The sequence below is a fragment of the Dromaius novaehollandiae genome, chromosome 1 (assembly GCF_036370855.1).
Source record: "Dromaius novaehollandiae isolate bDroNov1 chromosome 1, bDroNov1.hap1, whole genome shotgun sequence".
NCBI lineage: Eukaryota > Metazoa > Chordata > Aves > Casuariiformes > Dromaiidae > Dromaius > Dromaius novaehollandiae.
Window position 1 is genome coordinate 67,996,390 of NC_088098.1, and position 528,321 is coordinate 68,524,710.

Sequence of the window (528,321 nt, forward strand, 5' to 3'; positions counted from 1 at the left end):
AAGTGATTAGGATTTTTCTCATATTTGTTGGGCGAAGTTTTGTTTGTTTTAGTTGCCTGTGGTTCTATGTAGTGACAGCTTTGAAAACGAGGAAAGCTGAACAGGGTTTATTTTTTGCCTTGGTCTCTGACTGGAATCAATTCCTGAGGCAGAGTTGTTCCTCTGATTGGCACTGGTGGTGTGCTGAGACTGCAAACAGGAGTTTCACTGTACAGTACTTGGTCGCGTCTGATCCAGAATATCGAATATGGTCGTTCAGACTCCACGTTACCGATTCCTCCTACAGCCAGAAAGATCCTAGATATGTAGTACCGCTCAGAGGGACAAAAGTGGAAATACATTAGCTTTACACATGCACAGATGCACTTCAGCGCTAGTGCAGAAAGCATTATTTTCAGACACTGAGTAGCAGCCATAATATAGCGCGACAATAAACAGGTTAAACCATTGCTAGCTCTCAGCAAGCTGACAGGTGCAGTTATTCCCCTAGGCCCTCACTATTAGTTCATTCCTTAAAGGCAGGCATTTCATTTGGTTTATGACCCCAGGGAGGGATTCAGCCCAGTTTATAGAGAAAGCTAAGGGGGGAAGAAAAAGAACAAAAGCATAGTATAGGCATTACTTCAAGGACAATTTTACTGGAACCCTAAACTGGCATTTAAGTGGGCCTCAAGTGTCACACTGAGTGATTGCAGTGTACATTAAAGTAGCTATCTGCTTTCTGTGCCTTACTTAGCCAAAATGTGTTTGCTTTCTGAAAGTCCCACCATCCCCTTGTGATGTTATAGCATGTTTTCTCAAGAACAAAGGTCATTATGTAGCTTTTGCCAACATCAAATGCTCCGAAGGTGTCAGAAGATACTCTGTGTCGTTGACCCAAACTGGGGAGGCAAAACTTCCATCTTTTCTGTAAAAACATACATACATACATATATGTATGCACACACACACATATATACACATACATATATATAAAAAAATACACACATATATTTTAGAAACAAACAAAAACCTTATGTGGAAAAAAAATGTTTCAGTTGTTTGGAATGAAAATTCAATTTTCATTGAATTGATGTTTTGCACCCTTTCCTTCAAAAAGGGGGGCAGGGTGGGACGGGACGGGACTGAGCAGTAAACAGCCTCAGCATGTCTTTATTACAGAACTGGGAGTTCTGCTACCGTAGACCTGCTCTGCTACAGTTGATATTTGTTCTCTTCTTTCCCCAGCTTTTAACAGTTAAAATAATATAGCTATGGAGTAGCCATGCTGTATGTTTTCTGTGACTACCATATGTATGCCTCTTGCAGACTGTGTTCTTTTAAGAATCTATCTGAAGCCCACAAAAGCAAAGAAAATTCAGTTCCTGTAAAATCGTCGGTCTATCCATAACTCATCTTTTTATGCTGAGGTATGGGCAGAGTTTTCAGAACAGTGTGTGATCCCGCATACCATATGTGTTGCATGATATCTAAGCACGACGGGTGGTTTTTACAGCGGATGGAGGAAAGAAATGTAAAGCAAAGCAGAAACTGTCAGTTTCTGTGTTTATTCTGGAAAAATCATATTACAGAAATCAAGTGATTTGTTGCTTGACATTACTATGGGCAGATAATGTCTCCCTGGTTTTTGTTCTTAGTCTTGTGTATCTGTGGTTGCCCACTGGAAAAAGAAAGCTGAAGAGCATCAGCCATTCATTTCAGTAGCCTGGAATTAACAAGCTTTTTAAGTGAACATAATAGTCATTTTAAATGCAGCTTGATCAAAATACTGCTCTTAATTTACAGTCTCAAAACAGCGACTGAAATCATCTGGCATGTCTTTGAAGGAGGCAAACTGGGAAAAAAGGCGAGTTTTTTCAGTGCTAACAGCAGAAATGGGACTAATTAGTGTAATAATGACACTAGTTCTGTTACACTAGTAATATCTACTTCGCAAAGTTAATATCACAGGACAAGAGCGGACAAATTTCAAACAATCTGTACCTCTAAGGCAAAATATTTTTAGATACTTGAGAATAAATATGTATTCTTATCTTTTCATTTAAGTGTCCTCTCATCTTCAATATCTTTCACATTCAAGTGGGTATGTTCTATCTGATATTTATTAGAATCAATTCCAGTTATGAAGTGTTGGGCTTCAGTGGCAGCCAGGGAACACTTCATACTCCTTGTGCAGAGGCAAGGATCCTTTAAGAGCCTTTTGACATGTTTTTATCCTCTTCCCTGATCCCCAGTTACCCTCCACTGATGTCAGCTCTCCACCATACATTGAAGCCATTTGCAGACTGTTCAGGCTTACCCTAGCAGCTAGTGAGCATAAGGGACTTTCCTGGCAGCAAGTATACAAAGACTGCTTTCTTACACTATCTGCCAGCTAGAGGAACTCCATGTTAAAAACTAGCACTTATTAATTGTATTTATTTTCTGTTTGAAGTCAACATTCAGTTAGTATATTTTATATATTAACCCATAACTAAATCTTTCTTGTGAGGGACTTGTCAAAGGCTCTGTGAAAGCCAAAGAGATTATTTCAATGCACACCTTCAATGCTATCTTGCTGATACATTCATGTAAAAAGATTTGAGTGAAATTATTTTCTTGCACAGAGTACTGGTAGTTAATATTTTCTTCTGAGGGTCTCTTTTTAATTCTTTCTCACTGTTTCATCTAATTTGGCTGATGCTGAAATTAATGATCGACCATTTGTTGTTCTTAAAGTATCTCCTAAAATAATTTTCTTTACATACTGAAAATGGAGAATCTTGAATTCTTATTCCTAGAAAGATTAATGCAAATACTTAACTGTGTTCTTGTGGACACTGTCGAAAACAAGAGTCTAAGGGAGTGATCATGATACTAAGGTAAATGAAATAAGGCTGAGTCAAATTTTATAAAAATTCCATTTTTTTTTTGAGATTGTCCAGTTAAAATGCCGTATATTATCAGTGCTGTTAGGACTTTATAGTTTAGCTGTGTAAAACTTAGAAAATTACAGCTATCTTCTAAGACATTTTTGTGGACTTCTTTTAGTAAAATTGCTGTATCATTGACAATTCATGTTTGTGCCTGTGTCTCTCACTAAATACATACATCAAAATGTTGCCATCTGAACATAATTTCCTAGTATTTTCAACATTAGAAGAGGTGTTAGCATCTAACTACATAAGAAAAGATTCTTGGTTAGATTCACATAACCCTTAGCTTAAATGCATCCTTGTATCAAAAGAATAAAAGATGAGATACAAGATGATCTTCTGTGAATAGACACTTTGAGGGCTTTAGAAATAAAGCTGTATTTTTCAGACCATATCCCTGCTGCTGGCCCTATCCTGCCCTAGTGTAACCCAGCTGGCCCAGAGGCCTGGTCTCTCTGAATTTGGTTAAGGAAATTCACCTGTGCTACGCAAAGCTATGCGAGTCTTCCCCAAATCCTCAGTCCTCCATAAGCCCTGAGTTCATACTCAGCCTGTGATGCATATGAGGACTGTGAGCCAAAGGCATTTTGCCAACAGACTACAAAAGATGAAGAAAATGTAGTCCAAGCAATAATAGTGACCAGATCGGAAGCCTGTTTGTTTCTTGAATCAGAGTCCAAACCAACCACACAGCATAACACTGGTATGGGGGAGGGAGGGGAGGGCCCACAGGAGGACCCTGGGAGCACAGTGTTGTACAAGGGGGCTTACATATTGAGATGGTGGACCAGAGGAGAGACCATGAGACCTCATCCACGTGGCTCTCCTTGTCATAACACTTCACATTCCTCCAATTAAGTACTTGGAGTATTTGAGGTAGGCTCATGTGTGCAAAGGGGAAGTTCATGTCTCAGACTGGAGTATGGATTTAACTTTCCATTCTCCATCCCATGCAAAATGGGACCATGTATCTGTGTCTTTGCAGCCTAGAGATATAGTAGGGTGGCAGTTCTCAAAGTATTTGAATGCATCCCACGAAGGGACTTCTTAATGTGGGCATCCCAAATTGTCCTTCAGGGCATCTTCTTCAGCTGCACCAGAACTGGCGTGAGTAATTGAGTGTGGATGAGTGGAGAGAGAAAGGAAACACTAGGATAAATCTGCCAATGATTGAGGGCCAGAGGGGTCTGCCACCAAGGAGTTATTTCCAGTAAAAGCTGGTAGAAGTCCTCTGCTTTAAATTACAATATCCTGCCTGTCATTTTATTCCTTGCTATTAATCTACACCAGAAGCTACTGCAGTGCCTCTTTGAAAGGCACTGAGTTGATAGGAGTAGTGCTCTCGAGGCAACTCATATTACAAAAATGGGGCATAAAAGTATTTCATAGCAAAATAATTTTGTTGTGCATCTACTGTTCTGAAGTCTGGCCCACTAACTTGCCATCACAGGGTAAAATTTTAGGAATCCTTCTATTGATTAGACCCCCTTATTATTGATTGTTTTACTATTTTTGTGATAACACTGTCATTTGATCCTCCTTCAGGGCTGTTTTTCATTCAGCTTCAAGATTCTTCTTCAAAATAATCTTTTATACACTTGGAGAATGTTTTTGTTAACTTCATTTAACACCTTTTGCAACTTAAAGGACTACAACATAAATGACTGTTACCACATCTGTTAAGAACAGTCAGAACACTCTATACTTAGATAAATAAATACTTGGAGATAACTGCCTAATGTATAGGGCCTAAAGCCTAATTTTCTGATTTTGAAAATTATTTCAGACTCTCATCTCGTGTTGAGTTGGGATTTGTGTCAGGGGAAGTGTGTACGCATGAGCGACTTTCATGAACCATAGGCGATTTGATAACTGCAGATGAATCTAATTCTGACTTCTCCAAAACTTGTGGGCTGAAGATCTGCATTCTAGATTAGCAAGGTGAGTCTAGTTGTGAAGTTCAGGACTAGCTTTGAAAACAGTCTGTGTCGTTCTGCTAGATCTGGGTTTTGCATTAAGAATTATGTGTAGAATAAACAAATATAGAATAAAAAAAGGGGAACAAATATGACAATATATATAATTTTAAATAAAATATGCTCAGATTAGGCATAGATACTATATATTTCTATCTCTTCACATCAGATGATGTATCTCATTCAAATCAGAACTTTTTTTTTAAAATCATTACCAATCTGAAACCTTCAACTATCATTGATTTCAACATAGGTATTAATTCATCTTAAATTACTATTATTTATACTTGTGAAAAAAGTCTTGTGAACATGTCCTGAGAACGACCAGTAATATGGTTATGTCTGCCATGTCTTTTTCCACAAAAATAAAAATTATCATAAGGGAGTAGACAGTGTTACTAGTGCTACTGCTTCTGCCTCTGACAACAGGAGGAACACAGCATTGCCATTTCCTTTCTGAGTGGGGAGGGGTAAGACCATAGCATACCAGGACACCTATATCATTATGCGTCTTGAGATATCAATTTTTTAATCCACTCTCTGCTGAAAGATAGGTGTCTTTCAGGAATTCAGTAGAGTTGGGCCAAAATGAATATGTCCTGAAACATTTATAAAAATGCTTTTGTGGTGATACCATAGTATGAAGAGTGGTTGGACACTGGAACAGGTTGCCCAGAGAGGTTGTAGAGTCTCTGTCCTTGGAATTATTCTAAACCTGACTGGACAGGGTCCTGGGCAACCTGCTGTAGCTGACCCTGCTTGGAGGGGGGAATTAGACCAGATGATTTCCAGAGGTGGTGCCTTCCAACCTCAACTGTTCTGTGATTCTGAATCTAAAATAGCCATGTACTGATTTTAGAAAAGGCAGCACACAGCCCTATCTGACAAGATGTTGAAGATACAAAGATTTTCTTTATGTTACAGTTCAGGGCCCTAGCTACTATAGCTACAGGATGTTTGTCGTAGATTAGAATACCAAATACATTCATATGCTCTTCATATCTGAGAAGATAGGTTGTTTCAATATATTTATTATTCTCTATATGCTCTATTAGGACGTAACAATTCTCTGCAGTGCTTCTAGAGTATTTGCTCAATAGACATTGAGCTGTAGAGGTTATAGAAATCACTGTTGAAACATAAATCAGACAAGAGCAGAGAGATTTGTGATGGCCTGGGGACAAAAAGTTTAGAGGAGAATTAATATTTTCATAGGTGTGGCCCTTTGATGTTCTTTATATTACAGGATGAAAGACTTGGACTTTGTTCTCAGGTTTGGTTTCTCACTCCATAAGTTTTTCAGATGAATATGCACAATTTTCCCCTGTAGATCAGATACATGAAACAAGGATAAAAAAGATGCAGAAGAAATAGCACATTTTTGGTCTAAAACAATTGCTTGGTTACAAAGTAGTTAGCAATTTCCGTGTGTATTTTTTGTATAGCAAATTATTTGATGGAAACATGGTTGAAAGACATCAAAGAAAGTTTGGGGAATTCCTTATCTGTTGCATATCAGTGCACATTATACCTTAATGTGGCACTAGATAAAAGTTTCAATACCCTCTTAGGTGAATGGAAAAGGGAAATGAATGCATGTATTCCCTTAGATCATATTGCCGTATGTTTCTATTAAGTTTATCCAGATAGTTTTCAAAAGGCATGATGATTCCCTCATTACAGCCTTGTCAGTTGTTCATCGATGATTATGGTCAGATCAATTAATTTTAATATTTATGTATTGTTGTAAGCCAAGTTTCACTTTTCCTAAATCAAGTTTCAGTTGGGCATCATAAGTATATGAATCTCCATGTCTCACAATATGGAAGTAAGGCCTGTTGTAAAATTTTTGAAAGCAGGTAGGTGGTGAAGGATCTTTGGGTTTGTTTACATCACACAATGTATGTACTAGAAATCCTGGGCCAGCTCTGAATGTGCTGGTCTGCCTATATCAGAAGGTGCATGAATGCACAGAAATACTGGTTCAGGTCCTGGGAATAGCATCAAAAGTGGATTTGCAAGAGGAGGAACTAAGTGGGTTGCCCATAGCACTGGTGCTATGCTCGTTGCTATTTTTTGTAATGCAGTAATAGGCGTGTGTCTGTGCGCAGCTGCAGACCTATTTCACACAGTTTGGCGCTGTGTCTAGTCCTGTGTACATCCAGGTAAGCACAAAACTGTGCTCAGACAAATAAAGCTTGCCTCACAGCAACGCAATGTAGCGCAATGCAGTCACAGTTAGAGTGCTCCCAATTCCAGAGCTCATTAGTTCAAAGCTGTCTCAGATACCATCTCTGTTTCTGCACAGTCCTCCACTGCATCCCTCTGGCACGCCCTAAGCTTCTCTCAGTTGGATTTGGACTCTTAAACCTCTGTGGTGCATCTGAAAAATGTATTCAAGACAAACAAATCTTTATGAAATATTGTGACTTTTTTTATTCTGAACTATTGACCACCAACTCTAAATTTCTGGAAAAGCGAATAACCAGTCCCCTGGTTATTTTCCCCTAGAAGGCTTTATTCAAGACGGTTTCTATTTTTTAGAAAGGTCCTTTCAAATACCTGCCTAGATCTTGATGAATTCATAATAGCTTAGGTTTACCTTGAAGCTAAGCATGTGTATAGTACTTCATTGAAAAGGAATCCTAAAGATCTGTTCTTGCATTGCTTTATACCTCCTGTATAACTTTCCATATCTGTGCCACTCTGAACGGTGCAGAGCTGTGAGAGGAGCAAATCTCGCATGAAGCTTGATGTTTCTCAGCACTGCAGACAGCAGCAGTATAGCTTTCCCTCAAGAGTTGCCTTTTGGAGCAGCGTTATCTATAAGTGGGTGCTGGTTTCCTGGGCACAGCACTTGCGCTTGCTGGCAAAGCTCCTTGCTTCTCCGGGACTAATAGCATCTGCTCCATGACCTCAGAACTGAGCTGGGAAAAGCGGTTTGGTTGGCCAGTGCCTTGACCAGCTAAAATGCTGTGTTGCTTTCATTGAATGTGGATGTTTTGTTTTGGTATTTGTTTTAGCATCTGGGCTGGTCCAGATTGAAACGTGACCAAACATGGGATTTTCTGCTCTTTCCAGGAAGACTTTTCTACTTTAAGAAACTATTTTAAATCATTTCTTCTATTTAAAAAGTTCTTCTGATCTTTTAACTGTTACATTGGTTTGAATCAGGCCAACACAGTCATCAGTCCACTGTGAGGCAGGGAAAGGGAACAGTGAAGCTGCTCGGTGGGTCCCAGAGAACCAAAAGGGAAGCCAAAACTTCCACTAATTTCCACTGCTTCCCATACCACACTTGCTCTCCAGGATACTTACCTGCACTACTGCCATGGCAGGGTGTTAGTTATTCTTGTCCAAAGAAATGCAGAGAATCAGAAGGAAACATAACATTTCTTTTTCACGGTTTGTTGTTGGTATTTAGCAAATGATGACTAGAACAAAAAAAAATCAAACAGTTCAAACTGTTTGAACTGGATTCCAAGTTTGATCTAAGTATTTGTTTTAAAGAGAACAGGCTTTCTCAGGGCACTGTTTCTTCTGGATTTGTTTTTATTAAATCATTCTCGAACTTACCAGGAAGAAGCTGTCCGTTTTCCTGTTTATTTTCTGAGTGATACATAGAGTTTTCTGAGAAACCAGAAAATTTTAAAAAAATTATTTCAGTCTAACCAGCCCTAATCAACTTGAGGAAGGCTCACACAGACTGCAAAATGTTTCCCTTTTGGCACTTGGCCAGTTTTGGTCAGTGTTCAATTTAGGTAGAATCCTATCCACCGCCAGTTCCTGTGAAAGCCAAAGAAGTCTGAGTGTAGCTTAGGCCAGGGTTGGCAAAATAAATCTACAAAGCTTGATTGAAAATTCAGTGACCGACTGTTTTATGAGTAGAAAAGATATTTCCTGCTTATAGATGAGTTGAGAAAGCAGCTTTAATACATTTCTTTTCTGAACCATGCTCAAAAGTGGAAAAAAAGTAATTGAGGCAATATTTCAAACCTGAGAGAGGTTTTCTGAATACCTCTTGTTTTTAATCCATCGGTATAATTATCTTTCAACTTGTGCAGATTCTTCTTGCATTCTGTCATCCACAATCACAATATTTAGGTAGAACCAGCAAGGACAGAAGGACAGGTCTGAATTCAACTCAGTTTCAGCGTTTAATAAAGCTATAAATTGCCCAGCTATTCTCCATTATAGTGACAGGCCAAGCCAGATCTTTAGATCTTGACATATTTGGCGCTGTGAGGAAGTTCAGATCAAAGTGTTGTAAGCTCGTGCTGAGATATCGAAGACCTATGTAGGCGGTGCTCTTCTTTTTGTTACATTCATTGTATAAAATGGTACACTTACGTTTCAAAATCCTTTGTATTGAGTCTTGGTTTGTTTGCTTGTTCCTTTTTGGAGTTCGTAGAAGGAAAGTTCAGTGAGATGGCTTGGAATAGTTGAGAAACCCTGAAGAGAAGGATAGTCACCCAAAATACAATTAGTTAGGTGACATTCTATCTAAGTGTCATGAATTAATTATTATATATGGAATAAAGCTCCTGCTTGACTCAGGAAAATATTCTCCTGTTGCTGCCCTGCTATGTGACTACTTTGCAGCCATCTGAATTGTACTTCAATTGATCAATTTAACTCTACAAACAAAGAAACCCACAGGGTATTAAAATTTTGTTGAATTCTCTTATTTACAGGCAGAAATGCATGTGCATGTGTGTCCAAAGGACAGCCATAGTTATTACCAGACTAGCATATCTCCTAGGAAAAAAATCAGGAAAAGCAAACAGAAGCTCTGCTAGCTCAGTGAGTGAGTTGCTATCCTTTTAGCCAATTAGTCAGCAAAGATTCCCTGACACTTTTCACCAGAGCAGAAGTGTATGTTACAGAGCCCATCTTGATTCCTGTTTCAGTCAATGCTTTCCAGCTCATGAAAGCCATGAAGTTTAGATAGAATAAGCTGCTTCTCTCCCATGCTACTGTGTTGTTACAATGCTGTGTTTTTTAAAAGCTGGTTTACCATGCTTTCATCTACCCAGCAAAATTTATTTCCGTTTTGCAAGTGGATTTATAAAGTTTTCAAATGTATGAGGGCCGTGGGATAAAAGATACTTCATTAATGTAGCAATAAAGATTAACACAAAAATGTTGTTAATGTGGCTGTCAAGTTAATGATTTTAGAAGCTTTACTGACTGGGAGTTAAGGGCTGGGAGTTGAGCACTGAGCTTTCTCACACTTCTTTGTGCACATCAGCCCCTAAGACTAGACTCTCACAGCATTTACTTTCAGCTTCGGCATGGTGGTTGACTGAAGTGCTGAGTTCTGCAGGTCCTCCTGTGATAGCAGGAGCTAATGAAGCTGCTCTATTTTAAAGAGCTTCTTAATCTATGTTAATACAGTGAGGATTATTATGGAAGCAATAATAATCATAGAGAAATTGATAATGACTAGAAATCAATGTCTGGCTTGTTAATTATAAAGCTTTTACTATAAAAAGAAATCATTTAGTAACTGCAATTAACCAGTTAGGAAGAATTTTTATTAGAAACTCCATTTAATAGGTCTTGTGGTTTTTAATGTAGTGGCTGAACCACTGCTATTTTTACTCTAAATCCCATCTGTGTCTCGACAGTTGGGATACCAGGCCAGGTGAAGATGAAAAATTCTGTGTTCTTGTCTAACAGAACAAGACGTTTTTGTTTTCACGTGCAGTCTTTCACCAAGACACATGGGTTGCCACCTTCTCTGCTTAGCAAGGGTACAGCTCACATAAGACAGGAGTGCTTTTCCTTCCCAAGGAGGTTGGGTCTAATGCCACTGAGGACTCAAGAGAAAGTAGCACCAGGGGCAGCCAAGTTCCCAAAACTCCTGGCAAATAATTCAAATCAAGTAAATGGAGACTGAGCTTCAGGGCCAGTTTGTGTAGTTAAATCAATTTCTGACCCCCTCTCCCCGCTTTGTTGGCAAAGAAAGTAACAGCTGTTACTGTTTTTCAGTGCTGAAGAAGGTCTGCATGCCCCACAGCTGATCCAGTTTCTTCAGCTGCACTATTTGGTCTAGTAAAAGGTATTAGTTACCTTAAGTTTTCCCTTATTCACATCCTTAGAACAGCAAAGCGGTAATAACACCTACTGGCTTTTGAAATGGCTTTGACTGTTTCTGCTACAAACACAAAAAGCTGATCAGATTTACTTGATTTCTGTAATTGTACATATTGTTTTAATCACATAGAAGTTCCTTTTCCAAACTTCTCTGAGTTGGCTTATATTGTTTACCCTGGAAAATTTGACATGGTGTTTTGACATGGAGTTTACGTACAATAAGATGAAACATAGAACTGTTGCTTTGTTTTGGCTCTTGGGATTTATTAAAATCTCCAGGCTAGCAAAATTGAACTGGTAGGAGCCCTGTTGGGCTGAAAGCGTCTAAATAGGTGGCATGGAAACTGAAACTACCTGCTATAACATAGCTTTCATCATTTTGAATTACTGCTGTGCTTTGTCCTCCAACCCTGCATCACTGGTTAGATCAGATCCAAGCTTGCCTGAAGTTTTAGTTTGTTCCAGAATCATGTGTGAGGACTTGATGGAAATAGGGGCTACATTTGAAATGCCTGTGGTCATCAGGACTTCAGATCCAAGACTTTGAAATTCAGTCTCCTACAAACAATAATGCTGTTGAACAGAGGCTGAATATATCATACTGTAAACATTGCTGAATTGGATACTATATTTGATAGATAGCATACCCGCAAAACATCCAGGCACTATTATAGCTGGCAAAGTTTTAGAATATGTAGTCTTCATCTGGACCTCTGACTGCATTTCAAGGTGCCAATAAAGCACGCTTCTGCTTTGCAACTGCAAAATCTTGATGGGATACAAGCTGTTCGCATTCTAGCTGAAGCTATTCATGCAACCCTGCTATCTGTATAACCTGAATTTAAAGATGTGATTCTACTTTACGCCTTTGATTAGTTCGGCTTGCGAATGTACTGAATTTTGTAGCCTAGGTCCCTATCTAAGTTCAAGTTTTGAAAGTATCCTGGGTATGCTTACATTAAGCCAGGAAATACTGGACTTGTATTATTTCCCTCCAGGGCTGTCTGCTTAGTAGTGTAAGAGTCGTATTACAGCAGGGAGAAATAAAGACAACCTACATTGTGGAGCAAAGCTAAATTTATAAAAAGCCTGAACACTTTATCTAGGATTTCCAGGTGCTTTATGACTCATTAATTTTTTTTTTTTTTTTTTTTTTTTTTTTTTTTTTTTGGAGCAGCTACTCACTTTTATTTACCCAAGGGATCCATGTAAGGAATTGGTGTAAGTGTCAAAACTTAGTTTTCTGATAAAGAAATGGATGAGAGAATCTATGAGATTCTCGTAGAAAAAGAAATTGCACTATGTGTGTAGAAGTCTGATTAAGAAAGCTAATGCTAAAGGGGTTCTTACTTATCTACTGAAGCTATGGGAAATGTTTGTGATGAAACAAGAAGCTACATGAAACATGCCTGGGTTTTTCATTTTCATCTGTAACTTGAAATTCACATCAGGTCTCACAAAAGGTTCATGAACCTCTCAAGGAATATGGTCTGGGGTTTTATTTTATTACTGGCACTTTTTAAAGAAAAAAAATACAAAAAAAAAGAAAGTAATTCAATAAGCAAGGCACTTGTATAAGTGCAACAATTATTATCTCATTCAGAAAGAGAGAGACAAATATATATCTGTTACTTTGGGTTCTCAACCTTTGGTTTGTATTGTTTTCCTTAAAAAAAAAATGTTAAGGGTCGTCTATGTTATTACCAAGGTTTTCTTTGAGTGATGCTATACCATTAATATATTTCAAGTATTTTTCTAAACTAGAGCACATTTCTAAGTATAAATATTTGTCCCTGTCTGAATGTGGCTGAATTAAATCTTCTAGGTAACACCAACAATGTGTGGATTTACATATATCCGTTCAATGAAAAGATGATCAGCCTTCACAGAATGGAAATCTGACATACTCCTATTTTCTGCAAAACATTTGAAAGTATTGAGCTAACAGCCTTAGTTAAGCCTACTTGCAGCAACCCCAGACTGAATTTCAGTTTCATGTCAGATGGTTCTAATGTGCACTTCAGTACTTTATCTCATGATTGTTTTTTTGTATCTGAAAACAGAACAAACAGGACCAAATTCTAAGCCATCATGCTGGTGAAAATAGTGGTATTACTCTTAGTTTATGTTCTGAGTGAATAAAGCATACTGTGGCTTTTTGTTTTTTCCTTAGATGTTGCTCCAAAGAAAGCATTCAGCTAGCCCAGTGCTTCTGGTGAATTTGGATCTGTGATGGTTTATGTAAACTGTGTGATGGTGTGCTTATTGTGATGTTTACTATCAAAAGATACTGCTTTAATTCTGTAGGAGCCTATGTGGAAAAACTGGCAGAAAATTATTAAAAGTTGTTTCAAATCATGCATCTTTCAGAAGAATCGGGAGCTTATCCAGGTAGATCTTGAAAATTTAATAAATAATTTGTGTCAGTTTTCAGTGTGGGTGATGCTATGAAACATGGAGGCAAAAGCAAAATGACTACTGGACTGAGGGCCTGAAAGGGAAATACATTAAACTGGGTTGGAAGCAAATGTAGTATTATCAGGTTAGTGGGACTAGATAATCCCATCCCAAAGTTCTGTAGAAAATAGTATGCGACAGAGCAGGTCCAGGAGAAAGAAGTTTTAATAAATTCTTTGAGCCAACAGTGGTACCATCTGACTAGGAAACAGCAAATGTAATATTTATACTTGGAAGGACTATGAAGGGATAGTGCCAGCATTATTAGCTTTGAAGATTTTCCCTATCTTTGGCTAACCTACAAATCTGGTTTGGACCAGACTGGGAGAAAGCCTGCCAGCAGAGAACAGTAGACCCTAATAGGACTAAAGGGACCATCGTTTGATGGAAGAGACGTTGCCCCCTCTTTAGAGAGCAGGAATCTGAAAAAGCTGGGATTCCAGGCATCAAGATACGATGAGGCTTTGTAAACTAGGTATTTCTGAGAATTGCTTTTTGTTTCTACATAAATTTATCTCTATTATATTTGTTATTACAAGAGAAAAACCTCAAACCCTGAATCTCTTAGGTTTAGGAAGACTTTTTTCACTGCATATAGTTATTTAAACTCCCCAAAAAGAACCACAGGTGCTCAGACTCTTTCAGTCAGACAGAATAACAACAGTAATCCTTGGAGCGTGGTAGCCCAGGTGCTAGTCTTAAAGTAGGAGAGCTCTGAGTGCTGCTTCCAAGAGATGTGCTCAGAGATGGGAAGGGAAGCAGTGGGGAAAGGATCCCTGCTGCCCCAGCAGTGCTGAGTGCAGGGGGGCGACCAGCAGCTGATGACTCTTCACAGCAACCATACTAGCTTTCTGCTGTGCTGCAGCAGGTTGTCTTAGAACAGCTCCCATGAGATGAGTTTCATGGATGCGATGGTATACAAGAGGAAGATCGGCTTGGGAGTTGAAAATGTGCTAGGCCAGCGCAGAGGAGCTTTGTCTGTGTTGCTTCCCTTGGAACATTGTATATGCTATTGAGGTAGTTGCTGCGCAGAGAAGTTTTCTAATATATTTATGCTGATATAATCCTCTCTCTGGATATCCTTATTCTGATGTAGCAGTCTCCACCTGGAATCTTACCTACTGATACAACTCCTAGATAAAATCCCAGTCTGTAATGTGCCCTGGTTACCCATCTATGAAATGAGAATTATGGCACTTCCATCCCTCACCAAGATGTCGTAAGGATTAAATGCATTACAGGCTCTGAGGCACTCAAGTATTGTAATGTAGTCCTAGATATACAGTACAGTACAGAGGAGTAAAAATGTGTGCCTGTGTAAATCATAGCCCTGGCACAGGATGTGTCAAACCCATGAGATACAATCAGTTGTGCTTGGAGCAAGTCTTAGTCACCAGCAACCCAGTTTGCGCTAGCTCATTTCATGAGACTTCTTTGAGCTTTGAATCTTTGTCCAGAGTTTGGGGGGCAGGGGGAGGTTGCAGAGCAGGGAGGAGAAGGCAGAAACAAGGTAGGAGTTGGCTTCCACTTGTATCTGATACATTTATTTTAATGCTTAGAGAGGGAAGAGAGACAGAGTGAGTGGAAAAACCCCCCTTTAGACTGGCAGATGAACTGTACACAACTGTCAGGAACTGGAAGAAACCGACAAAACAGAGGGATATTCTGCGAACAAAAGTAAGTCATAGTGACTGAGAGGATTTCCACTCCTTTGGATGCTGTTGTGAAAAGTTTCACAAAGGAACTCTAGTAATTCAAGCTGCTTAAGTTTGGAAGAGGTACCACAGACCGCAGAGATAACAGTGTGTATCCCTGGGGGCCCTGGCTCAACAGGCCACTAACAAACAGATCCAAAAGATAATGAATACTCCCTTTCTGATAGTAACAACATCGAAAGAAAGGGAAGAGATTTCTTCTGCTTTTTATGAGGTGAGACAGTAGTCTAGGACCTTAGGACTTGAGGGGACAGACAAACAAGAGGGAGGATTGAAAGAGAAATTGGATTGCAGGATGCAGAGAGAGAAGGTCAAGTAAATAACCTTCTATGTAGAGCATCCTCCAAAAGCAAAAGGAGTGTTTGTTGCTCTCAGCAAAGTCCTCACCATGAGATCACAACACGGTTATCCATAATAATCTCTTCTAATCAAGTTTGATAACATGGATGCCGGTCAAATACGCTCCGGAGATGTTGGCTGAAGAGCACTGACTCTTGGGAAGCAGTTATTCTGCACTGCTGTGATGGTATAGAGTGAGGTTGCAGTGCGTGACTGGGATGTTATTTGGCCGTCCTCCTGCGTACGTACTCTAGTACCCTGTGTAAAATCATGAGTGCAAAAAATGTACTTCAGAATGGCTTGGTGCTCCAGCAGTAGCTCACAAACTGTTGTAATCTGTCTGCACCTAGGTCTCAAACATCTATTTTTTTTCAAGATTTGAATCTTAGTAGGTGCCATGTGCAAGAACTATCCACTTTGAATGAAAAAGACTCTTCAGATTTGATTGGCAGTTCCTTAAAAGATATGCAGTTCACAAGGTTCATCGCGGAAAAGAAGGTCAACTGATTATATCACCTTAAAAGGCAGCTTACACTTTGAAAAATGAATGTGTACAAATGAATGTGTTGCATTTTCATTTTAGTTTCTGCAGCAAATTTACATATTTCCTACAGTAAAACAGTTTATTTGTCACAAGTCTAAAATAGAGTGGCTAAAACAGGATTTTCCCATATTGCTGTGTTCTGGAGCTTTACTAATATCCTTGTATTAGTATACAGAGCTATAGATATGAATATGGTAAGAGCCCTTTCATAGATATATAGCCTTTTCAAGATATACATTTATCTTAGAACGATATAAATATAATAACATTAGGTGGACCTAAAAGCCTGAATGTCTAGTATTCTTTCCTGGTTAAATAATACTTCCATGTTGGTCAGTACTTCATCAGATGAGCAGATTTACTTCAATAGAATAATTTGGGTGTATAAACAGTATGTGATGGTTAAATGCCGTACATTTGGCCTTTAATCTTCAAAACCTGTGAGTCATACCTGCTAGGAGGATGTGGTCCTTGAGGAAGGTGAGTACACAGTAATAATCTGAAGTACAGACCTAAAACTGGGAGAAAAGAACTAGAGACAGATGGGAAAGCAGTAGCACTTTTAATTCAGCTTACTCTGCTCTGACATCGCTCCACGGGACTTGGTCTGGATTTAGTACCTTTCTCTTCATTTAAGGTATTGGCACGATTAAGGACATGCTGGTGGAATTTTGTTTTTAGTATTTAAAAACATTGTGCAAGAGCTATCAGAGAAAAGAAAAATCTGTGAGGCACTTAGACAACAGGAGCATACAAATAAGCCACCCTTTGCCCTATTCAGTGATCTCAGTGGAGCAAAAGATGCAGAAGTAGTAAACTCACCCCCCAGAGGAGGCCTAAATCTTTACAGTTTCCTGGGCTTTCCCTCAAGCCTCATTTTCTTCGGGTGTCTATTCCTATTTAGATACCTTCTCATCTAGTTTTGATCTGTGTAAATAAAATTTCTGTCTCTGCCTTGCTTCTTTTTGTATTGTTTCTATGAAAATGGAAAGTCCATTTAAATTCACTGCTGTGCTGGAACTCATCTCCTGCTGGGGAAGCTGAATGCTAGGGCTCAGAGCTCCTGCTTATGTTGAGCTCTGCATATAATCTTTTTAAATGGAGGTTTGAAGAGGGGGACTTACTTCTGAAGTGTTTGCAGGAGCGGGAAGGCATTGCAGCATGCTAACAAAGGGCAGCGCGCATTTTTTCAAACAGTGGCAGGTTTTAGTGTTGTTCCCATTCCTTTTCAGCAGCACCACGTAGTGTGGCAGTGGTTATTTTATATTATGTGAAGATTTTAGCCCTAAGGTTTTTCCCATCTGGGAAGCTGAACCAGTGAGATTCAGTTTGGATAAGGGGTGTGTGGAGGGGGAGATTTCTCAGGCTGCCATTTTTGGAGGCCTTTGGGTGCACGCAGCCAGTACCCTTTGGGACCCTTTGCCGTTCAAGCGGGCATAGTGCGTGCCTACACAGCCGCTCCTACCCTTCTGCAGAAACGTGAATCAGGGTTCTTGAACAGTTTATGTTCTGCACATTAGAAGTGGTTTCATTTCAGTTTATTGTGAAAAGATTTCAATACGCTCAATGATAAGAATGTATTTAATATGAACTCCAGTTAAAAGTTATATATTTTTCTATGCATATTGTACTAGCTATGAGAGCAAATAAGACTGTTCAGAAAGGTGCTTGTGTCTGCATTTATATGTGTTTCTATGATTGCATGTTATTGTGGGCACTGAAAAAAGACGCATTAGAACAGATGATGTCTTAGCCTCTGCAAGTTTAATGATGCAATAGTGTCAGACTTGCTTTATAGGCTGCATTTATGAGTATCCTGAAAATCAACTTTTATTCTGCTAAAGCATACTCTCTGCAACTCTAAATTAGAAGAAGAGACAGATTAATGAGGTGAAACATTAACTCTGGAGTTTTGATAATTACTAGCCACAGACATGTTTGTTCTTTTAAAACCAATATTTTCAGTCTATCAGCAGCAAAGAAAATCTTTGTCCTTATTACAATGCCAAAGATAGAAGCTTTTATTTAAATTGAGCTCTGCAAGTTTTTAAAAGGTTCATTACCCACAGTTGGGTGGAGGCGAAGGCCCCTTTGCTACCCCGTTTGGAGTTCTCCAATGGCTGTGTGAACTTGGAGAAGAAAAAGAAAAAAAACAGATGATAAATTATTTTATCACGTGTTAAAATTTCCTTGCTTTTCGCGGTCGTCTGTTTGTAAGCTCTCCGCGAGGAGATGCATGCTGTAGCAGCGGGGGAAAACCAGCTTTGCTGCGTTGCGGGGATGGGGCTGCCGGGCTGTGCCGCGGGGGCGCCTGCCGCCACGCCGCGCTCCGCCAGGTGTCGCCCGGGGGCCGCGGCCGGGGCCGCGCCGCGCCGGGTGGGGGGCTCCGCCTCGAGAGGCGAAGCTTTCCTTTTTTGCGTTCCGACGTGAGGAGAGGGGTTCTTCCTCGCTTGAAGGGGGCTACGGCTGTGGCTACGGCGACTTGGGAAAATGGCAACAGTGGTTTGGGGGGGAAGCGGTACCCCAGAGCGTTTGGGTTCGGTGGCAGCAGCAGCAGAGCATGAGCTGTGCGAGGCTGAGCTGCGGGCTGGCCCCCCGGCGCTCGCAGGGAGCGGGCGCAAGCAGCGCCTGCTGGTGCAGGAGTCTCTCCTTGAGGCGGGTGGCCGGGCAGCCGGGCTGTCACGCCGTTTCTTGCAAGCGTCAGATTTCCACGCCAGCACTGTGGAAACTTTTGGTTGAAATCCGTGGAGATTTTGCTGGCTTTGTTTTTTCAGGTTTACCTTTGAGCTGGCATTTAAATCAGGTACTCAGTCCCCAGAGTCACATCCTACTCCCCTCCCCCCGCCCCCGAAAAACCCAAACTCAAAACCCAGGGTTTCATTCATGCTATTTGCTGGGAACAGTTGCTGGCTTATGTTATGGTGTCGCCTGAATCCTGTCCAGGCTCTGTCAGGGACTGCTATGGGGCACGAGTACCGCATACTGCAGACCGCTGCCTGAGCCTTGGCCCTGGTGTGTTTGCATGTGCAGACACAGTTACTCAGCCTGCTCCTAAGTCATCTCCAGTGAAGTCACTGGCCGTTTATTGTGCAAACCTTAACTCATAATTAATTAGTGAAATATTTCAGTAGCTTATCTCAAGGGAGCGATAAGCATGTACTTTCTATAAGCTTCTGTATGATAACGAAGGAAATGTGTACAGCACGGTTCCACCTGAAGCATGTACTGAGGTTTCGCAAAAGCATCATGAACCTCTTAACCTGGGCAGAGCTTGGATTGCCACTGAGGCTCCAAATCAGCGAGTTCCTTCTGATTTTCATTCTCATTACAGCTCTGCTTCCATAAATGTTTAGGTTGTTATTCAGCTCAGTTACATGGATGTCAGCAGATGTGTTCCAGCATACAGTTAGGTGTGAGAGCCAAATCAGCCCTCTGGACTAATAAATCTTTGAACTGAGGTGAATTTCCAGTATGTTTAGGATTCACCATAAGTAGACAATATGAAGTGCTAGTGAGCATTTTCATTTGTGAAAAGTATTAGATAAGATATTCAGATGCCTCAAATTTTACCAGGTACTGTTTCATTTTATGTCAGGGAATAATTGAAAATGTCAGTGATGTGAAGGCAAAATTAGACAGATACTGATAGATCATGTGAGAAGTCAGGACATCTAGGGCATAACATCTTTTTTTAAAGATATACATTTTTTTCTAGTTAATCTACCCAGGAGATGTGAATATACCTCATTTTTATTAGATTCCATTTTGTTTAATTCTTTTTTCTTTTACAGTGTTTTTGTTTCTGTCAGGAGAGCTAAGATGTAATTTGCCTTAGTATATACGGCAGAGAGAGAGAGTGTGTTTAAATGTGGCCAATATTAAGTGCTTATCTAAGGAGGAGGAAGAAAACCTTATCAGTTTTACCAATGACATCCCCTCTTTCAAAATGAAAAGTACAGATAAGAGTTTTCAAAGCAGCCTACGGGCGCTGTGCACACAAGTCTCGAAAGGCAATTCCTCCTGTAAGTTGTTAAGGGAATTCTGTCAACTATAGATCTTAGTTTCACTTTTAGAGTTTGTAAACCAAGGCGTATGGGGGCCCAGTGTTTTCGTGTGCCTGCAATGGACCACGTGAAGTGGTATTCTTTTGGGGTTTGTTTTGTTTGTTTGTTTTCCCCTGTCCATATTGTTTGGTCCAAAATTTCCCTGAGTAGGAAATGTGTATTGTTTCCAGCGCACTTTGCGATCTTGTTATCTACTCAGTTAGTAACGAGTCCTTTTTTGTGGATTTTGAACGCTAGAGAACTGAAAGGTAGGAACAAAAGCGTTGAAACAGTACAGGGATATGTAAGAGTTTTTCTTTGAATTGAGTTGTATTTTGTTGCTTTTAAGACATGAGCCATTTATATTCATATTAATTTGGAAGAATAACCACACTTCTCTTTCTCTTAGACCTCAAAATTATTTAGCAGAATTCAGTGAAGTGCTAAAAAGACTGAAAGACTAAATATTAAAAGTATAAATATACAAAAGATATTTGCCAAAATATTTGTATTCATGTTCTCAGAAGCTAACAACCCCCGTGAACTGCACCAGGAATACAAGTTGTATAACTAGCATATTCCAACCTCTAAATGTCTTTCGTGTCAATATGAGAGATACCATCAAGCACTCTGAAAGCACCAACCTATTTATAAAGATACCATCAAAAACCTGCCTGATGCAGCTGACTTATGAATCAATTATCTGGACTTCACCAGTGATATATCTGTTCTGAATTTTAGAGCCATACGCTTAGAGCAACACAGGCTATTCAGCAACAGGGTTCTTATCTTCATGTATAGGCCTGTCAAAAAAAAGGGAGAAAAATACCCTAACTGTAGGACCTGTTTCCCAGAAACAGTTTGTTAAGGGGAAAAAAAAATGTTTGTCGATATCAACTTATTTATAACTGGAGGTAGAAGGAAAAGATTGATCAGGATTGTGTATGAGATCGGTGCTGACAGCAGACAGTAAATTTAATTTATGTGAAAACTCATCGAGATGGTCAATGAGATCTGTATTAAAAAAAGGTGTTTCTTAAGTGTTTGAATCGCTTAACAGAGTGACAGTCTTTTTAGCACAGAATTTAAGGTATTGTGGGAAAGCACAAACAATGCTATGCTGAAGCATATCATTCTGCAGACATTTCTGTGGACGTTAAGGCCCGAGGAAGAGTTTCACAAAGGCAACTGTCTGAACTGTTACATCTGAGCTCATTTCAGTTCAGGCAGCTACATTCCCTCGTCCCCAAGTCATCCGTCCAATTCTAGATAGGTTGGGGATTGCAGCGTGCTTATGCTCTGAGATCTGTTACTTCTTTACTAAGGCGGTATTTCAAAAGTAGATAAAGGGAATTTGCTAAGCGTTCCCTTATGCCAATTGCTACTTCTTGCACTGCCCTTACAGCAAGAGGCTCCGAACTAAAGCCATGTAAACAGAGATGTGCCTTATCCTGAGCAGCCTGCGAAATAACAGGCAAGGCAGCTGAGGCTGGCAGTACAAAGTGGCACAGGTTGCTAAAGCAACTTATCCAAGGTCATTCTCTCTCTGCTTCAGTTTAATTTGTTTACTTCTCCGAGGAGATTAGAGTGTTGAGCTGTTGAATTAAGTATTAACATTTTCCGAGTTCTCATGGGAAGTCTAAGTTGTTACACACAGGCAACTAGAAGTGACAAACCTGGCACATCATACCAGCCCACAGGAATCCACTCATCTTACTTTCTGTAAGACTCATATCTGCACTGCAGTTAATCAGTCAGAAAAAATCCTGGCACGTTAGATGACGCTACTTGTGTGGATAGTTTGCAAGTGAACTTACAAAAATGTGACAAATTTTAGATTGGAATTTCATATATGACGTTAAGCTATATTTTTCTAAAGTTACTGGAGATTATGATTATACAGTTTGAGACAGTCTTTCAGAGGACAGGTGTTTGGTACTTTGGAAAAATGAGGTCTCCTGAAAGGTGTAGCAAGCTACATACCCACCTTCTCTCCTTCCCCTCCCCACCCTGAGGAAAAGAAAGAAAGAAAAAAAAAAGCCACAGATGGAAGTTGTATCAATAGCTTTCTAAAGATTTGAGTTACTGAGTAGCTTTAATTGGTGACTTTTTGTGTCTTTTTATGACTGGTAACTGTATTTGAGATGGAGGAGAAAAACTGCCTGGAAACAAACTGTAAATCTAAATTTCTCTTGCAAATATAACACATTGCTGCAAGTTATAAAATGAATGGAGGCTCACACTTGTAAGTATGAAGATACTGATAATTTGAGGCAATTGACACTATGGATCAGAATATGTGACTTGGGAAAAGCTCTCTTTTCTCGTTCACTAAGTGATGCCAGTGCCCTAAAAGCTGTATACAATATAGGTGATGATACTGTCCCTGGCGGCCCCCACCCCTAAACTAAACAGTAAGATGCACATGATCCTATATATAACCAAGTCAGTGTTTCTATTACATTAATTCCTACAGTTACAAACTGTAAGGATAATCTCGCTAAAGAAAAATAAAACAAAAAAGGAAGAATGTAAATATTCTCATCTAGTAATCTTATTGGCATAGGAAATTTATCATTTACATTGAAGTAAAATTCTTCCCTCTGGATGGAGATGGTCCATCGTAAGATGTGTGGAAGTTGTGACCATAAGTAATCCTCAAAACAGGCCTGATACGGTCCCCAGGTCATGTCTTTAGCCTTTTTAGAGGGGGTTAATGCTAAAATTTATGAATCGTTTGTGACATGCGGGGGTCATAAGAGTATGCATGTTGTATGAGACTGGTTGGGTGCTTTCCTTACACAAGGTGCTTCAGTATCCAGGCCCCATTAAAAGTCAGCAGGAAGCTTAGAAAACACCTCTGAATTCTGGCCATTTAAGCATTAATGGATTTAAGGAATTAAATAGCATGAAGCATAGCAAATATTGACCTCTCCTCAGAAAATATTTACCATCTCATTTATTGTTGTATGTCTCCTGCACTAGGATGATATGTTGACATTAGCAGCTTTGATTTGCAAGGTGCACTAATGTTCTAAATTGACAAACTCAGCTGTTTACTTAAAGGCCCCTTGGATTGATTTCTAGATGCTCTGCTTATTGTAAATGCTTCTGCTCCATGTTAAAATGTCACTTTGGTTTTAGATATTTGTAGTTTTATAGCATAATTTTGAGCCTCATTTATTTTATATTAACAACTTGCCAATTTTGTGAGTAATAACATGGCAAGCTTTCGTATACATAAGGCATGTTTTAACCTGAACATTTCCAAGCCTTGTTTAAAGATATGTTGGAAGTAGCTTATAGATTTTGCAAACTGGGAAACTGAGGTGCATAGCTGGAAGGGGTTCACTCTAATATCTTTTCACAGCAGGTAATCCTACCTTTTCATAAAAGATTTAGGGTCTTAGTCACTTTAAAAGTGGGGTGTTAGGGGTCTGTTTCCTTAGGAGTTCTGAAATACTTATTTCTGTTTAGAATCTATGTTTTCTGCTTTCCAGAAACTGGATCTACAGTACAACAGCTATTTCTGTTCTACAGCATAACAGATATTTCCCACATCTACTCCTCTGCCATTTGCTAGAGCTCCTGAATATTTCTTCCATAGTTTTCACTCATGTAGTTAGAGACCACAAAGAATTCTTCCCATTCGTAGCCCTAGTTTGATCTGCAAGAGCAGCTTTGTGTTTGAAGTTCAGATAAGCAGATGAGTTCATTATTGAACATTCTTATGTTGTATTTTGGCTCACTTTTGCCCGCTCATTTGTGACACTCCAAAGAAGATGGAAAAAAGAATTAGGAAAAAGGGTCATCTGGCAGAATCTAATCGGGTCACATACAAGTTCCCTTGCCATGATATGAAATGAAATGTAGCACGAATGTCAGGTTATCCTAAATTCTCTTCTCAGTCTATCCTAACTTCCAGAGCCGTCACTTAAGCTGAGACTGTAGAAACATACAGTTTTATTTATGGATGTTCCAGGAACAATTGTGAAGATGTCATTCATAAAATTCTTTATGTTTTGCATCATAAGTATTGGCTAATAAAGAAAAATACACAAGTCAAGACTTAAGACAGGTATTTACAATAAAGAAAATACCTGTTTTTTTCTTCTCTCTGTATCTGTCTCAAAGTCCTGAAAACAAAATGGATTCTTTCTCTCAACCTCTCACCAGCTGCCTAGAAAACACCTTTTCTTCTTTAAAGAAAAGTGTTTCCATTAGGCCAAGCTTTTGAAAAGAGTGTTGAAATGACACGTGGAGACAGAATCAAGCACAAGTTGGTACACAGTATAATTATGGAGAGCACATGTTTTAATGGTGATAGTCTATTAAGTTTTATAATCTGAAATCAGTGACATTTGCAATAATTATTATTAATAGCCCAGTTCCTTACTAGTCATATTTAAATAGAGCTTTATGGCTTAACTAACTAAAATAATCAGCTTCCAGTGGTGTATTATATTAGCCTAAATCATGGAACGGTTGGTTTTTAAGATGTGCCTTCATTAGCTCTTTTTAACTACTTATTATGCTGTAAATAAGGTAAAAATAACTCAGCACTGTTATCCTGAATTACCCAGAGGTCACTAATGGAGAGCTCCACTGAAACCCGGATATATATTTTTCTATGAAATAAAAAGGAAAGACTGTGGCCGTTTGTGACCCTTCATTGAACCTGAGATTATATGAGTTAGTGCACAGTGCCTTGACGTCAGTCAAGAGATTATCAGTGATCCCAGGATCTTGGGATCAAGTCTATCCTCACCTAAACCTTACATAACACATTCTCTGCATATATATCGTGTCACCAAGATGCTGTGTGTCATGCTTATTCCTAATTTCCTTATTGCTGGCATCTTTGCCAAGACGACTGCTGCAGTTATCTGAAACAGAGAACAGAAGATGCTAAAAGTAGCAAGAACAATGCAGATAAACAGAGCCTCATGGAAAGTGAATACAGTAAAGGAAAAGTTAGAAGACCCTTCTTAGAAACAAGCAGTGGACAGAAGTGCTTGTCTGCTTCATACCTGTTGGGACTTAAATTTTTGCAGTTTTAAATTATCTGAGGATTCCCCAAAACCTCTTTTGAAGTAGGAAGGGCTCATAAATATTAGGGAGCCACTGGGAACAGTTTTTTCTGAATAAAAAGGTGGCACTTTGAGTTTTTTTTTTCTATAATCATGCTTTTATCAAAGGTTTTCCTAGGAATCCACTTTATTTCTTAATACCTTTACAGACAGCATTAGCTGGTCTCTTTTACTTAAAAGTTTAATTCAAAGTAAAATGTTTTCTCTCTTTTTCTTTCTTTTGCTTCTTTTTCTTTTTTCTAAATGATATACAGCATCCAGAACATTCCACTTAAAGCACTTTCTTGGTTTGATGTAAGCAGAGAGTATCCATTCAAAGAGAACAGAACCTTTTGTAACAATAAGTAAAATCATTCTTAAAAGGTAAGAGACTAATTGACTTTTCAAAGCCACTTTTCTCATAGGAGTTAGTATCTGGCAGGATGCATGAGAACAGCTTATTTTTCTTCACCTTTACTGAACTGGCACTATTTTTATTTTAACTTGTCTGTGTATTTTGCACCTATTTTAAGTGAGTTAAAGGACATTAGCAATTTACAGAAGTAATCCATTTTCAATCAGGGCATTACTGCTTGTTTTCTCAGCATGTTCTGCTGATCCCTCTAAAGAATGGATCTTATCATTGCAAAAATCAATTGATGTGCAAGGTGGTCAGCATTTACCAACAGCAGATAGTTATCACCATTGTAAATACAGAGTATAAAGGCGGTACTCAGAATATATTTTTGTTGGTCTATGTTGGTCTGTTAAATGGCATTTTGTCTTATAGGTGGTTGGTGAATGTTAAGATTTGCATTCCTGTTAGCTGTTGCACGCCATGATGCCTGTTCGTAGCTATGTGCCTGGCACATCTGTCAATTTTGTGTCTTGACCTCCAAGTCTGTTACAAAAAATGTGCTGTATACCAAATGTAAGTGAATTAGGACAAGAATATGATTGCAAGACAAATGTCAGCTGCAACGAAAGCAGAGTGCTCCGATTGGAATGTTCTTTGAATATTGTGTAATAATTGATATTCTAGCTATTTCAGTTTTAACACTTATAAGACATACTCATTTAGACTATGTTCATCTAAGCTTCTTAACTTTCATTCATCGTATACTGCAACTCTTTATAAATATCCTTGCAGCAGTGGAAGGGTGCTTTAAAAGAGGAAGTAGTAGTGCATATTCTTTTTGTAGCTGTCACAACACCAGCCATGTCTTCCGCAACTGTCCTTAAAGACTTACCTGTAATTGTCAGCATGGTCCAACCAGACAGTCCACAGGAAATACCCTTCTCTCTCACTGTCTTTCTTTCAGATGGGCAGAAACTTCCTACTAGTTCAGACCTTAGAGGCTATGCTGGCCCTACTGCAGCTTTGAGAGGTGAACAAAGGACATGTGTAATAGAATCAAATGGTTGGAGGGGATGTCCAGAGGTCATCTAGCCAACCCCTGCTCAAAGCAAGGCTAACTTCGAAGTTAGGTAAAGTTGCTCAGAGCCTTGTGCGGTAACGTTTTGAAAATCTCCAAGGATGGAGATTCTGAAACCTCACTGGTAAACCTCTTTCAGTGCTTATCCACTTATTTGGGTTTTTTTGATTTTTTCCTTGTATCTAGTTGGAATTTCCCATACTGCAACTTGTGTCTGTTGCCCCATGTCCTTTTGCTGTGCATGTCTGAGAAAACTCTGATTCTGTCTTCTCTACAGACCCCTGTTGGGCAATTAAATCCCCCTTAACCTTCTCTTCTCCAGGCTAAGTAAACCCAGTTGCCTCAGCCTCTCCTTGTATATCTTGTGCTCCAGCCCCCGGTCATCTCAGCAGCTCTCCGCTGGGCTTACTCCAGCTTGTCAGTATTTCTCTTGCACTGGAGGCACCAAAACAGCACAGTTTTCCAGAAGCAGCCACACAAGTGCCAGTTTGGAGGGAATAATCACTTCCCTCAACCTGCTGGCTGTGTTCTCACTAATACAGCCCAGGATGCAGCTGGCCTTCCTAGCTGCAAGAGCACACCACTGATTCATATTCAGCTTGTCCACTAGGATCACCAGCTTCTTTTCTGCAGAATTCCTCTCTAGTATACTTAGTCCCTAGCCTGTACTGATGCAGGACTTCACATTTGTTTTATTGAAATTCATAAGGTTCCTGTTGGCATATCCTCCAGGTTGTCTAGGTCCCTCTGAATGGCAGCCCCACAGTTTCTCAGTCCTTGCCCCCAGTTTGGTGTCATTGCAAACTTGCTGAGGGTGTGTTCTGTCCTGTTGTTGGCGTTGTCAATGAAGATGTTAAATAGCATCAGTCCCAGTATCAGCCCCTGAGGAATGTCAGTAGAAACCAGTCGCAGTTAGACTTTGAACCATTGATCACTACCCTTTTAGGCTGACCATCCGGCCAATTTCCCAGCCTCCTTGTAGTCCTCCCATCCAGTCCGTCTTTCCAATTCAGCTACCAGTGTGCTAAGAGAGATTGTGTCAAAGGTCCTGGTAATTTGTGTGTGTTGTGCTTCCTGCATCCATGTAGACACAGCACAGAAAGCAATCAGGTTCAAGAAAAATTTAGCTTTGTTCCTAGTAACCTGCTTATTTTTCATGTGCTTGGAAATGGCTTCCAGTGAGACTTGCTACGTAGTCTTTCCTGGGACTGAGGTGGCCACCTCCCTGGTACCCCTCCTACTGAGAATAGGTGGGAGAAGGATCTTAAGGGAGAATCTTACAGCTGCAGAAACTGTGCCGTACTGCCTGAAATATGAAGGCATGTGGAGCTAGCTAAGCAAGATTCAAGTGTACAGCTTCCTCATTAGTGAAAGAAATAGCCAAGACATGCTATATGTACGAAGTCAACTTACAATAGTCATCTCAAATTGCAAAATAAATATTCTTTAGGGCTACAGCCCATCTGATTTCTCTTGGTCACCTCTTTTCATGTATCAAGGGCAAACATGGAAAATCTGGGGCATCAAGAATTGCAGGTTCTATTCCTAACTTGGCATTAGACTAGCTAACATCACCTTGGAAGTGCCTGAGGAGTTTCATAGAAGCTACCTTTGGCATTTCCGAAATCCCTGTTTGAGTTCAGTAACTTAGACTCATCTCTCCTTTCGAATCTTTCCTTTTACCTCTGTGCTCACACAAGTACTTGTAAAACGGGAAGATCATTTTGCAGCTGTGAAAAGGTGGAAAGCTGAAAATTTTAATATTGGATAATTAGAAAAATTGCCATCAACAACTGGTTATTTCAGGAGAACCATTTTTTTTTCACCACTAAATGTATTATTGATTTCTGGTGTATTTTTTTTCTCCCTTTTCCAAGTACAAAGCCCTTAAATAATTTGAAGTTTTCCCTTATTCCTCAGAATTGCAGCATATGACTGATAACTGCCTTTAGAAGTCCTAATAGCTAAATTACAATTATTATGCAAAGACCTACAATAGACAGTTATATGGATTGTTAAATGACTTTGCCTTTTTTGCAAACCATAATCATTTTCCTTTATTAGCTGAAGGATTTCATAATTTAAGGAAGATGAGAACCTATAAGTCACACTTTCAAATAAGGAACATGGATATTGCAAACATTAAATTCTCCCATAAAAATGTTAAGGCATCATTAAACTAGGATCAGATTAATACAATTCAGTCAACTCTAGATAGATATCTCCTGTAATAGGCTGAAACAATACCTAGTGATATAGGATGTATAAGATTTTACTACAACCAATTTATAAACCTATAAAACATACAGGTATCACTCAAAGCCATCATTAATTGCACATTCCTTCTATTAAATCAAGTGAGTTTGGTAAGGAGAAGTATTCCCCTCCCTTACTGTCTCTCCCTTTCTATTGTTAGCTGCTACCATAGCATCTTACTTCTACCGTAAGTCAGATGAGAGTTTCCTTCTGGTAGAGGTTGACCTGAGAATCTGTGCTTGATTTATTCATCTGCTTAGGTGTCTGAAAGATTTTTAAATGAATTTTCAGGGCATAAGTTAGTTCTCACTTGTAGCACTGTAAATCTGGAGTCATTCTGGATTTGCTCCAGAATAACAGCAAGCAGGATTTGAGCCTGAGTTTAGTCATATTAAAAACAAAGGCTCACATCTTCCTTCTTCAGCTGGACAAAGGAAGGGCGATAGCTGGAGAAAAAGAGGCAATGGACAGCTGGCTCTGTGCACATTCCTTATAATGGTACAAAGCAGGATGGATCCTGCTGAGGATCTGGAGAAATCGCAGTTTTAAGCAAGCAAGACAGAACTCAATGAGACAAGTGCTTTACGCATCAGTGTGCCTTCCCAGTCCCTTGACTGCATACCTGCTATTGAAGAATAAAGCTGAGTTTGGGCTGGTAATGGGCTGGACTGCTTCTAATGCCTAAACTGCGCATTCAGATCCAGCTTAGATCACTTGTCTTCAATAAGGCCTGTGTGGAATTTGTCTGTGATTCCTTGACAGTGATTTTGGTCCAATGTATTGCATAGTAAGCAATCAGTGACTGAACAGATTTGCACAAAATAATTCTTTCGTTTGGGGTGATGGAGGAGTATGTTGCTGGCTCTATCTTGTGAAGAATTTTCAGAGCTTCTGTTATACTAGTGTCTGTCCCATTCTGCACCTAGACATTACATACTCTGTGGTCAAAGTGAAAACATAGATGTTTTGATATTTGTTCTATCTGTTCTTATCTATTTTATCTATAGATATAATAGCTACATATGTATCTATATAAAATGTATTTATATGTCTGTTCTTATCCATTTGTCCCGTGACTTGTGCCTGAAAAGTGCTGGTATGCAGATTTAAAGAGTTGTATATATTGGTCTACTTTGACCTCCATTTGGATATACCTATGTCTGAATATCTTAGTGCAGATTTTCAAAAAAAAAAAAAAAAAAATCAGATTCATCACATATGTGTTCACTTGTGTATGCATACAGATAGGAAAGAGAAGGAAATATTTTTCCCACTCTCCTCACATCCACAGGCACGTATTAGTGCATTTTGTTAGAAATAGATCAGGTCATGATAATGCACTGTGCTGTACCTGTTCTGTGTATTAGTAATCCAAGTATGTATATACCCTCTGCTGCTAAATTGATGATAAGATCCAGAGGTTGAAGCTGGACTGGGAAGGAGATGAGAAAGTAGAAACTAGCTTGCTAGGCTGAACACAGCTGGTATGGCTTCTAGGAGAGTTACAGCACCAGGACAGAGAAAAGCTTATTGGAAGCAATGTTTAATGGCTAGATTGGAAAAGACTACTTTAACAACTAGCTCTGCAAAACCAGACTGGATCATTCAGGGGACACAGCCCTGAGTGTGCTCGCTTTTTTTAATACAGGCTGAAAGGATGACTGAGTGTGCCCATGCACACCTAGAGAAACTTAGCACATACACACACAGATAGCATTTGTTTGTAAATCTGTAATAATGATTGAAAACACAAGCAAATATAAGGAGATGTCAAACAGTGTAAAAGATTAATATTGATTAGTTCTCTTCATATAGAACTTTATAGATTAGTTCAGTTTTGTCTGAAATAAGTTACGTGATTTAGCTCAGTACTTGCAGTATTCCCTGAGGTCTGTGTAGGACACATCCGACACTACCTTAGTCATTTATTGAATCATCTAATGCAATTGAATTCTGAGTGACAGCCAAAATTATACGTAGTTAGTAAAAAATGTTGTATTTAATCATATAATTGTGCATCCATTTAGCTCACCCCAGCAATCATAAGAACCCTTATACACAAGTAACTTTACCTGTGTGACTTGTCTTTGGTAAGTAGGAAAACTCACTCGGAGGGCATTCTCATGCAGAGAATTTGGAGCATGAGGCCTAGCTATATGCCAGCAAGACACATTTCTAATAATCCATTACCGTGGATGAGAACTCTGTTTAAATTAGGATTTATGTATGCAACTATCTTGTTGCAAAGCAAAAAATGACTACCCTAGTGATCTCTCATGTGGAAGAAACTACAAAGCAGTTTCTATCCTATTTTACTGATTTAACTGTATAAGAAAATTTCAGCCTAGATTCCAGTCTAGATTCCCCTTCAGCCATGCCTGAGGAAACAAGGGCTATGTGAACGCCCTGTCAGTTCATTCTCTTGCTAAAAACTTATGAACCTGTTAGTACTGGTCAAATTTGAAAGAGGAACTAGAGTTTCAAAATGCATTGTGTTCCTCTAAGTTTCATGGAAATAAGTGTGAAAATAGCACCAGATTAGCGCTTTCAGGGAGGGAAACGCATTTACAATGCAGCTGTTGCATACGCTGTGTAGCAGCAGCCAGCTGGCCCATCAGCATGTGCACACTTCTGGGCTTCTCATGGCATTTTATGGTCACTCTAGCGCTGTAATAGCTGGAGATGTGATGAGAAACTGGTGTGACTGTGACCTCTTATCCATGATCTAAAGGAAATAGCTCACTGAAGAACTTCAGTTGTTTAGTTAAACTACCTGTTTAGTGATATATTAGAGCCATTTGGTACAAAATCCTACATTTGCAAAGAGCAGGACACTTAATTGCAGAGCAAGGCATAAGCAACACAGATTTAATGCACTTCATTTGCAAGTAGTGAGCTTGGTTCATTCTGTCTGGCTGGTAATTGCTATCAGAGTAAGACAGGCAGCGAGCCAGTGTCTTTCCTCACACACACATTGCTGATACATATTTTCTAGGACAGAAAGCCATCTGTTAGTTCAATCACTAGCTTGGGACTCAGAAGACCTGATTTAACTTTCTGCTCCACCTTAGACCTTTTGAGTTACCATAGGCAAGACAAGTAAAATATGTCTATGCTGCAGACTGCAGTGAAGCATCAAGATCTGCTAGCTATTTTTTAATGAGCTAGCTAGGAAGCAGTCTGTGGCAGTACTCGGTTAACTTGCCTCGGCTTCACTTCAGTCCATCCATTAATTTAACACATGATGTTTGGATTTCAGGGTGTTTCATGAAGTTCAGTAAGGATCAAATATAATCCAGTTTCCTGATCAATCATATGAAATAAATTTAGCATTAAATGACCCTGGTGGTCAGCCCAAGTTAGATGTTAATTGTCTAACCATAGCGGCTCCGTCGACTTTATAAAGTAGGACAGATGGGCCCTGTAGGGCCAAAGAAGAAGGGCAGCATAGCTAGCAAAGAGCCCCAAGAGGCCATATTTGGAACATGATTCATTTAACCTAACTTTAGAGATCTCCAGTCCTAATTATCTTTATAGTTGGTGAACAGCTTGGTGCCTTTTTGGAACATGCTCCATCTAGCTTATTCCACAGATCTCCCTGATGGGATAAATTGTTTGCTAGAAAGGCATCTAGCTGAGATGAGAATCTAGAAGTAGACCTCAATATTCATCCAGGTGAATCCCATTCTCAGAGTCTTTCCAGTAAAGTGACCTTACTCATTTAAAGATTGCAGCAGTACATCTGCCCAACATATTACAGACAAGAAGGGAAACACTCTTCCCTGACTGTGCCTTAGCTCCCTGCCGTGTCTCCAAGAAGGTGTCCTGGGAAGGTGTATCTGGGGATAGATGTCCTAAGGAACTGGCAGAAAGACCAGGTGGAGGCAAGACCTTTTATCCAGATGAAAAGGTATAGTTAGGAAAATGATAGAAGCTTTTAGGCCTTTCTTCAGGATATTAATATGCATGGACAGTGTCTTAACAGGAAACCTTTCAGCATCTTAGACAAGGTAACTGAACTTTATTTCAGCAAAACAGTGGAGCTCGAGAGTGTCAGTCCTGAGAAAAGATAAACCTTATAAACATTTATATTTTTATTAGTAACAATACTGCCAAATGAAGCCTATGAAACGCCATATTTTTAAGCTCAGCATAATGGATAGCAGAATTGTTGTACTGGAAGGAAGGGGAGTTTTCACCTGTACTTTGTGATCAGTTGTCTTGGGTTTACATCACTGATGTTTCAACCTGAGATGAAACTAGAATGTTTCATTGCTCACTGAAGAGGATGAAGTATGAGCAAAGGACCACGAGAGGGAGCTATTGGAAACCGTAAAGCTGACATTTTTCTCCTCATTAAGCAGCATGTTATCTTTAAAAGGCACTCTGCAAAAGGTTGTAAAACATTCAGAGAATCACAGCATCTTTAAAATAAAGTTTTTCTGGAAGGGTTATCAAACACTTAAAATTGTGTTGAAGTCAATTTAAAAAGTTGTGCCTTTTAAAAACTAACTCTTAATTAGATTTAGATACCACAGTGCCTACAATTTAAAGGTCTAATGTTTAAATTTCTACTTTATTTTTATTTATTTCAAGCAAAAAATACATAGTACAGTTGTGATGTCATTTTGCTGTTGAATATGAATGTAGTAGTGTATGGGAGGACAGGTCTGCTTAGCCCATTTGTTAATGTTTGCTTAGCCCATGGTTCAAGCGCCATGATAGCAGCTCCATTCTCTACTTGTCTCAGTTACAGTACATATTTCTCTGTACTGTCAGAGTCCTGCACTGGAAAAACTCTGGATATTTTACAAAGTTCAGCAGAGAGTAAAAACATTTCTGAACTCCTAGCCAGTCTTAAAAAATGAATTTAGCTGTAAATGGCTCAACATAGGGATAAATGTGGATATTAATTATATAACTAGAGGCACTCAATTTACTTTGTAAAGCAATTAAAAGTAGACAGAAACTTATAGTCTGATTCTGAGAAAGAATAATGTATGTTTAAAAATAACTTCCTACCCAGAATAGCTTTCCCATCTCATATAATATCAGTTGTGGAAAAAAAAAATACTTAGGCACTTACAGCACTGCTTCTTTATGGAAAAAAATCAAAGCCAAGTTTTAAAACAATGGAAGTTGACACTTAGGCTCCCAGATCCACATTTAGGCATGTAAACAAAGGACTTGCTTTTCAAGCAGGCTGAGCAGCATGGCAAAATTTAGCTTTCCCCTGTTTTCATTTTCCATGGGCAAGCTAAGGCTGCGAAAGAGGCCTCTACTTCTGTTGACTGGTTTAAAGGGGAGGGGAATTGGATATTTTTAATACACAAATGGCTAATCTATTCTAGAGTACAGTTTAATATTGCCCTGGATTATTCTAGGCTGGCAGTCTGCCTCTTTTTTCTTTCTTTCTTTTTCATTACTTGTTTAAGAGCAGATAGGAAAGTATTCCTTTCAAGCACATTAATCAGAGGTGGAGTTTGCTGCTGTATCCACAAGCAAAGCAAATCTGTAGGAAAACTTCATTAACTGAAAGCACCTGCTCCAACAAGCCTACTGATGGAAAATTATTCTGTTCTTGGATACTTACTGCATTTTACTCTTGTCTTCAGTAGAATTCATAATATCTTCTTCTTCACAGTTTACCCTCTGAAAATGCCACTGACCGATGTGGACCCATCACACTTGTTCAGGTTGAGAGCCACCACATCCCTCTTTCTCTCTCTCCCTACTTTCTGGCTGGACAGAACATGTTCAAATAACCACTATTGCATCATCCTCATAACAGCGCAGCCAGCCAGAGGAAAAAGAAAGAAATAAGGTTGTCCCTATATTGCTCATAGGATTTTTGTGCTTCAGTGTTTGCCCTTCATAATCGCTTCAGAAATCGGTTTCTAGCAGTGGGCTAGAAAACCTATGGTAGCTCCTTTTGTCTTTTAAGTACAGCACAGCATCGAAACTTCTGATCCACTTCTTCATTAAATATGTTGGAAAGAAACAGTATGTTTGGTTGGTCCGCTTAATACTACACATGCTTATTCCTTCTTCTGGGATTTTAATCTTATTTCTGTAAGATTTTCCCCTCTGCCCTGTTGTGAATGTGGCTATAGTGGGATTTACAAAGGAGGTTAATGCAGACAGACATGACAGAAGGAAAAAAAGCTGAGGTTGTGCTCATCTTGATTGCTTATTTTGAAACGGTTGTGAGAAAGAGTTTCAAAAAATACCTGAAAGCTCTCTGAGAGACAGCATTTGGGAGCCAGGGGCTATTACCTTTTACTTCAGTAGAATCTCTGTTTTTATGTCACTGTTTCTAAAGTAAAAAAAAATTGAAGGCAGTGAGTAAGAACATCAAATTCTGAGTGCCTTTCTCGGGCAAAGTGTTACTGAAACTGTAGAAAGTTCATCTGAACAAGGACTTCCTGACATAACACCAAGAAACTTTAATGTTCGTGTGGTGATTTCGAGCTCTTTTCATGAGAAAGGGTAGGGTTGCATGCTGAAGCAACCCACGCTGGCAATCCAGACTGTGCCATTCCCACTGTCTTCAGTGAGTTCAATATGCTGTAGGTGATGGCGCTATCAAGTCTGAACATCCAGCACGGAGATGGAACATGTACTACTTTATGCAAGCAGGTTTCTTGCTTGCATCCAGTTAAATGTTTCAATAAGCTTGTGAGATTATGATGTGTGTTATCAGGTGGTACCTTCAAATGTGGTGGAGCCAGTAACACATCAGCTTCACTTTTAAAACTCTATAAACATTTGGCAATTTAGAAATCAGTCTTTCATGTATCCCATTTTCCTTTAAAAAGCCTTCAGTTTTAAAGAATTAAGGAATAATACTAATAAAATGTACAGGAATAATATATACATTCTTCGACCACCTTCAAACTGAATTCCTTCCCAAATTCTGCACTCTTTTTCATCTATACTTACCAGCAATAAGAAATAAGTGAAATCCTGATCATAAGCAAGTCAGATTATGTCTATACTGGGGGCTTTAGCATGCCTGAGCCTTAGTGCATCCTGCAACTGTGTTTCCAGCTGATTTTCAGGAGAATGAAATGTAGCATGTAGGCCAGAAGACAGCCACTGTGTGTTCCAGTACTTACCCCATCTGGACAACAGGGAAGCAACACTGTGGGGCATACTGCAAATTATACCGATCCGAAAGTCAACATTTCCATTAATACCAGCAAATCAAAACTAATTAGCTTCTCCGTGGCTATCATCTTACTGATTTTTAAAGGATAAAAAATACAAAAAAGTCCTCCACTATTCACTGTATAAAGATAAATGAGGGCTTCTTCAGCGTGTAAAGGAAAACAGCTAGAGCCTCTCTTTTATGGAAGTGTCTGATTTCCAGATTTACTTCTTCTGATTTGAATTCTAGGTCTTCTTAGTTCTTTGTTTTTAGAGAAGTAAAAAAATCTTTACAGCTTTATACCACAACAAAGAAAAGCAATATTACAATATCCATCTTACATCCAGGTTATTTAATATCAGAGCAGTAAATACGAGTAAGAGTTTTCAAATCTGACAGTGCTAGAGTTGGCAAGATACAGATACCCTGACAGATCAATGCCTGTTAGTAGTTCTAGAACTGCATGTGTACTGAAAAGCTGAAGGGAGTACATGAGTAGTCTTCAGGTTTGGTTTCGTAGATACTGATAATACAGCCTTAAATACATTACTTTTGATATGGCAAGGCAGCATCTGCATAGAAATAAAGTAGAGCTGTGCTTGTCAACACTGAGAACTAAGTGAAATATCTTTTCCTTAAAGAAGTGAACTTTGGTCAACATTTATTAAAATGTGTTTTGTCTTATTTTATTTTACAACAATAATGTTAAAATTATATCGCTTTTTATGTCATCTTACTGGGGTGCACATTTTAAAATCGGTACTCTGCTCTGATAAAGTGATCTTACTAGATTCAAGGCAGGTATAACTCCCTAGCAGAGGTAGGCTTCAACTCAGAAGCTTACAAAGACTGAATCCCAGCTGTCCCCTGGAATGGCTGAGAGGCAGTCATTCACCTTCAGATCACTTCTCTTCCCTTTCATAATTTCTGCATGAGCACAGCACTTTCAAACACACTGGGCTAAGCCCTTGTTTAGTTAAGTCTACAGTAAGAGCTCTGAATGTCAACTGACAACACATTTAGACCCTCCTGATGTTTAATATCCATGTTTGAGAAGTGTAGCTAACATATTCTTTAGTGTTCTCTCAGATAGCATTTCAATACCATAGCAATGACTAGGTTTTGAAAACACTGGCCCTTTATGAAAAACATTACACACAAGTTAGGAGCACAGGTCTTGCCAGCAGGCTGACCTTTAATTCCAGGCCATAACTCGTGCTTTGTACCGTACGTGTACATGGGCTTTACACGGTTCCACTTGCAACTGAAAGTGAACAGGCACATATCCTTGTTACAGGTAAGTAAACTTCGTTACCGCAGATGAAAACTGCTCTGTGAAGGGAATCAGCCTGAGGAGTTATACTGACCTTATGCTGGCCCTAGCTCTAAAATGATTTCATTAAACAATGCCTCTGCCAGAAACAGTCCAATGCTCACTAACATTTCAGTTCCTACCTTCCTCAACCATCTCTACGTTCTTTCATCACTCAAAAATAATACCGGAACAGGAGACAATACTGCCTTGTTTATCGGCTTCTGGTACCTCTGCAAGGGCAAGCAGCTTTGCAGTTAAATACCTTTTGTATACTTTACGTCTAAGCATTTAATTCATTTCAGCAGTTGTCAGCACCCTTAGGCACGTGATGATCTGAGTCTTTCTTGAGTTAAATACAAAAATGCTGTTGCATACAGTAGCAGTATTTTGTTTTCCTTTAGTGCAAGTGTTCTTGCAGTAAAGAACAAGTACATCTCAGAGTTCAGAAGCAGGATTATTGGTCAGCAAGGCTGAGTTTATTGGAAATAATTGTTACAGTCACACCTGGAAGCTCTATCCAAGATAGCTTTCGTGCTGAATAAATGCAAGGTAAAACTCTCGTTCTCCAGCTTATGAGACAAAGGGTGAGAGGGACAGCTTAGAGATTAAATGGCATAGCCCTAACACAGTAAGTCTGCAGTAGAACTGGAAATAGAAGCTGGAGTCTTCTAGGTTTAGACCTCTTCCACTTGACCACAGTGTCTCCCATCTTTGATTTGTACTATCTTATCCCTCCAACCAGAGACCTTTAGAAGAAATTGACTGAATCCCAAGTGCTGCCTGTGCTCCATTATTTCAGCTTCTTCTTACTTCAAGACTAACCATCTTCTACACAGATTTCCTTCTTTTTCCAAACATATTGTTGATTAACTTGGCCATTGACTTTGATCCACTTGGTCGTCTCTTTTCCTTCACTTTGAAATTTGAGATGACATTTCTCAGGACTTTCATGAACATTGCTGCAACTTCCTGATAATGTTCTGCTGCAGACAGTTCACAGAACTGGCACTTGTTATCCACTGCCAGCTTTTGTCCTTCATCCCAGCCGACTTCCCTCATGTGGCATAGATCTTGTTTGTTACCAACCAGAAACACTGCTGACTCTACCATTCTGAAATTAAAAAGGTTCTGATTAGAGAAAAGATGTATTAGTCGTATATAATACATTCTCTAGTGCTCTCTCAAATGCCATTTCAATATCATATATGTATTAGTATTATTGTGCTGCAAGCTGTACTTCAGGATAATAGGCATGAGGGACTGGGGGGAAGAAGCCATACAACCTTTCCAGGTAGCATTAAAGTTTTTTGTTAGCCAGTCAAAATTCAGTGCTTTCCAGCCAAAAAATTCTCATGACATCTATCAGGAAGTCCTCATTTTAGTTTCACTCTCTAGTAGTTGCATGTATTTTTCTTCCACTACAGTTTTCATGCTCTACAAGGCTGAGTATATTTTCAGCTCCTGGATTTCACAAAGAAGCAAGCTGAACGTTATCTCTATTTGTAGATGAGAGAATAGAGTCAGAGACAAATCTAACATCAGTGTCAATGGCCTAATTCAGAAGAAAACACAGAAATCCTGATTCCAAGGATTTTGCTAAAATACTTTCTTCCAAAGAAATGATATGAAAGGAAGGTCAGCTGTAAAACAGACAGAAAAGCATTAAAAATTATTTACTCCACTGCTGATATAAGAAAAGGATTTTATTGTCATTTATTTTGAGTCTCAGCACCTTGATGCAAGATTACACACCACCACACATGTTCAGACTCTTACAATTTTGATTGCTGTTTTTGGAAGTGAACCACGTGTACGAATGACACTGGTGTCACCACTAAAGGCAGTTTAGGAGAAATTCATGGTGTTAAATTCATTCATTGGGAGAAGTGCTTTCCTCCAACCCCCTACTTGTGCATCTCCACTGGTAACTGAGTGGGGAAGCAGCAGCACAGTGACCACGCCAGCTTTTTACCCACGTGAATCACAGCAGACAGACTTGTGGCAGTTATTGAAACGGTAGTGCTGTAAGAAATAAGAATGAAAATCCTCATGCACTTGGCTTTGGACACAGTGAAATAGATTGTAATTTGCAACAGAGTTTGCCTTCAAGTATCTTATTGTTGGTATTGTGTTATGCTGCTAGGACCCAACTGAATTTTAATTGCTGCTAGGATGCCTGCAGCTCACAGAAATGTTCGTGGCTTTTTTCATATGTTGTTTGAGGGAAACAAAACTAATGCCACTTACTTTTTACAGGCTCCTACGTGAGATTCGCGGATTCGGTACAGCAGCGCTTTGGCAAATGCAAACGACGCTCTGTCACTGATGTCGTAAACAATGATAAAGCCATCAGCCCAGTGGAGCTCGTCTGTGAGCAAGAGCTTCCCCCGCTGCGCTTGAAAGAAGATCAAATTCACATGCAAAAAGGAGGTTACTGTTGTCACTTCAGAGTATTCACTTTGTCACTGTGATTGCGGGAACGTTGCATCTTTCATTGCAAAAGATATAAACATGTCTGGGTGCTAGCACTGAATTCCGATGAGGCCTTCTCCCAATGCCTAATGAATAACTATTGCTGCAGATGGCACTTTGGATCATTGAAACATTCATTATAAAACACCTCTGCTTTGTTTAGTGGTAAAATTGTATTAACTCTACGGCCACTGCTTTCAGCAAAGTTATGTTGAATATTCTGCAGTGTTACAGGAGAAGGAAACGTTGGCCATCAGTATTTGTTGGATTTATAGCTATGGCTTGGTTTTGCATACCCCTAGTATTCTGACCATAGTGAGCTTAATGAATCTGTTAGAAGTTCTTTGTTCCCTCTCATTTCTTCTGAGCTCTCTTTGTGTTTTTCCAAGTCTGCAAATAATTTTCTCATGGGATAAGTTTCCACAGGGATGGAAGATCTCCTTTCAAGCTGCAGTTGACTTTAATACAACAGGTGACAAAAGTTACTCAAGCAATAAGGAGGGTTATACCAGTCTTTGGGGTCCTCACCCCTAAGAAAGTGTTACAGTTTCTAGAAAGCAACTGCTATAAACTGCCTTATTAAGCTAAGGAAATAGCATTTCAACACTATTTCAAATTAGTTTGTCCCTGTAGGTTAGTACCAGCTAGCAAGACAATACAACCTAGGATAGGTGTAAAATACTAGCAGTTGCCCAACAAACTAGAATTTTTTAGTTCCTTGTCCTTTGCATTGGCATGAGAGAAAAATTTTCCTGATTTTAGATTTGCTTAAACAGCTTGCCTTGCTGGACAGAAATCTGAGAACTGCTTAAGTTGTTCCCTCATGAGTTTATCTTAATCTTTTGCTCTTTGCAATGTATAACCTCCCCCATCCTGTTCCACCCCTCCCCTAGGTTGCCTAAATTAGCTCCGCATCAGGGCAGCACCATGAACACAGCTGCACTAGGAAGGCTGTAACTTAACATGAGAAGTGGGAAGTGAATACTAGCAGGGAAAGGAGGTGCATGAGAAAGAAAAGATGAAACACAAGTTTCCAGAACTGTCTGAAAGCTCCAGTGGCTTTATTAAAAGTTTTGAATTTTGTGGTGACTGTGCAGCAGCTTTAGAGGCAGGAGAGAAGAGATGTGTGGCAGCTGCTTCCCAGAAAGATGAGGGGAGAGGGGGCTTTGCAGAGTGGGGATCCACATCCCTAAGGCTTCCTGCTGGTAGTGGCAGGATTTCAGGAAGTAGAGACAAGAATGGAGAATTTCCCTTCCCCAGCTTGGCATCCTTTCAGGACCTGTTTTTCTTCCCTAACTCCCATGGGATACAGTACCTCCATACACCATCCATCTCCTCCTAGCATCACCAGTCCCATCTCACAAAAGTCAGTACCACCACCTCCCCTCCTACTCACTACCTGTTCTTCTGCAGGAACTAAGGAAGAGTCAGGAACAGAGTAGCAGGAGGTAGCAAACAGCCAAAGTTAGGCCTTATTCCTGAGGAAGAACTGGTACAAGAAGAGATCCAGGAAGAGGAGCTGCCCTTCATCACACCTGATCTCCTGTCTCAAAAGGAAAGAGGCTGTCTAGGGTGTAGCTGCCAGTCTCTCAGCCCATCATATAGTTTGTTTTGCGTTAGCTAGCTGCCACTGTTTTAAATATTTTATTAAGAGGTCATGCACATGCCACAAAACTTAACAAGACAAAGTGGAAACTATAGGTAAGCTTAGCAAAGAGGTCTGAGGTAGGTGGGAAGGAAGTCCCTAGATTAGTACTTTCTGACAGATGGTGTGGCAAAGGAAGACTCCATGGAATATCATAACATGGCATTATGGCTGTTTGAGAGTCTGTATTGCTCTGTGACAAATAATGCTGGGGATCAGGAGCCAGGATGCTTATCTAGATCTCCAGCCCAGGAAAATGGAGCACACAAGATGGATGCTGCAAGGAGTTGCAAAGCCATTTCCCTTTCCTTCCCAAATGAAGGGTGCTGTTGCTTGTCCCAAAGGACAGTTTTGTTTTGGTTTTTTTTTTTTTTTTCTTCCCCCCTCCTGCTCACTGGGTTGAGTTTTCAGTCCTTGAATTTAAGTCTGAGTAAGACTTGAAGTTGTTCAGCTTTAGCACTCATTGTCCTGGTTGGTAAGAGACAAGATCAACTCACAAGGATCCCTTCTGGACAGGTAATGCAATTAACTAGCCAGACTTATCTAGCTCTGCATGTTATTACAGAGTACCAAAATCTTTCTATTTCTGTGATGGCAAGAAAGAAAGAAAAACTTTATTTCAGGGTGTTTTACTGTGGTCAACATTCAGTTCTCAACATGTAGAAGTCTGCATGATGGCTTGCATTCACAGAGCAGATCAAAGGCAAGTCTTGTTTCCAGGCCTATCTACTTCAACCATTTCTACAACTATGTAACATACCACTTGTTTTATAAACTGAATTTCAATCATTTAGATTTGATAAAACCAAACTGCATAATTTTATATAGAACTATATATCTGAAACTATGTCTGTATAACTTATCTGTATATTTAACTGTGTAATATGGGAGCAGAAGTTATTCTTAGTAGTATTCCAGAAATGAAAGAGCATTTACACAAGAGCTGTACTTCTTCCATAAAGTGGAAAAATATTCAGTGTCCTGAGCCACAGCAACTACAAAGTTTCAGTCATTCCAGATAAAAATAGCAAGTACAAATTCCAAGTACAGACAGCAAGCTTGGATTCCCGCCCCCCCCTTTCTACCATTGCACAGGTAGAATGAGGAATGACTTTTATTTGGCCCCTAAAATTCTTACCTGTGAACAAGGGTCATAAATTTCCAAGTGAATCTGCCTCCCATCCAGGCATAAGTGTTTAGTGTATATGCATTCTAGAAGACACATTGTATTAAAAGAAAACCAGCATTAGAGAGACTGGGTGTGATGGTGAAGAGAAAATAATGAAAGTGGGATTTGCTATCTAATACTAGGAAACTATTTAGTTCCTCCAGTTTGGTATGATTCTTTTATTTATTTATTTTTAAGCTAGAAACAAACCCATTCATTTTGTAGCACCTGAGCTGCTCAATCCCTTCATCATATGGTTGGCCAAGTACCATTGCACTGTTGTGTTCCTATGGAAGTGCTGGTGTGAAGAATGCTGTTAGACCCTAATTTTCTTCTTCCAAAAATGGAGACAAAAGGAATGTAAAATGGTCATAATCAGCTAAATGCAGACAACACTGCTCACTTTCTCAAGGTTCACAATTATACAAGTAATGACCTAGCATATGTGTAAGTGCTGACTGCACAAAAGTCACTGTTCGGTAATAAGCGTTGGTATAATTGTGCTAATGTTTACCTACCATGAGATTTAGTGCTTTATTAGTTCTCATACTTAGTAGCATTAGACCAGTAACATTTACAGAATCATGTCCTTAGACTAGATCCTAAGATATTTCTGTAATGTGAACTCTCAGATTTAAGATTCTCCACCAGCACTAGCAACCCTGGGAACTCTGCTGCAGACCGACCACCACAATTGTTTTGAGCGGCAGTTTGTTCTAAGGAAATGTAATCAACTTGCATTCATGGCGCTAGTAGCCAACAGGTTGTCTGCAATACAGTTCAGTTACTGAACTTCTAAGCACAGAAGTTAGTATTGGCACTTCTGAACATATACTTCAAACTTTTCTTGTGTATTTGGGGCATGGATAAGGGTTACCATCTCTGGAAGTTTAAGTGTCTCCTGTTCAGCACCATGTTCACCTGAAGCCTACTCCATGCATGCCAAAGTTCAGATCAGACAATTGTCAGTCCCAGATATCCCAGGGTGTCAAATGTGCAGCCACCAGTGGTTTTCATAAATAAAAAAGTTATTTTTAGTTGATACTTTTGACTGCACTTTTGACTGTTCTGGGATGTTCTGTAGTTTATCACCCATATTCCCTTTCTCAAAATTCCCTTTCTCTAAATTTAATCTTCCAGCAAACATCTGTTTACAAAGGAAAATGGTTCGGGTTCTTTTTGGATTATACTTGTCTCCTTGCAATACTGGAGTCTCAGAACAAGGAAACCTGCTTTTAATTGTAGACGGCTTAGGATGCATTCAGAGCATGGAGAACAGTATGCAACTTCCATTTAAAAGTTTAGATTTAGATTATAAGCCATCTGGGACACAAACTCTCCAGTCTGTTTTTGCATGGTAACAACATTGGTAAACTACTTAGGTAGCTCTGCCTTTAAAGTAAGCTCAGCTGGAGGTATAACTGAAACCTAACTTAGTGCTGCTATTTGTGGAGCATGGAAAGCTACTCTGATTTTTGTAAAAAAATGTTTTTCATAAAAAAGCACTCTCACTTTAGTAGAGAGAGAGAGGTAGATAGCAATCTTAAGTTTGGGGACTTCTCATGGCACATCAACTGGAATGGCACACTTCCAAAATTTTCTGCATACCAGTTAGTACCTATATTGCTTCTATGCAAGGTGTGAAGGTTCAAGTCCTGTTTTGCCATTTTCCAGGATCTTAGAAGTGTCATAAGGATCATTGCATTTATTCTGATATGAATGAGAAATTCTGTCCTCAGCATGGCAAGACCTTCCACAAAGCTCTCAAATCAGCACATTCCTGCAGGAGCAGGGGGCTTTGCCTTATGCTTTGAGTAACCAGGAGTGTCTGATAAACAATGTTTCACCTTTCCTATAGGGCTGGTAAGGACGTTTCAACAGACCAATTTTTTTTAAATCTCTCTCTTTACTCTCATCTTTATCTTGAGTGAACTTACCATAACCTACCGAAGCATGCGACTCAGTTACCTTTCAGCCTCTGTGATGAGTACCTGACCTGCCCAGTGCACTCGGCAAGTTTTGAGTGATGACTCCACCGATACTCGGCTTGCCTTTCCAGGGCTTCCCAGCTTATATTTACTCAGGAACCCTCAGTGATAAGTAACCCAGAACTTAATCTCGGTAAAACTTTTGTGAGAGTGATTTTCTTTTTGTGGAAAGCACCTCGTCCTCCGTTACCCCGCGGGAGCGGAGGGAGCCCCCCCCGCGGCGCCCCGCGCCCCGCCCCGCGCTCACCGGCGTTGGACGCGTACTCGCCGATGAAGCGCCTCGTCAGGAACCGCACCGCCAGCGCTGCGGGGGAAGCAAACGCCGCCGTTAGCGCCGGCACCAGCGCCGCTCCGCCTCCCCACCGAGCGCCAAGGTCGCCCGGCGCTGGAGGCTCCCGGTCCTTACCCGACTTGCCGGCTCCGCCGCCGCCCAGCACGGCCAGCTTCACCTCGGCCATGGCGCCCTGGGCTGCCCCCAGCGCCTCCGCTTGCTTTATAGGCTCCGCGCCGGGAGGGGCGGCGGCGGCGACGCCCCGCAGCCCGCCCACGCCCGGCCCCTCCTGCCGCTCCGCGCCGGGGAGGGGGATGCGGACGGGTCCGCTGCTGTTTTCTTCCTCGCGGACAGGGCGGGCCGCGCCGCCTCCCCCGGCCCCTGGCGGCTGCAGCGGGAGCGCCCCCGCCGCCCCTCGCAAACTTTCCCCGGGCAGCCCGAAACGGAAGTTACTGGCAAATGCCTGGTCTCGTCCTCCTCCTGCTCCTTCCCTCTCCCCATTAAATACTTAGAAACTGTTGAGTTTCTGTGCATTAAATAGTTAGAAGCTTGGAAAGCCAAGCGCAAAAAAAGCCCCGACAAAATCCCCCCCCCCCCCCCCCCGACGTTCTCCAGCTCCAAGTTAGGGTTTGGTTTGTTTAGTTTTGCTTCGTGTTCGGTTGTAGGTCGTCATGCCGTGGACTGGGAATGGAAGTGTTTGTTGGGAAGGTAAAGTGATTCTTTTCCCCTGTTTTGAGTGGCTCTGAGGTAACTTGCTGAAAAACGTACCTTGCGCATCTGTAATGTTCTCCATCCAGAGGTTTCAAAGCTCTTTTCACTCACAAAACCTCTGATCCTGCAAGTGCTTGGGTGGGCATGCTTTTTATGAGTGTGAATATTCTAGTCAATTTAAATAAGGTTGCTGAAATGCTTAAAGTTATTATGTGCTAGATGGTAACTTAGCTGAGGCTTACAACACTCCTATGAAGCAGGAAGATACGACATGTGGAAGCTGAGGCCCAAAGAGCTAAATCCACAGCAAAGGCACCTTGCTTTTGCTATATGTCTGATTTCATTGTAAGACTCTTCAAATGCTCTCTAATGGCTCTTTGGCCCTGGAAGTGCATAAAATACTTGGGTGTACAGGTTTAGTCAGTCCAGTGGGGAACAGGAGACTGCTCTAACAGCCAGGTTGCCCTTAAATACTTATTCTGTTCCTGTTTGTTTTATTGCTGTTTTTTTTAGTCTGTTAATATAAATTGAATATACTTATTTATTCTGATATTTTTGTTCTTGTTTTCTTCTCATGAAACTCTTATGTATTGTATGACATAAATTGTTTCAGTATGTGGAACTACATGCTGGTCAATGTTATAAAAGCAGCAGGTTTACGTGAGTTCAAAAATAAGGCAGAGAAGGAATGTGAACACACATTTCTTGCAGCTGCTTGGAGGAAAATATGCTTAAGAATAAACATACAGATGCAGCTTGGCTCCAAAGTCCCTAACTCACAAGTTGTTACAGGCTGGAAGTGCATTCTGAGGGTGCCCCTGCCTTGCTTTATGTTCTTCTGTAGTTTTTGGCTGTTGCTCACTGACAAGAAACAAGATACTGGTTAAAAGGACCTTTAGTCTGACCCACTGTGGCTATTCCAGCATTAGTTTTTGAAATAGGTGGATGCCCAGATCACTAGATTAGAGCCAATAACGGTGTAACTGGAACAACTTAGTATCTTACTATTTCATAAAGATTAAAACTACTGCAACAGGAAAGACCTAAGACTGCTTACCCACACGCACTCATTATCAAGGTTAGCAGAGATGGGATTTGAACCTGGTTTTCTCACAGCTTGGAAATATAGTTTCTGCTGAAGTATGTGCAGATTATTATCACTGTGCTGCAAAAAGGCTGATTGAGGCATTTTTAGCCTCCCATAAGTGGTCCATAAGACAGGAGAACAGAGCTTAAGCCCTAAGAAAGAGAAGCAGGATGCATTCTTCTGGTTGGCGTTTTCTCCACCCTGGTTTTGGTCACTCCTTGCTCATGCAGGGCAATATTGTCTTTCTGATGGTCTTGTTGCTTATTCCCACACCTGTGGCATAGTGGGCCAGCACAGCTCTTTGTGCAGTCGCGTTGTGAATCTGATGAGGGAACTGATCGCGCTTTTTTTCAGCCCCCAGAATTCTGTAATCTAGCCATGCTAGAGATCTCCCCAAAACTGAGGAAAGACTCAGATGATATTGCAGCCAAGCAAGTGCAACTGAAATCATGGAGTGACACACTTCACTGTACAGGAAGCTTAGGCATCTATATTAGAGATGTGGCAGTTTCTTCAAAAACAAGTGTTCCAGTACTTAGTGTTATTACTTGGGATATAAATTGTCCAAGCTCATGTTATACCCTTGGCAAAGTGACCAACAGAACGCAGCTCTCTGTTTCCATTGCTGACACTTAACCACATGACCACTTTCTCACACCTAGGCAGCAAATGTAGCAATGGTAGAGCACTGTCCATGTTAAATAATATCTAGTGTGGGACTTCTTCTTTTAATAGTACCAACGAAAAAGCTTCTTGAGAGGACTGAGGCATGGTTTTGTATATATTCGACAGGCATAGTCCTTAAAGCATTAGAATAATTAAGTTTTAGTTGAAGACTAGACAACATGGACAGTTCTCTTTAAAAAGAGACTGTCTTTCTCTATCACTCCCCAGAACTAAATAAAATTGAGAAAATTAATGATAGAAGGAATTCCTGAATATCCACTCAGAATTAATTCTGCCCTTGTTCATGAACTTTTCTGTTTACTTTTCTGTTATTATTTTTGTATTTGCATTTTACAAATACATATACAGAGATCTTTTTAAATTTTTCTGCACGTGGAGGGCAGATCTCAAATTTCTTTTACATGAACACCCACATGAAATGTAATTGCAAAAGTTACTCATCCATCAGAGAACAGAGCGATCCCCGTCTAAACTGCCATTTTTGACATTTCAAGTTAGAATTAACACATTTGTTGATCAGCTTATTGAACCACTTTGAATAACAGTTCTCTTAAAGAAAAGTATCATTTGTTAGAAGAAATGTTGCAAAGTAAACGCACATTCTTTATGAATTACTTGCCTAGCTTTGGTGCTTTATACAAAAGCCTGTGGCTGTGGTTGGGCAGTGGGGTGGATGCAATCGTAATGCCTCTTTAGAGGGCTTTGAATGCTTGCTTCCTATACCTGTACATGCTCCCTTCTCACTTCTGCTGCCAGGGCTGTTTAGAGGGAACCAGTCCTGTTTAAAAATAAAGCCACCTCCTTCCTTGCAGGTTTTGTGGGATTTGTGTGCAATTGTCCTTACCTGCGAATCATACATTGTCTTTTTTCAGTTTATGCCAGTATGAAATGAACACTTTCTATCACTGCAATAGTTTTTCTTTCATTATCCATTGGTGTAAATGTTTGTACACTGGTAGAGGGGAATAGAGAACAGTTAGCTCATCTCTCTGGTGAACAGAAACTTGCATGCTAGTTCCAAGTCTGGTGACAAAAACAGATCAACTCTGTGTTGCTCAGGTTAGAAGTGAGTGAACTTTGCTTATGTTTATAAAGCACTGCTATGAAAAATGGTAGGCCTCTGATAGATATAATGGAAGTAGATTATTAGCCAAACAAATGACTTTCACAGTGAATGTGGTGGAGGATTGATTTTGAACTGTATAAGCTAGAAGCTTTCACAAGTCTGCAGATAGCTGGTCAGATGAGCTCACTTTCCACTCCATTCCCAGTTCTGTAGATGAGGACTTCATTGGCTTGATGCCAGATATGTGGGAGTCAGGACTGTTTGTGGAGAAAATTAACATCAGAAAAACATTTACTTGACATTTTAGCTCTTTCCATGCAGGTTAGCTACTGGAAATAAGGTGGAGTTGAGAGTACATGATTACTGTATGAACAACTGTAATGCTTTGATCCAAAAAGCACAGTTAGAAGACACTGGCTGAAGCAGGTGCCAATTGTTTGCTGTATACGGCACAGGATTTCTAAATCTTGTTGAGGTTTGTATCCCTACAGAATTAGTTTCTTTTAGGCTTACAAAGTGATATGTTCCAGTGAAGATTTATCTATTAAAACCAAACCCACTCCTCACCAAATCTTTAGGGAGAGCACTATAAATTTTACAACAGCTACTCTTAACTGCTTCCACAGTACATGGACTGGCCAACTGCAGATCTAAACCCACAACTTTCTACTAACAAAGCTAAAGAAGCAGTATTTTCAGCTAATATACAGAAAAGGTACATCATCTATGAACTCTTTATGTTTGTCAGTGGGATACTCAAAGGTATCTATTCATGACAGAAAGAAGGCATGATACTGCATGGTCCTACTTACCTGAAGTATTTTGTGTTCTCTTTACATGGTGTAGGGGAAATTATAGCTATTTTTTCAAGGATGAAAATTGCTATTTTCCCATTGAAAACAGTGAACTGCTCTTGGAGGCAAATTATTTTGTTCAGGGATTGAAATTTTATCATGCTGACTGTGAAAAAAAGTATTTCTTAACAGAAATTGCAACTCTGATCTGTGGTAAAGTACCATTAATACTCAAGAAAAGTCATGTTGGGTGTGAAAAACAAAACGTCATAGTTCCTCACAGATTTGCCAGGCCTGTGCAGTCCCCCATAGTATCAGGAAGGATTTTGCAGTCTCACGCCGTACCTCTGGGAGTAAGGGCAGTATGACAGGGTTAGTTCTGTTACAGCTGCTGTTCCCTTATGCCCAGGCATGGCAACGTGCACAAGTGGTCAAACAATTACAGGATTCTGTTCCAAAACAAAATTGAGACACCACGTAGCCTAGTGAGAATAGCTTGAGGTCAGAGTTGTAGGAATGAAATCTTAGGCATCTTATGAAATACTAGCTATCATCTATTATATATAAATAGATGCCCTAATGGCATGAAAAGTGTGCTTAGATCCTTGAAAAGAACTAAGTTGTGTAATTCACAGGTAAACAGTATTCTCTGGGTTTTAGCAATTGCAGAACAGCATTACTTTACTGCAAGATGAACTGTCAGGTTGATTTTCAGTGTCTAAGAAATTAACAATATAAAACATCTATTCTTTTAATAGCTGTTTTATGCAAACTTTGGGCTATGCAAACAAGGATTGCTTTTTGAATGTGTAACTGCTCAGGGACTAGCACGTTGATAAAGGCCTCTGCAATTCACTGCAATGCAAATATTTAAGCATAAAAATAGTCTCTTCATCTGGGTTGGACTGCCATATGGGAGCCTTAAAAATCATTCTTGAGTAATTAAGGTGCTAATGACAAGAGTCAACGGGTTTTAAAGGATATATATCTTCTTTATATATGCTATTACATATTCCTGTTTAAGACAGAATTCTGCTCTGTTTGAACCTGATATGAGAGACTTTTCCCAGAAAACTGAAAAATAAACATTTAAGATAATTAAAGTTCATCAAAATCTGAGCTGCAAGACTAAATACTTCTAGAGGGTGTTTATACTCAAAAACACAATGTAAAGTTTACGTCTTACTTATTTTTAGTGCCTTGGGGAATGTTGTCTCTAAATTTGTAGATCTTGTGTTTGTAACAAAATAACAAAACATATCTTTAACTATAGTCACTATAGAATTTAACTTGTGTAATTGGTGTTAACCAATTAAACATATACACAGAGGAAGTTATTAATCATCTCAGAAGAAAAGAAAAATACTTGAAATCTGTTTTTAAAGAATGTAATGGAGTTGGTCAGAAAATAAGTTTATCTGTTGAAATAATTCAAGGTTTTGAAGGGCTTTTCCCCCCTGCTTTTTGCACTGGAAGAAAAGTGGATAGTTTCTCAATATGCTTTCCAAGCATTTCCAAGCATAGGACAGAGCATATGATTTTAGACTAACCAAATAGTCTTGTCTTTGAGGAGTATTTGCTTAAGATTTAAAAAACCCGAGCCTTGAATCAGACAGAACAAGGATTTAAAAATCACCTTCATCCCAGATGACTGCAATGCTCTTGGGGGAAGAAGCATCTTTTTGTTCTCCATCACCTATTTATTTATACAAGATTTTTTTTTTCAAAAAAGAAAAAAACTATAGCAAAAAATATGGTAAGAAACTCTCACAATCCAGGCAAGTGCCTTTGCCACCAGAGTATTGGATATTTTGGGTACACTGATATTTTTCTCACATAAATTTCCCTGTCTGGTTTCAGAAGAGTTTTGACCAAAGAGGATTGTCTCTTATTTTTAAACCATTTCTAGTTTTTAATGTTCTGAATGAGATCCTGTAACAGTCAGCTTTGATTGTGCTTGCAGACTGAAGTAGAAGTGACACATTCTGGTTTTGCTGTTCATACACAGAAACTGTGGAGCAGTACTTAACCATGGAAATATTTCATTCAAATTCTCATTCTCAGTCAGACTTACAGAAGACCTGTTTCGGTTTTCTTAATGAGTCTGGATCTAAGGGTGAAATCCAGGATCATTGTCATACACTGTCAAAATTTCTGTTGTTCTGTCCATTCAAATCTTCACCCCATTTATTTCTACGGTAAATACAGTTGTTAAACTGAAATAAGATGCTATTGTGAATTTGGATAGCTATTTCTTTAATACAGAGGCATTTCTATTCCTGTGTGAGGCCATTAATGCTTTTCCCTTATTAATCTTTCTTTGTGGCTTGTGTTCAGATTTGATTGACTCATGGAAAATCTTCCTCTGTTCAAGGCTGTTTATTGTACAGGCTGTTTGTATGTACAACCTAAAAGTAAATCCCATCCAGGTGAAAATAGTCTTACTCCACAGTGTCACTTCCTAACAGTGTTATCTAGCAGCTTGTTCCTGCAAATGGGAGGATATAAAAAAGTATGTTTTGTCTACATCAACATTTTGTCTACATACCTTTGCTTTTTTCCAGTGAGTTGTCTCAAATTTTCATCAATTCCAGAATAGTCACAGATTCATTGCTGCATTTTGATATACTGCTCTAAAAGTTGGTCTGGATATGGTTATGCTCTGATCACTATCACATAAGCATACTTGCCATAACTGGACAGTGTTTTAGGGCAATTTTTTGTGTTATCAGTGGCTTCTATGTTCTTGTTCTTAAAGGAAATAGTTTGCTTATGGTTGGCTGTACAGGAAGGATTCTGGTTATAAAGCTTTCACATAAGAGGGAAACTGAATTTGTTTCTTCATCTAGAATAAGCACTGTACCACATACTGCATATCATGGTCAAGTTGTAGGGAAAAGGTAGTACCTGATTGTCTGTATATATACTTTTTTTCCATGCTGCATCAACAGAATGAACTAATAATCAAATATATAAAGCTTTTTAAAACTAATTAATATTGTGTGAGAATTGTCTGATAAAGGAAATGATTATTACAGTGAGCATAATCCTGTCCTGAGAATTTGGAGTCCTAGACTTAGCAAATACAAGAATATTTGGAAAGTGTCTTGATTACAAAATGAGTTTTTCAAGCTAGTGATGATTTGTTTATAAATAAAATCTAGTTACTATTTTTCATTCTGCTGATATTTAGGATTTTTTAGTGAACTGTCAAATCACACTCAAACTTGTGAAAAAGTACTCATGCCATTTCCATCAATTCAAAAAAATCATGAAATTGCATCTGAGGAGCAAATAAGAATCCAATACATCCAGAAAAAAAGAAAAGAAAAAAACAGGACAGCCACACATCTTTTAATTCTTATCTTTTTTTATTATTAATCCTTAAGAAAAAATTACATCACTTTGTGATGTGAACAGTATGTAGCAAATTATAAAAGAAATTCAACTTCTGTTTTATGTTACATTTCCCACAATCTAGAAACAAGAGTCATGCAAACAAAATTGCAGAAACTGTGACTGATTCCACGAAATGTGCAGAAGTATGTCACTCATACAGGTGATACCTGTAGAGCATTAGATAACATGTTTCCACTGGCAGTAAAATGGAAAAAAACAGACAGGAATGAACTTTTAAAAGGATTGGAGAACCATTCACTATGAAAGCTTAGGACAGGAAAGGACATCTAACCTATTTTTACAGTGAAGGCAAATGCCTTTTAATGGTCACTGCTGTTTGTTCAGTCTACTTTGTGCTGAATGTCCTACTGAGAGCTCTCAAATGAGTTACAGTGAGATAAACTAGTGTTTGAATTTATAGGGTTTTAGTCCCTCTGCAATAAAGTGCTCATACGTATGTTCTTATCTCAAATAAACATGTGAGTTATGTTGATCCTTAATAGAAGTAATGTCTTTTTGGAAGGTAGTTAAGATGTTAGTCTTGAACTCTAAAGCTTTAGTGTCAGTTTGGGGCCACTCACGTTTAATGTCAGCTCCATCAGTAATGAGGAGAGAGGCTTGAGGTTTCTTCCAGCATTTTAGAAATGAAGGGGGACACCAGCTGAGCCCGTTTCTTGTTCTCTGTAATTCTCCCACCTCTTTGATCAAAATCAAATTTCTGCACTTTCTGATTGTAGACACATTCTGCAAAATCTGTATGTTTGAACAGTCTATTTGAGACAGAAGCTGGATTTTCTTTTCCAGTGAGGCTTATATCACTATAAATCCATGACTTGAATAATTGTGGGAGGTGTGAAGGAGGAACACAAGTTTCTTTTTAAAGGTTTTACGTTTTTAACGTTTGTCTGTGTCAGTTTTATGACACCCCTTACTAGTATCTTTTAGGTGGAGTTTTATTGGATTGAAACATAAATAACTACCTAACTATTCTATATGAGAAAGTCCTGTTTTTTTCTGGGTTAGTACTGTGAAGTTCAGAGTACTTTGAAGTTAAAGGTGTGTTATATCCAACACATTTTAGAACGGGAAAGTAGCAAATTTAAATAGTCACTATTTATTCACAATTTCTTGTGTACAAGAGATGTTCAGTCCCCATGTAAAATGTTACAGAGGTATCAGAATCTAAACTTTGCAGGAAACTTGCTGTTTCTAGCTCTGTATTTGCTGTGGTTTGGAATCAGGAAAACACTCAAGAGATAATCAGCTGGAATAGGCTAAGCAGTGTTGGGCAAATACTAGCTAAACCATTCTGTGGGACCAGACAGAGTGCATCCGAGGATGCTGAGAGAGCTTTCTATCATCTTTCTATCATCTTTGAAGGGTCTTTGATGACTGGAAAAAGGCAAACCTGGCACCCGTCTTCAAAAAAAGGACAGAAAAGGCAGTCCAGGAAACTATAGGATGCTCAGCCTCACTTTGGTCTTTGGGAAGATCTTGGGGCAGGTCCTCATGGAAACAAAGTCTGGGTATATGAAAGGTGTTTGGGAACAGTAAGCATGGATTTACTGAGGGTAAATCATGACTGACCAGCCTTATTACCTTTCATGATAAAATGACTGGATTTGTGAATGAGGGTAGAGAAGTTGATGTCATTTGTTTCAACTCTAGCAAAGTTTTCAATACTGTCTCCTCCAATGTTCTTGCATCCATACTGAGACATGATGGACTGAATGGGTGAACAACTAGAAGGATACAAAAAATAGTTAGATGTTGAAGCTCAGAGGGTAGTGGTTAATGGGTTGTGATCTACCTGAAGGTGGCAACAAGTGGAGTCCTACAGAGGTCCAAACTGAGACCTGCCCTGTTTAACATCTTTATCCATGACCTGGAATAGGCAACAACTTGCACTCTTCTAAAACTTTCAGATGACACTAAATTGGAGGTATACCAGTTGATACACTCTGCCATCCCAAAGGACACAGACAGAAATAGGCTGACAGGAACTCATTTGAATTTGGCAAAGATGAAGACAGAGCCCTGCCCCTGGGAAGGAAGAACCACTGCAACAACACAGGCTGGGGCCTGACTGCCGGGGAGCAGCTTTGCAGAAAAGACCCTGAGGGCAGTGGCGGGCAGTGAGCTGAGCACCAGCCAGCAGTGGCCCTGGCAGCAGAGATGGCCAATGGCTTCCTGGGCTGTGGAAGCAGGGACACAGAAGTAGGTCATAAGAAGGAATCATCCTCTTCCACTCAGCGCTTGTTAGAGCACTTCTAGAATACTGCATCTGTTTTTGCACTCTGTCCCCTCTGATCACCCTGCCAATTTGAGAAAGGTGCTGATTAACTGGAGCAAGTCTGGCAGAAGGCCACCAAGGGAAGGGGCCTAGAGCACTTGCCTCATGAGGAGAGGCTGAGAGAAGTGGACTGGTTTAACCTGGATAAGTGATGACTTCAGGGCTCCTAACAGCAGTCTCCCAGTAGCTTATGAGAAGGTTGTCAAGAACACAGAGCTAGGCTTTTCACAGTGGTGCATGGCAGGAGGATGAGAAACAGTGGACTTGAACTAAAACAAGAGAGGCTTAGACTGGATATAAGGAAAATCTTTTTGCCATGAGGACAATCAGGCAGTGGAACAGGTAGCCCAGAGAGGCTGTGCAGATTGAAGATTTTCAAGACCAGACTGGATAAATCTCAGCAGCTGGTTGTGATGTCATAGCTGTAATTTTACAAAGTTCATGCAAGTAAAATGGATCGGGATTAACAAGTAGGCAGACATGGGTGATGTTGTGGGTGTCTGCTACAGACCACCTGATGAGTAAGAAGAAGTAGATGAGATGTTCTTCAGACAACTAGATGAAGCCTCACATTCACAGGCTCTCCCCAGTACCTACTGGAGGGGCAACACAGCAGGTCACAAGCAATCCCAGAGTTTGAGTGCATTGATGATCACTTCCTGACACAGGTGATTGAGGGAGCTGCCTGAGGGGAGGTGCACTGCTGGACTTCATACATACCAACAAGAAAGAACTGGTTGGGGATGTGAAGGTCAGGGGTAGCCCTGGCTGCAGTGACCATGAGCTGGTGGAGTTCGGGACCCTGAGAGGAGAGAGCAAAGCACAAAGAAGAATCACAACATTGGAATTCAGGAGAGCAGATTTTAGCCTATTCCACGATCTGCTTGGAGGTATCCCATGGGACAACAGTCGTGGAAGAATCCAGGAGAGCTGGTTGATTTTCAAAGATCACCTTCTCCAAGTTCAGTGTCCATCCTAATGAGTAGGAATACAAGCAAAGGCAGCAGAAGGTCTGCGTGGATGAAGGCGCTCCTGAGAAAATTCCAACATAAAAAGGAAGGATACGAGAAGGGGAAGCAGATCAGGTAATTGAGGAAGAATATGGAGACACTGTCCAAGTGTGCAGAGATGGGGTTAGGAAAGCCAAAGCTCCCCGGGAGTTAACTTTGGTGAGGGACAGGAAAGGCAACAAGAAAAGCTCTTTCAATTATGTCAGCAGCAAAAGAAAGACTAGGGAAAATGTGTGCCTGATGCTGAGTGAGGCAGGGGACCTGGTGACAGAGGACATGGAGAAGCCTGAGGTACTCAGTGCCTTGTTTGTCTCAGTCTTTCATGGTAAGACTTGGTTTCAGGAATGCCAGGCCCCTAAGATACATGGAAAAGTCCAGAGCAAGGAAATGTTACCCTTAATGAAGGGGGATCCAGTAAGGGAGCATATAAACCAACTGGGCATGCAAAAATCTATGGGGTCTGATGGGATGCACCCACAAGTGCTGAGAGACTTCAGTCTTCAAGAAGGGTAAGAATGAGGATCTGGGGAACTACAGGCTGGTCAGCCTCACCTTGATCCCTGGGAAGGTGATGGATCAAATCCTCCTGGAAACCATTTTCAAAGGCATGAAGGACAGGAAGGCAATAGGGAATGGTCAGCATGGATTTATGAAGGGGAAATGGTGCTTAACCAACCTGGTAGCCTTCCACAATATTACTGACTTGGTGGATGCGAGGAGAGCAGTGGATGTTGTTTATCTTGACTTTAGCAAGGCTTTTGACACTGTCTCCCTTAACATCCTCATAGACAAGCTGATGAAGCATGGGCTAAATAAATGAACGGTGAAGTGGGCTGAAAACTAGCTGAACTACTGGGCTCAAAGGGTCATGATCAGTGGCACAAAGTCCAGCTAGAGACGAGTCACTGGGCATGTACCTCGGGTCAATACCAGGTCCAATACTTTTTTACCTCTTCATTGATGACCTGGATGCTGGGACAGAGTGCACCTTCAGCAAGTTTGCTGATGATACAAAACTTGGAGGAGTGGCTGATACACCAGATAGTTGCACTGCCATTCAGAGAGACCTTGATAAGCTGAAGAAATGGGCCAACAGGAACCTCATGAAGTTCAGCAAAGGGGAATGCCAAGTCCTGCACCTGGGGTGGAATAACCCCATGCACCAGTCCAGGCTGGGGGCTGACCAGCTGGAAAGCAGCTTTGCAGAGAAGGACCTGGGGGCCCTGTTGGGCAGCAAGTTGACCATAAGCCAGCAATGTGTTCTTGCTGCAAAGGAGGCCAACAGCCTCCTGGGCTGCATTAGGAATAGTGTTGCCAGCAGGTTGAGGGAGGTGTTCCCTTTACTCAGTCCTGGTGAGGCCACATCTGGAGTGCTGGGCTCCTCAGTAGAAGAGAGACATGGACCTGCTAGGGGGAATCCAGTGAAGGACCATGAAAATGATTAAGGTACTGCAGCACCTGTCTTAGGAGGAGAGACTGGGAGATCTGGGACAGTTTAGCCTGGAGAAGAGAAGGCTTCTGGGAATCTTATCGATGTGTATAAATACGTGATGGGAAGTAGCAGAGGAGACAAAGCCAGAGTCTTCTCAGTGGTAACCAGTGACAGGGCAGGATGCAGTGGGTACAAATTGAAATACAGGAAATTTCATTGAAAGATAAGAAATTCCAATTCCATAATTGGAATTCCATTTAAACATAAGCAAAAACTTTACTGTGAGGGTGATTCAGCACTGGAACAGGGTTGCTCAAAAAGGTTGTGAAGTCTACATCTGTGGAGATACTCAAAATCTGATCGAACACAGTTCTGAGCATCCTGCTTTAGCTGACCCTTCTTTGAGCAGGGGAGTCTGACTAGATGATCTCCAGAGGCACCTTCCAACCTCAACTATTCTATCATTCCAAAATACTGATTAAAAAAAAAAAATCTGTTCTGATAAACAAAGAATGACAAATGCAAAATAGTGTTCAATGTTACTTACTGTGCTTACTTATTCACTTGAAGTGACTACTTTTAGATCTGAGACTGCTTTTAGAAAATTATTTTTGGAATTTAATGCTATGTCTCTGTGTATAGATCTGTAACGTGTAGAATAAGCAAGACTCCCTTTAAATCTAAATCTATAGAAAAGGTTATAATGGATTGGACCACAGTTCGTCTACTTTCACTCTCTTTTTCTTATGTAATATCATGCTACCTGAGATTCTAAAATTGCAAGATCGTCCAAAGAGAAACAGTAATATTTTTCATTAATACAAATACTTAGTTTTGTAGAAACTTTTTTTTTTTTTTAATAAACTTAGTTGTGTGTCCTTTTAAGTACATTCCCATTTCAACTGTGATAATAAAAACATGTTTAAAAGACCTTGGAAGTACTTTAAGGAACTGTTACTGCAAGGTGTAATTTATGTGAAAAGGTGCTGAACAATCTCGAATCTACCTGCCAGAGCAGACAGGTGATAATACAGCCATGTGATTTTGCTTATACTAATAGGGTAGTGTCCCATTAAAATAGTCCCAGAGAATCTGCAAGCAGAATATAATTCAAATTATTTGTGTATTGTATTGTGTCCTTCTAGCCAGAATGCTGCAACATATCGCAGTAGAATTGCCCTTGGAAAGCTGACAGTTATCACCCTAAGTTTTTTTTAATAAGCCTTCTGACACTAAAACCACCAATTTGGTTTTAATTTTTATGGTCAGTTTTTCTAATTAAATGTACCATGTTTTCATATAATGCTAGTTAATGTTTTACTAAGTGTAGTTCGATCAGAGTAAGATACTTGAAGTCTAAGATAAGGGTTCAGACATAGAGTTCTACTAAAGATAAAAAACTGTAGCAAATAGTTATTGTGGTTATGTTCTGTGTGTAGATAAAAACTCAGATTCTGAAGCGATTCTTATGTTTCAAATTGCTATTAATAATTATGCTGTTTATGTGCCTTTTGCATTTTTCTCAGTTTCAGCAATGGAAATTATTACAGTCTAGTGTGGTTAGCATTGCTTTCAAGTTCTTACTGGGGTTTTGTTTTGCTTGGTGCAGTAGAGAATGCAAGCATTTCAGGGCTAGAGTTACTTATTTAGAGGCAATTATTGGCATTGGAATTAAAACAAAAACGACGGAATATTTTTCTTGGTCTGAAATTTTGCAGGAGCTGGTCTAGCTCAAATTTGACTTGATAGTGGCCCTTTAGAACTATGTCTTATTGCTGAGATCTGAGAAGGAGCCATTTTCATTAAAACTCACTGAGCTGTAATGTACTGAAAAAGCACCTTATTTATTTATTTTTGTACAGCATAGGAGATCTTGCATCTTTCTGGCTTAGAGATGAAAAGTGGAAAACACAGCATGTTCCCCAAAAGTTTTTGTCTTCTTTTTTTTTCTTGAGGGCAATATTTAAGTTTTATTACCGAGACATTCTGTGGAAATCTTATTTTACCATGAGAAATTCTTGCACATAGACTCCCAAGAGAAATTTATAAATGACTTTATTCTCATGCATATAGTGAGGATAATAGTAGTAAAAAAAATAATCAAAGGTAGCTGTAGGATTGTGGAATTCAGGAATAGGAATGCGCCCCAGGTATATACCACTGCAGAGCATATTGCAGAGGTACTAATGGGGCTTATGACTGTGAGGAAAAAATACCTCAGGATTTAACATCTGAATCTTGAATTGTTATAGATGCTTCATGTGCTCACTGCTGTTGAGTCTTCTACTGCAAGAAGCAGGAGGGGAAAGAATAATAGAAATGCATTGGTCAGCAGGTATCTGCATGCTGTAAATACCGAGTTGCAGCCAGTTTGTTTCATCCTTTTTTTTTTTTTTTTTTTTAATTAGTTCAGGTTCTGTATGGAGTTTTAATTAGTATACAGAAAAACAGTAACTGCTCAGAACTGTTGATATAGTGAGGACAGCTCGGTTTGGGGAGTACGAAGAATCTCCTTGTTTCTGATAGAGCTACACAATTCAAAAAGATTTAGTAAAAGGAACCAAACGGACCAGAGAGGGTTCCTGAATGGATTTTATAGAGCAGATAAACCAAATAGGTAAAAAGGCATCCATTTTGGCATGTTATGTTGGGGACTATTTTTGTGGCAGAATGTTACAGTGAAGGTATTGCCTTTTGAATTTGGAAATTGCATAAGAATTAATTACCTCTTTGATTATATTTTTGTTAAATTCATTTTTCTTTTGAAGCCTATTGGTCTCTCAGGATCCATCATTACCCAGTGGGCAATGAAATAGGAAAGCTTAGGGGCTTTGCAACTTGAAGATGTGCATTACAGTGCTGCTGCTCCATTTAAAGGGGTCAAATAAATGTTTTCAGTATAACTGGGGAGTGGAATAGTCTGAATTTGATAAGCAACAAATGTTGTGACTGTGTCAACTAACAGAGGCTGGTGAGGAATAGCTCCAGAGCACAGATGGTGCATATCTAACACATTCATAGGTGCACATTCAATCCTTTGAGCTTCCTGATTAGCCACCAGCAATGTTGTGAGAAAGGATCAAATCAAGAAGAAAACCAAAAAAAAAGCCTGTGATTTTTTGGTTATTATACATCACAAGTAGCAAAAGCAGATTTTAGTCTGAAAGGACCATGGACCATCTAGGAAATTGCTAAAGGTTTAGAAATGATAGATGCAGCATTCCTTGTTTGACAAAAAAAGTTGTGCCACTGACTTTTCCATGTATTTACCCCGTAAGTCTCTTTACACTCGTGAAGTTACCTAAATAACTGTTTTTTCCTGGTTTTACGCATCTGAATTCTTTATTAACAGAAATAAAGATAAATCACACATTGGTTCCTATGGAAATAAATCACCAAGCTCACCAGGTTTATCAAAGTTGTTTTATCCCTCATATGAATACTGTAACAGCTGTTTTGGATAAAGATAACATTTAAGAATATTTAGGTGACTGGAGTGACTGAAATCCCACTTAAAAAAGGTTGAGGTGACTAAATGACACTCGCTTTCTTTGTCACTTTATGATTTTTGAAGAGGTGTTCTGATAGTGCTTTCGTGGCCACAGTTGCTGAGCTTGCAAGACACGTATCTGTCCTTAATATGTTAGGAGCTGCAAAAGACTTCTACCTCACCTTTTGGAGGACAGAATGGAGTGGTGTTTTGTAAGTACTTCATGGGAAGGAAATGAGAAGGGGACCTCACTGCTCCATCACTGAGCAGGCTTGGGCATGGCTGTGCTGGGCAGGCGACTGTTCCAGGCTGGCCTAGGAGTACTGGCCTCAGCAACAGCGCTTGCCTCACAGCTCCTGCAGCTGTGGGCTTTGACTGTCTGGAAGCCTCCTGTCTGTATAGACCCTTTGCCAGTTATAAGGCAGCCTGGAGGGGGCTGTACTTGCCTGCTGTACTTGCCTGTCATACATGGTTAAGAGTCAGAGATTTTCTACCTCGTAACAAAATTGACGTTCAGGATTCTACCTGCAATAGAGTAGGCTTTGTCTCCTATCAAATCCTTGCCTTAGTTTATGAAAAAAATCATAAACCCCATTGTTTGCTGAACAGCAAACAAATAGAGGCAGGTCTCTAGTGATCTGAGTTGGGTCAACAGGGATATTTTCTGCCTGCCTAAATCATACTGAGACTTTTTATTATTATTTGATGTGTTGTAAGACCATCATTTATAAGATAAGTGCTATCAAGAGCCTCATCCTGTTCCTGTTGAAGTCAATGGGTGTTTTTACTCTTGCTTTTCAACGGTAGTAGGATTGATGACTGAAACTGAGCAGTTGTTGAAAGGTTAGTTTTAAAGTAGAATTGTGGTCAGAAAAGCAAAGTGACCCTGTCAAGCTGACATGCTGGGAGCACTACATTTATTTTTTTCTCAGTGACTCCCAGGTCAAATCTGCTTAGTTTACAAGTCAAACATTTTTTATTGACTGCCAGAAGTGCAAAGTCAGCCTTCAGTCTGAAAAATCAAAACTGTTACGTCTTCTTCCTTCAGGAGAACATGGTGCATTTAGAGCCTAGTTGGCATATTGGTGATTCATGACAGAAGCTGGCCTGCCCTTCAGTGTCTAAGCTGTGGAAGGCAAAGGGTGCCACAGTTAAAATTTATTTGTTAGGATGGTAAATGGACATGACTTGCAGAGATCAGAAGATATACTCAGGAAGCAAGGGCCATTTTTATATCTTTTTTTCTAGCTGTACCTACATTTTAATACTTAACTTCTGTCATGATAAAGATTTAATGTTTTCAAATTGCTTTATTCTGGGACTACAAAGTCTAAAATATCTTCATTGTAAAACATAGTTGTCAAAAGCACTTAAATCTTATGCTAGAAGTCATGATTTCAAGATCAGTTTAAGATGACAGAAACCACACCTGAAAGAGGTGGCTCTTCCTGTGTCATGCAATTCCTTGTGTACTCTCAAGGGTTCACCAAGTCACACGGGGATTTGGACTGGAGAACTGATTCAGTATAATATTATTATTTAAAAGCTGTTGACACTCTCTCATTTCAGGAAGGGGTACTGCAGATACTGGCCTGTCATGTCTGTATCCTAATTTGACTTTGACCCCCTGATATTGATTTTGCTTCTGAGACATCATCTGTTCTTAAACTGCTTGCTTGATTAATATGCTGTAGTTAATATTTATGCTCACTGCTAATGTTAAGGTCAAAGCTGTTCCCTTCCATCACAAGCACACCAAGGGCAAACAAATTTGTCTGAAGTTTCACGCTGAGTAAGATAATCCGGAGCAGAATGTTATCTTTCCAATAAAGGGATAAATCAGCACTATCATTTTAGAGTTCAGGAAGTGAAGTAGCTTCCACCCCTTGTGTCTTGCAATGCTGTGGATCGCTCCAGAAGTTCCCCTGGATCTTCTTTTTGTTGGTTATTGATTTCAAAGAGCAGTAGTCATTCCAAAGGCTGAAGTGTGTGTGTGTGTGTGTGTTCTTGATTACAGTGAAGTGCGTATGACAGATGCACATATTTAAGGCTTGTGCTAATTTCTACCATGCTTTATACCACACATTCTGGGTTCATTAATGCTTTGTAGAACTTTTGTCTGCTGGCTGAAACAATGGCCATTTTTAAGGGTAGCCAGGTATTAATGATTCTTCTGAAGTGTGAGCACAGCCTAACTGAATTCTTTGGATGTTACAAAAACTTGTCATATTTTTACTGTGGCAGATTTCTCCATGCTTTCTCTAGGTACTTTTTATTCCTCAAATTTTCCACAATTAAAAGGTCCCAAGGTATTAGCAATTGCCTTTATCTCTACAGTTCTTCCCTTTTGCTGTGGATTGTAGAGCTATTTAGTAGTTGTTAATCCACGGCAGGTGAGATTTTTCTTAATGAAGGTGTGGCTAGGAGGGAGGAGGCTGCTGCTGATCTTGTTCTACATCCTTAGTCTTTGGTAAGCCTTTGAAGGGAAAGGGGGGTGGGGGGGAAGATTGCTTCATCCCCAGAAAGTAACTGAGCATGTGCAGGTGAGAGACAGTTTTGAGCTGCTTGGTAGGATAAAGGATGGGACAGAGCAAGCAGGGAGTGTGTAGAAAGTTGGAGAGTGAGAAAGTGAAGAGGAGCAGAGGGTGTCTCTGCAGGCGCATGCAGCAGTGTTTTGGCTGTGATGGAAAGAAAGAGGCTTTCTTAATGATCCAGAGGTTTGTACCAGCCAGTACTTTCTGAATGAGAAAGAAAGGCTGCTGGAAAAGATCCAGCCTATGAGAACACCACCATCACAGTACAGACTGGTTTCAACCTTTTTATTTAGTGTCTTGTTCTGCAGATAGGAGTTTCCTCTTTTTGAGGATTGTTTCTTTCTTGTTTGTTAGTTGGTGCACCCTTAAGAGCTAGTGTCAGAAATTAGAAGCATCTGATATCTGTTGATATGCTCATTTTCTGAAGAAGGGTGATGATTTGCACTTACATTCTAGACTATGGTAAGGTCTGATCATGTGTTCAAACAGCGGGACCAAGGTTTCCTTCTGTGCTGAGTCACGTAGTCCCTTTGGGAACTGGGATCTCTTTCCAGCCTTGTGGAAAAAGCTTGTGTGCAAATGTATAGTAAAACTGGTCTGTTCTTGCATACAGATTAATGAATCAAATCTTAATATTAAATCCATTGTGTCCTGAGCTATTGTTTTGCTGTATGTGCATGGATTAGCTCTTTAGTATATGCAAATGAGTTTGATGCTTTCTGGAAATATCAAGTCTCTTAAAACAACAAAACCCTCCAAAATAGCCTGTCTTTTTCCAAAAAACACACATGGGAGTGTGTGGACTTACTCAGTTAATGACATATAAGCCTTAGCATTGCTTCTATGTTCTTGCCATAGAACAACCAAGAGTTACTTTCTTTGGGGGGGGGGACCTTCAGAAACCAGTGGCCTTATGGTTCAAAGACCACCATATTTTTGTGCTTAAGCTTATTGACTTTTTCCCCCCCCCCCCCCACTGTCTTTAAAGACAGATAACGGATAGTTGTGTGTAAGAAAAGACACTAACCTGGAGGTGACTGGCTAAAGTTATGTCCTATGTGTTGTTAAAGAAGAGGACCAGTCATAAGAAATTATCTCTTGTAATTAGAAAGTGTTCTGCTTTAAACTGTCCTGCAAGATGCTTTATTTTAGCAATTCAGATCATCTTATCACCTTGTATGCTGCTTTTAATCCAAATATGTCTGCTAAGAAGTTTTTATAAATAGGTGTGATAATATGGCCTAATGAGCTTTCTGCCAAAATTGTTTGTTTTTTTCCGGATACACTACATCAGTGAAGCTGAAATTTATTGTCATAGTTGGCAGTAGGGATAGGCATTCTTAGGTTTTATTCAGGAAGGGAATTAAAACCAAGAAGGCTGACTGTTTTGCTTTTTCATGAATGTAATATGTCTCTTTCTCATAATATATCTATACAGAGCTTGGATTTGTGATTGCAGTGCTGCTGGTGTTACGTAGAAATGTAGATAAATGGTGTTCATCTAGTTCTAATTTGGACTTTATTATAATAATATGCTTTTCCTATACACTAAACAAGTGAATTTACCCAATTTTTAACTCACTACTGATTTAAGTCTTGGCTGCCTTCCAAATTCACATGAATACTGTTCATAGACTAGAACTTGCAAAACTACTCATGCTAATTTGTAACTGTATCCAAATAATTATATGGACTCATATGCAGGAAGAGAAACCACATGAGAAGGATTGTATTATATTAGTGAAAATTTGTGTTTAAAAAAAAAATACAGTGCCAAAAGTTAAATATTTAGGATATAGGCTTGCTTACATATGTCCTGATTCCCAAAACATCAGGACTCTGTAGTTCTCCTGTGCTTCTTTGTAAGCTGTGAAAGATTAGCCTCTGCAGAAGTGGTACTATTTTACAGAAGCACTTAAATAAGCCAGTAAAAGCCCAATTCTGCCATCTTGAGAAGAGGGTTCTGTGCCCTTTCCCTCTGTATCTTCTTAATGTCTGACCTATGTGTGACCCTTTAAAAATACTTGTATTGATTTTATATTGTATTAAATGTGTTGGCAGGAATTATGTAATGTCATGTTTTATGGCGAATATGAGTAGCTGATGATGCAGCATCTAGAATGGATGCTCTTGATCTAAAGTAGCTGTTGGAATACTGACATTTACATTTTTTTCTCCTATTTTTTTTAAATGGAATCCTATTAAAATGCATTATTTAATCTTTCCAATTTATAGTGATAAAAATATGTCCAAGTGCAGTAGCTTTTTGTCTTGGTTATAATATTGTCAAGTTTATAACTTTTGCTTTTACAATGGCTTGTATGGTTTCTGCTTGGTTTAATTATTGCTTTATGATCCAGTAGGAAATACCTAATTTTTTTGATATAAAAATGCATAAAGCACAAATTGCCGGAAGTCACTGATATATTTTAGCTTTACTTTTATTCTGTAGTGTTGAGTAGCCTCCATTTCAGTTAAAATTAATTAGAAAAACAGTTGTTTAGTATCAATTATAATAACAATTGTTTAGTATCAATTGTATTAGAGCTTTCATAATATTGTGTTCTTTAAAGTTGGAAAGGGACCATTGGTTTATATAGGCTGACCTATATGTAGTTTATAAACCGTGCTGTAGGCCCCTCAATTTGATATTGCTACCTGGTGCATTGGGTCCATGACTTCTATTAAGCCTAGCTTTAGTCCAAAAACAACAAAAACAACAAAACAACCCCACCACTTATGCATATCTTCCAGAGAGTCTTTCTGCCTTGCTTCTGAGGCATAGCTCACTCCAGTCAATAAATTGCATTTTACTCTTTAAGAAAAATATTAATAATTATGTATTCATTTCAGTTTGAAATTGTCTGACTTCAGCTTCTGGCCACTGATTCTTTGAGGACTTTGGACTTATCTGCCTTAGCATTTCAGTTCAGATCAGAAGTGCATTTTGAAACAACTTTGCTGTCGTCCTCCCCCTGCCCCCATGCTTTAATTCCCCTCAGAGACTGCCTTGGAGCTGGTGAGCTGGATTCCTTTTGAATGAAGTGACCAGAAGATGCTGCCCAGGAGCATAGCAAACATGCTCCAACTGCGAAGAGGCATTTGGGCCATGAAAGCAGGCTATGGCTAGTCTGCAATAGCCCATCCGTCCCCTCTCCCCACCACAGGCCCAAACAGGGTGGACACGAGGCACTCAGCACCCAGCAATCCTTTCCCAGTGAGGCTGTGCTGACTGCTAATGTAGACATAGCCTTTGTTAAAGGTCAGTTTAGTACACAGTAAATTCTCTCTATGAAAGTATTTACACGGTGTATTGTAGCATGATAATGATCTTTTGGGTAATCTCAAAAGATTTCAATTTTTAAAATCTTTCACTAAGAGATTTTTCTCCAGGCTTTCATGATTCTTCTGTGTATCTTTTCCATTCTTTCAGAGCTGTTTTAAAAATAGGCTTTAAAAAAACTTTTTAAAATATTATTATTTGTATTCTTTTAAATAAACAATATTATTTTATTTTTCTTTTTTAAAGTGCTAATTCCTCAAGCAGAATATCCTGTGGTATTAAATCAAATGTGTTATGGAAGTAAAGAATATTTGATTTACATCCAGATATATAAAACACAATGAAATCAGATTTACTTTATTTTGTAGGTCAACATGGACTTGCTGACACAAGAATACAGCTCATGCCAATTAGTTAGGTCTTTATTTATTGACCTTTCCTCAATACTTTGTGCAACACTGACATTCAGCCAAGTGATGTGTTTTTTTAACACAGGTTTTTTAAGACAGGTTTTATGCTTTTGTCTAGTTTATCCTTTTGGAATATAGGTAGACTTTCAGCTGTTTTCCAGTCATATGAAGTCTTTGCAGGGCTCATTGGAGTTAGTTGCAGGTAGGCCAGAGAAGTCATCTGCTGTATATTTTTTCAACTACTGATTATCTGAGTATACTAATTTTAAGAATGTTTATTTCTGGTAGATGTTGTTTAACAGCCTCCATAGTTACTAATGGACTGGAAAATAGTTCATCATCCTGTGGTGATACTAGCACATCATTCTGCTTCTTTCCAAGGACAGAAGAAAAATGTACCGAACCTTTTGCCTTTTCTGTATCATTAAAAATGTTGTTGTCTTCGTGCGGGAGTTGGCCTATCGCAAGGAATTCTAGTTTGTTTCTCATGTAGTTTAAATATGCCAGCCAAGTTATAATGGCAGAGGCTTAGATTTGAAGAGGACCAAATTAAAATTCCTGGCTCTTCCACAGGCTCCCTGGTGGCCTCAGGCAATTCAGAGGAAAATTTTTAAGGCATTTAATTAATGTAGGGTCAGATTTTAAAGGTGTTTAAGTTGCTACAGATTGGGGGGTTGATTTTTTGTATGGAATTTCCTTTTGTTCAAATTTTACCAGTCTTGTTTAATATCTTCTGCCACTTTCATTAAGTAAAATCAGCAGTATTTTGTCATGGAAAAACAAAACAGTGTTGAGAAACTAGCACTGACAACTTTGGTAAGAAATTATTGTATCTCCTAGAGCATCCTCAAGAAATAAAACCTGGGTTTGGTGTTAATACAAATAGATCAACAATCCAAGAGACTAACTTTTGAGGCTGTTGCTGCACTGAACAGGGATTGAGCAAGCTGCCTTGTTTATCCAACCACATAGTGGTGAAGTGTATGTTCTGTCTTTGTGTTAATTCAGTACTTGTCTTTTGTGTCTACTTTACAGTCTTAACAGATGCTTGTAGATAGCTGCACTTGAAATACTCATTCACCAGAGATCGAACTTAGAGTAATAACATGTGGTTATTGAGAAGCATTTTCCTCTTAAACAATGGCCAGCAAGCACCCTATCCACTTTTAAAAGCTTTAGAGAAAAGTTGTTGTACTTTGAAAGGCAGAAATATTCAGTGTAGGTTTTGGTTCTGAAGAAATGCTGCAAACTGTGAACCCATCCTATTTATATCTGGCAATTTTTCTGCAGTTAACAAAATTGCTCATGCCTGCTTTTAAATACAACTTGGCTACTTCCTCTGTATTGTTCTTTCATGAAGAGCATTCTTAACTTCATTGACATTCAATAATGTTGAGGTATGTTGCTAATTATTCCCAGCATGAAAGCCTTCTTATAATTGCAATTTATCATGAATGCACAAGATTTGTTAATGATTTTTTTAAAAAAACTTTTTTTTTTTTTTTGCCTCAGTTCCTGAGGGTTTTATTGTTTCTAAAGCTGTTGAATAACCTGTCAGTTTGAAAATAGTAGTTAATGCATACCACCTACTGGTAATAATTACATCTAAGCTTTTTACCCCTTCTAGTGTGTTAATACTGCAGAGCTTTAGAAATTCTTTCTAGCTGAAGGGCACAATTTTCCATCAGTGCATGAGAGTTAATATATTTTTACCACGAAAGGACTGACTTTACTGTATACAAAACAGGTGTATGCCCCTGGGAAATTCCTAGGTAGAGTGAAGACATTCTCTGGCAATGTATTACATACGTGGCCCACCTCTTCACACTCTAGCCAGTTGAGTGTATTTTCCCCTGTGCCCAAGCTAGAGTGTCACAAAGAAGGGAAAATTGACTTTCATAAACTAAACAACAGCAAACTGTTTGTGTAGTAGATATATGCCTCGTTATGGGATTTATTAGATGGCCTCAATTGTAGCTTAGATCAGGGCTGTGCTAGATCCAGTTCAGTTTGTTCCAGCTGATTTCTGGACCAGCTGTTTTAAAAACTGCTTCTCTCAGGTGTGCTCCGTATTGCAGCTACCAGTTTCTCCTGCAAATGCCTCCAGTTTGGTGAGTGACTCCCCCACTCTGAAGTTTCATGTCTGGAACTGGATCCTTGTAAGTTTAGGAGTCATAAGTCCTGCCTTAGAAGGTACTTAGGAGGCACTTTTGTATAATGGCAGAGTATTAATTTTTTTTTATTATTTTTTTCCTTCATCTCCCCTGCTATGTGATTCTGGGTGGAAAATGGGTCTTCAGGTGGAAGTGGCTGCAAACAGAGCAAGGTTTGGCTTCATCTGCTTTATAAAATCGTCCAACTCTACCCCAAAGGCCTCAGGTCCTCTAACATCTCAGCTTCATCAGAGCATGAAACACTGCATCAAGTAGTGGAAGGTTGTGACAGAGTTCTCGTTTTATTTCAGGTCTGTTACATTGTTTAAAAAAAAAAAAAAAAAAAAAAAAAAAAAAAAAAAGTCTTCCAGTGCTTGACAAGGCCCACAGGAAACCCAGGCCAAGTGCTGTGCAATGTGGATGGGGCCAGTCTGGTCTGGGGCAGCTGAGGCTGGAGAGTACAGTCAGGCAGGATCCCTTGCCACCTTTGGCAAGGTCTGTCTTGCTGATGTCAGCTGTTGCAGCTGGACATAGCTCCAGGCTGAGCAGAGCTGCCATATGATGAGGCTGATTTTACCAGATGGAGGTCATGGATGTACCATTAGTATGTCCCTTCTCTGCACCTAACTGAATGCAATTAATACATGGAAGTAAGCTAGACTTCAGAATAAAAGCAATTACTTATCATTATCACTTCTGGAGGAGCTGGAAAAAAAAAAAAGATGATTATTTGGGTAGGGTTTTATTCATCAGTAAACTCTCAAGTAATCCTATTATATGTTTTGAACTTGCTGCTAACTACTAGATTCTTGATACTGCTAATTGAATTCAGGGCACAGGCTTTCAAAGAGCTTTAATTCCCATTATATTGTCTGCATTTGATATTGTATGTGAAGATTCACTGACATGTGTGAAGCAACAAGGCATATAAAAAAAGGAAAATGATGACATGAACCAGGAGTGGCCAAGCAGGTTCAGGAAACAATTGCGAAAAGGAAAGTTGTTATTGTGTTTGTGTTCTGTAACTTTGTAGCTGGACCATGACCTTGAAAGTGGCATTTCAACTGCCTGCCTGTGAAAAGTAGCTATTCTCTCTCCACCTCAGTGCTGCACTCACTGATTAGAAAAATAACCCCTTTTTGAAGTGGTCAGAGACTATAAACTAAAAGTTACAGGTGGGATTTGCAGAGCAACCCATGAAATTTAAGCATCTCTCTTCCATTACTTTGCATACTTTCATGTAGTGTAAATAATAATAATAAAAGTTAGGATGACCTGCATGTTAATTTTACATTGTTATTGTCCTGGTGAAGGGACAGCTTTTGGGAGGGATGGAGCTGTGCGGGGTAGGCATAGTTAGTATCTGAAGCTGTGTGAAGTCTTGAGATGCAGTTGCAGCCTGACCACCAGATACTGGTATTCAGATGCAACCCGAGAAAGCAGGGACTGACCTACTTGCTGCTTCACCACTGTGTGCCATTGAGTTCTGGCCTGTGAGAGGTTGACTCTGTATCATCGATCCCCTCTACACTAGGAGGCAAATCCAAAATGCTTGGAGTAACTGCTACCCCTTGAACAAGGGGTAACAGTAAGGATGGGGCAGTTGTTCAGTATGTAAGGAAACACAGGACTGAGCTGTGAAGTTGACTGTCAGATCTCTTAGAGGCATCTCACTTCTGAAGAGATGTTTAGAAGATGAGCCATTTGAGCTTGTCTCTTAGGAGAAAAGATATGCTTTCCCCACACACACACACTTTAGCTGGTAGGACAAATAGCATGAGATAGCCTTTCCTTCTTTCAGATATCTGAGGTGGATGTTAGGGAAGAATGCAGGTTTTATTTTGCCCTCCTAACATGTGCATACACAAACTTCAAACCGCCTTGTGTTAACTAGAGTTTGTTTATTTTGGAAAAGTTTAAAATAGCCGGAATGAGATAAAGACACATTGTGAAGGCACAGTCTGAGACTGCATGGGAGAAGAGTTGTGGCTTGTTTCCTCAGTTATGTTGAGGTGCTTCTTATTTTGATGGCAGAATACAGTAGAAAAATGTCTTCCAAGATTAGTTGCCCTCAGTGGCATAAAGGCCCTGCACCTGTCTTGCATCCAGGTCCAGAGGTAACAGTGTGTGGGCATGGTGAAGGAAAGGGGATAGATGATGGGAATGATGTGCCTGTCCTGCAAGTTGCAGAGTGTTTTACACAGATGCTGTGTTCCAGGCAAGCGCAGGGTGGATCCTGTTTATGTTATGGGCCAAGCTTGCTTCTGAATGATCCCAGCATAAAAGACATGCAAAAATCACCCTTTTCCTCTCCTTCCTTTGCATTCCAGCTCCAATTTGACAGATGGGGGAAATGAAACGGAACACTGAGTGATTTATTTAGGGTCATGGGCAGCCAAAACATTTAAGCAGATTTATTATTCTCTTAAAAAAATAAAAAATAAAAAAACCCAACTATTTTTAGACATGTTTGCTTTTTTTATATCATTCAGATTTACTTAAGAAAAGAAGGCCTGATTTTTTTCCCAGAAACATGACCTTTGTGTTGCTACACTTGATACCTTTAGAGGTCAAATGCAGACAAATAAGTTGTTTTAATTGCCTGTGTGCATGTAAAAACTGGTAGCCATCTTTAATTTGCATGGGTTGGTAAAGATGGAGTTAGAATTTGGAAATCCTGTAGGTAATTCAGTATTTTTAAGGGGCAAAGTAATTGTCATTTTGCAGCTGTGGCAAGCAGTTCTGCAGAAGGTCAGGTTGCTCAAGCTCAGCTGCCTCATGCACTTTTGACTAGGAAAGATGGTCCCTGGTTTAAAAGCAGTGTGCGCATCTATTGCCTTTTAAAATTATTATCGTCATGGAAAAAGTCAGGTGTACTCTCTGTAGTTCATCTACAAGCTCCCAAGATAGCCAAAGGAAGCTCTTGGTGCTGCAGTTTGCTGCAGCAGTGTGTGGTGGTGAGGTGAGGAGGGAGTTGCAGGCCTGTGTCTGCCCAGACTGCCTGTGTCTGCTGTTCATGCTGGCCAGCTCCAGTCTGTAGAAGAGACTGCTAAACTTGCAGCATGAATTCCCTTGTGCCAGGGAGAAGTTTACTCACAGCTCTGCATACCTGATCATTGCCTGTTCCGGATTAGCTCCACAATCTTGGACATACGCATGAATGTGATTTCTCCCTCAACTGCAGACAATGCAAGTGGAAGGTGCTTTGCCTGGGTCAAAACAGGTAGCCCAGGAACTCAGCTGGGTGCCATGGACAGTTTTACTTCTGTCCACAGCCTGAGGAAGCTGGAGTCTGATCAAACTACCCCATCCCCTCTCTGCACAGACTGCTGATCCAGGCATGCCCTGCACAGCTGTGCAGGGAAGGCTGTGATGAAGTGAGGCTGATGCCTTTCATTTGTTGCCCTACTCATACGGGTATCACATTTGGAAACTTTCTCTTTTGTTTGGAGACATCTTCCATACATGGCTTAATTTCACTCAAACTTTATTTAGAAGAAAAAAATGCATTATCTGTGTTTTTCATTAAAAATGTTCTCAAGCAAAAAAATAAAGAACTTTTACTTCTTCTGATGTCCTGCTGTTACTCCCCAGTGTTCATATCTGACTTAAAGATTAATTAAAATAAATATCAAGTGCTACTAAAATAATTAATAAATTATACAATTTACATGCGATTGTAAGTGGAAGAATGTCTTGCACTTCCCTTTAAAAAATCAGCATGGTTCCAGAAAGGAAGGAAGCATGCTAATTATAATGCCTCCATGAGGCTTTGCAATTCATGGCTGAGAGTTGATCAGAAGATGCAAAGGAGGCAAACCGAGCATGTTAATGTTTTATACTTCAGTAGTTCTAATCCCAAAGCTTGTTATTAAAATATGCAACAAAATTTGTCTTGTGTATTTCCAGCAGTTTGATATTTTTCCATGTAGAAGAGTTAGAGACATTTAGGGTTAGATGCTGGTTCCATGCTACTTTTGTACTGAGATAACTTGGCTGGAGTTTCTCCTAATTTATAGTGGTTAATGTGAGATCAGAATTAGGCTCTAACTTCTTACAAAAAATCCAAATGCTTAATAGCTTTTTATGCATATCTCTCTAAACCAGCATTTATATATAGATATATTTTTTGAGCAAAACAAGAAAGGAGCACAGGATCTGCCTCTGATAGAAGCAGCAAATGTAATATGTTGCTGTACAGTCATTCTGTCCACTGTTTATGAAAAGACATGAAGATGTTAATGCATCTCTAAACATTTTTGCTAATTTGGAAAGTAATTGCACCTGTTAGTAGAACAGTGAGAGGAGGAATAAGAATAGAAAAGTTTGTTATACAAGGATGCATATACTGGTATTTTCTTCAAGTTATTTTAAAAAAATAAAAAGATAAATTATTTGAGTCTAGTATTATATGTTAAATTTTCTTAAAGCCATCTGTTGGGTACAACATGAGATGGGTTTATTCAGATTTTACTGTGACATGAGCTAGCTGCTTTGTTATAACACCTCTCAGTATATGAAGGTTCAGTTCTTAGATCAGTTCCAGAGGACTAGTTATTTCATGAGCGTAATTAACAGTTTCCAGGATATTTTTCTCGCCTGCATTCATTAGAGCCAACCTCTCTCTCTCCTAGAAGATAAAAGATTCTGAGGATACTTCACTCTCAGCTACCTTAAATATATGACCACGACCATGAAAGTAGCCGAACTGGGTCAGACTGAATATTTATCTAGCTCAGAGGCCAGGAGGTGATGCCTGAGAAACCAGCGGAAGACCAGTACAGGCATGGAGAGGTGCTTCTCTTGCATACTCTCTTGGCCCCCTAACCCTGTGCCACCTGAACCAGAGGGTGTACCATTTTGATTTCTTAATGTAATCTTTGCGCTGTCCCTTTTCTTGCTCCCAGTCTTCTTGTGTCATTACATTTCTCCCCTTTCTACAGCCAGATTAAGTTGCTTCCTCTTCCTTTGCACTACCAAAGCCTCAGTAGTGGAGTACTGAGAAACCAGTGGAGACAGTCCCAAGCCTCTTTACTTCTGTCTCCTAGTAAATGGGAGAGCAAACTGCAGTAAGCATCCAGCTCAGTGTCTTGGTGAAGTCTGTTTATCACTTTGTGAAATTAGCCTGTGGTCCAAAGGAGGATCTGTGAAAGGCTTGAGCATGTGTACTGGTAGGAATTGCTGGAGATCTGAACAAGTTCTGCACTGAATATACACAAGGTTTTGGGGATTAGGCTGTGTGTGGGAATTGGTAATCTTGCCAGATCTGTGGGAAGTTTCATGGGAGCTACATAATCCCCATGTTTCTGATGCAAAGGATATTGCTGTTTCCTGCCCAACTTCAAATCCCTCTTTGATAGCATGGCAGGTTTACAGACCCCCTCCAGTAAAATGCTTCCCCACCAAAACAGTACAACAACAGAAACCCCAAATCATGATGAGGCAAATGCCTGGAAAATATGAACCAAAATGGATAATTTGAAAAAGTTTTAATGGTACTAAAGTCAGAGTTTTGTAACTGGAAATTTTGGATAGGTGCCATAGGAGCCATTGCCTCATTTGTCATTAAGAAGAGAGTTTGAAACTTTTATCTCAAATAGCTTGAAGTACAATTAATTTAACTCTGTATCAGCATGGTCCAGTGCCTGTAGGTAGCTTGTCTCCTCCATGTCACACTCTAGCCTCTCTCTCCCTTGCTGGGGTACCAGTGTACCCCATGAGCCAAAAAAGACTCAGCAAAGTTGATGGTTTTTTTCCTACAAAGAATTTGGGATAGCATAAAACATCTCTGCTTATTGCAGATGCTAAGGCAGGACATGCCTAGAGTTGGGGGAGGATGGGGTCTGTTACAGTTTTTTAAGCTGTCTTGCATTTGAGACCATGGAAGCAGACCACATCTTTAAGGGGTAGTTTTTCAGGCTTTCTGTGTGTTTTTTTTCCACATTTTAAAATGCTTTGTTACCATTACTGTTAGTTTTAACTTTTAGTGCAGTCTCAGAAACTTCCTTTACGTGTAATTAGGGGAGGCTGGGTACTTGGCATGATCTGTACAATTTATAATAGTCTGTATTATAAATTCATATTCAAATTCATAAGTTCCGTTTAGTACAGTAACATATTACAGGATTTATTTTTAAATTTATTCCCTTGGAATTCCATAGAAAATTTTTCCTGGAAATGTATGTTTTTCCTTGTCACTGTGATTTGAGTAAGAACAGGGAACAGTTTAGTCTCCTAGAACCCGCTGGCTTCTTTAGTAAATCTTGTGCCTTCCCATTCCCACTAATATGTAATTTAATATTCTAGAATAGTGAGGTACTACTGAAACTACAGTCACATTAGCAATGTAGACATTTAGCGAGCAATCTTGGTAGGTGCAAGCAATTATAGAAGTTCAGTGAAGGACTTGTCTGTTAATACTAATAGTCATTAAAGTACTTATTGCCCTGAATCTTGAACTTTTATAATTCTTCTTACTATTTAATTCCAGGCGTATAATAAGTATTCAGTTTACTTTCAGTGCATCTTTTTTCCACGCACCACTCTTCTCTAATTAGCACTACCTTTCCAGTAAAGGTAGTGCCTTTTTGAGGCAGGAAGGATTTTGCTTTTCCTAAGTGTAAAGCAAACCAGCCTCCTGATCATAGTTTAGAAAAATCAAATAGAAACAGTGTGTCTGATAGATACGTGTGTGTGTATACCTAACGTTCATGCTTAGGAAGAATACTCTTCAATTAGATTTGGACTTACAAAATTCATCTTTTCCAGGGAAAAATTGGAGAACATAACAAAATAAATGATTATTTGATTTGATATTTTTGGCTTCTATTGTTTTTTGACCTAGAGGCTCATTAACCTTAGTTCCAAAAAGCTTATCTAAAAAATTCAGAATTTATATTGGGAGTGGGAGGGCAGAGGATGTGGAATTTTGAACTCTGGTGGAACTTCGCTGGCTCTGCATTTAGAACAGGCTTGACCTTTCTCAGGCTCAGGTCCTGTGCTCAGTGTTCACAGGGCTTTCTCAGTGTTTATAAAAAAACAAACAAAAAAAGTCAACATTTCTGACTGAGAATTGTGTGTGTGTGTGTGTGCAGGTTTTATTTTGAAAAAGTAATACCTATACTTTGCAAAACCGATAGCTTCAGAAAGCAAGCATCACTTGGCTGTTTCTGGGGTGAATGTCATGAAAATTCTATGGAGTATGTGGTCTTGCATTATGTGGGGAATGTGGATGATGATGGTGCTTATGTGACTTCTTTGAAATAATTAAATATATTCCACTGTGTGCTTGCACTGTGAAGAAGGAGAAAAAATAAAAGAAAACAAATAAGAGGAGAATACATTTGTCTCTTTTTGGGAGGGGTCAATTGACAGTACTGTTTTATCTGTCTGTCTTTGCAGCTAGCAACAGCACAGTTGACCACTTCTTATTCCATCTGACGGAGGCAGGAATATGTATACCTGTCTTCTCTTTCATTATGTTAAATCTTCAAATGCAGTTTTGTTCCCAAGTGAAGTCAATAGAAACATTTATTTTGGCTTCAACAGAAGAAAGATGTCATCCAAGAAATTATAAATTGTTATATTCTGAAGTAGTCTATTATGTTATCTTAAGTGCCTACTAGCAAAAGTATAAAATCACTAAACCACGTATATTTTTGGATAGAATTAATGTACATTTTGTTTTTAAAGAACGAAAAACCATCATTACTTCTTTTTCTGTACATTGAAGCAAAGTACAGAAATTACCTGTTTGGCTTGGAATACAGGCAGAGCACGTAGCAAAGAATGGAAAAGGAGAAGTAATTATTTAGAAGCTGACAGATAGGCAAGAGTCAAAAGTAACAGCTGTGTTCAACACTTAAGCTGTGTTCAACTGAAGCTGACTTACAGGATGGCTTTTTTCATCCTAGATGTAACAAATTGGTCAGGTATCCATATGTAAATGTGTATATGTATATAGTATTTAGTCATAAAGCTAGTAACTCTAGGTGGAAAAAGTCTGTGCACTTTCGTGGATTTGTTACAGAATTTAATATCTTATCTCCCTTTTTCATATTCGGCAGATAATGTTTTAAATAAGGTAGCGAAGACTAGTCTGTTAGTGGATATTTGTGCCTATTAATATTTTTTAATGAAAGCTTACAAGGAATTTTGAGGAATGGAAAGTGGTATAGATTTTTGAAAAGAAAGTTTGAGTAGGGAAAAAACCACCAACTTTCCTCCTCTAAAAACAGATCGAACAAAATTCAGGAGTCAGTTATACAAAGAACAGATTCTTATCTGGATTTTGGATTTGGTTTTCTGCGCAGTTTATGGGAAGCTTAGGAATTATGGGACTATCCAAAGTGTACTCTTATAGATTTCATATACCTGATTCTAAGGTCTGTATGAAAAGGGAGAGAGCACCAAACACTGACCATATAAAGAAGTAAATCCAGGCAAATATGCCTTCACTGTATTCACTGTTGTTGAACAAATTCCAACTTCAAAACAAGTCATAAGATAATTGTTTCTTTGAAATAAGATCCACAAGGAAGCTGTTTAAAAAATAAGCATTTACTTCATTTTAACAATTCAGATGGTGCAAGTCACTTCATGATTTTCTAAACTGGGTCTTGTGTATATCTTTCGTGATGTTAATAGGATATACAACAATAACTTGGAGTCATGGATTCCTTCTTGCCCTTGGCAGTTATAAAGAAGTGTGTATGAAATGCCATCATAAATGGCGAGCATCAAGCCAACTACAGCACAATTAAGTGGATGAAAAAAAAAAACATTCACCTGAGAATAGTTTAAACTTTGAGGGGTGAAAAATCAGTTGTACTCCTAAAGTAGGAAGGTGTCAGTTTGTATCCACTCTAAAGCTAAGCCAACATTTTTCACAAATAGCAACTGATTTTTAAGTGCTTTATTTTGAGGGTGATTTCCAGGCTGAAATGCCTTTTTAGTAATACTTTTTAGAAATACTACCCACATCCATGTGTCAATCGAGCAGGTATAAACTGGGAAGATCATGTGCAAGGGATGGCTGGGAGGTGCATCTTGCCTAAACTTAGGATCCTGCTACAAAGCAGCTTCCTATGGTGGAGGTGGTGTTTGGACTTTCTGTGCGTTCAATGGAGACAAGAGCGTCATCTACGTGTGAGAGGAAGTCCATCCTCAGGTGTGGGGTTCCTTACCTTGACTGTGAAGGAAGTCTAGATCACCAGATTGTACTAGGATGCAGCTCTCTGAAGCTGGCTCAGCTGAATCCTATTTTGTTTTTATGTCCAGCTTAAGACACCTAAAAATCAGGCCTCCAAAATTAGGGTCTGAGGTTTTAAAAAAAATATTTCCTTAAAGTGACCTGTCAAATATGGCATGCTGATTCACTTGGATTAGTGAGTCAAGGTAGCTGAACAGAAATGGGAACAAACATTGTCTTGACTAAATCAGCACCTCAAATAATTAAGGATTTGTATTAAATTTAAAGAACGTTGATTTTTTTTTCCATACATCTATTCAGTGCTAAAATCCTGAGTTTCACAAAAAAGGCTTCTGTCCTTGGCCTTGATCTTGCAAACAGAGGAGCTTAACAGACAAGCCCAATGTTGTGATCATGGGTGGTTTCATTAAATAAGCAAACGAGTAACTGTTTGTAGCATGAAGCTTTGGGACTTGAGTTTACAGCAAGAAATGCGAGAAAGTTCATCAGAGCCTGTTGTCATTGGACCAGACGGTGCTGAGCTGTCTGTTGCAGCACAGTACCTCGTGAGGAGCTCGGGCTCAAATTCGCCTAAAGAAGCATGGCAGAGTGTGACCATAAAGGAGCAGTTGCCTTTTGTCTGAACCTTTTGGGCTATGTCAGCCCCACTGGTGTTTACCCAGCGATCAGTTTTGATAGTGCGATTGGACATAAGGATTTTGCAACCTGTAAATAATTGAAATGCCATTCATTTCCATTAACAAAAAGGAGTGTTGTTGCAGGTTTGAAAGCACAGCTGGGATACTGGGAAGACAGTGTAACTTTTATTCCCATTTTGGTTGTAGATGTGCTGTGTCCTTGTTAATGCTGCTTTGAAATCCACAGATGAAAGGACTTTATAGCAATGCAAATAAATTATTATTTTGATTTATCATAATGCAGCAGAGACTTCAGAAAAGATGGGCACCATTCAAAGAATGCTTCACTGAGAAAGCATATCAAAGGAGTACTTTTTTCTCCCCTGCCCCGTCCCCCCTGCAGTGCAGCTTTCTGACTTTCCCTAGTTGCATTGATGTGAATTACTGCCATGCACTGAGGTACGTATTTAGCCCTACATCCTTCCTTACTGTTTGGAACATGAATAAAATTCAACTGCAGCATAGTTTTCTAGTTTGATTCCCAGAGCAGCAATTCATCCATAAAAGAATTAAACTCCATAAATCCATGAAAAGTTAATTGAAAATCATTATAATTTCACCAGGAGAAGGACTTCCTACCAGAAACAATGATTTTTATTTTTTGATGAGAGCAGTTTTAAGCACAGAGTCAATACTGTTCTCCAGTAGAGCAGATGGAAGTGGAATTATACTGTTGTCAGGCCTGCTTCTCTGTTGTAAGGAAAAGAGATTCAGACATCATATATTCATTGTTACCATAAATAAGCTGTAGCCTTAGCATATTTGTTTTACCTAGAGAAGATTTAAATTTAATTGTTCCTCCTTTAAGATACAGAGCTGTACCCAGACCAGCTAAAAATGCATGAATTAGTACAATCAGAAAACAGAGCGAACAGGACAAGCTTCATTTCTCGAGGCTGCGGTAAAGGACCTAATTGAATTGTATCCTGAAGCAAGTGTGCTGAGCATCCTGCAGGCACCAGCTGAGATGCTGTGCTATTGCATTTCCTCTTCGAGCTACATTTGGAGGGGAATTTTTGGTCTGTTTTTCTTTCTTTTTTGTTTTTGTTTTTTTTTCCTGAAAATTGACAAAGGCCAGTGTTTGTTAGCCAGTTGATCTGATAGTTGTAGCCAAGTTCTAGTGGCTGACTATTCCTTTCTTCATCATGAAATCGCGTGTTCTAAGTCTTGCTTGCCCATTAGTTTAAATCTCCAAGAGCCACTGAAAACCAGATACTACATTTTTGATAACACTTCTCCTTTCTTTGCTGTATGTTAGAAAAAGAAGCACAAATTTTTCAGTGTCAAATAATTTGCTGAAAAAAGTTGTGATCTGTGTCTCCTACAAGACTGAAGACTAGCCTCATAGAAGGATGTGAGCAGATGACACTGAGGATGTGTGAGGCTAATCTTTAACCGCTTGTTTCTTTCAAAATTCCTAGAAGATTTTTTTTTCTTTTGTAGAACAGCTGGAGATGGAGGTTGTATTTCCCATTTCTAATATTGTAGTGCGCAGTCCTTCCTGACAGGAGATTGAGATTTGCTTCTCTTCCAAAGCGCATAAACCCATATGTGTTGTCTCTCAGAAGAATGCTGGTCTTCCAGTCTAACAGCATAGAACAGTTTAAAAGGGTGCACTAAGCAATCACTGCATAAAATACTAAAACACTTGCAACAGGAACAAATCCTTTTTCTAGAGAAGTACCTTAACTGGTAGGATAAGGAGAGATATTCTTCCTTTCTGGCCCAGTGACTTTTACTTGTTCCTTGAAAAATGGGCTGAAAGCAGGATTCTTGGCCTCTGTGTGTCCTAGGAATAATTCAGTGATTTATTTGAATATATTGGAAAATTTCTTCTGTTAGGTCAGAAAGAAAACTTGGTTAGTGTTTTCCATGTCCACAGTGCGTTCTTTAACCACTGTAGTCCACATGCTAGAGTGCATCTCTTCATTTCCAATCAGATTTAAACAAAAGCGGGGAATTATCATGGAAAATGAGAAACTATATATCAGAAGCAGTTTATTCATGACACCAATCTATCTTTTCAGAAAACATTTCAGTCATGTCCTCTTTCTGGTACAAAATTCCAGATCCTGTTGGTCTGCAGGACAAATGCAACCTATGCTAATTAGATAATCACAGATTTATTTCAAAGACGTGCTGGAAGAAGAGTATTAGCCTTTCCAAAAATGTGCATTTTACAGCAATGTTTATAGTTAGTCTCTGTTCTGTAGCCTTATACTGTTTCAGCCTAGGCATAAAGAGATGTATTAAAAAAGTTTTAGAAAATATAGGTCCTGTTTTTCTTGATGTGATGCTCTTGCCCATCTTTTCTCTACTAATTTGGTCACTCAGAAGAGAGCATGCCATTACTAGCCTCTTATGTTCTACAGTGTTTCTCTGATCTTCCCTCCCCACAGGTTTCTATTCTGAGAGTCATTTTTTTTCTTCTTCTTTTGAAAATAATATGCTTGTTGGCAAATTTAGGGTGATGTTCTTGCCTAATGTACCAAGACCTTGATGAGATGTAATGTGACACATTTCCTCAGTTGTTATTTCCATAAACAGAAAATACATCTCTGGAGTGTATCAGACTTTTATACAGGCTTTGCTCTGTATAAGGGTACAAATGCCAAGTTAAACACATTTCTCAAAAGAAGTACTTTTCTCTCTGTACAGATGGGGGAAAAAAGATTATGTATGTCTTTGCTTCGTATCACATATCTAAACTTTCCATGTTTACCTTCCCCGTTACCCCAGTGCAAAATCCAAAGAGGTGATTTCCCCCCCCCCCCCCCCAATTAAGGAATGTTTTCTTTGAGATCTTTTTTTCAAAGTTTTGTGTGTAGCTTTTTGTGTTTATTTTATTTTATTTTATTTTTTAATGGAACAGTCATTGGAAATGCGGATTTATGAAGTGAGCTCTTTTTCTAGTAGTATCCCTCCTTAGACGAACCTGCCTTTAAAAGATTCTTTCCTAGAAAGCAAAGAGAAAAAATTGGAAAAAGAGCAAAAGAAGAATGAAAGCAATGTATCCACTATGGCCTTTATCCCACCATGTTTTACTTTTTTATTTTTTTGTTCATTATTTCTCCCAGAGTTTTAAATGTAATTTAAAAACTTCTCTACATACATGTGTATATAATGTGTAGGTTTAGTACACACACACACAAACACACACATACACACACCCCCTGCAACTTGAGGAGGAGTTTGGGTTTTTTGCTGGGCCTTGCACTTAATATAAAAGAGCAGTATCATGCTACTGTGAAAAACATTGTCCTGGGATAGATAAATAGGAGTACAACTGGGAAGGCAATTGAAGTGTTGTTCAAGTTGTAGCTGGAGCACTGTCTCTGGGGTTAGGTGCTGTACTTTAAGGAGGACCAATTAAAGGGAGTCCACAAGTGAGTCATGGAAATTATCAGAGGTGTAAGAGAGGCGTGAGCAGGCCTCAAGAAGGGGGGTAGTTAGCTTTGAGAAGGCTAAGTGGGGAGGACACAATATTGAGTTGTGTCAATGATTGCTGCGGATGGACTGAGAGTAGTCTGTATACTGGATAGAAAAGAAACGTAATGGGTTTTATTGCATCCAAGAAGATTTAGAACAGGCATTAAGAAAATCCTGGTTCTGAAGATTGAGGAAAAAAAAAAAAACACACTTGATTTGATGGCTTGCAAAGAGTAGAGAGCTCTAAGAACAGGTTAAACAGATACCTGTCAAGAGTTATGTGAGACTAACTAACTGATTCCATGCTAGTGAAAATAGTGGATTAGATTATCTTCTGAGGTTCTTCTCAGATTTGGGGTTTTTTTTAGTACAAACTATTGGTTTAAATAGTGAAATAAAAGCTAGACTGGGGCATTTCAACAGGTATTAAAAATAAAGTATCAGTTAAGTGTTACAGGGAACTTGTTTTTAGTTGGTCATACCTTATCAGTGTTTGACTTTCATGAACCTGTGAAAGTGTGGATTTTAATAGGATGTTTTAATGTTCACAGGAAATAAATTTTATATTTTCATGCGCAGCTGTTCCAGAAACCAGATCGGGAGTTTACATGCATATTCTGTGCATTGGCAGCATGTAAACAGAGTAAAATCAGTGGCCTGGTAATTTTTTCAGACAAATAACCAGTAAAACACAGCTTGAATTTTGGCTCTCAAATAATCATAATCACTTACTTGTAAATTATCCATGATTAAAAACTATAAACGAGAGAGAGAAAAGATAATTAATGAAGTCTGAAAAGGACAATTTATGTAATGATCAGGAAGAAGCCAGATTCATCAGATAAAATGGTTCATTCTGCTGTACAGTGTAATGTAGTATTTGAAAGATATTATTTTCTTTTGGAAAGCTAATTGCCACTAAATAGTGAGGACCAGCAAAAAAGGGTGATGACAAATAGGATCTTAAGAATGGTGGAAAGGGGAAGAGCAAAGCTGATCAAAAACACTGATGGGAGAAGGAGCTTATAGGTCATCTTGAACATAGTAAACCCTACTTTTCACCATGAGAATTTATGGTAATTTATTAGCAATTAATTTGCTGCAACCAGAACTGCTTGTGCCCACTGTTTTCCATAACTGCCTATCCAAGGATTGAGTCGGATTTCCAGAGCTGTTTTTATAAAGATAGCAGCTGGCAAAGACTGCACCTGCAAAGTAAATAGCCCGTCACTTATGTATGTGAAGTTACTGCACTGTTTATTTGCAGAACTCTGCAAGATATTAATTTCTCATGGTTTCTTGCAAATATTTTATGCTGCTGAGTGTATTAAGTTAATTTTTGCTTAAGCTATCCATGCCACAGTACTGCATGTAAGGATGAGAGCTGCAATGAGCCAGACAGTTGTTAGTTGTAATTATCCCAATAATGTAGCAAATTTCTTTACAATCAGGCTTTGTACAGCATTTTAATTTCTCTAGTTCATGTTTCTGCTAGTCATAAAAATAAATTTTGATGTACTGCATGTAGTAAATCAACATCTTGAAAATTGTCAGGTGTTTCTAATCAAGTTCCTGCAGTATCTCACTACAGCCAATCATATAAATGACAAGCAGATACTACTGATGAGTGGTGAAAGTACCTGTATAAAATTCGCCTGTGTTGCTCAATAGTGATTGTGAATCTGTCTGGTTTCATTCAGTGTCCAGCTGTTGTCTAACAGATCAGCGTTGTGTAACATTTGACACTTCATAGAATAGTTGGGGTTGGAAGGCACCTCTGGAGGTTGTCTCGTCCAACGCCCTGCGCAAGCAGGGTCAGCTGGAGCACGTTGCCCAGGACTGTGTCCAGTCGGGTTTCGAGTATCTCCAAGGATGGAGACTCTGCAACCTGTCTGGGCAATCTGTACCAGCATTCAACCACCCTCACAGTGAAGAAGTGTTTTGTTATGTTCAGGTGGAATTTCCTGTGTTTCAGTCTGTGGCCATTGCTTCTCTTCCTGTCACTGGGCACCGCTGAGAAGAGCCTGGCTCTGTCTTCTTTACACCCTCTCGCCAGATATTTATGAACACTGATAGGAACCCTCTAAGCCTTCTCTTCACCAGGCTACGTCTGCAAAACGTGCAAAACCTCTTAATGCTGAAGTTGCCTAGAGCTTATTTCCCCAGCCAAACTGAATAACAATTCATAATCAGATCTCATTTGATGGCTGAGTGTAATGAACATCAGAACCACTGTTAATAATTAGGTTGCTTGTGCTCAGTTCAGCCTCAGAGGTGCTTCATGTTCTGCTGTGGACTTTCATGTCTCCCCAAGATGTATCAGGGGCAGTATAGTTATTAGGTTGGCTGTTACATCCTTGGATTTAGCAGTCTCACCTGTGATGATTATGTCTCTGGAACTTTCTGCAACAAAAGAGGAGTGTCACTGTCTCTTACCTTGTTGCAAGGAATTGTACAAAGTATTACCTACTGCTCTGGAGAATTTATCTGACCTTGGCAATGACTTCATAGATACCATTTTGACATGGCTGAAGTTTACAGTGATTATTTTCTCTCTGAGTTAGGCACAGCATTGCTTCCGTGAAATGATCGTGGCTTCTGGGATCATAAATCAATCTGAGACTCTTCTTTCCCTGTATCTTTAGGTACTTGCAAATCTCAGTAATTTTTATGTAGGTTTTAGAGAAGAAAGTTGTTTTTGTTTACATCGTTCTACTGAATGAAAAGTCAGCAACTGGTAGCCTGTATATCATTGGTACTGTTGTATAACTTAAGCACTAAGTAAAATCAATCTGATTTGGCAATTTTTTGGAGTAGGGGAACTTACTGTGTTGATCTGGTTCTCCACCAGGAAAAAAAAAAGTCTCGAAACCTAGGCTTTGCTGCAAAAAGCTTAAAGCTGTGCCTGCTGATCTGTAGCTGTTGTCAGGATTATTACATCAGATATGCTGTATTAACAAGCCTATATTTGATATATGTGGCTATCTGTGTTTAGTTAGGGTATTTTATACCTATTGATATATACTGTCTCTGTGCAGTGGGAACTGTGATGTAGGACAATGTAAATTGTTTGTTTTGGTGGGGGGGAGTTGTTGGGTGTTTTGGGGGGGAGCTGTTGGGTATTTTTTCTCGTTCATAAAAATCCAACTGTTACTGCACCACCCCAGGGGATAATCCTCCCCTCATCAGAAACATGGCCTCTCTTGCTACACCTGGTCTATTTTTGTGGCCCATGAGATGAGTTTGGCGTTCTCAAATTTGAGTCACTTGAGGCCAATAGAAATTGTTTATGGCTTTTCTCTTGGATTTTTTGACACCTAAGTAGCTTTTGTATATCTTTCTTTATACATCCTTCCTTATGGATCCACACCCTGATTAAATCCGTTTATTTCCAAGAGTTCCTGCTTAAGCTAATAATGTAGTCTTGGAATACAACTATATACCAAGATATCCTGTGCTAGTTTTCTGTGGACTCCTAGATTTAGCAGTATCACAAGCAAGCAGAATACTTATTTCTTGTGAGATAAGACTGGTTATTTCAAAACTGTTTTTTGGGGGCAGATCGACATATACATGTGGTGTGGCTTTTTTTCATTTTTACTGAAGTTATGTGCACCTCCTCTTCAGCCACATCTGTACTCCTGCACTAGACTTTTCCAAAGGAGTGTCTCTCTCACACCTACCAATGACTGCTCTTAGGATGGCCTCAGAATGGCTTTGTCTGTCCTTACTGCGTGGCCCCTGGAGTTGTCAGGCATCATGCTTACCCATAAGCTGGTGCCTCAGTCACCAAGTCCCTTCTACCTTTCCCTGGTTTACTTGCAACATTCCTAGCCCTACAATACAAGTCTTATATATGAGATCCAGATGGCCTTCCAGAGTCCACAGTAATCTTACTGCAACAGGATGTTGCAACACTTTATGGCTGACAAGATCGGAGGACAACAGAAAAAGAATAGAAAATTCCAGAGTGGACAGCATCAGGCATGCAAGTCCATCAGTGCATGAGAAAGCAGCCTGATGTTCATCTCTGAGGCTGTAATCCTGTGACTGGTGTGAACAACTGATGTGTTTCAGCTGCTCACTAATACTTGGAGAGCAGAGTCTACCTGGAGTCTGCCACCAGCAAACTTACGCTGCTGTGTGTGGCGGACCGATGAATGAATCTTTTTGCCTTAAACATTTCTTGGTGCATGGGGTGCAGGCAGGCCATAACCACGAACAAGCCATCTGTCCCTGGCAGAAACAGGACTGGGCTGCTGCGACCCCAGAGATGGTCTCCCTGCGACCACCCGGGACACACCGAGCCTGCACTGAACGAGACCACAATCGGGCAGAGACTTTGGGATCTGGACTGTAAATTATTGTCCGTTTTTAGCACAACTTCTATAAAACTTGCTTGGCATGAGTGGCTAAATTTGCTGAAGCCTTAGGCCGCACTCCCTAGTTCGGTGAGAAAGGGCCCCAGAGCTGGTGCAGGCGGGAACGATAAGGGAGTTACCAGCAATGTGCATCTGAAACAGTGCTAATTGCTGGAGTTACCAACTCTTTGTCAGGACCTTGAGAGACAATAGCAGAACCCGAGGAATGGAGACACACCTGTGGAAGAAACTGCAGCAGAAAACAGCCTGCCTAGGAATGACGGTGAGATCCAGTAAGGAGCAGGAGACCCCAGACCCAAAAAACTGCTATTGGTCTGAACTACCGTGTGAGGGGTGGAGAGCTTAGATTGGAAGGTATAATTGTCCAGGGATTTCTTTGTTCGGGGTCCCTCTTCGGAGGTACCCAACTCGAGCTGAGTGAAGAGGACCCACCTACCACCAGATGGAAGCCGCCCCCCCCACTGCTGAGACTCCCAAAGGAAGAGGACCAACGGGACGCCGCTGGATCCATGGGTGGTGATATCTTTTCTCTCTCTCCCTCTCTCTCTCTCCTCTCTTCTTCCCTCTCCTTTGTTGAATCTGTTTGAAACGTGTGGCACGGGACTTGTCTAGCTAGTTGGTTATCCTATTTGACCACATGCCTTATCTTTGTGTTAATAAATCTTAAAACTGGTTGGCTGGTGTTGTTTCACCTTAATTCAGTCCAAGGGCATCACGAACTTGGTCGTTGGTCCCAAGGGGAGGGAGGTCATCGTGAACGACTCCTTTCAGGCCGCGACACTGTGCTTTGACAGTTCTTGGCGCAGATTTGTAGCACGTTCGAGGAGACCACTTAATCAGCCAGAAAATAGGTTGTTAATGGTGGATCTTCCGTTCTGTGACATGGGCTCTGTGTTATAAACTGAACAGAACTGGAGCAGCATTGCATATGTTTCTGGAATACATCACTCACTGGAAGTGATTCGTGCAAGAGTCTTAATACTTTCTGACATGGCAGCTGAATGCTGGTAGGTCTGCCAAGGTTGTTGTCTCAAGGAGGTCTGTAAAGCTGCATCTTCGCTAGTTTGCTCTGGGCTTGCTGCCATCCAAAACACCCTGGACACTGTGTTCTAGATTCACTTGTTGCTGAAGCCATAGATGGGCACACGTTCCCAATGACTGCATGCCATGCTACTGTCACTGTCGGCAGTGGGTCAGAGAGACCAAGTGTGTGAATGCTGGACATTATTCTGGGATGCTGGTGCCTGCCTTCTATACCCTCTTCCTGTCCCTTTGCAGCCACAGGCATGACCAGGCATCAAGATGATGAATGTGTATGCCTCAGAAACTTGGAGTGTCCTGTCCAGCTTCCTCCCCATTCTGTTCATGCTTTCTGGAGCTTTCCTGGGTCTTTTCTGACCCTCTAGTTTTACCTTTCTCTGTTAGTGTTCGAGTTACAGCAAAGTTTTGTGTTTGTTGCTGGTCTGTGGCAGCAGTACCTGGTTAAAAGGGTTTAAAAACCTGCTCCCCTCTAGGCATTGGTTGCTTCTTACCTGACCGGCCAGAGGAGAGGGATTACCTAATAACCTGCCTAGAAAACATGAAATCCTTTTCCCATGCCCTGGAGTGGTATGCCCTGTCTGAGAGGCAGAAGTCAGAGGAGTGTATCCTGTTCCACACTGTGTTGTATAGGCAGGCGCGGGCAAATGGTATTGGCCTAATAGCAGAAGGCTTGTCAGCAAGACTGTGCTTTGCATACTCCAGGACCAGCTCTACTGGCACACTTAAACCGGGAGAGAACCAGAAGAATTTATCTATAGTTATGATATTCAGTTTCTATATGTAGAAAGTGTGCCACCCTTTCTTTCCATTGTCCCTTTCCCCTTTGCATTTTGTTTATTGAGGCCATCTCTTGGACATAACTCAAATTAAAAACTGCTTCTTCTTTTGACTATGGCTTGGGAAGGTTATTCAGAGAGAGAATATAAGCAAAGCCTCTGTTCCTAATGGTACCAGAAGAACAAGAAGGTATTTGGTAGCAGTGTCATGTGTCTTTATGTGTATAGTAAACAAAAAATGAAAGCCATCAAATATTTGCTGTCTCCTGAATCATGAGTCAGGACTGTTGGCTCCCATGCATCTTCTCGTTAAAAGGGGTCCCTAAAAGAAGTGCACAGAACAAGCTTCTTCTTAAAAATACAGAATAAACAGTAATAAAAAGAGCAGGGGGGAAAAAAGAGAGAGAGAAAAAAAAAACTAAGCTGCATGACCCGAAGCTGTTTATGAAGTCCTATGGCTGGACCCAATCATCCCTTGCTGCCAGTTCAGGTGCATTAGGCTATGGAGTGCTTCTGTTGTTGAAGTCCTTTCGGCCTATACCTCATACGCATGGTGCCCTGTGAGACCTCTCGTAAAGCTGTTCCATGATTCATCATGTGAATTACCTCTCTTGTGCCTTCAGGTGAAGCAAACAGGTACCACAAGAAACTCTCTCTTGCCTCATTGAAGGTATTATTGGGTTTTTTTGTAGCTGCAAGGAGGCCTGGCTGTTCAAAAGGTCCTCTCTTCCTTGGTCCCAAACGAGGAGACAGCGGTAGATTTTGAGCTCTCTGCTTTGTCTCCTTTGTCTGCTGCTTTGTAGCAAGATATCTAAATCTGAACTAGTGTAGAGCTTATGAGATTCATTGTTCAAATATCTTTCCAAATCTGTGCGTGTGATGCTTAGGACTGCCTGGTACATTTGTCCTGTGCTCAAACATAGTGTGGATGCTGTAGAAAAAAGCCAGCACTACCTTGTCCCATTGGCAAGGGAGGGAGAAAAATCACCAGTGAAATCACTTCAGTGTTATGATCTAGGTTGTTTATCCTAGTTTTATCCTCCTGCTTCCGTCTGTGGAAGTCGCAACATTTTCCTTTTGAACAGGGAAAAGATGGTACTTTTCTATGAGTTTTTTAGGGAGGATAGGATGATGCTGAGAAAATGACATCTTAGATAGTAACATATGGAGATTTTTCTTATTAGATCACTCACTTTGATGCATCTCATGTGAACATTGCCTATAAATTATTCCTATCTGATAATCATCAAAGCTCTCATGGATAATGTTTTCATATTGCAATAATATATGAAGACCTAGCAGCCTCACCAGATGTAGTACGTGACTTTGCTCTGTCCAAGGAATAGTGGCTTCAGCATAGAAGATAACAAATGGAAATAATCTACAAACTACAGAGTAGAAGAGAGAAGAAAGACAAGATAATTTATTTAATCCAGTTCTCTAGTACAATACAGTTCTTGGACAGCCATAAGGAGAAAATTAATGAAGATAAATGGTCTTAGCAATAACTGGTTAGTAAAATATTCTTTTGTCTGTATAAAGCATTGTGAGCAAGTGCTGTCCAAGCCTCAGGAGGCAGATTCTCAGAACAAGAAAAATACCACTCTTAGCACTGTTATCTCTTTTGGTTTTTTGGCTTCACCAACCAAAGAGCAGTTTGGTATGGAAACTTGAATTATTCTCTCACAAGTAGAAAACCTCTGTAGTAGGAGGAAAATTGAACTGTGATGGTTCTTGGAAAGCTCATACTGCTGGTATCCATGCTCTACCATGGATGAGCAGGGCTTGCTTTGCAAAAGCTCAGAGACTGGTAGACTTTATTAGGATTAATCTCATCAAAAGAAATTTTTAAAGTCCTACTAAAATAATTATTTTGTCATGGGGAAAAGGCAAGCTGGCAATATTTCTACTACCCTTGGTATACAGAAGAGATAAAGACAGACAAGACAATTGGGTGTACAGAAGAGAACTGGAAGGAAAGGAAGGGAAAGACAAGCGATAATAAATACTCAAGGTGCAGTTCTGGACTCTGATCTTATCCTAGCGCAAACTTTACCTTTTTAAGCTTTTACTAAATGACATGTACCAAACCATCAGTATTTTAAAGGCAATTATGTGAAAAAATGGTGGTTTATTTCAGTGTTTACTTGGAGTCCTTTTTGTGTGTGTGGGTGGGGGGCTTCTCTCCCCCTCCCTCTCCCTCTCTCTCCGTCTCTCCCTCTCTCTCTCTCTGTCTTTTTGAAAATGATAAGACTTTCTGAAATAGGAACATGCAAGTTTGTCCATAGCAAGAAGTTAAGGGAATGGCATGTGTTAGCAGTAGTCTAAAAACGCAGCACTGATATCTTGAGGCCTGTATCTGCTTTCCAAAATTTTGATACCAAACAGATGTTGCATCTTTCTTCAGCCAAAATTTGCTCACCGTTGTGCCTGTGCAGTCTCTCTAAAGTCAATGAAGGTGTTCAAATGTAACTGTTAGCTTAGAGCATTTTCATTAACATCTATTTTGCTTGCCTTAAAGGATTTGATAAGGTGAAATCTAGAGACAGGGAACAAATTAAAAGCAAGGTATTTATTTGACAACCCAGACATCTAGGCCAAATTTAGAAATCTTAAAAACTAAAATTGAGAAAGATTTTTATATATTTTTATATATATATAAATATATATATATGTATATATGGAATTTGTATTTAGATTTGGAATCCTTGCACTTGGAGATGTTTAAGTCATCTTTTAAAAATGGATAGAGCCTTTGGTTTTGAATGTGAGACATTGCAGAAAAATGAAATTTTGATTCTGAGTTTTCAGTTGGTCTTTACCTAGTTATCATCAATTACAAAATGCTTCTCGTTGCCTGCAAGTGAGATATATTGAAATAGTGTGATGGACCACTGCATTAGGCATGATGTTGGGTGAGAAGACACTATGAAGTGTGGAGAAGCACCACAAATGAAAAGCTGGTGTTGACAAAGGCATGAAAAATGTAGGTATCTGTGTTCAAACTCCACAAAAAGCTGTGCTTCTAGTCAGTCAGCATGTATTTGAATTCTTGATTTTCTCTTCACTTCTAAGTATTCTGTACTGGCCTTTTCCATGCACAGGCTGTTGTAGCCATGCCCAGAACTCTCCCAAGGGCATCTTCAGCACCTGGCAGTCAAAAGAAATTTTGGTGCTGAAATGAAATTTTAGGTGCATTTTAGTTGGGCTGGACAAAATAATGCTAACACTTGCAGAAGGTGTTTTGAAATGCAAAGTGCTGAATTAGCTCCTGACTTTTCCAAACGTTGAAATTTTATCAGTTGATATTGGTAGGCCAACTCTAAGCAGTAGTAATAACAATCATTTTATTTATTGGGCACCCTTCCATCATTAATGTTCTGTTAGATGCCTCACAAAAGATGTAATCTTCTGTTAATGTCCTGCTAGGAGCCTCATAAAGGAAATAAAATATAAAGGCAGTTATATGCTTAATGGTTTATGCTTTTTCTTTCATGTTGATGTAGAAGATTACAGTAAAAAGGCCAATTTTGCATCTTCATTGAAATTAATGGAGTTTCAACCACTTATCCTAGATCTGAAACAGGTCCAAAATAAGTTAGTGCTTGTCTTTTTTTGTTCAGTCAGCTGATGCTGGAACATTCCTGACTGATTTGCAAGGTACCCCAACTGGATTAATTAGAACAGAAAAAATAGTATTTCCCCCTCTAAATTCTGCTTACTGCAAAACCCACTTGCTATAAAATGTCATGTTAGGGAGGCTTCTTTTCCCCATCTTCTGACTGAATTGCCATTTCTTGTGCTCATTCTTTTCATCTTTTATGTTGTTCATTAAAAAATGTTACATTTTATGCCCAGTATTGTTCACACTCTACAAGGTTTTTATCACTTAGATAAAAGCAATCTCCTTGATGCACAGCTGGTCTCCAGTGTGATCTGATTGCTTTTGTGATAGGCCTTAGACACCTAATGCTGTGCAGAGCACTTCTAAGCTTTTTCAGATAACTAAATTAAATTACTTGCAGATGAACTTGTTTTATAACAACGTATCTGAGGAAGGTTTTCGGATTTTTGGCCAGTGTCTCCCATGCTTTCTAACATTTATAATGGCCTTTGCGTGATCCCACAGATTTCTTGAGGTATAAGGTACAACTCAGTATGAACACCACATGCCTGTTTTCACTCTTCTGGTTGTGGGGCAGAAAGGAAGAAAGCACTTCACCTCTGGAGAGGAATCACAGCTGTAAATCCTAGAAGGAAATATGCCTCCCTTTTAATGGGAACTTAGGCACCTCATTTCCTGTGGGGTCTAAGAGTTGGTGTCAAGTCTCTGTATTTCCTTTTGGGTAGCCTGACCCACATGTTCCTGTGAATCCTGTTCACAGATCACTGATTTTCACCATGTATTTGAGAGCCTGAGTGCTCCAATCTCTGCTGAGGATTTCAGTGGCTAACGGGATGCCTCAGTGTCAGGCATTGGGATACTATGCCTCTGTTATCTTCACCAGTTTAGCCCAAAAAATGAGATTGGTGGCACCCTGCTTCTCTCCAGGGTGGTCCTGCTTTCACTGAACATCCATCTACTTGCTGGGGGGGGGAGAAAAAAAAAAAAGGAAGGAAGAAGGAAAAAAGAGTTGTGGCTTTTTTTTAAAAAAAAGTTATTCCTTAGCCACACCACCTGCCCCCAACATATTTCAACACTTTTTTTCATATAGCCTCAGCTTGTAATAAAGGAAACAGGAGGTTTTTAACCAAACTTCTCATACCGTTTAGTGCACATATTGAGACCACTTAATAGCCCTTCTTCTTTTTATTAAAGTGTGTGTGTGTTTTTTTGGTTTTTTTTTGTTTTTGTTTTTGTTTTTTTTTAAGCCACCAGCCTGCTTCCAGATGGTATCATGCATGGGTGGTAACAGTCAGCTGGCACCAAGTATACCTTCTTCTTCCACTCTTCCCTAGGAGTATATTACCTAGCCGGCTCTGGTCCTGAGATAATCAGGTAGTAACAAATCCTAGGCTATTAGGGTTCATCAAATTCTGGTTGAAGTTATTCCTGGTCACATTATAACCAAGCCAAAATCATCAGGCTGTCTGTGGTCATGGGAAATGTAATTCCCGTTTAGATTTAATTCATTTTTCAGAGCTCTTTAAAACCTACTTACTATAACCAGGAATGCTTCATCCTGTAGGTGATACTCTGTGGACTTGGAACTGTTTTATTGAGTCTTTTCTGTTCTTTCTTAAGCACTGTCTGGCTTTGTCCACTCATTATTAACGGCATGTAGTGGCTCAAGAGGATTAGGGTAACTCAAACTCGACGTTTCTACTCCCAGCGGAAATTGATCTTGTGAAAAGGAAGCTGTGCAGGTTTTGTTCTTGGTTTATTTACACTGCCTGTAGTTCTGTCACCACTGCAAGGGCTGTTCCCAAGCAAAGCCCAGTAGTATGTTAAAATATTTGATCATGGCTCTGATGATATACATCAGCCTAACTGCTGTATCTTTGGGCTTCCTGATGTTGCTATAAACTAACTCTATGCTGCTGCAGCTGTACCACCTCTAGGAAGAGTATGAGATTTTGTATCATTATGCATGACACAACAGCTAAGCTTCCTTCTCAAGCACTATGCATATAGTTGGCCTCTTTAAACTCTATTCATTCTCAGTGGTGAAGGGATCGTCCAGTGTCAGAAATCTTGTTCCTTGTTTCCAACTGCAGTGATAGTTGTCTCTCACTCTCTCACCCAAAAAGAAACATCTGAAAGTTATTGGTAGTTCTGAAGTGGCTTGAAATTTTCATGAAAACAAATTTTGCACCTGAAAAGTGAATTTTCATGACCTAGTATGGCCTGTTGTGAGAAAATAATCATTGCTCTGTATCCTGAAGCAAAGTGACCATAGACATAAATTTAAAAAAAAGAGAGGGAAAGGAAGAGGAAGTATTGCATGCAGTTTTTGGTGCCGTGCTCTCAGAAGCAAAGAGGTCCAGATGACGGCAGTGCCTATATTGCGTTGGTCATCAGTAGGCAACCCTCAGATTTGTAGCGTTACTAACGCGAGGTCCCATTTTGACCTAGCAGTGGAATATACCTGGTATGTACAGATACATGATCAGCTGTGGTCTAGGCTAATATGTTTTAATTCACACTGGAGTGGCCTCACACAGAGGCAATTAACAATAGCTCTGCTCAGGAGAAGGCAGTTTGTTAGGACTTAAGCTTATCAGCTGTTTCTATACCACACAATTTTCTCCATTTCTAATTTTCATGAAAATGAAATAAGATTCTTCTGCGCTATTTCAGACATGATGTTTGACAATTCCCTATGTAATCGTACTGTAAACAACTCTGGGTAATTGTTCTTTTGGTAGCTGAGGAGACAAAGTAATCTCAGGGTTATGTAGCACTATATAAGATAGTAATCAAAAGAATGGGAATATATTCAACATTTGCGCTTGCTATTTGGAAAATAAAACTATTTCAGACTGCTATACTCTGGTTGTACAAATTCATTTGGTGTTATTCCTGAGAATCTCCTTAGCTGAAAGGTAACCGAAAGCATTTGGGTTGGAATACTAGAGCATCTGGGAGGAGGAACTTTCTTTTTTTCTTTTTCTTTTTTTTTAACCTCTGGAATGACACATTTTTACAGCCTTAGAGGCCACAACAGATAAAAGCTGAGCTTAATAAATATTGAGGTTAGACTTGAGCCTCAGCTGACAGATAGTAAAGCTGTGCAAACTTTCCTTGTGAAACATCACCAGACAATGGGAACCTTTGTGTCTGAGTTTGAAAGTGAAATTTTTCTCATGCTTTTGATGCTGGATAAACCTTATACTATACTTAGAAGTAATTTTTCTTCCTTCTCCAACTGGAAATCATTAGGGCTATTATTACTCATGAGGCAGGACCTACAGTAAGAGGATAACATTTACAAAGTGTTTCCTGTTTCTTTTAATTCAAGTCCCTTACATTAGTCATCCCTTCAAAGTGGAAACTTTCAATAAACTTACTCCTTGCACTTTTCCTTTTGTATCTGTATACATATATATAAAAATATGCATACATATATATGTATGTCTTCCTTATCTTAGAACAAGACTTAAAATGTCACACAGTCTTTTTTTTTTCAAATGCCTTTATGGTAACTGGTTTCCACTGCTGCCTCAGACATTATGTTATGGGAGAACTGTGTCATAAATTCGTTCAGTATGTACATGAATTTTCTTGTGGTTTCTTTTGCAGCTTTGTAAAAAATGATCTGTCTCAACAGAATTTTTAAATGGAAGTCAAAACATTCTCCTGGTCAGTGTGGAGCATGGGCAGGAAAGGTCATGTTCAAGTTCATTCTCCCTCCCATCCCCCATTAAAAATACATATTGTAAAAAATAATAAAAAGATTGTATTCAGTAGCACTTTCATTAAGGATGGCTAACAGATCTATAACCGTTCAGCTGTTGCCAATAGCTTTTTCATATTGCACCTTCTGGGGGTTACTGTCTTGCTATTTAAAAATAAATAGACTGATATATAGGCAGACACACCAAAAAAAGGTAGTATTACTGACAACTCCACTATAACTTTCAGCCCGTTAACATAAAACTCCACCACTAAATCTCTGAGGGTAAACTATGCACAGATAGAAAAGCCCCAAGGTATTAAGAGTGATTTTGATATAAATTCCAATTTTATTTTATGACCATTTTACAGCTGCTTGTAGATATCTTCTCTCGTAAACTACAAGGTACAAGGCAAATGTTACCTTTTTTTTTAATTCTTCTTTTTCTGTAGGGTTTCAGACAGTTGGTTTATTGTGACATGTTAGCAGCATTTTCTCTGTGCTGCACATTCATAAGAGTGAATTTTAATGAGACTAAGCTAGCAGAAGACCCATAAAGAAGATGCGATTATGTTTTAAGTATTCATAAAAAAGTTGCATTAAATTTACACATTTTGATTTTGTCTTTGACAGTGAAAAGAAATAGTCTGAGAGCATGTAAAGCAGTGTAAATCAACACAGTTGAAATGGTTTCATTGTGTGGGCTGTGTATCCAGAAAATGCTTCTCCAAGCAGAAAGGAAAGTTTTTTGTTTGTGAAGGCGGGATGGAGGGAAAAAAACACTCAGGAAGCCACTGGCCAGTGCTGGAGTATGATTCCTGTTAGCACCACTGCTGAGGGAGGTCATTCACGCACACGTGGTTATAGGATAAAACTTTAACTTGGCCTCTGAGAAGGGATAAACAAGTAGGAAAATAGTAAGTAATTATAGTGTATGCATATGTATTTTTTAATGCCTTGCAGGAAGACTTCAGCTCTGTAAAAGAAAGACTACTTTAGCCATGGATGGGGGGATGCTGGCCTGAAACCTGAGTCAGTTCCTATCGCAGATGGGACCTCCATCTGCAAAGTGAGGTGTCACTTCCATACAGTAACAGTAGGCTGCGAGAATTAAAAAATCCATAAGCAATGATGAGTTATAGTGATGGGAATGTCAAGTTCTATATGAATTATGTATAAGGTGTGAACAGTAGTTTCTCCAAGCTAGTATTTTTATTCTTGCAAACTAAAGCTGTTAAAAAAAAATTTCCAGCAAAGGTTTTCCCCCCACACTGGAAATTGCCAATTTGTTAAAAATGAAGCTTGCTGGGGCACTTTGCCAAATATTGTGATGGAACCTGAAGTTTAAAAGATTAAATTCTCTTGATTTGTATTATCAACAGTGAAGTAGTTTGCCTTGGGGTTTTTTTGTCTTGTGCATCTTTTTATGGAAAAATTTGACCTTATTAACCTTCTGTCTGTCATAATAAGAAATAAATCTGTTGAAATAAGCAAATAAGAAATGAAAAAATTCTACTGTATAAAGGGAAAAATAAAATGTTCTTATCCTACAACAAGTATAATCTCTGTAGCTGCGGGGATGTGAATGCTACAAGATTTTAATTGCCATGATGTAGTTCGACTAAGCACCAGTAAATTACTTTTCATCTTCAGATGTTATATGTCATAATTAATTGATCTATTCGATGCTATGCAATCAGGTGAGTAAATATTAAAAATAATTTTCTAAGCACTGAGTAAAAGTTTTGTGTAAAAGTGAGCAACATACTTGGTTGTTCTTGGATTCCAGGTTTATGGTGAGGACCCTTGATGTGCCAAGGGAGAACACTTAAGGTTCCATTAACCTAAGGTAGTATTATCTGTCTGATACCTGTTCTGTCATGGTTAATACCCTTCCCTACTAGTATGTTTGAAAGATCTATGTGAGCTGTAATCCTGTACTCTTCAGTACCTCTGAAAATGGTTTTGATTTGAATTAAGCTTCTCATGCAGTTTGGATGCTTTCTCTGTATTTCTTTTGAAATTCAAGGTAACTTTTAAAACGATGCATTGTCAAGAATATCAAAATCAAATATTTTGCATGTTCCATTATTGTTTTCCTATTTGCTCATCACAGATATAAGATGAATTAAATCTACAATTTAAAAAAGTTTCAGGTTACTAGTAAATGCATTTTCCTGAGAAACAAAATCTATGTGGAAAACATTTTGCCTGGCACTTGGGTACTGATATTCATTTCCTTCACAGCCTGCAACAGATGGTATATATTTGAGAAACTGTGCCCCCTCTGAAGCCCTTTGGGATGAAAAGAGACCCAGTAAAAGTTAGTGCTCTGATCCGATTTTCATAAAGTACATCAGTGGGTTATGGATCTTTTTTTATCCAGTTTCTTCTTTGGTTGCAATTTTATTCATCTGCTTAATTCTATCAGTCAGTCATAGTATAGAAATTCTGCCTCATATTTTTTCTTTCTTTCTCTATTTAGGTATAGTAGGATTTTATTTGACATTTACTTCTATAAAATGAAAACCACCTGGTAACTAATTTCTGTTCAAATCCCTTTTTGGATGGCCAAAAGAACTACTAATCAGTTCAGCTTATTATAAAAGTTCAGAGTCATATCACACTGTGAACAATCTTACATTTCTGATGTATGTTAAAGTGCTCCTTTTTGCAAATTTGAGATTGAAAGCCTAATAGCACAGAAGCATTTAATATGGAAGGGCTTTCTTTCAACCTCTTCAGTCTTTCTGTTCTTTAGTTGGGGAGTAGTAGGTGAATCCTGGTCAGTCAATTTGTTACCTTTGCAGTTCTCAAGGAACCTTCGCTGGTCCCAGATGGGAGCCTGCCTACTAACAGGCCTCAATACCGCAGTTTCCCAGTCAAATGAATGTGCCAATTTCCGCTATGGATCTCCTCCAGAGGTCTTTAAAATACCTAAAAAGATCTATTTCCAGCTAAAGAGGTATTTGTGTATGGACTGGACATACGAAGAACAAATTGTTTTGCTTCTAAGTCTGAGAGATCTTCCTCCCTGGAGCCCCATTAGTAATTTTCAGTTTGAGATTAATTTTTCATAAGTACAGATTAGTTTAATATAAATATAATAATGTTACATTTATAAAAAGTTCCAGCTGGTTTTATTCTGAAAGAACTGAGAGACTTTAGAAATGGAAGTCGTTGTGTTTGGTACAAGTGTCACTTTCACTTCGCGCTAAAATTTAGTTGCTCTCTGCCAATCTGAGTGCCAGGACGCAGCCCTGTCTCAAATGTAAGCGTCAGTTTTAGAAAATTGAGTCTTGTACTTTGGAAACACTTGGCCATAGTTTAAATTAAGGAACCTCTTGATAAGGTAGTTGGTCTACAACTGATGTAGTTTTGCATCCGCTGGTCTTCAAAAATGTGTTTATTAATATTTTTCTACCAAAAACCTCATTTTACAGACACAGTGATATAGTGACAATGATAGGAATAGAGTTTTCCCCAGCAGGTAGGTTGAGGTATACACTGGTTATGTCTCAAGTAGCCAAATATTTTGGTAAAGCTATTATGGATTCCATTCCAACCTTTTACAGAAAAAGTAATCTGTAAAGTACATGATATCATAGTGAATGATTACTGATGTATAGATTGCTAATTCTCCAATCTCTGTCAAACAAGAAAGGCAACAGAGCAATATTCATCATGATTGCAATAAACCAAGTTAAACAAGATGTTTCCTAATCTGCTTTATCCTAAACAACAGAAGTGTGTGAAAGGGTGAAATGATTCAGCACAGGAAGCGAATGTTTAGTGCTTTTGCCCCAGGCTTACATGTCACTGATACTATTTAACTAAATTGATGTTATTAAACAGTGCAGACTCCTGTGGGGATTCTTACTTGGGTTTAAAGAGTGGCATATTTTGGTTATAGCTTTTTCTGTTTATAGTCAGTTTAAGAGGAACTGAAATCTGTTATTTTTGAATGAGGAGAAGACTGTCTGCACTGCTGTTTCCATCGATTTAACCAAGCAGATTTATAATCTCAATTCACTATTCAGCTAGTGCATGCAGGTAAACCCAAAGTACTCGTCTACCATGTTGTGGTACGTTGGGATTTGAGTTGCTATTGTTCTTTCTTATCTACTTTTCTAAGATCCTCAGTAAGTGGATCATTTCTTACTCTGCTTTTGATGATTTCTGTCAAAACTGACTTTTATACTAGATCTTCTGGATGTACCGTTGTTCTTTGGTGCTGTAATTCATGAAGGAGTGTGAGCCAAGTACTTTGTATTTCTCTACTGTGCAATCAGAAACAGCTCCAAGGCAGAGAAGGCAGCTAGACAAGCACAGAGCTGTCCTAGCTTCCTCCTCTTGATGTGTCACTAACGTCCGCACCCATTGCTTATTCAATTCTTTGTGTTTCCCAGTTAAGCACTGTACTGGTTTTAGGGAGGCTTGTTGTGAAGGTTTGAACAGTTAGTCTTTATAAAGAAGATCATAAAGTCTGAATTATTTAAAGGCACAGGTCAGCCTCTTCGTGAAAGTTGGAGGCATATCAAAGATTGCTTGTATACAAATGGGCTTGTTCAAACCTTTTATGTTAATTCTGTCATTTTGTTAATTTATAGCTGTACAGTTTACAGGCAGTGCTGTAATTTCTGCTTCCTGAGTGACATGCAATTGCCACTTACTCAGTAGCTAGTCTCTGGGACCCATGAAGTGCTGTTTTCACCACTTGGCCTTTGCTATTCTTGCCACAGAAGTCTGTGGTTCAGCTGCCGCTGAGAACGATCAGAAACAAACCTCTCCATATGTGAACGAAGCAGCATTGCTGGAATAAACAACCCAACTCATTTGTAAAAATGAAAACCTGATCTGAGGATCTAATTATGAAACACAGACTCACTGGCCGCAAATTTGGCGTTTTCACGTTTCTTCTTAACCAGTGCCTCATGCTGCCTTCAGCTCATGGGATGGCGGTCTGGATGGAGCTGCGGGGAAGGGGAAACCTTTCTGCCATGTAGCTCTCTGGAAAGAAGGACCTCAAGTACCACTTCATGGCTCTTGTCTACTGATGTGACTTCCTTCCCCTTCTGGGACCTCGCGCATCAAATGCTGCCCCTTGGTGGGGCTTTCGGGTGCACGAGATTCCAGCGCGGGGGGGCAGGACACTGCAGGGCCCAGGTTGTTAACGCGGTGCAAATGCTTTCGTCCCATGTCGCACATCCCCTGTGCAAAGCGTGAGGTGCTGCCCTCCTGCCACTGCACTTGGAGGCATCTCTGCACTGCGGGGGTGCGTGGCAGCCCGTGTCGAGGCCCCATTTTTTGGGGGGAGGTGGTAGGGGCAGCAGAGGTACTTTGAACTTTTAAAAAGTTGCAGTGAAACTGTGGTAAAAGAAAGGTGCATAAAGACTATATAATGGCTGCAAGATAAAAGAGAACACTAGTCCTTTGATCAGAAAATTACCACCGTTATCTATGAAAAATGGATGCTTCTTTTTTCCCCCCCCTCATATTTTTCCTAATAGGGTCTCTTTTATTCCACCCACAACCCAGCTACAACCACTGTCAGCTAACTTCTGGCTTTCAGTAACAGGAAATGTTCATCTTTTGATAAAAGCTGTGAGTATTTTGTTGCACCAATAGATGTAGTGACAAGGAATTTTTAATTTTTTTGTTTTGAGAAAGACTTTTTTGTCAGAGGAAAAGCGCAAAGCTAATTGAGAAAAATTTTTGATATATAATGTATTACTATCAAGAAAGAGACAGAAGTGAATGATGATTTATCCAAAGATGTTAAGAACTAGGTCAAAAATGTTTTATACCATACTTACAGGCAAAAGTATGAAGTCAAACACTGTCATTGTAGCTAAATGCACATCCTTAATGTATTTTCATAGCATTGGTTGCAAGACTTCCTTGCTAATGCACAGCTACAATACCAGCACATAGCTGGCCTTTCTTATCACTATTTTGTTAATATTATCTCATCTAAAGAATTACCCAGATGCCTATTTGTCCTTTCTTATCTCTACTGCTCTCTAACTTGACTACAGCAAAAGAAATTGACCTTTCTTGCTATGTTATAGTGAATGAAACTGTGATCTATTATTGTGATTACTACTATTATTACTATTATTATTGTTATTACGCTCCATCCTTATTTGAGTATCAACCTAGACCCCCTAGTCTGTGAGTGAGTGGGGTGAATGGTTTCAGTACCTGATAGCATTGAAGTATAAATTTCATTATCAAATTAATATATGTAATGAGTCATGCACAGATTATGTTTAATAATGCTCAACCTAAGCATGTATAATGGTTTTTGAGAAACAATGTGAATTCATTGGTTGTCCTTGGATCTGATTTTTTTTTAATATAATATTTTTATAATGTACCCAATGTAAAAAATGGGCTTATGCCCTAAAGTAAATCTTTTGAGACAAGTTTGTCTGCGTGGTTCCTGGTAGGTTGTTGGAATAATAGCCTGGTTGTGAAACCAGGCAAATTTAAAATCTGTTTCTCCATTTATGTGTTCAATGTGTTTTCTTTCAGTAATTTGTAGGAATACAATAATTCAGTTTCTGAAAAGAATAGACTGGAAGAAGCAATGTGCAATGGTGCATGATCCTGTTCTGGCAGGGAGATTGATAAGAGGTGTTTTGGGGGTTTAATTGCATTATTCTATTGTTAACTTCTACTTAATCAGTTTCATTTTACAGAATCACTCTCTAACACTGTTGCTATACTGAAGTCACTCAGATTACAAATAATTCAAAAACTGTGAATGTTATAGTTCAAATATATACTTCCTTATGGATTTGTAGCACCACACTAGCTAAAACTGTTCTCTAGTTCTTGTTTTGCTGTTGCTTCTCTTTGCTATATATGTAGCGAATTAGCTTTCCAAAGTTGGTGTACAGAGTGGTCACTGTACTGTGCTTGTAGTATACCTCCCAGCCCATTCTACAAACCAGTACTGTACTTTGCACCTTGTTATAATGAACATGCTCAGAAAGATTAATATTGCTATACTGTACCTGATGTATTGTGCAGTACTGTGTGATACTAGGAAAATGTGATTAAGATCGTTAATATGGATGAACTAAATATTTGTAAGTCCCTTATGGTCACATTTCAAACTAACTGTGTAGTTATCAGTACTTATGGGTACAGATAATACTAACTCAAGCTATTATTTTCAGCCCAGCAGAACAGGACAACAGGAAATACAAGAACAACATTTAACATTGGGTAAGTTTATAGATATTAACTGAATCATACAGGAATGAATCATTCATAGATTTTAATACCAGGGGAAGAACACATTTGCTTCATAGTTGGAGAGAATAAATAGTGTGAAGATATATTTCTTAAGCTAGTCTGTGATTTTTTGTTTGTTTGTTTGCTAAAATAGTATGTTGAGGTAAGGTTTTCAGCTGTTACAATGTGGACTGAAAGACTTAAGCCATTCACACCATCTAAGAGTCTATCCCATAATGTCTTAATGAGACAGACTGCAATAAGAGCACGTGTCAGAGACTGGTAGCAATCATGTGCAGAACTGAAGTAAATATACTGCACTTGCTTTGACAGAAGAACCATTCCTGACTTTTAGTATGGATAGTAAATGGTGTAGTTAAGATTAGTGCAACTTATAAGAAAAAATAATTTGTGTGATGAAATGAAGATATTCATAGAAGAATGAATGAAGAATGAATTTCTGAATATGTTTTAGCTATAAATGAAATAACTGCTTCACATAAAAGTGAAGCATCACATACAGTATCCTTAGAAACAACATTTAGTAGTTAATTCTGATACAATCAGTGAGACAAAAACTGAAGTCATGAGGTGAGCGCTTCGTGGCAGTAGGTACTGGTAGTAGGATGAAGTGGGATCCCCTGTGTCTACAGGGTGTTTCTTCCAAGGTAGCACTAAGATACTTCAGTAAAGCAAAGCAAGAAAGCTTGAACTGCTGCTCATTGCACTGTCATTGACTTTCCTGTTTTAAAAAGTACTTATTCCAACAAATTGGTGAATTTTACCAGTTCAGTGTTAACTGAAAACCACATAACCACTCCTGTTCCTTCTTACTTTCCTTGGGAAGACACAGGCATGAAAATAATCCAAAAATATGTCATGCAACAAAAAGCATAGGAGATGTGAAGGAATCAGCCTTTTCCAGTTCATTTTGTTATTTGTTTATTGTTGAGGCGTAGATTTATTTTATGAATAAGTAATAAATATTTATTTATTAATGGATTTCTCAAGTAAATTGCAGTGAGATTTAATATATTCCATATTCATCTTTTGCTTTATCCTGACTGGCTAGAAACAGTGGTGGTCCACAGCCAGCTTCATTTGCACATATGTTTTCAGTAAAATACAACAGGTAGTTTGGCCCACTCCTCCCTCTGCCTCTCATCTCCTTTAGTGTAATTAAAATGGTTGCTTCTCATCTTTGAAGCTTCTGAAGCCTAAAGGATGATAGTGAATAATGAAATAAAAAATGTGGGGTCTTCTTTATGAGGCTGTAAATCGCTTACTCTTAGTGACAACTCTTTTTTTCTGTTGAGTGAAGAAAGGATACTACAGAGGCAAGAGAAGTAGGAAGGAAAAAGAGTTTATGCTACCTTGTCCTAGCATCTTGTCAAAAAAAGATCCTTATGTTTTCTGCTGTTCAGGTTAGAAAATTACGAGCCCTATTTTTAATCCCCAGTTCACAGCAGCAGAACACCAGGTAGTTATTTCTAGCATCTGTTTGTCATAAAGTAGGGTATACCCTAAAGAGACACTCTTCATAAACGCTGAACACCAGAAATACTGTTCATATTAAATTGGACCACATGAATAATACAGAAGTCATGAATTTAAATTATTACTGGCATTTGGAGAAAATGGCAGTATTTCAGCCATTAAATAACAACTTTGCTTTATTTCTGGAAACAGAAAGTTATTAAGTTGTAAATCATATTGATGCTATGGCTCAGATGCATTCCTGGTTCTCAGGCATATCTCAGTAGTAGTGTATTGCACTACATTTGTTGCCTCAAAAGTCTTCAGCCCAGTTCTGTGAGATACTGAGGTATAGCCACACTATAGTGGCATTATTTTGGCATGTCAGCTCTGGGTACCACAGTGTATACAGCCAAAGTGCCAGGGAGTTTTTGAGGCAAATTTAAGATCCGTGCTGTGTTCCTTGCCTCTGCATTCCCGTAACTGGTGGTATCAGAGCTAGCTATTTTAAAGTTACCTTGGATACAGTCCACTACCATTTTTGTGAGAACTTTTTCTTTCTCTTTGAATTCTGCCTGTTTCTACATACTTAATAGAGTAGGACTAAAGCTATACCAGACGATGACCTGCATAGGTTGGTAAGTATCTTTGTAGTCTGCAGTCTTCATAATCTCCCCTTCCTATTCCTGCTTTCCATTCATCCCTCAGACTGTGTTGTTGGTGGAAAGAAGTGGAGGCAAATTGGAAAAATAAGTGTTGAAAAAATGTTCTACAAGCACCTGCTTGTTCGTGTGGTTTATGAGGGCTCATGTCAGAAGGGAGAGGGGAGGAGAGGTTTCATTCAGTAGTTTTGGTACAGAGGACCTGAGGTTCCCTTCTCTGCCTTAGCAGAGATGTCCTAAATGGTCTTAAGCAAATCATTTGGTATTCCCGGGACTCCTTTCCTCCTTTGTAAATTGTGGATGCTGTATTTGCAGAAGCGTCAGACAGTAAATATAGTAAGGATTGTGAGAGACACTGTCAGTTTGGTAAAAGGAGTCTCTGGTTCATATTGGTTGTTGGAAAATAAATTGGATTTAGTGACCGTAAGATTAGATGAAAGGTGTTTTTTTGGATTTTCCTTCAGGTGGCTTTTTGGTGCTTCAGCTGTTACTTCAAAAAGGTGAAGCCAGGAGGATGTGAAACAATGTGGTTAGTGGAATCACCTGCACTGAAGAACTCAGAGACTTGAATAGGTAGGAGCTTGAAATTTCTCTTCATCAGAGGTAGAAAAGCCATTGGAAACTGGAATACTAAGCAGGGGGTAATCCAGATATAGAAGGGCAGGACAAAAATAAACTCCAAGAGGAGAACACCTTCAGAGAATGAAAGACGCTCAGAGCAGCGCAGGAAGCTACATACTAAGCTTAGACAGCGTACAGATAAAATAAGTCCTGATAAAAGTTAAGCTGCCTTAGACCTTGTGAAAGAAGTTAAAGCAAATAGCAAAAGGTTCTTCAGCTATATACATAAAAAGAGACTACGGAAAGAAGAAAAGCTGACTATGGTGTAGGATCGGGTAAGATAAAACCTAAAAAGTCAAAAATAAATAATGTGCCTCAATTTCTGTAAGGATGATTAGGCTGAGTTTGGGGTCAAAGACAGGAAAGAAAAAGGAAGAGAGGGAATGAAAGCTGAAATGCAGAATATTTTACAATAGGAATGTAATGACCTTGAAGTAATAAAAAGAAAATGAAATTCAATAGTACAAACTGCCAGGTCTTTTTTTGTTTTGTTTTTGAAAGACTAAAAACATTGATTTCTGTTATAAAATGTAAACTGCTCTTTTTGGTGAAAGCAGAGATGAAAAGCTTGAGTGGAGCAGGTGGTTGTGGAACATTTATGAGCCACCACGGTGATGTGCCTGTAAAAAAGGAAAATATAAATTGAAGCTCTAAAGGAAACAGTTATTTCCATAGAGATAAGACAGTTGTTGCCATGTCACAAGGCACATTGTATTGGACACTCACCTGTAATACTGCACACAGTTCTCGTCACCCATGCTCCAGAAACATAAATACAAACTGGAGCAGGAGAAGAGCAGTACTACCAAGAGGAGTAGAAGTTTAGAGAACCTATCCAAAAAGAGGAGACTAGGAGAGCTCTCTTTTCAGATTAGCAATTCTAGTCTTGTTCTGATAAGACTAGTGTTATAATAACTTCTATAGCAATGTTTCTTATTATGCAGGCTGAAACTCTGGCATCATTGAAATAATGGATTTTTTTGTTTTGTTCTTTTTTTTTAAAAAAAACCTAACATCTCATTAGCTAATGAGCCATGATTTTCTATATATGTTACTTCCCTATTTAAACCCTCAGGGATTTTTCCCACAGAAATATTCATACTCCAATCTGTTAAGACCACCAGTGCAGCACAAATCAAGAGTCGATCTTTTCTGCTATGAAGAAGTATGATTTTATTTCAGGAAAGCAATTATATATTCTCACTATCCTAAGATAATTTGCCCTTTACTTCTTTCTTCCCTCACACATACCTGGAATTCTCCTGGCTTTTAAAACATTAACTACTTTTTTTAAGCTCTAATATATCCTTCGCTCCCATCACATATATTTGTATGATGTGTATGTTTAGAAGAAGAGATGTACCTGAAGCAAATGTCATATTTGTGCAAGGGTGTAAAGTGGAGGATAAAATGGGAACATGATTCTTCCTGTTGATTAAATCAAAGCAATGGCAAGGAAGCCACACTTTAGATTAGGATACTTCTCAGAAAATCAAAAACAGGTTAAAGAGTCATTTCAGTGTTCCATAATGTAAAATATTACAGAAGTACTATATCCTTAGATTTCATGTGCCATTTTTCAGTTAGTCTCTTCACAAAAATAAACATAGACAAAAAACTGCCAGTCACTGATAGTAACCACTCTAAGTATAATAGCTATTTTTATGGTAGCCAATATAAAGTGACAGTTTTAATTATGTAAAATCTCTAATGCCTTAATGATTTTAGCCCATTCCCTTCTTTGAACATGAAAGCTAGCCTCATATTATTACTGTTACCAAAGTTACAAGGAGATATTATTGGGCTTTAAATGTTCTTGTCATCTTAGCAAAGTGGCTTTTATTTTTTGTTTATATTCTAAAAGCTTGGCAGAGTAGTGGCAATCCACACACTAATGGCTAATCTGGGTTTGTGCCAAAAGAACAGTAATAGCTACAGGCACAGAAAAAACATTTGAAGAGGAAATGCCAAATTAATCCCTGATGCGAATCTGTTGCCTTAGTGGAGTTACAACAGAGAACACGTTTTCACAGTGTGCATCCTGTTGTAATCCATTATCTTTAAGGGGGCTTGGATATATCAGGACAGTCAAGCACAGTAGGTTCATCAATAGTCTTTCTATCCTAAAGAATCCCAAATCATACCGCCATTTGTGGCCTGTATGCCTCACTGTTAAAAATAGCTATACCCACACGATCTCACGTTGAGAAGCCTAAATGAATTACACCTTTAGATCTTTGTTGGAATTTAGCATGTTATAACTTCTTCTGTTGGATGCCATAAAAACCCAAAGTGATAGGCAAGTCCTGCTACGGTCAACATGGTTCTATGTTTTATAAATGGTAACATTTTATTATTTTTTGTCTTTGTTCAATACTGAATCCTACAGTTTTGATACAGGCTGTATTTTTTTAACCTCTTAATACACTTGTTATTGCCACCAAATAGAATATTTTTCTTGGGGTGACTGGATGCGCTCATTCATACTTGTTACATGCTAAGTCCTGTTCTATAAGTGACAGGTGTGCTCGTGCTCCTACTGCAGGGTTTTAAAATCATTATGCTCCACCCCGCCAAAAGGTGGAAAAAGGGGGGAAGGAATAATCTCCACACAAGGAATAAAAATTGAGAAGACATTGTCCCTTAACAACAGTCTACAGAAAAAAATGATAGCCACAGGCTGAAGCACCACCTCAGTAATCGTTTGATTTAACCAGGAGAATGAGGCACAATGCCTCACCGAATTAAAATGGACCACAGTAGATAATACCTTCAATTTCCTTTTTTCCCTTGTGTCAGCCAAGCAGAGTCCTTCTATATTCAGAAGTGTCATTTCTCAATGTCCTAGTCTGATGTATTATCAGGGTACAGTACAAGAAACCTCCTTGGTTCTTGTGTATCCACATGGGCTTTCCCCAATAGCAACTGTTATTAGTAAGAATTGAATAGTGAAGTCTTAGTTCTGTTATCACTGGTTGTGGACATGGTGCTTCCTTGCTCACATGAAAAGCCTGTTAGATCTCTAGTAATCTCTTTTTTTTCCTCTGTGTTCCTAGTTTTGATAAGTTCATCAGCAGTGCTATCATTTCTAAACACGGGCACCAGAAGACTCTAGTAACTGGCCAAATGTAAGAATATACACATTCACTGTTTCTGTTTTCAATCTGTCGCTGCTACTGGTTACTGCCATCAAGCCAACACCTACCTTACCTACAAAAAGTTTTGTCCAGTCACAGCCTAAGCCTAGTCCATCAAAATCCTGGCCGCACTCTTGTCTGGGTTTGCCATCATTCTTGTTTGGTTTAGTTTGGTTTGGTTTGATCGTGGCATTGCTGGTGTTACTTAAAGAACTTTTGTGATCTCTCTGTCATTCATCGGAGATCATGATGTCATTTGATGTCTTCAGCTGCATATTCCTTGTGGGATGATGAGCAGTTCAGCTGATTAATGCTGCACCTTCCCTGTGTAAGTGAATGACACTTCTGTCTGAAATCAGAGCCCTCAGTGTGCAAAGGATTTTCTTTGGATATATCTGCCAATACCATATGGTTCAAATGCCATTATAAACTCAGTTTGCCACACTTGTGCTAATCATCTGGTCTATACATGGGGTCTGTACTTCTCGAGGAATGAGATCACATTTATTCTCTGGAAATCTATATGACCTACTGACCTATCTGGTTTGGAAACCATCACCATGATTTTCCTGCAAGACATTTACTAAGAACAGTTCAATATGGTAGAAGAATGCAAACCATGTCTCATTCTCCACAGACGTCATGAAAATATCCTGGATATTTCCAGTTATACTCTCTGGGTGTTTTATTGTGCTGCTTTGCTAGCAATGATGATCTTGTTTTCCTGTCTCTCAAGATTTCTCACATCTTTCACTGTTTAAGCATGTTCATATTTATCATAGGGCTTTTGTAGCCTCTGCAGGCTGGTTGCAGATTGTAGTCCAGTTAATCTATGAAGTCTGGCAGACTCACTGTGTCCTGTATGTTCCACCTGCCACGCTGCAGTTAGTGAGCATGAGGATGGCAGAAATTGATTTTAACCCTTTGGCTGTATGCTGTATACTCTCTTTATGTCTTATGAAATTGTTACATTGACCTATCCGGGCTTCTTCATTGAGAATTCAGTCACTCATTGACCCAGTAAGTATGCCATGTACCCCAAGGCTCTTCAGAGTCTGAGTGCTTTGTGCTGCTGTCTCCTGCTGTCTTGCTCCTTGATAGAATATTTGCTTTGGCTCACACTCCACTTTCTCTTGGGCACTTACTACTTTGAACTTTTTCTGTCCTCTGTCATCTCAAGCATAACTAAGAATTGACCCAGACTCATTGCTTTCTTCCTTCTGCAAGAAGCCATGAGAGAAAGCAGTTTTTCTAAAACATCCTTAATCTGTGGTTTCTAACTCTATTCCATTGGTCTAGAAAGGGATGTAGAAAGAATTGCCTTCCTGCATGTCATTCTCAGCAGAAAACTACAATACTGTCCAAATGAAATTGCTGTGGGGTGGATCGGTTGATTTTAACTGCTAGAAAAAACATATGGAGAATGATTATCAGTTGTTTTGTATACAACCATAAAAACCATAAAAAAGTGAGGCTCCAAAGATCGACTATCTGAAGGTATGAATGAGAGAATGACACCTGTCTGGAATCCAAATGGCCTCTGAATGAGAGGAGAGTAAGTAAGCATACTACTACCTTGTCAGATGAAGTGCAGCTGGAAGGATTAAAATATTAAGAGCTGGAATGATATTCAGAGTGCTCTTCATACTTTGAAGAGAACATCCAGGAGAAATCATCTAGGCCAGGAGGTAAAAACTAGTGCTAAGTGATATGCTTTGGGAATAAATAAAAAGAAAAAACAAGAGCATAAATACAAAATGGAGCATATTTGTCAATGCCACAGTTTCAGAAACCTAATCTGGCTATTGCATGTTCCAAATCGTATTAGCAAATATTAGAATGTTGTTGCAAAAAAAAAAAAAAAAAAAAAAAAAAAAAAAAAAGATTAAGGATTTAGAAACTAGAATGTTGTGTAAGACCTTTGGGGAGTAACTGCTCCTCTTCACTCCCACATGGTCATGAGGCATGAGTAGGACTAATTATGTACACCCTTGAGTACTACTCTTTAAGAAAAATAGTGAGATTCTGGAGGAGGATAGCAAAGATGAGGAGACGTTTGGAATCATGAGTCACCGTTCTAAATCCATCAGGTTCAAACAACATCTGAATTAGGCAACACAAGTTGATATATTTCAAGTTTGAATACAGCTGTACATGAGCTTACACACCTAGGCATGGTCAAACTCTGTGCAACACTATTTGAGAGGTAAACTGATGGGCTTTCATCTGTATCTTTCTCCTTATGATTGAATAAAACATTGTCTCATCAAAGTTATAAAGTAAGCTGGACTGTGTCTGTTAAGGATGTTAATAAGAAGTCTGCATACCCTTTGCAGACCAGTATATATTTTGCTGAACAATTAAGAAAGTTTGAAAGTGTCTGTTTTCCTGGCTTTTATAATTGGAAGAACAGCTGCATAATATGTACATTGAATAGCACCATAAATAATTTTCAGAACTACTAGTCTGTTTCCTCTGAGAAAATAATTTCCTTGGGCTGATTATCAGTAGCCACATAATTAATTCCTCAAAAAATTAATCAAAGCGTATATAGTAATAGTGAGCTGATAAATCTTCTCTTTAAACAATGCTTTTTATGTGACACTTTGCACCTGAAGTAATCTTAATGCCTTAATATGCATATAGAGCTGAACACCAAACCCAGTGAAATAATTCTAATCTTTCCACTGATTTCAGTGAGTTGTGGAGAAGGCAAAAAAGGTGAAAGGTGCTGCTCCATGTTACAACCAGATCAAATGGAACTAGGCCATGACTGTTTCAGTACTATTTGTGGTGGTCTGTTGTTCCTCCCTCATCTTTACAGAGATGGCTACTAAGTGTACGTTTGCAGGTTTATTAACAATGTCTGTGTGTGGTCAAATTAAATTTACAATAGAAGGAAGATGTCTTTTTAGGCTGAAGTTTCTATGGTCCTGAAAAGTGAATATTCTTTTTTGAGTGTTCTGCCCTGACCCATCTACAATGCTCTCACCAGTTTTCCAACTCACAGATCTGTCTAGAGTCATTTGCTTTGTAATGCTTCATAGCTCTAGAGTCACAACCTCCGATTTTTTTCTTTTCTTTTTTCTTTCTAATACAGTCCATCATTGACTTTTTTTTTTTAATTCCTTTTTGTAAATTATTTCTGTACCTCAGTCTGTAACCCTGTTCTCCTTCACTGCAGGTCTCCCATGTAACCTTAGTATTCTTTCATACTGTATTCTCAAAAATCAGCTGTTTTTGGTGTAGGCTTGACCTCAGTTGCTGACATTATATTTCCCTTTCAGGATAAATTCTTTTTGAAAAGTTTTTTCTATCATTGCCTATCATTTATTATTATTATTATTATTATCTTATTCTCTTTGTTGTTTTTAGATTAGAGGTTCATACAGGAATATATAAGTGCACTTTCCATTTGGAGCAGTTGTCCTCTCCCCTATGACAGCATGTGAAGACTGCCACAGGTCTACACACAAAGTGCTTCAATTCACTGACTTGTTTCTCCTCAGCAATTCTTCTAGCTTTTGACTCTTGACTCATGATGGGGAGGCCATAAAGGAAATGCGTCCTTCCACTGCATCTTCTGCTAGCTATTTTTAGTTTACTGATCATATGCATCTGAGGAAAAGTGAGTGACCATCTTCTATCTGGTTGACTTCCCACCTTCCTTTTAGCGGTACTGTGATAATGAATAACACTGCAGAGGTTTGGAGAACAGCATTTAATAACATCCTATTCTTTTTTGGTATGATGAAGCTACGAGCTAGCCAGTTGACCAGCTTCATGGCTGTCCTCCACAGATCTCACCTTTACTAGAATTTTTTGTTACCTGGTGAAATGAGTGGATTCTTTTTAGTGAATATGTAGGTGTTTTCTTGACCTTGAATCATTGCTACATCATAGAATTTCAGGCCATGTTGTTTCAATTGGCTAGAGAAAAGCTAGCAGTGAATATATCTCTGCCGTCTTTTCAGTTTTTTAAAACACAAATAAAATGGAAAAAATGGCCACTGGCATAACCTTCTGTCATAGTTTTTGCCACATCCATTCATGATAGCCTTGGTAACTGATAGAGGCTTCTGAGATCTTGTAAGGGTACTGAATAAAACAATAGCGGTGCTGTTTGGTCCACACTATTTCTCTTCTCCTGGATGAACCATCACTGATAGATTTGGTTGAATAAATTTGATAGAAATGGTTGGGTTCCAGCCAGAAATAAACTGGGACCATCCTATTTCCTAAACCACAGGTACTTGATGAGGCACTCTAAACCTGGATTGGAAGTAAGGTTGTTGAAGTGAACTGGGTGGCTCAGCACCCAAGTTAGTCGTACCATTAAGGTTCACCCCAAGCACTGTGGATCATCCATTTTTTACTACAATTTTTCCTCTCCCATCTTACTGGTATATGTGTGGGCCTAATTAATATGAAGAAATGTTGCTATGGTTCTAAAAGAAGAAATCAGGGCTCAGTTGAGAAGCAGAGTTTTACGTTTTCTTGTGATGATTTCTTAGTTGCCTAAAAGTATTCCTGCAAGTCTTGGGCAGGGTATTATTATTATTCTTTTTAATCAGAGAACACTTTGGGAAGGAGCAAGGGATAGAGCACTGTGGCTGAGATGTTAGTTCTAATGAAAGCAACAAGTCCTCTAGGTAGTTTTATTGTTAGAGATTCCCACAGTTTAACAGTGCAGAAAAAGAGAAATAGAAAATGAATTATGATAGGATTTTTACTTTATCATTTTAATAAATTTCCCTAGAGTACATCAGTAATCCATTCCACGACTACTTCTCCCACCCCCTTGTCCCTTCAAATCCATGTATTCCATACCGACTGGTATAACATATGAGGAATGATACTACGAAGAGACACAGAAATATATAGAGATCCATATGCCTTCCCTGAATATGTTAAAATAGTCAACAAAAACATGGTAATTTCAACTCCAGTTCATTTGATCTAGTATTAAATTAGCTGCTCTTGGGATATCCTCTTTTTAATCAGAACACATTTGTATGCTCATACTTTTCTTTGGGGTTCATTAAGAGTTAAGGAACTGAACAGAGCTGCTTTAAGTAGAGATGAGAGGCTTCTTCCTCCCTTCCCTGGATCATTTTGACCTTGGGATATTTTGGGCATCAAAGAGATGAAACCTACTTTGCTGTTTAGAAGCAGGACCATATTTGATGTCAGCTTTCCAGTATGGGAATCAAAACTCCATTATTTCTTCAAAATCCGTTTGGTCAGATATATTAGAACCAGAATCAGTTTAAGGTTTTAGTTTGGAATGATGATACATAAAACTCTTGGAAAGAGGTAAACTTATTTAGAGAACAATTCCTTTTGAGAAAAGGGGTGGTGAGGTGGTGGAAGGAGAAAAATAGCAGTGAGGTGTATATAGTTGGGAGAGTTTCTCTTTTAATTGAACAATAAAGTTAATATACTTGTAAAATGTAAATGGTAAATTTTATTGGACTTGCATGAAACCCTGATAGAAGCAAAGAGACTCTGAAAAAGAACATAGATCTATTAGTGTCATCTTGCAAGACCAGAACCTTTCTGCTAGTGGTATTTCCTACTGTGGTCCAGTGATTTAATTTCTTGTCTGGGGTCTAGAAAAGAAAAAAATGTGTTATGGACCTTTTTATTAAAAAAAAACAAACAAACCCCCCCCCCCAAACCCACATACTGTGGGGGTAAAAAGCCCCTTGAGTCCATTAACTTCATTGCATGCAATTCTAAAAGAAATAGCTTTGGATTAGCTGGCAATTGAAAATCCCATAGGAATGGGTTAGCTCGTATACATGCTACCCAAGAGAAAACAAAATTGTCACATATTTTGCTTAAGGTGTGGGAGGAAAAATCAAATCAAATAGCATTTTACAAGTGCATGTAATAACTTGAATTTAAAACAAGATATGTATTATTCAAGTAATTCTAAGCATGGCGTAGTAAATTTTTCATGAAGGTTAAGAAAAAACTGACAGAAATATCATTTAAACTGAGTGTTTTTGATGCTGAACTTGAAAGTGGGGGATTTAATAGAACTTTTTTTAATATGACGAGACTCAGATAACATCATATTTGGCAAAGTGCTTTATTGGTTTTTGGATTAGAGTTTTTTCATAAATTTTTCTCTTCAAACTAATAAAATTCATGTAGCTGTCAGTTTGAATTTGATCCCCATTTTGTTTTGCCTCAACAGTGTAATCTCAATCAGTCTAACTTATTTTTATGCTGCATTTACAGGGTATAAAGATGACAAATCACTCAAGTCTCAATGCTGGTATTTTATCAAAAGCTTGAATGAATATCAAGGCTGAGGACAACGGAGAAAGATGAGGCTCAGAAGAGCAGTCGTTGTGTGACAACACAAGCTGGACAGATTCTTCCATGTTTACTCCACTGCTTAACACTTTACTGCATTTAACAGTCTCATACAAATCAGGTATTCACAGGCAAAGTACAACATTATTTGTTCTGAGTAAAGGGAGGAGAATCTACGAGGAGGATGCATGGTGGTATACTCTTTATGGAACTGTGAGATTTTGCTTTAATCCTAGCCTTGCTCCCAGCTATGAGCGTCATTTTTTGATGCAATCTCTGCACCTTCTTTTGATGTTGGTTTTCTTCCTGGCCAGTGACTGCTGGCAAAAAAGTAACCAAACAAACCAAAAAATGTCTTGAGATACATTAGAAATGACCACATCTATATTGCCTCCATCAGTAGCAAGTAAACTCTGTATCTTTTTTACATACATTCTCAACTCTTTGGAGAGGGGGCTCTTTTTTCATCATGTTTTCATACAGCCTGTGGCAGAATGAGGTCCACCATCTCAGGTGAGACATCTAGGTGTCACTATAGAATGCTATAGTAAAAAGAATTGAACTCTGGTAGTTTCAGAAACGTAAGCTTACTTCCTAGGAATTTCTATACTTTTTTTTTCTTTCTTTCTTTTTAAAGCAGATTTTACCTAAACTTTTGAATTCTGTACCCTTTCATTTCTGGCATGTCAGGTGATGTTGAGAAGACAGAAATCCCTTCAGCATCTCCTTTTTTTTGACCAGAGAGAATGTTTCTGAGGAAAATGTTGCAGAGACGCATTTTTCAATTACAAATTCTAAGTCCCTAACTTGATGACTCACAAGCAGGCAGGAATGTTAGCAGTGAATTTATCCTCTGAGGTTCCATCTGATATGACATTTGAGATGATTAGAGAAAGAGGAGGAGGGATTAATTTGAAATATCAGGCACAGGAACACCTTGTGCCGAAGTTGGAGGATCAAATATCAACCTTTGGAAAGGAATTGCAACCTGAGAATCACAATTATAATGATATAAATGAGAAGGTTCAAAGGGCTAGGTGTTTATCTGTAGCTTTGGTAAAGGAGACCCTGGACTTTCAGAGGAAAAAGGAAGTGACAGAGAATCAAATCAAAATGAAGAATTTGAGGTTGCTTGTCATGCAAGTGAAGGGCTCGATATGACTGAATGTAGGGACATGACGTAGGGGTAGCTTGAACTTTGCATTTGAGCTGCTATTGATGAGGCATGAGGTTTTACTGTTACTCAAAAACTTTCTTCTGCTGTTACATTTGACAGTGGTTTCAGTGAAGTATTTAGTGTACCTCCTGTCTTATTCAGGAGTCAATAAAGAAGTACTAATATAAATGAAAAGTACAGGATAAAAAAAATCACTATTATTTCATAAGGAAGAAGTATGTATCATCCTAGCATAAACTCATCTAGAGAAATACAATTTGAATCTTGAAAGAGAAGAACAGTTTCTCACTAGTACAGAAAAGGCAGTTCTCGGGGGGTTTCTCTTGTTATAACTGCTGAAAGTGAAAGTTTGGCTTCTTGCTAATGTACATCTTTTTTATAATTTCTTTTTAAATAGCCAGATATAGCTCTTTCTTTACAGATTCCTCTGGAGGAGTATGGTTATAGTCTCTAGCAAAATATTACAATATACAAGGCTTTATTGACAAAGGATATGGTTGAGAAGAGGCTATGTAAGATTTTAGTCCTGAATTTTTTCCAGAATTTGTTTATGTAGGGTTTATAATAGTACCATGCTAATGATTCCTTACAACGCTACTCACTAAAGGTGTGCTGTACTGAACAAGTCCTTTTTTCTCTTTATTATAGATATAAAAATATTTTTCTGTTCATTATAGACATGTCTGTGTCTGAAATGAGAGCAGAAGCAGATAGTACTAACCGCTGAATGTGTATAAAATTGGAGCTCCATTTCTATAGATTTTATGCAAACACATTCTAAAATACCCTTTTTCTCATTGAGATCCCAGTAAAACTGGACATCAGACAGTAGTGGACTTCTTATGCAATGTTTTCATTAAAAACCAGCAGTGCTTCAACCTAAAATTGTATCTATTCCATGAGGTTTTCTTTGACATCACCTATTTTCACTTCACTCCACTGAATATGCAGACCTGTCCAGGAGGCTGAGCAGAGCAGTGAAAAACCTAAAAGCACCACTGCCTGACCTTTCAGAAGAATGTGAGCAGGAACTGAGATAGTTAAAAGTGATAAATGGTGAAAGACGCAAGTCAGTGGTGTGAAATCTATCTCTAGAATTCCTTCCTGGGTGTGTGGAATGGAGGAAGGTCAGATGGATGTAAAGTAAGGATAGCAATATTAAGACAGGTACAAAATAAAGAATACAGACACTTCAGCGCTTCCACATTGTAAACAAATAATGGCAATAGTGAATACATGGTGCAGTATTTGGGCTCATCTCTTAAAAAATCTTCACTACTTCTAGTAAAGAATCTCTAGTGTTTCTTTACCAGAGAAAAGTGGTACCCTATCAATGCAATTTGATTCTTGCTTGATCATTTACATGTTACTGACAAACTCAGACTGAATTTTATAGTTGGCTCCTTTAAATGCCTCTATATATGTTGTTTTAATTTAAAACTTTCACACTATCAACGATCTCCACAATTTTCCTGGATTATTTAAAATTTTCACTGACTGACTGACTTTTATCTTTCCGAAGTACAAAAGGCAAAAAAACAAATGGAGGAATTAAGGCACTGAGAAAGTGACTGAAGTTCACGGAGTAGATCCAAGAGCTGAGCCCAGACACCTTGAGCCCCTCTCCAAGTGCCACTGGATGCCAGTCTTGAATGACAATTCCTGGATGAATTCTAGGTTTTCACCCCTTGACCCTTATGTGAGTTGCCTTTCTCTGAAAGTAATGTGGCATTTTGTTGCTAGATGCTTGTTTAACCTAAGCAAAAGTTCCAGAAGTGTCAGTCCTTTTTGCATGGTTTGATGAGGTCTATTTGAGTTAGAAATCCCCATGAAGTGTATTGGAAATGGCATGTCAGTAAAGAGATTCCAAGGACTGGGAGGAAAATGAAGGCAGAACTACCATCTCTCCAAAAAGAGATTGCCTCCAGCACTGGTATGAGTTGTATTGTCAGTACTAAGGATACATTGATATATGGTCAACACTATGGATTTGTGTCCGTACTAAGCTGCTTCTGTCAGGAGAAAGCACTTCAGCTCTTGGACTCCCCAACGTGTCTCTTTTTTATAAAACACTAAAATTCTGTTAAGTAAGAAACATTTAAAACAATTTTTATACCAACATTTCAATATTTAGCATGAAAATGAATTTACTTCAAAGAATTTTCTATCTTCCTAAAAAAAAATTAGAATTCATTATTTTTCTGAGACCAAGACAGATTATACTCATGCTAACTATGAAAATCCTGAAGCCTTTTTCTTGCTGTATTGAAGCTAACAAAGGAATGATGAAACCTCCTGATATTTATGTGGGTTTTTTTGTTTCATTTCTTTTAGAAAGTTGCTGTCTCTGTATAATGAATTAGGCACAACTAATTAGCTAGGCATCGCAACTGTGAAGATTTCTGTTAACTGAACTCCAAAGCTTTCATGCTGACTATTTGCACCAGAGTGCACATACTATGATCATCACTGTGCTCATCTGTTGCTTTTCATAGTGTCAGCAGTAACATGAGATATGCATTGATTTCCTTAATAGAAGACGGAAGTGTTGGAGTCCTGATGACAGAAATAGTTTTTCAAAATCTGACAGAAGCACATACAAAACTGAGCATCCTCACACAGATATGGTCAAATTTCATTTAGATAAGAGATCCATTTATGAAAACAGGATTTAAAGGTGAATTTAAAGCCAGACCCACAGGAAAGACCTTTTAGTTTATCAAGGCTGTTCCTCTGCTAATGGGAACTTACTCTTCACAGGAGATTTAACAAGTTAATGTTTTAAGAAGAACCTGTGTTCCATGTTTTAGTTGGAACTTCTGTGTAATTTGTAATCCTTTGTCATCCTGTATTTCTCTCATGAATATGCTTTCCTAGATTATTCCTGCATGTGCAAAGGACTTTAATTCCCATACCAGAGGCAGGGAGATCCTTGTGTTCATTCATATGATGGCATCGCTCTCCCAAGCACACACCTTTATTGACCCCTCCGCCTGTGAGGGGAGACTGGACTCCATGACCAGCTAGCAAAACAGGAGGGATAAAGCCTAACCGAGAACAGTAAGGCAAAGACCTAAACTAGCTCAGATCTCGATATCATTTCAGTCACTTGGCCAAAGGACTGAGAAGCTCTGGCAGCATGCTTCCCAGAAGGTCAGTGATTCCTCAGCCAGAGGTAAAAACAGAGATTCAGTCCTTTGCAAATATTTTTTTTCCCACAAGCATGTGATTTCAGGCTTATAAATTGAGGTTTTAGTCTTGTTTCCAAGTCAAAAACTTCTTTTTCTTTGCCCATTTGATCAATGTCCTTAGGTTCTGCTGTATTATGAATTTTCCTCAGGGGTATTTGCAACATTTTCTAATGCAGTGCTGGCTGCAAGTTTAATTAATTTGTTGCTTATTTTCCTTTCTGCTGTTTGGTTTGAATTTTAATACATTTAGCATTAATAATAGTCTCTGCCTTAAGGAGTTTACAGTAAAAAGTAGGGATATGTAGAAATTATGACTGAGGATGTTGTATTTACAATTATAAATTCACCTCTTGAAGCTATTGTGAAAGCACTCTATTGCAAAATGGGACTTGAGTGAAAAGCAGTTAATAGCTTAGCTTTAACACAGGTTTTTTTCCCTATCATTCTAGTAAACACCTTCAGAAAAATACTATTGACAATGACAATAACTACTCAAAATTCTCTCAAAATTGCTAGAACATTAATAATATTTAAGGAGGCTTTTTTTCCCTTATATTTTCCTTATAACCTTTATTTTTTCTGCATTTAACTCGGTGCTCTGATGAATGAATAGATGTACACAGAGCACTGATCCTTATCTGATTAGCCTCCTGGATCTGATTTTATCTCACTTAGAGACAGAATTTGGCTGCAGTTCAACACTTGCTGCTGTCATGCATGTTGCTGGGCATAATAAGAGCTACTTTGTCACTGTAATAGATTGCTGGAGTGGGGACCAGCTCACCCCTGTTGAGCAAAGAGCTGAGAAATGTGCATAACTTTAGGAAAGTGTCCAAGTCCTGTTGACCTTAGTATTCATTGCAGGGATGGTGCGCACTGATATACTTTGTTGAACTTGTGCCTCAGTTTTGCCCTTTCTGTTTATTAGGTATTGATGATTTGTTCTACCATAACAAGTCTATTTCTGGGACCTGTTTCCTGCCACAGTACTGGAGCTTCCACTGCATTTTGACAACTCTCCTAAGAATTACATTTTACAAGAGCTTAAAGCACTGTTAGTAACAGGGCAGCCCTTACTTTCCAAAAGGATCCTTTTTACTGGCATTTTAAAACTCTGTGCCAGATCTAACACACATGCTTTCTAAATGTGTGTCAACACGCTTATCGTTAGAGACTAGTGAGACTTCCATGTACAGAAAAATCACGCTACCACAATACACGTATAGATCACTTCTTGGTGTATAGTTTTCATGTTTATCAAAACTTGGAAAACTAATTTGGAAATTATTTATGCATGGACATGCAAGCAGAAAGGTGTCCAAGATCAGAGAAACCAGTGACAGAGAGGAGAGTACTGTGTCTGTTGCTCAACTGACTAGATGACATTTGTTTCTACTGACAGCCACCGAGAGCAGTTTACAGTGGGAGGTTAGATTTACACCGCCTACGCTGGGGAGATACTGCTTTTCAGTTCACTTGGAGATAATAGGCTGTAAAGATGTGCTAGTTATTAAAGGCCTGTGAGCAATCCTGTTTGTGTGAATCTAAAATCTACTGCTCCTGGTGTTTAAGGTCTTCCTTCTCTGCTGTATGTTAGATTAATTTTTTTTTAGCAATGGTTGGGTTTTGTGCTTGACAGTTCCCTTAGTCCGTCGCTTTCCTGGTTCAGTGGTGTGTTATAACCAGAAAAGTGTAATATTTTTGAAGTTCCTGTTTCAAGAAGTGTTAGCTCAGAGGCCATCTGGAGGTCAGCTGTACAACTTCAGCAGAAGTCAGTGTGAGTGGGTATTGTATGCCTGTTTTCTTTGTGAGAAAAAAACAGCCACTGAATCATCCCTTTCAGACAAGAGGTCTGAGCAGCTCTTGTGGCACAGTTGGACTCTCCTCTTGGACTTTCAGTAATGGGGCCTACTTAGTGTCCAGCTGTCAGAGTATTTTACGGATCATGCTTGTAATTTTTCACTTGCCTGAATTTTCTCGTTTAACCCTCAGTTCGGTGACCAGGGCTGCAGTCCCTTTCTGGTTGAGAGTGAACCTGAGCAGAAAATGCTTGCTTCATGCGAAACTGTTCAAAAAAATTTTTCTAAAATAAGTTGAAATGGCTTTTTGTTTGTTTCCTTTTCTGCTTTAAAAGAAGGGAGAGGATGGTCCCCTAGAATGAGACCATGTTGCTGGTTCATACTCTGAATCAGTGGGCACTGTGCTCTCACCTGGGATGGTTTCCTTCTCTGGTTTTGACCAGAAAACCTATCATAGAGTTTAGAAACTTTTCTGGTGGAAAAAGAATACTCTAAGAAATTATAAATTCCCACAAAAGGTTTTGGTTTTGAAAGATTAAGAGCTTAAAGTGAACAGAGATTGCGTTGAAAAATCCATGGTTATCTCCGTCCAGGGGCCCTTACCATGACAACCATGCAAGTTCACCTACATTCAAAACCAAACTTAGCCTTTCTGTGCTTCCAGAGTGTGGCCCAGGGACCAAAAGGAACTTTACCCTATTTGTAAAGCTGCTTTCACATATGAAGAAGCAGATTTTAGCTGTATTAATGCCTAACAGATGTCACTGGTCTAAATGAGAAGCTTCACCCACATTGTGTGGTGTGCCAGCATGGGCCACCCTGATTTGTGTTTTATTGTAAGGAGAAAAGAAACTTTATTAGTTACCCTCCTGTTCTTTAAGTCTGCCCTCTTATATACTAAGTTCAGTGTGATGGTTAAAGCTACATTAGTACAGTGTGCCGATTGCTATAGCGTGCCTTAGCTCAAAATCCCAAACTACAAGCACCATGAACGTGTCACTCCTCTCAGCAAAGATGGCAGCTGCCTTTCCGTGACGGCTGATCAGGAGATCTAATGAGTAATGTCTTACTGCATCGCATTCACATGCGTGCCATTAATTCTTGAAGTGCTTCGTTAGCACTTCGAGTCTGATTTGCATTCCCTTCTTCACAACAAAGCCTGGAGCGGGAAGGTCCTGGCTAACAGGCCTCCTTATAAGGGCTTACTCCGCCAAAGCAGCCTGTTGAACTTGCAACACTTCAATTCATTCTTTTGTAAAATGTTGCAGTTCAAATTAAATGATGTGTTGGAACAATAGTGTCAAATCCACTTTCAAAAGCATTGCGGTCATGGCCGTAAGACTTCTACATTCCAGCCAAATATTTTAATATTGAAATGGGAGCCAGTTTTATCGACCTAGTGGTAGAGTTCAAAGCTGTATCCTGGTCACTGGCTGACCTTTGGGAGAGCTAAAAGGGCATAGCCAGGACAGTATTGCCGAAAAACAGTTGTTTAAAAAAATAAAAAATAAAAAACTCAGAATGGACTTTGTTTGGAGTTACTAGGGCTATTCAAACTTGTAATATTTAACATATGGGTGAGGATGTTTACAGATGCCTCTGAAATACCCATGTTTGGCAGCATAAAAGACAAAATATGAATTGCACTGGTTCCTTGGCTTACTTCTTCCTGACATGTTTTCCTTTCCTTACAATTGCTCTATAGTTTTTGTGGATACACTCTCATTTTCGGTCAGTTACTGTTGTTTAGACACAAGCACCAGTTATAGTTGCCCTTTTAAACCAAGGTGAAAAATAGCAAGCAAAAAAAATATAAAGAGAGGAAGATGCAGGAGGCAGCTAGAGAGGTAAAGTAAGGTTGACATAAATGTTAGAAAAATAAGACAGAAGAGAGAAATTCAGCTAGCCTGGAGAAAGCCTAAAGGCATTGAAAGGCAGGTTGCAACAATGTTATCCAGAGCCTCTGGTAGTCTAGAGACAGCTTTTTAAATTTTTTTTTTATTTATTTTTCTTAATAATTCCATGGCATGTTGATCCACTAAATGTAGGTCCCAGATCACCTCCTAACTGGAAGTAAAAGTATCCCTAGGGTAGAAGTGGCCTCTTTTTCTATTCTGTTTCACTGCTTCAGCTCCTTTGCTTTCCTTATTCTCTTTTGTATCTCATTTCTGTAATTTATTAGTTTGTTCTCTACAACTTTGTTTTTATTTCTGTGACATCTCTCTGCTCTCTTTACATATTTTTTTTGCCTCCACTGCACTTCTGCTTTAGATAATTCCTTCCTTTCTCTGCTTATTTCTTTTTCCATCCTCTACTGCCCTCTCTGATGACTTTGTCTCTTTTGCTGTCCTCCTTATTTGCTGTTCTTTCCTTTTCCCCTGATTATTTGACCCATTGCCATTCTGCATTGCTTGTCTTCTTTTTTGCCATTTTTCTTTCTTAATTTCCTTTCTTCCTTAGATCTGGAAGTATTAAGACAGCATTATATCTCAGTGTGTTTTAGTAGCACTGAGATCAAGGTAAAATATTCAGACCAGTGAAATTATGTGTGAGTTGGAATTAAAGACAGATTTCCTCTGTATTCTTCCTCATTTTCCTCTCTGAGGATAAGACAGAGGATCAAAAAAAAGTTGTATTAGAAAAGTGTTTTTCTTGTTGCCAAAATGAGTTTCAGCAGATAATTCCTTACTTAAGTGGCCAAATGTACTTTCAATTAATTTGTGGCTGACCTCAAGTCACATCAGTGTTAGAGATTGTCTTTGCTTGTGTTACTTCAGCACACTAAAATCAGTGAAGTTTGAGACCATCATTGTATGGGATTGTCTTAAAACACCTCTATAAAAAAGAGAAAAAATATATAGTAAGAGTTATCCCCAAAGATCTAGAGACAGGTTTTCAGGAACTTTTAGAGATGAATCTTTATTAAAAACCCTCCCTACCTATAAAGCGAGAGGTAGGCAAGCCAAAAGGAAATGTAGAGATGGGATTTGACTTACTCAGATCACACAAAAGGCCCATGGCAGAGTGGGGGGTGAAGAAAGTATTTAGATCCTGAGTCTCCAGTTCCAGTGGCTTTTTGCCCATTTGGCTGTGGGAGTTCTTAGTTCTTTTATATTATATAAAAATGTTTTTCTTCTGCTCTCATGCTATGCCTCTGCTGAGGAAAACATCATGTTTAGGATGTGACAGAATGCAATTGTCAAGGATTAGGACTATCTTTCATAACTCAATTGCCTTCCAACTTAGAAGGAATATGAAAATCCATAGTTTGTTCAGAAGGCTTATTTTTCCTCTCCAGAATAGATTTGAATAGCAAAAGTAGCATTGCTTCAGTACTAGCCCTTCAAAGATGTAATACCCTGAAAATAGCAATTTTTAAAAATAGTCTTGATTCTTTTAGTCTTGCAGTGGAATATCCCTAATACCATACTCTTATATGGTGCTTTTCTTCCACACCTTACAAAGAGCTTTACAGGCAAGGTCAGCATCATTATTCACATTTTACTGCCAAACACATCCTTACACAATAAATGTTTAAATCTTGTATAAGATTTATCTCTGCATTTCTGCTCTGCTGTCTAAGGCGAGGTGAAGACCTGAAGTCTGTGGCAAAAAGCCCCGTTAACCTCCAATGGGGCTAGAATTCCACCTTGAGCACCTGACATCTATTCTACTTTCTCAGTTCTTAATATCTTGGAAAATTGAATTTACTGAAGCAACATCCTCTTCAGGCCAGGCTTCAGAGATTTCTACTGGAAGCTCAGCCCTCAGAGATCTGGATGGCTCACAAGCTTTGCCTTCTTGCAAATGGAGGAACAACGGCCCTTAAAGACCACCCTTCTTTCTGCAAACTTTCTAAAAAATGTATCACTCAAAAAAAGAGAAAAAACAAAAGAATATTTCTAAAAGGGAGCCTTATTTTAGTACCACAGTTACCTTTCAATAAGCTATGTTTAGCTGCAAAAGGATCTTTCTCTTGCCTTGCCCAAGTATTTCAGTGGTATAACATAAGGGTTCAACAAAATGAGCCTGAGAAAAGTGGTAACTGAACTTTAGCTGTTCATTGGAGCAGGTAGTGTCAGAGGAGGTAAAGAGCAATTAAAAAAAAAAAAAAAAAAAAAGCTTGAATCAAAAAGCTGCTGTGCAAGACAGCTTTCTTCACTGTCCATAGGCACTCTGTAGACTTCTCAGCATCAGGATGGCTTAAGCTTCTCTGTTGTTTAGTTAGGAGGCCCCATCTGCAATTCTAGGTTTCTTCATTTGGTATATGTGCCTAAAGAAATGTCTAAGAAACTCTTGTCATAAATTCAGGTCGCTTAGCCCTTCCTGGATTCTCCCTGATTAAAGGTAGTTTGGGGTAGAAAAGGAGACACCGTAATGGCCCTTGCACTAGTTTGGAGCTCAGAGGGCATAGAAGGTATCTTGCACTCCCAATTATTTCTGCTGTGTTAATGGCACAGAGCAGCATGAGGCTTTGGGGCCCAAAACATTATCTTTTAGCAACATAAAGCCTTCTATATGTAAAGCAGTTAGTAAATTGTACACTTCACTTCTACTGTGATTTTAGCCTTCTTAATCTAAGTTAACTAATCTGTCTTAATCTAATCTTACTAGTTATTTTATGTTTAATAAAACCAGACACTGGTTTTAAACCTAGAGACTATTTGTGAAAGAGACTTTTTTTCATAAAATTACACATGGGATTAAAGATGAACCCCAGCCAACCCCAGAGAAATCTGATCTGAGCTTTGAAATTTCAGAACACTGAAATTCACTGACTACGAAACAGTACAGCAGACAGTGAGGGTTTCTCTTATCTTGCCCTCTACTTGCTGTGTCCTTCCCAAGGAGCTTGGGAAGCAGAAAGGCAGTGAACTTGAACCAAAGTCACACAGATGTATTTTCAGAATTGTGCAAATGATTTGGGTGGATAATTGAGCTTCCATGCCTGTGAACGTTTGTGATCATTTAAGCCTAACCCCTTTGAGGTTATGAAAATCCATGCACACAGCCTACTTCTTTGATTAGGACTCACTAAAAAGACTTTGTTTTACTGAAGTCACTTTTCTTGGGCAAGTTTTGCATGTTTTTGTGAACAGCTTCATTGTTAGAGGTTCCCTCCCCCACCTAAAAATATTTTGCATCGAAGTGAAATACGTACCACTCTAACCCAATTGCATCCAAAGTAGAAAGGAATGTATTAATCCAAAAAGGGGATTTGGTCAAAATACTGCCCCTGTCACATGCACACTTTGAGTATTCTGCAAGAACAGCAAGATTTTCTTATATTCTGTGATCGAGTTAGAGGGGTGGCAGGGGACTTGTTTGAGAGGGAAAGTATGTAAGAAAAAGGAGCTGGTGTGGAGGGCTGGAGGAGAGAAAAGAGAGCCCTTGTGTGGCTTCTGTCCCTCAGTTTAAAATTGTCAGGATATCACTTCTCATCATAAGGGTTCAAAGGGTTAATAGAAAGAGGGATTTTCATTGCATTGCGCATAGTACCTATGATACTCTCGGTTTAAACTTTAAAGGACATGTGAAAAGAAAGAGAGAGCTAAATGCCTGCCTTGTATATTGGAGAAATTGTTCATTCGTGTGAAATGCTGACCTCTGTCATCCTGCCAAGCTGACTGGGCCCTAGGGTGAGCGGCTGCTTGAGTGCTGGTTGCGAAAGTTAAAGCTGCCTGGGGAGTGCTTTAAAAGGACAGTGTCAAGGTTGGTGTACCCAAAATCTGACCTATCATTTCTTTTTCCCTCTTACATCTATTTGAAAAGTTCATGTCATTCCTTTTCATGTTTTAAAAAATCTTTTCTTCTAAAACAAAATGCTTCAAGTGCTATTGAAGGCTAGTGATTAGGAGGAGAAGCTGTGAGAATTCAGTATTCACAGTGTGGCAATGCAGGTGTCAGGAGCAAGGAAAGATTCTGAAATACAGCACACGTGTGGAGACTGACTTTGCATTAGGTGATGATTAGGAGCAGAGAATTCAAGGTGAAATGGGTAAGGGATCAGTGAGGAGTATTTTTACTAGGGAAAATACCAGTGCAAATCCAAAGTTAAGTTCAAAAGAAGTTAATTCAAAACCTCTGTCAGTTTTTATTCTGGCAGTTTTTATTCTAGTTGTATGTGCTGATTCTTCTTTGGGAACGTAATCAGTTTATGTTATATATAATCCTTGCCATGAATGAAATATATCCTTCCCTCTTACTTACTTTCTTTGCTTGATGACCTAATTTAGAACCCATTATGTCAATGCCATTTTCTTCTGTATGATATATGATCCCAAGACCCCCGTCAGTATTATAACCTTGCTATGCTACTTCCTATAGAAACTCACAGGCAAATATTGTACCTACTGAAGCAATTTTTAGTCTAATTGGAAAAGAGATGAAAAAACACAATGTGCAGATCATAGAAGGAAAAGAAAATAATTTTTGCTCTTAATTATGATGTTTCCCAGGAGATGCAAGGGAAAAAAGAACCCTCAAAATCTGAACTCTCCAAGGGTTGCAGTCAACCATGTTACCCTACAAGAGTCCAGAGGCCCCTCAGATAAAAATGATTATCGTGTAATATAATGCACGATCACAAGAGGGCAACAGGATTAGACACACACATTCACTTTAAAGTTGATGTCTCCAAACCGTCACGAGTTTATCCTGTTTCCTAACAAGGCTTTTCCATTGAGCAGTAAGGTTCATTTCTGATTTCCTCCTTGGTTCTTGAAACCACACAGCTCGTAAGAAACCCTGCTATGTTACAATCTCTTTCCTCTCTCTGAAATATCCTTCCCTCTATGCAACTGAGCTGGGCAAACTTCTAATTCTGGAGGAGTAGTTTGCTTTGCCCTACACTGTGGGACAGGGCAGCTGAGGTGCATGCGAGGAGCATGGAGGAAGGTCTCCCAGAGACTGGTCCAGCTTCAGGGCTAGAGGAGTGAGGACAGAGAACAGGAAGAGTCTGTCTGAGAGAGAACAGGTTCTCCCATCCCTTCCCAGCTCTCAAAGTCTGGTAAGTCAGGCTGTACCTTGGAAGTATCATTTTCACAAAAAGTCTTTGAGGGATGTATCGAATTCTAGTACATGCTAAGGAAGATACTGACTGAAGAAAAAAAATGCCTTTTCTGGGACAAACCTCTTCAATAATAATTTCTAAATTCTGATTCTCTTTGTAGCTAGGATTCCTCTTATCCACTAAAGCAGAGTAAAAATGTAGGCAGCGATAAAGAAGCCGTCTTGGTTAAAAGACATTCTGCCTCCTGCCAACAAGCCTGTTTAGTGTTCATCTCTATTACATCCATCTGTAGCTAATTGCATAGTTATGGTAATAGTGCCCTCCAGAGGAATTTTGAGGGAATTATAATACTCGGAGCTAATACAAAAGATGTTTTGGAAGTGAATGCAATAGGAAAATGGAAAATTATTAAAATGATAAAATGCTTGAACCTCAGGGGGAAAAAATCTCAATATCAAAGCTCTTTCTGGTTTGCATATGCATTTACATCTAAGAAAAGCATATCTTAGTTAAAATAGGTTTCTTTATAACCTGATAGCAAACACAAAGTTTTCATAACTCTACTTGAATCAAGGATATAAAAGTAGATCAACCAAGTGAAGAATGAGATATCTATTTCTAATTTGCAGTGGTAAAGGACGTGGACAATATATTATTGTAAGTGGGCTCCAGCCTCTGTCTAGGCCATCTGGATTATCCTGTGCTTGCAGCTGTAATGTAGACATGACACAGTTAATCGAGGCAGTCTGAGGTAAGTGCAGATGTTCAACGCGTTTTGTGGATGAAGTTTATTTTGATCCGAAGATAAAACCATGCTTATGTTCTCAAATTCCAGTACAGAGCTCTTCTGGCTGTGTGTATATTTACAGTCACGGTAACATTAACATTTGTAGTCATGCAGGTTATGACATTTGGACAAATACATATTAGTGATATCATTGGCAGGGAACAACTCCATTTTGTAGCTCATGTTACCAGGATTTTGCCATGGCCTTGCTTTCTGTTGCAAATGGCAGTTGTTTGTAACATGTTGTGACACTAGGCCTCAAAGGAAGGGCACATTATTGTGGTACAATATGATATTTTATTTTAGGCCATGTTCTGGAGGACAATATACAACCTTCCAAGGTGACACCTCAGCACCTGCATGTGAGGTGTATTCAAATTCTCTTGATTTTGTTTATTTATTTATTTATTTATTTCAGTTCTCCAGCTATGGCATCAGATTGAGCTGTTTACCATTCTGAGTATTCTGAAACTCTCCTTCCCATTTCTCCTTCAAGATAAATAAATAAATAAATAATCATGGAACCAAAATTACAGTGAATTCTGTATTTCTTTGCTTTTATGCTTATCCCAAGCTCATGTTCGACCTTAACACTGTAGGTTTCCAGTCAGGTGTCCCAACTCAGAGCTCTGCACCAGTACAGCTCCTGCAGAGATGCCACCAGCACTGGATGGAGCAGTGTGGTGTTTCCAGACTTGGGATCAGATTGATCTGGTAAGTTTAGTACTTGCTTGGGAAAGAGAGAAGATGGTTATGCTACTTGTGACATGTCTCTTTGTAAGAGGGTCGTAGCATTCAATCTAAACTTTCTACTAAACCTTATTTTGCAAATGAACCTTAAATGAGAGTGAAATGAACTAGACATAGTCTAGTGGTGCAGGGGTGACAGGAGATCAGTGTCAAGTGTAAGGAAAATACCTAATCTGAAAGCTTCCCCCGTTTCATTTTCTCCAGCAGCTGTGGTGGAATATGTCTCTTTATCCCTGCCTGCATTCGTGTCATCAGCACATGGTGGTTTTAGCTGTTCATGGGCCATAGTGATGGGTGGTACCATTTGTTTCTTCTGTAGTAGTTATCCCCCTTCCCCCCCTCAAAAAAAAGGTATCAGGAAATTGCTATCTGTGTAAAAACTAGTGAACCTTTTGGATAAGGAGTTTCAAGGGCTTTTGAGTGGGAAGAACATTGTTGCTTTTGCCTCTCCTCCTTTACTAACTCATTGCTTCCCACATGATCTGGTCTTGCTGTGAGCTGGGGACTTGTCCCTGGAAGGCATCAGCAAACCACAGAGATTACTGTGCAAAGTAACACTGCAGATACCAATTCCTTCTCCTCATTTTCCCCTAAAATATCCCTGCTGTAGCACAATTTTCTATTTTTGCCCTCCCTGCCTAGGCCTCACAGGCTGCCCTCTGATTCATCCCCTCTGATGCTTCTCATGTGGAAGCATCATGCTGCTGACTTCAGGCTTCCTGCTCAGCACCATTTTATTCCTGCACTAGAGGAAGACAAAGCAAGGAGTGGAGGCCAGAGGGGCAGAAGCAGGGTAAGGGTTAGCTGGGCTGCCCAGAGTGATGCAAGGTGGAACACAAATCAAAGCCATGGCTGCTACAACGTTATCAGTACTTCTGGTGTCATTTTGTAGTGTGTATGTTTAGAGCTGCAGAACTGCTGTGTTGTGAGCATATCACCTAGCTGCTTTGGGTGCACCTAACCAGTCCAGGTCCAGTAAACAGGGTCTTCCTTACTGCTCCCCTGGTTCATAAATACAAAAGCATTATTACCAACACCAAGTGCAGGCTAGCACAGGACCTGTCACAAGAGAGTAGTTATTATTATAAGAATCATCTGTGCAGGTACCATTGCTGGGGAAGGTACTTTGCAGTGATAGATGAAGTACTACATTATGGGCACAGCAGATACCTGTTTGCCAGCGACTGATTCCAGGGCCTGTCCAATCATGGTGGAGGGCTGCTGTGATCTTAATTTCACATAGCAGTTTGCAGAAATATGTATTATTGCAGGTAAGCAGTACCTTTGCATTATTTATGTGAAAACTCAAGTAAATTATTGTTGGCTTTCATGCTGCAGGTAAGGTTTTAATGAAAACAATAATGAATGCTTTGCTGGCATGCATAGGCAACCTAAGTATGCAGTCAAATTAGCTATCTCAGCAGATGCTTTATTTTCTGAATTGCATATAAAGAATGCTGTTCAGTTGGTTTAGAAATTGTATATACACCCACTGACTAATTTTTGTAAAAGCCATTTTTTTTTATACTCAAAGCAAGTGTTTCAATCATACTGTGAACAATTATGATGGTAAAATTAAAATAGAAAGTAAGATGCAAGAAGCTACCTAGGCACAGGAATTAGGGAAAATTCAGAAATATTGCATTATTTAAGGTGTTGTAGTATTGCAGTATGTTCAATACTATAGATATAAGCAAAGCATCTTAGTGGAAATGCAAAAGGAGACAAAGTTAATAACTGTGTAAGCAAGCTTTTGTTTTGACCTTAGGATGCCTGTGTTCTTATGCTTGAACTGTTGTTAATGTGTTTTCTTTGATAAAGACAGGAGAGCTGATTCAGATGTTAGGCTAGATCTACATTGGTATAATTCCACTGGTTTCGCTGAAGCTATTTGTGTCATCATTAAGAGAAAAGGATTCAGTCCTACTACATTGGACTAATAAGCAAGCTTGTTTGATACTTTTCAGCAGTCACTGAACTGATGCATCACATGAACCAAAGGTCAGCTCACAGCAAAACCAACAAGGGGGACAAGCATGTCTTTATCACCATTGCTCTTTCCCTCTTCAGCAGTTGCTTAGTGGCTGGTTTTAAAGCTCTGCTTAAGTTAGGTCCTCTTCGAGGCAATCATAATATTATTAATGGAGTCATTCTGTCAGGCTGGAATAGCAGAGTCACCTTGGCTCTGTCACCTGGGCTCAGGTGCATCAGGGTGGCAGAGCTCTGCGCTTTGAGAGTGTTCTCTGTCCTCTTTCTGCTCCAGAAATCCTGGGACCCGCACGCAGTGAGCTTCAAACTGAGGGGCTCTCAGGAATGGTGATGAACCAGCTCACTACATTTTCTGTATCAGAAAACCTGCTGTAGTTGCTAAGGGAGCTTGTCTTAACAATGTGCCAGTATCACAAGACTGTTTTTTGTATATATATCTATATATTTGTACAGTGTATGATATGAACAATTTACAGAAGGTCAACACACCCTGCTAAGTGCACTGGAATGACAAAGCTGAATTTCACAGAAAGCCATTGAGCAGGCACACTAGAATGAGGAGGTGGAAGGAATAGCATAAGAAGACAAAGTAGAAAAATCACAGAAGGTAAGAGAAATGGAAGAAAAGAACACAAAATGAAATTTAAAAAGCGATCTGAACAGAATTTTTGGCTTTAAGCACTTCTCAGCTTTGGGAGTGACTTGACTTCTCTTTTTCTGAAGCACTTAAGCACCTTTCTTGTGTCACCTAATGCATATTAGATGTGTATATATATAGATAAAATATACATATATGTGTATATATACTATATATGTGTGTGTATATATGTGTGTGTATATATATACTATATACATATATATTTTGATCTGCCTGCCTGCCTGCCTGTCTCTGACTGTATTTTAGGATGGTTGTGATGAGTCTGCTTTCCATTTCAGCACTCGATTTTCTAAAGAATTTGATCTTTTGAAGCTGAAGTCACTGTTGCTTCCAAAAACAATTTTGTATGGTAGAGCATGCTGTTCCTTTTACAAGATCAAAGTACAAAAGGTGTTCAAATAGAAGGAGAGATTAAAATCCATAGTCTGTGTTTAGACATGGCTAGCTTTGCAGTCTGTGTGTGCAGACTGTGGAGGTAGGCCTTTCACAAGAGCGTTTTCAAACATCAGGAAGGTGTTGGTAACTTAGTGACTTTCTATATTGTACAGAGGTGTCAAAGCCTCTGAGAATGCTTTCCATATAAAATAAAATGTGTGCTATTTCTTCTTCACAGAAAAGTGAAACTCTCCCCCCACACACACACCTTCCTTGCTCCTTGTCTTTTTCCTGATTTGTTCTCTGTTAATAAATAGAGGGTGAGGAGTGTTTTCAGAATTTAAAAGTCCTTTTCGCACTTTACCATAAAGGTCTTCTTTAGTGATGAATCATTGCATACTGACTCAACCACTGCATTGTATTTGGCACTTTTATTTTCCTTACTGTTGTCTTTAGTTCTTTCAAGTAGCATCTACTCTTCTGGGTGTTCTCCAAACAGGTAAGAAAGCATAATTCCTGCTCTATGAAGCCTGTGAAGTAGAAAGAAACAAAGGGCTGTGGCACAACATTGGGGTAGCTCTTAGTCACAACTTTGTATTACTTATTACTACTTTATTATTATTTGTTCATCTCTTGCTTAAAAACAACCCCCCCCAAAAAAAAGTCTTGCCCTTGACCATTTTCCATTTTCCACCAGCATGTGGAAAAACTCTGTTGTACCTATGCAGTTTTGCTGATGCCTTGCCATTGCCTAGGTGCAGCAGTACTTTAAAGCACTGATCCAAGAGAAGTAATATCGCATCCCCCACAAGCAGGGTCTTGGCCATCGTGAATCTTTCTCAGAAAGGGTAGCCTTCTGACAGGGGCCATATTTGTCAGTGATAATGATGAATATGATGGCATTCCCTGTAGCCAAACATAAAGCTTAATTGCTATTGTGCCTGACATGGTGATCTCTGTTTTTTACATCACAGTTTTGGGGAAATGACAGTAGGTGGCACTGGAGAACAGTAACATGGACTGTCTGATCTGTTACAAAATGGAGCAGTTTCCTCATTGGCTCTGTGTTAAATTAGGTTTCTGGCCCCACGGATCGCTGAAACACTTTGCTGCATTCCTTTTGCAAGCCTATTATACTTAAAACCTTATCCACATCCCTGCTGTATGGAGGGTGCCGTCTGGGGAAGCTCTAAAATGTGTGTGAAGCAAGACTGAGAGCAAGAGCTCACTGAAGATGCTGTATTTTCTCTTGGGGCGTAAGAGCAACCCTTTTGCCAGCTCTTTACCTGCAGTTGTGCTTTTTATCAGAGATAACTCATAGATGGACATTCACAGCTAATCAAATACATGATGTCTTTAATGTTAGTGAAATGTAGACTCCTGCCAGCTGGTGGAGCAGTGAGAGCATCTAACAGAAGAGAGGGAGGCATGCCAGCAGGGAGTCTCCAGTTTGCTTTGTCTCTAGAGATTATGTCCCGGGAGCCTGAAAAAGAGGAGGGAAAGGTTCTTGGTAGTTCTAGAAGGGATTTAGGGTAGAAAGTGACTCAACAGTTTACTGCCTGCTATTTAGATGGGAAACAGAAAGCAGAAAAATAATGACCACCTTCAAGCCTAATTAAAATCCTGAAAACATTCAGGGTTTCTCAAGAAAAATCTTCCTAACTTTCTGGAAATCATTGTGGGGAGAGAGGGAGACGTGTCCCAGCTCCGTTCCCATTACGTCTATAGCCTTCTGTGTTTGCTTGGGAACACAAACTCTTTCTGTGCATGTTGGCTGTTTTCTCTGTCCTTCTTTTATTATGTCCAATCACTGTGAGATGAAGCAACAACACACAGTTGCACTGCCGTAAACTCTGAAATGGCAGCTCCCAAAATTGGTGTGTTCCTCTCTCTCAGGATCGCTATGCAGTAATCACTGGTAACAACTACAGTGCAGCATAAATGCCACCAAATAGTTTGTGGAGCCCATTGACATTTTAAGGGTTTGAGAATGTATGAGGAAAAATGCATCACCTTTCACCAACTGAAATAAGTTTTGTCCTTGGCTAAATGCTTTTAAATCACAGTGACATCATTGACAGCCTTTGCGGTACTTTGAAGGGCAGAATTTTCCCCATAATGCTTTATCAAATTCTTACTTCATTCAGTTTGTTATCAGATGTAAGATATCTGCAATTAATTATTAACTTTAAATGATTTATCCTAATCTGCTCAGTGTTACTGCACAAGCTGTTATAACCGAAACACTGTTTTGTTTATACCAGCTCCCTCACCCTCTGTGAGGATATTTTCATGCCTGTGACAACTTTGGAGCAGATCAGGATTGGGATTTTGTGTGAATTCTGAGTAGGCACTTCAGTCCAGCAGCCTATACCTTTTTAAGGAATGGTATGAAGCGTGGAGGCAGATGGTCCCTTAGGGACCTCCCTCAGCATTGTGTCTGGAGCAGCCTCTGCTGCTCCCTTTTATGGAGAGTCCTCGGCTGCTCAAGTTCAAGCAATATGTCTATGACTGGTACTGTGCTTACTCCAGCTCTTCAGCAGGCCCTCCACAGAGGGGCAAAGGCTTCATCAGTCCTTGGGAAACATCCCAGCGTAAGGAAGGTTGTCTCCCCCGTTAGACTGCCCCAGGTCTGCGTACTGAGGGGAGCCAAAGCTGGAGGGCCTCTCTGCCATGCAAGATGTGTACTTTCTCTCTCTCCTGTGAGCAGAGCTAGGAGTCGCTCCCAGAGCCTGCACCCCCAGGGGCAGATAGATGGAAGCTGCACGAGGATGGAGAAGAGAAAAATTTCAGAACCCTGTTGTAATGCGGAAGTCTTCCTAAGAGCCAAATCTCTCCAAGCCTTCTCCATGGAGAAATTGTCTTGTTATTGTAAGCATGTTTGATGCTTGTCCTGTAAGTGTGAGATCATCTACCACCATGTTAAGAAAAAAGTAAAGTTCCCAAGTAATGAGAAAGACAACAGGTAAGGTGTTACCTTTTCATTGCTACTTATGTTTGAAATTTCCCTGAAGGAAGATGTGGGAAAGAATCATTACCTTAGTAAACCGGTTAAACAGGAAGAAAGGCTTCTGATGAACAAGTTACGCCCCCTTGATATTGAAAGCACGTAGGTCATCGGAGCATGACTGTGAACAGGAAGGAGGCTGTATATTCTTCTAATAAATTATGTGTTTCAGGTAAGAGGTTGCAACAGATATTCTTACCGGTTAGCAAATGGCCTGGTGGTGTACTTCTGGTTTCTGGTAAAACAAGAAAACCGAGCCCACAGTGCACAAAGCTTTTTTTGTTAGAATGCATGTGCATGCTGGAGGAAGGACAGTGTTTTAGTATACTTGGACATCAGCTACTATGTTGTGAGCATTGTGTAATGCTGTCAACTTGCTTGATTTGTATTAAAAATTTTACAATGTGATGGGATTGTTTCCTAAAGTTCCAGATGCCAGAATTATGTGAAAACATCAGTTGTCGTTTAAAAGGAAAAGAAAGTCTTCATAGTTCCAGGGGAGAAAAAAAAAAAAAAAAGAAAAAGCAAAAGAAAACTCCAAAATGTGAATTGAGAAACCATGAGGCAAAGAAAATGAACCTTAAAGCTTAACCTTTTTAAATTATAATTTTTGCCTCATTAATGAATTTTGAATCTTAAGGGTTGTCAATGTGCTTTATATGATTCAAATGCAGTAATAGTGGCTGGCAAAGAGCCAAATCCTTTCCTGACGCTTAGGTGGTGTTTCAAGAAGGTTGGGGAGTTGGCCAAAATACAGAGCCTAGTCTTACTAAGAGCCTAACAAGTAAGTCTTACAACAGTGAGATTTTCAACAAGGTGTTCTGAGTTTCCACTCTAAATGGTTAGTTTTAAATATGTGCCTATATAATAGAGATGTGGTATTACAAACAATACCTTAGGTGTTTCTGCTATCTAACTGAACATCCCTTTGCAGTCTGGACTCAGAGAGGGAGTCTGCTGCGTTATGCGATCATCTCATGTGGACTTCTCTTTCCACTGAGAAAAACAGATCATGCTCCTTCCAGCCTTTGGCACTGTATCTAACCTGCTTTAAAAGACAACTAGAAAAGCAACACTTCTGAAAAGTATGGAGAGTACAGGAGATAAACATTCATATATAGATAGATGGAGGCGGTGTGTGCATGTGGACATTTGTCCGAGAAATGTGACGCTACACTTAAAAGCCTTAGTGGTGTAATAAGCAGGACTAGCTATCAGACATTTACATATCATTATAGTGTCACAGAACATTCCAGTTTTCAAGGAAAAAATAGGGTAAAAGTTTTCTCTTTTGATTTAATGGAAATGTTCTTTTCTCTGTTCTTTCTTTTATACTCCTGCTGCAGAAATTGGGAGCAGAGGAAGTTGTAAATGAAGGCATTTAGTAAAAAAACCCAAATGTTATTTCTACCTTTATTCTTTTTTTTCTGCAAAACAAAGGGTGTCATCTGGGTCCAAAAAATGGGGTGAAGTGCAGGATTCACTCTGAGGGAAATGTGCAGGAATTGGCTTGTAATTTGAAAGAAAAGTCCAATGTACAGGGCTTCAGCCAGAATGGTATCATTTTGGTTATCTGGCTTAGTGCAACTTCACAAATGCTCTTTTGACACAGCCAAAGCAGACTGAAGCACACGGTATGTGAAATCACTGAATGGAGTGCTTGAAGGAGAATAACTTGGGAACAACTTGGAGAATTAATTTCAGCCTATTTAACATTTCATTTCTCTTTCCCAACTGTGGGTGACAGGAGCCTGTGTCACCTAGAGTTTGATTTCAAATAAAACAAAAATAAATAAAGCTGTGGTGAATACCCTCTCCTGTAATACAGATTTTCATTGTAAGGCACTATTATCTAGGCTAATACAATATAGATCTTGGGGACATATTGGAAAAGCTATTTGTGGTGCTAAGTTTCAGCAATATTTGAGAGCACTTTTCATCTCAGTAGTATTTTTTTTTCTGCTAGGGAATGCATTTTTTTTTTTTTTTTACTAAATTATTAAATCAAATGTTTCTTTTATGTGATAAAGTCCCCAGCACAATTGTGTACATTGTGTGGTACTGCTGTTCCATGCCTTTTCTGTTTTTAGGCTACCTCTGTCCTAGTAAATTTAACAGGCCAGGGCCATGAGGGCAAACAACACAGAATTGATCATGTCCTTAGAGTTCAACTCTCTTCCTAGAAAAGGTAGCCTCATGCCTACTGAGAGTAGTATCCAGTACATGCTGTCCTTCTGAACCATGCCCATGAGAGAACGACTTGGCAAATGCCAAAATCGTATCAGGAAGCATGCTTATAACAGCATGAATGATGTAAGCCACTGCAGGAGCCCATGCCTTGGCCTGTTAATTTACTAATAAAGATATAACTTCAGGCTTTGAAGATTAATTGGTTTTATAAAACAAAAGGGGAAAAAAAAGCTGAAATTGGTTTATATTTATTTTGATTTATATGCCATGTTCAAGCTTTCTGGGTGTTCTTCGAATATTAGAGAGGCAAGTCTTCTCATCCCTGTTCTCTCACTTGCTTCACCTCTTTCTTAACCTGATTGCACTAGGATAAAAAGTGGTAGAATATGAGGAAGTTTTCACAGGCACAGAAAAGACAAGGGGACATGAATAAAACTTCAGTTAAGGTGACATTAAGTACGAAGCTTTGTCTCATGCCTGTTTTGGAATTTTAGAATAAGTGTGCTATATCATTGTAAAATAATGAGAATAATAAGGAAATTGTTTCTTTAATGATTGTGAGAATTAGTATTTTAGATCAATTGTTCCAAGTGCCCTGTCAATATTATTTAGAAATTGGAACAGGGGAGATAATTTTAAGGCTGAAAATAAGGATCAGGTGAAAGAATGTTTATTCGTCAGATAAAGAAAATCTTTACACCCTGTGGAGAAAGCTCTAAAGTGAAGAATACAGAAGTGTACTGCTTTCAAATTGCTAGATATTTTTTGGTTTAACTTTTATTCTGTTCTTGGTTTCAGCGAGTATGTAGCTCCAGCTCTGAAGCATTACCCTTTTGACCTTGGAACTATTGTAAAACTCCCCTGAGGATAAATAAGACTGAACAAAAGAATCAGCCATGGCATACTTTGGGAGAGTGCCTTTCTCACAAGATGAATTTTGTGAAGGACAGGCTGAGGATCAAGCTTCTTATTCAATGTACCATTCTGATTTTGCTGGTCAGGTCAGTCTAGGATTTGATCAAATAGTTGATGAAGTCAGCAATGAAATACTTTTTTATGGTTCGTCACATTTGCATCATCCTGAAGAAAATTTTTTTGTGGCAGACATTTTTGGCTGGAATGTGCCAGAGCAGCAGTTATGTGGTCAACCTCCAGTCACTTGTGCTGAACTTTACCCTGGGCATCCTTCATCTCACTGGCAGCAAGGAACAGTGTCACCAGTGACTGGCTTCAGATCTTCCTTTCTGTCTGATTACAGAAATTTCTCTATGGTGGATTCCTATCCGTATAGTGAAGAAAGAAGAATCTACAGAAGGAATAGTGTAATTCCATCCACAAATGTATTTGATTCAAATGTGGAGAGAGGCAACAAAAATCTGAGTTTTCAGATAGGCTTTGACAATGTAGATGCTCAATATCCTGTCTGTTTAGACAACTATCCATTTGGACAAGGAGTGAGAGATGAAAGCGGAAATGGAGAAGCTTGTTTAACCAACACCTCAGGAAGATTAAACATAGGAACCGTCTGGCCCAGCGGCTCTGGACATGACAGAGAGGTATTTACATTTTTTGATCTTAATAGCATTTAAAGTTCTTGATCCTAGTTGCCTGTGTCCTGTGCTTTGTGTATTCACTCACACTGATGCAACATGGATTAGAAACACTTCATTTAAGGACCTGATGAAAGAGAAAGCATACCTTGGGAAATGAAAACCTTTTTTTCCTGTAGAGAGGTTTTGTCATGTATCTTTTGATTCAGCTGGCTGAGAGCAACTGAGAGACTTCTTATTTACTTCAGTGGCCTTTTGATTTGGTCTTTGCTCCCTCCAGAGTTACAGAGATGCAGGAAAGAGACAGGTGTATTTTCAATTAATTGTGCAACTTTTGATTTCTTGGCAGTCAGTATTTCCTGTAGTATTTTTTTATGTTTACTAGAAGGATGCCCTCAAACAAATAGTGCATGATTAGTAAGAGAGATTTATGCAGCATGAAAACCTCCAAACATCCTCATCATTTGATTCTAATATCAGAAGAGAACCCAGCAGACCATAAAAAATCACTTTTGAAAGGAAGATGCCTGCTCTATCTAACTAATGAGGCTTTTTTACTGGCAGAATCTGTGTTCTACCTGATTCACGTTTTACCCAATTTATACTTAAGGTGTCAACACAACTCTGTCATCTACCCATGAAAAAGACTACTTCATTTTGAAGTAGTAGGGCCAGTTCCTCACCTAGTATAAAATGGAGCATTTTCATTGACTCTAATGGAAACTTGTCAGTTTACACCATATGAGAATCTAGATTATGGTCTAGAATGCTCCAGTAGTTTAGAGTATACTCAGTAATGTGCTTTTTAACCATTACAATTAGTTGGCTCATTGAACCATAAAGCTACAACAGAAGGAGAAGAACAGAAATGTAGAATGTTTGAAAGAGATGATATAACATCTATGTGATCTGATACAAAAACCTGAGATTCAAAATAACAATACATTATGCTGAATTTGTTTTTCTGTTGAGCCAGATTATTTTCTGTGTGTCTGGTTTGGCTGACGTATCCTGATCCTGAGGGAGATGGCATACTGTGACCTGCTTTCACCCTGTTATGCTTGTACTTATGTGCGCATATATAATTCTTTTTTAAAAATAAATATGCCTGCTGTAGCTGTGGAAGCTGGATCCTGTAACATACACTCTGTCTTTAGGTGTCTTTCTGAAACAAATACTTTATATATTTTTCCCCCCTTCCATGGCTCTGTTTGTGACATTGCGGTTTTTATTAACCATGTCTTCCAGGACTTCACATCTCTCTCTGATATTATATTTCTCCTCTTCTTTCAAAATCCTGTCATAGTGAAAGAAAAAGAAAAATGATAAATCCTCCCTTTCCTCTTGTCCTTGCTAGCATTCTAAATCATTATAGGAATCCTCAAATAGCCTACAGGATACCTCTGCACCATGAATACTAAAAAACAGTTTTGTCTTACCTTCTGCTTTTAACTCCCACAGATCACAGCATCTTAAAGCAGGGAGGAAGGGATATTTGATTGATTTGTTTCTGTGGATAGGGAGAACTACAGATGTAAACATATGCAGACCTAGACAGATGGGGAGTGTGGGGAGAATATATCTAAGGATAGGAACTCTTGAGACTAATCCTAGACACCATGCTTTATAAGTTTGGTGATGGGGGGGATTATTAGGTGGAGAGACAAGCTGGGTCATGTGTGTTTTGATTGGGGTGGAGAAGGTTTGGAGTTTTTTTTGTTTTGTTTTTTAACTCATGACAGGAAAACTATAGCATGCTGACATCATGATGAAAAGAACACTAAAAGTTTTAAGGAGAAGAGTATAAAATATTGGGGTACAAATGAGCAGGAAGAGATTAGATTATAGCGTAGGATGGAGAGGGGCTATAGGAATGGGCACAAATGTTTCTGTGACAGGAAGAGAGAATTATAAGGGAGGGAAGAGAAGAGAGAAGTGAGTTAAGTGCAACTACAATTGAATGTGTGGGAGGATTTGATTAAGTTGGGGAAATATTCAAGCTGTTTAGCTAGAGGAGGGAGAAATGGGGAAAAGGAGAGAATTAATTTGTAGCAGAAAAATCAATGTGGTCACAGGAATTCCTTCACAGAGAGGCAGCTGTAACAGGACAGAAAAAGAGGCAAGGCAAGGGGCTGGCAAGTGAACCTTGAGATGGTAAGAGGGGGAAAATAACAGTGAAAGAAAGATAGGCTAGGGAAGGGTGAAAAAGCCTGGGAAGAGGTAACTCATTCCTACTGGGCTGGAAGTTTTGGATAGGATAAGAGGGGCTGGAAGGGATAGGGTTTATGCTGAGTTTGACCATCAGAATGGCTGGAAAAGTGGATCACAGAAACAGAAGGAGAGTAAGCAGAGAATGGCAAAGCCCAGGTTGAGTGACTGATGCATCTGAGTAGTAGATGTGAATCACAGCTGCAAACTGGGTGAAACAGAAAGGATGCTGAAACATGGAGCTTAGCATTCAGATAGGTCATAATTATGCAAGCTGAAATAGTCACATTAATGAAATCAAGATATAAGAAATACATGTTGTCATTATGATCCTTAGCTCCTGGATGTAGCTGTATGGCCTTAGGCTTTATTTAATACATGCTGTTCAAAATATGTCCTACGAAGTAAGGCAACCTCATTAATTTTCTGTGTGCTTATCACCGCCAGATCAGATGTTCAAAAACATTAAGAAACTGTCTTTGTAACATCTCTGTGAGAAGAGATATTTTCTCTGTATTAGAGAGAAAACTAAAACATAACGTAAAAAATATCCAGTAGCTCTGGATCCAGTGCTCTCTTTTCCATGGATAAATTTGGGAAATGTTTAATAGAAAGAGCAGGAAAAAAAATACAACCAAAGAGCAATTATCCCCAGATTTCAAGACCCTGGTGTGATTGCTTATGAGCTAGCTGTTGCTAGCTTAGTATTAAAACCAGCCTAGTATTAAAGACCTTTGTTATTGGTGGCAGATTGTGTTTTTCCTTGAATTTGTTTTCAAAAGAATCTCACTTGCATTCATAAAAAAATAGAAAAAAAAGATTAAAATAACTTTTAAGGTAGATGCAGACATGTAGTTTGGGCCATTTGTATGAGAACTGTTGAAAATTTGGCAAGATCAAAAGAAAAAATAGAACAAGGAGTTGTAATACTAAAGCAGCTTGAGTAAAAACTAGTAGTCAGCCTCATTTAGAAGTAGAAAGTGGGAGGGGGACCCTATTCTTCTATTACAGTTAGTCCAAATTCTTATAAATTTCTTCATAATTTTTTCAAAGACCAACAAAACAATAAGAGGTTTTGCTCCACAGGGCTGATCAGAAGGCTATTCTGGAAAATGGTAATAGCTATGATAATTAGAAATATTCTTCCAATTTCTAGCTAAAACAGCCAGTTTGTAAATTTTGTCCATATGTGAGTTCTGTTGAGTAATTAAAGTAGCTCTTCCCCCTCCTTGGTGTTTGTCCTTCTGATATTTCTGTAGAGCGATACAGAAGTTATGTATAACTTCCTCTCTTGGGCTTTGTTTTCCCATGTTAGCCAAGCCTGAATGTTTTAATCACCTTTCATTAGATTATTAGGTTGTCCTTCTCTTTGTCTTCCTGGAAATTATAGACTCATAAAATAACTTGGATTGGAAAAGTCCACAGGCAGTCATATTGTCCACACTCCTGCTCAAAGCAGGATCAGCTATGAGATCAGACCAGACTTTATCTAGTCAGGTCCTGAGAACGCCCCAGGGTGGAGACTGCTCACCCTCTTAGGGCAACCTGCCCCACTGCCTAGCTTTCCTTGTGGGGGAAATAGGTTTTCCTTACATATAGTCTGAGCCTCTCTTGTTTCAGCTGAAGTCCATTGTTTCTTGCCCTCCCCCCATGCACCATGGTGAATAGTCGTCTTGAAAATTTCCTTGTAGCTACTGGGGGGCTGCTGTTATGTCTCCTGAAGCTGTCTCTTTCCCACCCTGAACCAGCCTAGCTCCCTCAGCCTCTCCTCAAGAGCAGATGTTCCAGCCCTGGCCACAGCAGTGCCACTGCTGAACTTGTGCTGGTTCATCAATGTCTTGTATTGGTGGGCCCAAAACTGAACTCAGTATTCTGGAGGGGGCCAGGTAAAGGAAGATGATCTCTTCTCATGACCTACTGCTTGTGCCCCTGTTCACACAGCCCAGGAGGCTGTTGGCCATCTCTGCTACCAGGGCCACTGCTGACTGGTGCACAGCTCACTGCCCACCACGGCCCCCGGGGTCTTTTCCGCAGAGCTGCTTCCCCAGCAGTCGGGCCCCAGCCTGTGTTGTTGCAGGGGTTCTTCCTTTACAGGGGCAGGGCTATGCCTTCCACCTTGCTGAAGTTCATGAGAGTCCTGCTGGTCCGTTCTTCTGGCCTGTCTAGGTTCCTCTTACTGGCAGCCTTGACTTCAAGTTTATTGACTGGTCCTCCTAATTTGATGTCATGTGAGAGTGCGAGCTGTTGCTTCTTCTAGATCATGGATAAAGATGTTAAACAGGACAGGTCTCAGTATGGACCTCTGCAGGACTCCACTTGTAACTAGCCTCTAGGTAAATCACAACCCATTAACCACTGCCCTCACCATCTAACTGATTTTTTACCCATCTGGTTGTCCACCCATCCAGTCTGTCATGTCCCAGCCTGGATACAAGAATACTGTGGGAGTCAGTATTGAAAACCTTGCTAGGGGTGAGACAAATGAACTGCTCTCCCCTCATTCACAAATCCAGTCATTTTATCAAAAAATGCAATCAGGCTGGTCAGGAGCTGATTTCTACTTTGTAAATCCAAGCTGACTAGTCCCAGTGACCTTTTCCTCTTTCCTGTGCCCAGACATTATTTCCAAGTGGCATCACTCTGTGATTTTCCCACGGACTGAGGTGAGGCTGACCAGCCTATAATTCTCTGGATTATAATTCCTTGCTACTAGTTAGAGTTCCTCCACAAGTGGCAGCAATGCCTCTTTGCGCTTTTTCTAGTTTAATTCCTTATCTGAAATATAGATGACCAGTTATCCCATATGAAGACTTTCTAGAGCCTTGTAAAAATATCTTTTTGTAGAAGTATCTACCCAGATACAAGTGTGACCAGGAATGTGTGTGTTTTGTTTTGTTTTTTTTTAATGACTGCATAATGTTGTGAGCCAATTCATGTTATCAAATCATTCATCATTTCTAAATAGTGAGCTCCATCAGAAAGTCTTTTTCATGCCTACTGTAGGTGTGCTGTAAGGCAGGTATCTAACAAGTGGAAAAAATGAAACAGTAGAGTTCTTATTTCCTCCAGTGACTATTGAAGGACCTTTTGTAAATAGCTTTTAGGCAATTCTGAGCATCAGGGACTTACAGCCTATGAATTTCTATTACTGAATTTAATTTCATTCTATTATTTCAACCCTCAGCGTTATCCACTGTTTTTCCTACCAGACATTCCAATTTTTCCTTGTATTGTTGTTGCCTCCTTATTGTCTTTAAATTTCATTAGCACTTTCCTAAAGCTTGTGCTATTGTGGTTAGCAAAAATATCAGATAAAATCAGTCTCAAGACTGAAGGTGTTTATAAAGGATTTGTGACTTGTGAGCTTTCAGTCCTGCCCGTTCTGGTTCCCACATTAGCCAGCTCCTGCCCAGTCTTTTATCTTTTATACTCATCCCATCTTCTAAATTGTAACTAGTAATTTCCCAGCTTCCATCTTTTCAGATATGTTGCATTTCTTTGACCAGAAAAAAAATGTATTTTTATTATTAAAATGGGAAAAATCCATTTTGTGCCATATCTCCATTTCCTCTTATGTGCCATGTCATTAGTTGCTCCTCTTTCTGAAGGGGTTTAAGGTTGGTGTTTCAGCTGGGCCTTGATTCAAAATGTCTGTATGTACAATGTGGAATGGGCCTGCAGATATAGTAATATTAAACCCTTTCCTGGAGGTAATGTTCTCACTGAAGTGTACTAGATAGTGCTTTGACCCAAAATAAAAGCTCAGACTTGTGCTCTCAAAGTTGAAAGAAAGTACTATGGACTTACCTGTAAGGTTTATGGAGTTTGAGGGAATCTTGAGCTTCCTGCAAGGGCAGAAAAGGAGAGCATAAGGATTAAAACTCACTGCGGCATAAGCTTCATTTTGTCTCCTCTCCCTTTTGTATACTAAGCATACATCTTTTGCATTTAGAATCATCTGCAGTCTGACGCTAGGTGAATTTTGAAAGCTTTGTGGGGAATTCCTTATATTTTACAAGGAGAAATAAAAAAGATCAAATCCTAGGCAGATGATGCTTTGTGACTTTCTATTTTATCTCTGTAAGCATTAAGAGTGCAGTCAAAATCCATGAGGTTATTTGTACTTATTTGGAGCTCCATCAAGTCCGTGAAGCGATGATAAGGTATGAAGGTTAGTTCTCATGGAACCAAATACAAGGTTAACCCTATACCCATTCTGTTTCTGTTATCTAAATAACTAAACTGTTTCTTCTGGTTTCTTTTCGGTATTTTTAGCCTGCAGGTTGGTCTATCCAGCTGGTTGAAGCGAATCAAGGGAGTAATGAAAACACAGTTGCTTTTTGCAATGCAGTGGGGAAGTAAGTAATGAAAAAACTTTACTCGGCCAACTGTGACATTTTCCTTATTTATATTAATTGGATTGGTTAGCCCTGCATTCCTGAACAGTACTGTAATTCCAGTATCTCTTTAAATATGGGAACATTCCTAATTTTGGTTTAAAGATTAAAATTCACAAAGGAATGTTAATTCTGATAATATTTTCTCCCTTAGCTGTCCCTTTTATTAGTGACAAGTACATTTAATTCTTCAGTGTTGATGGGGTTTAGTGTACAAAACCCAAGACCTGTTTTCTGTCACTTTCTTGGACAACATTAGTGCTTGTATAGTTTGGAGAAGGAAAAAAACAAGACCAGAATTTCTATATACTGTGATGATGAAAAGTCAGATTTAGCACATGAAAAAAATTCCTTTAATTACTGTTTACCATTACAGTTAATAGTGTGGCTTAATGGTGTTGAACGTTTTTCACTTAATCTTCTTCACAAAAAGAAATGGTGTTCAAATCCAAGAGCCATAAGAAATGCAGAACTTTAGACCATCTGTGCAACTTCATTCTCTTTTGTATGTATTCACCGATCACACTATCAAGTCATTAGCACAAGTGCATGCATTTTTTCCCCCCAAAACGTAGATGAGAAACAGAGTGCTGCTTTTTTTATTTAATTAGACTTTAATGAATTGACTGTACTCAAGTTCAGCCAAGCCTGCTTCTCTCAAAAGAAAAAAAAATCCAGTTTGATATTGCCCTGAAATTAACAGTGAATATATTTTAGCTTCATACAGGGTAGATGGTCAGTCTCCACACACACTCATTCATACATGTCTCACTTTTCTTTTTTTTCACAGTACATCAAGCTGAACCCCAAATATTCTATTCTAATAATATCATATACATGAAGGCATATTCCATATGGCAGACTACCTTTCAGATATTCAGATTTCTATGTCCAAACATCCTACCTTTAACTTTGCACTCCAATTACAGGCTATTGATTTCTTTTTTTTTTTCCCCCTGAATAAATGAGTTTGTTTATTTATTAAGGCATTCCTGCTTTGAGTCACTTGTTTTGTGTATTTCAGTAGCAAATACTCTTTTAAAAAGAAAATAAAAACAAACTTTGCTTTTCTTTTATCAAAAGAGAAAGCATTCTCAGAAGAAAATGTTACAGTAAAGAAAAGAGCAAAAAACCTCATGGATTTGCAAATAACTAACCCATTCAGTCTTAGTGAATGAGCATCCTTCCAGTTCCCAATGAATCTCAATAACTGGCAATTTTATACATCAGAGGCAAGATATATAATTCAAACTGTGTCATGCAAGCTTGCAGCTCCAGCATGTAGCTCAAATAGAAACTCATCATGTTTTTCTCCAGGTAATATTTGTATAGGTAGCAATCTATAATCGAAACATTTCGTTGTACACATACCCAGCTTTAAAGCAGTTTCCAAAATTCCTTTGTCAGGTTTCTTTTACAGTTATAGACATAGCTGTAGCAAAATGGGTGGCTTTAGAATACATCTTGAAGTCAGATTGATGCCAGAGGAAGATGCTGAACTGATGGTCTTGGGGTTCAATACTGCAAAATGCGGAGTTTCTCCAGCTTCTGCTGACTTCAGAGATATGCTGTGCACTGCAGAGGAATACACAGTATTGTGAAAGAGCAAGTTCCTCAAAAAGTTAGTGCTTCCTGGATACACTGAATTGTTGCAGCATAGGAGACAAGTACCACAAGATTTTCTTCACGTAATACTTCTATACTACTTCAGCCATGCCATGGGAGGCCTAACTTCCAAAATTCTTGTTATGTGAGATGCACATGTTTTGCCCAGCAGCTCAGGCCAGAGGTCCCTTGGTCCCTTGAAAATAATACATGGCCATAAATAAGCAACACTTTCTGGAACTGAATGCATTTTTATCTGAAAGGCATAAGAAAGAAATGTTTGTCCTCAAATTAACGTAGAATACAGAAAGGGTGGAAGTGGGGATAGGGATGAGGTTCATTTAGTTTTGAAATTACTACCAGTAAGTTGAGGAAGTGATTCATGCCCTGCATGTGCACACATCCCATTAATTTGCTGCTAGAGAAAGGGTAGTGCAGTTTTCAGTCTTATTCAGTTCTTGGCCTTTCCACAGAAATAGGTGATAGTGGAAAGCTTTATGTGCATCTTGCTCACAAAGGAAATAGGCTGACACCAACTACATAGGTCACCAAAACAGCCGCTGTAGCGTAATGGTTTTTTACTATGAGTATAAATCTATCTCATGTACTGCAGATATTGTCAAGCCTCATTTCCTCTTGCCCCACTGAAACATCATGCCCCCTGACTTTTTATTATAAGAAATGGGCTGCTTCATTGGATTATTAATTTTGGAAGCCCAGGCTTTTTTTTTTTTTCCTCTCTCCTCATGCTGTAGAAATGCATGTCAGAGAGGAGTTTATACTGTTGTTTAAGAGAGTTGGGCAGCAGCCCTGAGGCAGGAGGTAACATAGCAATGAAGAACTTTATGTGAGAGAACTGTGGCATACAAATACACTGTAATCAGAGATCCTATAAAGCGCTGCCAACTCAGAAGCTACAAAATGCTGCTTGAACTAACGAACAAAAAAGAATGCAATATGCTTAGTACAGGATGTTTGAATTTAGCTACTAAAATATTCAGGCCAATTAGTGAAATGTAAAACCTCAGTTGGTACAATATGTACCCCCTTACCTGCGGCTGTGAAGTGTATTTGCTTAAAAAGCAAATTTAATCTCAGCTGACAGCCTTTAATACCTGTGACCAGTGTTCATCAGGAAATGGCACCTCAGGGAGAATTAGTTTCTGCAAGTGTGTGGTAATTGGAGGGAAGAGGGGAAATATATTTTATAGGAAATAGTATATAAGATCAGAGGACCTCAGTGACTGTAGCAGTTATTGTCATTTAAAGACATTTGCTTGAATACCCAGTGTCTTAGTCATGAGGTTTTCAAGTTGGATCCTAGTGCTGAGTGAGAATAGGGACGTAAAATTTTGCATAGAAAGCATGTTCCTTTATTCATTTTGACCAGCTGTACTAGTCACAGCTGTCTGTGCATGTGCTCTTGGCTTTGTGGTACAGCTTTGTTATTTAAGCATATGTTTCAGCACCCTTATAGCCACTATGCTTAAATTATTCTGATCACAGTACACTGAAGTTTGTCTCTAAACTCCTTTTGGCTTCACTGAGGTCAGGCTCAGCAGTGATCCTGTGAAGTTCATGAAGATTTTATGTATGGTTTCCCTATTAAGTAAAATAAGTCGCTGTATGTATGTTAGGTAATCTCACTAATGCATCAAAATAAAGTCTAAGATGCTGCTATTGTCCCCTCTGTTTGCACAGAATACATTATTCCTAATAGCTTTCTATGTGCTGTTGCTATTGTGGTATTTTTGTTTTGTTTTTGTTACAAGAAAGCTGAAATATGTACCTATTTAGACGTGATTTCATCATATGTTCCCCCCAGAATAAGAAATGCCTATCCTGCTCATGACTTAAAGACAAATACCGGGAAAATCTGGAGTGTCACAACGAGGTTCCCAGACCACATCCTTGGCAAACTGAAATTCAGAATCAGTGTCTGGACAGATTCTTCACCATATCCACTGCTTATTACTCAAAATGGTAATTGACTGAGATTTCCATAGCCTTCCACAATTCAGTTCTGTTGAGATGATAACAAAATGCATTTGTTATCTGGAAAGACACTTGAAGAGTAAAGTTTATATGAGCCTTGAGCGCATTCTTTGTCATACATGTTTGAGGTATTTGCTGTAAAGTTAAAATCATATTAAATATCAAGCTTATAACAGCTTTCACTAAGGTATAGATCTGTACTTTCTTTAATCATAGTTGGCAGCAATTCCAGCAGTTGCAAATGGGCCAGTGTTCGGACTTTGATTCAGAAGGTATTTAAGCATGTGCCTAACTTAAAACATATGCATTGTCCCCATATAGTCATAGGACTTTTCGCATCCTTGAGTCTATTGCTGAATCCAAGGCTTAAAACAGTCTATAGTTTCTAAAAGTGTTCTGCATCCAAGGTTGATGACCAGGTCAGGGGAAGTATATGTTGGTCGTAAGTTGAAAGAGGAGAAGTTCTGACTGGATATAAGGAAAAGGAGAATAATTAAACATTGGAACATATTGCCCACAGAGGGTGTGGAGTCTCTGTCCTTGGACGTTTTTAAGATATGACCAGACAAAACTCTGAGCAACCTGGTCTGAATTCATGTTGACGCTGCTTTGAGCATGAGGTTGGAGTAGAAGGACCTCCTGAGGCCCCTCCCAACCTGAATTGTTTTATTACTAATGTCTGTGGGAAGCTGCCATTGCCACAGTGGATGGTGCATCTGTGGTGAATGGAAGGATCTTAGATTCCACTTCTGGTAATCTTTACCTCTCAAACTACATATGAAAAAACAAAAGAAATTAAAATTAAATCTTTTTCCCCCCTTCTCTTCCTGTGTTGTTTCATTAAATGATAATCTTTTTTTATGAATCTCTTCTTTGGTTGTCAAGGAATTATTTGGCTGTAACGTACTCAGTTTGAGGGGTTGAAATCTGAAAGTACAAAGCTCTACAGAATGTCAGTGTGTATTTAAAAAATTTATTCTCGTAAATACTGTCACTAAGACTTCCACATTTATTTTTCCAGGTTTGGTTATTTGTATTGGGATGCCTACATAGTTATTGGAAAACCTGGCAAAGTAGTAGTTTTAATTGTCTTGAATCATTATTTTTTTGGATTCCATGAAATCAAGGTCCCAAAATCTCAGGACAGTTTGAACAGAAGGTAGTATTCCCTACACTGCTGTCAGCTAGGCAAAGGATCTACAAAAGACCTACAATGCAGTTCACTTTAATACAAAATTTTAACCAGTGGCAAATATTTTGTCCTGTAGCATCATTTTACCTTACAGGTTGTTCTGAGTTTGTCCATATAACTTTATTTACGAAAACATCTTAGAAGGCCCAGCTGATACCAAAGCAGATGTAAGAAGCGGTTCCTATCCTAAACTTGCTGACAGGTTAAGCAAACAGTGAGATGTATTCCAAGGTGGGGAGGAAGTACACTGTTTTTGCCCCATCTAGCATAAAGAGCAGAAAGAACTGTTAGGTCGTGCAAAAACATATGGCAGATCAAGAAAAGGAAAATGGATCTATGGAGTGCAAATGAATGATACTAGCAAGCTTCAGTTTTTCACAATGAGCAACTTGAGCACAGTGCATGTTATAATTTTAATTCAAGGTTCGGTACCATTCCCCTTTTTCTGGTGTGTGTAAATTTAGCAAATAAACATTGTAGTTTATATGTCAAACCAGCTATAAAGAGTTGCTTAAACAGCAAGTTGTCAAAGGAAAGCCAACTCTTTTTTATTTCAGCTTTGTTTTTGTGGCCCCCCCCCCAAAAAAAATGTTGGTTGTTCTGTGAATATTATAGTCATAGTCCCCTAAATTTCCCCTCAAAAGGAATTTGTCATTTCTTGGTTTGTTCTAAAATAATAGCATAGCAACTTTGGACCGGATTTGCTATTATTAATTGGCTACTCTTGGCTACCCTGGCCATTCATAACACCATTAAACCCAGTTAAATTGCCTGGTTAGGCTCAGTTTGCAGCTGCTGTCTGAATCTGGAATGATGTAAGTTGGTCAACACAGAACTGTGAATTATGTATTTATTTTAGAGGGGATTTTTATTTGAATGTCAATAGTTTTCACTTTTATATCAGAATGTTCACTTAAAGCTTGTAGTAAAAGCTTGGACTTTAATATAGCCATGGGCACTGATTTGAAACAATTAAAAGATATCATGAATAAAAAAAACATAAGAAAAATCTGCTTTGGCTTTTCTGTTATCAGATAAAAACAATGAGGTTGCTTGAAAATTCTGGAGGAAGTCTAGACTGAATCCTTTTTTGCTTGCAAAACCATCTAGGTACATTATATACAAACTTTTCACTGAAGAATCAGATACTGGCTCCTCTAGAGGGAGTATCTCAGACTTAAAGATTCAGTAAACTTGTTTGGTGGAATATGCCTTGTATGCATGTAAAGACCATGCTTATCATACAAGTTTGCAATTTGACTGCCATAGTATGCATTTTATTTTCATCTAGTTTTGACCAGTTTTTCTAAAACAGGAATAGAGGAAGTGTATTGACAGGGTTGGAAAATGTCTTGAAAAGATAAGGAAGTGTTGGGGAAGAATTGTCAAAACAATACAATATTTCTGAAGAGCAGATTACATAAACCTGCATAGAATTTATATGATCATTTACTTGTTGGTTATGGCTAATGAAAGGCGTAAAGCAGATAATAATGACAAGTAATATTCTGAAGCCTCCATGTGTCTTACATAGCAACACAGTCTCTTTTTCTGTCAGGTCATGTTCACACATGGGAAATGTACTGAGATATTAATCACAAAAACAACTTAGAATTCACAGATTTGAAAAAATATCCACTTGCATCTTCTTTCTGCTTTGGAAAATTGCTCAGCTCTGCATTCCAGCTACCTCACAAACTGCCAGTTTCCTCCAAATAGACACAGATTCTATGACTTGTAGCGCATCTGAAGCAAAGAAAAAAAAATCAGATGTGGCTTGTTCTAATTCCTCTTGATGGAGCTAGACAGCAGCAGTAGTTAGCATTTACAAAGAAATTCTTATTTTCTTTGCTCAAGAACATAGCCTGGAATTCTGTAGCAAGCTACTATTAAATATTTGTTCCTATCTTTATTTACAGCTGGCTGTGTCACTCATGACTTAATTGTAGAGATCCTCCACTGCACAAATCAATACCCAGTCCAGGAAGAATGTTTTCTAAGTGTTTGCGGGTCTGATGAATTCTTACAAAAGTAAGTATCTTATTAGGAGAGGGTACTGATTATTTATTACATCATATAAGCATTAATGCACTCTGCTTATACACTATGCAAACAAAACCATAGGGAAAGTTAGAGTAGTATGTTCCAGACACTAATGGAATAGCTTGTATTCCTGTATTATACTCTAAGGGATGATGGTGTGGTCTAGTGCTTGGATCTTCTGGCAGGGCATCCAGGATTCAAATCTTGTCTCCTTTACATAAGCTTCGTCCAGCCTTGAATAATTTGTTTCACTCCTTTGTCTGTCTTGTCTTCCTCATCCATAAAACAGGGATGCTGCTACTTCCTGTATCTCACTGGAGTGTTGTAAGCAGGAGGGGGTATGTATCTCTTCAAAGAGGAAAATCACCAAAGAGATGAGAAACAGTATTAACAAAGAGCTGCCTAGCAGGTGATTTTCCTTTGTATCCAGTTGCAAGAGTAGTAAAGTAAATGAAGCCAGCACTTTGGTGTTGACTGTAAGTTGCAGAAAACATGTTATACATACAAGCAGGTCATTCTGAACGTATGTAATCTAGAAGTTAGGAATTAAGTGTTCTGATTCACATTCATTCAAGTAAACTCTTGTGATGGTTTAAAACACTGCTGGACTCAGCTAGGTGTTTTCCTCCCTCTGGCAGCTTAAATTCAACTGTCATCAAAAGTGAGAAGATTTTTTATCAAAGTAGCTAAGCGCAAGTCCAGATTCCTTGTTGTTAGCTGTGCTCCTGGGACAGTAACTTTCAGCAGAAGGTGGGCAATTCTGTGTTGTAACATGTTAAACTGACACTGCAGGGATCACAGTTCATCTGTTAAAAACATTAAAAGTGTTAGAAGGGATGAAATAGTGTACACATGTCCTATAATTGAAAGGGAAATCTTTATAAGCAGCCATACTAGCCAAGCAGTGTAAAGTTTCTCTGAACTAGCCCAAAGCAAGTGGGCTTGATTAATGAAAGCAACATAGCCGTGAGAGCAGATAGGCGTCCCACCATGTAAATTAGCTTTGTTCTGTAGCCAGCTTGGACTTCTCTACTCTTAAACAGGTACATAAGTCAAATGTTCAGATGTTTGTAGTGAATTATACTTTGCAATTCAAGATGGAGGCTTTAAGATTTCTGAGCTTTATTTAAATCTACGTAAAGCAGGAGCTGGTATAGTAGAATGCTATGTGCAAATGGTACAATGCTAGAACCACTGAGAAGAGAATCAGGTCACAGATCTCTTGATTACATAAGAGAGCCTGTTTGGTTTTTTTTTCAAGTCTCTCTTCTTATTTCAAACTAATTGCTAAAGAAAATGGAAATAATGAGTCATTGTATTGAGGGTGAGCTCATTGTGTTTCAGTACAGTGTACAGTATGTTCCAAACAGTTTTATTTTCACTGTTGGGAAGAACTCATCAATAGAGGACTGTTTAAATTCCTGCATTTGCAGAATCTCTGCATGTCTCATTAGCAGTGAAACAAGGTCAGTAATGTGCTCAGCTTTTTTGCTCTGCTCCTTCACCATAGTGCAAAAAGCACTGAGCTGCAATTCTGGCCTCAGCAGCTTGTATTTCTATGTGGTGGTGTACTTTCAGCTTTCTTCTTCCTCCTCATCAGAGTCCTTTATTTGAAATTTGAGACTCTGGATCAAGCCATCCTTTGGGTAACTTAACATGGCCTGCGGAGTTGCCTCAAGGTGAAACTTTTTCCTATATTTGTGCTATCTGGTAGTGCAAATTGCTTTCCTCACTATGTTGTTTAACAGAGGCATTGTAGTTTTACGTGCTTGTGGAAGTTCTTCCCTTGCAGAGCATTTGGAGTTCATTCAGTGATGAATTCCAATAGAAGTTCCCAAAGTTATGAGATAGCAAAGGGAATACTGTCTTTCTTCTGCTTTATTGTAATCCAGAAATAAATAAAGTGAAGCCAAAACAATGACGTGATGAGCTATTCTCAGACCAGAGTAGTTTAGTAGATAAGAGAACATCGTAAAGATCTGCCAAAAGCTTTCATTTACTGTTATATTGAACTATATTAATAAACACCTCATCCTGTCTTCTGCAGAAAAACCTGAAAGACTTGATGATTCCTGGAATCCGTTTTGCTTTAAGTGAGATGGAGAACACATGTGTGTGCACTACAAGATATAATCATTCATTATTCCCTTCCTATTGAGATATCTATGAGCTTATAGTCTATCTGACTCACAAGTGGAACATCAGATTTCAAATATACAAATTTAAAATATCAGAAGCCTGCATATAGGCTGAAGTGCAGCCCATAAAGTGATCTGGAATCTCACTTCATTTCTAGTCTTTAACTTAATTTTATTCACTGATCAGAAATTCTGGCCTTGGCTCAACCTGCAGGCTTTCTTCTTATTCCTGTACTTCCTTTTTCTGCAAGTTTTTCTTATAGAATCTATAGAACACTATCAGGATTCCTGCCCCTTTTTCCCTGCCCCTTCTGTCATTACAAGGTGTATGTTAATCATTTCCCACGTTGATTTCCTGCAGTTCCTTTTTATATGTTCATCTGGAAGCAGAACTCAGCCCTTGAAAGAATAGGGAAGTACAATCCCATCCTTGTCATTTATTTCTACTACTATTCACAGAAGTTTTTGATTTTTGTATGTATCCATAGCCTGAATCTACCCTCCTTCTCTGGGCTTCTCAGCTTTGTGTATGCACTCCAGTCCTTTACACTTCTCGTGTTTATGTCCATCTTTTAGTTCTTGGAGGGCCATTGGCTGTATCTGAAAATATTCCCTTTATCATCCCTTTATCCAAGCCTTCTACATCCACCTTTAAATCTTGCTTTTGCACTTTGCCATCTCTCTTTAGTTTTAGAATGGATGCCCCTAAAAAGTGATTTTATGATGCCTTTTATGAAAGATGATATATAAAGATAAATTATATTGGGGTTAAGCTGCTTATGTCAAATAACTCCTAGCTCTCACTGCCAGCAGCAAGCCAAAAACAGCTGTGGTCATGTGACAGCAATGAATCAATCCTCCATTTAGACTTTTTTGCCTTAGAGCTACAGGCCACCAGCGTTCTGAAGTGCCTAATAAAATGAAGCATATGACTATATAAAAGAATACTGGGCTCTCTTTTGTTCATTGATCTGGTGGTTGTTAGTAAGAAGTAGCTGCAATGCAGACCTAGTAAAGGTCAAAGGATAATCTAAGGATATTTATAAGTTTTATTTCTAAACCTATCATGTTTTTTCAAGTCTTGGGATTTCTTGAAGAATCTTTTCATACAAATGTTTAGTTCCATCTGCACTGTAGCATAGTTACCTTACTGCTTTGCAGTTCCGCCAACACACTGAGCAGGAGTGTGGAATAGAAAGATCTAAATGCTTACCATTTATGGTCACATGCTTGTCTGTGACCTTACTGATGACATTTTTTGCCTTGCTAATTCTATTCTCTGAGAATTGAGACCTAAATAAGAATTAGTTTTCTCTCTAAGTGAAGTTCAAACCATTAATTATAAAATGGGTAGAGTTATATTCATACAGATTGGGATGCTTAGAAGCAAACATCTTTTGGATGAATACGTGCTTTGTAAAAATAAACTTCATTTTCTCTTCTTGCTGCAGATTAAGCTTCTTATTCAGAGATGCTGCTCAGCTGAGCCCTTTTTTAAAAAAAACAAATAAATCTGGTGGAACTGCATTGGGATTCGGAGCTTATAGCACATCCGAAAATGTTGCTGTGGAGAAGCAAGATCATCTAGTGGTGAGGGAGTCAAGAAACTGGAGGCTTTTCTCTTTCCCTGCTACTGAGATTGCGGGACCACATGCGAGCCACATTGCTTTGACCACATCATTACCTTGTCTCTTAAAGACAAAGACTGTCTTTTGCTTTATGTCTTTTATTGTGGCATTCTGGTCCAAGCTGTAGTCTCCCTTAGTATTTCAGCAGAAATAAGGGGAAAGGTGTCGAGCTGCATTTTTATTAGTGTTTTCTGTACAGTGCTCAACACAGTGCAATCCAGTTACTAATAACTATGCTATCCTCTAAAGGTGACTACATTACTTTTATCTTAATAGTACAGATGCAGTAGCAGATCTGTAAGAAACCAAGCTCTGTAACATGTTGCAGCCTGGGGTGTGGCTATAAAGTAGCTTTTCAATCCATGGCAAGTCCGTGGAACTAAAGCTACATCACTGTTTCTTACAGTTTCCTTTTCATCTAGGCCAAGTTTCCACCTTAGTTTACTGAGGCATTAATCTACTTGGTCTAGTCTCTTGTGTCACAGTATCTGCCAAAGCTTTTCTGTTTGCATTTGTGCAAATAAAATCCATTCATGAAATTAACTCTAGGGCCAGTACCTCTAGACTGCAGTGTTTCAGATGGCATCACTATGTCAATAAAGGATTTGATGAGGTGTAGTATCTGCCTGACACAGCAGCGCTAACACAACACCCTAGTGTAAATGTAGTTATAACCAAACATTAAACTTCCATTGGTGTAGCTTGTTTTGCCTGGAAGCATGATGATGTGCAATAATTATACTGGTAAAAAGTAGTTTTGTACCTCTGTCGTACAAAATTGTAACCATGGAGGAACACTCTACTGGTGTAAATTGGTATTGCCATAGCATTTTCTAGCAGTGGCTTGGTGTAATGATTGCATCAAAGGGAATGAGAATACTGGAGCAATCTGGAACAAAGTGACTCAGGACTCACAGGTGTGTTTGTATAAAATTTTCTTGTTACTACACCTGTCCTGAGGTTGAAGATAGATAGGGCAGAATGGGAAGAGCAGAAATAATGGTGGGGGAAAAGGTGAAAAACAGGTGTGAGGCTGTTTTGAAGGAGCACAAAGGTCACAGAAGAGTTCATCTGCAGAGTCATGAGGCAGACTTGGTTAGATGAAATCCAGAGTGGAAGAAGTTAGAAGAAAGCAATGGGTAGGCACAACACAGATATGAGTTGAGGAACAACATGAGAAACTTTAAATTGGTATAGTCTCAAGAACTGGGAATAGGTTGTCTGGACTTTTGCTGGTAAAGGAATTTGAGAAAGGCTGAGGCATAATAGTGACACACTTTCCAACAGTACCGATATTTCACTGTGACAGTTCTGGCTTCTGCACTCTCTCTTATATCTGTACTTGCTGTCCTTATATCAAGGAATTTTGCATATGCATAGAAGCACTGTCAAAGGACCTTGCTCGAGGTATTTATTCTGTCAAATGGAAATGGGTTTTTCCTCTGAGACCTTCGGGGTCTTTGTTAAGAAATACCACATCTGCACTTGCAGCTCTTGTGACCTCTAATAAGAAGTACATATTTTGCTTACCTCCAGCATAGGGTAAGCACAGAACACTTACAAGATGTATGAGTCCTCAGTAATTGTGCTGAGTGGCAATTATGTATCTCACACTTATTTAAATTTAACCATTAATTTCTGCTGGGTGCCTCTACTGCCACATGAGATGTAAGTCTCTCCCCTCAGTCACTCTTTCCATCATTTGTTCACAAGGCCAGTGTTTCTTGGAACCGAATCCCACAAATTTTATTCAGCTATTCCGTAAAAAGCACTTTTAGGTAGAAATAAACACAGTTTATAGCTGAATTCTGAGTTTTCTGTGACACTTGACAAATCAGAAAAGAATCCACTTTCCTCCATGGACCAGGGAGTTCTGAGACAACTTGCCATGCTGTAAATCCGTATGAAGGTGGAGTATCCCTTTTGGCATGCTTGTGTCTGGAGCACTGAAAGAAGCAACATGAATCTAATGGAACATGCACTAGAGTTGTAACTGATTATGCATAAAACTCATTTCAGTGATGAATTTGTCTTTGCAAAAATCAGTATAATTTTCCTAACAATCCCAAAGATTTGTTTTATTTCAAAAAAAAAAAAAAGTCTTTGCCTTAGCTCTAAAATTATTTTTGCATTTTTTCACCTGATTAAAACAATAAGAAGGGAAACACTAAAATGATTTTTGTTCCAAGTAATATTAAACATAATAGAAAACATCCTTGGCTAGCAGAATAGTTTGTAGGAACCATTCCAGCTGAGTGAGCAGAGCTCTGTGTGTGGCCTTAGCTGGCATATGATTTGATGAGGTGGAAAACTCTGTGAACTGCAGAGGATCAAAACTTTGGTTTCTCTGAGGATCACAGCTCACCTGTTTTAAAAGATATGGTTTTCAAACATACAGTTAATATTTGGCTTTCAAGGTAGGTATCAAACATTACAAGTCATTCTGTAGTAGTGCATTCTTACCCAAGATACTTTGTATAAATCACACTGATTTGAGTCGTCTCGAAAGAGAGAGTTGGGAGCAGGTGCCGTTTGTTTAGAATATTCTTTCTCTATTTCACTGTTGTTCGGTAACAGAACTTAATAGTCAAAGATACAACTAAGCGATTATTTTGAAATTTTCTCACCAGAAAATAAGCCATGACCAAACCCCATCAATTTTCATAGATGTAGATGCCAAGCACTGGTTTTATGTTTTTCAGTCTGCTTTGCATTTAGAATTCAGTCTACCAGTGCTTTTACGAGAAAAAGAGAGAAAATGAAGGAAGTGGCAAGCAGAGATAATAGTTTGTTTTTCTCCCAAAACTGCAGCAATCAGATGTTGGGCAGCCACGAGAGTCTTCGCAAGCCAACCACCTGCATTCAGCTTCGGCTACATATCACTACTAATTTGAAGCAAAGTTTGGCTCGAACGGTATGTTGTCTTTTTTTCTCCTCTTCCTTTCTTTCAGAGTCCCTGAAGGAGTAAAATTTCCCCAATCCTTTTATGTAACAATCTCCAGTAATAATCAAAGAGAGATTATTTGCTTTCCTGATCATGCATGTATTAGTGCTGAACTCCAGTCGAAATGTTCTGGGGAATAGCTCTGCCTTATTTCTGTACTTGTACCTAATGCGTCACTCTAGACAACTCTCAACTGAACAGAAAACAAAGCTAACCTTTTCAGAAAAATTCAGTTTTATCAGACTTGATTCCTGCTAGTGATTTCAGTTTGTCAAGGAATTACTGGTTTTGATTGGTCTTTCTATGTTTGAAATATAACAAGGGGAAAATCATTTAAAGATATTGCATAAGATGAATCACATCTAGATTCTGATCATTATCACCGAAAATCAGAGTAAGTTGATAAAAGCTGGAATCACAGTTTGTCTCTCTGTGCAGACGTGTGTGTGTAGGGCATGCACACGTGTGTGTGTACTTGTTTGTACACAGGTGTACGTCCTTACAGAAAATATTGTCTTATCACACCTAAAGTCCTAATAGATTCATATTCAGATTACTTGAGATTAAGCAGCCTTGGAAGGAATTACTGAGCTTTAGTGACACTAATCTGTGTTCCTAAATTTGAACTTTATTCCCAGTGGTCCACCTTGAATTAATTCCAACCCAAACTTAACAGTACAGCAGAAGCTTTGGCGTTCTAGGCATTATTCACTGCCAGTGGTTGACTTTATTCAGATATTTATTAGTCCCAATTACATGCTTTAAGTACATATACTGTCAGCCTGAATCTGTCAATGTACAGGTCAGATAACAGATTTCTAATAGAATAGGGGCTTTCTTTTCATTCGTGTTATGTGTCATGATGAAAAACATCAGGTTCAGTGCAATATGTTTCTTGGAGCATCTAAAAAGGGACTATAGTGAGGCCGAATACAATATACAATTTTTTTCTTATTGAACACATTAGCTATTCTATAGATAAAAGTGGAATAATCAAGTGCTTATGTGTGCAGTAGTGGCTTAAATTATTTGCACTCTTCACTGCCAATATTCATTTAATTATTTATTTTTGAAAACCATTGCTTCTACTTGGTCTAGTATTGTTCAGAAGAAAGTAAATTAGGAAACATGGAAGCTTTCATAACCAGGTCACCTCTTCAAAAATGATTCAGACCAGTGAATTGCCAGCTGCTCATTGTCAGTCTAGAGAAAATGATCTGATGTTTGAATATGCCCTCAGAAGGAGGTGAGCAAGTATTCATCTCATGTGTCCTTTCTCATCCCCGTATTGTATCATCACAGCCACAAAAAGAACAATATTCATGTTCAGTCACCTATGGAATTAGTTCTGTCTTGTCGTGATACCTTGTTGTCATTGAACTTCAAGTTGTTGAGCTCTAGGCAGGAATCACTGGGTGATTTCCATTGTCTGCATTAAACAGGAGATGAGATTAAATGGTTATCATATTCCTTTTAGGTCTTAGATCTGTGACAAGACTTTCTGTGTTAAGAGTCTGGAAGACTTGATTTTTCCATACAGTGGTGCCAAAGAAAACTGAGCTTGGGAGGAGTAGAGTGAAGGTGATTAGATATAATTATGAACACATGTAACTGTGCAATTGTGGAAAAGTTACTTACCTTTTCTAGGTCAGTGTCTCTATCTATTAAATGGAATAATATATACTATTGGCCCTTTTGCTGGACAGTTGCAGGTTTCCAGTGTTTCCTGCCCTGAGAAATCATTAACATGAATTAGAAGTTTGATGAGAGTGCTGTTTGTTATTTATATGCATACAGCATACACTGTAGGTATTATTTATATTTATACACTGAAAAGAGGTAGCCTCAAACGACTCTTCAACAATCTCTTCTTCCAGCTTCCAAGCCAATGATTGATTCTCTACAAATTGCTCTGCACTCAAACTAAAAAAACTAAACTATAGAGCAAATGACCTATCTACTGTATATAGCTCTGCTTTTACTATACATCTTCAAAATTATCTGCTTTGCAGCCTAATGATATGTACAGGATTCTCTTCTGAGGCCTGAAAATGTGTTTGTATGCTAAGGAAGTGAAACCCTATATAAACACCACCTTGAGACTGTTGTCCTAATCATTCTTGCTTACTTTATGTAACATTGTTGGAATCGAGATGCATAGTTAAAAATAACTCTCGGTATATACAAACCACTATTATTCATGATAGCATAATTGTCCTGTACTGCACAATGCCTAGAGAGGAGGCAGCATCCAAGGAATACTTATTTCACCTTTCTAAGTAATGTGATAGAGCTTAGGAATTAAGATTTTGGGTAATTTCTTAAAAGTTATCCCCTTGACCAAGCTATTCACCTGTAAGCACGTGCAAGGCTGTATCAGTTCCACATGACAGTTCTTTTCAGCTGAAATCCTGATCTAAGAGCAGACATTTATTTAAAATTTATACTGTGATACATACATTTCTCTCTCCCTACTGCATATGGTGAATGATGATTTGTTGCTTTTGTATTACCATGCCTTTAAAGTATTGCTAGGCACCTGAATGTCACAGCTGTATTACTGATTATATTGTGTCTAATAACCAGTTGTCCTTGAAAGGCAATAGAAATATACACAGAAAGCAAGAGGGGCAATAGATCTGATATTTATAGTTATTAACTAATTGCTTGTGGTTCAGAGTTTAAATGAACCCAAATCTCTGGACCAAATTGCCAGCTTGTCTGAGAGCAGGAAACTCTGAGCATAAATTCTTTCTTTTTTTTTTTTTTAATTCCACAATAACTGGATACTTTGATACAGTATAATATTAACAAATGGCATCAAGAAGGGCTGAAGAGTCACATTCAGGCCTTTCAGCACCAAATTTCCTAATAAATTCTCTACTGTCCCTCAGACTTTACTTCTGTGAAGTTCATGCACTCAGTAAAGAATTACTAAAATAATCTATTTAATTAAGTTTGATAGAAGAACAGCATTTATAAACTTTAGCCAATAACTAAATATTCACAATTGTTTTGTGAATACAACTGAAAAACTTTTTAAATTGAATATCTGTTTTCTTCCTTCTGGGGGGAGCTGGTATTCTGGGTTACGATGTATCCAAAAAAGAGGAAATTGTCTTGAACTGAGGAGTTAAAAGAAAGAAATTTGGCCTGGGGCTTTTCATGGAATCACAAGCTCTTGAGCTGGCTGGTGATGTTTAATTTGATTTTGATTTTTTGAGACATGAGATTTATCAGCCATAACACTTTTGAACAAAAGCCTTTTAATACCTGAATTTTCAAGACTCTAGATTGCTGCTAAACCTCCGAAGAAACCCTGTACAGAGAACATAAGGTTATCTTTATATTATAGAAACATATTGAAGGTCAGTTTTAGATCATCTAACCAAACAAAGAGTTTCTGCTGACACGAGTGTGAATTCTGCATCTTGTAGATTTTTCTCCATGCATTGAAATCTTGAGAATGACAGTAAATGTGGAAAAAAATACAATAGTCCTTTTTTCAAATGATGATCTAATTTATGGACACAGTTGTGCAGTACCCTGAGTAATGAACGCTAGATTTGTTTCAACATTGTTTTCACATCTATCCTACTCTATTTTGTCCCAAGAGGCAATTCTTAAGCGCAATCTCCACAAGCTGTAGTGGGTCAGAAATGTTACCTTCCTAGAGGTTGGGTGGTGTTCAGGAAGACATGCACAGTGGAATAGCATGGAAGTACAAACGCCAGACACCTGTTCCAGAGAGTGCTCTGCCTAATCCCAGAGACCCGTTTCTTCAGAGCTGTCCTCACATGCCTAAAGTCTGAGTAAAGCATGAATCTTCATAGTGGTGTGGCAGCAAAGAACACTTACTGCTTCCTAAGAGCATCACTTGCTTCCAGAAAGGGATTTTTGGACAAAAGCAGCCAGCAAGTGATGTTTCCTGAGAATCCAAAAACATTTTTACTTTCATATCTACCAGCGTTAATGATGTCAGTATTTTACCAGAGATATCAAGTTAAGTGTTAACATCCAAGCATAAGCACAAACTGAGAAAAATGAAGTCAGTGGTCCATCATGATCAGAAGTGTTTTTCCATTATTTGAATGTATGTGTCCTATTCACAGGGACAGTGAAGTACCTCAGACACGAGGAAGCCATTTGTCTGTGTTTAAGTATCCTTTAAAATTGTGCTACTGTAAAAACACTTCATGTCCTATTAATATGCTCAAAGCCTGCTTCATCACTGTTGCAGTTCGATGGGTCTAAATGAGGTTTAATATACTACAGTGCACTGTGGAGGCCAGGAGCAGTGTGCGAACAGCTCTTGACATTTCACATTTCAGAAATAGTTACAATTACTAGATAGAATAATTACTAACAAAAAAATAGTCTTTCAAGCCACATTTCAGGCAGGTAACAAGCTTGGAAGATAAATTAGCAGTGTCCAGACAATTAGAAAAAATTTGTTGTCTCAAAGAATTTGTGAAACTATAATTAATAACCTACAACAGGGCTTAACCAGGAATGGTGGTGTCTTAAGATATGTTCAAGTGAATTATTGATCACCTCTTTATGATAACTGACATGCTGTGAAAGCTTCAGGCCATGAACTTACTTCAGGTTGCTAATAATAGCAAAGAACATTAACAGCTCGAGAGCTGGCATAAGTCACAGACCTGAAGTTTTCATCCAGCTCCAGGGAATACTTGCGACAGGGCACTCAAATCAGAAAGGAAGGGTCCTACTTGCAGGCAGGAGCGTGAGCAAGTCTGTCAGGCTCAGGGGAAGCCTTGATGGAAGAGACACAGGTGATGGTGGTCTGACAACTGCAACATTTCCTCATTACCCGCAGGCAGCTGGGTATCTCTTTGGATGTTCTGAGACCCAGTTTGGCTACACTGAATTCAGGGATCTGAGGTAGCCTAGATCGAGGTCATAAATGTTACTTGTTTTTTGGTTTGGTTTTTGTTTTCTGAAAATCGCAGCTTGATTGGTTTTACAGAGTACTTGGAAAACACAGATTTGTAGACGGTTTATGAAAAATAAATTTCCCTCCCTTTGAATTCACATAATGGGAAAAGATGGGAAAAGAGTGTGTTCTTAAAAGGAGAGGCAGAGACTTTAAGACTTTTAACATGCAAAAAAGCTATCTTCATCCATCTCGGACTGTTACATACACGTGCAGCTGTCATTTATTTTTGTGAGTTTTCTGTCCTTCCTTGGGAGAATTTGCATTTTCATCTGTAGGATCCTTTAGAATTTTGAAGTTTCAAATATGTTGCTTGATAGAAATCACTAAGGATGTGGTTAACCAGTGTCACAGAAGGATATCAGTATCTCTGGCAGCCTTTCTATATAATCATCTCCCATATGTATTTATGTGCTAAATGATTCACATACACCCACCTTTTGCCATGCTCCATCAGATCCCCTGAAGCTTCTGGATTCCTATCAGTCACACATATCTGTAATTTTATCTCTAAGCTCTAGCACTACCTCCTTTAGTCAGTTTTGCATTGTTTTCAAGATTTTTATAAAAATGCAGGGTATGTTTTGCAGAGTGTCTACACTGCTCATCTGTAGGGTAATGTGACTTTTTTAAAAAAAAGGACAGGGTATCTTCTGGAAGTCAAGGTGCATGTGATGGACTGTTGCTCTGTCTAGAAGTAGCAAGTACAAAACATGATATTATAGAATGCAACTATGAAATATCCAGTGCTATTTCCTTCCTTGAATGCACACTTCTGAGTAAGATAGCACTACAGAAAAAAAATAGAGAGAAATTAGAAACTTCAGAACTGGGAGTAAAGGGGATCTCAGCAATGTGAACTGCAAAGGGAAAGATGAGTACTACTTCATACATAGCATTCACACAAGCATAACTTCACACCACTCTAGAGAAGGTGGCTAAACTAGAAAGTAGCATCAACCAACTAAGAGAAATGGAGAAAACATTAAATTAAACTCTTAAAAAGAGTGGTGGATTGTGATGTGGGCAGAAGACAATTTTGAGCCTTGAGCTGAGAGAGAAAACTGCATTTATTAGATCAGAGCCCTGGGAGCACAATTAGTGCTGCTCTCAAGAAATTGGCATCCATAAGCTATTCTTGCATGTCTTGTAATCATATTTGTAGCAGCAACTCTGTGGGGCTCAGAGACAGATTCTGAAGTCAGCTGAGAAAAAAATATCTACTCCCAAATGCATCCTGTCCCCCAAATACTCACACTGTGTACTGCTCCATGATAACATTTAACTCCCTCTCTTTAATGTGCTGAGATAAGGAGCAGAGGTCTCCCTACAAGTTCAAACGCCACGGCAAAGTGAAGCTTAGAGGTTAGTTTTAAGATGCATGCATTCAAGATTTAATGCATGAGATTTAATGCACTTTCTTCTTGCCTCCACCCTCTTCCACTCCACTTGTCTAATTGATCTTTCACTTACTGCTACTGTGCTTAGTGCTACTAAACAGATAGTAACTCTTTAAGATGAAAATTCTTTACAGAATATCTGAAAGGTATCTAGTTCAAAAAGATCCTGCTCCTTAAATGGTGCTATTGCAAAATCTCTACATAGCAATCTAAAGTAGAATTAGTTTGAATTAATTCACCTGTGAATTTACATATTTAACCTGAATCCAACAATATCGGAAACACAAATTGCTCAGGAATGCTTGCTTCAGACCACTACTGCACTTCAATTACCTAGAGAAAACTGCTGGTGTGGTCACAGTACTCTGAACAAGCTTTCCATATTTGAATTCACTAACATTCAAAATAATAGGAGAAGACTTTTTTTGGCACAGCAGGTAAAATACTGAGCTACCTCAATGGGGTAGAAGGTGTTAAGGCATCAGAGGCAACAAATTCACAGGGCTGGAGAAAAGACTACATCTGAAGGTGAACAGATCTGGTCTGCAGAGCATGCCAAATGAGACAAAATGGGGGGAGATAAGTCTCTTCGAGGAGTTTGCAAAGGATGGTACCGATGTTCTTCATTCTGTTCTCTTAAGAAACAAAGCAACAGAGAGGTGGTGGATACAAAGCGTTTCTGCTTCATATCCTGTGTACATTGCTATTGCGGAAGGATGCATACTGCTGTCTGTAACAAGAAAGCAAAGGTGGGGCTTATTGAGGCCTGACTATAATCTTAATGTATAATAAACTTCAATTTTATGTAGAGGAAGGATCTACTGTGATAATCTTCTGTGGCCACCTGAATAATACAAGCCACTATGATGTGAGAGTCACCAAATAAAATCTCAGACCAACATTTTGAAAACAAAGAGTTGCTAAAAGAACATGTTGACTTTGGAAAATGCCGAGCAAATCTGTCATGTACATTCTTCACATCAGAGTACTGTATCTCATTATATGTTTCTCTTTCATAGCATGAGGATGACCAAAGACAGTTCAGTGTGAATCAGCTGTTGGAGTATACTTGTGCTTGGAGACTGACTCGGTGAGAACATGAGTATTTTGCAGTAGCTGTGTGTGTTTGTGCTTGGAATGAGCGTCTTGGCCCTACAGGACAGAATCCCAAGACCTACTGGAGACAGGGATGATACCAAAGAGAAAGAAAATCAGTTAAATGTTTAAAAGACTTTTTCTTTTTGCTTTCAGACCTTACTGATTGCTTGGCAAAAATTAATGGCCATTTATTGATCTGTGCAATTTTTTCCCCATTCTCTCCCTCTTATTCTTTGGAGGTTTCATTAGAGTTCTCATGTTTCACAAAGTTTTCTGGAATTGAAGGAGTCATGATTTTCAAGTGCATGTCACACTCTTCAGGAGAGAATTTTAAGAGCACATGTTGTAAAAATAGTATATACTGTAAACTCTTCATGTTATGTTGGGCATTTTGAACTGAAACCTCTTTTGAAGAATAAAGACCCGCATGTCCTAGTAGCACTGTAGACCTATAGGGGGCCTGGAGTAGACTCTCACTGGATATGATGCAGTGTGCATATGACTGGTTCTCTCTGACTATGGCTTGCCCTGAGCATTGTGAACATAGGCCTTTCTGTACTCCTTAACATAGCAATCAAAAATCACTCCCTGGAACAAGTTTCTTTAGCAGTGTTCACATACTGTTTTTCCCTATTAGAGTTAACTAGTTTGAACTGAAAGCACTGGCACACTTATGTTGAGAGAGGACTTACTTGAATTTGAAGCATCACCAAAATTATAATCAGGTGAGCTCTACAGTGAAGAAAAGCCCTTATTCCTGTAAACAGCTGCTGTAGTGTATTTTCTGCAGGTAGGTCAGTCAATAATACCACACCTTGCCATAGCAGCTGTGTGTGACATAACATGCCACATCTTTGTGCCTGTTCTGTACTGGGAGGTGTGTTTGCAGCACATCATATTTTTATGTCTAGGTAGGGCTATAATAGCCATGGAGAGGCAGTGAAATGGGCTCAACACAGGCTGTACAAATCTGCTTGGCACATAGGAAGACTGGCAGATAACCTTCCCATATTGTTGTGTCTTCAGAGCTATGAGTTTCTAGGTTAGCTAAATTAAATAATGCTCAGGGTTGTGTATATGTACTGCAGTTACATTTCTGATTGTAGCATACAAACACCTGTGTCTTGCAGAACATACTGACTGAGATGGTCACCATCTGCTTAGACCCAATAGGGAAGGGAAAAGGATTGTTTTGGCTCGCTTAGAATGAAGTAAAAAGAATAACTGGAACCTGATCTCTGTATATATCTAGATCTTTGTTTATATCTGCTGTTGCAGGCAAGTGTGTAACAAATGAAACCAGCAGCACCTACATTGCTTCTCTCACTGATATTCATAGCTTGAAAACCAAACCCAATGTAAATCAACAAGTATGTCAGCAGAACTGTACTCATTGTACCAGGGCTGAATTTGGCCCATAATCTCTGACATCAAGGTGCCAATAAATATGACACGGTGGCTAATCTGACACTTGCAGTTAGGCAGAGCTTGTTTGGGCAGACTGGTGATAAATGGCCCTTTGGAAGGAAACCTGGCAACATTCCACATGGCGTGCTGCTGCCAGGAAATTAAAAAAGAAGTGCTGTAAGTGTTCGCTGTATGTGACCATCTGCTTTCTCCCATTATAGACCAGTCAGGATCCAAGACCGATTCTCCTAAGTTGTTGATGCTTTTCTTTTCAAAACTGTTTTGCTATATTGCCATGCTAAAAAATCCAAGGGATTTCTTCAGGACCCCCAAAGAAACATTGAATGTTCGTGGATTATTTAGTGTTGCCATATTTATACACACCTATCAGAGATGTGCAAGTATGTGGTGTTTGTGTATAATATATGGGTATTATTAGTTATCTAGCAGCCAAAGATTCAGGAAAGCATTGATAGAGATATTCTGATCACTGTTACAAATTGTTGGGGTGTTTTTCATATTTATTATGTAAAATTATGGCTTCTTTATACACAAAATTCTCTAGGGTGGAATAAAATGATGGAAAATATGCTAGTTTTTTGAATTAGTATTATAACTTATGAAAGTATTGTGAAACCTGCATTTAGACTGAGCATGTAAGCATGAACATGCTTACATGTGTGCATCAAGGCAATGGGGCAAGCTTTTACTTTTAGAACCACTTTTGAGTTTGGCAATGCTATGAAAAAGCCATTATGCCTGAAGAGTTGCTCAAAGCAAAGCAACAACTTGTATTAGCTATGACATAACAGGATTACAGGAGGAATTGCCAGACAGCTTCTCAACACACAAACTGCCGGGCTAGATAAGGCTAGTGCAAGGTTGCAAATGAAAAACTGTAAAGGCAAAGCCATCTGTAGGAGGAGGTGAATATTAGGCATCTATGGGGAAATGTACCCTGGTATTAATACCTGAAATTTCTCTATTCTATATGATGAATTTCAGTGGAGTGAGTCTATTTCCTCCTCTTGACATATCATACATGATAATCTAACCACATGCTATACAACCTGTACCCTGGACCGTGCTGCAACTCTAATCTATGCTTGCTCAGTTAACGTGACTTAAGACACATGATGTATGTATGGATGGCACAAAAAATTCCTATACAAATACTTCATTTGCTCTGAAGCAAACAAATATCTGTGTGATCTTCAGCTACCAGTCTGCAACGGGGGAAAATTCCTTCTAAGCCCTCTGAAGAGAGAAAACAGCAATGCAAAGGGAGAGTGGGAAATCTAGGTGGAAAAACAATCAAAGAAAAAGTGGTAGGGTAAAACAAACTAAAAACACCGAGAAAGGAATGTAGATTGAAACTTCCCATTTTCCATACGAGCACACATATTCCCTGACACCTACCACAAAGTACCATCAAGGTAATAAGATGTCCGTCTTACCAGTAAGTTAGGCACTATGTGGAAGTGGGAATTAAGGTTTCCTTACCCTCAGCTGAATATTCAGCCCTAGAGGAGGCTGTCAAAGGAAAACAAAGGTGTACTACTGAGCACAATAACCATAGCTGGGGCCTCATAGGCACCTTTTTCCTTTTTTTCCCAGCCCACAGGTAAATATTAACTGGAATTGCACTGTGCATAGAACATAGTAGTATAAAACCAGAAAGAGACAAAAATGCTCTTTAAAAAATAAAATTCTGATTCTGGTTATCTGTTGGAGCCTTTGATTCTAAAAGGATGAGGTTTACAGCAGAAGCTTTAGTCCTGCAGTTCGGTATAGCAAGTTTTGTATTCCCATTCATAACCCCACTGAATTTAGCGAAGCTTTGTGGAGGCATAACAGTCTGCTTGTATAAACTTTATGGTAATTTTTGTAGCTTAAAGTAGCATGGCACTACAGTGTGGCATACAGAAGTATTATCAGTTAAACCAGTTTTCATGACTGGATTAAATGACAAAGAAATACAAATCCTTAGCTTGAGTAATAGTAGATAAAGGCAGCCACTGAAATAGTTTGAAAATGTAAACATCAGAAATGTAAGTAAATAAAGTTTAATGATTTCCATGGCAATGGTGCCCCTTTTACTAATGCACATTTTCATACTTGTGACTTAATAGGGGCTTTTGAACTGTAGAGATTTTCCAGATGTTTTGCAGATGTTTTGCCTGTCTGCTGCTTTACAGTCTGTGAAGTGATGTGGGAAAGAAGGCATTGTAGCATGTACTTAAATCCATCCTCCTTCAAGGTAATATTTAAGCACATGCTTAGCCTTAAAGAGTGAAAGAAATAGGATTTGAAGTTAAATAGACACATTAGTAAGCGACTTACTGGAGTTCTTTCACCTGTGAAACATGTATCCTCCGGGTCAAAATAGAACAATTTTACATACATACTTTATGTGGCAAATGAGTACCAAGGAACCATGGAGAACCAGGCTGAATGTTACATGAGGTCTACATTTATACCAACATAAAATCACTGTCAGTCAAACGATTTCTGATTTATACAATGTGAAAAATACCTGTTCTCTTTATCCATTTGCTATTAATTTGATGTTGTTTTCTTTTTTCTAATTTGCAGACAGAACCTTGTCTCAATTATTATGAAATATAGAGGTCAAGTGGAGTATCTATTGCAAAATGAGGTATTTGTTCTCAGTCTGTTATACCAGAAAAGCATTAACTTCCATGTGAAAGGTACCTTAATGGTGACTGTTTCATAGAGTCAAGGAACCTGCAGAGAAAAACAGGATTGTTTTGTTTGACAGTATAATGGTTGCAACTAGCAGAGATAAAGTATACTATATGTATTGGCAAAAATTGTCCCTCATTTTGCAAACCCACAAGCGTTTAACTATTGAGGATATGTGTTCAAGCATGAGATTATTTGCAGGGTTAGGTTTAGGCTGCAAAATTTATAAAGGCTTTCTTTTAAAATATTTGGGACTGCTCCATGCTTTAAGGAAAGTTTAGGAAATCTTGTCTGCTAACTAATATTTTAGGCAGAATTCAAACTCAAAGGACAAATACATATTTGGCTTGGAAGAAGCCTAATGGTTATTTGATTTGAGTTTCAGGCTGTGATACTAACTGACTTTCTAGGATTTGGAACTGTCAAGAAAACAGAGAATTTTTTGATTAGGAAAACCAAAAAATACCAATGTATTGGCATGGAGATATTCCAGTGCATCTATTCCAGAGTGTTTTAACTGATTATGCTAAAGTAGGGATTTTTTTGAAATATAAATTAAAACATAAAATTAGTCTTTTGTTTCAGAAATCTGTCACCTGTACTGAAGTCCAGATTTCAGTTTCTGGATGTTCTAGGTATTTCTATTTTGAATAACCAGAAAGCATATACACACACATATATATGCTTATGTACAGCTGTGTATATATATGTGTGTACGTGTATACATGTACATATATATATGTGCATATCTATATTAACACATGCAAACACATATACATACAAATGTACACAAATGCATACATAAATATATATATGTAAATAAATATATTTAGATAAAAATAGTCTGCATTTTTGTGTAAATCTTTGACACTTCTTTTGTAGAATGCACACAAATTAAAAATCTGTCGACTTGTGCCTAATTCCAAAGCAGGGCTGTGGTGCTGATGCTGTGCAGGCATTCACTGAAATTTGCTTCTGTGAGCAACCTCTCAAAGGGGACTATTTAGTGGGTAAAATGTGATGGAGGCATAACTATTGGGAAAATTGAGGTCTGCAAACTAAAAAGTATATATATACTGCTTTACTGAAGACCCATGAGTTTAGTTACATTCACTTGAAAGGTTAGAGCCTAAAGTAAAAAGATTCAAAATTCAAAGGGAGCTATAATGTCAAAATTAATGAGTCATTACAATACACCCTTTGCAATTGGCACTAGATAGATATTCCTCAGACCTATAATGGAGCCCTCTTAAATTTGTTTTTGCTAAAGATTTTTATCTTGAGTAGGCAATTACTTGAGTTCGTTAACTTATTTATAAAGGGACGACAGAACACTTCTGAAATATTCATGCCGTGCAACAAATGTGTGTTTTACTCTGCAGCTAAATTTCTCTGTAGTTAATAATATATATATATATTTTTTTAACAAGGTCTTGTCTGCACAGGGACACTGAAGAAAGTTCATGTGAATTGATTAAAAGAGTAGGGTTGCAAGTTAATGACACAGGTTAAATAACCATGCAGATGTTTTCATTCAGAAGTATCATAATGTATGGAGTTTTTTCAAGCCTATGATAATTAAAAATAGTAATACTGGTTTGCTTTAATAAATGGCTTGAAAAATTACAGAGCTGTAATGTAATAAATTGTAATTGTGAATTTATAGTGAAGGAAGCAAGTAAGAAGATGAGAACACGTCATTCTCTGAATGCTAAATTTTTTATTTATTTTCCACAAAGTCTGATTAGATCCATTTAAGAAGATTTTAAATTGGGATCTCTGCAACTTCACCGCCATCCCAAGGTTAGATAGGAATAATTTTGTTGATTTTCAAAACCAGTACTCACAGCAGAGGGAGAGTTGGGACCCTTCTGATCCACCACAATCCACCCTCAGCACACACGAAACTGTAGGCCAGTGGGAGTTACCCACATAAACTAACTTCAGTACAGATACACCTGCTTAATTCTGTGCTCAACTGGAACTTCCTTTAACATACAGTTTTAATCTGGCAGGTCTTGAGATCCTCCATTTAAAAAAAAGCCAGTCATTTATTGGCACACTTATCTATGTACTTCCAAATTCACTCATTCATGGGTGTCTGTTAAAAATCCTTGGGGATATTGATTCCTGATTTCTGACTTCTATGACAAACCCACTGTCCTTATTATTAGTAATAACCAATAAATGGCAAACTCATTTTGCGATGGATACAAAATGAAAAAGCAAATAAAGAAAAAAACATTTGCAATATTTGGCACGAGGGGAAGGATTGATGCTGTTGGGGTTGAAATGAATAGAGTTTTCTTAGACAGCATGTGCAGTCAGACAACTAGCCATTCTGATTGCTCTGATAATCATTCAACATGCACTTCATTTTTAAATCTACTCAAAATGTGCCATTTAAGAAAACTTTTTAATTTGTGCAGTGTAGAAGAAAACTTTTTATAGTGTAGGAGTGGTGCATAAAAGTTCTAGAATGAAGTACTATTTTTATCATATAAATAATTCTAACACCAAAATATCCTTCAAAGGTTCTGCTGGTATTTAAATATGTAGAGAAAAAAATATATATACATTTTGACTATATTTGTTTTGGATTTTTAGGAAATTTTTCTTTCCAGCAGTATAGCTACTACCCTATTCAAGAATTACCCTTGTATGTCTCTAATGCTAGTGTACTACTCAGAAGTAGCTCTCCTTATGTGTGTTATTTTATAGACCTAAAATCCCTTGTGCTAATAATTGATATCCACATATGAAGAAGAAAAATATTGAATTAAAATTAAAAATAATTAACATTTTATTTAAATTTTTCATTACAAAAATGTGTGTATGTGTATATATACATATACATTTTTGCATGGGCTGGTTTATTGTGCAGTTGTGTTCTTCACAACTGTGCAGTAAACCAGCCTATATAATTATTCCGTTTTGTCATTATTATAGGTGGTAACAAAGCCATCCCATTTTTAGATGTTTCTACTGCAATTGGCAATGTATATGTGCATGGAGAGGAAATTCTGCAAGAGTTTAATTTAAAAATCCAAGTGGTAGGGAAGAAATGTGAGAGAGGAAAATGCACTGCTTGTAAGTTGCCAGAAGGATGAGTTAGGTGAAGAAAGGTCTAAAGTTCTCAAGCCTTTTTCTTTCTCTCCAATACCTGTAATATGAGAAGGTTTTTAATTACGTATACAAAAATCAACTTATATTTAAAAGAATTCTGACTATTAAATATTTGAGGATATTTTATCTAATTTATTCCTGCGTTAGTTTTACTCAAGGCAGTTAAACGTGGTACCAGTAGCCTCAATAAATTTTTGTATTTATTTTTTTTAGTTACAGGCATTAACTTTCTCAGTACAGTTTGGTTAGGGACCAAACTATTCTATTGCAATTAGAAAGTTCATCTTGGTGCAATTTTTCGTTTTCAGACATGGAAATGGGTGAGTTACAGAAATGATTTTATCAGTACATAGACATGCTGTAGCTCACTAAAAGGAAAGTTTATCAATACAGGAACATGGAGAATATGTAATAGAGGAGCTTCTGCTTGTACAGGGAATGTACTTTAAGCTTTAAGGAAATCATATAAATGCACAGGACACTCATGAAGTTTTTCTTTTATCTATTTTTTTCCCAAATATTGGATATTTGATATTTATGGCAATGGCACTTCCCTTCTTTTGGGACCCAAATTTTGTTCTTGAATTGACTAATATGTACCTGAGATGATTCATCTAGGGATTTTTTTTAATATGGTAATATTTAAAAATCTGGGTTTGTTACCAATATGATTTAGTAGTTTGAAAAGAGAGACATAATATATATTTTTTGAAATATATGTATATATATAATTTTTTTTGAAAGCTGTTTACAAAGTACTCAATCCACAGGTGTCAGATTAGGCAGCCTCCCACACCACTATTTTTAAGGAAAATGCGTCTCTGCCATGTCTCACAGAGGTGGGTAGGAGACAATAGTGGGGGTAAACTCATAGTTGTATAAAAGCCTCAGAACATTTGTGAATCATTTTTGGTTCAAGAGTCCTCAAAAGTTCCTTTACAATGCTTGTATACTTCAAACCAACATTTTGCCTCAGTATCAGTCTTAAAGAGTAAATATGACATAGTTTTCAAGAAGGCACATTTTCTAGAAGATACTTGGGCTGTGACAAAAATTATGCTGTCCTTAAGAAACTACTGATGGCTAGCAATCTCAATATGCAAGAGCAATCTCAGATTTATACATGATGTCTTTTAGTTTTGGATGAGGAGGTGCAGATATGATTTTCTTCATGCTTACTGTTATCAAGTTTATGGTAAGGTGTTTTTATTAAATAGTATGTGCCTGTTTTCATTTTTTTTCTTTCTCTGCCATCAACAGCATGGAGTGGATAACGTGATTCAAGCAGCTAAAGCAATCTGCAGTGTCCTCTGTTTTGTGGAAACCAGAGACATTACTGATGCAGTCAAGAAACTCCGTGCAGTGCTGTTAGTGAAAGCACAGGTAAAAGGTGCATTGAAGCCTTTGTAAGGCTGCCTTGACAAGTTGACATCCTATTTGCTTTTTTAAACTGGAGCTTGAATAGGTGGCATTCATCTTCTGATTGATCAAGGTGATAGGCCATGCTACTGTCTTACTACTTATTTCCTCTAATATTACCAATATTAGGAAGAGGCAGTATAAAATACAGAAAAGACTGTGGACAGTGTGTGACAAGTGAAGCAGCAGAGGACTTGTCCTCTGGTTAAATCTAACTGATACAGTCCTGTGGTGGTTCTTACTAGTTCTCACCAAGCGTACAAGCCTCAGCTTTGCCACACCAAATATTATCTAAATCGTGACATTTCCAAGTAATTGAGTTTCATATATTTAGCATAAGTTGGTAACAATAAAAGCAAGTTCTTCTGTAAATGTCTTGTTCTTAAGATAGAAATTCCTCTATTATTTGTGTAGAGAAAGCCCAGCTTAATATAGTTTTGGTTTTAGCTGGAATCCTCACTGTTAAAACACTGAAATGGGGTTTCCAGGGGGTTACTGTAAAATTGTGAACTGAGACTTTGGAGGGCAGTTTTTGTTTTCAGGTTTACCTTCAGCCATTTTACTATGACCTTGGACAAGTCACTAAGGACTTGATTTACAGAGTTTCTGAGCACCTAAAAATTCATTTGAAGTCAGCATCTTGAAAATATAAGGTTCTCAGCACATCTGAAAATCAAGCCATTAATCACTCAGATTTAGTCTGGTGTAACCTTAAGTCATGCTAATTCTTTCCCATCGAAATGAAATTCCACTTCAAGCTTTTTAACAGTTTAAGAAGATACTAAGAGTTTTTTTTTTTCCTTCTTTATATGGTCTCTGTCTTACCATTCTTTCTCAATTTTGTTCAGAAAATTATGCCAGATTGAGCAAGCTACTTGTCTCCTCAAGCCATAGCCAGTTTACAAAAGCTATTATTCTTTCTCTCAGTGGATTTTAGCCCATGGCTTGTGGTACGTGTGTAAGAACACTTAGGACAGAAAAGGAAACATTGGGTTTACTAGTGTTAATTGGATTAACTAGTGAGTGTTAATTAGAAAGATGCTCAGCTACCTAAAAAGACTTTTTAAATATAGCTGATAGGCAGTCTGAGGTCCCAAACCTGAGACTGCGGAAAGCTAACACAGTTTTGTTGCTGACATTTCTCAAGGCATAAGAGTGACATACAGCAAATTAATTATACACTGTCATTCATATAAACCTACTCTTGACAGGTTATTAACCCTCATATAGTCATCATTTTACAGGGGCAAACTTCTTGCTGAGAGGTGAAAAGACTCACCAGAGAGCAGAAAGTTTGTCAGTTGAACAGATTTAAGTGATATTTAGAAAATCTCTTTTCTTAAATCTCTGCATTATTAACTTCTGTTCATTCCTCCTATACATGTGGTGGTATGGCCATACCTTCCAACTTAGGTATAGTACAGGACTCAAGTGAACAAGCTCTAGCAGATCTCTTGCAGCACTCTGCAGGTCTAGCTTGTAAGTAAATCCCAGAACCATGTTTCTGGAACAGGGGATGCTAAAGATGACATAGCAGACATTGCTACGTGGCCATGGATGGAACCAGCTGGGCCCTTCTGGAAATAGTTTTATGGGTGCTATCCCTCTGAAAGCTGGAGTTTTGCATGTTTTCTCAAGTCAGATGAAGGGAAGGCAAGTATTGTTATAGACCAAGTTGTAAGAAACAACATAGCTCTGTTTTTTGTTGTTGTTGCTCAGAGCTGACCACCATGCACTTGAGCTTTTTCACTTACTTTCCTTCTAGGGCATGGCTCACTGTAAGTCCTGCTTGTATAGCATCCTAAATACTTGTGTGTGCACTTTAGCATTAATTATTAGAAATTACTATTCTGAGGAACTTCCAGTATAAATTTATCTGTGACAGCACACATTTTATCTGACGTGTTGTTGATTTAAATGGAAATATTTCCATTTAATAAATGTTCTCTTTGTGTTTTAGAGGACAAGTGTAACAGAGAAAGAGATAAAAGAAATAACAAGGGCTTCACCTGGTTTTCTCTTCAGTTAAAGGATTAAAATAATATAAATTATATAAAGTCTGTCCTGAGGGACGTCAGACAGATCAGCATCTTCCCCTTGAGAGAAGTATGTTGTCAACCCAGAATCTTCCTAAAAAGGTGGATAAAAAGGTTGGTCCTATAAAAGCATGGAGGAGACAGCAACAGAATATTTTTCTCCTTTAGGAAAGAATCAGAGCAGAATTAAAGTACTGGGACTAATTTGTTAAAGATTTCTTGTGGAATGAAGGGGAGTTATTTTAGTGTATTTTCTCTTTGAGTGTTCAGCTTAACTCTGTAAACCCAGCATGTAAGCTACCTCCTAACTCGTGACTGGTTTATGCTTCCTGAGTATGCTTGAGTCCATTTTCAGTTCCACCCTCTCTGAATGCCAGCAGGGAGGCAGACATAGTGGTCAAAGAGCCAAATCAGCAGTGGCCTGTCCAGAGCAATAGAAAACCCCACTCCTCATGCCATAAAGAATAGGATGATGGGATTAAAAAAAAAAAAAGTGCAGGTCATATTTCTTGAATCTAATGTTTCTCCTATGTTCACATGTTTGTTTCTGCATGTCTTCTGAGTCACTATTGTACAAACACTGTTTTAATTTTAGAGACTAAATTATTATTACTAGACAAATAATTGAATTATGAGCTGATCTGTCCTGTTGTAAAAACCCTGCTCCAAATGCTCCCAGGTAGTCATTGCTCATTCTCCAACATGTGTCCTATTTCCAGCTCTGCTGTATAGACCCTCTCCAATATATCTTGCTTCTCTTGAACCAATCTCCATGTGTTTCCTAGCACAGGGGGAATAATAATACTCTTTCTTTTTTCTGTCTTACCTATTTAAGTTATAAGCTTTTCAGAGGCAGGGATGACTCTTCTTATCTATATGTACAGGACCCAGCACAGTGGAGTGCTGGTCCCGACTGGAATCTCCAGAAGCTACAAATGATAAGCGGTGATGATGATAATGATGCTGTTTGCTCATCTGTAATGAGTGAAATGATGCTGTTTCTGAATACCCTCCACTGAATGTTAAAAAGATTCTGTCCTGATGGAATATTTTATCACTAGTCTTAAAAAATTTTTCTGTCCTAGTATTCATATAACAAACTGCTTGTCTCCACATTTCTTTTGGAGAATACTGACTAGATTGTTACTCATTTTTCAGAGAAATATAGTTTTAAGCTACTGAGTTTTCTGTTCTCTCAACATTTCCTTCCAGGCTTCGTTAGCTGAACTAGTTGTCTGTCTCTTGAAGCCTTCGTGTAAAGGCTGTCAATGACCTTGACTGAGACCCCTTCCCTGCCTTACTCCTACTTGGTGAAGCAGGCCTGATTAACAACTGACTTTGACTTCAAAAAAACCAAAACAAACAAACAAACAAAAAAAGGCAGGGGTGGGGGGACTGAAGTCAAACTGTTCCTCTACAGCAAATACTGTTGCTGCTGCTGCTTGCTTCTTTTTCCTTTGAGAAATAAATGCTAGGACAGTCAGGTAGACGTCAATCCAAAAAAAAAGTTCAGGTTTGCTTTTATGAACAGCTTTATCTTGTTCAGCAGCACCTGAACTATAAATGTCATAAAAGCAGTAAAATAGATTTCTGCATGCTCTGTAACTCAAATGCTATTCCATTTAATCAAAGTGAAGATTATACATTGTATGTAAATACCTCGTGTATAAGATAGTATATAAATATAACAAATAAGACTTTATCTGTGTTTATCAATATTATACAAAGGCTATGGACCAACTCTTCACCTTATGTAATTTGACTTCTGTCTGTATTAACATATGTAGCCAGAATTAGTATTCAGCAATTGGATGTTCAATGGAGTACCAGCTCCTTCAAACCTTTTTTCAAGTTAAACTCATATTGAAGTGTAGAGGCATCTTGTATGAATTAGAATTCTGGCTCCATCGTGCTTTTGTCAGTACTGGTGAAATAATTAAATCCTATAATATTAGCTTATCTTGTCAGTTTGCTTGAAGTATTTCCATTATGCTCATCAACTTAGCACCCCTAAGACTTTTTGTTATGATGGCAGAGAGGAAGGGTGTCTAACTACTACAAGGATCACCCTTTTTTCAGATAAGCAAGCAACTTGCACCACAACTAAAGTGAAATTTTTGAGGCTACCTGTTACATTTCAAATGCTGCAGCATTGCATGTCGGGTAAGGGAGAAATGCCAGAAGATAAGTTGTAATTGCTTTTTCACCATGGTTTCCTGATGCTTTGGAATAATGCATGGTGTGGTTTTGTGTGGTATACCTTTTAACACATCCGCTTGGCAAGCTCCATGTGAACATTATGCTTCAGGGAAACTGCTGCTTATTGCTTCCCATGTAAATTACATAGGGTGCAATATATGTATCTGTATACACATCTATACATGTGTGTGCATAGTTTTTAAAAAATCTCAATCTCTAATGTAATTCTGGTATTATGCAAAAAAGGAAAAGAAAAAAAAGGAAATTTCTTCCAATCGCCTGTGTTTAATTAAATACCCTTATTGCCTCCTTATTGCCTCCTCACTGCCAGTACTGTGAAGTCCCGTACTGTGGTAAAGAGATTATGAAAGCAGCTGGCACCAGTGAGAGTTTCTTCTTGAACTGGTTGTGTCTCTTTATAAATGTGATTCATTCACTCTCTAACCACCCAAACCCTGGGAATTTAAAATCCTTTCAGGGGAAATTCTGGGCCTGCTATACAATTAAGGTTTTTCATTTCTTTTTTTCTTTCTTACAGCAGGTCACAAAAAGTCCTGGGAGATCAAATCCTGCCAGAACAGGCACTAATCCACTATATATTAAATGGGCTAGACTATGTTGAAATTATAAGCACTGTTCCAAAAGATTGTTTACTTTCCAAAATGTGAGAGAATTGAACAAAGGTTTCTGTTCCCATTTGTCTCACTGCATAAAAAGATTGTGAAAAGATATTTCTCAACCTGGAGCTTTTCCTTCTCCCCTCAAGTAAGCATTTGACTTTTCTTCATATTCACAAACTTTGGCGATGCCAAGGTAGGTACCTGAGACAGAACAAATATCTAGCATTGTATTTGTTATGTCACCTGTGAATGAATTGTAGTTTTTAAGAAGGATCTTGCCGAATACATGTGTACTAACATGCAGCATCCTCAATGAGCTGCAAATGGATTATTGACTCTGAAGGATAACACACCTTTTGGGCATGTGGGTTCAAACAGGGTACAAACCGTGGGCATACTGAAATACCAAGTTAGCCTGTTAGTGTCTATGGTTAAGAGCTATATCTCACTAACTTACTTCTATGGCATCTGGTTCAATTAAGGCTGATGACAGAGTCAGCTCAAGGCACTGGCAAGTTGAACAGCTGGCAGGGGGAAGCCGGTCGCCTCTGTTTGCTTTTAAGTGGAGGCCGGGTTCCCACCTGCGGCCCCCAGGCCTGCTGGTGCCACCTTTGCTGCCAGGAGACGCACTGAGGTATGTGCAGTGACAGCAGTTTTTCCTCTGCAGAGGAGGAGGCATGCACAGTATAGCAACATTTAATTTTGCCCGACGTCTGAGAAGCCTGGAGTGAGGTCTGATTGATGGCACTTACTGTACTTGGGGATTTAGTTGAGCAGCGCTTTTTTTTTTTTCTTTTTTAATGGTCTGATTGGTGTGGGCTAAATAACTGGCCTGATCTTTCAGAGGTCATAAGCACCCAGCAGTTCCTGCTGACATCAGTGGGATGTGTGAGGTGAAAATCCGGACGCTGAATTGGATGTCTAAATGAAAGCTGGCAGCCTCAGAGCTGAGCATTCAGAGCCAGGTTCAGACCGCCTAAATGCCCCCTAACTGCCTGCACCTAATATTTCCTGTTGGCCAGCTCTAGGCAGCTGCCTGTTCAGAAGCCTTTCAAGTGGGCAGCTATTTCAGCAGATTTGGAGCAGGAATGCAGGTGAAATGTAGGCCACCTGCATGGGGACTTGGTGCTCCTCAACTTTGAAAGGATGCCAAGGCTCTGCACGCGGTCGGGGGCCTGCCCGTGCAGGGCTGGATGTGGAATTCAGGTGTGAATAGACAAGCTATGCAAAGGCATCAGGAGGGTATTCTTATCTCTGCTATACCAGCACAGAGGCAGAAAATGTGTGCGCACCTCAAATGCAGATAAGTGCCTCTTTGTATGTCCGCATGCCTGAGTACTGTCAGAAACGTGGTCCCAAGTAACTTGTGTGAGAGGATAAAGAAGGTGCATGGAGTAGCCAGAAGTCAGGCCCTCGTATTCTGGATCCCAGTTGTGCCCTCTCTCATCACAACATTAGGATGCATCCTTCTCCTTTCTCAGCAAAACCAGCCTTCTTTTCCATGAGTACTGTTCCTAACAGCATTATAACTACTTTTTGGTCTTTTATGAAATAATTTATTACATTTGCCGTTGTATTTTGTCTTTACAGAATTCACTTCGAAGTGTGGAAACGCCAGGCAAAGGTAAAGTGTTCGTTAATTCAAGATATATCATCAGAAAACACACCTTTTTGCTATTTATTTGTAGTAGTGAGGTGTTATAGCTGGCATAATGCAGATACTTACATATCTCGTCATATTATGAGGTAACTATGATAAGTTAAAAATATAAGTGGTATACAAATAAAACATAGCATTTCCCCAAACTAATCTGGAGATTCAAATATGGAGAATAAGTAGTAGAGTGAAAGAACATGTTACAGTCTGTAGTGCTAATACTGCTATTTTGTCCTTAATTCCAACAGGGAAAAATGAGTTAACTTCTTGAAAATTTAATTTTGTGTTTGGCTTTTCTACCCAACTCCAATAATTCTTACTCCTCCTTAAACTTTAGTTCTCTGTCTTTTGTTGTGTAAACAGTATGTTGCTTTCTGTTAAAGGATATACTGTCACAAGAAGGGTAGGCTAATAACGTAAAGGATAAAAGCATAAACCCACCCTTGTCTAATCCCTCAGCTAAAATCAGTCTAGAGTCAGTGGCTAATGGCCAGTCCTGTCAGCGTTACTGTAGAGCACCTTCTAAACCAAGGGAGGTGCAGGAGTTTGAGCTCTAGTGGGTGCCTGCACCGGGTTGCTGGGGTTAACAGCGAGGTCCAGACCTTGGAGCCTTGCTGTGCCTTGTTCCTGGCCTGGGACATGTGGCTGGAGGGCTCTGCTGGGGCTTGCAAAGAGGCCACCATATGCATGTTGGGTGTGGGCCAACATGTCCTGTGAACTCGTCATCTTGTTCCCCCTTTTTTTGGAGGAGAGAAAAAAAAAAAGTGGCCATTTGAAATGCTTTTTCCATTTTCTTCCTTCCCCATCTGTCAGTCTTGATTGCAGTGGCTCTGTGAGGCAAAGAGGTCACAAAGATTACAGCAGCCTTTCAAACACAGAGGTGGTTAAATGCTGGATTGCAAATGCCAGGCTTGTTGTTTCACCATTATTCAACTTCATAAACAACAAACAAACCAACAAACAGTAATTATATTTCTAAGCTGCCAGTAAAAGCTAAGCAGCTGGGGGGCAGGGGAGTGTGGGGAGCACATGCAGGTGCCGAAGGGAGGGGAGGGTGAGTACAGTTTGTAGGATTCTTCTCCCTTGGATACAGACATTTAGCCCATGAGTTTTGTCAAACTCTGTTCATGACAACACTTTGCTGAAGATGAAAGAAATTAATAGTTACAAATCGATATCTGCCTCTGAAACATGTTCCTCCACACACTCTTCAGAAAACCTGCCTGGAAAGGATCCAAAACATTCCTGTATTAAAAGATATTTGCAAACTTGGACTTCACTGAATGAGCAGCTTCCTCAAGGAAAAATTTGATTTATTGAGTAACATTAAAGGAATCTAGCAGATTTTTGGCACTTTACTTCTCTGCATCTATTTATTTATGCCAGGAAACCTTCAGCTACAAAGACTGATGCGTTTCTGTTTGCTCCTGACACGCCCTTAATGCCATAAGGATTGCAGAATCCATCTGGCAAGGTAATGTTCGAAACTGCTACCGCGAGTCAGAACTTGTCGGCATGTTAGTAATTCTGCGGAGAAGCCTACATTCAAAGTTATCTGAGGTAACCGAAATCCAACTTAGCCTATTACATGCAGTGACATACATTTCATGTATGTGTTAATGTAACACATGCATTTTAACTAGACCTACTATGTAAAATTGCTTCTGAAAGCCAGCAAAATATTTAAAGCTAAGCTAAAGAGTTTGAACAGAAAGGTCTAGTCATCTTATCAAAGACCGTGTTAAGGTCATGTCTGGTAAACCAAAGAAGTCCAAGAACAATGGCCCAAAACTGATCTGCTAGGAACTAGGCCTAATGTGTGTGCACTTACAGCTCACACCCAAGAAGTGAATAGAGCTATTTCACCTTTTTTGAATAAAGCTATTTCATCTTTTCTGTTTGAGATCATCAGCATTCCTCAGTCACCTATCTCCTCAGTGCTCACCTTTCTGGTAACGCCGGGGGGGGCGGGGGGGGGGGGGGTGTCTGATCCTTTCACCTGGGGAGGCTGAGTCTGAGAGGAATCCAGATGGTATTTTCACCCTCTAAATAAAAAACACCTGAAAGGTGAGAAGCGCATTTTTGCTGAAATCACCTTTGTCTCCTTTTCCACCTCCTTCATTTCCTGTCCCCTTTAACTTTATTATGCTTAGCTGGCTGGAATTGCAGGCATGCAAAAACTGGCAAGCCTGAAGCCCTCAAAATGAAGTAAAAAAACCATCTTCACCCACGGCTGGTATGTTTTTGCCAGATCTCAGGGAAGCTGAAAACCATGTGCTTTGCTTTTTCTAGCAGTACAATTGCAAATGAAGTCAGCGATGACGTCTGGGGAGGGGACAGACTGCATTTCTTTTCATGCCATTCATGTTTTCATGTTTTCATGCATTTCATTTCATGCTATTCTTTCCTGTCCCTTATATGTATCTTCATGTTATCTTCAAGAAAACAGAATCAAACTCTTAACAGCAAGAGCAGAAATTGCTTACTCCAGCTAGAACTTTCCTTTTCCTCTCCTCCTCCTTTCTTCAAATGGTAGTTGTTATTACCTTGAGTATCATAAAAGACTGTCAAACAGGGTTTTGTTTGTCTTCATTATAGCTTCTCTCTACCACAAAAGAGGAAAAGATAAAGGATACTACTGCAATGAAAGCCATACTTAATTTGTTTAGAAAATGCTTTAATCTTTTTTTTTTAATAAAAGAATAATAGAGGTTTAATATTAGTCATTCACCATGGACAAAGCAGGTCAAAGATTGTATTCAAGATCTCAAACCTTGTTTTAATGTTACAATAACTGGGTCTATTAACAGTGTTACCTCTGTGGACCAAATTATTCCATCAGTGTGAACAGAGCAGTACTCATCCATATTAAGTCTAAGTCCGGATCATTTTCTAGTCTCTCTCTCTATGTAGTCCTTAGAAAATTATATTAATGTTTTGTACTCAAACTGTTTTTTCCTTTTCTTCTTAAATATGAGGAAGGATAATAATTTATAGACATTGCCACCTTTCTGCAGTATAAAATATTCCCAGAATAAATAATAAGATTATCCAAGTTAATAAAGATTTAGCATTGTCATTTACTGCTATCCAGAGGACGGAAAGACAGGCTGCAAGTCAATACAAAATTCAGTCCATGTGTCTTTCTCAAAAGCTGATGAATGAATCTTTGTACAGGTGCCTGCAGCCTTGTAACTTCAAGCAGGGATTTCACTAGGTCAGACAAAATAAGCAGCTTTTGGGATTTGATCAGTAGGTCTTTAGGTCATCTTCCCAGAAATTCCAGTATGCACCATGAACTGATGATAGCGAATCAACAGTCTGTTCCCACTGAACTGCTGGAGTTGCTGTCTTTTGGACTGAATGTAGAAAACTGATATCTTGATACATTTAATGAACTTGTCTTTACATTTAAAAGTGTAAAGTTTCACAAATTGTATTTGGAATTTGGTAGTTACTTCTAGACCTGATCTAAAAAATATTCGCCAAAGAAAGTGGAAGGAGAAAGATGAAAAGCTTTTGGAGCTTTTCCCATGTAAAACTGAAAACTATTAGTCCTTCTTTCACTGGAACAAAGCCATTATAATATTGTTTCAGAATGGTGACTTTTTGTTTCAGAACATGCAAAAATGTCAAAAGCTTTTTATTGGTTACATTCCATCTGTGTCAATTTGTCCTGAATTGTTTTTAAATATAAGCATGATGTTTTACTTTTGTCTAAGTTGTTGTTGTGCTACATCCTAATATGTTTTTCTGAAAGTCAGGCTTTTTAACTAAGACCAACTTTTATATAACAACTACATCTCCCTCCCCCTAGAACATCAGATATAATTTAACAGGGCATTAAAGAGCACATAGTAGCAGAGACTCTTAACAGCAAGGTGGTGGAAGACTCTAAGTTTTTTTTCAAGAGCTAATTCATAGGAATCATCCTTTTCCTCTTTCTGAAAATAAGTGGAAAGGAGCAAAATTAAGCTTGTGTTCTCCAGAATATATTTAAAGTGTCACAAGAGTATTAATCCTTCCTCCAAGATTCTGTTCAACCAAATATTTTTCATGTTTTACCTGGAGAAAATATATGCAAAGGATTAGGCAGGGCATGTTTAATAGGTATTAAATTGATGTAATCTGCTAGTGCAATAACAGCAAAATACCTACTCTGTTAGAAGGTCTGGCACTGAGCTAATATAAGTTGTAATATTGGACTGAGAGGAAGAAAGAAAATCGTCTGCTATAAGGAATAAGCTAGTGTGTTCTTCACTAAATCGTGATGGCACATGCATATATATTCATAAACACTTTGGGGGGCTGCATGGATTATTCCGTTTGTCACCGAGGGTGAAATTCTTTTCTTCAGATGCCATGTACAAGGAACACGTGTCAAAAATAAGCGTATCTGGGAACCACATATTGATTCCTGGCCTAGGCTAGAGTTCACTTCCCTTGGTCTCACCTCATTTCTGCATTGTAGTGGTGAGAAGGTGATGCCAACTAATTTCATACCAGAAATAGATTACAAGGCTTGAGTTGTGAGGTTATTAATCTTGGTCACAGTCCACTTTGTGATGTGGTGTATTTGTCATTCCCCTAGGTGCCAGCTGTGCCTGGGATACCTTTCTAAAAAATACTCTGGCATATCTGAAGCTGGATCTGCTGTAGGAAGTGTACATCCTGTGCTATGTAAATCAATGAAACATCATAGTCCTTTCAGCATTTAAGATGTATGAATCATAAAAGCCATAAAAAGCAGTAAGATTATGTAGGTGATGTAATCTCAGCATACCAAATCCTATTCAGCAGCTCATAAAAATGCAGTGTAAAGAAGTTGACCAGCTCTCGTGAGTAATGGACACTTGCACACTAGCCAAAATGGTTGTCTCTAATGTAGTTAATTGACACTGGGCTTGATGAGGAAGGAGCAGGGGGTAAAAAGCATGACTGTAGCCCAGAGACCACAGAATAGTTTTAAGCTGAGAGCTGACAAGAGTAAGAAAACAAATGTAGAAAAAATCTTACAGCTACAGACTGGGTTATGCTTCAACATTTGCTTACACCTGAGGAACAGCGCTGTTCCTGAGAACACCGTCATACTGGATTTCCTAGTAAATAGTGCTGAAATTTCACTCATCTCCCTTTACTAGCAGACAGACTGATTGCCCTGTTGCTGTCCTCACCTCTCACTCTCCGTCCTAGCAAGAGAACCACACTGTAGTGCCCCCGAGCTCTTCCTCCGAAACCATCTCAGTTTTTGCAGTTGGGCACAGACTCAAAAAGCCCTTGGGCAAAAGATGGAATTTCTTTTGGGAGAGAGAGAAAAAGAACAAAGTTTTCCAGCCCCCTTCAGCAGGCAGCCTTGCTGACGTTTTCTGTGACTAAGTGAGGACTTTAACCCTGCACCGTTTAGCCACATGGATCTTGCAGGATGGGCAGGTCCTGGACACCCAGGAACTTTTTTCCCCCTCACCACTGACAGAATGAAACATGTTGTAAATAAAGGAGGCAAAATTTAGGCCTTTGCCCTGCTTTACCTTTTTTTTCCTGCTTGCTCCCCCCCCACCCCCCCACCCCGTGTCTGGCATTCAGTTTTTTCTCTTAGCTAACTGATTAGAATTATTCTTCTGCAAATATGGCCCATAGACAAGATAGTTTGGATATTGTGATAGGCATATTGCACCTTAGTCACTTCCTTGCCTGGCACGTGCAAATTTTCTATTATGGAAAATATTTTTCCCATTACACTACTGAGTATGTTTTGGTATTTTTTTTTAATCCAAGGAGTGTTCCCTTCTTGCTATTGTTTGGTTAACATATGATACATTTCCTTTTGTTCTGGAGACAAAAATTGAAATATTCCCTTACAGTCTACATTATGGATTGTGTAAAAAGTGATGCTGCCAAAGGACATGTTTCAACAAATGCCAAGAATTCTGAACTATATTCCAGCCTCTTTCAGGAAAAAGAAAGATGAAAAGGTTCTATTCTGCAACCATTCACTTTAGTGGGTCAGTTTGCATAAATAAGGACTTGCTATTACATAATATCTACTCATCTGCCACTTTGGTTAGGTTGGAGCCAGGAAGTCTCCTAAATAACTATTTCTCCCAATATGAGTAGTGTGTTACTTTTTGCATAAAATAGAAAGTATTGGTTCAAAATCTTCACTTCATCGATAGAGCATCCTCCTTACAGTACCAAAATCATAATCCACTGATGTCCTTTTTTGGACCTCTTTAAGAAGGTTTTGCGCATATTACTGTGATTAATTCCTTGGAATGTAGAAGAATTTGGTGCAAATTTAAACTTTTAGTTTGTAAGCCACTAAGTTGTTACAAATCCTAGAGATTTGAGTTTGAGGATAAAATGATATCCTAGGGAAAATGCATTAGAGCAGAAGATTTATTTGGAACAATTGTCTTAAAGGAGGATAAATGGAGAAAGTAATAAAGAGAATGAATAAAAAGATGGTAAGAAAGATAATGCTAGGCAGAGAAGTGTATATATAAAACATGGAGAAAAGGACTAGGTTTTGTTACCCTATTAATCTCTAAAATTATTTTGTTGTCATATGTGGAAGATGATTACAACTTTACAAAGCACAGTATTCTAGCCAGTTCTTCATGAATGTAATGTAGTGTCACTATTTCCAGGAGCAAACCCCAGTATATGCCAAACTATTGTAATGTTATGTATTCTTGTGCTGTGACATAGTTAAAATCTGTTTAGTTTAGAATGAAGACTGAAATAAATCTTTCACAAATTTAGCCATATATTTTTTGACTCAAAGATCTGGAGTATTTGCTAGTTTAAAGGCAAAAAATATCAAAGTAGGGGAATAAAATACCAGTCTTCGGAAGTGTTCTTCGACATTTTTAGCAGAAAAATGGGGTAGCTAAGTCCAGTGAATCACTGAATCTGTATCTGATGTAGGGCAGGATTCTTGCACCTATTCTAAGTATAAAAGGGTAGTATAAGCACGTTTTAGGCTTTTCCTAATCCCATGATAATTTTCTAATTGGAATAGTGCTCCTGGGTGCCATGGCGGGACGTGGAGTAGGAAATATACCAGGAATTGTGACAGAAAGTGCTGAGAGTGCATTCTTGATCATGTAGGCATGTGGGAGATATAGAGGAAAAAAGTGAGAATTTGGGTACCCTCTTGGAAGACGGAGCATCCTGATCCTGGAATGATGAGTGCACCCTGATGCACACGCACATTCCTTTCTCTCTCTCACCCTGTCCCTTGCCTGAGAATTCGAGAGAGTGCTTCTACCAGCTCTGCTCCCTCAATGGACATTGCCAGCACTGGGGATTTTAATTTACACTGGCAATCACATAGTCCCTAGCTGCTCCAGAAACATGTGCCAATAATTGCATAAAAAGAACAACACAGAGCTGAAGCTGAAGGAAGTAATGTAAATAAAGGTGTGATATAAATGAAGATACAACCTGCATTTGATATATTCATGTATATATATCCAAAACAAATATCCATATGTATTTTAGTGTCTGTCATTGTGGAGTGTTACAACCAATCCATGACCATCTGAATGCTGAGTATGCTTGAGTGTGGCAGCTATTATATATATTTTATGAGTTGTTTACCTACTGTTGCAGCAGCTCTATAGTCTTAAAATGTAACCAATGCCTTTTCTCCACTCTACTGCCATGTTGCTGGTTCCCTTTAACTAAGTAGCCATGTAGCTGCAGAAATTACAAAATGCCTACATGATAAAAATCCTTGCAGCACAAAAAATTAAGAGACTAGAATGACATATTTGAGACACACACTGACTTGCTGTAGTTTAAAAGGCTTACTTTGAAAATGCCTTAATTTGAAGGCACTGCAATGAAAGAGTGTTAATGATACACCAGAAATGAGTTAAGGCTGGTTTCAGAAGCACAGATGGCTAATTGGCTTCAGTTGGTAGGTTATGTCATTTTAATTAAATTTTATTAGGAAGCATTTCAAAGCTATAACTGATGGTTTAAGATAAATATGCTTCTTCACAAATGACCTATTGCTAATCTTTATTTATTTCTCTTCCTCTTCTCAGCATTGATAGAGGATGCTGTGACTGAGCTCTCCATGGCCATCTCTTGCCTCATCAATATTTACAGCAGCAGCTTTGATGCAGGTTTTCAGCTTGCCAGTATACCTAAAAGTCCTTCATGTGCAGATATCAGCCTAGATTCCCAGCTCAGCTTCACTGTTTATGCTGCCCATAACATCCCAGAAGCTTGGGTGAACAGGTAGGAGATTTCAGTAGGCGTTCTCGAGAAGGGGTGTTGTCTTTCAGCTCTTACAACCACGTGTTTCACAGATACTAGTTTTCCTCCACAGGTTTGGTAATACTCCTATATTCATATTAGAAATTGAGTAAGTGGGTGTATTTCCACTGTTTTTCTAGCATAAAGTGTACTTAAGCTGACTGACTAGGAGACTTCAAGTCCTGTAGACACTAGGATGCTTGAGGAGGTGACCTGGGCAGTTGCCCTTGGCCAGGAGCAGGGTCACAGCACTGGCCATGATGGGTGTGGGTAGGTATGCTTGTATGACCTGCTTGCTCAGAGAGAGGGAGAAGGGTGTGTGCTGCAGGCCCAGAGATTTGGGTCAGGACTTTGTGTGGCCTTTGCAGCACAAGTAACTTAAAGAATTGAAGACCAGCTTACCAAGTTAAACAGAGCTGTACTTGCTTAAACTCAGTCTGAACGTGGCCTTATCAGCACTTTTTGCTGTTGGTGTATTCAGATCACATTATTTGGCTAAGCATGTGCATTGGCAATCTTGTCTTTATAGATGGTGGTTAAAATAATTATAATTTGTAGGGCCAAGTGTACCCAGTGTGTCAGCACAGCAGAGGAAAGCAAAGATGGAGGCAACTTTAATAAAAAAACTAATTAAAATATTCTCTTCCACCTTGTTTATTTATTCAAATTAGTCATCTCTTCAAATGGCTGTGTTTTCTTCTCTGAATAAAATCAGTGTTCTCCTCTTACCACTCCAGTGTGGTTAAAGGAGGATGGAAGGCTACAGTCTGGCAACATTATTTTTATGGGTGAAAATGCTATTCTCCAAGTTGTTATTAATACTTTCCCCTTGCTCCCACTTTACCTTGAATTCCAAATGACTGATTAAAAAACAGTGGGATCATTTGCATTAGACTGTGAGCAAGAGTATTATACAGCATTTAGCTGTAATTAGCAGTTTAATAAAAATCCGAGAGAATTTGCATTAGTTAAGGTAATAAATACCGACCTATAGTCACTGTCCTGATTTTGCAGATGGTTATTCCATTCCCACTGCATTTTATGATTTTCCAGTAAAATGTGAAATTATATATGGCCTAAAGTGCACTGGGGACTTGAGTGCTATATTCAAGCCTGTGAAAATGAGAATCTCTCTTCCTCCTTAATCTCCCTTTCCAAACTTTCCAATATTCTTAGCCTACATGTACTTCTTAATATGGACTGCAGCTCTGACGCCTGCTTTCCTCAAATCCCTTTACTAACACCATTTGTATTGCCTCTCCTTGTTTCTGAAGCACTGCCTAATTCTGTGCTGGCCATGTCACATCTTGCTGCTGTTCATAACATGCTTAGTATTTTGCCATCTCTCACGTTGTCTATCTCACATTGTTTTACCATACATCTATGTGAAAAATAACTTTTCTTCTAGTGGCTTGGGATAAAAGAGAGGGAACCGTGTTACAGAATCATGTCAGTGTCTCCTCAAATCCCTCTAAAGCTCATTTTGTGGGTTGGCTCTTTGTGACTAATTTTACGTTTGTTCTCTCAGCTACCTATTCTCATCTTACTGTCCTTCTTAAAAAAAATAAGCACAGACCTTACAAATTGCAAAACAATGTAAAGAAACAGATTGCCTTTCTTTATGGTATTTTCATTCCTTCTTCCTTCTTTTATCAGTGTCTGCTGTCTTCTCTCATTTAAATCTCAAACAGATGTGTCCTATCTGATGCCAATGGCATAATATTGCTAGAATCATATTTAGCTGCATTTGTTTCTCCAGCCCAGAAAATCAGGTTCCTATCTACTTATGAATGATACGAAGTGGTCTTTGGGACAAGAGCAGAGATTCATGTCTTTTACCCTGTAGGCAGGCTACCTAGGTACAACACTTTGCAAAGACACATAATGTGTAGAAGTGCACTCTGAACAATCTTTCTGACTTCAGCTCGACTGAAGCATTGTGTAAGCATTAAATTCCCAGGATTAAAGCCTTACAGTACATAAATCAGGGATGTATAGGTATCAATACTTGTATTTAGGCAGCAGTGCTCAATTACTAATCTTATTAAAATCTATTATTTCTTGCACTGTCCCCCAGTTGTTTATAGTGTTTAGAAGCAAAATGTCATATTTAAGAGCAGAAGCATTTCCTAATGATTCTGGTAAAGTATTTTCTTTCATTTCTCTGCAGAGATACTTCAGAGATGCTACAGATATCTGATCTTTTTCTTTGAATTAAAAGAAAAAAAAAGCCATTGCTACAATAGTTATAACAATTATTATAATGTTCTAGAAGAGATCAACAATCATGCCTGTAAATGAGGCAAAGCCAGGCACCTTTAATCTTCAAATGGCTTCAAATTTCCTGCTTTCTTCCCCTGACCATCATTCTTGTATAGAACATGGCCTAAAGCTGGGAGGGGCAATTTTGTAGAGGAAGACAGGGAAGTTACAAGACCAATTAAGAGCAGCTAGCTGATAATACAGTATTCTTTTATTTTAGAATAATATTGCATAAGCTTTCAGTAAAAACAATATGAAACTAGCAGATAGTCCTAGACCTAAGTTACACTGTGAAGCTAGCCAGATAAGTGTCTGAAGAATGCCAACACTTTAATGCTTCTGCTGTCATAGATATTTGCATCCTGCTAAGGATTACCCTGTTTTTCACAGTTTGGGAAATATTAGTGCAGATGGATTTACTTGACTGAAGTTGTATGATGAACAAGTTGTAACACTTCATAACTCATGTCAACACTTCTCTTGACTGCAATGATGAAAAAAATAGCCTTGATGACAAAAACATGGAGCAGAATCTAAGTATCTTAAGTACTTTGCTTGAACTCTGACTACAAAAAAAAAGAATAATATTATTTTTTAAAACACTCATATGAGAGTCATTATTTTAATGCTTCCTGTAAAGAAGGATGGATCTTCACACATTTCTGAATGGATAGCCGCAAATTTTCTCCATTGAACATGTTACATTACAATTAATCTTCTTTCCCTTTCCCTTTGTAGCTACAAATCTTTTTCTTTTTCCTGTTCACTGACTTATGCTGGGAAGACAATATGTCAAATGAAGATTTGCAAAAATATACCAGCTAAAAGATCCTTCTTTTTCCTTGCGGACTGGAATGAGACGTAAGTTTTGGTCTGTGTTTGATATATGCTTGTCTGACAGATTTTACCCAATGAACGTTAATTTCTAAAAAGTGTAGGGCAGAAAGGGGACTTTGTTATGCTTGTTCTAGTATGTGACATGAAGTAATCATGTTCTAAACAGCCCAAAGTAGTAATACAGAACTAAGTACAGCTAGGAAGACCCACATCTTTTTTATGGATCTTCTATCTGTGCAAAATAAACCCCACAGAATTCAGAGAAATTGAGGAAGGTTAGAGTGGGAAAGGGGTAGGATAGCAAGAAGAAGAAAAATATGACTAAACTAAGAAGCTGGTTTCAGAAGAGCATTCATTTATCAGTGCTGGCACAGACAGATAGCATACCAAAACTGAAAGGAGATGCAACCAAAGGCCATATTTCAGTTCTCTTATTAGAACTTCTGCACTTCGGATCTATGTCTAATAGGTAAATCCAACTTGAGAACCTATTGTAACATATTTTTAAAGGGTCTCCATTTAGATGGAACAACGCTGTCAATTTTTATATAAGAATGGTCTGCACCCAGGTTTTAAGATGAGGACTTTAGTTTAAGAAACTGGAGTTTTAGAATAAAGGCTAACAACTATCTGTCACCTGCCTATCTGCTTTGGGGAAAATAACACCATTGAAAAGGAAAGCACACACACAAACAGCATTCAATTACAGCAGCAGCATGACAAAGGAATATCTGCAATACCTGGGAGAAAAGAAGTAGGCAATTCTTTAAATTCTGGTGGTAATGCTGCTCTCTCCCAGGTCCCTGAACACGGCATTCTTACATTTACAGTCTTTCAGTGTTTGATATTTTACATTACAATTTAATCTGAATCTGAAAGAAGCTTGATTACATTATAATTGGACATAGACTACAATTCATCTAAAAAGTTTTGCCACATTGTAGCTCAATACAAAGTGTGCAGTTTATAACTTCTGTTTGCCTGTATCTAAGACATATAAGAGTTTGAAGCTGGTCAAATGAAATAAGACTGTTTTTTGTCAAACCCATTACACAGAAATTTTGCATAGCCTTCTTACATAGCACTCCTGAACAGATGTAGGAAACTTAGTATGTACGCCCTAAGGTTAAGAAACAAAATGGGTGCATTTCTACTAAGATTCCAAATTAGTTCTTTTAGGCCCTAACATCTGCTTTGATACCCCACTTGAGTCCATAGGGCTTATGTACTGAACTGTCAATCTTTGGCGTGATTGGGAAGAAACCGTTTTTCCTACGGTGAAAAAAAAGTTGGACCATTCCCATTTGCTCTGTAGGAATTTTCATATTATCCAAGTTTTAGTCAGGTGCTGTCTTACAGTGTATTTGGGCAGATATAATTGAAGTATAGAAAAAGAATTATATTTCTTATGAGTATTTTTAGCTTCTAAGAAGTGCTGCCTTTCTGGAATGCATCCTACACAGTCTCTTTATAAGACAAAATATAGGGAGATAGAATAGAAATAATTGCTTCAGCCATAACTGGAACAGAAATTCTGCTCTTCTATTTCCATAGAAATGTAAAGAAATCAGATTAAAGCTTCAGGATTTCTGTTTAACCCTCTCCATCTGCAATCTCCATCAGTATTACATGCCTACAATTACATCAAAAAGCTCCTTGGAGAAAGAAACAGTTAAGTATGCAGACCAGATTCTTTTGTAGGTCATAGATACTTGTGAGGAGGCTGTTGACATCAGAAACAAGATTTATAGTTGTATGAAACTTGATAATATTAGTTTGAAAGGGCTCCTTTGTATTTTTTATTGTAGCTTGGATTTCAAAAATCATTTTGAAAACCTAATTCAAATCAATTCCAAACTACATAACCAAGAATGTGCCTGCCTGTCTGGCAGGCTGCTCAATGTTTCCTTTAACCATCAAAGGTATTTACATGGTTTCCACCTAAAACTGGTTGGCCCACATTTGTGTAAACCTCAAACCATAGGGGCAGGGTGGGTGGACCTAATGACCTGAGGTCCAGAAGCACAGGCTGAGAACCTGGACCGCCAGGTATGCCATTATTTTTGTATGCTTTAGCTTGTATCCAGAAACAGTTTTTGCAAGTGAAGGCTATTTTTGAGCTAAAATGCAAACCTAGATGGGGTGTTTTAAATCAGCTAATAGTCTTCCAGCAAGAGCTTTCCTTCCTGGTCTTTGAGTCACTACAGTGCTCCTGGCTTGGCAGGATAGAGTCTACACAGCACCAGATGTTTACAAAGCAAACACTTACAGCAGGACATGAACATGTTAAGGTCATGACAATAGACTGTGCTTTCACTTCAAATCTAACACAGCACTTAACAACAAAAACAGAAGGTTTTCCCATAAAGACATGGGCTGGCTGCTTTACTATGTTGTGCTTAACACAGTGCAACTCCAGTACAGTATCAGAATATTAAATAGGAAAATGATGCCATAAGATATTTTCTTTGTGACGATATGCAAAGGAAAGGAGATGGTTGTTTTTAATTTATTTAAAGTATGAAATACTTGTCACACAGTACCGTATGGGAGATTGTGTTTGTTGATATTTGTGCTACTGCTAACCCAATGAGAAAGAATGAACAAACAGAACCAAACTTGACAGAATACTCAGTATACTCAGAGTATTTGAAAACATACAGACAGAAGGAGTAGTAGGTGTGATCCCGTATTATTACTGGAGGTACTACATGCCCAGCTGGCATAATTTAAAACGTACTCAAGATTGGCTGGTTTGGCTCCCATACAATAAATACATGTATATAAACACTCCTTAGTACTTTTTATAAGAACTGAAGCAGGAATTAATTAAAAAATAGAATATCTTAATGAAGTAAGTGTTACTGCAGTTGTTTTTACACATCATCAAGTGGCACCATTTCTTATCATAGGAAGTCTGAGTCACTCAAATTTGTAATGAAGCTGTGTTCACTCTTGGTTATATTTTAGCTGTAAAGTTACCTTTCTGAAACTGAAAGGAATGTGTTGATATGAAAAATTTGCAGAGCAGATGAGATTTCTTTTCTGTAAGACTTCTTGTCTTGAGTCACGAAGTGCTACTTTCATTCTTATTCATGTATTATTTTCACTTGGTCACAGCCATTGAAAATGTGTGTGACAAAAGGCCACCAGGAATAGCTTCTGTTACATTATGAGGTCACCTAACTTAACCTAGTTAAGATAACATCCAGTTAGGGGTCAATCAGGTCAAAAAATAAACCTAGATAATTTGAAATGAGTCCTGATCTTAGATTCTAGATCCTAAAACTTAGAACAGGATAAAGAAATGGAGAGCAGTGTTTTGATCATCAGGAATCTGGGCAGAGAGTTCTTGTAACAGGTAAGACTTACTTTATTTGTTGATTTTCATCTATATAGTTTGTGTTTTAAAGTGCTTTTACAAGTTACTGTCTGAACTTTAACTCGGTGGGTTTTTGTTTTTAAACATACGCTTCTGGTAAAGTCTTTTATCATCTTTAGTCCTTCTCAGAATGTTGACAGAAGGGATGGGAATTATTTGGTACCTATCAAGGTTGTCTAATTTAGTGTTTTTGCAGTTTATCCTTTTTTTAGGAGTGTGCTTTTTGCTTTAGAGCTTGTATGTTAGCTTTGAAAAGTGTTATAATCACCTTGGTACAGAGTTTGAACACGCTGATACTATCTAGCACATAATCTGCAAAGTCCAAAAGCTCCCACCTTATTTTCCCATCCCCTTCATTTTTCAATGACTGAGACTTCTTAATTACTTTATTCCTTTTTTATTAACTGGCTGCTTTTAATATCTTTGTTCCACCATCTCCTCTCTTTTTCCATTCTCCATAATTTAGGTTAAACCTACAGACATGAAATATGGAATTAGCATTAAGCATGCCATCTATCACCTCAGATACTTTCCTGGCTTTGGGTTTCCCTCTTCCTCATATTTTCTTTGGCCTTATCTGTTTGGTTTATACTCTCAGGGCAAAGTCTGGGTTGCCCCAGAGCTTTTCAGTTTTGAATGCCCTTAGGCTATTAGGCCCTTAGCCTTGGAAACCAGCTGTATAACTTTATCTAACATCTGCAAACAGCACCTTCTCAGTGAATAGCGTCTCTGTTCTTCTCTACTACTGTTGAAACTGTTCACCCACGAGATGTCTTATTTCTGGCCACCGTTCTGTTTCCTGTTTCTTCCTCTTAGTCATCCGTTTGTCTTAACCTCAGGCAGTCAGGGAGGATAACACCAATCAGATAAACTTAGACATATATTAATCAAAATTCTTAAATACAATGCACATATTCCCCTTCTTCATGATGTACCACATGTCATTGAAAGGGAAATTTTGCTCATCTGTGACCCATGGTTTAAGTCTCACGTTGTCTGGCCCTTGTTAAAGTCTCTAGGTTTTCTTACATATGTACATCAGGCCATATGTTTTATCCTAGAGAACTTCTGCCAAGCATCTGCTTTCTGCAGTGAGAAAGATACTGTGCATTTTGTTTCAGTGCTCCAAGTTCACAAGGAGCATTCAAAAATTCTGTATTAGAAAATGTAGGTATTGTTTGTATTTTTGTCTCTTCACAGCAAGTATTAATGATGCTTTAAAGTCAAGTGTAGCTGTTGTAGAGTGGCTTTATGTAATGTGGACAGAGTTGTTGGCCTGTAAATGAAAAGACAGAGAAGAAGCTCTCTATGGCATGTATAACAGTTCAATTGCCAAATAATAGTTTTTAAGTGATTATGAGTAAGAGAGAGGGCATAAGACAGGGAAAGCAGAATCTAAAGCTATATATAAAGACACGTGGGAAGACAATTAAGAATTGTTTCTTAATTCTATTGATATTCATTAGAGTGGGAAATTACTGTTTTGCTTTATTACACAAAGAGAGAGCTATGCAAATTTCAGTAATTTCCAAAATGTTTAGGATTGATCATCTGAATCTTGACATTAATGATAATTTGGAGTACTTGAGAATTTAAGCTGAAACGATCTACTTTCTTTCAGTAACTCCTGAGTGTGTTCAAGGAAACTTTCCTGAAGCCAATGGAATTTTGACAGATTTGTAGTGACAGAACTAGGAGTAAAATCTTATGCTAATTTTACATTATACTGCTTCTTTGTCTCATTTCTGCTACCCATAATCCTTATGCTTTCCAGGCTACTATACTTTTTAAATACTGATTTCTACATATGCTCACTACTTAACTAAACACTGAAAGTTGCATTGTTCTGCCCATCTAGATTGAGCTTCTGAAAATTTAATGCACTTTGTATTATTTAGATTTATGTTCTGGGTTTGGATTCAAGTTTATGCAGGTTTTTGTTTTTTTTTTTGTTTTCTTAATGCTTATGTTGTCAATGCAGAAGAATTCTTTTAGCCCTTAGCTCTTAATGTTGGTTTTGTTTACACAGAAAATATAATTAATCTCAGTTTCCAGTTGAGAAATTTAAGTTTGAACTGAATATACATGGAAAAAAATAGAAACGTACCTTACACTATAAACTTCCTCTTCAGGAAGAAGAGGAACATCTCTAGGGTAGTCACACACCTAATTTTTCCATACAGCCTGAAAGTTTCTTAATTATTCACATTGTTGTAATTTAAGATTTTTAAACCAATTCATATAGTCCGTATAAACAAATTGAATTATTAACCAAGTTGCTAATGATCAGTACAAGACTAAAATGAATACTGATTTATCTCAATTTTCTCACAGAAAAACATGAATCACTTGTTTCTTTTAAGACAAAATCTGCCTCTACTCTTAATTTCGTTAGAAGTAGCCTTTGTGTCTGAAGACAATAAGCTGGCCAATAACTAACTGTTAGTTTGCATTTCAGTCCTTAATGGGTTCTTCTGAAATAGTCATTCACTGATAAGGCCATTCTATGGCAAAAGCTGTTCCTACTTTTCTTAGCTCAGTGATTATCCATTTCAGTGATTATATATGATTCAGTGATTTTATATGCCTCTTCTCATATACTCTGACCCCACATTAACTGTTGGCAGTTCTTGCCAGTGTGTTGAAAGGATCTGTCAGTTGTATTTGCCTTCAGAAAATTGCACCCTTGCAATATATGGCTTGATATGTGTTATGTAACAGTATTAAAATACTTTTTAAACTTTCTCTTTGCGGATTTTCTTTTAGAATCAACTTTCCTCTACGACTAAAGGCTCTTCCGAGAGAGACTATGCTGACAATAAAACTACTTGGAGTAAACAGTGCCTCTAAAAATACAGAAGTGCTTGCTTGGACATGCTCTCCATTGTATCCAAAACAGTAAGTTCAGTTTTGTATGACAGCTTAAAAAAACATTCTTGAATAGTGTTGCCCTCAACTTGGGAGGAATATAAAAGCACAGAAATACTCATTTGAGAATCTTGCTATTAATAAGATTGAGACAGTAACTTCCAGTAAACTGTACCTGATGTGCCCATGCTCAAGCTTTTCATTCTGCGAAGAGTTCTTCCAAATACATTGGTTTTGGGTTTGGCTTCCATAACTGTTTAACTTACAGTAAAGCTCCTCAGAGCTGTTGAAAGGTCTTCCTGTACCCTTTCCTGTACTCTTCAGTATCCTTCTCAGCTTTGCCACTTGTTCACAATTGTTTGTTTTCTGAATCTGGTTTCCTTTCTCACATCCATTCATTCTGTCGAAAGTGGGACCGCTAGTGATGACTGCAGTGAGCACCTTTCCCTCTACAGAGCACTTCAGAAGCTTTATCTTCTCTTTTAACTTCTCTTTTTCTACACAGTACTCAGTGTAACAGAGGTTTAAAGATGCTTGTAGACTTGACTGTCTCTGCAGTGATACATAAGCAAAGATTTAAGGTAAATTTTCCACAGTACCTTAAATATATTTTAGAAGTACTAAGACATCTTAAGTTTCAATCAAGCCATTACAATAGTACTTAATTTTTATGTAGACTCCATACCCCTGTCCCCTGTATGCCTCAGAATAAGGTTCACAACAGCTGTATTGCAAAGTGCAGAGCTGCCTAAGTTGGGCAGTAAAGAGATATGTTCAAGCCTCATGAATTTCTGCATAAGCATCCAGCTCTCAGCTGTAGCACTTTTGTCATCTTAAGACCTCTTCTGCATATGGTGGCATGCTCTGTTTAAAACAAAAAAAAAAGAAAGAAAGAAAAATCTCTAGTCTCTCTCATTTACTATTTATGAAAGACACTAGGTTCCATGGAATTTTTAGGCTGAGAGGCTTAAAACACTAGCCTGTAAGTTGGGCTTAACTAGAGGCTTTTTCTGTCTTTCCAGAAGAGAGTTCAAGATTCATTTGTTCGGAGAAAGGGAGTATGTTTCTGTAACTTAGTGATTAGAGCACTGAAGGAAGGAAGGAAGGAAACATGAATCAAGTCTCTGCTCCAAGGAATGCTTAGGCATTTTATTCAATGACTTTTTCTTACTCTTTCATTAGGCTAGTCTATAGAAGAGCGCAGCACTCACTCTTCCACTGTGTGTGTTTTTAAAAAACCATGCATTACGCTTTTTTTGAGTATTTCTATCTTTCTGATGCTTAGAGTGAAATAGCTAGAGAAAATATCTTGGCTGAGAATCTAATTTGAACTGAAGTGTTAGGAATATGATCAGCTCCAGCAAGGTGATGTGTGCTGGGTACATGCAGAAGCTGAGTGTTAGGCATGGGAACTTAACTGGAGAACACTTAGGCACCTCTGGAGGTAAATGGGCTATTTGAGCATCCTTTTCTTGAGGACCAGTGTTGTACTAGAGTTTTCTTCTCAATATTCAAGTCCTAAAGCAAAGATTTTTGGAAGATTTGAAACCACTCAGCCTACTGTGATACATATTTCATGTATGCCTTGAGAGTAAGCATACTGATTTTTGTTAGGTAGATCCCCAAGCCAGCTAGGCAATTTTGAAAATTTTACTGAAAAACAGCTCCATTCTTTCATGGCATACACAGTCAGCATAATGAAGGAAATATAAGGTTACTTTCCTTTCATCTGCTGTGTAATTGTACAGATCATTGTTGAAATGACCTTCAAAGCAGAAATAAAGGTTGAAGTGTTTGAGGAGGAATGGTTTAGGAATAATATGTGGAGCATCTCCTAATGTTCGCTGTGTCATTAACAGTTATAGGAATTACTAACACAAAGAAGCTTAAATCCTTTTTCTTCTTTTAACCAGCCACAGCTCCACAAAATTATTCATTCACAGTGATTTGAATTGATAGACTGACTAAAAACATGAGTACCCCTGAAATTCCTTCTGAAATGTAAAACTTAGATATCTGAACATTTACCCCATCTGCTATTCCATTTCCTTTGAAACTCATTAATATTTTTTTACTAGAGTAAACTAGCTCTCAAGATTAACTATTTAGAAAGTGGCAGGATTAAAACTGTCAGGCATTTCTGAATGGGTCTGTTAGTTAGTTGAAGCAATTGAGAAGCAAGAGTAGGACTTTGAGAGACTATTTTCTGTTTCACACAAAAAAAGGAATTAATCTTTTTTTAATTAAACTCACTAATTTTGAGGAAAACATTAATAAAGTGAGCAATGAACAGTAAACCAAACCTTGCTCCTGGCACGAATCTAAATTTCAGGGCTTATTTCAGTGGAGTACTTCTGAATGTGAAAGTGTGTACCAAGAAAAGATTTGCACCTGTACTGTCATGCTAACACTGGAGAGCACCATGTACTATTGCAAAGAGTATGCTAGTATGGTCTCTAGATGAACAAACTCTGCAAATGGATCTAAAGAGATTAAAGAAATCTAGCTAGGAAATCTCTGACAAACATATTCTGAGATGGAAAATACCATTTTTCTAATTTTCACAGAAATTAGTTTGAGTCTTGAAAATTCTCAACTGTTTCTCAGGTCTAGGATTTAACTTATAGCGCAAAAGAGAGAAATAAGCTCTTTAAAGAAGCCAGTAGCCCTGATGTTTTTGCCTGGGCTGTCAAACATCCTTTCCAAATCCTTGTCCTGGTTGACCACTGAGCCATTCTTCACAGGGTCAGTAAAGAGGCCTCTTTTTCTCTATTCAAATGCATTTTTTAAAAAAAAGTTTCTCTTTTTTTTTTTTTTTTTTTTTGTTAAGCAATGGAAAAAGAAAATAAACATCAAACAGTTTTTTATAATACAATTCCTGATTTTTGCCCCAGTATATCCTATTCTGATTAAAAACACGAGTCCTAGTCCAGCTGGCTGTGTCTGATGTTAAAAGAAAAAAAAACAAAAAACAAAACTTGAGATGATCAGTTTTTTGCTACTTGACATATTACTTAGGAATCTAGAAGATCTTAAAGTGACCTAGCACACACACACAAAAAATCATATTAATAGACTGTGAATTTACTCCTCTCTCTAAGTTTACTACCCGTTTTCTCTTCCAAAATGGCTGTTGTCATTGTTTGGTGGCTCTCTACTTTGTAGCTTAATAACAAAGTTACTTATTAATTTTTAGTATAAACTCAAGTTTAAGAAAAGCTGAACAACTTCTTATTTTAACATATAATATGTACAAGTCCCTTTCATCTGTATCTCGAAGTGTGGAAAGCTTCTTGCCCTTATGGACAGGACCATATCGAAGTCTTGTGGCAGATCAAAGGGCTACAGCTGTTCTCTGGGATTTTAACAATCCAGTCCTGCTCTGGACAAAATATTAACTAAGCAGACTGTATGAGAAGCATATACAAAAAAAAATTATTTAAAGCAAGCATGTTACTTACTATTCAGCAATCTGTTTCTTATCTCAAATGCTTCCCCATAACCTGTCCATATTCAAATCACACAAACCCTAAAAATGACCTCCTGAATTTAACCTGTTTCATTTTTTTCTATTAAAGACTTGTCAGTGAGTAGATGTTAATAAATTTCAGATTTGTTTATTTGAAATTATTTCCTGAATTCTAGTAATGTATCGCACTATTCTGAGCATTCTCTTGCAGCTTGTTCATTTAAAAATATGACTAGCTGTTGGACATACTGTGCACCTTCTGTATTCTTTATCAAATGTATGCTTGTATTATTGCTTATCAACTTTGCATGTTTCTCTACAAATGCTCTTACTTTTTACAAAACTGTCTTCCTGCAAAAATTCTCCAATGTTTGCCTGAATGTAGCTGTTTACCTTAAAATTATTGTTCATAAATTTTTCTGTTAACTTCATTGATAGGTTTTTGGACAAAAAGTGTGAAAGAATTAGGAACACAACTGAAGCAAATTTCTTTCAAAAGTCTTGAATTATCTGGTAATTTTATATTTGCAGTATGCTGCTACTTCAAATTTATGGAGGTCATTTAATCTAGAAATTATGGAAATGAAAGATGTGGTCCTTGTATATATATGTCTGTAGGACATTTAGCATTACTTTACAAATGAAAATTATGTCTCTAATTTGAGTTCTAGAATGTTCGAGTACTCTTAATTATGATAAAATATTTATCTCCTGGTATCATTCCAGTGCAGAGTTAAGACTGCTTGGCCAGTAAACTATGGGTTTTTTTATAGCTTAGCAGCTCTGAATTTCCTTTAAGTTTAACCTCAACTCTGAATTGTTGAGGTTTGTAATGTCAGGTTTCGGGATAATTGCATTATTCTTGTACTGTGTTTTGCCCTCATTTTACTGGTTTGTCCAGTCTAAACTGTAACTCTAATGTTATATTCATTTGGGAATGGAAACAGGGCTGCCTACTTATCCAGTAGATGAGCTTCTACATCCCCATTTCTTCTCCTTATCAGAGAGTTGGCTTTATATAGGATATATTATATCCCTAAATCAGTGTCAGTAAGGCCCTTGATGGTGCACTGTCTCAAGAAGGCTTATTAAGCTCAAGAGGCTGTTCAAAATGTGTTTGCAAACCAGAGTGGCCACTTTCCATTCCTTCACATCAGGAAAACTTGTTTGTCTCTTGAGCTGAATAGTTTAAAGATCCAGAGCTAATTAACAAGTCAGAAATCCATCATTTGGGGCAATTTGAGAGATATAATGTCTCCCACAGTGCCCATTGCTCTGAGTTCACTGATTCTAATAACACAATTTATTTTGGACTGATATTTCCGTATCAGACAGAGAAAGCAACATAATTTTCCTCTTGCTGGGCTTCGTGAGTGAAGTCTCTCATGTGACTTCAGGGCACAAGGTTGAACTTGTAAGTTAGAATAATTTGAGCTGTCCTTAAACCATGCTGTCCTCTTGTGCTGTTACGAGCCAGGAAGTTTACTTCAGCTCCTGTCATAAATGAGAGATGGGAATCTGTGCAATTCCAGGGGTTTCCATCTGTCCTGGCTTTGCATGAACATATAAATGAATAAATGGCAGCAAGCACACAGGAGTACTTGTGTATTCACCTTCTGACATGCTTTCTGCTGAAGAGAACTTTTCCATTTGCACCATGGAAGCGATCCTCTTTGCCTGTGATCATTTGTAGTTCTTGCACAGACTTTAAAAAAGATCGGCATCACTATCCTCACATTATAGAGGGGAAAAGTGAGGGGCAGAATGGGGAGTGACCTGTCTGAGCTCATCAGCAGTCCCAGGTAGCAGAGGTAGGAATCTCCCTCATCAGTAAAGGTTATGGTTTTCGTGTTCTAGATGTTGAATCCTTCCTTTTCTGATTGGACACTGTACACTTTCCTGTTCCTTTTCCTTTTTAAAAAAATAATGACGTGCCGTGTTCCTGTTCTATTCACCTGTGTGGCTCCCTGTTATTGTCTCATTTGTCTGTCTAAAAGCAGGCTCAATCCTGCAGAGTATTAGCTGTGTAGTGTATACAGTTCCCCAGAGACTCTTGGTGAAAGCTGTGACTCAAAAATTTACCATATTTCACAGTGGTGGATGCCTCTTCACATGTTTTTCATATGTCTCTTGAGTTTCCAGACTAGACTTAGTCTAAAGAGTGACTTACTGATGGAAGCTGAATAAGCTGCTCACTCATTTGTAAACATATACATTGGGATGGTTTAAGTACTGGTGATAAATACGTGTCTAGTTAACATTCATTTTTACTAGGAAGTATCATCTCCATACTATCCAAGTGGTTTTATGTCTCTGTTTTTACACACGATCCCATCAACCGCTTTTACACAGGAACAATCTTCTCAGTCCAGCAAAGATGCATCCTTTTGCTGCTTTTTTGGTCTTAGGACTCTGAGAAGCCCATCTACCTAGTCTTCCTTATCTTCATGGTCAATCTTTAACCACATCTATACAAGTTGCAAATGAGCTGAAATAATGAGTTCTGGAAAAGCCTCAGTTAAACACTTCTACACTGCCTCTGATATCTGAGCTACTTCTCTTATCTGCCTATAGCTAACGAATTTCCAGGTTTCCCAAGAAAGAACCGCTTTATGGATTCTTTTTGAAAGCCCCATATAGCTTTAGAACACAATATGACAGTGACTGACAATAATAAGAGCACAAAAGGATAGTTCAGGCTTCATGTTCATTCAGTTCTCAGCTACTCCTCCTCCTGCTAACAAATGTGCCACTTGGTCCAAATTATGATGTAAACAGCTGCCCACAAGGAAATGGTTGAAGAGGTGCAACTCATTTAATAAAAGTCATCCAGGTAAACATCACAACATGTTTCAACCACCCTTGATCTGTTCTACATTCACATCAGTGACTTAAATGTGAAAGGCTTCATATCACACAACTGGTTTCCCCTGTGTACTGTTTGTTCACATCAGAGTTCATTTTTCTGCCTCCATCACCCCACACCCGTACCTACAACTGCAAAAGAAACTTTAGAAAATGTCATTGTCTTTAATCCTTTTGAGCTGTGCTCTTCAAATAAAATAAAATGGTTGCACTAACAACATTAATAGCTTCAGAAGTGAAAAGCTAAAGTTAGCTCTAAATTCAATTTTGCACTGATTGTTGACTAAAAATGACACTGTGGGAGTTTCTTACTTCTTCTTCAGATGACTTTGCAATAATTTATTTCTGTTTGCAGTTCAAAAGGTACTTTTTTTTCTGGCAATGCTGCAAACACACTGGGATCAGAAAAACTGTCTGGGTTCTTTTGTGCCTCTAACATCCTCACCTCTGGTAAAAGCTGTGCACTCAAAACTCATTTACCTGGCCAATTGTTTATGTAACAGTGGGCAGAGGAGAATTTAGTTCTTTTGTTCACTGCTTGATCGACTGAGCAGTGCTTGGAATAATAGTAATAAAAATTATCAGTCAGTAGAAGAAAACAGGTTCAACACAATCAGATTTCTGACCTTTCCCTCACTAACTATTAAGATGTGGACAAGCTAAAGGGCAAGTCCAGTGTACTATATCTTTATTCAAGTACTGTATTTTTAATTCAAGTGGATTAATTATGATTAGAATTTGCATCTGGTCTTTCTGATTTTATTCAAGTTCTCTAGACTGAATTATGTTGACCTAGTATACCATGCAGACCATGTGCATGCATGTTTCTGATAAGACTTGTTTATGCATATAGTGCTCAGACAGGTACTTGAGACCATAAACCTCTATCTGTCCAAAGACCATATGCAACACATGTTGTACAAAAGTATCCCACCCAAACTCCTTCCAGCTCTGCAGAGACTCAGGTAGGGTATTCCTGCCTCCCTGCCATCTACAAATCCTGACTGACAAAACCACCAAGGGTCCTTTATGGTTGCAGTAGGTTATCATGGGTTTCTTCCTTCTGTGGAATAAATGTATGCTGCCCTTCCCTCCCTCCACCTCTACCTAATATAGCACACTGGCGTCTCACAGTCTGTAACATATTTATCCCCAAAATGAAATCCTGAGATAGAAATATGATATAATCCTAATTTTATACCTACCTTAAATGGCCACCCACGTCACGCAAGAAGTCAGTGGTAAAGCGTAAAGCCGATCTGGAATTTATTGGCTCCTTTAATCGTGTTGTAATCCCCGGAAAAGAACAGATGATACCACAGAAATGGAGGCCATGAGGGTGCGACCACAGCTGATGTAGGCCAGGTTTGTGCTGGCCATGTAAAGATAAAAGGCTTGCTTTCCTGTCACTTATCTCTTAAGCCATCTAGTTCCATGTTTTTTGATATAATTTCAATAATTCTTGTTAACCTTGTCTCCAGTACTGACGCAGTATTTCTGTCTGTTTATTGGCATTTGCAGGACGTTCGTTCATGGAACTGTGCTGCTTAGCATGACATTGTACAGCACGTTTCCAACAACGATGATTGCCCCAGGCATCTGCAGTACTGATATTGCAGCCCCGGTAACATTGCAGGTAAGAATTATTCCATGAAAACACAAAGGAAAGTGTTGCTTTCCAACAAAGTCCAGGAAAAATGTTTTTTTCCCACAGCTCATCAAGACCACACAAATTAAAAATCTTATTTTCACTACAGCTCTCGAGAGAATTTTAATTCCATTTCACAAGGTTTTCCAAAGGGATGGAGGAGTGTAATTCTGCACAATGGCAAATATGTATGATACTTTCTATATCTAATACCATCTGTGAGGGCTAAAGCAGGGTAATTTTTGTTATTATTTTCATTCCAGAAATAGTTTGGCACAGATTACTGACTTGATACCTGATTTACAGCTGCCTTTTCAAATCTGAACTTCTGTTCCAAGCACTATTGAACTATGTGGCCTTATAAATGTAGCAAACAGTAGCATACAGCTTGCAATTAAACTGAGTATCATAAAGGGTCTGTAAAGAAAGTAGCTACATGCAAAACATCAGTATGTATCAGTATAGCTCTCCCTCCATGACTACATGCTGAGCACCTGCTAAGTCTGGGTAGAATAGGGCTCTGAGTATTGAAAATTCATTAAGTCTGCTTGGTAGTTCTGTTACTTTTCCAGGTTGAATTAGTAACTGGATACTTGAAGGGCAAAGCCAATTGTTTTCTGTATTAAAAAGCTGAATTATTATTGGCAAATAACACATAAAAGTAGATAATACAGATCAATGAGGCTAGCCTAAAAATGTGCTATTTTTAATAGACAAGTAAATGGGCATTTTCTAGTCTGAGGAGCTCAGTCAAAGAAGACTCCTTCAAATAGCGCTCTCATTAATAATATAAGAAAATTGAGAAAGTAGATGGCTACTAATTTATAATCTCTTGCTGCTGAAAGAAACCAGACAGGAAGATCTCTCCTTTTTTTCCCCCCGCTCGTTCTCAGTTATTCCCATGTACATTACAGTATCAGGCTCTGTGAACATGCTGGAAATACTGCCATAAAAATAGCTTTTCTGATGTTACTGACATGATACTTGCATTTTATAGGGAATTCTTTTGTTAACCTTTGGAAGAGAGATATGTATCAAGTATATAGAAAAGAGATCCTTTTATCCTATCCAGTAGTGCCCCTGTTACAGTGTGAGCTAATAGGCCAAAGTTGGATATGCAAGTTGAACTGGATTAAAAAAAAAATCTGAATTTTCACCAAATTCTGTATTCAGATTCCCAAACACCTCGAGCTTTATGACTTTGATTGAATGTTTTTTTTTCTTCTGTACCTTAGAAAACATTACTGTAAAACTTTGCATTTCTAAGGACCATCTAGAAGTGCAAAGAATGAAAAATCAGTAGATGCTATACAATATATATGAAATTGAACATCCAGAATTGAAATCAGAAACCTGATTCCCTTCTATGACACTGGCAAGCTGCACATGTGAATTATTTTTGCATTCTTGGGGAAAAAAATCTGGTGTTAATGGAAACTTTCCATTTCGGATCCACCTCTCATCAAGAACTAAGAAGGGAGGGAAAAAGGAAAAAACAACTTAAGCCTTGAGTTCATGTGGTTCTAATAAAACTGAAATATAGTGGATGAAATTCTCCTAGGAAAGTCAACAACGAAACTCCCACTGACTTTGGCGGGTCAGGTTTATCCCCAATATATTCATGTAATAAATATTACATGCAGTGAACATTCTCTGAGAATTATCCTCTTTTCTTTCTCACCTATTTTGTATGTTCCCTGTACAAGTCCAAGATAACATTTATGCGTAATTGTATCTGAGAATATATATTGCTAAAAGGATACCTGTCTCTCTCTTTCTCTCTCTCTCTTTTTTTTTTCTAAGGTTGACTTTCCAGAAACTAACTTGGAGTTCATTAAACCTGAACCTGAAGAGAGAAGAGATGATTTTGAAGAGTCAGCCAAGGAGTGCCTGAAGCATATTGCAAGAGTTTCGCAGACGCATTCTCTCTTGCTGTAAGTTGTACCCAGATAGCCCTGCTGACTCTTGGCTTGCTGTACATACACTATCGATCACAGTTAGATGTATCCCATTCTTTAAAAATGAAATTTTCCTCTGAAGGAGCCTAGTATGGTTCATTTGAGAAAGTAACATCTGTAAAAAAGAAAAGAGATCACAGTGAAGCCTAAATAAGCCTTTGGAGGTGGCACAGTGTTTTACTGATTTAGAAAAGGGCTGGGGTTTTTTTTCCCCCTTTCTATTCTTTTATCTTTTCACATCCTTGAAGCAAGAAACCAATTTCTGATTTAAAACAAGATTTTCAGGTGATGCAGTTGTCAACAATAAGTCTGCATCAAGGCAAGAAAGCCTTCAGGTTCTATGAAAGTCAGCATGCCTTAGTAATAAGCTCAAACTGTGAAGCCACAGTAGTTAAATAGCATATAATCATTAGAAGGACAATCTTTGTCAAGTTCCTTTATAAACAAGGAAAGGAGTATGCAAAATTTTGCTTTTACAAAGGTATATAAGAAGAAAGTGAAACAAAAACACACTGTGTGTACTAAGGCAGATTGGTAACCCCAGATATGTTTAGGTTACATTATCAAGTAGCATTAAGTACTATAAAAAATAACAATTTTAGATGTAACCACAGTGGAATTAGGAACGTATGTGCTTACAGAGAGCTATTATACCAGTCATAGTTAATTGTATTAATTAATCCATGATCAAAGGCCAAAAGATGCATTAGTTGTCCAACAACTAAATAGCTTAAAGCCACTTCAGCCCTCCCAGTGTGATATGATGCAGCTGTAAAGAAGAATTTTCTGTGTTGGTTTCTGTTTTTTAGAAAAGAAAATGACTCCTTTATAAAAAAGGAAAAAAGTATGTTTAACATTCACTTCAACTTTTGAAAAGGCAAGATGAAATTTAAAATTATTTGTTATTAACCATGGTATCTGGGATTTGGTTCTGTTTCATTTTATTTTCAAGAATGAATGGGAGATCAGTATTTTACTGCAAATAGCCACCGTGTCAGAGCGCTGGCCAACACAATTCCCACCTGCAAAAGGGGTTCCAGAGGTGACTTTGGGAACTTCAGGCCAATGAGTCTTACCTCTATCCATGGTAAAATAGTTGATTATGTAACAAGGAGTAAGATGATTAAGCATTTGGGTAAGCATGGAGAAATCTATCAGGAAGGAGCCAGTGTAACTTCTGTGAATAGAAATCCTGACTCCCTAACCTATTGCAGGTGTAGAATGTTGTTGCGTAGATATTGTGGATGCAGTGGACAGAGTGCATTTGAACTCTCGAAAAGCTCTGGTGAGGTTCCACAACAAAGTTTGTTAAAGAAATGGGATTTCCCTGAGTTTAGAGAAAAGCTGGTTATGGAAAAGTTTCGATGTTTAAAGGTGGCTTTTCAGAATGGAAATGAGTCAGCAGTAGGATCCCTCAGTATTCAGTGCTGGGACCAGTTTTATTCAGTATCTTCATCAATGACCTGGAGAAGGAAGGGGTCAGTGAAATCTCCAGGCTTGTAGGTGATACTAAGCTCTGCCAGATAGTCAAATACTATGTCAGGGAACTCTAGAGAGACCTCACAAAACTGAGCAGGCAGAAAAATGGCAGATGAGCTTCAGTGTAGATAATACTTTAAGGGACTGTATCTAAGGAAAAGTCATCTAAGCCATCTCTACATGATACTGAACTCAGAAGTGGCTGTTACAACTCAGGAAATAGGTCTTGATATTACTGTTGACACTTCCCTGAAATCATGAGTACAATGTGAAGCAAGCAACCAGAAAAGCCAACCAAATGTGGGGCAGCATCAGGAAGCATGCTGAGAACAAGCCAGACAGTGGCATTTTGGTGCTGTCTAAAACCTTGGCATGCTATATTATGATTATGCTACATAGTTCTGGTTTCCACAACTCAGGAAGGAGACAGCAGTGCTGGAAAAGGTACAGAGAGGAGCAACTGAAATGATTAAGGGGATGAAGCAACTGCCCTGCTAGGAAAGAATAAAAAGGCTGAGACTCTTCAGTTTGGAGAGGAGAAGGCCAAGCAGAGTTTGACTGAGGTTTACAAACTTACGAAGGTGCTGGATAAGGTGAATGCAGAATCGCTGTTCATCAGATTCCACATTATTAGAACTGGGGACACTTAATGAAGCAAGTAGGAGATCAGCAGGCAACAAATGCAATAAAGTAGTTCTTTAGACAGTCAGGGGTAAACCTCTAAAACTTCCTGACAGAGAGTTGTGGAGGTAGATGACAGCATCATATTCATGAAGGCTATACACAGATTCATGGACAGCAGATCTACAGATGAATACAACAAAGATCAGGCAGGGATAGATTAGCATCGCTAATACAACAATTTTGGACTAGGGGCAAGTATACGGGAAAGAGACCACAGAACGTGGTCAGGCTCCCATGCTTTCCCTTTTCCCTAAATAACATCTCTATTGCCAGTTTTAGGGGCAGAACACTGGGCAAGACAGGTCTGGTCTACAATGGCATTTTCAGGTCTTTGAAGGAAATAAATGAGATCATGGCCGTTTGTGATGATTCCCAGAATTAATAGTGTCATTCTGAAATGGTGCTTTTTTTTCTTTTCTTCTGGCTTTCCCCTCCATCATATTTATACAGTCACCTGTGGCTTTCTCCATTCACAGCCCTTCCCAGGAGCTGCTATTATAGAGTGTTCCACTGTACCATACAGCATGCTTTATTATTCTATGAATTATTTACAAGTTCATTCAAGGTGGTGGTACTTTCAGAAGTCATCAATACTTTTTTCAGCAGCTGGGAAGTTTGCAGATCAGAGATGACTGTGGCTGCTACTAATGCTTCCATAGGTGAAGATTCTTGGAGGAGAAAGATAGTCCTGGCTTTTTTCCACAGCTTGTTGTTCTCAGTTATCCCATCTCAGGAGCAAGCTGGTCAACCAAATAATTTATCAAGGTGAAGGATGGCATATTTGACATCGGAATGAAGGAAGTCCATTTTTATTAAGCAATTTCTGATCAGGCAGAATCTGCTAGTCTGTGATTTTTGTTATATCTTTATCAGAGGCAAAGTAAGCTTTCTTTTTTTACTTTCTTCAGACATAGCAGAAGTTTATTTAAAAAAACTGTAACAATATCTTTGTATCGAAGCACATTATTATCATGAAATTTCTAGATGTCTTTCTGCCTTGTTTTTGTATGTCAAAGGAAAGAGAGGAATCTAGGCAGTCATTCAGTGGCAATATGTCCATATGACGCTTCAGGCCTGCAAGCCTCAGATACGACTTGGAAATAAATGAATATCTGTCACTGGAAGATGCAAGAATGCTCTCTCAGGCTGTAGTGATCCTTCTGAAAGCAGAGTGAATATGTAAAAGGCCAGAAAATATTATTAACCCTATTGCAGAAAAAGAAAAAATGGTTAAAACTAGCCAACCGTGTGGCTGTCTTTGTTAGAGGCTGCTGCATCCAGCATCGTGATGGATGTGAGGCTGCTGTGGCTCTGTGTGCCCAGTTCCAGCCATTATCAAGGTGGAGCACATGTTCCCAGTAGGCACAGGGCACACAAACAGCTGGCCACAGACAGCAGGTCAACACAGGCAGAAGTCAGTCCCTTACCAGCCCCCACATAAACACACAGCACTCCCGCAAACATAAACAGCACGGACAGACCAGTTTTGTTCCTTCTCTCTGGCTGGTCAGGATGGAAGTCCACCAGTGGAACATATGTATACATACAGATGAATATGTATACATATATATCTGTATCGATTATCAAAATATCGATCACTCCAGCAGTTGGTCTAAGGCAGTCTATGCAGTAACTGGTCCCCGATCTCCCTGCTTTCCCAGCTGCTGGGACCCAGATGTGCAAGTCCCCAAGGTGCACAGCCGCGCTCCGGTTGCTGGCATTTGGACCTCTTCTTGTTACATAGACATGGGTCTCTCTGGTAGGTGGACCAAACAGATGGTCTCTCCAGCAGCCGCCTGTGAGACCCCCTGTACCCCTGGGAGCTGGCTTAGATCAGTGGTCCCTATGGCCTTGGATGTTGTTTAGTGACGGGTCACTGGAGAGATCAGTGGGGCTGGAGGGAAGCGCACTTTATCGTATGGCTATTGCACTCCTGCAGTCCTATGCTGTGTGCTGCTGCGTGGTCTTTGGCTTCCTAACCAAATCAGGCGAGAGAGGGAGGACCAAGAGAGTTTGTTAGTCATTGCCAGCAGCTTTGGCTGACTTCTGAAAACAGCTGAGATATAAGCCTTTGATTCTTGTTAGGATTACTATATTTGAAATACAAAACCACAGAAAACCAGCCATCTGAAATAATGGCTGCTCTTCGAACACGATACCGCCTGATTGTGCACAGTGGCTCCCAGTGGAAGGATCAGAGACTGGTTTGAAGGGAGGAAGATGACAGTCTTGTTTTTGCCATCTTTCCTTCCTTCATTCATCATTTTATTTCTGCCTTACTTTTTCCTCTCTTCCAGCTTACCCTTTTCCTTTTTGCCACTTACTTACATCTTAGTAAGAACCTAGTTTATCTACCAGTCATCAATACAGTGTGTTGGCTATGAATTCTGAATAGAAATGCTACTTACAGGCTATCAGGTGGATAGTGGAACAGGTCTGCCAGGACTTAAAAAGGGCAGTGAAACTGTGCAATCTGCTGGTCTGTCTATAGGAGAGCAAGTGAGAATCACTGCTGGGGACAGAAATCTGCATTTTCTAGCTTTACTTTTCTGTCTTGTCTCCTTTTGTCTTGTTCTGTTTTGTTGACTGAACCGGAACAACAAAAACAGCTCAGAAGCATTTAAACTCATTTCTACAATTTCCCCCACAGAATAAAAATTAGGACTAGCTAGAAACATTTTCACAAAAGCTCTTTCCTTTCTTTAGCTAAAGGGATTAATGAAAATTATTGAAATGAAAACTACTCAATTATTTAGTTTTTTATAAGATTTTTTTTTCCTCTGTTTCCTCTGTTTGTCTTGAGTGGAAGGATAGGTATTTTAATGTAGTTATTTCATGGAAAAAAACTCAGAAATAGCTTGACCTAAAGAAACATAAGCCAAATTTTTATCAATAAAAAAGGATTTATTAGCACCTTATCCCTGTTGAACCAAAGAAATGTCCTTATTAGCATAACAATATTCTGATGCTATATATATGCAGAATACTTTTACCACTTATCTTAAATGTCTTATCATATGTGTATGTAAACTGTTATTACAACTGAGAAATTAAAATGAAAATCTCAAACCCTTAATTTCATCTCAGGTCTTTAAAATATGTTAATCAAAGTTTGCATAGAACAGGAATGGAAAGAGAAAACAGCATCGCCTCTAGAGTGAAGTAGGGGGGAGAAACCTGCGATTTAGAAAACCTGATATAAGGATTGATTTCTTATCTCCTTCTGTCAGCTCAGCAGAGGCTTTATCTTCTTTAATCTGAACAACAGATTGTCTAGTGTGGAAAATGCTGTTTGAAAGCTTAAAAATCTCTATTTAAAGTCAACATATAAAAGGGGTCGTTTAACTGAACTGTCCTGCTGAATACTGCCTGAATGCAAAGGAAAACAAGACAGATAGGCAATAGACTCTTAGGCCTACCTTTATCTCTTTTTTCTGTTTGTGAATTCTGCTTCGCACAAACATAGAGGTGTGTCTGTTGTCCTGGAAGTCATGCTGTGAATTCTGACACCGCAAGTAGGATACTTTTCTTAAAATAATTACTAAAAGTCATGATGGAATTTGTATCATAGGTAGGTTCTTCTACTACATGCATTTGTGAGCTTATTTGCCTAGTGGATAGGAATAAACATTCACTCTTGTGACAGTAAAAAATGCATATTCATCTCTGTACAGCCAGTCTCTGTTCCTGAGTGCCTGGCAATTCAAAACTTCAAAGAAGAAAAATTCTCCAGGGCCAGTATAGCCGATCGAACTCATTGCAGTGAGCTATGAAAGCCACAGTCTTGACAGAATTCGAGAAGGGATAAGATGCTTATTTGGCTAAGAATGCCCCAAATTGTTGCAAATAGAAGGAAGACGACTTTGGAAGGCAGGCAAACATTTGGATTTTCAGACCTGCTTACACTTCCAGATAATGAAACATTTGCCTGGAAACAAACTGTTTACTCACTGCCTTCTACAACATTTCTCGCATCTTTTGCTGAAATAACTAGGGCTTCTCAGTGTCAGAATTGCGCAATCAAACTAAGGAGATGGATCACAGGTCTAGTCCAGTAGGACAAAAAAATCCCATGTTCCTCTTGGCTTCAATAATGATTTGTGTCAACTGGAGATTACTTTGTGCTCTCAAAATTTGCTTTTGAAGGCTCTGATATCAAATTAAGACTGTCAGAGCTTTTCTGTCATATCTCATAGGGAATTTCTTTTTCTGTATTCTGATGATACTGAAACCTAGGATTTAATATAGACAAGGCAAAGACATCTGAATTGTTGAGAAATCAGGTTATATAGCAAGAATTATTCTGAGGTACCTCTCTGTGGTGAAATATGGAGTAATGATGAAGCATTTTAGCAATATGTCATTCAGCCATCTAATATCTCTGTGAGGAAGTCAGTATTGCATCCTTTTCTGTAAGCAGAGTGAAGCATGATATGCTAGACCTTGCAAATGGAGAAGCTGCTACGTGCTTTCCTTCTCTTCAAATTCATACAAATACTAGGGAAAAATCACTGCGTGAGCATGCCTGTGTACTTGTGCACATGCATGTATGTACCTAAACCCTATTTTAAATGCAAATATGCTAAAAAATAGGCACATCTGTGCTAAATAGTCAAGGCAAGGACAGGAATGAAAGCTATGGCTAGCAGTGTTCTGTGCTTAGTTGTTACAGCAGTTAATTAGAGATGATGTGTAGCAGATCGATGTAACAATAATTTATCCGGTAAGAACTGCACCTTCTCTGTTTCGTTGTCTTTGTTGGAAAGCCCTGGTACAAAAAAAAACAAACAAAAACAACAACAAAGATAGTGGAGAAGGAAAATGAGAGTGCTTGGGAAGTGAAATAACCATATGTGCGTGTCTTTTGACACTTCATTTTTATATGACCCAAGGCTGACAGATCTAGAGCAGAAGTACCACTTTTCCTGTAAGAGCTGGTCTGCAGAAAATGATACCCCAAGGAAGACAAGTACTTAGCCGAAAAGCTGTGTACTGTATGACTTGGCCCCTTTGTACAATAAAGTTTGTTGCTGCACAAAGCTCCAGGTGGTTTTAATTTCAAACTGAATTTCTAATCTTCTCTTCCAGACTCTCAGAGCAAAAGAGAAGAATGTTATGGTTTTATCGTTACTACTGCAATAATCAAAATTGCTCCCTTCCTTTGGTGCTGGGCAGTGCACCCAGTTGGGATCGAACAACTGTGTCAGAAATGTATGCTGTGTTGAAGAGATGGAGATTTTCTAACCCTCTGGAGGCGCTTGGGCTCCTGACTTTCAGGTAGGAAAAAATTAACCAAGGCAGAAAATAACAATAAACAGAATGATCACGTGCTGATTAATTCAGCTCTTCAATTTGCTCAGCATAGTATCATGCTTTGGTTCATTGACTGTCTGCTTTCAGCTCTGTCTCTGAGTCAAAGTGAAGATGTAATTGAAACTCCTGCAATGACCTTGAGTTGAATGAGCCAGTCCTGCCTTCCTGGCTGAGACGATTTTCTATTTTTCAGGATAATGAAAAGAGTATTTCATTCCATATAGCAGATTCAGTCAGTTTCTGGTAACAGGTGATCACTCAAATACTTAGCACTTACCTAGCACTTCACATGTTCAAACTACTGCACAGACATGAAGTCAGGAACAGGAAATAGAGAGGACTGAATTTTGCTTCCAGATTGTGATACCATATAAATATGTACAGTCCCACTTGTAATCGCTCTTTATGAAGTAGAAAGAATGAAACTTTGGAGTCTGTTCCCAACACTTTGAATAAATTCAGTTGTGATTCCTTGTGTTACACCCCCGTGTATTACACTGGGATTTGACTGTGTGTTGGAAGGCTTTCTTGATGTTTGCGATAGTCTTACCTATGATGTAATACTGGGTGTCAGGGGACATAATCTGTGTCAGCAGTTACGTTTCCTCCAAAAGCTTGGGAGGTGTTTTGTGTTAAGCGACCTGCAAAAAAATCAAACCTGTGTGTGATATGATTGAGCAAATATTGTATTATCAAGCCCTTGCTTGTCTGGGTAAGCCCAACCTGCACCTGCTTTGCAATCTCAGTTTCTCATTACACACAGAACCTTTAGAAAAAAATACTTCACCTATACCTTTACTTGATGAATAAGGACTGTACCCACTTGTAACTCACCTCCACATTATTAAAAATAGTTATTCAGTAATATAAACCTAGCCATAGGCTGTTATGTCCTTTCAGAAGTGATTTCCTGAGTATATCTGGCTCAGGTTTATATCTGAACTGAAATATTAGCAGTTTCACGTGTGCATATGTGTCCCTTTTTATGTTTAGTGGGAATGATGGAAAGAAAGATCTTGAAAGATCAGGTTTTGGAGCATTTCATGTGTATCTTATTTACCATTATTAAAAGATTAGAATTCATTTCTAATTTATAAGAATACCATGTAGAAAGGAGTATATGGGCATCATGTTGTCGTCCACATCCCAGAATGGCAAAAGATTTTAAGATGGTTTGTCAGGCTTTCAGTTGCGATCTTGTATCTAATTTTGATTCTGTGTATGGATGGCATTTCTGCAAACAAAGAGCTTGATTGTTCCTTGAAGATGCAGGTCTGCATCAGGGTGTGGTGCAGAGTATTAGTCCTGTGAGGTATTTAGCAGGGTGTTTAGTACGACTCAGCCTATCACCAAGCTTCTCAGTGTGTAGTGGATGCAGTGTTCCTGCTGTTCATTCTGGCTAGCAAAAAGGTCTCTGGCATGAAAGATGGAAAGATGTCACCACTTTGTCTCTCCTAGTGCCACCACTGGGAGTTGCTGGCACCAACAGTGGTGAGCGGTGCCAAAGAACAAGAAGTGCTTCTGATGATGACCTTAGCTGGTCTGTCCCTTTAATTACACCTTCTCACAGAAGATAAGGTCAATCTGTTTTTTACTTCACACAGGCATTTTAAAGAACTTCTGGATCGCAGTAGAAGTTGTCTTTAAAAAAAATTCTGTCCTCCACATATTCCCAGTATTTTATAGGTGAGTGAGCAATTGGGAAGCTAACCTTTAGAAGCACAGGGACTACATTTCCTTAAAGTTTCCTGGTTTCAAAGAGGTCTAGGCCACATGATTTAACTGCTATGAAATGATGTGTATATGCAAACTGGGAGAGCTGAAGGAGCAGAGCAATTTCTTTATAAATGGATTGCTGAGGTTTCTTCTGTTTGTTCTTTTTTTCTCAGATTTCAATCATTTTGAAAAGTAAAGTAGCACCAAATAGGTTCCAGCTTCTCTTCACCATTACCTTCGCTGGCTTTGGACTGTAGGCTCCCTAACTGAGCTGTTTTTGAAGGTTCACTCAACTCTTGCCTGTATTATGCTTGGCTCTAATAATTCTTCAGCTCACTTCCTGACCCTTATCATCAATAAAACTCTCTAATTTCTTGTGATTACTGAGACACAGCTGAAAGATCCATGTTCATGTAAAATATGGACAGATTATGAAAGAAATTTTCTTTATGAATCCATGTTTATTTGTTAGGACTTGTGTTACCATCACTATCAAATCATAGGTAAGCAAAATGAAATAGAGCTCGTCCTTGTCTACATGTATGGCTAACATAATGCAGGAATGTGGGAGCATCTGTACTAAATCAGACAGTCAGGGCATCCTGTCTTCAACAGTGACCAATAAACAGATGCCTGGGGAAGACAATGAGAATGGGGCAAACATAAGGACTTTGCTACTCTCCCAATTTCCAGCAATCTGCAACTCAGAGAAGTCCTGAGACAGAAGTTTTTATGTTTAATAGCCATCTTACTTTTTTCTTCCATTAATTTTTCCAGTCACTTTTGATGCCACATAAACATTCAGTGTTCAGAACATCCTGTGGCAAGGAGATCCACAGTTCAGCTATATGTTGTGTCACTTGAATATGATATCTTTGTATATAAAGATCAAGAATTTCAAACTGTCCAGGATTTTGGATGCCTTTTGTGCTGGAACTTCATTTTGCAAGCTCTGAATTCCTGCAGGCATCTGCATACCCATAACATACTCTAGGTGTACTCAAAATCACTAGTTACTCTTGTAAGCCTTGGGCTGGTGAGTCTAAATTATCCTTCTTAAAGTAAAGAGGAAGTATCTGTCCTGATGATTAAGTTCAAGCTCACATTTGTAGGGATAAAAAAAAAAAGAGAAAGAAATCGTTGGAGATGCTACCTCATTGCCTAAGTTAGAAGTCAGCATCTAACTCACAGAGCTTAAGGAGTCATACCATGATCCATCTGATCAAGCCCCATTATCCTACATCTGAGTTTGAACTCTTTTTGCAATTTGCTGAAACTTTTAAATCTTCTGTTCACAACACATCAAAATGTAGAGTTCAATAGACATTTCTTGTTCTTTGAGCAGGTCTCTCCTTCTGTCTCTCCTTCTGCTTGTGCTCTTCCACTTTGCAGGCACGTCTCAAGGCAGCCAAATGATAATGTACTCATTAATACAGTAGAAAAGAAGAACTTTCATAAATTGGAAACACAATCATCGTACATTTCAGATAAATTCAGTAGCAACCTTGCATCCAGTACTGGCATCAAGTATATTGATTCTTATAGCCCAATGCTTAAAAAACAATTTAAAAACCAATGACTGTTTCTTTACACAATGAGGGTGGGGGGTGGAGGAGGTAGGGGAGTACAGAATAAGATTTTACACTCTTAGCTTTACCTCTAATTTCAGGGAAGGGTGATTATAAACCACTGCCTGAAAAATAGATATTTTCCTAAGGCAGAGGGTATAAAGCTGATCCCTCCTACCCAACAGTGCTTGTTGTTGCCCTGTGCATTTTACCACTGTTTTCACTTACTGGGCTTGGTAAAAAGCCAAGCTTTAGTGTAGTTAGAGCTTCTCTAACTGTATCTACTTTGCATGACACACTAGCCAGGGAAATGATACCAGTACACTTGTTTACTCAGAGGGATTTCTTAGTGATGGAGAGAAGCCAAAACCAGTGTCATAAATGCCATCATATATGGTGAATTGCTATCATGCCTATCTTTGGGTATGTATAGAACAGCTGTACTTACAAATTGTTGTCAGGTTATTTTGCTATTCAAATTATTTTAAATGCAAGGCAAAATATATTCATTAACCTAAAAAGCAAATACCCTGACAGTAATACTCAGTTCATCTGAAATGGCAGGGCTTCAAAGCACCCACAGAGTTTCCTACTGAATGTTTGCTTCATCCTCCTTTCTCTGGCATATCTAGAGTACTCTTGCAGTCAGGTATCGTGGCTAGGAAGTCTTGATTTTGAGCTGGAATCTGAAAACAGCAACCAGAAAAGAACTATCGTACTTTCCAGCACTGTGCGAGGATGGGACAACTCTGAAGGGAGAACTTTTATCAGTAGTCAGCTGAAGTCAAGAAATTACCTCTGTGATAGGCTTATCAATTTTTCCTAAAAACTTCCTGTGAAATTCTTGCTGTGTCAGGGCAACTGCACAGAGGAGGACATTCCCCTAAAACCATGTGTTGAATCAAAGGATCTTGAGATCGGACATGCAGGTATAAGAGGGGTTTTGTACTGCCTTACTTAATCCCCTTCATGGAGCAGGCAGAGGCGTTGGGGTATGGAAAGATCAGATTTTTCTTACCCCTCCCTGGCCAGAGAAGACACCGTTTTGGTTAGAGTATCCCTCAGCCTATGACTTTCATGGTATTACTGTTGCTTTTCACATTACGTAGCAGAGCATCTGTTGAGTTTCAGAGTTTAGAATATATACCAATATTTGTGAAACTCACTTCCTAACCAATAATTATAATCAAACCTGGCAGCTTGAGGCCAGATTTTGTTCTTGCACCTTTGAAAGCTTCATTTTAGAAGTGTTGAATCAGATTGTCGTTTGTTTAATAAAGCAGAATTTAGACTGTTTCCTGCAAGTCCACAACAGAATGCCCAAAAGAGTATTTATCAGAAAGATACAGCAAAAGCTTATCTTGCCAGTACATATCTTCCCTGTTTGTATCTTATTTGGTTTTAAAGGCTATAGTTGTATATCAATATGGAAAGCAAACATGGGCTTATGCAAAGAAATAAGATATGAACAAAGCAAAAATCTAAACTTAATTTGATACTTTGCTGTACAGAAGACTACTGATAAAGCTTTGAAATGGCTTTGTAGTAATGTACATGAAATTTAGTGATAATTTATGTTATTTTATGGGATCTAGTTTGTTAGGAATAGACAATTCTTCATTATAAGCAGTAGACTATGATTAATTCCCTAGTCTTTTCACTACATATGACCTTTGTTAGCTTCCTTGCCAATAAATATGAAGGACATTAGAAGGACTACTAGTAATGGACAACTATGTAGGGAAGGGCATGCTTTCTGTACCTAAATGTGCAATCTAATCAGAAAATTATACCTGTAAATAATCAACAGTTTTCCATGTGTGGTCTTTCTTTTGTCTTCCTTCAACATAACAGCTAACAAAGTTTGTCTCCAAGGTTAGGGGAACCTTCTAAACCATACAGATTTCACATGGGAAAACCTTTCTTGTTCATTTCTTCATATCCTTGTCCTCTTTTAACATTGGGTATTGTTTCCCATAGGGACTCCATGACATCTTAAACTTGTTACTCGTTGGTTTAGTCAGAAGATCTTGTAGACATTATATGTGAACATTAGTTAAAGTATGCTTTCCAAGAGTAAATTCTACAGATCCATCTACCAGTCTGTCAGCCAAAGCAATAACTTGCGTAACTGGCTGTGAACTTTGCAACCCAGGAAAAGGTTCTTTCTGTTATGTGTGAGGCAGTGGAGGAAGGGTGTGCATGTCTTATTGCCATGAAAAGGGAAGGTATTACTCTTTCCCACTGAAATTGTGAAAATCTGGTATCCTTTTTAATGATAGTATTTGCCCTTTCTGTACTTCCTTCCAGTTCTTACCATTTTTTAGTTTTCATATGCCCACACAGTGTTTTGTTTAGAAGCCTTCAGAGGAATGAAAAAATTCGAAAAGAAAAAGGAAAGAAACCCTGCTAGTGTTAACTGTAACAAAAATGCTAAAACTAACTTCCCTAACTGTTATTCTTTAAATATCTTCTCTCGTACAGTCTAATTGCTTTTTAAATACTGTCATATAATAACTGTCACCCGAAGCTTAGCTCTGTATTCTTTTAAACTGTTGTTCTATACTTTCTACCCTAGCATAGTTGCAGCTGTCAGTGACACGCTATCCTTTACTTGTTAGAGGGCTTTGGGGTTTGAATTGCCATTTTGATTTGAGCAGTTTGCTACCTCTGCCTTCATCGTTTCCAACAGACCTAATGAAATGCATTTCATGGGGCTGGAGCCTTTCTTTTGTGAGTGCAACTGAATTTAAAGTTCATACTTAAAATGTAAAGGGAGTTGCAGAATTGTATGGCATGTTACAAGCCTCTAGCAGAAAAGCTGGCACATGAAAGGTGTTCTCTGCAGAGACTCCCAGATGCTAGAAAATGTAGTGAATTGTACTCTTCCATTTACCTGACAAATATCCTCCAGCTATTTGAGACTGTGCAATAAAATTCGGATAATATAACTGTTAAAACTGAAATGCACATCTATTTCTCATTTATAATCAAGTCACTGTTTGCCAGATGCCAAAATCTCAAGGGAATGTCACAAATCCACAGAACACTGTGGCAGCATTAACTTTTCTGTTTGGGTCTGATTTAGCTAAAAAATATAGGTAGACAAATAGCTCCCTACTGGCTAGCTATATGAAAAGAATCAAAGACCATAAGTTATTCTTACTTCTAAAGCAAACTGTAGTTTATGTTCATTCAGCTCAAAATTGAACTTTTTCAGAAGTTGTTGTAAAGTCTCAAGGGACACCTAACTACTTAGAGCGAAATTATAAAATGGATGGCTGGCAGTCATCTGCATTATGCAGGGAGGAAGGAATAAAACAGTGTGATTTTGAAAAAGCAAAAGGGGTGTTGAAGTTAAGTATCAAACGAAATCAGTTTCATAACTTCAGAAGAATCCAGGTTGCAAGACAGCCTCTGAAGGGGAAACTTGGAAGTCCCTCATAGTGTGAATTGTTGCTAAGGACTAGACACAGCAACCATCATTTACATATTGCTTTTTCTTCAGTAGTGTTCCTGCATATGTAAGCATGGAACAAACTAAGAAGAAGTCACAATCCTTGTGGAGTAGTTGTTATCTGAAAAAAGGACAACCAAAATAACCAAAAAAAGAAAGCTACAATATGTCCCCGCATGGACAGACAGGTGACTGGGGAACAGACTAGTTCTATTCATTTAATATTTATTGACCAATAGCTTATTTGTCAAGAAAAAAAGAAGATGATCTAGACGACTGAAAGTAATTGGAAACCTTGGTCAAAGTTACTAAATAGTTCAGGTAGTAAAAATGCACAAAGGAACACAAAGTCACACAAGCATTGTTATAATGTTTTTGTTTTAAGGCTATTTTTCTAGCTGAATTCACAAAGGGATTTTGGTAACAATCATAAAAGAGCTGGGGGGGGGGGGTGCTGAATCTCCTGCCCCTCAGAAGCTGCTGTCATAAGCCGCTAGTCAGGACTGCGATAGCCTGTATTTCAAATCCTTGCCAAAATTGACCTGATGAGCTCAGGCTTCTTAGGGGACTGGCCTGAGCATGGGACTGTTGGCTCCACTGTGATAGAGTGATCTTATCTGCCTGGTTACTGAGTTTTCAGGAGGTGTAAATCATTATGTATTTGTCGTAGCAAGCCCTGGAACTCAGGTGTCCCCTAATCTCCATGCTACAAAGCTGCTTCTCCTAGGCCTAAAGCGATTTCTTGCATTTGGTCACTGAGCCAAAAAAATCAATTAATTGTGTCCTCTAATCAAGAGTAATTTATGAACTACTGAAATCAGATTTGACACAGCACTCAGAAGTTTGCCAGATTATTCACCGGAAAACCCCTCTAGCCCTAACTGATTAGAAGACCACAAGAAGAGAGAGTTTCCAGCAGCATGAAAGGTAGGGTTTTTATTCAGACCAGCTTCTGGACTTTACCATGTTAGTGGGTTTTAACAAATAAAGCTTATGAATGTAAGCACGAATAGCATAAGTACCATAAAATAGTGTTTGAATTTGTAAGTATTACTGTAACTCTAATGTTTGTGAGGATGTTAAATGTTTGCTCAAATTCTTAAATATAAATATATGGGGTAAAACAGATAGCATTAACTATTTTTCCACTGTTCCTGTGGCTCTAAACAACATTGGAATTCAAGAGAGCAGTGCGTATTATATTTGAGGCTTAACAAATTGTCAGGTGGTTAAGAGGACATGCCATTTCTTCAAAATGGCTCAACTCAGCTTCAAGCCAACCTTGAAATTTACGTGCTGAAGGAAACAATTTAGTAACCAAGAGCAATAAATTACCCAAAAATCTCATTCAAGAACAGAGTGACAAGAGCCATGTTTCCTGAAACACACTGACCTCTAGATTTTTCACTACAGTGCCTATGCTCTTGAGCTCATCATTATTCTAATCACATCTCGTAGAAATACTTTTGGTAACTTGGATGCGGCCCTAGTTTTGACTTTTGGCAAATTAATTTGAAAGAAATCAAGTGTTAGATTATTTGGAAATGCTGAGATCAAGATAATTTTGTTGTTCTTTGTTTAGCTGGAAAAATACAGGAGTTTCTCTCGTCATAACATTGGATATATTCAAATGCCGGCTGTTAGTAAGGACAAGCAGTAACTAAGTAATAACATTTTTCTGCTTGACTTGGTGCCTATAAAGAACATATTTCATTCTTCAGTAACCTGTTGAACTAGGCAAGAAGGAAAAGGGAAAGACTGATTTTCATATTATCTGCACAGTCTTGGCACACAAGCTTTTGGAGCAATTGCGTAATTAGATGATAGGATGCTGTACACGGAATTAATTTTTTTAAATATGCAGTCTTTATTCAAATGTGTTTTGTTCTTAATAGGTATGTGAATATTAGAGTAGCAACCTCATATTCCTAATAGGTTGTCTAGAATTAAAAAATAATAAAAATTAACCCTTGCAAAATAGGCTAATTTGGGACTAAATTAATTTATTTATAAAGTGTTCCCTCCCTCCCCATCAAGACCCTCTCATCATTAGGCAAACAATTATAGACTTTTTAAAAAAATCATCAAATATGTGCCATAACTGACAAATAAAATATTAAAATCTGAACCCAGCATTATTGTTAAAGGGGAGTTTGAGAGTGCTACAGGTAGCAGATGATTGTGGGATAGAAGCCAGGCCTTTCAAGTAGGTCCAACTATCAACCATTTGTTTTCTAAATGTATATGTCTTTATTAGGTGGCCCGCAGTTAATTTGATGATCAAAGCATATGTGAGGGGTGTATATTGTTTTGCTTAGGTTTATTAAACTTAAAAGTGCCATTATACTTCTGAACACTTACCTTTACAAGTTCTTCTCCTTCTCTCTTGCTAGCAACCAGCAATAATTGCTGCCAATGTGGTACTGTCTCCTGTGTTTCACTTCTGATTTATTTTTCAAGTGGATATATTGCTGGCAAAAGGTGCTGGCTGGAAAGCTGGGAACAGAGCAGTCTGCTTTCTGAACACATACAGCAGTAATACCGGCAGCCCCATGATGCTGTCTGCCATACATGACAGTTCTGATTTCAAGGGATTTCCTCTAGGCCAAATTGACAGCAAAATCTGTGGCCTTTACTCCTCGTCTTGTATGTACGCCTACGCTGCCAAACCAGTGAGACCAAGACTGAGATTTTCAGAAGAGTGCAACAGCCCTATCGGTCAGAAGTGGTGGGGTTCACTGCTTTCTGTGGGGCAGGGACGTGCCCTCAGCCCACCAGCTCTTTTGAACACTATCTAATTGGCTGTGGTGCTGGTAGAAGACATTTCTGCCCCTGTGGCAGAGCTTTCGCTGCTCTTGCGGCTCTGGCAACAGAAAGGTTTGTGTGAACATTCCCACCTTGCTTCAGGAAAAGACAGAAAAGACGGAGCTCTTGGGATGGCAATGGACAGGCTGCAAGTACTCACAAGTCGTTAAGGATAATATCACATAACAGAAATACCCAGAAGGAGGCCTCTGCTGCTGGCCTTTCCCTGTAAGCACGGGACAGCAGCAGAACGGCCAGCTGGGAAGCAGTCTAGCTCACTTCTGTGTATGTGAAGTTCTGCGAATATCATTATTAGTCACATCTGCAGCACATCAAAAGTGGAAATCAGTTTTATATTGCATTTATTTCAGAAATCCTTAAAGGACCATTTTCAGCCTTGAAAAGCTGAGAAACACTTTAAAAATAGTCCTCTGAAAAGACAGAAAAAGTCAAGAGTCAGTTTTGATCAGGCAGTCAGGTTACACTTAGATTGCATTCTTCTTCTTTCTTAAAAATATTTTGACCACCTGCATTATCCAGCCTCTTTTCCCTGTTTCGTCAGTGCTGCTACACCATCTTTTCATCATTATTACTTCTAGAGCTCCATGGTGAAGTCTATAGTCAGGCCGCATCCACTCTGGTTTCAGCTGGTATTTGTTCAGAATAGTTTACCCTGAATATTCATTGAACATTTTCACATCAGAAAAGGCTGTTTCACTGACTTGGAACCTTTCTGTACAAACCTGTCAATTCTTTACAAAATTTTCCTTTAGGAAAATTAAAAAGAAAACATATTTTCCATTTCAAATTTACTTCTGTTTAAAAATATTTTACTGTGTTATAATATGAACCAGAAGAGTTGACATTGGGGTAAATTATCTGAAACCCTTTTGGTGGGAAATTTCAAGTTTTTGTGTTGGAGTTCAGAATGAAAGAAGCCTTCAAGTGACTGTTAAAAGTTTCCACGGCACAGAAATTTTTCATTTCAGCTAAATAAGAACAGCAAAGGAAGGCCCATAATTTGCTTCATACTTCAATACAAATAAAGGAAATTACAATGTATGATGGCTCAAGTTAAAAAAGGTATCTGAAGATCAGTATTGCGGGATATTTTTCCTTGTATGGCATTGTAACAGTCAATACAATTAAGTTATCTGCAGTGTGTTTCTTGACTCTTGTTACAGTAAAGCAAATGAATTGACTTTTTTCTTATTCCATTTTGAGAGCAAACTTGTTTTTCTAACATTTTGTATCAGTAAGAGCTCTGGAGAGTAGCAGTGCATCAGCAGTGGTTCGCTCTTAACGATATCTATTTGTTTTGCTCTAGTTTTCCAGATCAAGATATTCGCAGAACAGCAGTCCAACAAATAGAAAATCTGTCAAATGATGAATTGTTAGAATACCTCCCACAGCTGGTTCAGGTAAGGAAGAAACTGATAGCCAAGGAAGTCTTCTGTCCAGATCAATAACTTCATTAAACACTTCAGATTCTTTCAGTTTGATTGATACATTATAAGAGAAATAAATAAGAAAGACTAATCAGCTGATGCAGTGACTGAATTAACCAACAGGGCTGAGCAATAGATTCCTCTAGAGACTGTGGTTCTCTTGGCATGCTGAGTGAATTTTTCTGTGCAGTGCAAGAAGGCCTTTTCTCAGAAAAAAAAGAAAAAAAATGCATCTGAACAAGAGAGATGCTGCTATGACCGTCAGAGCAGGGGCTAGTGGTGTCAGGGTTTCACTGCAGTCAAAGCAACAAAGGCTGTTGCAATGAATCAGTTTTCTTGATGGCTATATACAGTATTGAAGTACAAATACCACAGTTATAGGGAAAATTATTGTCAGCGCATAGTAACCGGGCAATTTAGGTATAGAATAGTCTCTTTAGAGATGTACATTGCTTTTCACTGGAAATGAATGTTTTACAAGTTATGGGCCCAACTGCTTTGAAAGCAATTGCTTTGTGGTTGAATAGGTTCTGTTTTGTAGTTAAGGAGGAGCCAGACACCTTCAAAGCTTTATGTCCTTACTGTGTCACACTGTATAATACACGCAGTGCTTACAGTTCTGTGTTTCGGAGTTCCTCAGATTCTTTTGTGGTTTTTATATATATACACACATTCACACGCATATATTTACATATACACCTGTATACATATATGTTTATATATTTGTGCATATACACATATTTATATAATCCATTACTGTGAAGTAATGATATTCTCACACCTTTGCAGCATGCAGCACTGTAGGAAGCTTAGGCCCTCCTTTCTCTTTTTGCAGCTTCTGTTTCACAAATCGGTTTTCAGATGGAGTTTATTTTTTGAACCAAATAATCAAGTAAAACATTGAATATAGTATTTTTAGTTTTCAAGGAGGGAAAGGATGGAGGATTGCATATTTCCATACTTATTATCACAAACAGAATCCTGATGATCACTGCCTTTCTAAAAGATGATGGCAAACACTTATGTCCTGAAGTTTCTTTACTCATTGCATTTTTAGGGCATTTTCCATATGTTGGATTATTTCATTCAAACTAGCCACATAAAGATAATGATTCTGATTAATTTTATTGTAAAGGAAAGGCAGCAAAACCGACATGTAAGTGATTCTTGTTATTAATCTATCTGTTAAGGTGCTCAAGTTTGAATGGAGTCTTGAAAGTCCTCTGGTAAAACTCTTACTGAATCGCTCTCTTCAGAGCATCCAAGTGGCCCATCAGCTTTACTGGTAAGATTATTTGCTATTTTTACTATAGCTATTTTCTCTTGCAGTGAACTTTATTCATGTCTTTTCCAGTGACAAACTCTCTTTTGGTTTGAAACCAACAAGAAAGCTATTTTTTGCACCCTTTCTGTTCTCTTTTCGGTACTGGGTGTGGGTAAATTGGCTTAAAGATCTATTTACCTCTGCCCTCATCCTGCCTGAGGAAAAAAAAAAGTTCAGGTCTTGTAGGTAAGATATCATTTGTACTCTTCTGCATCTTCTGATTGGAGCCAGAACCAAAATTTGATTCCTTAGATTTTGCAAAATAAGATTTCCAAGCAGCATTGCCTTGCTCATAGAGGATCCTGCTCTTGTGATTTCTCTGACCTCTTCTGAAGATGTAAGACTTCTCATGTGTGTCAAAGGGAACCTCTTAACCCTTTGCGCATAAGTCTAATCTGTGATAGTAGATTGTCCAACACTTCCTTTTAGTGATTATGGAGACGTAACAGTTCTGACAGTAAATACCACTCACCATCTATCTGTACAATATAAGGACCTCTGTAACTGTATTATTGTATGCAGTGATTATTCTATTTGCTATGCTGTTATTTCAAGGCTCTCTGAATAAGAATGTGGCCTTCTGTCACCTCTACTACGCTGTGATCTGCAAATCAAGCTGGGATTTTTTTGCATGTTTAGTAATGATGAATGAACTGAGCTGTCATGTACAGTTCAACTAGTTCAGACCCATGAAAGCAAAAGCTTTCCTCCCAGCAAAGCAAAGACAACAGCTTGAAATGTAATCACTTTTTTGATGAAGTGTGAGGTAGGAAAGAGCATAGATCATACTTTCATACCTGCATGATCTCTGTAAGTATTAGTGGGGAGAAAATAGAGTTATGAATGTGTTTGTTTCACTGAAATGAGCAGGATAATAATAATATGCATAATGAGCATATCTGTCAAATACAGAGGAATCACTTTTATCCAGTCAGTTTTCTGACAGTGTCTGGAGCATAACTGAGACTTCCACCACCTTATCATTAACCTAGTAATACTAGATATAAAATACTTAGTCTAGAGTGCTTAAATGTGCCCAGTGAGTTGATAGTTTTCCTGTAAAACTAGAAAAGATTTCTAGAGTGAATGAACAGTAGGAACATCATCAGTCTGCCTGTGTTTTCTTAGCTCCTATGAAGTCAGGAGAAAAATTGCTAAGTATCTGTAGTCTTCTTTCTCTTTACTTTGCAACACAGACATGTGTAAAAATCCCTCCCCCTCCCCAACACTTTTTCTTTAAAATTCTGCTCAAGCAGGCTGATAATGTAGTCTCGGGTCATATATAGCAGATATTCCATCTTGAATAATAGCTTATTAAAAAGTAAAGTTTGCCCTTCCTTATCTGGCACAATATAATTTAATGTGGCAAAATATAATGCCAAAAACTATACATACCCACATCTAATAGAATATTTCTGATTGTTCATTGTATTTTCTGTCTTTGAGCTGGTAGCAGCCCAGTTCATATCATTCGACCGTGGATTGGTATTCAAGCAGTTTTTCTCCCTGTGTACACTAGCAATTGGAGATAAAATCAGCTACTGAGTGTATATTAAATATTTTGATTATCCTCTTGCAGATGCAAAATACTAGCTTACTAAACTTCTTTTTAGTTACACACATCCCGAAGTTGCACAAGACTGTAGGCAGTTCCCATAAATAATAGTTATAAATTGTATAAATAGGGATTTGCTATTTATCCCTAAATAAACAAGTGTAAAAGTGTCTCCTACCTGAGATGTGGACTGTAGTTTCCAGAGGAAGATCATTTGATTAAGTCTTGAAGTTAACATGTCTTTGTGTCTGTGTATGTACATATGTGTGTGTTTGTGTACATATATATATATATATACACACATTCATCTATATTAGTGTATATTTGAAGAGATTTACATTTCATAAATGTACATTTTCTTACAGTACAAAAATGTAGGGGTTTTTTAATCGTTATTTTTCAGTATTGTCTTGCTGACTCCTAAGGGAAACATGGATGTAATTTTCTTTAGGGGTCATATTATGATGGAGGGAGATAGGATGCCCACCCGTGTAGGCATCAGAAAACATCTGATGCTTGCAATAGTGAGAAAAAAGATGGTGTGCTACAATGAGCTTTTCTGTGGCAATTCCTTGTTTATTTGCAAGGATGTTAAAAACAGACACCTGCCTAAAAAAAAAATGGCCTAAATACATCTGCTACCAAGTTGCACATGTGTGAATGGCACAGGGGTGAGAAGTCCCCTGAATGTAGACATAAATTTTCCTCTGTGATGCCCTCCGAAATCTAATACTGTCCCAGAAGCATGCTGTGCTGGATGAGTTTCAGCTTTTTTTAGCTACTGAAGGGAATTAGGAGGTCTCTAAAAAGGTCATACAGATTGTTCAACTTCCTGCACACAGCTGGCTGATGAGAAAGTGTATATTACTCAAATCTTAGGGTTGTCCAAATCAGGATCTTGGTAACTTAACTGCAGAGTATGTTGCCAGCTAAGCCTTAGAATCTGCTACCTTGCCCTGTCAGTCTGATAAGCTTACGAGTCTTGCTGTCAGGGCCTTGTTAGCCAAAAAAGCAGATAATACATAGAAAGAGAAATACTATAGCAGTGGATTGAGATATGGATATTTGGATTCTCTTTCGTGCACTGCCTCAAGCTTAATGTTTACTTAGAATAGTGTCTTTCAGATCTTCAGTTCCTTATCTGAAAGATAATACTTCTTTGTTTTTTATTTAATTGGAAGCTCTTTGGGTCTGGAAATTATTATTAACAATCATATCTAGAGTCTGGACGAGAATCTCCGCGACCAGTGTCACGTACAGCATTTGCTCGTTTAGGAGCCACATTCCTGGATCAAGCCATCAACAATAGCTGCAGATTACTGATTTCTGAGAACAAATTCACCTAATGAGCAGGTCTTAGGATATGGTCAAAACCTGGAAGAGTGTGGAAACATCAACAAATACAGTAGATAGAAATAGCAGTAGCCACCTCTGTAGTTTTCATTCTTGGAAGCATAGTGGTATAGTTGTTTACACCCAAAGTAAACTAAGTAGTCATCAGTTTTAGGTGGGAAAATACTTCACATGACATGTACTTGCTGGATAACTGTTATCAGTTTCAAAAATTGATAATTTTTGAAAAGCCTGACTAACCTATGGTGCTTAATATAAGTTTAGCTGCCCAAAGTAATTGAGTCTCACTCACTTTAATGGAAGGAGCTGGTTTACCTCTTTTAATTAGGCTTCTTGTTTAAATGTTGTGATGTAAACTGAAGAACTTAAATATGGTACCCACCTTTTAAAAACTTGCCTCTTCTATTCGTCACACTACACATTCTTCTGTTGCTTCTCTGCTCCACAATGTTCTCCAGTAGTAAAATACTTCTACCTAACATTTCAATTTACATAACTTAGAATTTTAAAAGAATTTTAAAGGGCAGTTTTCCAAGTAATAGATTTTATTTGGAGAATGTAACAGTCATTTCATGGTTTGTATTAATAAAGGCTTTCCTCTGCTTTGCAAATTAAATTACAGTCCATATAAAAGCAATGGAAAACAGAGGTTTTCTTTCACTGAGCTCTAAAGAGATTTTTAAAAGAAGCTCAGTGATTTAATAATGTAGGCAACATGTGTGTGCATGCACACTCATGCACACTTGCATAATTTATTTTAAGAAATGCAATTAGGTTAGGCATCCTGTTCTCTGAAGTGTTTCATTCCCGTTCCTTGAGATGATTACCAAATTAGCAATCAAACACGGTCTTAAGCAAAGACTAGTAAAAACAAACATTAAAAACAAGATTATATCTATTTTTAATTATAATAGATAACATTAACATTGCACTATTAAATAACCTAACTTTGTGCGCAGTGTACCTTCCCAAAACAGAAATTTGTGAAGTCTAATGCAATTCATGAATCTAGTGATGCACTTTCATAATCACAGAGAGATGAGTTGACTTTAACTTCCATGTTTTACAACGCTATTGCAAATCTAGAAACTAGTTACCATAACTGGTGATGACTGGCAACACTGCTAACTTATATTAATGACAAACATAGTTTTTTAATAATTTCTCAGTTATTTAAAATTGACACAATTTCTCTGCACACCAGAGATAAGCAATTAGCTAGTAATGATGTACCAGGTCATCACCTTTTTAAGATTAATGTTTGATAGGAAATTGTTGAACTCCTTTCCATAAACTAATGATAAGTTTTTCTGAAGATTGTATTTAAAAAAGTACAAAAGAGTAATTGGCAAAGGTGGATAGAATAGATAGAATATTCATTTTAAGATTGTTGGGCCATATCTTTAGCTGTTTTAAATCAGAGTGGCTTCAATGAAAGCAAGCCTGTTCTGTGCTTGTCATCTGTGGATTTGTCCCATTAGATGTGCTATTTAGGGTGAATAGGTAATTTAATCTTGCTCTCTGATTTTGTTTCTTCACATGAGTGACTTATCCCCACGCCTCTAAACTCTTGAGGAGTTTGGGCCATCTGCATCCCTCAGTGTTTCAGCTCCTCACTATTCCATTTCAATGTATTCCCCTTCTTGGGGTCTAAAAATTGCCCCTATGTACAGTGCCAGCGCAGGACCCATGTACCGCTTAAATCCCATTTTAGTTTTAGTTCAAGACAAGTCCCTCACATATGTGAGGCATGGGGAACATTTACACTGCCCCATTATCTTCTAGAAGTTGTTTCTGATTCCAGTCTTTACCCTTCTAAGTACCTAGGAGGGGAGAAGGCTGGAGCAAGATTTCTTCTCTCCTGGAGTATGTTGAGAAGAGAAGGTATTAAGCTGGTTCTAGCAATGCACCAAGTTGCTTGAGGGGAAAGAAATCTGATGAGCCCCTTTGGGCTCTCCTGCCTGCTGAAAGTCTTCATTTATCTTCTTGCTATTGTGTTTCATGCACTATTTTTCTCAGCTTTTGTGCTCCAGTTTTAAGCCACCCTTCTGTCTGGCAACCTGCCCATCAGTTTCCCACTTGCTTGGAGCATTTTTGCTTTTAGCTACTTTCTCAGGTGGCAGCTGCACCACACATTTGACACAGCTGGCTGGGGCACCATGTGGCCAGGAGGATGTTTTGCAGACGGTTACATTCCACAGGCAGATTGAATAATGGGGAGAAATGTAGTGTCCTCTAAGACCTGTGGCAGCTGCTGGAAGGTAGTGGAAAGAACAAGTTTCACTGCAGTGGAACAGTATGAGTGTTTGTAAATTTTAGTATGCTTAGCTCAAGAGAAGGGAAAAAAAAACCCTGCTGGAGGCAAAATGTCCTTTTTTAACTAGTCTTCTAGGTTCTCTAAGAGATTTATTCTCAACTACATTCTGACTGAGAACCATAAGAAAAGGAAGCAGTTCTCCACCTTTATCTTTATGCACCTTGTAGATAAGCAAAGACTGTGAGCTAAAAAGAAACTTGTTGAATTCCAGCCCACTGAAAGCAGTGTGAATTAGACTATGGATTTCAAGGCTAAAGCATCACATGTTATTTTTATTTCTTTTTCTATGTAAAGAGGACTCCTGAAATAACTAAAAAAGAACATAAGAACTGTATAAAAGAGCCTAATGACACAAAATCCATTGGCAGTTTAGAAAGACCTCATTAAATTTTCTACCACCAGAAAATTTGGCCCTCAATACTTTGTTTTCCAAAATCATTGCCACTTTGTTTCATTCAGCACTCCAACTTTGGAACAATAGATTATTGTTTCATATTTTGCCAAAGGAAATGTGGTTTCCCCTGTTAAAACTGATCTACATTAGCCATATTTTACTCAAAGTCTTCAAAAAAAGGAATAAACCAAGCAGAGTCTTGCCTGACCAACACTCTTAATTATCTGAACTCTGGACAGGCTGCCATCTTCCAGCTCTTTTTCCTCCCACACTCTTGTGTCTCTCTCACACACAGTCAGAGGTTGTCGACTCTGCTAATTATTAATGGACTTCTTAAATAGCTATGTAGAGCAGGCTGAGAAGCCCAAACCATTAAAATGACATCAGATGTAAATTCAAAAGGCCATCAATTTAGTTTTGCATTAATTTGGTCCTTCTTACTAACCAGAATCAGAAGAACACTTAATCATATATGTAACTTTAAATCTGTGAGTAATCAATCCCAATATGTGTGTGATCAGTTGTTTTGCTACTCTGGATTAGGATTTGAGTTCAAGTTTACAACCTGCTATAGTAATGTATCATTCATCTGAGTGATAATAACTTTCCTCTGAATTAGGAGTACTTGATGTGATCATCACGATGTTTTAGATTGTGGAGAACCTAAACTGTAGAGTAGATTCACATCTAGGGATTTTAATACTGAACTCATAATTCTTGTTTTTGAAATGCCAATAATTTGGAGATGTTTTTCCTCCTTATTTTTCTATATAGTAGTAAATAACACCATTAGACCATTATTTTTGTGAGACAATGATCCCGTTGTGCTAAGTTCTCATTATTAGCCATGTGGGACTTGGAGTATTGCCTAGGAAAACAAAGAAATAATTATATTGTTTCCTAATGTACAGATTTTCCATTTCCTCAGACTCAGTTTTAGAAAAAGACATGTCAAATGAAATAAAGAGATTTTGTTGTGAAGAAGCACAAAGAAGTAACATAACTCTTTAGCTGTTGTTTTTGACCTTCCTGAGTCAGAGATTGAGTGGGCAAGTAGTACATTTAAGTCAACACATTTTAGTTTTTAACTAAAATTACTATTTTGCACTTGCTTTCTTCCAGCTTTAAAGAAAGGGAGAAGTGATCTGGCTGCAACTATAGCTGGAATTGATAAAATAATGTTACCTGGCTGCTCTGGATCTGTCAGTTCTGCTCGATAAAAGAGGTCTGAGGAGCAAGACCAAGGGCTAGACCTCCAGTCAGCCATATTCCAAAACTGCTGCCTTCCTATTTGCTACTGTTTTGGACTGCTTTCTCCAAGACAGCACCTGGGCACAGTTTTGGAATAGTTCACCCCAAAAGACAGTATGGGCAAAACTGCACCAGCTTTGGTGCACTGTCCTCTACCACTACTCCTTTCTGTATCCACACTCACATGCTCGTGTGACCCATCTGAAGGCAAATAACACTGACGTTCAGTCTCATTTGATTGCTGTGCCATGCATGGACTATAGCATAACCCTCAGAATATTTCTGACCCTCTGAACTGAAACACATGCATACACACACACCTTGAATTGTGTTTTATGACGAACCACAGGGCAGCACATAGAGCACCAGGGAGACCCAGAGTGAAGTGCTGTGTAGTGTGGTTGCAGACTGTGTGCTGTGGAGTGAACTAGCCCAGTTAAGTGTTATGTCTATGCTGTTTGGCCCCAGGACCATGAAGTGTTTCCTGTGTCTCTCATTTAATCCTACAAACGTATCCTGGAAAGTTTAGCACAGACCGATGATGACTGAGAGAATCCAAAATGTGAATGGCCTGGTTTCCATGCTAGAAATGTGATTTTCGGGCATAGCTAGAGGCAAATTGTCAGGTGTTCTACAGTTCAATAGGAAAATTTGTCAAATTTCTGTCTATACTGTTCTACATACAGAGGAGAAAAGTCTGAATCCATACCTCATCTCAGTTTATGAGAATCTTTACATTGACTTCAGTGGCCTTTTAATCAAGCAGTTACTTTGTGGGACTCTGTGATACATTTTGCTAAAACTAAGTTCACTTCCTTAATTTAAAGGGGTTTGCACATGACATTTATGCACCAAAGAACAAAGACTTTGCAGAGCCTCTGATTCTCTTTACAAATTGAATATTCTGAGTACAGAATTAACTTTTTTAACTTCTAAACTTTTAAATAAAAGGAAATAGAAAATAAGTTCCAAAGAATTAATAAGCAAATTTCAAACACTACTGGGAAAAATCAACAAAGAGTCTGAACATGGCATTTTGGCTTTTGAAATATAAAGAGGTGGTTACTTTTCCCACTCTGTTCAAATTACCACTTAAAAAATCCAATTAAAGATTAATAAATCGAATAAAGCTATGCCGTTTTGTAATCTGGTGAATATGATACAATCTGGTGAATTCGTGACAAAGATCGTAAATCAAGTAGTTGTGCGTATGTGCCTGTTTTTAATGATTTAGCCAGCATTGTCTGTAGACTGAGTGTGTTCTTGCATATTTAGAATTCTAGGCAGTGCTATGGGTTTTTCCAAACTGAGTGAAGGTGTGAAAAAGAAGAGGCAAGGCACCTTGCTGATTACATGTCAAGGTGAGAAGGGAATAAAGCATGGTCTTTTGTGTCATTGATTGTATTTGCACAGGCAAGTATTCCACTGCAGCTAAATTAATTTTTCAATGTAAAGACAGATATCCCCCCTGCTTTGGAATAGAGGAAATTCCATGCCAAAGATCATATCTGAGGTGGATTAACCTAGCCAAGTGAAACATAAAAAAGTCTGCAAGTGCCAAAGTTATCAGTGTGCTAGTGTAATGAAAACATTCATCAGTATGTATATGTATAAGTGAACAGACTTGAAAAGATAATCTAAAAAATGTAAAAGATTTCTGAAAAAAAGTATTGAACAACTGGCCTTAGTTCTTTTTGCAGCTTTATGATTTACAGGGCAGTACTACGGAAGATGTTCTCAGTACATTGTTTTTCAAAACACCGCTTGTCTGATTTATTTTCTTTTCTTTTTGGCTCCTTTTACATTTAAAAATACCTAAGCGGATAGTTTTTTGGTTCTGCTGAAAATCTCCCTAGTAGGTTCAAAGCATATATATCACAACCCTTCTAATAATTTAACTGAACGTGAAATATGGGTGTTGTCTTTTGGGTATCCTGTGTGGAAAGGATTAAACGTGACATTTTGGCAGTCTAACTGTCTCTCTGATTTGATGGACGAAGATGACTTGCTTATTGGGCGGAATGGTTTTGAAAACTGCTGTTCTCCAGCTGTTCTGGCACAAGAGAAAGACGAGCGTCCCTTTGCGTGTGCGGTAGTGGTGCTTTTAACCGAGGAAGTGGAGCTGCCATTGCTGAAGGAGGGATTCAGAGCAGGGTTCTGGGCAACTGTCACGTTCGGCTTTAATCTGCAGCTTTCATCTTTTCTCCATAAAAATGTTTTACTGTTGCTTCCTTCAAAAACAAATGGAGAGCCAAAACCTTTCCTGATGGACACGTCATATAATCTCCATCTGTCCCAGAGGAATATTTGGGATGTAAATCAGAGTAGTTGTAAATCAAGAAACCTTTTGACAAAGCATTCATCTAGTTCTGTCACTTCAAATGGATGGTTTTCAGAGGTGAATCTGATTGATGCAGAGGAGTTGTTTTGTTTTTTATACTGTGAAAGACATTGCTGAAAAGAGATGACAGAACATAATCCATGAAGCTATGTCTCTGCACTGAAATTTGCTTTAAGTTTTCATTGGGCTAGACCAACATATGAAGATCATCAACAACTTTAATAACCTGAAATGTCAAAATCAGAAATAATAAAAGTAGCTGAAATGTAAAGATGATGCAAAATTTCCAAATCAGTCCATAATGGTTGAGGAGAGTGAAATCCTAAGTAGGAGAGCTAAATGCATGGAGAGTTTCTTGAGATTCACAGCTGCTGCTGTGTTTCTCTGGTTAAATGTTGCATCCTGCAGTTGAGAGTGATTCTCTGGTGGGCTGCTTCTCTACTGCAAGATCATGGTGCTGCTAAACAAATTTTGATTGCTGGGGTGAAATGTTGTGAAAAGATACCTAATTTTAAATTTGTCGTGTATAATACCTAAAAAGTTTATTTTATTCTCATTTTATGTAGCACTTTCACTTTTTGTCTTTTGTGAATATTTAGAATCTTCTATTATGATCCTTTGTATGAAGATTTTCTTCTATAAATGGCAGTTACTGAATGCAAAATGAATCTGCAGATGTTTCAGAGTCACATTATTTTATCTAAGGCTTGCTCTGTAATAGAGCTTTTTTGCTTTTACCAGCTCACTAGTCTGTTGTGTTTTACTTTCAGTGATTTGAACCAGTTGTTAGTAAAGTTTATCTTGAGTTTATCCTAGAGAGCTTTTTCAATCCAGTTTTCTCTGAATGTATTTCACGAAGTTCTCACCTCAAGACTTGTATGAATGCAGTGCAGCTTCTGAGTGTCTTGGGTTGATATGCTGAGAGAACTCATTTGTAGTTATTCATGCTTTTGACCATAGCCTTATTCTGACAGGTTTGAGTTTTAAATCGTTCCTATTTATGAACATTTTCAGGGACGTCTTTAGGGAAAAGTATGAATAAACAGAAAATTCAAGTGGATCCAGGATATTCAGTGTAATGAATTATTGGTCATCTCAGCATTGCTGTCAGCTGTACATTTCTGTGGTTAACATTTCTAGGCTTAATCATTCTTCATCAGGATGAAAGTAGAGTCTTGGACCTTTGTCTAAATGACTGAAATATTAGAAAAAGGAGAATCATGAATTAGACTTTGTTGAAAATGTTCTATCAATACACGATTTGGCAGAAAATCACTTTCTGACTGATAGGAATTTTTCTGAGAAAAGAAGCTATAAATGTAAAGTCAAAGATAATTATTAATAGTTTTTAAAATAAAAACTTTGAGAACTATAACAAAAGGAGATATTCCAAGGGGGGAGAGGGGAATGATTATAAAAGGTCCTGCCAGGTCAACCATGCATAGCAATTCAGTAATTTTAGTTTCTTTTCAGATGATAAGTATTTCAGGATTAAATTTGTAAAATCCTCGGTGTTTGAAAATGTTTTCTTAAGCATTAATTGTTTTCTGAATGCTCACCCATACTAAATGGAATATTACTCTGTAATCATAATGTTGTCATTTGGAACAGGACCAAATTAAAAATAAGCTGAGAGAGGAAAGAAAGAACTGTCTGATGAATTGTCTTGGGGTTTTTTTTTTTTTTGCTTGAACAACACTACTAACATGTTGTAATAACCTCGTTTCAAGCAAGAGAATTATGCAATGGACCATGTCTCACATAGTCTTAGTCAATGTTTTCTTGGCAAAAAGCTGCTTGGTTAAAACTTAGGCTTATTGTAGACTTGAATTAAATAACAGAAAATAACCCATGAATCTAAAGGAATAAAGTTTCCTTCCAAACCTAAAGCCTGTAAAACTCTACCCAATAGTTTGTACAACCAGTAGACATATCAGTCGAAAGAGAAATACCTGGATTATTCTTAAGCTTCCACTGTGATCTGTATCAAATATACAGAACACTGTTTGGTAAAATTCCTGACATTATTTAAGCCATTTGAAAAGCAAATCAGGCTACAAAAATTGCCTTTTGTCTCTGAAGGGCCATTATTCCTATATAAAGATATTCAAAGAGATCCATTATCCCAATATTATAGCTGTAGCGGTAGTTTTACTGAAATAATTCTCTGTTATGTGACTCACTGCTGAAGGATTAATGTAAGCTAGAGCTGGTCAGGAATTTTTCACTGTTTTTTTGTTTTGTTTTTTTTTTGATAAAAAGTGTTCATCATCAAAATCAAAGCTTTTCACAGAAACATTGAACTTAGACATTCAGAAGGTATCTCCAGTGCAGGAAGAAGTTGAGAAAAATGTGTTAATGCTTAGGCTAGTCAGTGGAGATGTGACGCTAGGGACTTGAGCCTGGGGTAACCCAGTGAAGGTCATGCTGAGCTTTTTAGAATGGTTTACCAATAATTTTTCCATACATGGTTGAAAACTATCCCATTCATTCTAACACAAGCCACCAATTTTTGAACTCTTAAAACTTAGGGGAGATCCAATTAATATTTTAAGACAATACCTAATGCAAGAGTTTTTATACAAGATACTTCTTCTCTTAGTGTTTGTCTGAATTGCTTGGTCCTAAATTGTTGACAGACTGTCTCACCTATTAGCTCATTGAAAACAGACTTTTTTTTTAAGCGTAATAGTTTATGAAATACCATTTCCATCTTATTTATGCAGTATGTCACCTGACAGCTGCTCACTGATAGCAGTTGTTTCAGTGAAAACTCAAGTGGTTATGCTGAAAAAAAAAGTGTTATTATGTGGTGGGTTATTATAGGGTGGGTTTAAGACAAAGAATACAATGTAAATTGCAGCATGTACATGGGAAATTATTTGGTTGCAAATTTGAGCAAAGCTTCAGTGCTGGATTTCCAAATGCTGCCATCTTTTTAATTTAAGAGTTGTGATTGTTTTTCATGTGTCCATTTTTTTGGAAGAGCTAATACGAATTACCTGCACTGAAAATTTTAACAGGTGAATAGGAATTTGCTTCTATTCTTATTTTATTTCTACTCAGTTCAGGATTTTAGTAGACAGAAAGCCAAATAGCATGCTGGCTGTTTGTCTCATCGGAAAAAAATTGAAAGTAGTGAATTTCCAAGGTGTGGTTGAGCCGTGCAAGCAGAGCAAAACAGGACGTTTGTAGCTCCAGAATTGTGCAGATTCTGCTGTGTGGATAAATGGATGTGGAAGGAAAATAAACACCTTTTGTTACCTTTTGTTACCATTATTAACATTGTTAATGGTGAGAAGAACTTCAGTGGTGATCAAGATGAATATTAAGATGTCTTAGGAGATGGCTTTTAGAGACTGTCTAGCCCAAATTAGGAAAAGGATCGCTCTATTGCTAACATTTCTTGGTTTACGTATCCCACCATATGCTTCTCTAATATGGATAAGGATAAACAAGTAAATGGATCATTTTATTAGTAAAACTAGGTAAAGGAAAACCCTCTGCACTAAAAAGAGAGAGAGAAGGAGGAGGAGATAGAGAGCACACTGAGATAGGTATTATAATAATATGACATAGTAACATAAATTCAAGGGTCACTTGAATGAAGAAGCAATGGCACATACCTAAATACATGATCTTTTCATAACAGCACCTTCCCTCTCTCACTGAGATTTCCTCTCTCATCTTATCCAATAAATGATTTGAAGGGTTCAAATCCCTGGTGACTCTAAGTATTTCACTGTAAACAGCAGAGGCCCTCACCATTTCTCTCAATAAAATCCTGTTTTATCCTTCTTAGGCTTCATTTTTCTAGCTTGTGTTGCAGGGCTTATACCCAAGTAGACTAAAAAAAAAAAAAGAATCTTTCTTCCCATACAGAAGTGATTTTTTCATGTTGAGCTTCCCCTAGCCGTTGCTCACAGTCTGTCATTTGGTGGAGTTACAGCAGTTCACTCAAGGCTACCTTCCTCTCCATCCCCAGACCAGTGCTTTCTCACATGGATGCGATGGTGCTTGTTTGTGTACAGATCTACATAGAGTGGTGCACATGCTTTTGTGCACGCGGTCTTTATCCTCTATCTCTGCTGCTTAATATTTGGAAACAGAAGATTTTCTTCAAGATTTACTTGGAAGTCAGTAGGGGATGTAATGTGTAAAGCAATGTATTTCTGGTAGTTGAAAGAAAGGGTTGGAACTGGGAATTTCCACTTCCCAGCTATGTAAACATTTCTGTCCTTCCTGCTTCAAGGTCCTAATTCTTCTCCAAGGCTCAGAAGTCAGAGCAGCCTTTACTAGTTTGAGAATGGGAAGGAATTGACACAATGTTCCCAGTGTCTGGATAGCAGAGTGCAACTAGGTTTGAAAGGATGCAAAAGAGGCTTTAGTTCCCTAGGGTAAGAGATAAAGTGACTTTTTGATGGACACTGCGGAAACTTATAGCATAGCAAAGCTAAGAGACTTTAAAGCAGGATGGATGCTGAAAAGCAAAAGAGGAGAGTTTCTACTGTGCTCCCTAAGAAGTAGTTAATTTCTCCCAGCTGGAAAATTTAGATTTGGGTAAAGATCTCCTCAGACCTCCCAAATCCTCCCCAGAGGATTGGGAAATCTCCAACCATTTCCACAGAAAAAGCATTCTTTCTAAATATAACCTATGGGATTACTGTCCCCTCTATAGCATAATTTTGGTTCGATTGCCTATATTGCTGCATGTTCCTCTGGAGACCCTTGTGCCTACACCTGTAACCACTCTATGCTTCTATCTTAATCCGTGTTATGGATTCTAGAAAATAAGCAGCCATCAACTGCACTTTCAGAGGAGCCACTGGGGACTTGTACTTGGTCATTTCACATACATCCTGATTCTGACTGAACTGTCTTCCTGTGACTGACAAAGCTTTGTAAGAATTTAGAAAACTTTAGGCCAAATAGTTGTAATTATAAAGTAGGCTCTTTATTCAGATAAAGAGATTCTTAAATTTTTGCATTGCAAACACACAACAGAATATTTTCAAGGTAGTGGTAGTGTAATTTTGAAACAAGGTTTAAAGAATAATATGGAGCCTTTACCTATATTCTCAAATGAATCTGTATCACAGAGATTTTGAAATATTCTCTGTTTCTATGACTTGTGCCCTAGCCAGAAGTGCTTGCCAGAAATTGCCTTGAAGAGTATCGATGAGACTGAATGCAGGCAAGACCAGAGTGCCATTCACAGCTTAAAGATGCAATTCTTTCACTGGTTATTCATGTTAGCATTTCCAAAAGGTTACAATAGTCACCAGAATTTTAAGTCTTCCTAAGATGAACCACCACACACTTGGTAGCCTGCCTGTCATTAGGCCATATCTTTTGTAACTACCCCTCCATTCTGGAGACTCAACATCATATGGTCGAATTGCACCTCTGTTCCTTCTCCTGTCTTGGGAACTCCCTCAGTCTGCTGCACAGGCTAAGCCTCCTGAGCAAACTGATCTAACATCGAAGCTCACTCTGCTTCAAACAGTAAGCAGACTGACGGATCTCCTGAGGGCCCTTCTGACCTCAGTTACGTGATTCTGCAAGTTACAAATGAATTCTGTAACGGTCCTTGCTTGTTTCCTATTTCAGCTTCCAAGTTTCTTAGAGTCTACATCCATTAAGGTTGTCTTTAGACAAAGTCTCGCAGGAAGGGGCCCTCATTTTAGGAAGGATTGAGAACAGTATGAGTGTTTCCTAAATAAGGCACTTGGTCATAGGTATCCTCTGTTGTATGGAACCTTTCATCAGTAATTTTCTGTAGTGTTCCACACAACCTCAAGATATGGCTAGAAGACCGTATCATGGAGAAAACTATCAGATGGGATCCCAGACAGGTAAGAACGGTCAAACAACATGATCAACCCCAGGAAATTTCATGTACCGTAAGTGATGATGATGTTGGGCCCCTGTAAACACTCTATCACACAAAATGTTAGTACTGTCTTCCACCCAGAAGTGTAATGAAGTGTGCTTCCTTTTACCTCTTTGCAGTTTCTTGAATCTATAAATATTGACATTCACTTGTAGCCAGGAAAGGATTTTGTCTTTTGCATTAGAATAAGAGTAAATGGCATAGCAGCAGGGATGTGCACTTTCTTCTGCAGCATCTAAAGAAACCAAGTCTGAAGGCAGGCTAAACAAAACTTAGGGCTTTTTAGGAAAAAAATATCTACAGGGGATAAGTTCAACCCTGTTTAAATGAACAGTAGTTTCTTCTACTTTTATTTATTTCTTTCAATGAGAAAATATAATGAAAATATGAAGAAAAATTGCTAAAATGAAAACTTCTAAAGAGAAATTCCCTGAGTGTTCCATTCTGCTTATATCACCATTCACATGCTTGTGCATGAAGGCCCTGCAACAAGACAGAAAACATATTTAATGATGATATTACTTGAATAATAGCTCTATAAAGAACCATAAGTTGTAAGTGACAGCAAATGCTCTTTGGAATAGGAAACCAGTAGTTTTCAATTAGTATTAAATGAGGAATTATGTTATGTCAGCTGATATTAAATGGGTATAAATGTCCTGGATTAGCACAAAACTATGTGATGTATTGAAAAAGTTTGAATTTACTGATCTGATATTAACCGGGCTCATTAGTGTTAGTGTGACAGTTGCCATCTCAGCTAATGCACAGGAGATTGAATCAGGGACTCCCAGAGCAAAATCTGTGGGCATGTTGCTTTAAGTTAAAGAATAATTCCTCATCATGAGGGCTATAACACATTGTAATTCTTTAACTTAGGGAAGACGTTGTTTGTACATGACCGAGGAAAGTGGAGTTCTGTCCTGCAATTAGGGCATTGCTATCTGTAATAACAATGCTGTAAGCATGTGGCACAGAGGAGCTTGGACAGCACACAAGATTTCAACACTGCCTAGGGCTTGACATAACAACTGCTGATAAAACTCTGCTTACCTAGCTCAGCTAACTTCTAGTTTGATCTATAGCATTTTTTCTGTTGAGTCTGGGCTGTCTTCATAACTAGTATTAAAAGTTAGTATTTATTCTTCTACTTAACCTCCTCCATAATGTCATTCAGTTGTGTGTGTGATGATTTCTATCAAGAGAAGCAGTTTTATTAATTAAAACTTTTAATTATCCAGTATGCACTGCTTAGCCAGCTTCTAAGTCACTTGCACAGCCCACAGTTGTCATGCATGCACTTCTGTTGATAGGGCAGTTTGTCAAAATGAATTTAAGTAGCCGTTCTTGTAATTGCCAGTGACTTGTGCTGTGCGTCACTCAGAACTACGTTGTTTGGTCATGGTATTCAAATGGAAAGCCGCTTGAATAAGAGCCCATTTTAGTATCATTTCTTGCATCATTTTAAAGCTGACACACAAAAAGTCTTTGGCTGTTGCTCTGCTTTGTCACCAGGAGTTTTTTAAACAGCACTTTGCAGGAAGTGGCTAAGTCCACATAGCTTGGCAAGGCTCCCCCATGACTCCAACCCCATGTGTACTGCCATAGCTTTGCTGGTAGAGACAGAAAACCTGACACTTATCAGAATTAATTTTTGACACACAGATTTTTGCTCACTGAGAGCAAACAGCTAAGGAGAAATGGCAGAAATGTAGCTGAATTTGAGTATTCACCTGATACAAAGGGAATGAGCATGTGAATGGTGGTGAAGGGGAGGAAGGGGTATGTTTCCCACCTCTCAAGCTACTGTACCGCTGCACCATCACAGACTAAGCAGGAGGACAGCAGCAACACACAAATGTAGTGCAGGAAAGATACCTACAGGGGAGCCAGTGAGTTTCAAAGCCCCAGCAGCATTTCGTGACAGATGGCTGATGTATATTTATTCTGGCAATGCAGTAACTGTCCCTGGGGAGCATGCTCCTGTCTTTACCTGACTCAGGACATATGGAAATATGACATCTGCTTACCGCAGTAATACTTCCACAAATGTGATTGGGAATATTGGAACTAGGGCTAAAGTGTTTAGCACAACAACTAAATCTTAATTTTGCTTTTCTCATGTGTGAAAAAATGCCCAGGGCTGCTGTTTTCTCCTGTTCACCTGAAAAATACTGTCTATATGAGTACCACATGAGGAGGAAGCAGTAATGTTATTAACAGAGACCTATTTGCCATGGCATTTACCTCTATGGCATAAGAGCAACTTACAAACAAACATAACGTCCTGTGAGAAGCTAAATAATTCCTTCGTCTTTTGAAAAGGAAAACAAAAGCATATAAAAATTGAAGAATTTTGCTAAGTTCATAAAGGAAGTGAAAGGCAAAATCAGGGATTCAAGAAAGAGTTTCATTCTTACTTCTGCCTTACATTCTTTTGACATTAAAATCTATTAATTTTAACCCCAAGACTACACTGTGTCCTCTGAGAGTCAAGTAAGATTTCCTTGATAAAAGCTCAAGATGTAATGCCTTCTTGGTTAGCGGTTCATTAGAAGTGAATCTAGCTTATTCAAAAGTTTATGCGGATCTAGTCCCATGGTTGAATACGTCTCAGTAGAGTTGGAATGGACCTTCAAACCCGGATGAAACTACCCGAAAATGAAATGAGAAAAGGCTGTCTGAAATGAGAGATAATTTCAGCAAACCTCTGCAAACTACATCAGCCCAATTTCAGATAGGTCTATGCCTCACTTTCACACTGTCTGCCCTCCAGCTCTACCATTTTCCATGGTACCTAAGCCAGCTGTCAACTAGGAAAGTACCTGTGGGCTAATTTTAAAGTTTTCTCTTACTAGTATTTTACAGAAAGCCGTCCCTGATACATCAGCTTGACTTCATATTCCCGCTTTTCCTTTACAAAGCCAATATTTGGTGGCAATAAAGTGATGAAAAGAAAGGAAGATGCTGGTCAGTATTAAAGAAATCTAAAGATAGTATCTCCTCCACTCTCACTCTTGCTTCTCCTGTATTGCTATATGTAAGGGGAAGGGAAAAATGAATAGAGAGGAAAGAGAAAGAAAAATAAAAACAGACAGGAAGAAAGAAAACACAGGCCTAGAGAGATGGGATATGAAGATAACAGAAATACTGTTTTTTACAATGTAAATGCTTGTTCTTCTGTCCTGCCAATGATAAGAATGAGCTGCAAAGAGATTGTAGTCTCCTCAGTTTCAATTAGGTGAGAAGAGGGTAGATACCAACTTGTTTGAGGAAGACTGCAGAGCAGTCTTCCGCATAAGGAGAGCTGCAGTCCAAAGAGATTTTCTCCCTTAGAAGAGTCAAAATTGTGAAGAGATGAGAAAGGTTTATTTGGAATCTGGAGACTCCCCCTCTGAAAAGTCTTGATTTCCTCTGTCTTCTGTTCCCTACAAATAAATGAGTTTTGCTAGTTACTTTGACTTGTAAATGATTGTATATCTCCATGATGTCATTTTATTTGAGGTATGGAGGGTCTCTCAAAGTTATCCTTTTGACAGTCAAAGTTGCACACACATGCACAGAGGTAGCAGTTTGCTGTAATTTGACCTTCTGATCAATGCATCCTTTGTTGTTCTGCAGCATTAGTCCTACTACTGAAGATGAACAGAGGCTTCGCTAATGAGATGCTACATGGCAAATTGCCAGAAAAAGATGACTTGGCTTTTTACAGAAAACATGCTACATAGGAAATGAGAGGAATACTTATAACAGAAATTTTTGCAATCTTATAATTACATTAAGGTGCCATCATTACTAAAACACCTACAGCAGTTCATGCTGAAGGCTCATTATATTTTCCCATTATTTTATAGTCCATAATCTGAAAGAGTTTCACTTTGTTAGATGCTGGGAAAAAAAGACAAGCAGGACCATTAGCTATACTAGTGGTGTCAAGATGACAGTAAAGATCAAGAGAGAGACTGACACCTCAGGAAGTAACATGGGATCAGGCTGCTAGTTCTTCTTGCACCTGTGTCACTTGCACTTAAAACATAATGTATCTACAGAAAACTTCAAGAGAGAGGTAGAAGGGATGTTGTCTTAAAAAACTGTTAACTCCTCATGGACTTGGATTGTACTGAACTTCATCCATCCTTCTTCTGCTATAGTCATATGAGTATGTTTTCTGTACAAATCTGAGAGAAACTCTATCTGAAAGGTAACAACTTTGACTGTAGACATTGCTAAACAAAGCAAGTTCTTGCAACAGAGCATAGGAAAAGTGACAGCCTATCTCAAGATCTGCTGTCCTGCAGAATAAATTGTTTTGAATACTGTTATATTTGCAGAATAGGGTAGCTCCCTCTTACTATTTCCTCCCTCCTAAAAAAAATAGCCCCCTCCCCATGCACAGGATGAATCATAAGAAGATTCGTATGAAGGCTTTATGTTTATACATAAAGCACAGTCTTGTTCTGGTTATGTGAATAAAATCTGGTAGTTCTCCTTATATGAGCAGCCAAAGGCCATAACGACCCCATAGCAAGACAATTTTACTTTTCTTCCTGAAGCTACTTCTGTATTGGTATGAGAGACAGAGGAAAAAGAAAGAGAGAGAGAGAGAGAGAGAGAGAGAGAGAAAGGAAGAGAGAGAGAGAGACAGAAAAGTGTAGAACATTTTAAAGGGAAGTTAACCAAAGTGCTTTGGTTTAATTCTTTATAGTTTTCCTGTAAATCTGGATTGCCCAATACATGCGGAACCATACAGACTCAGTTGTGTGTCATACATTTTGTTTTATAGTGTCATAAGGGATTTTTTTGTTCCAGCTGTGAAGCTAATGGAAAGCTATAGAAGCTATCCAAAACCATTTTGGTAGACATGAACTACCCAAGCAATAGGAAGATGAGAAAAACATTTGTCATATTCTCCTCACTGTATTGCTGTGATAACTGTGGTCTAATTTCACATACAGTGGAAATTTCTGCAACTCTACTGGACCTGCTTGAACCTTCATTAGTCATGCATTTTATTTATATGATTTGAAAGTAGCGTTGCCTCAGTCACCTTTTTTATCTAATTAATTGCTGCCATATTTAGACATCATCCCATTAAAGCCGTTGGGCCTCCCTATTTTAGTTGTGTTTATCCCCTTTAATCCTGTTCATTGCAAGCTTCCAATGTAGTTACCCACTAGGAAGAAGACAACAATTTCTGATATGCATGGATTGAATGGCTCATTTCAGTTCCTGTGTCACAAATTTACTCTAAGCTATTACAAAGATATGTGTTTTGTAATTCTCAGGCTTGCTGATTCTGGTGTGGAGAAGATATTGCATGACATTCTGATGATAATGTGGCATTTGCTCTGAGTAGAAAATCTGTAATTTTGAAACAAGTACAGACAGGGATGTACATGTGGACAGCATTGGCAAAAATGGAGCCAGACATCTCAAAATCAGTGCCACACTTGAATGCCATACTTCTCATTGCATGTGAAATAATATTGCCCTATTGGGAACTTTCATACATTACTAAGTGTAATGCATTCGTTAGGGACATTTTCATATTCTGAATACAGTTTTTGGAGAGCGAGTCCATCATTCTCTTTGGTTCTCTTTACCGAGGCACCGGTACTTCAGCTGTTAAAAGTACAGGGCACTTGGACTTACAGTTACAAACCTGAGCGTAAGAAAGTAACTATCTGCATTAATGACACTTCAGGCTGAAGGAGTTTCACTTGTGGAGCTTTGGATTGACACTTTATTAGAGTGGGATTTTGGCAGAATTTGAACCTTCACTCACAGATTCTGAGGTCCTCCAAGATCCCCACTGTTGCATACAGATGCTGTGGGGAACAACCACGCATCTTCATGTCTTACAGCGGTGTCCTGCTGCAGGTGCTTTTTGTTTGTGGTAGTGTGTTACTAAAATACCATCTTCTGCTGCTTGTGGTCCCCAGCCAGTACAGAAGGAGCAGACTAGAAAGAGCCTGACTTCCTAACAAGTCTTTTTTTGACTACCTGGAGCAGAAGGAGACAGATTAAGCACTTTCTTTTACTAAAGGATTCCTTGTAGCACTTATGTCCACATTAATATGCCCATTCAATAAATTGCAGAAGATATGGTCTGAGGGTGATCAGTCCTTGCTTAGATGCTGGGTAGCGTCTTCTATCTGATAGTGCTAGAGGTACCTGTGCACAATTATACTCTTCTAGTAATTCTTTATACAGTTCATCTTTATACAATTCATCAAGGAAAATGCTCTTTATCCTCCAGACCAAAATAGTTTTATCTGGAGTTTATTTTGTTAATACAGCAGCGTATAATTAACGTTTTGTTAATATAGCAGCGTATGCAGCTATATTATGCATCAACTAAAACATTATGCTGCCAGGCAACCTTAGCTTTGCAATGGTTTGGCAACCTACTCACATAGCATAGCATTTGTTTTCAGTGATTTACTAATTTTCAGAGTCAGCAGGACATGCAATGTACAGTTAAGGCTTTCGGCAGGGATGGGGGGAATTTGGTCAATTGAATTTTCTGGATCAAGTGATTTGTCTAGATGCAAATTGTGTTATCTAGTTCTTAAAGATCTTTGAGAGAAGATTAGCAAATAAAGGTAACTATTCCCTTGACTCCTGTATAAATGTTGTGTTTCTCAAGCCCAGATAACATGTTTTATAATTCTGCAACAATTTGCTGTTGTCTAAGGTAGACTGACGTGTTAGACCTCTATTCTAAGTTGTAAAATATGTTGACATCTATTCTAAGTTGTAAAATAACAAATGGATGGATTAGAAAAACAAAAACAAATGTGCTTTTCTAAAACAAATTTTCATTTTAAGCTGAGGTATTTTTTGTTCAAGAGTAATGCTTTGAAAAAAGAGTATGTAAATGCAGATCTGCTACGTGAGAACCAGCAGGTGAAACTGGTTTGCAGTTTTCTTGTGTGCCAGATGTGAAGAGCCAAAAGGGGGCAGGTGCTGCAAGGTACTGAACAGATGCTACTTTCCCATCCTAGAGATTTACTTGGTTAGAAAGATTCAGATAAAATATTGTTCCACACTGTACTCAGTCACCTCAAGAAATGCAGACTTTCGTTCTCTTCATTTTCTGGAAGTGAAAGGAAGATCTCCAGATGAGCTCAAATTCTACCATTTCTCTTGCAATTCTCTCCCTTTCTGCTGGCTTTGTATTCACTTGAAGAAAAGAAGTGTGAGAGTTGAATCTTAGCCCTTCCAGTCAAATGGATGACCTCTCATTGCATTTCTGTAAAGTTATGGAAAATGCCTGGTGCTACAGTCTACTGGAGAGAGTTGTTATGTTCCTTCTGCCTTAGTTGTACATTAACTCTCCTACCTAATCTTACCTATTTGACTTTGCTCCCCATTACCTCCTGAAGAAAATGTGTTAATCCCAATAACAATAGGCATTTTATGATTCTTAGTTGTTTGTTTGTTTTTATTTCTGTCGCTTTGTGGATTGCCATGTCTCAATGATTGTACACAGAATGGTGCTATTGTTTTCTGTGTTTTTGTTTCTGACCTGTAGTTCACAAATCAAATTTTTTTTTAGAATTTGGAGTTAGTGCTAGAAAGGAGGTATTATTCTGTATCTGCTTTTTAAAGGAAGCTGATGGCGATAGCCTATATATTTCTGTGGAATAACAAAGGATGATGAGAACAGGACCACCCTAAGGCTTTCCAGAAGTGTAGATGAATTTGAATTTTGCTGCCTAGTGAAGGGTGCTCGTGTCACTGCCTCTGTGAAGGAGGCTGGGAACAGAGATTGTTGCACCAAGTGCAAGCATTCCTTTCTGTTCTTTGAAGCAATAGCTGCCAGCTCGCAGATGCTTTACTGGGAGCATCAGCAAGTTCATTCATCTATCCTAGGCACTGGTGAAGTAGTCACAAAAGCCATGGTCACTCCTTTCTGGGACTCTTTTGCCACTGTGGCATTCTGCTGTCTTAGGCTTTGCCTGTGTCTAAAGAGGAAGAAGAGGAGCAGCTGAGAAGAGCAGCTAACAAGTGGACAAGATGAGCTCTGCAGACTTACCTGTATTCTGCAGAGGAGTAGGGCAGTCCTGGCCACATGGGATGGAGGACCAAGAGTACATGTTAAAAGTATTTGGCATTCTTTGGAGTTCACAGTGTCTATGCAGTACTTGCTGTGCTGATATCTATCAAAAGGATTACTCCTGTTTTCACTGGCAGGGAATTAAAAACTTTGTGTAATGTAACCTTGGGGGGGATGAGAGAGAAAACTCAGCAAGATTTTCCTTGCAACTGAGTAATTAGCAGCAACAATAGTGTGCTCATCCTAATGGCCTTTCACAGGCTAGATGGAGGTTTGAAACTTCAGCTGCACTTGTTTATCACATCACTTATCCTTCTGTCTGTGAGTAACTTGCAATGAGGTTTAAGAACATGCAGAGCCCGAGCTCAACCCCCTGGTGAACTGCCCCCCCCCCACCTACTCTCCCATTTACATTCTTCCTTTCTAAAATGTTTTCTTCAAGCATTTGAAAATCAGATCTTTCTCTTTCATATGTTCCAGTCATGTGTCATAGCCCTGTGGTGCTGTAAGGGCCGCTTTATGAGTGTTACAGGATGTTTGATGAAAATCAAGATGGATGGCAACCTTAGGTGTGGAAGCTCTGCAGCTGCAGAGAACTGTGGTTTGTGTGCTAACCTTTGTCTGATAGCAAGGGCAGTAGAGAAACATTTGAAAACAGCTATTGCTATAATAAGCGTTAGTCCTGTACTAATGTGCTCTCTTTCTGTGGCTCTTCCTGCCTCCAGTTTAACAGAACAGAAGACAAGCATAAAATACATATTCACAACAAAGCATATTGACTTCCTTGGTCACATTTATCACATGCTGACCAATGACAGTAAGGGCTTCAGAGCTCACCTTGAGGCCCTAAGGCACTTCATTTTCATGGTGTGTCTCTGCATTCAAATTGCAAGATTGGGAAAAAACCTTGAGCAAAGCGTGCACAGTGTGTGTGCTGGTAGGCACAGCATTTGTGTAATAAATACCAGACACCACTCAGAAACATGAGTTAACTACAGTCAGTAGTCTGACTTTGTCGTCACATGTAAGTAATCCAGTCAAATTGTAATTCACTTATTCACAGCAGGCAGGGAGTAAAACCTGCAATAGGATCCTAGGGAAGCCTGGCTTTTTTCTGGGGGGGGGGATGACTTCTACTACAGTGCGGTCCAGTTGGCTATACTGTCATATCAGGAATGATTCTCTGGTTCGCCCTGCTTCCCTTTCTAAAGTGAGACAAGAAACAGACATTCAAGCAACAGAGTTGCCTGAGCAGCCTCCCTCTCTCACTTGTCTGCCAGAGTTCAATGCAGAGAGCAGACTGCCTGCTGCAAGGCCTTCAGATCACCAGCCTTCCCTCTCTCCACGTCACAGCATCAGGAGAAGGCGGCCAGCTAACTTGTTTTGATACCGAGATCCATCACATTTTATTCCTTTCCTCCCTCATTTTTTTCATTTCCCTTTTCTCCATAGCAGCTGGTTTTAGCACTGTTTCTCCTCCTCTGAAGCAATAGCCAATTTAGCCTGATCCAGTCCCACCTTCCCTTCTGCCCTGTGGCAAAATCTAGCACACTTGCCTTACTTTTCCCAAAGAACATACGTGCACACTTTTGCAGCTGCAGGTGCCAGAAAATGGGGTTTGAGGCACTTTGCAGTTATGGAGTGTATGCAGAAAGGCAAAAGAAACAGCTGCTTGCAGAAGGAAGAAGACATCTCTCAAGCCACCTCAGAATCTGACTTGGGTGCGCTGACTACCATCAGGCAGAGGTGGTCTAGTTTGCTTTATTACTAAATTTCACATCAGCATTCTTCTGTATCCAGCTCCATTGTGTTAATTCCCAAAATGTGGCCTTTGGACAGTACATCTCTTGCTGAGAATAAGGGCCCTTGTTCCAAGTTAGACTCATGAAAAGTGAGAAAGTCTCTGTGTTATTAATAGCAAGATGCTATGTCTAGGCCTGGTATAAAGCAGGCTTCTGTATTGAGTTCTGTCTTGCAGAATCCTGTGAAAACTGTCAGAAGAAAGCTAGCACATGTTCCCCTATTGGCAGTGGTGAATTTTAAATCATTCCAATTTAGTCATCTTCTGTCACAGCTGGCTGTCCAGGCCTAACTTGAAAATTTCATTAGTGTCTTGAATATTTCTCCATCCTGCAATCTCAGAAGTTGCAGATGCTCCTCTCTCTGCTGGAATCTCACCAATGGCAGGGTGAAAATGTGTGGGCCAGGCTACTGGGAAGACAGATTTACAACTGCATATTTGTTCATTTGTTGACTAAACATTTCAGCAAAGCCTAAAATGAGTCATCACATTAAAAGCTGGCTTTTGTATCTCCTTGGGACTTCTTTTTTAAAATGAAGATAAAAGACAGAGCCAGTTAACCCCAAGCATTTTGAAAATTAGCTCTACAGTGTGGCTTTTAAAAGCGTACCTACCCTGATGGGTAGGCAGAAGGAAGTTGCACCGTGCATACTGCATTTGCTGGATGCATTTTGTCTGCAGAGCACCAAGACAAACAATCTCTCATGGGGTTGCTGAGGCAGCACAAGCACTATCAAAAGCTGCTATGTAGTGTAAGACTGTGGAGTGTGTGCTGGGCTGCAGCTGTCGGGGATATAGATGTTATAGGCGAGAGCATGATGACTGCTTCAAATTCCCTCATGGCTTGGGCTCAAGAAGTATATCTAAGAGGATTCAGACTCTGTCCATCCTCTGTCCTCATGTACACCTTAAGCACAATCTACCCGCATCTGCCCCATAATCCTTTTTCAGGTTAAAAGAAATATTTGTAAAGTATATATCTACACTAACGTTTATACAAGCTTATTTTAGGTGGATACTTAGCCATACGTATTGTCTAAAAATGGATCAGCTAGGTTGATCTGCCTAATGGAGGAAATATCTGTGTTTAAATTAGGAAAACATTTTGCTTTTACTGCTTTGCTTTCCTGCATGAGAAATCTAAGTCTTTCATCTTAGGGAAATAAAAATTGTTTTAGTGTTCTGTATACCTGAGAGGAACAAAGGGGCATCTGAGACAGGAAAAGGTTGTCTCCATGGATTCTTTAAACACGTACCATTAAAAATGGACCAGGTGAATGACTATGATTTAGATGTTCGGGAACTGATTCCAAGGCAAGTGGAAGTGCATACAGAAGATTCTGCACCAACGTAACCTGCGCTCTTGTGGCCAGTTCAGAATAAAGATCACAGTGATGCAGTCTCTTCATAAGTGTGTCTGCACTTACCTGTGTGGGGCAGAAATGTACAAGTTAATTCTGCCTGTACTCCAAGGCAAATGCAAGCTATTTGGCTGGGCTGAGGCTGAGTGGGCTCTCCTTCTGTAGACAAAAAATCCTGCCCGTGAGAGAGTTTGAACTGTGCCAGTAATGCTTTATTTTAAAAAATGGTCACCAAGGCTGTTTCTTACTTGCTGTTCAAATGGAAAGTGTTTATTTTTGTTTTAAATCACCCTGCTTACAAACAAACTAAAAGGCCATTGCAGAGAGGGATTCAGTAGCCTAAACATAGGCCATTTTAGACAGTACAGGATGCCTGAGGCATCTGCATGGGATTAGCAGGTATGAGATAGGACCTCTGGTGGACCTGTGCCTGAGGCAGCAGCTGGAGGCCAGCTGGGATTTCCTAGGACAGCTAAAATGGTACTTGATATCTGCATTTAAGCAGCTGAATCCTGTCCTGTGGTGTCTACGACTAACTGTGCTTAAAATCTAGAAGGATTAGTTTAGCAATCGCTGTACAGGCATGTGCTCTTAGCTATTCTCACTGTCTGTGGAGGGCTCAGTAAAAGAATATAGCTGTCTCTGTATGCTGAGGCTTGCCTTCCACTGGGCACTGCACTGGCAATTTGTATTTCTTTTCAATCCAAAGAGTAATTATTTATTTTTACTAGACCAGAGAAAGAAGTGTCATTTCAATCTCCGCCAGAAAGTGCTGATGATAAACTTCTCATATCTCTTCCATTTCATGTCTAGGCATTTCTGATAGAAACACCACACATTCTTTCAAGATTTGCAGTACTTATAAATCCATGGATGAGTTTTTATGTTACTAGAAAGATTTTTCAAAAACCAGTAGGTGACACTATTCTGTATTGAATCATATAACAAAAGAGGACCCCGAAAGATCATTGCCTTATAAAAGATGACAGGAACCCCCCATCACCAAAAGATGTATGGGTTGTGGTAGCAATATTATAATGCCTCAGTTATGATCTGAAAGGGTTGAAGTGTCTATTGGAATTACAATTTCTCACCTTTAAATAGCTGTGCTTGATACATCTTTTGCTTGACGTAAGCTATAGATGTTGTTGCCTCTGATCCTTGAAAGTCAACAACGTCTCTCATTTCTGTCCTGTGAAAACTAGCATTATTTGCTGGTAGCCTCATGAGGTAAGGGGAACTTCCTTAAGATTCAGACATTTATGAGGAATCTAAGGTTTGGGATGTTCTTAGGAATGAAGTTGTGGGGAAGGAGGGTGGGAAAAAAGCTAAGAGCAGTCCATCAGTACTTAAGAGAGAGGGAAATTGCAGGAGATGATCAGAAAGATAATAGCAATATAAAGCTGGTGATTCTATCTACACTCACAAAAGTAAGTCAAAAGTGTACAAAAGCTTTGGCCCTCAGTAATGAAAAAAAATTCCCAGTGGTCAGTTCGATTAGCTAAGCAAAACCTAAAATCCACAGCTCTTTTCCTGCTCAAATGGACTTATACTTAGCGAAGATAATAAGGTAAATGTGAAAAAACAGGTATGTGTCTATGTTCTCATATCTGACTCTTATGTTGATAATAATTCCAGTCCCAAAGCTTTTACAAATTTCAGTAGAACTAAAAGCTGAGTTTTTGCTCTAGACCAACGCCTATCAATAAAGAAAGGAAAAAAGTAGGCTCATTTCACTCATTTTAGCAGTATTGCCAATTTCAAAAATGTCTCCTGAACTTAAAATAGTGAAAGCTTATGGAATTGATGATATTCCTGAGACCAAAATGGTCTTTAAATGCACTTTCTGGCTGAAAGATGTGCTTGACTGTGTAAACATACTGGCAAAGGAGGAGAATGGATGTGTCTGTATATATTTAAGGTTAGACTCCAAAAAATACAACTTACTTTCCCTTCTTAGACTTTTTTTTTGAAGAAATAAGAAGCAATGTAGGAGCTGTGCTGTGAACCACAATAAGAAATGGCAGGCTCCTATTGATTCAACACACTTGCAATCTCATTAGTTATCAAATGGAACTTGAGTACTGCCAACAAATAAACAACATTTTTTTTTCATTCTCTGCTGTTAAACTGCCCAAAGTCACCAAATACAGATTAGTCTGGAGTGCATTTATTGTTTCAGCTAGAGATGGTTTAAAATAAAAATCAGTTTTAGATACACATATTTTTTTTCCCCCTCTTCCCTTCAGGCTATTGAAAAATGCCCAGAATGAAGCTCATTTCAAAATCTGGTATCAGAAACTACTGGCTGCTCTCCAATTCTGTGCTGGAGAAACCCTGAACAATGAGTTTGCTAAGGAAAGAAAACTAATCAGAATTCTGGAAGACATTGCTGAAAAAGTAAAAACTGCCAGTGACCCCCAAAGAAAGGTTTGTTAAAAATATTCTTTTTAATACCTCCCTTTCTATCTACGTCTGTTCAGGTAATTTTAATTTTTCCAAGGTGACACATCTTCCCTATAATGCCCTTTGCATAAGTAAACCCAACATTTGACTACTATTTTTAAAATGTTATGCTGTTCTGCAAACATGTAAAACACATGGTTCAATAGGGCCAAATCTTACTACTATAGCCCTTGAGACCAACACATTTTTTAACCCATTTAAATTCCTTCATCCATGGTTTCTCAGCCAGACCTCAGGATGGTCAGAAATAGTGGCTACAAAGCTGGTTAACTTTTTACTGAAAGGAATGCTTATATTCAAAGCCCCATTCCAAAATATCTGGTGCCTTGTAGAAGTGCAGCATTTCTTGAAAGCTTTGAGGGAGGCTAAGAGTTTTCATTGACACACTGAATATCCTCACTTCCCAAGAAAGCTAACCAAAGTTGAGTGTATTTAATGTCTCAAATGTAGCATTCAGCAGTTAATACTGTACACATATCTGCAGAGATGCATTCCTGGCAGTAGAAAGCTTTTAGCCTTCTTCTCCAATGGGTGTGGTTTTTATACAGCATGGACACATTTCAAGTTCAAATCTATTAAGTTTGCAAGACAGCTGTTGTTGCTATTTACCTGATGTGTAAAACTGATCCTTGCTGAGATCTCTGTCGGGCAGACCAAGAAGCCAAATAAAAATAAGACCTGTCACTGCTGGTTATTATGAAAGTTATCATGAATTCTTTTTGCCTTGTTAAAGATTCAAAGGTTTTTGGAAGGTGTTTCAGAAGACTCTCAGTATTGCTACTGAGAGCAGCAAAACAAATATGGAAATAAAAAGACACAAAAAAATTAGCCAAAGGTAAGATCCATCATAAGAAAAAGAAGTAGTAATGCCACATTATATGTTACCGATGCATAATTTAGACCTTAGAGATTAATCTCAAGGCTGTAGTTACTGGGATACTGAGAAACTCCCAGACCTTACTGTTAACAGACCTACAGTTAGGTGAGGGAGAGTGCAGTGCTGAGGCAGCAGACCACAAATTATAAAGTCATCGAGAAAGGCAAAAAAGACATGAGACACAGCAGAGCAGGTGCAATAATAATAAGCCCCTAATGAAGAATATCAAATCTGAACCTACATGACAGCATGAACTGGTAGAGCATCTAGGCAGCAAAAGGATTAATGTGGAGTAAAATCTCTGTTCTTATTCTCTATAACTGAACCTCCATGTGACCTCATTAGCTGTTATAAGGTTACATGGATGCTACGATCTCCAGAAATGGTGTTTTTTGATTAAAATATAGCCAGGCAGTGAACGGCTTAAAAACTACTGTTATGTTCTTTCACATTGACTTAATGATTAATGTGTTGCAGGAGGTGCTAAAGATGGAACTCAACAGACTTCAGCAGTTCTTCCAGGAGGTAAAAGTTTGTCGACTTCCCCTGAATCCTGCACTTGTTGTGCAAGGCATAGAGGCAGATGTAAGTCTACCTTATTCAATGGGTTGCATTATTTTTAGTATAAAAGGGAAGAGGGAGTGAACAGCTGCATGGACTGGGATCTAATCCTGCAATTTTCATTTCTGAGTATCTCCTTACAGATTGGTATTAAGTGTGAGTCATCTGATAAACTGATATTCAGCCTATCTGCCCTGAAACTGAGGGCTTTCATTGGAGGCAGGGGCGAAGGGGACTGCTAGGGTGGGGGTAGCAGGCATGTCTCGCCTTAGGCAGCATCAGCAGCACAGATTTCAAATTCTGGGTAGCCTGCTTGCAGCTTAGCTGGCCCCGCTGTGCCTTTGGGATGGGCAAGGGTACCTGGCTCCTGGAGCTGAGGCCTGGTTACCATCCTGCCCCTGTAGCTCCTGATAGTTTTTTCTCATCCAGGAGTCTCCTCTGTCAAGGGTGGAAGCAGCTAAAGGTCTAGAGCTCATTCTTTTTCTGTTGAGATGAGACTAGGCACACAACTGAGTATTGCTAGAATGTTAAATATTCACAGTAAGAGTCACATATGTCTACAACCCATTAAAAATGATTTCTAAGTAAAGGAAATATTAATGCTATTTAATGTTATTTGCCTTTATTTTGACCACAGTACTAAGACTCAGTTATTCATTGTTTAGAAGTGCTTTCATAAATAACATCATGCCAGGGAAAAGCTGCTTCAGTTCTGGAGAAGGAAAAGGTATCCAGCAGCAAGAAAAAAACAAGCCTGCAGATCCATACGTATTATCAGTTTTAGCTATCTAATTACAGCAATTTGTGTTCTAATTTTGCTCTCTGGCTCATTATCCTTAGTAGACCTGATTCTAAGAGGTGCTGATCCCTTCAGTTCTCTTTGACCTGTGATTCTCCAAATAATTACTATTCAGCCTTGATGTCTCTGAGAACAGAGGTCTTCTAGCACCCCAGAGGTTTGGGCCAATTGTGGATGATATAAGTCTGAAGAAATTGAAGCTTGCTGTTTCTCATTGCTTTTAGGCTTTTTGGAAATAATGACTAATGGGAAGGTATCTCTCTATATGCAGTCATGCTATTTATACTGCACCAGCTTGGCTACACTGATACAAAATCTTTAAGTAACTGAAGAGAGATTTTTTTTTTCATTTTTCATATATTATTATAAGCCATTATCATGCTATAAATATAGGCAGCTTCTTGACTGAACTGTATGAAGGTATAATCACGCGAACTATCATTTTTGAAGTGCTTATAATAACCTAAATATAATTTATTTCAGTATCACCTATTGATGCCACCAGTAGTAAGGACTGTTCCCAGCTCCGTCACTAATGCAATATCTTACAGTACCCTTTCAAACACTTATTCAAGCATTCAATTGGCAAAATTCCATAGAGGTCAGCTGTTCATCGTCAATAATAGCCATTGTATATTACAGAGGTATGGTGGCTGAGACAATATTTGAGTGCTTGTACCATGCTTTGAGATATTTGGATGAAAAGCAAGAGACAGCTGTGTCTAGTAGCGCTTTTGTTCAAATTATCACCCATTGCACTCAACACAGTAATGACAGCAGTAGCTGCTGTGGGGTGCTCATTATTTCGAGAAACCTGGCTATTAATTTACCATTGTCTTTGGGGGTTTTTTTCCCCCTTTTTATAATGATGATAATAATACTAACCTAACTTACACAGGATTTGCAATGCTTAGCTCATTAATGCTTTTTAAGCCCTTCGATATCTTTGGGTGGAAGGAGCTATAGGGTATGAGGGTCACAGTTTAGGTTCAATTAAGATAAATTCCACATAAAATAGATGGTGATTTTCAGAATTTCCTGCATCCTCAGCCAGATGTAGGTGAGCACTGAAATTAGCAAGTTATTTTCTTCCATAAGGATTATAGGATCAGACAATTCTTTTGCAGAAAAAAAATAGGACAAAAGGCTTTTCAATGCTTTGCAGATTCTCATTAGATCAGTCTTAGATACTTTTGTCCACCCAATAGCCCAGCCCCAGCCAAAGTTTAGCATTAATAGGCCTGGGTAAAAATGAAAAACAGTCATTAGGGAAAATATCCATTCATCTAATCTGATTATTGAGCGAGGTATGTTGTCGGGGGGAAAAGAGTTTCTTATTTGTCTGATACAACTGGAGAGCCAATAAACCAATAATATCAAAAACTGTTTATTTTTATTATCAGTGCTACTGAGCAATACTTAAAGATGGTTCCTCTTTTGGAGGAACGTTCCACTATATTAGCCTGCTGTTTTGTGTATATGACACTTTTCTTCTCTCTTGCTTTTTTTTACCCTGAAGTCATGTTCATATTTTACATCCAATGCCTTCCCACTAAAAATCTCCTTCATCAATGCTAACGTTCCAAGTGGAAACATCAATATTATTTTCAAGGTAAGTTACTCCTTTAACCCTCAGTTCATTTTATATGCAAAATGTTGATTTGAAATTCATCCAAGCTAGATTTCAGTCCTTGTGCTTGAGAATGTTCGGTTTGGCTCTGTTGTTCACTTTTCATAGTCCTTTTTGATACCAGAACTTTTAATGGAATATGCTGAGGAAATACACTGAAGCATTCAACATTTTGATTGGTAGAGAAACAAATGGCTTCTTGGGAAAAAAGATTCTTAGTGCAGACAACCAGCATAAAACATCAAGTTTGTATTTTAAACCTAGTTTATTTGCCAGTTTTTTTACTGACCTCAGAGACAAGTCCCAGAGAAAGGATTGTTCAGAATGACTGAATCCAGTAGCCTTGTCCATACATGTCTAACAGGTCAAATGATCACATTTGCTAGAGAGAATCTAACTTCACCTGCAGAGAGAGGATGCAGAGGAGCTTTACCCATCTACTCACCTCCGTTCAGTCAGTTGGAGGAACTGACTCAGAGTTTCTCTGGTTTATTTTCCACTCATCACCTTCAAAGCTTCAGAGTGCAGGATAGTGCTGCATCCATGTGCAAAAAACAGTGCATTTAATCTAACTTTACTTCTCTTTCAAAAGAAGAGGAGCAAAAGTCCTCCAGAACAGTGGATACTATTTTTAGATGAAGAGCACTGAAAATAATAAAATGGGTTATGGGTGCAAAATGGTCAGTGTTGCCAGGTAAAGACATTGTTCCTACCTCTTCTGGTGTGTCATGCTCCAAATCAGAAGCCTGAAAACTGATTTTAAAAAAATGATTTCTAGGCTATCCTGAATGAAATTGACCCTTAGAGCAGCTCTGATTCTCAGGAACAGAAGTATGCCCTCCAGGTATGCTAGGGGAAGGCTTACATGTTAATTTTTTTGAACATTTAGAAAGATGCTTCTTATACTATTTCACCTGGGAATCAATAAGTCAAATAAGCAAGTTCCTACATATTTTAGTAAATGCTTGACCACAGAGCATTTAAACACTAGCGATAGCTCTACCTAGACAGTTCTTCCCTGCCCAGCACTGTTCAAGAACAGCCAACTGTCTAATTGTTGTAGGAGTGTTGCAGAGGTGCCATCACCTTCTCCTATGAGCAAGCCCTTGTGTTAAGACTAAGGCATCCATTACTCATATTATAGTTCAATTGCTTGTTCATGGTGGATAAAGCGTATGTAAAATGATAAGCACTGATATTGTATTAAATTGTCTGCTAACTGTATGTGTGAGGGAAGGAGAAGTTTTGTGGAGAGAAGTAAATTTTTCTAAGGCTAGGTACTGAGAAGAATTAATTGGAGTCAAGATTAGTTCTAAATGGAAAAAAAAAAGGATTTGAATTTTATTTTTTTAAGAGATGAGTTTATGTCCCCTCAAGTACTCATTTAATGGTAGTAAATGTCTGCTGCCTGGAATACTTGTGTAAAAAGAATATAATAAAAGAACAAAGCACTTTAGCGTAACTAAAAGAAAGAAATTAATGAAGGACTTTGTGAAGGAAAATTTAAAAACACCAGCAAAAGCCACGTATGTTTGGGGGGGGGGGGGGGGAAGGGAGAGACACAAAAAAGCAGGACTTTTGTTTTCACAGGCCATTTACCCAGCCATGGTTGAAAATAATCTCTTCATTACGTCTTGTGCCTGCAATTAAAGCCTGATTTCGCTAAGATTATTGTTTAACTGACTCCACAGGGAGAGCAGTCAGCACTGCATGACTGTTTGAAACTGAATATGAATCATGTCATGGATAAAATATAAATTCATGGTAAGATTCCCCTTCAGCCTGCTGCAAACACGAAGTTGTGAGGCTTAATGTTAGGCAAAACGCTGTCATTTGTGAAGAGGGATCTAGCATTAGGTACACTTTAAAATGTAACTAAATTAGGATTCTACCTCTGGATTAAATTTTCAAACTCTAATAATTACATAGGAGTAATAAGCAGAAAGGCTGCAGTTAATCAGGGATCGTTTGTTACCATTTCTATGGCTGCCAAAACTCTTGCTGCCTATGTGTGCCATCTATTCTGTCCTCTTCCTGACACAGAAAGATAAGTAGCAACTTTGAAGAAAAACAGGAGGGATTTACTGTAAAACGAATGTAGCTATTTTGGCGTGGGAAAAAATCCAAATGAAATAGGAAGTTATCTCTGTGCAGGATTCAAGGAGAAACTTGGATTTCTTGTGCAATTTTCACAGATGGGGGATGATCTACGTCAGGATATGCTAGTTCTGCAGATAATTCGAGTGATGGACAGCATTTGGCTCCAAGAGGGACTGGATATGCAAATGATCATTTATAGATGTTTATCTACAGGAAAAGGCCAAGGTCAGTGTAGATTAAAAAGGTTACCTGTATTACATTGTTCATGTTCAAGTAAACAATGGTTTGCAAAAATCTTCCCTTCAGCCTTTATTTTCATGGATATCTTATTTATCTTCCCCCTTAAAGCAAAAAGAATGCTCAGAACTTCAGTTCTTTGGGCCCTCAATTCTACATTTGCATGAAAGTTCATGTTGTTTATTCATTCTTTCTGTCCAGAAGAAGTACAACCAAACTCACTGAATTATGTAGCACCCTAGGCTAGTATTTTCCAAAAGTCTCAACCTCCTTACCTTGCGTCAGACTTTTAAAAGTAGCTTCACACATCAAAAGAAGAGCTTTGGAGAAAAGCAGCCATAGCTACTGAAGTTTGTAATCCAGTGTGATCCCATTTAGGTGCTTAAATGAACCTAGATACATGTGGCTACAGAAAATACCTGTAGACAAGTGATGACAACTTTGCAGTGTTGATTTTGAAATTTTACTCTTGTGAATTATGCTGCTAAGGGCAGGCCTGACTCATCTGAAAGCTTTATTTCTTTCTTTTATGGTTGTTCTAACAAAGCTATAGCAGGGATGCCAATTGCTTGCTAAAGAAATTTACTGACAGCAATAAGCTCACCTTTTTTTTTACTGACTCTCCAAATCTTTTACTGAAAATAATTCTAGCACAAATGGAAGACTGATGTATCCAAATTACCTGCTGCACAAAAAAGTACCAAAAAAAAAAAAAGAAAAGAAAAACAGAAAAAAAAGGTATCTATTGGTTTCTGAGCCACGAAGCAGAGAAAATGAGAGGATAAGAGATCCAAAGGAGGTAGGAGGAAGGATAGATGGGTTCATGCACATGACAGGTAGTTAATGCAGCCTGGAACAGACTCCTCCTTTCTTTGTAGAGCTGGGAGTCAAAGCCTGAAGGCTTCTGCTTCAAAGGCAAATAACACAAGAATATTATTTCTGAACATAGTATTACAGTCTCTCTGATATACTAAGACTTAATTTGATTTTTGCTAAGAAAGATACAGGGAACATCTGCAAATTCTATTTTCAGTCTGACAGACTCTTGTTTTCAGCACCAAAACAGCAGAAAACCTCTCAACTTCTGACAGGTTTTCCTCATGATGTCTTTCCATATGACTCAAAGAAATTTTAATATATTGGATTTATATTTAGTGATTAAGGGTAAAATGATTAAGTTGTGTGCTTATGGTCATACAGGACAGTTGTGCTCAGGTACACTTGTATACCCAGGTCTTTCAAGTCCTAGGCTAATGACTTGCTCCATGAGCAACCTTTTCCACACAAGCAGGGGTGGGAGATGGCAATCATGTAGTCATGGGAGCATAGGAATCACTTGAAAGAATCAAGCAGACAAGAAATGTGGAAAGCAGATGAAGCTCTGGTAGGATGCTGCTTTTCCAGGCATGGTATCATGGGGGAACCTGTCACCAATTGAAATTTTTAGAGAAAGTCTTTCCTGTAATGCAGATATGCAGGATGATGGGATGCAGGGGGTCACACACAGCAGGGACAGTGATGGAAGGGTAGCAAGCCAGGTCTCCGTTCCAAAAAAGGAATTAAGTACATGTATTAGAGGCATAGAATTCAAGTGAAGCATTGCAAAATGCTTGGATTCTGCCTGCATTTCAAAGACCCAGTATATGTCATCTTGGATCTGACTAATTTCTGCACTCCCTAGTATTTTCTCTCCCAGCTGTAATCAGCATCATACACTGCAAAAAAATGGGTGTAGCATTCCTGACAATAAACACATATGAAATAATTTTAAATTTAATAGTAAAGATCTGATCCTGGTTTTTATAGATTTTTATTGTTTGCATGTGTTCTACCAATTTTGAATCTTGTTAAATTGTTGGCCTTGGTGGTACCTTGATGGAATTATGTCCACAGTATGGTTATTGGCATTTTTATTTGTCACTCATGGAACTGCCACTTTTCAATTTGATTAAGTGTCTTTTGGTTTTTGTTTACCAAAAAAAGAGAAAAAAAATCCTTATCTTCTCTATTGTATTCATTAATTTTGTAGGCTTGTAAGCATGCATTTTTTCTGCATGGAATGATCCAACAGTATATGATACGCATTGATGCTCTTCATATCTTTTTGAAGTTGCAGTCTTTTTATGTGAACTCTTTTCTGTCTGATTAGGATTGGTACAGATGGTGCCAGATGCTACCACACTAGCCAAGATCCACAGGAAGTCTGGACTGATTGGACCATTGAAAGAAAACACAATTAAAAAATGGTTCCATCATCACCATCCTTTGGAATTAAGTTACCAAGAGGTAACAACATAATGAGATGTATTATACATTTCATGTTTTACCATGAGAAAAAAGAAACCAAATGGCAGTAAGCAGCAAAAACAAATGATTTGGACTCAGGACAGTCACATACGTGTAAACTAGGGAATTGCCTTAAATGCCACCCTCCTTCTAAGGAGGTACTGCCCTGGATCAGGTGCATTTTAATATATTTTCTATAACAATGTGTCGCAGAGAGGTTTTGGAAGATGCTAGTGAAGTGAAAAGAAGCTGAAGTAAAAGGTAAATATTGAACCCAAATATATTTATTTTTTTAGTCTAGCTGGCTAAATCCTTTATTTTATGTATAATTCATGCAAAGCCTCAGTGACTTTCCTGTATTTGGAAATACCCATGTCTATAGCCACAGTTTTAGAAATCTGTATTTTATTGAAGCTGTCTATTCATGTGATATGTCGTGCTTGTCATGATATGTCATGCTTGTCACATCCCATTATGGGATCCCATGTAATGCAGCTGGTTTTATGCAACCTGGCATTATGTGTAAGCCAAGAAATTGGGAAATTTTATCTACAGAATCAGAGGCTTTCCTTTGAAAGGAACCACTTCTATTCATTATTTGTTGGTTGAGCATGTTCTAAGGTCCATGAAAAAACTTCTTAATGTTTGTATTGCTGGGTCAATTTCTGAACCCTACTCTGTGTCCACAGTAGATTAGTAGCCAGAATTTTAAATAAAACTTAAAGGGGAGATCTGAATGTTTACCACTCTGAAAGATGAGGTGCTTTTGTCAGTGGTGATTAGCAGACAGATGATTCTCTAGCATAAGTATGTTTAACGAACTTTAATGTTACTGTAGTTATTCCATGGGTGTTTCTTCATCCACATTTATCAGTAAGACCACTCGGATTCCTAATATATGATCTTGATTCTGTTAAACAGAAACAATTTGAATAGAACATTTTGTTTTACAAGTTTGTGTGTTTACAGTATTAATGGTAAAAATGCAGCCACAAGTGTTATGGTAAAAGTGCAGCCAACATTTCAGTTGAAAAGAGAGAGCTATTATTGGTTGAAAACCTGATTTCTTGCTGCTGCTACTGTTTGTAAGAAGTAACATATATGTGGAATGTTCTAAAACCAATTGCTACACATTTTCTCTCGATTTTTTTTAAACATAAAACACAGTCAGCTCTCGATTTTTTTTAAACATAAAACACAGTCAGCTCTGATTGCATAGGACATGCATGAAATTGCTACTATACATTCATCTTACACTCTCTGCTGAATGAACCTTTTTCTTCTTAATAATCTTTTACTCAAATAATACTGTATCTGAGGTGCTCAGAAAACTCATGCAGAATAAGCTCTAATATCCTTATTTTACAGTTGGGTGAACAAAATCACAGAAAGATTAGGTGCTTTATCCAAGGTCATCTAGTGTAAGTAGTACAGTTAGACATAAAATTCACCAAACGCTTGTGCTGTGGGCTAAGCACTCCACAAGTGCTGTCATCCATGTCAGTCATTGCATGTGGCATCCTGCAACTGCAGGGAAAACAAGAGTGCCTAAATAATTATTTACCTTGATTAATATAGGTTTTGTCCAAAAACATAATAATTGAAAATTAGGATTGTTTTGGTTTCTATATAAATAAATCACGTTATGATTGAGAATCATGGGAGATTCAGACTTTTGAATAAGAATTGCATTTGTGGTTGTTAAACTGTAGTAGGTAAGAATAAAAAAGAGGCAAGAGCTATCATTCCTTATGTTTTGGAGTAGAAGATGGATCATCATTTGAATCAGGAATAATTCTCTCCTGTAAGAGGATACTGAAAAGATATGTTGTGAAAGAAATTTGGTAGATTCCTCTGTTAAGGGAACTTGCAGTTCTGAAATACTTCCCACTGATGTTAGCAGAAAACTTGGAATCAGCCTACAAGCAAGTGTCTAGTGAGCAGATCATTAGCTTACCTATTTTCCTGCGTATGCCATGGGCACATTATAGGCCAAGAGTAAAAGACTCTCACTGTAAAGAGATTCCTAAGATAGATTTGAATGAGCCAGCCTAGGCACAAAAAGCAGACTAGACATGGAAATACACATCCCCACCGTGTTAAATAGCTTATCAGAGGAGCAGGTTATATTAAGCAGGACAGAATGCCATGGTAATACAGCTAGACTGGGTTTTCTATTAATCACTCTCTTGGCTCTCTCTGCATGACACTAGGTTTGATCCCGTACTCTATTTGGATTCATGGATGCTTTGAACAGAAAACGGTTTAACCTTTCTTAGTTTCTGTTTGTTTCTATAAAATGGGCTTGAATTCTTTGGGCTGGGATATTGTGAGACATGGTTAATTAGAATTTGAAAAAAGCAGTTGAGTTCTGGAGAGAAAAGACCCATGTAGGTACAGAAGAATTGTGCAAAATAACCTATTTTCATTGCAATGCAAATGATTAAATTAATGGATTTCCAAGTCTTCTGATTTTCTGACCATCACTGTTTTTACAATATAAATGCAGACTACTAAATAGAAAGTGTCAGTTTCCTGACAAGAAGCTTGCTTTGCTTAGGTGCCTTCCACCTTAGAAGTGGTCCACAGAATTCTAAGTCTCTGTAAATCACAAGTTGAAAACACCATGCATAAAACTCTTGTTGCATTGAGCCTTTGAAATTTGCTTGTTACTCATTTGAGTACCAATCTTACAACACTTGTGTGTTTAAATTTTAGCTACATGCATAGCATTTGTAGGATTCACAATTTTTGGTTTTCATGTTAGTGTCACAAAGAAGTATGTTTCTCTGTATTTCCAGTAAGTGCTTTTTATTTTACTAACTAGGCAATAAGGAATTTCTTCTATTCCTGTGCTGGCTGGTGTGTTGTTACCTTCATCCTGGGAGTCTGTGATCGACACAATGACAACATAATGCTGACAAGTGCTGGGCACATGTTCCATATAGATTTTGGAAGATTTTTAGGTCACGCACAGACATTTGGAAGCATAAGAAGGTTGGTATCTATAGTAACGCATATAGTAAGCTTTAAAACAGTGTTCTGAAAAATTCACAGTCTTATCAACACCCATGAAAAATATAAATGAGATCATGCATTTTCTCTTGCTGAAGTTCCCAAAATGGTATTTTCATGTTGTTCACAAAACCTCTAAGAGTGTAGGAATGACTGGAAGAGAAATTAAAACGAGGTATTGGAGATCCCCATTTCAGTCTAAAAAAGTCTAAATTTTTGTTAGGTCAGCACTTTGAATTAGATTCAGTTCAGTAGTGACCAGAATTAGTAAGGGCGGACCTGTGCCGAAAGAAATATGTTGTCTTTCCTTTTTTTAATAGATGAATGTTCCAAAACCATAGCTGTAGCTTATTAATGACTTTGTTGCCATATTCAGAAAAGAGACCAAATTTTCCAAATGGACCTGGAGAATCAATTATACTCTCCCTCACTGGGTGAAATTGCAACCTCTTTATCATCTTTCTAGTTTTACATCCATCCACACTGAGGTCACCATTTATTTTGCAAATATCTGATTTTACTTAAGCAAGACTGTGATTTTTCTCTTGTTGTATCTGTCTGTAACATAGTTATCCCATGATATAGATAGCTAAAATACAGAGAATAGTCATGTGTTCTAGTTCCTACTGTGAACATGCTATCGAGGAATGAATTGGGATAGAGTTGAGATAGCGAGGATAATGTCAGTATACACAAAACACAAGGAAAATGTTATAGCAGTGCAGACAACAGATAAATGATCCCAAGTACTGACAAGATGAGTGGTATGTGTTGTTTCTCCATGTTTCCTAATAATTTCCAGAACTAGTCCCAGAATGAATCAGTTTGAGTTAATCATGCCTTTCTTTTTTCCTTTATTTTTTTTCCAGCTGCCCTTTCTTTGACTATTTTAGACAATCTCAGTGTTAGACAGAAATAACAGTGTGGGAGTATTGATATGAGGGAAGCTGATGGGGCTAATAAGTAGTTCTAAGCCAGGCAGTCAAAAGATTTAGTTGCAGTGCTCAGAATTATCGTCAATCATTCAGGATATGCTCCCTTAATCCTACTTATTTGCTGTGGAAAGAATAATGCAGAACAGAATCATAAAAAGATACTCCTGCTCACGCTGAGTCAAGTGCTGCATCCTGTCAGCAAAGCTCCTTATGGAGTCTAACCAGAATTTCCATGAGCAGTAATTTTGTGTGAGGGGAGAATTATCTAGTGGGAGTGCAAGTTATGACCAGCCGAATATAGTGGGAGGCCCAGCATCCAAATTTAAACAGAAATTATGTAATAGCAGTAATAATAATAGATGTTAATTTTACTGTTTTACAATTCAGTGATACTACATCTTCTTATTAAGTCTGTGAAAGTGACTTAGAGAATATAGTCATTTCCATAAACAGCAGACATTTTTTTCCCATTTAATGCAGTTAATGCAGTATATTGCTTTTTTAACAATAAAATAAAATGATAATATATTTTAGGCCCTTCACTTAGCTCCCTTATAGTTCCATAGTCAAACTAGGACTCATGCTTTATCTGTAGGTTGTAAACATCAGAGGGCAATAGTTGTCTTCCCCACACCCACATGTCACTGAGCAGCTACAAGGTTAGAGACTGTACTTCTCATGAGCTGTATGTGCCTTCAAGAAATGCAACACTATTTGTAACACAGGGATGTAAGGATATTGCATTTCTACTTAAAACAAATTTCAGGTTCTCAAAATTTGAAATTCTCTGTGCTCTTTGTGTCCACTTATTCCCTCATAGCAAATCCTTGACACAGCTTTAGCCTCTGTTTTTTTAACAGCTCCTTATAGTAGATTTTTATTTGAGTTCTTTGCACTCCTGCAAAGAATGCTTTCAGATCCTTCGAATTATTTGCACTGACCCTTGGGGGTTTTTATAGTAGACACTAAATATATCCTTGTGAAGTTCTGTAGGTGGCTTTATAAAATGAATAGCATCTGATACAAATCCCTATACATACAACTGGTCTTTACACACATCCTAAAAATAGCTATTTTTTTTTAATGCAAGCAACTCAGATGAATTAAGGAAAAATAGTCCCCATCTGTAGTGTTTATAATGGCCATTCCTTTCCCAAGTTCAGAAGGACGACTTTCCTGCCACTGTCCATTTTCTATTCTCAGTGCAGGCTTTTTGCTATTAACAAACACTTACTCCTCATAAAGCTTTGTAAGGATAGGCCCTCCCCAGCATTCTGCATATGGAGCCTTTTTTCTAATGTAAATAAAGTGAAAGATACCCAGCAGCCTTGAGAATAACATGTTGTCATGCATGGGCTGTGGTTCTTTCTACAAAATATTCTATGAGTCTGAAAAGAGCCCTTTGAAGCCGATATGATTCAGGCAGACACAATAATTTCTGCATTCATGATTGTATAACACTCTGACAAGAGATTAGTTAACTCAATAGTTAACTGCCCTCATCTTTAAATGGTGTCCCGCAAATCTGCTCAGTTTTGATTCCAAGGTGGAAACCAGTAGCTCAGCCCTTACTGATTTGAGAGGGAAGAGTCATCAGTCATTTTCTGTCTTTTTCAGTGCCATGTACCTTCACAGTGCAGTGAATATGTTAAATGGTAGTAATAACCTATCTTTACTTTGGCCTAGGAACTAATGTTTCAGAAGAAACATTGGAAGGACACATATGATTTATCTAGCCAATGCTGTAATAACAGTGCTTGGGAGGAAAATTATTTCCATGGTCCCACAGGAAACATTCCTACTGAAGCATGAGATTTCATTATCTTTTTTTTTTTTTTTTTTTTTTTTTTTGGTCTTACTAGACATGTTTTGTTAGTGGTGATAAAATTATACTTTTGTTCTGTAATCCAGCATTAGACCCTACATTCCCCTAAAGCAGTGAATTCTGCAAATATACTTCAAACTGTTTGAAGAATTATTTGTCGCTTAGTTTCATATGACTGTGCTGTTCTTTGACTACTGAGCATTTGGTGGCAATCGTCTTGGACCCACTCCTGTTGAAATAGGTGGAGTATTATCCAAGTAATCCTATGGGAACAGGGGCAGTGATCAAATGCTACGAAAGGTGTCTGCTTATGGTTGTTCCTTCCATGGTTTCTTCGATTTTGTAAAAGATTTATCTAAATCCTGTACTAACTGAACTAATCCTAAATTTAGCAGTCTTGTCCTGTCCACTGCCAGTCATTTCCAGCACCATTGTCTATATTTTTTCAGTGTTATGTAGGCTGAAATCTGATGACTGGAAAAGAAGCAGTCCAGCTCATGGCACGTCATATATGCACCTCTTGATAATTTAGGTGTCCATTCTTTTTTTAAGTAGACCATCATCCTACTTATTTACAACAGTCACTGGACTTTCTTTTCCCTGACCTGAATCACAGGGACCCTCTTGTCCTTTTGCCAAACTAATCCTGCATGTTGATGTGGTTTTCCCAGATGTGAAATCTGCTAAGTTGGTTTTCTTCTACACAGTTAATTACTAGAGGCAGCCTAACTATTCCACTGGGAAATTCCAGTTTTTGAACGAAGTTTTAAAAATATGGGAAAATGGGGTTTCCCACACTTTCTTCCTGTGTCAGCGTTTTCCTGTACAGAGAAGCACTTAAGAAAATCTGAGCATGTAGAAAGTAGGAAAAGTGCCTCTTTTTCTTTTGAAAGTTACTTTTCTTTTTTTACTGTTAAAAAGTGTCACTGTCTCACTAGAAGTATTACCCTGAAAAAAAATGCATTTCTTTTAAGCTATTTCTTTCTGAAATGGTGAAGTTAGCATAAGTCAGGAAATGGGGAAAAATAAATTGCATCTCCATGCTTTGATTATTTTCCATCTTTTTGTCTGTTAAAAAAGAGGAAAACATGGGGAAGAAGAGGGAAGACAAGAGTTTGAGAATTTCACATTTAACTTTTTTTCCTTTTTTGTTTTATTTCTTTATTTAGAGTACTTATCAAAGCAGTCTAAGCCTGAAATGAGGTAATTTGAAAAAGAAATTAACATATAATCACTTTTTCATTTTCTAAATTTGTGTGTGAAAAGCATTGCTTTCCACTAGTCTGTTTTACCTGCTGAAAATTTTTTTTTTCATTAAAAATGTATGAGTGTGCCTATTTATTACCTCATTTTTTTACAGGTTAAATTTCTTCTTCCAACATGATTGGTTTGGAGTGAATTATAGTTTATGTGAAGTACAGAGATCCATGTCACCATCCACCTTCACACTTGCTGTATGTCACCCTCCAAAAATCTCTGACTGAAAACCTGCAAAGATTTAATTTCATTATTTTAAGCACCGTGGTAGGCCCAGTGAACTTAGTAAGATTATACAGATGTTTAAAGCTAATCATACTCATAGACTTTTGCATAAACTGAACCTGCATTTTGGAAAGTGATCTACTTTTGGCTGAAACAATGTCACCTTGAAAGTGACAGGGCCTAAAGAGGTTTGAATTTATGAGTAAAGATGTCCATCACTTCTGAAAGTCAGGTATATCTAATTGCCTCAAATTAAACACCAGAAGCACCAGGCAACTCTAAAAATATACTGAGCAGCACAAGTTCTAGTCCTCAGTTTCATTAGCACTGATCTTTCTCCGCTTTGAAGAAGAGGTGTTTATCGTTACTGTTTTGATACCTTCTCTAGTTATTAAGCCTGGACAATAGTTTGCCCTTTATCACTGGTCATTTATTTTCTGTTCTAGTGTCTTGTGGAGGGGATTCATCTAAAGCTTTTAGAAATCAGAGTAAATTATATTCACTGTCCACTTAGTATCCTTCATTTTATTTATTATCCCTTTCAAAGTAACCAAACGGTTGAGGGAGGTCCCTGTTTTCTCATACAGTGGCTGTACTGGTCTGACCCTATCCAATTTTATTTATCCAACGGTATTATTCTTCTGCTCCATCTGTAATTATACATTCAGTTGAGTTCTGGATCTCAGTTCCCTTCTTCCACAGTTCCCAGTATCCTTCTTGGCTCTTATTTTAGTTGAAGCACAGCATTAGCTGCTTTCCAGTCTTCGGGAACAGTGGCTTTCTTGAACGAATTATTGTGTGTTCTTGTTAACAGTTATCTGGGCTGGAGATATTGTTATTTGATGCCTTTAGACCCGCCAGGGGAATTCCCTCCACTTTGGGATATTTACTGCACCTGAGTTATTTAAGTAACTCCATATTATCCTTCTCCCTGAGAGATTTCTTTCACTCCTCTGCCCTTCCCTCTTTCTCTCAGTCACCCTTTGAATTTTTATAGAACATGACTCTAGAGACAAGAAGTTTAACAATAAAACAGAAATGAAAGGGAAAAAGACACTACGTTCACTGTCCACTTTGAATATATGATCTTATTTGTCATCCTTTCCAGAGACATTTTTTTTCCTCTTTTTCCTGCTCCCATCAAAAATGTGTTTTGTATCATGTCTTTCTTCAAAACCTTCCCACACATACAGTTTTTATATTCAAGGATGACCTGTTCTTTTACACAGAGTCTGTATACATCAAGCACTTTTAAATTAATCTCTGTTGCTTGGTATTGATATCTTTTTCTGATTGTTCTGCATACCACCTCTTTGCCCTTCATCCTGAACTGGAAAGCATAGTGATATATTTAATTTAAGTAGGATTTTCTCTCCTGCCCTAAGGAATTTCTGTGCATTTCACCTGGTTTATTCCTCTGTTTTGCATGGTGATGTACAAAACCATCTGCAACCGTCTGCTATTGTGTTTTTCACGTAGCCACCCCAGACCTGTTAGCTGAATATTCAATAGGTGGGTGGTTCAGTTCAGTTTATTTTAACACATCTTTTAGGTCTGAGTTTTAAAATCCTTTCCTCTGCTGAGGATCAGTTAAAACAGCAAAAGTAATTGTCAAACAATCTGTATTAAGAAGACGAATTGCTGCAGTCACATTAACTCTCACCTATTTTATTAACATAGTAATAAATTCCTAACAAACCTGCAAAATGTGATACTCTTAGAAAATGGTGTAAGGCAACAGGAAAACTGTATCCAGCACTTTCAAACGTAAGCTACCAAATGTAAATTATTTAAAGTAAGTAAAGGCTTTAAATCCCCTTAAAATTGTTGTATAATCTGGTTGCTGGTGACTCTGAAGTGCAGGCTGCTTCATATGTCTCTATTTGGATGTAGGATCCTGACTTGAAGCCCCAGAAGTTGCCTGAGCCAGACACAGTGGTGCTTTTTAAACAGTCAGTGTAAGATGAACACAGTTGCAGAAAGGACAAGGAAACTGTAGAAGACACGTAAGTTCTTAGAGCAGAGTACATCTTCTTTGAGGGATGGTCTTTTTTGGATTCTTCATCCCAGCTTGCTTTACAAGCAGTTGACTGTACAAGTAACTGAAATTCTGTGATATAAGTGAATAATTCTGTGGTGAGATTGCAGCATAAACTAGTGATCGCTGTAGAGACAGTGACAACAAAGCCAGTGTCAAAACCATCAACAGATTTCTCAGACTAGTTTTGGCTTTCCCATCATGTGTCTATTGCCAATTTTCTTGTTAGAAGATAAGGTTCCAGTTGAGTCCCTGTGACAATGCATGTAGCAAATGCTAGGCCTACACTAAGAATTGTAACTGGGTCTAACCTCAGTTATCAACATATGTGTTAGCTATATTGTCACTTAGCATAGTAATCCTATGGGACCAGACGTAATCAAATTTCCATGATTTACAAACTCACTAATTTCACCTAGCCCACAGTGAAAGGGATTTTGGTTCCATCACATTCCCTTGCATTTTGCACAGGCAAAGAGCTACAAATAAATAGTTACCATGGCTCAGTTTACACGGGGAAACTAAATGCTAACAGAATGATGGATCAGAGCCTTCAGTCTAGACGAAGGTTATAGCTTGCTTTCCACCATATCTGTTAAGCATGATTAAATCCTGATGTAACTAACTCGATTATTGATAGACACAGCCAAACACAGATAAATCTTCTAGAATAGGCCAGTCCAATGTGTGAAATATTTTGTCTACTACTGATCAAAATAGAGGGTATGTCTAATAAAGTGATTTTTCTGGAAAGCTTATATTAAGGCCCTGACAGTGAAAAATAATAATAGCAAAGTTGATACACATATAACAAGAATTAACTTAATGAATAAATGAGACCATAATGGTTTAAGAAGTGTGCTCAGAAGCTGCCTAAGGAACCCAGGAGATCCCTTCTAGTTTGATGTTCCTGCCTCTAAAGATAGATGTTAATATAAAAATAATATGGGTAAAACTGTAATCAGAAATGAGATTTTGAATTTACAGTTAGAAGTATTTTCCTGCAGTAGGTATTTTGAACAGCAGTAGAAATGGCAGAAAAGGGAGCGAGCTAAAACCATGTTATCTGGTAAGGTTTTTATTGCTGGTTATTTGGTTGAAGAATATAGGTCAAAATGTTAGGTGCGTGCTGTGAATACCCAAGCCTTGTAGTTTACCTAAGCCAAGGCTCCTCAGGGCATTCAGGAACATTTCTATGCATGTGTCGTAAGCAGAGTCCTTACTCAGGTCACAGGATCATGCGGGTTGGGAGATACCTCTGGATGTCTATAGTCAGCCTCCTGCTCAAAGCAAGGTCAACACTGAATTCAGACCAGTTTGCTTACAGCTTTGTCTAGTTGAATCTTGAAAACCTCCATAAGCCACCTCTCCAGGCAACCTGTTTCAATATTTAAGCTCTTGATAACGCTAAGCCAGAGGGAGATGATCTCCTTGCCTGCAGGAGGTACATGCTAGTGGAAGATCTGTGTCACCAAGTAAAGAAGCTGCAGGAGAGGGCAGCAGACTGCAAAGCCTCAGAGATGATGGAAAGGGGATTGACCAGATCTTTTCAGAGACCCTGCAGGTGCAAGAGGAGCCTCAACCCCAGCTGTACTGAAGAAGGGGCAGCAGAATCTGTGCTTATGGGTTTAAGAAATGGAGGTTCCCATGTTGGCAAAGGCTAGAAGATTGTGACCTTCTGGCACCAGGAGGATGGCTCAAGCTCCACATGCAAATCTGTACCTACAGAGCAGGTTCAGTGCCCTGGCAGTAGACAAGGGGCTGGAAGCTCCCGTCAGACAAAACATCAGTGCTGGCTGAGCCTGAGCCACTCAGGAGTGGCAGGAGGAAGCGGTGAGTGGTAGAAGTGAGAGACTCCCTGCTGTGGTGGATGGACACCCTTGTCTGCTGATGTGACTTGTTGCCTAGGGAGGTTTCTGCTTGCCAGGGGCTTGGATCCAGGACAATGTGGAAAGATTGCCAAGTTTTGTCTCCTTCTCAGACTACTACCCTTGCTATGCATCAAGCGTGATCCTGGAGCTTATCAAGCACATCAGGGCATATCAAGCATGACTGCGTGGCTCTGGGGCAGAGGATCGAGGACATGGGGGCCCGGCTGATTTTCCTCTCAATCCTACCGGTGAGTGGGAAGGGCTTGAAGAGGAGTGGATGTATTCTGTGGGTCAACAATTGTTTGCGCAGCTGGTGTCAACAACACGTCTTGGTTTTTATGACCATGGGACCCTCTTTGAGGATCAAGGACTGCTTGGAAGAGATGAGACCTACCTTACAAAGTGGGGTAAAAGCATCTTTGCCAACAGGCTGGCCAACCTGATGAGGAGAGCTTTGAAGATGGAACACCGTAGGGGGGAAGGAGAGGGGGAATGACACACAGTCAAGAGTGGTAGTGGTAGACCAGGTTGGCAAGCAAGGGGTGGAGGGTGATATGGACAATAGAGATCTCATAATGAGCAAAACAAGGGTGAAGGGGGCCCACTTCATGCATATGCACACAGATAAGTGCCGAGAGGACAGCATTATGGGGAAAACTCTAATACCTTTTCTCAGAAATAAGCATGACTTGGTGCCTCTCTGAAGTGCCTGTGAACTAACGCACATAGTGTGTGGAACAGACAGGAGGAATTAGAGGTCTATGTGCAGTTTCAGGATGATGATCTTGTTGGGATCACATAAATGTGGTGGGATAGTTCACACACCTGAAGTGCTGCAACAGCTGGATACAAGAGGCTCTTTAGCATGGACAGTCTGGGATGGTGATCTGGGACTTGCCCTTTCTGTGAGAGCAGTAGGAATGCCTGGAGCTCTGCGTAGGGATAGGTGATGAGCAAGCTGAAAGCTGATGGGTCAGGATTAGAGGGCAGCCCAACATGGGCAATGTTGCGGTGGGTGCTACAGAATGCCTGATCAGAAAGAAGAAGCAGATGAGGCCTTCTTCAGACAACTGAAAGAAGCCTTATGTTTACAGGCCCTGGTCCTCATGGGAGACTTGAACTGCTCTTACATCCACTGGAAGGGCAACATAGCAGGGCACAAGCAATGTGGGAAGTTTATGGGATGCACTGAGGACAACTTCCTAACTCAGGTGATCAACAAGCCAATGAGGAGAGTTGCTCTGCTAGACCTCATACTTATAAAGAAGGAAAAACTCATCCTCATCTAATCTGTGATTTTGTGCATGCAAGGATGCTGTAGGAGACTATGTTAAAAACCTTGCTAAAGTCAAGGTAGACAACATCCACTGATCTAGTCATTTCATCATAGAAGGCAATCAGGTTAGTCAAGGTAGTTTTACACTTCTTTCCTTCATCTGCCCAGGAACAGCTTCTGAGAATTCTTGCACCATGATTTTCCCAAGGACAGAAGTGAGACTGTAGTTCCCTGGATTGTCTTTCCTTTTTTCTGTCTTTTTTGAAAACACATTCAGCATTTGCCTTTTCCAGTTATCATAGGCCTTCCCCACTCTCCATAACTTTTCCAAGGTGATAAGGAGTGGTGTCACAATGACATCGTCCAACTCCTGCAGCACCCTCAGGTGTCGCCCCTCTGGTCCTGTGGATTTGTATGGGTGGAGTTCTCACAAGTAATCCCTGACTCGACCCTCATCCATTGCAGGTAGTTCCTCTCCTCCTTGAACCCTCCTGGTAAGAACAAAGGCCTGAGAGACCTTGTCGATGTAGACTGTGTTGAAGAAGGTTTTGAGTAGCTCAGCCTTACCTGTGTCCACTATCACTCATTTGACAGCAGGCCCACATTTTCTGTGTTCATTCTTTTACTGGTAATGTATCAGTAAAGTTCTTCTTGTTGCTCTTGATGTCCATTGCCAGTTTTAACCCTAGCTGATCTTTGGATTTCTTAACACCATTTCTGTATACCTGGGCAGTGTCTCTATATTCCTCCTTGTAGCCAGTCCGATATATGTCCTTTTTGCCTTGAAGCTTAATCATGAGTTCCCTGCTTAGCCAAGTGAGCCTCCATCTGTCTGTTACTGGAAATAAAAGCTATCAAAATTAGAATTCAGGGTAAACCCCCCCAGGATAAATAAATTCTGGTTTTGTGGGAAGCTGTTTAAAATTTGTTAATTCGTTTATCTCTTCTACTCCCCTTTAAAGCATTGTAATTACTATTTGGCAATTGAAATGCAGACTGTCATTTTGCTTAGACATAAATGGGTATATGTCAGTTCTGGATGATTTGAGGAATATAGTCTCAGTGTGGGGCTTTTTACTCTTTTTGTGAGCACATACAGATCTGTGGAACTGTTTACAAGATTTCTTCAGTAAAAGAAATAATAGAAAACAGAAAAGTCAGCTAAACATAATATTGCAATGCAAGCCAGTGATAATGTAAGTGATAGCAACCCTGATTGAAGTCAGTGGCAAAACTGCCGTTGAGTTCAACCAGGGAAATATTTATATTTTATGCAAAGCTGAGATCTACTGTTCTATTATGAGGTCACTTAAAATATCTTTACATCATTTTGGTTTCTATGCTTGCTCAAGAGAGTAGAATCTCCTATAGCAATGATCACAAGAAAAATAATCACTGTGGAGTTCTCCTGGAGCAATCACCTTTGCCGAGTGATTATTCTTTCTATTTATGAAATAGAGGAGAAAGAGCAGATATCATATAACTTGATGTAAGTTAATGTATCCTTAGTAGAACACTTGTCACTTTCACAAATAACATTGTCATCAGTTAAGAAGGCACTATCTAGATAAAACTATTAGAAAGTGCCAGAGAGTGTATACAACCATTATTGGAAAGTAGTTACCTGTGTTTCTGTGTCAAAATGGAAGAATATACCAAATGGCATACTTTTGAGGTTTGTTATGGGACTGATAACTTTCCGTATTTTCATAGCAGCCAGTATGATGGGATAGAGAGTATGTTTCTTAATTTTGTAGTAGACATCTGCCATAAGAATTTTTTGATCATGTTAAAAGTCAAGGTCAGCAGTTTTTAGTTTCTCAGAAAGAGATCTGAGGTTATGTTAGACCACAAGCTGAATGAGTTGATGTTGGGATATTGTATTAGGAAAGCATGAAATACGAAGAAATCCTTTTACTTCATGTGGAACTGGTAAAACCTCAGCTGGAATACTTTCAACATTTTATTTCAAAAAAGATGTGGGCCAATTGCAAGAAGTCCAGAGAAAAGTAATTAAAATTATCAGACATCTAGAAAACATGACATATGAGAAAAGATTGAAACAATTGTCTAGAGAAGATTGAGGAAAGATATCATAAGAGTCTGCAAATATATTAGAGGCTGTAAAGAAGACAGGATCTTCGTGTTCCCTTAGGAAAGAACAAGAATTACTAGGCTGAAAGCACAGCAAGGTTAGATTAGGCATTAAGAAAAAAAAATCTGTGAGCAGAGATACTGGAACAGAAATTTCTTAGGGAGATTGTAGAACTCCACCAGTAGGAGTCTTTGAGAACAGGCTACATAAGCTTCTCAGAAGCATGATTATTGTTGATTCTGTCCTGGTAAGCAGAAAGATGGACTAGATTATCTCTTGTGGTCTCCCTTCCAGGCCTATTTTTTTATGACTCTGTGTGTGGTTGCTTAAGACAAATTTTACTGTGCAGTTTTTTATTAATTCCTTAATATATGCAAACGGTATGCTTCCTCATGTATTTTCTGTGTCTACAAATATATATATATGATTACTGTGATTAGATATCTTCATTTAGCTACAGAAATAAGCACTTGCATTCATTTTGTGTGTGTGTGTGTGTGCGCGCGCGCGTGCATTTAAATAAGTTTTTGGCTTTTGCTGTAGAGGGAAAGGTGTCAGCATTCAAACACTCCCCAAAAGCTTTTCCTGTTTTACAGGCTACGTCTAAATTCCATGTAGTCATGCTGAATACTATCAGTCACTCTTGACTCAGCCTAAATGGTTTTAAAGAAGTCAAGGAACATGTGGGGGTGGATGCTATTGAGAAGCTGATTTTAAGTTGCGAGCACTTCTGTATGGTTTCTCACACTCTGTCTCATGTCTATATGACAGCTTGGACTGCATCTGAAAAAAATAATCTGTTTTGATCTCATTGTATTACTGTGTGTGATTTGAACTTTTCCCTAACCACCACTATTAGGAAGAGTAGATTGGATTGGAGTAGAGGTTGTGTGTTGTTGATTGTCTGTATGCTTTTGCTATTTAATAAAAAAGGAAGTCAACACATCTTTCTTAAATGTTCTATACAGTGGGATTCGTAATGGAAAAAACTAAAACCATTGCTGACATTACAAACTTTGTTATCAACTTACATCTGATGTTCCATAGCAATGGTCAGCAAATCCTGACAATCTTACTGGTCTTCTAAGGATGCAGCATATTTCTAATCTACAATAGAGTCTTAGTGAGTGTTCCCATCACCTCAAGCTAAGTTTGTTTTTGCATGATGATCTGTTCAGTTGCTTGAGGTTTTCTTCCTTTCCTCCCTCTCATGACACATCATCCAAACATTCTTAATCTCCAGAGGAACTGTAAAACACATTCCCATGAAAATCTTGAATCTCTGAAATCAACACACAAGAAAAAAAACATAACTAGCCTTGCTTTTCCCTGAGTGACTCAAGTAAACTCCCTTGTCACAGCTGAAGCAATGCATAACCCATTAAGGTCCAGCACTGCAAACAGACTCTATCGTAAGTGAAGGTATTGCCTTTTTGACTGATTTTGATTATAAAACCAAAGGGCTCATTAATCTCTCTTGTTAATGAGATCATCTAGTGGAAAAAGAAAAAGAAAAAAGACAGAGAGGTGTGATAAGGCAGCTTTAATGATTTTTTTTGGTGGGAGCTATGCTTATAGACTGTACATAGTTGGCCTAGCTCAAGTCACACCAATTCCCAGCTTTTTTGCTAGAAATGATGGTACCCAACAACACCATTCTAACCCAGAGGTTATTCAAGGATGCTTCACTTCCTTATTTCTTTAGTCCACCACGCAGGGGAAAAAAAAAAAAAAAAAAAAAAAAAAGCTTTTGGTCTTCCATAGATTTAAAGTTCCACAGGTAGAAAGGCTGTTCCATGAAAATACTTCATCAAAGCAGAGCAAGAAGGAGAATAGCTACTATCCTGAGTCATTTTTGCTAAACTGGTGCCAGCCATTTCATTAATTCAGTTGAAATAGCAAACTGAAATAGACACAGATTTTAGGCCAAAGGGCTCTTTTCCCTGTGATTGTGGTGCAGTCTCACTGGTCTTCAAGCATCCTATGTATTTAAAGTATTATAGGGCTTAGCTGTGATCTTAAGTATATGTTGAGATATGCAATATTTATTTCATGTTTAGATCTTTTAGATAACTTCATGTGAACACATTATATAACAGATTTATGTCCAAATGGGTGATATGTCTTTCATAGTTATTATTACGAGGGCTTTGGATGCATTGCTATTCTTCTGATGAAATGTCATGTAATACAAGGCTGTCAATTAGAAATGCAGTTGTTTAATATAGAAATACAGGTTGTGCACTTGAGTGAGCTTCATGTGCGATAAATTAGAAAAACTGTGACAGCCATTACTATTTTCCTTGCAGAGGCTAAAACAGCTGGTATTGTTTGCTGATGTTGACAGTCTTCACATGCATGATGGACTGTGACTTGCACTTGGCTGTTTGCGATTTTACTGGAGTAATTTTTAGAGTATCTAATCCCTACATGTTTTTATATTCCAAAGGAGTTTGTGAAAGCAGCAAAAAAAACTTTTGCATGTATACACAGACATTTAGCCCTGTAGATCTGTGGGGGGGTTTTTAATGCTGTTCAATGAGTAAGGATCTCCTCCCACTAGAACTTAGCTTTTTAATATTATTGTGAAAAATAACTCTGTTTTTCCTTCTAGTGGATCTTGTCTCCTATACTAAGTTGTTTTTGTGTTTTCATTTTGATTGCAAGGTACTCCCTTTGTGAGCAGCTAGCTTAATTAGATACTTGCAGGCATGGAGCTTCAGTATCTGATTAACTGCAGGGATTAGAGTGGGAGAGAGACTCTGATGTCACAAAACCTTGAGCAAAGCCAGGCTTAAATGCTCCAAGGGAAGGCAATTTTCTACATCGTATTTTCCAGATTAATAAGGTAGGACAGGTCTGCTGCCTTGGAATAATGTCTTAAATGATACTGTTTAAAATCTTCATGCAACTTAACTTAATCTGTGAATGATACAAATGCTAACACATATCAGTTACATATTCCAGTGGATCCTTCAGCAACAGCAATAAGAGAACTGGTCAGTGTTTGCAGTCATTGCATTATGTGGAAGTTGGCCTGCAGCCCAACCCAACAATGTTAGACGTCATATTTCTTCCAGCAAAGTAATTTCTGATTGCAGTATCTATTTTTAGCTCAAGTAGCTTAATGTGGGATACTTGGACTAGTTCAGAAAGGGCTATGTCTTCATACTATATTGTGTCTCTTGATGCAGTTGGACATCAGAAATCAAAGATGAATTTTGAACATAATACAAGTTATGGGAGCTTTAGAGCAGCAGTATTGACATGAGCTCTTTTAGCCCAAGGACCTAACTGCAGATAAGAAACTGAGGTTTGTTTTTTAAACATTGTCAAGATGCCAAAATGCTTTCAAAACAGAATTTGGGTTAGACTTCTGTCCACTGATAAATGAAAATATCAGTACTGTTTACTTTCTAGCTCTCTCTTTCATATTGGTTTCAACAAATTGGCTTCTGTGGTTCAAATTGCAAGTGAAGATATTTAATTCTTTATGTCTATGTTATATATCTCTGTTAAAAGATAAGCTAAAAGATGAATTAAAGGCAAGCCTGGGAAAATCTTGCTGTCTGAAATCAGTAATATACACAGTTTTGTAATTCTCGTAGAGCTACAGCACAAAACTACACAGTAACAGTATATAGCAGTCACACTATAAAATCACATTTTACACAATACAGAATAATGTAAAAGGGAAGAGTAAGAATGATTACTGTGGACCTTCATCATTCCTAGTACTACCTGGCTGAAATTGAAGAATATGTTATAAAAACTTAGTGAACTGGGTTGCTTTGAGATGACCAGTGACTGCAGGTGATCTGTTTTTAAAGGTGGCTTCAATGCAAAGCAGGAAACATTTCCAGGAGTAAGAATGGTAAAGCAGTCTGAACATTTCTGGAGGCTAAGACCTCCAGCTGTAGTGTGGAATCTCACTGAAACTTGACTTTTTTGCACAGCAGTACAAGGCAAACATTTCTACAGGAAAATGAAGAAATCTCCTGGGAAGTCTCTTTAGTCTCTTTTATGAAGCAATCAACAAGCAGAGTGGGGTCAGGCTCAGCCCACATGAGGTTTTAGCAAGAAACAAACTTACATCCTCAAATTTGTGTCTGCATTTGAGCTTCCCAAGAATATTTAGATTACTCACATTCATTTCAAATTAAGGGTTAACCTCCTGCACTTATTTCCTTGGAATATAGCCCTCTAATCTGTTTACATGCATCTGTATACACAGTTGTGATGAGTAAATCACTGCAGTAGTTTTTTCTGTGCTAGGATGCAATATTTCAGACCACTCTGAAGCTATGATAGGATTGTTAGCAGAAGCCTGGCTAATTCATTTTATTCTGCAGTACCATACCATAGCTGCAAACTATGCAAGTGATTAGAAAAACAAAAGACAAGACATGGTGTCAGATTCAGCTCCTTATTTAGTTTAGGGTGAATCCAGAACAACTGTACAGATAACAAGTGAATGTATTTAGGTTTATTCTGTTGTAACTTGGGTCAGAAACATACCTTCAGAATGCTGTATATTTAAGGACAGCACCATATATTGTGGGTAATTTTTTCTTTTTTGGATAGTGGAATTCTAGTTTTTTTCTTAAATACACTTATTGTCTAGTAGAGAGTTGATAATTATACTCCATACTGTTTGAGTACAACATTTAAATATTTCAATACCAGGAGAGAACATATTTTCAGATTCAAGTTCAAGAAGGAGTCAAGAAATTAAAGCAACATAAGTTTAAAAAGAAAAGAAAAAAAAGTTAAAGGAAAATAAGTAAGCCTTGAACTTGTTCAGTTGCTGGCTTTCTCACTAGGAAGCTCTTGCTGTGAGACCTGTCTCTGCCACAAGTAATCAGTGCCACCAGACAGAGAAATAGAGCTGTCTGCATTTGAAGAAGGGAGAGATGAAATAATGAGGAAGATAATACTGGAAAAACAAATGTGAATAATGAGTTACAAATATTAACTGTCTTGCATGATTTGCTTTTTTTCTGTGAAATTTTTCATGTAATTGTTCTCTTTTCAAGGGACCGAGCTCCCTTCATCTTCACATCAGAGATGGAGTATTTCATCACAGAAGGTGGAAAAAACCCACAGCGTTTCCAAGATTTTGTGGAGCTTTGTTGTCGAGCTTATAATATAGTCAGGAAACACAGCCAGTTACTTTTGAACCTGCTGGAGATGGTAAGAAGCTTGAGGATGAAACCAAAAATCAATTTCCTCTGGTGTCCTCTTCCCTTCTAAGACTTTTCTGCTGCCTCCTGAAGCACTGGGATTTAAAGAGGTATCAGCTGATACTCTCTGTGCAAGGAAATTGTCTTTGAGCATCCAATTTCATGTACGAATATCTTAGAAAAGAAAAGCCAGGCTGTCTGTTTTTCCTTTTTTAATGGATCTCTTTTGGCAAAGTTGCAGAAAACCGTACAAGAACTTGGGGTAGAAGTTTTACATTCAAGATTTTCACTCAGTCCTTTTTCTGGGTCTTCAAGCAATCGATTACCAACCCCTTTCACACTTAGAGCAAGACAAAGTAAACTAAATAGTCCACAGCGTGGCTGATGTCAAGTACGTAGCGGCGCTGCAGCTAACTGATGCCACTGGAATGTTTTTTGCACAGTTCCAACCTCCCTTCTTAGGAGGGCAAATACAGGAAAGAGCAAGCACTGCACTCATTGAGACTGGTTACAAAATCCTTTTGCACAAGCAGCTTTAAAGACCCTTGAGAGTTTTTGTCCTTTAAGTGTTCCCACTGATTCAAATGCTGTGGCAGATTCCATAAGTTCTTTATGCTGTTGTTTACTTGCATGTGAAAGGTTAATGACAGGACTTTCACACCTCATATGCAGAATGAGAATATTAAATTAACTAGTATTTGCAAAGTGATTTCAGTTGCTTGGCTAAGACATTGCTCTGAAGATCAAATCCAGGGTGCAGGACAAAGCCTAGGCAACTGGTCTGTACATGAAAAAATCTATACAAGGTTATTAACAGAATCCCTGTTGAGGCCAGGGAGCAGCCAAGAAGCTGCTCTATAAACCCTGCTCTATCATCTTCAACTTTTGTGATAGGGAGAGAAGAAATAACTAGAATTTGCTCATCCTGTTTCTGACTTGTCCATGGATCCTCATGCAGTATACATTGAGTCATTACACAATACAGAGCAGAAAGGATTGCCCCAAATCTCTGAACCATGCTTCTAAGTACTCACAAAGGTGCAGCAAAACTGCATTCCCATCATAAAGCATAATTTTGGCAAGCATGTCGTAACCAAAATGGCTGAAAAAAGTTCAGACTACAAGTGTAGCAGATACTGTCCAAGAGGTAGAAGAGCCTCTAGAAAACTCAGGAGCACCCCATGTCCCCTGAGCCACAGCATCTCTGCATTTCTGAATAAATTTTTGAATCCTAAACTGCATGCTACAAATGCAGCTCTCTCTCTGCCAATCCCCTTGTCCCCAGTGCAGTCTCTTTTTCTGCAGTCCACAGGGATATTGATGTTAGATTACCCTGGGATAGTAGAAAGAAGGGATTAGGAAAATGTTCTCTGCAAGATCTCTGAAATAGCCAGCTATCTGTGCTTGAGTATAGCTCAGATTGGTCTATGTTCAGGGCATGCTGCATCTCCCTTTGTTTCTCCTAATCTGTGAGGAGAGGTGAGAGGACGGCTACAAATCAGTATTATAGATACGTGCATTTAGCATTTGGCAATGAAATGCAGTTTAGTTGATTGTGTTGCATTTCATAATTGAAGAATAACTGCCAGCATGCTCCCATCCCATTGATGGACACTGCGTATCAAAAGAAAATTAAACAAACAAGATGAGTTTGAAAATGCTTCATTTTCCCCAGTGATATTTGTAAAGGGGAGTCTTGTTATTCACTTGAAATAGGGCATCAGTCACAAACTAAGAACTGAAATGTTTTAGTTACATTGATCATTTCTAGAAAAATAAGAGTGTGAAAAAGCTTCACTTCATGTTCATTCCTGTGCAAAATAACAGATGATATCAGGAAGGAGCAAGATAAACTAACCACTGCCTATTTAAATCAATGACAATCTGAGATTTCTCTAAATATCTGAAAATCTGCATCATCTATTTTCCCTTCCCCTCCCACCTTCCATTTTCTGAGACACTATTCGTAAAATGTGGTTAAAAAATCCAAACAATAAGCTCATTTCCAAAAAGTGCAGTGCTTCACAGGAGTTGTAAACTCTGCTCTGGATGGTCAGTAACTGTTAGTGGTTTTTAGCAAACTGCAATTATGAACCACAAGTTGTTTTTTTGGCCCAGTATGGGATTTAAGGCTTTTTCTTGGTCTTGAGCAGCATGTTTCTAGAACCATTCCAGCATTTGCTACCGGCAGTAAGAAATAATCCATGAAGTTCCCATCACTCTCGAAAGTAGAAACATCTGTGGGAGGCCCAAGAGTCTTGCTGGCAGATTTCAGCTGCATAAATGCCTGTAGTTCATCAGCTTTACTCTTACTAAAGAATTGATGTGAACTATTATAAAGTGGGTTTCCAGAGAACGCAAACACCATTTGACTAGTTTATAAAAAATGCAAAATCCATTACTGTCATAAAGATTTTTCAGATAGAAAATTAGTAACGGGAGCTTAGAGGTAACACAAGTAATTGATCCACTTGCCTACAGTGTGGATGGAGAAACAGGTAGAAACAGGTGGAGCTAACACAGGAAAACAGGAGATGTGGTGCCTAGATGGAATATCTAAGTCTCCAGCATCCTATGTCCCAGAGAAGTAATTTCAGCTTTCTACAACTCAGAAACACCATCTGAGAAAAGAGGATCAGGAAAGATCACCATTTCGGAGGACCCTGCATTAAGACTGCATGCCAACGCTATTCATTTTTTCACAGGATGGTGAGCTGGGTCTCACACACAGCTCTGAATCCAGACCCACAGTTGCATGGAGGCAGCTCCACTTGGTGGGTCAGAAAGTCCTTAATGTTCAAGTGTAGTAGATCAAGATATGCATGAAGTCAAAAGAAGGGGGTAATGCAGACACTTGCTTAGGCTTCTAGTGACATTTTAATTCCCCCAGGATAGCTGAGACTTTTGTATGAGGGTAACAGATGTAACACAGGTCTCCTAGGGGAGCCCATGGCCTCCTGGAGCAGCAGCTGAAGGCTAGGTGAGTTACACTAGGCATCAGAAATGGCACCAGACTCATATTTTGTCACTTTAGTCACTTCTTAGGTGATTTGTACTTGTTTTCCAAATAGTTGCTCCGTGTCTTGTCTAATTAGCATCTAGTGTCACTAGCCACACTTTTAAGAAGCCTCCTGCATCGAGGGAGTGGAAACAAGAAAGAAGATATTCTATATGGAGTAAGAGGATTGAAACAGTAGAATAATCCTCTGGTAGCCAACGAAGTACTGTGTAGGTACTGCCCAGCTAAAGACACTTTTTGCTTCTTCAGCAAATGTTTTTCCAACTTCTGCAATGCAAAGAAACCCAAAAAAGTTCTGGTTTTTAGCTGCACTACAGATCATTCAGGCAACAGTCATATTATATTCTTAACTGGCATTGTTTCTATTCTAATGCAAGGAAAGAAGCTTCATTTGCCTATGCGACAATTCCCTGTTTTTAAAAGGACAGGAGTTGTTACCGTCTTTTATAACTTGGTTAGAGATGTACAAAAAAATAGCGCTATGTGTCCTTAAGTGCAGAATGTTGTTATTGCCCCTGCTCTCAACTCACTTATCAAGTTTCACCCAGTCAGGAAAATAAGCTACTTAAATTCACCTCATCGAGCTGTCTATCTTTCTGCTCTTTGCTAGTCAGAACTCCGTGAGACAGTAATTTAACTGTCCAGTGGTGGTACAGACTGGGTCTGATGTGAAGCCAAATTTTCCTCATAATGCCAAAAATAAAATATACAAAACATTGAAACTTGGCTTTAAAAATACCCAGAAGATTTGCAGGAATAAGGAAAACAACATACAGCTCTATCCCTTTTCCACTTCCTCTATGCATCTCTCAACCAAACCTTAAAACAACAGCAGTGTTTCCATTTTTCTTTGACTTTATCCTCAAAACTCAGTGGGCCTTTCTGTCTGCTGTAGACATATCAATGAAGAATGCACACAGCTCATGTAGTGATTGCAGATTCATATGTATTTCCTTCTGAGCAATGTGAGGGAATTAATTCTTTTCTCAAGTACATGCAAAGCATCACTCAACTGACTGTGATCATTGAGAAAAATCACTAGATTTTGAAGTGAATTGGAATTATTTTTGATGCTGACACTTTAAAGTGCCTGGAGAGAGTTGTATGGGCAATTGGATACACTCAGTTGTCTACACTACTCATCGCATTGTAACTTTACTTACAGCAAGGGGAATATGTGCACTGTCTGTCTTTTGAACATAACTTAGCCAACTAACAGAAATACCAGGTGTCTCTCAGCTCCCTCCATTATCAGTGGAGAATGATATGCCTCTCCAGAGGGCAGTAGTCCCATTTCATTTAAACTGCTTTTAACTAGTGCAGTGGACTAATAATATTTCTTTATTTTAAGATGCTGCATGCAGGATTGCCTGAGCTAAATAGCATTCAGGATCTGAAGTATGTGTATGACAACCTTCGTCCCCAGGACTCAGACCTCCAGGCCACAAGCTACTTTACAAGGTAAAAGCAGAAAATAATCTAGAAAGCTTATGTCCTTCAGGCATGAAGCAAAGCTGCCAAATTGGAAGAAAAAAAAAAAAGACAAACAAAAAAGAAAAAAAAATTAGCACAGTTTCTCTCTTATTTTAAGAGATTGTAATCAGTGAAATTACACAGAAGAATAATTTGTCTTCACATGTTTATTTTTAAAAGTCCATTCCTTACGCTTATTGCCAATCTCCTCAAGTTTCAGAAAGAAACACAATTGTGCACTGTAATACACTTGTAACAAGTTTCTTATTCAGTGTCTAGTGTTTTTCTTCAGCTTGCTTGGCGAAACCACGCTGGCTTATTTCTAGTCAGCTTTCCTCTCTGGTTTTAACTGCACTAGCTCAATACAAGAAGATTTGGATTGCAGACACTTTGGATAATTGTTTGAATGTTGACATCCCAAAAATTTTGAGTCTGAATAATGTTTGCAGTGGGCTTTGTAAAGTCTTTTGCAAAAGATTTGGCTCATTAGTGGACCAAATACTGAGTCAGGATGTCGAATTTCTGCATTTTATTCCTGGTTCTGACCTTCTCTTGACCTTCCATGTTGCTTCAGGCAAGTTGCTTTCCCTCTCTTGCTCATAGTTACTCCATCTGCAGAATGGTAATGATTCCTCCTTTTAAGCACTTAACAGATCTATCATTGAAAAGCATCACATGTGAGTATAGGTATATTTAAGACTTGCTTTGTGTTAGGATAGTAAAACCTTTCACTTGTTTGTGATAATAACTGGGGTTTATTGATTGCAGATTGACTGCAGATGACCTATATAAAATGAGTTTGATGTCCTCAGTCCTGATCTTTTGGGACAGGCCTCTGCATCACATAAAATTCCAGCCACTTATGTGATGATGCTCTAGATGGAGCCAATGGTGATTGAACGGATTTGGAAACTCACTTTCCCATTCTAGGCACAGTATGAGAAAAGCTCTCCCTGTCGCAGCCTGTCCTGTACAGCACCATCGTTTCCCAAGGACAGTCTGTGAATTCACAGTGCCCTGGACACCACACAGACACGCACAGCGAGTCAGGTTCTCTGACCTCTTCGCCTGGTGCTGAGCGCAGGGCACACGTCCAGTTCACAGCGCTGGGCTCTGAGTGAAGGGCTTCTTTCAAAGGCAGAGGCCTGAGGGGCTCTCCCACAAGGCAGCACACTTCTCTGCACTGTGCAAAGTGCCTCGAGGCAAGAGCAATCCCCTTCCCCTTCAATACAGCCACAGAGCATATTGCAATGATTAAATGAGATGAAAGCTTGAACTGGAGCAGCTGAGCCAGTCTCATTACTCCTACAGCACCCCGATGAAGACTTTTGCCAATTTGATCTGCATTGTTTACGTGTCTCCTTTTCATGTATTAGAATCAGAAACTGAGGCTGAAAGTTTAGAGAAAGCTAGAACAGAAGCCTAAAGAGTTTAAAACTCTTCTTTGAAGAAAAAGAAGGAAACTTCACAAACAAAACTCTCTCTCCATTGCTTTGCACATGGTAGAGCATTCAGTTCCTTGTATTTTTATATTCCTCCTCTCTTTTGCCTTAACAAGATTGTTTAATTTTAAAATTTAATTACGGCTTCACATTTTCTGTCAACTCCTACCTTATCCTTTCCTTAAAAGTTTCACATATTCCCAAATTATGGACTGGTATTTCCCCTTCAAATGGGAAATATGCAGTTCTTAATCAAAATATGAAAATCTCGATTCTGCAAAATAGGTTGGATGGTGGTGCTTATTTCCCTAGAGTAAAACATTTCATTTAATTAGAGAAAAAAGACTAGGATATGCATAACAACTAGGGAGCTGTGAGCCTTAAGAGTGGGAATTGCATTAATGTCATGCAAAGCCTGGAGCTGGGGCTCAGCACTCTTCTGGAGGTGGAAAGAGTCCATGTGCTTTTCAGTTGGATAGGACTATGGTTAGGGTTCATTTCAGTGCAGTCTTGCTTAGCCAGGAGATGAAGGATAAGGGCTGGGGTCAGGACAGGGCTGTAGCTCCACACTCTTTTGGAGGTGGATGAGGTGATTGCAGTGTTTTGAGGGTTAGGGTGAGGGAAGTGAGGGACTTCAGAGTGGGAATTCAACTGAAGTCTTTCTTAGATGAAGCAGGTGGGATAAGAGCTGGTACTAGGAAGGAGATGTGACTCAATAGTGTTTTGGAAGTGGGAAGAAGTCAGTGTGCTTTGTTGCTCGGTAAGGTTCATATTAGGATTAGAGTTACGATTATGGTTGTGGTCAGGGAACTGTGGGCCTATACTGAAATCCTACCCAACCCAGAGAGACTGTGTGTTGGTCTCAGAGACCAGTGTGTCCTACTTCGACTGGAGTTCTTGTTAGGGATGGTGTTAAGGAAATGAAGGCCTTCAGAGTGGAAATTCCACTAAAGTCCTGCTTACCAGCAAAACTGTGATCATGGTGCAGGTCTGTATAGTGCTGTGTGCTCAGTTCTTATTTGGAGGTGTATTTTCTGCTTTGATGCTTTTAGTGAATTCCTGAGCTGTTGTTCCAATTTCCTTCAAAATGCTGAAGTATAGATTTGTTATTGTCCATAAAGATCATTGTACCACATAGAAAAGTCAGATATTGCTAGGGTGCATATTTTCTTCTTTAATACTCGTAGTTTATGTTTATGTATGTTCGTGTTATATATGCTCATTTGCAAGAAGAAAGTCTTCTTTCATGAATTTCCATGGATCTGATTTCATTTGGTGCTTTTGTTTTGCTTTATTGTTATTTCTAATCATGTTTGAATATAATCAATTCATGTTAATTCAACACATGTATTAACTCACATTTTACAGGTTTAAAGACAGGCAGAACACCAGGTTTCACATCAGCTATCTAGGCAGTCTTTAAGATGGTCTGATATCCAGATCCATGTAGAACTTACCACTCTAAGCATTTACCAACCTCCCCCCAGAATGTTACTATATTGTGGGTTTTGATAGCTTTGCATCACCTACAATGTCTTTATGCCAGTCCTTCAGCAAAATTCTTCCCTATCTGCTTGCTGTACAGAAACTCAAGGTGAGAGAGAATCCAAACACAGTTCTCATGGTCAATCTGTAGTTTATTCCTCTATCTATTTTTCAGGCTGTCCTAGAAAGCCTGTGAAATTGGAAGTTCTGATTATTAGCATAGCTTCCAGTCTCTCTCAGTTCCCCCGTAATTTGTAGCTGCTTTTTCTCCGTAATTGCTTCCATAAACATTTTGTTATTTTGAAAAAAGTTCCTTTTCAGATAAGGAGTATGGTCACTGGAATGTTAAAAACTGCCAACAAAAAGTTATTTCTTGTTCTAAGTACAAGGTAGTTATTGTCATCTTTCAGATTCTATCATATAATGTATCTGCTGAAAAGCCTAACCTTCTGCAGTGGAAATGAGAGAACAGTATTTCTCTGTATTTATGGAGAAATGGGTTGCTTTTAGCAATTGTCTAAGTTTGGTTTGAGCAATAATATAACATTGCCTCCACTGTTATTTAAGAACAACATGAATTGATGAATGACATCACAAATATTCCCGGCAAAACAATGTTCTTTTGTTCTTTGCCTTTCACCTTTTTAGCCAACAGGATAATGCTACTGGAGCTTGGACTTTAACATGCCAGGCCTTTTCCAGATTGTAAAGCATTCTGTGTTTTAGCAAATTGTTTTGCTCTCATTCTTGATTTAAGACACATTCAATAATCTGTGGTCGCATTTGTGTACAATTTTCCTCTCACATTGGGTCAGTTCACTATTATGAGCTGATGAGCAGCAGCATTAAGCCGCACAGATCACAGCCTTCTGGAAGGTCATGCTCTTGGATCGTGGATAGACAATGTACCATTTGAGAGTTAAACAAGGGTTTCTGTGTTTGCTTGTCCTTTCTATGCACCTAGTGCCAAATGAAACACTTGTCTCTCCAGCATCTGCCCTGAACTCAGTTTGATCCTTGAAACTGAATTTGATCCTTTCCCCTCCCTCTTTTCCTCTTCCCCTGACAACACTGTTTTACCAGTGAAACAAGGAAGCTATCTTACCTCTGGATATAAATTTCCTCTTCGGTTTTCTGCAAAATGCAATCTTCAAATGAAGTTGCTGCCTGACATTTTAATGTGCTTGTAAAGTTATGTATAGTTCTTTATAATTTGAAATTATTTTTAAGGGATTAAACTTAACCTAATGCAATGAATGGAGCTGATTTGAATTGATTGCAGTATGCAATCCAACTCACTCATAGAAACCCATGAATACAAGTTGCAGTGTCGTTCTGCCAATTATCAGAGAAGCAGCATTGTGTATCTTCAGCAGCCTGATTGAGGGTGTGCTGCTTAGAAGGTGTCATCTGTTGTCTGTATTTTCATTAGGTATTTGTCATTGCGCAGGTCAAGAATATCCACTCCAAACCACAATGCCAGCAATTACAAAACTGGATAATTCACACTAACTCCTTTCAAAACAAATTCACAGTAATTCCTTTCAAAACACGAGACTAATCTCAAGACAATCAGCCAATCCCTTTTTCTCAGCTGGCTGTAGATATTCCAGCAACAAATCTCCACATAACCGAAACACTACTGAAAGCTAGTGATTTCTGAAAGGGCGTAGAAAAAACTACCATATTAAACTTTCTTCCAGCTGCATTCAAGCAGTTTGTAAAGATCACAGTATATGTGTCTCATAGGAACAGAGGCAAACTTCCTCCTCAAAGTTATGTGTTCAAGGCATTTGTACTGTTGTACAAAGCCCAGGTGAGACCGCATGCAGTACACAGTTCTTGTCACCAGCTCAGGGAAGAGGAATGTCTTCTGTCCTGGGAGAGGTGCGTAGGAGGACTGCTGGGCATGAACGTAAACTGGAAGGTGTGCCTCAGGAGAGCTTCTAGTGTGTTCAGCCTGTGGGATCAGACTACAGTTAATCTGCGATAAACCTTCAAAAGCTATCCAGTGTAGCTATTGGAGTCTCAGCACTGCGTTTCACGCAGTAAATCTGCTTCCATTGGACTTCAGTACTTTCTAATGTAGGCTTACCCTGTGATGACCAGGAGGAGCCTGTCTTGGAAATTAAACAAGCCTGGATTGCATAGCCTAGCAAAACAAAGGGTAAGAACATCATTATTTCCTGTATATTATCACAGTGGGAAGTAAGATATTAAACTGAAGGATTATTACTGCTGCACACAAAAAGGATATCAACTGTCCATGAATAAATGTTGCTGAAAATTAGAAAAGGTCTGTCCATGAAAGCAGTAAGATTCCAGAAAAGTGTTTCTGTTAAGAGTCATTGGAGGCATACTACCTAACTTGTTTAAAAAGGGAGTCTGGTAAATTCATTGATGGAAAAAACTGGGTGTAAATCTCAATGAAAAAGGCTTTCCAAAAGAAATGTCACTTACATTTACATCTGCAATCCCATAAAAATATATTTTGCTCACTGTACTCTACATTATTTTCAGATTATTTCATATTGTTTTTATATAAAAAATTAGATGCACAATACCACTATGATTGATAAAGAAAATGATTCTGAAGTTTGGGAGGGAAGATTTGTTATTATATAGCCAGTGACTGTGAGTCCATGCACTCTTGAGAGTTGGTGGAGAATGGCTGGTGTGTCCAAAAAGATGTAAGCAACAGCCCTCAGAATACCTTTCCAATACAAAGTGTCTACTTCCTAAAAAATCAAAGCCCCAAGAATTATTAATCACTCTTAAAAATGTTAGCTGAACTTTTCATTCATCTCTGTTTACAGAAGCAGCCAGTATCTGTGTGTTCTACCTTATATAGCAATTTGATAGTTCTGTAGAAGGACCATGAGCCGAATCTGAAATTCAAACTCATTTCAACAGGTGGGAGGCAGAAAGTCATTACCTGTGAATAATACCGAATATTTAACTCACCTTTTTGAGAAGTAGGTCAGACAGTAATCTGACTAGTAAAGGAATATTGTCATGTGGAAAACACGTTTCTGCCTGAAAATTTTGTGTTACAATTCACAATTAAGATTACTCTAGTTAATGACAATTTTCTGTTATTTCTGTTTAACCTGTGCATTTGATGCCTTTACCTTGATACCGTTTGATACCTTCTCATCTACATTAGGAATTAATTCTCTGAACAGCTTGGGCTGCCAGAGCTCTGCAGTAACACACAAACTTTTTGTTCACATGCTTGTGAATGCCCAGCCAGCTGTAGGCACAGGCAAAGATAGATATGACCTAGGGAACAAGAGGACCTCAGCAACGGGTACCCATGACCTTACTCCCTATTTTGCCTTTGGCTAAGTTTTATATGGCTGGAGAGAAGAGAAGGTGTGTAGGGATCTCAAAGAGTTCAAGGAGAAGGCTCCACCACAGATCCTTATGGTGAATTTAAGTCCTGGCAGGGCCCAGTGAGGCAGAAAAGGGAATCAGAGGAGAGCGGCTAATCCAAGTGTTGTATGCCGAGCATGAGCCCCTGATCCTCTCTGATCTTTCAGTTCGTGCTCTGCTGACCACCACAGATTTGTCCTGCATGAGAAGGGAGTGTGCAGTGAATTACTTGTGTGACTGGATATAGTTCCACCACTCTTTCCTTCCAACCAGCAACATGAGCTCTGAGGGATTTCTACCCTCATCTGCCACAAAGCCACCTCCTCCTTTCCTCACCACGCTCTTCCCCATAGCTGTTGTGACTGTGAGACAATGTGGTAAACTGGGTCAGTGAACTAATCTACACCAAAAATAACCTGCAAAATTAAAAAGGACAAGACACATGGGTTTGATGTACCGCACTGCTGCGCACATAGTTAGGAATCAGCTGTAGAGAGGTTCTGGGACAGAGAGAGTAGGGTTTCCTTAAACCAGTTTGTCTTTGAAAGAAAATGCAGAGAACTGTAACCAGAGTTGTTCTACTTTGCTGTCAAGGCACACTCTGAGATGTCAGCAGAATAGCAAAAGATGCCTTTTCAATTCCTTGTTTATAATGTGAACTAAGGATTACTTAATGCTTTCTATTATTACAGATAGGAATGCATACAGAGAAAAAAAATATAGAGAGGGAGAAAATGGTAATACTTTTTTTTAACATAATCTTTTTTTAAATAACTCACTGAGAAAATGTGCAAGAAAAACAAAAGCCTCTCTTTAGGTTTAAGGAGAAGGAATGTGATTAGCAATCTTGGCGTTAAAAGCATTTTAGAAGCTTAATGGACCCATGGAAAGAACAACAAGCCATTAAAATACTGAATTGTATAGATGATGGTATTCTGATATCAGCTGCTCTGCAATAGTGATAGTCTGAATTAATATTAGTTAATTAGCAGAAGCCTGTTTTCTATGAATTAAAATGCACTGTATTTAGCTGTAAAATTAATATGCCTTTTATAGTAATATCACAGGTTTTCTGCCTTGCTATAGTGTGGGCAAGTTACAAATTCTATAAGCTAAATCATGGCCCAGTGATTTAGCAAGTGATTAAACTACACATTAAATCAAATACATAGCAGCTAAAAGGAAAAGTTAACCTCAGATGCAGCCTAGCTAATCAGCACTGTATTGATTTTCTACTAATATTTTGAATCAAGATTTATTTTCTTTTCTTGCATTTGAGTGTTAATTTGTGCCATTTATTATATAATCTGTGTGTATCTGTTTTTGGAGAATTTAGTTAATAACTAAGATAGTTAACTGAATCCATTCAGAGATAACTTCCCTTGTACTACATTAAGAAAAAAAAATACATCTTATTTTCTCCACCCTCACTCAGTTTAATGTGCCTAATTTTTATATGATAAATTTGCACAGTATTTTGAATAAAATCTCAAGCTCATGGGGGTTATCTGCAGGTAGAAATGTTATTTTTGGTATGGTTGCATCTGTGAAGCATATAGACTTCAGTCACAATGTCTGAGATCATGAAAATTAGGCCTTGATTATGCCTAATTAAAATGACACTTGACACATTTGCTTAACTTTAAATATTGGCTGATTAGGTGGTTAAGGGTATGTCAGCCCTTAATGTACCCCTAGCTAAGCAGGTTAGACATAGTCCAAAATTGAAAAAAAATATATCCATTTGGTAGTGTTCTGGTACTGTATAGTGTGAAACTAATGGGTTGTTGTTTTATAACATCAAAATCTATCTAGAATATCTTCAGAGAGCTGCAGAAATAAGTAGAGAAAAAAAATGGTATCACAAGGTAAATAGATTTTAACCAGCATTGGATTCAACAAGCAAAGTGTTTTCTAATGAGTACTACTTCTTACTCTTCAAAGACCAGTGATTATCTTGCCATGTTATTTCTCAATAACATTTCTCTAAATGTGATGTTAAGACAAATTCACACTACATATTTATGGGTATATCTAGTTATTTTTCTATCTATTGTGCCATTTTCTGATGAAGGATCTCAAAGCTCTAGGAAATTAGAAGTATATTCTGGTTCCTCTTGCACAGGGGTGAAATGGGGGAAGATGGCACAGGGAGAAACTCCCTCTATTTTTTCTTCATCTTATGTAGCTCCACAGGGATGGCACTTTTAACGCCTGGGTAGGGCATTTAGCAACACACCACACACAGCTAAAGCACAAATTGGTCACAAGAGATTTTCAGCCCTGTGTAAATGCTTGGAAGTCCATGTGAGGTTAATGTAACCAAAAGGAGGGTGCTAGGACACTCTCCCCTGCCTGTCATAGGGACCCATGGTCTTCTACTGTGGAATTCCTCAAAATATCTATGGAAACATTCTGTCTCTCTCTAGTGTCTGAAAGAAGGCTGATGTGTATCCAGTCCTTGAAGAATAACTACCCCAGGGTAACCCATCTGATGGGCTGTAACAAGAGCCTTCACCTGATCAGTGTTGCTCAAGGGCTGGATATGCTGTATTGATTGAAATTGTGGTGGTGGGCGTGAACGCAGGTACGTGTTCCTGGGAGGTGGGTTTTAGGTTTGGGTTTTTTTTGTTTTCGCATCCATGAAACCAAGGGTCAAGAAATGGAAACAAAAGAGATGCATCAATAATGCCTCTTCTTTCTGTTTTGTTCATTTATTTATCAGGAAAATAAAAGAAAGTTTGGAGTGCTTTCCTGTCAAACTCAATAACCTGATCCACACACTCGTACAGATGTCAGTGACAGGCTCTGCCAAGCCTGCTCCTCCAGCTCCAGAGATTGTTCCCCAAGAATGGATCATGCTGGATGCAGAGAAGGCAATTGCAAGAGCAACTATTTTAGGGTTCAACAAAAAGCCTGACTCTGTATGTATTATTTTCTGAGCTTGCCCTCATTTACCTTTGATCTTTAACTACTCTTCCTTCTTACATACTCTCCCTCCTCTGTTGTATAAGATGTGTTTGTGTCACATTGGAAGGATCACAGGATAAGCAGCAGTGCCATAAGCAATAAGATACTGGAGAGAAATAACACCGGGCAGACAGCTATTAGCAGGGAGCCATTAAGGAGAACAGTTCCTGCCCTATAGTGAAAAATAAATCAAGAGCTAATTAAAGCATCCAGAAGGAAAGCATGGCACAAAATTAGGAAGCCTAATAGAAATCAGAGGCTGTTATATGATGCTTTAATGGTGCATTATTAGTTTTCACACACTGCAGTGATCTATCAGTGTTTGAGTTGTATGCTATTCAGGCAAGTTTCTCTTTCTGTACAGCAAAGACTATAAATTACAAACTGAATTCTCTGGCACTTGGCACTGCATTAAAGAAAGGTTTTTCTTTGTTAAAATCACCCTATATTTTCTCTTGTACTTTTTTTTTTAATGTGTCTCTCTGATCATTTCTCTTTTCTGTTTCTCCCTTTTTCTCAATACAGCTGTATCTAGTCCAGGTGGTGCAAACCTGCAATGTGGTCACTTTTGTGGAAAAATCATTCGACCAGTTCTCAAAACTTCACAGCCATCTCCAGCAGCAATTTCCATCTCATGCCCTCCCAGAGTAAGGAGACATATTAATGAATGTTATTCTGCTGTTAAATGATTCTCTCTGTGCACAGATAAAAATATGAGAAAACGTATGGCAGATGTATTTTTAGAAACACAAAGGCAATGCAACATATTCTATCAAGCCTTTTATTCAGTCTAGAAGAAACTGAATCATAGACTATTGTGACAGTCTGACTTTTATATATTTTATTGTTCCTTTCTTAATGGGGAGGGATTGGGGGGTGGGGAACACAGCTAAAACAGCTGTGGGCCTGACACAGCCATTTCTGAAATCAAAGGGTAAATGGTATTGACTTCATTAAAAGCATGATAGAGCCTTTAATAGCTTTTATTTTTGCATGATGTTTATCCATGTAAACATTCACTCCTGTTTTGATTCTTCTTAGCTTTTGTCCTCACAGCTTCCTAGGTCAGTGAGTCCCAGCTTATTTCTGTTTTATGTAAAACACCTTTTCCTTATATAATCATTTTCCATGTCTTCGATAGTATTGGTGTTATGTATTTTACAAATATCGTATGCATTATAGTGTATGTGCTATTGAGAACAAAATAGTCTTAACAGTTATGCTGACTCATGTAATGCAAGTCCCTCTTCAGGTTCAATCTACAATAAACATAAAACTGGCCAAAAAGACAAATAGTCTACCTGAACCAAGCTGAGATTCAAGTGATATGCTTGAAAAATAAAAAAAGGTCTTTGATATTTGGACTGAAGTAAATAGCCATAGTCAACATGGTTTTGACTTAATAAAGGCCACAGACTTCAGATCCAAATTTGATATTCCCCCAAGTCTGTGAGACGCATTCAGTTAAATGGCTTTAGATTGGTTAATTTTAGAGACTCTTTCCCATACCTAAGGGAATTTTAGTTGACCAACTCCAGATTGACTCATTATGACTGGTCCATATGAACTGGTTGCAGCGGTGTGTCAGAAGCTGGATTTCGCTAAACACTGGAAAGACTTCAGTCATCATTTTGATTTAGGCCCATTTGTACCCTATTAGATTGTAAAGAAAAATATTTAACATGTAGCTATTTATGGTAATTTTTTTCTGTAAGCATACACCTTTACAAGAGATAAATATTTCTTTTCAGACATACATAGACCTCAGAAAGCCTGTAGTGATTTTCAAAAATAGTACTAGCCATTTCTCATGTTAAAAAAATTTACCTTTAGTAAAACCACTCACAATATTTTAAATACAAAAGAGGGTTCCAGAACTCACAGAACATTAATCTACAGATACTGAGGCTGTGTTTAAGAGCTTCAGAATTTTACTGTCAAAATTCAGTCCCAGCACTAAGCTGTCACTATATGATCTTGCCTCTCAAGATTGTGTTTAAAAAATTCCGTGTGTGATGTTTCTTTAAGTGAATGTTCATCAATGCTAAACCATTTTGGTTTGTTCTTTTTTAATGGAGTTCTGTCAATTTCAGGCTTTTTATGTGTTTTATTCTTCTATTCTAATAATAAAAAACAACTTATTTCTTTATAGGAAGTTATCACTGGAACTGCCATACCATGTCAGACCATTAGACTGTGTGGTAAATGCCTTCAGCATTGGCTAATTCCAGATGCTTCAAAGGAAGGCAAAAGCCTTATTCCATAAGGCAACCACAAAATTAGTTTGAAAATGTATGATTTAAAAGTACAATGTCTAATATCACAAGAATAATTGGAACTGCTAACTGAAAAGACTTGGTTACTGCTTTGTATTTATTTGTGGAATTGTATACATTCATGTCTCATTAGGAGGAAATAATACCGTATGATTCTGCTTGTTAGAGGTGCTAAATACTGGCTATATCAAATGAAACTGAAAACAAAAGTTCTGACTTCTCAACATCTGAAATTTTACTATTGACACTTAGCTGTTCAGCTCTTATTTGTAAGTCAGAGCACAGCTGCCCCACACAAGCCCTTGCACTCTGGCACCTTTCCTCTTATTTGGTTTTACACAGAATATAAATTATATTTAATTATTGTTCTATAGAAGGCCAAAAATCTTTTTACCCGGCACAGCACATAAGTGACATAATTTATACTCAGAAAGCTAGTTAGGAAATTGAATTTGATATTCAGGAAGTCTTTGCATGGCACAAGTTTGTATTTCTCAGATCTACTTAAAATAGATGCAAAGCCCAAAATCAGCTTGGAAACCCAACCTTTTCTAACACAAGTGTGTGCCCAACTGGGAAGCTGGTTTCAGCCACAGGTGCAATTCAGCGACAGCATGAATTTTAAAGAAGTGTTGAGCACTACAAGGCTCATATTGTCCTTCACTGGAGCAGAGAATTATGGACGCCATCAATTAGCAGTTTCTCTGAAGTTAAAGATAATGCATAGATCTGTCCTCAGTTTGGTCACTGTGCTTAGGATGCATTTTCTGAGGGCCTATATTTTACAACTAGAGTCCCCTCTTTGTTTTATACAGTCTGATTAATTTTAAGCTGCTTCCAAACAGAGCCTCACTACCATCTCTTGAAAGCAATCCTTTTGTGCACCCAGAGGAAATCAAAATATTCAGAGGCTATGTATGGGTGTCAGATGACCATGGCTCTATTTTTAGCTGTGCAGCTGATGTATTTCACGATCCTGGGTCATGTCATTTCCCCTTTCCCATGATGTGGTCTATCACTATAATTTCTTAAGGCAAGAATTGTCTCTCACTGCTCATTTGTGCAGTGCCTAACTGAGCCCTAGTATTTCAGTGCCACAGAAAAAAATAATCAAAAGGCTATACATGCAATGTGCTGCTATCATCCTGGTCCCTTACCATTTTAATTGCAAACTAAGATATACCAGTGCTTTCCTCAGAAGTGTTATGGAAAATAGGTAAAGCTCTGTTCTCTCCTGAAAGGGATTATAGTATCTTGTTGATCAGCCCTCTCTTCATAAAAGGCCTTCTGTTACAAAACAAACTTAAGAAAAAAAGAACAGCTTTAATTACAGTTCATAAAATCTAATTACCTTGAATCTCCTGGTGACAAAAACTGTGGGTTAATCATCTTAGGTCATTTTGTTTTTCACTAGGTGAGGCTGCTGTTTGCCATTTTTACAGCTGCGTGGTTTGCAGAGCTGGCCAGTGTTCCTCTCTAGGAATGGGAAGCCAGTGCTCCATGTACTGTTACTTGGCTGGCCTTTGAAAAGCTGATGACATCTTATCACTGAGCTGTGGAATTGGGTAAAACCTGTTCAAAGTAGGATCTGACCAGCAGGCTTTCAAAAGGCCAGCCAAGTGTCTCTTTTCAGTGCACTGCACTGCTAGCTGGCTCTTTAGTCATTTGTCTGAAGCCTTCAGATATCTCTTGAGACCTGCTGGATAAACAAGGTTGTATCAGAAAAAAGAGGTTTGTAAACCAGACACTGTTAAGTGTTTACAGTAGAGGTGTGACATGAAATACAACCAGATCAAAACTTCCACTGTTCTAAATCATACAGTTTTAGAGGACATAAAGCATAATATTAGTTTAGCAATCTCAATATTAGTAAGCCATGTCACAAAACTCATTACAAGCAGTTTAACACAGATAGCTTTTCTAATGCTTATACAGCCTGAGAGAGAAACAGTCCTTGTCAAGTCAAGGTTAATATAAATTGATTATATGTATTGCTTAAAATCTAACCTTTTGACAGATATGACATGCATTATCTTGAAAATACAAAGGCGATTCAAGTGAAAAAAATGTGGCTTTGACATTTTCAATCATCATAGCATTTGAAAGTTGATACAAGACCATTCTATTCATATGTGGTTTATTTACTAAAATCAAATGAAATTAATGCTAATAAAAATCCTACAAGAACATTATTATTGTTGTTATTACTGCTTTTGTTAGATTTGATTTTGGTATTGTAATGATAATGTATTTTCATAAATTATTTTTATTATACTAATGTCTGAAATTACATATGGGATCAGAGACCTACTCTGAAAAGCTTATTTTCATTCTGAATAGCTGAGCTGAAAAAAAGGCAAGCAAAGATACAGTCATAAAATCTTACATTGTTGATGCAAGACTCTTGTCATTCAATATGATAAGGTAGGGGTTTGTATAGCATGATCCCTGGGGTGAGATCACAGATCTGTTGTACTGTGCACAGTACAAAAATGGAGGAGGTGCTGCATTCCTGGGATCCAAAAAGGGCCAGATTTTTAAAAGGAATTTAGACACTGGAAAATGCAAATAAGTACTTTTAGAACTTTTTAATACATTTTTGTAAAAAATAGACATAAAAAGGAGTAGGCTATGAAACAGAATGTCAGCAAATTATTAGAAGAAAAAGACCAGAATCGAGCAGTAAATAATCTTCTGGATATTACACCTTTCTCTTCTCCTTCCCATAAAACCTCTTAGAAGGTGTCAATATTCTTTTGTAAAGTAGTGTTAGAAATATTTTCAGCAAATTTATTGCAAGAGCAGTAAAACTTATGAATATTCTTTTTTTCAGGTTTCCCCAGTTGTGGCATTTACCTTTTACAGATCTTGAACATAAAAGAGTGAAGGATTTGAATCTCTATCTGAAGCAATTATTAAGTGGATCCAGGAAACTGGCTAATGTGAGCACTTCCAGTATTTGTTTTTGGTAACGGTAGCTTATATTACTTTTAGTGGTATTGTATCAAAAGAATCAGGAAGCTTTCCACATCCTCATTTAAAAAAAATAAATGACATAAGTGACACTTCTTATATAGCCATTTTGAGATAGAGCCATCGTAGCATTCATCACAGTTTAAGACAAAAACCGGTTTAAGACAAAGAAAGACGAGAATGACTGAAAAATAGTTTATTAGAACTGGCAGAGTATTTTTCAAAATAACTTCTCTTCCTTTGCTGTCATGCAAAAGTGGTGATTTACTGAATTTTTGACAGTAAAGAGTTCATTCTGAAGAATGTAATGTCTAAAAAAGGAGCAAGTTCTGAAATATGGGAAAGTCTGTTTTTGACAGTTCTTAAATGAAAAGTTCCATTGTTTCAGCCCAGAATTACTCTTTGCGTCAAAATTTAAGTTAACATGTAGAAAAAATATTTTGCAAGCATAAGACCATAAGTGTTTCAGTATGATCGGAACGATACATCATGTCCATTCAAACTGCTGTTTTCTCATTTTTAATTCTTTATTGTTTTCTGAGATTTGATGTTTTCCTCCTGTTTCAAAGTGGAAAGTTGCAATAGTAACAGGAATTGACTCTTCGTTGTCTGGGTCAGCACATAGCCTATGCCCTGTGATGGCCATAAAAGCAGGGGCCCTGGGCATCTGGCAGGTCCCACGCGTCCTCCCAGGGTTTTAATTAATACTGCTGCATCAGTCCAGAGGTGGAACAGGAAATTACTGATGTGACACCAGGGTCTGAGAGAGAGAAGTGTCTTGCAGTGACTGATTGTCAGGAAAGCTGTCTGGCAGGCGGGAGGCAAAAGTGATCGCATTAGATTCGAAGCTTACATATATCCTAGTAAACTAAAGGGAGCCAGGGCCATAGGACTGCCTGGGGCTAGTTTAGTTTAGTAGCGTTGACCTTTGTCTGAGGAGGCCAAGAGGAGGGTACGACAGCATTTTTTTTCTTTAAAATTTGAAACATCTTGCAGGATGGGAAAAAATGTTTCCTGCCTAACTGTATAACTTACCCAGTAGTGATTACATAATCAAGGCTAAAGGGGAAATTATCTGTGTGTAAAACAAACAAGCCTGTTGTTGTTGTTGTTGTTGTTGTTGTTGTTGTTGTTGTTGTTGTTGTTGTTGTTGTTGTTGTTGTTGTTGTTAAAAATTCTGTATCCTGAGTTGAAATGGAGAAGATTTCCAAAGACAGATAATATTTGTGTCAAAGAGTTACACTTAGTTTAACACGGAGAACTGACTTGGCTGCTTGGCTCCCTTGACTGATTTTGCCAAATAAACTGCACAGGTTAAGGTTAATTGCTGTGTAGTTTCTATGTCACTGAAGTTAGGGTCACAAATTTGTTTTACAGTAGCACCTTTTGGTCACAGCTGAGAAAAACTGATATAAGTCAGTGACCTAGAAATGAAGAGCTCTGTATCTTCAGCTGTGCTCTGGGCTGCTGTAAGGTACATGAATTTTCAATTTGGGCCAAGCACTGCTGTGCAGAAGCAAAGTCTACGGTTGAAAAATTAGACTGCTTAAAGCCCCGGGATGTTATAAATGCACTTTTCAGTCTCACACAGATGCTCTCCTCTCCTTCCTGCTCAGTGGTCTATAAATGGCCTAATAATCAGCTGGAACGCACTAGCTCCTAATGGGCTTACTAATTCATTTCCTCCTCCCTTCACGATCCTGCAGTGCGCGCCAGTCGAGTCGGGTACGTTCTCCAGCTGGGTTGCTGCTGGGACATGGGGACATGACCAGGAATAGGGACTTCGGAGGGGGCTGGGAGCAGATCTGTTCAGAGACATATGCTGGTGTGGCTCTAAGTAGTCCAGTGGGGCTCGTGTAGACATGCTGGACTGTCCGATTACGTGCTGTTCAGTTACTGAAAACAGTTCCAGTCTAGTAGAGACCGCACCGGTGAACCAGGAGGAGAAGAAAACAACTTTGTTTTCTAAGGAGTGTATAGCAAACAGGAGTGTATAGCTAACGCTGTGCTGGACTTGGAGGGCATGATAATATTTGGGGTAATGAGCAGATTGTTTTCCCCTACAGAGTGCTATTGTAGTCTTCTTGCTAATCACCACGTATCTAACCAGTAATTCTTGGTGATAACCTTTAAAATTATTGGCACTCCATAAACAGTGAATCACGATTTTTACTTCAATGTACCTCTCCTGCTGGGAGATGTGAGAAATTTAGAAAATACTGACATATTCTGACCCACTTAGAACAAGGAGACCAGCCAGTGGGTAATTTCCTTTGTATTCCTAGTGGAAGGTCTCTTTTTTACTTTTCCTTTTAGCATGATTCTTTTTTAAAGTGTCATGGTGTCTGCTTGGTTTTACTGTGAGCAGAAAGTCAAGATAGCAGGCTTTCTTGATAAAAATAAATACAATTATTCTTGTCTCTCTTCATGCCTTGGACAACTTTCCAGTCAAATTTGTCCTTTTTCTGAAACTGCTAGGGAGCCTGGTCTAAACCTTTTAGTGAGATATCTGTTCTTGAGCATTACCAAGCTGTCATTCCTATGAAATAGTAAAACTATGTAGTAATAAATAATTAATTCAGAAATTTGTGAAGAAATCTTGTAAGAGCAGACGCCTGTGGAACAGGGTTCCCTGGTCTTTCTTGGCACAATCATTTCTCTCTGCTGAATTGTGTTTCAGTTGGGTGGTACGCTGGGGCATGGTCTGAGATTGTACTAAGTCAAAAAAAGAAGAGTTTTTATTTCATGATTAAATACCCTTGCTACCACTGTAAACACATTACCCTGATTGAGTAGACATGATTGACCACCTTTTATTTCTCTGAAAAGTTCAGTCCAGCTCTCACAAGACCAACTGGAAACTTGGTTCTACCAATTAAGTAATTAAAAATCCTAGAAATTAAAAAAAAAATCAGATTACATACGAACTTACATCCTTCCTGAGTCATGCCTTAAATGCATGCTTTTCAGTCCAGACTAAGTTCTGATTATGAAAATTATGTTATGATTAAGAGTAGGTCAGAATGTCACTGACATTCTGCTAAATGGTTTGAACGAAGGAGAAGAGGTGGAAAATAGCTGCCATCTCATTTGTACTGTAGCTTGAATAAGAATTAAATGTTTCTTTGAACCCTTCTTTAAAGAATAGAAACTTCAAAGCATCCTTTTCTATCGCTGAATTTCAGTATCAGATCCAATAAACACAGAAACACGAGGTGATGGAGGTATTTGCTGTGGGGCTAGTTTAAGACTAAACGTGTGCTTATGCCCACCCCTATTCAAAGCAGTTTTTAAGCCTGTGGTTTACTTTAAGCACAAGCCTCATTCATTGACTTCCTCTCAGACGTGTTGAAGAGCTGCCTCGTATAGGAGTGCTTTTTCTAAATCCAGGTTAATACTCAGTTATAAATAACTACAGTCAGGCGATACGCTTAAACAAAAAGCTATTTTCATTACATCGATCACTAAAATGCAAAGCTGATAAATAATGCCAAATGAATTTTCTTTTGTAATGTACTGCAGCCAGCAAGTATATGCCTCAGAGCAGGAATTAAATTAGATGTTTAGCAAATACTGATGCACCTTCATTTTCATATTGAATCACTTAGGACAGAATCAAGAAAGAGGTATCAGCATCTTTTTTAGCTTCATTCTACTCCCATCAAATCAGTGGTAAAATATGTGAGAAAAATAAGAATATTTAGTTTTGCACCAGCTGCACCACTGCTGACTGGTTGATTGGTTAGCTGCATGTGTAGGATTGTCTGGGTCTTCTAGATCAGGGTATACCTGGCAACATATTTGACAGTGTTTGGACTCCTGGAGTTTCACTTCATTAGATGGCAGAATAACCATCTAGCACATAGGTGAAGCATCAAGAGACAATAAATTGAAGGTTGGAAATACGGAGAAGGACAAAATTATACATTATCACACTATAAATCAAATCTACGACAAAAGGCAGCTGCTGCCAGCTACTTTTTTTTTTTTTTCTATTTCACTCTTAACTCCGAGTGATGGGCTGAATAGAGATTGCAGTCCAAACCCCATAACATATCATGTAAATTAGGGCTGCCCTAGTGGCTTGTCATTTTAATACTGTATTATAGGGTTGCACGCTCCCTGGGGACACAAAAGCAAGGTAAGGCTCCATTAATTGAGTCAGCTCTTGACCCTGGCGCCAAGCAGCAGCATTTTAGCTATTGACAAAGCTGAATTTTTTCTTGCTTATCTTGAAAGGACAAGTTGCACCTGGCTTGGGCATTACAAATAAAAAATTAGAAATACAAAATTGAATATAAGGAAATGTTTCGTGTAGCAAGCCTGTGTATTTGGTACGATCAGCCAGCTAGTAACTCTCAGAGGATAACTCCCCCATTTCTCATCATTTAAATGAAGTGGCATTTAATTTGTGGATACTGTTGTTGATAGCATAGCTCAAAGACATTCGATGTACATGCTGATCTTGCAAAAATACATAGCCTTAAATAAACATACATTATTTGTCCCACATCTTGCAGATAGATCGGTTTTGTGTGCAAGTGTGGTGGGCTGGGATTTTGGGGACAGCGGGGGGTGGGTGGGTGGGAAGGGGTTGGTTGGCAAAAGTCATAAAAAGCACAGGTGCACAGTAGGCTAACGAGTAGAAAGAAATGCAGTATACTGGGTTTTGCCTCTATACAAATTTTCTTTTTAAGTATGCAAATTATCATTCTAAAAACTTTGGGGCCAAAGATAAACCTAATGCAAGCAGATAAGCAAACACTGACAGTATATCAGAATGGATATATGCCATAAACAGCTTTATGATCACTTATAGGCAAAGTCTCTTACACCATGGCTGTGTGAAAAAGCTTTAAAGTGGATGTAAATGGAAATGATTATAAATTACATACACTCATTTTCAAACGTACAATGAAAACCAAGCCCGCAGCCTTGTTCTAGAGTGACTAATGTTTTACACTATAAAAGTAATCAAGTTTGATATCGGGCTTCCCATATTTCATTTGTATTTTATTCACTGGAGCTACGCTGGATTTACAGCGATCAGAAAATAGCTCCAGCAGTCCCCATATGGAGTTATTTAACATTGTGAACATAAAGTGCACCTGAGGTGTGTGGGTCCCTTAAACACTGACCGCTCATGTACTCCTGCAGGCAGATGTCAAACAGAGCCAAAATGGGGAGGGTTCAAAGTCTTCTCTTTTCCCTCGTCCTTTCCTGAAAATATAAAAGCTGCAGCAAGGTCAGCTTTTTCTGATTTATTTCTTTCCTGCTGCTTCCCCATCCTGTTAAAGTATAACTGGCGCATGGGTGTTCTCTGACTCCAAACGTACTCTAACACAGTTGAAAAGTTGGCTGAAGGTGCAGGAGAGTCTGTTCTTTGTAACAAAATTAAATCTGGCTGGAAACCTCTCCGTGTTTCGCTAGCAGCAGAGTGCTTTTCTAGTTGGGCTGTAATGGAGCGCGCTAGGGAAATTCTGCTGTGCTACAGTAGTGCAGGGCTGTGTACCAGCTCCCCTGAGGCCAGTGAAATTGCATAATTCAGTTGTATCCTAGTGTAAATGAGGACAGAATTTGTCCCTTTTGAGTTTAATGGCTGAATAAAGATCATGATTTCTAAACAGAGCAACACTGATGTACCCGTACGTACATACATGGGTGCTCCCCAACAGTTTTTGACTGATCTGGAAGAATATCAAAAATTACATTTTGAAGATTATTTTCTTATCAGGTAAGAATAGTTAGACATGTAATAGGAGGCTTTCCGAAAAATCCCAATACAGATAGTGTCTTAGGGAATTTAATTTCTATTTGCTGAGTTGAAGGTAATAATTCTGAGGGAGAAAGGGTACATGGGTGTTTGTGGTCATCTTCAGTGCCTGTCTGTCTGCCAAGATTGTCACAGAGTCTCCCTAACCTACAGGTGCATGTGTTTGTAGTAGTAACTGCTTATTTAGAAGCAGAGTGTATTCACCAGAATAATTTGCCAAACACTTTTGATCATGCATACACTTAAGGCTCTGATATGTCTGCTTCCATTTCGCAATATGAATAGATGCATGCTTAACTCTAAGCATATGCTTCAGCCCTGTTGACTGGAGTCCAGTTGATTGAAGTCTCATTGGCTTCAACAGGATTTAGGAATCAACTGCAAGTTCGGTTTGTGCTTTGGTGGCCTGCTGATCAAGGATGACCTTAAGAATGTATTTGCTTTGCTGAAGGAAATCTAACTGATGCTGTCTTGCAGTAGGCAGGCTTACTCAGCTCAGGGAGCAGTTGCTGTCTTGTGAGTAGCAGGGTGCAAAGTGCCTACTGCCGCAAACATGTAGGAGATCAACTCCATGGCACTTTGCTCTGGATAAATGGCAAAATCTGTCCCTGTAACCTGACCTGTTGAGTTATTTTTTTCCTTTCCATTTGCCATCATTAGCCTTGTTGCTTCCCCACATGCTTCAATATCTGACTGAGTACAGTAGACACAGGGAATGCTTTGAAATACGCCCTGTGGCACCAGCAGTGTGTATGCTTATCATGTTCATGCCTGATGTAAAATTTTGCACCAATTCCACTTGTGTTTTTAAACTGTCATTTTTTCAGAGTGCTATTTCCTTTAGGAATGAGAATTTGGAACGATCACCTGAAATAATTCTCCCATCTCCTATTTACTAACCTTTCTGTTCACTATTGAAAGAGTGAGCAGAGAGGAAGCAGAACACCGAGCTGCTCAGTACAGAATTTTTTATTTCTCTTTCAAGTCAGTTAGTGTATCCTTCCTTCCACTTCCTGCCTACTTCTCTCAAGATCTTTGAACTCAAAGGGCTACTTAAGTTTCTTTGCTTATTTTCATGCTGTCAAGTAAAGGCCAAGCTGCCAAAAATACACTCTTTCAACCCTTGAGATTCCCTACACTTGGGACTTGTGCTGAAGGAGCAAACGCAGATCCACAGAGAATAACCCTGTTATTTAAAGCTGCCACAGCCTGAAGCAGGTGTATGGGCTTTCCCCTATAAGCTAGACTCGTGAGATGAGAGAATAATTGATAATGCTCAGAATGGGCAGCTGTATACACAGCTAATAGCTTAATTATTTGTCATTTAGTTGAAAGAAAATAAGCTTTTTGGTTGATTTTTTCTGTTTTTTTCCTAAGAAAATATCAGTGTGGGAGGAAAAATTGCAAACAGTAGAATGAATAATAAAAGGCAACTGCTAAAATGAATCCAAATTGCTGAATCTTATCTCCCTGTTGAACATATGCATCTTGTTCTTCTGTCTAACCCAGATGTTAGCTGTGCACTAGCTGCATTTGTCACTAACCTCTTCCATTTCGAGTTTTTTTTTTTTTCTTGCACAAATCATGCCACATCTTGTCAAACTGAAACAAGACAAATGCTACATGAAGTACATCCTGTTGATAAGAGACACATTATTTTCCATGGCCTGGAAAAAAACAATGGTGACAGTTTAATGTTAGAATCTGAAAAGTCTCTTCTTCAGCCCATTCGTTACAGTGTCAGTCCAAGTAACATCAATATGAATGTAGCAATTCTAACTGTGCTAAAAAAAATGGGCATTCTGAAAGACAGCTTTATGAAAAAGCTATTAAAATGCAGTTATGGTCCACCTTTGATTCAGAATCATGAGAGTTCATTTCAGAATTCACATTTTTATTGCCTTGCACAATACCCAGAACTGAGGGTCGGGTTTATTGTTTTAATTTTCTAAAGCTGGATGTAACTGCTTGTTATGTATGTTCACTAGAGCAGTACAGGTCACTACATAAAAATAAAAATTATAGTGCAGTGCACAAGGTGGAAGACTCCTTAAGCAGGGTGGGGAAATATGATCATCCCTTTCATTCTCCATTGCTCTCCGGTAGGAGTTAACTGTGTGGACCTGTTCAGTGGGAGTGTTGATTAAGCCCCCATGAGTGGTATGTGCGACATCTAAGCATAAGGGAGGCTACAGGTTAGGTCAGATGCCAGGAGCTGGTCCTGTGCCAAGGACGAAATTCATGCTGACTACACAGTAGAGGTGTTCTCCTGCATTTGTTTCACTGTAAAAGTAGATGCTTCTGCTAACATTTATGTTGAGATGCCATAGATCAAGTAAGACTGAGAAAATATAGCCCACTTGGCACATTGGTATTTGAAAGTATGTTGATAGAAAGGAGCCAAGTAGGCAGCAGTGGAGCCTCCCTGAGCCAGTAATAAGGGGCAGCACTGTCCACCCAGTGCCTATGTAGAAGTCATTTCCTTCAGATGTGGTTAGGGCCTTGATTTTATCCCAAAGTAGCATAACAGCAGTAAGGGCTTCCTGCCCATGATTGGAGGGGAAAGGCTTCCCATTATTGCTAATTCTAATATATACATCAGAAGCCTACCAGCAATCTGCTCTGAATTAATTAATTTAAGGAACACAGCACAACATATGATATTCCCTGAAGTATTTTTGTTTTCTTTCAGAATGAGCTTGTACTCAGCTTCTTCCTGAATTGGTCCAAAAATACGTTGGCAGAAGAATCATCATCTGTGATCTTAGGTATGTGGTTTACTAATCTTATTTGTTTTCAAAGCAGGAGTTCTTTAATATAGTAATGCAAAGGTGAGTCTGAAGTGTTTAGCATGGCTTTTTTTGTGGCTATATAGGTAGCCAACAAATAATTCCTAGCTTCTCAAGATCTGTGAAAATGTTTTAGTAATGTGACCTGCAGATTTATTTCATTTTGGCGTATTCTCCTCACCCTTACTTCATTTCTTTTTGAATAAACATACCTACATGCAAAGTAAGTGTTTATTTGCACAAACTGTGACAGCTTTCTTGTTTAACAAAACAAAATCTTCAGGGAAGAATCTAGAGCAAAGGATTTGAGTTGTGACAAAGCACAATGTGTATTTGGACAAGCAAAGAAAATTAGAGATGACTTCTAAAAAAGTAATTTTCACAGTGAACAGAGCAGGTAAATAACAGACCATTATGTTAATACCCAGGCATACATTATTAATGATAGTTGTAATTCATTTCTCACTAAATCAGATTCTGTATTAATCTCCTTACCTATGTAGATGCTTAACCCATTTCCCTCTTCTATCCAGCACCTAATTTAATCTAATCTCTGGCATTACAGCATTAAGCAACAAAGTGTAAGCCATATGATGTAAACCATGAATATTTTATTGTCCTCCACTGCACTGAAGATCGTCTTCAGCAGTCAGTTTTTAGGCAAAACAAAATCTCATGAAGAAGCCTGCAGCTGCACTCTGCATTGAAACACTTCAGCCAATTGTTATGTGTTGCAACTGATAAGAAGTTTCCAAGATCACCAGCTATCCACATTTCGGAATGGAGTGCAAGTGTCTCAGCATATTTTGTTTGGATGTCCATTATGTTAATATCTCCTCTCTGCAGACAGGCTTTGCTGTCTGTTTTGCTGGGACTGTTTTGTTTAATCCATCAGAACAAAGTAAATCCCACTCTGGCTTCTCAGGCTTTGGAAGGTTCCACCTGCGTGGAGTTCATTGGATTAGGGTATGCCTTATCATATTACATTCATCATGGCAATTGGAAATCGCTAATGGTTGCGCGAACCTATACAAAGGAAGGAGCAGATACTGCAAAGATGGCCTAGGTGTTAGGAAGATACGAAGCTAAATTTTGTCACAAAAAATCCAAACCAGGGTTCAAACGCAACCTGTAGCCTGGATCCATGGGCTGCCTCTCTCTATAGACTATTTAACCAAAGATTTAGGCATGTGAGAGTGAGCTGAGGCTTAAAGAAATTTAAGCCCCACATCCTGAGAGGGATTTTGGCACTTCAGTAGGATTTAGGTGCATAAGAATTACAGAGAACGGGGGTGTAAATAGCTCATGCAAAAGCATGAATCGAGCCTGTAATAAAGTTGAGAATTAAGTCACAGTCTCATAACTCTTGGAGTGCTGTTCCTAGCCAATACAAATGGAAGGGTGAGCCCTGCATTTTGTAGTCAACGGTGTCACAATCAGAGAAGAAAATAAAGAAATAAAGGTGAGAATGTATTTACTGAGTGCTTAATGAAAGCTACGTGACAGATAACCCAACCTGCTCGTTCACTGTGAAGTTACTGGTCCTGTTAAATGAAGGTCACAGACTGGTCAGGGGAGATGAATGTGTCTCTGGCCTCAGGCAGTATGGTTATAGAGAGGTTTTTTCCTGCTCAGGAGCGCTGCCTTTTGAAGTTTGGACACATTGTTTCTAGACTCAGCATATAACCTTTGCCTGACAGAAAAAAAAAAACTCCCTTTGGCCTAGAAAATTCATTATTAACAGAGTACCTGTAGCGTACAAGAGTCCAGTCAGTTTACACTCTGTAAAAACAGAGAACAAGAATGTTGCCTGAGTTGCTTTTGCTTTGACACCACTTCTGGGCAGTGAGGCGGGGAGCGTACCTGGTCCACAGCGAACTGCAGTGAACTGTGGAAATATGTGAGCTCAGCTGTAAATGAGCTAGCTTAGGTGTGAGAAGACCACCCATGCATGTGCTAATTACCATCTTGAATTTTTTTAAGTCAGTCTATGCATAGCCCTTTTTTGCTGGAGTTAGACTCCTGTATCCCATATCCTCCTCCACCCATATGTGAGCCAGCTCACATATCTGTACATTGTATGACGTCCTCCACCATGCTAAGATCCAGCCGGTGAGAAGGAGAAGACATGAGTCTGGCTAAGGCAGGAGGTGGATGATCATGCCTAGCCATGAGGTAGCAAGCGAGGAGTGGCTGGGAAGAGCACAATGCCTTGGCTCTGGAGGGTCTTATTTGCTGAGAGTGCCCTGAAAAGCTCCTGATTTGAAAGTAAGCTCTTTAGAAATGTCATAGTCCGAAGCTGGGGCAGGAAATAAGTTCATTGAGTAGGCAGGGGAGAGGCAATTACTGTGAAGCAAATACACCCTTCACCCACAAATTTCATTGTTTTATGAGCTTATAAGGGCCTTCATTTTTGTCTGGTTTAAAGAATAACTCAGGTTTAATATGGCTTTAATATGGGCTGTACCTTTCCATGAGCATAGAGATTTCTCCCTCAGCCTTTACACAATCAAACCATCTGTCTCTTAGTTAGGATCAACATAAAATAAAGCCAATGCCCAGTACAAGCAGGTTATGAATTTTGCTCAAGACAGCATCTTTCTCTTACACTGTTTTAATTTACAAATGTTGTAGGTAATTACACTTACTAAAGTAAAATAAAAATTAAAATGTATGAATTTGTACTGCGCTCCTAGCAATGAAGAGATTAAAAATCAGTGCTAAATTTACTTTGACATGAATACTGATTCAGTATTCCCAGTAGGGTGAATTCTGAATTATACTGAATATCGTCAGCATTTCATTATACCAAGCTCACCACAAGGGAAGGAGGATACATCAGGAATGATTTCACAGACAGCATTTTATAAAGGCCCTTAAAAACAAGCAAAAAAAATCCATCAAAATCATTTTGATATCAATCTATGTAGTTTATTTTTCTGCTCTCAATGTTATATCCCCTGAAAGTATTAATATTTCAGACTGCTCTGTCAAAGTTATGCAGTCATGAAGTCTGCTGTTTTTTAGAACAGTGCACAACGTAGGTCAAGTTCTGGCATGTTTGACTACTGCTCAGTTCGTTTTAGTGGGCTTCTGTCCATTTAGTGCAGTAGAGGAGCTGACTCTGTGTCTTTCTAAAGCAAAATTCAAGCTTCCCGAAAAGAAAAATGTGCAGTACACCTCTCCATGCAGAATCCCAGTCCTCTTGAATAGTCCCTAGGGAAAGTAGGCTATTTTTCTCATGTTACATAGTATTTCTGTCTACTGCAGTTGCTCATTCTCAATGTAAAGCTTTGGCCACGAGTTGCATTTCTGCTTCACTTGCATTTAGTGTTTTGCTGGCCATCAGTACTTAATGTTGGCTTACAGGACTAAAGCGATGAGAGGGTGTAATGCAGTAATGTACCTACAGCTGCGCATCTGAAGTTGAATACATTGGAGGCTTATAATTCCCTTCCAAGCTGTAGTTAAAGCAAGCAGCCAGTCAGCTTACATTGTTCCTGGGAAACAAATCAGGTTCCAATACCCTTTTGATGCCAGGTGTCAAAACAGGCCGTCACCAAGAAGAAAGTTGTGAGACAAATCTAAGGGTGTAGGAGAGGGAGTAATACTTACCGCCCTCGTGGTAGTGCTGTGATGCTTATTTAATTAGCATTTGAACATTGCTTTGTAGTCCATATGTGAAATGCAGCATATCAGTAAAATACAGTTTCCCTGCAGAAGATTTGGTCAATTTTCTGTGCAGCAGCTATTGCACAGTTTAAATTTCTCATACATTGTGCAAAACATAATGCGGAGCTTGTTTTAAAATGAAAACATTGCACAAAATACAGAATAAATGGCTGGTAGTTCCCAAACATGCTATAGAAGACCATCTAGATAAAGAAAGGAACCATACATTTGACGACTCTGAAGATCATACCACTTTAGGTAGAAATTAATTTGAACACAAATTTCCTTAATTTTGTCTTCCAAAAAAAAAGAAATGGATCCACAGTTGTCTAGTGTATATGTTCCTTGATGAAAGAGATGGTAAACTGTCACAACATTTGAGTTTGTCTGCAATATGTATTGGCAGCTGACTTTCATCTTCACTCAGGAGTTGAGGGATACACACATACAAGTCATAATGAAAAATGCTGTGAACGTCGTGTCAGCTATGGGCAGTTGAACTCCAGCGCCCTCATTTGATGTTTGACAGCTTTTCCATTGACACCAGTGTGTGAACAATGAATCCCTGGCAGGGAAGTCTTGCTTCAGCTGAAGTCAATGAGGCTTTAACCTGTGTTTATAACAGAGCAGCATTTGGCCCTTGCCTACAATGGAGGGCAAATAGAGCATGACAGTTCTTAAAAATGCAGGGCCTGAGCTCAAGTCCATCTGCCCAAGCTGGATAGACTGGAAATAATTATTGTGTGTGTATTTTATTGTCATTTGAAGCTAAAATCACCTAGGCTTCAAAGGGACTATGATTTAGCACTGAATGTGGGAAAACCTAAAATATGATCTAACAGCTGAGTGTAGATGACAGAAACTGTCTTTTATTATGAAACATAAGTGACAGAAGTTTCTCCCATGTGTATCAGACTCCTTGCCTTTGGTTCCTTTTTCCTTTTTCTACGTTTAATTTTTTTATTTTGTTGGTTAGTGCTCAACTTATTACAAAGCAAAAGTAAATATTTTAGTAATAGCCATGCTCATAATGTCTTTTTCAGGCTTCACTTTGAATACTCAATTAGAAGTGCATTTTCCCCTCCCATGCTTTTCATTATTTTCAACTTGATTAAAAGCTTATTTGCATTTGTTTCTTGGAAATGAAAATGCCAATTCCCATAGAAAAATTCCTCCACTGGATATAACCATTCATACTATAAAACTTAAAGAGAAAAAACAGTGGTAGTACTGGTAGGAAAGAAAAGGCATAATGCTCAACTGAATACAAATGATGCAATTTAGTCTCTGAGATCTGCTGCTCTTTCTAAGCTGCTCGGGATGACCCACTGCAATTCACAGTATTAACAAAGCCCCTCAAGAGAATTGTGCCCTTATGTTCGAGCACGACTCCCTTGCATTATACTGTGTTTCATGCTCTAGGTACCTTTCCTATTGCAACTTAAAGGAAAAGTCCCACATGTTTTTAACAAAATGGTAAAATTATGGCTTTGAATGAGGGAAAAAAAATTTTTTCTTTTCTAATCCCCCCCCCCCCAAAAAAAACTAACATTTTCTGGTTCATGGAATTTTCATCCTCTATCATCCCCTATCCCTCCCTGTCCCTATTTGCATACAACAAGCAATGAAATAAGGTATTGTCTAGCTAAGCGATTTGTCAAAGTTCATAAAGGACCATGATGAATGAAGAACTGCACCTGAGTCTTCCAAGTTCTAGCTTAGTGATTTCATCATAAGATTTCAATTCTCCAGGAGTCTGTTTCAGGCCCTTCTCTAATTAGGATGTGATTAAAAATGAAATTTTGTAGTCTCTAAAGGAAAGAAATTGGAGATGGATTCATATTCTAAAATTCCATTTCAAACACCAAATTCTCAGGAGTGTTTGTATCCAGACTGCTTGGAAAATTTGTATTATGGCAATTATATCTACACACTGGGTTATTTTTTGTTCATCTGAATACCTTTCCTTATGAAAAATGGCAATTGCACCAGCTCTCTGGGTGTCCGTAGTACATTACACCACTGTAATTCTATCTGCTTAGCAGTTATTTTAGCCTCTGTTCACTCAAGAGTTTATGCTTTTGGTTTCTTTGGAAAAATATAGCCAACGTGGCTTATTCTTTATGACTTCCCCTCTGCTGCCTCCTCTGCTGAGTAACAGAGGTAAAGCTGAGGAGAGGGAGTTTGATGTCTCTTTCTTACAACCTTGGCTGTAGCAGCTCTGGTGCGCACATGGAAAAGAGAGAACAAAAATGAGTGCGCAGATGTCTGCTAAGACTGAAAAGAAGATGTGAAAATCCTGTCCACACTGATGATGCTATTTAGGATAAACAGTCCTGATTCTCCCCCCGAAAACTAGTATTGCGAGTGCATAATCCTAGTGTGTGATGATAGTTCTTTAATTCTCATCATCCTTCTTTGTTCCTTCCTCTTTTAAAAAGATATGTTTCTATTTAAAAAATTGGTTACTAGTATATCATTTTGTCTCGTGTCCTTGCCTCGTCCCATGGTGGGTTTAAGGCGGTGTGTCAGGGCGGCAGATTCTAAGGCATGTGCAGGGGAGCAGCACTTTTCTGTTTGAAGTCTTAAGGTCAGCTACTTTTCTATAGTGAGGTAAGTAAAGCAGAACTCAGTTCATGCAAACTCACTATTTTGTCATAAGGTTACCAGGATTAAATTCTTATTTTCCACAGTAATGTAAATATATATTATTGGATGTAATATGGCTTCCATCTAAATAAATGAAATTCTGTTCACATAAGAAAAATAGCGCTAGTCTAGCCAGGCAATGCCTGTCCTGTCTTCGATGATCACATTGTGGGGAGAACTGTGGACCCTAGACCAAATGGTGCAAAATGGTTCATGCCCACCCTGCTCAGGGTTAACACTGCAAAATAAGAAGGTCAGGTAGATATGGAGAGGAGGTTACTGTGCTGCCTGTTACTTGGTACATCATGGTAAAAAACATCTGTGTATTTTCTCCACTGTCTCCATGAGGCAGGTAAGTCACATTACCTACTCGACTTCAAGGACGCACCTTTTTGGCAGTGAAGACCGCTGGCTCAATGCCTGCAGCAGAAAGAAGGAAAAGGATATGCTTAGTCATTTCTTCCATATTATGAGCTTGGTCCTTCTTGCTTGGAAACTCAAGAATGTTTGTCACTGACTTCAGCGGGAACACAGTCAGACTCTGTAAATATATTTTAGTAGGAAATCTGTGAAAGCAATTGGCTGCATGAAAACAAGCCTGGAATAGAGACAAATACAGAATGAGGAAGAGAGAATTTATATATGTTATATATAGATATTGTTATTGTAAATCTATGATTGTTTTTGGAATCTGTCTGCAAACCTTTATGTGATTTTTTTCGTTCTGTTGGGAACTGCAAAAAAAAAAAAAAATCCAACATTTTTAGCTAGACAAGCATTGCAACACCAGTGGTTAGTGCTATCAATGGTTGCAAAAAATCCCCAATTATTCATAACTTAAGCATAAATTTACCACTGAAATTCTGATTGATGTCAATTAGAAAACCTAAAACCTCACTATCAATGAATAAACAAGCAAGAAAATGAGCACTGCATGTCAAACCATTTCTTTAATGTTTGTATCATACTTGTTATCAATGTTTTCTAATTTCATCCCTGATTTAAGCACGTAATCATCTGTTTATATATTAGTTCATGTATATAGTAGTATTTTAGATATGTATTTCCACTGATCTGTTCACTAAAAAATCAACCTGTTCGGCCTATTTTAGGTCCTCAATCAACTGATCGTAAGCCTGGAGTGCAATTAGTCATATCCTATGAGGGCACCCAACTAATAATAATGTTGAAACACATGAGGAACATTGTAAGTATTTTTATCATAATCTATCAGTGGTAAACCTCTGCTTTTGCAGAGTACTGTGAAAACATTAATCCTCAAACACCTTTTCTGGGATAAGTAATTTTAACTCAAAATTATGGTGATGCTTTCCTGTCATCATTAACACTTTCTTTCTTCCTTTGATCTTCAGCACGGTTGTAGGTGTGGGAGAGGTGAGGAAACTGTTTTGGCTTAATGGCTGGCAATGAGCTTTTCCAGGTCTTATACAAAACTAGCTTTGATGACTGTTTTGACCCTTTCAGCTGGCATATTTTGACAACAGTCAGACATAAGGTGTCATGGCACCAGTATGACTTTTTGTGGGATGTCAGCGTGGGGTTATGACAGTTGATCGATTATCCATACGCTTCCCTCGAGTCAGATGTAACTGGTGTATCAACAGGGAAGAACTTGGCAGACAGAATCGTGGTGTATTTTAAGAAGCTATGTCACTTGGTATGATGATGCTCAGCTTTGTAACACGCTGTCTTTCACGAGGCTGAATGGTAAATGCTGGAACCAGACTATGAGAGGAGGAAGCTGGCAGAGCTCCCGCAACACAAGGCAGGTGAAATTGGCTTGGTGAAAATATCTTAAGAGATATAGCTGGTGCTGTGTGCGTCCTCTCAGCTGAGGCAGCATGTCTGCTATTTCATAATGAGTTCAGCTGCCTAGATCTGCTCTTGAATTCCCAGTTGCTGAAGTCTCAAGTGATGGCTGTGGCTTAGAGATCCTTCACTATCTTTCCTTGGCTAGGAAATTAAAACACTTCCTAACTGATGCAGGTTCTTAATGTATACATTTATGTCTCCTGCATCTCAGGCTGGATTACAATCACTTTCCCTAAATGGGGCCAAAGTGAGGAATGTATGTGAGCACCAGTCAGTAATAAAATGAGACTGACTGTTTAATTAGGTGTATGAGTCACATGAGGCTTCTGTAGCTCCAGCTGTTCTCTGTTGGCCACTTTGGCTTCTGCTTTGCAATTCAAGCATATTCATTTTGGTCTATACCATCCAATAACATTTGGGTCCTCTGAGACTTGCCTTTTGTTTCCTATGTGCCACCTTGATAGGTGAGATCAGCCTCTCCTGACAGGTCCAGCTTAGAGGAACCTCCAGCTGGCACGACATTCTTCCATGCTACACAGATGGAGCCTATAATATTTTACTTTCGGGATGCAGTATAAGGCCCTCTTTATTTTTTCTATTGTGCTTTCTTAAACCTGAATGACTTTGATAAACTTCCGGTAAAGTTATGGCTGGAGGGAGGAGTGTATTTAAATGGTACAAACAAATTGTGGTTTTCCAAGAGTTATTGTGAGTTCAGGCAGGTGATGTGCAGATGTGTGGGAACAGAACAACAGCTGTTGAAAGCAATTTTGCTCCTTGTTTCCATCATTTTAGGCATATAGGCTCCTGACTTTGTTCTTTAACTTAGAAAGTTCCAGCCATTTTAATTAAATAAAAACAAATTACAGCATAGATAATGCTGGATAGCAAAATTTAAATCTGGAGTTCAGTTCCTTAAGGAAAGGGACAATACAACTTTAAGTTATTATCTAGCATTTGAAAGTAGATGCCTTACAGTCAAATCCAATATAGTCGAATTTTAGTGAGATTGCAGAGACAAGCTACAGGTCTGATTCAGTAAGACTAACAGTAATTCATGACTTGAAAGTAAGGTCACTGTTTAAGCAGCCTGACTTTAGTAGTCACGTTTTTAAATCCTGGGCTTGTGTATCCTTCCTTTCGTCTGTCCATCTGTCCACAGTCATCTGGTCTGAATTATAAAATAGCTCTGCTTTGGGGCACTATGATACTGGACTACCTGCAGACTAGTAACCTATAAAAGAAAGGTTCTTTCTCACATTAGTAATCTTTTCAGCTTTCCAGTCCCATAGATCAATATCTCTATTGCGCTCTCTTTTCTTTTCCTTTTTTTTTTTTTTTTTTTTTTTTGATCTGAACAGGAATTTGAATGTGTGCCAAGATCATATCTTATTCAAGACATGTTAAAGCTATTTCAGGTATATGCAGTCTTTTGCAGAGTCTCACTAATTATATTTTAGTGGTTCATCTGTGCAGAGATTACTTTGCCATCTTGTTTAATTTCATAATTCATCATAAATAATTTTTGTTCCTCTAAACTTCCCCATTTAGTTTATCTCTTTATAGAGATTTTATGGTGTGTTCAGATGCAAAAATAATTGTAGTGGGCCAAATTAATCCCAAATGTAGGCTCACTGAACTGACAGCAGTTGTGATGGAGAATGACTCTGATCCATTTAAATAATTTTTATTTATTGTCTGTATGGCGGTGGTTCTAGGGATTTTAATAAGAGATCTAGATACCACTGTGCCAATCTTATATTAATATGTGATGCACAAGATAATCCTTAAGGAGCTGGTGCTGTTTATAGCCATTGTCAAGTGTCATATAGATTCTTTAAAGGAAGGAGTTGAAAAAGTGCAACTCAATAGCTTTGCAAGTTTTTTCATGAAGTTACTCCCATTTATGTGGGATGTCATAGAAGAGAATGCTCTCACACTTGAGAGAGAGTTGGTCTGGTGCAGACCTGCCAGAGGACTGTCTCATGTGGGTGCATGCATGAACTCCACAGTGCAGGCGCTTTTGATCTGATTCATACATCCACATGTGCCAGATTTGCTGCATATGTACAAATTGGTTATTCCTAGATCTGCTTCAGAATGTCCTCTCCCTAACCACAGCAACATTTCAGTCATGTGTTAGGAAAGCCAGTCCTGCTGAAGAAAACTCTATTAAAAATACTTCAAAGAACAACAACAGAGTAGAACAGCCTTATAAATTTGGGAACTGGAAAGGACCATTAATCTAATCTAACCTCCTGTATAACACAAACTATATTTTCTCACTGAGAAAATACTTGCATCTGGACCAGGAATGCAAGCACTGAGACTATCTGAATGGAGAGATGTAAAACTGGTTGTAAATATTTGTCTACACTTAAAGACTGGACATACAGCAAAGAGGAATTCCGTTAAATAGATATTTGAGTAACTAACAGTATTGTGAAGTCTCATGATTTTCCTCAGACTTTTATAGTTTTATGTGAATCCTGAGATTCTGTAAGTCAGGTGACTCACATCAGACTCTCGGCTTCTGGTGATGATTTGAAAGGCATCGCCATGGTTTCTGAGAAAAGCTTTAATCCAGTTTTCAAAGATGCAAAAGCCATGATGCTAGTAAAATGCAATTTTCTAAACATGTATATTACGTAATTTTAAGTCGGTCTCTTGGGGCATTACAGCGCTCAAATACAGACAGTACAATACTGTGCACTGTATGTATAGGCAGTGGAGGCAATATTGTCTTAATCAAGCGAAGCTGGAAGGCTGGAAGCAAGCCAAAATGAGCCTTGGCATAGTGATGAAAACTAGAGAGGTTATATGGAGAGACTGGGAGCTTTCGCCTGAGTCTGGGGAGGATGTGGCAGCAGGAGGGGCTGGAGCAAAGGGTTGTTTTTCTTACACAAACACAGCAGTGCAGTACCTAATGAAGCGCACTAAGTGGTCTTAGGAGAAAGAGATAGGATGCAGGGCGAGGTTTGTTTTGGCATTGGGAAGGCCTTGTCAGCTAAGAGCAAGAACAATCCAGCTGTGGCGGCACAACACAGAAAAATGGCATCAGACCGGAACGGGAGAAGAGGCAGAGGCAGAAAGCAAGCCTGAGGGACTACCTGAAAGCCATAGGCTCCTAGATCTGTGTAGAAATTGTGTAATGGGATTTATGAACACTGAAAGACATGTAGACTTTGAACTTGAAATGCGCAAGTCCACTGCCTTTTGTCCAACACAGAGAATGCAGGAATTCCAGATCAGAGCAGATTTTACATAGAGAGGACTGTGGGCTAGCTTGGTACTGGGTAGCCAGCAACAGCCAGGCTAAACACTGCTGCACTGCTGCGTTCTCTTGTCTAATCAAAAAGGGACAAGAGGCAGAGGAAACAGCCATTTTTGATTATCAGAAAAAGTTTGGTTAATATATTTTCTGCTGCTTCGCAAAGAACCAGAAGGGAATAGTGGTTCAGCGCTGGCACAGCAGAAGTGTGTTTTGTCTGGCAAAATCATTGCCATGACTTCAGGCATGCCCTGTTTTTCTAGATAAGCAGCTAAACTTTTCAATCCTTGCTGCTAAGCATTCTTGCCCATTACTTCTTGTGGACAGAATAACTCCTCAGGGCGAGTGGGGAGCAGAAACAAAGCCAACTTGTCCCTGAACCTCATGCCAATAAATATTGCTAAAATTCAGGAAAGCATATGTGGGCGATGAATTCAGAACCAATTTTGCAAGGGGAAAATATGCTGGAAGAAAAATAAACTCCTACAGTACTTTCCAAAACTACATCCAGCCTTCCTCTTAAAAAAGCTCTGAAGCTGTCATGAACCGCTCCTGATGATTAATGATTCTAGGGTAGCTGATATGTGGGTGACAAATTAGTAATCAGCTTTAGGCTTACACAGACGTCCAGCCTCTTTTCCACTTCGTGTCCTACACCATCCGAGTACAAATTGCTTCCAAAGCATTTGTGAAACGTGATAGGTGAAGGGCTTTGGGAAGAAAGGTGAGAGCCAAGCTTTCCCTAAGCCAAGGGGATGAAATGTATTTCCAAGCCTGCAGGTGCAGGGCAGCAGGGAAGTTCCCAAGAGCATTACAGGTAAATGCTTCCCCTGCCTTTGCTGGGCTTTGGCTTTAGCTTGAACTGGGAAGGAGGGAGGGCTTGCTTGTTGCTTTGGAGTTGGTTCCCATCTTTTTTCTCAGTGGCCCGCTGATGTTTATGCTTTAAGAATTGCTATTATATACAGATCTAAATGGAAAATGTGTTACCTGCCAGCAACGCTGTGCCCAGCAGTTACATAAAGGGCCACATTAGACCCTTTGAGAATATTATGACTGTATCCTGCTTTGCCACGAGGGATAGGGAAGAAGTTCCATGGCTAGGTGAAGCCTGGCAAATTGTCCACAGATGGAAAGCAATGGGAAGAAATCTCTCTGAGCTGAACAAAAGTTATTCAGATAGATAAGTGTCAGTGACAGAATTAAATCAGCAGTTTGGCTGATGGAGAAGGTAAGACATTCAGATGATATTCTCTCTAGACTGCTATTGAAAAGAATAAAAAGCCACAAAAAGAAAGCTCTTGAGCTAACTTTAGTGTATGAAGAGATTGGATTGAATTTCACATTTGTGGTTAGAAAATGCTTTTACTTTAAAAATGAATGTAAATTAGCTTAGATAGACATGTTCTCTTTGAAACGTAAAATTAGCTGAACACCTATAAACAAAAGGTACCGTTACTCAGCAGTAGTTTAAATTGGGAAGAGAAGATGTCTACTCTCGTGGCACAGGGATGGATTCTAGCACATTTGTCATTAAAGATGTTTGACAAATACATTGTACCAGTAGTTGTGTTATTATTCTGTGTTAAACCCTTTAATCTATCACAGTTACAGTACTGCCTCAGCTCTAAATTCCAGCTGCTAATTTTTAAATAAGTAATTCCCTGCATAGTTGATCTGTGTCGAAGAAAGAAATCAGCAAGTTCTGTTTAATAATGTGAGTGATCTGGGAGATAAAGGTGAACAAAAATTAAACTTGCCATTGGTTGCAAATGAGGAAAACTTTAAAAATAATAGTGAAGACAGGGCAAGATCGAGAAAATAAAAACGATTTGCAGAACACTACAGCCTGCCTGGACAAATGAAATCTATTCCCTCAGGGAGATATAGATCTATATCATGTAGCAATGTCAGGAAAAAACAAACAAACGGTGAGGTGTGAGACCGTTATGAGAGAGGGCAATGAGAAAGGCCAGATCCTGATGTCAGGATGCAGAAAGGAAGTAGTTCATCTTTGTCAGGCTTTGATGCTACAATATTTGTCTCAGGAAGATACTTAAAAACTAGAATACAGGTTCAAAGAACAGTTCCCAGTAGGGTTACTTGGGACTGATTGATTCTTGAGGAGTGATTTATTGTTACTATAATTTAAATTAGTTAAGAACTGACTAACAAGGGCACAAGTCGATTGTGCAAATATTTAAGGAAGGAGACAGCAAGGTTCAAGAGGAATTATTTAGGACACTAAATGGGAGCATAACTAGAAATAATGAGATGTAATTAAGAAGCAGAAATTGCATGCACCATATAATGAAATGCTTGCTTACAGAGGGAGGTAGCAAGTTGTGGAATAATCTAGAGAAAAGTGGAGGAAGCTCTGTAGAGTTTGAGACATTAGAAGTAGTCTGGACCAGGCACACAAAAGCCTTTTGAAATAACTGATTAAGAAAATGAGAAGACAAATACTGTAAGATGAAGACAGAGAGAACACCATCACTGTTTCTTCATGTAGTTTTATATTCACTTGCTCTCTGTGCCTAGAAAAGGAGAGAAGAGGATAAGTATGTGACCAAAAGACAGTATTTCCTGTTAGTTCAGAAACAGCAGTAAATGCACACAAGGCTATATCATTACTTGCTGGACCTAAGTACTAGTGCTCCTTGCCTGCTACTGCCAATGGTCAGCAAAAGATATGAGCCTCTTCTACCTGACGGTTTATGGTCATGTGGTTGTACAGACTCTTCCCCATTTCGCTTGGGTCTATCCTAATACACAGCTCTTTTTTGACCATTGAGACAAGAAACCACTCTTTTTAACCTAGGTATCAACCGTATATTGGTTCTTTTCTTGATCTTTCTGCAAGTGTTCAATTCTGATTTCAGAGCTTTATAGACATAAAGGCTTGGAAGGGAAACTCTTGTAACCAGCTGGGTATCACAGAGCAATGCTTAAACTGAGGTAACTAAAATGAACAGGGTTCGATGGGCTTTCCTCTCAAATGACTGAAGCAGATCAGAAGCATTTTACACATTTCTTAGGGAGCCCTGAATCTTTTGGAATCAAATCTGTTTGCAGGGGTCCATCTTTCTCCTTACAAGGAAAAACTGTTTGTTAAATATTTAGCATTGTTACAAGCTTTAAAAGATCCCACTGCATGTGTGTGTGTATATGCCTTGGCCTAATCGGAGTTGGATTCAGTTTGAAATTAAGACACCTACACACATGATGTGGTGGGATTCAGTTGCCTGATCAGGGTTATTTTAGAAACCATGAAGTATCTTGTTTGACTTCCAACTACCATTCCTGGTGCCGGTCTCCCTGAAGCCTATGTCATATTTCTGTCTCCATACACACACCTTTTGGCCTCTCAGGTGACATGAGGCACCTGTATTTAAGCAACTGAATTCTGCTCCCATTACAATCAGTGGAGATTTAAGGCCCAATTCAGTTTCCTACCACTGAAGATGACCATGGAGACCAGGTCCCATCTGTCCTTAATTAAAGAGATCTGCTTAGACTTCAGCAGGAACTTGCATACCTAGCTCACATATACTCAGTGATATGTCAACACATTGACATTTTTGCCCAGAACTATGATGTCTTTATTGCAAGGCCTTATCGGTGTAGGGCTGTCCTTCTCTCTCAGTGATTGGGTTTTTTCCCATTTGACAACCAGGAGGTTTTGGACAGTGTTGGTCTGATGACACACCCATTGTTTAGAGCTTTTGTCACTCAGGACAGTGCTAGACACTGTTTGTGCTGGCATGGCTCTCCCCATTAGGGGTGCAGCATACGGTCTTCCAATAATAGCTAGACTGCACCAGTCCATCTCCCTACTACTCTACTACAAACAAAACTGAACCAGCAAACCTGCACTTTTTGGCCAAAATACCTTATTTCACTTGGGAGAGAGAAGGCTGGAATAAACCACAGTTACAAAGCAGTTTTTCTTGAATAAACAGCACCTACACTAGGCAGTTTGCCTATTTGATGCCCTGACAAACTGCATGTAGAACAGACAGGTTAACGAGGATGTCAAAGGTATTGAACTGCACAGAGTGCACAAGCTATATTTGGAGATTCAAAGCAATAACAATGACAGAGCACCCTTGCATTTTTATCACAGTAAATGACAAAGCCATCTGGAGGCTTGCTCCATTGCCACCACTGACATTGCTGGTTTTCTGAAAGATAGAAAATGCCTCCCAGAACTTGCCTGAAACAACACATATGTTGTTCAGAAACATCTATTTTTATTTCCCTGAATTCAATTGGGATCAGCTTCATTTCTTTTTTTTTGTTGCTCTGACAGTGACCTCTGTCACAGTGCGTCTTCTCTGTTTATCTACATACCTGTATGTGTGCATGAGATGAAAATAGGAATGAAGTTGCTAACAGAGAAGAGGGGAAGAAACATGGGATCCAAAAATATGATAAGAAAAAACTTCTCTTGGAGAATAGCAGTTAGATATTTTCCAGTTTTAGGTGAAAAAGAACAGACATTTATGAAAAAATACCTCATTTGTGCAATCACTTTTGGCCAATTGCTTTTTGTTTTGTCTTGTCGATAGCATGCAGCGCACAGTGCACCATAGCAAGATAGTTGATTATCTTTCCTGTAATTATTATTTAATTACTGCAAAGATGATTCTGGTTTGCATTTTCTTTCAAGTAATTTGAAAATGTTTTGTGGCAGAAAAATAAAAAGCTCAGTGGCAGAGTCGAGTAGAGGAGGTGTTTAGTGCTTTGGGATAAGTGGATCTCAGAGGAAAAAGAAGGAAGGCTCTTCAGGCCCATATTATGATTTACGAAGAGAGCAACCTCTCTCTCATTCACACAGCTATGTCAAGGTTTATATATCTTATTAACCTGTTCCTTGAAGAGACCTCTTGCTTGGGAATGTCATTGTTTTAGTGCTGATTATTTTCTCAAATCTCTAAACTTTGAATTAGCCCAAAGAATGTTATCTTTTCTAAGGCAGAGGCTGTATTTGTTAATTAAACTGCAGCTTACAAAGGCAGGGTTTAGCCTTTTTCTGCTACAGTACATAGGGACTAGACTATGTCACTCAGAGAAAGTGAATTACGTATGCATCAGTACTGATGGCTCTTCCACATTTCTTACAAGCTTTAATTCAGTCGAGAGGCAGCTACTAGTTTGTGCAGGTTACTGGGGTGCGAGACTGATTGATGGATTTTTTTTCTAATCTTCCTTTTCTGGATAATATTCAAATTTGTCTCACGTCTACATTTAATATATAAATATTTTGCTTTGGAGTTGTGATTTTTTTTCTAGCCATTTAATATAATAATAGGTTTCTTAAACCTGTAAGGACAACTTAATATTAAATATTAAGGAATATTTTGTAGTCCTTTCTCCATTACATAGAAGACAAATTCTCAGGGCATTGTATGTAAGAGAAAAAAACAAGATGAGGGTGAAAGATGGGAAAACTAAGTGTTAGAGCTACTGGACAATCTAAAGGATTTTTTTCCCCCTTTTGGGGGAGTAGCTGAAATGGGAGCCTGTCCAAAGCCTGAAGAATTTTTCTTTGAAGAAGGGGAAGAGAGTAACTGAGATTTGAAAATGTCCAGGAAATTAATTTTGGAGGAAGAAAGCAAGTCATTTATAGAGAAGGAAAGGTGGCATTAGTGAATACAAGTCACCTTTGATCTTTTTTTTTTTTTTTTTTTTTTTTTTTTTTTTTGTCAAGATGTTTGAAAATGAAAAATGGGGAGAAAGAGAACAGCAGCTGGAACTATCAAATGTGCAGGAGCCACCAATCTGTTCCACACCAGGACAAAAGGTGGGAAAATATCTAGATGTCTAAGACCAAGACAAGCTGATGAGATGAAGTGAATTTGAGGGATGAGTCACATAAAAAAGAAAATTTAATGGCATTTAGGAAGAGATGAGTTTTAATAAATGTTTCAATAATTTATCCTCAAAGTGTCCATTTACTATCATGAAACTTTCCTTAAAATTCATCTGAGCAAGGCCCAGAATTCATGCTCATGCTAAATTGCGTAGTTTAAAATATGGCAAATTTTGAAGAAGCATTTAGCCCTTTTTTTAATGTCAACAATGAATCCATCCTTAAGGAGAGTTTTGGCTAGTTAGTAAAGATCAAGGGAGAAAAGTCATTAGGATAATGTAGTTCTTGTGGAAAAATTAATTGAATTTCATCCATTATTTCCCTGCTATAGCTAACATATTTAAAATTGAATTACACCAGTCATTACCTTTCTGCGTGGTTTTCTGTAAGTAAATATCAATACTTTTTTGTTTTGGAAAATAAAATTGGAATGAATAATGGAATATAGCCATAACAGATATATCTCTAGATTAGTTTTTCAGTGCTGAATTACAGGTGTGGAGGCAAGTAGATCCAAAGTATTATTTACTTTCTCTCTCTCTCTCTCTCTCTCTCTCTCTCTCCCTCTCCCCCCCCCCTCAAATATTTTCGGCACTCGCATTGCTTTAGAGGTAAATAACATTTCAAAAAGAAACTTTTTAAAAAAAACAAGTATACAGACAATTGTAACTCAGTTCCTTCGAAATATCAGCTGTTGTTAGAGTCAAGTAGGCAGGTCATTCTCTGAGAAAATTTTACAGTAGTGACTTGTTTGTATTTGAAGAAAGCACAGAGAGTCAGCTTCCCAGTTCAACTCATTTTTTTTTCTTTTTATCTCCAGATCAAAATCACTGGGTCTTTTTGTCCATAGGCATAGTAAGGCAAGCAATGGTATTTCTGTTGGCAACTTGGTATTATATCTTTGCAGGCCTATGCATTTTTACAGCTTGAATTCATTTGCAAGTGTATACAACAGAAGAACTAAGGCTTTTGGTTAAACTGTACTCTAGAACATGCATTTAAATTGGGAACAATTTCCTTTAAACATTTTCAGATGTAATACATTTTCTTTTCAGGAGACTTAGTCTACTCCTTTGGGTTTAGTGAAGTGACTGCAGATTTAAATATAAGCAGAATTCAACCTAAAACTTTGTTTTTATCTTCTTGCTTAACCACAAACACATTCAAGCTATAACAGTTTTGCAGAACAGTTAATGTGCAAAATGGCATTCCCAAGGGACCCTTTGGTTTTCCTGCTGGCCTAGACTATGGAAAGATATCAATGATTTTTGATCCACTGGTAACAGAAGGTTTTCTTGCTGGATTTCAGAACTGACTCATATGGCTCCTGGAAGTCTTATTAATCTGCCAATGCTCTCTGAGTTAAGAGTGAAAGGATATCCAGTGTTGTTGCTAACTAAATGCCATTGCGGAATATGACAGCAGAGATCATATTTAGGAAGAAAAAATACCTGATGTTTTCTCCATTCTCTTTCATTCAAACCGCTGTTCAAATCACATGTGAAAGCCTGAGAAAGGACTAGTTTGCCCCCAAAATTGTTTTTTTTTTCCCCTGCTATGTTAGTTCTCTTAATAAAACACCTTACTTCAGATTTCACATGTCTTGGATTAAGCACTCATTTAGAAAGATATTTCTGCCATGTTAATCACACTCTTGGTTTCAAATTGTGATTCCTGGATTGCCAAGATCCCTCTTTGTTCTTGGTATGGAGGATCTAGCAAAGTACAGCTCCTTCTATGGCCACTGCAACTCTTGTCGCAAGGAAACCTTCAGTGAAGCAGACCCTTTAGAAGAAAATATATAACTATTGTGCAAATCAGAAGAGAAGCTGGCATAAACTGATCATATGACCAAGTTTATATAAGGTCTTCTGAGTCTGTACAAAGAGAATATTCAGACCCCACCTTAAATGTTTTGGGATTCATTTTGATCTGTTTGTAATTCGGCTTTGCTCTCTTCATGGTTATTCATTAATATGAAGCCTGCATTTCATAGGTAGAAGATGTAGGACTTTCTAAAGGGCATCTACAGAAGTTTAGTTGGACTAGTCCCACCAAGTACAGAAGCTTAGAGCTAGTGAAGCTGCTCCGATGCTCCACTGTGCCTTTGCCTACCCAGACTCTGCTCCTATAAAGCCCCTGTTGATTTATACATGCTCTTCCTCTACAGCTTTGAATGGTGAGTTTGTGAAGAGAGAGGGCATTTTTAAGAGTTAGGGAATTTTGATAGATGTTTTGCATCATGTCAGGAGTTACGGGAGAGCAGCTGAGTGAAGAAAGATGTGCCCAGGCTTGAAGAGTACTTATGCAAGTACTCAGCTGAAGCTCTTCAGTCACTTGCTGGTATAACAGAGCCATTGCAGATGGAGACTTGAGAAACTTGTGGAAATTCGACTTTGCCTGGCCTGTTTGTCTCCCTCGGCAAGGGAAGCTGAAGCAGGAAAATATTATCTGTAAAGCAGAAAAAAATCCCCCAACAACCAGAGCTAAGATCTCTAGTTTGAATTCAGGTGGCTGCCCTTTAAATTGCCTCTCTAACAGTTGCACTGCTGATTGCTACTATTCATGAAAAGTGGCTTTGTTTTTAGTTCTGAGAGATCCCAGAGCAACTGCTCTGCCCTGAGTTTTCTTCTGTGAATTGCTAAAATATTCGCTTTTTTGATACTCTTTTGTGACCCTTTCCTCCCACTCACCTCTTTCAACACGTAGTTAGCTACATTCAAAGGGCTAGCAAGGAATGAGTTTTCTGTCCATATTTCATGTGGTCACAGCAGTATTGTGAAATGCCTTCCTTAGAGTTTGGGAGGAGCTGGCTGATGGAGGAAGGTTAGTTGCCTGAAGGTTAGATAATGTGTTAGAATTGCTTCTAGGATGCAAGGAGCAACTCAGAGGTACAGTGAGGATTTTATCTGCTTTTTTCCCAATTCATAGCATGCCCCTGTGGATACCGAGGTCCTCTTAAACAATCACACAGCAATCAGCTCGGATTCTTTCCATTGCAGGTGTCAGAGACTGACTGTTTCAAATGCAAACTACCCTGCTCCGATCTGTGTCTTTGTTATCTCGAAGTGTGCTGGGGGGGCACAGTACGTGTGCCTGTGCTCTCTCCTAACTCCGCAGCAGCTCAAAGTGGAGCACCGTTTGGCATCCTGCCTGCTGAAAAGAGCTTCCCCTGGGAGCGATGGATAGCGCAGGCTGGCATCCCTTCTGGGGCTTCCCACTCACCTTGCGTGGCCAGCAAGCAGATGCGGCCGTTGTCTCCGTTACCCTCGTAACCTGGTACCTACCATCTGGGCCCTGGGCCCTGTTCAGCTGCTGCTGACCTGAGCTTGCAATAGTAGCTCCAACATGGTTGCTGCACAGGCAATACACTGCTGGGATGATTTATAAAGCTTTAAATTGTATGGGACTCTCCCTGTATTGTACTTCTGTGCTTGAGATAGTGAAGATTCTTGTGCTGGGCTTTAGCTGAACACACAGGAAGGCCTTCTGCATGACCCACCTCCTCACCCCCCCCCCCTTCCTTTTTAAAGAATGCTCCCCTTTTCGTCTGAATCAACTAAAATCTGTCAGCCTTTAAGGTACAGCAACACTTGTCTTTTCATTGAGAAGGAAAGAGCTTGAGTACAGTTAGGATCCTGGTAGCTTGGGCTTAAGGCTAGATTTCCTTTTCCTTCCTGATTTTCAAGAGACTGTTCAGTTTATTGTTATTTGTATTCTTGATTGGAGTCTTAATATAGTCCTAGATCAACAGAGATGGGCTTTTAAATAGATAGCATAAATCATAAATACTGAGTTAACAGTATGGTACTCTGTCCTAGGGAAATAACTGTTAGTTTCATTGACACTTAATGGCATTCCTATTTAGGCAGGTGAATCCCACCTATTTAAATCCCATGTGTATTTTAAATCAAATATACTTTTGGGGAGCTTAGTGATAGTAACATTAATTGTTCACCTAGAGTAACAATATATGATGATTTGAGCAGTACGTCCTTTGATGATGTACAGTGTAAGCCATAGCAGTATTAAGCTGTGCAATTGACCACATCATTTGCCTTGAAGGATCATTTCAGATATCAGAGAGCAGAGATTTGATATGCAAGAACTGGTTGCTTGCACATACAAGCACTGTTTTTCTTCCCAACAGAGAAGTTATTTATTGCTAGGACACCAGTGGTTTCTCCTTTCTCAAAGATATGTTGTTGATAATGCCTGTAGAAAGCCACCTATTTCCAGTCACGTACTGTGAATAACCAAAATCTGAGAAATGACTTTATTCTGAGCCAGGTAAAAATACAGTGGTAAGCAAAAGGCAACTGCCTATATAATGCTCTGGACTCATCTATTCCTAACATTTTAAAATCTCTTCTTTTTGCCTGCACTTTCATTTGCATCCTGTCACTGGATTGCCTATGAGCTGGCAGGTAAACTTGCTGCCTACAATGCTGATAATACTATTAAAATTGCTGATATTTTGATAAACACCCATGCTTTTACGCTCCATGTTTTGCTTTCTGATTACATATTGTGTTACCGGCGCAGAGGTTTCTGCTTAACTGTAAGCTAAGCACTAACTGACATATGCTCAAAGATACCTGTTCCATAGTTATTCATGATTATATTTCTTGTATCTTCTTTTAAAGCCTCCCATGCTACCAGTGTGTTTTCTCAGTGACTGTAATGTTGCTTTAGTAATAAGGTTGCAGCTGTTCAGAAGTTATCCAAGAACTGCACACGACCAGCATTAGCTTATGATTGAGCCTGGTGAATAGATTAGCTGTGATCTGGAATGACTACTGTAAGCTGGAATATCTGAAATATCACAAGTAATCAGAGCTGGAATGGTAAAGAGAGTTTGCAGCTGTGCAATGGGGGAGGTGGGACATGCTGTTATTGTAAGACTCCTGTTCTGCCCATACTGCTGCAGGAAGTGCTCCCGGCTCTCCTACAGTAATATCCTTTATGAAACGCCCTTAGAAACAATCAGTTCTCCCCAGCACCAGCACTTCTACTTAGGGGTTAAAATCAATAGGAGCTGACTGGCTAGAGTCCAGTTTCTCAGCATTGCTCTGGAAAATGGAAGGGCTAGACTTTGTATCAGTTTAAATCGAGTTAAAGCAGATTGATGCTTAAGGGATTTCCACTGCAACATAAAGTATTAAGATAGGCACTTTTACTGTTTTGTTTATTTTTTTCTGATTCAATATGAAGCTGAATTCTAAGAACTCCTGTTGTTTACTACATTACCACTCCAATTTGGCCAAGAGAATACTGAGAATGTAATATATTTCTGTGTCTACTTAAAGTCTAGATTTCATTTGGTACTTCTTTATTTTCTTTACTAGAACATAGGCATTCATATTTATAACCCTTTTATTTTTCAGCGCCTCCCAGATGGCTCTGCCCCAAGCGCACATGCTGAATTTTATCTTTTACCAGATCCTGATGAGATCAGTCGCAGGAAAACAAGAACAGTTCCAAAAAGCACTGACCCTACTTACAATGAAATTGTGAGTACTGTCCACTTTCTTCTGTCATTTCTTATTTGTTTGGTTTTCCTTGTCCACTCTTGGAATAAAATAACAATACAGCATTTAGAGCTGTTACAGTGAGTACTTTCAAACAGAGCATGTCATAAGGTGAAGCATAAATATGTACAGTCTTCTGTTTTGCTTCTTTCTTAGTAGTGAGACAGTCTCTTTATGTTTCTCTCTTTAGCAGAGCAGTTAGATTATTCACACTCTTCAGTCTTATACCATAATTATAGTTGCATGTTAGCCATCTGAGCCCAAACATCATTGCACCAAAACCTAGATTGTTTTTAATTCAGATTTGTATAAGTGCTAACTGAAAGGATCCTGTTATTCAAATGCACATACAAAAATAGAAAAGCAATTTGGTTTTCACTGTCCTAAATAATAACTGACCCTGCTCCATAATAAATGACCCAGCTCTTTTCATGTCAAAATGTTAGCAGTTCACAGCCATATATAATTATTTCACTCATCACTGAAGTGCTGCCATCTCTGGGGTAAAAAGAAACATTTGTATGGAGAAACATTTACTACAAAATGGGAAGCGGCATAAACTGTATTCTTTTGTACAGGGAGACAAGATTTGAGCAGTAGGTGGGATTGGAGAGGATAATTACTACGTGTAGACAATCTCCCAAGGATCTCAAAGCAATTTCTAAAAGCACTTTGAGCAAGCTTCAGAGTAGCAGGCATGGAAAATATTACCACTCCACCCTGTTTTATAGATAAGATATGATGAAGTTTAAGTTAGTCAGCTGGGTCTAAGAGTTCTTATCTCCGAATTTGCCAGTCCTGGAGTTTTAATAATGCTTCTTTTCCCACATCTAGTTGATTACAAAAGTTACCTACTTACATTGATGGCATCCAGTGCAGCTGTAAGTAGGTTCCTCAAGTAGTATTGTTGCTAACAGCTGAGACAGATTTCGCTCCCTATGATACTGCAATGGAATAAAAGCAGACTGGGCTTTATTTTTCTCTTACGTTCTTTCCTTTTTTGGAATCAAAGAGACAGTGGAATGAGGCTAGTTCAACTGGCCAGAAAAATGTCTTTACAGTTGAAGGGTATTTAAATACAGGAAATATCATGTGTTTATCTAATAACATTAATTGTAAAAGATCAAAAATGTACCGTGGATAAGGACCATCTAGCAACACCAGAAGGCAGTTGTCTTTGTGATCATTATTATACTAATCTGAGTGCAACAAACTCCAAAATCCTGGCTGCAGTCAGACAGGCTCAGTGGGAGGGGATTCAATTGTGGTTAAGGAAATAGGAGCATCTCTTTGCTGTTAGGAGAAATTCTGTGAAAACGTCAATATCTTTTACTCAAAACTATCAGCCTTATTCACAAATGCTCAGTCTTTTCTTACCAAGAACGCTAATTGCAGTAGGGACATATGGTTCCATTGAACTTGGACATTTCAGACCTGATGCTTGCGCTATTAGCAGCTCTGTTCTTCCATATGTGATGCCATTCTGTACGCATTTTCTGTCCAAGGTTGGTAGACTGAGGCAGAAGAAGCCCCAGGGAAGAGACAACAACTAAAAATACAAGTCAGCTGTCTTTTAAGTTACTTACTGTCCAAAACGCTGTGTACAGAAATGTACTAGCCTTTCTTTATGAGTTCATTCGTTTTTATTAAAGTCAAATGGCTTGAAGGAAGCTGTGTATTAATTTCTCTCTGTGTTTGAGACTGAGAAAATTCTGAAATGTGCCTCTCTGGGGTGTTTTTGTTTTTAGTTTTGTGCTTTCATTGCTTATAACTGCCTACAGCAAATTATCAAACTTGCAAAAGTGCATTTTATTTTTGTTTTTTACTCATAGGTGTGAGAGTAAAGATGAGAGGGTCCAGGAGGACTGACAATAGAATGAACTACACTGAACATTTTAGAGTTGCTTTTAACAAGCACTCCTTTTTTCTCTTGTCCCTGTATTTGGATTATGGAGTTTGTTGCATTCACATTGGTATAACATTGCATTAAAAAGCGACGACTGAGAAGAAGAGGAGAAAGAACACAGGAAAAGAAGATGCAGGGATTAGGAGAAAAATAACATACTTGCTTATAGAACATTGAAAGGAATAAATAAGAATCACTCAGAAAGTTCCAGAGTAGGTTAGTAAACTGAGAAAAATTAAAAAACAGAAAACAATTCTGAATGATTTAAGTTTAAACTCTCCCCTTGAAAAATGTAAATGCGCAGAAGCAAGCACAGTGGGGTCTTGTTCATCATGTGTAGCCCTGGCCGGGCAACATGCTGCAAGGTCTTCCTTGTCCTCGGTTGGTCCCGGAGTGCCTGCATGTATGGGAACCCACGGCAGGAGCAAGTCTCCAAGACAAAGCTGAGTGTGCTTCACCGTAGTGAAGCTACAGTGAGAGTGAATTCGCTCTATCCTACCCTTGGGGTGAAGGACAAATGTAGGCAAATACCCCAGGGCCATACAGGCCTGTTCCTGCTGTGGCAGCCGCCTTTGGAGGAGAGGGGCTGCAGGCCTGCAACAACTGCAGGAGCCCAAGGAAGCCTGAGCGAGGGAGAGGAGGGGACGGTGGCAGGAGCCTGAGTGGCTCCCTGTGGCCCCGTGCGTCAAGGCTAATTTGGACAATTAACAGCAAATCTAGGAACTGAGCCATGGCTACATAAGGCGAAGCAACTGTCCCTCATTTGCGATTAAAATGTCATTAGAGTCCTGTAGGTCAACAGTGCTGCTTTTTTTGGAGCCGGGAATACCTGAACTCCAGACCTAGCTCTTCCACTGATTTCCTGTATGGCCCTGTGTACTTCACCTCTCTTTAATCTAGCTGTATAAATGGGAGGCAAATATTATTCCTAAACAATGATTTCAGGATTTAACTGGCCTGGTAATGAAATGTTGGCAGGTGGTATTTGTTTTATCCACGTACTAATTCAGCTATCTGAATTCAGTCTTTCTTCTGTGCCCACATCCTGGTGATATATACCTTGTTTTGGCTGAATTTGCAATATCATTTTAGAAACAGTCTATTAGGATCAGTTGAAAGCAGCCTACCCTGTACTGCAAAGCGTGTTATTGATCAAAGCTTAAAGCCTCTTTGTGTCCAAAGACTGAAGGTTGCTCATCACCCCAGTTCACTCCTATTGTGATCCACCAGACTGAAGATTTTGTAGCCCTTGCAGCTTACATGTACACTTTTTTGGTGGTTTAAAGCAACAACTGAAGATGGTAACTTGCATATCTTGGCAAAGAAACAGGGTGCATTCCTACCGTAACATTAATAGCACTACAATAATCAAATCATATAGTCTCAATTATATAACCACTTATTGTACCTGTCCTTGCTTTTCTGATTTTCTTCATCATTTCACTTTGACTTTGGCAGGGAGATGCCAGCAGGGAGCCAGGAAAGCGGTAATTTTTTATTCATATACAATTTGGTGAAACAGACACAGTAAACGTCACAACCAAAATTGTGAATGCCTGTTCTGAGGCGTAGGAGAGGGTGGGGAGCACAAGGCGTGACTTTCACAGCAGCTGTTCAAAACTCTAGTTCCCAGAGGTCTCCAAATGGACAAGAAAACCCTGCTCCCTTTTGAGGGACCTTTTGAGTCAAAGCCAGTTCAAAAAGAGCAAGGGAGGCGGTTTCTCCTGCCCCAGCACCCATGGCAGCGCCTGTTATCCCTGGCAGCACCGACTCACCCATGACACCTGCGGGCTCAGCCTGGCAGCCTGCTGGTGCTGGCTGGGCCACTCCATGGTCTTTCAGCACAGAAGGGACCACAGGGACACTGTGCTCCAGCAATGCTGGCCCTGGCCCGCTCGGGTTGTGTAGGAAAACTGACAACTTTGTGTCTCCTGGGTCCGTCTGCGAACTTCAGAGCCACCCAGAGCAAGGAGCATTGCTGGGACCGAGCCTTATAAACTCTGTCCCAGTCTGGAGGACTTCTGCCACAGCCATTTTTGGTTATTAGCATTGGAGGCAGAGGGAGGACTGAGCAGTCCAGCCCGCAGAGATCCAGGCCGGGGTGGCATGGCTCGGTCAGATTTCCCTTTGCATCTGCAGTGCCATGTATATAGATCGCACTCAGACTGCAGTAGTAAATCCAAGTAGGTTGTGCACCAAACTCATCTCAGGCAGTTTCACTTTCCCAAGCTCATGAAATGACAGTATGGTACTGTGTTTGCTTTCTAAACTGCACAGGGAGATTAAAATTTAAATTTGAATAATTTTCCAGTGCAACTACAATAGGAGAAACATTTCCATCCATACAGATTTTAGATTAAATGTATTTCTCATAACAAAGCTTACCTTTGAGACCTGAAAGTAGCTAATAGTATTCTTCCACATTTTATCAACCAATATGCAATTTGCTCGGCAGTTTTTCATTAATGCAGAAATTGAAACATAGGTATCAATGCTGAATGTAGCTCATTTTGGCTAAGCTATCACTCCACTTTTTTTTTTTTTAATTCAGAACATACAGCATTCACGTTTCATAATTAATCCCAGTGTGTTCTCATAGTATCAAGGTAATTTCAAGGATATTTTTTAAACTATAGGCCTTTGTAGTTTTCTAAAGAGATGCTAAGCAAGCTGTCTCATTTAATTTGAGCAGAACTAGCAGCACTTCATGAGTAACAGAAACATTCTAACTTAGCAAGTTCCGCTCTCTCAAGTTAGGCTCAGTCTTGGAGATGTTCCACACCCACAACTTGTATTGAGTGGGCTGAGATATGAATCATGTTTGCTATTCGATGCTCTCATTAAAGTACGGAAGTATTTTTACAGTGGACACATTCGGATATCATTAGCAAGAAGAGTCCAGAATCACACATAGGGATATTTGCATTGAAATGGTAGAATTTATACACACAATTTTCAAAGAAAAATTATGCTCTATCTTTTTGTGGAGATTGTGTTTGATCTAGACCAATTATGAAATCTCATGGAAGTCTTGGTGAAAAGAAAATCAGTTTTTGCTTTGGCTTTTTTTAATTCTGGTGTGTAGTGCAAGATTTAAACACGAGTAAGTAGAGTATTGAGGAAAAATATTGTCAGTTACTGTGCATTGGTGTGATGTGCCTTTATGAGATGTATCAATGTAATATAAAGTTGCTTTGAGGCACTACTATGCAACGTTACAAACACAAAATAAATGGTTGCAAAAAAAATATATTTGGCATCAAAACAGTGTTCTTGTTTCTTTAATCTTCAGAGAAGAGCAATAGAATATATCAAAGTATCTGCTATGGAAAGATATTTCAACATTATAATACTTCTCCAGTATTACCTATCTTATGGTTTCATACTTCTGCCCATGATGAGTATCCTCCATCTGAATGTCTCTCACCTAAAATCAACAGTATTATCAAAGTCCCTGGTGGACTTCATGGAGGATCTGGTATTTCTTCACATTTGAGTTCAAAACTCTGCTTAGGTTAGAGTTTCAGTTTTCACAGGGAAAATTATGTATACCCATTTTTTTCTCAAGCTTTGCAAACACAGGTTTTGAATTTGGTTACAAGCACTCAGTAATCAGCCTAAGCAGGCAGAAGCTCTTCTATTTAAACTACATGAAGTCAAACATATTTCTGAGGTAAATGCACTAATTTGAGTGAATTTGGCTCATAGGTAGTAGTTTACAGTTCTGGAGGGCAGTTTAAAGCAATATTGGAAAGTTGTAGTAACCATCCTGAATGCTATATCAAAGTAAGTGTTTTGCCTATCAAATAGATTCACATATTCAAATGCTTTCTCTGTTTCACTCTATATAATTGCAGGTTGTATATGACACAGTTACAGAGCTCAAAGGACGTGTACTGAAGCTTGTTGTGAAAAGCAAAGGAACATTTGTGGGAGCTGTTAACATTCAGCTGAGCAGTGTCCAGTTAAATGAAGAAAAGTGGTACCCACTGGGAAACAGTATAATTTAAATATTGTCTAAGATGATTCAATTATTTATCCACTAATGTTTCTTTATCCCATTTCCCATGCTACATTTTGTCTCAGTTGCCCTTGAGAATATGCAGTCATGAGCTGATCACGTCTTAATATTTCTAATCATATAGCTATTTTCTTAAAATTTCTACCATCATCTTGCAACATGTTCCTGTTAGTGTGGGTAAATAATCACACGCTAAGAACTTGCAGCAGCATGCAGGAAATTCTTATGACAGTAACGAAGTATTTTTGTTTGTTTTTTATTAAATACTACTGTAAAAATATTGATATCCTATATAGATCAAAATGTGGGTCAGAATCTAATTCTAAGCCCATATGAGTCAGTGCCAGTCTCTCCACTGACTCTGTTTCGAAACAATGCTGGTGATGGTGTAATTTATCAGGGTTCCCTGTGACTCACTGCGTATGGTGACTCTCCAGAGGTCCATGGGATGGTTCCCCTGGTGCCAATACATTTCAAACAGTTCTAACATATTTCATGTTAAATGTTACACAATCCATACATTTTAAAAAAAAAAAAAAAACTTTAAAACTTGCACTTTAGACATTTTGTGCAGTATATGTTGGTGTACCTTTAACTGTTAATAGAATGTAACTTTCAATCCAGAATATTCATTTGGCAGTAAGATACTTCATCATTTCTTTTATTCCAACATCCAAGAAGCAGATATACATGGTCATTTGTGGGGAGAAAGGAGGAGGGAGAGGTTAATACTGAGGAATAAATAAAACATATTGAATGTAAAGTTTCAGCATAGCATTTATTTGAGATCACACTGTAGGAAATCTTTGTTCACTAGTCTTACTCCATTGCATACTTATGCTGCTTAATGGAAACCAGTCAATACATGCATGGAGAGCTATAAGGATGTATATATACATATGTGTAACCAGTGAACATGAGTGGTACCTTTGAGTTCACTGGGACTAATTATGGGCTCTGTTCTTCAAAGCATTTTTATATGAACAAAGGAACCATTTGAGCACGTCTTTAAGCATTTAGCATGTGAACAGCCGTAATGAACTGTCCATTAATGCCAGCCTCTTACACACACACAGCTGAGCATGTATATAAAGCTTCCTAGAATCAAGGGCACATTTTTAATGCACAGGAGCCATGTTCATTTGTGATCTGATCTGCTACAAAATTTTACGTTACCATATACTGAGTAGGTTTGACATTTATCCTGCGAGGTGGAAAAGCAGTCAACAGAGGGATAATAATGCCAGAGGCTAAAGATAATTGCCACCTTCTCCCTAAGAACACTCACAAATCAGACTTCAGAAGGTAATGTTGTATAAAGTTCCTGAAGTGGCACTAGGAGTGTAGTTTAGGAATTCAAATAAGCTGGAGTTTTTCCTCACCACCAAACCAATTGCCTATGTCACTCGATTAGTTTGGCTCCCAGAACAGATCCACCAGATTGCCTGCAGAGATTAAATACCTCCTCAGCAAAGGGAGGTGAGGGGAAACTCTCCTTGAGTATTAATATCAGGATTTTTCAGAGCTGAAAAAAGCTATAAAATATTTGCCACATGTAAAGGATATTGGCTAGCATTCAGATATAATCAGTACAAAGATCAACAAGTCTAACATTTTAGATTATAGGCTTTCATGGGTAAAGAAACAAGTGACTTGCCACTTCAAGCACAGAAAACATACTGTGCCCAGCTTACAATGTTATCAAATTACCTGGCCTTACAGTTCAATATTGATTCCAGATTCTTCTTAGTCTCCTGTCTTGGTTTCCTTATTAAAACTTTAATGCAATTTTCTAATAGTGTTATTTCCTCTGACATTTTCTAATCATTGTTTACAACATGCCCTGATCTTCCATCTTAGAGCAACACAAATTTTTTTAATGAAGGATATATGACTAAAAATAGCATTAAAATATAGTATTATCAGAACTGTCTGCAAACATAAGCAGTACTGTTTGGTATTAAAGAAACCAACAAATGTTAAGTCCTTTGAAAAAAAATCCATGTTTGAGTAGCATATCTGCAGTTAGCTGTGTAGGTATGCTCCTGTGGAAGCTCAACAATACTGCAGTTTTTTAAGGAGGGTGGGAAAATTCTGTCTTATGGGCAAGATCTACACTGATAGTTATGTCAGGCGTGAAATTGCTCTCAAGAGACCTTAAATCACACAATCAACCCTTGCATTTTCTATGTTGGTTCTTCTAGTCCACCTCAAAGCTGCCCATTGTGTTTCCTATTTCCTGAGTTTACAGTCAGGTGTATCCCAGACTCCCTGATGCTGTGACGAACAGAGCCCTGTACAAATCAGTCCATGAATTATTTGTCTATTTTTAACAGCAGGAGGTTCAAGACTAGTTTGAGAAAAGGTACCAATAGCACCTGAGATTTTCTCATTTTAAGACCTGTTTTTCTCAAGACTGTTTTTTCAAAGGTAGCAAAATTACAATGGAAATTAATGAGTTATCTCCCAATCCAAAGCTGCCATTATTATGAATTTAAAGGGTAAATTGTATGTGTCATTTTTCCAATTTCCTTGAAAAGACTGATTGTACAATGGTTAAAGCTTTTGCTCAGTATAAATAAAAAATTCACGGTAACATGCTCATAATTTTTGAAGTCTTAGATCATAAATATTAAACCATTATTCTCATTCAGTAATTAATCATACTTTTACAATTAGCTGCAAATAAAATTATTAATTGAATTCAACAAAATGTCCTCAAAAAGTTCAGCCCTTCTGAATTATTTCTAAATTACAGTAGAGCTGAATTCTGGAGCCATTACTTATTTAGCATACCATTTACTCACACAAGAAGTCCCATTAGCTTAATAAAATCATTGAGAATATGCCACTCTGGAAATCAAACCACTGGGTTGTTGCAAGCCTTGTGATGTCTGCTTTATTGAGTGGGGTGTGGTGCTTCAAAACTACTGCTGCGGCGGAGCCTCATTAATAGTACCAGATGTAAACAAACAGTGATGCAGGTTCAAGATTGTCACCAGCTTTGGAAAAGAGCGGAATGTTACGGTAACCTGTAAATATAATGACACTTGATTAATATATTAATCACAAATGCAAAGCTTATGATGGAGTTATCTCCATCAGAACTTACATAATCTACTGTGCAAATGAAGCGTAATTTATGATTCTGTGAATAACACTTAAAAATAAACTGAAATCATAGAGAGCCCCAAACCTATATCTACTGGTTTTCTCCTCTGCATATACGATATTTCAATTCTGGCATTTTTGGACAGAAAATGTCCATTTTAGAAACTTTCAGTGCCTTTTAGGATGTTCTTGGTTTTCAGACTGAAGACTTCCATTGCAGTGATATTTAAAGATTAGAAGAGCACACGTTTTAATATCCAGAAAACAATGCTGCACACACTGTTCTTATAGCACCTCCAGTTAAATAACTTGTGAATCAACTGTGATACGACTTCTGGGAAGAGAACCATTCTGCATTTTTTTTTCCCATTCTGGGAAAAAACAAATTCAGTGTTGCAATGGTAACACACTATTCAGCTGAAGCAGAAAAGAAGTGTAGCGTGAGATTGTCTTCCAGCCATGACCTCTTAAACCAGTTAAAGATCTTTTTCATGAAAGATTGTTCCCCAGTATCAGAGGTGTGGCATGATTCAGAAATGATAAATGCATCTGGAGACCCGAAGGATTTGGAGAAGCCATATTTCTAAACTTCAGACTTAATTAACTTACCTGCTCTGTAAACAAAACAAGTCCCCTCCCCAACCCAATACCTTTATAGCTTTATAAAATTGTAAAATGCACATAATATTAAACAGTGTCAAAATTTTGGTAAATAAAATATTTTCTGTATTTTATCTATGTATATGTAGCTGCAGTTATTTAAGTATCTATTATGAGTAAGTATCTATGTTCATAGCTACAGTTTTCAAAATTATTCTTTAAATGCAATCTGTGGGAGCCTCATTTGGGCTTAGATTTTCTTGGGTTTTTTGTCCAATATGAAAGTACACTTGGCACCTAAGGTTCAGCTGCTGGGCAGCAGATATTAAACCTGAGCAGATCAGCACCTAGTTCACCCACAAGACCCTCAAGTGTGTTTGCTTTCCTCAGCTCATTGGTTTAGTCTAGTGGGCTTAGTCTGAGCACACCAGACAAATCAGGTTCCATACAAAAACTGGCAGCAGTCATCTTTTCTTTCAAGTTACAGTGCAGGAGGTAACATGCATTAGAGATCAATTTTAGAGCATTCACCCAGTGGGTGGAAGACTTGATTTACTTCCTATCCAAGGACTAAGACTCATTTCCAAGGACTGTGTTCTAACCCCTAGCTATATGGTATTCTACAGAGTGTCAGGAGAGAAGTAAAACTTCTTCCTTGCTATTGATATTATTCAAATTTGTATGAAATAATTAACTATTCATTGACCCAGTGATGATAGCATGGTTGTGGGATATGGGACGTTTGAATTCTTGTTCTGAAATTTAAGGATTTTACATAATAAAGTCATAGAGATGGGGCCTATAACCCAGCTCCCTTCTCTAATCTTTAACCTCCCAGCTAGAGAATTATTCTCATTTTCAGCCCCTCTTTCAATGTATCTGCTTAATCATTGCATGAAAAATGAAATGCTCCTACAGGTGGGCAGCAAGCACCCTTCCCCAGGGCCATCTACAGCTGAGTGATGGGGAGGCTGCTGGGGGAGGGAGAAAAGTGAAGATATAAATGTGAATCCTTTCAGCAGACAGTGCAGGGGAGGGTGATAATGGCAAAACTTTGTGCTGATAATGGCAAAACTTTGTGCTGTTACCTGTCAAAAAGAGAGAGAGAGAGAGAGAGAGAGAGAGAGATGTAAGCACTGCTCAGCTTTTGAAAGGATGAGCTTCAGCAGCCTGCCCTCAGGGGAAACCTCAGGGATATGAATCCTAGGGAAGGAGGGAAGGAGGGGCAGTCCTGTAGTGCAGAATAAAGCATCAGAGCCTTGAAGAGGGGTAGGATTCAAGTCATAACTCACTCCTTAGTATTTTGACTTAGACCATTCTCTTCTCAGAAATACAGACTGTTGTGAATCCCCTTGTAAGACACATTATATTCCCCTCTCGCTATTTTGGGAGCATAGGTACCTAAGGCAAAATTGTGGTTCTTGCCTGGGAATCCAGAGGTCTCAATGTTAAGTATGACCATGAATTTTGAAATTAGCTGTCAACTTGTTTCTTCACAGCATTTCATTTATGCCTCTGGGTAGGTTAATGACATTTACATTTTTTTCTGTGTGTTAAGGGGGGCAATTTGTTTGGCACTGTTTATAGTTATTGCATCTACTATTGCATCATTTCTTAATGTTTTAAAATTACTCCACTCAAAATCGGTAGTGTAGAATCTGCATTCTCTTACATTTCAAAATTGTAAATTCATCATTTGTGACCCAAATTAAACTATGCAGGCATACTAGAGACGCACTGAAAAATTTTACAAATAAATTTGCCCCAAGTGGTGGTTTTGCAACCATATTTAAGCTGTAATGTCTGCTATTTAAAGTTATCTCAGATATCACGGGGTTTTATTTTCACAAAACAGGCAAATAAAAGGAAAATAGAGGGTGATCAGTGTAAAGATTTATGTTTGGAGAAAGGTAAGTGTGCTTTAAGAGTAAATGTCTTTGTCCTTGTATAACTCCTCTGCTTCTAGAAAGAATCCCAAATGGCTTTATGTTTCAGAACCTGGAAGGAAAAAGCCATTAAAAATCCTGTTAAGCTTAATAAAAAAGATATGGTGCCCATTGCCAGCTCTGAATTTTGCCTTCACATCTTCAATCACTAATAAAAGTTGTTTCTCTTTGTTTTGTCAGAAATAGCTTTGGAAATTCAATATAGTAAATAGGCATTTTACATAAGCCATTCTCCTTGGCCTACTGACTTCTGTGTCTGCTCTTTATTGCGCAGCCAATTAATCTGTGAGATTCCAGGAGTTATGCTGGTATGATAAAAGAAATACTACCAATAATAAAACTGTAAATATTTTGCTTAATTTATTTTCTTCTTTCTCTGCTCTGAAAAGTTGCAGATAGGTAGTATAACGGGTTTGTGGGGTTTTGCTTTTTTTTTTTTTTTTTTTTTTTTTTTTTTTTTTTTTTGGCTTGTACTGTTACTTGGGCATGACTGAGTAACAAGTGCACAAAACTGTTGCCTTTGTAGTGCTTTGGACTAATTGCTGTTCTTGCTTCCTATTGGAACAAACTAAAATACTGTCTGATCTGTTTCTACTTGGAATGTGAGTGGAGGAATACTGCAGTAGGAATAATTAACAGTCATTAATATTCTTTTGATTTCTATACTGTGGATTTGCATTCAGAGACTACAATGACTTAAAAATACAAAGAAAGAGTGCAATTTTTACCTATTGTTATAGATAATGCAAAGCTTCTTGTGGGAAATGAACATAATGCTGTATTCCATTAATACTACAGTAAGGATGAAAGCCTGCAATGTTGTAGATTACTTTGTGCTATTATATGCAGTTCACTCATAAGAATATTACCTTTGCTCAGGCTCAGCACTGGTAAAGTGTATTGGCCAAGGAATTCATTTGCAGCTAGAGATATCTGATCTTCCACATTGAAGCGTATCAGTGCCAGCTCTGGAACTTGGACAGTAAACGTAAAAGTTTCATTCCATCTGGGGCTCAAAGCTGATGAAAAGAGAAAACGCACAGTATCAAAGTAACATTTCATTCCTTTGGTTTAATATCGGAACTGTATCTGCTATCACTAGTCTGAACTGGCAGTTTTTCCTGAGTTTCTGTGACCACTAAAATAAATGGTGAAACTCCCACTGATTACAGTGGTATAGGTCAAATCTATTGTATAGATTATGGAGTAAAAGCAGTCAAAGAGAAGCCCTGAGACTGAAGCCAGCATAGGCTGCTTGGGACATGCCTACAGTACGCATGTCAGCCCCTTCTAAGGATTGCCATGCATTAGCTATATAGTAGTGTAAATCAAAAGCCTGAGAAACTTGATATTTTCTCTTTGAAGAGAGCAAAATGGACCAGTGACACCAGATTCAGAATCTCTGCTCAGCTGAACCAGTTTCATGTTTTTGCCAAAGTTTCTTTTTTTCCAGTGTTGGAAATGAGATAGAAGCTAAATAAATTAAGGTAGAAAAGAGATGACTTGACTGAAAACAAAAACCAAAAAGAGGACTTGGAACAGGAGGGGGCACTTTGTCCTGAAAAATGTTCATACAGAGAGAAACAGGAATTCAAGAGCCAATTTAAAACATCAGCCATCTACAGAAAGGAGAAGGGAAAAATAGAAGACAGAGGCTCAGAGGAAGGAAAATTACAGAGAACCTTTAGGCTGAGACATCAAGGAGGTCTACATGATAAAAGTAAGAGGATGCTTGAAGACAAATACAAGGAGCACGCACTTCATCTCTCAAGCAGTTAAGCGGCTGGTCTTGCTAAAAACCTCATAGAAGAGCTAAGTGGAGAAGTCACAGAAATTTCTTCACAAAAATTCCTTTATTTATTGGTGAGTAAAGACAATGCATCCCCCCTTCCTTCAGAAGAGAGGTACTGTCTGGGGGAGTTTATGCTTCTTTAACCTCTTGCTCTACAAAAATGGCACATAGCATGAAGTTCTGCTACAGATTTTGTGCCAGAAGGTCCCAGTCTAGAGACAAATAATTGCAGCCTCCACAAATACATAACAGCTTTTTTGGGAAGGAAAAATGGCTGTTCCATATGAAATATCATTGTCTTTTGTTCACAGTTAAGAGGATAAAACTGATGCTTACCGTTGCTTTTTACAACACTAGATTGTCTTTTTATTTGATCTTCTGGCACACCATAAATTTCTATCTGCACTAAAGGGTCAGCTTTGTTAGTCTTCGATAGATTACTGCGTGGTAGCTGATGACCACTGATGAGCTGGAAAATGAAAGTTGCAGTGTATTGAAATAATTCTAAAAATGGTCTGTACATAGTAGCCAAAAAAAAGTTCTTTAAGAAGCAACTATAGAAAGCATGTACCAGCCATATAGAAACTGTTATAAAAATACATACTAAACGCAATGAAATTAAGAACAGGGTACTTCCCATTTAATTTAATACCACTGTGTTTTAAGTAATAATTTTCAGATTTAAACATTTTTACTCGATAACTTGCCATAAAAATAACATTTGGTTAATATGCAAAATAAAAATGTCTGAGGAATCAGTCTAATGATTTTGCATTTTCTGAGATGAAGTTTACAAATTTCTATTAAAGCTGTGTCTAGCGGACCAGAGCTAACACCCAGGGCAACATCAGCATTGTGTTACAGGCTACATAGCAGAGTTCCTTACCTGTGTTCCTTTTCTTTCAAAGTCAAACATAAAAATTCAGCATTTAATAGGCACCCTGATGTTTTTCTCCTTAATTTAGTTAGTTACCTGGAAATTTTGCCTCAGGCTACCTGGTGTTCTGGCAGCAGGCCTAACAAGGGATTTATGACAGTCAAAGCTTTGTCTGCTTTCTAGCTATATTTTGGTACACCTAGGAAAGGATAAGCATCCTTACAGTAATCTGTGTTTTAGACAGCAGTGGTGGAATGTATCAAGACAGCTAAGTAAGTCTTCAAGCTTAGGCAGAACATGTGGCTCTTGTGGTCCAAATCGCAGAACTAAATGTTAAAACTCCTGATACGGATTCTAGTCAACCCTGTCGATCTGTAAAGAGTCAAAGCCACAGATTTCATCTTGCACTTAGGTATTTCCTTTAACACCTTTCTCCAAGGAAAGCTATAGCCTGACACATTCATAGCCAGTGGCCGAGCAACCCCTAGTGCTGCCCGTCCTTCCTGGAAAATAGCTGTTTGCCTCATGAGAAAGCTTTGCAAGCCGCAAGCACTGACAGACTGCCCACTTAAAACCAGGGGCTTCTTTTGACATCTGGATGTCATCTCTAAAACTCAGCTGCATGGGCCAAGCACTGCCTCCCGGTCTTACCCCTTTGCTTCCTTCCTGCCTGTTCTCAGCTCCACGCTCCAGGTAGGAGCAGAGTGAGCTGCTTTCAGACTGCTGTGACCTACATCCATAAATGGAGCCAAACATTTGTAGGAGCCGAAGTGAAACAGAGAGAGGAGAAAATAACATGCTGAGCTCAGAAGTTTCCATATAAATTAGCTTGCATATTTGTGTTTCAAAGGCTATACTCTCTTCCTACTGAGGGGTATTTTGGGCACATCAGAAAAGCGGGCTATTGGATTCAGTAAAATCAGCCCCAGTGTGATTTTTGTGTTCACCTATATTCCTCTCTAAAATGAGCTACTCATTCAGATTTGGTCTGAGAGACTTTTGACCCTCCAGATGTTTTATATGTTTGGCCTCTAACTGTAAACTGATTTCTCCCTTCATCAAGCTAGTAACTCTACTTCAGCAGAAATTGTTTTCCCTTTGACTCCTGCTCCTGATTTTTTTGTCTTCCACCACCATCTCCTGTTTTTTGCTGCTGACCATATTAACTGGAATCTCTGAACCTTATAGTCCATCTGCCAGCCAGGGGAATGCCACTGCTGCCCTGGAGCCTGCCCTGGCCAGCCTGTCCTTGGCTATGTCATCAGTCTTAAAAGCTGCCTTTCTCTTTTCCAACTTCTTCCACACTCAAACATTTCCTTTCCATAGTCGATCTTTTTGTCTGTCACCTGGATTACAATCTGGGATTTTTCCTCATCTTTAATCACCCCAGCCTTATATGAATAAAGGCCAAAATAACTGGTATGTAGTCATGGGTGCTGGAAATCATCTGATTATGTCTACTGTGCGATTGGTATGCTCACTGTAAGGAAACTAAAATGGTCTGGATAAGGTGCACACATTGTGTAAGCATTTTATAATTGTTATTTAGCTAATGTTTCATTCCCACAATTTATTTCTTAGAAAGAAAGAAAATTTCAGTTATACATTGATGTTATGCTAATTAAATAGCTCTTCTGCAAGCAATATACTATGTGATCAGACATAGCATTTTTCATTGAGAAAAGGTAGTTTTCTAACTACTGAAAAGTTGTAAAATATCCACTTGACATCAAAAGCAGCATTTTTCTAATTCATTATTTTTAGATGACATCCATTTCTAACATTTTTAAGAACTAAACAAGATTTGAATGTGGAAGAAGTAGAAATAATTCAAACGCTTATTAATTCATCCCCATTTTTACCCTTTTTTATATATTTTTAAGGTGATAAATAGGTTTTATGTATGTGTAGGAAGATAATGAAACTTAAAAGAAGCATTAAGTTTGCTATCATATCTTTAAACATTTGCCTTTGTCAATTAGCATTATCATAGTACATGATATTCCTAATACTTGAATAAAATAGCATGAAAACTGCACATTCAATTTATGAGTTTTCACAGAGTTCAGTCCCTACAACTGTAGCTCACATGTCCCTTTGTCAGCTACACCTGTGACTCAATACAAGCTATATTTTTATTCTCATATACAACGCTGTGAAAATCATGTGTTTTTACAAACTCTTATAATGTCTGAACAATTTTTTTTTTGTTTTTTTTTTTATTAACATAAGTGAACTACGGATGGGAAACCAGTGAAGCATCAGTAGATACTGTATGAGAGTGTTGTGCTGTTAAACTTCAGCAAAGTGGAATGAGGATAAAATGAGATATCAATAATAGATAAATTAATAGGTCTGAACTAACTAAAAGCAGTTTTATTCACATTTTGTGGAACAAATCAGTAATGAACTAAGCTTACCCTTATTGAAAGAGCTACTGGACTACTTTCTCCTGCTACCTTGTGTGGGTTAAACATTGAATTGAGATTTCTCAAGAATTCTGGCTTCAGAATATAGCCACAACCACCATTGTCTAGGAATTTTCCATTTTGCAATTCCATTTGTACTCCAGGTGTCTGGAAATTTAAGGCCACTATAAATAAAAAAGAACATGTATTTTGAAAATACATATTTTCATATTTCATATTTCCATATTACATTTCATGTTATATATTGCAGTTAATTTATAGAATGACTCTCTGACAGTAATCATAAAAGCAAAAGTATAAGAGATTAAAGTGTGTATACCTTTCTCCTCCCATACAAGATATTGTTATTTTTCTTAAATTTAACAATATTCAATAATGAATGATTCATGCACAAAACCAAGAAGTGAGCTATTTAAAACTGAATATGCACCACATTTAATAATTATCCTATAGATTTTCTACACTGCGATGTGTACTGTATTTTCCCTTTTTCTTATAAATTAGACCTGGGAGAATATGAAATGAGAGAACTTTTTTTGTCCATGAGGACTAGACTTTATAGTCTAGTTTCTCTACTGCAATAAAATCCTGGACCCTGAACCCACTTGGAAAGTTCTGCTACAGAAGGGAAAAACATAGGTTTCTAGCTAACGTTAGCGATGGTGCAGAACTCCTCACAGACGTATGTCGCCAAGATGATCACGAAGCTTTAGGTTAGAATTATGATATTCGGTGTAAATATATATGAGCTTATAGAATTAGAAGCGGTTTTAACTCTATTCTTAAATTTATGTGCACAAACCCTTCCTTCAAGCTTCATCCTCTAATATTGATGTTTATTGCTAGTATACACCACACACAGTTTCCCTTCCTTGGCAGCTCAAAACATTTATGGTTTGCTGCAGCAGCAATAGTAAAATAGCACACTTCTCATCAACAGGATATTATAATTCATGAGATAAAGCCAACATTGCAATAGACCTGTTTAATGAAATTTTCCCCTATTCCAGTACAGTGGAACTTCCTGTCACACTCAAAATAGAATATGCACAAGTCAAATCAGTAAAGTGATAACATGACTTGTATTAAATAGAAAATGATAAAAAGTCATTTACCTGATGGCTTGACAGGAAAAAAAAGGGAAGACTTTAAGTAGTACAAGTGGCTCCTAATAGTAATTCAAGAAGAGGACTTTATTACATGTTCCTCTGAGCTAATATAAACCTACTGAATGAACATGTAGAATTTAGAAATCCTTATCTCATGAGGGAAAAGCAAGAAATTTTAATCTTTTTCACTGCAAAAACTCCTTGTTTCTTCATTGCTTTGATAATCCTCTTTAAATTTCCATAGTAAAGGACACAAATAGTAACAGATCTGTAGAGTGAAGCAGCTAGTGCTAAGGACTGAGTGTTGGTACTACACATGTTTTTAGTGGGGTTACTTCAGAAGAGCTCTACTCTGGTCCCATGGACTCAATGCCCATTAAAAGCTGGAACATGTGAAGCACTCCTGGAATGCATCTTCTGTTTCATCTGGAAGGAAAGCCATCTGCGCTTGCTACAACTGCTCCTCAGCATGAACTGAAGTGCAGTAAGTGGGAACAATTGGGAGATTTACTTAAAAAAAAAAAAAAAAACCTTACACCACCACCAAAACACAACATACACTCCTGGTTTGAACTAAAATGCAAATGCAGACATAGGCATAGAGTTTGTATGACTATGCAAAGGAACTTTAAGCTTATTTTATGTCTGACATCAGAAATTAGACTTTTAAATGTTTATATTGCCTGTTGCACCCAATAAACTTCTGTTGCTGGCTTTTAATAGAGTAAGTAAGTACTCTCATGGTATATTTTTGGCAGTGGTTCACATTTTGTTTTCATGACTCAACACACAATCCAGAAATAGGCCCAAATGTGGTGCCATATGATTCTCGTTATATGGCAAGGGAAGTACCTAATCCAGTGATTCAAGCAGTGCAGTGAATGCTGTGGAGCTGCAGCTCTGAAGGGCTCAATAACCCAAGATCTGTCAGTCCACAGGTACTTCCCAGACCACACTTCGGGAACAAGTGATATAAAGAACGTAACTTTATTTAGGCAAGTCAAACAGTGGTGGCTTCAGATAGCAGCAAAAATAACGTAAATGTATTTGTAGATTCTATATGATGACACAAACTGTATGATTGCACATAATGAGACTGTTGCTAAATTTGCCAAGCATCACAGGCTCCTAAGCAGAAAAATCTGATTTAATAACAAAAACAAGCAAAATAGAATAAGTTACAGTGTATATTAGGAAAATTAATTTTGCAACACAAGAGAAGGGCAACGTCATTATGGGTTGATATTTTCAAACATTAAGACCGTATTTTATTTTATTTAATTTTACCTTAGAATAAGTTAGAAACACACTGAGTAGTACTTTTGATTTACCTACTGAGTTCCAGATATTGCAAGATGTAACTGGGGTAAAACAAATAATTATATGATTTTGCATTATTCTCTCTGAGATGCATACCTCTACAACAACTATCTGCAAGGTTCCTAGCTGCCTGGGGTCTCCTAGAACAATACTCTATGGTACAATAACTATGCATGGTTTTTCATTTTAATCAGGTGCAGTTATAATCCTTACACTTTTTGAGAAATGGCAAAGTTCCTAAATAAAAAGTTTCTGTGTTTTCCAGTTTCTAACAGGCTGGTCTTTGTGACACCCTTCTGCAAGGAAGACTGAATTTCTATCCAATATTTCATCTTAGTTTTGCTGAATTCAAAAACAGAACTTTCTGTAACGTGCCTTGTACTGATTTATGAAATGGTAGAAATTCTTAATGCTTGTGTGACGAGAGCTTTAAACCTCTGATTTCTTTTGGAAAAAAGCCCAAATACACTTACTACGAAACTATCTGAATAGTACATAATCTTAAAGTATGATTCTCACTGGAAAGTATAGGACAGTCACCTGAAGTTTAACCCTGTGTAAGTTAAACTTTCTCTTCAGTCTTTCCATTAAGCATCAAAAGCTGTTTAATATTGGCATCAAAATTGAAACAGCAGAGCACCATATGGACTTGAAGGACAATCTGAGCAAAAGAATTTTTCCATATGATTCCTGCACCAGAAGCTGATTTTCTCCAAGTCTTTCTGGAGCCATGAGACTAATCTTGAGTTCAGAATATTTAACACTCGTCTTCTTTCAAATTGCCAAAGCTGCAGTGGGTGTCCCTGGTGGCCAGGGATGTTAAAACTTTATATAGCAAATACACGTTAGGGAATAGCCTAGCTCCAAAGAGGTGAAGCAATCCGTAATGCACAGAGGAACACAGAGGGTCTATTTCAGCCCAAATCTCTGTATCACAAGCCGCAAACGGTAGCCAGTCCTGCAGAACCAACTACAAGCTAACTATTCAAATGTAACACCTTCCATGGGCACTACCATTCAAGATGCAAGTGTTTATAAAGTGATGTTTAGATTAAAAGCAAAAGATTTTGAAAACAAAAAATGAATACTGGGATTCCGAGATTCCTAAGTGACTATGAGTTGAAGGCAGTTAAGGAAAACTGCATGTCTTCTGTCTGTGATGCTGCCTCTCGAAAAGGTTCCTTTGTCAGCACATTTCAATTGTCTTTTTTTGCTTCCTGGTACTGTTAGCAATATTACGACCCTGAAGTTTAACATATTTTCTGCATTTAAAAGGGAAGACTTTTAAATGAATAAGCACACATTTATCCCTGATTTGCTCTAAAATGAGTTAGTTAATTGCATTTTGTGCCATTTAAAATCCATCTCAGAATGTTTAAATTCTATAGAAACTCCAAGAATATCATTTGCAAAAGGCACTCAGCACTGATGGTCCTGTCTCTGGAATTTACTTCACCCATTAGGGTTTAAAGAGACATAACAGATCATAGTTCAAAGCTTTCGATCGGGATTGTTGCTATCCTCTCAGCTCTTTCCAGTCTGCCTATGTTCTTAAAATGGGCTGCTCATGATGGATGCAGTACTCCAGATGAAGACTCACTAATGTTAGGTATGCAGAAAACTATCTACTATGCCTTACATATCCAAAACTTGAACTGAATGCAGGACCCATATCCGAATGATACAGCTTATTTTGTTATTGCTTACAGGCTTATTTGTGAGGTTGAATTTGAGGATACCCCATTTACCCCACATTAGCACTCTCAGCCGTATGACAGTGTGCATCCTCTCTTCTCCTGTCCAGATTGCAGTTGCAGCCAGTCCCTTACTGCCCAAATTTACAGAAATATTTTCAGAAGTCCTTACATGACTGGCTAGTCCACATCACATTTTCCAAAGTGATGCAGATGGCTCTTAAAAGATTTCGTCCACAGCCTGAATATAAGGCATGCTAACTCAATGTGAGATGGGTCATAATGTGGATGAAAGGGGAGAACATTCAGTCATTAAATTAGTTTGAAACCACCTGAAGACATCCAAAAGAAGGACAAGCTATCACATGATGAAGAATTGTCAGCTGTTAGATATACCAGGCAGCAAACATTCATTTAACAGAAGTAGCATACACACTGGGACGATCTCTATCAGTAGTAAACAAATTTTATCAAAACAAAATATGGTAATAATTTCATTATCTGAATGATAAATATAATATTAATTTCTAAGCCCTATGCATACGTTAACTATCACAATATCCTCAAGTAAAACTAATGTTACCCTTTGAAAATCTTATTCAATCTAAAATGCATTCTGATGGAGATTACATAAGATAAACTCAGCGCTTGCTACAATGTGCTGAGTCCCCTTCTCACTAACAGCAGATGTAGGGAAGATAGTATGTGCTCTATCACCAAGAGGCCAGAGCGTGCAACCTGGGAAAACGGAGGAATGCATTGATTTTTAAACATCTTTTTCATCCTGGTCTGTCTGAGAAACTAGAAGGGCTTCCAGCATGGTTAAGACTCTCTGCCGAAGTGTGGCAGCCTCCCCGGGCTGCAGTGAGCCTGAGCACTGCTTGCTCTTCTGGTCCTGTCTAACATGTCACTCTGATCCCTGCTGCCATCTCTGGGTAAACCCAGGCTTGTAAACATATCCTTCAAAGCCAACCTTTTAAACATCCTAAGCACCCCCATCGACCTAGGCTTTAAGAGCTTTTAAAATCTTCAGCCTGCTCCAGCCCTCTTGCCAAGCCAGTGAATGGGTGAGATCCCACTCAGCCTTTGTGAACAAGGGCTTACTGACTGCCAGAAGACGTGTTCCAAGTGTAAAGTGATTTGCTTCCTTACAACAGACAGTGGACTTCAGTTAGTAGCATATATTTTGACATACAAACTGTGTTAATACATCTCTCTTTTTTAAATCTTTTTTTTCTAAATGCAAAGAATTTAGTCAAACTGTATGCACTTCTCACTGCAGAATAAAATGGTGTTTTACCTATTCAGCCTGCAACTTTTATTAAGCTTGACTAGCATTTCTGGCTTTGCTCATCACTGACGCATTTTTAAAACGTCTGCTCTGATTCTACAGAAATTTAATTTATGAATGACTTATGAGGTACTCTGCTATAGTAAAAGATATACTCATCTGAGAATTGAGCAACATGCATAATTCTCTGACACATCAGGCTCAGAACATGCAAACTGCCAGCCAGTCCCTCTTGTCTGTGGGCCAATTCAATACTGTAGCTCTGAAGATGCTGTCATTGGAAATTTTAAGAACTCAGTCATTTTAATGATTGCTGCCATTTTTCCTATTTAATTACAAGTAGCTGTACTGGATAGAAAGATGTTAGATGATTAAAAATCATTCGTGGTCCATTACCAATTATAGCTACAATTGATTACAGTCAGGGATCCTTTCTTGTGAGGGTCTCATGGGAAAACTACCTAATGCATTTCTGATAAACTATCAAAGCTAAAACCTAAATTGATTATTTAATTAATGTGCCTGAAAATTACACTTTGGTCTGAGTACCTTTTCATTGTCATTGTATTTACTTCACACCTGAAATAGATAATTTTAAAGATATATATTTTTTAATTTGTTTGCATTGTGTTTCTTGGCAGAACATTGGGTATTATCAGTTTCCCTTTCCTGTTTTAGTTTGGCTGTCAAGCACAGCATTTGGAACAAAATCAGAAAGGATATTCAGAAGCAACTGTGTCCCTGCAACTGATGCTCTTTTTTTTCTCCCCTTCTTTTAAACTCACTAGATTTCAGATGACATTATTTAGAATTCTGTTAGTTGTCTTCAGTCATGGATATAGTGAAGTTAGCAAGAAAAATGATTACATGATTGCTATCCACAACATGCTGACAAAAAGAAATTTCTGGGTTTCTTGGTTTTTAGGCTCTCATCAGTGAAGTTTAAGTGACAGTGTAATGAAAAATGGGTCCGTACTCCAGGATGAGGTTAATCACATCCTTGGAGTCTCCAATTCTAGTAGCTGCCCCATTGGGCTGGGGACATCTGGGAGTAAACAATAAGAACTGAAGTGACCCTTTTTATTGGGGTCCATAAATCATTACAGTTATGTAGAACATTAGAAGTGTGGATTTTTTTTCCTAATCTGTATGACTTTTGTTAATAATAAACTCACTTGATTATTTGACACAACAGCATTATCTTTCCAGAACAGACCATTCAAAAGTATTTAATAATATTTATGTGTCCTTTGTTCAAGACCCAGTTTCCACTTCCTAAAGATGATATTTTTTGAATTATTAAAATCAAATTATGAAGAAAATAATGATATAGATGTGGACCTCCCTTTCTGCAAGCCAGCAGCTGCACTATGATGACTAGTCCTGTCCTTGAAACCTCACCTCAGAGGGAAGTTGGCAACTGAAAGAAGCTTGTCTGTGTCTTCTCATTTCTTTCTTCCAGGGCATTTTGTCAGCTTGACAGCTAGCAGGAAACCTTTCCTCTCTTGCGTATGGTATACTCTCCATGACTCAACTGTAGAATAAGGCCACAGCAAGCCGAAAGGAAGAGGTCAGGCCTGGAAGGACAGCTGTAAGGAACAGCCTGGTAGTGTGTTTTTTGCCATGAGCCATACAAAATGTCAAATTCATCCCTCACCTTTGAGCATAACCATCGCCTTAGTTTGGGCCAAAATCCGGAGCCAGTTTTGCAAACATAGTTGAGGGTCTATCTAATGGCTAGAGACTAACTACTACACTTTCAGATGGAGAATGGACAAAAATGAAAAGTTTTGATGTATTTATTTTTTAAGTCATCTGCAAGGTTTTAAAGATTACAATGCCAGATTAAGGCTGTTCACTTAGTATCTAACCGCAGTATCATATACTGGGAAGAGCTATTGAGGCAATCTAATAATCTAACCAGACATACAAATAAAAATACTAAAACATGTCACTTCATAAATGGCACCACAATTTCAAACAGCAACAGTTGAAACTATAATGCAATAGATACTCTAAATTTGCTTCAGATGTAGCATTGACTGTTGAAAAAATTCACATTATGGAAAATGCTTGCTTTACATTTTTGCTATATTAGAAAATAAATCCAATAGAAGTTATAACCAAGAATAGAAAATTACCACACTGGAAAACCAATTAAATCTAAAAATATAAGAAAAAGTAGTATTCCACACTCTTTTAATGGGAAGAGCCAGTGGCTTTCCTTAAATTCCATCCCACTATTTCTTAAATTCCATTGCTAAATTTGACTCTCCATCACATATTCAAAAATGAACATAGTGTTCAATAAGGTTGTGAGGATTTCTAATCTTTCCTTGATCAAGCATAATATATTTAGTTGATCTCAGGAAAAAAAAAAATCTATATTTTTTCTAGTTTTGCCATTTGTCCAGAAAGAAAAGAAAAAATCATTTCCCAGCAAACATACAACTGAAAATTCCAAAGTAAATTAGTGAGCCTCTACCCTCTGTTTTCACTATTAGGCTTTCCAAATTCTGGCTGTTCTTCAAGTTTTCATTCACTGGAGAGTCTAGTAAGGTCAAACTGATAGCCAGTTTCAGCTGCATATATGGGACATAACAAGATCTAAATAACCACGTTTCTTTTCCCTAGGTACCTTCTAAGGTTAAAATCAGAACTAGCTTGAGAAGTCCTTTTGGCCCATCTTTCTATGCGTTATTTTTTGCCATATTATTGAGCACAAGATTTAGCCACAAAACAGCTGTGACAAAATTGCTAAACTGCATTTCAGTCTTACAGGCCAAAAGCAAACCTTCCATAAAAAAATTCTGTCATACAAGTAGTGGCACTTTCACAGTGGTATATAAATTTATATGAGTGCTCTCATATATTGGGCGCTTCTAAACACAAAATTCTGTGCCTGCCAAACCATGAGCTTTTCATATAACTTATGACATGTTGTGGTCATTTCTGTAGACTGTTATAAGATATAGGAAAATGTTTTCTATTGCACCAATGTAAAGGACATATTTGAAAGGATATTCTTTAAGTCGTCCTCTTTTTTTCACTGAGGTTTTGTTTTGTTTTTTGCTCTACTTTTCTCAGGGAATATAATGCATTTGATATCTGTTTATTTAAATAACAGTCCTGAATTTTCTTTCCATGCATAAATCTTTACTTTCCATTTTATTTAGTAAATAAAAAGGAGATATGGATATGCCAAACCAGTTCTTTCCAGTGCTGTGCTGCAGTTGTATGCATGAAGCATACTAATTTTTTCAGACTATAAAAAGTTTTTTTAGGTACTTTTCTCCAGAAGACCTGTTTGTTCACAAAACCTATTCTGTTTCTATGAGCCTCAATTTTCAGAGAATGGGAAGTGAGCGCATGGTGAAATCCAAAAATGAGTTTGTGGAAACTCCGTATGTTTTACTGTGGTTTTTCATTTCTTTTCCTAGGAAAGTAAGGTTTACACAATTACATAATTCTTGTCCTCCATCCCAACAAATCTTAAACCTGCTGGTCCATTTCAGCCTGCTTTAGTGGAGTGCCGGAGTGCTTTCAGTCAGTATGTTCTGAGCAGTTTAGAGAAAATTGCTGGCAAGGACAAGACTTAAGATATTTCCTTTGCTCAGCCAGAACAGTTATGGATGTTAAGGGAAGTTAAGGGTGAGTGAGGAGGATGACCTAGCAGATGTGGGGAGGATTAAAGGAGCTGAGGGAGGGGAATGGGTGAGGAGGGAGAAAGGTGAGGGTCCTGTGGAGATTTTTAGGAAAGTAGTTAAAAGGACCTTGAAGGGCTTAATTCTCTTTATGTAGTGGACAGTGCAGTGATTGGTTGACACAGGAGATATGTGAGATATATGGACACAGGACAGACACAGAATTAAAGAAATAATCTGTGTTAAATCAGAGGAGGGGAATCAGCATGAGATTCACTGAGTGGATCTTTGAGAGTTGCATTTTGGAGCAGAGTCATATTCATGCCAAACACTTATCTAAAACAAGTCAGGGAATCAAGATTAGACCTGACATGCCTTGGAAATAATATATGCAAAGCCTTGCTTATAATCAGCCTACTCCCAAGAGAGAAATGTTTCTTTAAATGAAGATTCAAGTGATGTGACCAAGAGGGCAGATCTAACCACTTCCTGTCTAATACCTCCAGGAATGGGCCCACATCCCCCCATACAGTAAAAATCATGCATTTAGGATACAAATCTTCAGAATGACTTAGCATTAAAGTATACTCTGAGTCAACAGTAAATGTAGCCATTTTGAAAAACTTCAGTCCTGCATGGGATCTTCTTTACAGAAATCAGTATAGAGATTAAAGGGCCTCCTCCACAAGAAGCTGGAAATAAAACCAGTAAATTGCAATATGATAGGCCTGAGTGATAAATTCAGTTTAAAATTAAGCACTTCTGTCCACTGCTCCCTAGAAATATGAAACAAACTTGCAGGTCTTTAATACTGAGGGAGCAACTGAAGAAAGCGCAGCACCTCAGGTGAATGGTCTCATGATAGCATCATGTCAGCCAAGTGAGGATAAACCACGAGGGCAGAACGCAGTCAAACAAATTTGACATGGTAGGGTCATGACAGCAAGCTGCTTCCAGCAATAGCCCACCCAAGACTAAATCATTACCATAAATAACATGTATAATGACATACATACAAACCAAAATTACATTAACTAGTAATTTTTACATCTATTGTAGTTATAAAAGTATATATCACTACAACAGTGAGTATGGGAAGCCGAAATTATAACAATGGGACAATTATTGAAGGATTTTGAGGTCTGAGTATGGTTCAGTTACTTCACTGAATGGACAGTTCTGGCTGGATGATTTCAGGCAACCTTCCACATTACTTCAATCATCCGGCATTGGCAGCATGGCATATCTTAGGGTGGCACAGCACACAGTAAGAAATTTAGGCTTGAAGCAGTCCTCCACTGCTTGCAGTCAGGGCCACGGAAGCGGGAACAGCAACCTCACAGTGAAAGCTGTGGCATGATGCTCCTTTTAAGTTCTAGAGTTGCAGGAGAGTAGCTGGGGAAATACTACATACCAGTTGCTTAAATATAAATATAGTAAGAATTAAATGATATTCATGTGCATATTTGATTGGAAATAGCACGCTGTTAACACCAGTTCTGAGAAGGTAACTTGAACAAGAAGACATTTTGGGAGCCAAGAAAGGAAAGTGAAAAAGAGAGCCTAGACAAAGGGTGCATATAAACGCCAGGGCGCTACAGGCAAAGTCAAAGTTGTGACCCTCTCTGTATGAGCAGGTAGTGTAACGTAACAAGGCAAGACCACCCCTATCACCTCTCAAAACAGGGAGCCTGAGGCAAACTGCCCTGCTCACCTCCCAGCCCCCTCAGGCACCCCGGTACATAGTCAGAATAAAAAGCAGAATATTTATGGCTGCAAAAAAGATTACTCTCTACTTTATCTAAGATTGAAGAAGGTGGAGCAGAGTGACTTAGAAGAGGATTTTGTAACTGAGGACCTTTTAAACTGAAGAACAAAAAGACAAAGCAAACCTTGTATCTAAAGCTGTAAGTGCTTACAGGTGAGAGGTTTTCCGAAGCCTGCTGAGTAGAGGAGTCATGCTTATTTTTAACCTTCTCAAATTAAAGACTAAACTGAACTGAAGAGAAACAGAAGCTATTGTTATTTCATTGCTCGGGGAAAAAAAAAACTTTGTACAGAAAATGCAGGTGCTAAATTTAATTTGCTTGTATACAGTCACTGGAGACAGTGGCAGCATTTTCCAGCTGTTTTTTTGGTATTCTGCTGACCAGGAGCATCTGAGTACTTCTTTGTAGGGTCACATATACTGCTTATCATAATCTGGGAATTCTTGTCACCAATATTAAGTGCCCACACCATCTTTGCCATCCCAGTCACATAAAATAGGTGAAAAATCAAACAGATCCCCCAGATGAGGATTCAACTGCTGGGAGAAAATTCCTAAATAGCACATATGTACCTTCCCATCACCTGTTCTAAAGCAATGCTATAGGGCCATCCTTAGGAGAAAGCAAAAGCAATTGCATTCCAACAGCTCCTACCTGTAGCTAAATTGGCAGTTTCTTCTATTTTCTTGCCAACTACAAAGAGGCAATAAAGAGGGTTAGACCTCAGCTGGACAAGGAAGTAATTTAAAAAAAGGATAAACTACCATTCCCATTTTCTCCTCCTGAAGATGCTCTAGTCATACCTTGAACACAGCTGACAAACAAGCATGGAGATTGTGAAACTGGATTAATACAGAATGGAAAAGAATGTAATCTATTTTAATTTTCTTGAAAGGTGTATTGCAAATTATCCTGTCTGGTAGTACAGTGCTTAATGTATAACATGCTCACTTTTACCTCAAAACATGAGGCAACAAATTTAACATCATAATTTCATCCAAAACAGGCAAGCAGTAAAATATGAGTTATTATTTAGATTCTCCTTACAGAAAACCACAGAGAAATATCATAGAATTGTTAATAAAAAAGGAAATTATATAAAGATAAAGAAGAAAATTCTGTTTTAGCTATTGAAAGTTTTTTATGTACATGTTTTTGCTACAGTGTTTTATGTGATAAAACCATGCTTTGCTTAGTCTTAGGAGTGGGAGTAGTACAAAATAAGATTCATAGTCTAATAACGTTTTATTCTTCTTAGCAATGTTTTTCTTAGTACAGAATAGGAAAAAATCCATGGTAGTTTAAAGGAAACAATGAATTATAATAATCTGGGATATCTGGGGTGAGATTATAGGTATTTAATGGAAAGTGATACTTATAATCAATTAAGTACTAACTGTAATTAATTACAAAAGCAAAATAACTGACAGTAATACTTGTTCTAGTAATTCTATATCCAAATTCATGGATTCTAGGATGCAAAATTGCTAGGATATGTAGACTGAAGGAGAAATTTCGGTAATAGAAAATGAAAGTGATGCCACTGAGGGAAGATACATAACTAATACTACATCCCTCCCCCCCAAAAAAAACTTCAGTAGGGAAAAACTCTTGTATTTGTATAGCCGTGAATACAAAAGCCTTTGCACATGTACCTACCCATTTGACACCCAACATTCCAGAATTCTTGAGGATTATAATTTGAAGAGTTGGTTCTTGTTCCTTTGGGGTAGATTCTTGTAATAAACCTTTTAGTATGTGCAATAAACTCAAGAGCTGAAAGCAGAATGATAAAATCTGGGTAAGACAAACTTACTTAATAGCTTTACATTTGAAATGAGTCCTATCCGAATAAATAAATTAATCTAGCAATTTTTATTTTGGACACAGTCAGTATACAGTTATTAATGTGTATGTATTTTAAGAGATTTCTGTGCATGTTAGGTTACTGCATAGGCCACCCTGAGATATGGCTAAAATCCTATTTTAAAAACTTATAATGTGATAGTATAGTGCAGACTTTTTCCAGCAGTTCAGTAATTGAGAATCATTTCTTCAGGGAGAAATTCTTCAACTCTTTGTTTGGTAAATGCATGTTTTTTACACCTGTACCCATGATGCTTTCCTGGAGAATTTGAAGGACACAAAACAGGAAATTGAATATAAAACCAGGCATTCTTAAATTGTTCAATAGGAAAAAACCTCTTCTAAGATGATCTGAGCTTCATTGTTGTTTTGAGGTTTATATACAATGAATGAATAATCTGTGTGAACAACACATCACTAAAAAGCACTTAATTGGTACATTTGTAATCTTCAGAAGAGGCTAACTATTGACGTGAATTGATTTTCTTACTCCTAGAGAAGTATCTGCCCAGAAAGATATAAACTAAACAGTCCTGGAAAACCTAGAATGACTTCTATGTACACTATTCCAATTCAGTAATTAAACAGAAAGCTTTAGGTTTTCAAGACCATCACTCTGCTCCTTTCCACCATCACACTTTTTTTTTTTTTAATAAAACTACTTTTATGTTCACTAGTTTGCTAGACCGATCGGAGAGGATTCTGCCTACGGATAGCTGGCAAGACACTACTTGTTTTAATGCGGTTTGGCACCGTTCACCTAACAACATCATCGCCAGGAAGAAGTGGCTGGCAGCTGGGCTGGCCCTGCATGGATGCTCCTGGGGTAGACTTCATTCTCATGGCCAGTGATCTCTGTTTTTAACACTCCCTTGAGTCAGCTGGCAGTCAGCTGGTGTTAAAGCAGCGGAGGCTGCGCTGTACTGCCTGCACCAAATGGAGACACCCCAACACAGAATCAATAATCCAGCTTGGCCTGCTTTAAAGATCTGGACCAATGAAGCAAACTGCCTGCTTTGGGGTTTAGTCAGTCTTTTCTGTGGATTCTCTTCTCTGAAGTTACCATCAAAGCTAGGGGTAATGCATGCCCAACTCCAAAGTGGAGTACAGACCCTATATGTGAAAAAAAAATCCTTTTCCATACATTTTCAAGTATTGACTGCTGCATTTAAATCATTTGATGCAGAAAAATGAAATCAAAAGGTTGTCATACATATTCTATATTATGTTAATATTTGTTTTTATTAAATGATATGAATTTAAAACAATGCTGAGTTCCACTTTTCTTAGAAAACCAACTGACATGTAAAGATGCAGTGCAAATGACAGGATATTTCTAAAGCAATGTTATAAAAAAGCACCAAATAGAATTGGACAATATATGTTTCATAAAGTTTATCAACTCTTCCAGTGCCTAAACAATGAACCATGGCAATATCATAACTTTCATCTGATTAAATGAAAAGAAAATACCTGAATGTTTTACAAGTTTTCGTGCTCGAGACTCTCCAATTGAATTATTTTCATAACACTTCTGAGTATCTCGTGACTGCTCAAAGCTTACAAACTTTTGAGATTTGGTATAAATCACAAGATCTGACAACTCAATGGCAATCTTTATCTTCTTCATCTATAAATAATAATATGAAATAATGGAAGAAAATACAACATTACATTATCACGTATTTCACTATTATTCCTAACAGTCCAGAAGACTAAGATCATTTTCGATGCATAAAACTTTGAAAAACATGTCACAGTTAGTGAATATTTAAGCCTAAAATATGACTTTTAGTAGTAAGAGAAAAATTTGATTCAGCCAGAGACAATTAAGGTTATTGTCTCTGTGTTCGTTATAGTAGATGTGGGGTAAATGGAGGGATATTTCCAGTGCCTCCTGGTACATTGTTCTGTAGGATAACTTTACACTTTCCCTGCTTCTGAGATTGGTATGTATACTAATGTCATTTACCATGGCTCTCAATATTTATTCATATCTAAAATATATGTCCAATTTTATATTCCTAAATACCTAAAGTGCTAGAAAAGGTATACTAGTAGGAAGTAGCTGGAAAAGGGGGGGGGGAAAAAGCGGAGATAGGGTAAAGAGTAGGAGATAGGGTATACATCAGTAGCTCAAAGCCAAATGCAAAAATGTAGATAAAAGAGAATGTTTTACTATGCCAAGTAAATGTATCTGTGGAATGGTCCTCCTTGTATTGCTCTAAGTAAGGTAAACTCTGTTCTTCTTAATTAAGAGGGAAAGTTCTCTGGTCATTGTGTTTGTTTGGTCTTGTTCTACTGCCAAAGTGAGCAACGGATGGAAGTGACTTTGAAATTTTACATTCTTATATCTTATACTGAGGTACTATGTGGCCTCTTCACTTGACTTAACATAAACCTGTGAGCTAATCAGTGGTAGTAGCCAGCAAGGAGCTGATGCTGGCAATGATGTTTACATTCCATTAAAGCTTTTGGAAGCAAATTCCTATCTGAAATAATAATAGGGATTGCCAGCTTGTGGCCCTTAAACTGTGCAAGAAGTTGAAGTGCATTACTTATTCTGGGGCTATGTCCCCTGATGAGCAATAGGAGTCTACCAGCACAGAACTGCTAGATAATTTGACTCTCTGGATAGGGCAGGCAGTGACCCAGTCAAAGCCAAGAGCATCTCTAGGGTGTCTTAGGTTTGCATTCAACACTCTTCCACCATGCTACTGAGCAGAGAGGGACCCCAAAACCCTGACCTCTTCTGCCTGTGAAACATCACCAGACTTTCTGCTGTGCTTGTTGTTAACAACAACCTGTGGTTGTTTCTTCTGTGGTTGTTGTTGCAACAAGATGTGACCCTATTATTAAGAAATTTGGCCTTCCCTGCTCAAAGAGGACTCCAGCCATCCTCAGAATTTTTCCTTGCCATCTCTCAGTATTTGATATAAAGAAAAGACAAAAGCAAAGATCTGGCTTTCACATCACTGAGAGAAAAGAGCCACAGAAGAACCCACTGCCTGTCAGCACAAACAGAGAATCCTGAGGAGTATTGTCAGTCTATCTATATTTAGATAATCAGAGCATGATGTGCAAAAATCACTGGATACTGGGTGTTTCCTGCCTGCCTATAAAACTTGAAGAAAGCAGTTTTAAAGCTGATGGAGCAACAGATTTCCATGGTGAAGAACAGCAATTTGATTAAAAAAAAGAGGAAGTTCAATCTGAGTATCAAAGAAAATAAAACGGAAATTGCATCCAATTTTTAAAGCGTCTCTTTGAGAAGTAGTATTTAATGTTAAGTCTTTTCATCATAAATGCAAAAATGCCCTTTCTGTTATCCTGAGTGCTTAAAAAAATTCTTAATGCAGCCAGAAGTCTACACCTAATTTCATGCATAAATCCAGATTGCAAGAAAATAGGTGAATGTGATGTCTTCAAGATCTCCAGGACAGACTTCTGGATTGCAGAAAGGAACAGATAGAGGGATAATTGTCCTTCACCATTAGGAACCACTAGAACCTTGATTATCCTTCATGCAGAAGGACCATGAGTCCAACAGAGCTGTTGGGCAGTGTTACACTGGCCTGTTGGAGTACTGAGAGCCTGGGACAAGCACAAAACTTGACTGTGAAAGCTGCAGGCGGAATTTAGGATGGGAGAACAGGGAAGGGTTGCTTATTGGTTGGATACTAAATTATGTTTCACTTTTCCTTGGAGTGTCTTGTAAGAATCAGGAAACCCTCAAAACCTTAAGCTGAAAAAATACTATTTTGAAATGTATTACTCCAAATAATTTTAAGTCTACCTTTTAAATTTACTCTGTTTTGAAATAATGAATTCCTTCTTTAACAAAAACAAAAAAAAAAAAAAAAAAAAAAGCAGATGTACCTCCAAGTGTTTTCAAATTCAACTGAGAAAAAAGGTTTTTACCTTTGGCTTTTTTCGAGGTGGGGGAGAAGATCTATCTTCACATTTTCTTTTTGATGAATCAGTCTTTGGGTAAATTGGGGTTGTTTCATCTGCCTCATCTTCTTCAGAAGGATTCATCTCTTCAAAAATTTCCCCTGTCTCACCATGACTGTCATGACCTTTCCTGAGAATAGTTTCCTCAAGTGTTCCAACTTTTTTATTTTTTACTAATATTTTGAATTTTAATGCCTGTGGAAAAGAGGTTAAACAGTAATAACTAGAATTATATATTGATTAATTATAGATTTTCACATCAAGAAATTGCTTAATCTGCTTTCAATTATCGATCATGAAGTGAAGTTTCAATGTAGTGAAGATGGATATCAGTGAGGGAAGATTCAAAACCAAGTAAACACTCAAAAACAGAGTTCGGGGATCAAAGTACACCATAGACTACAAAAATCTAACCGCAGGTAAAAAAAAGGCCCTCTGCCACACGGATACACAGATGGTGAAGCTATGAGCAAGATTAAGCTGAGAAGTAAAGCAGGTGTCAGAGGTGATGGCTAGGTAGGACACAAGATGTGTATTTTTTCACTGTTTATGAATTTATTTTCAAATATAACCATATAAACATTTATCTGATGTTCTTTTGAAACTGTTTTTTAGCTAATTTTGCAGCTGATGAAAGTTTGTTACTCTATTCGATTAGTGCAGTAGTGCACATCTGTGCTGTACACCAACTTAAACTTTATTACATCATTAGCATCTATGATAGAGTGGGCCTTCATGCTGATCTTATCTATTCAGCGATATTAACTTAACAGAGTTTGGTAATTTGTTGTCAAAGTAGCCTCTCTACTTTATGTATCATCTCTAAATGGATATATTTCATATAAAACTGTGAGGACTATTACTCACTGAGAGGACTATTAGTCTTGCAAGAGAAAATAAAGCCAAAGATCACACAATTCCTACTGATAAATATATGAATGTGCATAATCAGTAACTTTTTACTAGTAGCTACTGCCACCCAGGAATGACAGTTTTCAGAGATTACCAACTTGGAAGCAGAATTTTCACTTCCAGATCAACAACAGCTTACTCAACCAGTCTATTGCTTTAAAAATGCTATTCAAATCCTTAAAATTCTCAGTATTTTTAATATAGAAGATCTTTCTCATGTATTTTTCTCTGAACTCCCTTGCTACAATGTTGCACAGCATTTTTTAAAAGAATCCTAAGTGTATCCACTCATTATCATATTGATAATTTTGCAATTAAATGAAAAGCTAATTTATAATGTATAATGTTCAAACCCATGAGTTTTTTACATAAAAATGTAATATTGAACTTAAGAAGGTAATTTGAGAAGGCTAAATATATATTTTTTTAAGACAACTGTAAAGGAGGGATATTTACACTAATTACAATGTGTTTTCATTGAGTGAAAGATTGGGTGAGCTATAGAATTATCCAAAGGATCCTTTCTTTTTCTTTCTTTTTTTTTTTTTCATCTAGTAGATGCTTATCCAATAAAGTATTATTTCACAAGTAAGATCACAACTTCCATAATAAAGAACCTAAGAAACTTCATTAAAGGATAGAATTTCCAAAAAGATTAGCTTTAATCTATAAATCTGATAATTATTAATACAGTTTTCACTTAGATTTATGAAATAAACTTCACTGTAAAACAGCCGTTATGTAACAGATATTCATATTTACCTCTGTACGCGGTAATTGCCAGTGAGTAGCAGGACTTATTTAGACTCTTGGACAAAGGAATTCACAAAAAACCCCTTAAGTTTTGTATGGTAAAGTTAAAAAAGCAAACAAGAAATACGTACACATTAAATAAAGCATAACTGAACTTATGTGTGTGTCAAATATCACATTTTAAGCTATCCATTAACTAAGTATGAAAAGCATGAATGATTGATAGAAACATTGGTACTATATAATAGAAATGACTAGAGCTGTAGGCAAGAAATAGACATTGCATTTATTTAAATAGCAATTTCCATTGCTGATAATCTCCCTATCACTTCAGATTTTGTATTAGTAGGATCAAGTTTGTCAGTGTGCAAGTGGATGAGATATCCTATGTTTAATTTCTACCAGTGCCATGGCAGTGTAAGATTTAATCTCTCTGCAAGGGTGATTCTGAATACGGATGCACTTTAACACTTCCTTCATTACTTATTGATGCACCCATTCTTTTTCTGTGATATTTTTAGAAGAGCTTTAATATGAGTAATACTTCTTATATTTTAAAGAGTTCTGAATTTTCCTTTGTATCTTCATATTTCCTGATACTTAACAGCTATGTTCCCTTTTGGTCTTATATTTTGGTGATCACAGATAAGATTTAATTCCAAAAATCAGAAAAGATCTGGTATAGAAGGGAAGGAGAACATTTCTAAGGATATTTTAGTGCCCCTTGTATGTAGTTTATTTAAGTAAAAAAGATCACAGTCTCTGTTATCATATAAAAATAGGCCATGAAGTTTTAAAGCAAATGCTTTCTAAAATTCTGTTTATAAACCATTAGCAAAGTTGTAAATACCCAGAGGCAGGACAATCATTTCATTTTTTTCATGGAAGATAGCTTTTTAAAATTGTAGCTTTCTTTTCAAAGAGATATTCTGTAGCAAGAAGAAATTTTGCTATTTGTTTGGCCAGAAGCAGATCCCAATAACAGCTAACCGAAATCATTGAAACCAAACCATGAACTGAAAAAGACACGCTATACATCTTAAGTCTGAGCTTCAAACAAAGCTGCAAAAACAGTTATAATAAATGTATGGTTACAAAATCAGTGACTAAGTGAAATTTGTATGCTTTAATTGGTAATCAGCATGCTAATCATGTGGCATCTTTCTTGTACAAATGTGCCTAGATCTTACAAGCAGATCATCAGCTGAAAGTCTGAATGCCCACAATAACTTTGTTCTTATAGTTTAAATATAAAATACAAAATATTTAAAAAGTACTTATATATTTACTACATAGTCATATGTAAAGTATAATCATTTCAGTTTCAGTGATTTTGGTTAGCTAGTTAGCTATTATTGGGATCTGCTTCCGGCCAAACAGATCTTTCCTACAACATAATGAACACTTTAAGACTAGAATTGGCAAAAACCTCCAGATACAATGAGCTGGAAAAATTGATTTAAATATTTAAAGCAACAAAACTTAGTTCTTGTTCTAAACAGGTGTTCCTGTTCAGGTGATGGAGATCACAAAGTACAACATAAATCAGAACAGCTGAAGTAATGCAAGACTCCAACACAAAATCACAAGCAGTTTGCCATGGATGAGACAAAACTACCATGCAGACTATTAGAAGTAATGTGAGAAGGGCCAGATTTCAGATCACAGAAACATGAGAACAAATCCTGGAATTGTGACATGACCATTAAAATAAAAGAAATGCTTCTCCTATTTAAATTTAGCATGTTTTACCTTCTTCTTCTCTCCTGAGTAACTTTAGGTGCTTAGTAATAGAAATATCAAATCCTGAAAACCTGGCTAAGTAACAAAGTTAAAAACAGTTTAAAGTTTTACATCATTTTCTATTTCAAGCACTATATTACTGGCTTTAATACTGATATGTGGTAAAGATGGAACACCTTTTGTGAAGTCTTACATAGGTGAAGTTTTCAAGGCATTGACAAAATCTATCTTGAATGAAAATAACAGGACGCTATTGTTAAGTATAGCTGTTATTTATAAAAGTATCAGCAATCTTTGATGATTCAAGAAGAGGATGATGCTTGTATTGGAAATATAAAAAGGCAAAACATGCCTAACAAAGCTGCAGAAAGTTGGGAGGGGTGACACTGGCAGATTAATTTCCTGGCTGAAGTGAAAACATGACAGCAAGACAGGCATGGGGCAGAGCAGGTCTGATGACGGTAGCTAAGCTCAGCCAGCAGTCCAGTGACTGCCAGACAAGTCTGTAGTGACATGGCAGGTCCAAAGTCAGGCCAAGTCATTAGAAGCACAGAATGGTTGCAGTTGGAGGCACCTCTTGGGATCATGTAGTCCAACACCCTTCCTCAAAGCAGGGTCAGCTAGACCTAGGGCCATATCCAGTTGGTTTTTAAATATCTCCAAGACAGAGACTCCCCAACCTCTCTGGGCAACCTCTTCCAGTGTTGCACCAGCCTCATGGTAGAAAAGTTTTTTCCTATGTTTTGGTGGAATTTACTGTATCTCAATTTGCACCTGGCACCTCTAACCCTTTCCCTGGAGACCACTGAGAAGAGTCTCGCTCTGTTTTCTTTAGGCCTTCTGCCCCCAATCAGGTATTCATATACACTGATAAGATCCCCTCAAGCTCCTTTTTCCAAGCTGAACTCAGCCTCTCCTCATAAGACAGATGCTTTGACCCCTAATTATCTTAGTGGCCTTTGCTGGATTTGGTTCGGTAGGTCCATGTCTCTCCTGTACTGGGAGCCCAGAACTGGACACAGCCCTTCAGATATGGTCTTACCAATGTGACTAGAGCATAATAATCACATCCCTCAGCCTGCTGGCAATGCTTTTGTTAATGTCGTCCAGGATGCTGTTGGCTGCCTTTGCCACAAAGACATGTTGCTGGCTCATGGTCAACTTGTTGTCTGCCAGGACCTTCAGGCCCTTTTCTGAAAAGCTGTTTCCCAGCCAGTCAGCCCTCGGCCTGCACTGGTGCATGAGGTTACTACTCCCATCATCAGTGCAAGGAAATCAGCAAGACAAAGTCAGAAACAGCAAGATATATGGCTAGGCACTGCATATTTACAGTGTAGCTCAGGAGAGGACCGAGGGCAAAAGCCTGAGCTTAAATGCAGCTCCTGAGCCAATGTGTAGAGGGTACACAGGTGGAGGCCCCAGATGAAAGCTCTTTCTCACAACTTAGCTGTTGTCACAAAAGTCTTGTCCAAGACTGCACACCTGTGCCATACCAGAGCTGACCTTGTACCCAGGCAGCAAAACCCCTGGTGGGTGGGTTGGAAGGATGTTGCAGAAGATGATTACAGAAGAAGATAGTTACAGGCTGGTCAGGGCAATTACAGTGTGGTGCACTCAGGGCCCTCATACTCAGATTCCCTACCAACTTGTACAAAGCTCCGAGAAGATACCTTCCCAGACAAAGGATCTGTTTTTTATACACTAAATAAAACTTCAACCTCAAACCTATCTGATTGTTATAAAATATGGCAGTGGTATCGTCTGTGATCATTTTATGATGTTGTCTGACAACACCAGGAAGTTGTTCAGAACAGGTGACTGTCTAACATTCAATACACTTTGAGGAAACAGTGTTCCTCAGAAGCCTTTCACTTTCAGCCCTGCAGAATGTGCTCCCAGGTCAGGAAGGTGGCAACTGTGACTAAGCATATTTATGACTTAGGGTCATAAAAGTATACACAAACACTTGTGCAATGCAGAGAGGCCTAAATATTCTTTTAGGGTCACAATAGTGCGGAAACAAATCTGACAGTTATATATTGGCCTCTGTAAAGCACATAAACACTGCAGAGTACAATGCCCAGAGACCATGTAGAAATCAGGTGACACTTCTGTAAGTTCTCACTAGAACCTAGAGATTCCAGAAATTCTATAATAAGCAGTACTGTGTCTGTTATTTTTGAGGTCATCATCCAGGTGTGTTGAATTTTCAACATCTTTCTTCTCAGTTAATATTTTTGTAAAGAACAGGTGCCATAGACAGATTGAAAGGCAAGACTGTAGACTGGAAATATTTTTGATATGCTGAGAAGCAAATATATTTCTGATATGAAGTCTTGATCTAGAAATTTGTTCATGTTACCTGTAGGTCAGAAAAATACAAACCAATGTCCTCTCTGAAGCAACAGAATTACATATGCTAAAGCAATCTTGCTATTGAATTTCTGAAGGAAAATCATCATCTCCTGCTTTTTCAATAACAAGGAAATAAGACTATAAAACCCTATAAGGGAATGGGTGAGGAAAATTCAGAGATGATTAGACTGAAAATTGAATAATATAACCACAGGTTAATGAGTCTGTTACCTTTCTGTCAGATATTATAGACAGTCAGTAAGAACCTATTTTTCAAAAATTATAGAGAGCCAGGTACAATCACGTTCTGACAGTTTCTCAGCAAGACAGGACCTTACAGAGAAAGGAAGAAAGGGCCGTATAAATACGAATCTCTTAGACATACCCTTAAATGTTGTATCTAGATATTGAGGACTGCAGTGAGGACTGATATGAATGCACCCAGACTTGTGCATTCTGGGAAAACAGTGACTGCAAAAGGAAAGCTCCTAATTTGTGTAATTGAGAAGATACAGCTGTAGAAAATGCTGAAGGAGGAGTTCTGACTATGGGGTTAGTTAGTTTTCCCCCTAATAATAGGATTTAAAATCCTTTGCTGAATCTTTATCAAGAGATTATTAAATAAGTCCTTTCATTTAGATAGCATGCCTTTAACGACTGTGAGGAAACCTTGGAGACTGTGGCCAAAAATGCTCCTGAGCAGCCACAGCATAGCAACTGATCTGGCAGCTGTGTGAGAAACACTGAAGACTTGTGAAATAATCATTGCTGCCACTTCACTTTCAGCTAACAATGTATCAACATCTCTTTAAAATTTTGTGATAGAAAACTGCAGATAATGAAATATCTCTAAGTAGTTCATGTATATATCATCAGCAGTGTAATGTTGTTTGATGTGCTAAAATACATAATAACTGAAGAATAAACCTTTATCAAAAGCATCAATGCACTTACAGTCTTTTTCATTTGTTATGTTTGTGGCTTACTCTTTTCTTTCAGTAGTAGTTAAATCCATTAGAGAGGAGGGATTCAGCAGGGTAAATAAAAGCTGATCTCATTTCTAGGATTTTGATATTTTCTAAGTTCAGCTACAAGTTGCTGCACAAGACAAATTTGGTCACATATCAGCATAATCCAAGAGTACTGATGTGATTGGTAGAGATGTCCAGTGCCAGTCAGTGATCTCAAATATCATTTAATGTGTGAACTGACTCAGAGGACTCTTTCAGAGAATATTAACAGAAGTTCATAAAGTCTCTTTAGAAGCACTATAGTCACCAAGAACGTGAGGAGGGGATTGTAGTGGGTCTGTTGCTTTGGATGGCAAAACATCTGGGCAGGAAGGACATAAGAGGACATGGCAGAAAAGACTGGTGAAGCTTTCTCAGACACAAAGGTGGCCTCAGGTTTTCTCAATGGATAAGGAGTGTGCGTGTCTGGTAAAAGAAAACATGAAATAATGCAAAAAAATTTCTCTTTCCTCCACTCCACCCAGATATCATGCAGAGGAGGAACTGTCTGTTGAGATGCTACAGAATACAGTAACATTCCAGGGAATTACAATACCAGTACATCCAGCTGCAGGGTGATCAGCTGATTGAGGCCAAAGAAGTAGAAAATCTCTTTTCCTGAAATTTTCTGGGTTTTGTGTTTCAGAGAAAAGGGGTGTTGAGAAAAAGGAAAAATCCATAACTTTCAGTGACCATTCAATTTTCTTTTCTGGGCCTGCTTGTGATTTTCCCACAGATTTACAACAGTGTGAAGTTAAGACTGGCTTTGCTCTGCCTTCTAATCTTTTTTCCAGACATGGACAGACTTCTCTGTTGACAAAGGTCCAGCTCAACTCCTGCTTATAAAAGGAAGTAGGAAACTAATCAGACAATACAGGAGAAAATAATGTCCATGGAGATCTCCAATTCCCCAAGACCTAATAGAACCTGTAAGGCTATATACAACATAGGCAAATGTTTCTGTGAAGTGTTTGGAGAAATACTGTGGGACTCCACCTGCTGTACAGACTATTCTATTTGGATCCTGAAGAGCACTGAGATGTGGGTTTAGAAAGAAGCCTTGCATGAGCCCTTGATGGGACCAGCAAAAATAGGACCAACAACAGTGGCTGTCAGATGACAAGGATTTCCCGCCTCTGAAACACAGTGTTTATGTCCCATGAGAGAGGGAGAAGCTGTTATGCTGAAGGCTCTTACCAAAGAAATCTGAGAGGTAAGGGAGGAAGGGCTGAACTGGTTAGCCCGGGGCTAAAGCACTGAGGGATCCTGTAGGTCCTACAGGCAGGTTGTTAAAAAGAGCCTAGCAAAGAAGGCAATAGCACAGGTCACGAAGACAAGAGGTGACAACTTACGTGATCACTAAGTTGCTCTGATGCAGTCAATCAGTTGAGAGGACCTGGGAGACAGAAGCATGCCCATCGCATTTAGAGGCACGCGAGCCACACATAGAAGTAAAGAGGTTTGGGGTGTGTCCCTAGGATATTATTGCGTTGGAATATTCTCTAACAGAGCATATTACCATAAATGTCTCTGTGGTTATTGTCAATGTCAATGAAGAGTGAAAGACTCTCTACCCTTTCAATGCCCTCCCACATTCCTTGCTAAGACCAGCCAAGATGGAGGAGGGGAGAGCTCAGCACAAGGAAGATGAAGATGAAAAAGAGAGAAGGTAAATAAGGTTGTAGAGCAAATGGAGGGAAAGCACTGTAACTCAAATTTGAATATTTATATTCTTCAGCTTAAAATAATTCATTTCAAAGAAATAGTAAAGTGACTTAAAATGTATGTACCTTAATGCTCAGCTACTTTAGTATGATATATTCAATTAATTCATTTAGAATTAACAAAAGTGAATATTTTAGCATATAAGCAATTTACCACTTACTTTTATTTTGTTTTAATAAAAGCAGGGGTGACAGTCTACAAAAAGAAGCCACACTGAAGAAAGTATAATCAAAAATTAATATTTAGAACAGACTTTAAAAACATATAAAACAAACACAGTAAGGAAAAAGCTAATAATCTAGGTGAAAGGAATGGATGTTGGCCATAAAACTTGCTGAACAGGACTCTGCAAAGAAATCTTAGGACCTGCGGCTTGGCTAAATTCGAGCATATAAAATTACTTTTAAAAATATTGTTTTTTATTATATTTTCTATTTGTTTAACATTTTTATTTAATATTCAATGGCAGATCGAGGTTCACATATAAATATACATGAGTTACAAAGGATCATTTCTGAAAAGGAAACTGAATTTCAAAGCTTCTCCTTTATATTGTGCGTGAATATAATATAGATACATAAATACACGTATTAAGAATTCTCTAGTAAAAGTAGCTGTGTAGGCAGGTTCACCATTTCCTTTGGCTAGTGATCTTACTATGACTAGTAACTTTTTCAAGATGGGCTGTTAGGGAGATCAGGCCATATTCAACTTCCGAGCAAGCGTATTCACTGCACTTGAGCCACGTCAGTGAGCAATTTTCCATTCCGTTGAATCAATCCCATGTCTGAGCAGTTACAATGAACTGTAATTGCCCCAACAATTTTTATATTCTACTAGACATATATTAGAAGTCTTTAATTATAATAAAATTAGAAAATCTTTTTTTTTAAGTGCCTTTACTCAGTTACCAGTATTAATAATTCTCATCCAATAATTTTCCTGGGACTGCATTACCAGATGCATTTCTACAGAATCATATACCAGACATGCTAGCATCTCCCCTGCTCTTGCCTGGCACTGAAAAAAGTGGAATGGTAACTGATACAGGAAGCAAGTATATTGTTTTATTTTAGCTGAGAATCCCTTACCCCAAGATCATTGATCATTTATGGTTCTGCAACATTTCTTTCGTGCTGCTTAAGTAAAGCAGACAGAACTAAAGTTGAGTATCTGACTCACTCAAATGACAGTGAATTTATCCAGGCCTTCAATATGCATCAGGTCCCAAGCTTTAGGGATGTGATGCAACAAAACTTCTTTTGATCATGGATCAAAAATGGTTCTTCAAAATGATGCTAGCCAAAAGTCAAGTTTCATATTGCATTTACAAATTCAGTCATAACTAAATATTTCCATGGCAAAATAAAATCCAAACTGTTTTTTTATGTGCTTGATCAGACCAGCTAACTGAAATGGAGATGACCGTAATCCTTGTTCATTCTCAACATAATAATTTATTAAATTCTCTCATATTTTGTAAATCGGTTGAGGACACTAGTATTATTCAGGTGACTCTTACAGTAGAATACATCTCGCATAACTTTAAAATATTAAAAATCAGATAAAATGAATATCAACTGAATCATCATAATTACTAGTAAGTGGTGAATAAGTGTGGAAGCTTCTACAGAGCTGACTTCAGAAAACTCTGAACTATGGAAATACGAAGTATGTATTCCCTAAGCACCAAAAAATATTCTGCAGAGGACATATCCCATAGAAAGTAATATTTTTAGTATGCAATTCAGATGTGGTACACCAATTCAGTGTTTGCTGCAGAGGACATACAATCCCTGAACAGCATTGAGACTGAATGCAGCTATGCTTTGAGATGATTTTAAGCAAAGCCTTACATTTAACAGTTTTTTTTTTTTTTCTAATTTACAGCATAATTTTCAAGGTTGCAAATTGAAATTAGACAGTGTGATATAAAAATATAGTGCTACATTCTACAAAAGATGTTGGCTTATTGTGTAATTTATTAAGATATATTAAAATATATTTACAACAACATTGTTATGAAAATAAAGCAGTATGGTAATGCTTTAGCAAATCTTCTGGGCAGGCCACTTCAGAAAATCAACAAATGCTTTTTTCATGACAAATCCTTTACAAAAATAGTTGTGTGTTTGCATGTGGTTTCTTTCCTTAAGACAGTGTTTCCTACGTTTTCAAACTGGTGACTCCCTCTTTGAAATAAAACATTTTCTTTGTTCCCTTTCAGATACTATAAAGAAAGTGTAGAAAATATATCACTGATAACAGTTATAAGCCTAAATAATCTTTTGTGTGTATGCATCTGTTTGTGTTGCAAGAAAATAGAAGAACTCTTTTGACCTTGAAAGAAAATTGTGTGTGAAGAATGGAGCAGTAGGAATTTATTTGTTTTAGTTTGCAATAAAATTTTCAGCACCCATCTAATTGCCTTTTCTGACTTCATATCCCAGGGGTCTCAAGCCACCAGCTGAGAAACCCTGCTTTAGGGACAAACACACTGAGAAAGAAAGAATGCTTTTGTGGTAACAGAACTCGATGAAATGTTTCCATCAACATTTTTATGAATAAAAAATATAGATTCAGGTTTCCATTTCAATAACTTGTTCAAATTTCAGGAAATCCTTTCAGTCTAAGAAACAAAAAATAAATCATCAAAAAACAGATACAAGCAATACTTAGAGTGTTTTGACTTTTTGGTACAAAGCATAATGTTGTATAAAAATTTATATTTTGTTTCCTTTTTTAAAACTTGAAAACACTGGAAGTTTCATATCATGTTGAAGAGAATGGTTCAGTTTAATCTGGAAATGTCGACTTTACGGATCAACAGAAATTTTGAAAGATTTTTATTATAGCACATTTGTTCAATAACTTGAAATTTCCAAAATAAAATTTATCGATTGCTTGCATAGCTTTCAGATTCAGAGTTCAGATTCAACGATACTTACTTCTACAATCTTGGGCAAGTCATTTAACTTCCCTATGAATAAATGTGCCCTCTTTAGAGGTAGATTCTCTTGTTAGTATGGTTCACAATAATAAGACACATTACTAGAGCTGCCATGTTTCCATGTAAAATAAACTTTAACCTACAAACTTTAGTTAACTGCATTTGAATACAAAATAAAATCAAAGGTTTAATGTATACAAAGCCCCAGAAATTGGAATCATGTGAACCAGAAGATCTAGGGCTCTGCAAAATGTTAGTGTTATCTCTTGTCATCTATATGTTTCAAGGTTGTCCTGGAAACAGTTTTGCTTTAAACATAGCCTTCCATATCAACCCACATGATTTATTTTTGTTTTTTTTTTTAATTTATTTTTTCATGTGTTCTTTGTGTTGTGTAATTAATTCTGTTTTACTATCTGAAGTCCATTTCAGACACCAGATGAAGCAGTTTCATGAATCCAGTTTCAGAAGATTCTGAACAAAAACTATCGGAAGTTGTATTTTTCCCTATCTTTCACGGAGAAAAATACAATGTTACCTCAGGAGAAGGTAGTTCAGTTGGCACTTTATCATCAATTGCTGAAGTAAGAAGTCTGTCACCTAGAATATTTTCTAAATAGTCTGCCATTACTTCTTGTTGCTTGGGGCTGCAGTGATTCTCCAAAGATAGTACAATTGGATACTCAGATGCCTGAAAATATAAGTTGAAGATTACTGTGATTAATAAATAAGAAGAGAACTACTGGATTCCCCAAAATATCTTACAAAAGGCCCCTTAGTAATTCGTATTTTCCTTGTTTTTTAAAATATTCAGAATTTAGGTCAGTTGTTTCAGGTTAATAACAAACTAAAAAGCTTACAATATTTATGGAAGAGGAAAAAGTATAATTGAAAGATTAAGTCCAAAGAAGAGAAAAAAATAATCCTCAAAAACTTAAGAGGAGTTAGAAACAGGGATGGACATACATAGAGATGAAAAGAGAAACAATTAGGGAAACCAAGTAAAGATCAGTTAAGAAGGATATAACACTTCAGTAATGAAACCAGGTAATATATATGCTAACAGTGCATACTGAAGTGCATTTGTCCAATAAGCAATAGAAAACAACTTAATTTATCAGATGCGTTTCATATACTGACTAATGTTGGGTGTGAAGAAAGTAAGTGTTGAATCAACCTAAAATCAAGTTGATTCGATTCCACAGGACAGACTACAGGCTGATAGCAGAAAGCAATATTTGTCACAGAATTAATGGCTCAGCTGATACGCAGAGCTTCTAAAGAATGATGCAGTGACTACTGCATGTCTGGAACAGAGTCTCTCGACAGATGAATTCATGGGGAAAAAAAGTGATAGTAGTGATAATATCTAATACCTTCCATTCCTAAGAAGTTTTTTCCATTGGACTTATATCATGACAAACTGCTTTTATGATTCTGTTGACTAAGTAATCACAAAAGGGAATTATCCCATAGAGTTGATGAATTTTTTTAGAAAGAATGACTATGTTTTGTGAACATTTGTGAATTTTAATAAGGGGAAACAAGGAAAAAGGAAAATAGAAATCATAATGATTACTATTTTCATGTGCATATAGGAATAGAAAAAATTTGATCCAATCAGGTATCTTAAATTTACATCTCACATATTTAAGTCATAGCTCCTTTAGTGGCTGCAATCCATTTTAAGGACAACGAAAAACACATGAAAAACAAAGCAAAATTGGCTTTCAGCTAAATGTTACTTGTAGCCACCAGTTTACTGAAAGTGAAATAGATTTAAAATATTCCTGTATTTTGCAGGATTTTTTCTTTGTTTTGAGTATAGAAAATTTGAGTATAGAAAATTTATTTATACTGGTCTACTGTGAAAAGAGGAAAAAATATTTTTTGTTTTTAAAGGTAAAATCTGATTATGCAACTGCAATTGACAAAAGAACCCAGGATTAAATGTTTTTTGTTTTAAATTGTGAGAGTTTCTAATTGACTATATTTTAAGTTGACAGTATCCTTAAAAATTTTGTCAGAAATCACTGTCTTGACATGAACAAGCAATGCATAGTTTTTACTCCTTATTCATCACAGCACTCAAGCAAGAGAGATGAAACATGAGAAATCTAGTAAACTTTAGAGAATAGCTCCAAACTAGAGATGTCCATTTAGACTGTGGAAATAATTTTCCTAAGCTGCCCGTAACACTGGTGACTACTAAAAATAAATAGTCTGAATTAAATTTTTGCTTGGGCAGTACCTAAACTGTTGATATCCAAGTGAAGTACCACTTTATATTTACCCTGCTTTTTACACATTTCCACTAAGAATTAGCTATTGGCCACTATCAGAAGCAGGATTTTAGCCTAGGTGGACAGGTGGCTGGAACCATTATTTATTTGTGTGGTTTTATGATTTTTTCCATACCTGGTCCTGTTAAATGAAGCCTGTATTATAGCAACGTACAATATGCTGTGTAATAGCAAAGACAAGTGAGTTGCATCTAATGTGTCATGAAGAACAGCGAAATAAAATCATATTTTTGTTTTTATTATTTTCTAAAATCGGACTCATTTAATTTTGTACAGAAAATAAAAATATAGCTGTGCTTAACTGCAAAGGCTCTGTGTGTGTGTGTGTGTGTGTGTGTGTGTGTATTATATACATACAAACCCATATATATCAGCATGTGTGTATATATGCACACACATAATGCAAAACTTGCCTGAATCTAAGAATTATCATAAGTCTTTCAGGACTTATCCTTCAGGCAGGAGTTTTGCCAGAAACCTATATAAAAGACTGAGACAGTGCCAAAAGATATCCAGCTTTCACTGTTTTGCCAGAGATAGGCAGAAGGGACATTGCTTTAATGAGTCATCTAACAAAAAGATAACAGTAGATGGAAACCTTTATCAGGTCTTGAATTCAAAGTAGTAAAGATACTTAAAAAGAGGACATGCTAAACAAAGTAAGACTCAGAATCAGCTGTAATGTAACCTTTTATTCCCTCTGTATTTTGCAAATTGAAACATAGAACATAAGACAGAATGGCAGCAACAGAAGAATAAGTAACAAAATGAAAAAATATAAAGAGGTAAAACACTAAACTGTACCGAAGTTGTTTTTTAGTTTATATTCAGTCCTTCTTGAGATGACCTCGGGTGAGAATTCCATCTAACAAGCTGAGTAAGATCTTCTGAATTTATTGCCCCAGTTTTAATTTATAATTAATATCAGCAAATAAGTTTACTATTCATTTAAAATGTACACATTAAAGAACAGGTGGCACAGTTTTCTCCTAATTTGTTTCAACAGTGCCCACTGCAACAAGCAATGTCTCAGTTTCTTGTCTTTTTCTCCAGGAGAAACTTAGACAACATGCATATTCAAGGACTTTGTTAAAGCCACCATAGCATTTCAATTAACATATATATACTTACCGCAAATGCATATTTGCCTATCACATGAATTACAGAACTAAATGAAATTTTGCTTGTCAAAGTATGACCATGATATACAACAGGTTCGTTATGTGAGCCATCCCAGCAGTCAATTTCCAGGCAACGACATCCTTTTAGCAGAGCACTTCAAAAGAACAGGAGAAACAATTTTACAGTCAGAGAAAGACACCACACTTTCTTATATATGTTGATGTATTTCTCATTATATGCCTGCTGAATAATTACAAAAAACTTAGCCTATCGATCATCACAAAAGAAAATAAATCCTATCAAATTATGAAGGTTGAAATAGAACTATATTTTCTGTTATTTATCTTAGGCATGTTAGGTAATAAACTTTAGCAGAGCATTGAGGAGGAAGGTATCTTATGTGACTCTCCTTCATTAAAAGATTAAAAATGAGAGTCAAAGTTTTAAAGAAAACAATTTTGGAAGGCCGGCAAATGGTTTCTTAAAATAGAAGTAGAAATGTTTGAAGGGTTTTTTTATTATTATTATTCTAGGAGTGTCTGAATATTTTTAAAAACATTACGCTTAAAAGTATCAACATCCCACTTAGTCAGGTTATGCTTGTGTTTTTTACTCTGTTGCAAGTTTTAATAAGTTAATAGTACTTCTTGAATGTCTTAAGTTTCTAGCATTTGTGTTCCTACTAATTTAATGTCCTTGTAGACTATTTTACCTAATTACCAGTCTGTCCTTTACATGTTGTCCTTTACATGTTAACATTATCTTAAGAGGCTTCTAGCTGGATATGTCCTTATTTTATCATTTTGTATTTCCTTTACACCAATAACAACTAAGCAGAAAGAGAAGGGGATTTTATAAGACATTTGCAATTATTTTAAGCTATGCAGTATTTAGCACATACCATTTTTAATATTGTTAGAAACGGATTCACTAGTGTTCTGGATTGTGGCAAGTCATTAGAGGACATACAGAGAGCAAATTTCTGTCTCTATCTCTATTGACTTTACTACGTAACCCATTTTTCTCCATCCCTGTACACTTCTTCTCAATGCTTTTTGGCAATAAGGCATTCTGGTTTCCCTTTCCTCTTGGAGTCATAGGCTGCACATTCAAATACAAAGTTTCTTCTCCCTCCAGCCTACCATAGTGCCCACATAACCCTTTATTTTTTCCTTCCAAATTGATTGCATTGCAACATACACTGTTCTCAGATACCCTTGACACACTCCACCATCCTGGGCCTCTACATACTGTATAAAGATATAGATCAGAATAAAGCTGGCCCAGAAATCTTACATTTATTCCAGGGAGTTATTTATTTTTGCATTGCATGTTGAAACTAAAAACTGATTTAATTATACTGTACAGCATACTATAGATGTCATTTGCTGCAAGGTAGATTTTATGTGATGTGAGTGAAAAAATAGATCATTTTCAGACTAAGAACAGATGGTTTGGCAAATATATTGAAATGTGTACACACAAAATAAAATATCACTCTCACATTTTCCACTTGTATCTGTGATGTTTTTGTCCCTTACTGCCAAACAGCATTACATATGACATAGTATTTATTTAAAAAGCTAAAGAATATTTAAAATTTTTAAAAAGTATCTAAATACCTGGCATATCCCCATAAATGACTGGGCCCTATTAATTGGTCTGATATCAAATAGGTGTTGTGAGAAGATGAAATAAAATAGTCACATAATGGCCGGTTCATATCTTGGTAGACAGTCCTGTGATCTTTTCTAAATATCAAACAGTCTTCTGAGTTCAAGTATCTTATAAATCCTTCAAATGACATCTGCCTTCTTTTCCTCACTGAACAAAAAAGAAAGCAAAAAATTTCCTGTGTAAAGCTAAACTGATGGTTATGTCTGTATACTTTCCATAATTTAGCTAATTCCAAACATTACTAAAGGTTATGGAGCATAACTATTTCCTGCAATTTTTAAATTAATACAAAACAGGATAAAAAGCAGCATCAGATGTGTGCAGTTCTAGAGCCCATGAGGTTCAAAATTATGAGAGGAAGTATATGAATGTGTTCTGATGTTTTTATTCTTCTGTGAACATCAGGAAGAAAAGCCTGCAATAGTTTTACTTAAATATAAAGGAAAATATTTGCTGTTGTTTATTTTTGGAAAGTACCATGCCAGTCAATGCACAAAAAGAACTTTTCTTCCTCGGCTGAAAGAACAGGAGTTATTTGCCAAAATGTCAAGCAAAGACCGGTGAAATAATCTTGCAGAAACTATGATTCCCACTACCAAACATCTTCCTCAATGGTGGAAAATCCCAAATAGATAGTGATGAAATATTATTTAAATTAGAATTATTTTAAGTAAAAATAGCATTTTTAGCAAAATAAATGACTGCCCATAAAGATGAATTGCAAATCAAGCTTATTGTATTACTGCCTCTATAACAAAATGTGCTAATTGCCATCATACCAGTGATACTCATCCCATTTGTTTTGTTTTTAACTGATATAATGACAAACAGATCCATTATACTGCCAACTGCTGCTCCAATGTCATGCTTCAAAAGTTATAATTTTGCAAATGATATAATTTCAGAAGTCATCTTTGCTTTGAAACATAACCTAGTTTGAATTAGTCAGGGATTTTGCCCATTTTTTGCTGCAAAATAACCTTTTCATGAAGCAGTTATTTTTGTCAGCATAGTAGATAGGGATATTTAAGCAGTAAGTAATCAAAGATTATTTTATGGTAACAATGATTTAAAGAGGTCAATCTTTACAAAATTTTGCCCAAAACCCTCAAACCCTTGTCTGATTTGTTAATTCTCAATACGTTTATAAGAATCATGATTTACAGAGTAGAGTTGCAATAACCAATCTTTAATATGTCTACTGACTAAAATATTTTATATCTGAATAAGAATTCATTAAAATCATTCTGATGAAGATAACACAAAGAAAATAATTATTTCTAAATTGTACAGTTTTTTGAACTAGGAAACTTCACAATGTTTTAAAATACTAAATAGAAATAGAAAAGTAGTGATGGAGTCCTTCCAGAGGTTGTCGATACATATACTGTTCTCCTTAACCATACAAATGCTACTCCTAACAGATTTCTGTCTGAACTATTTTTAAAGACCTCCATCAGTGAAGAATTCCCACGCTCCCTAGAAAAACCATTTCAATGCCTAAGTAGCCTTACTGTTAGAGAGTTTGCCCTAACATTTACCCTGAATCTTCCTTGCTGTGCGTTGTTTGTTGTATTTTGTACTATTCCCCTCCTTTTTTCAGTCTCTTATGCATATGAAGACTGCTGTTATGTCTCCCCTCAGCTCACTGCTTTCTCAAAGAAACTAATCCAACTCACTCCATCTTTCTTCTTAGGTTAGATTTTAGAATTTTGACTATTTTCATTGTACTACTTTGACTCTTTCCAATCATTCAAATCCTTCCTGATGTGTGATGTCCCTAAATGGAACATAGGACTTTTCCTTATGGAACTTCATCCTTTTTTTCTATATCATTTCTCCAATTTGCCAAGATAATTTTGTTCCTTAATATGTTTGAAGTTCTTCCCTACTGGTGTCAAATCTAGATTAATAAGATAACTTTCTATTCTATCATCCAGCTCATCAATGACATTATTGAAGTCTGGATCCCAAGACAGTACTCAGTGAGACTTCAGGTTCATGTAGCCTTCCATTTTGATTCTAAACCATTGATAATTAACTTCCAAGAGTAATTTTCTAACGAGTTTTGTATCTACAGTCTACTTATTTTGCCTGCCTCTCCAATGTGCTTATGAAAATCCAAGAGAATGCTAAAGGCCCTTTTAGCATCAAAGTACAAAGTCTGGTTTTCTCCTGCCCAGCCTGTTATTCTGTTACTGAAGGAAACTAAATACAATTTCTTCATGAAATGTTCCTACTGACTGTTACTATTCCCTACTACCTTTTGGCTAATTACCTATTTATTATGTTTTCCAGTATTCTTCTGGGACCTGACTGGTATCTAGTTCCCTGGATTTTCCCTTTTCAAAATAGGTGCTACATTTGACCTTTTCTAGTCTTTCAATTCATCATCCATTCTTCATGAGTTGTCAAAAAAAATCTGTATTAGCTGAGCTAGCTACAGTCAATTTTAAGAACTCATGGATTAGTCAGCCTGTCCTCACTGATCTGAAAATATTTAAGTCATTCAGAATGTCTTACCCTGTTCTTTCCAGAATTTTGACTGAGATCTTACTCTGGTCTCATTAATAATGCTAGCCACCTCATCATATCTCAGTAGTGGACCAAACATTTCCTTTTAATGAACATACTTGCAGAGTGACCTGTTGTTAACCTGGTGTCTCTTGATAGCTGCATCTTGTTTAGTATCTTGTCTGTTTATTTACCCACATGCTCATGTTATATTATTTTATACTTTTAGCAATAGGGTTAAGTTTCTACTTTCTGGATCTTTAAAAATGGTTTTAATGTTTTACATGTTGCTCAAAACAGAGTATTTTTATCCTGTTTGTTTTACCTATAATGAATTATATGAATTGTTGATTTAAGGCCTTTTTAAAGAAGGTTTTTCACCAACAGTATCTGTTTTTCATTCCTGATTAATTTATTTTTCATGTCCTATATCGTTCTCTGTGGAATCACAGTTGGGCCAGTATCTACTTATTCTGCATTTTTTTATTTACTAACCATTCTTACCTGAACTTTTTTACATTTATATTTTAAATTAACAAAAAATACTGGCTTTCCAAGTTTTTGGTTGTTATTTTCTGAATTATTTTTTATGATTTTATGGATACTCATCATTAATAAAAGATGGTTACAATGTTCTCATGAAGAGAACTTATGTTGACATAAATATGCTTATGACTATAAACCCCTAAATGTGAAAACAATGTAAATTTGTGTTGCTCTGTTAGCCAATATGTCAGCTAGTTGGCTTTAGTAAAAGTTCAATTAATGCTGCTAATAAATTAACTAAAAATATTTTATTTTTATACAGCCTATTACAGACCCATGCCCTTGCATTACATTGCTTTAAAGCTTGTTTCTCAGGGATCTGCAGTTGCTGTCCTTGAACTGCACACAACTAATATCACCATCATGTTTCTGGAGAACTACCAAAACTCCAAGCAACTTTACAAAATGATAAGACCTCTCTGTAATCAGGAAAAGATGGATTTTGCAGTAAACAGTTTCAGCAGCATGTGTAGTTCTATGAACTGAGATATGCAAAAGCGTATCATGTGAACATAAATGGCATAGCATCTGCTTAAATAAGATTTCAGAGAAAATCTGATACTTGGTAAAAGATGGCATAGCTTTGAGAGCTTAAGATAAAGGAAGGCTTTTTTATTATTATTATTTTTCTCTTTTTTATTCCTGCTACTATTCATTTACACCTCTCCTCCAGTGGAGGAAACCTACTTAGTTGCTTTAGAAATCTCTCTCATTTATGTCTGATGAAGATACCAAAAGCTAGTTAGGAATGGATGTTCTGAGAAATGTTATGTTCTGAGGAAGAGCACAATTATACTATTTTCTGATCATTTACAGACATTTTCTGCTCCTACATTAAAAGAAATGGGAATACACCTTCATAACTATTCCACAGTGAAAAGAAAATATGTTTTCATAGAGGCCTTGCATTTCTTCCCTGGAGGAACCTCATTCGTTCTCCATTAGGATCCTTTAATAGTAGCTAGCATGCATATGTTTATTTGCTATAGAAAAAGACTTTTGAGAAGAAACAAGGAGCAAGTTCTATTTTCTTGTAGTTTATGAAGTTCAATGCTTTTCTCCTGTCCTCCTCTTTCAGATAGTCGGTAATGAAATTTAATAATATTCTTTTCTTCCAAACAGAATTATGAAAAAATGTGGGGTTTTTTTCCACCCATTCATCCAGTTAAGGTAAATTCCAACTCTGCCATATTCACAGATACTGACATTTCAAAGAGGAATCAGAGATACAACCTATTTGGAAGACTTTGATAACATTATATATCTATGCTTTTTAGAGCTTATTACTTTCTGCTTTCCTAATTATCATGGAACTTCTTTGAAAGTATTTTTCTTTCTGTATGGAAAGAAAGAATGAAACTAAGATAGCTTTCAGAGGTAAGATGTTTGGAAAATATGCCTAAAATATTACTTTTTGATCTTAGAGAATATTTCAACTGTGGCATAAGTTTCTTCTGCAGTTTCAGGTACAGAAGGTGAAATAACCATTTTTTCTTCTCCCATACTGAACAGTAGCCATTATATGAACAACAAAGAAATAACTAACTTTTATATCTGAACTAGGACATACATATTAGGAGAATTTTGTTTTGTACAGAAAGTAGCAGACACTATTGGCAACATCAGAATTTAAAGCTGGTTCTTCACTTTATTTGTTGCAATAAAGTGTTTTTTTATAACTGAACAAATTGTCAATGGGTTTGAAATATTTTTCTGAATCTTCATGCATAGTAACATCATAAACTTATCATTTAGAATCAGAAGAATGACAATGGAGATATTCAAATTGATACAAATAGGTCTGCTGGGAATTTAGGGCTGAGCTCACTAGAAATACTTGCAATCACAGAAAAGGTGTTACTCTCTACTACATTAGATGAAACTTTAAAAAATTATTAAAATTATCAATTAATAGTATTAGTCTCAAGACCAAAATGTTGTGAGATGGAACTTCAGATTGCATAACATCACACTAAAGCTTTTATACTGTAAGTGAACAGTAAATGCAGTAAATATTTCCTTGGCTAAAATAAGAGCACAATTATTCTTTTTCTCTAAGTCTACATTCTAAGAAGCCTACTTTCCACCTAACCCACATTTGCAACTAATGCTGCTGCATACTAGAATAGAGTAGCTGTCTGAGCTGCAGTTTAGCTTTCTAAGATTTGCATCACACAATTAATTGTCTTCTGGTGGTGAAAGCTTTTCCTTAAACTGGATATTTACATGATCTTTCTCCCATCTGAATTCTTCTGTGTCTCATAAACCAGGGTCCAGTCATTCTCTTAGTCAAGATTTTTTAATCATCTTTTCATTTCATCTGATTTTTATTAAATCTTTGGGAATCCAACTGAAGCCTCCCTCTTCTCTGTCAATTGGTGTTAAATGTTAAATTGGTGAATGGCCTCAAAAGTTCTGTCTCATGAGCACACGCTTGCTCTGTCACACACATATATGCACACAGGAAAGAAGTTAAAAACACCATATATGCTAAGAATGTGGAATGATGGGTTTTTTTATTCTCAAAGACATTCTGGATCACTCAGACTCTTTATCTGACAAAACATAGATGCACCAAGCTTATACAATTATCTACAAAGCAAACAAGCTTCTCAAGGCAGGATTGTGCTTTTGACCTGTTTTTGTACTGTCTAGCAGAAAAATGCCCAGACAAGAGCAGGGTCTATGAATGGCACTGCACTGCAAATAACAGGATGCATCTTCCTAGCCTCATCATGTTTCTAATCCCATCCATACAAATGTTGAAAAATGGGCAATAATAAAAAAAAATATAAAATCTTATAAAAAAAAGATAAAGTGCATTTGGTTAGTATGAAATGTTTTCTTTAATCTCAGAGAGTCAAGATTTCTATTTGAAATTTATAACAAAATGAAGAGATAACATTTTTGTAGAACAAAACTGACATTTGGATGCTATTGAGAGACAACTGTCAGGTATTACCCATATTCACCAGTCTTATAATCACTTCCTAAAAATGGATCCTTCAGCCAAAAACGGATGCTTTAGCACAAAAAAAACCCACATGTAGCATTTTACCATTTTAAACTGTATAATAAAAATGGAAAAGCAATATATTCCATATTTTTCCTGAACTAACTAAAGTATCCTCAGATAGTTAATTCAGAATTTTCTGGCTCAATAGCAAAGAAAATTCTTCTCCTTGTGCATGCAAGTGTTATGAATGGACTAAATCTTATAGAATGACTTTTCAATGCTGTCTGCCTATACAAAAATCTAGTCACTGTTTTTATCTTCATCTTGACATACCAATGCTATCAAGTTTATCAGATAGTGGTTGTTACTAGTAGCAAACTGCTCAATCAAATGTCAAAATCTGCCCTTTTCACTTACTGCAATGTACAGGACAAGGCTAGCAGATGAGTCTAAGAGATCATCCTGATGAAGAATATTTTATACCAAATTCAGAATGACAGTTGCACAAAATGATCTATTACTACACTATATGAATCAATTATCATGTCAATCATGTCTGGAACTTTCCACTAGCTATTCCTGAGTGAGAGTCAAAGGAGCATGAACAATACAGCTATTATTTCATTCAGTAAGATTATCCCAATCACAAGATTAACAATTTGTTCACAGATGAAGAAACAAACAAAAATTTGACTTAGCATCTGAAATTTAAACCAGACATTAAATTAAAACTGTAGAAATTTTATTTGATACTTATGAATGTATTTTCTAACTCAGTGGAGGTTACTGAGTGCTTAACCACTTTATAGCTATTAACTTTCCCATCAAAATAGATGATTGAAAACAAAAAACCTTTTAAACCAGCAACTTAATATACAGTTACTTAATAAACACATTAGTTCTCAAGAAGTGTAGGATATATTCAATAAAATATGTTCTAATTTGAAAGACAACCTCAAAAGGTAGTGTATAGAATCAACTGTTTTGTGGTTATTACTGGACAGTGAGCAACACAATGAAATAACAAATGTCTTCTGTTTCTTGCAGAAAGAGTGATCCAGTTTGTCCTTTCTAACACAGAGGGAATGGCCAGCATAGACCTTCCAGGGCTATTATCCCCAAAAAAGATTTTCTCCTTCTTGGGTTTCCTCAAGCAGTTGTCAATTCCACCCAGTACCACAGACTGGGAAACAAAGCTAACCAAGTTAAACATCTGATTTTCAGCTTCCACTGAACACAGTAAGAGCTTCCAATAAACTGCAATTAATTCTGATTTGCTTTCCTCCATGTAGTTGCAAATTTTGCCTCTACTCATGTTCAGTGAAGCTCAGCAAAAAAGCAACATCACAACTTGAAGCAGCCCTCAATAGCTGTAACGATACTATGGACTTAGCAGACCTCCACTCATCTCTGACTTCTTACAACATGATTTAGAGAGGGTGATCAGGTATCTGTGAAGATCTTGCATTTCATCAGAAGTGCTTCTTCTATAAGTAAGTCAAGGAGACATGTGAGTCTTAACCTCTCCCTTGTGTTTTTTGTTTTTTTTTTTTTAATCAGTGAATGAAACAACTTGGAGAGGATTATATATTGAGCAGACAAGCAGAATGGCAGATAGGAACCCTAAGGAAAATAAAGTAAAAAATGGCTTGTGATGACCAACAGAGAGTTGGAGAACAAAAGACATAGAAGTACAAGGGAAAAAGATAAATAAATGATAGAGGAAAGAAATAAGAATACATGGGAGAGGAGAAAGGAGACTGCTGTGGAAATAAAGAAATTAAGACACAGAAAGAAAAAATATATGAAAAATGAGACTTTTACAGTACTAAGTGTATGTTTCTTTTTTTGCATAATAGTCTCAAAATACTATTTTGATTTTGTTTATTTAAACACTCATCAAAATATAACAGGAAATACTGCTAAAAAAACAATTACAGCCACAGAAAACCCTTCCATGGAAAAAAGATGGGCTTTATAGGTATGCCTGACTCAACAGGGCAAAGAACTCTTATTGCTTAGAAAAAATACTTGGTCTGAAAAGTGTTACTGAGACCAGGAAGAAACCAGCTTGAGCTCCAGCTTTCAGTCTAAATTACCAGTGCAAGCTGATTAGATAATTTCCATGTACTGCAACAAGAAGAATGCCATGGATTCACTGAGCCATAATGAAAATGAAAGAGCATGAAAAATAATCTACAAAACTGCTTGTCAAAGGTGTGGGCAGGCTACAAAGAAGGAATACAGAAACATTGCCCAGGCAAGCAGAAATAGTTTTAGGAAAGCCAAAGCTCAACAAAAATTGAAACTGGCAAGGGACATTACGAGCAACAAGTAGTACTTCTATTGCTACATTGGCCATATTTTAAACAGGGAAAATGAGGGCCTGAATGGTGCAGGTGGTTTAGTGATAGTGGATATAGGTAAGGCTGACGTACCCAATGCCTTCCTTGTGTCAGTCTTCACTAACAAGGTGAAGGCCTTTGTGCCTGCAGGCACGGTTCAAGGAGGAAAGTAACTACCAGCAGTGGAAGAGGATCAAATCAGAGATTACTTTAGAGAACTTGACACATACAAGCTAATGGGAATAAATGGGATGCATCTGAAAGTGTTGAGATTGTTGGCTGATGTCACTGCAAGGCCCCTCTCCGTCAGTCTTTGTCAGGCCATGGAAATCAGAGGACGTCCCAATGACTACAGAAAGACAAATGTTGCACCCATTTTCAAAAACGGCAAAGACAATCCAAGGAACTACAGCTTGGTCAGCCTCACTTTCATCCCTGGGTAACCCATGGTGCAAGAACTCTTGAAAGGCATTTCTGGGCACATGATGAAGAAGGTAGTAGCCAGGAAGAATTTATCATGGGTAAATCAAACCATGCTTGACCAGCCTGATCTCTTTCCACAATGAAATGACAAGATCTGCAGATGAGGGGAGAGCAGTGGATGTTGTCTACTTCAACTTTAGCAAGGCTTTCAGCATCACTTACTAAAGCATCCTTGTATCCGAGTCAGCACTTTGCAGTCTGGATAGATGGGCAACTAAATTAAAAACTGTCTGGACTACCTGACTCAAAGGATAGTGGTTAATGGGTCATACTCCACCTGGGGCCAGTTACAGGTGGAGTACCTCAGGGGTCCATCTGGGGCTCTATCCTGTTTAATACGAATGAGTTAGAGGAGCAGAGCCTCACCTCACCTTCAGCCTAACCTCCATCCCTGGGAAGGTGATGGAGCACCTTATCCTGGATACCGTTTCCAGACATGTGCAGGACAAGAAGGTGATTGGGAGTGGTCAGAATGGATTTACAAAGGGGAAATCATGTTTAACCAGTGTGATAGCCTCCTACTATAAGATGACTAGCTTGGTGGATGAGTGGAGAGCAGTGAATGATGTTTATCTTGACTTTAGCAAATTTTTGGCACTGTCTCTTATCCTCATAGACAAGGCTGATGAAGTACGGGCTAGATAAGTGGACAATGAGGTGAAAGCTAGCTGAACTCCTGGGCTCAGAGGTTTGTAATCAGCAGCACAAAGTCTAGCTGGAGGCCAGTCACTAGTGGTGTCCCCCATGGGTTGATACTAAGGCCAATACTGCTGAACATCTTCATTAAAGACTTGGATGATGGGACCGAATGCACCCTCAGCAAATTTGTAAGTGATACAAAACTGGGAGTAGTGGCTGATACACCAAATGGTTGTGCTGCCATTCAGGGGGACCTTGACGAGCTGGAGAAATGTCCAACAAAGGCAAATGCCAAGTCCTGCACCTGGGAAGGAATAACTCCACACACGAGTCCAGGCTGGGGGCTGACCAGTTGGAGAGCAGCTTTGTAGAGCTGGGGGATCCTGGTGGACAAGTTGAACCTGAGCCAGCAATGTGCTCTCATGGCAAAGGCGGCCAACAACATACTGGGCTGCACTAGGAAGAGTGTTGCCAGCAGGTTGAGGGAGTTGATCCTTCCCCTCTACTCAGCCCCGATGAGGCCACATCTGGAGTGCTGTGTCCAGTTTTGGGCTCCCCGTACGGGAAAGACATTGACCTACTGAAGCAAGTCCAGCAAAGGCTAAAAAGGTGACTAAGTGACTGCAAACAATTGAGGAGAGGCTGAGAGATCTGGGACTGTTTAGCCTGGAAAAGAGAAGGTTCAGGGGGGAATTTTATCAATGTTTATAAATATCTGGTGAGAGAGAGAAAAGACAACAGAGCCAGACTCTTCTCAGCGGTGCCCAGTGACAGGACAAAAGGTAATGGCCACAAACTGAAACACAGGAAATTGCATCTGAACTTCTTCACTGTTAGGGGGGAACACTGGAACAGGTTGACCAGAGAAGTTGTGGAGCCTCCATCCTTGGAGACATTCAAAACCTGACTGGACATAGTCCTGGGCAACCTGCTCTAGCTGATTCTGCTTGAACAGAATCACTGTTCTGTGATTCTGTGAGAGGGAATTCACCCTCATCAAGCTTATAGATGACACCAGATTGGGGGTTCAATCAATACACTTGAGGGCAGAGCTGCCATTCAGAAGGACCTAGACAGACTAGAAGAATGGGCTTACAGGAACCTGATGAAATTCAACAAGGACAAATATAATGCCCTTAATCTAGGAAGAATGAATCCTCTGCAATGGTACAGGCTGGGGACTGACTGGCTGGTGGGCAGTTCTGCTGAAAAGGATCTGCGGGCCCTGTAGGCCAGTAGGCTAAACATGAAACAGCAGTGCGCCGTTAATAGCACACTGAACGTTAATAGCACACTGGGCAGAATCCACAGAAGAATAGCCAGTAAATTGGGGAAATTGATTATTACTCTTTACTTGGCACTTGTTAGACCACGTCTATGTCCAGTTTTGGGCCTCTCAATATAAGAAAGATGTTCAGTAACTGGAGCAAGTCTAGCTGAAGGCTGGAGGTCATGACCTGTGAGGAGACAATTAGGGAACTGGGCTTCTTCAGCCTGGAGAAGAGAAAACTTAGAGAGGACCTAGTAGTAGTCTTCCAGTATTTACTAGGGGATTATTAAGGAGAGAGACATTTCTTTATGGAGATGGGTCATGGGAAGAAAAGAGACAGTGGTCATAAATTGAAACAGAAAAGGTTCTGACTGGGTAAAAGGAGGGAAAAAAAAATCACAGTAAGGACAGTCAAGAAGTGGAACAAGGTGCCCACAGAAGCTGTGGATCTCTGTCCTTAGGGGTTTTCAAGATTCAACTAGAAAAATTCCTGAGCAACCTGGTCTGAATTCAGTTTTGACCTTGCTTTGAGCAGAAGGCTGGACTAGATGCCTGAGGTCCCTTTCCATCTGAAAAATTCTATGATTGATAGTAAAAGTGTGTGTTTAGAGGCCTAATCACAGAAGCTGATCACAGAACAAAAGGAATATTCATTTTAGCATGGGAGAACATAAATAGCTTTAACCCAAATAGCATGAATAGCGGCAGCAGGACACACATGATGGCACAGATTAATAACAAGACCACATGCCTGCCAAACACCTTGAGCATCCACAATGTTTGCCAGCCTATTTTAGTGTACTGTGGATATTGTTACTGATGATATCCAGCTGAGGGCAAACGCAAGTGTAACTATCTAGTATTTCAATCTTTATCAGTAGATATATCCTTAGAAGTTTTTTCCTTCTGCGACATCTATGAATTAGAGGATTCTTGCATTTAAACTTTCTGCTATACAACACTCAAACATAGACACACCAAGTGCAAAAAGTATGACTGATACTCGTGAAAATACACGCATGTGTATTTCCTGTAATTCACTTTCCAAGAGAAATATCCTATGCTGAACAGACAGATTGCTAACAGAACACAATTTCTATTTTTTTCTTTACAGTCCAACATTTATATTCCTTTCATTAATTAAGCAAAATGATTTTTGAACATTTAGCTAAACCTAAAAATTCAGTCTGGCTTCCTAATAATGGTCATTCATGTGTCTTAGTGGGCATTAAGATTTAGTTCAGTGTCTATCAGCTCATCAACTCTATGAAAATTCCACTTTGTTTGAAGCAATCCACATGTAGGTTTTGGACCAGTCCACTGCAGCAAGGACTGAGAATGACTGATCTGGAGGTAGTACACTACCACTGAGCAATATGCAGTGTAAATTTATGGTGCTTATAATGGTTTCTTATATTATCACATCCTTAGTATTTAAAGATCTGAATTAAAAAACATATTATATACATGCTTCCAATCAATATTATACATTAGTTTTCTTTAAAGTGTCCATTTGTATAGTCAGATGAGTATTTGAAAAAACACAGTAACTGACAGAACCACAGTAACTTAAAATTAAATGCTTAAATGATACGTACCTTCTTCAATGGGTTCATATTTTGAAATAATTTCTAAGGCAGTTGTTTCATTAGCTTCTGTTTCAAATTGTTCTTTTTGGAGGAATGTGATGAGCTCGGTGTCAGCTAGAATTTTGCGGTTTGGAGAATAAGTGCAGAAAAGTTCATGAAATTCAGGTCTGTGTACAATAGTTCGATAAATTGCCCTGAAGTCTTCTATGTTAATAGTTGGTGCCTTCCGTTTGTCAACTGTTTTCTGAAAAAAACCTCCAAACAGTCAGTAAAAAGTCTGCAGAGATTCAAAGACAGACGAATAACAGTCCATTAAAGCTTATCGTAAGAGCTAAAGAGCTTCGATATGCAACTTTTAAAATTTGCCCTTGTGGTTAAAAGTATTTTATATAAATAAAAATGCATTGTGTGACATAATTAGCATCTAAGCAATTACAGTACATTTATGTGTAATGCATATACAGTATTAAAGCATGTTATATAATACAGCACTGAAATACAATTTGGTATAATAAAATCCACAGCATAAGAATTATGTCAGTCCAACAGAAACGTAAACCATATTGTAAATACTTTCAGTTAAATTTACGTACAATATACAGTAAACATTAATATCAAAAATGAAATAAGGATGACCAAACTATCATGAGATTCAAGTCCTTCAGTATGTCAAATAAGAAGCACTATCTGAAGTCTAGAGAAAATATACTTTATAATAACCTATGATACTACATTCCATTCTTAACAGACCAGAATGTTTAACTTGTACTAATTATTCACACATTCAGAATTCTTAAAACGTAAGCTTGTTTTCACAAATACAGCTTACAAAGTGTTAGCATATTGATTAATTTCAGTGTTTGAGTATAAAAGCTACTAGAAAAATCAAAAGGGTGAAAGACACTGAGTAGAATAGAGTTTGTTACTGTTTCTGGCATGTACATTTTCCCTCAGGCTTGACAGTGTTATTTATCCATTAAAATTTTCTACACAAAATATGTATTTGTGCATACAAAATGTAGATGTTTCTAACAGTCTAGCTTGTGTTGTTCTTAAAAGTTGCCAAATGAAGACAAACTTTGGGAATTTACTCATAAAATTATGTGCAAAGATTATAAACAAATGCCATTCCATTGCCCACCAGTTATCCCTGTAAGCTGAGCAAAATTCATAATCCTTGTCTCCATAGACTGGGACTACCAAGAAGGATAGATTTTAGCACCTAAAAACATGGCATCTACTGTGGTTAACAGCCTGCCACCCCTCCACACCCCCGAATTTCCATAAACACCTTACTTGGGCTCTGGCTGCTGTTTGGTGTAGATTTTTATTTACTATTAGACTAACTGCTTTTGAAGAGACATCATAAAGACTAAGGCGTAATGCTACATTATCAGATTCTTCCTATGCAGTATACTTCCCAGTAACAGACGTCTGGAAGAGCACAGCTATAAAAGCAAAAATATATTAGATCACCAAAACAAGAACAAATGCAAGTTTCATGGGGAGTCCTAACCAAATAATTTTACAAATCAGTATTTAAGTATTTTCTTGGAGTTTGTTTAAGAGAAATTTAAAGATCATTTTTAACTAAAATCATCAGCAAGAAATAATTTAATACAAACACTAACAATACATTTTCATTACTGCTTGAGAAATCCCAAGTCTAAGGTTGATATCTTCAGTCTATTTTTAATGTCTTTAACAATCTGCAAATTTACTCCTATCTGTAAAACAGAAAAAGAAATATCAATTCATTTTGGAATTAAGGCAGTCTGTCAGGATTCAGGAGACCTTTACTTAGTTATTGGCACAAAGTGAAGTTGGGCAAAAAAAAAAAAAATTAAATTTTCTATCTATCTCCATTGGCTGTTATTGAAATGCAGACAATACTACCCAGGGGTTCTTTGAAATTAGTGTTATAGGGATCACATAAATACAAAAAAGGCTGTTACAAGTTTTTGTTAGGAGATCTATATTGTTCTTATTTTTATCAATAGCTGGATGCTTTTATCAAAACATCAACTCTTTGCTGTTCAGAAAAAAAAGTATCTTGACAAAGACTCTGGCATTGAGATAAAGTATATGAAAATGCACTATTCCTTAAAAAAAAAATTCCTAATTCTGATATTCTGAAGGAGCATTGCAGAAAAAGGAATTAAAATAGTATAAACAAAATAAAAAAGCAGGTTCTTTAAAAACTATGTTTATGGATTTTTGGTCTTGTATAACCCTTCAATTAACTATCGCTATATAGTTAGTGAATATGATGGTAGTAAGATATTCTTTTAAATTGCCTATCATTTTTACATACTATTATATCGATGAACAATTTCAGACAAAAAAACAATCAAAATACTCCAATTTCCCTCACAAAGCAAAGAATAGTTAGCAGCACTCTTAAGAATAGCTAGATCATACTGGTAAGTATATTGTATTGTTAAATATAATTAGATCAGACTTGTTCTATTCAGGTCAGTTCCTCAAATAATTATTTTCTTCTATATCCACAATTGATCATCTAAAACTTCTCTCTGAAAGCAAAGTCAGTGGAAAATACAGAACACAATGATAAAGAGTTTCAAGTGCTCAAGACTGTCAATTCCCTCTGTGCAGCGCAAGATATCATTGAAAAAAATCACAGGCAGCAGCCACCACATTTAAAAAGGACTGAGCTCACACAACTATTTTTACCTTGGCGGGAAAAGGTAGAGAATAAGGAGAGGAACAAGACAGAATAGGGAAATACTGATGTCTTCCTCTACAGCCTGTCTATCAGCATGACGTGATCTAAGAGTTTCTGACTGTCCATAGCTTAATCTCCTCTGTTAAACCTGGACAAGATTAGCTAACTGGTTGAAAAATTCTCTAGGAAAGCAAATACATATATAGCCACATAGCTTCATTTCTTTAGGATAACAGTTTAAGTATGTATATATATATGTATATGTATATATATATACACATACGTACACACACACACACACACACACACACACACACACACACACACCTATTTTTGGTAAAAAAAAAAAAAAAAAAGAGCTAGAAATAAAAATCATACATCTTCTTTTGAATAATTACAAGAGTGGATTTGAAGAACATGAAATCCCAGTAAGTCCAAAGGCACTATATTCTGTAATGTTTGCTCTCTGGGCCTATATTCACCTGATGGCAGTTTGCTAGCCTACATTAAATTAACTTATTAGTAAATCTAATTTCTAGTTGTACAATGTAACCTACATAGAAAGCTGTTGCCAGATGTCAAGGCCACATCCTACCTCAGGGGCTGGAGCGGCATTTCCATGCTTCCAGGTGTGCCTCATGAATATATTACAGGGTTGCAAAATCAAATGAAAAAGCATGCTGGAGTCATGTTGACTCCAAGAAGAAGCAGATCAGACATTGCCATATTGTATTCCTGGCGACAGGACCATTAGGAAACGTAGTGAAATTAGGAAGCCAGTCAAATAGCTCTGACCGGCATCAGACAGGGCTCGTTAGTTTGATCTTAACATCAACACCAGGAAGGAGGCAGATGCTGCCACAAAGGATGAAGCCAGAAAGTCTTCAATTTTCTCAAGTGAGGCCTCATTACAAAAAGGTTGAGAATCAAGGCCTGCATATTTTCTATCATTCTACACTATTCTGATATGGTAAAGAGATGGTGTTAATACAACCACCCAGTTACCCGTTTTACACAGATATAAAAGATCTGGAGGAGGCACATTATTTGCTAATTTCCCACGACCTACTAGAATGAAATTCACTTCTAAAAATTTTAAATTAAAAAACCTGCAAATATAAAGCCCTTGTGCGACTGGCCTTCTAAATGTGTGTAGTTGATTGATCTATATATTCCTCACCTTAAAAACATGTTTTACATGCATGTAATCAAAAGCGATCTGGAATTTATCGAGCAGTTTCATCGTACTGTCTAAATCGATCTTCCCATTTCTGAACTCATTCTGAATGATGGACAAAAACCACGTGCGAGAAAGATCAGGTTAAGGAAACTTCTGACACATTTTGGTGCCTTTTAAAATGGGGTGCAGGGGGACTGCGGGGTGATTTAAAAAAAAAAAAGAAAAGTTTGTACGTTTCCCCCTTCTGTTGAAGGCTTGAACCTCCTTGTCTTCTGATTTCTGATAACACAGCAGGCTCTGGGGCGCACAGGAAAATATTTTTGCCCCACACCTGGAGACTCCGAGGGCAAAGGTGGCAAAATGGGGAAAGATGAAGGGTGTAAGGGAAAAACAATGGCAGCCAGTGGTGAAGAAGGGTGCAAAGGAAGGAGGGAAATGCGGAGGGCTGGCCAGGGAGGCCGAGCAGGGATGGAGGAGCTGCGGGGGCAGTGGCCCACAGCAACCAGCGAGGAGGCGAGGGGGCGGCAGCACCCAGCCCCATGCCCACCCAGCCAGGCCCCTCAGGCCACCATGCCCCTTCCCCAGTGGGGTGGCTGCAGGCCTCAGGGCAGGCGGACGCACAGCCCTGGTGGCATCAGGTGAAGGCAAGCCGAGGAGGAGGATATCTGTTCTCTTCCATGGTAGCCTCGCATCACCTGCTCCGATCCCTTCACTGCGGTGGCATCAGCAGCACACAGCAGGACATCACCTCAGCTCGCTCCAGATCCCCGCGGGTGCCTTCCCCTGCCCCCTTGCCCCGGCACCCGCCCCCTGCCCCAGCCCCCCAGCTCATGCCACCCTGTGGCGCTGTCCCCCTGGGGCTCTGCTCCACACTGCTGCTGCTGTGAGGTCACAAACGGCCTCCATCTCACGCTGCCCAGCTGCCATCTTGCACTGCCCTGCCACCATCTTGCACTGTCCAGCCGCCATCTCGCACTGCCCAGCCACCATTTTGCACTGCCCGGCCACCATCTCACACTGCCTGGCTGCCATCTCACGCTGCCTGGCCGCCATCTCGCACTGCCCACTGGCATCTCACGCTGCCTTTGCAGCCACAAGGTGCCTTGCCCGTCTCCCCACCTTTCAGGAAGCCCCAGCACGTGCTTGGGGCAGGGGCTACTGCCACTGGAGAAGGCGCCTCTGGTTTGCAGCCTGCTGCTTCAGGCCCCCCCCGGCGAGTTCGCCCAGGTCATCCAGGACCTCCGGGTGCTGGTGTGTGACGAGGAGCTGCTGAGGCGCGAGGCCGCCCGCATGGGGGCCTGGCGCAGCCAGGGCCACTTTCCCCCAGTCCAAATAAACGGGCATATCGTGCTGGTGACCCGCTACGACTATTTAGGTGGAAACCGCTTCTTTGACCCGCAGGACAAGCTGTCTTTTGCATTTGACCACCCGAGTGGGGTGGCCAGCAAGTACCAGCTCCACGACGTGCTGCTGGATGAGGGGGAGCTGCAGAGAGGGGCCCTCCACCAGGGCCTGAAGGTGTACGTGAGCCGCCACTTCCCCACAGGCAACTGCTGCGTCTTCCGAAAAAATGCGAGGAAGACGCAGATCTTTGTGGCCTGCATCGAGGCTCACCAGTACCAGCCTTCGGGATGCTGGAATGGCCTCTGGAAGTCTGACTGGACTCTTGTCCTGACTCCACTTACCACGCAGGTTACGGGGATCTTCCTCCTCCAGATGCACCACTTCAACAGTACCAACCTCCACGTAACAGTCAGTAAGTCTGTGAGCGAACCGCTCAACGTGACAGACCAAAGTCAGTTTGCCACAGATTTTGTGAAATTTGTGAAAGCTGAGGACACCAAGTTGCATATTGCCATCCTGGAAGACATGCAGGCCTTGTCGGAGGATATATGGGGGAAAAATCTGCGGAGGAAATTCCCTATCACTCGCACTTTTATAAACTGGAATAGACTGCTGAATGAGCAGCGTCTGTAGACCATTGTCTCCATCACAGAAGTACTTCTATGTCTATTGAAATGCACCATTTGATATGGTGGTCTAAATAAAAAAAAAAACAGAATAAGAAGAAGAAGAAAAAGGGGAGTCATTTAGTTGATTTATTTCTGGATAACTCAAGAAAGTGCAGAAGCTGTCATCATTGCATCACCACTTCGAAAGTAATTCAGGTCTGTAATGACTGAAAGTCATTTACTGTTTGTATTTTCTTCCTGTATGTTCTTTTCAGCTGTTTCTAGAGGTAGTGCTAACGGTCACTGTCAAAGGCAGTATGCTACTGTAGATGAACCAGCAAGGAAACTCTTACGTTCCTTTCTAATTTTCTTCAATCTTATATATACTTATTTAATTTCATACTATCTGTAGCATTTGTTATAAGGAAACTGGTAAAATCGGTTGGCAAAGATGCTGAGGTACTATTGCTAGGTTTTTTAATGATCCTGAAACCAAAGAAGTTCAGCCTTCAAGCTTTGCTAAGGCACCTCTGGATATACAAGAGATATTCCTAATGGAGTCACATTAACAGAGGGAGATCAGCACACAGGAGGAATAAATTTATTGTAGCTAGTACAGAAAATATTTTAGGACTAACTAGGGATGTATGTTGGCTGTTGCCTATCTCATTTCACAATAAAAGAAACAATGTAATTTCCCTTTTCCCAGTTTATGCCTGAATTATAAGGGAATATTACAAATACCAAAGAGATATATGTGATCTATTCACAGTTTCTTAATATGAAACAATAATGTATGTTCATATATTATTATTATAGTAGTACCCAAACAACAATTCTGCTATAAGACATAAAATAAGAGTTTCTGTCTAGAAAGGTTATAGCTTGAAGGAGAAAAAATGGTAGGAAGGTCAGAGCTGGCAGGGCAGGACAGGACCAGAGAGGGTGCATGGGGCACTTTGGCATTGCGCAGAAGTATTAGGGCTAGCCCTTGCCAGCTAGCTCAGGTAGCAGAGGTGGTAATGCTACCTCCGCAGGTCATTTTACAGTTAGCAGCAAGGCGAAGTAGCCTGGGTGCTTACTGGCAACAGCTAGTCTGTTTAGATTTTGCATGTAGACACAATAAGTTTCACAAGCAGGTATTCTAGCAATACTTTGTGTTTTTCAAACTATGATAGTGTCGCTTCTCCAGTATGGTTTATTACTATAAATTAAATGCCTACCACACTTGCTGTTTTCTCTAAACATATGTTTTGATTTAGAGTTTTAATAGAAACAAAGCTTAATCTGAAGCAATGCTTTGTAAGCACTAAACTTTCTAAAAATATTGAAATGAGCTTTTAAATGCTATTCTTACAAATGTTATTCTTCAACATAAACATAACATTTTGCTTTTGTTTGTCATAGCTAATAGTAATTATGCTGTGCTCTGAATTCAGCATGCCCCTCTGTGAAAACTCATCAGTGGATTTATAACTGCAATGCTCACACTGCCCATGATTGCTTTCATTGTCTTTTTTTCTTAAATGAAGTAGAAGACTACTTGTTTTGGTCATGTTATAGCATACTTGTTTGGTTATATACTTGTCTGGCATTGTTGCAGTTTTGGGGATAACCAACAAGGTTATCCAACCTTCAGCTTACTCTTCCAAAGCAAAATGAAGATTTTGCTTCTGTATTCATATCTGATAAAGGAGGTTCCTTATTTTATACACCTGGGTATGATAATTAATTACCCAGAAAAAACAATAACAAAAAGGTATCTAATATAAACCCATCATTGTACATCATCCTATATTGTTGATGATGAAGTCATATGCTCTGTTTTTATATAAGAACTTACTCATTTATAAAGCCCTACTGCAGAAAAAGGAATTGTAGTGTTGCCAATATTTGAATGCAACTGCAATAAATGAAATATTTCTATTAATATATACTGAATTTCTCCAAACTTGCATTGACTAGACCACATTTTTCATATGAATTGTTTATCTTTATGGTCACTCAGCACAAGGAGTCTGTTTGTTTTATGCTAATTTGTGTGCAGAAAGGTGTTCGTTATATGAGATTTCCTTTCCGCAAGCAGAAAGCGGACTTCTGTCCTCGTGAAAGTGTCCCTTGACAAATGTCCATTTGTTAGAGAATCTGCTCCATGGCCTTGAAGAGGGAGAAGGATGGAGTGTGGAGAGCAATCTCTGTACTCCTTTGGTCTACATAGAAAGTCATATTACATATGGGTCATTCTTTTTTCACCCCACAGCTGCTACCAAGATCCATCCAATACCAGCCTAGCTCTTTTAGTGCCTATGCTGCTGCTGGAGACTATTCAATGATCAAGCAGCTGACTTTGCATGGTATTTATTTGAATATATGATTATTTCTTTATAGAAAATAATTTTATTAAAATGTAATACATCCCAAGGCTCCTATAATGAGGTAGCGGTACAGAAGAGGTGATGAAGTTTTTGAAATAAATTTAAGTGCTAAAAGAAACAGGGACACAGCACTAGAAATTCTGGATTTTGGAAAAAGCACTTTATTTAAACACAACTATTGAACATGAACTAACAGTAAGGCACCATGGAAATAGACTAAGCAATTAAATGACTTTCAGTATAGATTTTCAGTATCCACATTTATTCCACCATATCCATCTCTTATGAGATGCAAATATGTGACATTTTACAATATACTGTTTCTGTTAAATTAAATTCTTTCTTCCTTAGAGTGCAGTCTCTATAAGGCAAAGCTGTAGCAAGGAGTGAAAGAATAAAACATTTAATATTGTAGTATCAGGTAGTCAACCCATTTTTCTATCTTCCCTGTCAGTCTGCTATCTATGAACTTTCCATCTTCCTTGAATTTCCTTTCTCTCAAAGAGAGGGAATCTGTGATACCAGGATCTGCAGGGGGAGCTGCTCAGAGGGACAGAGCCAGTTCTGATTTGGCTGAAAATGCTTACTCATTCCTTGCAAGGCTTATAAACTGTATCTGGAAAACACAAAGACAATACAGGCTTTGTTAATTATTTCCCTCTACATTCTCCATGATGGTTTTGATTTTTTTTGTTTTTGGAAAGGTGGAACTTGGGGAGGAATAGACACTATTAGAAGAAAACTAAGTTGCACTGCTCCATTGAAACTTTACTTAGCTTCTACATTTTGTTTTTGTGACTGCATATGTCTATGAGACATTATGAGATTTCATAGCAACTTGTTACTCATTTGCCTTTACTGGAATTTTTTGTAAAGGGAATACAATCCAACTCAAATTATCTTTATTCCTAAATCCTCTTCTTTTTTTGTCCACTGCTGTGCAAACTACTCATAGTGTCATAGCTTCCTGTGAATCTTTACTTTTTAATTGGCATTACTGTTGTGTATTTTAAGAAATGAAGAATACTCATATGAAGCTAAAATGAAAGTTGAGGTTGTCAGGTTGTAACTTACAATATTTTTCTATAGCAGACTGGAGTGTAGCAAACCTGGAACTGCAGCGGTACCTGTGTTTTTTTTACAAGCATAACTATGTATTGTTGGAGATTTGCCTTCTGCCCGCGAAAATACATTATCATCAAGTAGCTTTCTGTAGTATGCTACCAACTTTGCTTTCCCCTCCCCCTTTCTTTTGGTAGTTACTGAGCAGCCACAGTTATTTACCTCTAAGGAGAAGGTCACTCACTTACTTTCAAACATTTACACAATGATGAGATGCAATTCTCATGGAAAATAAAATTTGAAATGTACTTAATTCTGCTTCTCCACCTACATGCTTGCAGCCTCATTGGAATTACAGAGCTGATAAAGATGTACCTGAGCCAAATTGGCTCAAATTTTTGATTTCTGAAAATAATTATGTATCTACCACTAATTGTTGCTGCAAAGAAAATTATCATTTTTATTACAATGCTAACATTAGAGCTTAGTTTAGACTTCATTATCAGCTTCCAGCTGCACTAAAGTTGGATGAAAATCAACACGTAATATCAGTATTTGAATTGGATAGTTAATGTTCACATTATAAACTTCACTTCATGTTCTGCTAGTGCTGCAGCAGGTGGAAAACTTATCGAAATGAGCAATGACCAATGTTAGCAAAATTACTTTCACCTAGCAGAGTTCCAGAAACACCAGATGTAGCTGAAACATATTTCATCATTTCATTTTCAAATAGTTATGTTAAATTAAAAGCAACTTTCTTTTTAGTTTCAGAATAGATGGACAAAGCTTTAACAGGCATTAAAAACTCAGGTTACCTGTTGGCACCATGCCCACAGAAAGCAAAGCATGTTTACTCTTAGCATTGATCAGTGGAAGGAATTCATGTTTTTGCTGTTGCATTCTCCAATAATGGATTTTAATTCTTTCTCTGTCTCATTTATTGAATGAGAAAGACAGCATTATAAAAGAAATCCTACTTGGATGTTTTCCAGAATATAGTCTGTATTAAATTCTCTGCTGTAGTCCTCACTCCCTACTATCAAGTTGTGGAGAAGAAAAAACATAGGTATTGAATGAACTTGAAACAGCGGAAATAAATGTGAAGGAAAAAATACAATGAATGTGATACCAAATATATTTCTCTCACTGATTTCAGGTAATTAATACATTAATGATCCAGTTAGAGTAAGACTAAATTCAAGGATTTTTTTTTCCTTTCTGAAGTCAGAATGGTTTAATATGTTCAACAAATCTGAAAAAAGTGGATTTATTACACTCAAAGTGCAAAATATTTTCCAAGTCTGTATCAGTATGCCACAATTACAGAAATAGTGAGTTTTACAATTCATTTTAAATAAAGCTTTAGAGTTATTAAAAAAGTAGAGTGGTTTCAAAAATTTACAAGGAACTATTATTCAAAGCATAATATCCTGGGCTTCTGCACAGTTACAAGAGGTATTTGTTGTAGTAAGACTAAGGAATTGCAGCCATACAAAACTGAGGGAATAGGGGACCTATTAATAAATAAAACAGATGACCGACATTATATCAGGTCATTTATGTAGCAGATTATCTTTGAAAGGAACAGTATTTTGGGATCCTAATAACAGGATCGGGGGGGGGGGGGGTAATATTATTCATTATATAACACATTTGGAAGAAAAGGGAATGTACTCCTTGTTTCTGTCTAAATGCAGGCATTGGTGTTTTGATCCTGAATCTTTATACATAGTTAAGGGTTTGTATTTCCAACTTGTTTACTAACAAATATTTCAACACTTGTATATAATACTTCTTGTTTGGTAACATAACTGTTGTGTTGCTAACAAAAGCAGCTGAGAGCCCTTCTAAATATTCTTTTATAACTGGAAGGCTAAAAATTTAACGTCTGCCTGGCAATGGTTATAGCCATCTTTTCAGAGTATGCTAATTGTGATAAAACATTAGAATTTTAAAATGCAGATTGAAGATCAGAGATGTATTCAGCAGAACTGCATCTGAGACAGATGTCTCTCCTTCTTAGGGAAGCCCAGTGTCTAACATGATATTAGAGAACTAGCAACCTGGAACAGGAGGGATGAAGAAAAGAGCATAAGTGGAAGGATGCTGAAGAAAAATGTGAATAAGGCAAATTCACAATTGGAGAAAGGAGGAAAAAGAGAGCAGTATTATATTTTCACACTCCTGGAACTTGAGGACACTATCCAGGAGAATAGGACTGAAGTCTCAGATCCACTGTCTTTCCTTCCTAGACTTTTGGGCAAGTCACATGTATCTAGATTTGCAGAGAATTTAAGTTAGTGCCTGGTATGTGTGTTCTTTAGTCTTTCTGTGCACAGACAAGCTAACAGTTCTTCCTGATCTCATAGGAATTCTATGAGAATACATTAAAATTATGAATAAAAAATACAATTTGGCTTCTAGTATCTAAGATATGGAAGAGTTATATGTGACCATGTATGTGTAAAATATCCACAACCCCAAATGAAACTCTTTCACAGTTAATACAGGTTTGTTTCACAAAAAGGGAAAAGCATTAAGACACAGGAAATAATATTCTAGTCATATTGAGATTTCAAATTATGAACCTGCAACCTCAAGCACGCTGCTGTGTTCTCATGCATGAGTTCTTCTTTACCAGCAAAGCTTCGCAAGCTACCCACACAAACCACAGATCAGTGCGCCAGCCCTTACAAGCCTACAGTTAGGTATGCTTAGGTATGCTCATCTCAGGTTTCACTGGCTGCAGGGAGGTTATGTTTCAGGTAGGTATAGCCTTCTGGGGCAGACTGGAGGTAAAGCAAGCTTATTCACACAGTGTTTATTCTTAAACACAAGGAATTTAGAAGCCTGCAGAAAACAACAAGCTCTAGAGTGCAGTGCTGCTCATGTAATTTCACTGCTATCTGGCCTCTGTGCTTAGGTCAGACAAATTTCCTGACTATTTGGCCTGTTCTTTTTTCCACATATTGACCTCTCTTTCACACAGAAGCACCTCTCTTGAACTTTACTTCAAACTTTGCTTCCCTGTGTACTGCCAGGTGCAGAAGAGGTTTAGACTCTAGTGTCACAACCTCTTTTAGTTTCAAATATGGCCAACTGAGGCAAATTTGTAAGTGACAGAAATGTGGCTGAGACCAAAACAAGAAGCTTCAGCCTTCTTGGGACTGTGGAGAAACTCTGAATGTTTGTTTACCTCACTTGAATGCTTTGTGGAGCCACAATAGCCGATCAGACCTTCTAAGAAAAGTATCAGGCCTCTTTTCCTCTCAGCTATCCACAGTCATTTTCACAGGAATGGTAACTTTTTTGAAGGGCAAAGATGGCTTCTCTGTTTTTCTCTTTTCTTCCTTCCCTTCTTCTACCTACAACATCCAGAGAGGGAGAGAGATGAAGAGATACAGGACACTCCGTTCATCTCTCAACCTTTAAAAGACGGGAAATTCCACTTCAGTCATCTTCCCCCACTTTTGAAAGGAATGGGGGATTTTTTCAGACTCTTGCCTGCAAGAGGGAGAAGCGACCTTCACAGCATCTCAGGTTGACGGAAAGGAGTAAAGAATATCAGGAAGTCAGAGGGAATGAGTAAGCAGAGGTAGCAATGACATAAAACCCCTATTGGGACTGGAAAGCTGGGAGGAATTTACCTGTCCAATGGGGATAAAAGGTTTTACAAGTGCAGGACAGAATGAACTGCTGCCCAAAGGTTGGGTTGATGCAAGATTCAGAGCTTCTGCATCATTCAGAAGGGCAAAATCTCCTTTCTCCACAAGCCGGTGAGAGGTGAGAGCCCTAATTATTGCAGAAAAATATTTGCAATGAGTATGGAGAATTAAAAAATAACAAGCCCTAACTTTGAATTATTTTAGTTATCTAATTCCTTCTGATCCTTTGAGGTGGAAAGTGTTGGTGTTCTCTACAGAAAATCATTAAAAGTCAAAACTTACGGTTCTAGGTGCACATCATTAAAAGTTGATTGCTCCTGAGGGTTTTCTTACAACTTCTGCGACATAATCTGTCCACTGAGGAGTAAGACTTTAATTCCAAATGTATGGAGCAGGCTATACTAAGGTCTATATTCAAAAAGAAGAAGGAAATATGAATTAGTGTTCATTGTCATGAATGTTCATGACTGAAAATTGTCACAGTGGTGCATTCTGACATCGGTCCTCCAATTATTCTGTCTGGGGATATGTGGACTGTTCTTTTCCTATGGTTCATTTTTTGCCTGCAGGCCCACATTACTTTCCCATGAAAGTCAATGTGTAGTTTGGAGTCCTGTGCTGACAGAAGGTTGGGACAGGGCTAGGTAATGTACCCAGATCTGGAATTTACTGACTGAAAGAGTTTGAGGTCTTCAAAGGGTTAAGAAAAAAAAAAATCAGCCTTCAAGGCTGTGCATCAGCCACTTCTCTTTGAGTGGGGAGTTGACAGCTAGGCCTCCTAGAGAGGGCCTGTAGTAGAATATGCTGGGTTACAAGAAAAGCCTTTGGTTTCAGGTAAAAATAATTTCTGTCTGGAATGAGATAGTCAAAAGGAAGGTGGAGGTGTATGAATTAGCAGAGATTTGTAGTTTACTTTACCTTGGACTGAAGATACAATTAGGAGAATGCCCTCTGAGAAGCTCCTCTCTCAGAAGTCAGACTCACAGAACCAGAAATAGAAACTCTTGTAGATGTCTTTAACTGCTGCGTTGTCCTGTGTGTATCATGAAGTCATTAGGACGCTCTTGACTTTGAAGTGAGTGCCATAGATAACTTACATTTAAAAACAGTTATGTTTCAAGTCATAAAGTTTCCTTTTACTATCTTTCTTGCTTTATAGTATTCAGCAGGTGATAAAAATCATTTCTTGTTTCCAACATATTTGAGTTAATTAGTAAATATCTTCTACAAATCCCTGTGATCATGGAAGTACTCAAGTCTAAAGAAAACATTTTTGCCAGTTCACTGTAGATAATATTAATTTTGCTTAAGAACTTTATTTAAGACTTCACATTTGCAACTTACTTTTAATTATATTCTCATTAGAGACAGATATGAGAAGCACAGCTTATTTCAAGTATTTATTATTCATACTTGTATTGTTAATGAATTAATGCCTGAAGTGCATCTGCACTAAAAAGTCACCTTCTTGTTCATCAGTTTTGCATGTCCATAAAATAAATGTGATTGCTTAAGGTACTATATTACATAGATTAAGTGCCACTGCTTTCCATATATAACATCTGCATGCAAATTTATTCTGTTGTTCTTTCTTAAATAATTAACATTATCTGCTAATACATTTCTGCTCAAACCAATTCCTCTCATAATTATAATTGAGTGTGCAGCACATATTCACTGAGCATCTACAGTTCCATTCTTTCTCTTCCCATCAAAAGGTCATTTTGAAGATACATCAACAACATGCCTTCTATGATCTGTAAGCCCTGCAAAAGACAAACTGTTATTTCAGCCTCTGGGCTGTAGTTCCATATGCCTAAATCCATTAGAAAACATGGATTTAGCTGAACCCAGTGAAAAGTGTAATTAACATTTTTGTATTCTGTGTGCGAGAATTTATTTTCCATTATCAAAGCTACATAGGCTGCCAAATGTGTGATACAGATTATGGGACAAACTGCTTAAAATGCAGGTTTTTTCAAAACAATGTGCTATGTCCTGTGAAGTATTCATGGGGAGAATGAGAAGATTAAAATGCATAGATTCCGTTTTGCCTTCAGCTGTTTTCTGGCTCCTCTATTTAAGTCGTAGTTCAACAAAATACTTAAAAAATACTTAATTGTTTGATTAACTGTAATCATTTGATTATTTCCACTGGGAAAAGTATTAAAATAAAAGTACTATGATGCTATAGCTGGGTAAATTGGTTGATACACAACTGAAGGACCTGGTAAGGAAGGCACAGATAGCAGCAGAAATTTTTCCTTGTTTTGACTGTGAACTTTAGATTGGCCTGGAAAAAGTTCCTGTCCTGCCAGGCTTCCAGTCCTTTGCTCCAACTGCTCTTGTAAATTAATTTAAATTATCCTGTTCCATTTTATTGTCTTAGTCTATGAAACATGGATTATGAAGCAATTACTTTTCTTTAGTTTACTAAAACTAGTTCTGGAAAAGGATGCAAATGTTTAGAAATTTCAGCAAATTACAGGCTAAGTATTTATTGTATATCAGAATTCACAACAGTCGAATGAAGCACCTTTGCAACCCATGGGTTTTCAGGCTCTGAGCCATAGCAAGCTTGCTCCCTACAAGGGAGTCTGTTAATCTAGCCAGGGTGAAATGCTTTCGCTCTTCAGTTGATAACTTGCCAGAATCCCTTTTTGATACTCTTAAGCAGAGAGGGTTGGAAAATCTTCACAGCCTCATTGATCTTTCTGTGCCTTGTATGGGAAGGGAAAGGATTTACAAGGAGACCTAGGTTTGTTGGTGCTCGGTATTCCCCATTTGGACTTATTAGACCTGTTAACTGTCACTAGTGAGTCAAATTACCAGTCCTGAGAGTCCAGTTCATTCTTCTAGGTGTTTCCGTATCAACGTTAGTGAAAACGCAAGTCATTGATTTTAGGATGCCATCTTCTTCATGTGTTCCCTTAACAAAGCTAGGGAAAGCATCTGACATCTCCCCTGTCCATGAAAGTAAGTTTAGCCAGAAAAAGAGGTTTATTGTCCTGTTCTGCTCTGCTGATCAGGTGCAAGGCTGCTTAACAGGAAACCTGGACAGCCCTAGTCACATAGCTTGCTACCACATGCCCCTTTTTCCTCTTTATCCCTCCCAAGTTCATCCCTATCACCATCCTCCTCCACTCCCAAATAAACAGCTCATCCCTGTTTCCTCTTTCCCCATTGGCCCTAATTTTGCTGATTTTACACTCTTACTTGATATCTGTGATATGGTCATCCCAGTAAATTCTATCTTGATCAGCAATTCTGTTCAGATAGTACCCTCTTTTATAAGTGTATACACACACATGCACACACACACACACACACACACGTATATGCAGTATTTCTGATGTATGTCATTTCTCAAGTTGCTAGCTTGCTAGTGTAACCACAAGTCAAGGTTATCCATCTGCATATACTTTACTCCCCTTTGATAACTGCAATGCCTTACAATTTCTTATGTTGTTTTCTTGTTAGTGTAGCCACAGGTCACGTTTAACCATATGCACAAACACCCTAATACAGTGCTTTGTGAAAATTAGTGCCTGGCATGGATTTCACAGCTGTGAACACACCAGGCAGGGAATGGCTGCATTGACCTATAGAAAGAGATGCTGAAGAGAGAGGTGTGTTTGAAACTCTGCCTCCATACAGAGCTTATCTGCCTTCTTGAAGCCCTAAGTATTGCAGCCATGTAAGACTGAAAATCACAACTCCGGACTCTGAAGCTTAAGTCTTTCCCTTTAGGCAGACAAAAATGTCCTTTTTGTATTGTTTCATTTTTCTCTTAGAGGGGTGGTCATGCCACTGACCAATTTTTATGTAGCAGTAGTTTTAAGATTCACCCAGAAAATGAGAAATCATGTTTGAAGCCTTCTTAATTTAAGGAGGTTCAGCTCTGTGTCTCCTTTTTGCCAGTGCAGTGTCCTTACAACTATGCTATAAATTGGCCCAAAGTGGAAGCGCGCTCCTCTATTCCTCTAAAAATGTGTTAATGCGAACCACAGAGTACACAATTGAAGACAGTAAAATGAACAACACTCTCGGCTTAGCTGGGAGTTGTCAAACTGCATTCTGATCCCTTCTTCTGTATTTTAATCCAATGAAGGTTTAAAACAAATTTTTTAAACTTCCCATAAATGCCTTTTGTGGATACAGTATAGTATAATTCTTTTTAGGAGAAGATAATTAACCACTGCTACCTCATACATGCATTGGGAAAGTAAATACGTGAAAGACTGTGGTCTGCTGCCGTTCTGCAGTAGTGGAGATTACACATGTACCATCAGATGGTCAGAGGGAGGGAAGAAATCAGGTGGAGAATGAAGGAGGGAAAAAACTTAGATTTTTGTCCATCATTAGCATATTTATTTTAGACTTTGAGGTTATTTTTAGTACTCGCTTTTTTAAAAAAGATCACTTCTAAGAATTTCCTAAAGATGCTTATAACCATTAAAAGGATTTTTTTGAATTCTGAAAATACACAGGACCATATCACAGGAGGCACAAAGTACCTGCAAGTTTACCCCCTTAAGTTAGTATGTAATTCCAAGGTCTATCTTCTTTTGATATTGGCAAACTATTTGTATAAGCAAGAAAGTTGGAGAGGAAATAAAAAGAATTCTATATATTTAGTGTAAAATTCTGTGTTCAAAAGTTACTTTGATGCTTCTGTTCCTGCTTTATTAAGCCCCTCATAGGCAGCGTAATCTTTAAAATTTTAACTCCCTTGAAGAAGTTTCCATATTTCATCTTCTTCTAAAAGAACAAATTATTAACAATGTCATACTGTAAAAATGTCATCTAAAGACATCATGATATGCTAAATAGGAAAGTGCTAGAGGCTGTAAGCTTTAGGTCAAAGGATAGTTATTTGTAGCTCATTAGTATGATGAAGTGAAATCTGGAATGATATTAAATGTTTGTTTAAGACATAATTAGTGGGAATTTTTGCATTTTCAATACTCCATACTGATCTGTAGTCTCATATCATCAATGGCAGAAATGCTTTTTGGGGTCTATTATTTGCTTCCTCCATAGGCAGGCAAACAATGTAAAAACCAGGTGTATTACTTAGCACTTGTTTGCTTTTATTCTTTTTGCCCCCTCTCTCTTTTCTCAGCTGTGGAAGCCTGAATGCCAAATAATAATTTCACAGGAGACCTCAACTCAGCCTGTCCTGTTTCCTTTCTTCCCTTAGGTACTTGCAGAAGAATCAAATAAAAGCTGAATTAGCCTCATGATTTGGGACACAGGCAAAAAGACAGCTTCCAGGTTGGAGTGACATGAATACTAAGCACCTCAACGGCTGTTGCTCAGGTTTATGAGTCTGAATGCTGGTGGTCTGTTTGCTCAGGTCAAAAGCAGAATAAAGACTTCACACCAGGGATTTTAGCTGGACTCATTCTTTTTGATGCCAGGGAAGATGGAATGAAATAATGGATTCCACATTTCCCTTGAGAGGGAGGCTGGTGTAAATCCCTTTCTCCTCCCACTCACACACTGCATGACTTATGCTGCTTCCTCACTTTAATGGCTTAGCCACTACCTCGGCCTCTGGATAACTATTACTTCCTCTCTTTAAAGCCAACTCTGGAGGCAGAGTTGCAGACCAGACAGTAAAAACTCTCCTTCAGTGTTTTAGGGGGAAAGGATGAAGGTCTTGTCTTTCACTAGCACGCAGAAAAGAAAGAGGACTGGGCAAGAAAACTGGTGAATGTGAGCACCCACACAAAAAATAAAAGGAAGAAGACAGAAAAAAAAATCTGAAAAAAAAGAAAGAGTCCTTGTTCTTAGAGTATCATAGTGTCTGACCCTTCTATGAAAAAAAAAAAAAAAAAAACCCACAGAGAATACAAGAGATGTAAGATGAAAACCTTAAAGAACAAAAGCATTAAAGAATATTCAGAGTAAATACAGCGGTCTCTGTAGCTTGCATGTGCTTATGTAAGAATGATGCACAAAAATAATTCAGTGAAACCTGTGTATTTTTAAAGAAAAAGAATGAGCAATATTTGCCATCCTGCATGTAGCCATTTTTTTAAGAGTGAACTACTTAAGATAGTTATGGAATTAAAAAAAAAAAAACTGTATGACCAATGGCTTGCTAGTCATTAATTTCAAAAGATATGTTAATTAAATACTGTGCATCAAAACATAATGTCATTGCATTAGATATTAGAAAGACATATCTTTTTCTGCACTAAAATATCCCATTTTACACTTAGGCCAATTTTGGACATTTTCATCTTTCTCACTCGAATTTAACTACTCCATTTTATACCAGGTAAAAATCTGGCCTCAGGATTTTACCACTGGTGGGGCAGATACTGATTGTTGTCTAGATTTTCAATTATGCTGCAATAGTAGTTTTGGGGCAATGGCAAGCAAGAATCTCCCATCCACTTGGTATTAAATCCATCTAAAACTTTTGCACAATAGAGCTTGGCACTGAGATTTCTAAGTACCAACAAACCTAGTCTTGAAACAGATCCATTACTGCTCTGTCCAAGGAGCTAAGACCCAAGCTAATGAGTTTATGTATGTGCAGCGTGAAGCTACTGCGGCTAGTCTGCTTTTAGAACTCATGTCCTTTCTCTCTTAGTATCCACAGCTGTGTTGCATAGTAAATATACCAGCATATACAGTGCTACCTCAGGGGTCACTGCAAATGCACTGTGGACATGAAATGCCCTATACAAGACAGGGTAAACCTGCCATTAGAAAATATATTTGGCGGGAGACGGTGGGTGGGGGGGGAGGAATAAGCTACATATGTGCATACTTAAGAAATAAGAAAGCCAAGAAAATTAGGAGAGCTAAAAATTGCAAAAGGGCTAAGCTTTAATTCACTGACAGGATGCAAGCTGTAGTCAGTTATTCAATGTTTCATGCTGTGTCATTGAAGAGTCATCCTATGTAGATTTCAAATAATCCTCATAAGGAACAAGGTTGCAGTGAAAGGCATATTTGGGGGATTATTGAAAAATAAAAGCATCCAAGAAAGATGAAGCTGAGTACTCTGGGTACATCTATAGCACTGTACACATTTCAGCATAATCAAACTTTCCACGTGGAAGAAAATTTAATGATCCGATAATAATTGGTTGACAGCTAAACTTTTTCCCTGGTTGCCAAGTAGATTTACAAATACACAGTTAGAAATACTGATTTAGCTACTGCATCTAATGTAATTATGGAACATTGAAGGCTTTGTAAGCAGAATTTGTCAGACTCTGCATACTTTCAAAATAACAGCAGGTACTATATTTTCAGAATAGCAGACTTTGAAAGGACTGACTGATAGCTTAAAGCATTGCACTTAAAACATTTTTGATCACAGATTATTTTAAATCCCTCTAAATCCAGTGTTATTATGTGTAAACATAATATACCTCATGATAAGAATCTATCCCACAGTTAAATACTTCCATATTTAATTTAATTTAATGTAGTAATTTGTTTTAAAAAAGACATCACTTGTACAAATCAGGATAGCTTTACAAAAAATGTCTGATTTCACTTTTAATTTTTATTTATATTAAAAACATATGTAAACACCTTAATCATGCCAAATCATGTGAAATATTACTAAGCATATCTGTTCCCAAAAGCTTACAGTCTGAGCAAAGGCTTGTTTATATACATGATATATTTCTGTATATTATATATATACATATATATATTTCTGTAGCTATAACAATGTCAGTTTAGAAGCCTATACATTAAATGTCTGATATGGACATGTTTATCATGCTTATAATGGTATTGCTTATTCTAATGAATTCCCAAGAAGAAGCTTTACCTGTACCAACATATTTACAGTCCATCCATCCTATAGGTTATATTATCAGTATAAAGCCACATACCTAAGTAAGTGAATTAATGTAATGATATAGAAATACTTGCAATTGCATAGTCAGACATCTCAAGGCAAATAAAAATTAATAAGTAAAGTACAATTTGGATTGTTGGTCAGGGAAAAACAGCATCAGAAAAATCAGTTCCCACTAGTGAATAAAATTGTAATAAGTCATAATTCAGTCTTAGGTGGGAAAAGCAGCAAGCCCATGGAGGTAGAATCTGCAAGAGTCTGCCCAGAGAGAGAGGTTGGAATTGACATTAAAGCACCAGCATCCAACATAGAAGGGTAGTAAACTGAGGTCCCATCCTCATTCCCTATGGAATCAGATTTATCAAATACACAGAGAGAGATCAATCAGTATACAGTTCCTGTCCAGTCTCACACTGCTCCTGCGAAAGGCTGGGGAGAGGCATGAGCTACTTCTGCAAGTGCTATTCAGATAAGCCATTCCCACCTTTCCTCATATCTGTGCACGCGCTCTGCAGAGCAGGCTGTAGGAGGAACAAATGCCTGTGGTTATGGCAGGCTGTTCCCTGAGATATGCATTTTTCCTTAAGGCATGTTCTACATCACATTGACAGGACATGTCACATAACAGAGGAGGAAATATCTCACTCTCAGGAGAGACGGTGGCCAAAAGTATTATGCTGTTGCTACAGTAATTCTACTGGCTTGCTTGAGGGCTACTTCAAAAAGAGCATAGCCTGAAAAACCCATAGGACCACAACTTCTCTGGGTCCCTTTCCAATATTTCACCAACCTCACGATAAAAATATTTTTTCTTGTACCAGGTCAGAATTTCCCACGTTCCAGCTGGTGCCCGTTGTCTCTTACTCTTCCACTGTGCCCCTCTGAGAAGACACTGGACCTGTCTTCTCTGTATCCTCCCATTAGGTAGCAGTCAATTGACATTAGATCTGCCCTTTGCCTTCTCTTCTTAAGGCTGAACCAACACAACTGTCTCAGCCTCTCTTCGTACATCCTGTGCTCCAGCCCTCTAAACATCCTGTTGGCCCTTCACTGCGCTTGCTCCAGTACGTCAATGTCTGTCTTGTATTGGGGAGCCCAAAACTTGACACGGTTTTGACACAGTCTCCAGACACAGTCTCACAAATGCTGAACTGAAGGGAGCTCTTCAGTCAGCCCAGCTTTACTAAGCAGATTTCTTCCAAGTGTGTGAAGACTTCCATTGAAACTACTAGTACGGAGAGCAGGGAGATAATCTCTTCTTTGTTTCTACTGCTCCAGTAATAGTCACCCACGCAGCACAGAGAGATAGGAAGCAACTGGGTTACAATGCACAGGGGTAAGAAGCTGGTGAAAGATGAAAGAGATAAGTTAAAAAACTGAGACTTGGATAAGGACCAGAGGCAAAAGGATTCTCTAGCCACAGGACCTCCTTATAGCTCCTGAATTTGATTTTGCTTTTTGCACTTAGCTCTGAAATCCATTGGCAAAGTATGTACTTACCTTCTAGCTTATGGGTAGCTCTACGACCTTCTTGCTTTGTTAACTGAAGTGACAGACACTTGCACTCGTAGCTAAATGATCCACTCTTGTGCATGTAAGAAACATGTAGGAATTAATGTTGTTTCACATTTCAGAATTCTTGTTTTGATCAGTTTGCTCTTTGAAGCCCCTAGGAAATTATATTTAAAATCTATCTTTAAAGAGCAATATATTGAAAGCCAAGCACTCAGACGTGAATACTTTTAAGTATTCATACTTTCTGATGCAGTCTTAAGCTGCGCAGTCTTATATTAGTGATCTTCAGCTTGGTTAGTTGGTTTGTTGGTTCGTTTGTTTTGTGTAAGAGTTCTGTTTCATTCTTGCTTCATTCATCTGAACAAATGGGGGAGAAACTTTAAATTTTCTCTCTTTCCAGCATGAAACATGTTAAGATGAAAGAAGGAAGAACCATATTTTAAGGCGCGCTATTTTTCAAATGTATTGAACAGCATGTATTGCTGTACAGAACTCAGAACAGAATGGTACAATTTAGTACCCCTGACTTCATCAGAAAACTATCAGCTCCAATTTCCTATATATAAAGGTTCATCTCACATCTTTGTGAAAGTACTTGAATTGTCACTGCAAATTCTCAGTTCTGTCATCACTTAATTGAAATGTTCTGGATGCAAAAGAAAGACAGTTAAATCATTAGCTCTTCAGTAACATACATTTTCAGCTTTTCAGTTACTGGGTGTTTGTTCCTAGTATCAAGAAGATGGACTACGTTTCCGGAAATCAATTCTGTTCTCATTTAAATCAGAGGACCTTGCTATTGCCACATATCCTGCTCATTCTTCAAAAAGATTTATTACAAAACATGTAGAAATTCAAATGAGATTCCCTGAAAATTTAGATTCCCCGAAGGCAAACTCCGTAGTATAAGGCCTCAATCTTGCAATAGTGTCTTCTCACATGAATCTCTGAAGACTGCTGCAAATCTCCACTGGGGTCTCTATTGGAGAATATAGGATTGTGGCAAACTACAAAGAGGAAGCTTCTGCTGACTGCCATTTTGGCTAAACCAGGAAAATCTATATTTCATCTAGAGACTAAAATTAAAAGCACATTAAGACTGAAATATCTCATCTACACAGTGTTAAAAACACCCACAGAAAGCTTCATGGATTGTTGGATTGTGTACCAGAGCAGAGGAACAATAACTTCTTTATTCTTTTGTTTTAAACAGGTGACCCAAGTAAAAGGAATTCATCATTACAGCATTCCTTGTTATTACTTCAAAGCATATCCATTGTGGCGGGGGCAAGGGGGGGAAAGGAAATAGGGACATACTGCAGTTTTGTACAGCAGAGCACTCTGGGCAAAACTTATCACAGAGAAACCCTGGGACACTGTCACTCACCAAGCCTTCCTCTGTGCACTGCTGTGAAACAGCACTGCTCATTGAACTAATCGTTAAGCCAGACATTTTCACCTTGATGTACAACTCCCTCTTCACCAGCTCCTAAAAGGGGAAGAAAATGCATAAACTCTAAGCTCATCCACATTTCGTACTGCTACTTCTCTGCCGAGAAAGCAAACAGTGAGTAATGAGTGCTAAAAGAACCTGGCAATACATATGGGATGTCACCTCCTCTTACATTTGGGGAAAGGCCAGCAGTAATCAAGGCCCAGAAGTTTTAAGGTAAGAATGAATTAAAGGCAATTACCCCAATTGTAGGTTACCTTCACAGATTGAGAATATGTGACCTTTATTTCATCTGCTCTTTCATGATTAAGGATTGCTTATATTCTGGTTGTTTGTGCAAGCAAAAAGCCACCTTTCCCCTAAAATATCAAACAAGTACTTGTAAGAAGTTGATTAACTGACATAATTAATTCTTACTTTCCCTCTGGGCTAGAATATTACAGTTTGACATACTCATGCCTTTTGAGCCAGAAAGTACAAGGGCATGAGGGGAATTCTCTAGAAATCCCCAGAAGGCCATCTGTTCTTCTGTTTGTAGGTTCCTAGGAAAAGGGAGCTTTTCTTTTTAAGTGAATTTGAATAATTCAATCATGGTTTTAAACTAAAGGCTGAAAAGTCAGTACCCTTGCTCATTTGGGGATCAAAATGAATTCTTCTGACCTTTCCAACAGATATCACCCCAAAAGGCAATCTTCTATTATTGAATTTCAGTCATTCACCAAACCTTTTGAACTACAGCCTTCAAAATGCTGTATATTCATTTATTATGGACAGTTACATATTACATAATAACAATAACAATTGATTTCCTGTCCCTAAGGTTATCAAAGGCCATCTAAAATTTATGAATGCCTTTCATCAAGTTTCCAATTTGTGAATTCCCAAGAGTTTTGGTCCTAGCTAGAGTATTTTATCTAGCATTACTGTCAAAGTGGTGAATGGGTTTCCACTGTTCATACAGATGATACTAAGGCCAGCTGCCTTGTTCTGAACACTGAATGGAAGGTTGAAGCGAAGCCATAATCTTAGTCCTTTTTGTCTACCCAGCTCCTTTTACTGCATCTCTGTGTTGTGAAACAAAGTAATTGTAGTTTGCAGGTAGTTTGCCCACCAACAATAGTTCAAACTGCTAAATTTCACTTTGATATCTAAATTCAGAGGAAATCCAAAATAATTTTAAGCAAAAAAAAAATTAGAGTTATATGAGTTATCCTTTTTGAGTAGAAATTATATCTATGACCCATAAAGTGTTTACTCACATTTGGTTTTCTTGAAAAACTTGCCTTTACTCCTGTCTTTGTCAAGAGATCCCTAGATGTGATGTAGTGTTGTTTGTGATATATTACCTGCTTGAAGTCTTGTTTGTTGTGGTTAGTCATCAAGAACTCACTTGCTGAGAAATGTATTTTGTTTTCCTCATGTCCCTGCCTAGTTGACCATAATTCATGTGATCAGAAGGATGATTCTGCTTGAGAGAACCTATCTCCATTTTTTTTCAGATGTAAATCACATTTATGTTGAACTCAGAAATCTTAGAAGTATTCTATTTCTCTTCTTTGTGTCTTTCTACTCTGTCAGATTGTATCCTAGTAAATTTATTGTCTTCTCTAATTTCTTCATGGAGTCTCGTATTTATTTAATACAAGAATCTCTCAGTCTCACAAGGGAATATAGCTGGATGTTCTTATGCATTGATTCTCGTGTACCATTGTAGAGAACTGGTACTAAATGCGGTTTTGTCTCAACACTGCTGCTGCTGCAGAGCTGCCACTGCCAAGGCATGTCCGGCAATGCTGCGCTGGTGCCCCCAGGAGCCGTCCGCGAGGTAAACAACCTCGTGCACCTGCATGGGGGAAGAAGGGTGCAAAAAGGGCAGGTCACCTCCAGGGGAACAGCATGTCTGGCACGAACCGCATGTACTCATTTGCCATCTGCGCATGAGCAGGAGACCCCCAGATTCCCCCAGCCCGTTTCTGGAAGGTTCCAAGAGGGCAGACTGAGCACGACAGCTAATCTGCATGGGAAGTGAGGAAGCTCCTCCCAGAGGCGGGGCAAGAACCTATAAAAACTGCAGACTGTGCAAACTGGCGGGGGCTTGTTTGCGACGACTGAAGATGTAGAGCGGAGTGAGTGGAACATCATGGGACTCGGAGTGGTGGTAGCTAGTTTCTTTTCTCCTTTTCCAACTTTATCTTTTCCCCTTACCCTTGCTCCCCTCTCCCCTTCGCCTTTCCCCACCTTTTCTTCCCACTCCGTTGAAAATAAAGTTAAAAGGTTGTACAATATTTGACTGGTTTTAGGGTCTTAATCTCGTCCTTGGGATTGTAACGAAACCTTCCCGATACTGGATTGGGACAACCATCAACCCCCACCCTGTAGTGCATTCCAGTGTACTAGATGCAATTGCTGTACTATATTCTCTCTTTTAGTCCCCTAGTTAATGGATCATTATCCTACAATTTATAATTAATTACATTAATCACTCAGTTTTACATCATGAGTGGTCTGTCCTTCCCTTGTATCAGCACAGAGTAGTGTTGGCAACTTCTAAAGTAGACAATAAAGGAATGCACACTGCTGGCTGATTTCCCCAAATAGGAAAAATAACATACCTGACCCTGAATGTCCTAGACATCATTTGTGTTTGGACAAATGTTCATCAACAAACTCAAAATTAGAACAGCTTATCATAAATGCAATAGGCATTTTGCTGTAGCCCACAGGCTAGAGTCTCCCAGTTCCCAATAGCTCTTCTCCAATTCCTCTCTCTGCCATCTCTCCAGATGAGGCAACTTAATTTACAGAAGTGTTTTCTTTGAATAAGTTCTGCCATCCTTAACCAGAACTGTGTGCTGTGATTTCAGATTGATTGGAAAACTCCTCCACTGGATCCAAACTTTTGTTCTTAAAACCATCTCAGAAATGATTGGCTATTGCCAGACATTTTCTTATCAGAAGGTTGGATAGTTTTTTAACACAGTGTTAGGGGCAACACACATTTTAATATGTCCTATTTCAAGCCATTTTCCCACATTTTTTGATCTGTAGCATGGATGAAGTAGATGTATTTGACTGCCCTTTCATAGACAAAGTCAATATAACATCGATAAATGAAGGCAACTCTTTTATTCCTTGTTACCTCAGTGGCTTTATATGGAAATGCTTTATAGTTTGTAACAGACAGAGTATGAAAATGCGTATTTTCCTGGAACTAACCTTATATCCAGATAGTGATAACTTTCTGAGAGACAAAGGGAATTAAGGTAAGTTAATCGATATGATGGAATGTGGAACATTATGTCTTTCACCTCATGGCTACTGCCTGTTATGCTGCCAGTAATACTTCAATGATGAAAATACTATATATGTTGAAAATTATCTTTGCATGGGCAGCTAAAACACACTACTACACAGGGAACTGTGAAACAAATGTTATGCAGTATTGTAATTGGTAAAACTGGGACTGATTTGGGACTGGCGAGTGCTGGCAACCTCATCTGCAAACACAGATGTGTGGGCAGACGTATTATATATATCCTGAACATTTCTGCTATCTCTTTCTGTACAAAATTACTCTGGTATGAGTATTTGATAGAGCAATAAAGTACCAGTGAAATTGATAGCTAAAATTAGGTAACATTATTATTCTTTGAAGGTCATTGGCACAAAAGCTAGGTTGATGGATAGTTTGCCTCAAATTTGTAAAAAGTGGTTGTCAATAGTTACCTGTATATTTTTTAATTAAAACAAAAAAAAATCTTAAAGCCAGTATTTTTTTTTTTTGTAAGATCTTTAGACCTATTTTGCAATGCTGAAAACTCTCAAAACCAAAGCAACTGCAAATTTTGCCTCCAAAACAATTGTCATTCAGCTGGCAATTCTACTCAACAGACTCATTACTTATCATTAGAGTCACATAGGCTTGTCTTCATATATGAAAAACACAGAGAAATAAAGAAATAGGCTTTATATCCACCAGAAGCTTCAAAAGTTTAGGTACCAAAATTTTTGGATAGTAAAATATAAACAGCAAAGTGTGTGAGGGCAGATTATGCATCAGTTTAACTAACAGCAGATCAGATTAATTACGCTGACCTTATTGGCAAGAGAGAGACCAAAATCTGGTCTTATGGCTAAGACACAAATTGAAACAAGTAAGTCTACTGTATTGTACTGGGAAATGGAAGCTTATTTACTGGAAAAAATTGTTCCTTTCTGTTCTGGTTTTTAACAAAAGGGATATATTTTCTGCAGCAAGTTCCGTAAGTATAAAGCCACAGTAATTACCAGAAGTGAAACATAAAATACATTTCTTGCTAGTAATCGAACAGACCTTGCTAGTAATTGATATCTGTGGTGTTTCACTTTGATTTGTTCATCAATTGCTAGATCTGCATTCAACTTTGGAGATCTTGTTGACTAAAACTTCTCATAGACGAGATATTCTTCAGCCCTATGGCAGCTATTGAAATCACGAAGAGAATTCAATACATTCCAACCATGACACAAATCATTCTTTTTCAGAACAGCTGACTGTCAAGGTTATGGTAATATCTATCAATTCAATCTCTTCTGAAAGGCACTCATGGAGAATGAAATAAATCTTGATTTTAAATCACATGCTGCTCCAGAAATGCTGCATTTGTGTGGTGAGGAAGTTACATGTCTATGGGGCTTGTCTGCAGAATATTTTATCCTCTCAGTCCTTGAATTTGTTTGAGGATGAATGTAGTCTGCTCTCAAGTACAAAATCCCACTGACTTCAAAATTTGGCACAGAATGTGCTGAAATTTTTGAAAAGGGATATAAAAATACAAAATTGCTGCCTCCCATTATTTTTATGTCAGTGAATTAATGTACACTGAGCACATAAGGATGTACTTTAAAGAAGACTTCATGGAGAGCACAATAAATGGAAGATCTGGAATGCCAAACATTTCCTAAATGACCTGCTGATCTTTTTGTTGTGTTCTGCTTCACAAGTCTGATGTTTAGTGTAGTTTGTAAAAAAGTGGTGTACTGATACTGGATCAAAAATCATTACTCTTCTGTAACGCCTAAACTTGAGCTGCTATTTAAAGTATGCTAATATTTACTTTGTTAATTTAATTTGTTGCAAGTAACACAGATTTTTCATGTTCCAGCAACCAATAGTTTTCCTTTTTTCCACACCTGCTATATAACAAGGTCACAGCTTTAAGTCCGTGGAGTCTCAGGGCAGAAGAGCAGCAGGTGGACAGCAGCATTTCATTCAGTACAAAAAAAAAAATGTTTCATTTTCTATGTGAAGATTAAGGTTAGTTAAAAAAAATTTATATCACATTTAATACTGTATAAAGTATTAACATGGACATTTTGTATGTTTTGAAAACAAAAATTTCTCTTTTAATCAACACAATTTTATAAAATTAATCAACAGAATCACATAAAGAACTTGATGCACAACTGCATGCATACTTGATCTGCAGGGCATCTTACAAATGCTGTCTTTCAGGGTAGTTATTTGAGGAAAGTTAAGCAAATATAAATATGAGACTTTTGTTCAAGATTGTTCTCTCTTCTCTCTGGTGTTCCTTCCTCATGCATTATTTTTTACATTTTGCCTTTTATTGCCTTGAGCTGTATTCTTGATGATAGCATCAAAACTGAGGCCTATTTACATTGTTTCAGTTTGAATGCATAAAAGTAAATAATTTCCAGTTATGTAATTATTGTCACTCTAAATAGCTGTGTCTTTGTGATTTGCTTTATAACTACTGTCACTTTTCAGTATTCAAATACCTGTAGTCTAGCTGAGAACCATCATTAGCAAATCAAAGCAGATGTATTTGTACATGTATTTTTTTCTTCTCAGCCCTCAGAAATCTCCATACTGCTGCTACCTTAACTTTTGACTCCTGCCAAACCCCTTAGTCTGCCTGTTAGCAGATGTTGTTTTGCCTCTATACTGAGATTTCATAATAAGTAATTTTGGGGTGTTAGGGAAAAAACAGTAGTGGATACGGTGGTTTTTATACAGCCTTCAAGAACGCCCAGTGTCAGAGCAGTGATTCAGGGGAGTTTCCCTGAGTCACGCTCTGGGCAAGCTGCCCTCCTCCCTGTTCCTTGGATTTCCCCCCTTGCCCTGCCAAGGAGCCTTCCTGCCCCAGGTGCTGTCCTGTCCTTGTTGGGGAGCCAGATGAGCAGGAACCATAGCAGATTTGCCCTCAGCAAAGCCTGCTGTTTCTCACTACCATATAATTGCTGGCCATCAGATTTCTTAGATGATTACACGCAATTTACTTACTTACAAAATAATTTTTTTCCTGCTGTTGTAGGAAGCTTCAACAAGGAAATACTATGATTTTGAGTTTCTGACATGAGATGTGTGAGACCTGATTCGGTAACTACTTCATCAGAGACTTGGAGGAATGACTCAGATGCTTTGGGCCACAGCTCTCTGTTGAATGAGGATGAAATAGTCTCCTTTCTTCTGCCCTTGTGTTATCTATTTAGACTGTAAGGCCTTAGGTTTGCTGGTGGTGCTTTGCAAAACACAGGTCCCCATTTCAGTCTTAGAATCATCGAGGCAGAATTCATTAAAAGGGTGAGGAAGAATAGGTCAGACATTAAGCAAATTGAAGAGTGCAGAAGCATCAGTCGTTGAAAGGGTGAACGATTTCTAATAGCCAACTGTCACTGAAAAAATGAGGGGAAGAAGAGTGCATTTCTGAGCAATCATACCCACTCATTAACTCAGTAATAATCATATCTTTGGCTAATGAACTCCTGCACTTCAGGCCTGGATTTTATTTAGCTAAGGCTATAGTTAATATCGAATACCATTCCTCTCTCCCAGGTTATTTTTTAAGTTCACTGTAGTGATAAGTCTAAAACAGGTATTATTTTAGCATCCTTCCATTGGCTTCATGTACAAAGGCCACCAAATTTGTGTCACTACTTTATTTTCTACTGTAATTTCAGACACCTAGCGTGCATAGATCACCAATGCATTTAGTTTTTAAATTGCCTGGAACATAGAGTTTTGTAGCAGAAGATGGAAGTGCCAAAAAAAAAAAAAAAATCCTGATGTTATGGGAGGACATATAAAACACCAATTTAGGGTATGATTCACTTTAATGGAAGATTAAAAAATCAATAAAATCCTAGGGTTTTGTTTTAAATTTTTTCTGGTTCTGCTGTCCCAAGCTGCCCTCAACAAATAGTGCATAGAAAAAAACGTGACTTATTCTGGAAAGGTCCTTTGTAGTGGGAGACAGAGTTGGAGAATCTGGAACTTCTTAATTAAGGTGGTACCTGTTTTTAAAAAGGTTAACTAATTTCAGCATGCATTTTGGAGGAAGAAGGAAAAGAAGGTGCTAAATATGCAAAGCAATAATAAATTAATGAGAAAAAGCTGTTCATACCAGGAGGTATCAAAAAGGACAGAGTCAGAAAGACAGTAGTAAGTGACTTTCTGGAAAGACAACTTTTAATCTGATTCATTGTTGTTTTGGCTACTTAAAGTCCTACTTTTACACAGTGTCTTGTGCATTTTATCCAGTCTGGTAAATGTAAGTAGACCAGATAGCTCTGCTGTATTTAGAAGCTTTTGAATTCAGAATAGATGTGTACAGTGAAAAAAGAAAAAAAGTGAGCTTTAAAATTATCTCCTGATCACAAATTTGCTTTCAACAATGTGTTTTAGTAAGGCAGCCAGAAGTTATAAACATAGCATTTAATTAATTTATTATTTTGGCCATCAAGGAAAATATTACCACAGTAATATTTTAGATGACCATTTATGAGAAGCTAATAGGTTTTTCATATAAATTTTATCTCTCTCAGCCATGAAATGTGTTGCTTGACAGCATAAATACTTTACTTCTGATTCCCACAAAAATGTCCTTTCAAAAGGACAATAAAATAGCAAAAAAAAAAAATTTATTAGAGATTTGAGATTGTAAAATAACCTGCTGTAACTACTATGGTAACTTAAGGGTTTGAGAAAACACCCAAAACACTCTTAACCCGCACTGAATTGTGTCCTCATTTTCCAACTTTCCTACCCTAACTTATATTGTAAGGATGTAAATTAAAAGACTTACCAATTATTTGCAGCAGCTTTTAAGCAGGGTATAAAGGCATGAGAGTAAAATAATAATATGTAACACAACATCTAAGGAGTGCTGAGGAAATAATTCTTGTGAACACCCTTCTGATACAATATATATCTCCACTTCTTTTCTATATATACAAGCAGCAGACAAAGTTCAAAGCCAGTCATTTAAAGCTCGGGGCTTTGGGGAAGTGTAACGTAATATTTGATGTGCATGTTCAGCAGACAGGACTTGATTAGGAGCACGGCTCCTTTGCAAACTCAGGCCCCTTCCCTGGCATACCTGAAGCAGGGTTAGGTGCTATTGCGCCCCCAGTAATGGCTGCCGTTCCTGTTTCAGGGTCGGCAGTACTGAAACGCTGAAACTGTAATCTTAAATTAGGCAGTGTGTTGAGCAGAGATTGAGATGAGAACCCAGGAGACATCTGTCTCTTAACTAAATCTTGATTTTTTTCCCTGTAACACACCTCCTTTGTAGCAACTGCTTTGATCTTAACAAATCTTTAAATAACTGTTGTGAGAGGCTAATAGAGGTGATAGCTACTGTTTTCTTACGGGAAAAAAAAAACAACAAATAAAAACAACTAACCACAGAATATTCATACAGGAACACTTTTCTTGAGCTCTTCCTTGCTTGGCATTTAGTTTCCTCAGCAAATTCTTCAGAGAAAAACTGCATAATGCCATATGTGTGTATGTGCTCTGCGTATATGGAGCTGTATACAAATCTAAGTAGCTATGTAAGTTACCAATAACAAATAAAATACAGCTTCCTTTCTCTGCAGTGCATGGTAGTCTGCAACCACTTTGCCTGAGTTCAGTTCCAGTGGGCATTTAAACACTCACCTCCAAGCGCGAGAGTGTTCCTGCAACAGCATAACACATCTTTAAGTGGCTTGTTGTGGTTAACATTGAAACTGGACGTTCATAGTCCTGAAGAAGACTTACACAAAATGGGTCCCTTGCTTTTAACAGATGTGCATTTACTATGAGTACATGTCTCACACTGGAAGTAACTGAGCAACTGTAACTGGTGGGTTGTGAAAATCCCATTTTCTATTCATGACATTTATAACTGAATGGAATGTATTTTTATGTTTTGCTAGATGAATGTGATAGAAAGATGGAATTCCAAATTAGCATGTAGAGTCATCCAATATGGTATCTGTCCATGGCAAGAAATAAAAAGTACACAGAATTGGCCAGGCTCAGTAGAAAGAGCAACAAGAACTTAAATTATATGATGTCGGGATTTTATTCCTTTCAATTGTATAACAAGCTACAATGTAACAGTGATAGGATATCCTCCAGCTGTCCTGGAAAACAGGAATAGAGGAGTCTATTATGTAGTGATTGTATAAGAGTGAATCTGTCATTCATACTAGCCTTTGTTTCCTTTGCTCGGAGAACACTACCACATACTTCCAGGTAGACTAACAATACAAATAATTTGTTTTCTGTTTTAAGTTACTAGAGAAGTAACAGCTAATGTGTATTCTTCATGAAAGTTTTATGCTCTAACAAAGCATTTATTATCTTTGTTTATAACAAATTAACACTGATAGCCGTAATGAATACGCATAATAACTTAGATGTATATTTTCAGAATAGTACCCAAGAGTGCTTGACTGGGGGAAGCAGGATTCCCATCTCATATGTAATGTACTGTTTAGAAAATGATGCTCAGCTGTTTCATATGCAGTTCATTTGAAGAAGGAGCAATAAGAATGCTTACTTGGCAGAGATACAGCACATCCTAAGTAAATGACACCCATTATTATTGGCTTTCTTAATAAAATGAATTTTTTTAGTTGTCTCAGTATTTGCCAGTGAATATCATGTGATTGCTACAGTTTGCCCCCATAAATGATCTATATGTCTGGATAAAGAATTTCAGTAAATAAGCAACTGAGATGTCTGTTAGCAAATGCTGTTTTTTACTAGTAATCTCAGAGGTCAAAGTAAGGTCAAAAAAGAAAAATAATCATTACATAGATCAGAGAGGGTAATAAGTTAAAGACAAGGAGGAAAGGCAGAAACTATAGCAACATTTGAGTTGAAAACGAATATAGCTGAGTAGAAAACCCATGGGAAATTAATAAACAAATGTTCCTGAGACAGAAAGTCCGATCTTGCCCCTGGCAAGTCCATTTTATCTGTATAAATAGCATCCAAGAGGATGTGGGTCATGCATAGCAGTCTAGAAAAGCAGTCACTAATTCCAAGCATCTAAAATTTGGTCACATCACAGTCTGAATTAAGATTCATTGTGAAGATGTTAGCGACTCTGCTGGAGCAAGGCTGCTGAGGAACAGACAATAGTCCTCCCCTGTCAGTCTTCCTTGGGAGTGAGGAATAGACCTGGGTCTTTGTTGGGTTGGCCATTCATTACTTTAAACATGCCTATTTAATAGAAATACAAAAATTAAGTCTCCAACTGAAAGAGCTAATGGGGAAGAAAATGGTACACTCTTGTTTATTGTCATAAATTGTTGCAAAAGGGAGATCACAGCCTGGGATTAAAAATGATCTTGTGATGTTTCTTTGAGTCACAAGAAGAATAAAATATCAACTTCATGAAACTTATCTTTTATTTCATTTGTGATGCCATATTCTCCGTTGTGTCCTGAGTTGAAGAGACAGTTTTGCCCTCTTGGTCCTGTCAGTGAGCTCACCAAGGAATTTTAGTGTAGTCTTTATGTGAGTTGTTAAATGGTAATCCAAAAATAACTTCTTCAATGAAGTTCAAAACAACTTTTTTCTCCATCAGACTTTGCTTTCTACAAGAAATTACTTTTAGAGATAAACAATATTGTCATATTCTAAATCACTGCTGTCAAACTCTTTTTTCACCCCAAACACTTAATTGTATTTTTAGATAACAAAGCATGGTAAATTCACTCAGTACTGTCAGCATTCATTTACAGGAATGTTAGCTATGTCACATCATCTGTGCTCTCTATTTTGGAACAGTGATAATGCTGGAAATCAAGCTGGCTAGCAAGCAGCTCAAAAGCAAAAAACTAGCTTTGGGAAGAGACAGCAAACTTACTTCTACTTGCAAATGATCAGTAAGCTTTCCATAAAGGCAAAATAGTGAGTGAAGCATGACCCGTTGTACGCTGTAAGCAGAAGAAGCAGAAGAGACAAATATCTCCAGGCTGTCAGTCCCAATGACCAACAGTTTCCCATTTCAAAGGTTATGCCAGATAAGTAGCTGCTGATGTAATCCGGGGCAAGGTAAAAAAGAATTTCTGCTAGTATTTTGGGGAGACTGTGTAGCTTGAATAATGGAAGGCACATTTTACAATCCTTGCAAGGATGGTTGGAGTGCGTCACAGAATTTTTTGTAGCAGAGTATCTTTCCATTATTCCACACTGTGGCGTGCAAGGCTCTCTGTATAGGGGGCTCTACTAAAATTGTCAACAGAAGAAATACTTATTTTGTGATTGTTCCAGACACTCCTGCATCAATCTATTCTCTTCTAGTCTAGCACTCCAACTATCAATGGGCTCTTAAAGTGCTCTCTTACAGTCATCAACCGAAGTGCACAGAAAGCTAGTGTAATATCTGTTAGACTGGGTATGTGCTAAATAACTGATGTTATGGCTGATTTTGTTAGAGATTTCCAATAAGATGATAAACAGTATTTCAGATTCCAGCTAGCAGAAATGAGCAATATTTTGCCAAATTTATGTTGTAATGACCGTTATATCCAGGACTTTTTGTTGTTTGTTAATTATTCATAGTTTATCTGCCGCAAACTAAAAAGTAGAGTACTAATTTTAATACTATGTATATCGGATAACAAACTGCACGGCCAGTTCTGGTCTCTTCAGCCTCTTTTTTTAATCTATACTGTTTATCTGAAGTGATGATCAGTATTCTAAGTCAAGCCAACCATTAATTTTCTGTCTCTCAGAAAATACAGAACAGATCTTTCAATGAGCAGATGAAACAAGTTGATTGTTGCCAGCCTTGGTAAATTTTGCTTAATTGGACCTGGCAAACTCACAAGAAACAACACTGTAATGTGGACTCAGTATAGCACCTACTCTTTTGAAACATTGTCTGTAGTGCAGTCGTAATAGCATACAAAACATTCTGCTTTCTATGTTTAAGTGCCACAATAATTTATTCTAGAGATTTACAAAGAAATTCAATGTTTTCCTGAAAAAAAAAATCTCAAGTTCATTTTCTGTTTGGCCTTTTGAGTCTGTTAATAAATACAGAGTCACTGGGAACAATTTGTTTTGTAGAGAAGACCCCATGAATTATCTCAATTAACCATTAGAAAGCAGAAGAGCCTTTTGGGGCTCACAGTTATTGCGAACTTAAACTCTAAGATAAAAGATGTAGATGATGTTATTTATTTGAGTTTTATTATAATGTTACAGTAGTGAGGGCTCAGCTGAGCAAGGGCAGGCCTCATTCTACTGGTCTGTGCCAACTCACCTGGACACAGCCTCTGTCCTAGAATTAACAATTTCAAAAGACAAAATGACATTAACAGCTAGATTACGTGAATCACATAAGCATGTGACCTGATGCCAAACTAGGAATTAATCTCCAAATTTCTTGAGTCCTAGAACAGCATATTTACCCCCAAACCATACATTCTTTGTAGCAACAGTGTAACAGAGACTATTAACAGCAGGATAGGAAGGAACTGCTAGGGGAGATCTTTTACATCATGTCAACTTTGTACACAAAGATTTTTTTTCCTTTTTTATCCATTGCTTTTATCTTTCTAAAGCTGCAATCCTTGTTCTTAAACCTCTTGGGTTATTGCAGTTAAAAAGGGCAAACCTTTCTGAAGTCATTAATATTTCTTTGTAATGTGCTTGGTATTTTCTTGATGTAGCATACATTCAAAGATACATGACATTTCAATATATTATAACTTAAAACAAAAGTCCTTTGATTATCAGATTCTCTGATGGTTTTAATGTGATACAGCTCCCTCGACCTCTCTGAAACTTAGCCACTTTACAGCAGCAGAATGTCTGGCCCAGCAATCACAGCACAGCAGCTCTTCTACAACAGGGTCAATCCAGTGTCTACCAGGACATAGCTCTTTTGGGTCAGAGATCACTAATCTTGCTTTTATTTTGTTGGGTATGTCACATACACCCTCCTTGAGTGATTCTGGGACTTCAAGTAAATAGTTTTAAAAATATCCTTGTCAGTGACTTACTTTGTCTTGCCGGCTCTCATCTCTTTATACTACTATGCCCGAGTACTAGATTATTTTCTCATAATCTTTCCCCAAATCCTTGCTAACATCTGCAGGTAACAACCACTTAACACTAATCTACTTTGACAGGAGGGCTGTATCAAGTACATCCACTAAGTAATTTGGTGGAAATGAGAAGAAAACAGAGAAGCTTGAGGAAAGAAAGTAGTTGCTCTCTGAAAATGCTAGAAGCACAGATGCCCACAATAAAAGCCCTCCCTTCATACAAGTTCCAGGATATGATAGAGTGACTACAAGGGGCCAGACCTAGAGAGTTTTGATTTAAATATGTATTTTGAAATATTTGTAGTTCCCTTTCCAGAACATCTGGTTGTAAAGCTGGAGAAAATATATTTATAACCAAGTTTGAGAAATCCTGGAGAAATCGGCTGGACTCGGGGGTCTGGGGTACAGAAATCACATGAAGCAGGTACTTAGAGCTGCAGTTTTAGGTAAAGAAGTCCTTTGCAAATGGGATCATAGGAGCTGGCTGGCGAAGAACACAGATAATATAATTTATGTCCCGGAGGGGCTGAAATGTGGTTTTATGTTTTGTTTCTCATTGTGTTCAGTAGTTTTCCAGTGAACTTGGCCATTGTTTCTGCCAGTCAGTGCCTGTCAGAAGGTTATGGCAGTTTGCAAAAATCTGGCTACCGCTTTACTGGATGTAGATAGCTGGATTAGCGAATATGGGATTTTCTGTACAATAAGCACCTTTGTTTAGGGCTTTTGCAAAGTCTAGAAGTGCTGGCAATGTGCCTGGTTCAATGTAGCTATCAGACTCTTTTCATTGACTTTAATTGGAGCTGGATCAGGGCCTAATCATTACAAAAATCTTCATCCTGCAGAGAGCAATGCTCACATTTGACCTCAAAACCTCAAAAACAGGCACTGGTAGGGGAAAACTAGAATACAAAAGATAGAAAATTAGTATTTTCCTGTCAAACTATGAATGGTAGAAAACCATATGTGGTACAATGACTGTATGCCTCAAGTTTGTCTTGAACTCCCTGAATTTTTTTTCTACTTACGGTCTGTCCAATTTTGATTTTTGGCAGCTACCAGAACACACTAGAAGAGAAGGCTGTTTGTCTGCCTTTAGTTGGTGTGGGATTTGCTGTTGGCAAGCACAGATGACAAACACTTCAGTTCTGTGACCAAATGTCTTTGCCATTGTTTTTACTAGGCTGTGGGATGTTTTCCCTGATATGAGACAAGATATTTCTGACAACTTATTGCAGTGTAATATATGAATAAAATGTCAGGGATTAATATATTTTACGTGTGTACACATATGCATATATATATATGTATACACAGAAAAATACATTTCTTTGCATTTCTAGGAAAGATTTTACAGTTAACAAAAACAATGCTGTATCACTATTATAGATTACATGGGTAGGGAGTAGTGACTGTCTATCTGTGTCTCTTTGCATTCAATTTCTCTGTATTATCCATGTACTACAGATGAGAGGTTCCACACACCATGTCCTATGAAAGTCCAAATGGAGTATGTATGTGAAGTGTAATGAAACCCCAGATGAACTGAAACTGAGAGATTATTAATGCAGGAAACTTTAAACACTGTAGGACTGTTAATAGTTGCATAATGAGTTCTTTTTGTAATGTGTGTATTACAGGAGTCATTCCTTCTTGTCATATTCGAAATATCTGCTATTTGGGATGCACAAAAAGAATAATCTCTATTAGTTTTATTATATCTACTAATCAGTCCTAACCCATGAGATATGGGGAAAAAGATCGCATTAGTTTATCAATTTCAGTAACCTGCTGTAACATTTCTTCTGAGAAGAGCCTATCTGCTTGCTGTCTTAAAAAGCTAAATAGTATCTAGCAAAACTTTCATGAAAGAAAGAGATTTATTCAGCAGCTCTTGCTCATGTTTCTTGTCAAGCACTGAAGACTTTTATTCCTGGCATGCAAAATGCTAGTATTTTTTCTCTTTGATATCATGAGAGCATTGAGTTATTATTTGCATGCATTCAAACGTGGCAAACAATTGGAGAAGCTTGTGACATGGGAACAATATTGTTAAGTCAGGCAACGTATATGCAAAACAGTTTATTCAGTGTTCTGATACCAAGAAATGGAAGTTGCAAAGAAAGTCTTTCCCTTTTTTTTTTTCCTCTTCTCTTCTCTACAAGGCAAGTAATTTCAAGCTAATCTTTTTGATTCACATACTGATGTACAAATGTGTCAAAACTGCTGGAAGAGAATGCTGTAGGGCATGTGTTTTAAGAGGCTCTTGATTCATTTATGTACTTACAAGGTTTCTATTTTTATTTGTGGTCAGCACACTTCACCACCCCTGTCTCACCAGCTCAGAGATCGAAATGAACTTTTCCCCTTTCATGGCTATATCTTCTGAAATATCTATAAAGCATATTATTACTATTTTTTAAATCCTTACTGGATGCACAGCTACATGTTCAGTTTAATTCATTATGATTATAACACAGCTTCACCACCACCAAAATTGTCTACTTATGATTATACTAGATAAAAATCCATTGTCGTTTGGATAATGGAGAGAAAAATTTGACATCTGTGCTCCTCTACCTTCTTAATGTTTTTTTTTTTTTTGCTATCATATTTAGTAGTAGAAAAACAAATTCAAAAGGTCCCCTTATACTTTAACTGCTCTTGCATATCTTGTATGTTTTCTATTTTATGTGCAAAGAAACTATTTGGATGATGTATGGGTCTACACTTCCAGATATTTAGATAAGAAGTTAGTGACCAAATTCCTTACTTTTATTTCTGAAAACCATGGCCTAATTATCCTATTCCTCTGAAGAACATGTGAAATTATTTTAAGATCTGACCAGGAGAGGAAGACTGTTTGACGGAGACTTGAAGCAGTGCATCATAGAAAGGAAGGTTCTGCAACAAGAAAAGCAGTGAAAACCGAGGTTGCTTTTTTCATTTTAGGATCTAGGAGTTTCTCTTACCTAATCAAAAGGGTTGGAGACTGGGGGGATTAAATAATTGGGAGGATGATGTAGAAGGAATTTTAAAGCCCAATTGAGAGCTGGGCTTTGTGCAGACCTCTCAAAGCTGAGAGCAGAAAAGCTGTCGAAAGTGAGCTCCAGGAGTTGTCGAGCTGTGGAGAACTGGACTGGAGAGCGCAGCCCTACGGAAAATGGCTCTGCAGGCTTGGGCTGGGGAACCTGCAGGCTACGGAGGCCAGAACTCGGAAGTGCAGGCGTCTGGGAAACATCTGAAGAAGACACCAACTGAAGATCAATCCCAAAAAGATCTATGAATCCCAAGAAGATCTATGAATCCAAGGGAACTAATTCATCTAGGTAAAAGAGAAATTATGCCAGAAGAGGAGGACATTGTTTCAACTACCTTGGTTGTGAGTGCATTACACCAGGAGCAGCAGGGAAGCAGGATACCTACAGGACTATCCCAGGGCCATGAAGCACTCTGAGGTATTGTCCCTATAAAGCCCTATAAATTCTGAACTGTTGTTCATTCAAAATACAAAAATTGTCACACCTCTCTGCTGCTTGCCTCTGATTTGGGGTATATTTCAGTGTAACAGTTCCTGGTATTTCTCTGTCATTTCTTTTCTTGGTAGCACATTTACAGTGCAGATGCTAAGGATGGCATTCTGCTTCCCAGGATTAATGAGACTGGATAGTAATGTAATAAATGCCTGTCTGATACAGCAGCAGGAAGCATCCCTTATGTTTGTTATACTGCTTTGACTTTCAGCTATGTGCATAGAAGACCATACATTCTGATATAAGTGCAATTTCTTTATGGATCATTTCATGCCATGTTCATAAAGGCTTTGCTAGGCTTTTAACTTTCAAAATCAGACAATATATGGGAATTTAGGGTAATAAATCTACCACATACCATAATGTATATTCTCTTTTCCATAACTATATAACTTCCCTCTGAACGCAATTTTTAGTCAGTTGTGCACCCATCAGGACATGGACTGAATTGGTCTCTCCAAGCCAATAAAATGGCCATCATATATCAACTCCTCTTTTCCGTTCACCATTAAAAACAAAATTCAGACAGAGATCTCCTGTTTTGTTGATGTAATTATTCCATTTCAGAGTGAGGCTGTTTACTTTGTTTGTTAACAAAAGCAAAATAAACAGATTTTCATCTGGAAATCTGCAGTATTAATCAAGTTTGCTATAGAGCCCTGTGAATATGTGCTTATTTTTCCTGAAAACTGTTGGGTCTGTCATCATGCTTCCAGTGTATATGCAAAAGCTGCACAGAATTTCAAAGAATTTGTCCCACTGCTTCTTAAAAAAAATTAATAATACAAGAAGATAGAAAAAAATCTATTCAAGTATATTTTCAATGGGATATTTTGAAACCAGACTCTAGTTCTTCATGCCCAGGGAGTTATGAGACATCACAAAATCTGTGTGTACAAACAGGATAGGTGTTAGCAACCCGTGACACAAACTACTATATCAGCATACGCAAAATAATGTCTTGAATGGTTGAAACCTACTTTATTTTTCTCCTGTAGCACTCTGCCACAGCCATTACGGTCACCTCAGAGCACTTTGCAGTCTCCCCAGAGCCAGCTTAAGGCTTCTCGATTTGCATTTTGCTTCATCACAAGGAGAGGAGCGAGGCCTGAAGCTGAGCTGCCCCTGCCGTGGAAAGGAAAATAACGCGACGGAAAGTACAAAACTCGGAGGCACAGTCGGGCTTCCTGCTGCTGCCAGCTGAGGCCGTCACGGGTGCTGTGCTCAGCCTCCCGGCGGCCGCAGGCTGGCTGAGGCTTTGCTGCAGCACAGGGCAGACGGCAGGGCTCTGACCTTCTGCGTGCTCCTCGCAGCCCGGCGTGCTCCCGGGCTGCCCGCTGTGCTCCCAGCCAGCACCGCAGCCTTCCTCCCTCTGACAAGCGGGAATGTGTGATTATTCGTCATCCTCCTATGTCTGATCAAGCAATAGGCCTGCTAAGTCTTGATGCTTAATAGGTAGCTTTTGGCAGGTAGTTAGTCCAGATGTCATACACAGCAGTGAATTTTTCCAGTAACTGTATCCAGATGTTAGCTTTTTAAAGCTTTCTCATTCGTCCTTTTTAACATTTTGTTTTGTTCCACTGCTGGCTTTGCTGACAACTGTAGTTCTGCCAGCAGCCTAGCACAAGGACTTCAGTATTACTGTGATAGTACTCTGTCTTTCTGAATGTCCTCCTGCTTTCAGTCATATACGATGAGGAATGTGTGCCCTGTCGTGCTGAGGTTAAATTCATAAATTCCTCAGGAGGTGAAGAATGCAGGACCCTTTCTGGGCTAACAGAGGGCAATTTCTGACCTTTTTTTTTTCCCTGATGCTTCTCCTATAACTGATGTTTGTCAACACAATAAAAGGCAGACCATATTCCTGTAGAAATTCTAATTGCAAACCAGTTTAAATATTGAGAAGCCAGTGATTACAAGTGTTTACTGCAGCAGTAGCCTTCAGACATTACATGGCTGCCTAGAGACTCCACAGGAGTGTTGTATCTTTTCTCTCAACCTGCATGGTTTTTGGTTGCTCCCCCGCCCCGCAGTCTCTTCTACTCTAATCTCCATTTCTTTGCTAACTGTCAATAACAAATAATTTCCCTTTTATCTGCCCATCACTGCAGCCACCTGAGATTTTCGGCCACCGCGGCTGCTGTGTTGTAAGCGTCGACGTGGGAGGCCACGGCAGGGAAGAACAAGCTAGGGCTCTTCAAAGCGCAAAGGGAAAAGCTACTTAGAAAATAGTCAATTTGCTCTTTCTCTCTTCAGAATTCCCTAATTGTGGGTCTGTAAAGGTATGGTATGGTCATATTGGGGATCATGTTGGAATAATATGATTCAGTATGTCCTTCAATATTCAGCTTGTGTGGCTAAAAATAAATGTCTTGTTTCTTTAAATGAGACTCTGCTCTATTTGCGACAGGATAAGTCCTCTAAAGGTGAGGAAGCTAGGAGCTTCATAACTACATACACTGTTATCAAATCCCACTGGGAAGTGTTCATGTGTTCCCCTTAAAGAACTAAAGAGACATTTCAGGGAAGGAAAATTCTTTTTTTTTTTTCTATTTTTCTCCCAGATATCCTGAAACTGGGGGAGTAAATGCAAAGAATTTATCAGAATAGGATAAACTGGTGTGAATATATTATGCAGCTGAGTCAAAGACTAGCAGGGGCAAGGCAATGAACAAAATCACTGTCTTGTTTCGCAGCACCTAGTTGTTATTTTAGCCTACGTTTTGAACCCCATTTAAAATACTGATCTGTTACAACCCTTTGCTGTGTGCAGAGCACAAATCTTTAAACTGCTATACGTAGTTCTTATATAAGTCATCTATATATGCCAGTGTTAGCTCTCCAGCTGCTAGCTGTAGGTAAGCATTACCTTTTTGACAGGTAAATGTTGTGACAGAATGAGTTCCTGACTGATGTTCTGATTGCAGGCCATGCCGGTAATAATAAGCACACAGTACTCTCTCGTAGGTGTTTCCTTGTTGGAGTTCAGATATGTCTAAGTGCTTTGATTTTCGGCATGTTTGGTTTTTGCATAGCTGTCTTGTGCGGGGGGAGAGGCGTTTGAAAAGTAACAGTGCTTCTGAAAAGATGTGCAATGTACAGTACTTTTCTTGGTATCATATAGGGAATTTCAAGTTCCTTGTGCAGTTAGGGGTTAATAAATGTATACAGGTGATTTCCCTTAAACAGAGTAGGTTTTTGAGAACGAGCACCAAGTTATGCTCATGAATCCTGCCGGTTATAATATTCTTCAAAACACAAAATTGCTAACCATGATTTGGTAGAGAAAGCTCTATCTGAAAATTTGAACTTCTGTACCGGAAATATATGAAACTCTGCCTAATCCTCTTCCTTTTTTTCCCTGCCTAATGGTCCTGCTTCATCCAAAAAATGTATTTTCCAATACAGCATGCCTCCATTTTCTAATAATTTTAGTTTGAAAATGTAATGGTGGTATCTGTGTATTTCTCTTGCTTGCTGAGGTATTCTTACATTCTATCACAGGCTAGAAAATGTTAGAATAAATGAGAGCCTTGATTGATTAAACAGTCAACATTCAATGACAAATGTAGCTAAAGAATAAAGCATCTTGCTGGTCCAGCTGATGAAGCCTTAAGCTTTTACCCAAATCCACAAAGCCAACAGCTAATTGAAATAGTACAATTCATTTGTATAAATCTTCCATACACATAATGCATTTTATCACAAATCACACTATTAATTGAGAATTGTCTCTTTCTCTTTAAAATATAATATCTTTATGGTCTCTGATAGAAGAAAAAACTCTACAACACTACACTGAAAAGTGAACAGATGCAGCAGAGGATATCAGATAGGCAAACTGTAATTACTAAAATTTTGCCAACACCTCACCTGTACTTCTGTTAAAATAGCCTGTTAATCTTTTTGAAGGCACAGCCAGCCACCTTCACCTTCATCCTAAAAACACAATTATTTATTTTGGTTAAAAACTTCAGCAATGAATACTGGCTTGTGTTTTGACTAAGCATAATATTTAATGGTTCAATACTAATATACAAAAAAAACTCTGTACTGTTGTGACTCCCAGACATGTTCTGGGTTCTGTATGTGGTGTTCCAAGTACTTCTATTTAGCTTGAAAGGGTTGATGAAAACACAGCACAAGTAGAGGTATACTGGCAAAATTCATCTTTTTGGTAAACATTATATAGCGAAAATTCTGAGTTGTCAAATACCCATTTTTTCTGCAGGACCCCGCAGTTAGGATGAGACTTAGTAAAGGAGAAGCATTTACACATAATACAGCAATAGATAGACATATCTGCAATATAATAAGGGGGTTATGATCTAGAGTCTGAAGAATTAGGTTTATTGACTTGTGTTGTGATACCTGCAGGACTAGATGGGAACTTGCACCTGGCAATGATGAAGGCCTTACTTCTTGACCTAGGTTCAGAAGGGCTGAGCTGTAGTGAAAAGAACAGGGTTTAGGACAGGATTAGGGCTGGAGACAGAATAGTCAGCTACCATAAAGCACACATAATTAAGATGAAAGCTGGTGACAGTAGATGTATGACTCATAGCTGCTATGAAGCAGACTTTGTAAACCCTACTTTCTTTAGCCCATATCTCATGCTTATCCTTATTTCTAAATCCGCACCAGGGAACATGATCCTCTCCAACAGAGAAGTATAAGGCAACACCTACCAGCAGTGGCTTTCTCCCTAACTTTGTTGGTTTTCTAATGTCTATGATTAAACATATTTGTTTAGATGCTACAGTCCTAACCCCTAATACCAAGTTTAACCCCTGTTATACTCCATAGCTCATAGATTTTTACAGGACCTATAACTAAACACAAGGTATTTAGCATTATTGTATTTAGCTCTTGTCAAAAATCCTAACCCTAGCCATAACTGTGTATCAGGGACTCCCCAAACTCTCCAGGAGTAACTTCATTAGTTTGTGATGGTTAGAGCCCTATAACCATCTATTTCTCCATTATAACTAAGGAAAAGTCATTTGCCCATGTCAGCACCAGTTCTCACACTTGCCTTTCCTACTTTGAATTCTGCTGCACTTCAGTAACTGCTGTCTGTAACCCCAAGCCTATGAATTATTCTCTCCTGAAGAATTACCTTAACACCATAGCAGGTAATTTCTGCATATCTCAGTGCTGATTGTAAGCATTTGTCCCTACAAGCACCAGCCATCATCCTAATGTGAAGACGATTTGCCAGGAGACAGATGTCTTAAAAGAAACGGGTTTTATTAGCTGTGTAGGTAAAGATCAGCTGTGTTACAGATAAAATCAGTGTTAGGGTTGTGGTGAGTTTTAGGGTTTGGCAACTGAGTCACTGAAGAGTAGACATGATTGTGAATCCAGCTAAAGCCCCCGGCCATAGGATTAAAGCTGATAACAAAAAAAGGGAGAGGTCCTATTCTTGTAGCTGGCAGGATTTGCTGTGTAGGGTTAGTACTAGATTAATGCTAGCTTTGGGAACTGAGGGTCTGGAAAACTGGAATGATTGTCTACAATCTTGTAAATCACTAGAAAGTAGAACTCATCAATAAATCTGAGTCCCAAATGGCCAAGGAGGTGAAATCTTATCCTACAAGCAAGATAATCCTTGCCTTAACCATAATCTTGTAACTATTACCGGGTCCCAATATAGAAATATTGGGGAATTGTCCCTGCTTGTACTCACCCTCATCTTTGACCTCTCTGTCAGGGATGTCAAAGTGCTTCTCTCCTCTAAGCTTCTGGGCCTGCCCCTAACCATAGCCTTAATTCTAAGCATGGTTACATGTTTTTACCAGCTAAAGCTAAAGATAACACCATGGTCCCTGCTAACAGGAGTCTGTATCCCACCCATTGGACCTTGTAAAATGATATCGTTATGACAGCTCCTCAGGCCTTCTTATCATAACTCATAATCCTAACTAAATTTTAGGCCAAAGATCTTTATGTAAAAATAAATCTCAGACATTTTTCCCTTGGTAGCATGAGCCCTCATAATATCTTGATGGATCTTCATTGCTCCTGAGGCCCAACCGTCCTGAACTGCAATCCTAACTGGGACTGCAGGTATTTGAATACCCTGGTTGTAAAAAGTTATCCTAAGCCATTTCCTTCTGCACATACCAGCCCTTATCCTAACAGGATGGACAGCCTTGCAAAGTTTGCATTCGGTTTAACTAGTATCTACAAAGAGAAAGGGCTTTGTTAGTTGTGGAGTGAAAATTATTCACAGTGCTATGAATAAAACTGGAATTAGGGTTAGGAAATTGAGAGGTTGAGGACCGGTGTTTGTTTCTGAATGCAACTAAGGCCAACATCTGTTGCAGTAAGACAACTGCAATTTCTTGCTGCCAGGAAGTCTTAAAGTTAATTTTGTGGTTGATAGGGTTCCTGTAGGTTTATGCTGCCTTGAAGTATAAAACTATCAGGGAGTCCCATTAGTCAGCCATAGCTGAGATAAAGGATTTAAGAGTGGGCCAGTTATCTGCTGATGAAAACAGAGACAGATTTCACTAAATCCTTTCTTTTATGAGAAGTGAAGCTGTTTTCCACCTTACATTCCTTCAATTTAACTATAGAAGTACACGTTGATCATCATGGTATGCATTTGCTTGTCTCCCCTCCAATTTCTTCCTCTAGAGTAGCATGAAAGCAGAAGGATGTGCATGTGTTTGTACATGTGGGAGATTAAAGCATTGCATATGTGATGAATTATTGTTATGCCCAAGAGACAAATCAAGAAGTTTGTTTCAGAAAGTAATTATAGTTCTATTTTGCAAGCACTTCAATTTATCATGTATAACGACTTCTATACATTTTGGGGATTGCAAAATGTTGAGAGAGGAACCTTGAGAAGACACCCACCCTCCAGTTGCAGCTTCTGCCTCTCACCTCTCATGTAATGTCTGGTCCTGCATTGAAAGGGAACAAGGCTGACACAGGGAGGAGCTCTTTAAGTGAAGGAGGCTGTTTTCCTGAGAGAGATGGCAGTCAGCTTGTCTAATTGGAGGGAGTTGTTTTCTCCCAATTAATATTATTTGGGCAGTGTTGCCTCATTTCTTCATTTTTGGTGGAGGAAGATGATGGCTGTTTAAATTTTGAATTGCTGTGGCACTCACTTAGTTGGCTGGCAGGAAGCCTGACCTAGCTCTCCTCTGGCATGGGCAAAGGAGATGTCTATCACCTCCTGTCAACAGCCTCCCAAAACAACTGCCTATGCCTTCTGCCTGTTCTACTAGCAGGTAATTAGCACCTTAAAAAATAAGCCCATTCCTCAAAGGGCATGTCTACATTTATTTCTGTTGTGCTCAGAGAGTTAGTTGGCTTGTATGTAGTTAGCTTGAATCATTTAATCCAAAAATAGGATTTGCACATACGTTTAGCAAATCTGCTAACAGCCTACATTAGTTCTGCACTCAGTCGTGTTTGCAACAATGCCTTCTGGGTGCATATCGCTGCTTTCTTGAAATCCATTTGGGGTTTTCCTATTATGCATTTGTTCGTATCTCATCTTTTCTGTTCAGCTGATTATAGAGACACTTTCAGCCATGGACTTTAGCTTTGGTATCAAAGTGAGAGGGAAAGGTCACAGTTTCTAGATTTGCTGATTTATTCCAAATCTTCCTCTCTAATTTCTCTGCGTTATGACATGAAAATTAAATTAAAGATCTACTGTGAAACTGTGCTGTGGACATCTGCTCCATTGGACTGCTAAAAGACTAGGATGTAATAGCCCAAAACTGCTTTAAAAAGCTATAGGTAAGAGTACCTGTGACAAATCATGCAGGCATAACAAGTCATGCAAAAAAGTCATCACTCCAAGGGCTAGAAATCCAACTGCATTTATATTTTTTATAATCCTTAGAGGGATGGCTACTCTAAAACAGCTTAATTTAAAACAGACATTTTTTGATGTCCATGTATTTTTTAGTAGATCCAGTGGATTCAAATGCAGTAGTCATGATTTATGCTGTACAAAGTAGCGTATGATTCAAAAATGCCTAACTGTTGCTAATTTAAAATGCCACCTGTGTTTTTCTAGAGGGGGCATCTTTTTTTATGATTAATGGAGAAGTTGGGGGGAGTTTATGTTTGTACATTCTTGCTGTTGTTTAAAAAAAGCTCTTCTTGAAATGCTAGATCTATGGTGTTCAGTTGCCAGTATTAGAACTGTTCAGTTTCCAGATCTAGTTGCACATTGGGATCAGATCTATACCTGTCAAGAAAGCAACAGACTGTGTTTACCGTGCCATAAGATAGAGAGATCGTCTGACACACATCGAAAACTTGAGCCTTGATCCATTAGTGGAAGCCATTAGCATATATACTCTGGCAGGTCACTGACATGAGGTATCAGATCGACCTGTGGGACTGGATATTCAACACTTAGGTCATGCTATTAGCTTATCATATGGTAATGAAATAAACCACAAAAAGACATGGTTAGGGTTTCTTGAGTGAACATATAATGGAAATAAAAACTGCATGCAACTCCTTGTAGTTTGCTATGTGTCGTACAGTGGATTGCTTTAATGTTCTAAGCACCAAGCTTAGACTCCAGTTCAAACTGACCCAAAGATTTAAATGTGGGTAGAGCAGGCCCAGCTCATAGTTCTCTTAATGTAGCTAAGTTATGAACCCGGTAGTCGCCACCAGAGACCAGTGTCCCTAATTCCCAGTTTTATCCTTTGTTGACTGGATTATGTCGCACCTCAGTAAGATCTTTGTATGCTCCTTGATAAGGGCAGTTCAAAGCCACCCACAGAAATGGTTAGAAATACCTTTCCGAAAAGGAGAGAAGACAGGTGCACAAGGGGTCACAGACTCCCCAAGTTAGCTTTGGCGTCAAAGAGTTTTTCTGAGAAGTAATTTTCATCAGAAATACACAGATAAAGACTAATATCTCCGGGTAGAGAGGAAGCGAGGTGCAGATTTAGAAATCTTTATTTTTCATCTTACAGTTCTCAAATACGTTGCTTTAACACATCATCAGGTGACCATCTGTTTCATTAGGCCATTAGGCCTACAAAACTTTTTCAGGTGCAGAGAGTAAGTCCTGACTCCTTCAGGCAGTGTGTGCATATATGCTTTAAATGAAACAACTGCCACTTCCAGACATTGGGTAGACATGTCTGGGATATATGAACTTCTTATTCTTTTAGCCTGGTACCAGTAGTGCCAGCCATAATCCCAGCAGCACATACGTCTCACCTTAAAATCATATTTCCCTACAACTACTTATGATGCTTGGCTTGATATGTCCTACTGCAGAGCAGATTCTGGGAATTAGCTAGAGTAGGAGTTTTAGCAGAATTAGTCTTAACCTAAGTGCCCTGATTTGACAACTTAACAACTGTGGAGAAGGAGATAAGCCTTAGAACTGTCTTTATCCTACTAATTCAGGCCAGCATTATTAATAAGGTCTGTGAGATTTACAGTAAGACCTTTGCAGGTAGATTTAAGTTTAACAGCCAGGAAAACTAATTTCTGCTTGCTCTAGATGCAAGGCAGAAAATGCTGGAAGTTTTGTTTTACTTTCCAGTAAGCTACTTCTACAAATAACATTGTAAATGTTACACTGGGGCTTCAATTACTGAAGGCTTTAGGCACCTGAACAGAATAAAAGTGAAGTGAAATCTTCATGCAAATAAATAGATTCACATTCCTTTAAAACAAAGACATGAAATGTCTTACAATAAATACAGATCCAAAATCCTCTGTGGCAAAATGTCACTCTCTTATATATCGTAAGAAATATAAATAATACAAGGAAAGGAAACAAACTAATAATTCCTATCCGGCAATATGTACACAACCATCAGTAGTGTCTTGCGGTTTTTAGTATTTATGATATTTATATAACACCTTCCCCTCTGCCTTTTCATAATGTTTTCTTTGTGTTATGTTTCATAGGAGCCTTGTGCAATAATATTATCTTCATCGTAGAGATGGAAATGCAAAGGTAACAAGAACTGACACCCAGAGAGCAAGTGCCACACTCAGAATAGAGCGTAGGAGTACTAACTCCTACCCTCTTGCACCAACTTTTATACATGTGCTCCCTTCCTGCAGTGTCTGTTCAAGCACATTTTCTTCATTTCATTCTGAATTATTTTAAAAATATTTTGCTTCTCACAAAAACTATGATCACAGGTTTTTCTCTGTCAACTCCTGCATGCAGCAGTGTGTCTCTTCCACACCCACAGGAGCACACTCTAAAATATACAGGAAACTGGCTTTCTATTTGTCAGAGTATGCAGGATACCTGGATACATTTGACTGTCATAATGTGGCATAATAAGCTGGGGCCTTTGTGATCTGTATAGAGATGTTACCACAACCCCAATATCAAATTTGGGAAATGATAATTTTCTCTCTTAGAAAATTCACAGGGAAGTAGAGAAATTCAGCATATTGAATGCGTATCTTTCTTCAGTACACACTGAAGAGAGAGAATGTTTATACAATCCCTGTGGCACCTCAAATTTCGTTGGAAACCTCTCCTTAAGTTACCCTGGAGTATTTGCCTAACCTGACCCTGCTGTGCTTCTGAGATCACCGCTCACAAATAAACAAGCTATAGCAGCTTTGGGCATTGATCCTATTACTCCCGTACTTTATAAGAAGGTACTATATAATTACTCTTGAAATGCTGGCCTCATGTGTTAATATTATTGTATACCCTAGCATGCTGGAAGTAACTACATATGAATGCTGAAATATATCAGAGAAAGTACAGGTATCATAATTTTACTTATAGAGTGTGTTGATGCTTTCCATCCCAAGATTGTCTTCTTAGCAGCTCATGACATCACCAAACTTTAACCATTTTGGCTGAAGTTTTCTACATTACTCGCTATAGATAGATGTTGCAGTGCCTCACTTTCCATTTGTAAAATGGGAACCGTAAAGGAATTTAGCTCACAGAGATGTTAGAAGCCAGATTAATTAACACTACTTAAGCATCCTGATATTGTAGCTTAAGTAGGAAAGTTTATGCAAAAATGAAAAATTTTTTCTTTAGAATATGTTTTGAATCCATTTGAGGCCTGAGGCTGCACATTGAACCAAATATTGAACCAAATATTGAAAAATCTTTAGGCAGCAAGCAGCATCCATTCTGTGCATGATTAAGACTGAAGTCTAGTGGGAAACTTAATACGTGATCATTTAATTAAAGAATGTAGAATAATGACTATACACAAGGGAAGGATCAAATCATATGGGTAACCTTAATTCCAAATTTTTGTGTACTTAATTTTGCAGCCTTTAAGCTCTTTTACTGTAAGTTTTCAGTGTGTAAGGTATGGTATAAAGGAAGGTAGAAGTGCCATACTATTAACTGTTTCTGTTCCCCTCTATTAAATGTTAATGTAAAAACTGTAACAGAGAATGTAATTGCCCATTTACTATTCTACAACAGTTCCGCCATCTCTCAATCAAAGAGAACTTCTCTGTACATTAACTAAAACACCCTTCAGAATCTTTCGCCCTATCTGCCATGCCACAACTCTTTTAAGTATATGCTTGAACTTTGAAGTTCCTAACCTTTCGTGCAGAAGTCATGAATTATTTCTAGTTCACCAGTAAGGATGTCTCTATAACAATATAGCTATGTTAGGTCACTGCTTTACAACACCGTTACTGCTTAACTTGGTTTCAACAGAAGTGAAAGCCGTAGGGCGGTGAGGAATTAGTTGTGTTGTAAATGGACTAGTGGGTGACCCTTTAGATTGTTTATTAATTATACTGGTCTCCAAGCTGAAAGCTCCATCCAAGCTCAAAATTTCATTTATGTTATGAGAGCCCACTTCAGCTTTCAAGTACCATTCGTTTACCTTTCCTAGTATGTATTGTAACATGTAGCTCACCTCACTAAAAAAGCAGATTCATGAAAATGCCTTTGCAGATAACATAAGCAAGTACACATGTACAGTTATATTCCTAGGGAATGCTGGTCCTATATTGGCTTCAAAAATTGGTACATATTCTTCCTTATCTTCTTGTAGGCCTTCATTCAATAAAATTGAATTACGAAACACCCTAGAGCTACGTATTCAGTAAGCAACAAGCACTTGTCACTTCTTCATCATTCACTTTCATTTTACGCCTAATTCTCCGACCATTTCACATTTCCTTGTGTTTCCTAGAGCTCTGATCCTGCTGTTCATGCCCATGTGCAAGTCTCATTAACACTTCACTTCCAAGACTGCTGGGACAAAGCATCTGTGTTGTTACTACTCAGTGTAAATTCAACAAGCAGGCTTGGCAGGAAACGTTCCAAACTACCCCAAGGAATTGTTACAGTGCTAACAAATAACGCACAGGTACCCCTGGGGGAGTGGAGGGGCGGAATCTAATTCTACAGGCTCAGAAGTGAGATGCAGAGAATGTAAAAAGGTATTTGTTCTCTTAACTTGCACCATTATTACAGATAAAGGTAACTTTTTCATTTTAAAGTTTTTTTGTTTGTTGTTTTTGGCTTCCTTTAAATATAGAGATTGGTGATTACAGCTTCTCTCATTTTCCTGGTCACCTTTTCCTATTTTTGCAGGACTGGAAATATGACTCCACGGATGCTGTAACTTCAGTTTCAGTTCCTGGATATCTCAGCTCAGAAAGGGAATCATGTTGGGTATACTTTTTGTTAAAGACCTCAGCCTGTCTCTCAGAAGTCAACAGCAAAGCTCCCACTGAATTCAGTTATGCAAGATCAGGGTTTGAACTGGAAAAGTCAGCAGATACACCAGTAACTGAGGAGAATCAGGCCAATCAGTCAGACAGCTGTGATGCTCTTATTTCTGTTCCTGTGCAGCCAAAGGCAGATGCTGTGCTGTTTCACGTTTCTGGCTGAGAAAGTATTTGTTTAATGGCCTCAAATTTGCAAATGTCCCCCTATAGAAAGGTGAAATTTAAAACTACTATTAAAAAAGGAGCAAGAGATAGTTTTAATAGCAATTTTGAAGGGATTTTCTTTCTAAAGAAGTGCACACTTTCATAGAGAAACACAAGGAATACTTTTTAAAACTCTGATTCTTTGTTCATAAATTCAGGCAAATATGTTTTTTACTCAGATTTAAACTTTAATCCAAGGTCTATGATTCAACCAAAAAGTTAAATAAACCACATACTGTTCTTCTGATATTGCACTACAGTTAGAGCTGAGAAAACAAATCAAACTGAAATGATTTCTTCCTCTAATTCTATGTTTTTCACATTAGAAATTGTATATGGCTGTCTAATATTTTTCTTGAAAGTCAGTCATTTCATAACTGTGTGTTCAAAATATTTATTCCAAGTAGTTGTCAGCATTTGAACTATTTTGGTTGTTATTGCACATGAAGGTTACTCAGAATGGTTGGTCCTCCTTCTGCCCCTCCTTCTCAATTTTGGGCGAACTTCCTGAATTACAGACTAAAGAATTGCTGTAACATGTTAACAAGTGAAGTCATTCTTTAAGGACTCTTTAAGCTCAGGAAAGTGTTTGTGCTTGTGATATAATTGTCCCTGTCCCTTAGAGTATCTTTTTGCCTTGTGATCATCTCTTTGGCTTCAGCAGATCTTTACACTTGTGTTTTGCTGCAGAGTATAGTGCTATCTTGAATAAGAAACAGTATTCTCAAAAACATAATCATTGCCAAAATATTAGTGATGAGAACTCATATAAAAATTAAGACAAATATCCATGGAAAAAGTATCTGTGGTATCTGCCAAGCTGTCATTGTGCAGTAAAATCAGGACGCTCTAACGTCAGCCTAATTAATAAGCCAAATTTTTCTCTAAATGTAATGCAAGCTCTATAGTTCGCCCAAACCTCCTTGAAAACTCTGTCTAAGCTCATGAAAATGAACATGGTTTTAATGTAGGGTCTGTAAGGGTCTGTAACAAAATCCAAATCCAAGTAAGTTTCATGTGGTTTAGGGATTTATAAGTAAAGAGTGCAACAGAACTGAAGACGATTCAAAAATTGTCCAAACACTTGGATAATTTCACTTACAGTGGAAAAGTAGTATCTTTCATATCATGGATTGCTATGGAAGTCTACCCAACCAAAAAAGGCACCAAGACAGCTCTCACCTTCATTTAGAATTACAAATCTTTATTGTCATTATTTATTACTGTGAAATTACTGAGAGGAACCTAATGTGATAGGGCCACACTCTATGTTGAGCCCCTTGATGCTGTTGTTGTAGTTACACAGTAATGTATCTTGTAGAACACACCAGACTTTTCGGGTGAAACTTAGTTCCAAATGTGATAGTAACTGAACATGAGGTTATTACTTCATCATGTCACTGAGTTTTTATTTAACTAAAGTTTATTCCTGTTCTTGGCCATACAGGCCTTTATTTAATTTCTTTAAAACAGCATTCCTGTTTATACATCTTCTGCAAATCCATTTTAAATGTAATTGCTTCTAAATCTCAGAGGATATTAATAGTAGCCTGAACTGATACATTTTAACACTAAGAACTGTGATTTAAACTACTAAAGCAAAAACCTAACCAAGAAAACTAGACACTATTCTAATCATGTTTTGGGAAGTGGTTCTTTTTATTTTCTATTTGTATCACTTATTTTAGTGTCTTAGACTCAGTTCTAGCTGTAGCTTCATAGTGGCATGCGGCTACACAGCCTGCCTTTACACTGATGATATTCATGTGAAAAATGTAAATAAATCCCTGTTCCTGCATTAGGAATCACTGTTCCTTCACCCTCGGTTAGGGTGAGGACAGTTTCTGCTGACCCATAGTACTGGAAACTGTATTCCATATTCCTGGCCATCTCGCACACTCTTCCAGAGCGCCATTCTGACTGGGCAAGCTATTCCTGAGCTTGTAGCTGTATCCGTAGGCAGCACCGATCAATAGGAAATGAAGTGGTAAGTTCTTCAATGTCGGCTGTTAGAGCAGAGGAGCTCTCTGTTGTGCAGATCCCCTAAAATGGCAGCGGAAGGCTAATTTCCTCCTTCACTGAGAAGACCAATTTTCTGTTTTCTTCACAGATAGATGCTGGAAATGACAGTCTTTAACTTAGAGGCACTCTGTAATGTGTTTCAGAAACTGATGAGAACAATTTCTTATTAGAGAGAAATGACATTCTCTCCAGACTTTTTCTCTTTTTTCTTTTTTCCATTTTATTTCTGGCTGAATGAATGCCAGGCAGCCAGGCAGGAATGAACTCCCTTCATTTAGTGTGTGCGCTTATTCTCTCCAGCCACGACATTTCTTGGAGCGTTTCAGCACACTTCCTGCTCTGTTTGAAGACACATATGACACTTCAGATTTGTGTGGCTGTACTAGCATAATTTCTTTGGGGAATGAATCATCATGAAGAGCAGAGATACATCATCAGCAATGCGTTAATAGCACAACCCATCCAATCTTTTCCATAATCAAACTGCGGAAACTTCTAGATTACAAGGAGTTTTAGCAGTGCCCCTTGTTACATCCTCTTTTCAATGCCTTGCAGTCAGTAAGCATAAGCCTCTGTATTTATGTTTTCTTATGTCTTACAGAGACTCCTGGATTTTCTTCTAATGAAGCGTTCCAAAGAGGGAGCATTTTACCACACAGTGATCTCAAAACCTTTCTGTAGTTTGGTTCCAGCTGTTCTACCACAAAGACTTTGCTGGTGTCTGAATGGCCAGGAGAAAATGCTTTTCTGTTTTTGCCTTCTTAACTAAATTTACTCAAACAGTAATTCCATTTTGCTTTTTCCTAGATCACCTCATGCTCATTGAGGGACATAACTAGGCCAGGCAACAGCTGCATGTGGAGCAGCTCAAGACAAGTTGGAGGAGCAGCAATAAACTGCCTGAACATTCCCTGGCCACAGATTAGAGCAGTCCCAGCTACCCTTAATTAGGTGTACCTGCTTATGGCGGGAATGAGTCATTTCAGCAACCAGGGATCAGCTGCTGCCCTTTCTGTGAGACAACTCTTCCTTTTCAGCTTCTGAAGAAAAGCCTGACGTAAAATGCCTTCATCAGCTTCTGGCACAAGTGAATTTGGGCAAAGAGTCTGTGTAACAGCTGAGTCATGACTTCTAGTCTTCCTTTCAATACCTTTCTTTTTTTTTTTTTAAACCATTCTTTTTCTTTCAGTCTAATACCTTCAGTCTTCCTGTCACTGATTCTTCACTTGTCCTCTAAGTTCTTTTCCATGGCATCACATTTTACGCTTTCTGTTCATTCATGAAAATATTCCACGCAGTCCTTGAGCGAGCTGTCTTTTCCAGTCCAGGACAATCTGCTTGGTTCTTTTTTCCCTGAGTGATGCTTTTCTTCTGTCCCAGTCATTTTCTGATCTACTTAGCTCTACTGCATCCTGACCGTACATTTGCAATACAAACGCATTTTCCCTTACAGCACTCTTTGTTTTTATTGTATGTATGCAGGTTGTTGAGAGTTTTCCACTCTTAGGGACCTGACTCAGTCATTTACATCACCCACCCTTTGTCCAGCAGTCTGTCTAATTATGCCACACTAGGAACTATGTTAAGAAGCCTAGATTAATTAATAAAGTTGTGTAAGGTATTTATTTCTACATATGGTAAGCGGAGCTGCTCCAGTGAGTTGCACCTCTGAAATTTCCCAGGGTGGAGACACTCTCTTCTCCTCCATGTGAGAAGTCGGGTGCAAAACTAGTGACTAATGGTATAATTCTCAGGTGAATAAGATCCTTCATTAGCTGCATAGGGACAGACTTACAGACATTCCTGTTTTTCCTTTGATTATGTCTCACTGCAGACTTCTTCCAAGCTAGCTGTTAATAATGACACAGTATTATGATAAATAGCTCAAGACCAGAAACAGTCTTGCTGTGACAGCATGGAGTGCCATTTAGACTGCTTTTCCCCACTTGTCATTCACAGCTACACTGGGTGTTTACCACCAACAGTGTAAACACGCCATTTTAATTTCCAGGACTGGTAAAAATGAAAGTCATGCAGAAAGAATTCTATACGAATGGATATAACTGGAGAGAATATATCAACTTCTTTTTTATCTAGATGCATTATTTCCTTCACTGAATTCCACTGAGATGTTGTAACCACTTTTATTCAGGTATGATGAGTTAGAAACATGAGTTAGCGGCACTTGCATTAGTAGGGGTTTTGGGAAAGGGAAACAGCTAAGGGGTGGACTTTAACCTTTGCCAATCTGGTGAGATATTTCACATAATTAGCATTTAACAATGACAAAGGCTCTGAAAGCATACAGTAGTTTATGAAATAAACAATCTGAAGTTAGCGTAATTAGTTCACCAGTATTTACAGATTAGATTTGGGGATTATGGATAAAAAAAACTCCTGTTTCCCAGAATGAATAACAATTTGGGTTAAGAGAAAAATATCTTTTTTTAACTAACTTCTTTTTATAGAGGCAGATAATAAGGGTTTGTGTTTTCTATATGATTTATTTAAACAAAGCATTAACTTCTATAGGATCCAATTTAGCTTTATGTTAAATACCTTAAATAGATATCAGAATGATGGCAGATTAAAATGAAATGAAGTGCAGGTAAGAAAGGGCAAATTAGTAAGTAGTCCAGTGGTTTTCAATGTCATTCTGGGTAGAAAAAGGCATGGACAGCTGACATTCCTTGTTTGTGACAGTATTCATCAATATCCCCTGTGGTTTGTGAGCTGTTATATCTTGAATAGCCAGTGATCCTTTTGGTTTGGAGAAAAAACCTGTGCATTTACCAGGAAAGCTAAGCTGCTCTCAGCAATTTAGGTATCTCTTTCTCAGTCTTTTCCCTTTTCTGACTTCACCCTAAATCACTCTTCAGTATTTCTTTCTTTTACAAATCACTGTGGCATTACTTTGAAAGTTTACAGAGAAAACACTTCTCCAGTTATCTTTTCATTTGTATAAAGCTGTGCTAGAAATGATGGTCAAAGCATTATTTACATATAGGACAGCTCACTAAAGTGTAGCAAGGTGGACAGAAGCATCCTGGAACAAAACAAAAATTTGTGACAAAAAAAGAAAAAGTCAGTGAGACAGAAAATATTAGGAAAATATGTGTCATACCTAGATGGTAAACATGCCTTTGATCATTTCCCTTCGAGGCAGTTGTATACATTCATTTTCTTAAATGTTTTCTTTTGTAAATGGAGAGTGCTATTTTTCCGAGTCCCTTTCAGCCAGAAGAGAGGCTTCACTCCGGCACACTGTTAATTTATTCTGCGGAATCCATCTTAGTTGAAGTGGTCTGATTCAGCAGGTCTACTTCCACAGCAAGTAGAAAACATTTTAATTCTCTCCAGCCTCCTGACTTCAGCTGGGGTTGCTCACAGAATTAATTCAGCATTAATTTAATTGCATTTGAAGGCTTCAGACAGAATTCACATTCATTACAATCTCAAGAACTAGAGACTGTAAAATTCTTTTTCTTTTCCTCTAAGCTCATCAGATCAGTAGCAAATGATATTTCTTCCCATACTGTACAAACGTGTGCTGTTTGGACAAAACTTAGTCACTCAGTCCCATACCTACAGCCCCTCTACAAAGCTATAACACTGAGATTTCTTCTTCCAAGGACATTTTTCCTCCTGAGGCAGCTCCCCCATCATGAGAGCAGCCAGAGCCCTAATATTAGCGTGGCACTTTTCGAAAGGATGTCACAGGTACCAGGGTAATTATGCCAGTGTGCCACGCTGTAGATGCCACGTGGCATCTGATATGGAGTGAAACCCCTCGGTTCACTCGCTGCCAGGCTGAGCCATGTGCGGTACGCCCTGGGCACCAGCGTGAGTATTTCTGCGGTCTAACCGAGCGCGTGTGCTGGGCACAGGAGAAGAGAGCTCCCCACGGTTTCTGCAAAGAGAAACCGGACAGCACTGGGCTGCTGCAATCAGGACAGGTCATTCAGCCCGTCTCCCTACCTTGCCCCTGCCAGGGACCATCCTTCCTGGCACCGCTCGTGCACGTGCGGAGCCCGGCATTGCACACGCGGCCAGTTCCCAGCTGTCTGGGGGAGCAGCAGGGCCGAGCTGCGGCCGGCCAGCTGGGTCTCGCCGGGAGGCAGCACGAGGGCCACCGCAGACAGTGCCTCCCCGCCTCAGCAGCGGCTCGAGCCACCTGCCCGGAAGGGTTGGCCATCGCTGACGTGGGGCACGAAACAGTTACTGCTCATCAGCTGTAAATCTGCCACACGGAGGGAGCCACCAGCAATTATGCAACCAGACCAGGGCACAGCTGCCTTTAAAAAAAACAGAGAGCATTTCAACAACTGAAGGGCTGGGCCACCAGCACCGCGAAGTGATATTTATTTCCTTCAGGATCAAAATCAGCTGTAGAACTGAAGATTTCTGCTTTTTCCTCCCCTTCTCCCCCCGCCATGCTTTTTCTGACCTATTTATCTTTTAATTGTTTATTAGCAGATCATCTTTTGGCCACATGGCTTGTTGTTTATTTTCCTTGCCTGACCTCCAGAGGGATCTGTCAGATAGGGATTTTTATCTTCAGCCCATAATCTCTTTAAAATCTTTCCCAGCTCATGGCACTCAAGTGCACTCTATTCAAAGAAATCTATTAGCTGTATTAGTTTAGTAGGCTTTATTATTTTTATGTGGATATTCATTAACTTCAGATGATATTTTAAAAAAATACCATTGAAAAGGAGAAGGAAAAAACCCTCATGCAAAATTATACATGTATTCTTTTCTATGCAAGTCACAAAAAGTCAAATTCTGCCTGATAAGGTGTCTATAAGAATAAGAGTTTTAAGTACATATCAAAGACGAATCCATTAATAACTCCATAGTTCAGAGTTTGACTGTAAACTTCTGTTATTGCGAACTACTTTATCACTTTTATTCTAGACAAGGATCTTCGGAAAAACCTGCATATGCACCCACAGCCAGTTAAGACTCAATTTTATTTGAAATCATAAATAATGATGCTTAGACTTTTTAACTTCCTGGTGACTTGGAAAATCTGGTCAGTATTTAAATATTGGAGGGGACGTTGTCCACTGTGAGTTGGGAATGATAGTCACAGAATTATTTTGCTTGGATTCTGCAAGTTGTATGCTACATCTGTGCAAGGTGGGTTGCACCTTCTTTTTGCAAGCCAATGTTCTTCCCAAGGATATCTGTGCCTAAATAAGTTAGGCTAAAGCTATAATAATTTTTGCAAACTCACTGCCCTTGCAAAGGGGGAAAAAACACACCTTGGTAGACACTCATTGAGTGCTTTAGGATGCCTGGACATAACGATACAGAACAGTGTATCGCTCAACTTTGTTGCAGCATTACACTTACAAAATTAAGCCATAACCATAATAAAAATCAAAGGTAGGTGTTCATAGATGCTGCTGTTGTGACAGTGTATTTTAATAAATCAGAAATATTCCATAGCTTCTAAATAGAATTTCATCCCGCTTTCACAACTAATAAATAAATTCTTCTTAATTTGATAGGCAAACCCAATGCTCGGCAGGATACCATAATACAGAGATATTTGCCAAATGCCATTTGAACACTGACCATTATTCATATCATGAAATTGTTTTGACATTTTATTCAATAAGCACTGAAACACAGCTATTAAAAACAGTCAAATATTTGCCAAGTGACAAACAAAACGCGCAAGTGCAGTACTCCCCTTTGGCACTGGCAAACAGTCCAGCACCATCCCAAGAAATCTGATCTCTCTCTCTCAGAAAGTTTGGTTCCTACTGAACATCTTTTGAGGATGGGGATTCAAATCGGACTTCTGAGAACTCAGCACACTTTTGTAGGGAAATAGAGTTAATGAATTAGCTTATATTTGCATTATATTAACTACGCATATGAAAAGATGATAGAAGCAAAACCCTGGAATGTCATGTTGGTGACAGGCATGCATATGGAAAGATACAGTAAGTTCAACCTTCTGGGGTTTGTCACCTTTCGTAATATTCCTATAAAACTCGATGATGAAAATGAGAGAAAAGCATTGGAGTAGCTCGTTACAATAAAGCAATTCTATACTACATCAAACCATACTCATGAAAGTTTAAGAACCCTTACATCTCTTTAATAAACAACCCAATGATGTATATAATGGTACAGTAATAAATATGCTAATTATTTAATAGTGGGTAATAATAGATCTGCTTGCAGTAGCCCCATGTTAATTAGTAGGCTGCTTTTTTTTTTTTTTTTTTTTTTTTTTTTTTGCACAAAGTTTTATTTTCATGAATAATACTATGCTGTTTCAACAGAGAATGCTTTCTCTTTTGGATTTCACAGCTCTCCAGGGCACACTAGAGAGTGAATCAGTTATGCCCAGCATGCAAACATTAAGCAGACAGGAAACCCATTGAAGTTATTTCAGTGCCTTCTCTTTGATTTATGTGGAGTAATTTCAGCAAAATATCCTATAGGAAAAGTGCAAAACTTCTCTGTACATCATGTTTTAAATTAGATGTTTTTAAAGAAAACATATATATCGTACTCAGTATTACTGTGGGGTATTAATCTGATTTGGGAAACTATCACAAAAATTTTATACGACTCTTAAAATGTTGGCTGAAGGAAAGAAAGGAAAATCATTATAGCATTTGGTATGTATTCTCTAAAGTTTTGGCTGTGCATTAGTAAAGCTTCCTAATACCTTTGTGATGTAGATAAGTATTTTCATCACCATATACCTTGTGGGTAAAGTTAAGATTAAAAAAAATTGCCTAAAGTTATACTACATAATGTCAAAGCTGTCCTTACTTCCCTTCCAGAAATGTAATCAACAGGGTCCCTCATAACATAAATGCAGCCTTTAACATCCTGCACACTCCTGGGACGTTCGCTCTTTAGTTTTAAGAATTATTGACAGTGATTGTCTCTATATTAATATCCTGGATTTTACATTAACATTTGCTGATCAGTCCCTCATCAGAAATGAATATGACACAAAGCCAAAATCTACTTATATTTAATTTCAGCATTAAAATGCAATATACATTTTTGAATAAAAATGCCTTAGGTAGTTCTTTTACATTGTTTTCACTTTTTTTGAGATAGCAAGTAACAGTTACCAAATTGTCTTCCTCTGCAGATATTTGTTTGATTTGTGGAGGGCAGTGTGGGGGGAAGGCACTGGCTTGAAACAGAACATTTAAGAATGTAATGAAGATGTTTAAAGAGAGCTATGGCATACGACTGTAATAGATCAATGGTAGACTAGATTTACTTGTTTCAGTACAATCTTAGTGACCTTGAAAGACCAACTATGTGGTCTTACTGTGTAGAATCTGTCCCATTGTGTGACCTGAATAAAAGCAGCATTTAAAAATTTGGTGTCACGGTGCTATTCTCAAATGATAAATTGTTGTGTCAGTTATACTTTTTTCATAGACAGAAAAGATAATATAATATCAAAGCAATATTATAGGGAAATTTTGCATAGAAATGAAGGAAAATATATGCATTAAGAGTGGCTGCAGGTGGTATTATTATTATTGAAATTATTACATTTATTATTAAGATTGCCTGACACACTATCTGTTACAATACAGTGTTTTATAATTTGGCAAACTTTTACTGAATGGACTGAAATTTGCCATACTAAATATCTGTTTCAGTCCAAATACTATATAGAGCCTGAACCACAATATCCAGCTGTATCAGAGAACAAAAATAAGGAAAAGAAAGTTTTTCCCAAGTTATGCTCATAGGCAAAATGAAATGTATTAGCACGACTGTCAGTGAAGGATTGGTCTGCTGTGAGGACAGATTTGCTGGATATGGAGGCTCTGAAAGAGTGAGGCATGGAGACAGAGCTGCAGTGAGTTAACTCGACTTGATATGGCCCTGGACCTTGGCCAATGTTTTGTACGGACTACAGAAAAGAGATAGGACAGAGCACAAGGAAGGAAAGTCCTCAGAAAGCACTGAGAGTCTGTGACTAGGAACGGAATGGTGTGGAGACCATGGCAAAAAGGGAGAAAGGAGCTGGAGGAGAAGCTGGGGGCAATGGACTTGAGGTTGGCTGGGCAAGGGGCCCAGGGGTTGAGAGGAACAGCTGGGGACAAGCTGGGCTGAGACTGCTGGAGAGAGGCCGAAGACAACTGGACAAAGTAGGGGGAAGAAAAGTGTTCTTTCTGGGCCCGGCTCCTCACTCGGACAAGACTTGATACCCGTTGGGGTTGTATCTGAGACTTTGCTCAGCAGATAGCTTTAAAACCCAGAGACAAAGCAATCCATGCTTTTTTCAGAGCTGCTCCATGTAAAGTGTCGGCGTGCAGTGCTGCTTGCTGTCCACAACACCAGTAGCTCTGCAGGCGGAACTCTGGGCTGTGATCAGACGACATGTGCATCAGAAGATGCTAGCCCATAGTCTTCATCAGAGTAATCGTCAGCGTTCTTCACTATGGTGGAATTCCCTTTTCCAGTTTATTTGAAAAAAGGGGGAGGAGGATTTCAGAGTTCCTTTCCCCTCCTTTACACTCACTTATGTAGTGAGTCCTTCCTTTACATATTATGGTCCTTTGTATTCTTTTGTTTTTATTATACATTCAACATTCATGAATACTATGGTATCCACAGCTCTAAAACTGTGTATTTTGACAATGAAGCAAATTTCCCCCTTACTCCAACAAAGTCTGCTAAGGTCTTGCATGAATAGAAGCAGAAATAAAGAAATCAGCAAAAGATCAGGGTGATGGGAAGCAAGTTGCCTGATACGAAAGGTAAAGAGGTTGGAGTCAGTGGGTGTCAGAGGGGGAGTCAGAGTGGTTCAGAAGAGCAGAGAAATGGGTAAGTTGAAAAGAGAAAGCATCAGAGGAAAATCAGGGAAAAAGACTGACCACAACAGTGTGCATGAGTCATCAGAAATGGCATTTGACAGTCCATATTCAGCATTGCCAGAAGATATATTAGTATAAAAAGGACATCATTGTGCCAGTTTCTAAATGCAGTAGCAAGAAAATATAAACACCTGCTTATGTCCCATTAAAATCAATGGAATTAAAGAAGGATTAATTGCATGAAAGGAAGAGAATTAGTAAGGTGTCTTGGTGCCTAATAAACTAAACAGGTAGTTTAGTGTACCAGACAAGTTTGAATATCTTATCCTACATGCTCTGTTTCCAGAGCAGGGAGTATCGAGGCCAATCTGCAGCCTTTAAAATGGATATTTTAATTGTATTTTCATATTTTCAGGCTCAAACACCAATCATGCAAATATTTGTGGCATTTCAACTGACTACATATTTTTAAAATGAAATGATTTGCACAATGGGAATGTAAATGATTTACACAAAAGGCTTTGAATAGCTCTTTTAGAAACACCGCAGCCTATTGTACACAACTGTACCTTTTTCAAAGTAAATTTTGACACAATGGTTTTCAGCAGCTGCTCTTAAGCCTCTGTGGTGCACTGTATGAATTCTGCCAGCAGTCCTTCATGCCTCATTTCCTCTAACTTGACATTGTGTATATTTGTTGAATAATCGGTGAAAACCTATCGCCATTAAAAATGTTTACAGTTCTATTCTAATGGGAATAGCAATAAAAGGGTAAGGGCAAAAACATGTCATTTTACACAAAAAGCAGCAAAACTGCCCCCTTCAGAGAAGTCTCATAAGGAACTATGAAAATCACGCTGTTGAGAAACTATTTGGCTTCTTTCAGATTTTCATACTGCTTCTTCCTTTTTTTCATGTAGTGGATATTTGCATGAAAACAAGAGGTCAAGTTCTGCTTTCACATCAGCATAAATTTGAAATTCAACAGTTACTGTAAACACATAGCAGTGTAAGCAAGAGAAATCCCACACTGACTTTCTGAGCATGTTTTATGGCCAATGACCTAGATGTTGGAGTGAATTTTTACCCAAAGTGCATTGCATTCAGATGTCTGGAATTAATCTTTTTCAGCTTGATTTTTAAAGGCCTTCCCTCCCTTTTTTTGCTTAGGATCTAGAGGACACGTCATTGTGTCATAGGTGGACAGGGAGTGTTGTGCCTGGGAGTCCAGAAAATGTGATGCAGTGCCTCTTTTTACCCATGCCTTCTGTATGACAGTGGACAAATGCACTAATATATTTGTGCCTTAGTTTCCTCACATAGGTAGGCATGCACACTCTCTTTAAAAAAGGCTATGAATATCACCCAGTGATATTTGAAAAGTGCTTTGGTTGGAAGGGGCTACTGAACTGCAGAGTATCATTAGTTGAGCTACAGCAGAATAGGTTCATTTATTTTTTATCCAAACCATCAGAGTAAACAATGCAAGCTGGAACAATAGGCTGTTTCCAGAATGTGGTTTTAAAGAATGTGTTATGAGATTATGTTGTTACTATGGTTACAGAGCCATCTAAAGAAGTGAATGCATGAAATACTATCATGAAAATTAAGAAAATATTAAGTAACAGTTTAAAAAACAGGTGTGTAGGAGTCAGTGTTTTTATTTTTGTCATTTTAATTACTCTTAATACTTGTGAAAGCAGAGGACTGGAAGATCTAGCCAAAAAAGGGTAATGTGCTTGGTTAATACTTGGATGCAAGATCGCTAGGGAATATCTAGATGTTGATAGCTAGTTTGGAAATCCAGTACCTGTTCTCCACTTCTCTCTATTTTCTCCTGAACTTATTTAATAGGCAATGGGACATTACGCTACTGGAGGAAATGTGAACCCAATGTGCTTCCAGCAAGAATCAGTGTATTAAACCCAGGGTCCTTCAAGGCAGGTGACAAGTCTGCTCTTTTCAACTTACAAGTGAGGATAAGATGCTCTGCAAACTCAGACAATCATGGAAATTGCAGTGCAGGTGGTATTTAATCATCTATTTGAACTGCAGTAGCACTTATAGCCCTTAGTCCTTATAGCGGGATCATATTATCCTGAGGGCCTTCTGCACTGCTAAATAACTGAGAACCTTTCCAGGCTGTTTTCTCAGTGAGTAGACTTGTTTTCTCCAGGAGAAAACCTGGGCACAGCTGGCACAGTAGTTTGCTCCAGGGTTCACTCTAGACAGATAATATTGAATAAATGGTGCCAAATCTGTCTCATTCAGCCTGGGACAATCTTCTAACACTGTGCCGGTAGGCCCTGTCCCTCAACGGCAAGCACCCTCAGGCCATGCCACAGGGCAAGCAAGCATGCCTTTGGCATCATGCTATGGAGACACTGCTTTGGTAGGCTGCAATACAGTTTTCACATTTTTCAGATTATTTCGCTTTATCATCACTTTGAAAACATAAAATATTCTAGTTCTGTCTCAGGGCCATAGAGCCAAAGGCAGATGAGTTTAGCCATGTAAATGTAGCCTGCCATGTTTTTCACTTGTCTTGAGCACCATCATGAATGTATTCCCCACTATCTGAATACCAAAATTTCAAGAAAAAATGGGGCTATTGATAATTAATGACCCTTGAATGTTTAGGATGAGTGTTTACTTTCTGAAATCCTAAAAGGGACATATAACTTACAATGCATACATTCAAATTTATGGCAGGTGGTTGTCAGAAACTTACATGCTCTCTAAGACTTTGTACCTAAAAGAGTTGAGCTTTGGGAGAGACTTAGCATATGGCAGTTACAGAAAAGCTGTTTTGAAAAGTTGCACTGCCACTATATCTAAATATAATCATAAGAAGAGAGAGAAAAGATATCACAAACCAGAACTGTAATTATGCTTACCAACCTACTTCATTTATCAAAGCACATTAGAGAATGAGGAAAGAATTTAACTCGGGGAACCTGTACCACTTTCAATTATCAGCCCTATAAATTACCCAGCCAGTGAAATGCAATGAGATCAAAGACACTGAACCATTCGATTTTCTTACATGGAGTGAGTGGCTACTGGGCACACTGATTACTCACCAATGCTGAATAACTAGGACAATATTGAGCTCTATAAATGTGGCACGACTGACAATGGCACAGAAATGAACCAGTGGATACTCTGGAGATTTGATCAGCAGCAGAAGGCTTGTACACAGATAAGCAAATGTTTTATGAATGTGCTAATGAGTGTGCCTTCTAACCCCATCAAGTAAAAACACTGGGGCTAATTTATTTTTATTTTTCTTTTTTGAATGGGTATCATCTCCATAAATTGAAATGCAGTCTCTGGAGTGCTAAAAGAACAATTTCTAATTTCTAATCTATTCAAGCTCTCCACCAGATTATGCCAGTATCAGATGCCCTATATTATTTCAGTATACATTTCATATAAACTATTCAACTTTATCTTTTCATCAGCTTTCTTAACAGAGAGGGTCAATGCTTTGGCAGTATTCACCATACAAATTCCATAGAAGTTTTAGGAAGAAATGCTAGGAAAAAAAGCCTTTTGTTACAAGGCTGATCCATGCCTCTTAGTGCTTCTGTTTTTTTCAGTTAGCTCTGGATCTGACCTTAATTGTACAATTAGGCTTTCTCGAGTTGCTTTTTCCTATCTTCTCTTGAATGACTTCTATACATATAGTGGGAAAGGAGGCAAGGAGAGGAGGAGAATAAGAGGCCTTGCAAAGGCCCTTTCTCTCTTTTCCATACATCCTACTTCCTCTGAAAAGTGCTTTGACACATTCTTGAAGTGCTATGTAGTCTAAATATTGCCAGTAGTGATGGTGCTGCTTCTTCCTCTGAAGGGATGGGGACAGGCATCGCAGAGCCTACGGGCTCCGTGCCAGCCCGCTCCACTGAGTCAGCCGTCGGGGCTTCAACTCATGCAGAATCAGCCGCCAAACCCTTCCCTCGCCTCCTCCTCCCCCTCCTCCGCCCTGAAATACAGACAGTAATTGAGAAATCACAAGTCCGTCCCTAGGCTTGTCTCAAGGACTCTGCACCGTTCTTAATTTATGGCATATTATAAACTCACAAGCAAGCCTTTTTTTTTCCCCTCAGACTTTGTTAACGTTGTTTCTTCTTACACATTTTCTTTTGCACATAAAGATGGAGATTTTGCTAGGTGAAGAGTTGGACTGTATAAAAATCTGGACATGCCAAACCAAGTTTTTTACTAGGGATAATTTTAATGCAAAGAATGGACAAGATGAGGCAGTTCAACTGAATTTATGTCAGAGTTTGTACAAATCCACTGAATATGTAAAGCACTATATAATTGCTAGGTATTATTACTAGTCTTGAGCGAGTAATTCGTGTTGAATTATCTGTTTGCCAAATGTCATCTCTCTGATTGTGAATTGTCATTGAGAGAGCATGTTTTTTTTTCAGATTTCAAAACTCCATTCTGGATAACTTCTGTCAGTAATTCTTAGGCTGCTGCTTATTCATAAGCAATTCATTTTAAGTGTCTGATAGTTGCAATTTGAGCTGTTTTGGCTGCCCACTTAAGTATTTGATGTACTTCCTTTCAGACATTTGATGACTGTAACTTTGAACTGTTTCTGTAGTGTAGATGCTCACCCACAAAAGTATTAAATTTGCTTTCCACAAGTACCAGCTAATATCTGCTTAGTATGAAATATTGTAGCCATCTTTTATCATTTAGATTGTGGTAGTGCCTAGAAGTCAATCAATCTGAGATTACATTGTTTTGAGAATAACACAAATATTGACAATATTGAGAATGACACAAATAAATTATGATAGTTCCCTAAATTATTTACTGTATACAAGAAAGGGACTGATTTGTAAAACATATTGTCTGCAGGGGAACACAAAGACATAGAGTCCAAGAAAGGTGATTTGAAATTAGAAATGAAAGTGAAATGTTTTTACAAGAAAGGATCTAGAAATATTTATCAAATAGCTACAGGTTGCTATATTTCAGCAAAATGTCTGTATGCATAAAATACCCACGAGCATGTTATACTAACTGGACAAAAATATATGGCACTATATCTAACATATTCTGAAGGGAAGGGAAAGTAAGATGTAACTATGGAAAGCAAAAGAGTTGTGCACTACTTTCTAGAGCATTTACCTAGTGGTATCACAATATTGGTCTGTGTTGAGGGTGTGCCCAAGGTTATGTCAAACTACTAGTGCCTGCAAGGCAGGTAGCTGTGAGCAAGTCTATTTTAAAAATTATTCAATCTTGAAGTCCCTAAAATGCCATCAGTAACATCTCCGTAAAGGTCAGATTTATTATTAAACTAAGAGTTTTCTTAAGGAAAAGAAAAATGTTTAATAGTTTGCTAATTGCCGATGCCTGAATAGCTATCAGGCAAGGATATTTTGAAAGATCCAAAAGAACTGGATGCACTAGGTCCCCTTCACTCCATTTAAACCTCACTTGGTGTAATCCCCCCAAAATCAGAATTTCTCTACAGGAGAGGGATTCATTTTCAAGGAAAAGAAACCATGTTAAAGTGATGGTAAAAAATCTGTTTGTCAAATGTCAATTGTGGTCTAGAATGGAACAGCCTGTTCAATCCTAGTAAAGCTGGGGGTTGTTTCCATGTAATGTTTTCCAAAATAGTGGACATTTTTCATTCTTTTTAACTCATCATTCTGTTTTGATGTGAATCAATGCATTTTTCTAGTTCTTGAGTTTGAAGTAACAGAGCTCTTTGGAAGATTGGTGTGCTTACCTGATGTCAGAAAAAAATACCTTCTGCTCGTGCATTGGTGCCTGAGAAGGTGGAGGGAATAACCTGATATAATTCATCCCAGATGTTATCATGCATCATCTCCACTAAGTACACAAGCACTCTCTAAAGTGCACTTCTCTGTACAAAAGAGGTGGTGAAGGCAGAAAACCTCTCACTGTATGTGCCCATGGAAAAACACACATCATCAGGAGGAAGAAAACAGATACTGCTTTAATTTGGCTGAGGAAGATTATTTGCTAGAATAGCCAAACTGGAAGGACTTTGTGTGATGGCAGAAGTGTCAGATTACGGATGAACTCTGTGTTTCTGAGTACAATTTACTCGCAGGCAGTGCAATTTCAAGGTTTCAGGACTATTTGTGCACCTGTAAAGGAGGCAGACAGGATGGATATGAATTCTGTCTACTTGGATCTAATCTTGCTCTTGTGGAAATGAGTGGCAACACACCTAATGACTTCAGTGGAAATAGGACCAGGAGCCTAGTTAAATCCTGTTGAAAACACATATTGATCCATACTCTAGCCTGCTGGATGGCTCATTTTATTGCTCTTGAGCAAGAATGTAAAGAAGGTATTTAAATGTATTATGCCATCTGTTTTGCTTACAAGAATGAAAAGACTTTTCATTTTAGAATTCCATTTCTTTTCAGTACTTGGAGTTTCAAAGTGAAACAATACAAAATACCAAACTAAAAGAGTTCATGGCCTTATTCTGTCATGACTTATATCCAGTGCAAGTTATTTGACTTTCATGGGGTTGCCCAGATGTATGTTAGGATAATTATGGGGGGAAAGAATCTAATTGTAGTGTACTGTGCTGGTTTAAGCTGACAGATAACAGGCTGTTATGTATAAAACATGTGCGCACATAGAGTAACAACATGTTAAATATCTCATTACATCTTGATAGATAGATAGTGTTGGGAGGTGTAAATTAGAGTACCAATTATTCTATTGCAGTGATAATGAAGCATTAGCATCTTTATTCACGTGGATGTATATTTTTGCAGCTAGCAATGGTGCTCCTTACAGAAACAAACAAAATGACTTGATGTTGACCTCCAAGCAACTGCTCCCACTTTTAACACTTTTTAAAACTAGTTCTGTAATTTAAAGGGTGCCTATATGTGTGAAGGGTCATTAGTGACAGTGCAAGAAAACAGAACACTATAAATGCAGTATAAAGCTATTTCTATCATAAGGTAACATTTTTTATTTTACAGTGCTTTATTACATAAGAAAAATAGGGAAGAGGGGACTTAAGGTAAAGAAAAACAAGCTATAGGAAATGGCATACAGAACATCATGTTTTAGACAGCAGAAATACTGTAGAGAGCCAGGATATTGTCATCATATGTAACATCAGTCTCGAACACTGATTCACTGCTTTCTTCAAAGAGGTTTCCTTATGCATCTGCATTCTATAGTTATTTGTCAGTCTAACAAATACAAGAACAAAGACGAAATGTCAGCAAATATATCGAGCTCTTCCCTTCTTCTGTTTGTTGTGTTTTCACAAACCGCCAATCCAATCTATCAGTTTTCCAGCTTGAAAGATGTAACTTATTTCAGATCTTGTTGGAGCAGATATTGCCAGTAGCAGGGAAGAGCTTATATTAGGGCAGAAGTATGTTCAAGTTAGATAGAAGGACCACTTTCACTCTTTTTAAAATTCCCTTTGAAATTTGGATAGCTGGTTTCCATACATTTTCAGATTTCTTATTTTGCCTCTTATACAAATAACTATTAAAACATGCCAATAAATCCATTTTCAGATTGTGATAGATGGCTCAGACAACATTTTGAAACAGCAGAAAATTCTATATGTCCTAAGAACCATCAAAAATAAGCACAGTGCAAAGAAGCCTGGTGAAAGCTGGTAAGTATATGGAGGAGTGAAATGTTCAGATATTGAAATTATGGCAAGAAAGACAGAGGCCTATAAGAGAGAAAGAGAAAGTATTCAAGAAGAAAGATTAGTAGGGGAAACTAGAGGAGAATTAATGGAAACACTGGAGACAAAATATTCTGTCCACCTCCATCAGAGACCTGGACCGACCAGAGGAACGGGCCAACAGGAACCTCATGAAATTCAGCGAGGCTGAAGGCAGAGCCCTGCCACTGAGAAGGACGAGCTCTGCAATGACACAGTCTGGGGCCTGACTGCTGGGGAGCAGTTCTGCAGGAAAGGCCTTGGGGGCCATGGTGATCAGCAAGCTGAGCACCAGCCAGCAGTGGCCCTGGCAGCAGAGACGACCAACAGCCTCCTGGGCTGTGTGAGCAGGGGCACAGGCAGTAGGTTGTGGGAAGGGATCATTCCAGCACATCTGGAATATTGCACTCAGCTTTAGGCCCCCCCAGGACAAGAAAAGCATTGAAAAAGTGGCGCAAGTTCAGCGGAGGGCCACCAAGGCATTTGGAGACTGGAGCACTTGCCCTGTGTGGAGAGGCTGTGAGAGCAGGGCTGGCTCAGCCTGAGGGAGAGACAGTTTGGGGGACCTAACAGCAGCCTGTCCATCCCTACAGGGAGGCTATCAAGCAGATGGAGCTAAGCTTTTCATACTGGTGCATGACAGGGGGATTAAAGACAACAGGCTTAAGCTGAAACAAGAGAGGTTCAGACCAGATGTGAGGAAAAGCTTTTTTGCCATGAGGACAGTCAGGTAGTGCAACAGGTTGCCCAGAGAGTTTGTGCAGTCTCCATCCTTGGAGGTTTTCAAAACCCAGTAGTTAAAGCCATCAGCAACCTGTTTTGACCTCATAGCTTACCCTGCTTGGAGCAGGAGGTTGGACAAGATGACCTCCTGAGGTCCCTTCCAACACGAATTATCCTTTGATCCTTATTTATGTAGCCCCTACTGGGATGACATCTCAGAAATCCTTACTTTTAAACATCCCTGCACTATTTCCCTCAGCACCTGCAAAACTAAGGCAAGGAGGATGCAACTCTTCTCACTGAACTTACACTACATCTCTAACTTTTAAGTGGTATAGAGTGATCACCAACACGCTCCCTTTATGCTGGGCACATTTCAGGGGACACTATACACCAGAGATTGCTTGAAGAAGGATCTTAGATGTGGCCATCCTGTTTTAGGCAGAAGAGAGCTTAGGCATATTGATACAACTCAATCATGTCACTTGGTGCAGGGCCAGGCAGTGGACTCTCCCCTCTTTTATCAGCTGGAACAGACTTAGCCTCTGACTGCCTCACAGCAGTACCTCTAAAGGATCTTCACTAGCAAAAATTGTTTCTCTCTAAATCCATATCCATTAAGTTGCACAAATTCAAGAGGTTACAAATGATTTGCTGCACCTTTCTTTTCTGAACAAGCAAAAAGATTAGGGAAGGTGATGAATTACCCGCTGAATCCATGGGGATTCTGCAGAGACCCCTCTCTGTGCGAGGCAGACTTTGTAAGTAAGTCTTCTTAGAATCAGGTTCCCTCTCAGCTTACCTGCTGCCCATAGATCACGAGGAGTCTAGTTTATTTCTTGGCTGTAATTCTGTATAGGAAATAAAAATAGCTGTAATATATGTCGAGGGCCTTTCTGAAGGATGAAGTCTGGTTGTGAAATCTACTGTCAAATAAAAGAAAGAAAGTTAGGATATAATTCTCAGAGATGTGGTAAATTCTGACATTGATAAGGAAGCCAACACCTTGAAAGAAGCTGTAGGATATGCTGAGAATTTCAACAGAACTAAAGAAATAACATGGAATTCAAGGAAAGTAGGACATTCAAATTCCAGCCCTGCTTTTTCAGTTCTTTTGAAAAACAGAGCTAAAGAGTATGTTAAACAGGTATTAAAGAGGTGAGCACTGGGAGAGGGGATATATATCCTGGATGTATTTTTCTTTTTCTTTAAAAAAACTTTTAAAAATAAAAATACAAAATGTCTAAAGTATCTCCAGCAATACCCTGAACATGTACCAGAAAATGATAATAGGAAAAAATTGACACCAAGTGGTGTCTCTGAATTCTTGTATGCCATTCAAAGAGGAAAGGGTATAATAAGCAGCTAGAAACAATGAAGCATAATATTACAGATACATCTCATGTTTGCTCCCTTAAACTTGTTTTTTTAATATTCTTTACCATCATTTTATCTATAATTATCAAGTGAGAGACTTCAAAGAGATGGGTGCATTACAGCGGATTTGTCTGGTCTTCCTTAGTTATTAAAAAATAATAAAATAAGGGAAATCATAGACAGATCATTAACAGCAATAACAAAGCAATGGAAAAGATAAAGGGGAGGACATTTGTTTCATGCAGAATTTATATCTAGTGCTGAACAGTGGGGGGTTTCACCTGTAGTTCTGCAGATCAGGTCAGTGGAGGAGGAATGGATGATAGGAACATTTGCAGTGGGATACAGTATTGCTTAGGTTTGAAACTGATGAATTGTGAAACACTGATGAAAATGAAGACAGATATGAGTACTACAAATCACTGCTGTTGAACTCTTTTTGATCGTAGCAAGAAACTGACAATTGAACAGAAACTAGCTACTTTTTAGAGATATACTGCTACAGTTTGGCATGAAAGCTCTTTCTGTGAGTCACTCCATCGCTTTTGTAAATAGCCATTATTAGAATGGTCTGAGCAAAAACTGTTGATTTTGACAACCCTGGACATTATGAAAGTCTGTATCTGAAATCAAAACATCTTTGCAGCTTGGGATCATTTTAAATAATGAATATATAAAGATTTCATTATGTGTTAATGTTTTACAAATTGAACCTTAAATTAATGAAATGCTGGAATAGTTTTTATGAAATGCACAGCAGGGAAGTTACTCTGGAGTAAAACAAAATAATTAACATTATATTATATGTTTTACTCCAGAGTAGGTTACTCCAGAGTAGCTTCATTTCTGATTAGGAAAAAATAGAAAAATCCTTACGAATTTAATCCCTAATTAGTGAATCCCAGGAAGAGCCTTAACAGATTCTACATGTTTTCCTATGTTTGAGTATGGACCACAAACAGGGAATCTTCATTCTCTGGTGCCCAGCTGAAGATAACATCTTCATCTCAGGGTGCCTAGCTGAAGAGAAGATCATGCAAGAAATTTGGATGTCTGTTCCGAAACCCAATTCTAAAGAAATGTAACCAGAAATAGGTCAGGCAGGAGGGCCAGACAGAATACCCAAGGACCTGTTTGTTGCTTAAGCCGCTCCCTCTCCCAAGAATAGTTGCTTTCTCTTTCAAAAAATGTGGTGAGGTTGGACTAGTGTATCCCCAGATTATAGACTAGGTTTATCTGCAGGGTAGGTGGGTCTGTGTGGGTCTTCCACACGCCCACAGCATCTCCAAGCTCTCCAGGAGGAACTGTAGATGGTGGGCCTGGTGCAACCATCCTCCAATCCTCTTTCACCAGACGCTGTCTTCTAAGGCAGCATCCAAGAGGACCTGGCTGCTTCTGTACCTCCTTAGCTGTGTCTGCAAATAAAATGCAGCAAAGAAGCAGAATCAGACCTGTATATGTCTGAAGACGCACAGCACAGTGAACTGTTGCCTGTAGCCATCCTTCCTATAGACAAAGTTTACAGCAGTGTTTGCAGGGGGTTGGTAACAACCATGTCTGGGAAGGCTGGCTCTAGGAGATCTGGAGTCCCCCAGGTTGTTCTGCTCCACGACCACATCAAGAGTTACCACATGACATGTTAGGATGCTGCCTGTGTTGGCCCATGGGATGAAGGAGTGTGCTGGGGAGTGGTGCATCTGTAAATTTGTACCAGCTGCCCGGGCCAGTCTTGTTGAAGAGGTGGATCCACCAGTACGTGCTCGCTGTGATTAGAGTCTGCACAGTGAGAGGACAGTGTCCTGCTCTGCGACATTAACTGGTTCCTCTGCTGAGGAAGTCCTCAGAGCTGCTGTGTTGTGAGTTGGTTATGTGGGACTGTCAGTCCAGATGACATGTCATCCTTCACTAAGGCACAGAGGTTGTGTGAATATAAACCATCAGTGGGTAGCACAGGAATGTGGTGAAAACTGCTGACCCAACTAGTATTCAAGCAAACATTACAATTAACAGCTAAGCTGTGCAAAGATGAATTAACTTCTTATTTATTAATACAACTGACAGTAATACTGCTTACCATATGATCAGTATATTGAAGCTAATATATTAAAAAAAGAAGTTTCTAAAACACCATCACTCTTTACTCATGTTGCTACATACATCAAAGTTGGCAAGTTTTTTGATTAATGCCTCTATGTATATCCAATAAATTGTCTTTTATCTACTCAGTGGCTACATAGAGAGATTTTACAGGGAGCTTCTGGATCTACTGCATCTACAAGCATTTCCATCTGTAATGCAAACATCCAGCCTTTTGCACCTGTATTGGTGAATGAAATACTAATAGGACTGATACTGAAAAAGATAATAAAATGTACATGGAGCTCAGCAGTGACCACATCTTTTTAAGCAGTACATCTTTGACAACTGGACATTGCGATTAATTCCTTTTCATGTCTTAGAAGTTTTCCAGCTTACAAGATCTTTTGAAATACCCTGCATAATTATTCTAATCATTTATTGAAAGATAACAACAAGGTTTAGAAGAAAATGTGATACCTTGATACACCATGATTTAGCTGGATATACCAGCTTTGAGGGACCTGACTTACCATTCAGAAGCCACTAATTTCAAGGACAATTTGAAAACTGTTGCTGTGAGTTAAAATAACTCTATTAGTCAGTTAGACTCAGATTAGACTTGAGTCTAACTTGAGAGAAAAACGTGGTTGGTATCTGAGTAGCAAAAGGGAACATTAGAGGGGAACAGGTGATAATGTTGATAGCTCCAGGGCAACAGAAAGCTGGACATGCAATTATTGCTGGTGGGACACGGAGGATTTAGCAAGGAGCAAGGAACATACGTGCAATTAGGCTAATAAGTACTGAATCCATCATTTCAGGACCAGGCACTTCTTCCTGTCTTAGTAGCTCAAATTTCTTAATAAACTGGTTAACAGATGACTATCATCAGCAAGCAGCACAAATACTTTCTTTATATATCCTAATTTCTACGTTTTCTTTTTATTTTCTAGGATATCATACAGGTAGAGTTTAGAAGCAGAGATGGATATGTAGATATAGCTGTAGACACAGCTATAATCTCCATCTATCTATCTGTCTAATTATACATAGTAGACAAGCTACCTAAAAAAACTTTGCGAGTGTCACATTTCAAATGCTTTGATTTTCTTCTGGTAAATTGCCTATAATTTGTATCTATAAGCTTCTGCAGAAAAATATTCACCTTTCTAGCAAATTGAACCTTCATCTGTTTTGAGGTGCTGCAGATTTTCAAACTTTTCAGAGGACTTGGTAAGCAAGCCATTTTCATTTTCAAATTTTTTAAATTAGTTTCCCTTTCCAACATTGAAGTTCCTCAACAAGTAATAGAGACAGTACCTAAACTGATTTAATCGGCTATGACAGAGATACCTCCTGGACAGAAAAGACAACAACTGCTTATTGTTAGATGTATCACTAGAGAAAAGGGGAAGGGATCTGTTGTTAGAAGTCAAGAGTCACAAGGAATGTACATTAGTCCATAAGAAGTAAAGATGGGAGTGACCTTAAGAACATAATTATAAAAAGGTAGATGGTGATTTACTGTGGTAATGGGGTTTGCCTCAGGGTTTCGCACTACGAGGTCAGTCCTCAGTGTCTGTCTGAAAGGCACAATTTATAAAAAGGTTTCCAAAAGCTGCAATAGGATTCTCCCAACATCCAGATGTGAATATGGATCCTGCTTACTTTAATAAATATGAAGCTCTTGAGTCACATATCGATGGCTACTGAGTGAATTTTCTGGAAGTCTAAACTATATGCTTACTGTGTCTTTACATCCTCCCCGGGCATCTGCTAGTGGCTGTGGTCAGCCACTGAACAGCCCCTTATGACACGGATCTTAGCCGGCTCCAGCGTGCTCACTTGCTTGATTTTGCAGGTTGAGTGGATGGAGGATGCAGATTTAGAGAGTGAGAGGTTAATAGATGCACTTGGGATTGGATTTTTCAAATGAGAAAACTACAGTGTTGGCTTTAAATATTGTCACTCTGGGTTTAGCCTTTGCAGAGCCCTGTGATTTATACACGGTTTCTGGTAGATGAAATAGCTAGAGCATCGCTGGTTCAGGACTTGCTGTGACATGTCAACTGTGTCATAAAAATCACTTGTTAAGGATGTAAAGGAGTTGTTCCTCGTACTGTAACTGCAGGCACTGTTACCTAGTATTATCTAGCAATTTTATACTAATATGAATTATTTGTTATTGTTTCCCAGTTTTAAATTTTAATTTTAGTTAGAGTGCATAGATGTCTACACTACTGGCAATTTAAATAATTAGATAATAATGTTCTAATTCCAAAAGCTTGCTCTCCTCTCACTGTCTCTTCAATAACTTCTACAAGCTTTGAAACACATGGAAGAAGGATAGCAATACATCTGTAATAAAGACAATAGTCTTTATGTTAGAGTGAATTTTTCTTGTGCAATTAAACTTGCTTTTGTAATCTATTCTTTCTAATTACTTCCAAGTTCCCAGATCAGGATTACCCAACTTCTGTGATGTATTGAATCACCTAGGAAATTTTCAGGTGTTTAACCATTAACCAAGCTCATTTCCACTTCTAGTTATAAACGAAGACCTCTGAACTGATGTTTGCCTCTGAGCTTTTCAAAATGCACATGTCGTATAGTAACTATGCTGGCCAGCAAAACGTTCAGATTTCTTGCAAATATTTAGACACAAGTGAAGAAATCACTGCCTTTCACAGGTGTTTTGAAAAAGCTGAGATATTGCTCATGCTTAAGGCCTTGTCACTCTAAGTCTACATTAAAAATGATTTTTTTTTAATTCAAAATGGCTGATTTATCAACAAACACATGGAAATTTACTGAAAGCTTCCAACTGTGGCATCTTGGCAAAGCGACACATTTTGCCACTTTATTCTCTCTGTACATATGTTTAACTCACTTAAATGTCAATGAGAATTAGAATGCACATTCATCAAGGGAGACTACCACTTGGGGACCAGATTTGTCGTCCTTCATCTATCAAGTAGTCCCTTTGAAGCTAGTGACTCCAAAATAATCAAGAGGAGTCAGTGAGTACACATTTTCAGCAAGGACTGTGGGTTTATATCACACAGCGTTTCCTAAGGAAAGAAAGTGTTAACTATAATAATCTAATGTTTTAGCTGTATCTTAATTTCTTGATCTTATTTTTCTAAATTCCTTTGCAGTTTCACTTGGACAACCCTGTATTTCTCTTTGCTTTTCCCTTAGCATGGCCCAAATAGCTTATACCATCACCTCTGAAAACTCACTGATTACTTGGGTTTATTTTCAATTATCAGAGGAAAAAAAGAGAACCGTAGGCTTTTTCTTTTTCCTGGTGGGTTTGCAGCTTTTTAATTAAACCCAGATCAGAAATCTTGCAATTTATAACTGATGTGTTGCTTTCTGTTGCTAAAAAGCAAACATAATTTGTCATTAGTATCATAATAAAAATGCTAAAATAATAAAAGAATTGATTGCATTCAAAAAATAATTTTATCAACTTTTTATCACGAGTAGGGATATTTCAGCTCCCTGTGTATGAACAGGAATATTTGTTCAAAGCCAGATACTATAATACAGACTCTTAACTTGAGGTCTGTTCTGCTCGCCCATGTTATGCAGCTGTAAACAGACTGTTAGCAGCTGGTAAAAATAGATCTACTACTTTTCATGTTGATTATGTCAGATTTGTTGTTCTACTACAGCAGCAGATCGGTCCTTTAAAATATATGACACACTAACATGAGAGCCCCACATTTGAAAACTGCTTAAATAAAAAATAAACTGTTTCTGACTTTCATTCCAACAGCGGTACAAAAATACAAAAATATGTCTGCGAATGATTTGTATAGACAATGAGTCATATTCTTAGTTGCTGATAATGAATGTCAGTGTAGCATGCTGCTTTAAATTCTCTCAGGAACTTAACAATATGGCCAGAATATATGAGTTTATGTCTGTGAGTGTCCTTAGCATCTTTTAAATTAAGTGTTCTTATAAATCTATGCTGGTGCTATTTATTATAGGAGATAACATTAATAAGTGTAAGATTGAGTTTACAAGAAATTTTACAGGCACCCTTTTTAAATGCGAAGAAATAAAATTTTCATTTTTTCCAGTGTCATCTATCCATCTGTTTTAATACATCAAGCTAATAAATGCTTCACTTTTCCTTCTCTGCTGCAAACAGGAAAATGGAAATGGCTAGTCACAATTTGCCATTAGATTACCAGGAAAAAAAGAAGCAAAAAGTTATTACAAATGAAGTAATGTCACTTACTCCAGTCAGTGCACTTACACAGACTATTTCCAGTCTTACCTGTGAATATTTTACCCATGGCCTAGTAAGAGTTTCATCAATGATATAGTGGTGTGAGAATCACTGGTGTGGTGATCTCTATTTAATCAAAATAACTCACATATAAACTACTCAGAGTGAACTGCCATGCAGGTTTATCGTGTTCACACAGCATAAGGTTTTCAAGTAAACACTAAGTTCCAATGTGTCCATATTTTGGATTCCTAGCCTTAGACAATGTAAAGCTGACCAAATGGCCAGAACATGCTGAGTGCCTTTCTTTATTTATGGAACTTCAAGGGTCAACATCGGAAACAAAGATGTTCAAAAACAACTGCTTAATTTTGAAAAGGTTGGATGTGACAAACATTTTTCTTTAATGGATAAACTCCAGTAAGCAGCCATCTTCCTATAAAAATTCATAAAATGTATGAGTAAAACTATAAATGATTTGACCTTGACTACATTTTCAGTTATGGTTAGAATATGTCCACCCCACTGGGTGATTCAGGTTTTATAACCATACTAGAGTCTGGGCTTTCATTCAGAGCATGTAAAGATAATAGGTTGGGCATCATTTTAGTTTTTAAATTCTAACCAATTATCACTCCACATTAATTGATATTGTACACTTCTCTCATGCTTGGGAAAAAAAAACAACAAGTAATAGTCAATAACAGTAGCTTTGTAATGAATATTTTAGAATCATTTTATATAAAGTGCCACTGCAAGCTGCCAAGTGATTTCCATGGATTTAGTGGTTTCTTTTTTTTTAATTTATACTTTGAAGTGAGGCTGCTTAGGCTGACTGCCTTTCACCCGACTCGGGGTAAATCATGTCTTGCTGTAAGCAGGACAAATGGCACTACAGTGGCTGTTATAAACATGGAGAGGTACCCAAAAGTCCAGAAATGCTCTACTACAGAATAGAAAAAATGAAAATTCTCCCCTTATTTCAGTGTAAATGTTGTATAGAGCTGGTCTGAATGTTATGCTATCAGTTATGCTCTTTGGTAACTCCAGAGTGAACAGGTCCTTCAAGAACCCAGAGTCTCAATATAGTAACACAGAACTCACAGAGGCATGGCATTTAGCAAAAACATCTATAAAGATATTCCTAGGGGTGATAAATTTGTGGGTTTTGATTTCTACTGTGATATTTTTGGAAAAAAATTTTATGAATTGACAGGAAACATCTCTGACTTTAAGCTCTTTCTCTTTCAGATGTTACTGTAAGGTAATACGTGACCTTTAAGGATATTTATGATGTGAACTGAACTGCCCTTAAAATTATAATCCTTCAACTGTCAGCACATCCTTGCAAAGTTCAATAGATTCATAAATAATGGAAGTTAATATTCCACTACAAAATTTATGTAAATTATGAAGGCAGATATATATGGACTGGAAACAAAAACAATATTTTTTCCATTAGCATTTTTTCAGGTTCAGAAGAGACAGAATTCCAAGAGTCATATTCAGAAAACAGCTTTGTGCTCCTGTTGCTAATAACTTATTGCCTGATTTTAAGAAAGTTCATTCTTGCATTTTCCAGTATGCTGATTTAGTCCTTCTTTTGGGACATATCCAATTTCAAAAGTAAAATAAAGCCTTGATGCTGCAGTAACGTTTCCAGCCATGTCTTTATCTCCATTATATTTGCAAATATTTGTCCTTTGCTCTCATGCAGCCTCCCACTCATAACAGTCTGCCAATCTCCGTAAAAGCTTAGGTCAGTAGATTCTTCTACATAGCAAAGCTTTCTTGGAAACATAGGAAAGGTCATACAACAATAAGAGTAGCTTCTACATTTTGGCTACAGTCCTTCATACCTAAATGGTTATGACTCCTACTAACATAATCATTGCTCCAGTAACAGATGCTTATGGTGTGGGCTGTAATTTAACCTTCCAAAACCACCGGTGATTTTACTTTGGGGGTTTTGTCTCAAGTAGGATTCAAAAAGGTATTGTTTGTATATATCGGTTGGCATGTGTTAACATGCTGGCTTTATCCTTTTTTACAGAGTTGGGAACTGAGATCCAGTAAGATTAAGGGTCCCTATCAAACACAGGGCTTGGTTAGTCAGAGTAAAGATCTGTAACTTCCAAGCATCTGCCCCTCCCTAAATTGCATTAGGCATACTGGTTGCCAGAGTGTTGCAAAAAGAACATGAGGTATTTCAGAATAACCAGCATGCAGAAAATCAGCAGCATATCTAAAACCAGGACATCTAGCAAGCAACAAGCTAATGCCAAGCAGTAGGAAAACAGTAGTCATCAGTCTTGCCCCTTGGAGCTCCACGGAAGTGCTTTCATTCATTCCTTTCAAGAACTACTTTTTTGTTTTCTTTCCTCTGAAACATTGCGTGAAGAGATGGTGGCTGTTGTCCCAGCTGTGGATTTCAAAGGAGCTTCATCTGACAGCTATTCATCTAGTCTTTCCATAGTCCACAGAGAGAGAAGCATCTCTGGCAGCAGATTTGTCCCACTATATGATAGGAGCCTAAGACAGACAGAAAACATTGTTGCCAGAGATGTCTGTGCCTGATGTAGAAGGAAATAAAAAACAAAGCTAAATGAAGGTCTTTCCTGTGCCTGAGAAGTGGGTAAATGTGGGTCTTGCTCAGTCAGAAGTGGACGAGCTGTATTTTTCCATATCCACTTCTGGCTACAGCATTTATTCCTCTCTCCATTTAGTAAGGAGGGAGTAGTAACTGGGATTTATCCGACCCTAACATAGGTATCTGGAAGTCAGAGGAGTTGGTACAGGTTCCCTATTTAGGCACCTCAAAGCAGTGATTGAACTCATCTCAACACAAGCATTGCATATCAGCTAGATGACTTGTGCTATGGAGCCTCATCTTTCTGTCAACTATAAAGGAAGCCCTGCCAGTTCAGACTTAAAAAATCTGAAATTAGTAGAGAGAAAGGCCACTCTGGTGCCTAAGTTCTTCTACAATCTTGCTTCAGGTGCCCAAATCCTTTTCTGAATTTGGAAGTGACTTGCCCAGTTCACACAGGCTGTCTGCATGGAGGAGAGAACTTTACGTGGGTTTACCAGTTCCTAAGCTAATATCTTAAATACCAGGTAACCTACCCGGCAATATCTATAGTTAAGACTGTCTTATCACCAGGTATTAATCAGGAGATGCTTATACTCTAAGACGGTTTCAGACTTCACTTGTCACATCAGAACCCTGCTGCACAGCTCAAAATGGTAAGCCCGGAAGTCACAATGGCAACATGATCCCTCACTAAACTCTCTTAAAAATGTGGTGCGAATGGTTCAGCAGCTGATGTGCCCCAATATTTTGAATATTGAGCACTCATGTTTTCTTTTGCTGTTATTAAACGTTGGAAATTCCAACAAAAGAGAGAAAGGTCAGAAGGAAAAAAAATGAACACAACAAGATGTAGGCTGGAGTCAGATGGGCAAATTAACTTTCATGGCTTTTTTAATCAGAGGGCAACACTCTGCTCAGACTATTTCACGAACACTGATATTATATATATAAATATATAGATGTAAAATTAGTACCTGACCACATTGCATGAGATGTAGAGCACCATTACGGCCAGCTCTGGAGAGGATTTCCTATAATTCCTAGGGAAAACTTTGACTGTGCCCAACACATACAGCACTATTCAGCAATGTCCAACACAAAGCACTCACATGCGGTATGAAAGGGCTTTGGACCTTGAGCTGTCCCATCTATTCTGTCCACGTATTTTTTAAGCTTTTGTTTTGCTTTTAGCAATTCTTGGTGATTTTATGTGTGGCCACATTGGAAGATCAAATAAAACAGTGTTGTCATATTTGCAAGCTCAGTGTAAGATAAAAGATTATTTGTCAGTCTCCCTTGCACTTTCTTCCACTCACTTCTGGATGCTTTTTTCTTTCAGCTTCACTCTTTTATTAGTATCATAAATGTTCTTACTTGGTTCGCCAAATTCTTCACAGCTAAAGCCTTAACAGCAGTAGAGGCATTGTGTAAAGATAGTTAGTCTGAACACCTTAAAATGATGGATATTCCTCAGGCTATGTCCATATTAAATGACATCTTACACACATTGTACTCTTTTTTTCAAATCCAAACAACATGAGCATTTTGTTAGGGTTTTCTCAATTTTTAATTGGAGTATCTTTAGGTATACAAGAAGGACACAAAGAATTAAAAAGAAACCATTAACTGTACACAGAAGGGAAGTTTTCTCCATCTCTTCAACTATTCTTTCCTCCCTTCTCCCTCTGAAGAAGGATCAGTCAAGATCTCCTTTCTGTTGGCACCTAAAAGCCAACAGAGTTTAGTTAGAAAGAAGGAAAGCCTGTTTCTTTTGCTCCTCATCATATTCATTCTTTTTCTCTTCAGATGCAGTTGAAATGTCATATGACCGAGGAAAATAGCAGAGCTGTCGTCTCAGGCTGGGTACTGTATATGCTTTGCATACAGCCTGCCCTGCATGGCCCTAATCACTCTGCAGTAACCAACTTGTGACTTTTCTTGATGTGTGAGCTAATTGGTGAGGAGAAGTCTAATATGGTCACCATCCAAAATACTATAGTGACAGAACATACATGTTTTCATAAATAGCAAGTATAGTTACTTCAATGCACACCTCTTCATCTCTGTTCTTTTTAGCCCCACATGGTATTTCAAAACCTCCTCTAGAAAGTGAAAAATCAGGTTCAAAAGTTGCTTTGATGCAAAGACAAAAGGCCCAATTCTTCCTTTGGACTAGTTTAAAGTCAGTTGAAGACTGTGTTTGAATTACAAAAATTAAGCTTAAAGTCTTAATTTCACACCCATTTTATATCATTTACTTTTACTTAGTTTCGCAATTTAAAACATGTTCTCACAAAGGCAAGCAACACTAAAAAAATCAAAGAAACAACTGCCATGGTACTTCCCTCAAGAAATTACTTCCGTCTAGAAACAACTTTATTAGTTTGCATTAATTTGCTACAATTATTTGTTCTTAAACCCACATATTTAAATGTAATTATCTGCAGAGAACCTCATAGTACAACCAGCATTAGTCACCAAGAGTTGCATTTTTTTGCAATGAATAAATTACAGAAATTGATATTTTAAATGAAGACTAAGCTGACTGAAGAGACACATTCATTTAAGTCTTTCCATATTGGAGAGAAACTCTTCATCCTATACTACTTAACGCAGAAAGAAATTTTTCAGTTTCCCGGCAAATTGATAGATAACCTCATAATATAAAGAGGAATAGAGTTAGAGGTAGTTTCTATTCCCCCTGTGCTATGGTCAGCACAAGCCTGCAGAGATAAGTGGGGAAAGTGGTTTCAAACCACTGTTAGGACTTTTATATTCTTACTACTCACCCATTACTTCCTAATCCCTGGAACGACTAGACAATCTGCACTAGCTCCACCCAGCCAAAGTTTCACAACCACAGTTTTTTGATCAGGAACACACAATGACTTTGTGCAGCACAAGGGCGGACCCAACACCTTTCCTTTGAAAAGTAAAAATACTCTGTGCTCTATACGGAACTCTCCACCTTACATCACTCTTACACTACTATTTTCCTGCTCAGCACAGCACCCGCATTAAAGACCTGACCTACCACATATGCACTTTTCTGATAAGAAAGAAATAAAATGATAGCAGAGAAAAAAGGCAGAGAGAAGAACTAAGAAAAGAGAATAGAAGAGAAAGTAGAAAATTTCACTACAGTTGTACGAATCGCATATGCGAAGCTCAACAAGTGTATCAACAGGCACTGCTTATGGATACTGACTTGCTAACCATTTGCAAATGGAAAGAGTTAATTCTGGACAAAGAAGAGTGATTACAGATTAAAAAATAAAAAATAAAAGAGATGGGTATGTAGCCAATTCTTTGACTCAGGCAGAGAGAGATCATAAGAGATATTTTTACTGAGTTTACATGGAAGTTCCACAAAGCAGAAGGCCTGATCTACAACCTTGGGGGATTTTTCGAGTGTGCTTCTTCAAGCAAAACCAAACAACCAAAGTTATTCTTAAAGAAATACACTACAAACACATGCAAAAGCAAACAAGCTTCCACAAAGCTTGAACACTGCCTTTCTTCTTTGCTTACCAAGGATCAGTCTCTGTGAAACACACAGACATTTTGAATGACTGAAAACTATACTCAGAGCAAACCTACCATTAGAAAATCAGATGACAGTCCTGTTTGGTGTGGGCTGGGAAGTACAAAGTTTCTTCTCAAGATGCCCATACATTTAAGTGAACTTAATGTTATTTTTTGTCATCTCAAGCCAAAATCTGGCTTTTTTTTTTCTTTGCAAAAAGGGACAGGACACGGATTTTCATAAAATCAACAACAAACCAGGATAGGCCCTGAAAACATTCCAGAGATATTCTCAGGTTTCAGTAACACAGGGTCATCCAGACATGATATAAAAGATACAACTATGTGCATAACACCTCTTCAAACCACAACCATGTTTTGGAGTAGCTAAAAATGAGAAAGATGCTAATTACATTTAAGTTTAATCAAAACAAAAAATAAGGAAGGATAAGATCTCTACCTGAAGTCACAGGGCATATTTTCCAAACTGTTAGAAAACAAAAGTAAGTCTGAGCATAAAATCAGCACTGTTTGCTGCACAGCCATGCATTCTTAAAAATAAGGGTATATTAAGCAAAAAATAAAAGCAAAATGCTTTGGTAACTACAAGCAGTTTAAATTTAAATCTCACTGTGCCACTGAAAGTGGTTAGATCATACAATAGACTATCTTGATCTATTTTTTATTTTTCATTTAATTTTTAGTTTAAAAATTAGGCTCTAACTTTATAATATTAATTCATATCAAAATAGCCAAGTCATGTATTTACAAAAATAATTTACAAACAATGTTTAAAAATAGGAAAACCAATCATTAGCAGACCAAAGCACAATCTAATGCATTTCTTTTCTCAGTAGTGTTCTCCAAAATGTCTACACTTACGAAAAGTTCCAGTACAGCTGCTATGTGGAAAAGGCGTTGCAGAATGTGAAATGCGGTGGTAAAGAGTAATCGTTTCCATGAATATCGATGATGTTTGAACCTGAATTTCTGGCACATGTTAAGCAGCAACCTGTGTCAGGGAATAACTCTATGTTAAAAGGATGGCTATGTAATTAAGGTTAACTTAAGAGTAGGTGACTGCCAATTTTTCCTTTCTCTTTTTGCTGAATTATGCAATAGCTTGCCAATATTCAAACTCAATAAAATACCTGAAGGAAAGGGTTGGTTAAGAGTGTGCTGCATCTCAGATTAAAAAAAGAAAGGCTCATTGTGACGCGCCTGAACATTTTGTTTCTCTGACAACCTTACAAAATCTATTGCAAAATCCAGAAAGAATGAAAACAAACTGTATTAATAATTGAAATGAAATTAACTGAATTTTCTAAGTGTCTTAGGAAACCAGTTACGGCCACTGTCAAGCTGAGCAGGAGAGTGCATTTATACCCCGGTTCCAGTGGCTGAGTAGCAAAATGTGTTTTTCTTTCACACAAGTGAGGACTTGGTTATTTTAAAGTTCTGTATTTCTTAGAGGCTAAGTACGTGAATTATAGCACAGGGTGCTTTAAGAGTGTAAATGGCAGCGTTTCACAAACAAGTTTAGCCTTCCCTGACTAGAAGTTACCTCAATAAGCAGCTGAGGTTGCCAGGACAGGTTAAACTTGTTACCTTGACACAACCTGTCACTTTCTGCAACAGGAAACTCACAAGGATCAAGGAGAGCTGGAACAATGCTCTAGTAGCTACTGCAATCAGCCTGAAATGACACTCGCGTTCCAGTGAGAAAAACTGACAATATTATCCTTAACTGAAAGGGAGGAAGAGTTTTGAATTGCATTGTGAAGTAGGGAGCTATACCACATTTGGACACTTGCTTAAAATGGCAAAATAGCTGTCAGTACCGTGTATGTCAGTGAAGCAATAATACCCCCTAGTCATTACCTCCATCTTACATTTGAGGATTTGAAGGGAGATGAAAGGCTTGGTTGAGACTTCCTATCAGGAATATTTCTTGTTATTAAATTTATTTTTTTTATAATTAATTGTCAGAGTTCTGCCTAAATCTAACTTTAATGTCATATTGGATGAAGTGCCTCTGTACTCCCATAACCTAACTAGTTCATACAACTTGATTAGATAACTGACAGGGCCTTGAGTTGAAAGTTATATGATCTTGTGTTATATCAAATGATTTCCACCCGCAAAATGAGAGTGCAGTTAGATTTCAATATGACTAATGAACTGATCTGATGCATTGCTTCTAACTTCAGCAGATGTGCTAAAACTTCTCCTGGCCTCTACTAAACAGTCTCACTAGGTCATTTTTTACTTTGCTGTCTGTAATATTTAACATATTTGTAATTAAGCTCGTTCTGCAGTTTGTATAGCTTTGGCAAGTAAGAGACACAGAAGATGATAAGAAACATGACGTGGGCAACTGGTTGGTTCTAGAAAGAGAGAATGGAAAGAACAAGAGGAAAAAATGTACTTAAACTTAATTAAGAGTCATTTGCACTTCAAAGTCAAGAATTTGAAAGTCAATTCACCTGTCATTTATCTGCAAAACCTTGGGGATTTTTTCTTCTGCACTACTAGACAGCATTTTACTCCCAGAATAGTAGCAGATGAAAAATATAGACATTACAGGGTAACCTGACAGAAATGAGCCAGTACACAATCATATTTGCCCATAGGTGTCAAAGGGACAGAAGTAAAAAAAGGACCAGAAAAGGAGAACAGTCTTTCAAAAACTTCTGAAAATGTTCAAGGCTTTATATCACACTGGGCTTTGGAAGCCCTAAAGCTCATATTAGACCCTGCAGTAGGTGAGTAGGCACCACATAGGTGGAGACTGGTGGCAGTCACATGTTTGGCATGCAAAAAAACAAAGGAGAGAAAGCTTTTCAACTTGCATACTCCCAAATTCATGAAGAACAATTTGCACAATCTGTGTCTGCCCAAACGATTCTGTTAGAGGGGAAATCACCATTCAGTACTCCAGAAGGTCCTTAAGCCTTCTCCAGAGAACTATTAAGGATATTCACATTTACACCTGAAACTTCAACTCCAAAGATATTTCAGTAAGGCATGAACAAAATCTTTCAGATCTGCACAGTCTATAGGAAGTGTTGGTAAGCATCCTAAAGCTCCAGCTTTAAAGCCTGGAGAACATCTTAGGTAGCAGCTATTAGGTGATTAGAAAGGTATCAAGCTATCAACGCTAATCTAGGATTGCATTTATATTTCCTGGGCTTGTTTCCCTAGTTTTAGAAGTCTATCCTGGCATCAAATCTTGCTCAATAAATGTGTGTGTGGACGGGGTTATCCTAAGTGTTACACTTACTTAGTATTTTGAGGGCAAGGTGCAGCGGGGTGAAATAGGCAAACCAAGGTTATTCCACCTCCATGCAGGTAGCAAACCCAAATACTTAACATCTGGATAATTTTGAATGCTCTGTGTTTTCAGAAATATCACAGAAACAAGCTGGTAGTACCTCTGCCAAGACGCTTAGGGCCAGTGTGAGAGCTGGCATAGACAAACTTTGGGTGTTAGGGAGATTTCCTCTCTGGCAAGCATAAGCCAGAGTGACAAGTAGAGGAGTTATTTACTCCTCCTGCTTTGAACAAGCCCAGACAAAACTCCCAATTTGTGGTATAGCGTGCAGAAAGTGAAACCAAAATGTAGGCTTGTGCTTATTCAAGAGAAATAGTTACTATTTTCAATGTATTTCCTTATATAAACTTCACTCTAAGAAATCAGGCCAATGTAGAAGTGCAGAACAACACTTGTGTCTTGGCCTCTAGTTCTGTGGCCTACATAAAGCAGAAATTTTTGGCAGTCTTCCAGGATATAAAACATAACGCAGTGCTCAATATTATGTGTGCTGATAGGCAAAAACTACTTAGAAACTCACATAACCGTGTGCAGCAATAAGAGCTCTTCAGAGCCGTTCCTTCAGGTTTGGTGTGCTTCATGCAAGTATTGAGAATAAACAACTGTGTGAAATGTCTAATCTTCCTGGAGGTCAGGAGTGCCTTACGTTTGTGCTAACCTGATTAAAATTTCATCTGTGAGGTGCTACGTGCCAGTGCCAAAGCTGGTGAGAGCCACACACAGTTCTGCACAGCCGGACTGCTCTGCTCTGTCGTGCACAAAATAACCCTCTGAGCTGTGGACTACCTGGAAAAGGGGCATTTAAAGACAGCATGGAAAAAAACAGGAAATTATTGTAGTTTAAGGGGCATAATTTTCTTTCTTGGCTTAGCCACTTAGTGGTGTTTTACATTTCAGCATTAGGCATGTGCATCCAAGGTGCTCAAGGAGCTGTCAAAGCAGCTCAGCAAATCATCGACTCACCTGCAGGCCAACAAGCTGGCAATTTCGTACTTGCTTATTATAAATATTAGTGGTGGATAACAAAAAAGAAGCAAATTAGGAACTAAAGGTAATAGAAGGTTTTCGGCATACTGGTGTGTGTGAAACAGGTATTATAGGTATTAGTTTTAAGTGGACAGTTAGGAGTTTGGGGGAAAGGCAAAAACCCTCCAGTGTGCATCCTTGGATTTATAGTTCCAGTGGGAACACTGTCTGGCTGCCAACTGCAGGAAATAAGAATCCTTTGTCTTATTTATTAGCATGAAGTTTCTCATTTGTTGTGTTTGTTTTCCTATTCAGTCTGAAATAAGAAACCTCAAATTATGATATTAAACAAAAACCTTTGAAATGGCCTTGAAATCATAAGGATTCAACAGTGCACAGTGCATAATGCATCTGCCAAGGTTTCTATTTTTACCTCTTCTAAGCTATTTTAATACCACTTCACTTGGGAAAGAAAACAGAGTGCCTTTTACCATTAATGATACACTATTCTGCTCTTTGATCTTTATGTTTTGCTTTCTAATTACCTAAATGTCATGCAGGCCTGATAAATTGGATAAGGGGTATTGATTATGTCTCTGTTTTTGTAGTCAAATCATGGAGTCAATTAATCTGCATTGTATATTTAGGAAGATAATCAGTAAGAATCGAATGGAAGCAGACAAAATTAAACTGGAGAGTGTTTCAGCAAACGAGTCCATATCTAGTGTATATTCACAAGATTTTTATACCGTTGTGTTTCAAAATAGTAAGCACTGGAAATTATTAGGGACCTGGAGCAGATGCTGATTTCATGTTTTACCTGCCTTGCAAATCGGGCAAATACTTGCTTTATCAAGCTTCCTGGGGTTTTGTCGTTTATTAAAAAAAATAATAATAAATAATATTTGGAGCTGTCGATATGAATGTACATATCTTTCATTCTCTTAAATGTAATTTGAGATAGAACAGGGCAAGGGGAAGCTATAGGAAGAAACAGATAGCACCTCCTTTACTGTCTGAATACCACGTGATTGGGATAGGATGTACTTAGGTCAGGTTACTCGGGTAGCATCGCCAGTGCTGCTGCCTGTGTAATGCACCCTGCCCGAGCTGGGGCAGCAGCACCGCTCATGAGGGCCTGCAAGCACCCAGATGTGGGGCAGCCCCACTCCTGGCCCTCAGGGTAACAGGCTGGCAGGTGGGGAAGCCTGTGGTTGAAACCCTGGGGCATGTGGGTCAGCCAGAGGTTGCCCCGCTGGCATTGCAGCTGCAGCGTGCCCTTGCCAGCCCCAGGTCACTGCAGGGCCTGGCCAAAGGGAAGAGGGAGAGGATTTGCTGCCAGTGCTCCTGGGAGGGACAGGACAGAGTTGCATGCAGCAACACCACGTTAGATGTGGCTAAAGCTTTCCTATCACAGAGAGGCATAGCAAAGATAAAGATATTAAAGACGGGAGGCGCTCACTTGCTGCAGTGCTAGGGGCTATATAAGGCAAAGACGGCTGCATAGATTATGTGCCAAAAAGCTCCTCAGCAATGACTAGTCTGCGGATATACTAACTGCTGCTTCAGTCGTGATCGTAATCGTCTCACTTTGACTGCGTGCTGCCCATCATCTGTTCTGTTGTTGTTCCTCATATTGTGCTTTGCCATTGCTTTAAAAGAGTTTTACAATGAGCTCGTTTACACAGTACACGCACAATAGGGCTCGGTCCTTGGCTGAGACCTCCAGGCACTGCAACAGTACAAACAGCAGTAATAACTGCGCACCCTTCAAGGATTCAAGTCTCTCGTTGCAGAAAATGTGAGTGATGGCAGGCAAAGAATGTCAAAGAATTGGTCTTGTTTTCTGCCTTTTTTTTAATATATACTTTTGTGTGCTAGTAGCATTTGCTTCCTTTCCAAGAAACATGGCTATTAGTATATTATTGCATTTTTGTTTTTCTGTTCACTCTCATGTTTTCTGATCCTCCAAAGATACTCTGAAGCAATCTGAAACTCTTCAGTCCTGAAAACAAAAATGTTAGATTTTCAGGTATCATTTTAAAAAGTGTATTGTCAGAAGCAAACAGCATTCTTAACTTTCAGCCTAAGACAGTTCTGAAGGAAATCTTCCTTCTGGTCTTAAGGTTTTCTTAAATACTATGGGTTACTAGAAAAGGAATTTGCTCCAGACAGGTTCAAAAATTGTAACATTTTTTTTTCACTTAAGGGACTATGTCTAGAATCCTTTTAAATATTAGCAAATTCTACATATCAAAAGTAGTGCATTTTCTAATTGAAAGCAAATGAAAAACAGCAGTAAAGGTCAATTTTTTCAGGTTTGCTTAAGTAAATAGGTAAGAGGGAAAGGTCATTAGGAAATCGTAATGTTTTGTTTCAAAGTTACTTTTCTTTTCACAATTTGCAAAATCAAACCTAAACCTATAGCCCAATTCTACTCTCATTCAAATAAAATACTGTGTAAGGGGTTCCGCATCCCTTAGGAGGAGCTAAATTGAACCTAAATTCAGAGTACAAATAGCAACGCAAGTTTCATTGAGTAGAATCATGGAACAATTTATGCTGGAGATCAACAATAATTTTTGTTGGACCTCTGGAGGTCTTCTGGACTTTTCAGCTTTGAAAGTAATTGAGGTTGCTCCGGACCTTGTGGAGCTGAATTTTGAATATCCCCAAGGATGGATCTTCCACAGCCTCTCTGGGTCCCTGCATCATGGACTTCACTGTTGCACTACCCTCATCGTGCACGCTCCATAGAACAGATAAGCTAAAATGCTGATTACTTGGTTAGCTAGCATCAATTTCATCAGCAACACAGTACATAAGAGTGCAAAATAGGTATAACTAACAGAGCAAGCTGGTAAACAGAGGGCTGTAGAAGAGAAAAATGACCACTCTCTTTTGTCATATCAGTAGTGGCCTCGTTTCTTCTATAAGATTCCCTTTTACCTTTGGACTATGTTAAATGTCATTAATAGAAGAAAAAAAAGCCATGTTCATCCAAGAACTACTCTTTATTACTTATTTCTGTGATTAGTCTTTTTCTAACTCATCCAAATAACTCAGTTTAAATCACAGTTGCAATCACATTTCCATTGTGAATAAGGATGGGAACGCTGAAGGGTAAGAGTCAGCGCGGCCTGAAAGGGCGAGCACTGGGCTTAGGTGCCAGAACAGCTGTATTCTGTTTCTGCCTCCTTTGCCTCCTCGCTTCGTGAAGCATACCCAAGCTGTTTCATCTCCCTGTGCTTTTCACCATTTCTTTCTGTTTAGGCCCTGATTCTCTGAAGAAATTGCGAAAGACTTGCGAGATTGGAGACATTACTGAACACTGTCTTAACCAGGTATTCTCTTTCACATTGGTTCTACGCTACACTTTTGACTGTACCAATAATGTCCTGAGGCCTCTCAAGGCTCTCCCGTACAACTAATAATGAAAGATAAAATTGTAGGATTTAATACTGATACTTCAAACAAAATCAGTTTCACTTCATTCATGCTCCCTGCATCCGTCCTACTTCAGTTAGGATTTTTGTTAAATATGTTAAAGTTCATTAATCATCATGCTTTTGGATCTTGGCAGGCAGGTTGAAAATAATCACAGAGGATGTAGAGTTTTGGTTTCAAAAGACTAGTTCATTATACTTGGAGACTGTTATATAACTATCATACTTATTTTGTCTGACAACAAAAAAAAAAAACAAGGGAAGCATTTAAAACAGTTCCTTTTTTTTTCCTTAATTCTTTTTGTTTAAACACATTTTCACTGTCACTCTGCCATGGAGCCAGGCAGTCAAACACAAAAACATTGCCAATTGCAAAATCCAGATGTCATGGAAGCTTAACTAGCCATATTAGTTGCTTCAGTATATATACATATACAATTAAAATCAAGATACTGGAAGAAATTACTGTGTTGGCTCACTAATTGATGTGCTATAGATATTTAGAAAAAAAAAAGAAATCATGTTTTCTACACACATAAAAATATAATAAAAAGTTAGAGGGAAAGAAAACATACCAGAGAAAACACAGCAAAGTAGAGGGAAAGAAAACAAATACAGCACAAGATAAGCTCTCCTCTTATGTGAGAATGAACAATTAGAGAAAAATCTAGGCTGCTCCCATAAAACATAGCTGACACTCTCGAAGCAGAGTTATGCAGTGGGTCACTTCTCCCATTACCAGTTTGTCTGCGCACTGACATTATTAATTTCCATCTCTAGATTGCAGGATACGTGTAATAAAAAGAATAATTAGCAAAGGAGGTCATGATAATTGGGGCTATGAAGAGAAGGAAAGAAGCAAAGGAAAAGTTTTGGGCTAAAGGCAAAACGGAGCTTCAGAACCATTTTGGGGTTTTTTTTTTTCAGTTTAAAAATGGAATACAGACATTTTGTCCAAGTTCGGCATGCAGAGATCCCCATGAGGAGAGTTCTTATTCTTCTGCCAGAATATCAGATACTTCTATGCAGCTGGTCCTCCTTTTCTCCATCAGTCCCTGTGGTCTATGATTCTTCAGGAGAGGAACGGTGGGAAGAGTATAGTGCTGTCTGGTATCCAGTAAGGATTACACCAGAAAAGTGATGCAATGTCAGCAACGGATCCACAAAAAAAGAGCCTTAGCTAACCCACATAGCTCTAAAAGAAGTGTATTGCCAAAAGGTGGAGAAGTAGGAAGGTTACTCTGCCTTCCAGCAGGTCTCCAGAGTTCCTAACAGGCTGGGAAGTGACCATGGCATTTCAGAGCTGGGCATACAGCTTCAGCCTTGGCCTCTCTCTGGAATAATTTGAAAGAGACTGTCAGGATTTTCCTGCTCATGGTTTTTATCAAAAATCCAGACATTAAATCAAAATTTAAATCACATGTTTCCTCCCTTCGGGACTGTCCTGGCTTCTAAGCTGCCTTTATTCCTTTACACAACAGTGTGATGAATGGAGATATTGTGGCATGGGAATAGAGAGATGTTGGTATCTGTCAGATGTTACGAAGATGTGAGAATCTAGTGTTCTTTTGGAAGTACCAACCCTTGTTTATCTCCAAGTGTTGACAGACTTGTCTGTGGGAGAAAGGGCTGCCCCATTTAGCTGAGTGAGGCTTTGGAATGCAAAAGTTCATGAAAAAATATCCTTTAAACCAGAATGAACTCAGCTATGACTTAAGAAAAGTCAGTTTTGAAGAGCACAATGTCATAGGGACATATCTACCAGTCCAAATCCTCATCTGGAACAGGTCTCAAATCAAGAGAAGTATGCTGAGTGTCTATCTCATGATAATACGTTATGTTATGTTATGTTATGTTATGTTATGTTATGTTGCCCAAAATTTTCCAAGTTACTTTACAAACTATACACACAGCTTGCCTAACCATTTAAAAGCAGTTAATGATGGGGACAAGCTCAACCATAGTCAAGAGCTAGCAGAGGAAAAATAGCTTCAGTTTTCCACCAGCTATGTCTTCAGCGACCAAGGTTCAATTCGCTTTTCTATGTAATGCTGGCAGGTTGTCTTAGCTTCCCATCTAAAAAAGGGTTATCACTGCACAACAGTGTGATCCAAAAAAGAGTGAGAAGGTGACCAGAAAAAATGATGATGTTAACTGTTAAAGTTTCTTTTGTATATAGCTGAAAAGGAGAATTTTTTACTCAAAAATTACCACAAGCTGCTGAGGCCCTTACAAAGTACTTCTTGGTTTTCAAGATCTCATGTGAAAGGAAAATATAAAAATACATCAAGTAAATTGCATGAAGCTCAGTATCTGTATCTCAGAATAATGAATGGCTCAGTGGATCTTGTGAGACTCAAAGCATCTGGGTAATTTAAACATGATGACTACTAAACTATCCCCTCTGGGAACTGAGTTAATGTTTCAATTTCAATTCAGTTAAAAAACGTCTTTTGGCATGACAAGCTAGAGGAGCATTGCCAGAATCGAAGAAGGGTATTCCAAATATTTTTCAGGGGCGAATAATGCACTACAGTGCTATAATTTCATCTTTCAACATTACAAGGAAGTTCTCCCTTCCAAACCTACTCCAGCAGCCACTAGAGACCAGAGAAATGGTTTGGACACTTCCCCACCTCTTGGTGTGTGACTAGGATGGTGGTTGTGTGATGGCTGGGGGATGACTCTACAGTGAGATATAAGACTCCTGAAGCTGAGAACACTGAAAGATAAAACAGCTGGCAACAAGAGTAGTTCAGTAAACACAATATAGATTCTAGATCTATAAAAGACTATGAAGGAGAAACTGCCGTGGATAAAGTCAGCTCCTAGTTTACTGAAAGGGAGGAAACAATTGAGGGTCTGAAATATTGTTGTAATAGTGGGAACTTCTTTCAAATCCATCTGTTGTTGCTTCAGGGAAAAATCAGAATGCTGTCTGCACTGTCTGAGAGAAAATCAAGTTGTTTTCTGAGAAAGGAAAAAGCGGACTGTATTTCAAAAGTTTTTCCTACTAAACAAAATGTTTTACGGTCACTGTGCCTTGCCCAATCCTACTGGCCAAATGGGCTTGTTACCCCAGGTGGCCGATGCAGAACAGGATGCTGGTGTTTGCTTTGCAAAGCCTGCAGCAACTACCTTATTTTCTGAAAATACTAATTACAACACCCTAGTTAAAATTAGAGATACACTAATTCATGCTGTAAAAATTAGCAACTCCATGCAAATTAAAAGCAGACTTCTGTGTCTTCAGTCAATCCTAGTTAGTTTATGCATTTATTCTTTACACAGCCCATTTTACCATCTCCTCACAGCCACAGCCTCTGAAAACCTAGGTCCATCACAGGGCGTGCATCATAGCTCTCCTCATCAGTAGTTCTGCACGCACCTCTCCCATGGCAGGGAGCTCCACAGGTTGGCAGCAATCATCTCTAGGGCACTTCTCATCCTTTGGATGTGCCTCTCTGTCATTTTACTATTGTTTCCTTTACTGGGGTGCCAACTTCTGATGATTTGAAATTCTGGGCCGGTAGCCAGTCCTCTAAGCTTTTCAAAATTTGTTTGTCACCAGTGAAAATCTCAGGCCACTATTACGGACAGGTGACAGATTCTCCCTATTTAAGATGGCAATCAGGGCTCGGCAGTACAGTGTATGCATGTAAATCGAACTGCTAGTATTGAGGATAAACAGTGACATTGTTTGAAAATGTTTGATGCTGTGGGATCAATGATAATACTGGCATAACTCTTTCCCGAGTTACTTTATTGCTGAAATTCCATGAGCCACATGCTCTTTTATTAGTTCTTTTTTTAAGTAACTGATTTTAAACGGCTTTACAAAGATTCTTGCTTAATGTCTATCTGCAATGCTGCTCCATTATCATCCATAATACCCCACTTAATCATAATACTCGCATAAAAATGACAACAGTTCTGCCTTTGTAGTATATCTACTACAGTGGGGAACATAAGTTTTGTGGAAACATAAATAATAGATTCTAGTAGTCACAGCTGCTCATAAATAAGAAGGTATGTATGGACCAATATGGTTTAGTGAAAGAGTCAAATTTATCTTTCAGCCTGGCTTGCTGGATGATTCTGAAGGAATCACTTTGTCACTTTTTGGCTCAGCTTTCAAATCTGAAATATAAACTGATATGATCCTTAACTCTCTATGTAAATTAAATGCTTTGAGAAATATGAATAAAAAACAGTGTAGAAAAGCTAATATATTCTCTTCTAGGCACCAGTCTGCACATGCAGCCAGAGAGTGAAGCTGGCTTTTTAAAAGTGTTTGGACATCAGTGCCACTGGTGGAAGTTTTGCAAGCCAGTTCAGGTCCTTGGGAACATCAGTGCATTTCTACTGCTCACAGTGTGTTTGTACTGTTGCAAAGTGACTTGAACTACTAAGCAATTCTGCCCATAGGTGTACACAAAATAACAGACCCCATCTTACTCTGTTAGCCGCAGTGGTTTTGCAATGCTAAGCAAAGGAAAAACTTGACACAAAATATGAGAAGTTGGGAGGTGTATGATTCATAAAATACATAAGGAGTTTACAGGCTTATCAGGATGAGAAGAGACCTGTTCTGCCTGAGGAAACCAGTGGCTTCTACTAGCAGAATATTTCTGCAAATTCTGCCTGTTAAAGAACTGTTCTCAAAATAGCAAAAGGCTTCAGTTAATTAAATGTTATCCGGTATCTGCATAATTTATATTTCATTCTGGTCAAATGTCATCTGAGGACCCCAAAATACTGTGGCAGAGCTGCATGCTAAATTCTGCCTTCAATTTATACTTCGGCAGTTCCCCTGAAGTCTACTGAACACTGTGTGATGATTAGGTCCTGTTAAAGTCTTTTTACATAGGAGATGAAATATTGGAAAGCTGAATAACTTGCCCAAGGTCAGTGACACAACAGGGCGCAGAATTACCAGGAAACAGTGAGTTCTGTTTGCCTGTGCTAGACTCGCTGAAAATTTAATCCTGCTCTGCTGACTCATACGCAGCCGCACAGGTGTGGCTTCAGCATAGGACGTAAAAGTCTTTCTAGGGACGCTGCTGAATCACATCTTCTTGTTTGGGCCTGTCCTGTGTATACATCCAGAAAGGATTGCCAGGTCTAGTCATAACCATAGCAGCTGTTCAAACTGAAACACAATGCTGTTACTGCTGCCATCAAGCACTACAGTTTTTTCTATTACTGAATGAACAGATATCATCCTCCTTTGAGGTTAACCACAAATACGTCTTATCTTAAGGAACAGTACCTTTCAATGAAGATAGAAAAACAAAGTTAGAGACATATATTTACATATATTCTATTAAAATAAATATTTTGGATGTTTTAACGTACTCCTTAATTTTGAAGTGTATAGCTTTTAAAATATCTTTGAGTCTGTATGACTCAGGAGAATAGTAACAGTGACTACAGACATTTTTTTTTGCTTGGATTCCAGTCCAGCCTTGGGTCATTCTCCTGCCAGGAGTTAGACAGCAAAGGACTTGGCATCAGATCTCACTAAGACTTTTACACATGCTTATGCACAATGAATGGTCCTATCAAAGTTAATAGGACTCCTCATATCGTATGAAGTTAAGCATATGTTAAGTCTCTAACAGATCAGGGACTGCATCAGCACTGATCAGAGGTGACTAAATATAGGAAAAATATTTAAGTATTTAGAAGAATTATGAATATTTTAAAATAATTCTGCAAATAAAATCAGATTATATTTTCTCAGTGATGCAACCCCTTTTAAATCACTGATCCACATATGCATAAGTAAGTGAAATGAGGTATATCAAAAATAAATGAGGTATTCACAAGCATACTAATAAGAGATATTTGCAAGTGACTACATGGTTTCTATCCACTCATTTACAAATCTCTAGGTTTTTATTTTGGCACTGAAATTAAATGCTCAAATTAGGAAGAACAGTTTTATGATTTTTTTTTTCAGAAAAGAGAACAAATTTATCTCCATCTGTAAAACCAAACTTCCACTTGTAAATCAAATGACAGCAAAATATCCTAAGTAGGATCGTTTCACTTAGAGACTCAAAAGGACAGAGATTACTCACATTACAATGCCTGATTCTTTTAGGTGCTGAGTGTGTTGTCATAACCCATCCATCTTTCCCACAGCCCACCCTTTCAGTTTAGGTGCCAAGTTCCTTTCCACCCATCACACTTTTCAAAAAGGGAGCAAAGCACATTGCAGAGACTACGCCGCCAGACTAAAACATGTCACTGCTGAAAGCATCTACGCACCTCTGCAGAAGCTGTGTGTATATCATGAGTGAAAGCCCCTCACACAGAATGTCTTGAGGAATCAAACTAGCTTTAAGCAACCTTTCTGCACTATGCTAGGTATTTGGCGTGTAATGCCTCGCCCACTGGGATGTCCCATCTGTTTCGGTTAAACTTCTTCAAAATGTATATTGGGACATGGGTTTTTTTCTTTCCTCATCGGTCTCTTCCTACAGGCCGTCCAGCCCCTCAGTAATGCCCAATTGGCTTCTGAATTTTGGAGTACCACCAGACGGAAAACACAACCATTGTCCCTGCCAGGGGTCAGAAAAGTCCGTGGTGACAAGGCAAGTCAGATATCAAGCCAGGAACTCCAGTCTGTGGAGCAAGCCCCGGATGGATGGGGTATGCAGCCGGGCAGGGCCATGGCTGTGGCATAGCTCAGGCTAGAAGCAGGGGCGACGGCTTGAGCTCTGGCATGAGGAAGGGGAGCCCCCAGCTGGGCTTTTCACAGGTCTTTCTTGCCCAGCTCTTCTTCCAGCCGCTTGATCCAAGGTCACAGCTGCACTGTGTCCGCGTTGGGCTTGAAGGCAAGCAGCCAAGCCTGTAGGCACGAGGGGAAGAGGTTGCCAATCCTCTGCACCTCACTCAGGGCCCTGATGGCAAGCATGTTAGAAGACCTGGCAAGTTTCTTCTTTGAAATTCCTGTTCAATCTTTTCAATGCTTTGGATAGTTAAAGAATCTTCTCCAAAAGGTCTAAAATATGGAGTAGCCAATGGTTTGATAAGATTGTACCCCGTTTTATTATAGTATGGTTTTGTACCTTTCACAATGTATCTGCACCTTCTGGGGAACTTCTCTCATTTTTATTTTGGGATTTCTACTTTAGATGCATAGTGCAGATAAATTCATTAGGGTCTATGGGGAGGGTAAGTGTACAGTGATGAGGGCAATATTGCAAGCTATGTAAGTAAATTGCATAAGAGCCCTTTGATACCACTTCTTTAGTGTGCGAAAAGGGCCAACTGGAGCCCTCCACAGTAATGCTTACTGGGAGAGGGTAGCCACATTTTTGTTTGGGCAGGCCTGCAGAAGTAGGCTGTGTAGCCAATCCAGGAAGCAAGTGGTGTGCCATTGCTTTCAGGATTGCAGAGCAGCCGTTTTTCCCACATGAATCCCTCACTTGAGAGCAAAATGGCATTTTCTGCAAACTTGACAGCAGTGTTAGTAAAGGTCATTCTTTGCAAAATAGTATAAAGGTGTATAAATAGTATACATGAACAAAACAAAAAGAGAATTAACGATATGGTGAGCATCACAGCAAAAAATAAATCTGAACATATACTTAAATGGCTAGTAGTTTTTAGCATTTTTTTAAATTTCTCTGGTTACTTAATATTTTGGAGAATAGGCTGTCATAAGGCTATCACCCCTTCACAAAGCATCCATTCAGAATAAAAACTGCTTGTACTTTCCAAAGAAAAATCTTCATATTACTAAAATGCTTCCAAAATTTAATACTATCAGAAAAAAAACCCAATTTTTTCTACACGTTATGAATTAGAAAGGTCACAAGCCCAATTTAAAAAAAAGTAATTTCCATGCAGGAGGGGAAAAATGCTGAACATTAGACATCATTTATTAGAAAACATTGCACATCACTTGTCACAGGGAAGTAGTCTTAAGCAAATTTGGGAGAGATTTGCCATCCGATCTTACACTCTCTTACTTGGCCATCAGATGATGGTGCCTCCATTTCTTATTGGAAAATTTTAAAAGTATCTTCTTGTCACTGCCATGCTGTTCTCCTTTCCTCCCCTGCTGAAATGATCCATTTACTGAAGCTGAAGAAACAGAACTGCCTCCTGTCAGATACTAAGTACATGTAGCAGTGCCAGCAGGAGACAAGCAAGAGAAAAGCAGGACTGTTTTAAAGAGGGGGGGCAGGAAAGTTTGAAGGTAGTAAAGAACAGAAAGCAGACTGTTTGACAAGCTTTTAACATCTAATAAACCTAAGAGGAAGTTAAAAAATAGAGAGCAAAAGGGAAAAAAACATTTGTGGATGGACAAGGCCATTGGGTGGACACAAGGATATGAGCAGACTGGGACCAAGAAGAAAAAGGAACAGGAAACAGAGTATGAGTGGAGATCTGAGGAGAAGCACAAAGAGTAGAGTTGTGGTATTAACAGCACTGCATTAAAGGTCAAATCCTACAGTGTATTTAGAGCTTTGTTCTTCTTTCATTTATAATTGCTTAAAACTGATGTAACTCTACTGACTTTACTCTGCCATAGCAGCTTCAGGATCTGACTCTGATTAGGTTTTTTTGTAGAGCCAGTGATTTCCTATTTCAGACCATCAGATCTACTAACATTTTGAGTCAGATTTTAGCCAATGAAAGGAATACAGGAAGTGCAAAAGAGAATTTTTTAAAAAAATCTTATATTTAAAAAGTGAGTGTTTAGGACAAAAGATATGGGATCTGTTAATCTTGATTGCTGGGACAGAGTAGAGAGAGGGGTGAATCCCTTCACTTACTCCTACCCTGTTGATTTCATACTGTTTTCTCAACACTACCGTGATGGAGGTAGCTGAGTGTAATCTTTCTTATTCATATGTGTACAGAGCCATTAATTCACCCACACACATATTGACCGAATTATGCTTTCAGTGAAACCGGAGTAAAATTTTAATACTTCTACTGGATAAAATGGAGGCAATCAGATTCCAGTAATTATAAAGGCAGCAGTCTGTAGCCTATTGAATATATAAAAGTAGCAAATTAATGGCCTAACGAGTAACCAAGCAACAGAGGCAAGACAATATTGCTATGAGAATCTTAGATTTAATATTCCCTGATCTTTTTCCCTAAGTTTGCAGAGTGAAGATGACATTACCATAGGCCTTTGGCATGAAAGGTCTCAGGTCACTCACCTTTTGCAATTTTCCTGCCAGTCAGCAGTTTTCTCAGCAAGACTCCACCACAAGCCTTTAGTTTTTATTTGTCTTAGCTGCCTAAGAGAGCTGAGCTCATTTCATGTCTGTCACAGATACTGTGCTTATGCTCCTTAGTGCAGTGTGAAGATACCCAAGTTAGCTTCTTCACAGAGCAGAGTATTCTGTGCAGAGCACACCAGTAGAGCAGCTATACTGCTTCTGGCACCCTACCTAATCTGTCAGAAGTATCTTGAGTATCTCAGCTTGGTACTGCACTGTGAGGTGGAGACATTATTATCACTTGCTTGATGACCTTGGGCAAGTAATGCGAACGGCTTGGTTTATACTTCCAAAATCTTAAAATTGAGTTATTTTGCTTCCTTACAGGAGTACAACAGGGATAAAATCATGCACAGCACTCAGTGTGCATGACTCAGAGGACCAGTGCCTTCCTCTGGCCCTTAGGCTCTGCTTGGGCTCCCTCCAAGCACAAGTTAAACATGGAGGCAAGAGAAAGAAGGGTTTTTCCCTCTCCTCTTTCAGACTAGTAGCCATTCAAGCATATAGTTTTAGAAAAATATGTAAACTAAGAAAAGAGAGAAATTGGTAGGTTGTGAAAGGGCAAGAATGGAGAGTAGCTTAATTAAATTAACTGAGGGAATATTTACACTTCCCATTTATGAGATTTGCAATTCCATTGAATAATCTCCCAGAGGAAGTCATGAAAAACTCATCACTGAGCCATTTTAAATGAGCTAGAATAGCTCTGCAGTGAACAACAGTGTGTGGGCTGTGGGCTGGTTTATGGTTCTCTTCTCTCTCTTTCTAATCAAGCACTCTCCCTTTACATCTCTGTGGCATGAACTCTGGGATAATCCATATCAACACATTAATGCATTTGACTTTTAAAACCTATATAGATACTTATCCCAATTAAATTAATAAGATTGTCAACAGGATTAATGTGCTGTTGTTTGTCATTCTTCCATTTCTTGGGATCATACTACATAAATGTTAAAACTTTTGGGTCACACTTGAAAGCATTTCATGATGTGGGCTCCCCACACTCACACACCTATCTGTTGAAAACTTTCCCCATAACTTTGCACATTACTAAATACTTCCTCTCTTGTCTAATCTCAGGAAACTTTAAGTAAAACAAGATCTTTATGGTCCCAAATCCTTTGTATTCTCTTATGGTGCATCTTAGTGTAGATATTCCTAAATTTAAAAATAAGTATTTCAGGGGCTTTCAGTTGGATACATTGCACTGCCCTGGGGACAGAGGCCACTTCAGTATTCCCCAAATGGATCCTCTGCGGAAGGGATGGAAACAGCAGCATCAGGGATAACAATTCCAGGTGCCTCATTTGGCATTTCTTTGTCTTTACCAAACACAGATTCTTATATCTAACGCTTACCTAAATTGTGCCCTGCTGTTTTGCCTCTAATACCTGAGGCTGCAAGTTTGGAGAAGCTTTTTCAAGTGTTTGCTCTCCCATCAATGTGCCAACTGAGATAAGTAACAATATCTAAATATGTGGGCTTTGCATAGTACACAGGAATAGTCACCTCAGACTAGCTGATGCTGTTGCTGCTCTGCAGAATTAACTCCACTTTAGCTCACCATGATAATTTGTTTCCTTATTTCTAAATACCTTGATTCTTTAGCAGACAAGCAATTAAAATTGAAATGACAAAGGACATGTAAATGATACTACTAGGTAGAAGATGGACCTACCGAAGTTTTTCCTACTATTTCAACTAGAGACAATGTTATGCTTCACTTTCTATTGGAAAATTCTGTATAAAGTTTCCATGAAAAACATCTGCAGTATTCCACCCCAGCATTGGCAGTGGTTCAGAGATAGATTAAATCATTCATTCCATAATGTATACCTGCTAGGAAATTTAGTTTCCCTTCTGCTAAAGTTGTTATTAACTGTGGTTTATTGAAACACTCATTTGGTAAAAGTTGATCTCTAACTATTCACAGTTGACTGCTGCTTACAAATAAATACCTTACTTCTATCTTTCTCCATCTTTTGCATCTTGAGTACAATCACTGCCTCTGGACACACAACATTTTTCAAAATCAGGCCATCAAACCTTCCCAAACATAGCTCTAAATGTTTTTTTTAATCTTGGCTTTTGATGATGATGCAGATGTTATTGTTCAGAACTCTTTGTTTTAGCACAAGGGCCTTATTATAATATAGACAAAGGTAATCAAAATCACAGCTGATTATCTCCTACTTTAACATTGGTTTTACAAGTGGGGATCATTACTGCCTTTTTACAGTAAGATTAACTGAGATTTAAAGATCCCCATCCAAGACAACATCGCTAACTGCCACCAGAAACAAAACCAAAAGAAAAACAGATCTTGTTGCCTTCTTATAACCACTAGAAAAGAATTTTCAAGGGAACTTAAAGATGCTAAGCACGTAAGTCTTCATGGCAATGTCTAGAGAGTGGAGTAATTACACTCCACAGTACATTTTATGTTCCTGGTCTGCCAGTTGTCTCTAACTTTTCCAGACCACTGCAGTTCTCTCCCAGGCCATGCATCCAGGTTTCTCAGGTGCATCCCCAGGTCTTATCTTGAACTGGAATATTTTCTATATTTCTGTATTCTATATTCTCTCTTAGCCAGAGTCAGAAAGGACTCCAAAATATGCAATATTTTTGATGGTTTTCTTGTATTCATCTCAATACTCAATTTTAAACTGGTACAACCAAATAGAGTCCAGTATTCAAAAACACACTGAGTTCTTAAACCAACGATGAATTGATTCCATTATGTGTTTGGCTGAGTCTGGATTCCAAATTTGTGAGAATGTTGGTTTTCATGCCAATGCATCTTGAGTTTCCAAGACACACAGAAGTTTGTAAGTATTTGAAAATGTTTACATGCATACTTGAACCTTGCACAATGACTACCATTATTGTTCACAGATCTTTCTTCTCTTTTGTATACAAAGAATCAGTCACAGAAGACTACTTGGATCATAAGTGGTAAATTATTAGTATCTCTAGGCAAATTTTGTATCTGCCAATTTTTCTGCTGTAGTAATTGCCCCTTGTATGGTGCTAACAATCCTCCTAGTGGGTCTTATAGATTAGTGTGTTTCAGAAACTGAATGATTGCTTCTTTCTTATGATAATTCACATAGTTTTGTGGATGCTTATACAGAATATATACATTAATATCTAGGGCTGTAATTCTTCCATTGTATAGAGTACAAGTAGATCATTGTGAAATAAAAGGTCTATTTACAACCTTCATTACAGTAAAATCTTGTTTAAACTTCAAGAAATAGGCTATATATTTCTTGATATATTATGCTATATATTATGGGTAAAAAACAGACTGTCAGTGATGCTAGATAATATTTTTCTAAAAGTACTAGTGAACTTCACAAGTGTCATCCACAAATGTGTCTTAAAAATGATGTCATGTACGAAGAGAAAATACTGAAACCTGAAGACCCTATGTTCATATAAGAAGCCACTGAAGGACTGATTCATACAATCTGACTGTTTTCAGGAATTTCTGAGTAACAGAGTTTATTGATCCAGAAGATATGAGTAGTTAAGCTTTATCTGATATTTCACTGATAGTGGCATTTACGTCTTACTATATCAATCGGAAAATTAGGGAAGGTTTCAACCAACAGAGAATTCTTTTGATCTTGCTTATATGCTTTTAATTAAAAACCTTAATGCAACATTGAAATGAAAATTTTATCTTTCTAATGTGCAACAGGACTTTTTAAACTACTACCAATCCAAATATAAGGGTAAACATGCTTATGCTTCATTATATTTCCTATTTCAGAACATTTATACAAAACCCTTTTATATATATATATCTCTTTAAATTTATAAAATATTTCAAGCATTTGCATCTTATGCAAATATCCATGGGAACATATGCTGGAGAAAATGGTGGGCACAGAATTCTTCCATTTCATAATGAGAGAGGAACAAGATTCATCCTCCAACCAGTAATAGGATTTCCCAGTAGTGGGATTTGCCTCCAAACATCATGGATCCGAAAGCACCTGTAGAAGCAAATGCTATATGTCTCTGCACCAACCCTGATGCTTGATGTATAGACACGGTGCCAGTGACACAGGTTACTATTCTACTTCCAAGTGCTCCTTATGGTTAAAGCCACCTGTACCTATTTAAGCCTACCTGCATCCCTGGAAATAAAGACAGAAAATGGAATACTACTCTGGGGCTAAATTCATTTTACCAAAGTTGTGTGGCTGTAGAATGATGTCTCACTGAGCATCATTCTTTGAAGGCACCAGGTAATGGACCACATTATATGAAAAGATCATATCCGTCTTTCTGGTAAGAGGCAAGCTATCTGTGTTTTTAAAACGTTTCATCTGAACAAGAAAATGGCATTTTGAAGAGAAATCCTGCTTTAGAAACTGATCCATATCTCACTAGAGAGATCTTCACAGGAATCTCACCAGGAGATCTTCCACTGATTTAAATAGCCTTTGAATCAGGACCTTACTGAAGTAATTTGGTGTGGCATACGACGACATGGACCACAAGAAGAGTAGTGCAAGAAAGCCTTTATTGAAAACACAATGGCTGGTTATATAGCCATCAAGCTCAGCCACTCCTCCAAGTATCTCCTTGGCATTGTGGCATCTTGTGATAGGTAGGAAGACGTCTTCTGATGCCTAGCAGGCGGGCAGGACAGTCCAGCAGGACAGGCCCACCGCAACTGCTGACACGTAGGCAGGAAGGCACACCGTGACTGCTGACACAGGCAGGAAGGCACATACATGATCACTAGCAACTCACGTGCACACATTCTGGCCACAAATCAAAGTTACCACATCACTACTTTCTGCCTTAGAGATTCTCTGCTGTCTTACACAGCATCATTCAATCTTGGTCCCCAACAATTTGGAATATATTTCTACTACACTTTAGATTTAGATCATGAATCCCTATATGAGAACAGCTCTAGCCTGCTGTAGAATGGATTGGTGTCCTATTTTGCCTTATGTGTTCAATCAGTATAAATTTATTTAAGAAAATCCTTTTCTCTTACAGTTATATATGTAAATGGAACCTGGCTGGACAATATGATTCTTATGCCTGCCTTTTGCTTCCAGTGCAAACAGTACCTGAGTAAAGTTAAAAAAAGTATGATTAGAATGAAACATCTGCAGCATACAGTCTGAGGCTTTCAGTCACCTAAAATGAAAGTAATAAAAATCAGGACGTGAACACTCACTGCGTCAGGCTTTGGGGAAATAATAGCTGTCTTTCAAATTACAAGGTTTCACAAAGCCTGTTAGAGAGCGCACAGCAGCAGCCCACATAACTCTGTTCTCATGGTAGAAAATCCAAAATGCAATTCCACCAGCAGTGCTGCATGCAGGCTTCACAAATATTTGATTATATCTCCTCTAAGAGCCTAACAAAATCTAAATGAATATTTGGGAAGATGACTAATAGCTTAGCATAAATTATCCAAACAAGCCTTCCTAGATATTTGTGTAAATCCACTCAAATTAACCTGTTCTGTGTGTGTGTCTGTACATCTAAATCAGTGCATTTCCATTCCTTTTATTTGTTTCATAACATGCGTATAGACCTGTGTGCTGAACATACATGAAATAGACACTGCTTAAACCAAATTATTACGCAAGAATTATATATAATACTATTGTATAATATACAGTATATACTATTAATGTACAGTGAAACACTATACTATAAGACTTGTTTGTTCGCCTTTGGACTTTTTTACAAGCTGGTCCCTTCACCCAGCTTAACCCATCACCCACATTACTCTACCACTTGCTTAGCTTTAAGTTTCTATTACTCTTTATGTTTCTAGTTAAGCAGATGGCAGACAGTGTGAGGCCTCAGAACATGCCAGTCTTGGGTATATTATTCTCTTCGCCCCATGAGACGAGGGGTAGCTGAAAGATCACAAAAGCAGCTCCAGTGGAAAAAGCTATAAAATTTTATTAACCAGGGCCCTGAACCAGGAATCATTGCCGTAACAGTGCAAAGTGGAGGTAAAATATCACCTCTTCAATGTGATAGTGTTTTACACCCATTTCATTCTTATGCAAATGATTGCATATGTGAAAGGCAATAATGAATTAACGGTCCAAACCACAAAGTAGCAGTAAGAGTAAAAATATAAATTTATTTAGGATGCGCTAGAGTGATAGAGAAAAAAATTAAACTACATAGAGACTCTTTTTAACCAGAAAACTCCCTCCTCACATTCACACTACACTTACAGATATAATCAAATTCTAATATGCATTCCGATGAACATGAATAACTTCATAAAGTCCAAAATTTGTAATTGCTACAGGATGTATTTGTTGCTGGTGGGATAGGAAGGCATGAGTACAATGAGTAGACAGTCTTTCAAATACAAAGTTAAATTTCAGTTTATTAGACTGTTGGAAAGCTATGGTTTTGATGCAAATCTTTCCTGGAGGGCTGCTTATCTTCTTGTTCTGCACGCAGACATGTTGTTGCTCATTGTCATGGTAACAGTCAGCTCCACTCATCCAATCTTTCATTCGCCTGCAATCTCTGCTCACCTGGCTCTCCTTGCAAAGTGCAGGGACAGACCCAAGCATGCCTCTCACTAAGCAACCTCCTTGCACCTGCCTGCTTCTGGCTTCTTCCCCTACATTCCCTCTGCTAAGACTACTTGCTCTGGCTCTACATCTTAAAGACTCTTCTTGTATTCAGATAAAAGGACAATTCGCTTCTGCCTGGATAAGTAGCTTCTGCAAACTAGACAGACCTCTTAGTGGGAAATATTTATCCTGCTTATAATGCAAACACGCCACAGTAGTGACAGCCTTTTCCAAACTATTACAAATCACCAAAGATCACCCCCACACTTGTCACATATACCTAGTCTCGAAACAGAACTGCACATTTGCAAATTTTGCAGCCCGCTCAGTGAAGGGAAAGCAGCTGATAGGAAGCTGGAGGGCTCTTCTAACCTGCACCAACTGGCAATGCTCCCAGAGGGAAAGTACAGCAGCTGGGGACAGTCATACACACTCCAGCAGCAAGCCTCACCCCTCCCTTCCTTGGGAGCGAAGCATGGGGACCGTGCAGGACAGACACACGAGAGCTCTAACTGCAGACATTGGTTATGTACGAGAGGAATTCCCACCTTGCCAGATCCAGGCATTAGTTGAGGCTCTTTGGCTAACTTGAACAGCATACAGTCTGGAAGAGACCAGAGTATCTGGCAAAAAGATTTCAAAATAGTATTTACTAAAAATCTTTGCCCTCAGTTCCAGGCCATTTACTTTTCTGTTGTCATTGTTTTGCTTGTCTGGCAGTGCAAAGAGGGTCTGAATTTCTGATGTAAAAAACATGGCAGAAAAAGAAACCAGAAAATGTTATTTCAGACCCTCCTTATATTTCACGAAGGAAGAAACTAGGGTGGGGAGGGTGCTATTTATTTTCCTTTCTTGGCTACCTTTGTAATGAGCAGGCCAGCACAGCCAAGAATCATCTCTTGACTCATTCAGTTAGCACTGTTAGAAATTCCTGCTTACCTTGTTTTTTACCTAGGGCTAGTCTGATTAAAACTTGGGTTAAAACCTGGATGGAGACCTCAGGCTTGGCACAGTATGTTTTCTGGGAGCAAAGGGAATGAATGAATGCATATTTACTGCTACAGGCAGTACCTGTTGTATTTAATAATAATGTTGTGTCCTTATCTAACACTATTCATTTGAGGCTCTCAGAGCAGTAAATGTTTGCAATAGTAAAGTATTGTTATTAATTATTACAGTGTTTACAGATACCAGCTGAGATAAAATACAGCTAAACACCTTGTCAAAGCCATACAACAAAGTCTAAATCCATGAATCCTTGAGAGAGGAGATGAGCTTAGGAGTGACCTGTTTTTCACCTCTTTATGTTCTAGGCACTTGGCCCTCTACATGGTATGACCAATACCACTTATCTGTAATTATTAACAGCAGTGGGAACTCAAACAAGCAAGGAAGGCTCAAAGGACTGTTGCCCATGTACAAAAACAAAAACAGCAGAGAAGGCAACTGATGCAGTGGAATGCCAAAGGGAAACAGTCTTTCTCCACTGTGATAATATTACAAAGCAATTTTCAGCTGGACTTTAAATACTGAACAGATAATACAGTGTTATCACAAAAAACACTGAGTAAATTTGCTTTATTTGTATTTCTTCTATAGTCTTTTATTTCCCTCTATTTTTTCTAGTCTGTCTACATATCTGCCTTATGTACTTATACACAAAGCCTTTCTCAACACACAAAGAATTTATTAAATCTTCTTTGGCATAAGCAAACGTGCATGAGAAAAGATGCTGGTATTATTCTGCACTATCTCACCTCATTTTCTGTATGTGAGTGGGAAATGTGAACAGCAACTTGTGGCAGCTAGGGATGGATGTTCCATATAAGAAAGAATTCATATTTACCCCAAAGCACTTGCGCCTCCAGCACAGCATAGTTTCCATGTTAGCACAGCAATTGGCTCATATATGAAAAATCTGTTATGCACACTGTAGATGCAGTGACAGCTGATGGCATCACAAGCAGGTAAAAAAACAGCATAGCTGTTAAATCAGTCAATAATGAAAAATAGCTTAGGATGACAGGAGTGAGAACTACAGATTGTTGATGGTGTGCAGAAGGAAAAGGAAGATGTATAGAAACGGGAAAAAACAAATATCATCGCACCGACCAAGAAAGAGGCAGAGCTTTGCAGTGTGGAAACTGGTCAGCAAGCTACAGAAGTGGAATTTCCCCTCTCTTAGATGCATCTGGAGAGGAGAGAGCTGCATGCCATATACCACCCTTATTTTAACTTATGCTTAACAGAGAGTCACTCACAAACAGGCAGCCCTGTTATATATGATCTTTAGTAATCTCACTCACATAAACATGTACGCTAAACCAGAGGATTGATTGTAACTTGCTCCCAGATATAACATGAGGCATTTGGGCCTGCATTCTGCAGTCAATTTCCAGCCTTTGCGAAGGTGAAGACAGACAGGAATATTTTTCTTATTCTTAAATTATTACTGGGCTCAAATGTCCTGAATACAGATTAGAACTACCTGATTATATTAACCTAGGGAAGGAGTTGAATAAAAATCCATGATCGTATTTGAGGAAAATAGTCTTCATTAAAGAGTAAAATCTCTCTCCCTCTCCCCCTCCCTTGAGTACTTATATCCAGCACATACTGCTTTTTATAACCAATTTTGGGGTACTTGAATCCGACTGAATATTGTCTACTCTATTTGAAAGATTATGAAGTCACCTAGGACTCATCTCCTAGGATAGCAATAAACCAATCTTCCTGCCAGTCATAAACACATAACATGCCTGCACTTAATGTTTGCTCTGCTCCTTTTGAAATGCTAATTATCTCTATGTAAATTCCAGCATACTGAAACTCAGTTCATATTAACCTCAAGTTACCTGATTTAGATACAGTAGAGGACAGTCATGTATCTGCCTATTTCAAAGATCAAAGAAGCTTGTCCCTAAAATAAGTCCCATAACATGCAAATGAATCTTAATGTCTCTAATTAGATTATAACTGGAGGGTGCTTTCTGATGTAGAAGTAAGGCGTTACTATATCTTAGGGTTAATAAACTCCAAGGATCCAATCTCCTCAGTACATCATGACCACAGTTCCTACCCCACTTGCCTACCCTCACTGTTTTTGTTACAAAAAATAGAAAGCTTTTTTTCAACACCTCCTCTTCAGCTCTTACACTGACATTGTGGAAATGCTTGAGAAGTGAAGACTTCTTCATGTTAGGTGTATGAGTTACCGTGGCTGTGCTGTGCAACATGTTCAACAACTGTATATGACAAGGTCTAGGGGGCTCGATATACTTGCTGATGAATTCACAGTTTATTCACGAGGTTATTCTCCACTGCTGAAGTATTTTATACAGAGAGATAAGTAAGCCATGGTGGTTATCTTGCTTTAAAACCCTAGTGGCATGAAACCTTTATACTTCCACTGTGAGGTAGCAAGGTGAGGTCAACACAATATTGTATGCCTAAAAATGACTCCACCTGCTTTGTTTCTCAGCAAAATAAGAACTTACTGTCTCCACTATGCTTTAAAGCAGGTAACAAAAATACAGGCTAGTCATCATGTAGAAAAACATTTTGTTTAGCTTGGAAAGCAAAGTCTTAGTCACTTGATGAAAAACATGTATTTAAAAATAAAAGAGTTGTGGTTGCAGACTAGACTAGCATTTACATTTCTACAGGGCATACTGGAAACCCTGTAAGAGAAGCTACTTGGTAAGCAGCAGGTAAGAATATAAAACTCCATGCAGAATATTTGTTACAGATGCAGCCCTTTCATTCTCATAAATCATTTGTTAACTGATCTTGATTTCTTCAAGTACATTTGTTATTGGTATGCTACAATGTATATCTTTAAAGCAAGGTTGTTAAGAAGCAAATATCATTATGAGTTATGTGTACTGGAAATGGGAAATCTGGCTGATCTTTCTCTGCTGTCTTATTGTATCAAAATATTATAGTGTAAAGTTGCTGCTTTTCTTAGCTTGTGGTCTCTTAAACTATTCCTCAGTACTCATTCTTATACAGATTCAGTACTTTCATTTGGGCACTTCTTGGTTAATAAACCTATACAAATATTTTTCAAGTCATTCATGGGAACTAATTTAATCACTTAGATCTTCTGGAAACAGCTAACGCTGAATATGCATGAGGTCACTTTTTTTTTTGCTGCACCGTGATTGGATGGCATAAATATTTAAAAACAGCAGAGAAATAATCTATATCTCACAAACATTGAAAAATGTCTCTACTGAATAAGAATTGGGGAAAAAAATTAAAGAAACTTAAAGACGTGTGACAATTTTCAAGAATATCTGACTCTTGCTCACAGGTGTTTGGATGATAAATAATGGGGCTGCACAAATAGCAAAATAAACTTATGATTCTTGTTCTTGAGGCTGTTTAAAACTCACTTGCTTATTAAAATAAAACAAGCTGCAATTCCAGAATCAGGTTGTACACTCAATGGGTTGTATTTTTTCAAGTATGTTAGAACACTTGGTTTGCATGTTCAGAACAAATTTCTAAGAAGAAAACATGCAGAATGGATTTGAGAACTTTCACTGGCAGCCTACAAGTTTCATGCCGAAATCTCTGTTGTGCAAATGCTAACGTTCTTAGCCTGAATATTCAGATAAGCACCTGGGTATTAATAAAATACAGACGTTTGTAGTAGGATTTGACCATAGCTTTTTTTTTTCTTTTGCTTTGATTAACTAATTTTTTGCTTCCAAGACTTTAATACCATTTTTGCAACATTATCACTATGCTACTGCTCGCATAGTTGTAGGAACAAAGTTCCAATCTTCCGAAATGTTTGTCAACCATCAGCTGAAATGTTTTGACTTACTGTAGGCCTGTAACAGCTCAGTCACTTCTCTTTCAGCATAGCACAGCTTGACTTCCTTTGACCGCTGCTTCATAACATGATTCTTTTACAAAAACACTCAAAAAATGGTCAGACAAAATGAGGCTGGGCATCAGGTGGTAATAAGGTGATTACTCTGAATGTGACAATCTCAGGGCTGGAAGAGGAGTTCTTTGACATAGCTCTGGTGCACTGAGCCTGCAGGACACAGACAAGGATCTGGGCACTCAGGTGCATAGGGCACCGTGCGCATTCTGAGCAGGCTAAGGACAGAGGGTGGCTACAGTGTCCCTAAACAAAGGAAAATTTGTGAGTCCAAGAGACGAAGTGAGAAGCAAAAGGTTTTGGGGTGAGACTTTCTGGAAAAGCAGTGAGGTTGGTTTCCTTCCTGAGAAGTAGCTGGCAGAGAATTAGAGACCTGAAGTCTTTGGATAAAGGTATCCTAATATTTGAGCTGGAATGGTCAGAACAGTCTGGCTCGTACAAGATCGAGCAAAGTGGAGTGTCCCAAAAGGAAACTTTTTTCCATATGAGTCATGTTTTCACAAGAGTCAAGTACCTTACAGTGTCACAAATGTACAAGGACTGTGAGGCAGACAGATGAAACCATGCCTGAGCCCTACATACAGATACGCAAATTTAAATAAAACCACCTAAACCCTTACAACTTTATGGTAATAAAGAAATAGATTTACATGTAAAAATTCTAGGCCATTCTCCAATAGTAAATCTCTCACTGAAGGAACCTTGCATGTTCCTTCACCACTAATTTAAATAGAAAATATAGTCAGGTTGTGTCACATACAGTCAGTATTACAAGAACTGCAGGTCTAATGCACTGCCCTGAAATGTGAATTGAAGAGCACTTAGCCTGTATGGGGTAAGTTAGTGTAGGCCGAGTTTGACATTGAGTCATTTAACTTTTTGTCTTCCTAAAATCAGTCAAATTTGTGTCATGATAAAAAAATTACAGTGGAAGAGAAGAGCTAAGCTTCATATATAAAAGATAACAACAAAAGGATATAATCAAGATAATTTTGGTTTTGCTCTTCTCCTACTGAAATATGATTAATACTGTGAAATTTTCATATGAATGGCTTTCTAGGACTCCATTTGACTAGCATACATTATGCTATAAAATGCCTCACACGTGTGCTTCTAACAATACTTTAAAACAATGTTAGAGCAGAGGTAGCTGAAAATAGCAAAGGCAGTACCTTTTTTCTAATATGTCAGAATAAACATAGAACTCTAGATTTATTATTTTGAGATTGGATTGCCCTTTGCTTTTAATTCGGTAAATATTGCTGAGATTATTTTCATTCTAATAGCATCTACACTCCCTAATGACACTGGGCCCTCACTGACCTTACATACAGAGATAGTTCTCATTATGGTTACAGCCTGGGTCCATTTATATAACTGGTGAAGCATGATGAAAATGAGACATTTGGGTTTTGTTGTCTGGACATTCACCCTGTCATTTCCCACTGGATTTCTTTGAACAAAATTGAGTGACTTCTTTTGCAGCAAGTAAGCCTAAATTTATTCTCCTCTTTTTTTCCCATTTAGGTCCTGATGAAACATAAAGTGTTTGTAGTCTAAGGAGCTTGATGCCTTATTTACGAATAAATGACTTGTAAAGCCCTGATTTATTGTGGAAAATGCCATCTGCCCAAATGATACCAAGTAGGGTCAGTAGCATCTGTCCAAGGCAGTCTGATTTGACCTGTGGTCATGAGGAGCTGTAAGAGGTAACAGGGAGTTCTGAGAGTATCAGATGCTTTCTGAAGACAGACAGTTAATTTTATGACTGCATCAAGCAGGAAACATTGTAGTTAGTGTGCGAGTACCTTATAATATCAAAATGTTATGCTCTCTTCCAGAGAAACTTGATCTAAATGAGTTTAAAACCTCTTAAACTGCTCCGTGTTAGATACCTGGAGATACTGATTTCTGGCAGAGCTTCAGAAACCTGCCCTAGAACATCTGGTGAAAGTTCCCTGAACTGGTCTCCAGTCTGTTGAATCTGGTCACCAGTACGTGATTCTGGAGTTAGTAGCTGCCTTGGTGGGCCACAGAACCTGCAACTGAAGAGTGAAAAGAAATAAAATATGTTCTAATTGGCACTAAAAGCTTGGTTTCCTCTGTAGTTTAGCGGGTTATGGTAAGTCTGCTTTAGCTTTGATCTGCTATGTAATTGTTCCTTCTCTGTCACCCAGGTGTGCTCCTGGGAGCTCCTGGTTCTGGACAAGCTTGAAAATCAGGCAATTTATTTTGGTAACTAAGTATGGACATATGAGCCTAGCTTCAGATATCTATTTTCTTTGCTGATAAATCACTGCTGGGCAGCTTCCTGCCAGCAACCCAAATGCCATGAAGGGCTATACAGGAAATTAAGAGCCTTTACAAATGTAAAATGTATTGCAATATTGATTCATATTTCTTTATGGATGAGATTTTCTACAAGTTATTGCCAGTTCTGTATATTCAGAGAAGGAAATAACTACAGCATTCTAGAAAAACAACTTTGTGGCCTAGTCACTGCTGAAATCCATTAAGTGACTCTGCAGGGTGGGAAAAGAGAGGTTTTTTTCTCTTTAGGACATGTATTTTACAGATCTGTGATAGAGGATGGGTCTGTACGGTCAAGGCCATCTACCTGACTGCTGTATTTTTGTCCTATATTTGTTTATATCAGTACCCCTTGTGGATATCATAAAGCACTTCTTTTCACTAAAAATATGCTATTCTTTCAGAAGCACTTTGTCAGCGAGAGGGAGGTCATTTCCCAGATGAGAGCAAACCTGGCAGAGGCTTGTTCCTTCAGCACCACCCAGCACTGGGGAAGTTAACTGGTTAAAGTAAGGTGGCAGATGCTGAAGTTGCTGTTGCTGTAAGGTCAGCAAAGGCCTCGGGTTTCTGTTTGTTTGGTTGGGTTTTTTTCTTCATTCTAAACTCTTTTTTGTTTTGTTATTGGGTAACTGGAGCTCTTGACAAAACGTGTCCCTAAGATTGCTTTCTCTGGGACATGCTCAGTTAGAAATTTGCCAGGTTGTAGTAACAGCATTTGTATTCTGGGTAAAAATTCATTTAATGATTTTGGATTCAACAGTGCCACTAAAGGCTTAAGAGGCATTTTTACAACAGAAACAGACCATACCAAATACTCAGTAAGTTGTTCAAATGTCTGCGTCATTACTAGGACTTTCATTTCCACTGGGACATAATGTTGGGCTGGGTTTGTCTGTATGTTTGCAATGCTTGAAATATGTGACAGGCTTCTGGTTTTCCTCTTCATTTGTTCTTTCTTCTTGAACACAGTTGTTAAACATTACAAAGATGCACTGTTTTCTACCTTTGTTGAAGCACATAGTGAATGGGCCTTTTTTGGTTAGCTCCTTAGATTCCATGCATTACCTTCATTAGAGAGATTTCCTACAGATTTTATTACATATAACAGAATCTGGTAAAAATAAATTTTAAAAAGAATGAAAACTATCTTGTAATTCTTAAGAGCCTCTTTAGGAGTTACTTATCTAAGAGTCTGAAACACTTCTCATTTCCTAGTTAGGATTCTCTAGAAGTTTTATGTTTCTTTCCATACAAGGCATGGTTGTCTTGTCAGACCTACATGTGGCTATGCTTTGTGCTCAGCTCTGTGTTCTCTGTAAACTTTACCAGTCAGATATTATGCTGGTAATCTGGTCTCCACCAAGCAGATTCCTTCTGAAGACTAATACAGGACTGAAGAAATGCCTAAGGGATGTGATTGTAAACACAGGGTTATGCCATAGTTAGCATAGATTCTTTTGCATGAAAGAATTCACCAACAGCTTATTGTGTCACTTACTTTTAAGAGTATTTTGGCTTTGGATAACCTAGCAAATATCTGACCCACTGAATGAAACAAGTACCATTCCAAAAACATGTTTGTATTAAGTTCTGTGATACCTATAAAAGCAATTGGGCCTTTATTCAAACAGTAAATATCTGAGACTCTGTCTTAGAAATAACCATAGTCCCTGGATACTGAAAAGCAATGAAGAATTATGACACCAAAGGAAGCAGCAAATTATCTCAATCTTATTTTGTTTAATTTTGCTGATGCTGTGAAGACTTGGGAAATGCCTTCATTTATAGATTACTCTCTGTGACCAGTGTAACCAAGCTCTCCTCCTAGAGCTAACTCTTTCATTCCTGGCAATCACAGTAAAAATATTTGATAATTTCTCAAATTATTCTTGGAACATTTTCTTTCTTTTTTCTAGTTTCCTTCGGAACTGGCGATAAACATCTAATATAGTATAGGAATACTACACATATGCGGAATCAAATCAGGTCTCTTCAGGTCTGTCACTCAACAGTTGGGTTTTTTTTTTTTCAGTGACAGCTGCTTCAAAACCAATTTTACCTTTTATCCATTTACATCCATTCTTGCATACTATGGTTCTAGCCAGGAACCTAGGAACTGCCAATAAACAGCTAACATAGCATTTACTGGGTGAATGCAGAATCTCATCAAGTCTTTTCAGATAAATGGTTGAAACACTTGTACTCTTTTGGCAATGACAACTGTTCTAGGATCAATTTGAATTCTCATCCATTTAGATCTACCTTCTATGTAATATGATGTTGTCTATCCTGCTGATGTTATCTCCCATGGGAATGTGGAAGCATCTTTTCCTGTCAGTTCTCTTTGGATTGTTTCCAACACTTTGGAAACTGCGTGCTTCTGCAATATGGTCACATGCTGTTGCCTTTCTTCCATCTTGTCACCTATGCTGGATGCAGCTTCTAACCATGGCCTCTTTTACAGCTATATTTTTATGTTCTCTCTTGTGAAGATGTTTTACTGTGAGAGTTTCTAGGGCACTATTATTATTAGACTGGAATCATGGCTTTTTCATTTCTCTCAAATTTCTTTGATTTGACTTTGTGTGTTAGTTGAAATGTTATATCTTCTGCTGTTGGCATAAATAGTGCTGCTGCTTTTCATGATCTTTTCACTAGTGTCTAATAGGACTAAAATTTAAGAAACTGTTCCCTGAAATAGCTGAACTGATAAAAGATAAGCCTTCTTTTTTCTCAATCATGTACACAGCACTGAACAACTCCTGTTGAAAAAGCACTTTCTTTTTCCTATCATCTGCCTTGCTTTTGTCTCAACAGCTGGTCCTTGAATATAGTGCTAGAAACAAAATCTGGCTGTAAAGCAGATATCAGGTGTCCCCTTTCCTCTGTAGACTTTCTCCTTTCCTTTTTGTATTAGTGAAGAGACACACAGATAGTAACAACTGCACCGTCCCACTCCTCTACTACAAATATTAGGACATTTATCTGATATTCTTGTGGCTGCTTTGAATACAGTTTAAAACACCCACGAGGGTTTACATAACTTTTCTCTAGCATGGTGACCATGTGACACAGAGCTCCACTGTTACAGCTTGCTGTGAAATACCAGCAATCTTCTGGGCCTTTGGCAAACTACTGCTGCCTGCTGTTTCCCATTGAGTTGGGTTGCTTCATTCTTCTGTGCTTTTGCAATCCTCTCTGCAGTTGTCTTTGCTATACGATTTATTTAAAAGCCTTCCCAAGTCCTTACTCAGGAATTCTGATTTTCTTTTCCTATCACTTCCTATGGCTCTGGATTCCTTAATTTCTTCTGGAGTTCCCAGCAGTTCTCTTATTTTTCTTTCAAGCTTTTCCCAATACCTTGATCTCACTGAGATTTTCTTGTGTTCTTCCTAATCTGAGAATAGTATCCAGCTTCTGCTGGATAATAAAGAATAATAAAGCATGGCTGCCAAGCTTTGAAAGGCTAATGTCTTCAGTTTTAGGTCCCTTTCTAAAAACTAAGATACAAAAAATAAAAAGTTACACTACAGTTTAATGTTCTTAGTGGCTTGGTTGGTGGAAGGAAGGAGAGCATGAGGAAAGCAAAACAAATATAATGCCTATTTGGAGAAAAAAAGCTGCTGATCTAGACTTGCAGAAGAGCACAGATCTCAGTGTGGAAAATGAAGTTTTCAGCACCAGAAAGAGCAAAGCGGAATGCCAGAAGTCAGTTGTAATGGAAGAGTTAGTTCAGGATAGAGAAAAGTATGGTGTCACATGGACATTAAAGACAGAAAACAAGTGAAAAGGCAAAACAGAGAAGTGATAGTCATAACAGACTGGAGAGAAGAAAACCTAGTTCCCTACAGATCATTCAAACTCTTCTGAGAACAAGCTGGAGGCACAGAGTTTTTCAGAAATTATCATAAAAGAGGGTATGTACACGGCCAATGTTGGAAAGAACATCCAGGCTTCAGGGAAAACCAAGAGTGGAAGAAAAGTTCCTCTGTCACAGCTGCCATCTGTGTCTGTGCAATGCAGGTCCTCTTTAGAAGGAGCAGAAGTGCAGATGGAGGGAGATAGAGCTAGAGTTAAAGGGGAATACTGAGAGAGACAGAGATGGTGATGAGGAGGAAGAAATGGAGGAGTATTCTCCAATTCTCTAGGCAGAATTGGTGTCAGCCATTTTTAGAGGCAGAGAAAGGAAGATAAGAAGAGGAGGTAAATGGAGAAAGTAAAGCTAGTGGGAGCAGCAGAATAGCAAGAAAGGAAGGAAATAGAAGGAAAGAAAATGGAGGGTTCAGTTACACATGGATGTGATAGTGAAGAGTAGCATTTGAAATACTGAACAGAGTACAGTGCTATTATTTACAGTGCTAGTTTCTGTGAGATTTTTCTGTTGGGAAGGGAATTATTGGGGAGGAGGGGCAACTGAATTAAAAGATTTAGGGAACCTGTTGCAGGAGACAATAGCAATTCTTAAGTCAAAAGAACTGAAGCTTTTTGGTATTTAATACCAAATAATGAAAGGAGGGAGACTACAGGAAGTGATTAACCAAATAATATATATTATATTATAAATAATAATAATATATTATAATAAATAATATATATATTCTAAATATACAGGAATCTATAAAAAATGGCTAATTATTACTCAGGAAAGAAAGTTTAATTTCAGAAAACTGAAATTATAAGGATAAAAGGAAATTGCTAGAAACTAGGCTGAGTTAACCTTTGCAACAAGCTGGAAGAAGTAGAAATAACTTTGGGGGAAAAAAAGAGATGTATTAACAGCAATATTTAACCAGGGAGCCACAGACCTTATGTGATCTATGGACTACTTCTAAGGGCTAATGAAGGCTAACCCTGCTGTCGGTGAATGTAAGCCTGCTACACAGGGCTCCTGCCTGCCCTTGAAAACATTTAGAGTTCTACAAACAAAAAAAGGTTGAAAACTACTAGAATGACAATATGGCTATGAATTAAATGAGAATAAGACTTAATCTACAGACTAGTAACTGAGATTATGCAAGAAGTAAAGGGACAAATGACAGTGGAAAAATTGGTTCCTGGGACTTCCATTGATTTGGCTGGAACTGAGTGATCTGCTGCCTTTGACAATGGAGTACCCTCCAATACAGCAATTCTTCTTAGTAATATTTGGTCTTAGCAGCTGGTTCAGTGGAGCACAGATTTTAGTTTCTTCTTCACAAGTTCCTTCCTCTCTTGCATATTTATTTATTTTACATATATGTTACCATTTTGCTGTAATAAAGTCACTTTGCTGTGATCTCTAACCTAGCATTTTCTTTAATGCAACTTAAAAGCCTTACATGCTAGCACTAGCAGAAGTAAAAACAGAAGAAGGCACAGAGAAATGAAGGACTGGAAGAAGTGTAATTGGCAAATATTATGGAGCAGAAACTAAAACACTCATAACAGATGAAATTCTCCAGGAATGAAGAAAATAGTTGGAGGATATTCAAGCAAAAAAACCCCAAACTTCTCTTTAGAATAGGAGATAGGACTGATGAAGAGGAAGATGAATTAAGGTAACTGTCTTTATGAATATCACATGACCACAAGCACTCATTTGTTTAATAGCCTGTAAATGAGAAAGACCAAGCTTATTGTTAGTCTGTGCTATACAGATTCAAGAAAATATTGCACACTTGAAAAGACTGAAATATTTGAGATAAACCAGATATATAACTGAAACCAAAAAGGAAAAACTTTAGAGATGTGTAATTTTCAAGATCAGATCTGAGATCAGACTACAATAGGAGTCAAAAGACCCAAAACTCAGAAAAAGGCTACGAGAAGAATGTAATTTGTACTTAGAAAAGGCTACGAGAATTAACTTGGCTACAGACCAGAGCTAGATCTGATTGAAAGTTTTGAAAGGGAAGCCAGCTGATGCTGCAGAACCACATCACAAATCATAGAAACATGAAGAGACAGAGCAGATCTGAAGACTGAACGGAAAAGTCTGAAAAATGTAATCAGAGAGAATTTGCAAGAAATAATTAAAGAGACTGATTGTAAGAAAATACAGACTTAAGCTTTATTTCCCCTTTGTACAGATGTATTCATAAACAGCAAAAACATTTTGCAAATGCTTCCCATCAGTCACTACACCTATCTTTAAAAGAAATTAAGTGTGAATATTCTACAAGGAGGTTCTCTGTGGGAACTATTCAAATAAAAGTTAGGTTTTGGATGGGATGTTTCTCCTCTAACTACAAGAGTTTATAATGTAGGTCTGTACATCTGACAGGCATAGGCACCCATTGTTGTTAATGGACTACTAGTCAATGTAATATGCACAGTTCAAGGTGTGATTCAGCTGACCACATATAGGCGTCTACACCAGAATGAGGTGACTCCATTGATTAGCCCACTGTCGTTATAAAAGCGGCCTTGGGAGAAACCTTCATTTAGTCAGGAGGACCCCATCCCCAGTGACTGAAGCATCTCGAATATGAATCAAACACAATTTTACAAGTTAGGTTTCAACAAAGTTTTTGCAGTTAAATTCATATCTAGCACATACAGGTAAAACATGCCATGTAGTAAGTGAAGTATTCATACTGTGGATATAATGTAAACCACATGTAAAGGTACGAAACATGAAAGATACTATGGAAGAAGAGGAATCCATGGGGATAAAGTAAAAAGGATGTGTGTAGCCGAAGCATTTAGCCTAACTACATGAAAATATAGCAAAGGAAGCACAGAATTTCTAGCAAACAGACCAGGTCAAAAAGGAAGTGTCAGGATGCTAGAAGGTGAATGCTGTTAACAACATAACATATGCTGGAACACGTACTATCTTGTATCTAAATATACTCAATAAAACTTTAGATCAGTAAGTTAAGACTTGGCCTAGATTTGTCTGTAGATGGTGGAAAAATTACAGACTGAAAACAGATTACTATTCTCATTATCCTCCTATAGCATTATTAAAGAAAGACGGTTACACTGGTAATCTTATGTCTAGTACATAAAGACTGGCATATGTTTTATACCAACTGTGGTAATTACAGAAAATGGACCATGATTCGATTACAATGTCAAATGTCTTGCAAAAATAGTATCACTTAACGCACATCAAGTGCAGGATATCCACTGTATAACGGTTTTGTGGAAAATGGCATTGAGATTGAAACAAAGGGGTCTACAAAAATCTCAAGGGTCGAACTTATTCTATTATTTGGCATCACTTTGGAAAAAGGCTGTCAACTACTGAAATGTTGTTTAATGGGGTAGCTTAAAATAAGATTCTCTCATTATATAGTTGCTAGTATTAAACGCAAAGATACTTCTCACCCCATTAAAAGAAAACAAATAGGGAATGCACGTGAAAAATTGCATAAGTGACAGCATTCGCAGCCGCATGACTATGTATATCTTATGTAACAGCAAACCACAGGCAAAGCATAGGCAAAGCCCTCTGAGATATTCCACATGAAGTCTCTCTTTATTTGTTTAAGTGATTACTGAACAATGACAATTCTTAGGAGAAACACAGATCATCTGCTTCCTCCACAAAACCGAGAGTTTCTGCATCTCCTAGAATGTGAAACAGAATAGGTTATTGAGGAGCAGTGAAAAGGACTGTGTGAAGAAAAGCAGATGCTAAAGTCTACTTTTCTCACAAATTCTTTCCTTCTTTACATAAATTTACCTTTTTCAAGGAGCTGGGTAGCAAACACATGACAAAGGAAGTCATTCAGCTATATGCAAAGGCTATAGACAACTGTTCAGCTTGTCATGGTAGGCTGGGGTCCTTCCTGAAAAAGAGGTCTGTGAAGTTTTGGGAAAAAGAATTAGAAAGAAAGATTCCTGCAAAGCAGCCCTTGATCTTGAGGCCTCAGGCTTTTTTGAGATGTTTGAATATGATATGATCAGCAAAGGAAATCTGAAGCCCCTGAATATGGCATCCCTTCATTTTGGGCTGGAAGACTGAACCAGAAGCTCATCATGGTATACGTAACATGGACAGTAAGGTAGTCAAGTCTTTGAAGCTACAAAAGAACTATTCATTGTTCAAAATTGCATCAAATGGTCAATATTATTCTGAGAAGATGGTGCTCGTTCTGAGAGTAATACGCCCTTTTGCTTTCCTGATGTTGCTTCCTAGGGGAAAAAAATTCATTCTCTGGCTTTGGGGATTGTTTGTACTAGTTTGACAGAATTTTTAAAAGAAATCTACCTCACATACGGACTCACTGCCCCAAAGGAAACAAAATTTTTGCACAACACAGCTTTACCTGGAAATAACTGCAGCTAAAAAAAGTTTTAAAATGAGCAAAACTGCTTTTTCTGTCAAGCACAGATTGCAAAGCTTATTAAACTGGAAAATAAACGCTTTATTTCGATTGCCTGAGTAAATACAGGCTTTAGTTCTGGATCTCACAGGATGTGAAAATACTCTGCTAGAATGTTGCTTGCTGATGACAGTGAGGCTAAAGACCCCAGGCTTGTTCAGTCAGATTGAGGCTTTACACGGAGAACGGAACTACTGTGCCGCTTGTACCAGTGACCCCTAGCAAAACTTGCAACCTTCAGAGCTACCAGATAGGACCCCTGAACTCTTATCAGGCTCTTTATTTATAGTAAAGGAGAGGCAGAGCATTCTACCAAGGGGAACAGTCTGCAGAGACCATGTTAGGCAGCTTTTTCTTTTTCTTATTTCCTGTAACCTAGGCTAATTGATTCTTCCATCTACATAAAGATACCCTGGCTCGAGAGACGGTCAACCGGCATATTCGTTTTTTCTCTGTCATTGAGGAATGTAGGCCAAAAGGAGTGGTTCTGCTCTTCCTCCTCCATGTACTGGACCTAGTTATCAGGTAACCTCAGAATGAGTTGGATCAGCTTACTGATCTGATGGAAATGAATTGAGAAGTTTTGTGATTTATTTTCTATCAGATTAGCAAGCTGATCCAATTCACCCTGGGCTTTAATATCGCCAGCGTGGCAAAAGAAGCTCGCCTTTAGGGATGGGGCAAAAGGGAACCTGCTCTTCAAAAGCAGCTGCCTCACTAGAATGTGCAACATAAAGCTGCACCCTCAGTGACAGTCTTTTCTTGCGATGTTAAACTTTATATTGTCTTGCTCACTAAATAGTATAAAAACTTAAAGTCACAGGCTCCATGAAATAACCTCCTCCAATTTGATTCATACTGACAGAAGACAGAGCATCAACCCTGGCAAACACAAAGCTGTGAACAGGTTTCAGGTGGAGTGTCAGGACTGCGGTCCACTCTCAGTTTCTGATGCTATGGGCTTTGTCAAATGCTATGCTTAGCCTTTTTTATGTTTGTCTCATCATATGTTCATTGTCACCTCATACCTGTTGGGAGAGGTGTGGGTGGATTTCTCTCAGAGTCTGTTCGGTGACTGCTCTCCCAATGGTGGCTTTTAATTAATCCCAGTTAAAGAGATTTATTATTTTGTGGGCAGGGTTCATTTGCCTCTGGAATTTTAAATATTTTGATTCTGTACACATTATCCAGCTGAGATGATTTTTTTTGCAAGTTAACATCAATAACTTTGTGCTTTTATGTCTTCCCTGACCCCAAGGGAGTTGCTAGGAAATCTACTGTCCTGGAGAGGTGAAAGAGGAAGGAAAAAAGGTAGGTGGGAATGGAGGACCTTGGGAAAGAACCCAGAGGAAGTGGGTTTTAACTTTATCTCAGGCTCTCAGGGATGACTGACAAAGACACGGGTGGGAGGGCTCTCCTCTTATCCCTGCCACACACACAAAGCAACAACAACTTGCTTCACATGCTGCATCCACTTCCCATCAGTGACAATAGCAGCAACAGATACATGAGCAGATATATCTGCGATATATGCAGAAGGCAGAGTGCAGTTGTTTCAGTGATGACTACTGCTTGAATGCCCTGGTCCTCATCTCTTCTGGAAAAAGGAAGTGTTGGCCAGATGGGAGCATCTGAACGGATTTCACTGAGTCTTGTTCAACTATTAAATCAGATCGACCAGTTTCAAATTTGTACTCGTGTTCATTTTTATAATAAAAGGAATGATGTGAAAGGTGAAATTGTAATATATTAAATAATATAAAGAGTTGTTATGGGTGCTTGTAAAAGAGAGTTTCATTCTTCTTAGGTGGAGACATAAGTGTGGCTTCTTAAAAATAATTTTCTCCAACCCGCTCTTTAAAAAGCACTCAAGCATTTATCTGACTGTAGAAAAATTGCGCTTAGTGAACTATGGGAAAACCTGATGTGTGAATTATTTTTATCAAACTTTTACACCAAGTTTGAAGCAAAAGTTTTAACTATGGAGCCAACAGCAGTCTTCAGAAAGAAAAACTGTTAACCCCAGTAGCACCAGCCTGTGCAAATGAGGCAAATATGTTTCCACTCATACTATTTGCAATTCATGAACTCCATTCCACAAAACGATAAAACTCAGGGCTCCCAGAAATCAATGTGAGTTCATGGTGCACGGCATCTTGCAGGATTAATTCTGGCAAATACAGTTGTAATGTGTCCTCTGTATGTTCCAAAACTACTAATATCAGATTTTATTCAATGACTGTTTAACATAAGAGTCCTTGAACAATGGAGTAGGACTAAGATTTTCCATCGCTCCCTGGATGAGCTTCCTATTCATGAGACCAACAAGTCATGTTGCCTCCCTATAGCCCATTAATTGTATTTGCAAAGTAAGATTTCAATGGGCAGAGGGGGCGCACCTTTAGTGCTGTAGTGTCTCAGCTTTAGAATAGCTTATAGCTAGGAGCTAAAGCATTTTCCTGGGAAGAAGAAAAGCCCTTCCTCCTTCAGGCTGAAGAGGTTTGCTTGGTTCTTGGTGATGACAGAAATTAAGTCCTTGTAATTCCTCGTCAGGCGTGGCCCGAACGCACCTAATTCATCAGGCCTCTGTGGGAGATGTCTGCAGAGGAACATCTTGCCCGAGACCTCAGCTAGGCTTTGATGCATTTTAGGTACTGCGCTCTTGGTTTTACCGAGATGGCAACAATTCCAAACATATGCAAAACAGAAACGAGGCTGCAAGGAAATATACTGGCAAAATTCAGTTGCCTAAGGAAGGAGCTTGGCAAAGCACATGCTGGGATTAAGCAGGATTTGTGCGCCCAAATCCAACTTCAAATGCCTAACTGATTTTATGGATCTGAGC

General features: G+C 38.4%; 4 protein-coding genes and 1 long non-coding RNA gene across 7 annotated transcripts; 3 read left to right on the forward strand and 2 right to left on the reverse strand.

The window, feature by feature from the left end:
* Positions 1-36,330: 36,330 nt before the first annotated feature.
* RERGL (RERG like) lies at positions 36,331-45,143 on the reverse strand. Its single transcript, XM_026107825.2, has 5 exons — positions 44,994-45,143; positions 44,835-44,891; positions 42,570-42,643; positions 39,562-39,704; positions 36,331-38,425 (listed from the first exon to the last, which is right to left on the reverse strand). The coding sequence occupies exons 1-5, from the start codon at positions 45,043-45,045 to the stop codon at positions 38,143-38,145; spliced, it is 609 nt and encodes a 202-aa protein (XP_025963610.1). The 5' UTR covers positions 45,046-45,143; the 3' UTR covers positions 36,331-38,142.
* Positions 45,144-45,511: 368 nt separating this feature from the next.
* LOC135328718 (uncharacterized) lies at positions 45,512-115,800 on the forward strand. The gene is made up of 4 exons (XR_010389725.1): positions 45,512-45,566; positions 103,248-103,296; positions 105,908-106,016; positions 115,451-115,800. It is a non-coding gene; the product is annotated as an uncharacterized LOC135328718 (long non-coding RNA).
* A 13,519-nt stretch (positions 115,801-129,319) lies between these two features.
* On the forward strand, positions 129,320-346,080 carry PIK3C2G (phosphatidylinositol-4-phosphate 3-kinase catalytic subunit type 2 gamma). Of its 3 annotated transcripts, XM_064515654.1 has the most exons (36): positions 129,320-129,458; positions 130,094-130,208; positions 132,687-132,840; positions 135,977-136,231; positions 139,262-140,019; positions 146,497-146,579; positions 150,049-150,206; positions 153,330-153,441; positions 160,031-160,133; positions 167,540-167,610; positions 171,621-171,684; positions 176,118-176,240; positions 182,722-182,755; positions 190,843-191,038; positions 194,057-194,179; positions 200,304-200,435; positions 208,261-208,375; positions 210,191-210,321; positions 217,597-217,785; positions 228,695-228,788; positions 230,006-230,100; positions 258,717-258,897; positions 260,288-260,395; positions 262,690-262,782; positions 264,996-265,125; positions 267,287-267,423; positions 270,251-270,420; positions 286,997-287,153; positions 291,514-291,623; positions 300,663-300,861; positions 301,433-301,554; positions 306,017-306,125; positions 314,622-314,697; positions 322,152-322,246; positions 337,403-337,528; positions 343,310-346,080. In XM_064515654.1, exons 5-36 carry the CDS (start codon positions 139,360-139,362, stop codon positions 343,460-343,462), a joined length of 4,449 nt encoding a protein of 1,482 aa, XP_064371724.1. In that variant the 5' UTR covers positions 129,320-129,458; positions 130,094-130,208; positions 132,687-132,840; positions 135,977-136,231; positions 139,262-139,359; the 3' UTR covers positions 343,463-346,080. The 3 variants fall into 3 exon arrangements, with proteins under 3 accessions (XP_064371724.1, XP_064371727.1, XP_025963612.2); XM_064515657.1 differs by lacking the exons at positions 129,320-129,458; positions 130,094-130,208; positions 132,687-132,840 and having other exon boundaries at positions 133,185-136,231; XM_026107827.2 differs by lacking the exons at positions 129,320-129,458; positions 130,094-130,208; positions 132,687-132,840; positions 135,977-136,231 and adding an exon at positions 136,275-136,445.
* A 342-nt stretch (positions 346,081-346,422) lies between these two features.
* Positions 346,423-404,312, reverse strand: PLCZ1 (phospholipase C zeta 1). The gene is made up of 13 exons (XM_064515665.1): positions 404,299-404,312; positions 403,634-403,757; positions 399,777-400,011; positions 387,371-387,572; positions 385,758-385,902; positions 382,862-383,014; positions 370,843-371,070; positions 368,395-368,551; positions 366,715-366,831; positions 354,220-354,392; positions 351,259-351,391; positions 350,000-350,149; positions 346,423-346,505 (listed from the first exon to the last, which is right to left on the reverse strand). Exons 1-13 carry the CDS (start codon positions 404,310-404,312, stop codon positions 346,423-346,425), a joined length of 1,914 nt encoding a protein of 637 aa, XP_064371735.1.
* On the forward strand, positions 404,311-405,664 carry CAPZA3 (capping actin protein of muscle Z-line subunit alpha 3). Its single transcript, XM_064512655.1, is given in 2 exon segments — positions 404,311-404,516; positions 404,725-405,664. Coding segments are annotated over 2 exon segments (1,146 nt in total).
* The last annotated feature ends 122,657 nt before the right edge of the window (positions 405,665-528,321 follow it).

Excerpts from the sequence above, each read along its gene's own strand:
- PIK3C2G (XM_064515654.1), top strand. The coding sequence starts at position 139,360 with ATGGCATACTTTGGGAGAGTGCCTTTCTCACAAGATGAATTTTGTGAA. Across the intron at positions 210,322-217,596 it reads CAGACGCATTCTCTCTTGCT|ACTCTCAGAGCAAAAGAGAA; the intron begins GTAAGTTGTACC and ends CTTCTCTTCCAG. Across the intron at positions 301,555-306,016 it reads CCATCTCATGCCCTCCCAGA|GTTTCCCCAGTTGTGGCATT; the intron begins GTAAGGAGACAT and ends TCTTTTTTTCAG.
- RERGL (XM_026107825.2), bottom strand. The coding sequence starts at position 45,045 with ATGGCCGAGGTGAAGCTGGCCGTGCTGGGCGGCGGCGGAGCCGGCAAG. Across the intron at positions 44,892-44,993 it reads CGGCGGAGCCGGCAAGTCGG|CGCTGGCGGTGCGGTTCCTG; the intron begins GTAAGGACCGGG and ends CTTCCCCCGCAG. Across the intron at positions 42,644-44,834 it reads CGAGTACGCGTCCAACGCCG|AATGCATATACACTAAACAC; the intron begins GTGAGCGCGGGG and ends TGTGTCTTCTAG.
- PLCZ1 (XM_064515665.1), bottom strand. Across the intron at positions 371,071-382,861 it reads CTGAACTACCTTCTCCTGAG|GCATTAAAATTCAAAATATT; the intron begins GTAACATTGTAT and ends TCTTTTCCACAG. Across the intron at positions 368,552-370,842 it reads CACCTCGAAAAAAGCCAAAG|ATGAAGAAGATAAAGATTGC; the intron begins GTAAAAACCTTT and ends TATTATTTATAG.